Below are 576,716 nucleotides of genomic sequence, written 5' to 3' on the forward strand. Positions count from 1 at the left end.
TTTTTTTTGAAAAAAATTGACACCATAAGACACGAATGTGAGGTGAAAGACATAGTCAAATGGGGACGTAAACGTAGAAGAGCTTAGAACGAACACATGGACACACAATGCGTTCTTGTATTTTCCTGTTGCAGAACAACGCCCCTTCAAAAAAATCTGAATTAATGGTTTGTCAGGTTTTCAGTACTTTGAATTGAACTTTTCGCTTATAATCCATCAAAATACACAAAAACGCATTTTTAGGGTGCCACTACTATCATTTGCGTTATAAATAGTGATGAAGCTATCAAAAAACGTTTCTGTATGGTGTTCTTAAACTAATATTTAATACATATTCTTTGTTATATTCAGACATCATTTGCGATCCAAACACCAGCTCTTGTTATTTTCCTAATCTACTACAATTATTGGTCTACCAAAGTTGGTGTTTGAGGCTTCTTCGATTGTCGGTCACATCAATGGACTCCCTATCCATCCGCCAGCAAATAATTTCATGAATAAAAAATGATTTCTTCAACTCCAATTACTTATTTAATTAGCTAAGCTGTAAATTTTTCACCCGATCTATATAAGCTTTACAATATTAGGGAACGCCATCTAGCGGCAATAATAAAATTAGTTCAGATTACAGGTAGACCAGTATAGAAACTTGCAATTTAGGATAAATTTCCTTTTGAGCGAATCATCATGGAGGTTTAAAGAAAAATTATCGCCGTTTACACATTTCTTAAGATATCTCGGAACAGAAAAGAGATATCGATATGTGGTTTTCGCTATTCCAACGTTAATTTATTTTACGTTGAAAATACGCACTCAACGCTACTATTTAAATTCGCCAATTAGATATATGAAACAGCAAAGCATGACTGCTTTTTTCCAACTCGGGGCCTGTTACTTCTGGAACCTTCCTCGTATGTCCAGATATTGGTATATCTGATGATCAGCTGAAAGAAATCATATGACTGTTTAAAAACTTATATCCGATGTTAATATGGAAGTATCCTAATCTGAAATGCGACACACTGTATAATAATTAAAGACATATCTATCTCGATATTTTCATGTACATTTAAAATGATCGAGCACTGAACTGGAAGTTGTATACCGGTACCTGTCGGGTCCAGTGCAGTAACGATTACATACACACACACACACACACAAACCTGAATCAAGCTTGTAGCTACCACCTGTCTCCAACACTCGTCGCCATTGGTTTATACTACATTCGTTTTTTTCTTCGTCATCCTTTCTTTTTTCCACTTCTTTCCGTAGCTGCTTCGATTTTTAAATTTTACACTCGTAAAAGTGCTCTTGGCCATTCTAGATTCAGTTCACAAGGTTTATATACGCAGTGGCGCAGTACGTTGAAAGCAATTTGATCATTTTAAACAGAATATGTAAATTATGCTAAAAATTGGTACATCATATCCAGTATAATAATGACAATTTATTACTTTCTTCAGATAAACTAACGAAAAACCGAATGGCCACAATCGAATAAGGACTTAGAAAATATACCTGGGATCGTGCACATGCGCGGAAACATGAATTAAAAATTCGGTTAAAAAGATTAAAAATGCCACGAAAAAGGAAATAAAAATAGAAATATGATAGTAAACGCACTGGACCTAACTTGACCTAACTTGACCGAAATCGATAGCATCGACATATTTCCCAATCCCGAAAGAACAATAAAAACAATAGAAATAAATGAAAAGTAATTTTATTCCACAAAAATCAGTCACTCTCCTAATCCTCTTCCATTGGCGGTCAATTATTCTTTCCAGGATACAAAATTTTTATATTTACAATGATTACATCCAATGGATACACATTTTTTCACCGGACTCGCCGTCTCCAGAGAAATTCACAAAGATGCAGGTCAAAATTACTTCTAATTCCCATCCTCGATATTCTTCTTCTCATGTGCCTCCAGCTGGATTCAATATTTTGGTTGTAGGCCCCTGTTTCAGGCCCCTTAGATAATGATTTTGATTTTTGATACAATAACCAAAAAACCAAAGAGCTCAACGTGTACCACGTGTATCCTTATTTTAAGGATTGGTCCAATTTAATTTCAGATTAAATGTTTATTAAGCCTTGTTTGTATAGGCATGGATATTTCAAAATTGATTTGTAGGTTGTTCAAAAAAATTATGAATATGTTTCTAATAAGAGAATTTTTTACAAGGGGCTATTATAGATCGGTGGTATAGGTATCGAGGATCGAGAAACGAGAATCGATTTTTTAGGTATCGGTATCGAGAATCGAAAAATTTTGCTATTGACACATCTCTAGTTATAATGTTGTCAGCAGGAGTTCTGATGTTCCAACATTTTCCATTTGGTGCCATCTTTTGATATGAAGCAAGGTTCACGATATCTTATCAATTCAAATGTATCTATCTCCCGATTTGACTAACTCGATATTTTCTTATGGGGTTATTTGAAATCTAAAGTATATTCCAATTGACCAGAAAAAATTTCTGATTGAACAGTTGTAATAATAGAAGTAATTAACAAACCCCTGAGGTCAAAGGTACGAGAATTCTGAAATCGCCTCGGTTATTGTCAAAAAGTAAATGGTGGTCATTTTGAACATTTAATTTAATACATTCTGAATATTATATATTATATAATATTATTATCTTCATTTTACGTAGAGTTTTGTGATAGGTATATTATGAAAACTTTTACATCTGAATCTTGATGAACAAAGTGGTAAATCCCTTTCCAACAAGGTGCCACGTGACTTCCTTTCTTATTTAAAATTTTTGAAGGGGTGCTTATAATTCAGAGGGTGTACTGTTTCAGGTTTTTTTCACATGAATTTTCAAATTCTTTTCCCAAATGAGAAGTTTTTAAAACAGACAGAAGATCATTTTTTTAAAAGTTATACTAAAAGCAACTAAATTCGAATGAATACTTATTCATTACATTTTTCTGATAAAGTTTTATGTACTAGAAAAAAGCATCGTTCAATGCCCATCATCAAAACTAGTATATCTACTGATCTCTTTGAGGAAATATTTCATTTAATCAATCTTCGAAATATACCAGCGAAAAGGCAATTTGAAAATATCTTATGAAACGTAGTGGTAAAGTACTAAAGTAGTTTCTGCTGGTTTATGGGTCGTTGTAAATACCCACCGTCTTAAATACCTGTTATCTGGTTAAATTGCTCTTTTAAATCTTTATTAGTTTTCCAAAACACGTTTTCTGGTAACACGATATGTTGGTTTTAGAAAAGGTTTACACCCGGCCTTTAATTTTATTTCCCTTAATAGTATTGTGTAATTTGGAGTTAATACAATAAATTTTTAAAAACAAAAACATTGTTCATAACATTTCTAAAAAAAAATACTTTTAATTAAAAGAAACTTTTATTTTCTTTAGACACATTTTTCGAAAAATGTTTCAGCAAATTAGTTTAGAATCTCTTCCCAATTAATTTCACTAAAATACATTCGATGAAATTGAAGAAGATCGTGGAATGATTACCGCCATATTATCGGAAACAAAACTTGATTGAACTGCAGTTTTACAATGGTTATAAATCGACTAGCAAGAAAAAGAGAAAATATATTCTGTTATATCCAATTACAATAGAGTTTTTCGAGAAAAATTAACAAATACTTGTAACTTATTTAAAGAAAATGGTAGGAAGATTGTTTGGTTTGTCAACTTCCGAATTAGTTAGCAGCAAACAGCTAATGAATCAAGTAAAAAACTGGTAAGTACTGGCTGCGTGGTTTTGTAGATCGTTATCCTGACTTGAGTTCACGAAAACCAGAAAATACTTCAGCTGCTCGTGATGTTGGGTTTAATAGAGTGTCTGTAGAAGAATATTTCTAGGAAGAGCAAGTGGGAGCTTAACGCTGCAGGGATATACCTTCCTCCTATGTTTATATATCCTAGGAAACGCATGAATTTTAAACTGCTCGATAGAGCTTCACCGAATTCATGGACAGAATGTTCAGAATCACTGCAGATGGTTTCAGAAGTTTGTGAAATTCACCAATCCAGTTATGCTGATTTTAAACGGTCATGCTTCTCATACCAAAAATTTGCAGTTAATTGAAGAAACACGTGAACATAACGTAACAATAATATACTTCCCACCACACTCCACTCAAAAACTACACTCAGCTGAAGTTAGTTTTAGCAGTCTTTGAGTATCTTTTATTATCAAGCTTTAACAGCATGGTTGAGATCAAATTCTGGGAAAGTAGTTTCCCAATTTCAAGTGACTGAACTTTTCATTTTTGTAAAGGCCTCCAAAGTCTAATTTAACGCTGAGAAGGAGTAACCCGAAGCTGATGCAACTCCAGGGCCATCGATAGTAGTAATCTCACAACGAACTCTCTCATTCATAAAATAGGGGTTGCCTCGAAAATAAGTTTTATTGTCAAACTTCTGTTGTGAAATGAAAATTTTCATATTTATGTTATCGATCGAAATTTAGGTCAGAAAATTTACTAGGGTTTCAATATACAGTTCGCCAATTTTCACGACATTAACTTAAATGTGAAAAAGCAATTTCTCTGTATATATGTTTATCAAATAATAATATGAAGAAAAGGGAACTAAAAATAATTTGGCTCTCATCATTAAAATTTTTGCCTTCTAATGTGTAAATCAACAAATACGTACCGATAAAAATCAAATGGTATTTGAGTGAAATATTTTAAGATGTCATTTAAAACATCATCAAATTTTATACCACTAAGAAAATTCAACGAATGGAATAAATGGAAATACTCCATTAAACACAAAATATTATCATTATCAGTATTATCATATATAAGACTCATTTTTTATCATCAATATTCTATCTGGTACCATTGACGCAATATATTTTCAAAAATTGGATCGGTTGGTTTTCCAAAGTATCAATCAATAATTTTCCGACAATTAACAAGAAACTAGGTTTTCCTTGAATGTCTCCCAAGCTCCTTCTGATGTAACTTTTCTAGGGGAATTTTGAGAATGAGTTGCTGTTTGCCGATTCTGTACTGTGTCTACAAAAACAGTCGTCGTTAAATGAAAATATTGTTTACATCAATCGCATTTCAGACATACATTCAATAATAGTATAGTTAACGTATGTTGTTGCTTGAATTCGAAGGACCAATTTGTTCAAATGGCATTTTTGGCTTCCCAACTCTATTTTTTATCAATATCGTTCAAAACTCACCACTAGAGTAAGAACTTTTGGAACATTTGGGAGATTATCTTCTTTCGGTAGAAACGATTTGTCGTGAACCTAGAACCAATCTTTGGTTATTCTGGCATAGTGACAAGAGGCTAGATCCAGACGAAATATTATTTTGTCATTGGAATGATGTGCATTAATGAAATCAACCAATTTTGGAAGACAGAAGGATGTCTAATGTCTGTTTCGGATATGGCACACCAGACCAAAACTCACTACTAGTGTAAGCTAAGACATTTTCAATAGGACGGACCTGGAGAATATTTGGAGGATTATTTTCTTTCGGTAAAAATGGTTTGTCGTGAACCTTTAACCAATCTTTGGTTATTCTGGCATAATGACGAGAGGTTAGATCCAGTCGAAATATTATTTTGTCATTGGCACACCAGACCAAAATTCTATCTCCAAATTTCTCTTTAGATTCATCTTTCACATAATTGGGAACATTTTATATGTCATTCGTGTAAAATCCATAATTGCTTTCGATTTCTGTTACTTTTCATAATCCATCACCATAATTTTGTTCTCTCTAAAGTAACATCTTCTCAATGTAAAAACGTTTTACTTCCTTTCTGCCCTTCTAGTTGATGCTCTTAATTTGACTTCTGGTCATTTTACCAATCTAATTGACTTAGTATTAGTTAATCTTTAGACAGACCACTTTTTGGAAGATTTAAGCATGCTTTTCCTAGTTCACATCTGGTTTAAAGATCCTTCGGGCTATTGAGTACATTTCCAAGTTAGTGTGGGAGTGTGAAAAAACTCCAAAAGTTTCAACTAATAAAAATAAAGTAACCCTAACATGGATATTAGTCTTCAAGCTTAAATCACACAATGAGGAAGCATGACTCAATATTTTGGACCAGGGACCTCATAAGAAGTCAGGATAGATAAAAGATCAGATGGAGTTTTACTGAGAAACACTCCAGATTCAAGACAATCCAAACGGGTAATAACTTTCTCTCCAGAAACGAGTGCCGATGGTCAGTCTTCTGAAAGGTCGCTATCTCGTCAAGACATAAAAGAGGACTAGGACAGCGCGAGCAATGCTAATACCTTGTAAATTTGGACAAAAACCTCTTGAAAAATAGCTTCTTTTAGGAAAAGTCTGAGTATTTTGAAGAATTTCACGCAGGTGTAGAGCAACATTTTTTAATTATAATATTATGCAATGATGATTTAGAAAATAAGGCAATAGTCATTTTTAAAAGGCTATTTCAGAAGTTTTATATTTCTTACGACTTTTTGTCGCATTTCTATTTATTTTATTTATATATGTTGTATTTCACAGAAATGTTATGAGAAGAATATTGCCTCAAATTTCTATTAAATACAAAACAAAATATAGTATATGCTTTAGCGTCTACATATATATATATAAAGCGGGTTGCGGATAGATAAAAGAACACACTGGGAATCTAACAAAAGTTAAAGCGTTCCTTGTAAGAAAATCAATTCCCACTTCCACATGAAAGACTTCAAAAGTTTGTTAGAGATTTCCTTTTCTTCTACAACCTTCGCGCCGCTTCTAAGGCTGTTTTATATGAAATACGGCTACAAAAACAAATTAGGAGTCAACTGCTCAAATTTTATTATACTGAGTGTGGGGTCGTGTATTAGATAATATCCATACTCTACATCATTTATATTTTCACATTTAATAAATGAAAATATCATTGGAATGAACAAATTTCAGATTTAGAATTTTCTTTATCAAAATGGGTTACTTCTCAAGTCTTAAGGTAGACGAATTAAAACAAATATTTATGATTTGATTGTTTTTCAAAATATTATCCATTAAGATGCTTGTGATTTGAATTCGCACGTTTCTTCAGATGTATTTTTGATCTACGGGACTAAACAAAGATCATTGGGTGATAAACCACAACCATATGGTGGATAACCTAACAATTCGATGTTTTGACCGTTCAAAAACGTTTTTGTTTAAACTGTTGTGTGAGAGCTCGCATTGTCGTGGTTCGTTGATGTTTTTGAACACTTCTGGCAAACTAATGCTGGTTTACCACCCATATTTGAACGATCTAAATTGGTCTAATGGAAAGGTGGCGATAAGTCTAGTTATCACCAGAAATCAAGCGACTATTTGCTTCAAAGTGCCTGTCATAATCTCATAGACGTCTTCTGAATGATTGTCAAATTTAAGGTATCCAACAGATCCTCTTGTTAGCCAATTATTCATGTAATATTGAATGTATGCGAGTGGAATTAATGCCCAAGTACGCCTCAATCTCATGGTATGTCACATGACCATCTTGTCATATCAGTTCACGCACAGCATCGATGTTTTCTAACCCAACAGCAGATTTTGGACGACCTTCACGTAGTGTGACCACGATTGAAGCCGAAAAACCAGTGGCTTCATCACATTGATCTTGGTTCAATCCACGTGGAAAGGCAATCAACAATTCAAATAGCAATCGTATGACAACACGTTCAGAGTACGTCAAACTTCATGGAGATAATGTCAGATTTGACATATTCACAAGTGTTGCCTTATCTCAAGATATTAGTAAAATCCTCGAATTTGGGTAGACTGGGAACTTTTGGTTTCTTCGCTTATCCATTTATTAGTTTGTGAACTGCCATTCGACTTGTTACATTTTATATTTCTTTTTTCACGTAATACAATATATCTATTCCTAACATTCGAGTTTGTGAAGACATTAATTTATTATCGACCTTCCTCTTCATTCAAAAAATTCAATAAAATCTCAATTATGTTATTAATAAATAAGAACTTGACATCTTATTTGAAATTTGCATCACGTATATTGATTTCATATGAATCTTATCTACTATTTAAATAGATGGATTCCTAAAAGGGCGAACCACTAGACCATTCACCCCTATAACGACTTCACTAATTCTTGTAGAAAAAAAAAGTGTTCGTGTTTGAGTTTTGAGGTTTAACAAAGAAAAAGAACTATCCTACATAAACTAGACCGATCCTAATTGCCGTGAATGTATCACAATTATTTAACCCAACATCCCGTACCATTTATTTTCTTAGTAGACGCAATTTACAGGTTTCGGTTAGTCCTACTGCGTCAGGTGTAAACAACAGGTAGTCAATGCTATCCGCAGCATCACAATGGCCACTATTGTGAATGAAATATATATTCAAAAGTTGAATTTGTCTGTTTTGTGAGTTAGTGATGTCGAGGTCAAACATAACATTACGAATCATGATTGAACTATGATAGATCAGTAGATATTAATTCGATTATATCTACAAGTATCATAAAATCTTTGGTTTACTAAGAAAATATTGACAAGTCATGAAAAATTCTTGATCTTGTGAATTGAATAATATTGACAATTTTTATTCAATCGTAGTTATCCGATTCAAAACATTCTACGACCTTGTCCTGTACCTACTTTCCACTTTTTCCAGTCGCTAAAGTTCAGATCTCGTACACACTTCGATTTTTTTATTCTATGTATTCATGATCTTCTCTTCCTATTTTTCTGTAGGATCCATTTCATTATTTGATTTTTGGCACTCTTTCTTCTTCTCGTATCAAAGCAACTTCTAGATACTTCTATTCATTGCATCGTGGATTCTCAGCAGTGTTCATTATTTTTCTATTTCCTCTAAGTTATTAGTCCTCACTTCATTCGCTTAGTAGCTTTCTCAAAGACTCATTCAGGTCGCACCTCAAAGAAGTTTGAGATCAAACTGGTGTTCTCCATCTTTCTTAGACCCATATATCAACGATCTACTCGTCAAAACGGAGAAACATCGACGATATACACTGAAGTCGTCATTCAAATTAGCCGCCTCAATAAACTCGGCTAACACACAATGGAACCAATTTGATTGAGTTTATTGCAGCAAAGATCCAGGCTGTTGTTTTTACAAAGAAGGCCACTGTAGTTCAGGATTTAGTCTAGACATAAAATATAATAAAATATCACCGCGAATTCTCTTGCTGGGTTTGAGGTTTGAAGCAATATGTATTGGCATGGTCGAATTAGCTAAGTCAGCTTCACAAATATTTGGAGATTTCTTAAAGAGCAAAAAGCTATTTATTTCGCAACTGCTTCTAATCCTCTACAAGGTCTAGAGTCGTCCATATTTGAAATATGGCTCGCACATTTGGAGCTCGGATTCCAAGCATACCCTGAAGGTGCTGAAGTTTTATTTATGGGCGATGCAGAGTTGATCAGAAACTAGGAGAGCTTAAAACATAGAATGTAATTTAACAAAGTGGTTTTACTATCTTTTACATCTGCAATCTAAACTGGATTTAACCATCCCAATACCCTGACACGTAATTTCTGCTTGATGTCTTTGGAAAAACGTCTTAGGATCCACGGAGAAACCGTCTGTCTAGTCATAAAGTATCACAATCACTGTAAATTCGCTTGTTGGGTGTTGAAGTTGAAAGTATTATGTTCTGGGATAGTCACGTGGCCGATTTAGCCAAGGAAGCTTCACAGAAACTTGAATCCTTCTTCAAGATCAAAAAGTATATGCTCCACAACATATTCTAATCCTCCACAAGGTCCATATTCGTCCCTATTTGGAATATTGCTCGCACATTTGGAGCTCGGATTCGAAGCATACGTGAACGATTCGATTTATAGGCAAACCATAATTGACCAGAAACCAGGTCAGTTTAAAGCAGTGTTCACCAACCTTTTTTGTGTCCAGCTATAGACTTTCTAAAATCCTTATGCCCCTTTATGCATCATATACATATATTTCTCAAATTCAGTTGGCATCGGTCACCTGACTCGTGACAATTGAGACTTTTTGTTTGCTTATACTGCTTCCGAGTCACGAGGTGCCTGACAGCTTCTTCATTCAAGAATTTATTTTTTTTCTTCAATTGGGCACTGAAATCTAGCATTACAATGAAATGGACCTGAACTAAATGGTTAAACTCGTATCAAGTCCATTTTCGAATTGCCTTACGTTACAATCAAATTACCTCCCTATAGGGCGTGAGTCCCTCGTTGGGAAATATAGGTTTAGAGTATAGAAAAAAGGTCACCGACCAGACTAGAAATAATTGTTTTTGCCATGTTCATTCCATATTTCAATTTTGTATCATAGGTCACTTTTTTTAATAACTGATATTTATAGTTCTTACTTTTTATTTACAGGATGTCCCAGGATGGGTTAAAACTATCTGTATATGGTAAAATAGATGAAAATGTCTACGTTTGGGTTTTCGGATACGATCTTTTTAACTAAAATATTTTCTACCGGAAGTCGACTGTAACTCTGTTATTTTGAACACTCCATATATTAATACATTTTTGAAATCTACGTAAAATTTTAGTAAACTTTTGTCTCAAAGCTATGATCGAAAAATACATACTTTTTGGGTTATTATGTTTTTTATGAAAAGTTTGACCACTGCAGACCCTTATTTTTTTACGAGGAGACCCTTGAAGATATGAATATGGTTTCTGTTTGGTTACTCTCAACAAGGTCGAACGTATCTAAATCTATGTTGAAAAATGTTTTATTTTATACAGGGTATTTATAAAAAGTGTTCAAACTTTAACTTCATAAATATCAAATTTTTGTATTTTTTAAATAGAACCACCCGGTTTTTTCAATTTTAATGCATTCAACGGTAAAAAATGAAGAAAACTCATGTATATGTATTTTCTATACCTAAACCTTACCGTTATCCAGATATTAAATATTTTCTGTAAATTTTTAAAAAATAGTATAAAGATGCAGATGTGGTCTGCCATATACAGATAATAACTCGTCGTGGGTCACCCTGTATATTCGATGATACGTTGTACAACGGTTATTACTATGAAGCGAATATAGTTATTTTCCTAACAAGTGCGGAAAGTGATACTTTCCCGCACGCGACTGCAGTTGTCCCGAACGACTAGTAAGAATTGCGGGTCCAGTGGAAATATTTGGTTTCAACTGGAAGGTAGATGACGTCGATGAGGATGGCATCGGTTGCAGATCGCATAAAGATGACGATGACGGTGACGGCAACGTTTTAAGTCATTTGGACTACAAAAAATTTTATTTGATATTTTTTTCTTCTGATTCTCCGAGTCCTCCAAATAGCCCTCAGCGACAGTAGTAGACTTCCAGCCATCGAGGCGCTTTAGGTTGGTTATTTCTTCGCCGGAGTCTGCTAACGTTCCGGATCAGGTAGGCGTAAATATGCAGCAATCTCTGCTGGCATCTTACCAAAAGTGTTTACGCCAACGCAATGAATTAAGCATTTTCCATTCTTCAGATAAAACAAATGATCTTGACGAATGATTTTTGGAATTAGAAATTTTCACAACAATTGGGTTGCCTTTTTCTTGAATGTCGTCGACAGTGATATTTACAAGCTCGGATCTGCGCAGAGCACCAGCCAGTGCAAAAATGGTACTCACTTTAATCATCAGGTATACCTCATCGGGACCTAGCATAACCCTGGATATATCTTCTTTGGTAAAAACTTGCGCTTTCTGTGCTCGAAAACCAATATTTTTCTATATATATTTTCCTATATCCAAATTTTGTTTTATTTTTAGTGAACTTTTCACCATCGAACAGTGGGACCATAATGTATTAGATTTCAAAACCTTACTTAGGCCTGAAAAATACGCCAGAAATACCTCTTGCTTATAATTTTTGGCCCCTTTCTCCTTCCACCATGTAACAAAATAGTCGTATTGCTTCTCATACCTTAGTCTGGATTTTGCTGGTAACAGTTCGGAATTAGCTTCATTTGCAGCCTTCAAAATGGCTTCGGGAAGTTCTTCGTCAGATGAATTCATTAATATTATTGTATCGGATTCGGTTTAATGTGGTTTAATTTAGAAGAAGATTGTACTTATTCGGTCACTTCCAAGACGTTTTGAACAACTTTGACGTTTTAGTAATTTTTATATTTTATATTTTCAAAAAATTAAAAATGCTACAAAAGGCTTGAAAAGGTTTAAATTTTATTTTATGGACTTTTTCGTATATATTTATTTACCTGTAGTAACAATAGTTATAACCTCCGAAGTAAAAAACTATCTATTCAAAATTTGCATAATTTTACTTTCCCGCACTAGTGTTAAAATGCACGGTCGTAGAAAAAATTATGTTATGAGTTGTAGTGGAAGTTTACCTTTTCGAGCGGATTCTATGGTCGTATTACAAATTAAAACGAAAAGGAAACTGGAGTCTGATTAGGGAATAGTTTTATTTTAAATTCTTTCTAATAAAGAAATGTTTCCATTTCGACTGTCACTTAAGAACCTCCACCTTTCAATCATAGAACTATATACAATATGGATTCACTGCCATCAAAACTATAATATCATAGACAAACTTCAAAATTAATTGAGGTAAAGAATACCATCAACTTAGTTGCGTTCGAAAATGTAGAACGCAAAACAAAGCGAGCAGAAAACGATGATTCCATTCACGTGATCATCGATCTCGAAAATTCAATATTATAGAAAAATCTATGATCTGTTATAACTCAAGAGAGTAGTCGAGAAAATTACGTCGTGGGACACTCTGAATATATAATATAATTTCATTGTTTTGTACTTGTTCGTCGATTGCTTACTGTGTCTTTTCTTCGTCCCCATTTTCCGTATTCTCCCTTTAGTTTGTATTCGTTTGCGTATAATACCTAATCATCTATGATCTGAAGGGTTTTATGTATCCATTTCTATTTATCAATCAATGGAAAATTGAGCTGGTTAACAAAATAAAACTTATACTTCATCCATCCAAAATATTACTTTTTCCCAGTTTTAAATTGTCCAGTGTTGATATTTTTTGCGATTTACTGTGTTTTCTTCTTAATTTTCTTACCGGTTTCTGGTTTTTTTTGAGTACATCGACTAATTCTAAATTTTCTTCACGAAATGATTGCAGCAATCTTTAGGCAGTTATTTTTCTAGATCTTTCAAAATTGCGTTTAGCTTCTAGTGAGTTTAAATCTAGTACTTACATCGTTAATAATCGATGTTATTATACCCAGATATTTTACTAAAAAAAACTTGTCCTACATTGTGTAACTTTACGTTTTTCTAGAAGAGTTTCGGAGAGGAAAAATGAAAACTCGATGTTTACATATTTTTGCCATTGAAAACGTCAAATGATTCAGTTACATGGTTTATTAATATGATACAAACAGATTGAGTTTCATATATGGAACACCTCAATTATATCGAAAACAGCGTATACGATTTTTATGCATGTTTCTGTACAAAGGTCTTATGATACACCTGGTATTATGGTGGTATTCACATTGTTGTCAGATCTTTACAAAAAATTTTGTTTCCGAGATAATTGAGGCATTTCATATATAAAACTCACTATGTATACATATTTGATTTTTTCATTTATTAAATAATCAAAAATTTATCTTTGTCTAGATGAATTTGAACGCAACTGTTGCAAGTTTTGTTGAAACATCTTGTTCAAAACAAATTCTTTTCTTTCGTTAACATTCTATTAATGAATTATTCGATCAACTGACTACAATTTGTCATTATGTTACTTATTATTTCGAAAGTTATTTTGAGACCTACAATTTATGTTAAAATGTGTGCGTTTCGAATCTCGAGTTTCTTCCGTCGTAATTTTCTCACTGGAACATGTTTAGTAAACTTATTACAATTTTTTGTCCTTTAGTTCAGTGCCTTCAAAGTGGCTTAATAGTCACAAAAATAAAAACACATAATGAGGGTATAAGTATAATTATACTGTATTGCGTCTTGCGTGTTTATGTTAGCATCTGAAAACTGGTTTTTGTCACATTTATATATAAGAATGTCGCAGCCAGAGGTGGTACCCGCGGGTATGGTGAGTTAAAGATCGGCGTTAAATGATAACGATTAACCAAATTTTCGTAGGTATTAGTAGCTAAATGAACAGATTGATAAAACTCATCAATAAGCTAAACGGAGAATTATTATTCATATTTCCACATCCTCAATAATTTTTCAAAATGAATCTTATCCTAATCCAACTATCTGTACTTCCCTATATCTCTTTCTCTTCAATCCTATGTCCAATCCATCAACATTCTTATCCCACTTTATTATTTAGCTTTATATGTTCTAACAATCTTAATTTTACTTTCTATTAAATATTTATTTTTACCAAATTCTCTTCACTTTTGTTGAACATTATTACTGCGAGGGTTGTCTGAAAAGTTTCCGATATAAGAAGAAACCTTTTTTTTTTCGTCAAAATTGTGGTGGAGTGCGAAGAGCGCACGTGCATCGAGCGCACAATCATATTTAGAGAACAATTCGTGTATTTGGCGCACACTAACTGTGTCGAATCCGAAAGATCGTTCGACGAGCGTACGAGAAAATTTGATCTGACGAAGTTGAGACCTACAAACAAAACGAAAAACCATAAGCAGCATCTAAAATTTTCCAAAATGAGCGTATGTTCAATATTATATAGAATATTGAACAAAAATTGATAGAAAAAATATTGGTATTAGGATCAAAATAATTAAAAAATTGCGTGTTTTGAATTTTCTACAAAAAAAACCTTTTAGGTTAGGTTAGGTTCAGTTAGATTAGGTAAGGTTAACTTTAATAACGTATATTTTCATGATCCTTGTCCGTAGGTAAAACCCCTATTGGATGCCTCCGGAGCCAAGGATGGAAAGAGCCAGTACAGCCGGCACCTGTGAGGTGATGTTCACTAAGAACGGTTCCACATGCGTCAGTGGAGAAAAAGGTGGGTTTTTAGCTGGTAGGCGTCCCAGAGGTCTTTGGAAGATTTTCCCACTCACACAATAACAAACGTTAGGTTAGGTTAGGTTAGTTTGGGCCTAGGAGCCTGGGGGTGATACTAGCAAAGAAACTACTTTTCTCTGAACTGAACTGAAATGTGTCATCGGGGTTAAACTTCAAACTATTTCGTCAAGCAGATTCTTACGGGACATGGGTCATTCGGGACTTTCACCAAAATAATTGGAAAAACGAACTAACAGACGACCCGCTCCATGTCCTGAATGAATGTGCGAAATGGGATCAGGAAAGAAATCCCATAGAAGAGAAGATCAAGGGAAAACTACCGACTGAAAACGAAATCGTAGAATACATGGTAAGCTACAAAGAAAACTGGCAAAACATATCAGAATATATGACGGTGGTGATGAGGAAGAAAGAGAAAGAGGACAATTGGGTAAGTAATATAAGAGCATGAGAGATATGCTGAAGAAATGACAGATTCTGTTCTGCCAGCATACAAATACTCATGAGGATGCTTAAAAATGGATGGTGGCTTACACAGCTGGTTAATAGGAAGGCATAAGCTTTTGGCCGCTACCTAAGGGGCTAAAAAAAAGGTTAGGGTAGGAGACTATGATTATAATCTCATTGATGAGAAAGTATTAACTCTATGTTGTTAACTCTTTTATAATTTTTAAAAATCATTTCAAGGTAAATACAGGGATTGAAGATACTTGCAAATGTTCGCTCGGACCACCATGCGCTGGACTCACGTGCGTTCGATGCATTAACGTTCTTGTGAACACGTTTTCATGAATTGGCGATCAAAATCAAGACAATTTATTAACAAATCCATAATCCCAAACCTTTTATTCAGTCCAGAATAATAAATTTTCCTTGTATATGTTGAATTAGCAAGCATATTAATCTACCCTGTATTCATTTTCTATTGATATTCAAAAATTTGAACACATTGTTATTTATTTATTGAATTACAATACTGAATATTTATTTTATACTAATATTTTATACTAACTTCTGGGTGATAAATATTTTCAAATAATCTATAGGCGTTTCCAGTCTCAATTCCACGTCAATTATTTCATACTTGTCCGCAGTTAATTTCCAATTTGTCAGATTTAGTTGCAACCCGTGGTTAAAAAATCTAGGTGCGACGTTGATATGAATGAACGGTTGCAACAACCATACATAAACCTGTTCAACTACAATATTTAAAGGCTCTTTTTCGTACGAACTGCAGCACTCTTATTAATACTACCCCAAGGCAACATCATAATTTATGTTAGAATCATATCAATATTATATTTATTGAGTTTGTCGTTTGAAAATCTTGTAGAGTCGATCATATTTTTAATTTTTTCATCAATAACTTCCATTCGATATATGAAATTAATTGGATGTAAAAAAATTTATACGAATTTTTTATTTTATGAAGAACATGCAACAAATTCCCGTAGAGAGAAAAAAATGCAATGTCAACATTATTTTATTAAAAAAGATTGCAAAAAGGGTTACTGCAGGAGCTCAAATTTCTCTCTCTCTCTCTCTCAAAATTCTTCGGAGGTCTTCTGGCAAAAAAGCGGCCCGATAACTTTGGCCCGACATGTGACAAAAGGACAGATGCACAAAACCTCCCGCATGGATACCTACCCACACATACACACACATCCCAGACAGGTTTAATTCTTCTTTAATGAAGACGTGAGGATTCTGATCGTTCCAGTACATGCAGTTAATGCTGATTTACCGTACTGTTCAGTTTGAAGGTTGTTTCTTTTGATCACAAAATAGAATGCTGGAATTGCGAATCATCCTGACTGCATCCGAGATAGCACCATTAGCAAAAACTAACGCCAGCGCCACTGTTTCCATATTTTCGTTAGTTATTACAGATATCGGCCGTCCAGAGCGGAGCGCGTCGCGTCGTCAACAGACCCCTTTTTAAGAATTTCTGGTAGTAGCGAGTTCGGAAATTGTTGTTGAAATTAGGTAAACATAATTTACCATGATATTCGAAAATCCCGATTTCAACAACTAAACCAATCCAAACCTCATGTGGGTCAAGGAGGGGGGGACTGAAAGGTATATCAAGTATTGCCTAACTGAATTAATTATAATATATTGGCCGGATTTAACGTCCCGCTATCATGAATATAAAATAACTTTTAAACTTCTTAATCTGTACGCAGATACGACTTGATAAAAAAACAAACTTGAATCTTTTTAGACAGCGTTGCCAGACTTATAAGCGTTGCCGGACTTATGCGACTTTTTCGAGAATGTTGTCTTACTTATGCCAATATCTTTATTGTGTTTAACTGCATATTGCGTAAAGAAATACCAACATAGATCATCCATATATTTAACGGATTCTTCAAATATGAAAAGAAAGAGGAAAACAGATTGGTAATTAGAGCTCCCATAAGAAACCGTATCGCGAGAATTAGCAAAAAATGATAAAAAATACAGAACAAGACGAAAGTGTCCTAAATATACCCCAAAACGATTAGCACGAATACCAAGATACTGTCGTCGACTAAGGCGGATACATTTTGATAATGAAAAAGTTATGTTATGTTATGGACGACGAAATACATTCGAAAATCAAAGAAAACGATTTTTTCTACTAAAAACTTCCTCAATTTACCCCAGGTACGACAAATTGAATCTGTTTTATTATTGTTTCGGCTCTGATTTATCTTCCTTTTCCTACTCCTTCCTAGCTGAATTAAAAAATAATAACAAATTTTCAGAATTTTATGTCATCAAACAGAAATGCAGTCATTTAGAGCAGCGGAGCGGTAATGAATATTACTACTTGCTATTAATTACGACCTTGAAACTCAAGACTGTGTGATGTATCGATACTGTCATATAATACAAGAATAAAGATCATAATATATACCGGGTGGCCAGATAATAATTACCTTTGTTCATATTCATAAATAGTTGTAGCAAAGATTTTTGTGTAAATATTATAAACTCAATGTGATATTGATATCAAAAGTGATAATTTAGTCAAGCAACCATCATAACACTCTTTAATACCAAAAAGCTATATACTCCGCATTAGCTTGTAGTCTCTACAGATTCATCCATCTTTGGAGCTCGGCTCCGAAGCATATTCTGAAGATGCTCTACTAAATACAGAAGAGATCAGTTCGACGTATGAGCGATCCAGAGTTGACTTGGACAGCTTAGCACATAGAAGAAAAGTCTCCGATCTGAATCTGTTTTACCGATACTACCACGACAAATGCTCGTTCTAGAGCAGTTTTTGCAACACCTACTCGACAGGCAGACGTGGATTATGATCACCAAGTTTGTCTGCAGACGCTCAAATTTTAAAGGGGACTCATTTCTTTGGAGAACTGCCTGTGGAATCAGCTATCAAGGCAGGTCCTTCCCGAGCACTATAGCCTACAAAAATTCAAGAAAGGTTCACCTTTTATGCTTGCTTTTCACATAAAAAAGAGCGAACCCTAAGGGTTTTAATCCATTTAATAAGTTATATAATATCAAATTTATTTTTTATTACAGTTTACTGAGAGTTCTGTTCATCCTAACCTCATTTTACCATTCTATTTCATTGATATAAGTTGTTTTTGTGCTTTTTGAATTTTATTTTTTTGCTTTTTTCCTGGCTCTTTCTCTCTGTTTAGTGAAGACTGGTAACTGAATCCTCTTTTATTGCTTCTTCACATCTGTTGTCTTTCTACTTTTTAAGGCCAGATTAACCTCTGCCTCATAACTCATCTGATCATTTTTAATGGTGAAATTTTTTTCAATTTCTTATTTCTTAGACCTTTTGATATATTAGTGCATCTAAATGTTCTTGATTGTAGGTCCCTTCTGTTTTAAAATTAGTTTTTTTTGATAATTTTTGAAAGAAATATAATTTTTGACGTTTCGACTTTTCCTTAATTCTTTATCAAAATATTTAAAGAAAAGTCGAAGCGTCAAAATTTAACTTTTTTTAAAAAATTATCAAAAAAACTAATATTAAAACAGAAGAGACCTAAAATCAAGAACATTTAGATTTATTGAGGTTTCTACGCTCTCTTTTCATCTTTTTCTTACATGTAACTGTAGGTTCTGTTAGTATAAATAATAATAATTGTGATTATAATAATTCAAGGAACTTCTACTGATTAAGACCCTCAATTTACATTACAAACATTTATAGTAATTTAAGATAGAAAACTAGGTTTTCTTTAAAAAATGCTTTTTTGTCTTTTCCTGGTTATTTTTCTTTGTATAGTGTCGATTAAATATTGAATATTATTCTATTGCTATTTGCATCCCTTTCTGGGTCTTTCTTCATGTTCTAAGCCAGATTCCAATCTACTTTCAAACTCATTTGAACGTTAGGAATTGAATCCACTTCTGTTGGATTCCTTAATTTTTTTAGTCTTTATCTTTATTGAGGTTAGATAAGAATTCACTTTGGAACTAATCTGATCATTTCTGATGATTTTTTCTCATTATATGCCCCCCCCCCCCTATTTCAATCATCTCGGTTCCATGAATCTTTTCACCTTCTATGCCAGATTAGAATCTACTTAATCTATGTAAACTTTTTTAAAATTCGTTGGCCTCGGTAGTATATACATAATCAATGTACCTACCTATATTATTACAACTTGTTAACAGAATTCATCGGCTTTATGGTTTTCTACTGTTTCGTAACCATTTAAATTCTATCTATTCATACATTTGATCTATCGACAAGTTTCCAATTATGAATCAACTTCTCGAATTATCCGCTGCAGCAGACGCTTTCCCCATGATAAATTATAATTGAGCTAATTTCTTGATATAAACCAAACGAACTTATATTCCAAAGCCATTAGGGTTGAACTGTGATATTGATTGCTCGATATTCATAGAAATTTACATCTATTCGGGCATATTTTCTGCAATTTACATTCGTTTTGGTTTCGTACGTCGAAGAGAAATCAGTCAATTAAAAATCAAAACTGTTTTAATACTTGCGTTTGGATTACCAATTTATCGTCTTCGGAGACCTAAAATTAACTAGATCATTGACAGAAGTTTGTAGCTTTTTCTGAAATATTTGAATATTGAATTAACCAATTTTCAACTATCATCCTGAATATGTCTCCTTTCCATGCAAAGTTATGTAGAATACAATTATATTTTTGAAGATAATACCTTCCACGTTAGATCATATTTTCATATTCATGTTTTAACAACAAATTATCTTCTATTATAATCTTCTTCAAAGTGTTGTGAATTGGTACCAAATCTCCAATCAATTGGAAACACCGTATCCATGTGTCTGACACCTGCAGCTCGCAAGCTACATATAAAAAACAACTGTTTCATGGCTCCAAAAAGAAATAAAATCTTGAAGAAGATCATTATCCGCTAAAACAGTACAAGATGGAATGAAGGACATGTTTTCCAATGTAACATATTTGCAAGTGGAAGATATTCAAATTTCTTCATAAAAGACACAGAACAAGTTGATTTTTTTGTTACGTCTTCCTTGTCTGTGGAAAAACTAGGGGGGAAGATATATCGAATACCGTGCAAAAATGTCCTGAGGATCATGGGATCAATTTAAATAAAACCGTTTTGATTATAACTGATAGAGCCAGAAGTATGACAGGAAAAAATAAAAGGGCAACAACGATTTTTCATAGCAAAATAAACCACGAAGAAGCACTTTGTGCCCAAACACTTTCCGCCAAAATAGCCGATGTTAAAGGGGACTCATTTCTTTGGAGAACTGCCTGTGGAATCAGCTATTAAGGCAGGTCTTTCCCGAGCACTATAGCCTACAAAAATTCAAGAAGGGTTCACCTTTTATGCTTGCTTTTCACATAAAAAAGAGCGAACCCTAAGGGTTTTAATCCATTTAATAAGTTATATAATATCAAATTTATTTTTTATTACAGTTTACCGAGAGTTCTGTTCATCCTAACCTCATTTTACCATACTATTTCATTATTATAAGTTGTTTTCGTGCTTTTTGAATTTTATTTTTTAGCTTTTTTCCTGGCTCTTTCTCTCTGTTTAGTGAAGACTGGTAACTGAATCCTCTTTTATTGCTTCTTCACATCTGTTGTCTTTCTACTTTTTAAGGCCAGATTAACCTCTGCCTCATAACTCATCTGATCATTTTTAATGGTAAAATTTTTTTCAATTTCTTATTTCTTAGACCTTTTGATATATTAGTGCATCTAAATGTTCTTGATTGTAGGTCCATTCTGTTTTAAAATTAGTTTTTTTTGATAATTTTTGAAAGAAATATACCTAATATTAGATAGAGCCAGAAGTATGACAGGAAAAAATGAAAGGGCAACAACGATTTTTCATAGCAAAATAAACCACGAAGAAGCACTTTGTGCCCAAACACTTTCCGCCAAAATAGCTGAGTTTAATAGCATCTTATCAAAAGCACACCACCCCAGTTTGAAGATTTTTGAAACGATATGGAAACTCTGTATTCTGACCTGCTTCTTCATAATAAAGTGCGATGTCATTCCTAAGGTGAGATGTTGAGACGTTTTGCTGTCTGCTTGGATAAAATAAATACATTCCTAAATAAAAAAGGCATTAACCACCCGGAATCTAAAATTGCAAGAAAAAGGAAACCCAGCTCATGTTTTGCTGTAGGAATTGGTGAAAATCTACATTGAGTCATTTGAAATTGAAGCTGGATCTCTCGAAAAGCAATCAATCGATTTTTAGATCACCATATCAAAAAAACCTCTAACAGTCAAATTTTCAATCGATTGATTTATTAGAAGGGTAACCTCACAAAAAAATATGAGTACCTTTATCTTTTGAACTTATCAACACTCACAAGTACACTGTCTGACGTACGTTTCGATAATCAAGTTATCGTCTTCAGGGTTCAGATTTCCTGTGTACGATGACCGATTTGTATATTTTGAGATACCACGAGACTATAGGAGTTCCAGCTTTAACTTCTTAAAACGTGAATTGATGTAGTTGGTGATTATGTATCTTAAATCATATATACCAGAAAAAATCCAGTTTCAGGATATAATGATATCTTTTATAAAATTTTCTGTTGAAACAACGAAGCGATTCGGATTTCCTTTCTTCGTTGTTTTGTTTCGGATATTTAAAACGTTTTTTGCAATTTCAAATGTAATATATATACATGCATTCATCCTCGAGATGAGGCTGTGTAACGGAAAATAATGATTCTGGCCTAACATGAAACTGAATCCGGTTAGATGACAGTAACTAAAAATTGGGAAACATGATGATCATTATATTCAATTAACAGCATATTCAGTAAATTAATACATCTGAAATTTAGTTGTTCATATAATAATAATAATAATAATAATAATAATAATAATAATTAATAATAATAATAATAATAATAATAATAATAATAATAATAATAATAATAATAATAATAATAATAATAATAATAATAATAATAATAATAATAATAATAATAATATTGTTTAATCAAAAGCTGAATGGGAAATAATAGATGATGTGTACTGGGTGACTAGATAATAATGTATTATGGGATCTACTAATTGCATAAACATTTGGTTAAAAATTTTGTAGCCAAGAGGATACAACGAAAAAATTTTTTTAAACGAAAATTACCTTTTTTAATACACATCACATTTAAAACTCATGATTTTAATATCCGCTATAGGATTCTAACTTAGTTGTAATGAAGATTAGACAACTCGTGATGGAAGATTTAACAGCTCGGAATTTTGATTATGAAATAAATAACAGAAATTAAATTAGTTAAATAATGTGTTCCCCAGGAGTAATGTATGCCGGGAAGACAATAAATTGTCACATCATTGACGTAACCTGACTTGACCTAACCTAACAAGAAAGATTTAGAAATCCTAGGTTTTAATTTTTGGATTTTACAAAATAGATTAGTTACTAGATTCTAGGTAATGCTTTTAATGAATCCGTCACGATTGTAATATATACTAGGACTACCTTTTCGTTTACCTGAAATATCCCCTTCCCGAGATAGCGCATTCTTATCACAACGGATTAAAAATCGTCATGAGTCATAGTGCACCCAGGCACTGCTAGTGGTTGGTTGAGTAGATGGTTTATTAATTCATTGTTGGGATCATTGGATCGATTTTTGTATCTTATTAAATAGTTCTTTATCACATCTTTGATAATGGGAATGTTCTGATCGTTATGAATTATTTGCTTAGAAATGTACCAAGAGGCTTCACTTAACACACCGAGTGCTTTGGATTGGAATGTAAGTAGTATCTTCATATTTGAACGTTTCCTTAAGTTCATTCCATACAACCAAATTGGTATCAATAACGTTTCGAAGAAGAACAATTTATGTTAGAAACCCAGTTAAAAACTATTGTTAATATTTTCCAGATAAATCTGTTTTCTCTATTTCTAATATGTGTCTTCCATTTTGGTACAATCCTAAGTACTTGATGTGTGGTTTTATTGGAATATGAATATTATTGATGGAGGTAGCCGAGAAAGAAAATCTCACTATAAGAATTATTGCTGTGAAAAATATATTGAACATGTATGAAAATATTACTTCGAGATGTGGTGTGAATGTTTAGCAGTAGATGATGGAAATAATAATGAAAATGAAAAGTTTTGAGATATGGCTCACTGATTATACAGTGATTATATATATGAATATGTCAAATTTGGCATTGCCATCATATAATTATATATCATCATATATTATAGATACTTGAAGTATTAATTTTGGTAAAAAAATGACTTTCGATGTGGATTAAACCAACTCGCTTCGAATTTTTGTTATGAAGCACCGAGTTTTAATGGTTTTTCGAATTAAGTCATGGTCGATAGTAAAGATCGTCCAAAATAGGCTCTTGTGCTATAAAACATCAATGCTTTGTCTGAAATGATACTGCAAGATCTTCAGGTGATATAACGTTAGATCGAGACATATTTGGACATTAGTTCCACTCGTATGAATTCAATGAATTAACATTTGGTTGTCAAGAAGATCTTCTCGTGTTGGATAGCGCAATTATTTGACAATCGCTCAAAAAAATCTCTTGTCGATTGGTGCAAAGAAATGCCGAATAAATTCCATCAAAACAGCGATCGACTTTATGGGTTTTTCAAGTCCAGCCAAATCCAACAAAAGTTGTTGGCGCACGAAGCACTTGAAAGCAAATGGTCGATGGGTAATTCTGCTACAGTTTCATTAGATCCACGTAAAACGGTCAATTCTGAATGGTACAACAGCATTTGTTTGCCTAGTGTTCGAAAAAATCAAGGAAACCAATCGCAGATAACGAATCATTCTTTACCATGATAATGCACAAATCAATATAAAAAAGAACGTTTTTGAACAGTAAAAACATCGAAGTTATGGGTAATCTGCCGTACAGTTCTTGTTTGGCACTGGTTACTAACGTATCGAAGCAAATGAATTCTACAGAATTCCTCGACGTCCTTCAAGTGTAATTAATCTGATTTTTTATTAACAATGGATATTCCAACAGGATAACATACGGATTCATATTAGTAAAGAGTCATTGACCTGGTTCGAAACAAGAAATAGTCTTGACATTCTATGGAAAAAACAATATGCAAGAATGAATGAGTTCAAAAAAACGCAATACCAAATTACCAAATATCTGGAATATCTTGAACAGTTATTCTATTATATTATATATATATATATATATATATATATATATATATATATATATATATATATATATATTATCTCAGCACGTGGTATATTTTTATATTCAAACTTTCTTCAATATGTCTTTCCGCAATATGAATAATAATATAAACCACATTTCGAATCAACTCCTAAGATTAATCAGCATGCTGCATCAATCTCATGAAATGTTTCATTAATTTTTTGTTGGTTTAATTTCCAAGGTAAATAAAATAAAATCGAATCGTGGGAATAAATTTAGTATTCAAGAAGAGCTAAAAGAAACGTATTGGTACAAGAATGTTTGTAAAATAAAAATCTTTGACCGTGGAGGCATAATTTTTATATTTCCATTCACTGGTTCGATCAATTTCTTGATGAAATTCATAAAAACTTTTATTTGGTGAAATAAAGATAAACAAATTATTTTCTGAATATAAATGAAAGTTTTCTGTTCGTATATAATTTTTTTTCTTTAATTCAGTGTATCTGATGTGCTAGAAAGAGTGGGTTTGGTTTATATACTAGAAATAGTTAAAACCTTATCAATTCGGAAGTCCAAGTTGTTCTAGCACGATTAATATCCAGCACAAAATCTGGAAATATTTTAGATAATGGATATGACTCCCTACATAACGTTTTTTTTATTCTATCTCTAGAGGCGAATTGACAAGCTTCTTTTATAACTTTAAATATCTGTCCAGCGAGTTTTCTTCATATCTACCCTAATACATGCAATTTCATCATTGTGACATGGTGTATTGTCTTGATGAGACAGCATTTTCTCCTTCTTCAAATAGAACATCCAGGTCATCATCATAGGTTTTTCCCAACGAGGAACTTGAAAAATTTTGCTATCCATACTCCGGGGAATAAAACAATTGAAGAATATATCAAATTTCCTAACGCAATCAGTAGATCTGATACAACTTCGGCTACATACAACCAAGGAAAATTGAACCGATAGATTGAGGTTGCTAATGAGCTTAAAATTTTCTAGAACCGATCACTTCTCCAGAAGCCTCTGCTTCTCCCGAACTGCTGTGTCTAGTGCGTCAATACCTGCGCAAACGCATGTTTCGAGTGCACCATGCGAATGCGTTGGACCATTCGCATTAACATTTCCAGAGAAATTTAGATTCGCCTTTTCGCCGTTTGTTGAGACTATTGAAGAAAGTGTAGATAAAGAGGATGTTGGCATGTAACATTTTTTTCCCAAACATGGAACAGTTCGAGCATATATATATGAGTTATCTTTATTTATTCTCTACCTACTAATCTTGCAGCGAAACGTTTAGCTGCGGGAAATTTTATGTCAGAATTTGCTTATTCAAGATTCAGCCATTTTATTCTAGCGTATAGGGTTTATGGATGTCAAAATTCACCGTCATTATCATTGACAAACTCCTTATCGGGATGGCCAAGGAAACGAGATTTAGCTAGTACTTAATCTGAAGTCTCTTTAATAGCAGATTTTTTCCTTGCAACAAAGCAAAGCTGTGTTCTAAAATATGTTAAAGCCAATGGATCGAATGGTTCTCATAAATCACACGACAGCAGCTCAAAAACTCACACCAACACGCTTTATGGTGTTACAGAGAAAATAATTTTAAAATAAAAGTGAATCGGAATATGTGAAGTGAAGTAACATATATCAAGATGACAGCACTAAATGTGATAAGCAGGGCCGCCAACAACTTAGAACAGAAAAACGAAGTTTTTGCATGCAGCCACAACCAAAATAGTCGTAGAGTCGGGATTCTCCAATAGCAACTATGGTTAATAAATTGACTCACATCGTCTAGCACAATCGATACCTTTTTGGTGATTTTTACTTACTTCAAAATTCGTTTAAAATATGGGGAGAGGAAAAAAATTTTACTGCATTTGTTTTTGTTTCAAGTTCTTGGTACACACGATTTTTTATAAAGCTCTAGATAAATAAAGATATCCGATACTACGTATAACGAAAGTCAGTTTTACTTTCAAGTGCTTACTTCAAATGAATATTAGTGGAACTATCGGGATTAATCAATCTCGTTAGGGTTAGAATTACCCTTAGACTCTTGAATGGGAAGGGGATTCAAGTATCATATAATTTTGACCGGCGCTTTCCGATTATACATCGACTCATTATTTTTTGATGAGGAGTTTTCAGCTTTATTTAAAGAAGTAATTAGTACTAGAACTGTAGAATCCATTCTACATTTTCAATGTTTGCATTTGATGGTTATGTTCAGTCTTCGATTGCTTTGTAACTATAAAGAATACATTTGCAAGAAAAGTTGAATTATCAATTATTATGTTTATTATAATTTTCAAGATATACGTGATTCAATAAATAATTGCGAGGTTTTGTTGATGAAGATAATCTTGAAGGCATATAAGATTGAGCTAATTGAAAATCAACGTCGGTTCTATCAGATCTATGGTGTAAACATCATAAATAAGATAGTTCGTCGTTGTTACATGCCATTTTCTGAAGGTCCACATCCATGATGAAAAGCGCAATTGTCAACTGTCCCCAATTATAATAATCTTCTTGAGATCTTGCAGCAGCTTTTCTCCATTATGAGTAATTTGTATATTGACTTCATCCTACATAAAGAAGCAGTAAACAGTGACTATAAAGCACTGAGGAAATTGCGACGTGTCATTTAAAATAAGAGGTAAATTACTTTGAAGATGTTGCCCTCCATCACAATAATGCTCAATCACATACGACATTTTCTTCAAACGATTTTCATGTTTTATCACACCTAATTGAATTTTTTCCTGTACTGAGCGTTTCATTACAACGAAGACATTTGCTACACGCGAAAAAACGCATGCGAAAGTTAATTCAATTCTGTTGGAGGTTGGGTTATGTAAATCTCATTCAACGCCGTTTAATGTTTGTAATTTTATTATCAATTTTTACAAAAATCTATTTGTGACTAATAAACTAATGACTCTATTTGTATGCAAGTTTCGTAGGTATATAAAATCAAGGTAGTACACCGAGAAGGTTTATATGTAAAGTAATAGATTCATCTGACATTTCTCATTTCCTAGTCTGTCATCTGTAGGTAATCTATTGTTAATCTTATTATTTAGGAGATCGATGCGTGTTAATATCCGTTACCTAGAACATATTATTGTTTCTGATAACAGTGATGATAAGATAAATTAATATAATCGAGATATTTGTGGTAATAAAAATTTTTTTCAGTATTCAACCAGCAATTAAAATTTATTTCCGATGGATACAATGAAAAATGACATTTCGATGTATTCATATCAATATAACAATCCACAATTTCTTAAAAACATTATCATCTCTATACCTAATAAAAGTATACGAGGTGTGGCTATTAAATAACGAAACTGTTTATGAAAAAGGGTTTTATTATGAAAATTATTCTAAATTCGAATGCTTCCTCTCAATATACTCCCTTCCCCTCACCATACAACTTTCCATACGTTTTTTCCACTTATCGAAGAAATGCTGGAAGTCTTCTTTGGTGAGTATCTTTATGAGATCTGCCGTTTTTTGCTTTACCGCTTCCATCAACTCAAATCGGGTCCCTTTCAAAGCAGATCTTTTCATAACCGTTTCTTTATCGGCGTTTACAGCCTCTGTCATTCGGATGCTCATTCGACGATCTGCACGCACAATTTGGTTGCTTTTGGTTACTATTTCCGGAGTTGGAACAGTCACAAGGCGAACTGGGCGCTGGTCATCTTCAGTGCTTTCTCTGCTCTGACTAAAGCACTTTCACCACTCAAAAATACGTGTACAAGATAGAGAATTATCCTAATCTAACCAATTTTTTACCCCACCCGTCTAGGGCGCCTTCAGGCGCGCAGTCTCGTTATTTAATAGCCAGACCTCGTATAATTCAACGAGTAGAATTACCAACAAAATTAATTGAAATACACCTTCTCAAATAAAACAGGAGAGTCTCTAGCATTATTTATCATCGTAAAACTGGGCGAAAACGATAATTATTAATGAAAAAATCTTTGAACGTTATTCAATGTTTTGTAGAAAATTTTTCGGCAAACTGCACCATAACTTAAGTAGAATGAGTTTAATTCTTGTAAAAATATGAGTACATGAATTATCTGAAGACAGTCATGAAGAATAATACAAAAGAGTTGATGCAGATCCTCATTTTACCAGTAACATGAAGCCATGTTTATATGATTTGCCAAAATTCCATATATTTGAGTGGATGGGGTTGGCAATAAAGAACACAATTAAATGATTGGAACTTTTTTTGTAGGAAGCAATTTGACCAAAGTATTTTCATTTATTTCGAAATGTAATATTTCTTGTAATCAAAATTGCAGTTGGTGATAAATTTGATGATGTTTATTATTTAGTAGGTCAGTGGTCAAAAATACCGTCCAATAATCCAATAATTAGTAATTACGAGTCCGAAAAACAGGTTGGCGCAAGAACTGTATACTAATATTATCAAGTAACGTGAAAATATTGAAGATAGTGACTTTAATACACTCCATACCCATTCAAATGAATTTAGAACTTAAAAATAGTGGATATTGTTAAAAAATTATTAACAATTGCTATAGCTGAGAAAAACAGCGATAAGTTTTAAGTTCTTATAGCAAAATGCGTTTGGATTTTTGCAGTTTCTTCCTTCACAGCATCGATACTTTCATCTCCTTGAGGTTAGTTGACTGAAAAAACTGATAATTGCCTTTTTTGGGACAAGTTCGCCTTCTGCAATCCACTGTCTTAACTACTTTTTATATAATCAAAGCTATAGAAACGGAGTCCAAAAAAGTAAGAAGTTAAACCGAGTAAAATGATAGGGATACCAAAATATGTGAAAAATAAATACATAAGAGGAACCTGAAGGTGAGTTCTGTGAAGTCACAAGTCGTACCCATAAGAAAAGAACATAGCGATAGAAGGGAAAATAATACAAGTCGAAATGATTGCTTATTCAGAGATCACATCACATAGAGAAGAAACAGACGATGCAAGTGTGAATAAATTGCTTGGAAACTGTATCATGCACTTCCAAAGTCATTCGTAGACAAAAAAATAATCAGGTAAAACGATATGACGGCATATAAGACAGTATACCAATATTAACATATGGAAATAATATCTAGGAACTCAAAAATAAAATCAAAAGCAGGATTGAAGCAATAGACATGAAGTACTTGAAATGAGAGAAGGAATTTATATGTAAAGACAGAATAAGAAGCAAAGCAGTAAGGAAAGGATAGACGATGGTTTGGACAATAACCAGAATAATAAATGTGAAAAATCATTTTAGAATAGTTAAATAACAAAAGGAAAAGAGGTAAATAGAAGTAAATGACGATATATTGGAAAGTTTAGGTCAATAAAAATAACAATTGAATAGCAATAAAAATCAATAAACTTCATATGTCTTTTTGTCATTTAGGTTATTTTTTCAACCAAATGGATTAGAAATTTCATGAAATAGTTATTTTTATGCCAAGGACTCGTCGAACCATGTAGTATTTCAGACGCGACGTACACAACATTTTTTAGACGACGCATAAGAGCCAAAACTTTTTCAACTTCACTGAAGTAAAAGTTTTTGATTTTTTTGCAGTGAACCCTTTGTTTTGTTTCATCAGGACATTGATGAGTTTTGGATATTTGTTGATATGAACATCTTGTATTATCGCAAAAGTACTTTTAATCATCGAGAATGTAGACCATAAAGTAGAACTTTTCCAGATTTTAGATTTTTCTGAAATATAAGCGAGCACTACGTTTTCCGTTGGGTTTTTCGCCTTTTTCTGGTGACACCACGTCATAATGAGCTCGTACGGTTTTCCATACCTTGCACGAGATTTATCCGGCAACGAATTAAGAACGGGCGCCACGCTTTCTTCGCTGAGATCAAGTGGCTACTCCAGAGGATCCCAAAAGTGTTTTGCAGTAAGGAACAGTCACTTACACTATATGGAACACTCAAAACGCAACTTTCGGTATGTAAATGAATACAGAACGAACAACTTTCAGATAGGGTCGTCTAAAATAGTAACAAATTAGGAAAGTACTTTGTTTATATATCCTTCAGCGACATTAGTCCAGCATCAATATCAATTTAAGTTTGTGAAATTCCCATTATCAGCAAATAACGTAGCTGAAGTTCGACGCAGGTAATGATTTGTTAGATTTTTAAATAGCTTTGAATGTTCTGTATTTATGAGCCTTAAATTCACCAAACTGAATATAAACAGGCTGAATCGTACATTTATTTATATCATACTTTATAAATAATCTGTTATAAAATATATCAAATTTTCTTGCCCAATTACCACATATTTCCTGTCAATGTGTGTTTTCGTATTATTTTCATATCTTTTCGTTTATGATCAATTGTCACTTTTGTTATTTCTTCCCGTTTACACCCACCCTTTAATCTAATAATTGCTACTACTAAAGTGAAAACAAACTATGTTGAAACTTCTTTCTTACGACTGTGATTTTTTTTTCAGTCACCTTCAGCATTAGACGGATTTTTTTATTTGTTTTCTTCTGAAAACTTCTGATTTTTTACTTTATATTCAACGTTCTTATGGGAAGTTATGGATAGGATATATATATATCTTATCTTGAAATAAATACTCAGTGATTTTCATATATATATATATATATATATATATATATATATATATATATATATATATATATATATATATATATATATATATAGTTTAGTCGCAGACTGACTATTTAAAAATATATTTCATTTCAAGGTCCAACTCTAGATTATCCTAAGTAAAACACATGTTTTCTTGAACAAAGACCATGGTGCATTGGTTGTACTTTTGATATAAGGATAAACAGTTGTTTTTACAACTTAAGAACCTGAGGTCATAAAATCAAGCCTATACCGACCTTTCATTCCAACTACACTAATGTGTCTTAAATGTGTTTTCTAAAAACTTAAAAGCAATAAATTAAAATATAATAGTCCTTTTAAATAAACATTTCTAAGAACCAAAAATATATCAAATAAATGTTTAAAAACTAGAATTTATTTTTGCTCAGAGTCCAACAGTTCTTTTCAACAAATGGGATAATCTTCGAAAACATGATTATGGTATTTTTGAGTGTTGAGTAAACGTTCTAAAAAGTAGAAGGTTAACGATATCTGATTTTCGTGCCAAATAAGCGAAAATTATGCCATCCGTTTTTGTAATTCTTTAGATCGGTACATTTTGCGATTGGTGTTTCAAAAAATATGATTCCGTCTCTAATGTAGATAGAAAACTGAAAATATTTGGGCTTTGCTCAGTAACGCCATCCGTATTCAAGATAAAGAGCGTTGAAAATAAAGCAGTTGTTTGGTATGAGAAGTACGAGGTCCATCTATATGTGCCTTCGCTTCATCCTTCTTCGCCGAGCCCGCTTTGCAAGTAGATCGTTCAGAGTCGCATTGGCAACGTTTTTGATAACGCCTAGGATGGGTTCTGGACCCATTGATAAGTTCGCGCTCCCAGTCTGTCCGCTTCGTCGTTTCTAAGGAGATTCTTGCATTTTTACATTCGACTCATGCTGTTTAAAATCCATTGTGCCAAACGGTACCACGTATGATGCTATATCAGTTATTTAACTTTCACTCTTTTATATACAATTTTCATTAATGTGTAATTATTAAATTAATACCTACACGTGTATTTATGTTACAATTGTAAATTTCTAGAAAGCTCGTTACGTAACAGTATGATGTTTTTATCTAATTCAGAATTCATGTAGTCTATCCATATATCGTTTTTCGACCTTACCTTGGGATTGTTAACAGATAATATTTATTCAAAATTGTTGGATTACTTCTAGGAGGATTTGTCAATGTCACTAAAACTGTTTTATCTTTGTCATTAATCAGTTCGACCCACGATATACACAGTAACGGTTGATAAAATATTCTTTAGAACGATTTAGAAGCTCGCAGCTGATTACAAATGGGTCACGTTTAATTTCAAATATTAAAAGCAAATTAGTGTATTCGAAAATAGTGAAAAAAATTGTATGAACTTCTTCAATCGACGCTTACCATTACACTGTCATACACTGTTTACAGATCATTTTTGTCACTTTTGACTAATTTTAAATGAGGTATGAAAAAGTTGTATGAAGTGCCGTACATTAATTTTGTGTACTGATCTTTAACTAACCAGTAATAACAGTCGGTTATGATTTGTTTACAATCATTTACACTAAAAAATATAATTATAAACTTTTCAACTCGACATACAACCAAAATAACAAGACGTTTTGGAGATTTAGTAGGTTTTATTTATTTTCAATGCTGACTACATCTAATCATGATTAAGTAACGAAGAAACTAGAAAAATTAAACAAAAATAATTATCATTGGAAGAATAAATTTATAAAATACTCGTAAAAATATAAAAAATTATTCTTCTTCAAATGGTGTCAAAGAGAAGATGATATTTCCTTCAGTTTCTGTAAATGGCCCTATCAACTTTTTGCCTTATTTTTTTCCAATGCCATCCAATCGTCATCAAAATTCAGTTTTACATCCACACAAATCGTTAACAGTAGGATCTCGTTTTATATCTAGGAAGAATTGAAATCTGTTATTTTAATGTCGAGTTTTTGGAATATTTATGATTTGAATATTCTACTTGATAGGATCAAGGACTTGAGCGAGCTGATTTACAAGCAGTAATATACCCAGCAGGCGAATAAGTTTCTCTATTATGATTCTCAATTGTGGAATGCGTGCTGACGTATTCTATTTTTTAAGTAAAATGCATAAAGTCTCTTGTGGAAGACACAATTTCCAAAATTATAGATGAAAACGGGTTTTTTTCTTATTTCTATTCATACTTCCAACTTCTAGTTATTTAAATTATAGAATCTTCCGGAATGGAGTTTAAATAAATGATTAGTTTCTTATCTACTTCATTGAGAAATAGAAGAAGATCACAAAGGGCTTATAGCAATATTCATTGGTATTGAAGTTTACTTTTTGTTGTAAGAGATATAATTGAATATCACGTATGTCTTATTATATTTTTCGATCAATTCCAATCATTTTTTACTAGTTATAACTGGACTAAAACGTACATTGAAAAGATGCACTTCGTCTCGTCCGTTTCGCATCGATTATTTCAATTAATTTTGTGTATTTTATCCATTGATGCCTAACCAGATTTAAATAAGTTCCTTAGAAAATGCTTACTAATGTTTTCGGTAAAAAATATCACTATACACTGAGAAAATAGTTATTTTTTTGTCACATGAAATTATGGACTTCCTGTTTAGCAAAATATCCAATTTATATAAAAAATATAATTATTCAGTACTTCGAATGGTATTTTCTAGTGAATTCCCAAAATTTAGTCACAGTTTATAGTTCGCTTATGGGAGGTCAGAAAACTTTACTCCCTCGGGCCTTCTAGTAGGTGTGCCTCATATAAAACAACCAGTGACTTCCGTTTAAACCTTTTAAAGTCATTTGGGAGAACCTTAGACCTCTCTAGGCACCGATCGATGACTTGGCCTGCACTTTCTTTTTCCTACTTGCACCAGCGGCATTCGGGATTATCCGTGATGCCTATGGGCCAGTATAGAGTATAGTAATAGAAATAAAAACCCATTTCTCTGTATCTTGCCTCATGCCAAGTGTACTCAGTACTTATCAATCTCCGCGTTTTCTTATATGTGCAAAATTCCCACAGAATTTTGGCTTGGAAGTCATTCATCCTGAAACTATCTGGGTATCATTATTTAGCACTACGACTTTGAATCACTCATGCACTATTCTTTTCATATGTCCAGTTTATACACTCCCAGCACAGGGCCTCCAAGTGAGGTTTCAGTACTTTACCATTGAAATATTGAAATGTAGATCCTGTCAAGATTCTTTGGTATGTTTCCAATACTTTCACTAGCTTCAAAACCAAGTATATTTTCTTTATTATCTCCTATTCACAACCTATTTTTTGCTAGAGTATTCTTTTTTGTTTGAAACCAAGTCTGAAGTATCTACAAATATATTTGTTGAGTTTGCAATGTATCAGCATTGATCTACCAATCTTTTAACTTGTTTTTATTCCTGTTAGAGTTAGCGTGTCAAAATTTTTTATCTCAGTGTATAAATTTAGAGAGAATTTAATAAGAAAAATGTCTGTAGGTAAACAAAAGGTCTAAGCACAAGATTTTGGATACGAATCGGTAGGGGAGTAGAAAAACTAGACAAAGAACAACGAAATAAGTCATTGAAAAACATAATTTTAAACATAGCTTTTGATTTTTTACATATATTCATGTATCTGGCTGTTCCACTTCGTTGCGGTTTTAAAAAAATATTTAAAAGTCCATTGTTGAATGAAAGCTTTTTGGTTGCATATTTGTACCCTGTATTTTGTAGACTTCATTCATCTCATTGGTTGCTACAAAATGATTTTATTCTAAACACATGATTCTGTGATGATGATCGAATTAAAAATAGACCTGAGAAGGGTTGTTTAAAATTTCAACCAAGATCATTAAACATTCAACAGCTGTTGAAATGTTTTCTTAATAATGGGTAGAGCAAAAACGGTTTCAAACGAAAATTATTCTGTAATAAATTTTTGATACGTAGATATTTGTTAGTCGATGTAATAAAATATTTTTTTTTAATATTGAAGAAATAAAGACAATAATTAACAATGTGATTCAAATAATAAGTTGTAAGAAATATTTTGTGATAAAAGTCGAATCCCAAGCTAGTCTAAGTAAAAAGAAAATAAAAATATAAAGCAACCGTCATGATATACTGCTTTTATACCTAGAAATAATAATTAGAACAAAAAATTGTTCGGTTTTTATTTATGTAAAAAATGATAAAATTAAATCAATATAAATACATAAAAAATACACATAGAGATTATCTATAAGAACACACTATGTTCTAGTAAACCTTATCAAGATTTAATGTTCGGAGCACGTTCATTGTTCATCATATGAAACAATCCTTTTTACCCTGTTAGACCGGTTGATGAGGGATCGGATGCGTCTCAAAAATTCCCTTGTACCCAAATGTAAACCTAACCTTCACGAGTGATAACTAATTACCCGGTATCCTCTACTAGACCTTCGAGAGGGCTCTAACCAATTTCAATGGTAAACATCCACGAGTGGAGGAGACAGTAAATGGAAGGGCACTTCTATCTCTAAGGGTGAGAAAACTGGCCTTAAAGGTGGATGAACCTGGAAACTAGTTAACGAAGTAAGAATACAGAAAGCAACTGGGAACCACTATATAAGAGAAATGTAAGATATTCCAAGATTATCGAAATGACCTCATATCTCTTTGGGGAAATGGCATTAAATACTAAAAACAAATTGTCCTTGGGGTGGCTGAGATAGGGTGACCAGACGTAAGAAAATATGTGACTCAAGGAAAAGTTTTCTTATATTCAGGAAACTAGGACAAAAATTATCGGAAAAGAGTTGGAATAATAAGTTTCCATCTGTGAATAACTTTCTCCCACATGAAAATTGCATTTTATTGCTTAGAGTGGAAGCACGTCCGGTTAACCTCAATATCTTCCAAGTATACGCTACTACCTCGGACGCATCAGAAGACTTCTTCGAGGAACAGAGACAACTGATTCATGAAAACGTTAAAAAAGATAAAATCAATCTAATACTAAACCACTTCAACGCTAAAAGTGGAAAAGACATACCTGATGAACTAGTTTGTCGATTAAGGGAATGAAGTGAAATAACTAATACATGGTTTAAACTACCACCCAGTCGTCGGGGAGCCGGCAGACTTCTCGACGACTCTCCATATCCGTCAAATAAAACCCGATCTTTTACACCTAACCCACACACTCTTCGTCGATCGTCGATGCTACAGATTTTCTGCAGTTTCCCTGCAACCTAATGAACCGGTTCTCCAGCCTAATGGCCAACGATAGAGAATAACGCAGCCGGAGCTAAATTTAAAAAGAATAAAAAAAATAAACAAAATTTTTCAAAAAATCCATGAAAAAAACTGTGAAGAGCCTATTTGCAAGCTCTCTTTCGATATCATCAAGCTAAAACTCCTAATGTTCACTTTTCCTTCTACAGAAAAGTTAGTAAACACTGCTTCAAAATTAGTTTTTTTTCAATAATTTCCAAATGACAGATAAAAATTGACGTTTCGACTACTTTCAGTCTATCAATATCAATAAAATCTGAACAGAAATTCATTTTTTCCACGCTTTTACGTTTCAGAAATATGTATCAGTTGTAAATTAAATTATTTGTAGTTGTATCAGAATTTACAAAACAGAACCACGAATCTCACTTAAACTATTTAGGTCCTTTTTACCATTCACAGCTTGCTAAATCTTAAGAATGCGAACCATCTTCAAAACTTCACTTCTTCGTGCATTATACTCCGTTCCAAGAACTGTTGAATCTTCATAATTGATCCATGCCTTTCTGATACTTCGCGGTTCGTTAATGCAGCTTCACCTCCTCTATTTTATTGATGACCTCTAATACATTGAGATGTCTGCCATTTATTAGAATGATTTGTAAGTTTTAGAGAAAGCCCTCGAAGAAATGTTCCACGTTTTCACGCCTCGTCTCAACTCTTTTTCCAAACTAACCACAGCATCTGCTAATCCCCTTCCCTAACCATTTTTTCCGGATAATTATCCTTCCTCAATGCAGTTCTTATGCTTTAAATAGCCCAGCATCTAAATTCAAGATCTGATAGTTGAGCAGATCCATCAGCCAAACTCATTATCACCAATATGTCCTGATACATAGAATAAGACGAATTGAAGTTCATGTTATGGGTTTAATTATGAAGATTCAAGAATTCTTGGAACGGAGTATCGTGTACGAGGAAATGAAGTATTGGAGATGATTCGCATTCGTAAGAGCGAGAAAGCTGTGAATCTTGAAAAGGACCTAAATAGTTTGAGTTAGATTCGTGGCTTCTTGGCTTCGCTTTGTAAATTCTGATACAACTACATATTTATACAACAATATAAAAATATAGGAGATCAGAAGTTAGACACACTCATATAATCAAGAAATACCAACTTAAAAGTATTTCGGATAATGACGTGGTGTTAAAGTTCCACTTTACAAATTCAAACAAAAAAGGCAACAGCTGCATTTAACAAGCGGATCGCATAACGCCACAAATGTTTCCTAAATCTGAGAGACATCCGTCATGTGACGTCAGTGACTGTTGAACGCGACGTACGATAAAGGCCGTAATAAATTGGCGTCTGGCTTTTCCGCGACTGCACTTGCGTCGACGAATAAAATTTTTGTCATAATTAAAGCGACTGCAGTCACAACAAAATACGTAGAAAGTCTGGAGAACGAATTATAGTTATTATTTTCAAGATCGCCAAAGTTTATGGGAGTCTGTACAGTATACATGAATTTATCATTGATGGTATGAGCAGATTTGATGAAATTCCAGAAACGGGTCGACTAAAACATTATACACAATAATAAAAAAACTAATCGATATTTTCATCCTGAGGTGAATGGAAAATAAAATTACTAAATTCATTCGTTTTCTATTTTTTTCTCTTCAAAATTATAATTTATTATACAGGGGAATACCTCAATAAGCTTATTAGAGGTTAACGGTTTCTTTAAATAATATATAATAGAGTAACTCAGGGTGATACGTATTTTTTTTGAAATAGGATTTTATATAACAATTACAAAACGAAAATTATTAATTGATATTATTAATTAACTTAAGTTTCACAAACCTAGGTGACGATTTATCAATTAACATTTTGTAATCCATTTTTGTTAAAACTAAATAAGTAGCCATCTTATCCGACCCGTCTGCGTCAGATGGCCAGTAGTAGAAAATGGCCAAATCATTTCTTCGTTCTTTTTCCTTTCCCATTTGCTTTGATTTTCCTTTGTCGTCATTCTTTTTCTTTGCCGTTTTTCCAGGATTTTCAAACGAAGTACATGTATCCATTTAAGACAGTAAATACAACTTCGATTTTTTCAGTTTTATAGTAATTTTTGAGCAAACCTCACACATCATATTTGATGTCTTCTCCAGTTGAATATTCACTATCCAAATCTATTCCAGATCCTTTTTTTCTTCTCTATTATTTGTATTCTTTCTTTTTTCAGAATTTCTGCTACTTTTTTAGCACAATTTCTTGCAGTGTTGTCAATTTCTGGTACTGGACTTCATTCACAAAGCATTTTGGAAGGAGTTTCTTCCGTAACAGATTTTAGAGTTCCTAGTTGCAACTTCGATGATGGGCTCTGCAATTCTACTTTCATTAGTAACGTTGGGTTGTATTAGTCCTTTATTTTCTCTTCATAGTTATCTGATATGAAAGCATAATCAAGTATATACATGGATAAATTCCAGTAAATCTGAACCAAAGATTTTCCTCAAAATTCTGACTATCAAATAGTAATCGGGTGATCCTGGATGATTATTATATATGATTTTTAAGGACTGTCTAAGGGCTGGAGATAATAAGTAGCATGGTTGGTTCAAAAACTTCAACTGAACATTACTATGCCTGTCTATCAAAAATCAGTAGGGCTTTACCCGTTGGTTTTCGAATAATAAAATGCAAGATAGGCCGATTTTTGTGACATATAGAAGACGCAACTTGGAGTTAAGCCATTTTTTATCCTGCTTTTTCAGGTGAAAAAACTCCTCGGTATTGCAGCAGGCTATCAACGTCAGAAATTGTTAATAAACGATGGCATTTGCAGAATTGGTTGAACAGTCATCGTATTTACCAGATTTGGCCTCTACTGACTTATTCCTGTTACCTAACCACAAATATCTACTTGCAAGATAAATATTTTCTATTTAGGTGAGAAAGACGACAATTATTATTACAAACGTTAAAACTTTACGTTAAAATTTTGTTGAGAAATAAGAATGATATTGAAAAACAATGCTCTTTACTAGGTCTAAAAATTTTCAAACCACTTAATTGATACTTTAATTTACAGAAGCGTGCTAAACAAAGGGTTAGTCACTTAGGGAGAGAAATTGTCAAAAAATTGTTACAAATAACTTAATAAAGATAAAACAAATAAAATAAAATTTCAGAGAAGAAAATCGTAGCAAAAATTGATCGAGTATGCATGGAATTTTATTATAATAGAAGTTCTTTACTTGCCAGTAAATATGCCCTCAAATTATTGCCGAATGTAGAAAAAGATGTTAAAGATTTGATTTCAATTAGCAAGTTATTGTGCATTTTTTTGCATTATGAAATATTGAGCCCTTTACTAATTCTGAACGTGGAGTAGGTAAGTAAAGATAAATAATGAAGAAAGAGTCAGAATTTCTATAATCCTTTAAGGAAGTCCCTGGAATGGGCACTGCTGTTTAATCCGAGTAAATCTAACAGTACTTTCTGTAGTTTGAAGATTCGCTCAAATTGAGTTGCACCAGACGTATCCCAGTACTTAGTACCGACAATTAAATGACCACATTCGTTTCCATTATACGACTTGATGATTTTGTGTTCACATTCCTAGAACCGGTCCTGTTACTACTGAATAAATTAGTATCAAGTATGGAAACTTTCTTAGAACTACACCAGAACGAGTTTAAGCAATTTTATGGCTATATTAAAACGGTATTTAGAAATTAAACAATAACTTACATTTATTTATCGACTTTTAAAAGTTTGAAATTTCTTTAGATATAAATATTGAATTTATAAACTTAGGTAGACAGAGTATTTGGTGATAACAAACACAAATTTTAATGTTCCAATGGAAATCTAGTACTTGAGGGTCTGTCATGACAAAAGTTAAAGCTCGCAAATGAATGAACAATTTAATTGTTTTATCCACAGTCTTCACGTCTTCACTAAAGTCTTGACTACACTTTATTCATTTAATTTTAAATCATAGTGTTTCAGTTTTCCAAAATGTCCTGAACAACTTAAACAGATGCAAACTTTCCAGTAACTTGATCATGTCAAGATAATGTCCACTGAAGTGAGATATGTTTTGGAGGAGTCGCTTGGGTTACCAGTGTAACTTGTAACCCAGTAAACTAGTGTAAACCAGTGTAACTTGTAACCCAGTAAACTAGTGTAAACCAGTGTAACTTGGAGTAGTCCAGATATACAAGCTTTACATTCTACTATAGACAAAGATTTCATTACTATTAAGTTCTGCTTTGACTCAAATAATCCAATAACTGTATGTAGTATTCGCTGTTGATTATCTCTTCCTTTTGGAGATAGTCGATGAACAATATTCCATAAGGATTCCATAATACTGAAGCCGTAACCTTTCCAGCTGACTGTTGTGCCTTTGGGCGCTTCAAACGTGGTTTGCCGGCTACAGTTCACTCAGATGATGATCGTTTTAATTCCGGAACGAAGTGATGGATTCATGTTGCCTATTCCCTCACAGCGCGATCAAAGCCTTCTCTAACCATTCACCTATCGAAAAACAAAGTTTCTTTTAGTCCTTTCAATTGTTTCATGGAAAGCTTCAATGACTATTTTGGAGCTTGGATAATCTCTCCCGGAATCGACGGTCTTTCACTCTGTACATCATGGTGAATTCCGTGCGATTGTTAGCAACAGCACTGCATAATTCAGTCAATTGGCGATACATCTCCACGGGTGCCACTCATGGAACTGTTGTCGGATTTGCCTTAGCATCTTCACTAGAAGCTGTAGATCATTGGGAACTCTACTCGTTCCGAAAATCACTCGTAATTCATCATTTCGATTTTTTGTATTCTGTTTTTTGTATTCTTCAATTAGTATGATTATTTACTTTAATGAGTGCAAGCTGTATCGATATTGAGTTTTATTGTGATAATGATGAATCTGCTTCAATATATTCAATATATCGTTTTTCCAGAATGTAGCTACAGATATATATTTATCAAGTTCAAATAGTAAACACATCAAATATAACGATGATTTTCAGTGATATTTGTATAACTATAGTCTTTTATAAATATTAGTATACCTTCAGTGACAAACAAAACCATTTACAATAGAAAAAATGGAAAAAAATCTATGTTCCCTGCTGATATCAATATATGAATAATATATTCAAAGTAAACAAGTCATTACTTCAAGGATCGATAAAAGAAAACTTTGGAGGAAATTTGAAAGTGTGTTAAAATTAAAACGCCCATATACGTCAACAATGAGACATACTGTGACTTTATATTATTATTATTCAAAGAATTATGGAGGAAGTTTCAAAAAAAGGTGATCCCGTCTCCAGGATAAATAGAAAACTGAAAATATTTGGGGTTTGAACAAAAAGAATTTTTTTAAGTCTATTCAAGCCGATTGGAATGGAATCAAATCAATTCTTATATATTTGGGTGCATTGGCGTTTACTTTTGTCAGATATATTCGATTTACATTTATTGAAGCTAATTGAGGTCGATTTTCACTTTATGTTAATAAAAAATTTTGGAAGTGGAACGCCATTTTGCCGCAACAACTAACAGCATTGTATTGAAATTTGATATGAATATGTTTTGGAAACTAATACATCCAATGAATTTGTTTTTATGTCTGACTCTCATAGAGGGTTCTTATTGGACATAACATTTTCAATATTAGATTTATCAGGAAAAATTTCAAGTGAACTTGAACATCACTCAATTTTACATCAAAAAGATACTCTTGATGAAACTCGTACTGTGTACCATTTTCGGAATATTTTGATTCAAAAATTATGAAGTAAAAATCGATGTTGTCATTAAGTATGATAAAGTTAACAATTATCATTATTATTAATCAGTAAGCAATATGTGAATTGGGGATTTTTTGTCGCGTAAATGAGACCTCATCGATAAAACGGAGACATTCAAAAAAATTTCCTTTCTTGTAACGTTTTACAAAAATCCAATCTAATAAGTACAATATCTTGTTTTTTAAATTGAAATAAGTATGGACACTGAACTATTGGAGGCCTTAATGGCCTTAATTCCTTAAACAAGGAATGCGAGACTTAAAAAAATAATTTTGGTAGGCCAAAAACAATCAGCTTTTTTTATTTAACTTATCTTATGGTTTATTGTTCAACTAATACATTTATCAATATTTTATACTAGGTTATTACTTCATAATTTTCAAATCAAAATATCTTGAAAACGGTACGCAGTATCGAGTTTTATCAAGAGTCTCTTTCCAATGTAAAATGATTTTTCTTTAACGCAATTTTCTCACTTTTTGCTTATAACTTCTTTAATTTCTAATTTAGGGCAAAAATTTATTGAAACATTTTTGTATGCAAAATAATTTGTAACAAATTATGTTTTTACATATTTTTTGTAGGATTGATAGTTTCCGAGATATCGTGAAAAAGGTGTTTGCACCCTTTCTCCAAGATGGCGATCAGGAGACAAGGGTGACGCCATAAACATGAATATGAGCTTCAATTGATTCCCCACATATGTCCCAAAAAATAAAAAATGCTAAGCTAATGTATCATTTCAATGAACCAATACCAAAGAATTTACGGACAAAAAGTGACTACGGAAAAAAAATTATAAAAGGCAGTTCACCCTCACGTTTTATAAAATGGCAAGCAGATTATTGAGTGAGAATACATAATTTCTGAAGTGAAGATAATTGTGAATCAATTTACATCTTAAACGAGTGTTTAGTATTCAACAACTAAGAAATAATTAATAAACTCTTTAAAAAGACTGCTACATTTCCAGATCGGTGACATTTTCAATCATCAATTAAACCAGTTTAGAATTATAGAATCAACGGACGACTTTTAAAAAATGCATAAGAATGCTATTCCAAGGTCTTGGTTTCCAATCAACCATAATATTGCTACAGTTATCTGGTATACTGATTTGATATCAATTTTATTATATGAGTTGAGTGTCGTTTCCATTGAAGGTATGTGACACTTTTTTGATTGGAACTGAAAGTCGCTGCTGTTATTGAATTGTTCAGATACGGACTTTATTTTCAGACAAATTTTCATGCTTCACTATTATTTAATGCTACAGTATTCACAAAATATATTTTTGAGAATAGGCAATCAATGGTACAAGAACTTTTACTTTATATCAGCAAATTTTCGGGTAGACAGCGTAGGATATGTAGGAAATAATCGATATTGTGAGAAAGTATAATTTGGAATATTTAGAGAAGCCGATGCCTGAAACGTACTTTAGAGATAGAGATAGAGAGTGTTCCAGATGCAAAAAATATGCCTTTCAAGTTGCGAATGGTGAAAAATCATTAACAGGGACAACCTGTATCCTCTAAAGATAGCTAAAATTATTTTTTAATCGACTTTTTAACACTCGTTGTTCAGCTTGATGAAATTTATGATATGCAGATGTTTAGATCGTTATACATGATAAGGAAAATTTGAGATTGAAAATTTAAAAAATCGAAATATGGAAAATATCAAATAAAAACAATAAAAATATTCAAAGTGGGCGTCTTGTTCTTTCAGACATTTCAGGAGTCTACGGAGGGTATTTCTTTGAGTTTGGAGTAGCATTTCACGATTCTTCGTTATAAAAACAAAATGGAAGTTTATTCTATCGATGATTTCGGTGGTGCATATACCAAGCTTTCAAAATATCCCCAAAAAAATGAATCCATTGTGTTTAATTTAGGGAAACGTGGTGGCCATGCAAATTAACCTCCCCAACCAATCTACTTATTGGGAAAAATGTTATTAAGATGATTTTTCACATCACATATAGAGGAATATCACATAACGCGGGTGGGAAATCATTTTGAAAAAAATCTAAATATCGCTAACAATTCATGTTAATATATAAAAAATAGGGACCTGTTAAAATATGTCCTGTACACATATTAATAAAATCAATGTTGATTCTTTGTTTGAATTGTACCGTGAGAATTTCCTATAAATTTAAATTATGAGAATAATTAAAACCGTTTCTCGGTCTTGCTGGATAATCCTCTATTCCATGGCATGTATTTTCTGGATGTAAGAGCGGTAAGGAAGTTTCTCCTGAAAAATCCAATGAATAGATGTCACTGATACGTTTAATTGTAGTGACAACTCCATCTAATGCATTTTGCTCTAAATCTGATGTTTGTATAGTTCGTTTTTAACATTCGCCATCGTTTTCTGAAATATCATTCAATAAAAAATAATGGAGACAAGTTTACTCAATCTACGTAGATAAACATGTTTCTTGTAACCCCAACAATAGTTCTATAGTCGGGTATAATTATGCCCGAAAAGCGTTCAATACACAATTTTCTGGCTCCTGACGAGCTACCAGAAGTCAAATCATATATCAAATGCATGTCGGCATAATCATTGAAGGTTAAATCTATCATATTGAAATTTTATATGAAATGTTATAATTAGGTTTTGAAAAGATTCACAGCAAACTGCCATTAACAAATTGTCAATTGAATTTAACGTAGTAGCTTATTTGACAGTAGGCTACTAGATGCAAAATTCATATTAATCTCTTTTAAGCTTTTTAGTCAGTAATATGACCTACCATAATATGTAGTAGAAATATTTATTTATTTATTCATTAGTTCTACAAGAAATGTTTGATTATGTTTAATACTTTCTGTAAGTATTTTTTTATAGAAAAATCGACTAAAAAAATTTATTTTAGATTGTACAGGTTAGCCTATCGAAAATTCAGAATGTTCAAATGTATAATTTAGAAAATAAACTATAACTCAAAAACGAGGGGTCGTATGAAACTTTTTTTTCATCTCACATCAAATCTCGAAACATTCGTATAAAAGTTTGAGAAGAATATCGGGACAACCTGTATAAATATGATAAGGCATTTTCGTATCCATTTACGCATAGTTTCAAGAATAATTCACGTTTTGGGTGGATCATTAATTTCAAAGTGGCACTTATATTGTTAGACAATAGTATGGAATAAGATGTAATTCTAATTAATACCCCCACATGTGTTTAAAGTATTATCAGGTGTCTCAATGACTCTTATTATAGAGCTATTGTATCCATTGAAATAATAGTATATATAAGCAATATTCACGTTGTGAGAATTATTATAAGGGAGACTGAGAAACTGTCTGTTATACGACAGGATGATCCATTTTGTTTATACCCCAAAAACAAAATTTTGGATTGTGTGAGCTCTAATTATTTATATATGTCTTTCGTGATGATTTGTTTTGATTTTAGGACGCTCTTCATAGAAAATCAGTTCAAAATAAGATATAAACATTGATGTTTCGAATTACTTAGGGCTTCATCAAAATATTTTGTCGACTATGATCAGTAGATGATTAAAAAATTGCATTTTTTTGTAATTCAATTGCACGATTCTTATCGGGAATCAATTGTGGACTCTATTGAAGACCTTTATTGATGTCTGGTGTGTAGAGAGGCTCCATCGTTATGGCAAATTGTCCGGAAGAGTATTTTATAGAAAATTTGCTAGCAGAACTCAATCTTGACAAAACAACTTTTGCACTTTTTTTAGTGCTAATATACCGTTGGTCCTCAATGGTATCTAAAATCAACTCTTCATCTCGTACAATCGATTTATACTACAAAACTTTTTTCTATCTCTCAAGCTCTTCTTTAAACATTAGAAAATGTTTCACAATGAGAAGCCACACGATCAGAAAATTACCTCCGATTTTTCACATAGTTTTCTTCACATAAACCTGACACCAATATAACTGATCCAATTGTTCGCTAAAAAACACATCACCTGAATTGCTAATTATCAAATTCGATGTACTAGGTGTCGGAAATATATTGAGATACATTACTTTATCCATTGTGAACACGGTATCCATTTAATTGATCACTAAAATTAGCTCGGCGGGTATTCACTTTTAATTGTGTCAATGAAACCGGTTTCTTAGCGTAAACTTTAGATTTGACATAACCTCCATGGTTATTTGAGTGCGTAGAGGCCAGCTTATATCACCTCCTACACATAAGTGACGCTTCTTCACAAAGTATTGCAGTTCGGGCGCTAAGAAGTGGTCAACAGCTGTACATAATACTTCGAATTCACCCCCTTTCATGTACAAAAAAGTAAGGGTCTCACGCTGACATCGCAGCCCAAACGGTCACTTCACCTGAATGTAGAGGTTTCTTATGTTCGCGTTCTGTATTATTTGTATTCCAGTAGCGGCAATTTTGCCCATTAAGATGAAAATAAGATTCACCTGAAAACAAAATGTTGGTAAACATTGGAAAGCGTTAAATCATCTGGATTACGAAATCAGGCCTCTAACCAGTATCCTGATACTTAAATTCTTGCAATCAACTAAATTTTTTGAGGGTGAAGCTTTAAATATTTATATAAAATAGAAATACTGATGATCTAAGCACATTTAAAGCAACAGCACGCTTCCAAGTAAACAAATCAGGCTCGTAACATTGTCCACATTTTCAACTGTTCTAGGAAATCTTGCAAAAACGGATTTTATATCCAGTGTCTTATTTGTGTAGATATTGGGGTATCATATACAATGCGATCATTAATCTCACTCCATTTAAAAAGTCTAGAATGTGGAATAGCTTTGATAGCCAGAGATATTTTTTTCTCAACCGCTCCCAAGTGTAGTGCTCTGGAGTTTCTTGGTGTTTCACACTTCGAGAGAATGTGGATAGAGCTCTCGTTATCTACACAACAAAATCTGCAAGTTGTATTCTCCACTAAACCTCATGTCTATTGAGACGATAGGATTCCTGTTAGTATTCCTGTTAGTTTTCCAGAATAATCTCTATATGTCTCATCTCCAGTTCCAATATGTGGTTTTGCTTCTATCTATCTTTTTTCCAATGCTTTCTTACTGTATTGTAATTGGTACTACTTAAGGGTTCAGGTACAATGAGGGGCTTATCTGCCCCTGCTTTAGCGAGCTTATTAGCTACTACATTTCCCTTTACTCGTTTATTTGTAGTAGGCAATCCCAAACGAGTATGGATTTTGTGATATTGGAGCTTTGAGCTCTAATGGATGCTCAGCTATCGACAATTAGAATTTCTGTTAATTTCTTGTATGCTGATTAAATGCTACATACTTATACAGCTTATTAAAGTGAAGTTATTCTTTTCTCGAAGCTGAACTTCCTTGATGTACCATCAGAAGGCATGTCCCAGGTTTGGTCTTTACTTAGGGCCGGTTTTTCTTTGATGATTCCGTCTTTGAACATTCTAAGTGATGTTTTTTTCTCTGCCACGTTATCTAGTTCTATGTGAAGAGGTGGAAGATATTGAATCACTGGTAGTGCAGTGATTTCATGTCACAAATTGCACAGATGTAAACCAGTCTTTGTACCACAATTACCATGTACGTCTACAGTAGAATATTTGGGTATATCTAGTGTTGATTCGGTCTCTTCAAATTTCTCGACTCATTTACCAACTAGTCATGCTCCTGGCGCAATTTGATTAATTTACTACATATTAGAAATCTCACTAACACGGTCCTGGTTGAAAACTGGTCGTATTATCTGAGTGTCGTTTGAGTTTAGTACATTTATTTACTCAATCGCATCAACGACCAGTAGATGAATCCTGAAGAGATGGTATCGAAAATCAGGTGTAACTATTCGCAGTCAAAAGATCAAGTACCTACTGAGGTGTAAAGAATTTGTTTTAATCGATAATGAATCGACCTCTTTTTATCTATAAATAAAGTTTTCAACATAATTGTTTAAATTTTAGACACTAATTGTTATTAATTTTCAATAATATACGATCAAGTGATAAAATTGATATTAAATTTCGCCACCAGATAGCGTAATCCATTGCTAAAGATCCCAATACTCGGAATCCCAATTCACATACCGGACACTAACTCGCCAGCAACGCAAAGTCGAGAAATTGAATTTAGAAAATGCCAAAACAAGATGCTTATTAGCACTACAATTTATTAAAGTAATGTATAATTTTATAAAGTAAAGTAATTTTTCTTTGTGATTCCGTCACTTAAAGTGATGTTTTTATCGCAGTTATGCCCCAATATCAATGTATGCAGATGGTGACATTATTATTATGATTGGTCATAGAAAAAATAGCGTATACAACTTGCAGTTAACGGTTATTAAGACACTAGCGTCTCAATAGGTTAATGCATAATATACTATTAATAAATTGAACACTATTTATTCAAAACCATCTTTGTTAGCTTATTTTTAAAATGTATATTTTAATAACTAGTATAATACTGAAAATATAGAACGAAATTCAATTTTCGATACATAGTGATCATCGAAAACGGTCATTTTTGAAAACAAAACCTCCCTCAAACCAGATTATGAATTTAACAGATACGCTCTCTTGCAATTTCGACTCGAACTTAGGTAAATTTCAGTATGTTTTTGTATCATTCTTGCCAGAATATGTATTTACAAATTTAGTCCAGTGATCACACTCACAAAAATTATATCGATGATTTTCTGGATTTAGATAGTTCTCAGTGAAAGTTAACATCAAAATTTTGCCAACTAAGCGATATATTTTTGTTTAAATTTCGGAAAAAGTATCGAAATCAAAAATGTAGTTCAAAACATTATCTACAAAAAAGGTTGTTTGTGATTTTACCTAAAAGCTGTCATTTCTTTGTAAAGCGCGCTCTAACATCGGGGTCGCAAAATTTTTGGGCCAGTTTTCGTGCCACGTGGAGTCTGAAGAAAAAACTGCTGTATCTCCTCGAAAACTCAACATTTCGAGACGAAAGAGAGTGCATTTCACTCTGAATTTTAAGTTTTTCTTGAGTTATCCGCAAAAAATGCACTGTTGAAAAAATCCACTAAGCGAAATTCACATTTTGTAAGAGTAATTGAGATTAGGAAAGAATATTTTTTGTAGGAAATTTTTTGAACTACATTTTTGATTCCTGCACTTTTCTCCACATTCGGCATAGATTCCAAGTTATTTGCAAAATTCAAAATTTTGAGAATTTGAACAAAAATATATGGCTTAGCGTACAAAATTTTAATTTGATTGTATGAGCACCCCCTCAGAACAATGTAAATCCAGAAAATCAGCGACGGTTTCATGGGGTTTGGCTCTAATTGGGCTGTACTCACTGGACTAACTTGATTATCTCTACTGTTGGTAAGCAGAGTATATTTATTATTATAAAGACTTCGAGGCAAACACCAAATTACCAATAATATACTCTAAAATGAGATATAATTTATGTGTGTAGGTACTTCGCTAATCTCGTATAGCATAACATAACAATACGGCAACGTTGTTGATGTTTGTACGATAGAGTAGCTTAAAGATACCAGAATTACAGTCGAACGTCTTATAATCTATTAATAACGGGTGGTCGAATTTTCATTAATATAATTTAATAATAAACAGAAATAATCAGAATGGAAATACTCAAGAAATTATAGATTATAATATGATAAAAAAAATTCGAAAATCATATAGTCCGTTCAGGATTTCATGCTCTTTTAGAGCACAACGAAGCTAGAAAAAAAATTTTTTTCTAGAGCTGTCAAAACCTAGTTTTAATGCAATCTATTTTGATAATTACTTTTGACCGATTATCGTCATTAGGTGTCTTTAAATAGTGGAAATTACAGATCTAAAAATGTCCATCAAATAAGTCAGATCTAGTATCATACCCAGTTATAACATGGATGAAAAGAAATAATATCTTTTGCAAGCTTAAGTCCTTTCTGCAGTTGAGATATAAAGTCCATTTGATCTGGCTCAATATTACTGACCAAGGTGATAAATAATCATACTGACAGAGTACTTTCGCTGACAGAGAGCAGCTTGAAGAACGAACATGTCTCATATTAATTGCCAGTAACATTGTAATTGGAAATTTAGGGATTTTTTTGGTGGCGAAAAAATGCAATGCTGCATCACGTACCAAATGTATTTTTTGGTAGAGTGTAGAGCGGCCTCAAAATATAGTGAAAATGTAGAAGAAGAAGTTTTCAATCATTTATTCCCTGATATACATTTCCGTTATATTTTTTGTTCTATTTCGAAATGTAAAGCCTCGTATAAACTAATTGAGAAATTACATTGTATACGTTTGACCTACCTTTGACCTACCTTCGACCTTGCGAAATACCGAGAAATAACCCGGAAAGAACAACGAATCTGTAACACAAGAAACAAGTATCGTATTCAGCAGGAGTCTTTGTAATTTTATATCTGGAAATAAATGTTAATTCAAGCCACGTTTTCCTTTAGGGCTGCTGTTCCCGGTAAGGTAATTCCAGCATAAGTTTTTATTATATATTGAAAAAATATCCAGATATACTCGCAAAATATCACCGCGTTATTGATATAAATAATTATTAACGAGACAAGTGATTAATTTATAAAATCGAACATAATATTTAATAATAATGAAAGAAACAAATCATTTATCATCTAATCCAATAACCATCTAATACATAACTCAATTAATCTTGAGACTCACACACAGATGGCGTTGCCATTTTCAAATACATATGACGTTTATGAAATACCAACTTTCAAAAGACTATGAGTGAAATTTCGATACATTTCGATTAGTCAGAAAAAAGTGAAGCTACTATTGTTGTTATTTTCAAAACAATGGATTAAAAAAAAATTTCGTGTGCTAATTTATCATTGCTTTTTGACGAAGAAAAATACTGTACAAGCTGAGTAATGGCTGCAAAAATGTTATACGGGCTCTGTCCAATCGAAAAGAACCATTTGTTTTTGGTTTGTTAAATTTGAACGTAGTCTTACAAACACCGACGATGGTGATGGTTCTGGTCATCCAATTGAGGTGGTTAATCCAGAAAAAAAAATACACTAATTGGTCATATCTAATCGTAAATTGATATTACGTGAGATATCAGAAGGCAGTGTGTTTACAATGATGCAAGAACATTTGACCATACGGAAGCTTTTTTCAAAGACGCTGCCGCGTTTACACACAGTCCAAAGCGTTCAAAGGCACAACAGTCATCTGAGAAGGTTGTGGCTTCATTTTTTTGGAATGCGCATGGAATATTGTTCATTGACTATCTCCAAAAGAGAGGGATAATGAATAGAGTTGTTGGATCGTTTCAGAACAGAAAACAAGGAAAAAGTGAACCCAAAAAACCAATATTCCGCCAAGACAAAGCACCGATTCACAAGTCAATGGTTAAATTGTACAAATTACACCTCGAATTGCTTTCTCATCCACCATATAGTCCAAATCTGACTCCCAGTGACTACTGACTATAAGCTGATCTCAAAAAAATGCTCGCCGGTTCGAAATTCAGCTGAAATGAAGAAGCAATTGCTGAAATTGAGGCCTATTTTGAAGCAAAAGACAAATCCTTTTTGCATTAAGGCATCGAGAAGTTAGAGAAGCGTTGGAATGTTTATATTGCTCTTGAAGGGGATTATACTGATGGATAAAATCGATTTTCGGCGAGAAATGTATCAATACGAACTTTTCCGAAGTAAAACTTGATTCTTTTGAGACTCTAATAGATTCACGACATTGCTTTTAAATATCAAGTTTCCTGAAGATTATGTTAATGATGTTTCACAAAAAATTTCGCTTTATACCAATTTATATAGCCAGAAATATTCATTTGACCGTAGTTAGAAGATATCAAATTATTTTTTATTCGGAAAATCGATTAATTAACAAACTTTTGATTATAAATTTTGGACATATTGGTAAAATCATCATCTTATTCTAATCAAAAATAAATAATTTATTTACACTTGTTAGGGCACATTGTATAAAACAACTTCTTGTGTTATTGCTTTAGAAATTTCCTACTTAATATTAGAAAAACGAAAAAAAAAACCAAAAATCAAAATAAGAAGAGATCTATTTATGTTTCCTTTCAAATTATGTGATGATAAGATTCAGACTTGTCATAAAATATTACAGTCGCACAACTTAACTCAGCAACTACATAGTAACAATAATTGCCTTTTAATTGGTCCTTTCAAGAGAAATTATACATCATAAAACATTTTTCTGTTAATTAATGGGCACATATTCCTCAGCCTCACTCACCATTCTACCTACCAAAAACGTATTTAATTACGATACATTAAAAAAATTAATTATGCCTTCCTTCTATAATAATTCAGAATTCTCGTAACTGTTGATTCTTCAGCCTCAAATAATCAATATAAATATTAGACTATTGGTGCGCGCAGGTTTTTCCGTGCAGTTTTTTATATATAAGGTCAGTTTTGAAAGTAGTAGGACTCATTTTTTAAATAATTTATTCAAAAAAGTACAAACGATTATTAATTTTGCAAAGTAACAACCTTCCGCATTTACAGAGGCTTGGACCGAGATGATGCTCAACTCGGTCCGTTGGACGAGCCTTGATGCTCTCGGGAATAGAAATAAGTCTGGTGAGGCCAAGAAGATCATGATCGATCAGTTTTCTGTTTGCCTTTTGCTCCTTTGACAATACTTGTATCATCATTAACAAAGATTGAGAACTATTAAAGAAGTCAGCCCAGGCGATCAAATAAGAAGCTGAGCTGCAAAACAAGATCTAGAAATTCAGGATAAGTATGATTCACGAAATTGAAATGATGATATTGGAGAGACCACGCCGAAAAAATGATGGAAAATCGATGGGCTAAATAGGTAATGGATGAAAAACGAATTTCAAGAAGACCTCCAAACAGATGCTGAATAGTAGAAAAAGGAAAAAAGAAAAAGAAGACGTTGTTCACTCAAACTTGGCATATCAAATTAAACAAGAGCAAAATAGAAGAATCATTTGTGAATACAAATGAATCAGAAAACTATAACAGGATTGTCAGTCATGATAAGAAAACTTGTCCAACAAATTTTTGTTTCTCTTTGGATTTTCTGCAAGTCTAGTTCCAGTTATCTAGAGCCATGATACATGTAACTTTCTTAGTTTTTGGAGAATTACACAAAAAAAAGTTGTATAGTCTGCATTTCCTCATCTAACGTATTCTTAGTATTTTTTGACCACAATCTGTAACTTTTACAGGGACAACCTGTAAAATCCAAAAATATCAAAAATGGATATTTCAATAGATTTTTCAATAAAAAGGTACTCTCTGTTTAACTCAATACAATTTATGGTTTAGGAGATATGTAGATGTTTAGGTCGTTGTACATGCCAAGTTTACAATCCTCAACTTTTACAGGGATAATCTGTACAATCTAAAAATATCAAAAATGAATATTTTAACACATTCTTTAATAAAAAGGTATTCTCTGTTGAACTCGACAAAATTTATGGTTTAGGAGATACGTAGATGTTTAGATCGTTGTACGTGCCAAGTTAACAATCCGTAATTTTTACAGCGACAACCTGTACAATCTAAAAATATCAAAAATGGATATTTCAATAGATTTTTCAACAAAAAGCTACTCTCTGTTTAACTCGATAAAATTTATGGTTTAGGAGATATGTACATGCCAAGAAAACCATTCTCCATAAAGAGACATTCTGAAAAAAATAATCATAAATTGTGATCATTTTATCAAAATTACTCACAGGAGGTACTGGAACACAATCAAACATTTCTAATGTACTACATAAGGAAAAAATTGAATTGTAGAAAAAATGAATCCATTGTATTCAATTCAGGGGAAGCAGTGGCCATGCAAATGAACTTCCCCAACCAATCCATCTATGAGGAATAAATGTTATTAAGGTAATTTTTTACATCATTTAGACCGTGGAAAGGGACTCCTTGGTGAATGGACCACGTGTCTCTGCGAATGTTTGGAGGAATATCACATAACATAGGTGGGTAATCATTTTGGAGAAATTCTTAGTATCGCTGACCATTCAGGTTATAATCAAAACATAGATCTAGTAAATCATTACTCTCTATTTGCATACATTAACATAAAGTCGATAGTGATTCTTTGTTTAAATTGTACCGTGGGGATGTTGAACTGCCTATAAAAATAAATTATGAGAATCAATAAAACCAACTCGTGTGAAACCAGCTTTATATGTAAACCTAACTTTTCCAACAAATGTATTATCAACGAGTGTAGTTCAGTCTTTCTGGTTAATCTCACATAGTATGCAGTACGAAAAAATGTTTAATTTCCAATAAAAAATCACAATTTTTGATATTTTTTTTCAGAATGTCTCTTTATGGCAAACGGCTTCTACATATATCTCAAACATTTTATCGAGTTGAACACAGAGTATCTTTCTGTTAAACATTTTTTCTTATGTCTCAGATTTTTTAGACTTTCGAATTTTTTGCATCAAGTCCTAGTACATCCTGTATATTCAATGATGAAGAAACAAATATGTAATAGTGTGAATTTCAAATTTTTTGCAGGCAATCTATAACAACATCGTAATGTTACTAATTAAGACAATTAAGATAATTTGTAGATTTATCAATCCAGTAACAGAAACATTCAGTATGTTGTTGACATTTGATAAGGGGACGATTTATCGATATAATGAGGCTGATGTTAACTATAAACTACAATTACATTATCAAGAGTTTATTATATTGAATTAAAAATCTTTCTTTTTACTTATTCTCCATGCGTTTTTTTCGTTTTATCTTCTATTCTTTTCCCTTCTATCTCCTGTTGCTCAAGATGTTACCCTATTAGGACAAGTTCATAGTCAGCGAGAAGAGGCCAGTGAGTCATTCAGCTTTTTTCGATGTTTGCCAAGAAACTTTTAATTGTCATCGTAGACGGAAGAAAAAAAAGGCACATTCCAGAGAGATGACCGATTCATTGTCAATACTGAGAAATCAGACCTTCACTGGTGTTCAGCTCCTACAAGAGCTCAGAGAAACGTGAGGAGTCGCTGGATAGTCAGAAGAACACTTAAGGCAGCTAACCTTGAGTCAAAAAGACCAGCTACTGGCTTAAAATTAACCACAACCTACCGAATAGTCCATCTACGATTTGTCAGAGGAAAGGTTAATTGAAATGAAGTATAATGAGGCTCCGTTTCCTTCTCAGACAAAAACAGAATGTGTCTGCAAGGAATCGATAGAAAAAAAGGGTCTACAGAAGACTTCGTGGCTTTTGGTGTAGGTTCCTGGATGGTTTACTGGCATTTCGATGGAACCGTGAACCGTAGAAATTTTAGATGATCACGTCGTTTAGCATGTCAATATGTAGGATAATGCCTGTCCACATGCTGCAGATTCCGTACGGGGTTGTTTAGAGGATGTCGAAATTGCCACTCTGAATTATTCAGCGATTGAGGCATCTTTTGGTGTTGGATCCGCAACGGTAAATTCAAAGACCCTGCTCAATCCTTATGGAAATTCGAACACTCGAAGGGGTAGTTGTGGATGGTTGGAGCTTTAGTACCCATCAAAAATTTTAATCGGCTTGCTGTAAACTATCATTGTGAGATGTTTAAGAAAAATTGGTCTAAGCCCAATTTCCATGAGGATTGAGCGGTGTCCATTTTTTCCAAAAAATTTCCGATTTCAGTGTCTCAAGACGTAGAAGTTTCGGTTGAAAAAGTCCCTCTTATATCTTGTATATTATCCAATTTTCATAAGAAAAACTCATAGAAAACGAATGAAATTAGTCAATCGAAAAATTTAGATTTTTATCATTTTGAAAGTGTGTCTTAACCAATCAATTTGTACGGTTTTATGAATACTATTATGAAATCGTTGTTCAAACAAAGTAATATAAACGTCGCACTTTATACTTCGAAGTGAATGAGCTTATTTATGGCACATCTTTATCACCTGATACCTGAAGTCACCGTTAGACAAGGTTTGTGACCTCCAAGTATTCTCATCTACTGTTTACATACTAAAATTTCTTTATACATACCTTATAATATGTCGTGGCAGGCGTTACTCGATTATAAACAAATCACCGGCGATTAATTTTACGACACAGAAATCTTATTCAAACGTCAAACTAATTAACCATTTTTTGAATCTAGGGGGTTGTACTAAGTAATGTGATTCCTCTATAATTGTTATCGTTTCTGGTATCTCCTTTCTTTTATATTGACCATTCTTCCGCTTTTATCATATCTTTCGTTATTTCGTCTATTCCTGGTGCCTTCTCCAGTTTCAGTTTTTGTTTTATTGTATTTTTATCGATCTTTTCCATCTTTTGTTGTTTGGAATTCTACTACTCCTACTTGTTCTCTATTCTCTTTGTTTATCGTTTCGTTTCAATCGTTTTCTTCTGAAAGATCTCCTTTTGTGTCTTTTATATTTTTCTGTGAGTTTTTTATTATTATTACTTGTTTTTTTGATGTTTTTGATAGCTCCCAAAAAGAATTTTTGATTTTTCTTGCATGCTTTAGTCATTTTTTCTCGCAATATCCATCATGTCTTCTGTTTCTGCTTCTTAACTAATCATTTTAAGATTTCTCTAGTTATGAAGTTTGCATTTGTTGCTCCTCTGTTTGTTCTGAATTCTTATGTGAATCCTTTATGGTTTTTCTAGATTTTCTCTAAGTATACTTTCTATTATTCTCGTATAAATCTTGGTGGTTGAACTGAGTAATTTGATTCCTCTATAATTGTGACCGTTTCTGGTGTCTCCTTTCTTGTATATTGACCATTTTTTTACTTTTATCATATCTTCCCTTATTTCGTCTATTCCTGGTGCCTCCTCAGTTTCAGTTTTTGTTTTATTATATTTTTATCGATCTTATTCATCTTTTGTTGTTTGGAATTCTACTACTCCTACTTGTTCTCTATTCTCTTTGTTTATCGTTTATTTTCAATCCTTCGTTTTTTATCATATCTTTGTTTGTGTCTTCTATGTTTTTCTATAAGTTATTATTATTACTTGGCTTTTTGGAATTTTCAATACTTTCCAAGACAAATTTTGGATTTTCCTTGAACTTTCCTTGTACAACTCTTGATAATTTATTTGTAATGTTTTAATCCATATTTTTTAAACACAATTTCAATGACATCGACGATTTTCCCACGAGACTTTTCAATTATAAATCATCCTGTATAAGTTATAGTAAATAAACCATAGTTTTATGGGTTTTAAATCCTCAAAGAAACATGTCGAGCGGCCGTAAATTCTAGATTCTGAATCAGAACTAATAACAAAAATATAGAAAGTAGAAGGGTTAACTGCAACTAATTAATGTAATTAGTTCGAGTTTTGCCCTCTAAAATCTCGCTAGCACTGTATGGCGCTACTTGATCCTCCTGAAGACGTTTGTTTCTCGTTCCCTTGTAATTAGGAACAGTAAACTGGTCCTTTTCTATTGTAATAGCCGCGCAATCTCTCCATCTTTCTCTCTCTGGTCGTTTGGAAGGGAACCAGTCTTCAGTCGAGAGCGAGCTTTGGTATGGTGTAGATCGAGGGCTCTCAGTCCGAGATATACAACGGTTACGTTTACGTCGTTATACAACGCGAGTCAAAATTATTTCGCATATAAAAAATAAAAAAAAACTCAATTGAAGTGTCCTCACATAAAAAATCTTTTTTGGATAATCGTGTCATTATTTTGGATTATGTTGATTGTGATCTTGTGGTTTAAATTTCCAAGTGATTATTGTTATTTTTAGTGAGTGTTTCTATTTGAAGGATTATTATCTCTGTGTTATCTTTTTAAATTGGATTTTCATTTTGCATGAAATAGTAAGTAAAAGATGCAAAAAATTACAATAATTGATGACCACAATTATAGCACAATTTGTAGTTGAACATCTAGAGGAAACTGTCTTAAGAAAATTTATCATGAATATTCCCATTCTGTTTTTGGATGAATTTATCCAACTATCACATCCTGAATTTAGCTTAGCTAGCCATAAAGCAAAAACTGCTTTAAAAGAAAATAAATATCCTGAAAAAATAATAGGACATTGGACAGACTTCTCTGTATTTACGAAGTAGATTCAAATATCATCAATACGATAAAAGAATGAAACTGAATTAACAAAAGTTAAAACATTCAATTATTAGTATTCAAAAACAAGATGGAAGTTGTAAAATGATGAAAAGACAAACAATTTGAGTAAAATTTATAATTTAATTTTAAAAAATTTTATGCAACTACAAATAATTCACCTGGTGTTTTACAACTGAGAAAAATCAATTTTTTCAGTTAAAACATATTTTTATATTGATATTCATGTTCTAGGTGATCTATTGATCAATATTATAACTAAAATTGTATAGATATCAATATTTTTGCTTTTGATCCACGAGATAATTTCAAGGACTCAATATATACTATGTCCCTAGAAAAGCGAAGCTACTCATCTAAAAGATAATAAATCCTCAATAAATATTTTCATGTTTGAATAAATACCAATTTCAAAAATAATTTTAATTGTCAAAGAGTATGTGGATTATTCGGAAAACATATTTTTCTTTATAATAATAATAATCTGTCAAAATTAGTAGTTAACTGTATTTAAATACAAGGTTATCATTAAAAGAAAAACTTTATGTGATTCAGTGTTATTAACTCTAGTTGAGAACAGAACAAAAAAGGGCGAAACTTTTTTAGCAGTAAGACAGATTAAGATGCAACAAAGTGCATTCGATTCGGGAAAATATCAGAAAATTTATTATCGAAAATTTATAAATCATTAATCGGGGCTTTTCGAGGTCGCTGAATAAGAATATAATAACAGAAAAGATCTACGAGGTACCTGGTAACCAGGGTGGACGACATCTACATCATCCCTTAGATCCCCATGGAAATTCGTTATAAAATGGGCCAAATATATTCATTCTGTGGGTTTTTAATATTGCTGAACACAAATATCATCACAGAAAGGGCTACGAGATACCTAGTACTCAGGGTGATCAACATCTACGTGGTCCCTTAGATCTCCATGGAAATTCGTTATAAAATGAGCTAAATATATACACTCTGGGGGTTTTCAATATCGGTGAACACATATATCACCACAGAAAGGGCTACGAGGTACCAAGTACTGAGGGTGGTTAACATCTACGTCATCTCATATAGAATTATAGAAATTTATTATAAAATGGGCCAAATATTCACATCCTGTGGGCTTTGGAGGATTCTAATTATTAAGGATTAGTACATCTAGATCCTTATTTTAAATTTTCCTCAGTAACTGAACTGGAATTAACATATTCATTATATGAAAAAGCATGTTTCTGTAGAGACCAAACATAATCAAGCTATGGTCAATTAAAACCATTTCCACGAGTGAACCATAACCTCAAACATCATGACATCTACTAAACTCTTATTGTCTATTATTGAACAGTCTCTCTCATCTGGTTTTATTTGAGTCACTGGAAAAAAATCTGCAAATCGCTATGCCAAAGAAGCCTCCAACAATCTTAGTTTAGATTGATCAAGATCGCAAGTCTCAATTCAAAAACATCATTCAAGAATCTTGACGCGATATATGTAACATCGAACCATCTACGTCCCACCTAGTCCTCAGGACAATATGAAGACATTGATCACCACCAAACTTACAAACTAACCGTTATTGTCTTTGATGTCTTCAGAGAGGTCGTCTACCAAAGTTATCACGTTTCTGGGATTATCACACAAACTTCCTCGTTAACTGTACACGGAATTTAATTTGAAACCTAATTTCTAGGAGATACTCAACTGCAGAAATAAAGTCCTGGATTCTCTTGAAGTTACCAAGATGTTTCAGAAAATAAGATTCATCAGATGTGGTTCCAAAAAAGAAATATTATGGAAATATTGAGTGCAAAACCTGCAGAGCATTACATAGAAGAAAAAATGAAGAACTGATTACAAGAATACTAGAAGATTTGTATTGACGAAATCAACAAATAATAAATCGGAAGATATGGTATTAATTTTGTTGAGAAATTTATGAAAAAAAACATTTTGTTTTCAACTACCCCTTAAAGGTAGTTGAAGATAAGGATTATAGGCTAGGGCACTTAAGAAAAAAAAAACTTTTTGGTGACAAAATTAATAGTAAACAAAAAAACAATGCCATAGTGTTCTATGAATTAAATAAAAGGTATGCGCACAAAATTCAACATTTTTTGTTTATGTGTTATTTTTTTAAAAAATAAAAACACCAAAAAATTGTTAAAAATTTTGTTTTTTGCGTTTTGCACTGAATCTATGCAAGACTTTATTTGTTATTATGGGTAATACTGTAGAGAATTGAAAAATTTTCAAAATAAGCTTTTATAAATTTAATTTCCATAATTTGTTCCTTAGATAAATTAACCGAAAGGAGAAAATTTTTAATTTTTTAAATAGTTTAAAATTAGTTTAAATTTGAATATAAAGGTTTTTATTAACTGAAAACCGAGATCTCTATGTAGTTAATCAATTCTCTAAAGATGGGCCCTGTGGCTCCAATAGTTTTTGCAAAAAGGCAATTAAATTATGGAAGGTCCCTTTTTTCAAAGGGCCAGTCTTGCTCACCGGGTGGTCCTATCATCATTTGGAAAGTTGCGTTGAAAAGAAGAAGAGTTGAACTAAAAATCGCAATACCAATGTTATGTAATAAACTGTAAAATATGATAAGTTAAAATTGCTGGAAGGAGTGATGACTATGAGTAATACGGGATAATACTCTAGACAGTTAACTCAAATTTTAGAAACCTTAACTTAGCCTGGGTAGATAATCTAAGGATTGAGCCCATCAGATTGAGCCCATCAGATTGAGCCTATCATCACAAAAAAGAATAAGAAGAAGATTTTATAGTAGTTCAAAATTTAACTTATCTTATGTTTTTTGTACCATTGACAAACCCTATTAAGTTTTACATATTTTTACACTTGATATAAATTAACATTTTCCCGAAATATATCGTTATCATTCCGATTGTTCTATTAGAGTCATTTCAAAATAGGAACCACAAATATGACTGGAATATTTTGGCTAGAGAATAATACGAGTGTCCGTCGGCCGAACACGAACCTAAAGTAACTTTCTAAAAATAGTTAATCGCTACAAATAGACTCATATTTTTAAATTGCGCCTACCAGTGACAGAAATAAATGATCCGGAATAATGCATTCCCACGGCAAAGGTCGTAACATCAGCAGGAAATGTTCATATCCAAAAAAACTTGAAATTCTATCTATTAGTTGAAATGAATTAAGAAGATATGGTAGATTCTATTCATTAAAAATACGCGGTATTTTGACAAATATTCACCGGTTAATAATTGACTTACTCGGCATTAATTTCCCTAAATATTTTCGGTTCATCGTATAAAGATCCTCTGTAATCATATCCGTTAATTTTTATCCTGAATACAATTCACAATACAAGTTGTGTTACTACAAGAAAAACGCAAGCTAAGCGTCTGAACTTTGAAAATCTCTACGGACCTGATGAAATTAAATTAATATACAGGGTGTTTCGAGATTTGATAAAAAAATTCGGGAGTGCATGACGTGAAAATAATGCTGTGGCATAAAAAAATTTACTCATACGAGCTACAGCTCTTCAGAGCTGCGAAATCAGAACTTACTTTTAAATATATTTTCTAATATACATTTGAACATTATAAATTAGGTAAACCACCTAAATTTTGTTGAATTCCAATTAGAAATGTTTTAATATCTTCTGTAAGTATTTTCTATAAATAATTACAATTTATGTTAATTTTCTTCAAAATGTTTCTTTATAGCCAACGGTTATTTCGGCATGTACAACGATCTAAATATCCACAAATCTCCTAAACAATAAATGTTTTTTAATACTTTTTTATTAAAACTCATTCTTGCTATCTTTATATTGTACAGGTTGTCCCTGTTAACCATTGGGCGTGATCCGCCCTTGGCATCTAGTCACTCCCGAATTTTTTGCACAAAATGCCGTAATACGCTGTATATCGTTTCTTCGAATGAATCTTGTGAAAAATAATAATTCTCGATTCACTTTTTCATTTTTTAAAATTAGGAAAAACCAATTTTTTGTACGATAAAGCGCTTGTTGTGTGGCAAATACGACTAAAAGCTTTCCAGTTGTTCAGAATCTAAATTATCTAATCGTTTGCGAAGCTTGAGGTGGGTTCAGACGATACAAATTTTGTTCGAATCTGTACAGACTATGATTAAAAAATTTCACCCAAACACAAAATTCTATAGAATTTTATGGACGTCTGTATCGTGTGAACCCACCATAATAGTGTAAATATTGTCGTTATTGAGTTTTTAGGTTTCGAATTTAACAGAGTATTTTGGAAAATAAGGTGTATAAACCACATCCATGTTTTAATCTTCTGTTTGTGTATACAACTGGAGAGTGAAATTCTTTATTTTCATAATAGTTCTTTTAAATTTCGTTTACTGTCCTTATTATCAATCGACATCTGTTGTTTCCATGGTTTTCCATAGTAAAAAATGTCCATTGACATTGAAATTATAACTTGGCTAATTGCAGTAAATCGAATTCCAAAATTGTTAATATATAAGTGAATTCACGTGTCCGCTATTATGAATTTTCAAAACTGAAAAAAAACTATTGTTATAGAATTGAAATTTAAATTGTAAATTTATTATTGTAAATATATTTTCCATAATGGACATAATATTCTTTATGGGAAAAAGTGCATGATGGTTTTTCAACTTTCCCGGAGTATAGTTTTATCATTGGTACAAAACACTAACTTACAAAATACCGTGAATTATGTAGTTGATAATGTTCAATTATGACTTTTTTGACATATCTATTTTCAAAATATTTTGACCAGCTCCATTTTAAGGCGTATAAACAGGTTGTTTATAAATTCACGCGTTAATTCTGGAGGTGATATCTCGTATTAAATTGGGATATGTCTTTCCTTTAACAAAATTTCCTCAGCCCACCCTCTACGAAGATATCACCCTCAAAAGATGGTGACTATAATTGAATTTTTATATAATTTTTACTAAAATTTCAGTAGTTTTAGAAACTAATTTTTGTGCTCTCTCAAAGGACTAACTGAGGGTGATAAAATAAAATTATAATTTAAAATTTTTTTTCTAAATCCATTTTATATTCTTAAATTTTTTTATTCAAAAACCAATAGCTGCAGAAAAAAGAAAAAAAAAACATAATTTATAATTTTCTTCATAAATTGAGTGAAAAATAGTCACTAATTGTAGTCACCACCTTTTAAGGGTGATATCTCGTAAAGGAGTGGGTTGAGGAAATTTTGTTATAAGAAAGACCCACTTTAATTTTACGAGCAATCATCTGAATTTTGCCGCATAAATTTAAGAACATCCTGTATATTATTTCATGTCATTTGTTTGTCGAATTGTAACAGCTACGGTCGAAAAGGTCCTTTCAGCTCCTCACACTTTTCCACTTTATTACCTTTTATTATTATTCAGCACATCCAAATCTTTCTCTTTCACATGATTTCTTACTGGATTTTCCATTATAATGTCAAATATTTTTTTAGTGTTGGTGAATTTAATTTTATCTCTTTTTTTTCTTACATGTTTTCTTTAGAAGTATCTTCACAGTAGTGCTCAATACAATTCAGTACTTAACATGAATGAACAGCTTCTCCAAAACAATATTTTGTTGTTTTCGGTTCTCAATGCATTTGAAGCACCTACTCATTTAACAAATTTTTCATTTTGCGAAAAACTGGAAAAGAAAACATAGAAAAGGCACTTAAACGATGGTCATACAGAAGCCAAGCGCTCAACATGAATGAAATGTTATATATATATATATATATATATATATATATATATATATATATATTACTCAATTTCTAGTTGTGAGCTTTTCAGACAAGCCTCGTACTTTTTTTTATTAACAAAGTATCTTTCAAACGAATCCAAGTACACCAATTTTTACGCCCCCTTTGTGAAAATTGCGGCTTCTTGTAACTTTCTAATATTAATAGACGTAGAAACTTCTTGGAAACTGCCTCGGAAGTTTTCTATGAAAAAATGAGATGAAGAAATGTCTGTTTCTGGCAAGTTACCACTAACTCCTGGAGTTTTGTTTTCCAAACATGAAAACCGAGATGTGCGGGATGTTGAAGTTCCATCGAAGTTACTTAAACGTTTGTGGTTTGTAATCAAATGTATATTTATGTTAATGATGTTAGATTTACTAATATGGAGAATTAAATTGGAATTTCTCCAACCGTTGGCGATATTCAGATTGAACACACTGTTTAGACTACCACTACACCAACACTCACAATTTAAACTGTCTGACGCGCGTTTCGATAACCAAGCTAAACAGTTTATGCGCGTCAGACAGTTTAAATTGTGAGTGTTGGATGTAGTAGTAGTCTAAACAGTGTGTTTAGATAACCAAGTTATCGTCTTCAGAGACTGAAGGTAAACAGTATACCTCCAGTTTCTGAAGACGATAACTTGGTTATCAAAACACGCGTCAGACATTGTGACTGTTAATGTAGTGTTAGAGTAAACAGTTTTTTCAGTATGAATATCACCAACGGTTCCAGAAATTCCAACTCAATCATCTCCAATTTATAAGGGTTATAAAGAACCATTTTGTATTAAAAATATAAATGCTTAAAACTCTATAATTTACAAAGGTTTTAGACAAAGAATGTCTCAAGAATTATATCAGTTTAAAATGTTCACTTTGTTTATTAGATAATTATACAAAAAGTAAGCTGCAGCTCATCGTATTCTATGGCTTCAACCAACTTCAAATTTTTTCTTCGTGAAAATTTTATTGAATAAATAATGATCTGACGGCCAGAAGAAATGCAGGAAGTGTCCAGCATACTGGATCCCAAACCAATCAATTAGCATCGATTGGAGTACGCAGAGAAAGTAAAGAAGAAAAACGAGCAAAAAAACTACTAATACTTACCTTCGCCACTGAAAATGCTTTTTCAACACAGAACGTACCTTCCCACACTCCGGTTCATGAAAATGATGAAATACACATCGAATTAGCTGACCGTACCCACCGTACTCACCAAAACTAACCCCTAACGATTATTCCTGTTTCCTAACCTCAAAGTTTCACTTGCGGAAGAAAGATTTTCATGAGAGACTTACGTAAACGCCTATTTTTAGAAAAGGGACTGAAACTAATAATTCATAAGTTTAAAGATGTGTAGAACATCACTACACTAAGTCTGTACACTTGAAACTAGACAGAGAAAAATGTTTTTTCCCTTTTTTAGAACGGAAACTTTCCATTTAACCTTTCTGTATTAAAAAATTGTGACGTATACTATGTTTATGTGAAAAATTCAACAAAAATCCCTTTTTGGATTTGAAATTTTCATTACATTTTATTGTGAACATGATTATAATTAAATTTGCAGGATAGAAGGACTAGAGATCGATCTTTCTAGCTAATGCTGATGTAATCGAATGTAGTTAATATGTTTGAATATTTTGAGCTGTAATAGTTGATGGATATCGATTGACGTGGAATACAATGCAGAGTTACTTGCTAACGCAACGGTTGAACTACTGTTAATAAATTATTTATTACATCGTTAAATTTGTAACAATAGGGAAACTGAAAACCGTAAACAAGTTTGTTCTAATGATAATATACAGCGCGTCCATTATTAACTTTATAAACCGCAAGATATTTGGAAAATTTGGAAAAAAGAAATTAGGATTTCTAATCTTAATTTCAATATTCAAAAAAATTCAAATTATCTGTTCATGTTTTCTTTTTCTATTCTATTCAATTATTGAATTTTGTTTAAAGAGAACAATTAATTTCTCTCTTATATCTTGTTTGGAATTGAACGGAATTGGAACGAAAATTGGATTTGAATTAAGAAATTATTATTATGAATAGATTTTCAGGCATAAATATAAAAAGTTTACTACCTAATCTGTTTAACATAAATTCTAAAAAAAAAATGATAATAGTGAAAAAAGAAATCCTTCTATTATTTTTAGACTCAAACGATTTCACTGCGAGGATGGCCACAGAAGTACCTGGCCTGACCTAGAGATGGCAGTAGTTGCTTGAAAATACCACTGCCACAATCTTCTTCGTTATCAATTGTATAATATTGGGAGGCGGAGGTGAAGACTCCAGTAATGTTGCAGAAAGTCAACAAATCAGTACTAGATGATAGTTGAATGAAAATGCGTGATCTAGAAGACACAGAAGGGATCTCAAAAAGTGCGGTAAATCACGCTGTTTCGTAACCATGGATAAAACATAAGTCCAAGACAAAGACCATTCCATCTTCAGGTAAAGTCATGACGTTTCATGGGATACACGTGAAGTAATTTTTGATAACTATCTCGAATAAGAAAAAAATATCAAATGCGAGTATTATGGAACGTTTGAGCAAAGAAATCAATTAAAAATAGCCGTTTTTGCTAGGAAAAAAGTGTAATTTTATAAAAACAATGCACCAGCTCACAGAATCGTTATTATAATAGCCAAAATTGATGAATTAAAGTTTAAATTACTACCTCATACTACCTATTCACCAGATATAGCTCCTTTGGATCATTTTTTCTTCCCAGATTTAAATAAAAGGCTCGTTGGTGGAAGATTTTCCAACAATGAAGCAGTTAATGGCTATTTTAAGGAGCTTCAAGATTAATTCAGGCACACAACTCCGATAGTTATAACCTTAATTACACTTTTTCAAGGTATTTGTTTATATGATGGTTGTCTGAAAAGTTTCTAACCTCAATCCGATATCAACACGCATGCGCTTAGAGATTACTTTGAAACTTGAACCATTTTTAATGTTTGGTTTCTGTTTATATTCGTGGGTCGATGATCAAAGAAAAAAAAAATTCGATAACTCTCGTACATCAGCTGGGTTAGAGCTTATAAATTGATTCAAAATATTTTTGCAACGCATTTCGTGAAAAATTAGTGGTGGAAAACCAAAAAATAGTGGATAAATAATTATTTCCGCCCCACCGTTAATATTGAACTAATAATTTGAAATTTTTTTCCTAAAAATCATACTTGAGGAGCAATTTTATTTAAAAACAACCTCTAGATTCAAATCAATTTCCTAAAATTATGTTTCGACTAAATGCAAACTTGTAAGTGAAGTACTTTTTTATTATTTTCCAACCTTCACAAAACTTGTGGGAAATTATCTTGTCTCTGGAATTTTCACAAGAAAACTCATAAACTATGAAGTTATATAATACTATAAATTAACTTGAATACGGTATACAGCGTATATAGCAAAAGATAGTTGCTACAACTTCCCTTAGAAAGTTGGGAGTTGGTAGTTTTTGCAACTAACTCAGTGCATAATTTACATTTTTATAAAATGAGTATAATATATAAGTTATTTGAAAAAAAAAGTGATTTCGTCTCTAGGATAGATAGAAAACTGAAAAATATTTGGGGTTTGCTCGGTAAAAAAATTTCGAAACGCCATCCGTGTTCAAGATAAATGGCGTTGAAGAAAAAAAATTATATACATTTTTTGGAAGATGCTACATCCACTGAATTTGTTTTTATGTCTAACTATCATAAAGGGCGCTAATTACACTGATCATACCAAGTAGTATGATGATCATAGCAGTGTTGCCATATCTGAACAGTCGCAACCTGTGTACGAATACTGCTACTACCATAATTTCAGATATTTCTAGTCCATTTATTATAGACGTTTTTGGTGTTCCATTTTGCCCTAAAAAATTCGTCACCTTGGGAAATGATTGTTTGTTTTTTCTACCCAGTGTTGTCCGTTGATGATATATAACGTCCTTCTAGCTTTTATTTTTTTTTTGCTTAAAATTCCCTGTATAGTTTGACGTCCTACCGTGAAGAAACTACCTTAGAAACAATTTGTCCTTCTTTGCACAGGAGATGGTAACTAAAATATATTGAACCCTTTCCCTCTAGAAGAAATATTATGATACAATGTTCTTCAAAAATGAAGCATTTTAGAAAAAATCATAAAAATATTCCAGAATTCAGAATTTGCAGGATTTTGGAACAAATATTTGATTAGGTTAAATTATTCCATAATTATCATAATCTAGTTTAATTCTCCATCTCGAACGCTGATAATTATTTGGAGAAATTCGTAATTTATTAATAACGACTTTTAATGCCAAAAGTAGACGTCCATAAATTGTAACTGTACGACTAATCAAGCAGGTTTTGCAAATAACATCAATTATTTTTATATATTATATTCTCTTTCCCATGGTTATATTTTTATAATTAGGAGGTTTACGATGACAGATTAGTGTACCCAACAATTTTGAGCAATTAATAGTATGTATAAACTAACGAAATGAAATAATAACTAATTATGTTGAATCGAAAAAGATTTTTCGAATTATTTAGGAAGTAAATATTAAAATGGCTCTGTAGTAATGTACTGTTATGAATTAGCTCGCGAATTAGGTCCTTAAGCCGGCCTTGTTCAGCTACAATGGGAATTCGCGTGGAGCCTTTAATCTGTTTTTATAAAAGGGGGACGCGCCTTCGATGACGGGCGCGGAAACGATATCATCACATAGTTTTTTAGGTTTGAACATTAAAACTTTGTTATCTTGCAAACATTCAATGTCGATGGGGGGTGGTTTTGGGTTAGGATAGGTTAAGTTTTACGTATTAAGAAAGAATAAAGGCATTTTTTCACGAAATTTTGGCAATGTATACTGTAGAAATGATTTATTGAATAATTAAAAAAAGTGATAATTGAACATGCTTTTTTTATTATGTCTGAACCTTACTTTTCAATAATTAATTTATGTTTGTGAAAATATTTTTCGGGACGGAGGGTGGTGTTAAAAATTGTAAACCAATGTTCAAATTTTTAACACGCAACCCGCCTCCTTGCCCCGAACATATTTTCACGAGCATTAAATGTTTGGTTCGGAGCTCTGAGGAGTTAAACGATACAACTACCGTTTTTATTACAGCAGGCGGTTTATTTACAGTATTTCTCATAAATAATTTCGAGGAAAGTCTATTTATTTATTTCTTGTGTTTTTTTGTGCTAGAACTTATAAGTTAATTATTTAAAGTTGAGTGTATAAATAAATTAAGGACTAAGATATCGTGTTCATAAATTCATCCCACGAATAGAAAGAGTGTAAATAAATACCAAAAACGCTACATAAGGATTCACCAAAAAGAGAAAAAAATTATTATTTAGGTAGGAATGTCAACTAATTATTGTCAAAAATACATCATAATTTTTTGACAGAAGATTACTAATTAAGTGTCCTTGTGATATTTGAAGAGAATTTGAAAAAAGTTTTGGGGCTTCGATATCAAAACGAACGATGCGTGTCAGCGCTCAAGCGTGAACTTTATGATTTCTTTTTGTTGTTATAAAAAATACTTACGTGACAACACCTTTTTTCTCAATACGTGCCTCGTTAAGTGTTCTTTGCAATAATTAAAGAAGATTTGGAAAAATTTTGGGGCTTCGCAAACGTAAACTTCGATTTAGTGAGTGAGGAAAAATACTTTTTTTCACGAGTAAGACGATTTCGCAATTCTTAAGTGTGAAAAAAAGTTACTTTACACACGATTTTTATACAATTTTTTTTGTTCTTATTTGATAAAATGATTTTTTTTCACAATTTCACAATATTTATTTGATTAACTTACAAAAATAAGCTCTGCACAAACTGATTGATGGGAAAGAAACTCTAATATTGTTATTTAGGAGAGGAGGAGGAAATAACGTCGTTGGAAACTACTAGAAATACTAAAAATGAACATGAAAAATATAAGGAAGAGAAGTAGAGAGTTGGGTAATTAAAAAACAGTGGAGTAATTAATTTCTATTCAAATTCTTAACCTGGTTCGTTTTATAGCAAGAATTTTAGGTTCCAGTTGGATGAATCGGTGAATTATTGAGGAGATTAATTTACATTTTAGATATAGATGGAAAAGGGCTCAACCTCTTGTTAATAATTCTCGAGATTGCTCATACCTCACACTGAAAAACTTTTCTTCCATTTAATATTTAAATATTGTGAGCCATCTTTAGTGAATACATTAACTACAATCAAAGAAAGTTCACCACAAGCGGATTAACAAAACTCATACTGAATTTTTAAAAGTTTGAATATACACATTTCATATTAAATAGTCCAGCAAGTTGAAGTTGGGTCTTCTCGAAGGTCAGTTGATGTCACTTCTACATGAAATGAATAAAGAGAATAATTCGTAAATATCTTCAGCTGCCTGATTTGTTTTTTAGCAAGTCTACGGTTTTAAGTTAGATATCAAGAAACACTCAGTTCAAAAAGTTATAAACATATTAAAAAGTCTAAGATATAAGAAATAGAAGAAATCCTAGATTATTATTCATATTTTTTATTCACTAGTTATAATTTGACTCTTGAATTCCCAAATAAAACATCGTTTTAGAGTCACTTCATCTCATTGTCTACAGTAATGATTAACATTAATTTAATCATATTTAAGTAAATTGTTCTTTTACATGGTCACTGAACACGGATATAGCCGTTTGTAGAAATTTGTTTAAATTACAACAATTTGTTCCATAAATTGCTGCTCTGCTCTCATTTAACTTGTTTATTGTGATTTTATCTGAATATTCAAGTGAATTAATTCATCTATGCTTTTTAGGTTACGAGAATGGTAAGAAAATCCTTTTTAATTGTTAAAAAGTTATCACGCATATCCCAATAACTATATTTTTATTCTTCTTTTTCGTAATCAGTGTATAATCTGCTTATTGTACTGGTTACTGATTTCCCACGATAATTGTTGCCCTTTTCGACATACCCAGTATATTATCACGTAAAAACTCATATTTTGGCATCCTGAAACTATTCTCAAAACTCACTTATAATTGTATGGTCGCAAGTTTTAAAGTATGTCACAAAAATCGATTTTTCTATACATTTTTTGCAAATATCTCGTGTTCTATGAGTTTAAGCTATTTGTATTTATTATCAATATATTAGATCAATTTTCTACAACTTTGGTATTTACTATTTTTTCATATCTTCGACATAGAGGGCGTAGAGCGCGTGGTCAGAAAATTATCTCAGTTCAACTGGTAATCCCAATTTAGAACTCGTAATATTAAGATTATAATTTATTGATAATTGGCCAGAAAGTTTTTCGAATTTGAAAAAATAAATAGAAAAAAACTAAATATAGTCATTCAGGTGTGCACCATTGCGTTGCAAATATTCCTCGAATCTAGATCTCAAATTAGTAGAAACTTTGCTGCTATTTCTTCTCGGTCCTCAACTGATTAAGCGTGGCTGGGTTATTGGAGTAAACTCTACTTTTTAGGTATCCCTACGTAAACTTCTGGTTTACGACCGCCAAAAGGACATTAAAGTATGACATATCGCGCCATCACGTTGAAAACATGTTGTACGATTATAAGCTTCAAATTATTACAATTGCTGAAGGAAAAAATCCGTAAACATGGATATGTTTTGTTCAGAATTCACAGTGACAGATTGTTCCTGTTGATTTTGAAAGAATTAGGGTACGATAACCCAAACGGTTACTTTCGGTAAATGCAAAGGCTTTTGATGTTTTGCACGTGGGTTCTCTGCAGCCCAGTAACGGCAACTCTGTCTATTGATATCACCATTTAAGTGAAAATGAGCTTCGTCTAAAACAGAATATTCCAACAAGAGCTCGTCTTAAAATCAAATCATTTGGCTGTAATTTCTGCACAAGTTGAATTTTATACTGGTGTAATTTCATGTTCTTTCGACAAAATGCGAGGCAAAAATGTTCTGGATACCAAGTTGATCGATAGACCAGGATTACGTTGAAATTAAGATCTAACTGTGTCTTCTGTTATTGTCGATCTTGGTATCTTCCAGTATCCAGTATCTTCGAACTTTCTGATCCACGATCGAATAACAATTTCCTTGGGACACTGATTTATGTCTAAATTTCTGAGAACCGAGCTACTAATCCCCACCATCCGCGCAGCTCCCTCTCATAACGTTCAAACGCAAAAGAGTTTGTAAAATCGTACGCCTTTCTGGCCCACCCTGTATATAAATATCAATTTCTATTAATTTTTAGATTCAATTCGATCTTTCTCTCTAATAATTCTGATATTTATCATATCAATCACACTCATAATCTCTATCTCATTTGAAATCTCTTATATAACTTTAAAAATTATACTCGGGTGGTGACTAAAGATGTGGATGCAGGAAAGCTGGGTTACAGTGCTCTTCAGCTTGCGCCCAGTGTAATGGGCAATCTTGTCTCAATGCTGTACCATATCAAACTTATATTAATGATAATAAATCCTTTGATACAGAAATCACGAATGACTTGAAGACAAATGTCGTTGAAGATGATAATGAAGAGGAATTTGAAATTCTGCAGCAGAGGTTTGATAACGATGATTATAAAGAAGAAGAAAAAGACAAAGATTAAGAATAAGAAGAGAATTTAAATTGGAAATTATTCTCTAAATTTTCATTCATTTTGACAATAATAAATAAAGAAACAGACAATTACTGAAGAAACGAACTTTGCTGTTGCTTGAACAAAATGAAGGAAGATTGTCTCGGAGAATTCACAGAACTAGAAAATTGAAACACTCTATTCAGGATTGTAAATGATGATAAACAATAAGCTATACAAGGGAAAATTATGAAAGGGTAGTTAACTAAGTTTTCAAATTGTGGAAAATGATTGATATGTTTGATTTGAGATGTAGGAATTTTGAGATATGAAAACCGATATTACTTATGAAACACCCTCTAAATTGCAAATCCAGCTTTTTGATTTTTCTCTACAGTCCTCAGATTTGAAACCTATTTAAAATTTGCGGGGATTATTAAAGCGGTGAATTGGATGCTACACAATTGAAAACACAGAAAAGCTAAACGTTGACTGGGCTTAAAATAAAACGCAATTGCCCTTGCTGATTAAATCGAAGGTTCGACCCGCAATACATTGATTTTTCATTAATGCATTGTAATAAAAACCTTATTATTCATCTATATTTGATGTTCCCGGAAAAATTTAGAAGATATGATGTGATGGGAACTCAGTACTTTTGTCCAAAGACAGAGATATCTAAAAAGCATTTTTTTTATCTTAATTTTGTTGTTGCGTTGGTCAACTAATTAGTCCGGTCAATATAGACACTTGAAATAAAAAAAATTCCCGGAAAGCCTTATATTGATGGAGAGGTGGGATTTACCAATACAATTTAAAAATCCCCGTCGATCCTATGTGTGCTACAAAAGTTATACGAGGTCGAATTTTGAGGTTTTTTGAGTTTTCCTCAAACAATTTTAAGATAATTTAAGGGATCACTACCTGTCAAGTTCTTGATATTACCTTTTGATATTGCTATTGATTATTGTTTTGATTTCTTTATATATTGAAATAGGATTCATACTCTTAACAGTCTACTTCAACTGTAATAACTTCTTTGATTTCTTCCTCTTCCTCTTGATGGTTGTTCATAAATTGTTCAAATGTGGCTGAGTCATTGGTCTCTTCAATAAAATCACAGAAATCTTTCTCTATTGTACTCAATTGGACATTGGGATAAGACTGATCTTGGCAATTGGTAAACATTTGCAATGCAAAACAGTGTTGAGGAGTTTTTCTGGAGCAGTTGGGAGTAAAATGTTAATAAGTTCCAGAGTATTATTAATCAATTTCCAACCCTAGTGTTGTGTATTCGGTTGATTGTCTAGCAATGTTTGAACTTGTTAGGAACTTTGGTTTGAGATTGTTTTTGATAAAATTCAAAAAATTTCGACCTTTGACCTCGAATAACTTTTGCAGCACACATAGGATTGATGGGGATTTTTAAAACTTCATTTGTAATATTAAACGTCATCTCTCCATCAATATTTGACTTTCCAGTAATTATTGATACTTGACCACTATTTTTATGTATAAATTGACCGGACTAAATAAGATAGCCCAGTGGTTGTTGAATTAATGGTCAATTTTCTTTGTTTCAGAGGTACTCAGGAACATTCCCAGTTATACGTAAGTAAATAAAATGAAAAAAATGTAGAGAAACCTTTATTACCTATAGATATAGTTAGAAATTTTTTAACACAATTGCCATTCTGTTTGAAGGAGTAAAATCTGGGTTAGAAATGAGTTACTAGAAACGATTCTGACGCCTTGTTGTCTAAGTAAGAAAAATATCACTTATGCAGTAATGACGGTAATTCAATGATAATCAGATTTTTGAAACCTTGTTATTTGTTAAATCAGATTTTGGTAATCAAACTATATATTTATGGGCTTCTTACTCTACTAATTTGATTTTCAACCCTGTAAATTTTTCATTTCACAAAACTTTACTTTTTAGATCGATCAATTGATTTGTAGAGACCAGTTTCAATTTCAAATGGCTAAATTTAAGATTTCGTTACTATTTGTGTTGAGAGGATGCACTATTAATTTCAGAGTGGTTTTGTTGTTTTTGAATTACTAAAATCCATAACTCCATTTCTAATATTCAAATTCTTACTCCATTGTTGATTTTTATTGTATAGGACAGTTTTATTTATACTCTTTGGATACAATATAAGTTTTCAATGCATCGAATGGTCTTCTGATCTACGTCAGGTGCATCTTCTTCATGGAGCTTCTTCACGGTCAAGTGACCTAACACTCTGTGATTTAATCCTGTGGGGTCTTAACAAGGACCGTTTGCAAAAGGACCAAGCTTCTTTCCGATCTACTATTGGATAAAAATTTTAGTATTAAATATTAGAACTTCTTCATTGTAAGATTTTTAGGAATATTTTCAAGATATGAGTCTTCACATTTTTTGTTTTGGGATTGGCTTTGGTTTCTTAGTGTTGGAACAACTACTGTTTAGAGCATTGAGCTGTCTCATATAAGGTGTTGAACACTTTATGTATTGCTGTTATGTTATATCTAAAATTTTGTTTAGGAGCGAAATTTTTAACAATTTTCCGAGACCCTAGGCTGAGCAATCATTTACAGAGACAAATTCAATTATAAATAATAAAAAATAGATTTTTTTATCTATTAATAAGTTTTTATTTCGAATCAATATGTGGTGTTTCGATGAATTAAGTATGCCTCTACTATTATAATATTCGCATATGTCAGCTATCAATATAGGTTAGTTATCACTTTGTAGTTAAGTGTCGCTACCAAGAAAATTGTTTTTATAGCAACCTGTCAAAGTTAAAGTATCTGATTGGCTTAAAATGACAGTCATAAAATTCTCGCTCTAATTTTTGTGAACAATCTTATCAAAATATTTTTTTGTTGTTGAATATAATTGTGAATTGTAATAATTGGATCATTTCCAATTTCATAATCTAGAAAGTTAACCGAGTTACTAAATTTAGCCGTATCTCTAAACAGGATACTTAATTTTAAAATCCATAATTTAGTGTAGAAAAGTTTACGGTTCGTCGTATTTATAAAATCCTATCGCTTACCTGACATTTTTGTCGAAATTAAAGTCCAAACAAGAATATAAAGTGACGTTTTATCTACTCAACAACATTATTAAGAAATAACTGGTTCTTGAAACAAAGAAACACAATTAAAGTTTGCTATGGAAAACCTGACATTGTTATCGGTAGAAATTTTTACCTGTTGGTTTATAACCTCCATTGAAAAACTACGTTGCCGTTTTTTCTCTCTACCTGACCTAAAAACTGATAAAGTCGGTAACTGACCAAGCCTCATTTCGAAAATGATATCATGGTGAAAATCACGATTTTATCAGGACTTCAGCACGCGAGTGAAAGTAATAAAACGGCGATTCATAAGAAATTTTCATGGAAATCGCAAATCAGCTTTTGTTGAATAATAAACTGTGGTATCTGGTGAGTATTTTCCCTATAAAAAATATAAATTCATTGATTGTAAATTGTTTTAAATAGATTTAATCACGGTGATTTGTGGGCCACAGGAAATAATCCACTACTATTGAAGTATTTATTTTGATTTTTGAAAATAAAATTGATTGTCTTCTTCAAAATACGTTTTCTTAATGTCAGAAATATCAAGTTTCAAATAGGCGCGCTACAAATCGACACGATTTTCAATTCGTTGATAATATAAGGATGCGCCAACTCGATACGAGAATATTTCAGGTAAACGAAAAGGTAATCCGAGTACATAATATAACTTATTACGAATTCATTAAGAGTTTTACATGGATTTTAGTACCTAATCTACTTTGGAAAATCATAACTTCGAATTTCGAAATCCTTTAAACTTAAGTTAGTCATATTAAGAATAAAAATAATCCAAAAAATTGCCGTGAAGTTTTTTTACTCATTCTGTATTAATCTCTTAGCAAAAAACGATTAAACAACTTAAAAATGTTTATTTTGCTATTTGTACTTTCCAAATCAGCAAAATATTCAAATATTTCCCCTCTGTTAATTTAATATCATCCAATCAACATCAAGGACTATTTTAGATGTCTCATATGAACTCACAATCAGACGACTGAGAGTTGTTAAGGATCCACGAACTAGTAACGAAATTCAAAAGTTATCCCCTGAAGACGGTTTCACAGTCAATCTCTAGGTAGTCTCGTTGACTCATTAAAATCCTGAAAAGGGTCCTTTGGGAAGTCACAAGTGACTGAACGGCTCATATTTCCACAGAGCTTATATTAGCTCTACAATTCTCTGGTTTATTTCGTATAAGCAATTTTGAATTACACTTAAATATTTGTACTATGTATTAATATTAAAATTTCACAGTCGCCAATCAAAGCTTCTGATACTTCATTTAGTCAATAAATACTGGATGTTATATTATAAAATATATTTTCAATAATATTCAGTAATTTACCTCAATTACCTGGTTTTTTAAATACATAACAATATTAAACAAAGCGTGACTTAAATATCTACAGTATGAGTACAAATAAAAAATAAATATAAATCTGTCTTACGTGGGTGTATACAATGTGTCCCAGGTGTCATGTGTCCAATTATTTCAATCGAAAACGTCTCCATGGATTAAGTAAAAATTTTCAAAAAGTTTTGTTATTATCTGGTTTTAATCTGAGCGGTTTATTATATTAAAAAAAATTAGTTTGAATAGATGCCCCCTTATTATACATATTTATGAGAAATCTCGGAATATGTCAATCTCGAATTATAAATCGAATCGAATAAATTCAAACTACAGATAGAAACTGCAATTTTTCAAATTAGGATAATACGACTTTTAAGTTCAATGCTGCAAACAAAGAAATTATGAATATCAGGTCTTTGTCAACGTCTTGGCAATATCTTAATTTCAAATAAAGATATCCTGCCATCTTGATATATAAGGGATGTAGTGCAGGCATTCAAGCTCAAAATATTGTCAAACCTCCGAATTTTTTAATACAGCTCCGATTTTCCTGAAAATTTAGAATTAAGCTCATATTACCCTAGATATCAAGATCTACATGGTCGCAAGTTGTGCAAATTATTTTTAAGGAGTGGAAACCACCCCTTATCGAAAAATACCAACATTACAGTTTTTCCTACTTTTTTTCAATTCAAATGTTTTCCGCTTATGCAGCCTAAATATGTCAACATATGGTATAAGAGAAAATTCATATATTTTGAAATATCAACCCTCAAAAATCTCTAAAAACTACCCTTCTGATGAAAATAATATATAAAAAAAACCTTTTAATCATTTAAAACATTAAAATTTCATTTTTACTGTGAAAATTTCATAACATTTCAATAAAATTTGATTGGTTATTGATTTTTATTATTCAACCCATAAAACCACCCCTTTGCAGAGAATGAAATAAATATAAATCTAATGACTTTTAGATTTTGCATTCTTTTTGGTATTAAAGTTTCTTGTCTCTACTTGAAGTAATTTTTTAGTTGTCTATACACTGTCAACCCTTGAGAACCAACCCTTTGATAAAAAAATACAATAAAAACTAGTGTAAAAGACATTTAATCTTTCGATTACACATTTTTCATTAATGAAAATTCATTTTCTGCCGTAAAAAAATAATATTTCTATTAATAAAAATATTTAGAGTTAATGAAAAAAAAATGAAAACAAAGATAAATTTATGCTTCGTCATCGGAGATATCGTTGTATATATATATATATATATATATATATATATATATATACAGAAAAAATCCGTGCGCCAAAATTTTTCATATCCTATTAATTCACAAAAAAAATTACAAATTTTAATTTTTATGTAACTCCATTAATTTTGAAGCTATCACATCCTACGAAATACTACAAAAAACTGCCCTGAAGGTAATTTTTAGGGCTACAAGTCTATATATGCTAGAAGGGCTTAAGCCTCTCCATATTTTATTAATTAAGGGTCGAAGGCTGTGGATAGGCAATCCTCGCACTACAGTGACAAATTAATTTGGTTATAACTTCGTCAATTATCATGCCAAAAAAAAAAATAAAAAAGAAAATAATCTTCATAAAAAATGCTTCAATTTGATTGTTTGTGTTTTTTTGTATCTGTAGATACGTGAAACAAAAGCTATTCAAGTATCTATAACTTGCTTTATGTAGAACATTGAGATCTTAACTTAATTTCTTTGCTTTATTTTTGTTCATAACACTTTTTTCGATAAAATACATCATTACAGAGTTATACGTAAAAAACTATTGAAAAATGCGGTTTCAATGACGAAAAATCGTATTTTTCAATTGCGAATAACTCAAAAACTATTGATCTGACGAAATTTTTTTTTATAATTTTAATTTTGCTGATTTTTCGATTTCCGGGGCTATTTTTGGCGAAAACTTTTCCTCCATCAGCGCGTGGTTGCACACTTCGGCACCAAGTTGATCTCGCTTTTTGGATACACACCTAAAATCTGTCAAAATTTCAAATAAATCTGCAATAAAGAATTCGGAGGGGAAATCCTTGAATACCTGGCCTAATGATCGACTCACAGGTGTTATACGTTTTTCAAGGCATTTAAATTGAAAGGTACACTGCTGTTGGTTTAATCCACAAAGTCATATAAATTCATCGAAGGATTTTTTCCCTTTTTCTGACCAAGGTGAACCTTTTAACACATTGAGCTCCAGTGCGGTCCATAGGCCTGCAACTACACTTTCCCCACAACCCAGAGCGGTCCTTTGAACCACACGACGTATTTTAATTCGAACCTTCTCCGCGATCCATGAGACCATACTAAAACGTGTTTTATAGTTGGGTTGAACCATCCTGGATCCTTGAAACATTAATTTACACTTGGTCCTTTGTATTTTATAATTTTTTTCTGTACTCTACACAATCTCTTCTCACTTTGTAACTTGGACTTTATTTCTTCACAAGGCAATGGGTTTTTTGGTTTCGATGTGTCTTAATCAGCAATATTCGTAGTTTTTTTCATCAGTAACTTCTTTGCTATACTGATTTGAGAATCGGTAATTGCTATATGCTTTTATGTTATTATTTCATAAAAATATAAGCCTTTACTATTTCTGTACCAAATAACAGCTCAATAGCAATTTTTCTATATCACTTCAACACACAACAAACATCTTTTTTTATTCGAAATATATCTTTTTATTATTTTTCCCTCCACATCCCATATGGAGTGCAAAAACACAAAAACAGTTTTGAGTCCTGAGGCAAGATGCCAAATGTCATAATTAACATATTTACTTCAGTGTTGCCATATCTCAAAATTATATTATAAGATCATGTCATTGCGATGGTGATGTGGTTGTTCTTCATCTCATCTTAATGGAGTTTGATTATTTCCTGTATCAAGATATAAATTTGAAGCAATCTCAAATGATGATCGCCTTTCACATTGCCCTTAATGAAATTAATGAAAAAGATCCTATAATATGGTCGAAACATCAACCTTTTGAGTATATTCTGGACGTAAAACGCTGAGCACTTGTCTAATAAAGAGTCTGTGTCTCTGTACTGATTCCAACGATGAACATTATATAGAAATAGTGAGTGGTCATCCTCATCAAAAATCATCTGTTTCCAATATGTTCATGACTTCACCTACATCTAATATGAACGTAGGTAAATCGATCGCTATAATTTCAAAGATAAAATACTTAATATTTCTCCAATTCTGAAAATGAACCATTTTTATATCCAGCGTTAACTATCCAAGTCCAAAATGCGCATTCGTCTTTCATGATATCACCTCAATCCAATAGAAACTTATCGAATAATACATAGCCTTAAGATAATCGCTAGTGACTAGATCTAGTGAATGAGGTGGTTATCACTGAAATAAGAGACTGACTGTACTGATGTTGCAATGTCTTTGTATAAAGCATCTAATTCACTTGTCAGGCACAAACTAAGCGTTCAAAATGGCTGAAATTTTAGTATATTTACAAATATTCTTCTCAACTTATGTTATTAAGTATGAAGTCCTTCTATATCTTCAATAATTATGTTAATGGAACGTACTCTGTTAATCATATCAGTTTCTACGCGCTTAAGATGACACCCAGCATATTCCATGCCATGTAATGATAGTTGTATTTCGTTACTGTTATAATTTCTAAAACATAAGTAAATACTATATATAACAATTTTTTCTCAGCTTAAGCTCAGTAGCTAACAAATCGCCTTTGAAATGCCAGAAGCAAGCATTATCGCGAATGCCTAATATCACTAAAAGTTAGAAACTCGACCAGGTGGAATATTTTAGCGAGTCAAGAGATAAGCGAACGGCGGGCAGACGTGTATTTCCTTTAAACTTGAAAGTTTATATCGCTGCCCCGGGCGGTACAATTAACTTCCAAATGCCCCCGAGCTTGATCCTACGAACGAAACGCTTTTCGTGAAAATCGGAAAAGCAATCGCGCATTTTCCGTTGCTAGGCCAGTAATCATAAAGGGAAATTAACTGTGAGAAACCAAAAAAAAACTATGATACAGATTGTATGTTCCAAGGATAAATGAAATTTAATCGAACAGCTTGAAAGATGTCAGTTATTAATTAATAAAGCAAAATATGAATGCTTACGAGAATAATAACGATGATACGGAAAATCGTGGTAGTATTCAAGATAGGGAAAGGTCTGAGACAAGGAGACTTAATGGTATGGAAACCCAAGGTTTAATATCACGGAGCAAATACGATGAACCAGCACAAACCACATCGAAATCTGAAGAACAACAAAAAAAGTTGTTGGGTTTTCTGAGCTGCTTCCGAGGAACCAAAGGATCAATTCTGATGTTTACTGTCATCAATTAATGAAACTGGATGAAGCAATCAAATAAAAACAGGTTTAGTGCTTCACTATGATAATGCAAGGCATCACAAATCTTTGGTAACTCGTGGGAAACTATTGGAGCTTGGCTGGGAAGTGATGCCACATGCCCCATACAATCCTAATCTGGTACCATGTGATTACTATTTATTTCGAAGCTTGCAATATCTTTTGAATAGTCAAATGAGGAGAGACTATGAAAGTAAACCAGCAGAATTTTTCGAAATAGTACGCAGATAGAATATTCTAATGTAGTGAAGTACATGTTGGTAGCGAATAAATGATTCCTGGAGGGTACCAATATCAAAAAAACTTAGATATATGCTCCAAGGGTGAATGAAATTTGATCCGAAGAGATTGAAAGATGCGAGTAATTAATTAATAAAGCAAAATATGAATGATTACGAGATTAATATAATTATGATATGAAAAATCGTTGTAGTATTCAGGATAAGGAAAAGTCTGAGGCAAGAAGACATAGTGGTATTAAAATCCAATGTTTAATATCATGGAGCAAATACGATGAACTAGAACAAACCACATCGAAAGCTGAAAAACAACAAAAAACCTCATGCTGTCAGTTTGGTGCGATTACAAAGGTGTTGTGTTTTCTGAGCTGCTTCCAAGGAGCCGAAGGATCAATTCCGATGTTTACTGTGAACAATTAATGGAACTGGATGAAGCAATCAAAGAAAAACAACCAGAATTTTCAAATCACACATCTTTGGTAATTCGTGGACAATTATTGGAGTTTGGCTGGGAAGTGATACCACATCCCTCATAGAATCCTGATCTGATACCATCTGATTACCATTTATTTCGAAGTTTGCAGAATTTTTTGAATGATCAAACGAGGGGAGACTAAGAAAGTAAACCACCAGAAATTGTCGAAACAATACACATTTAGAAGGATATGCTAATGTAGTGAATGTAGTACATTTGCCAACAGATGATTCCTGGAGGATACCAATTCTAAAAAGTTATAGATTTCAAGTATTTGGGTGTGACAATAAGAGAGAATCCCAACAGCAAATAGAGTGTACTGAGGAGTAAAGATCTGAGTGTGAAATTAAAGCAGATAATATACAGAACAAGAATTGAATATGAAGCCAAAACCCCAAAACCATGAGCTAATCGCGGAAGGACGAAAAGTATATTCGAATATTGTAGAAAAAGATTTTGAAAAATATAATGGGATTTGTCAAGACCGATGAAGAATACCTAAAAAGATTAATGAATCACGAGATCAAGAATGAATTGAAAAATAATATAGAGATAGCAGCGATAAAGATCTAAAAGTTTACATGGTTTGAACATAAATATACGAAGAAGATATCCGAAAGTTCTGAGGTAACGGAGTGAAGAACGACTAAGCATATTGAAAACAATAAATAGTGCAGTAGAATATGTAAGGAACTGGAGATCAATAGTGGAAGAGAGAAAGTAGGAGAGCTGGATAGTGAGGAAAACGAAAAATAAGATGTAACAGGCTGGAAAGTAAACAAAGCGTAGTGATTCACTGCAAAAGATGTATTTGGAGAGTTCAAAAAGGTGGCTATTCTCTATGATGACAAGATTAACGATTTTTATTTGATTTCTTCTTTTCCTACTTCCATTACATCTGCAGGTATTTAATCACCTTTTGCATTGGCTTAACCACTATTTTTGACAATCCAAACATTTTTCACAAATTGCTTTACAGATAGTTTTTTAATATATTTAATTATATAATAATAATATATTTAATTTTAATATCTTTTAATATATTTTCTAGTGTTTTCTCAATTAATTCCCCAGTCGTGACATTATTATTCAGTATTTATGTCAAATCATTACATTGGTTTGATTGCGAAGATATTCCTAATGATAAATGGTGGAAGTTATATATTTTAAAATCAATAATTTTAATTTTGCGGGATTTCCGTAGTTCTCGTTCAAAAATGTGCACCTGTCGGAAATAAAGACTCACAAATTACTCTTTCGGAAACTAAATACACACATTTGCCATTTTGCTATTATTTCCATGCCAGCTATTTGTCAATATATTTCAAAGTAATCTCCCATGTACAACCCACCTATATATGACAGTGAAAATCACCGCAATAATATTTTATTCATTTTATAAATTCATAGTACAGCTGCAAATTTGAAAATGATATATTATAATAAAATTATATACATGCAACCTAAAAACCTAATTGTTTATAATGTGAATTATTAAAATTAGAAACAACTACTTCACAAACTAAAATAAGTTCTTATCGTGAAAGAAATGAAGAATCACGTCGTTGTTCGTCCAAAGGAGTTTTTCTCATTTTCTTGACACAGCTTACTAAAATAAAAACTGTTTATTACTAAGTGATCCTGACGAGATTTACACTAGGATCACATTAGGATGATCCGTTTGGAAATATATTGATCTATCTTTAGGCTAAATAATATTTTCTCAAGAAATTTGGATATAAGTCAATTCCTTCCAAATATTTGAATCATTTGAAACCATCTAATTGGTACCTGTATGAATTTCCATATAACAGTAGTCTCATTTTATTTTTAGAATATGCTCATTAGTTTAACTGTTGAATTGGATATCCAAGTGAGATAGTTCATCAATAATATAAAGAAAAGTTGTTATTAATCTAAACCAGATCTAAATATTTGCTCAAATAGAACTTGTTTAATAAAGATAATTAGTATATAAATACTGAATACCGGAATACCGGAAGCGTTCCGATCTAACGAACGTTCTTTTTCATTGATCTGTTGTTTGACATTTCTATTGTCAAATGTCGCTGCTAATAATTTATTTGACAGTAAAAAGGTTGTGTTCGAAATGTGTTCGCAAGTTATTTCTATGATATAATAGTAAATCAAGTTTTTTTTATATAAAAAATATGACTAAACCTACAGTTTTTAATCAATTATACACACTTATTCATGTGATGTAAATTTATCAGAAATATGGAAAGAAACATTGAAATAAAGGACCATATAATGTAAAACTGATCAGGACTACACTATTGTTACATCCTTATCAAGTCCTTATACATTACACCAATACTCACAATTACAATGTTTGACGCGCGTTTCGATCACCAAGTTATCGTCTTCAGAAACAGTTTTACCAATAAAACAGTTTCTGAAGATGATAACTCGGTTATCGAAACGCGCGTCAGACAGTGTAATTGTGAGTGTACATCAACGTTATACAGGAATTCCAGTTTATGTCCTTGTGAGGTTATCCTATATCTTACCAGTTTGCGAAATTATCTGATAAGGTTCTTATCAGGCCCTCACAAGAAATTTTAATATGGCTTTTGTTCGGATATCAAAATTGTTAATTCAAATGGGCTACAAACGTAGTCTAAAGTGTATTATATGATGGAAATTAATATGCTGGATTATGTAGAGCTAAACAAGAGAATTTGGTAAGAAAAAACTGACGTTTGAGAAAAAATATGAAGCATTGAACAAAAAAATATAGTCCTGAATTCACTAGATGAAGAAGGGAACTTCATTCCTAATATCAACCAAAAAGTTCTCCAGTTCACTATGGGAAAATTTAAAGCCGATATTTTTGTAAATTAGACAGTTCACAATTAATTTAGAGATTTCATAATTGAGCTAGATATAAATGCTTGGATAGCTTCAGTCTCTGTGATGCAAATTTTCTCGAGAATCAAAAATCAGAAAATTATTTTGAACTTGTAGAAAACCTTTTGCTGTATAAAAATATTGGGTGCAATATGATCAGCTCTATATAACTTCATATACAGCCGATACAGCCTCATTAGTTTCAAGCCACAATTTCTAAACTGTATCACCAATCTTTCAAACAAATCTCGACAGGCTCCGTTATAATAAACTCACAAAAAATTTCATAAAGGGAGGAAGTCAGATATTCTTGAATCATTTTGGATGGGAGACTTTCTTGGAGGAAATACCTCTTCATTAAAATAAAACAGCTTAGGATTAAACTATTTATCGAGAGTAATTTATAGGTATATAAGACAATACTTATTTAGACTTGGTTAAAGAGAAAATTGAAGTAACCAGAGGAAAATACAAGGAAATACTCTAATTAACAATATATGACATCGCTAGTCAAGACATTTTCTTCACCTCAACTGTTATATATCAGTATCTTTAATTTTGAACTAATTCAGAGCCTTAAATATTTTAACTGTTGTCTAACTTCACCAATTTTGGTTTTTAACCTATTTTCTTCTTCCTCCAGAGTCACCTGGAGAGGAGCGAAGAGCAGGAAGAACGTTTCGATAACCAAGTTATCGTCTTCAGAGACTGAAGGTAAACTGTTTACCTATACCGCCAACGATTTCAGAAATCCCAACTAAGCTTTAAAAATTATTAATCATCAACTTTTATGATTTATTGATTTATTCTGTTCGACAATAACTCTTGGTAACATCGTTTTTAATGATATATTATCAAAACTTATTTAATGCAGCAATATTAAAAATTTAACAGAATTCAAGTATTTTAGTTCAATTTTCAGTTCCATTCGATTTTACATCAAAAAACGATTTAAAAAAGTGTAAATACAATCAAGAAAAAAATTTCAACAATAAAATTCAATAATTTGAAATTCCAGTGGGAAAGTTGACGTAAACCAAAGTGGTTCGTTTCGACCAATCGCATAAAAACTTTTTGATAACTTCTCTGCGGTATTATCTTTCAATAAATACCTTTCCGGTTTAAAAGTTTCTAAAACAAACTCTAAACTTCGATTTGCTTATAGATTGAAAAAATGACTTAATGGCGTTACCCGAAAACTTTTTTCATAAATGAGGGTTTCCCGGAACTTTCTTCTTCATCTGTTCACTGAATATTCGTTCAATTGTGTAATCAATGCCTATTCAACCGTCACAGTTTGACCTCCTCACAACGAAAGATCAGAAACGAGATTTGCTAAACGAATAAGTTTAAAAAAAATAGTTGAGACTATTAAACTATCCTCTGTATACTTTGATTGTCAAAAAAACTGATTCTATACTATTTTTTCACAATATACTTAGTGAGGTCCAGGAGTTCTTAACCTAACATAAAGAAAAAAATCAAAGACAAATAACTGTGATTATATTATCCTTTTATTTCATTACAGTTTTCAGAACGAAAAATAGTCTGATAGGGCCAGATAAGGACTATATGGTGACTGTCAAATCAGATCATGGTAAAAGACAATAGTTTGATTACCCGTTACAAATAATCGAATTATACTTTTTGGTTGTTGGGCTGAAGCTCCAAAACTCTCTCTCAACATTTTAGTCGACGCTTCCTTTGGACTGCACTGAGAATTTTTACCATATTCAAATGTTCAATTTCCACTAATTTAGTATAGTGAACAAGTCGACTCCCGCACTTGGATCATATTCTGATAATTCCAGCCCCTGCGAATAATTTTGGATCAATTTCCAATTGACTCAAGTGTCTTCTGTCTTTTGGTTTTAAAGTTTGGTGAAGGCGTACATGGCGGAATTCGTTTGATGTTTGAGTGTAAACAATTTTTTATAGCAAGCGGTTCATTTACATTGTTTCTTTAGAATAATTTCCAGGAATCTCTATTTATTTATTGTAATGTAAGCTGTTAGTTAGTTTTAAGTAAAAAGTCGTAGTGAAAAGAATGAATTGATGAAAGTAATCGCAGAAATTATGTAAGTAAATTATTATAAGTTAAGTGTATTTTATAGTGTGTAAATAAATTGACAATGTAAGAGACGGTGTTTATAAATTAACCGCACGAATAAAAAAATATGGTATTCACAAAATAGGGTACAAGAAAATGGACAAACAAAGTTAAATTAACTAAAAACGCTGCTCTAATGTCGTAGTCATATTTGTTGATTTAAAGATGCTGTATAAATTTGAGAAAGATCGGTCCAATAGATTCTGAAATTTATTGGTGACCGTTTCGGGAAAACGCGTTCGAAAGTTCGCGTATATACTAAAAATTTTATCTCACCGTCAATCAGCTCTTGATTGATGGTTGAAAATAGTTTTTCAACGTCCACTTCTAGAAATTCCATTCTGACCAAGTTTCTTCTTGTTCAAAAGTGTCGGTGCCTACGAATTTTTTTTAAGGTCGATCGTAACGATCCGGGGCGCGTCTTCACTTTCTTTTCTCAAGATTTTAATAATAATTTTCAAAAAATCAGCTTCATGCGTCTCGCATGAAAAAATATAGTTAGCTTCGCATCTTCTAAACTGAACTAACCGACGTTTCACGGTCTTTTAGTCAATATTTTGAAGCTTCTGTCAACGGTCTTGGCCCCCCTATACTTAAGCGTAATTCCGGTTCAGGTAGCAATTAGATTTAGCAATATCATTATAATGGTGAGTCTGCTCGGATATCAAAAAATCCTTTGGCATATATTTTTTACACATGTCGTTGATGTGATCTATGATATTTTTTTCTTGTAGATATTTTATCCAACCAAATGATTGCTGGTTCAGTTTGCAAGCTTTTTTTTTTATTTTTGCCATAACCATGAAGTAATCAAAGTCCTCTGTAAATTCTGACATATCGTACGAATGTCTGTTTTTTTCTGTTCTATTTGTGAGCATGTTTTTTGATCTGGTAATACATACCAAATACTAATGACCAAATTTCATCATCATATATTACATTTGCAGTAAATGCAGTTCCTAAATTGATCAATTAGCTCTTATTTTCTATGAAAACCGTAATCAATTGAATGGTTTGTACCCTATTTACTTCTCAAATAACTCATAAAGATAATCGACAATTGTAGTATCTAAGAGGTATCAAGGAAGTCCTAAATACCTCGATGCAATGAGGATTCCACTAAGACAAATATATACAGTGCTTTTCAGATAAAAGTATCCACCTTTAATAACTTTTGTAATACTGGTATTTAGAAAAAATCCAAAAACACGTCAATTTATGTTGGAAGGGGCAAGCATTATGGCTTATTTAAACTTACTGGAAAAGCCACCCCCTCACCCCTAGCAGCATCCCCTTTATTTTTTTAAATTACTTTTCATATTTTTTATGTAAAATTTGGATGCTCCTCTTTGAGCTGATTTCAAAAATGTATAATACTTGTAGGTTAAAGTGGTTAGTTTATGAGATAAACAATTTTTCTTTTAAGAGCACAAATTTTACTTATTATTTACTTTCACCTTATTTGCCTGTACTAAAATGGGTTGTACAACAGTTCAAACTCTTTAATCTTTTTAACTGTGCTATTTATTCTACTTAAAAAATCCAAACAACAAAAAACTCTACTTTTTATTAAAGTTTGACATTGTCAACTAGAATTTGTAGTCACTATTGATAGTGTAATTTGATATATTATTTATTTTGTTTCTCTGAAATGGTTTACTCTTTGCAAGAAAGAATTGAAATTGTAGGTTTATACTACCAAAATAATAATTGTGCAAGAGCTGCTGCTAGAATATTTAACGAATTACATGACGGAAGACATGCAACTCATAAGTATGTAATTCAACTGATGGAGAAATTTACCACAACAGGGTCTGTTTGCAATAAAGTGCATAAGCGAGAGGGACTCGTAAATAACGAAGCAATCCAAGTGGCAATTTTAGGGCAAGTCAGCTTAGAGGCTCAACAACCCCAATCGTTGTCAACAATAAGTAGAGCGATCGGTGTTTCATCTTCTACAGTTTTCCGAGTTCTACATAAATTCAAGTACCACCCATACAAAGTTAAGTTAGTGCACGAGTTGAATGAAGATGATTTTGATCGTCGTCTAGAGTTTTGCGAATCAATGACGCAAATTATCAATAACAATCCACAATTGTTAAACAATATTTGCTTTTCTGATGAATGCTCTTGGTCATTAAATGGCTTAGTAAGTAGGCATAATTGTAGATATTGGGCTGAAAGTGATCCACATATTATGCGTGAATTCCATACACAACATCCCCAAAAGTTAAACGTTTGGTGTGGTATCCTAGGTGACCACATTGTCGGACCTTTCTTCATCAACGGAAATTTAAATGGTGAATCATATCTTGAGTTACTCAGGGAAGGGGTTGACCCACGTATTACAACAATAATAGAAAATGATGATAACCTTTCCGAAGATTTACTGGTATTTCAACAAGACGGAGCTCCCCCACACTATGCTATGCCTGTCCGACAATTTTTAAACGAAACATTCCCCGCTCGTTGGATAGGTAGAAGGGGGCAGATGATGGAGTGGCCACCTAGGTCACCGGATTTAACACCCCTAGACTTCTTTTTATGGGGGTATTTAAAAACAAAAGTTTATGCTACCCAACCAGAATCTCTGGATGATTTACGAGAGAGGATAGAAAATGAATGTCGACAATTAAATCCAGCCGTATTAAGCAATGTCAGAGAGGCATTTCAAAATAGATTATACCATTGTATGGAAGTTAATGGTACTCATTTTGAACACTTATTGTAACTTCATAATAAATAGCACAGTTAAGAAGATTAAAGAGTTTGAACTGTTGTACAACCCATTTTAGTACAGGCAAATAAGGTGAAAGTAAATAATAAGTAAAATTTGTGCTCTTAAAAGAAAAATTGTTTATCTCATAAACTAACCACTTTAACCTACAAGTATTATACATTTTTGAAATCAGCTCAAGGAGGAGTATCCAAATTTTACATAAAAAATATGAAAAGTAATTTAAAAAAATAAAGGGGATGCTGCTAGGGGTGAGGGGGTGGCTTTTCCAGTAAGTTTAAATAAGCCATAATGCTTGCCGCTTCCAACATAAATTGACGTGTTTTTGGATTTTTTCTAAATACCAGTATTACAAAAGTTATTAAAGGTGGATACTTTTATCTGAAAAGCACAGTATATTAAAATAATTAGGATAATGATGGATTAAATTTTAATTCAAAAAATAGTGTACAATATACAATTTATTGTGGTGACTCACTTTCAAATTTATTTTGATCCTCATTACAATTTGATTTCATTGGGAAGTTTAATGAGTATCAAACTTTTCCAAATAACTCAACTGGACTATCTAGTTTAATGTACGTATCCAATATCAAAGTGAAGTGAGTGGAGGGTCCCAGAACCAGAAGATAAGTGGGAAATGTAACTAATAAGTTACAACACCTACTCGCCATAACTCACACACCGAGTTACCTAATTTCCAGTAAGAGACCGGAAGTTGGGTATATTTCAACACCTGATAGGTCGGAGGCGGTAAAAGTGGAAATTCAGGCTGAACGAATATGCATGAACATCTGATTTATTAGTGTCAGAATTCGAAATGAAATACTAGAAAAATATATATATTGAATTTTCACAATTGAGAATACATAGTAACAATGTTAGAAAAGTTTTTTAATTATTAATGAAATCACGATTTTGTCTTCATGAAAAATGGAACAAATTCTACTATAGCCGTGAAGATATCCGCAAGTGGTTTCTGACTCTTTGATTTACTGTTACCAATGGCCCAAGGGTGAGAGATCCAAATGAAAAGGAATCATTTACTCCTCAAAAAAGTGTTTTGGTTCGCACAAATGCCCAAACGAGTTATTCTGTGTTCCAAGTAACTTTGGTCGAGGGTCTCCGCTTTTTCTGTCTCCTTTGTAATCAAAATTCGTAGCAATTAAGATCATCACTATTATTAAACTCGCCCCTTTGATTTACTGTTACCAAATGGCACAAGGATAAGAGATCCAAATGAAAAAGCATCGTTTACTCTTCATGAAAGTGTTTTGATCGCACAAATGCCCGTGCGAGTTCTTCTATGTTCCAGAGCGCTACGAGAAGGTCGCACGTACGGATACAAGGACTTCTGTATAATCGGTCACTGTTTTATTTAGAAAACACACCGGTAAACGCAGGGTCGCCTACTGCGATTCAAACTCTCGCTGACAAAGAAAGTCGTTAAATTTGAGTGTACCGTTGCAAAAATGCCCCTTTCGGGGCTCAGTTGCTTCACCTATCTGCCCTTTTTAGGGCTTTTTTTATAATGAAATAAACCCTTTCGGGGGCAAGTATTTCAAGAACCAACGTGAGTCCTAGGATCAGCCAGTTTCAGGTGAATATTATTTTCATTTAATTAAAAACTAACAGGCAATCAAAAGGGTCAGGAATTCTTTAACCGGGGAGGAAACTCCCTCCGGCAGTGAGTCCGCTGTCGGCTTTGATAGCCAACTCTTGTTAGGTACTAACAAAGGATTTCAATTTTCGAAATCCTTATTCCTTGATCTCACTTGATCTGACTCTTTCGATCTTTTAAATTTCACCAATTTCACTTTTGAAAATGCCCCGAGTAGCCCGTTCCCCTATACAAACCAGAAGTAAACCAGTATCCACCGTCGATGAATTCCCACCACTCCCAACCAACCCCAATTCTCCTTCGGAGAAGAAAACCTTCGCAGAAATGATGGCAGAACTCTCGCGGTTCTATCCACAACAAGTCACCCAAATTCGCAACACCATGGATTTAATCGAACGAAAATCTCTCGAGTATAGTAGAACCCCCTCACCAGCACCTTCTGCGGATTCCTATGCATCTAGGGTCTCGCAGAAATCGTCCAGCTCCAAATCCCAGCGGGTTGATTATACCCGACAAGGCGCGATCCCCAAAACCAATATTCCCCCTCTAAATTCTAAGCCAATATCTCAAAAGCCAAAAAAAAATACCCAAAATACCACAAAACCCCAAGCACCAACTCAAACCCAGAAGCCAAATAGAAATACCCAAAACACCACTAAACTCCAAGCACCAACTCAAACCCAGAGCCCCAGAACCCACCAACAACCCCAGACCCCCAGAACCCACCAACAACCTCAATCTCGCTCCTCCGCTCAAGGTCCTCCACTTCAAACACTCAATCTGAGAAACCTCCCATCCAAATATACCTCACAGAGAGAGCTCTACAATCTCCTCAACATGCAAGAGCTGTTGAGGGGACAAATGAGCTTTCTCAAAGCTAACCCCAATGGAACCGCCCTCCTCAAAATTCCTTCCACGTTTAATCACGAAACGTTGGCAAGGAAAATCCGTTACGCCATAGGCGACGAGAAAATCGTCGTAATCCCAATAAACTCTCCCCAACGGGTCCAAAAACCCCTAAACAGTAAAACCAAAAAAACTACCTTTTCTCTGGTCTGCAAGAATGTAGACCAATCTTACACCGAAGAAGAGTTCCTTGAGATCCTTTCTATCCTGAAATTCCCTGTCCTTAAAACTTGGAGGATCATAGCTAGATCCACAAATAAACCCACATCCATGTTCCGAATTATTACAGATTCCGAAACCGCCTACCATCACGCCCTAACCAAGGGTATAAACTTCCACGGGCTTTCGCACTTCTGCGAAGCCTCAAATTCAAACACCATACCCGCAGTCCCCAAATATTGCAACCGTTGCTCATCTACCGGCCACTCCGCAGACACCTGCAATGCCAAACCTATTTGCCCAACCTGTGGTGGTTCTGGTCACAAGCCAGAAAAATGCCCAAAAGCAAACTCCCCCACCTGTAAAAATTGCGGTGGACCTCACCCCGCCTTCCACCCCCGCTGTCCGAAAAGGATTGAAACTCCGAAAGCCCCCCAGGATACAGCCCCAGTCACCCTAGAAAAACCTCAAACCCCTTATGACCTGTCTACTGACACTAAAATCCTAATTGAAATCCTGGCAACAACAATAATGAATGCCATCCCTACTTCTCGGGCGCTAGTAGCCGAAACGCTACAACGCCTCATTCCCCCTTTTTACGGTTATAATTGTACCGTAACCAGCGGCGTGGGTAACCGCATTCATTTCGCTTTCACCCAAAAACCAAACACGTCCCACTGAAAAAGTGTAGGTTTAGCCCTACCAACACCATTTATGTCAATACTGACATAACCCCCATTTCAAGCCCCTTCTAATTGATTCGATCCATCGAATCAAGAATTCCGTAGCGAAAGAGACCCTCCTCATCCTTCCTCAATTTCCTCAATAGTAGCTTCCACATCAATCAGATAAATTCCTACCCCCAACACACACCCACATAGTCATCCATCGTCGGAGTTGCAGGTTTTCTGCGGTTTCCCTGCAACCTGGAGAACCGATTCTCCAGACAAATGTCCGACGATAGGGAATAATACAGCCGCAGCTGTACCCGCCCACCCCCAATTAGATTAAGAAAAAACAAAAAATAAACAAAAAAAATATATAAAAAAAAAACCAAAAAAAAAAAAAAATATAAAAAGAAAAAAAAATCTTGAACTAAAAAAATGTAACTACACCGCTAGAAGCAGCCTGCAAACACTTCCCAACTAAATATCCCCACACCCAGCCCTGCAGAGGAAAAAATTCCTATATCAGGGCCTAAACAAATCTTAACCAAATTACCAAAAAAAAAAAAAACCTTCCTTCCTAAATTTTCACAACGAATCTCTCTCTCTCTTTTTCTATGTTCCAATTAACTTTGATCGATCGTTGATTTTTTCTTGTAAACTGTGTAGGGTTTTCCATGGCTGGAATGCATTTGAAGGAAATAATAACTAGCAGGTAACTTTGCTTAAAATAGCACTAGGTCAGTTTATATTCAGAAATTCATTTTTTCAAAATGATATAAAAAAAATAACTGAATATTAGCAATAAACATAAAATTTTGGATGGAAATCTCTAGATAACTCATCCATCTTCTCTCAGATAGCCAAGCTATCTTGGAAGTCCTGAAAGTCTTGATACTCATTAAACTTCCCAATGAAATCAAATTGTAATGAGGATCAGAATAAATTTGAAAGTGAGTCACCACAATAAATTGTATATTGTACACTATTTTTTGAATTGAAATTTAATCCATCATTATCCTAATTATTTTAATATATATATTTGTCTTAGTGGAATCCTCATTGCATCGAGGTATTTAGGACTTCCTTGATATCTCTTAGATACTACAATTGTCGATTATCTTTATGAGTTATTTGAGAAGTAAATAGGGTACAAACCATTCAATTGATTACGGTTTTCATAGAAAATAAGAGCTAATTGATCAATTTAGGAACTGCATTTACTGCAAATGTAATATATGATGATGAAATTTGGTCATTAGTATTTGGTATGTATTACCAGATCAAAAAACATGCTCACAAATAGAACAGAAAAAAACAGACATTAGTACGATATGTCAGAATTTACAGAGGACTTTGATTACTTCATGGTTATGGCAAAAATAAAAAAAATAAAATAATTGGTACAAAACCTGAATGTTATAAATGTAATTTGGACACATTCAATATTGAAAATATACATGCATCTCTAAAGAATTTGATATCAGAAAATGAAGACTAAAGGGAAAAGCTTGCAAACTGAACCAGCAATCATTTGGATGGATAAAATATCTACAAGAAAAAAATATGGTTTAAGGGGGTCCTCTTGTTCCTCTGATCATAGATCACATCAACGACATGTGTAAAAAATATATGCCAAAGGATTTTTTGATATCCGAGAAGACTGACCATTATAATGATATTGCTAAATCTAATTGCTACCTGAACCTGAATTACGCTTAAGTATAGGAGGGCCAAGACCGTTGACAGAAGCTTCAAAATATTGACTAAGAGACCGTGAAACGTCGGTTAGTTCAGTTTAGAAGCTGCGAAGCTAACTATATTTTTTCATGCGAGACGCATGAAGTTGATTTTTTGAAAATTATTATTAAAATCTTGAGAAAAGGAAGTGAAGACGCCCCGGATCGTTAAAAAAAATTCGTAGGCAACCGACACTTTTGAACAAGAAGAAACTCGGTCAGAATGGAATTTCTAGAAGAAAATTTTTAGTATAAACGCAAACTTTCGAACGCGTTTTCCCGAAACGGTCACCAATAAATTTCAGAATCTACTGAACCGATCTTTCTCAAATTTATCGTAACATCGTCGAACTTAGTAACATCTTCGTCAACTGATGATTCATTTGATGAACTTATTACAGTTCCCACCAGTCAACAGAAATTTCTCACAAATACTCGGGTAATTTCTCTTATATCTCAGAAACAGTGGGTTTTAGGAAAAAAATATCCATACATTTTTTGTAGATAATTTTATAATCTACAATTTTTGTGAAAAGTATTTTTATGATAAAACTCACCGTTTCGCTGAAAATTGCGAAAGACCTTTTGATCTTCGACCTTGAATAAAATTTGCACCTTGATGGTAATTTATTTAACTTGAGAATGTCTAAATTGACCGGACTATAAAGTGCTACTAGATAAGTTTGTCGAATAGCTAACAGCCTTGAATAACATCATCGTTAATATTAGATTGCGAAATTTTGAAAATTTCTTAAATGTATGATCTGAATAAAATAGTTTCCAAAATTCGTTTCTCTTTCTTTTTATTTATTCGGTGGCACAACTTTTATAAAATTGCTAGAGATAACTAATAATTATGACAGTTTGTGACAGTTCTAGAGGAAAAAACAATTTTAGAAAATTAGAAAGATATCTCATTCAAAGCATAATATGGACGTTACTGCATTCAGGATCGCCAGAAAAAATTGCATTGTTTAAATCAACCATCAACCATTTTTTATTTTGTTCATACCGAATTCACAACAACCACTACACCAACACTCACAATTACACTGTTAGACGCGCGCTTCGATTACCAAGTTATCGTCTTCAGAGACTGGAGATGAAGTGTTTACCTCCAGTCTCTGAAGATGGTAACTTGGCGCGTGAAACACTGTAATTGTGAGTGTTGGTGTAGTGGTGGTGTTAAAGAGTTGAAAATTTGTAATAAAACCTCTGATTTCTTATCTTTAATAAATTTGATTATCGAAACGCGTGTCGGGCCGTGTAATCGTGAGTATTGGTGTAGTCATAGAGTAAACAATATATTCAGTGTGAAGATTGGAATGTGTATAGAGCGCCTTCATCATTTTTTGTGAAAACTGTCATTGAATTTTTAATACAAAGGCTTACCTGGGAATCCCCCGAGAAAATATTTACTTTGAAATTTAAACGAAAACTTGAGAAACTTTTTTTTATTATCAGAATGAGATTTTTTGTTATGAATCTCGGATATCACATACTAATACATATTAGTGAAAATATTTTTGTTCTATCTTCTCAACCCTAATTTCTTCAGTTGTTCTTCTAATGAAATTTGTTGTTTCGTGAGATTCGAAAGAAATTGAGAACGTGATGTATATTTATCAAATACATTTTTAAAATTGTGGCGTACGCGCGGTCGTAGTTATGACCAAAATTTGAAATTATTTTTAAAGCCGTTTCCTCATTTCAAACTTGTTCATTTAAATGAAAATTTCACACAAAGTATACACCTAATTCTTAGGTGTATATAAGTTTATTTCAATGGTTTAAATTGGTTATTATAGCAGCGTACGGCAGAAAAAAATTTCAAAGAAATATCCAGAGTTAACAAAAAGTTCAAATTTCTTGTAGTTATAAACCAGGAGTAGCTGCAGTAGATTATAAGTAAGATTAAATATGTCATGCTATATATTACGGAATACCTGAGTGTACAAATTGATATACGAGGTACGAAGCAAAAGTTACGTTACAATGATTTCGAAAAGTTTTGTAACTTTGATGATATCGTCTAATAAACATAGAAATAAAAAAATGATCTGTAAACTTTTAATAAAAAGCAGCTTTTGCTTTTGTGAAGAAAAACGTATTGTGAAGTTTACCTTTACAACCACTCATAAACCTAGAAGATATTTTGTACAGGACTCTATATTTTATTAGCTTATTTGCAGAATTTCCAGTGGTCATTCTCTGCCATGCTCAGTATCTTAAGATGGTATTTGACGGGGTGGTTACCTTTCAGAAGATCGACTACTAATTCGATATCGTTTAAGGTCATCACGGAAGTTCTTACCTGATGTGGTTATAAATCTGAAGTATGGAGTGTTTCTGATTGTTTAAGCCTTCCGGTCAGTTCGTTATGTATATGGCATGACATGAGGTAACATTAGGACTCTGGTCTAGGGTATGGAGTCGTTTAGAAAGACTCTCTGCCTCTTTATTTCCTAGTATACCCTGGTAACCACATTAAAGTCATTTTGTTTTTGTTGGCTAGTGCTTTTATAGTTTTTTTTCAAACTCCCGCACAAATTTGGACATTAAGTACGTACGCCATAATTTTAAAAATTTATTTGATAAATATACGTCACGTTCTCGTAAGCTCATTTTCTTTCGAATCTCACGAAACAACAAATTTCGTTAGAAGAACAACTGAAGAAATTAGGGTTGAGAAGATAGAACAAAAATATTTTCACTAATATGTATTAGTATGTGATATCCGAGATTCATAACAAAAAAATCTCATTCTGATAATAAAAAAAAGTTTCTCAAGTTTCCGTTCCAATTTCAAAGTAAATATTTTCTCGAAGGATTCCCAGGTAAGCCTTTGTATTAAAAATTCAATGACAGTTTTCACAAAAAATGATGAAGGCGCTCTATACACATTCCAATCTTCACTCTGAATATATTGTTTACACTATGACTACACCAATACTCACGATTACACTGCCCGACACGCGTTTCGATAATCAAATTTATTAAAGATAAGAAATCAGAGGTTTTATTACAAATTTTCACTGCGATTCAGTTTGGTAAACATCTACAGTTTTAAATCACAGAAGTTATTATTGAGACTATATATATACTTCGTTTCAAACATAGTTCTGATCTAAACTTGAGGAGTTTTCATTGATATACATTTTTCTAAATTATGGTGGGCCCGCTTTCGTGCTTTCTCCAATATCTCCGATTAGACCTGAAGCTGTTTTTAATTCCGTATTATTTTTTATAATTTATATTCACTCTTAAGAGCTAACTAAATTCTGTATCTCTAAAACTGATATGGAGTCTGGTAAAATCCATTATATTTTTTTATATCGTCATTTATGAAAAACAGTAATGTAAATGCGAAAACTAGTAGTAATTTCCAGCTGCATAATTGATAATATTGTACAGAAAATAATGATATATCGAAAGCATGTTAAATACACACTCCATTTTTATTTGCTAGCGATGAGGATCATCCACCCTTATGTGCAGAAATCATTCACCTGAATATTATTCGTTGCTTTAGAAAACAAAAAATGTCAAAATTATTAGTCTTTCATAAAATTTTCCCTGCGAATAAATAAGAAGACTTTGAAATCAATTTTATTCAAATCATACTTTAAAAAAAAACATATTTTTCTAGGAAATTAGAAGTCAATTGAATCAACTCTTTAACACCACCACTACACCAACACTCACAATTACACTGTTTCACGCGCCAAGTTATCATCTTCAGAGACTGGAGGTAAACACTTCATCTCCAGTCTCTGAAGACGATAACTTGGTAATCGAAGCGCGCGTCAAACAGTGTAATTGTGAGTGTTGGTGTAGTGGTTTTGTGAATTCGGTATGAACAAAATAAAAAATGGTTGATGGTTGATTTAAACAATGCAATTTTTTCTGGCGATCCTGAATGCAGTAACGTCCATATTATGCTTTGAATGAGATATCTTTCTAATTTTCTAAAATTGTTTTTTCCTCTAGAACTGTCACAAACTGTCATAATTATTAGTTATATCTAGCAATTTTATAAAAGTTGTGCCACCGTATAAATAAAAAAAAGAGAAACGAATTTTGGAAACTACTTTATTCAGATCACACATTTAAGAAATTTTCAAAATTTCGCAATCTAATATTAACGATGATGTCATTCAAGGCTGTTAGCTATTCGACAAACTTATCTAGTAGCACTTTATAGTCCGGTCAATTTAGACATTCTCAAGTTAAATAAATTACCACCAAGGTACAAATTTTATTCAAGGTCGAGGGTCAAAAGGTTTTTCGCAATTTTCAGCGAAACGGTGAGTTTTATCATAAAAATACTTTTCACAAAAATTGTAGATTATAAAATTATCTACAAAAAATGTATGAATATTTTTTTCCTAAAATCCACTGTTTCTGAGATATAAGAGAAATTTACCGAGTATTTGTGAGAAATTTTTGTTGATTGGTGGGAACTGTAATAAGTTAATCAAATGAATCATCAATTGACGAAGATGTTACTAAGTTCGACGATGTTGTTCTGCAACTTTGGTATTTCTCGTGCAATTATTATAGTCATTAAATACGACACTAATTTTGAAACTTTATAACTTTCAAACCTTTTTGAACCGTTGTATCTCATCTCAGAAACGGTGGCTCGTAAGAAAAAAAGTGTTGATACGTTTTTCGTAGACAATTGTATGATCTACAATTTTTGCCAGAAGTATTTTCATGACAAAACTCTCCGTTTTGATGATAATCGCGAAAAACTATTTTTTACTGATTATCAGCTTGATGGGAATTTATGTAGCTTCATTATTATTTTTCGTCTAATTTGACCGGATTATTATATGAAAAAAATATTTATTTGCTTCTAACGACAACAGTTCTATGTAATCCTGATGAATTGAATTGAAAAATCATGTATTTAAAAAAAATCATTGGAGAACATTGTTAACCAAGCTAGATATAGGAAAGACATTAATTTTTCAGTTAATCAACTTAAAAACCGTGATTTTGTTGTGCCGGACCTGCTTCTCGAACTTCAGGAACCATATACGTGGATTCGTATAATGCATGTTTGCGGAAATTAAAGTCATAAATATTGCATCACACGATGCAAACTTATTGACTTTATATATATTCGATCTATAAATATATATTTACACCCGTGTCTTTATCTTCATAATTTATGTTACTTTCCAAGACTTGCATAAAATTGGTGGCTTTTGGATATTATTGGAATTGTTTCTATTTGGTAAAACCAATTCGAATGAATGATTAAACTCCCAAAATGTTGTGTTTTATTGAGAATTGCAAAAAATTAGGTTTCTCTTAATGTGGAATAATTCTTGGAAATATCTAGTAATTGACAAAATATTATTTTTTATCTTACAATGTATAACAATTTATTGATGCATCTAAATGTTCTTGATTTTAGGGATGCAGGTAGTTTCGTTTTTAGATCACTTTCTCCTCAATTTCCAGTTGTTTTTAAGGGGTACACAACTCAATTTTTCTATCAAGAAAAAAGTCATTAAACGACTTTCAAATTTGTTTTAGTGAAAAATTTAAAATATTCTTAAGTATGTCAATTGAAATGGGACGTGGATCGTTTTTCTTTAACGAAAAATTCTTCTGAAAATTAGATCAGTTCTTTTATTAGACATTGAAAGCTGTTCAGGACAACCTACCCTTGAATAATTCTTTAAAAACAAGGCTAAGTTAATTGATTTTATCCCACTCACTTTTCTATAGCTCAAATAAGATTTTTTGTTTCGTTTCAAGTTAAATATTTTATTACGTTTATGCTGAACGTTGTTCTTCAGTTAAGAATCGACTAAAAACATGAATGCACACGGAAAGTCGTTTTCCACAAAGGAAAATGCAAGTAATCGAAAAGGCGGAACAATAAAAAGAGAATGGAAAATGAAATATCTTAATTTAAAAGCGACCGGCGACTTTACAATTTCGGGTCTCAAAAGAATTCAGGTATATAAAGAACTTTTATAGGAAACATCAGCAGTAGGTTGTGAATATAAATTGTTTCCATGAATATATTTTTTAGTTTTAGTCGGTTAAAGCTTAAATATTTAAAATATCATTTCAATAAATATATTGAAATACATGAACTAAATGATATTATTCTGTGATCTTCTCGATTGAAAACTACTTTCTTAAGTCATAACAGATCATAGATTTTTCTATAATATTGAATTTTCGAGATCGATGATCACGTGAATGGAATCATCGTTTTCGGCTCGCTTTGTTTTGCGTTCTACATTACCGAACGCAACTAAGTTGATGGTATTCTTTACCACAATTAATCTTGAAGTTTCTCAATGATATTATAGTTCTGATGACAGAATTTGAAATAAAACTGAACTCTAATCACCCTCCAGTCTCATTTTCGTTTTAATTTGTAATACGACCATAGAATCCACTGGAAAAGGTAAACCTCAACTACAACTCGTAACTTCGTTATAAAATAATTTATTCGGTCCATAGTAATAACCTTAATATACGGTAACATCTAATATACAAGGTGTCCCACGACACTTTGTATATTCGAGTTTTCGGATACTATCTTTTTAACTAATATATTTTCAAAGATGACCGACTTCCAGTTCTACCGGAAGAATAACTTTGTTATTTTGAATAGAACACCTTGTATATTAATACATTTTTGAAATCTACGTAAAAGTTTAGTATACTCTTGTCTAAAAACTTTTTCGGAAAAATGCATACTTTTTGAGTTATCGATTTTTTTGTAAAAAATTTGACAGTTGCAGACCAAAATATTTTTTTACGAAAATACCCTTAAAAACATGGAAATGATTTCTATTCGGTTCCTTTTAGCAAAGTCAGATGTATTCTGAAAAATTCTTCACTTTATACAGGGTGTGTATAAATAGTGTCCAAAGTTTAACTTCATGAATATCAAATTTCTTTTGCCATATACAGATAGTTTAACTCGTCGTGGGACACCCTGTATAGTGAGTATAAAAATAATCCATACAAAAACCAAACACTTTGTGCTTAATTCATTTATAACCTCAAAATCCTATAGCTTATTGCAATTTCCGATATGTTGTTGGTACAAAATCATTCGCTAAGAGCCAAAAATCTCTCATTACGTTTCATAATGTACCATTACCATATTTTTTTTGTTTCGCGAGACTTTTACACTTTCATATCATTTTTCATTCAAATTTACACATATTTTTTTAAACTTACCTCACATTAAAAATTTCACGATACAAATAAAACGATGCGCTACAACTCGTGACGATTTTTAATCCGTTTAGAATGCACCATCTCCAAAAGGGGATATTTCAGGTAAACGAAAACGTAGTTCGAGTACATAATTAAACTTACAATTGGTTAGGTCGATCATTAATTAGCTAAAATATTCACAAAAAGAGATGAGAGACGTCCCATCGCGATTTGAGTAGTAAACAACTTGTCCAGGTCCGCATTACAATATTCAATTTTAAGAATCAGGGATTAATTCAAAAGTACAGATAAACGACAATACTACACAAAAAATTAATCCCTTGGAATTTCTATATCAAATCGATTATTAATACGAATAATACCAAGGCAGCGAATTTCAAAACTGCTTGACTGTTACTGTTTCAAAAAATTTGTGTATGAACAAACTTTTGGTTCCAATAAAAACCACCCCTTCGCATATAAACGAATTAATGAAATAAATATGATATACGACTCGCTAATCATCTTCCATATAAAGTTTTATTATTTGGTGTAAAAAATATTCTTAAAATATGCCTGAATGAACAAATTTTATTATAATACACATTAGAAATATCGTATTACTAAAATATCATTTTTTCTAAGAAATTTCTGACCAAAGAAAACGAATTTATCCTCCGTTTCATATACGACTGAATAGAATTCCATTCAGGCTGTTTTGTCCTCTAAACCGTATACGTTATTTTTTATAGCATTTCCACAAAATCCCAACATAGCCTCACAATAATAACGTATTAGTTTTATTATGATAAATAACCCTGAATTTCTATATAATTTCCTTTATTATTGAATTAGGAAGCTGGTTTGATCTATCATATATCGTAATTATTATTATCATAACAAATTAGTAATGTAGAAATGTTCCTATGAATAAAAATAGACCCATAATACAACCGTTTCAATATATATTTTTAACATGGAGGTCCAATGAAATATGAAATTGATAATATGATGATGAAAATAGATTTTTTAGATCTGAAAGTTGTTCGATCTGTATTCATTTACATAACGAAAGTTGCGTTTTGAGTGTTCCATGTAGTAAAAGTGACAGTTCTGTACTGCAAAACACTTTCGGGACGCTCTAGAGTGACTCTAGCCACTTCAATGTTGACAGTTGACAGTTTCACCTCGATGATTTTGCATAACCCTAAATTTTTAATTTTCTGAAATTATTTGTTTTATCTGAAGTTTTCTATAAATGAATGAATAACAATGAATAATGATGAAAAAGAAAACATCAACCATGAAGAGTTACTCGAATTATATTGTCAATAAATAAAATTTTATGTTATTTATTTTCTTTCCTCGGTGTAATTGAAAAAGTTTTGGATTTTATGCATGGTCTAAAAAATGTCCTCGTCCAGCAAAGTTGTACTTTCAGTCCTTGGCATACAAATAACTATTTCATGATTGTTAAAGATACTACCTCCTCCCATCGTGCAAGATGTTGCAAAATTTAAGTTAATAATTCTACAGTGGTAGACGAGAAAACGTTGTTGAAGGCCTCCCGGACAACTGTCCTCGATTCTTCTCGATGCTGTTCCTGCCTTCTTATGTGCGATCGTCCTGCATCAGTACTGTACGGTAGATCCTCTCTTTTGGTTGCCTGCTGAGTTAGCAAGATTTCAGCATCTTTTGGGCAATGTAATACTCCTTGTTTCCAGCTTTCACTCTCTTCCGTATCTCCAGAGCAATCTCGTTTAAATATATTATTTTTGAGAATTTCCACATGGAGTAACGGCTCAAAAAATCACAAAATAGTTCGATATCATCATAATTTTATCAAGTACTAGTAGAATGAACTTGAAAATGGAATTATCTAAATACTATTAAATTCAACAACGTTCAATAACTTCTATAAATACCAACATCAACTACGTATTAATAGTGCAGTCATAGAAGCGTTTTTGCTCCGAATTTTTTTACTGTGAACCGATTTGCAAGAAATTTTGGAATTGGGCTTATCTTACCCTTAACTTCAAAAGTTGAAATTATCTGAACTCCGCACTCTGGGGGTGTTTGCAACCCCTTCTCGGTGTTCTATAAAGTTTAAAAAAAACCAATACTTTTCAAGTTATTGATAATTGAAAAATTGTAATTTTTTCACGTTTTTTACAAATATCTCCAAAAATATACATTTTAACGAAAATTTCATAATAAAAAAAATTGTAGCAAATTGAAAACTGATAAAATTTATTTCTTATAAAGCGAAATATCAAAGATACGTATAAAAGTATGATAGTGAAAACTATAGGTCTTTTTCTGACAAAAATTAGAATTTTTTTTCTTTTCTGTCAATGAAAAATTAATGGAGAAATGATTATTTAAAGAGCGCGTGGCAGCGGAATCACAATCTCTCTCGATCCCTTGACCCTTCATAGTTTTAAAATAGAAGGTTTCTCACTATATATTGTGAAGAAAAAAATTGTAGCTCTGTAGTACAATTTTTAATTCAGCATATTTTTTGGAAGTATTTTTTACATAAATATTTATTTAAAAAATTAAAATTGATCCACCTGCAACACAAGAACTACTAAAAATGATTTTTTGCAACTGCAAAAAAGGTTGCGAAGCCTCTTGCGGATGCCGAAGAGTTGGTCTGTTTTGCAATACTACTTGTGGAACGTGCAAAAAAGCCCTCCTATTCAACCAGAAGAAGATATCGATTATGACAGCGATTCAAACATTGAGTCATAAAGGTTAATGTTTTTTTATATATAAAATTGATTAAAAACTATGACTATGGTTTTTTCATGGTTTTTTATGCATTGTCATGTTCTTGTTGCAGAATTTTTTAAAATCTATTACTAATTCAATCTGCTACAATTTTAGACAACTTGTAAATTTATATTTTATTCACTAAATGGTGATTTCTTACTCTATAATTCAATTATTTTTAAATGTGTTATCATATATATTTACTGCTTTAACTTAGGGGTAGGTTTTTAAGGATCAAAATAGGGTTGAAAATTCGATAATCAAGATAGAGATCTTAAAATATTATTTACTCTATACTTCAATCTTTTTATGTCATACCAAAGTAATTTTTTTTATTTTTTTTCAATTCAAGGATTGTTTGCAAGGGTTGTGAGGTTTTCAAGGGGTTGTACATGATTTTATTATGAAGTAATTGTATTAGAAAACACTTCACAATTTCACCCCTCAATATTAAACACGTCTTCTAGCAATAAAATGTTAATTTTTTCATTAAGGGGTTATTTACACTCTTTAAAAATTATAGGTGGAGCTCGGATAATTTTCATTTTTGAAGTCAAAGATAAAATGTGCCTAATTCCAAAATGTCATGCAAATCGCTTCACAGTGAAAAAATTCGGAGGTAAGATCCTATTTTTCGCTAACAATGACTGCACTATAAGTGGTACTACGGAATTAACCGAAATATAAAACCTCGACGATTTTAATATCGATTCAAATACACCTTGAACTTAGTTACTGGAACCCTCTGGATCTTTTGTTATAATAAAGGTCGAAACGGAAATTTGTAATTACTCGTTCAATTTTACACTAAAATTTAGTTACTAGACACAAACTATAAAACAAGAAACTAATAGCAATAATAAATTAAAGAATGTATCTGATGTAATAAATATATGTAATATATATTATTAGATGCTTTAAGTTTCAATTTTTGCAACCGTTGTTGATATTCATACTGTTTACTCTATAACTGCACCTGCAATCTAAAATTATAGGTTGGGCGTTTCGATAACCAAGTTATCGTCTTCAGAGACTAAAGATCTCTAATGTAGCGCTGAATAATGTGTTCAGTATAAGATGCTTTGGTTGAAAAGTTTTCGCTTTCTAATACTGAAAACTATTTGATAACACAAAAAAACTAGATGTTTTCGTAAATCATTTAGAATAAACATTTATACCAAAAGAAGATTAGAGAAGATTAAACATTACAAGAAGAATTAATTGAGCCCACGAAACCTAAAGAACTTTCAATCTGGATGAAGGAAAATATTAACCCGTTAAGGGTTCCAGGCTTTGACCTGGTAACTGGAGAAATATTTAAACAGATTCCAAGAAAAGCTATAATCACATAATCTCTAAATTTAAGTTACTAGATTTTGGAAAAAAGCTAAAGTCATTATGTTTCTCAAACTAGGAAAATCTCCTCATGAAGTAAGACAAAATTGTTTGAGAAACTTTTACTAAAATGATTAGAACCCATAGAACATCCAAGGGGTTAAATCTCAATCACCAATTTCGTCTCAAAAATAAATATTCTACAATAGACCAAGTCTACCAAAAAAGTGATACAACTGTGAAAAAAATTGAGAGGAAAAATTGCTATAAAATATTTCTAGATGTAGCACAAGCATTTGACAAGGTATAGCACATGGATTTTAACCAAAACAATCGCGTTGAAAATTTTTTTGGCTTCTTTGCCATTATTAAGAGAGAGGTTTAGATTCAGTGATATGAAGTGATCCGATTCCACGGTCTCAATTATTTTTGTTAATAAATCGTCTTGAATTCAGGTTCGTTTCAATTGAAAATTGTTTTATAAACAGATGAAAAACTTGAGGTTTCGAACTATTATGGTCAATATCTAGAGATCAAATATTGTTTATACATGAAAATGGTGTAAAAATTTGAGCTTCCTTAAATCAAATCAAATATTTCGGATCTTGAAGTAGATATTTTCCAACAACAATAAAAAAATTCAAAGATGAATCTGAATTATTGAATTGTGCAACTTGTACAAAACATATTGTATTCGGTGGTCTTTTACTGTCTGTTAAATTATTTAGAATAGAAGTTGTACTATTGATTTACAGTGGGAAACCGCTTCGGATGATACAACTACGTGACAGGGAGGATAAATATTTGGAGAAATTTCATCCTGTTCCTGGTATTTGGAAAGGATAATTGGTCTAACACAGATGATTTATGATCCACTTTACCGAGTAATTATACAAGGTATTCACGAAATATGATTAAATCTTTTCTTCGATTCCTTGAAATCAAAACTAAACATTAAGGGATTTATTTTGAAAAGCTATATGCTGTGATGGCCTAAATTTGAGATCTCCAAATAAATGTTATGATACTTTTCGACCATATTTCCAATAAATAGGAGATTAGATCCGATAAAAATTGACGTAGATACCTATCGACGGACCCTTTTGGGTTATAAGTTGTACAGATTAATATACGAGGGTCGTCTGGAAAATTTCCGATCTCATTCTGCTTCAATCTTGAAATTACAAACTCGTTTTTAAGTACTATTCAGCAAAATTGGAAATTTTCCTTCTTAGAAAAGTCTAATTTGCAGACTCACTTCCATTTCTAGTTACTTTGGAAAGAACTCTATCCAAAATATAAAAGCTGTACCCGACCTCATTGACGCGTTTTAAGTAAAATGAGTTGAATTATTTACGTCGATTCGTACCCGAATACTCGTGTAACAAAAAACTGTCAGAACAGTGGATTGCGAAGGCCGAACCTGTTCCGACAATTGTGGAGATGGTTTTATCTACCAGAAAGATACAGCGACTGTTTTTTAGGATAGTCATGGGATTGTGCTCATCGACCATCTTAAAAAAGGTGAAACAATAACAGGAAAGTATTACGCATCATCGCTTCATAAAGTAAAGGACGATTTTGCACAGAATCTACCACATTTCTCAGGCTGAAATTCTGGTTGATCACCACTGTATTCAACAGATCTGGCCTTCAGCGACTTTTTCTTGTTTCATAACCTGGGGGAGATTTGCATTATATTTATATATATATATATATATATATATATATATATATATATATATATATATATATATATAGTTCTTGTTCAATTTTGAAACACCTAAATGCATATTCATTTACATAAGATCGAAGCTAATTTTTTTTCGTTTTAGTCAACAAAGATCTTTTGTTGCAAATAATATAGTCAAAATTATGTCAATGCAGGACTACTCAAGTCACATCACAAAATTCTCCAACGCAGGCTCTACCATATTGCAATAATTTCTTGAATGATTACATTCATTCAAAATACAGGGTTTTAGTTATAGATACAGTTCTTAAGGTAACTCCACAGAAAAAATCAAAAACTAATGAGTGGGGAGTTCTGTTAGGGCAAAAAACATTGCCCAAAACGTAAGATGATCTGTCCAGTATTCGCGATGTGTGTTTTTCCATCCTGCTGGAACCAAATATGTTCTTCGACGTGTCAGTTTTGATTTCAAAAACATTTCAAGAATACGCATGTATCGAATTAACAAATTCTTTGAGCAAAGTTTTCGCATAAAGCAAAACCAAACATAACCAAGATGATATCCGTGCAGTACCCAAGTCACATCGGAAAATCGTCCAACACAGGTTCTAGCCTATTGCAATAATTTCTGAATTCATTCAAAATACAGGGTTTTAGATATAGATACAGTTCTCAAGGTATTTCCACAGAAAAAATCAAAAACTAATGAGTAGCAAACTGTTAGGGCAAAGAACATTGCCCAAAACTTAAAATGATCTATCCAATATTGATCCTGCTTGAACCAAATACGTTCTTCAAGAATACGAATGTATCGAGCCGGATTAACAAATTCTTCAAGCAAAGTTTTCGCGTAAAGCAAAACCAACTAAGTTGTTGTTGAAGAGATGGAGCTTTTATTCTTTATGTAAATATATATATATATATATATATATATATATATATATATATATATATATATATATATATATATACTTACTATCTATATGCTATCGATTGCTAATATCTTGAACGCAGTCTCCACATATTGGTTCGTCCAGAATCTTCTACTTTTTGCTGTGTAGTTTTTAAAATAATAGCTCTTTAATACGGATGTGAGCAATGCTTTTAATCAATCAATAATTCGTTGTAGTACTGTTTGCCTTGATACAATCATATCCGTATTTCCTAATTCACCATCTTTATCTAGGTTATATACTGGTTGTTGCTAAAAACGCAATTCCTTCATACAAATTACTCTTTCTATACTTTTTCTGTTGCAACCTATTTATTACTTCTTGGATTATAATTAGCAAATACTCTCATTCTTTATTGCTGTTAGCCCTTCACTTAGATCGTCAAAATATTTAATAATCATCTTTCCTATCGACCTGAGGATTGTATTATGGTTTGGAACACCTCCATGTCTTTATAGACTCCTTACTTTCATAGAAAAACAAGGTCTTGCAAGTTCAACTGCTCTATAATACATAGGTAAATGAAATAGCTAACAGAATCACCTCTACCACGACCACGTAGTACTTCCACACTTTCAGTACTACTTAAGTCATATTTGTCCATTTACTATGGGTTACCCATAACATTTTCGATCAATTATATTTCAATAAGTTTATTTTTGAGATGGCATCTCATAACATTCAAAATTCAAATCTTAATATATGTTTGATTAAAGTTTTTATTGATTCCGTAGATATATATTTCTGATGCCCACGTAGCATTTCTGCAATTACACAAATCCCTCATCAATCTGCTGGTTCTTTATAAAGTAATTGAGTCGATAAATTACATACGCTACTATTGCTTCAAGATTTCTATAAGATCTATATATCTTATAATTACTTGGTTGATGAGTTTTGTCGTTCGATATGAAAAACAGGATTTTATTAGTAGAAATATACTGTTCCTGAACCTCAACGCATTTGTTCAAGTGATGATCTAATGTATTCCATTCCAGCCTCGAAAAAGACTGTCGACTTAAGTTATTTAAGTCTTGTAGAAACGACCAAAGTCAGAGGTAACAAAATCTGGCATATAGAGAATGTTTTTATAGTGTTGTTCCAAAAACTGTTTCATTAGTTCGGAGGCAAAATCCATTCTGCATTTAAATAAAACTGTTAATACGATTTAACTGTCTTTGGTATCAAATATGTTTTAATTGAGAATCATAATGGAAGAATCTGAGCTCATTTAAAGTTTTAAAAAAATCTGGGTACTAAAAACCAAAAGAAAATAAGAATATAAGCAATGGAGAGAAAAGATTACGGAGAGTGAAGGATACCCACTTAAATTTTAAAATGAAGTAATACAATAATTAATAAATCTATAGAAAACAACAAGCTGGAATGGTTTGAACACGTCGCTCGATTAACCAATCAGAAACAGTTGAAGCTATATGGGAATGATCAAATAATGAATAAAGAAAAAGATATACCCAATTAAACGTGAAATAAAGAACTAAAATCAATTAGAAGAATACCCCAAGCATTTCCAAAATATTTTAGTCATTACTTTCGCTTACAGTATTCCACTCGATGTGCTTTTGAACTGCGCTAAGAATTCGATGTCACTTTTGCACTTGAATAAACCTAACAAAATCATTCCATTTTCTCTAAACTCTCCATATGCTTTCACTATTCCACAAATTTCTATTCATAATTTATTTAAAACAGTATGAAATATTCCTTGATTTACCTTTAACGTGGAACGAAAATATTTCCTGTGTTCTAAACTATATTTAACTTTGTTAGGTTACCAACGTTTTTTTTTTTTGTAAATTAGCAGCTACAAAGTTTGATTCAATTATTTTCATTTTGTTCCATACAACATTTTCATTGTATGTCCTACAAATTACAGAAATTTTCTTGTTCAAAACTATTCCAAATTCAAGAACTCGGTCCATGCACTGCTCTAGTATTTAGTACGTAAATTCGCAGGGACGTAGGCTTAAATTTCATTTTTAAAGGATAATATTTTTAAAATATTGAGAAATTTTCACCACCCCTCTTATTTTAGCATATGGCAAGTAAATATAACAGCTTTCAGATGAAATATTTGGATATTATAGTTGTGAACTATATTTTCTGATAATATACAAATTTTATGAAAACAATATATTGTTAATCACATGTTCTTCAATAACCCTTCAAAATATCCAGTAGCGATAATTCGGGGGATTTTATAAGCCATCTAATAGATTCTCTCCTACTAATTCGTGAAGATTTTGTTATGAGCGAGACTGGTCTTGGTGTTCGGTCTCAATCTTGTATTAAAAGAAAGACAATTACCAAGATAAAGAAAGACAAATGTAGATAAAGTTCAATATCAATAACAAGATAAAGACAAAGACAAAGAAAGACCATGATAGAGACCATTACCAAGACTAATAGACCAAGTGCCTCTGACACCAGACCTTGGTTATTTTATAAAAGCTGAAAGTTAGTCAGCGAAGAGCAATTATGAGGTTTGGGTTACCGTGGTTATTGAAGGTAAATGAAACTAAAGGTTTGTAAAATACTGATATACATTCATCAAATAATAAAGTGTTGTCTTCTACTACTACAAGTTATCGTCTTTAGAAACTGAAAGTAAACTAACTTTGACTTACTTGTTTTGATTTGAAAACTCAAATTATTAAAAAACTTGAAGCATATGAGATGTGGCTCTATAGATGGATCCTGAAGATACCCTGAACTGACAAAATCGTCGCAAAAGAAAGCTGTTTTCAATTATTGCGCAATGACAAATACCTACTGCTACTGAACTGCAGACTAGAAGGAAAGAAAACTTAACCAATCTCCAATGAGACGACATGAGAAGAAGAAGAAGATGTTATGATTATGACTGACGGAGTGATTGGCTTGACAGCACATACCGGTTCATCCGGTATGTGCTCTTTAAACCGGCCATAACGGACCTCTTAGTCTGCCCAATATACTGCCCACAGAACAACAATTGATTTAATGTATTTTTGGATTTATAAAACAAATTAAAATCCACTCTGTTCAATATTCTCTTCCAATTTTTTTGTATAAACACGATTGAAAGGTATTTTTTTTGCTATGTTAGTCCAAGAACTTCAACCAAAAAAGTATATTTTGAAAAAACGTACAGTAAAAAATATTTTTATTCATTTCAGCCGCCATCTTAAAAAACTCGTTTTATTAAATATCTCATGAACCGCCCATCGTACGACAAACATTGTGGAGATCATTTTTATAGATAATAATTTTTGTCATCTCTTTTATTTGAAACTTTTTTTGTATAACGCATAGGCTGTTAATTATACTCTCCAAACTTTTTTCAATATGGTTTTTGCTAAATATTAAGTTAAGCTACATCGTAAGAATTGTTATTGTTATTCTTAATATTATTATTATTATTTTATATTGTATATTATAATATATTGTGATACTAGAAATGATTTCTTTTTTAGTAGAGTTTTTCGAAAAATCTCTAATTCGTTTCTATTGTTGCAAATTCTGTAAAATACTGTGTATATTCTCTTTATTTTCTATGTCTAAAGTTTCCAATGAAATTTAAAGAAAATTTTATGCTCTACAATTCAGCAACCACAATTTTTAATTCATAATACTCAGCAAAAACCCCCCATGAGGCCCACTTGGATTTACATTCAGAGGACACCTCTGAACATATTCAAAAAAATACCTGTTCCCATACGTTTTTTACAAAAAAACCCTGTTTTTGTCCTATGTTATTTCTAACTAGAGTATAACTCGGTCTGGATCTTGCATGCGTGCATCTACTCATCATCAAATGAAAAAGTCGTGAATAAATCAAATGTTAATTGATTAATTTGTAGTTTAACAGATTTGCATCATCCTAATTAAATAATAAAATAATATGTATTTGCTTAAATTGTGAAAATATTTATACAAACGACTATGCAACTGTAGTCAATTCGGGTGTTTGTTAGGTTCTACGTTAATGTAAAGAGCAATTAAATGAATCCTATACGTACACGTTCATGTTAAACATATATAAACTTATTGATTTTCCAATTAATATTCGTGTTTATAAAATATATCTGTTGTTTGAGCTTTCCGTAGACCTGGAACTCGCTTTCAACACGTCTACGGTTCCGTTCAGATATTTTTTTATATATTTCAGTAGGTTATCGCATTCTACTTGGACCTTTATCATTAAAGTCGATCAAAATGACGTCATTATAATATATAAGTAGCCAATTTTCAATCCGTCAACATACAAAGTGAATTTCCATTTCTTTGTTATGCAAAATATGTTGAACTCTGTCTAGGTGGAAAAATAATTATTTGAATATAAAGAAATTGATAAAAAAATGAGAATTATAAACATTTTATTTGAATATGTGAGCAACATAATTGGAGCAAGAGGAAAAAAATAATTTTAAAACCTCTGCTTTGGTGCCTTTCGCTCTAGTGTCAACGGTAAAGCTAATGAACTACCACTGTCCTTAAGACGACAATTTCTTCATATGCTGCTAAAGTATCTTCCAATCTTTCTTATCCTGTCCATTCGCTACTTACCACCACGTGTGTACCCTACTAATTCGCATCTCTGCTCCAAAATACCAACCTCTCTTTGACCTTTCCACTTTCTTCGCATTCTTCTCCCCTTTGGACCAAATATATTCCAATAGTAGATACCTCAATTTCCATTTACAATAAACATAAATTCTTTAGCGTCCTTGTAGAGAAAGCATTCTTGGAAATTCTGCATAACAAACCTAATTCTTTATACGGTTACCTCCAAAGCTGAATCCGATGTCTGATTACCCTCGAAGTGTATCCTTCAAACTTTCAAATGTATCTCTTTTCCATAAACATATCGCCATATGTACTGTACTGTATCATCCATACATTCAATTACAACCATATTCACTGACCATCCAATGGTCCAAAACATTTACGATATCTACCAAACTATCATTACTCTCCCTCATCTGGCTTCCATTGGAATTCCAGTGGAATTGCTGGAAATTAATCTGCATATCGCCATGCCAAAGAAGCTACAAATCCAAGTTCATCTTGCCAATATGGAGCATAACATCCACCTATCTACATAAATTTTACACAAGGAATTACACATGACAAAGGTTAGAAAATGATCTGCTTTGAAAGGGACTCGATTTAAGTCGATAGAAGCGGTGAAGAAAAAAAGACAGTGCTCTGAAAGCCGTTACCAAAGAAGACTTCCAGCATTGCTTTTATAATTTTTATAATAAAACCCTTTTTCGTAAACAGTCTCGTTATTTAATAGCCAGATCTCGTATTTTTGTAATATCTAATTCAGTTTTTTCTGAAAATTGCACCTCAAATTTACCACACCAAAAGTTCATCTACCAGATATCTGGTCGGATTTACTGCCGCCCGAAGGCGAAAAATCCCCAGAATCAGTGTATTAGTGTGAAATAAGGCACTTTCAAGATGATTATGATGTCATCGAATCTCTTTAAAATAAATAATTTTTTCTACGACCCGTATCTTTGAGGTAATTTTACATAGAGCATTGGTACTTATTCTATCATTAGCAAAGCAAAACTAGAATGGAAAGTAACGTTTCTTTGTGAAAATTACAGTGTGAAAACAAATTTCAACAATGTTTCATGAAATCTGCAACTTCCAAAAACATTAAGAGTATTCTAATAAAGTTGTTGATATCATTCCATTCCTGATATAATAGAACTAGCTTAGTATATATTTCTATCGTCATGATATTATTTTGTATTAAAAAAATCGTTCTAAATTATCGATACAACCTTTTTATAGTATTGACATTTTTCTTGTTTGTAAAATTATAGGTTATGGTAAATTTTCCACGCAACGACTGTCTTGTAGTTAGACGGAAATCAAAATGTTCATTTAACGAGTTGTAATAGCCCGTCAATTTATTGAGTGGCATTCGATTTTCCTGCTGTAAAAGATTTTCCGACAATGATAAGACTAAATGGAAAAATATCATAACCTTAATTTCAGTAGCAGGAAACGACATTTTACACTCAATTAATCGCTAGTAAATTTCTTCGCTGATAATGTCATAGCTATTTATTTCCGGAATGTTGAATGTTGCCGCTTTCATTTTTCTTATATGGACGGAAAATTTATTCGTTCCATTACACTATCTGGCAATTTATTTAATAATTTTTTTTGGTTGCATTCATAAATTAACTCACTAGTCGAATAACCATATAAAAGAAATTTCTTAATAAATATATAACGGATTGTTGGACACGTAGATTTGAAATTTTCAATACAAAGCTGTACATGTAAAAGCTAATATTGACTTTTTATTTTAATTTGCAACCCCCCAGCGTTGTATTAAGAAATAATGGGGTTAAAATCGACTCGGGCCTACTAAAGTAAATCAAAAATATTTGTCTTGAATTGTATATAAATTATAGGCACGAGCAATCTGCAGTTTCGATATTTGTAGGGCCGGACCCTCTGAATATTTTTTGTTTATTCTTAAGAAACCGCTAGACATTATTAATATACACCATCTTCAACTATTTTGGGAATAATAATTGTTTTTAGATTTATTATTAAAATTATTTTATCCACAAATTGCTTAAATTACATTGAAAATTTCCTAAATATGTAAAAAAACTGGAAAAAAAATCTATTCCAATGTAGATGTACGAAAAGTTAGCTACTGAAGTTTTGGTATCATGCTAATCTGATATAAAAATATCCAAGTTGATGAGTTTAGCTTTGTATACGAAGATAGTCCTAGAAGCACCAGGCCCAAGGAAGTCAACAGAAAAATTTTGGGAAAAATATATTTATTTTTCAATGTAATCAACTTTCAGCTTCGATCACAATTCCCAGCGATGTACAATGAGCTCAATACCCTTTTCATAATGAGAATCGTCAAACTTCTGAAAATATCCGACAACACCTTTTCATTGTTTGAGAATCTTTCACAATCGAACCGTTTCTTCAAGTTTAGGAACAGAAAATAATCCTAAGGGGCGAAATCCGGTGAATACGATGCATGAGGTAGCAATTCAAATTATAATTCATTAATTTTGGCCATTGTAATAATGGATATGTGAGCTGGTGCATGGTATTGATGAAACGACTTTCTTCTTAGCTAAATGCGACCGTATTTGCTTCATTTCTTAGCTCAAGCGTTGCAATAGTTCGCATAATACTCGCCGTTTGTAGTTTTTTCCTTTTTCAAGATAGACAATGAAAGTGATCCCACGCCCTTGCCTTCTTAGGAGCCGTTTCTGGTTTCTTTCTCATGTAAAAATTTTTAGTTAATATACGATGTACCGCGGTGATTCATCTGGATAAAATCACATTATATTCTTAGAAACATTTTGGTTTGCTCTATCAAAGATGGAACTTTACCTTGTAGCAGTTCTAAATATTCATCCGCATTCGAGTTGCTATCAATAAAAAAAGGGATTTACGATATGATTTATAACAAATGCTTCGTATATTCTTGTTTTATTCAGTGAGGATTCTTACCAGATCAATAACTGGAATTTTGATGATTAACATGACCATGAAGTATAAATTTGCTCTTATCAGAAAGCAAAACATCTTTTAATTGGATCACATAGCTATTATTTGCTTATAAAAATACGTTTTCCTAACAAAATCGATTCCTACGAGCTTCCGAGCTGGAACCATTTTATGTAGATGTATCTTAAGTTGAGCAGTGGGATCAGAATTTTGTGGGTTTCCTTGAAACTCAAGCATATCCAATGTCGTATCATCACTTAAAGTATTGGCACCTAATTCTTTTTTATCTGATTATTATTTTTTTCAACACAATGTACATGATAATCAAGTATTAACTCAATTTGAGAAGACATTACTCTGCTCAATAACAATAATAGAGCAAATCAGCTGGTACATGATATTCGGTACGTGAGTAATTCTGAATATGTTTTTGATTCGTTATAAGTGATTTATAACTCATGTGGTTGCTTTCTAGATACTATTAATTGTTCAAAGATAGTTGAGTGATTAATATTCAAATTAGTATTAGATTAATATACCCTTGTAAGCAAAAAATTGACACGCTGGTGGTCAAAATTTTCCAACGATAAATCTGCTTCCATTCTTTTTCTGCTCCCATCATCTCAAAGGCATAAGTCTTAGCTTTATAATGAATGGTCTATCTTGTTATTGATAAAGTAAAAATATCATTAAAAAGGAATCTTTAACAAGAAAAAACGTGAAAAAAATATTTTTTTTTAAACGAATCCTTCAATACTTTATGTTCCTTTCTCTGGTGCTAATAACTGCTTTTTATTGATAGAATAAGTTTCGTGTTCAAAGCTATCCAATTCTTCAGTAAGCTCCAATTTCTGACGCAGGATTTCTAGCCGGTACTTCTCGTTTCTTCTTCGCAGTACTGCGTAAATATTTCTACAGGTCTTCTGTAGATCCGTCCTCTTTTATCACTACCATGCAGGCACATTCTGCTTTTGACTGAGATGATGGCATATCATAGACGCGCTGGAGTTCATTTGGGGCCAGTAGTCGGCCTTTTCGGCTCAAGATTACCTGCCTTAAATCTTCTTCGGACCGTCCAAGCGATACCTCGCGTTTCTTTGATCTCTTGTTGGATTTGAACACCAGTGAAGTCCATCGTTTCTTTCACCCAGTACTGCGCAAATATTTCTCCAGGTCTTCTGTGGATCCGTCCTCTTCTATTACTACCATTCAGGCACATTTTGCTTTCGACTGAGAAGATTATGGCATATCGTAGACGCGCTGGAATTCATTTGGGGCTAGTAGTTGGCCTTTTCGGCTCAAGATTAGCTGCCTTAAGTTTTCTTCTGATCGTCCAAGCGATTCCTCGCGCTTCTCTGAGCTCTTGTTTGATTTGAACACCAGTGAAGTCCATCGTTTCTTTTACCTAGTACTACGTGAATCTTTCTTCAGGTCTTCTGTTGATCCGTCCTCTTCTATTACTACCATTCAGACATATTCTGCTTTCGACTGAGAAGATTATGGCATATCGTGGACGTAGTGGAGTTCATTTGGGGCCAGTAGTTGGCCTTTTCGGCTCAGGATTAGCTGCTTTAAAGTCTTTTTCTGACTGCCCAAGCGATTACTCGCGTTTCTCTGAGCTATTGCAGGATTTGAAAACCAGTGAACGTCTGATTTCTTAAATATGTGCTGATCATAGATCGGTCAACTCTTTCGGCCACTTCCCGCTGACTGTAACCTTGTCGCAAAAGGGTGTCCATTTGCAGTTACAATTCTTATTTGCTGATTATTGAGATGTGTATCGTTCGATAGCTGACTGATAGTTTTTTTATTACCTCTAATTAGCAGTATATTGAAAAAGAATAAAAAGGATAGTTTTCGATCATAACGAATTGTTGTACTGCGAGAGCAAAAAAATTTTATAACGTTTTGAAACTAATATCATTAGATTTCACTAGAAAAAATGAATTAAATTTCGTCTTTAGTTTTGTGCCAATGACTTACGATTGCAGTAATATCGCCTGAGTCGACTCACTAACAGTTTTACTTCAAGAAAAAAATATTTATATGAAATGTTTTTTTGTAATCATTCATATTGAGTGATTTAGCATATTTGCTTCCGGTTCGAATTTATTAAAACCTGTGTTAATAACAGTGAATACCTGGAAAGCGTATCTACAATGATAAGGCATCTTTCGTGGAATCGCTTTATAACACATTCTGTTGAAGATAATATAGATGGCAGGTTACACATTATACGTGAAAAATGATCTTCGTAAAAGATCATTTAAGTGTGTTATCGATCCGATTTGCCATTGAAACCGATCTCGACAGACAAGAATACATTTTATCCGTAATTTATGACCACACAAAATTTTTATTACTTCCGAAAGAAAAAAAAATCAATATTTCTTCACCGTTTATTTTAAAGTCGTCCTTACGAGGATGGTTCCACACGCCTCAACAAAGAAAACATAAATATTTTGGCAACAATGTATCTATTTTTCAACTTTTTCATGTTGTTCAATAAGTTCCATATCCTTTTTATGATAAGAATCGACAAGCTCCTCAAAATGGTCGATAAAAACTGTTCATTGTTAAAAAGTATTTGACCACCGAGCCATTTTTTCTAGCCAGGAAGCAGAAAATAATCCGAGAGGGCTAAATCTGACGAATAGGGTGCATGAGGTAGCAATTCAAACTTGAATTCATTAATTTTGGCTATTGAAATAACTGATGTGTCAGCTGGTGCATAGTCTCGATGAATCAACACTTTCGTCTTATTCAAATGCGGTTGCTTTTTCTTGATTTTTTCGCCGTTGATAGTTTTTCCTTTTTCAAGATTGCCAATGAAAATTATCCCTCGCCTATCACAAAAAACCGACGCCTGCATAAGGAACGGTCTTTACCTTCTTTAAAGCCGTTTCTACCTTTTCAGTTTATTGTTTTGAATATTTTTTTATTTTCGGGTGTGAAGTGATGAACCGATATCTCTTCCATAGTTATGAAATATCTTCATGACGCTGTTTTTGTTCCATTGTGAGCAAGCGCGGTACCCATCTTGTGCACAGCTTTCCCATGTCTAAATCTTTAGTTAATATGCGATGTACCGCATTTTTTGAAATATCTACTATGTCTGTTAACCCGCGTACTTTCAGTACTACTTTGTGAGCTTCCTTCTGGAGTCATCATCTCATTTGATCGACTCTGCTACACAACATTATAAATACTGTTTTCATTGTGATACAAAATAAAACGAGGTACCCAGCTAGCTCTCATTTTATTGTATAAAATTGGTTTTCACGAATATCAAAATATTCAAAAATATAATTTGATAAATAGGTAAGAGTTCTTAGAAAGTCACAGCAGCTTACGAAGAGCTAAACATACTCACATATGGGTTGAAAAAACTGTACTGAATTGCAAAAAGAAACCACTTTACTCGGCATCTACACACACCGTATTAAGAAATATACTAGACTGGTTGGTATTCCCTTTATTTTTGTATCCGAGTCTTTAAAAATACTCTAACCACTACTCCTATATTAATTTACTCAAACTTTGAAAAGTTTTTTCTTGCAAAACAACCGATATTTAACACACTGTTCGCACTAGCACTACACCAACACTCACAATTACACAGTGTGCTCAGTATAGTCCGTAGACATAATCTAGGATCCTTTTTACCCTAATAGACCGGTGGGTAAATGTGATCGGTGTTTGTTTATGTTTTTTTTTAACCATATACATAAATTATTTATCTTCCTTATGAGATAAGTTTTCACGAACAGCGTAATGTATAGATTACAGAAAGTTGCGGTTTTCATACTTTTTGTCTTGCCAAAACTAAAATTTCCACCCTGCATGCAGCCCAGATATGAATGCAGCGAAATTCTAGTTGTTTGCCAAAAATAACGCCAATCAAAGGGAAATCGGGCAATAATTTTAAGAAATTGTGTGTGTGGGAATATGGATGGCCTCAAACTAACGCTATTGGCGAAAATTTTTTTATATTGTACTTAATGGATTACGGATGATTTAAAAAACTATTCTTGATTTCTCAATAGAGTTGATTATATAAAGTAGCTTCTAGAAGAGTGCTACCAGGTCTGGTTATTAAATAACGCGATTGGTTACGAAAGATTTTATTTTACACTCGAATGCTCCCCTTCAATTTACTCCCATCTCCTAAACACACACCTTTTCATACGTTTTTTCCATCGATCGAAGCAGTGTTAAAAGTCTTCTTTGGCGAGGGTCCTTAGGAGCTCTACCGTTTTTTACAGACTTTTATCATGTGTAATTCCTCGTGTGAAATTTTTCTAATCTTTTCTTTATCAGCGTTTACAGCCTCGGTAATCATCCGGATGCTTATTCGACGATCTGCACGCACAATTTGATTGATTCTGGTCACTGTTTCTGGAGTTGAAATAGTCACAAGGCGGTCTGGAAGCTGGTCATCTTCAGTGCTCTCTTGGCCCTCACTAAAGCGCTTACACCACTCAATAACACGTGCATGTTATAGAGAATTGTCCCCATAGACCTCTTGCAAGATATCTAAATACCCAATGCACTAATCGTTTCTCATCCCACTCGACTAGGGCGCTCTCTAGGCGCGCACAGGAAAACAACCATGATTTAATTTCAGTCTTGTTGTATATGTCTTAAAACAAAATTTGTTATGGAAATAGAGATTTTCTGATGTTTTGATAAGGTTATAATTCTGATTCTCTTAGATTTTTCTTGTTTTTGCTTCTTTTGCCTCATGATGTACTTTCTCATCACCTAAAATGCCGCTGTGAGCGTTAATTCGTTTTTTACTAGGGTGGTTATATTAGGTTCAATACAACAATTATAACGAAATTCTCGTAATTCAATTACTACGCCACTACATGAAGATAATTTGTATGTAGTTAAAAATTTGTATCGATGAAACACTTAAATAAAATAGAAAAGAAAAAAATTATGTTTTTCTCTCTAAACGTAGTTTTCACACACGATTTTGGGGATTCATGATAGTTCTAACAAGCCAATGTAAATTCTTCTCGTATATTCGTAACAAGCCCCTCGTTTCATTTTAATGTTATGTGAGAAATTCACTACACACATTCCAGTGAAATAAGCTGATAATAACGCTAGTAATCTCCTAATTGTACGTACAAATGCTTTTGTTGTATGTAAAAATGTTTTACTGCTAACTACATGCACTGTTTAATTTTTTGATACTAATTTCTACAAGAATATTCTTTCAAAAGTTTAAGAAATTTCTACAGAGCCCCGTATTCGGAACTAAATCGATCTATTTGAAATTATTTATTGAAATTTACTATCACAGAATAAAGATTATTTTGTTAAATTGAAGATTAACCATCGAATAATTATCAAGGGCTTCTTTAAGGGGTTGTTGCAAATTAACTAAATATGTGATTTTTACTTAAAGACTTCCAGGAAACGAAAACTGAACGACCCAGAGTAACAACCGCGATTGAAAATCGCTAACTGAGTTTTACAGCTTTTTGAAGTACCTGCATAATCCTCGGAAAAGACTTTTTAATGCTAGAGCTGTTTCCGTAATGCTAATTTGAGATATTTAATGAGAGGCAACAAAGATTAACATGGGCTTTAGAACACCAACAAATACAGGAACGCGACTTTCACAGACTTCATACATTATAGATGACCTAAACCTTCAATTATATTGAATGGAAAGATTAAGTTAATAAGTATAGAGGTATCAAGTGGTGGTCAATATAATTCCAAAACTTTATATTGCTATATGCCGCCATTTAATTTTTATTGATAATTATGCAAGACTACATCAAGCTGCAGTGTTTTAGAAGGAATAGAAAATAGAAAATCAGGTCGCCTGATCTCAGTCCCATAAAATATGGTTGGAATCAGCTAGAAAATTTCATTGACGATCACAAATCGCGACCCAAAACCATATAGAAGGTCAGAAATCTTCTTTAACAACTTGGCGGTCACATAGTTGTTTTCTGTTGTTGAATTGTCTTAAATTAAGGTTTGTTCTGAATAAAAATTAGTCTTTAACAACATATGACTTAATGCTGATAACTTGTATATTTATATTAATCAATAGATGCCCTTGTAGCCTTGGGAATTTTTGATGTAGTTCCATATTATTTCTTTAGAAAATGCCGTGAAATCTCTATCCTAAAATGGATATTATCTACATCATATCCGTATGAGCGGGCGAATCAACTAGCAAAAATAAATTTTTCTCAGATAAATAAAAATAATTAAAAACGTTAACCATGATATTTTTTATGTGAAATACTAGGAAATTTAAGCACATAACAACACATTCCTCAAGACCTCGAGTTTTTATAACCTTTTCCTGGTTTTTTGGTACTTGATTTTGAACCTATAATCTACAGCCTTGGTACTCATAATATAAGTTTTATAGCCAAAATCGTATGGATATACTGCGGATAAATTCTTCACAGACATGCTTTTCATAATAAGGAAATATTGATTCATCTATTAATATTTATTTTTCTAACGGTGCGTATTCTGAAAAACTTCTATTTAATGCATCAATCGTGGGTCGTATCTTCACCATTTTGTCCTTTTGAAGTGTTCAAATGTATGAAAAAAATCTGCATATCTCTTTAAATCAAGCTCTCCCTCTCTAACTTCTTCGTGGTTTACCTTTTTCCTTATGATATCCACCTCAGGACTTGTTTAGGTATTGTGTTATCTAATATTCTTTCAAGCAGATTAGTTGTTTGGCTTATATCATCGATTATTGTGTGTCTGACTATCCCTTATTCTGTCCCTTCTGGATTTGACAAAGCTCTTCCGCAGTCGATTTCAGTCCTCATCAGCAGTTCTCCATAAAATTCCGTTCATTATAGAATTATCTTCTCTTCACTTGCTGTGTTTGGTGTTTGGTTTTGTATACTTTCCATTCTCCAGAACTTAATGTTTCTTGCAGTGCTTTATTTGTGTCCCGTACTCCACGTCGATGTTTAAATACAAATATGATCAGTTTTTAGTTTGAGACCTCATTTCTTGTACTGTTCTATGAGGCAGCTTATATAGTCATGATCCTGTGATTGTTTGCAAAGCAAAACGTAGTCTCGTCACTGAAGAACTGCCTGTTCCAAGTAAGTCTTAAATAGCGTTAGCGAGGAGCCTTTCCTGGCAGTTAACCCATAAGATAAATTCCATTATTGCTTCAATTGCTGTTATATTATTTCCATATGGTTTTATTAACTACTGTGGCCACTCAAATCCAAGCTGTTCTTGGCGTCGCCAACAAGTTACCTCCATAATTTTCTATCCTCAGACATGTCTATTTCTCCACCAAGTCTCCTTACATCTTCAACATATAAATATGAATATATAGAGAAACTTATGACACCAAAAACTACGAGAAGACTTATATATAAACGTATTTACGTTGGTAATTCGCAGGATCTACAAGCACGTCTGAGTGTGTGTCAGAATTCTGCAAATGAATTAAAATTAAGAAATGAAAACAAAATCAAGTAGATTTTCAGTCGTTGTACAAATGGCTTATTTAAATCGAACTCAAACGAATAGATTTTGAAGTTTCAACATTAATATTATTAAATATGACAAAATGGATGTTTTTATGAAGTAGAATTATTTAAAATCCCACAAACGTTTGCTGTTATTACGAAATGTTTCTTGGTGTACTGTCGCAGAATTTAATTAGTAGTATCTTCCATAAATTTCTGAAATTAAACCGATTTGGTTTATTATGTACGTAAATTCAACTCCTCGCAGCTTCATCTAGGGCAATTGTTCTATTATTTGTTAAATATCTATGAACGTAATTCGAGTTTCCCTAAAGTCTTGTAAAGTGGCAAAGCTAAAGATTTTCACTTGCGTACGAAATATAATTCGTGTATTCAAGCGAGAAAATGACTTCGGGATAAAACGGGGTAATTATTTATTCACTATAGAGATACATAGGGAGAGGATATGAAATATGTTGCGCAAATTAGGTTACTTTTCGTAAAATCGATTGTCGTTTGTAGGCAAGAAGGTCTTTACACACGCTCGCTTCGCTACGTGTTTTATAGCTTACGTAAAGTATTGCTCCTCTCGGGGAATTAAGGTGGAAGAGTTTCTCTCAATTGCATACTTATACTTGATTTGAAAGGTATTAAACGTATTTCTGCAATAATCTTTGCTCGTTTGAAAGGCAAATGGAAAACTTCATTACACAATTTTGGATTGATTTTGAGGCATAAAATATTACGTAATATACTTTGCTTAATAAACATTTTCCTAACGCAATCCGCATTCAAAATAAAGGGCGATGGATTATCCATTTGATTTTGATCTTGACTAAGGGCTGTTCCAAAACAATTATCATCATGCAATTTTGGACTGACTTTGAAGCAAAAAATATTAATGTACTAAGTCGTAATTGAATACAAACTTGTTTTATATTGAGGAGACAGATATTTTTCAAAATCTGTGGTTTCAATTTTTAATTGGAGATGGAATAATTCAAATTAAAAGAGGGTGTTTTGAAAAATGATAATCCCGTGTCTTGTATATCTTGAGGTTTGCTCAGTAAAAATTTTCCTAACGCAATCAGTATTCAAAATAAAGGGCGATGAAGAAATCATTAACATTAATAGCAAAAAATACTCTTGATAAAACTGGAAAATATTTGGGATTTGTTCAGTCAAAATTTTCCTAGCGCAATCCGCATTCAATATAAATGGTAATGAAGAGAAAAATTGATTTTACACCTAAAATGTACTCTTGATAAAATTCGATACTGTGTACTGTTTTCAGAATATTGTGTTTTCTTGTACTGTTCTAAAAAATGATCATTACATAATTTTGGATTGACTTTGAAGCAAAAAATATTAATGTACTAAGTCGTAATTGTATAGAAACTTGTTTTATATTGAGGAGACAGATTCAACGATTTTCCTAAATCTGTGCATTCAATTTTTAATTGAAGATGAAATCATTCACATCAACACAGGGTGTTTGAAAAAACATGTGATAGTTAAACAGACATTTTTCTACCAGTTGTCACCAATATAATAAATTTTCTGATATTTGTTTTAAAATTCAATTGTTTCGAAAAGGTTTATAAACAAAAATTAACAAAGAACTAAAAACATCTTGCTGTTGCTATGAATTGTCACATATGAGGCAGTGATTTGAAGTACTAGAGCTAGTCTAAATACTATGAGGAACAAGTACAAAGACTAGCTTGCTTATAAGCAACTTTTGCCATGAAATCATGCCCAACAGCTGCACTAGCAGTGATTCTAAATCTTCCACCTCTTCAGATAGAACTAGATAGCGTGACAGAGAAAAAAACATTACTTAGAATGTTCAGAAATGGAATCATCAAAGAAAACAGAGGAGTTCCTCTATTTACATTTTTTTCGCAAACGTTCAGTTCAATTTGTAAAAAATATTCGTGAAAGAAATCCATGAAAAACTTTTTCTGTTTTAACAATTAACAATATTTCCTTCTACAAAGGTTCTGCTAAAGATTTTTTCAAAATAATTCACTTTCTGTATATTCCTTCTGTATCCATTTTTGAGGAACTACGTTTACTGTAATTCCATGGAAAATCTTACCATTTTAAAATTTCTAATCACAAGCCTCACAAGTCAAATGGATAAACTAATAGAGAACATTATTCACCAGGTAATCAAAGAAACGATTCTCAAAGATATTAATAGTAAAAAAGCACCAGGATATGATTCCATAATAAGAAAAATTCCTCAGAAGCTGAAGAGTAGTAAACAGAGGATTAAACTTTTACCTACGTGAAGTATACGAGATTCTATGAAAGCATTCGGCAGACAGAGTCATCCTACCTTATTCATATCTCCAACAGAAGTTCTGGTAGTATCTGATAAATATTAATACCAACAACTGATAAAAAAAGATAAGTTTTGGTGAAATTTTGGGTGGATCTCACAAAAATAAAACATACACAAAGATTATAGAGACTATTCATTGATACGTCATTAAGCTTTGACTCTTGTATATAAAATATTTGTCTCCTACAAGCTGCTATTTATAATCCGCCGTTTTTCTTAGCGCACTTGCAATATGTATAATCTAGTTTACGTTTAGAAGTTGAATAGTACAGATAAAACCATAGTTTTTCCATGAATACAACGAAAACGATCAGCTAACAAAGACAAAAACACCCTTTCGAAATTGCTTTCACCTCATTTTCTTTACATTATTCACAAACGTCTAGGCTCGTGTAAATCTTACTTATGTAAAGCTCGATAACAACAAGAGCCATTTACCAGAACTGAATTATATATTTTTGAGAGAAAAATAATGGAGGGAAGCTTAAGCTTCACATAATTTATTACTTACATGGAAGGGATTAATAAGAAATTTACTAAAAGAAGTAATGATGTAATGAATGAAGAATATCTGCGAAAGTATATTGTATGAAGTTCAAAAAAAATACGAAACGATAATAAAAAAATATAAATATAACCAAATTCTTATAAAATTGATTGTAAAATTGATTGAACACTTGTAATTAATTTGTTAATTGAAATAAATTATGTTTCAAACTAAATAAATTAAAAGAATATGAATAATAAAATGATAACAAACGATAGGGAATAGAAAAGAAAATAAAAAGACAGCGAGGAAAGCGGTAGGAATAGAAGAAAATAGATCGTAGTATGGAAAATTATTTCCATAAAAAAATTTAAATAAGAAGCTGGAAACTGACGATGTGACACTCTGTAGATATCTTTTCAAATGTTTTTGCCTTTCTACGGGGTGGAAAATATTAGAAGAAGTTTCTGAAAAAGATGGAAATGGAAAAACAGTACTCTTCATTGCCTTTCTGGCCTAAATCGCTCAATGGTAGCATTCAATGTGTGTTTTCTAAAACTAAATCACCTATTTATCAATTATGATACTGATAGATCCAGAAACGTTAATATGGTATAAGAAACTGCATATATAAGAAAAGTTTCTTACTTTTCTAACTATGATACGGTTAGATCTAGAAAATACTGTCACAATATGGTGTATAAAAAAGATTCCGTGAGATAAAGTGTCGGAAGAAGATGTAAACTGAGCAGCACTCTCTAGATATATTTTTTGGTGTAAATCATTCTAAAAAGCTCCTCTGGGAATTATGACATCGTTATATCATGAAATTACTGCTTTTTTTATAGACTAGGAACATTCTCCTACCAGAAAAAGTATCGGAATGAGTTGGAGAACAGAAAAACACTTTGAGGTTTCTTTTTGTAGCCTAAAACGTTTCTTCGTAACTTTGTAAGACAAAGATACCAACGCATATATTCAAAACATGACATTTAAGGTGTTTCTTATTGATTCTATAAGAAAAATTATGTCTAAGTGAAAACTGAAAGAAGAGCATTCTAGAGATGTCTTTATAACCTAGATCGTTCCGAAAAACTCTTTTGAAACCATGGTATCGCTATATCCCTATATCTATGGCATAGAATAATTCTTTAAGTTTTAGATGGAAACAGAAAGATCAGCACTTTTATAACCTATATCACACCAAAACCTTTCTTCGGAACTTTGTTACCTCTAGACCCAATAGATTCCATTTTATCAGCTAAATCATTAGGAACAATATTGAAGGTAATAAAAAAACAAAGATATTTGTGTTTTAAGGACCTCTGTAAATTTAATAATAACTGAATTATTGTTCATTGAAGAATGGCTATATTTGAGGAACCCCGAAATTGAATACTTTAACCTCAAATAACTTGAAATTGATAAAAATATTGGGAAAAACTCTTTTTCAAGGCATATAAAAAACCGAGCACAGTCAAAAGTTTTTTGTATAAGAGTTGACTGATTTATAACAAAGTTTATTCTTCAATCTTTTTTGAAAAAAATGTAATAAATTAATCTTAATCCACTTGCAATTAACATTATTTATGTATTATTGATATGATCCCCGTCATTTGATTTGTTTTCATGCTTATTTTAGAAAAAATAATTAAATTGAACACTGCATTTCCGAAGAATTTTCCTCAAAAAACCCAAAAACTTTTCATGTTATGAGAAAATGTTAATTTTAGGGTTCTTCTTGTCAAAAATTTTGAGCTCTTTTGAATCTATGTATTATAAAAAATTGACGTTCAAAGTTTGCATTCGCCTACCAAATGTGACTTATGCAACCTCTTTGAGTTGCACCCTTCACGAAATCGGGGGTTAGAAGAAGTTTTAATTTACAAGACGTTGAATTACGTGATATCCCCTACAAAATTCTTTTTTAAAAAAGTTTCTAGCCTGAAAATTGAGTGAGTTATAGTCGAAAAGCCAATTGCTTTTTTTTTCAAAAATTTCGGAGCACGAATTTTGAAAAAGAGAAACTTGGATTGTACAATACAAGATATTAGTGATGATGAGATATAATTATTCAAAAAGGTTTTTCACATTATTCTGTCAAGAGAAAATTTTATCAATTCTAAAGAAATTTTTTTATTATTCTTGTTAAAAAACTTTAACTGCAGTTTTTAAATTGTTAGTCATTGAGGGTGGTTTTCATAAGGGTTGAAATCTTTAAAAAACAGCACTTCTTGCTTGACATGATGCATTATTTCTTGATCAAAAGCATGCGCAAATTAGTTTCTAATCTACTAATATTACGTTTTATTTTCATTAAGAATTTTTCACCAGTGATGTACTTGCCAATTTTTTCTTGTTTACATTAATTAGTTTCGATATTTTCAATTTTAAACTTTCCACTTTGGGAGTTTTTAATTTATTATCTTTTATTAACATATATTTCGACAGTATAAATATAAATTTCAAGCTGAAAATAATGTGTAGAACTTGAGTTACAGCGTTCTGAACACTTTCGCCTCGAAAAATGAGCTCGTACTTCTTCCACGACTCTGGCTGATTGGCTGATCTAAAACAAAAAAAGGCGTTCTAATCTGTAAGCCTAAATGCACGAAATGGACTATTATCAAATATACAAAAAATTAGACTTTTGGTAGACATTTGAAATAAAAGCTGCGAATTTTGCGTTTTTGTTTGCCTTTTGTTATAAAAAAATCGAAATTTTCGATTGATAATAGTTCATTTTATGCGTTTATATCTGTTGAGTGTGTCCTATAAATTTCAAGCTATTCGGTCAAACCGTTTTTGAGATACGATGGAGGAGAGTTTGAAAAACATAGTTTTGAGAAAAACGCGTTTAAAGTTTCAACTATGAAAATCTCAACTTACCCTTACCCAATCGGCGATGCCTGGTCCATAGAGTATTCCTTCCTCTTCCTCTTGAAACTATTTTAAAGTAGATAGCAGATAAAGTTTAAGGTTATGAAATTGTTTACTTCTACTTTTGGAATTTTGATTAGTGGCAACCATGATGCACTGGTAAGAGGATTGCATAATGTCAAACGTCATACAATATTCGTCGTTGTAATAGTTTGATCTTTCAAGGAATTGCATGCAATTTCCTGCACGTTGTCTTGTACCATGTCAAGCGGCTTTTAAAAATACTAACGAAATATTCTCAATGCAATATAAACACACTTTTGAATAATTTTTAATCATAAAAGAATCGTTTAGGTTATTTTTAACTTTTCATATGATTAGGAGAAGATTTGAAGGGGTTGCATGAATCTGATTTATCGTAAACGTATTTGAGAATGTCAACAGATTTACGATTAACATATTTGAACTACATTTCACCCAAAACATGCATCAAATCTGAAATTTTTAATGTCTTCTTCTTCTTCTTCTTCTTGTAGTAGGACGAGGTCCTGTCAGGTCTGTCATCTGCCCTCTTGTGACGCCGATGTCCAGCTATCGTACCAGCGTTTTGGGGGCCTACCGATTGGGCGTCTTGTGTCTGGTTTCTGTGTTTTGGCCCATTTGGCAATCCGTTCTGGAGCCATTCGTTCTACATGGTCTCTCCATTGTCGGCGTCTTGCTCTTACCCATCTAACGACATCTTGTACTCCCAGTTCTCTTAAGGTATCTGTGTTGTGTATTCTATCGTGGAGTGTGGTACCCTTTATTGTTCGTGATATCTTCATCTCTGCTGTTCTCATTTTTCTCTTTGTTTGTGTTGTGTCTGCCCTTGTTTCTGCGGCATAGGTTAGTATGGGTCTGATACAGGTCTTGTAGATTCGCGTCTTACTTTCTATGCTCATATATTTATTTCTCCATATAATGTCCCGTAAATATCCCGATATTCTAGTTGCTTTCTTGATCTGCTTATCTACCTCGTCCGTTATGTTTCTGCTGCTCGTTGTTTCTACGCCCAAGTAGTTGAAATTCATTACTTGCTCTATAATGCGCTCATTTACTACCAACTTGCATCTTATTGGATCTTTGGATATTACCATGCTTTGTGTTTTCTCGCATGAGATTTGCATGTTAAGTCTCTGTACCGTCAGGTTAAATTTATGAAGGAGGCGTTGTAGATCGTCTTCATTTTCAGCTATAAGTATAGCGTCATCTGCGTAGCAAAGGATTCTCAGGCGACGGTTATTCATTTCGAATCCTGCATTAACTTCGTTTACGCTCTCAATTATTTGGTCCACTATTACGTTGAAAAGGCATGGGCTGAGGCTATCTCCCTGTCTTATGCCGGATGAGACTTTGAGTTCTCTTGTTAGCCCACAGTCTGTTTTTATTCTTGTTTTGGTGTTGATGTTAAGTTGCCTTACTAGATTTGTATAATGCTTTTTTACTCTATCGAATGCTTGCTTTAGATCTACGAAACATGTGTACATGGGTTTATTGTATTCTATGGATTTCTTTATCAACTGGCGTAATATAAATATTGCGTCGATAGTGGATCTGTTTGGGCGGAAGCCTTGTTGTTCTTCTGAGATGCCTACCTTAGCAGTTATCTTATTTGCAAGTATCTTGGTAACTAACTTTAACACTACTAAGTAGCGTTATGCCTCTGTAATTCTTCGGATCTGATTTTAAACCTTTCTTGTATATAGGTATAGTTATACTAGTTCTCCATTCTTCGGGTATTACTCCAGTTCTTTCTATTTTATTGTACAGTTTTATTAATTCTTTTTCGATTTCTGGGCCCCCGTTCTTCAGTAGTTCATTTGGGTGTACCTGGTCTGTACCTGGTGATTTTCTATTCTTTAGTTTCTTTATGGTTGTTTGTACTTCTTCTAATGTGATGGTTTCTTCCTGTTCGTTTGGGGATGGCGGGTTTGCGACTTCTTCTTCGTCCCTGCTTCCGTTTTTATCATATAGGATCTCAAAATGTGCTGCCCATGTTTCCTGATTTATAACATTTATCACTACCTCCTCGTTGATTGGTTTCTTCCTTTTTCGTATCATGTTCCATATTTTTTTCTGGCCTCCGTACAAATCATGTTCCATTTCCACTGAGAAATTTTCCCAATATGTTTTTTTCAGTTCTTTTATTGTGTTGGTTGTTCTATTTCTCACTCTTTTATAGACTTCGTATTCTTCCTGTGTTCTATTGCTAATGTATTTTATGTACGCTTTCTTTTTTTCATTTGCCAGTTCCTTAATTTCTAGAGTGAACCAGGGTTTATTGTGTGTTCTATTTGTGTCTATTCTTCTTTCTCCTAGGGATTCCTTTGCGCTGTTCTTTATGTTATTCTTTAGTTTCTCCCAGGCGGCTTCTACGTTGTCGGTTTCTTTTATAGGGTTTATTTTTTTTGTATTTGCAATAAAGTGTGGTTTTTATGAAAATCGACATTATAATAAGTGTCTTAAAAAAATTTTAAATATTACTACCTTCACAAGATGGTCCGATTGATCATAAACTTATTTGAGACTATCAACAGATCTTCTAATTATTCATTTAATCTGTATCTTAATAAAAACACATACTAAAATCGAAGATATTCAAATTGTTTACGATACGGGGTAGTTTTCATCTCTATAAAAAAATACCATTAGGCACAGGGTAGATTTAAAATTTTTATAAAAGTCGACGTTGATTAACCAATCTCCACACTTTTAACGCTGGCTCCTGGCCTATTATTATTGAATTCGTAAATATATAGTCCTAGAAATTGATGTACAACATTTGTACATTGTTTTATATAATTTTTAGCTTACCAACGTTTATCGTGAAAAAATTTATTACTGTCATAAATTGATGAAGAATATTAAAAAGTTGATAGGATTCGTGAGAGAAGGAGCGTTTTAAGATTATTAGTATTTTTTTGTGATACTGGATAGTGATTGTATTTATGTGATATTATATACATCATCTTTCCAATTTTTCACTTTTTCAACCCTTTAAAGGCTATTTTTCAATGGAATAAACATATTGAACGGTGTTTAATATTTCAATTTTACAAATAATAAAATATTTATATCCTGATAGCTAATAATATGTTTAAACATTTGTTCAAGTACTCGAATGGTAAGTGCAAAGACCGAAATTAAGTATAATGAAATTAATTTTTGTTTATTTCATTCATTCAAATTCGCAACTGACTTTGTAAATATGAACATCAAAATAAATAAATTATATCTTGGATTTTACATTAAAACAGAGACTTGGAGTTTTAGTAATTAGTTTATACATCATGCGGGAACTTTGTTTCCTATGATGAAGAATACGGGCATATTATCTTCTCTCGAAAGGTCGAGAGTTGTAGTCTAATTATCAGTAACTTGTTTGAGATAAATACCATTTTTCACATATCTGCCAACTTTATCAAGGCAGTAATCACAAACTTCCATTGGCGTACTTCACAAACTTTTAACATACAGATTGTCTCATGTTATATCGATGAAAATAACAAGTATATAGTACATTTCGCAATAATGTTTACATTGTATATGGAAGGAAGGCAGGTTCCGTAATTGATTTTACGTACAGTATAGTGTTCAGAACCATATTTCGATGTAAATTTCATCTTCCTAGTAAGTTGCCACTCCATTAACTGTTTATAATAATTGTCAACTGTTTTTTTTTTATTTTTTATGTAAAAAAAAGCACTGGTGCAATTCGAGTGATGTCTACAGTCTATAGATACCAGTGGTTATTAAATTTAAACTTCTGTAAACTGTAGAATTCGAGAAAAACAAACCTTTGTAGCTGATTCACCAGGTTAACACTTCTTCAAAGAAATGAGTCCCGATACATTGAAATTCTGCGCGTCTGCAGGCGAACCCAACGACCTTTCTTCTTCCTAAGCTGTACAAGTCAACTTTGGATCGCCTGTAAGTCGAATTGCCCTCTTCTATATTGAGTCGAGCATCTTCAGCGAATGGTTGCGAGTCGAGCTTCTGTGGGCGTCTGCAGGCGAACTCTACGACCTTTCTTCTTCGCTCTAAGCTGTACAAGTCAACTTTGGATCGCCTGTAAGTCGAATAACCCTCTTCTGTATTGAGTCGAGCATCTTCTATGTATGGTTGCGAGCCGAGCTTCAAATATGCGAGCAATATTCTAAATATAGACGAATCTGGGCCTTAATGAGGATTAGAAACTATTGCAGAGTATACAGATTTTTGGTCTTGAAGAGGACTTTCAGTTTTCAAAATTCAACACTCAACAAGCGAACTTTCGTTGATAGTAATATTTTGGTCTAGACAAGACCAAATCCTGGGCTGCAGTATGATAATAACAGCCTGGGTCTCTGCTACTGCATTGAACTCAAGCAAATTGCTCCTATAGCTCACCGCTATCTTCGACCAAGCTATTGATCCCTGGGGAACAGTGGCGTGGACCTCAAACCTCTCTGTAGTGTGTTCATTGATAGCGACCTGGATGGATCGGTCATATAGAAAGTTACTAAGTACAACAAATCGAAAGATCTCAAATTATTTAGAAGGTTGTTGTACCAAACTCTGTTAAAAGCCTTTTTGATTTGTGAGATAACAAAGTACCAATTTTTTTATGATATTCGAGGGAGTCAATTGCAGTTTCGTATCATTATCACTGTCGCTAGTATAGTGATTCTTTCGATATTCAATTTTGACACCAATCATACCAGTTAAAATTGTAGAGTGCGTTATATAGTGTCACGTTTGCTTCAATCGTTTGAAGTTGAATATTTAATATTTTCATTCCTCGATCACAACACCGACCTGGTGGTGACGGAGTAAGATAATTAATCGCATGTGAAAGGAACCACCCCCGCTAGCTTTGTTTCAAGACCTGTATATATGGCCGTGATTCTGAGTTGCGTTCGTTTATCTTGAGTGTAAATTGCGTTCGTTTTACTAGAGCGTAATTCACGTCAAGCTTCGAATTACTTTCGTTTCATTTAGAGTTGCATACATTCGAATTGAACGTAATCCGCGCCAGTTTCGAGTTGTGCTTGTTTCACGTAACCAGTGTTAATTTTGAGTTACGTTCGTTTGATGTGAGTGTCATTCGCGTTAGCTCCAAGTTACGTTCGTTAGAGTGGAACGCAGTTTGCACTAGATGAAATTTGCGTTCGTTTCACTATAGTTCCGAGTTACGTTTGTTTGATTTGAGCCTAATTCGGTCTAATTCTGAGCTGCGTTCGTTTGAATCGAAATAATTCGCATTAAATTATAGTTACGTCCGTTTGATTTGAGCCTAATTCGCTTTAATTCCGAGTTGCGTTCGTTTGACTCGAAATAATTCGCACTAAATTAAAGTTGCGTTCGTTTGAGCCTAATTTTCTCTAGTTCTGAGTAGCATTCGTTTGATTTGAACCTAATTCTCTCCAGTTTCGAGTTACGTTTGTTTGATTTGAGCCTAATTCGCTTTAATTCCTAGTTGCAGTCATTCATATTAGTCCTTAGTTGTGCTCGTTTGACTTGAATGTAATTCGCGTTTATTTCAAGTTACGTTCGTTTGACTTGGGTGTGATTTGCTTTGGCTCCGAGTTGCTTTTGACTTAAAAAGTATCCGCATCGGCCAATTGCATTACATCCTAAGAGCGACAACTTTGCAACTACGCAACTTTTGGAAAATTTACGAAATTTTGATTCTAATACAGTGTGTATCGTTATTAAAATCACTATCTGCTGTATCAAAATGAATTATTCTGATTAATTGACAATTAATAATGATTGGATTGTACAAACATAATGCAAAATAGTTCAATTTTATTCAATAAAAACTTTTGTTTCAGATCGTTGGATATCAGATGCAGAAGGTACGTTTGGATATTTTCAAAATGCTCTATTAAATTACAAGTTTATTGTAGAGGGTGTCCCAATTCTATTTATCAGTCTAGATTGTGTTCTCCAGTTCTATTAGAAAAAATGAACCAACGGGGCATTAAGTATGAATTAAAATCATCTGTTTATATAATACCATGCACAATATTTGCACATAAACTGCATGCAAACACACTTATATACAGTATTGGCTGAAATATGAACGAGATCCACGATAACGTAAACGTTTCAATGAGTGAAACGTTGTTTTAATCATACGTTCAGAGATTTCAATTGGAATAATTTCAAAGATTAGACTTAGAATGTCCATGAAACACGCACTCTTGTGAATTCACGTAGATTATTATTTCATTTGAATACGTTTACAAATACAAATGGAACAAAATTTATTTCGCTGCTGATATTTGATCACATCAACATACTTATTTCATCTGATAATAGCTTTAAATACAAGAGATGATACATTTGCTTTTCATTTTTCACTAGAGTCCCCATTGATGTAAAAAATTTCCTCTATTTGAAGTTTGAAGCCTTGTATTCTCAATACTGTCAGACATTATGATTTTTCTCAGCATAAATCTAGCTTCAAAAAACAGGTGTCTAAAATTTCAGCTCATTCCTTCAATTATCATGACATGAGTGAGTTTTTAGATATGCAAAAGTTTTTCTATAATGATTCAACAAGTTTGAAGCCTTGTATTCTCAATGCTGTGAGACATGCTAACATTATGATTTTTCTCATCATAAATCTAACCTTAAAAAATACGTATTCAAAATTTTATCTCATTCCTCTAATTATCATGGCGTCAGTAAATTTTTAAAAATGCTACATTATGATTTTTCTCAGCATAAATCCAACCTTATGAAATATGTTTCCAAAATTTTAACCCATTCCCTTAATTTTCATGGAGTGTGTGAATTTTAAATATGCATAAATTTTTCTTTAATAATAGAACAAGTTGGAAGCCATGTATTCTCAATACTGTCAGACCTGCTAATATTTTGATTTTTCTCAACATACATCTAACCTTAAAAAACACGTGTCTAAAATTTTAGTTCATTACTCCAATTATCATGGCGTGAGTGAATTTTTAAATATGCATAAGTTTTTTTTAACGATTGAACAATTTGAGCCTTGTATTCTCAATACTGTGACTATGATTTTTCTTAGCATAAATCCAACCTTATAAAATAAGTTTTCAAAATTTTAGCCCATTCTCTCAATTTTCATGGTGTGTGTGAATTTTTTTTTAATAATGGAACAAGTTGGAAGCCTTGTATTCTCAATACTGTGAAACCTGCTAACATTCTGATTTTTCTCAACATACATCTAACCTTATGAAACACGTTTCCAAAATTTTAGCTCATTCCTTTCATTATCATTGCGTGAGTGAATTTTTAAATATGCATAAGTTTTTCTTTAATAATTGAACAAGTTGGAAGCCTTGTTTTCTCAATACTGTGAGACCTGCTAACATTCTCATTTTTCTTAATATATATAACCTTAAAAAACACGTGTCTAAAATTTTAGCTCATTCCTCTTTGAAAGTATAGATTTTCTTGAGAATAAATTGAATCGTTCAGAACCGCAGGTACAAGTTTCGTATTAGATATAAACGTTTAAGGGACGTTTTAACAATAATTTTAATCAACTTTTTAGATTAAATTCTCGACGCAAAGTACATTATCCCCTTCATGAATCTCTCACTAGCTACAAAAGAGAATAAATAAGACTTTCAACGTCAATTTGTATGGAGTAAACAAAATGACGTTCGTGAAAGCAAATATTGTATTTGGTTGAGAGTATGCAAACATTGAAATGGATGAATAAAATAAATTTTTTCGTATTTGCAATTGAATCGCTGCTTTTTTATCAGTAAATAATACAAAAAAATTTATGATCGATTTTACGCCGTAGACCTCTTTGTATAATAAGTTCATTTATCAATATTTCCCGAGCTTCATGAACTTCCTATTGAATTAATTTCTCGTGAAAAATAACTAAATAAAATTATGTAAAACGACTTTTAAAGCAACTCAACGAAATCTTTGAGGAAAATTTATTAAAATATAATATAAACATTTGAATTTTATTCGTTTTATGTAAAGATAGACTTTCTAATTTTATTTTAATGTTGCATCGTTAGAGAAATATTTTTCTGTTGGTTTTTCTTCCATAATTTACGTAGTGGGGATACCGCAAATTTATTCCATTGTTTTGGTGCCAAGAAGTGGTAATTTTGAGTATACGTGTACTTCAGACGCGAGTGGTTAGTAATTTAATACTCAAATATATACGATATGGAATAAATTAAGATTTAGCTTTGTATTTACTACGTGAAATAAACCTGAAATTGGTCGAATTTTATTCTTAAATAAAAATATTATCCCCTTCCAGCACCCTCTCGAAAATTTTAAATTAAAAAGACACCTTGTTGGAAAGGGATTTTAATCCTCTATTCATCAATCTAAGTTTTATAAATTTGGTGCAATCATAACTGAGAAAATTAGATGTAAAATTTTGATAATATCAAAACTTTACGTAGGTAGAATGAAGAAAATGTGATGATAATGTATTTTTCTAATGTACTTTTTAAATTAAATGTTCAAAATTGCCACCATTCACTTCTTGACAGTAACCGATGCGATTTTGGAATTCTCGTACAACATTTTTTATAACTTCAGGGATTATTTTGTTATTTTAACTTTTTTGGAGGTACCCACGACCAAGAAGGCTTTACCTTTGTGAAATCTGACACAAATTCCAATATTGTAAAAAAAAAAGCAGAACAGAGAAATGTTGCCGAAAGCTCAAAAATTTCGTTATCACTCTTTTTACCAAAAAAATTTTATCTGAGGGGAAGATCGAGGGACGCAAAGAAAAGTGTTGCATTTGAAACACTTAAACGCATTGAAATACTTTGCTTTGAGCTCTAAAGAGACGATGAATGTCAATTTCTCATTAACAGTTCTCGTAGAGGGACTAATCTTTTTTTGATATCAATCGGGTGATGATTAACGGTCAAAAATGATTGTTAAAGAAAGTTGCCTGAAATTTGACTTTTCACTTTTCTAACATACCATTCTTCAAACATTTTTAATATTCATTTGTTTACGTATTGTGGTACTCCAACCACACCCAAAGGTACACCACAAGAAACAAATTTAACTACGCTTCAACATCTGGGAATCTAGTTTAAGCAACCACCCCGGGTTTCAATAGAAAAATCCCAGTCTTATTTTTATTATATTTATAAATCTTTTAATTCATAACTGCTTTTATTAGTGGTTTTTTAATAAATTTATTTGTTGCTTAAAGTTTTTTTTTATTGTTCCTAGCAATAGATATTAATTTAGATAATGGTATCCGGGGATAAATCAAGTTTGTTTGATTTTGAATGTCAATTTAATTAATGATGAGAGATGATGAGTCCACGTAGAATGACGGTTTGTTAGATTTTATACGGGGAATAAACATTATTTTTCATTTCTTAATTTGGTATGAGTGCCACGCCTATTTATCAAATATTGATTGTTCCTTGCATAAATATCTCCTGTAATTGATAATGGAACAATTTAAGACAGCTTTATACCCAATTTGTACCATTTAACGAACGGTTATATATAAGTGCAGACATCTTTAGGTTGAGGTCATAATCTCTCGTATATCAAATATCTGCCGTTGACACTTTTGGGACTATAAACAATATTTTTTAATAGCCTCAACCTTAATAAACCATTATCAAAATTTGAATCTCATCGTTCCATTAATATCGAAAACAAACAGAAATATATAAATATTTTTCTGACTATACTGGACAGTTGAATAGCCCTTTGGATTCTTCGAATAAGCTCTAAACATACAAGTGCCGTCAATGTGAGCACCAAGATTAATTGTCATTTATCTCCGGGAAACAATCACCCTATATCGTGGGAGTTACTGCTATAAATAATTTAGATCCTACCCCGATCAAAACAATTCGTTGCTCCCAATTCGGCGAAAAATAGAGAAGCCCTTTGATTTCAGTCTCGTAAATCACTCCTAGTCCATACAGGATTTTGTACCATCGCGTAGCGATGAATTGGTCAATACAGAGTGGACAATTTGTTTTATAAAAATATAATTATATAAAGATATTATAAATATAAAACTTAATAAATCTATAAACGAAGTTGCTGATGATAAATATCTGGTAGTAGGATATCATGGAACTCCACCCAACTTTGATAGAAGATCGAATCGATGGTAACCATGTTTACCAGAATCACAAAAATGAGAATAAAAAAACTCTAGAAGAAATTTAGTTTTGATTTCCACCCAACATATTGACATCATTATTATCATCATACCGTTCAATCTCTTGGATTTTGTCTAGCGCTTGGGGCGCCTACACATCTCTTTATTGGGGTGGATTACTCCCCTTGTACTAGTTTTTTGTTGATCCCAGCTTTCTCCATTATTTTCTGTTTTTGGATTTGACTTTCCAATGTACTATTCCTTGGATTCTGGTATCTTCTTCAATTTGGTTTCTTCGCGTGGTCGAAGAGGTATACCCCATTGTGCTTTCCCTTACCATTTCTGTATTTCTGATATTTATACTGAGACAAACATCGGAAAAAACAAAACGAGAACATACGAATTTTCACCCTTGTTCCATCGATCTTGGAAAAGCTGATAACTTAAGTTGGTTATTTGTTTAATTAGCTTTAAGCAAAGCTGATACTAATAGTAGCAAATACATCAACAAATTTGACGAATAAACAGTAAAAAAATTCAGGGATCTGCCTTAGTACTTCTATAATGAAAAGGAGATTGAAAGAAACTGGAATTTTAGGAAAAGAGGCCGTGAAGAAAACTTTTTCACGACAAAATGAAATTAAGAGCATGCAATAGCATAAAGAAAACAAAAATTCGACACATGAAGACTGAGAGAGTTTTCTTTGTAATGTAAGCAAATTTTTATTACAAAATTACACAAAAGTATTAAAAAACATAACTAACCCTTATTCAATGATTTATTTCTAATGTTTGATAAGACTGGCCTATAAATATCATTGAGTAAGATATTTTTTTGGTTTATCAACTCCAATATCAAATACATATTTGCCGAGAGCACTGAAATTGAAAAATTCAAAGTGAAAATACGAATATTTCATATCGAAATTCGTAAATTCAGGGACAACTCCTGAAAATCAAACTGGAAATGATTAATAGAGTGACAGGAGGGTAAAAGTGGGTATATAGAAGGGTTAGTACAACCTCGGGCAATGCTTAAATGAAGTGTTTTGTTAATAAACTGGATTTGTTAAATGAGAAACAGAATTTTTCAATAAGTGTGCAGAACGAACATAAACAAAGTGAAATACTGATATACTAAGTGTTTCCAAAAATATGACTCCGTCTAAAGAATAGAAATCACAAGAAGAACGCAAAGAAGAAGATTAAAAACTTGACTTATATTCACTAAGTGCTCAAAACGTCCACAAATCACTTTAGGTTGAGGCTATGAGTGAAGTGAAATTTGCCCTTGAATCTTCTAAAAATACCAAATCATTCAGAATTATTAGATAATTAAACAAGATTCAAGCAAAAAGTTTAGTAGAGGTGTGTGATAAGGATTTATGTAAACAGTCCAAACATGGAAAATCGTTGTTCAAACAAAGGACAATTACCAGAACCCATCATAAAGAGAGCTTGATCTGAGCGGAAGGTCTTGTGTGTTCACTGGAATTATGAAAGTTTAATGGACTTAAAATCGTGACATGTGGTCGAGCTATCAATACCAAGTTATATAGTAGACAGCTGATGCGAATGTATGAGGTTTCAATGGAGAAATATCCAGGTGTAGTTAACTGAATTGGGTTCACTTATAATAAGAACGATGCTGAGCTAAATACTGTGAATGTTACGTACAATACAATCGATAAATATGATGGTATTGAACCAGCATTTGGTCTAGATATTGCACCATCAGATTAATATTTATTCAGATCCATGGCGGAATTTTTGAGTGAGGAAAAAGTTGAATACAAAAGAGGTGTTGGAAATGCAGAGGACAATTAAAAATGTTGTGAATTTCTTTTTATCTGATTTTGTATAATTGAAAATTTTGGTGTATATTTGAAAAAAGATGACTGATTCGAAACGTTAGATCACAGAGAAAGTGTAGACATACAAAAAAAGAAGAGAACAAAAATTCTAAAACCAACTCACGATTAATAGTCGCAAATCTTCTATTTCTGTTCATGTTAATATACTAAATAGAGACATTCACAAGATCTCTTAGCAAGTATCTAGAATACTCCATTTCTAGGTGAATATATGGAACGTATACTCTATTAAATGACCTCCCAGATTGCCAGATCTCTATCATTTTGACTTTTCCATTAGGATTTCGGACCAAAAATCGATATCACTTCGTTACGACAAATTGCAAAAACTACGAAATGTAGGGAGAATTCTGCATGAAGAATGATGTGAACGTGTGAGGTTCTTCTAGATGTCGTCCTTGAGGAATCCTATTTTCATTTGTGTGGATAAATGAATTTAAAACATGCACTACTCGGTTGACTCTAATCCTCTATAATTGCATGGAAGGTATTTGAATTAATTCTCATTGCATAATGCAATTTCCTCAACAGCAATTATTGAGTTGCTTCCTAAAGAAAATGAAATCGCTGTGTAGGTGAAATTGAGAAGGTATTTGAGCTTCCAACAGGAATTTTTTTCTACTCAGCTAAATGAGTTAGATATGAGCAACATTTGGTTCCTGCAAGTAGGTGCAACGCTGCAAGATCTGATCCAAGATCTCCCCATAAGAATCAGGAGCGATTCGCAATTGCCAGCTCGATTTGTCTTATTGTAAATTTTCTAGTTTTTTGTAGTCACGTGTTTATTGGAACCACCAGGAATCCTTCAAGATTCGAGGCAGAACATCCAGGAATAAATTGCTATTTTTGAAATAGTCATCACAAACTATAGAAATTGAATAGAGAATGAAAGAAAAAAAGAAAATGAGTTACCTCTAGAATTATTATTCCTACTTTTTCTAAATAGGAATTTGGAAAGATATATACAAAATCAGAATAAATTATGTTTCGTACACAAACATCCATTACCAAAAAAATTTTTAGGATTTTTATTCTATAATGCTCATTATAACTTTTAGCATTTTCTATATCCCAATGATAGGGCTTAAATTTGAATTACCACACATAAATTAAAAAATTGTAAGTAATAAAAGTATAAAGTACTATAAAGTATAAAGTACATAAAGTAATGAAAGTTGTAGAAGCTATTTTATGAATATACAAAGTAATGTAAATTTTGAAAAAAAAATAGAGTAACCAAAAATATTTCTAAATAACGTCGGACGAAAATTGTTTCTCTTGATCTATGTTCTTGGTAGATTAAGAGATTATAATAAAGAAAATATCTTCTTCCAGAGAGAATTATAGTCGTTAATGGCTGCGCTTTGCTTGGAAGAGAATTCGAAATTAATCCAAGTCAGGTGTTTATACTGATAAGACTGTTTTATGTAAATTTCAAAATAAATATGAAAATTTCAAATCACGCTAATCTATTTTGCCAAGAGACGATCTTTCAAATTTTATAATATATTTCATAACTCATGGAAAATAAAATTTTGATTCACAAGAATGAATTTCAAATTAACTCAATTTGTATGGATAATGAAACGAAAAATCTACTGGGTGTACATGCAAGACTAAATCATTGTTAATCGTCGATTCGTCCTTGGTGCATGTGTCTTAAAACCCTAGGACTGCAGTAATTAGAATAATAATCTTATCATTGGGTCTTTTGGTATAAACGAGATCGATTTGTCCACCTAAAATTCCTCACCATACATTTAGAGACAGAAGACCCTGATGTTGGATCTCTTGCATCCAACGGAGAGTCGTTTTCTCAGCCTTATCTGTCCACAAACTTCGTGAAAGTACTTCGGGATCTTGGTTTATCATCGCTGAAACCTAACCTAATCTAACCGTGTGGTGCAATTGGCAATAAGTGCATTAAATGGCACTTGGTTTATTAAAATTCGAATAGATATACAAACTGTATGTAGAATCATCGCTTATTTTATTTATTGTCGACCACCTCATAAAAAAAAATCATGGAAGAGTTTTCGTTAACAGCAACCCCTGCTTGTGATTGGATTTCATTTTGTAAAGAAGTATGTAGATTATGTTAGGTTCGGTTTCAATGATTAATTTGAATATTACAATCACTGAAAAATCATTACAATTACTTGATTCATTAACGCATATATATATATATATATATATATATATATATATATATATATATATATATAATTGTTGACTGTAATTTTGTTTATGACAAATTTTAACGAAATCAAAGGGATGTAACCTAATCTGGATAATTATAAAATTTTTTGTACAGATGCACTTTAAACAGGTTCTGGAACTTGATGCGAAAAATTCGGGAGTGAATAGATGACGTGAAAATAATGCTTTGATATTATATGATATGAGATATGAGAAAAATTTTCTTATACGACCACACGTTTCTGGATTACAGGCCTTCAAAATTGGAACTTTTATTTAAGTATATTTTCTAAATTATACATTCGAACATTATGAATTTTTAATGAATGATTACGTATGTCCATGTAGATTGTTTCACGTAATAAATAATTCTATATTACTATTTGAACGCCAGGGGCGGCTCATGCCCAATGGTTAACAATGCCAAACTTTTACAGGGACAACCTGTACGATCTAAATATAGCAAAACTGAATTTTTCGATTGATTTTTCAATAAAGAGGTTCTCTTTATTCAACTCTATAAATTTTATGGTTTAGGAGATATTTATGTCGTTGTATATGCCAAGAAAACCGTTCGGTGAAGTAAATTATTATAAATTGTAATTATTGATTGACAATACTTATGTATTGGAACACAAACATTTCTTGAATTATCATATTGTATTTGAAGTATCAATATGATTTTTTTGTAGCTTTAGCCATGACTACTAGTAGGCTGATAGGTCTATAGGAAGTAATTTCATTGGGAGGTTTATTTGGTTTAATTAAAATGATATTAGCAAATTTCCACTGTGCTAGAAAGTATCCTACTCTCATTATTTCATCGATGATTTGTGTCAACATTGCTATTTACTTATTCAGCTGTGATTAGTTCATAACCTGGAGTCTTTTTGGCACTCAGGTTATTTTTTATTAAATGCTCTATCTCATTGGAAGTTGTGAATATTGGCAATTAAGTGAAGTGATGTCAAGTATTACCTCCTCATCGTTTTCGCTTGGATTAGATGTAAATACTGCCTCTAGGTGTTTCGCAAATGTTTCAGCCTTTTCTTTTCCAATTCTCAACCACTATCCGTCACTATTTTTTTAGGGTGGAATTTGTTGCTGGCCCTCTTCAATTTTTTGTAGCTTTCCTCATTGAAATTGATTTTTATCTTGTTTTATCAATTATTTTATATCCCGACATTTTCTGCTGTAATTTGTTTTATAAGTAGAATATCTAGTAACGCTGTAAGATCTGATCCAAGATCTCCATATCTCTTAATCAGGAGCGATTCGCAATTGGCAGCTCAATGTGACTCGATTTGTCTCCTCGTAAATTTTCTCAATTGGAATTTTTGGAATCTCGTGTTTATTGGAACCGCCAGGAATCCTTCAAGATTTAAGGCACAACATCCAGGAATGAATTGCTATTTTTGAAATAGTCATCATAAACGATAAAAATTGTTTATTCGATGAATAGAGATTGGGAGAAAAAAAAAGAAAAAGAGTTACCTCTAGAATTTTAGATACTACTTTTTCTGAATAGGTATTTGGAAAGATATAAAAATCAATTCAAATTTTACGTGATTGGGTCATAATCTGGAGCCTTTTTGGCATTTAGGTTATTTTTTATTAAATGCTCTATCTCATTAGAAGTTGTGAATATTGGCAATCAAGTGAGGTGATTTCAAGTATTACCACATCATCGTTTTCGCTTGCATTAGATGTAAATACTGCCTCTAGGTGTTTCGCAAATGTTTCAGCCTTTTCTTTTCCAATTCTCAACTACTGTTTACTTTATCTTGTTTAGTTTTTTTAATTTTCTTTTCTAATTCTGTTGTAATTTATTTTGTTAGTGGAATATCTGGTAACTATTTTTTTCTTAACTTACGTTTCTCTACGATTAACATTCTTTGTATTCGTGAACAATCTCTATGTGATGATTTTTTTTGTTATCTCGTATTTTAGTTGATATAAACGCTGCTTCTTGTATTGATTAAATTAAATTGTAAATGTGTCTATAAACAAAATGCGTACAAGTTATTAATCTAATTAAAGTGAGTAAATGTTTGTTTTATTTAATTAATAATTAATCAATTCCACAGTACCAATTAGTATTAGTAATGTTCTCTGACGTGGAAAAGTTTAAACTGAATAGAACGAATTTATTTAATAAATTGAATCGAACAGTTGATTTTCCATAATTTATCGGTTTGTCAGGTTTTAACAATATTAATAATGTTTTGTTCGATATAAAAAATTAATAAATATATAGAGTAAAATACGAGGGAGTTTTTTCATTGAGAAAGTTATATCACTATTATATTTTACAACATAAATTGTTTTTAATCCTTTAAATATTTCAACCACAAGTTCCCAATTTATTCAAACCTTTCGCAAATCGTAAGTTATGGAAAATCGGGTTTATTTTTACTATCATCTCTTCATTTTTCTAAAATCTCGTCGTCCTTATTTTTTTGCAACAATAGCACACGAATGGCTGGCACATTTTGATCATGGAAAATAACTATTTTCTTCAAATATTATTAACTAGGGTAAATAAAATTTCCATTGATTGCATCTAAATGTTCTTCTGTATTAAAATTAGTTCTATAATATCATAACATGATATTGACACTGACAATTTTCATATTTATATTAATCAATAGATCTTCTATATCATGAACATCAAAATGAGAATAAAATCAAAATGGAAAAATTAAATTTTTTTTTACATTTCAATATGAAGCAGTCCTAATCAATTGAATCATTTGTAATTATATTAGTATTTACAAAATAGAACTATAAATTATTTAGGTCTTTTTTATCATTTATAGTTTTTTCGTTCTCTTATATTTGAAGTATTTCTGGAAATTCTCATTTCCTTGAATTAGATTTCGTTCCAATAATTTTTGAATCATTATAATTGAATTATTTTAAAACATAACAGACCTAAAATCAAGAACATTTAGATGTATTAATACATTAAAAGATGTAGGAAAGAGAAATTGGAGAAATTTTTCATCTATCGAGTATTTACGAAAAGAGTTGCTGTGGATCATTCACAGAACCGAAAAACATGTAATAAAATGACAAAACTACTCAAGATTTTATACTTAGGACAATTTATATAAAGAGAACAGCAAAAGGTAGCTGATTATTCAGAATATAATTATGTCAGCTTAGAAAAATTGCGTCAAGTTTTGTCAGCATGTGGTTTTAAACACAAAAAACTGATTAAACGTATGGTAATAACTGGTTAGTTCGATGGCAATTATTTTCGTCAGATAAAAGACAATCGAAGTTCTATGCATTTTGAAACGTACCTCTATAATAGTTAAAAATAATAAATTCATAACTCGAAAAATATTACTGAGATGACTTGGTGATTTTTGTTAAACCTGGAGATGAAAATAATAACAGAAAAAGTTTACCCTATGTCCAGGGTGGCTGGTTCATATGTCGGACATTTTATAATAAATAATATATGGAAAATAAGTTACATAATTTATATAAGAATTGCAGAATTCCCTATAAAGATAATTCTATTGGATAAATATTTTAAATTTTGTCAGACATCCGATTTATGACAGTATTTACAAACTTTAAACAACATTCGTAAGTAAAAAAATGGAAAGTTTCATATTTTACCTTGGAAAATATAAATTAAATTGTTGAAATTGAAAAGAAGAGAAAATTAATTGATTGTAAATCAGATCTAGATATAGAGTTGTGATTAACAGAATTATGCAAAATGATATTCAAGTTTTTGTTGTGAAAAATAAGATTGGACATATTCAATACCCCATTTTTATTAATGGTAATTCAGGTATACGATTTCTTATAATTATTAATAATTTAATGGATTACAATAATTCAAGAAGATTAATTTCAGTATGGTTATGTTATGATCCGACATTGTGAGTCAATGAATCGTAATTTTCAACACAATTAATGCTCAAACAGATTCTAAATTATTTATGTTCATACATATCGATTTAGGTTGGAGTTGTTATATCATCAGTTATAATTGGGGACATTGACATGAGATCGATATATTTGAAATACCATCCTGTTTTACAGTCAGTTAGATTATCATCTCTTCTAATAAATAACTATGTAGCAGATTGAAAAATGATTGGAAGTTGTAAAGGAATCAGTTGATATGTGATATTTTGTATTTTCAATTTTCACATAAAATATAAACATAATATTTACAAATAAATTTCAAAATAGTCATCGAAAACAGATACAAATCGAAAATTTTACATTACAAGTAAAAATTTACCTCAGGAAATTAGTCTAATCTAAAAGTTCATATTGGTATTAATACGATATACTATTACTGAAATTATGTGGATTAGAATGGTTCCCTAGGCCGGCCCTGTCAAGTTACTATATAATTTTAAAAATTTGGCGCTTTTCGGCCGGAACTTGTTTGATGTTTTAGTAGCAGGCGGTTAATTCACAGTATTTATGCTAAATAATTTCCAAGCAACACGATTTATTTATTTCTTTGTGTTCCAGAACCTTCTAGAATTTTATTTAGGTATATAAATTATTTGTTTAAACGCAGTTAGTTTAGTTTTAAATAAATAATCGTAGTGAAAAGATCGAATCAGTAAAAGTTATCGCAGAAATTGTTTAAGGGATATTATTAATTAAGTAAATAAATTGAAAATGAAGGAGACAGTGTTTATAAATTCACCCACAAATAGAAAGAGTATAAGTAAATACGGGAAACCTCACAATATTTTATGGTTTCGATTTTCATCGTTTGCATATTATCAAATTTTGCCTTTTGGTTCTTGGTTAACAAGATCAAATTTGTCTTCTCTTTTCTAACGATAGTCCATCTTCTCAAAATCCACATGGTGCTGTTTAACGTATCTTGAATTTCTTCTTTGTTCCTTCCAGTAATAATAACTAAGTCAACGCCGTAGCTAATGAGGTAGCAAACTTCGACTATCTCTAATCTAAGATTACATGAATTGTTACATGTTATATTTCCAAAACTCTTCGAACTGAAAACATTCTTAATTGTTGAGAGTAGACTAATCTACTTCGAGTGTTGATTATTTTTCCTGAAATATTAATCTTATTATTAACACTGCATCTAACAGTTGGTTTTCACTTTCGAAAACATAACTGCGCATCAGATAAGTCGCCATTAACTGTTTAAAGCTTCTGTATTTTACTTGTTCGTGTCTTTCTGGGTTCTAGTTTCAATGAGAAAACTATCTGTATCACCAATCAAAGAATTTCTAAGGGAATACCATCTGGTTTTACACTTCTGTTTCCAGAATAAAGTATTTCGTCAACAAGGACATCAATTTACCGGAATTGTCTTTACTTGCGTACAGAAAAAATTGTTTCAAATATCGTCTCTACGTCTACGGTGAATTTTGATGATTGCTAAGTTTGTGTTGTACAATTTTGTCTCCCATTCTTTTTGATAGCTTCTTCACTTAGAAGTTAGTTAGATTGATACATATCACGCTAATAAAAACTCTCTCGATTATATTGATTTTAGGACATTTTTGTACAAAGAATTTTCCGTATTATTCATAGGACGACGTAGTGAATTATCTAGTTCTTTATATTGAAATATATTGGTATTGGCATGCATGAAACTACTTATATAATTTAAGGAAAAGTGCCCTATGGGGACTATAAAGATTATAAATTGAAGGGAATCGTCACGCGAGTTTTTTTTGAAGCTACTTCTTCGAAATATATTTTCGCTGGGGAAACAGTTTCATTTGATCTATCGCAATTGCTACTGAAAAATGGGGAAGTCATTATGATAATGTAATGTCCAACTAAAACATTTATACTATTTATTTTATTATTTATTTATACTATTTATATACTATTTATACTATTTATATCTATTTATGTCGTATTCTCGATACAGGATAAGGAGTTGAAATAAATAATTATAACAACTATAAACTTTTATCATGAGCTAGCTAACGGGCTAACATGCGTGGACGAGGTACCAAACTTCATTGCTCTGATCAATTGTTGCTGCTGCTGTTTTTTGTCACTGAACAGCTCAATCGCTTCTTTGACTGATTTAATTCGGATACGTGACTCTGTAGGTCAATCTTTAAGTTTAACTTAACTTAAGTTCATTAAGATGTGGGATTGAATTGCAATCAGTAAGTTTGTTGTATTTACAAGGAAATTACTATTATTATATTAAAATTTTAGTGATTCCTAGTGATTAAAGGGTAGAAATTTTTCGTAACATACTTTTTGGAATACTGGTATGATATCTATCCAGGTCTTTTCAGGACTATGTTTTAGCTTCGAAATCTCCAATTATTTCAATTGGTGTATGACTTTTATGAGGATGGTTCGAGAATTACCTAACTCAACAAAGGAAACTCAAAAATTTGTGTAATCTTCTTTTAGGTTTTTTCCCAAAGATTTTCAATAATTTCGATACCCTTTTTAAAATAAAAGCTCCTCGAAATAACCACTGCCAATATCACGTCTTCATTGTTGGAAAATCTTTGACTTTGAGATATTTCTTCAAGTCTGGGAACATAAAATAATCCGAGGAAGCTGAATCAGGCGAATAGGGTGCATGAGGTAGAAATTCAAGCTTTAATTCTTGACATAACAACTCTTTCTTTTTAGCCAATTTTAGCTTGATTTCTTCGCTCAAACGGTGTCTTTCCTTTTTCAAAATATTTGCCTTCCTTAAAGTCCATTGTTTTTATCGTTCTTTTGTGAAAGCGGAAAGACTTAAATAAAACATCTTCATAACGCTGTTTTTGTTCCAATGTAAACGAACGCGGTACTTATTTCCGCACAGCTTTCTCATGTTCAAATTTTCAGTTAATATTCGTTGTACCACACTTACTATGTATACTAGATCGGCAACTTTCACTTTACGATCATTCAGTACCGCTTTTTGCATGTTCTGCAACATTTCTGGAGTCTTAACCTAATTTGGTCGACCACTACGATACTGATCTTCACAGATCGTACGGCCTCCTTTAAACTCTGCTAACCGATATTTTACTAACTAATGATTTCCAAAACTATTGTATGATGTATTGATGACAAATTTTTTTGTGTTAAAAAACTCACTGAAAACGTAGACAAGATGAAAATAAGCTAATTTTTCCGTAAAATGTAGTATATATAATGATTTTGTCACTTGATTTGGAACCATTATTATTCGAAGTACTTTCCATCAAACAAAGTATTGGGTATTTTAAAAAAAAGTAAGGATACGTAGAAAACTTCATACAAATATGTTTTGGAAGCTGATACATCTAATGAATTTGTTTGGAGGACGCTACTTGCACTTGTTATTTTAAAAATAAAAGGTTACAAAAATCTAATTATTGTCGACTTATCATCATCAATATGAGCTTTTTTCTATGACAAACTCTTAAGAAATCAAGATATACTGATCAGTGGATTTCTTTCTCGTTTTTGTCTTTTATTATATTGCAGCGTTCATCACTCTACCATCTTGAAACCACAACAATCCCATTTTTTTTATATCAGAGCAGAACGTAAACCACAAATAACGCAACGAATTTCTCTCTTTCTTATTTTCCAAAATAGATTTTTATAAATTAGAATGTTGACCGTAGTTTTAGCAAAATTATTTATAATATAATATATTAGTCTTGCATAACCTTACCAGAGACTAAATCTAAACAAGGTGTCTTTCCACTGTCAATTTATACCCTAATTATCCTTTTGATATGTTGTATCTAATCTTATTATTATAATTCCATGTTCAATGAATGTAGTTATCTGATACATTTTCCATTTTTTTAGCCTGTAGATTTATATTAAGTGAAAAAATTTTTTATACCCAAGGAGAAGAGACAGCTGAAGCTAAAGATGATGAAAATTTGGATTATGATAATAATAGTTTGGTACTCCAAATTTTACGAAAATAAAAGAAGTATATCAATACGGTTATACTGAATTTGAACAAAAGCATTTAATACCTACGGACATTTTGTTTTAATTCGGAATATCATCATTCGTTTTTGTTTTTTCGAAAAACCTCATCAACAATACAATACTATTATCACTCACGTTTCAATAGAAACATTTGCTAGCCTCGCCATTTATACTTTTTAATCAAAACGAGATGGTATCACATACAGTGCGACCATAAAGTGACATATATATTCATTTTCAATTACTATTTTTCGGTCTAAATTATTGGTGAATTCGAAAAAATAAAGATACAAAGATAAATTAGTCGTGGAAGTATTTTTAAACTTTATTTCCGACTCAAACGAACGACCAGAACCTTCACCCTCATCAGTGTCTGTACGACCACGTTTAAATTCAGCAAACCAATAACAATTAGTTCTTTTCGATGGAACACAGTCCGTTCAACACTTCTGAAGCTACTTTTTTAAATCCAATGTTTCAAAATTAGCTGACTGACTGATCAAAGTTTGTACTTCACAAACGTCATATCGATTTGATGGTAGCGCCATCTGTGTGTCTGTCACACGATTTATTGCGTCATATTATACTAATATTACACTAAGCTTTCGTAAATCGTCTCTGAGGTTGATCACTTGGTTACCGAAACGCACGGCAGCTTGTGTAATTATGAATATAGTGGTAGATCAGAATCATTTAAAATGTGGTGCTACAAGAGATTGTTTAGAATTCTGTGAAATACGAACAGAACTTACTAGTCGATGACACCAGACTATCATCACTATACATGAAGAAAGAGAAAATATTATTTTGGAGACGTAGCCGGAGGATAAGACGATGGGTGAACTGCAGGGAAGATGAAGAAGAGGCCGATGGTTTGAACGAACCAAAACTGTCACACACTAATCCTTTCACGTATCGTTCTACAATGTAGAAGATCTCGAAATATGGAAGGAGGTTATATGAAAAAGGAATAAAGACAAACGAACAAAGTAAAATGAATTAAATGTGGTGAAAAAGTGGAGAATTTGGCAACATCTACATATCACTTCCATCTTGATAATCTGAATTATTCTTTATGTTTTTTTATCTGACAATTTGTTTTTTTTTTTCGACATCAGTCTACGTTAGTCTCCGCGTCTTTTCCGGTGATACATGAAGTGTTGATAGAAAAATTTCAAGCGACAGAAAGATTTGAAATATTAGACATCTTAGGGGAGATCTATTTCGGGGTTGTTTAGATGAAAATAAGTTCGTCGAGGTTTCCCTCTAAGAAGAGAGGAAGTCCGGATACCATTACTGCACGTCTATTTAGCTTCCGCACCGTAGCGAAAGACTAATGGTTGTAAAAACCGGTCTGTCGTTGGACTATTTGAAAACGTTGATTTATTTATTTCAATCTATTATCTAGTTACTAGTCAGCTTTTGAAGTTAACTCGAAAAAAAGTATCAGTACATTTCTATTTATTCGTTTTACGATGTTTTAAAAAAATATTCCTTTTCCGGAGTTCAAGAAACTCATACAGTAAACAGTCTCTGACAGTCAGACAGTATAATTTATAGTATTGGTGTAGTGGTGGTGTGAACAGAGTGTTCAGTCTGAGTTACTAAGGCAACTGCGGGAAGAAATTATCAAAAAAAGAGCAGAAAAATCTAGGGTGCTTGTTTACAAAGTAGAAGGCACTTTTCAGTAAATATGCCCTCAAATTATTGCGGAGTGCGGAAAGAAATTATTTGATTTCAATTGGCAAGTGATTGTGCATTTTTTTCATTGTAAATTATTGAGCCCTTAACTAATTCTGAATGGATCGTGCTCCGAGTTCCTAAGTGGATAGCCGTGCAACGACCTTTCTGAAATTGGACAAGCGTACTTATGAATTAGGCAAACGGATTCAAAAATAAATAAGGAAGAAAGAGTCAGCATTTTTAATTTTTTAAAGAAGTCTTTACAGTGAGTCCTGCTGTTTAGTCCAAGTAAATATCTAACAGCTCTCTTTGGTAGTTTGAAGATTCGCTCAAATTGAGTCGCACTACTCGTACCTCAGGAGGAAAAGCCATATAAATTTTGTGTTTTACTACCCGAAATTAACTAAAATTTCTATGGTAACACCACTGGCGCTTCTTCTGCTTGTGTTTTTATTTCTGATGTCGTAAATAAAATGGCAACTATGAATCAGAGAGGACTGATAAAGTGCCAACGTTAAGGGGGTGAAACCTCAAAAATTGTAAATAACGTATACGCGCAAAGTGCATTTGACGTTAATGTATACACGTTTTTCATACCCTTGATTTACATTTGTTACTTTCCCTTAACGTAAAACGATATTTTCATTTTCCAGTTCTACTTCTTTATCATTTCAATCTTAGTTTCAATTTGAAAATATATAGTTGATGTAGTGGATGTATTATAAAAATTGAAATATCATTTCGGTGCTGAACCAACTCATCTAAATAAAAAAAATATTTTTGGAATCAAAGAAAATAGATTAAATAATGAAAATAATATTCAAAAATTATTAGAAAGTGAAGGCTTCTATATGATGAACCTTCGTTTACTTTTCTCTAACTATATCTGCAAAATATATGATCTCAACTTTGTCATCTTCAGCATCTATTTGATTACTACTTTCTAAATGAAAATGTAGATGCCAAAAATATGTTTCATTCTAGTAACGCAAATCTTAGCAAGTTTCGTTAAACACATACTCGATTTTCCAAGAAAGTTTTTCTGGAGATGCTGCTAAAAATGTAATAGATAATCTAGATGAATTTGCCATACCATTCCAACATGATGGTGCTCTACCACAATAATTTGGTGCAGTAGGATGGTATTTAGATGAAGAAATTCAATAGAATCACCGAAAATAACACCTTTGGACTTTGTTTTTGCAAATCGAAGCTTCACGATACTAAATATGTCAATAATAACATATTTAAAACATAACGAGCTCAAAAATATAAATGAAGTTTACTTTGAGTGGTATCGAATATCAAACTGCGAATTCCATTCAGAATAAACAATTTTTTTAATATAACCAGCTGTAGTTTCCAATAGGAATAGAAACTGCTGAATCAAAAAAACTCTTTGACTCGTTTTATATGGTGAATCAATCCCCATTGTATTCATTTTTTACATGTTTTAGATACTTCTTTCTTTTTCCATTTTATTTCTATCCTAACTATTACTCCAGCATCCACAGACTCTTCCCCATTGACTTTTTGGTCTTCCTCTCGGCCGATCTGCATCATTATTTTTCATTCGTCTTATGTGTCTTATTAGCTGCTATTTTATAAATTTGTTGATAATATCTTCATTTAACATATCTCTAGTTTCAGCGCTCATAAGAATTCTATATTGTTTGTCATCTAACTTCGTATCATTTCTATTTAATAACATGAAAATATGTGTCGCTGATTATGAGGCCACCCATTCTGAGACATAAATCATTACCTGTCGATGTCATTGAAAAAGATAACATAAATGAATACCAAGATTTCTCAGGAATCGCTACACCAACTACTTTGATTTTTATCGGCTAAAACAGCTCTTGGAACTGACGTTACCTGCCATGGACAAAATCACCAAGAGGTAATTTTCAGAACAGGAGCTCTGAATACACTGCCAGCAGAACAGGAGTAGATAAGAAATCTTGATTGGATCGTGGATTGCTTCATAAAACTTCTTGGTAGTTCCCTCAAGGAGAGGTAGTTTGTGGTAAGTGAAAAGTCCAAGAACAGCAAGCAAGTGCAGTGGAAGAAACAGTATTATCATCTTTGGTATATAATATTTTCGCAAAGTATGTAATTGCAGTGAAGTCCAGTAGATAAACAATTTTAAGCGCCGTGGTAAGACAGTAAATCAAGGTCTCAATTTTAACGATTACGTTAAAAAACAGTGGACAAAGTGAGGCAAACAAAAAATAAGTAACGGCAAAGAACTATGTAAACCCGTGAAAAAAAAAATCCTAGGACTCGGGTTAATTCACAATAAGTAACTTCTCAATACAGTAACTCCGGATTTCATGAGCGCATGAACGGATGCCAAGTTATGGACCTGAAGAGCAGGTGAAGAACCAATCGGATTAGATCTTTTTAGAAGATTAGGAAGGGTTTATCTGCGCCAACCGTACAACTGCATGATAGAAAATATAGCTAAAGAAGTTAACCCTTCACGAGACCTTCCGGAATCTGCCTCAGAACTAGAGGGAACGGGATGACACTTTATGGTAATTTTAATGACGGGGGGTGGTGGAATGTCTTGCTTAGCCTCCATCCATGGATTATTAGCGGAGGTGGATGCCTTCTAAGACGGAATTTCTCACACGCGTGGTAGTAATATTATATTTAAACATTTGCAAACTTATGATTAAGATTTGACATATTATTTAGTTTTTTAATCAAACTTTCTCTAAATTCTTATCATTGGAAACCGTATTGATATAGAAGTAAGTGCGGGGGAACGACATATGCAGAAATGCAATAATCTGTGAAGGTATAAACGGAAAATTAAAATTGGAAAACGATGACTGGCAATCGCAATGCAATCAAGCCGAAATGGAATCAATGCAGTTTTTACAGTTCATTTATTGGATCGATATCAAATTCTGATGTTTACACTCGATGAGATAGGCAGAATGCAAAATTTAATTTTCGATTGGTTCTCTAAAGTATTTCTCAGATAACCGATAACAGTCAGCAAACACATTAGTGATGAATTTTCTGCAAATGTGAATTGAACACGATAACTACAAACGTAGAAAGTTACTTAAAGCAATGGTCTATTATAAAACTTGTAATTTTTGAAATGAGTAGTTTTTTTCTTTCATTTATCAAGAGCATACGAGGCTTGCTACTTAAGTTTTGAGCATACTCGAAGCATTTTTTCCATTCCAATTGAGCTACCTTCGAAACATGTAATTGGACCGAATCAAAGGTTGACCTCGCAAATTATTTTTGATCTGCAGTAATAATTAGGTGCCAAACAAGGACTGTGTGGCGGATGACCCATCAATTTGATGTTTAGACTGTTCTATTTGAACTGATTTGTGAGAGCTCGTGGTGGAGAATGATCCGTATACTGCGATTGTTTTTCCTGATTTTTTGATTAACAAATGCTGGTGTACCATTCCAAATTGACCGTTCTACGTTGTACTAATGAAGCGGTGGCGAAATGTCCAGTTATTCCGAAAACACAATCCACCAATTGCTTTGTCGATGTCTTTTGAAGCTTCGCGTCTAGTGCTACCAGTATCCTGATCCTATTCCCTTCCTATAATGGAGTTTTAAATGTTGAGTCCTATTGGTTATTCTAACCCAATTCCTCAGCATTAACTTCTCTAGTTTTTATTCCATAATCTTGGTCAATGTTAGTTCCCAAATGACAAAACAGGAAATACTCAATGGTTGAAGTTTCTCTATAAGATTCTATTCTAAGACATTTCGACTTTCTCAATCAGTTATTCCACCTCAGTTCCACTTTAATCGGAGGTTAATTCCACGCATTAACTTTTCCGTTTTGATACATTTTATTTTTGATCAATGTCAGCCTTTTTGAGGTACATGTGAATACAGAAAGTTGAATGTATTTCTATAGTGTAGTTTCTGTAAATTGTTACTCGGGTTCTATATGCTTCAACTCATAATAAAAATTTGACTCCGTGGAAACACGGAAGATTATTAACACCTGTAATTATTTTAATATTTTATTATATTTATATTCTATTTTTTATCATTATTATTATTATTATTATTTCTATATTTTATTTATATTTGTATTCGTAATTTTGCTTCTTAAAAATGCAAAATTCGAAGTTTCAATACATAATCGGCGCAGTCAGTAGGATACGTATGGGCTTTGGAAGCGACCAGTTTCGCATTGTGTCTGAATGTCAAACTATATAATGTCAATGTCAGATTTGACATATTCACATCAGTGTTGCTATATTTCAAAACTTGAGTATAATAATGAATAAATAGTTCAAATTTTCATAGTATATTAGGAATAGAAAGCAATTAGATGAATCAATAGGGAGTTTAGAAACATTTAAATAGCATATTATAGATGAAAAATCCATGAAATGATAACAAAATGTAACAATATGCAAGTGTGAAGTCTGCTCTCCGAAACGAAAAATGTTTTAAATCACTAAAATGGATTATTGGAGGTGTAAAGCAAGATTTTTTAGATGTAATGTGCGCTACAAGCTCCTGTTTTACTGGCTTTAGTAGGTTATATCTTGAGATCTATTTTGGACTTTCTACCGAGGATTCTAAAATGAGTAATATACCTAAAATGCAGCCAATTTATTAAGCGTGCTGCAGCTCACTTTATTTCGATTTTTAGTCAGTAAGATTAATTTTTTTGTTCATGAACAAAGAGAGCAAAAATGTTCTCAATATGAAAAGTGTCCGTCGAAAATATTTAAATGAAAATTGCGCCTGATTAGCATCAGGGTGAATTTATTTTAGGTTATATTCACTACAGTATTTTGTACAACTTGCTACATTCATACCTTATCCATTATCTACACCAGCGCCATTCTGGAAAATTTTTGAACTGTTATATAACGTAAATAGCTGGACACTTTATCTATTTTTCTCCCATAAAGGTATTTCTCCTTGTCTTTACCCTCCATAGTTTTGGAAAGTAAACTGCTCTTGAACATTATTCGAGGTTGTTTTATTTCAAAACATCTTGAGTTCATTTTAATTTACACAGTTTTTGAACCAGCGATCTCTTCGTTTTTTCTAATATTTTAAACATTATATCTTGACTTTTAACACTGTTAACGACTTAGGAAACGTTTTAAATACAAAAAATGTTTCCAATTTTTATAAATCAGCTTTTTAATACCATTTATTTCATCGAATCCGATATATACACCATTCAATTTAGATTGTCTCATACGTCATCATTTCAAAATTTGGAATTGGAATAACTTCAACCAGACATAGCTCTGGTATGCTGATTTATTTTGATGAATGTAAAAGTAACGAAAATGGAGAGATGAAAAATGTTATAGCTGATTGCTTATAAGGATACTCTTTAATATTCCATCACTCGAGGAAATTAAGCGCTTGAAATGCTTATTAATATTTAAACGAGGTCTGTAAGAATCTCCCTAAGTCTTGTTCCATTAAAAGCCTTCTTCAAACCGATACAAAATTGTAGAATGGAATGGTTTGAAAATTTAAAGAAATCGCGTGTATGCTTTTCGTTAATTCCTTATCAACTAACTTTGTTCAACTTAATTAAATATTTTTGTGTGCAAAAGGACGTCAAATATTATATGAGTTTTCCTTTTCATTTATTCGGCCCTCTGGAGAACAGGGGAGTAAGAAAAATCGAATTATGTGGATGAAAAGGGAGAGTGGGATAATGCTGTTAAGCGAGGCTTTTGTTAATTTGACTTTATGAACATAGATAATAAGGTTTTAATCCTATATTGAACAAAATAATAAAAAAGATTCTTAATAGAATTATATTGTTATAAATTGATCTTTTCAACTAACAACAACAAAAGTAGATTTGTATTTTTGATAATATCTTATAAACATTACTGGCATTATTGTTTTCATTTAACACATTTCCCAACAAAAATATGTCGAGTGTTTTGATACACAAGTTACACTCTTCAGACACTATAAAACTACGAGGGCGATTCAAATATTATACGAGACAGACGCTGTAGATGGCGCGTCTTTATGTTTTAAAGTTTTTGGCGTATTTCCATTCATTTTTTTGTTGTAGGAAGGCTTTAAAAACACGCACATTCTTCGGCGTTCACGGAAACAATTCGGTAGGGAGTTTCTGAGTAGGTTTGCTATACTTAAATAAGCCGAAGCGTTCGATACCGTCGAGAATGAGCCGCGTGATAGTCCGAAAACCAGAATCACATCAGATAACATTCAATGTGTTTTAGAGGACCAACGAATTAAAAAATTTCGGTCAAACTCAGCATTAATAATGATAGCTTACCCACCCTCGAACGAACGATGGGAAGAAAGGAAAATAATTAGTATTGGAAGCATAAAACTGTGCACATTTTTGTCAATTATTAAAAAAAATTAACTATTTAGCGAAAATATATCTTCTATTAGAATTTTTCTTGTTTACAAACTTTTGTATTGTTATTTACGTTAAAAAGTGAGGTTACGATCAACTTTTGAATTATTTCGATCTATACAGAGTGTTGTACAACTAAAAGTTTCAATTTTTCATATTATTCCCTTCGAATATTATACCGAATTTGGATTGCCTAAATTTTTGAGCTTTTGATAATGAATCTGGTTCTGGAAAGTTACTTCGATGATCTTTTGTTTATTTCTGCAGCAGATAAAATTGCAATTGCAAATATGTTTACGATTATTCGCATTAATCATAGATTTCTGTCACATCACAGACTCAAAAGAGGAGCTTATTCAGCGTGTTTTTCCATATATATCACACAGTTCAATAACAATAATTGGAGGAGAAAAATAAAGATGTCGAAAATCTTAATACAACCATTCAAAATTTTCTAGTAGTTGGAAGTTTGTTTATCAACTAGGCGTTTCCCTTTATCGCGTATGGACAATTATACGTCATCTTTGTTTATTTAATGTTTATTTAAGCCCCACAAAACAACTCAAAAAGTATAGTTAATCACAAAGCTTTAAATTGATCAACAGACTGTATTATAACTGTGTGTATCTGTCAATATCAAATTGAAACCTTGTAAATAGGCAGTATTTCGAGAAAACTCTGTTTTGTGAGTGTGTTATTAATCGAAAAAAAAAAATGATAAAACTTCATTCAAACCGAGAATTTTTTATTAATTTGTTTCATTAAAATAAAACGGAATCATTTTGTTTGTTTTAAATTTATCTTATACAAAAATGTAGTTCTCTTATTTATCGATTGAGGCAGTACTAGTTCTGGCGGGTCAACTAGATTGGAATAAAAAAAAATTCGTCGAGAACACTTACATTTTCTAGTAACGAATGGGTTAAACCGGATCTGATTATTTCCACGAATCGTGAGACAACAAAGAGTGAATAGAAAGAGAAAAGAAAAATCTACTTTGGGTAAGTTTGCTAAATTTTCGACCTCTCAAACACGCAATGTGCCTGCGTCAAAACGACAAAGAAATTCATTCAATCCACTATTTGTATATTAAATGGAAAATATCGATCTCCCACATTTATAATTTAACATAAAAGTCCAGTAGATTACTAATAGTTGTACTTTAAACATTGTTTATTCAGTAACACATGAACTGGATATTTTCTGAGACAAAGTTTATTTCTTTTCATTACACGTGAATTTTCAACAGACAAGATTAATAAATATAATTGATACTTATCTTTATTAATTCATATTTTCGAACTCCGTTTTCGAATTCAATGAAATGAAACATGTTTCGATGTCAATGTGAAACAGTATTATTATTTAATTTGTTTTTATATGTATTATCTCGCTATTCAACATTATGTGAAAAATTCCCATCGCAACTTGAAGACATCATCACATGAATATACGTCATTTTGGACGCTTAGTTTGTGTTCTACAATCGTATAAGTAAATCGTCGTGAAGAATTTTCTGAAAATAAAAAGAATGGGATCCACCACTACAAAACTCCTGAAACGAGAAAGCAGTCAATACCATGAAATACAAAGGGCGAATTTGCTACGAAAAAATGAAAACGTTTTCGTCGACCGTTTTTTTTGGGATAGGCGTGGGATTGTGTTAATCGACTACTTACAAAAGTGTAAATCAGGCATTTGAAAAAAAAATGGATAGGGTTTTCCAACTTGATAACGCACCTTATCACACTTCCATGATCGCCATAGATAAAATTGATCACCCACCGTATTCACCAGATCCGGTCCCCAGAGATTTCCATCAGACAAGGACGTTATGCGTAATTGCCTATTCAATATTTTTCGACAGCATTGCCAGATTTATTAGCGTTGCCTGACTTATAGAATGTTTAAATAAATGCGAATTGAATCTGGAGATCTAAAACAATCTATTTAGACAACAGAGCTGCCATAACGTATGTGGTGCAAAACATTGGTGGGTGATGGCTGCAATGTTAAGTTCTTTTGAGTGTTCGGTGATTAGTACCATCTATGGTGCCAAAACTCATTATTGATGTAGCGAAATGTGTAGATACCACGTCTCCTCGAAAGGCAGTCTTTACGTAAAAACACTTTCACGTTTTGTTTTTCTTTTGTAACAACTGAGTACTAAATAATGTAAAAAAAACTAGCTTCCTATTGAAAAAAAAATTATCACGTCATAATTTTGAAGTTTTATTTTATGTTCTAATGTCAAAACTCAACTGCTTGATTTATTCTTACATTTTCTTCAAAGTGGAACATTCTACGTTCCATGAATATTCATAACAAATTAATATGAAGCTATGACCAAAAGATTTATTCCGATCGTTTCCTCGGCATCCATGACATCAGAAACCACATCAAAACTTTTCCATTTTATCACTTTTTCTGCTAATAGAACAAAAAGTCGCGTAGTACCAAATCTGGCGAGTGAAGCAGACGACAATGGCTAACCCTCTAATCAAAATCGACTTGTTACATGGTGCTTTTTCATAATAAAGAATAAAGGCAAAGATTTCAATTTAGTTTTTCAAGGGTTCTTTCTTTCAAAATTATTTCGTTTCCTTTCAGTCTTCTGTTTGTGGTATCAACTCATGTAGTTTCTTCTCTCTGTTCTGTGTTGATTCCGTCCATCCAGGTCTTTGTCTATTTCTCCCTCTTACTGTTCAGGCTTTCAGTATTCTTATGTTATAATTTAGTTTTATCTTCAATTTTCCGGAGGAAACTTATTTCTAAGTTTCAGTCCAAGTATGTTTCGATCACACCTCGTACATATTCTTATCTTCAAACAAACGATATTTTCAAATATATCCAATGTCATTCTACGTGTGCGAATACTACAATTCAATAAACTCAGTCTATCTACATCCATTTTCTTATTAGTTTTTGATTCAATAAAGTTGTACAAACATTTTTGAAATAATTCAGGTCTCGAATCCGTTATGTTGACACAACCACATACAGCACTTAATGTAACTAGTTTTCTATTCCAAGCTAAAGCGTATTTATTTATTTATTTACAATTAAACTAACTTGAATAGTACGATGATTAGGACTAATCTCATATGAAATGTTAATAATATAATAATTACTTTCAGCAATTCGAAAATGGAATAAAGGCATGTCAAACACAGTCTTCCTAAAGGTGCGTTTTCACTCCGAACGAACCAAACGCGCAGTGAAGTTCGAACAATCATTTTCGTGCGAGGTCTGAACAACCTGCAACAAAACATTTACGCGATCCCGGTGTTCACTGCGTTCCCACTATTAATCAGTTTATATTTGTTTGGATCTTTGTCGACATAACCGTTGGTACTTTGTTAATTTCAGAAGCATTAGCAGGTAATGAAAGAGATGAGAAAAGAAAAGAACGAAAAATGTGGGCATACTAGATTAGATTCATATGGAAAAATTGTTTGGCTTTCTGAACGTTTGAGCGTTCTCAATATTTTCTAAGCATTAGTTGTAACGTAGATGATTATCGTTCGTTTCAGAAGCATTTTCCATAACTTAGACGCATTATGAAGCATTTTATTTAATTTTTAAAGTATTTTTGATACCATTAGGGGATTTACGACGTCTGTAAGTATTTTAGGTAGTTCAACAAACATTTCCAATTATCTAGATAAATTTAAAACAGTTTTTCAAGTATTTTCTGTATTCTGGGAGTATTTCAGATTGTTCTACAAGCAATTTGAGTCACACATTTTAAATGGGTGCAAAAACATTTTTCGTGTATTAGGAGCATTCCCAAAAAGTTTAAGAGCATTTTCTATAGTTTCAGAAGCATTTTCCGTATCCTAGGAGCATTTCCAAAAAGTTTGTGCCCATTATCGAAAGTTCTACAACCATTTTTCGTTTTCTGGAAGCATTTTTATACTTCAGCAACCATTTTCAATTCACCCATTCTAAATATAGATAAACGAGCATTTTTTCGTATCCCAGGAGCATTTTCAAAGAGTTGTTGTGAGTGTTTTCGATAGTTCTACAAGCATATTTCGAATTTTGGGAGCATTTTTGATACTTCAACAACTTCCTTTGCCCATTTTGAAATGGTACACAAATATTTTTTGTATCTTAGGACCATTTCCAAAAAGTTCGTGAGCATTTTCGATAGTTTTAGAACTATTTTTCGTATCCTAAGAGCATTTCCAAAAAGTTTGTAAGCATTTTCGATAGTTCTACAAGCGTTTTTCGTTTTCTGGATGCATTTTTGATTCTTCAACGACCATTTTTCAATTACCTTTAGCCATTTAAATAAGTACATAAGCATTTTTCAGTATTCCAGGAGTATTTCCAAAAAGTTTGTGAGCATTTTCGATAGTTCTTCAAACATATTTCGTATTCTGGGAGCATTTTTGATACTCCAACAACCATTTTCAATTACCTTTACCCATTCAAATAGATACATAAGCATTTTTTCGTATCCCAAGAGCATTTTCAAAAAGTTTGTGAGCTTTCTGGTACTTGAATGCAGATGTTGAATGGTTCGATCAAATGATAGATCTTCCTTAGATTTGTACATTGTATATAACTTAAAAAATATTTAACAAAATTGGCTAAATTCTGAATATTCAAACAAACATTTTTATATGTCGATATTTATAAATTACAACGATTCGATTAAAGTCCGTAGAATATGATACAAGGTTACTTTCTCCTAAGTATTTGAACAAAGTACTAAAGGAATTGAATAATTGAAAATATTTCAAGTTAAGTTTAACTAATTATTGTCGGTTGAGAATAATTGACAATGCTAGGGAGTACGAATGTTGGAAGTAATTCGAACAAGAATGACCGAGGTTTTAGATAATCCTGTCCGAATAAATTGGTTCAAGAAAGTAATCAAACAAAAGCAGTTAACGTACACTAAATTCTTTTACCTTTGTTACCGAAGGTGACAATTCGGTTACATTTTATATCAAGTTCTGAGAACGTGATTAAAAATAGATTCAATGTAAGCAATAAACGAGATAGACAGTGGAAAATATAATAATATGAAGAAACACGAAGCTTCCACCAATATATAGAGTGATTCAAATCGAATATTTTGATATATGGTTTGTCAGATTAATGAAAATAACTGCGGTATGTAATCAAAATCCAATGAAAGGGTCCTCACGTATTATAAAATATGATAAGTATTCTTAGTTTACTAATTTCATTTAAATAAACTGCTATGCTATAATATTCTGTATAACATACACTATACCTTCAATAATAAATAACTTACTTATCAATATATATTTCGATATTTAATATACATAAATAATAAATTAGAAGAGTGGATATAAAAATAACCGTATCACATTTGTATATTTCTCTTTCGGTGTATATTTTCTGATACTCCCGAATGCCGTAATTGATTTTACCAATGTGGATGGTTATTGAAGCAGGATTTCCACTGAAATTGGTTTTTGATGTTTATGTTCCTTTTAACGACTGCCAACGGTTATTTCTAGAAATAATCACATCGGAAAATATATAAAAACCGTTCTCGAGAATATTTCCATTAATAATATTATCAAGAATTTATTTTAATATAAATATTCGAAAAAAATGATGATATTCGACTATTATTAGGATGCTATTGAAATTTGTTCCTAGAGCAAATTATGATGAAAGTAACCCTGAACTCGAAGAAATCCGAGATTTTTGCTTCAACATTAAGTTGCGTCAAATCCAATACAAAATTGGGTGATGATCAATTTTTTTTGTCTGCTTGTTTCACAAGTAGAATATCTGCGCTGAATTGGAGACCTCTAAATCAGCGTAAAATAACATCTTTGAGTTGTTGTATATTACTAGATTCGTGACGAATATCCAAGAAAAGGAATGGTATTCTGAAAATATTAAGAAAATGATAGAATTGTAGAAATAGCATCTATAATTATGAGACCAGAAAAACTGGAACTATAAAAATAGCTGCATGGAAGTCAATACATTTAAGAAGATTTGTTTAGTATCATAGCATTCAGTAGTGTGAATGATAATTTACCGAAAGGAAGAAGAAATCGAGACCGCGGGAAGTTTTTCGCTCAAATAAACTGTAAAATTCTGTAATTTGAAGCTTGGTCCCATTCCAAAAATTTGTAGCTCATTTTTTCCACGTTAGATGAAGATGAGTGACAAATATATCTTCATTATTTAGATGAATCTGAATCAGAGAGCAGATTTTTATAGCATATTCGTTCTTGTAGTATGAACTGCTTGTCTCAATATCATCTTGAATGGATATCTGAAGTTTTATAATCTTTTTGTTTCAAAATCGTGTTCATATCTCGTCTGGATTCGGTTCTGAAGACTAATGAATGTTATCCTCTCCATCAAACCTGTTGGTTTGCAGAATTTCCTCATGGTTGTGCATCAGTTAATGATGAATATCGAGAAGGTCGGTCAAAATCAGTTGTCATTCGATCGATTTTGTACGCAACATTAAAGAAGTTCGTGACAGGCGTTTAAGACTGGAATACCATCGATTTTGCATGAACATTTGGGTGTGAACAAGGTATGTGGATTCTTCATACCACCTCCGACAGATTTATCGCTCAATCAACATAAGCTGTTGAAGACTTTCAAAACCATGATATAACATTAACTTATTAGTTATGCAGATGATCTGGTGGTTGTGGTCACTGGAGCATCAAAAGAATTACTGGTAACCCTGGTAGATATTGCCGTACATAGGATATCGAAATGAATCTAGAACTTCCGGAAGAAGAGATTGTTAACCGTGGAGCCCTCAAGCATAGAAGAACACAGAATTAGCATAAACCAAGGAACTTACATGAAAATGCTATTTTGAACACCTGCAGAAAAGCTGAGGCATCTGCGATGGCCTTTAGCCGCTAAAACTCCTGAGAAGCTTGATCTATGGTGAAGATAGTGGAAATAAAGTAAAGAAGAAGAGATAAGTGTGGAAAGCAACCGAAAACGATCAGATCAAATAACAATGGAACCTGGACAAGAAGTGGATACTGCATAGAAACATAGATCAACCATTCCAAAAATGTGGAGCTTACTATTACCATAAAATATTGTGCATTAAATGATAACTAGTGAGCTTTGTAAAACTCTATATGATATAGTGAAAAGATAATATATCAAAAAACAAGAGATCTAGGAGGAAGTTTAATTAGTAAATCCCACATACCCTCACAAACTCAGTATCTATCTTTCGAAAATGTCTTATTTCTAACAACATCCAATAAACTTTTTTCACAAATCTCTTATTGAAAGTCGATATTTTTGCAATAGTTTGACCAAAATCAAAATTTGTGGGTCCGAAGCAGACTGAGTAGAAATAGAATCTACTTGAAATCCATGGGCGTAGTCAGGATTTATAACAGGGGGGGGGGCAAACCATGACCATGGTGCATGGTCGTTCAAAATGTAAAATTTTAAGATAAAATAAAGGTAAATGAAAACAAAACTTCAAGATTTTAATTATACTTATACAGAGCAGAAAAATATGTATATTTTGGATTTAATTTGGATTTTCTTTCAGGGGAGGAGGCCATATTAATAATCACAATAGTAAAAGATGGAATAACCAATAACTCCATGGAAAATTCTAGTTTTTCGTGTTGACATTATTTCAAATTTGAAGCGCAACAGCAAACTATTTGATACAAATGTTGCGGATATTTCACGTCCATTAATTAGCATGGCGCTGTCCATTAGCATATTTGGTAGTATCTAACGATCTTCATTATAGGACGATTTTATCGATACCTTTCATTTTGGAACTGCAACTTTGATTATCTTCCACCTGTTTCATTCAAATAATCTACCTTAGAATTGAAAATGGCGAGACCTGTACTAATAGTCAGATTCGTTATTCGAAGAGATATGTGGGAAATCATCAACTTTCAATATACAGAGTGTACCAATCTCAGGAAAAACTTGTAAATTTAGTAGGTACCAGAATTTCATTGATTAATTATATTTATGCATTGAATTGTTGTCACTGTTACGTAAATTTTTCAATTTAAAAAGAAGAAAATTCTCCAATTATCTACTGGTTATTATACGAGGGATGATGAAAATGTGGGGTATTTCAAAAATTATCAATAAAATAACAGAAACCAGCGCTTCGAAATTTCGGTTTGAAATATACATTAGGGGAATCAAGTTTATATAGGGTGTCATACGACAAGTTGAAACTATCTGATCTTTTTAACTAAAATACTACCAGAAGTCTACTATAACTTTGTTATTTTAAATAGAACACCCTGTATATTGGTACATTTTTGAAATTTTATTATACTTTTGTCTGAAAACTTTTTACGAAAAATGCATACTTTTTGAGTTATTAACTTTTTTGTAAAAAATTTGACCGTTGCACAATCTTATAAATTATTTTTTCACGACTATACACTTAAAGATATGAAAATGGTTTCTGTTCGGTTGCTTCTAGCATGGTCAGACGTATTTGAATTTATATTAAAAAAATTTCATTCTATACAGAGTGTGTTTATACACTTTTAACACTTGCTTAACTCTTTTTATCAAGTGTTGAAAGTTTAACTTCATAAATGTCAAATTTCTTCATTTTTTTAAATAGAACCACCCGGTTCGTCACTATGCCAGAATAATCAAAGATTGGTTATAGGCTCACTACGAACCATTTGTACTGACAGAAGATAAAATGATTTTCAGGTCCGTTATATCAAAAAATTTTCGGGGATATTGAGTTGAAAAGTGTTTGATAATTGTTTTTGAGGTCGAAAATAAGCAACAGCTTTGACGTAGAATATTTAAAAAAATTCACGAAATTACACACAATAGAAGAAAATGGTGTTTCTTGTTAAGTATATATTAAGATAAAAGTACTGTATGAATGGATTATTAAAATTATTTCTGATAATTTCTGTCACATACGTTATGTGTAAAATTCGGTACCAAAAAGTTTGCACAAAATGTAAAAAGCTCACTCCGTGCAGACGCTACGCGGGCCGAAGAAAGCTGGCATGCGCTGTATGCGACTACGAAGCTCTCGCACTATATACTCAGCCATTTTTGACATTCAGGTGTCAGTCGGCGTTATGCTACAGCCACATGTCGCCATTATTGATGTTTCCGTGTGAATTACGAAATGTGAGTCGTTTTCTACAGGCTGAAGGCCATAGTGCTGCAGAAATCCATCGGAGAATGAATCGTGTGTATGTGGAAAGCTTCATAGTGAGGGTGTTGTGCGTGAATGATGTCAAAAGTTTAAAGATGGCCATAATGATGCAGGGGGCCAAGGACGCAAATCTGTCGTTTCAGATTACCTGGTTCAACGAGTTGTCAAAATGGTTAAAGAAAACCGGAATTTTCAGAAGTTTTAAGATCTGTTTTGTACTCTACTCGAACTCATTAGCGGCAGCTTTCTTTCAAGAATGTATTGAAAAGCTTATCCACAGATATGTCAAATATCTCAATCTCGTCGATGATTATGTCGAAAAATAACATCAAGTTTACCAATCTTTTGGTAATCAAATTATTGTTTCATATGAAGTTGTCTTTTATTTAAAGCCTATCGGAGGTTGGAAAAAAAACGGCCCTCGTATAACAATAAACATTGAATTAGATTACAGCAACTAACTACATCTGTCACTATGATAATCATATAATTTGTCTTTGTTGCAGACTAGCAAGTTACTCCATGAGAAGCTGTGCAATACGATGATACAAAATTAGAAACCTGATCAGGTGAGTGCGAATCACCATAATCAATTCAAATACCTGCATTTCTATGTAATTAGAATTTTGTCTGGATTAACATACAAAATGACATATAAAAGTTGAACGTAATTGGAAATTCCTCCATTGTTTATACAGCAAATTACAAATTGAATAATATTAACGGTCACCAACTTCAATCGTAAGATTATTTGGCACACATAACCTCAATTTTAATACATATTGTTATAAAATTCCAATAATCGAAGTGAAAGGAATTAAATTTCTTGAAGAACTTTTATAGATAACCAAGTTTCATTTCTAAATTTTCCTTCTTCACAACCTCTCTTAGTCTTGCTGAATATTCTAATAACATCATATTATCAATTTAATTTAGAATATTCCATTACAAGCTTCCATTTCATGGATCTAATTATCTTTAACTGTTTACCCAATATTCCTTCAGATGTATTCGTATTCTAAAGGATATATTCGCAAAAAGGATATCTCTCTATTAGCACCATTTGAAAAGTCTGGAATTATTTTCATATTTTTTTTGTTGAAATGACAAACCTTCTTAAAAGCAATTTTTTCTTAGTCTTTTCTTGAAATGGAACGTTTGGGAGCAATTCAGGAAGTTTTTAGTTTTAAGGTAAATTTCACCAAAAAAAAATATTAGGGAGGAAGGACAATATGGCGCCGCCGAAGGAGCTATTTTTAGTATGTATTTATGCACGAGATAAAAAATAATGAGGGTCCTTTGTTGGTGAAAAATTGCGAGGAGATTGCGAATTATTTTTGAGGAAATTTTTTTATAACAGAAAAAGGTCATGACATAACACAGAGGAGGTCAAAAATATAAGTAACCTGATAATAAAGTAATATTCCTGTCACAATTTTCACTAAACCGGACGAGTACAAAATTTCAAAATAATATACAGGGTAAGTATAAAGTTATAAAGAACCAAATTAAAAACCTGAATTTACTTTGTTGCCATAGAAATGATGGAAAATATTTTTTTTTTTCGGTTCGTTGGAAATCTCTTTTCATAAATTACATTTTTATGGCTCTTTTCGAAAAAAAAAACATAGCTATGGACTAAAATATGAATGTTTACAGAGAATTAACGTCATATCTGAAAAATGTATCAAAAATCTATTAATACGACTAAATTTAAATCATTTATTGATCATGAATCAAGAAAATGTTTTTATTTATGAAAATTTAACGATGAATTCGAATATTATTGGATACAAAAAGAAAATTTTGCAAAAGACTTCAGGAATAATTTTACCGATTTACAATTGAATAACATCATCAACGTAGGACAGACGAAGCAGTGTTTTTCAAAAAGAATAAGATAACACGAGAAGATAACGTGGAGATGCAACTTGAACCAAATATTGATGTTCGAGGATCTAAACAACGAAGATGACAAATCTAGAATGGAATTAACTATTCAAGTTGGAGCTGAAGACAATTGCGTCACCTCATCTACATAATTCAAATCCCCATTATACTGTGAGCATCTACAATTTACATCATGAAAAATAAGTTCCAGGATCGGTACAACATCAATTTGAGATACTCTTTGATACATCAGGACTCAATAGATCTACGAAATCATATACATATTGGAAGAAGATTCAGGGTGTTGAGATCTTTCATATAAAGAAACTGCAACAAGAACAGTAGTGGAGCTACCAAAAGTTGAGTAGACGTATAACCTATTGAAAAATTAGCATGATCTCAAGTCGGAGCAGATTTAGCAATTAGATCCGGTAAACCTCACTTATTTAAAACAGATAGGAGGTTAACAATCGAATGGGATTGAAAGGTAGTGGTAAGTTTTTCGAATTTTTCATATTTTGGAGGATGCCTTTTGGTAAAAATGATTTTTTATATTAAAATTTTGGCTATTTTCGTAAATATAATAGATTTACCAGGCATATTTGGATTATCAGTAAACTCTAATAGTTTTCATACAATACTTTTGCGGGGGTTACCACAGAGAAGGAATTTATCTATATAGACGATCTAATTGTAATTGTTTGCTCTGAAAATTGTCATCCATTGGTTTGATTGTTCTTTTGATTCGGGTGCGAAGTGATGGATCCACGGTTTAAACAGCGCAAAAAGCAAAAATTTGGCTCTATTTCTGTAAAACAACAGAAACTCGATGGAAACATCTTCACGACGCTATTTTTGTTCTATTGTGAGCAAACACAGCACCCATCTTGTGCACAACTTGCTCTTGTCTAAATTTCCAGTTAATATGCGATGTACTGCACCTTTTGACTTGCCCACTATCTTTTTGCGTTTAATTTTCAAAATAATCTAGATTTTTCTCTTTATGTAACTCGAGTAACTTGATTAATTTAACATTACACATGCATATAGTGCCGAAAAAAAAATCTATGAAAAACACGTTATTTGTTTAATTTGAGACTGAATGAAAAGAATATTTCACATTTCCCGTTCTTGCTATTTATTTATTCATTTCAAACAGAGAGTTCTTAATTGTTATGGTGCCATATGAACCTCATTGCGGATTCGGTTTTGTGTTACCAATCGTTGTTTTATTCGGCTTGGACGTGACTTAAATATGAATACAAAAGAACAGTTAGGTTCATTCAATCCAGTGGTAGATCTGGAAAGGATACTAAATGTACTTCCATTTCACTGGAATACTTTTTTAATCAAAAATTATGACTCAATACGAATTTATTTGGAGAAAGTCTTAATGTTCATATTGTTTAAGTGAAAATTCCAATTTTGTGTCTAATTTTATCGAATAATCACCTTATAAGTTGAAGTTCCGTTAAAAAGAATGCAATTTTAGCAACATTGCAGTATTTGTCTTGTTGCAATCCAAAAGTGAATTATAAGTTCATGTAATTGACGAATCGTCAAAAAATATAAAAGAATGTAATATTCTGACAATAAATATCATGTTATTAATAAGTAATAGCAAAATAAGATTCAATTTCAACAAAAGTTTTCAAGTCATTTTATATGTAAATAAATTTTATACTATTTCCCATAATTCTAGTGCTCTTGGTAGTTTTTCTTATATCTTACTTTCAAATGATCCTAAATAAATGAAAATAATAATAATAATAAAAAAGATTTCATCGTAATCGAAGTTGACCAATTAGTTTTAAAAGTATTAATCTATCTGAATGAAACAATCCCTTGTGAAATAGCAAAAAGTCTATGGTATAACATAATTTTTAATGTAGTAGCCATATTTGGCTAATTTTTTACCCGGTTCCACTTCCTTTCTGTCAAATCATTTATTTAGATATTAATTGGTCGATTTATCACATATGAACTTCTTTTCTTTGATGCTTTTTTTGCTCTCTATATTTTTTCTAAATAGTCGTTCTTCCTTCATCCGTTGTAAGTATCCCCACCAATGTAGTTTAATGTAGGTTACATGTTTTCTAATATCTATGTTTCTAATTTTATCACCCCCTTCACTGTTCTTGAATATTTCATCACTGTCGTCTGTATTTTATTTTTTGTTGTTTTATCAATACCCGAGATTCACATCCAAATTTATATCTGTATCCTGTTTTCGTCTATTATTATTCCTAGGTATTTATAGTGTTTAACCTGTTTGAGTGTTTCTCATACTTGTCTTGTTTTCTTCTTCTCCTGCTACTATTATGTCTTGTTCTTGTTTATTTCCAAGCCCATGCCTATCACTGCTTTAATGTTCTTATTTATTTATACTATTTCTATCGGTGGGGTAAATTCATAAACACTTACTCTTTTACTTATTTAATTTATTTAAACACTTCACACTACACTTAACTCGAATATATAGCAGAAACGAAATTCTTGAAAGTGAGCAAATAAAAAATATAGAAATTAGTCCAAAACATATTCTCTCGAAGTGTGAAACACTAAGAAAGTCCAAAGCACTACACCTAAGAGTGAGCTTGAAATAAAAGACGGATATCTCTGGCAATCAAAACCTTCCCCATTCCAGACTTTTTAAATGGAGTGGGATTAATTGTTTAGCTGTAAACACAAGGTCACAATAGAACCTCTAGGTCGCAGTGAATATGAGACATATACATACATACATAGTTCAAAGCAAACCATGTAAACAAATCATTATAACCAGGAAGGGCTGGATTCACGGTCTATATCGGGGGCGAGTTCGTAACACTACTTTGTTCCATACTTCAACGTTTTCTTGTAAATTCTTTTTCTGTTTTTGCTATTAGTGTAACATCGTCAGCAAATGCTACCTCAGTTATATTAACTCTTTGTAGTTGTGAACAGTGGACCCTATTGATCTCGACCATGAATATTATGAATTGGAATGGACTCAAACTTCCCCCTTGATCTCTTAATTGTCATTTCTTATGACTGCAATCTCATTGTTTTCGTAAATATTTTGTATCATCTTTTTTACATCAACTTCTTCGACCAGTATCTTTCATATGTACTCTACCAAAGGTGTTTTCTAAGCCTATGAAAATCACGTATAATTTTTTCTTTCTTGTATTGCTTCTTCTGTCATCTGTTTTATATTAAATACATGATCTTGGGTGATTCTTTTCATTCCAAATCCACTATGAGATTTTTCGAGTGTGTTTCGTACTAATATGATACTATCTCCAATCTTTTTTTTCATAATTTTGATGTTTGTTGTTCCTTTTTCATAATTACAATTTTGTGATTGAGGTTATGTGCGGCAGCGAAAATTTTATTGACAGTGACAAACGGTTAGCCTACCAAAGTTGAAAATATGGTTGTGGGGACAAAAAATCCGTACAAACTATTTGTTTTAATTTAATTCTCCTCTAATTTTTCATGTGTAGTCACTTTGTAGCCTTCAGAATATACGTTTTGTTTAAAATTTTGCCAAAAACATTCAATTGGCAAAAGCAAAAACTCCCACAACGTTCGTTGCATAATGAGCAGTTGCCATATGTAATCGAAAAACAAAATTGCTTTCAAGCCGCTCTTTTCATTGATTGCACACTCTTTTTTTCGTATATTTTTGCGGTTACAGAGTTTTCAGAAGGAGAAATGCATGCTGAAGAACGATCACGAGTAGTTTTCAACAACCGTACCAACAATTTCGAGTTGAATTTTTTGTGTTTTTGGAAATGCACATCTGAATTTACTTTTTTCACAATGATTGGTCTTATCTTTCGGCTTTTAACTTTCGCTAAAAATAAAATATGATTTGTAGTCGATAAGGATTCCCAAACCTTTAACGAGAGAAACATCGTTGTCATTGATTTAAGTTTTGATTTTTGTTCAATTTGTTGCTTCTCGGAATATTTGGATGCGGTTTTTCTTGATTTTTGAACTACATTCTGTTCTTTTAGAATACTGCCTAAATATTTCTTATCGATTTAAAATTTGCTGCCCAGTTTTCGCGAACAAACTCCCAATTTTTCGTATGTTGCCTTAACCAAAGCTTCTTTTTCCGTTTTTGGTATTTTTCTGATCTTCTGTCTGATCCTGGCTTATTTTGAATCAAAATAACTGTCTTAACTCGCTGAAGTTTTTTATTTCTATACCCCTATAAAGAGTAATTCGTGGTTTTGAAAAATTACTTAAAATCTTATACTGTTTTCGAAATAGTTTCTCAAAAAATTTAAACAATCTTTATTAGTTTGTGGGGATGTTCACAACAAGAAATTTTTTTATTATATGAAACTATTTTCTCCCTACAGACTAAAATGTATCGTTTTCCGCATATTTTTCAATTGAAACGTTACTGGATGCCGTTAAGGGTATGGGATTATAAGAGAAATAATATATAAGGAATACCCTCGAGATAGAAACTAATCTTGCTACCAATGACATTTCCAATTTAATGGAAAACGATAGATCATTCGGGTTGTCACTTCTTTAGATTGCGAGTAAAAGTTTAGTAAAATTTTCTATAGTGCAAGAGAAATAAGTAAGAACTTTTTAATAACATTACGTTCTCAAATATTTGGTGAAAACGGTAACCGAATAATAAATTTGACAGCTTTTTCTATATAAGACAGACGATTTATAGAATCTGTTTTTATGTACAAAAGAAGTTGAATTGAAGTTTTTTTATATTTTGTGGAAAAGCTTCATCTCCCATCGAATGACATACAAGATGATGGTCGCAGAAGTACCCTGCCCAACAAAGAAAACACAAAAGTTTTGGAAAAAATATATTCATTTTTCAACGTAATCTCCTTGATGGGAACACGTTTCAACCATGGTTTTGAAACGGCGTTAAACTTTGGCTTCACTTCTGTCAAACATTGTAAACGCGGCACCCATCTTGCGCACAGCTTTCTCATGTCCAAATTTTCACTTTTTGAAATACCCACGCACTTTCAGTCGAGGAGACTTTCTTCAGCAGTTCTGGAGTCTTCAAACTTAAAACATATGTTGTTTAAATTGGGCACTTAACTACCGCCATCTTTAAGCTAGGCCAGGTACTTTTGGTACCATCTTCTATTTCCCATACTCTTTTCTTCACTTTCGCTTAGTTGGTTATTTGTAATTGCATCCACAATCAAGCGACTCAATTTTGAGGTATTCCAAACTGAAAACACTCACAAATGGACGTAATTGGTAAATGTTTGATTGAAAAAAGCTCTTTAATTTCCACGTAAAAATGAATCTAAATACTTCTTTGACATGACCTTAAGTCTTTTACGTTTTCAGCTTTTTACCACGCTTATACAAAAAACCGTCAATAACTTCATTGAACAGAGATCTCAGAGAGGACACCACTTCATTTTGTTCAATATACATAACAAGCCGATAACTCCATGGAGACTGCGTTGGAATAATTATTAAACAAATTTGAGAATGATCTGACGTTAAAAATGTTTATACGTATTGAATTTGACCGTAAATTGTTATTTAGTTTGTAATTATATACCCAGAACAAAAACTCAAACGGGCGAGTTTCGAACACATGGGTCTTACAGTTTCCTCCGCTATGTCAAAAGGTTCAAACCAAGGTGGTTGATTAGCTTGATGACATCGGTTACTGATAGTGATGTACGACGGGTCAATCCAAAGACGAAACAGTTCATGACGACCCACTATTATAACTATGAACTTTGGTAATCACTTTGTGTTAGATTTAGACTGTAGGAAGGATGATTTAGTTAACCAATCGAGATCTTGGATTTGATTTGCTCCTTGTGGACGGTCATTAACATAAAGCGAAAAGAGGGTTACTCAGCATGCTACGTCTTTATTTAAAAGCATGACGATGCTTTTCAATATCTTAAAATAATTCGTTAAATTTATTATCTCCACGAGGAGAAAAAAATACCAACAACACCCATTTCGGACCTAAGAATGTTTCAGAACTATAAACTTTTGAATATTTGCTTCCCTATTTTTAACCTCAAAATTTCTTGATATTTAAGGAAAGTTTTTAAAATACCTCTTTCAACCATATTTTCTTGTCTCTCTTTCCATTTCTTAAGAGGTGAAAGCAATGTCACAAATTTTGCTTCTTCAGCTTTATCCTTCAAAACATTATCATCGAGTTAGCTTCAACTCATTTCTAAATTATCTTCTTTGAAAGTGCCTGACAGTTTTTGTTAAATCGATACACTCACTTCTTGATTTTTGTTATCTGAAGGTAAACTATTCTACCTCAGTCTCTAAAGACGATATCTTGGTCATCGAAACGCGCCTCAGACAGTGTAATTTTGAGTGTTGGTATAGTGGTGGTCTCAACATTGTATTCAGCATGAACAGTTCATAGCAAATGAAATATTTTACAAACGTAGTATGTGCATCTTTGTCATAAAAGACGCTTTTGACACTACTTCACATGCAGTTGTCAAAAGGGCACCTGATTCCAGAGAAGTAGATCCAGCTTCGGATGGATGTCTCAACTACTAGCCATCCGAACTTTAAAGAGAATTCAATTATAGGAGAAGATGGTGTCGATTGGTGGGACTAAATGCTCTAAACAAGACAAGATCTACCGAATTACCTTCACTAGACAATAAAAGTAGATAACAAATAATAAACTCCCTTAGAATAAAAACGAAAAGGAAATAACCAGTCAAGCCCTGAAAGCCTTAATGTTGCGTGGAAACTTCGATGGGAATAATTGGGGTTGAAACCCTATGATGAATGTGGGGCCAATCATTACTTATGGAGCAGTGATTTGGTTGTTCCGAAGGTACAAAGACTGGGAGAATATGCCCAATGGCTGCAAAAGAAATGATTCCAAATCTCACGTATATTCTCCTAGGAAAAATTAACTTGAGATCAAAACAATATATCAAAAATGAACAGAAATGCTAAAATAAATGAAGAGAACTGAAATAGGACAGTAGGGGTCTAGAAACAAAGACTAAGAAAACTGGGAGCAGAAATTTATGGAATTGAAGATGGAGATAATCATTTTATCCGATAGCCAAGCAGCTATGACCTCCAAGGATCTAAGGTGATCTGGGAATACCTTATTAAGCATAAATTCAATCTCCGATAGCTTCCGGGATACACTGAAGTGATATGAATCTTAGCAGGAGTCTTCTCAAGGCATTACCGCCTCAATGAGCACCTGAAGACACTAGGTTCAGCAGATATAGAAATAAATAAATATGTTGATTGTTTTGATTGTGTTTTCTGCAATAAATCAATAATTAAGGTTTTAACTCCCCCAATCTTTTATTTGTGACATCATTATTACAAATGTAATAATGAATATTGCTTAGTATCTGAGTGAATTGTTTTTTGTGGTCCACTCTGTATATACTTAACAGTAAATTCAATTATATTATTGATATACATGAATGCCTCTGAATATTCTGAATCTTGATCTAAAATTTCCATTATTTGTCGCATTGTATTTCAAAATTATGAATTCGAGGTTGTTTTCTAATGATTCAATTAGAAAAATCGTCGGAAATCCTTCAATTGTTTCCTAGATGCTGTTCCACTTGACCTGACAACGTTCACCTGCAGTATTTCTGTCAAAAAATTTAATTAAAACCTAAGTGGCGTTCATGAAATTTTCCGTCGCTTTGATGTTTCCTTGAAACACGGTGTCGAGGAAAATAGGAAGCAAATCCTGAATAAAAGCTCTTTTGCATATATTTTGCGCCGCGCGCTCTAATTTTTCACTCCAGCAAATAATTTGAGAATTGCTGAAATAAAACAGGCATATTGGTGTTTCTGCGTTTGACGTAAATATATGTAAGTAAAATTGTGATGAGATGATCTAATTTTATTCATAAAAAAAAGTGTAGTGGATGTTTGGTATATTAAAACACACCAAGGACAATAACAAGCGCTTGTCAATAGAATTCCACGACCAAAAATGGAGATGGCGCGGTTTGCGGTCTAAAGAAAATTTTTAGGTTAATTCTCAAATTAAAAAAAAGGTTTTAGACAGTTTATGACCGTTTAAGACAGTTAAAGACACTTTAAGACAGTTTTTGTAAAGCTAGCGCTGCTGCTTTCACAAATTAAACTTCAAACCCTTTCAGTAGTAAAGATTCATAGATATATAGTTGTAAATTATATTTTAGAACAGATAATATCACCTTAATTCATATAATGTAGAATAATCCCACAAGTCCGGATGGCTATAGCTTCCAGAGAGCCTCCTATAGTGTTTCACATTTCAAGAGAATGTTGATTGAAGTTTTAGTCCTCAGTGCACTAAATCTAGCGTCTTATGTGTCTATTGAGGCAATATTGTCCCGATAGAACTCCTGTTATCTATGACATTGGAGCTTAAAGTTCTAATGGTTTCTTGGCTATCTTTATAGGATGGTGATCTTCTGTTTGTGATAAATCCTCACTAGATTAAGCTGGACACATTTTTCAGTTGCTTTAATTTTGGCTTCGGATGTTGCTTCTGGACCTTTACGCTCCTATTCAAGTTCCGACTTGCTTGTCCCAGGTTTGGTCTCTGTAAGGTGACATCTCTAACGAAGAGGAAGAATAAGGTTGAGGAGTGGTAGACAATTTACCAAAAATCCGATTTTCGCGGTTTTGATGGGAATAGTCAAAGTTAACAAAGAAGTTAGAAACGTGAAGAGACACTTCGTCGTTCTGCAAGGAACCAACGGAATCAGCCAAACACCTCATCTATGTTAGGATGTCCATAGACAAAGGCTACGAATGGAAGTCATTCGAGCTTTTTACATCCAGGAAATTTAATCTGCATTGTCCTCAGTCAAATCACTTTGCTACCTGACTGGGGTACACTATTTTTGGAGTTCGTTTCTACGACATGCCCCTGCGATGCCAAATATTGCAGCGACCTACAACAAGTAATTTCAAAATGTCTTACAAAAGCTAAATAGTAATTACTGACTTAGTTTTTTCATCAAATACTGAGAATTCGGAGCTTATTTTAGAAAATACAAGATCTTATAGTGATTAGAATGGATTTGTGTGGAATATGGCAAGAAACGAAAGGCCTTAGTCCCAATTTTAATGTATCAGTTTTATCGATAGGGTCTCATTTACGTGACGAAAAATTTCCAACACAAATATTTTTCAGTTTCTTATCTATCCTAGAAGACTGGATGACGTTTTTTGAAACAATCTGTATAACTAACCACCTAAATGTCTTCAATTCTCGTAATTTCGTTTTTTAATACCTTCAGTATGAAATAAAGAATTATCCCGAATAGCGGAATAAGCGTGAAAATTGCAAAAAAATCTCAAGCGATACATACAAAGAGAAAAAAGCGACGCTTATGTCAATGCAGTAGGGAACGTGCGGCTGGCAATGAAAAAAGCTGGGGTATCCGGAAAACAAGGGCAGCTTTTAGGTTTTCTAGAGCTCTTAAATCAGCACTTGGAGAGGAGGCGTTAGTTGGAAAAAGAGAGATATAGAACAAAAGAAAAACAACAAGGATATACATGGTTATGACGGCTAAAGTATTATCCTTTTTCTTTTTGTTTCTTGTTAAGATGATATGAGATATATTTATACATAACCACACTTATATCACCTATTATTCCATAATATACGAGGAATATACATTATCTTCTTTATTTATTATTAAAAATTCAAAATTTCTATACAAGATAGAGCAACTTGAAAGTAAAGTGAAAAATAATGAAGGGTTAATTATAAAAAACTTTATTGTGGCATCAAGAAGGTGAAACTTGTGGTTAATTTCAATCTTAGTCTGTATTGTAGTTTAATTCCGAAGTTCTAGATAACTCCAAAGTATTTATTGTAGAATGCGATCAACTTCAAGACGAATTGTATACCTCAAAGCTTCCAGAATCATTGGTTGATATTTAAGAACTACGCTCTTGAGGTAGTTGCATTTAATGTTGAATCTGACGAATTTGTGATTTATGTAATCCTACTATATGGAAAAATAAATACCTCGATAAATGTCTTTGAAATAATCAATGATTTCCACCAATATCTGCTATGGCATGGTTCTACTGAAATAAAATTATTCCGTTGCCATCAAAAACTAATGGAGCATACAAACTGTTCAAAGAACTATCTCTTTCTCATTATGTACAGTCCACTAGAAGGGAATGAGCTCCTCGAAGTAATAGCCAAACTGTTCAATATATGTTTGAAAGAATAATGTAACAATGCAACTACTATTATTATCCATAAAAATGCGGCATCACAAAACTACAGAATTGTACACAGAATAGGCAAACTAACAAGCAGGTTTGCGAGCTGGATTTGGAACAAATCACCATCTCCAGGTGAAAAAATAATTGATAGAAGAAAGTTTACAATACAACAAATACTATTAGTATAAGTCGACTGCGAGAAACTGTTTGACTTCTTAAACACATACAGAAACAGATCTCTTAGACTATATGTTCAAAAAAACCGATTTAGATAGTAAAGGTATAAACGTGAATGAAGAAAAGCTAAACAATGTGCCGTTTCAAAATGATATCTTCCTACTGGATCCAAAGATGCCCAATACCGAGCAAAATAGTCTAGTTTAAAAGAGGATTATGTCCAGCAATGGACGAAATAAGCCACTAAATGATAATGATTCCAAGTTCCAGGAAGTATAAACTAGATTAGTCCAGACCTGAATGAACCAATTCGAAATTCTGCTGGTAAATGTTGATTCAATTGATTCAGTTCAAAAATGTTTTCCATTTTTGTTTAGAAAACAGAGTTGTTAACGCTTTCTAAAATTAAATAAATCTACTTTATAATCATGAATGATTCTTGAAACCTCACAATTCCAAGCAGTACAAACTAGATTAGTCCAGTCCAGAATAAACCAATTCGAAATTCTGCTGGTAAATTTTGATCCTACTGATTATTCACCATGCATTCAAGGAAGAGATAGTAATCACTGGGGGCCAAGTGTGGGCAGTTAGAGGGATGGAAGGCAGTAATCAATTTAAATCTGTACGTCTCTCCACCATACAACTAACAACACAGTTAGTGATGAATGTCCACCGGAGGCATGAGAATCGAATACAAGCTCCATTTTTCACCAAGAGAAGATTGAATGGTCAAGACAGCTCGTCAAAACGTGAAATAGAAGAAAGGGAGATAAGCTGGACACGAGACTAGCTAAATCTCGTCTAACAATGTTCCTAGCGTCAGAAGCTCCTTGGGAATCTTATTTTATTGCCGCCCCACGTACACAAGTTGTTCCGTTTTTGTTGTAGTTACATTTAGACGATCCTTTAAAGAACATATAAAATTAGCTCACCATAAAGGTGTCGAGTATATTGAAGAGCCTAGTACATTATTAGTGTCCAGATGTTCACTAAACTGGATGAACCATATTCAATTATTCTTTTCTTATATCAACAATTCATCATTTCACGTTTAGTATTCTGGAAAACTCTTTCTACGCAAAAAAAATTCTAATAAAACTAAAAAGTTTCTTTCGTTTTCCTTCCTCCTGGTGCTATATAGCCGGAAACATCCCGGTTGTGTATCATCTGCATTCTCGACCCGCGCTTGTATTGTTAAATATTTTATTAAGTTGTGGCAATTTCCGGAGAAACAACAACACAAATAAATTATTTACATAGCAAAAACAATTCGGAGGTAAAACATGACCGTAGGCATAAAAACCTGCAGGTCTTGAAGTAGGAATAGAATTTTAATACAGCGGACACTACGATCGATAAAATTGTTTGAATTATTAGTATCTCGCAATAACGTAAAATTTCTTTATTCGCCATAATTGACTAACAAAGTTAATAACTAAAAAACTAAATGGACCAGCTCGTGATCCTCAACAACACTCAACATCTTGCATTAGATCCTGAACAATTTGAATATCATCTTCTTCTTCTTCTTCTTCTTTTTCATCGTCAATGGTTGCATCAATGTTTGCCTAGCTGCAGTTGAGATGATGCAGACTAGATTTCGTACCAAGTGATAGTCCTGGTGGTCGGGATGGATTCGGTTTTTATTCCTTAGCAATATTTGCGAACCTATCTGGTATTCTATCCACGTGGTTCCTCCATTCTCTTCGCCGATTTCTCGCCCATCTCAGTACATCCTGGATGTCACATATCTTCCTTATTTATATATTTATATCGGGTTGACGCTGTCTCCTTGTCTGATAAAGCTATTATATTTATCAGTTTATTTTCCATTCCATTACGTTGGGTTGAATTTTCCTTCTCTTCAGTAGAGTTGTTACATCCCTCAATCGTACCCCATCAAATGCTTGGGTGAGATCTATGAAGCACATTTAGGTTGTATTATTGAATCTAGCATCTATAGCAGACCTGTTCTTAATGAGTACCTGCTGTTCTTCGGACATACCAAATGACTAAAAGTTTTTGAATTGCACTCATCAAGCTAATAATTCGATCATTTCGTAGATCGCTCTTTTCACCTTTTTTGAGAATTTGAATCAAAATACTTCTTTTTCATTCTGTTGGTATGCTTTTGGTGTCAAGTATTTTATAGAAAATAGTCCGTGATTCTTCGTGTAGCGTGGTACCTCCATACTTAACCATCTCGTTTGATATTTCGTCAATACCTTGAGATTTGAACATCTAACATATTTTTCTAGAAATTCCACGACGTAGTTGTTTCTCGAATTACCATCCTCCACTATACAGATAAAAGTGTCCAAAAGTGGAATCATCTTGCTTTGGTACAAATGGTGTGTTATTTTGATGTAGCCAATAAATTACCCTTTCAGAATGATGGAAGGGCTAAAACACTGTATCGTCTCCCTCGAGATATTGACTAATTAAGTGAGGCAGATTCTACGGCTTCCTCCACTACGTCTGGAAATCTCTCTTATCGAAATCGAAAACCTCGCCAGAACTTTAGCAGGGAACTTTGCTTTTTCTCTTGTATATTGTTCTTTGTTTTCCGAATTAAGATTGGAATGGATTTGGAGTTTTTCATCACAAAATGTATCTGCTTTATCTGACTACAGCATCTTGGGTAGGTTAGGGGGATATTTAGAACATTTTTTCGTTATTTTTTACGATTTCTTTTTCCTAGGATACGGTTTATAGATTGTCTAACGAAATTATGAATTTTCTTGTTTTCAACTAATAAGGCATTTTAATGCAACTGACACGAAAAAATGTTAAGAAAATGAACAATTATTTGTTCACAAAACCATATAGTAGTCGTCGACGACATGGACTTTGAAGCCAGTTCTGTACTGTTATAATTTTTTTTTTTTTATTTTTTTATTTCAAGCTAATCGCTTCCACCCAAGGTGATTAGCGGGGTGTATAACAATATACAATATTAGATTTTGTTTAGTAGATTAATGTCCTTTAGGAATCCCAACAATTTATCAACTGGGCAGTTTACACCTAAGAGTATATTTAAGTCTGTGGGTAGTCTATATTTTAGCCGGTACGTGTCGAACTTAGTGCAATTGATCAGGACATGTTTCACTGTTAAGTGTTCTTGACATGAATCACAAATGGGAGCATTGTCATTATTGAAAAGATAAGTGTGCGTAAATTTGCAGTGCCCTATTCTAAGTCTAGTAATAGTCACTTGTGCTCTGCGTGATATTTTTGAATGCTTCCACAGTGTCACTGTTGATTTAAATTCGCGAAGTTTGTCTTGCGATCGCTGCCAGTCTTGTTGCCAGTGGTTGTGAACTTTTTCCCGAATGAGTGTTCTCACGTCACTCACCACGCACTTTGTTACGTTTACGATTGCGTTACGCGCACATAGGTCCGCTTTTTCGTTGCCTCTGATGCCAATGTGAGCAGGAATCCAAATGAAATCGACAGATTTCTTGTCGTTCTGGATGTTGTGAAGCAGTGATTTGATTGATTGTAATATTGGATGCTTGGGATAGAGATGTTTCAAGGATTGAATGCTACTTAAGGAATCAGTTAAAATTAGGGTTTTGGGATTTGGGAAGGAGGTAGTTACTTTAAGGGCATGAAAGATAGCATAGAGTTCTGCCGTAAATATGCTTGTGTGAGGGGAGAATTTTATGCTGTAAGATTCAGTTGCGGTCACTACTGCAGCACCCACTCCTGCCTCCGATTTCGAAGCATCCGTGTAGACTATGTTGAAGTCAATGTAGTTATGCAGTATCCTGTTGAGTTCTGCAAAGATTTCATGGCGATTTGTATCCCTATCAAACCCGGTCAAGTTAGTATGGCAGCGAGGGGTAGAGATTGTCCACGGAGCTGGATGTTCGACAGTGGATGGAAACAATGTTGGGAGCTCTAGGTTAAATTTCTGAGAAGAAGATCTCTAACTCTGGCATAGAATGGCTTTGATAGATGCGGTTTTTTATCAAAAAGATCTCTATAAATGTTGTTGAATGTCTTATTGTAAACTGGTTTTCCAGCATTAGTGGATATAGCAGCCGCGTAATTCAAGCTCAATATAGAGCGTCTGTAGTTTAATGATGGTTCACCAAGAAGACTTCGAATGCTGGTATTAGGGGATGTTGTAAACGAGCCTGAAGCTGTTTTTAATGCTGTATTATGGATAACATCGAGTTTGCGAAGTACAGTTTTTCTGGCAGATGCGTAAGCTATGGAGCCTTAGTCTATTTTAGACCTAATCAGCGTTTTATATATAAGTAGTAGCGTTGTTTGGTCAGATCCCCAATTTATATTTCCTAGACTTTTCATTATATTAAGCGGCTTCATACATGTTTGGACTAACTTCTCTATGTGATCTTTCCAGGTAAGCTTATGGTCAAAGATCATTCCTAGAAATTTAGCTGATGATTTAAAGTTGATATTTTGGTTATAAAGTTTCAATTTTGGGATAGTATATGAACGATTTCTGCTGAATACCACACCTGTTGTTTTGGTAACAAAAAAACTGAAGCCGGATTGACGTGACCATAGTTCCAAATTTGTGATGAATTGTTGAATAAGTAGAGATATTGTATTTATATTTTTTCCTTTTATGTAAACTACTAGGTCATCTGCGAAGACTCTTGCTTTCAATGGTTTTTTCAGATTATTGAGTATGTTGTTGATGGCAATCAGAAATAAAGTAGGGCTGTTAACTGAGCCTTGTGGGGTTCCATTTGCTTGGCGGTAAGCATCAGATAGTACGTCGTCAACCCGAACCTTGAATGTTCTGTTGACAAGGAAGTTGTTGATGAAAGCTAGGCAATTTCCTGTGATATTCCATCTTCGTAGTTGCATCAGAATGTTTGGAGTCCAACAGGTATCAAAAGCTTTTGAGATATCGAAGAAAATGGCTACGCATACCTGTTTGGTGGCAAAAGCCTCGTTGATCTCACTTTCCACATCCACAATATTGTCAAGAGTTGAGCAATTTGGTCTAAAACCAGTTTGTTCGTTGATTAGGAGGTTAGAAGTTTCGAGATGCCACATGAGTCTTTGGTTGACAATTTTCTCTAGCAGTTTTCCCATTGAGCATGTTAGTGATATAGGTCTGTACGAGTTGGCTTCTTGTTTGGGCTTTTTAGATTTCAAAAATGGTAGAATAATAGCTTCAGACCATAAGGAAGGGAATACTTTATCTTCCCATGTCTTGTTGAAAAGCTTCAGTAGATGCCGTTTTGCTGAAGGTGGTAGATATTTGAGGAATATGACTGGAATATTGTCTGGACCTGGGCTCGAGTTTTTCATTTTTTCTAAGGAGCTGTCAAGTTCTTCTATAGTAATAGGAAGGTTTAAAGGGTTATCCAGTGTATCTTCAAAACTGATGGGAGTTTGTTCGATTTGAGCCTTGTTATTGAGAAAGTCGCGTGTGAAATTTGAGGTTGACGATTGTTCTTGGTAGGATTGGCCCAAAATATTGGCTATATCTATTGTGGATGAGTAGTACCGGTCATTGTGTTTAATGCTACGGATAGTGCTTTTTGAACTATGTCCATTCATTTTTCTTATTTTAGTCCAGACTGGATTTATTGGAGTGGAGGAGTTTATTCCAGAAACATATTCCTGCCAAGATTTTTTCTTGGATTGTTTGATCACAAGTTGTGCCTTTGCTTTGTATTTTTTCAACTCTACGCGATTTTGGAGAGTTTTGTGTTTCCTGTACTTGTTCAACTCTGCTTTTGCTTCCCTGATAGCTTTTTCGCAATCTTGATTCCACCAGGGGACTGGAGTATGGCCTTTTATATCTTTTGTTTGGCCAATGTGCTGGCTGGCACTATCCAAGATGATTTTATTGAAGTTCAATACACATTTCTGGACATCGTTGGTATTATCGCAGCTATCCTTGGTTAGCTCAATCTGGTTACTGAAGGATGTCCAATCTGCAGAATTTATTCTCCATTTAGGTGAGTATTTTGGTGAACATTTTCCTGGAGAGGTGCGATTTTCGATAATAATTGGAAAGTGATCGCTTCCATAGGTGTAAGAGAGCCTCCCATGATAGATTGGCAGAAAGTGCTGGGTCGCAGAGACTTAAATCGATAGCAGAAGTTTCTCCGGTGGATATGTTGAACCTAGTATGGCTTCCATCATTCAGAAAATTCAGTGGAATGTTGGCAATGAGTTTCTCTAGTATGTGACCTCTTGAGTTTGTCGATTTACTGCCCCAGGTTATGTTATGTGCATTAAAATCTCCAATAATGATTCTTGGACTTGGTATCTGATTTAGTAAGTTTTCTAAGTCTTTGTATTCTATTGTGGAGTCGGGAGCAATGTATATATTACAGATGTAAGAGGTTTTATGGCTGGTGAGTTTTACTACAAGGGCTTCGATATCTGAGTTTACATGGAAGTGATCTGCTTGTAAAGATTTGCTTATTAAAGTTACCACTCCTCCACTAGCACGTTTGGTATTATTACGAGTTTTGGAGAAGAATTGAAATTGACTGTTTGAATAGCTGCTATCTGGTTTAAGATTGGATTCTTGAAGGCATATGATGTCCGGGGAGTATTCTTTAATAATAACTTGTAGCATACCAAGTCGATGGTAAAAACCATCTATGTTCCATTGAAGAATTGAGTTGAATTTTGGACTAATTTGAGAGGGTTATGTGTGACAAATCAGTTGTTAGTAGATGAATCAGATTCAGAGTCAATTAAGTCTTGGCCAAGATGAGTAAATATCTTTTTTTTTAAGTTTGGTGATTCTCGTTTTTGTTGTCTTGTCATTTATGTAGGGATATACTTCGGATAACATAGTAGTAAGCGCAAGGAGGTCAGAAGTGAAATCTAGAGCTATATTTACAGGTTGGAGTGAGCCGGTTACATTATCTAGTAGAACAATTAATTGGTCGTAGTCCAGAATGAAAGGTGGCGAATGATTTTCGATGAACTCTTTGCAGGATATTGTTGATTGTTTCTTGCTCGATTTATTCTTTTTTAGTATTGGTTTTGGCTTAGGGAATAATTTTTTGGGCGTTATGTTATTATCGCTATCGGGTGTGGGGGTGTCTTCCATAGGCCTTTTGTTTGTGATTTTGGGAATATCTGTTGCATCCGTTTCTGCTTCCATATTCGTTGAAGTTGCGGGCGTCTCTTGATTAAGTGAAGAGTCTTCTGTTGTTGGATAAGAAGTCAATTTTTGTGTATTGATGTTATTTGTTGACGAAGATGGTGGAAGAGTTTGGATTTGGGTTGTAAGAAGAGTTTGGGAAGTCGAAAGCGGTTGAATATTTGATGTTGAACTATATGTATTAGGTTCTGATTGGCTGGAGTTATTGATACATTGTGAGGCTATATGACCATCAGCTTTGCATTTGTAGCATGTTAGTCCATCTTTTTGGAGGAATACTCGGTAGCTGGTTTGTTCGAATCCAATCAGTATGGAGTCTGGAAGCTGTTGTGTATAGGGGCTTACGTAAATCTGTCTTCTGAAGCTTAGGATGTGACTATACTCAGGTAATGTTGCACCGATTTTTAGAAACGTCATGGGAGAAACTGGATTTAGACCTAATTTTAATATTTCATCTGTTAGCAGTTGATGAGGGATGGTTGGACTTACATTGGAAAGTATGATTCTATCAGCCGGAGTTATGAGTCGACGAGCTACTAGTTTTTCGCCGTTGACGGTTATGGTTATAATTGTTCATGAAGTTGTCAACAACTGATTTGTTTGCCAAGTACATACAGACACGATTGTTCGAAAGCCTTGATGAAAAAATAATATTTTTTGGTTGAATGATTGATCCTAATGGGATAAGGTAGTCCTGTAATTTGGCATTGTTGATAGCGAAAAAACGATTGCTTGTTGTTTGCTTGGAAAAACAGCTTGGTTAACTGCTGATGAATAGCTTTTGATGACTGTTGTAGGAGTGTCTGATTGTGTATTATTGATTGAAGACATCATTGATATTTGATTTTATTTGGCCGGAATTTGGAATACGTCCCTGGCCGCTATTTGTAAATAGTAGCATGCGAAATTGGTTTGCTGCTTTTATAGGTGAAGTACTAATCGAATTGACTGTGTTTATGATGTGTAATTCACTAAGTTTAGATAACTTGGAGAACAATATAAATAAGGTGAACTTACAGTTTCTGAAACTACTTCTCACTGGACAAAACTGTGTTAATGGTCCGCCACTGGTCAAAACCAGATTCTTTTACTATTCACAACACCGTAAAAACTGGTATATATTTAATTGCCCATCTAGACGACCCGTAAACAATCGATGTTCACTCGTTGACAGCCCAAATAGGAATCACTGTTATAATTGAAATATAACATTTCGCCAATACGCCGTTTTCGTTTAATATTTCTTTCTACAGCAAAGAGTTTATAGTATTATTTCTAGAACTATTTTGTAGAAACACCTTTTTATTCATTTGTTTGTTTATTTTCTAGAATTTTTGAGAAATTCTTTTAGGGTGTGTTTACTAGTTCATTTTTTGACTCCTTCTTAGTTGCATTCTTCTCTAAGCTTTGAGTCTAAATATTATTTTGAGTATTCTACAGCAGGTTGAAAATGTGAGTTTTTCATTTGAAAACTAATAGAAATAGGTTTAGCGGCATTACTCATGTGAAGTAAGAAATATTTTAGGCTAGGCCCTGATATAGGAACAACTCTCCTCTATAAGTCTGGAATTGTGGTGGATTTAGGAGGGCTAGATGGTTGTGAACATAAACTTTTCAGAAATTGTAAGTAAGCACGGCAGTTAGGACATTTGGATAGTTAATAACTTTATACCAGCATCGGATATCCGTAATTTCCAAATTAACATTTTCCGAAAGGGAGTTCAACGAAAATTATTGATTTTATTCAATTATAAGTCATTTTACTGAATGTTTAATTGGGTGGCATGATATATATCAATACATTTGAAGTTTTATTTCAAAGTTTAGCTCAAATAAGTACCTTGAGAATATACTTATGTAAATGTATTATTTTGAATACATTCTATAGAAACATCATCCCCGTTAATACATCGAAACGTATATTTCCAAATGACAAAGAAGATAAAAATCTTTTCGATATCCTATTTTGAAATGATCTCATATGAATCGACAAGTTTAAACTATATATGTGTTGTACGCATAACTGAAAGGTATTGTAGAAAATTTCCTTGTTCGAAAAATCCTCTTACCAAACAATATTTTTCCTTATATATAAAGCTTCTATATTCCTTTGTAGAAAATAAGGACCCGTTTTTTGTAAAACCAACAATGAATGCATATACATATAGATATATCCCTATTCTACTATCTGCTAACAAAGCACTCAGAAACCATGTATACAAGTACACATATATACGTAGATTGAGACATTTTTCTTTTATTTTTTCTTATTCCTATTTTCCATATTTACCTCTACGGACGTAAGTGGTAAGATTGCTTGTTCCGATATAAAAACGGTTCGAGATTTTTAGACCCGGATCAGCAACGCGTGGAAAATATATTCCCAGGGGCTCTACAATTATACCAACAAAAAATAGCAGTCGATATAAAACAGTATAAATGCCAATTATTATCGAAGCTGATAAAGACTAAAATAAGTCGAAACGTCAATTTTTATCTGTCTAACAGAAATTATCAAAAAAAAAAATTATATTATATTAATATATCCAATGGCTCGCAGTCGACTACGCTAGATTTCTACATGGTCAATGATTCGCAGTTGAAAGTGATGATGGCGCCAGTTAGCTTTCGATGGGAAATGTTTAACTACATTAACCAAATAGCGAAGCGCTTTGATGTTGTCTTCAGTTCGGTTCTCGAGCCCGAACGAGGGTTGTTATACCACTCTGATGAGACGTGATAACGTCGAAACTAGTCAGTAGTTACAAACTTCTCCTTGCAACTGCAAGCCATAATTTAGCTGGAAAGAATTCTTTCTAATTTATTTATATATTTATGTTTCGAAATCGTCTTGATTTTAGGTCTATCCTGTTATAAAATCAGTTTTTTGTAAATTTTTGAAAGACAAATGAAACTTTTATCCACTTATTCATTTCATTTATTTATTTATTTATTATATATATTTTAGAGGTATACATTTTGATCTTCGAAAATTATAAAAAAAAACTCATTTTGAAACAGGGCAGACCTAAAATCAAAAACATTTAAAAGCATATATAGCAAAATAAACGATTCCTACCATTCACCTAGAATAATTTCGAAATTTACTATTTCGAAAATATATTCTGTCGTTTTTCAAGGGAGAAAACAGCTACTTTCCTGGCTAATGCCCCGATGAATTTTGAAGTACATTTCCTTTGAAGAGCGTGATGTCAATCGATCTTTTTATCAATATTAACATCTGCAATGGCTCGCAGTCGACTACTCTAGATTTCTACCTGACCAGTGGTTCGCAGTTGGAAGGGAATGGAGAGACCACGTGGACAGAATTCCAGATGACAGATTGGCGAAGATTTCAAAGGAAGAAAAACCGAATACATCTCGTCGACCCATAATATGGTATGAAAGCTGTTCTTCATCGTCCCAGCTGCATCTAGGCAACCATTGATGCAAACACTGGACTAAGGCCTAACGTATGATGAAGAAGGAGAAGAATTCTACAGAAAATATTACTCTGTAGAATACCATACGATTAGGAAACTTTCTCCGATATTCTTCCAAACATCTTTTACAGTTTTCTTCACAAAAAACTAACAAAAAAATATTTTCCTACGACCACTTATATCACATGTACTAAAAAATAACAAAACATCCATGTTTTGAAAATGCTTCTTTTTCTTATGTTATATATGGTATCGATAGAGGGAATACGCGAATACAATATGAATCTGGCTGGATGCCGAAAGGTAAAAGGCCAAATTTAAAAAGAACGAAGAAGTATACAATATGATTTTTTGAGGTTATATTAATGCTTACAATAATAATTTTGTTGTGATTTGTGTTCAAATACATATTAGTGTTTGCAAGATAATTTAAACGTTAAAATTAAGTATTAATTACTGGGTAATGCATGCAGTAGTTGAATAAAAATTACTATTACAAAATAAAAACTTTTTGTAGGATTTTTTAACTTGATTTTCTCATACAAAAAAGACGTTTGAGGAGTTTTTCATGTGGTCGTAGGAAAAATAGTGTACAAAACTCGTTGGAAACTTTATTTCGCACAAACTCGTTATGTAATATACTAATCCACTTTAGAATTCTGCAGTCGCAGAAAATTATTACAATTCAATTACCAGAAAAACTCAATTCCAAATTGTCAAATTTGATTTATAACTTCATAGGGAATTCTTCTTAGCCGACTTTTCTTTGAAAATGACAAAGTTTTTTGAAAAATTACTTCAATAAAAAAGTTATAACTAAATTACTGGTAAGAGAATGAAATTTTTTTAATCAACTGATAGATAAAAAACTCCTACGAACTTTGAAGTTAGGTTACCCCTAATTAACCCCCTCGTAACGTTTCGATCGCACTGTACTTACCATCATTGAATGCTCTTAACAGTCTCATATTATGGTTTTTTAAGTTGAAGTTGCAAATAAACTATTTATTGTTCTAAATTTTATGCTTTACTTCGAAGCCCTATAACTCGTCAAGAATGCAGCTTGGTATAATTGTCCATAAATCGTCATATTTTGTGATAAGCTTCTGCTCTGTGTCGGTTATTATGCAGACACTCTGTATAGTAATGAATCTAAATATGTAGCAGCATTTGTACTCTGTTTAGTATCACAATTAACATGAATAATGTCTAACTTTCAAATTTGCTGAATAAGTTCATGAATTTATAAATAGCTCGACAATTTCTGAGTTAGTGTATTGAATAAAGTTACTGTATCCTTCGGAGTATATTCGTAAGAGAGGGTTCCTTAGCAAATTCCTCGTTTGCAAAAGAGGTTTATTAAGTTTCGAGTAGAACTGAAAATATTTACGTAGACTGCCGTTCAGATCCATGAATTGAAAATGTAACCTGGGGATTTTCGTTAATTTATTCAGGTGACTTATTCAAGAGATCAATTATGTAAAATAGACGTTAAAATTTTTCGTTTTTTATTATCAGACACTATTAGTAGCCAGAGACATTCATAATTATCATATACGTACTTAATGGTCAATCCTTCTTTCCTGCGATCCAGATTATGCAACATAATACGACATGTTGACACAAAAATGGAGTGGTTACATTAAACCATAATTATTTTAAAGAGTGAATTCCACGAAGTTCTTAAATGTTGCAGAGCTGAAATTATATCTTGTTGACTTGATGGAATCGCACTCAAAAACAAAAGATAATATTAGTCTTTTTATAAAAAGCAAGGCTCTAAGCCGATTGAAACAGTACACTTTCTCACTGTAATTTCACTATACGTCTTGAAACATATTCCTTGTTGTAGTATCAAATATTTTTAGCAGAACTATGTTGTATTTTCTATTTGAACAAATAAAGACACTTTTTTCGAAAATTCAGTGTTTTGCATCAGATGTCTGGTTCCAATCTAACATTTTTTATGAACGATTGACGTACCAACAATACATGAAGTTCACATTTGTGGACGATGGTGTTTGGATATTGATGGACTAATTCACTCAATTTACGAAAAGCTTAAGCAAAACTGCTAGTTTCCAATTAGTACTTTTGCTTTTGAATTGTGACAAATCCCAAAATTACTTTCTCGTGGAATCGTTGATGGAAAATTGATTTTTCTAAAACTTTTCTCACATCGGGTACCTACAATTCAACACCAAAAACAACAGTGGACAGTTTTTGATAAGCGGACACTCCAGAAACGGGAATCAATGGAATGGACATACTTCGTTTTTTGTCAAGGTAGAGAAGTCATTTTGGTGATTGATTTGTCACCAAACCATCAATGCACATGTTAACTGCATCGCGGAATAAAAACTGTACTCCGTACAGCTTGGACGTTGCTCCTAGCGACCATGATCTCTTCTTACAGCTAAAATTCTTTCTTGGTGTTCAACACTTTAATGATGATGAGCTAAAATAACAAGAAGGCATGCAAAAACCTCCATAATTTCAAATCAATAAATATTAAAAAGCATATGATGAACATTTAATTAAATATAATGGAAACTGAGAACTTTTTGATAACTTTTTACAAGTAATTTGGGTCATTTTCAATATTACTTTGAAAAATATTGAATCTATATTTTGATTCTTATTTTTCATAATTCACTTTTATAATTATATTTGTTTTAATTGATTCAAATATAAATTGGTACAATATCCTAATTATAATATTTCTCCTGCAAGTGAAACTTTGAGGTTAAGAAACAGGTGGTTGGTTTATCGATTCATGCAGTTCGTAAATTTTAACCATTACGATTACTAGAGTGTCCGAAGATGCGTTGGCCTCATGAAAACACATTTCCTTTTCCTTAAACTGCAACCGCTTTCTTGCAATTTCTCCCTTATCCCTATCAGGCAGTGATTCGTTTATCATTCGGTTTTTTCTTTTTAAATTTTATTATTTTATATTTTCAAAATAGTCGATGAACACATTTCCATGGCTATTTTCTGAGCAAACTCATCTAAAATTAGAAATCAACGTAGAAAATACAAATTATTTTGCTTGAATAATGTCAATAAGGATTGGGAAATGTTCATTCGAATGGATATTGGATCCAAAATGCGACAACGCAGCTCCCAACACGAGAATTCTTCAGACAGTTAATTCAATGGCCGTTTAGAGCCATTTGGTGAACCGTCACAGAAAGCTCTTCGTTAGTCTAGGGTTAATCAGGTTTTAAGATATGGCAACTCTGAAGTAAATGATTGCTTGTGTTTTTGGAATAACTGGACATGTCGCCACGTTCTATTAGAGAAGCGTAGAGCAGTCAATTCTGATCCGTATTTATTTGGCATAAGCTTTTGACATAATTAGGTTCCAGCAAAAACGTTTTTGAACAGTCCCAACAACGTTGCGTTCAAATCACATGTTATGGAGGTACCTCAGTTGGACTGGAAAAAATTCTTGGTTCAAGAGCATGAATTCATCTTGATGGAGGTGATTTACATTTATCTATGTAAAAATATAAATAGCAACACTCGTACGACCACGTTTGAGCTCTCCAAAATCTTACTGTCGTAAATTATAATGCAAAGTCTCGGTACACATTGTCTAATTTCTCTTTCATTTGCTTTCAAAAATAAATATTTAATACTGTCATTTTCAGAGAAATTTCACTTATACGATTTTCGAACAGAAACTAGGCATTTCCAACTTGACTGATATATTGATAATGATAAGGTATTAATAGATTGAGGTCGGAGCCTTTCGTTATTATTCCATTGAATTCTTCACATTATTCCGTTTCTTTTCATCTCCAAATCATAAAATGACACCATATCCAACATATTTGCAACTATCATTATATTCCATTGACTGTTTTTTTTCTTTGAAGTTACCTGCGTATGAAGTAGTTTGAAGTAGAGCTCGGGAGATTCTTATAATTGGATTTCATGATTACTTCTATTTGAATATTATACGTTTGATTCTAAAGGCAGATGAAATCGAATCAATTATATTATCTCGAAGAAGGAACTGTGGGAAATAGCCACGTGTTCGTATTATGAAAAGTAACAAGAAAATTCACAAGATTAGTTCCGGATTATCGAATATAAAAGGAAATTCCGTTCGCTTTCTTTCGTTATCTTATTGATTTGTTCTTACTTATTTTTTGAAATAAAAATATTAATTCCTACAAGAAAGTTTCTTCAAATCATTCACGTAATCTCACCAAAGAGTCTAGAAGAAAAACACACATTTCCACACAATAAGTAAGCTGAAAAGTTAATAAGCTAGCATAGAAAAAATATTTTTTTTTCTATGGACTTTAATTTTGTTGTTCAACATAGTTTTTGATAGAATTGTATGGACAGAAAAAGTCGCTGGAAACTATGATTTATCGGGGGTAAATTTCAAGCATAACAAGTAATTTTGTCATAGTTCTACGAGTTTTATAACCAATCTAGTCCCTCAAACTAACCGACGCTACAAATCTCGTGGTCATATTTTTAAACATTTCATAATGGAAGATCATCGATTTCAATTCTATTTTCATAATCTTGATAGAAATTTCTTGTTTCATTGTTGTGTTTCCATCTTCTTTTAGAATAGATTACTATAAAAATTTCATCATCTGCGAAATAACAACCTCATTTTTTTGATTCGAATAAAATCAAAATTTTGATCATTTTTTTTATTTCTAAATCGTTTAACTTTTCCCGAACCTCCCCATTTCAATTTTAATATATGTCAAAATATAAATGCTCGTTTTTTGTATGTAAAATCTTATATAGAAGCGGCATTGGAAGCAATATCTACCCAAATCTATGTAACAAAGAGATAACCAAACATTTTTTCTCTCAATAAAATTTCACTTGTACTTTAAATCTGTTGTCAGTCCGTATTTCCTATTCTGAACCAGAGACGGATGATATATGATGATCCGTAGTTGCTTTTCTATTGTTATCTTTCATATTTTCACAAATTCTCAATTTTCGGTTGCCACTACTGTGTAGTATCATTTCTGTAGTACACTTTTTACTTTGTATTAGAAAATAATTCTGTTTCCATTCCGTCTCCATTTCATGTATAACAATTTAACAATTACAATTCTACTTTACGTTTCAAAAGTACAGAGCTCTCTTCCCTTTAAGAATCCCATTAACGCCGAGAATAAAAAATTTTTGTTTTTCTTTTTTTTTCCAAAGAAGTTTCATAATTTTGGGACTAAAAAAATATCAACATTAATATTGTCTCTCTAGAAGTAATTGTACAAAAGACCGTACCCATATGGGACCGCTAGGCGCTTTCCATGAATTTTTATGTTAAATTCAAAATCCTTTAAAAAAAGTTCAACACTTATTTATTCATTTATTTTCATGAAAATTTCTGAAACACTCTGCCTCCAGGAACATGGTTGTGTAAGCCATCATATCTCACGTTGCTACCAACTCTTGAGTCGCTTGCAGCTACCGTGGCTACTTTTCCTATGGATTTTGGTGGTTTCTTATATTTTGTAAGATATGTCCGTAAAAATCAAATTTTATTATGATATTTTCTAAAATACTAAGAAAGATCTACCTGCACTATACTTCTTCTAAACTCGAGTTGGCTGAAGTTTCTCCCCGTTTTTCTGTACAGCGTCCATACGTTCTGTATTGTAACATCCACCATATAAGTAAAGATGGGCCAGTACTACTTCTTTCCACGGACGCCGATGCGGTAACTGAAATTATTATGAAGTCGATTCTAAGTGTTTAGACAGTTTATAAGTATCGTACCAAGATACGTTGTTATCCATAAAATCAGTTCCACCCATATTTTTGTTGTATTGTAGAACAAGCTCTGGTCTAACCATAGATATGTTTTTTCGATCTTTCCTAGAAAATCTTTCGACAGGTTTTATTGGTGCCACACAGAAATTAGTGCTGACCAATGTCACAACGCTGTTGTTCATCCACCTTACGTATAAAATCCCACATGTTCTTTCCAAAGCCGAGCTAATAGCGCCTCTAGTTCTTTTTGAAAATGTGTTCTTGTCTTCAACTGGAAAATCTCGCGGACTTCTATTGTCCCTAATTGATCCCGTTCCACTATAGCCGTCGTTCTTCAAAATATTCAAAAGATTGGTACCAGAAAAAAGATTGTCGAAAAAAAAACTATAACAACGAAATTTTTTCTCGCCTAATTCGTCAATCATTTGAACAAGTGGTGCTACAGCTTTGCCAAAGAGTTCTTCGTATTTTTTTATGGCTCTTGGATTCTTTCCTTGATAAATTTCGAAATTTATCAGGTAACCACTAGGTGTGTTGAGGCTCCACACTTTATAACCAAATCGCACCCATGTTTTCCACTTATAAATTGTTTGCCCCCGTGCCGGCCGTAGTACTTTATATTGACTCGTCGTAACAAAGATTTTGTTCTGGTATAAAATGGTGAACAAACTTTAGTTTTTGAGCGTCTGTGAATAAACTTAACTTGTCGGATATGTCTATAGTGTTATTATCTGCGAAATGTATAAAACGGCAAATCAGCAAAAATCTGTCCCTTCGCATAGCTTCGCAAACAAGCTCGTTCCTCATATCTTTGGCTGTTTCCCAATAGCTTCTTTTGGAAGGTGAAGGATTATATCCACTGAGTATAAGAATTCCAATGAAAAATTTAAACTCTTCAATAGAGATATTTGGATCAGGACTGTTTTTGAAAAGAGAGTAATTTTTTGTTTGAAATGCTATTGCATTTAGCAACTCATTTGAGAAAAAGAGCTCAAACATTTCAACGCAAGTTAAAGAAGTGTATGCACTGTAGTCACCTGGTAAAAATTCTTCTGAAGAAGGTGTCAAATCTCCAATAGTAAATTCAAAATTTGTTGGGCGCGGGGTCAGAGCAATATTATCAGGAAAATCGGGACTTGAGATAGTACTGTGTTGCTACTGCTGTAGGAAAATTCTCATCAGTACCTCCACTTCTCGTATTATCCGCAAGAACAATTTCTGCCCCAGTATTTAGTTGTCTCCTACTAAGATTGTCAACAAGACCACCTTCATCTTCATATCCCGAATCTTCATCAGATAATAATACATTGGATTCGGGAGGTTCTATGTAAACTACCGAAACTACTTCGCTATCAGACTCATCATAATCGTAATTCCACTAAAAGGAGAAGAAAATATATTTTGAACCATTTTGTCTTGCGAAACGCCTAGTTGTCCCATATGGGACCACTCATGTTTACAACTAATTAAAAAAAAAATACATGAATCGGATATCCATTTTTACATTAAACAGAAAATTATTCGAGTTTAACACAACCGTATAGAACTACCACTAATTCCAAGTAAAATGCATTCCGGTATACAAAGGGATACGAGTGCCAGCTATAGACAGCTCACAATCCCCTCCCCACAAAATTGTTCTGAAGGCGATATAAGGTGATGAAAAGCTAAGTGGTTGCTGGGACCGTATGGTGCCGCTAGGCGCTAATGGGTTAAATACTTTGTTTTTGTTGTAAAATATCCCAGAAATTGTGGTAAAGTAAAAATCAGTTAAGCAAGAAAAATAACTTGGAAAATGTTTGTATACAGAATCTTAATTTAGTACTAAGCACAACATATAAAATAACAATTTGATTTAATAATATTCATAAAATAATATTAATAACTTATTCCATCTAAATATTGTCAGTAAGTAAGTATGTCAGTCTTGAAGAGCATCGTCACTACGACGAATTAAAATTATCTGTATATGGTAAAATCCGGTTCTACAGGAAGTCGACTATAACTTTGTTATTTTCAATGTACCCTGTATATCAATACATTTTTGAAATCTACGTAAAATTTTAGTATAATTTTCTCTTAAAATTTTTACACTTAAAGATATGAAAATGGTTTCTTTTCGGTTGCCTTTAGCAAGGTCCGACGTATTTGACTATATGATGAAAAATTTTCCATTTTACACAGGGTGTGTCATTTATCACAAAGCCTACTAGAAGTATACATTTAGTATACACCTAATTCCTCCGATTTAGTCCCTAGCGACTATTTTATAATTCTAAACTTAAACAATTCAGTCGCCGAGTGAAAATTTTACTTGTATGAGAAAACAATCGCCACCTTGGAGACCTACTTTATATATCTTGAGAAGAAGAAGAAAAGTTTGTCCAATGAATCGTAGTAAAAGGAAACTATATTGGAAAATAAACCTCATCTTTTCCAAAATATTCTTTTTTTTTTGGTTCAAGCTATCGGACTTCTCGGTTAATCCTTGTATACGATCCATTTTTCACTACCACTCTGAATGAATGAATAAATTTTGGTCTTCCATCATACTCGATCAGTTAGATATGTCTTTTGGGCAAAATAAATCAACTTTTTGTCAATAAAAATTCCTTGGAGTAATCCTTATATTCAGGAATTTTCGTAAATCTCTCCGTGTTTTCATTAACGAAGCCTCTCCGTTTGAAGCATAAAAAACGAATTATCTTATAAGTTTATTTCCAAGTTATATATTTTTTGAGTAAGATGTTTGCAAAATTAGACGCAATAATTAATTTTCAATCTTATTAGATCTATCGATGAAATCTTACTTGAAAAATAAATCATGGGGTTTCTTATATTTTTCATATTTCAGTTTCTAAATATCATTAACTTCTACAAGAAAAATTTTTATATTTCTTGTACAAATATTTACACATGTTTGATATTCTCCCAAAGTTTATTAGATCTACATTATTCATCACCGAATCAAAAGAAACATGCAAAATTTCGAGATTTTTTAATGAAGAACATTTCTTGAAAATTGTAGATTGTTATTTCTTCATAACTTGCGAACTGTATTTTTTCATAAAATGGTTTTAACGACAGTTTCACCTGAAACTCAAAAACTGACTATGAAATGCGTGGAATAAAATTTTATATTACAGAGATACCTAAATTTTTAAACACATTCATTCAAAATTCGAAATCGTTTTTTACGTTGTTTTAATAAATTTGTGTTATTTGAGGCAAAAAAATATTTTGGACAGAAACAACACTTTCCATTGCTTTGAAATGCTGAAGGAAATGCATAACCTGAATAGAAATTCCAGAAGTACAAATAAAAACCAATATAAAGTTCTCTATTACCATTAAATCATATTATTATTAATGTGTATAAATGTGTCCCCACAGGATTCATTATTGCATCATCAATGCCACAAGTTTTAGTTTTTTGCTTAGGCCAAGCGAAAAAGCGTCAAAAAGGCGCCTGTTTATGAGAAATACATGACAAGAGGTGTTGTTCTGCAGTCTTTCTAAACATATCCCATGCCTTTGATACAGTGTGGTTTGGTAGACTGGGATTCAAACTTGAAACTCTAATTCTTCATCTCTAATATCATCTTCTCTCGTTATCCAATACCTATTCTCTGACGTGCAACAAGGGAGTGTCTTAGTACCAAGTCTTTACCTGATGTACAAAGCAGATTCAAGATCCATCCTCAGCCGCAACATGCATGCACGTCTAAAACAATGAAGCAAAATCTATGGACGGAATATTCCTCCTAAGATGACAAACATTTCCATCGATAAAGAATAAAAATAATAAACCAACAGCCAGAGAATGAAAAATACTTAGGCATTTATTTGGATAGCCGCCTAACCTGGAGGAAACAATTATCAATGAAATGTAAGCATCTAGGCATCAAATTACATCAAATGTACTGTCTCATTGGCCGAAAATCAAAACTATCCATAGATATCAAAATTAAGTTACCTAAAACCCATATGGAAGTACGGCATGCAACTATGGGGTACCGCCAACTATAAAACCGTCATCCTTCAAAGGTTCTAAATCAAACCAAACCAAAGTGATACCTGCAGTAGTCCACACGCCCTACGATGTCCCTAATGAAGTAATTTATCAAGACATCCCTTTGGAGGAAGCCATAAATCGTTCTAGTGCCATCCTATCTACACGATTAACACGTTTAAACACATATACAATTAAAAAAAAAACTCAAAAATCTCAGAATAAGAATTAGGTTAGGTTAGATTAGGTATATAATAATTAGATTAAATTTTAAAGGATTATATTAAACGCTTATTGCCTATTAGACAGATTGCAGATACTCTGAGAGTTTAAAAAAATATATAATCTGAAATCTTTAAAACAGTAAATAAAAACACGATTTGTATATCAAGTACCAGGTGCCCACAAAGTCTATTATTGAGATCACGAAACTTTTCTTTCAGTAGATCAAGTCCAAAATTCAATTACTGCGCTAGTATGCAGGTCACTTAAAAACTTTTTCACATCAAACAGCATCCAAACTAAAAAGACAAAGTAGTCGAACTGCCTTGAATGGACTGAATTAAAGGTGGAGCTATTCTCTTTTGGAATTTTAAATAGTATTGATTGGTACCTATACAGATACGTAAGGAACAGATTCTTGTTTTGTTTTTGAGAACAAGATCTACATTCGGATGTATAATGCATACGTCAAATACATGAAAGAAAGAGCTCTAAATACGAGGTGTGATACTAAATATTGTGTATAAAATTTTATAGAGGCCGTCGTCTATCCCTGGGGAATAGTGGAATGAATTGAAATTATTAGATCCTGGGGAAGTTTTTTTACGCTTTACAAAGTGAATTTATAAGTAAAAATTTTGCAAATAATAAATGAATCAATAAATTTGTAGAACTAATACTAGATCCAAAATGTGGATCTAGTATTAACCAAAAAACTCTTTTCAAGTTGGATATTAAGAGAATTTCGCTAGGACATATTACATACACTAGACACATAAAAATTTTCGAACCAAGTCGTTTTAGAATTGTAGCTAGATATCATACACGATGTTTAATTTCGATTGTTTCAAGTTAGGATAAAGCCGGTACCACACGATGCGTCCAATGTTTCCAACGTTAAATGCTGGTATGATTGGATGCCATTCGACGAATGTTTTGCTTCCAACTTTGGCATTGGAACGTTAGTCATGGAAAGTAGGTTTGTTTGACTCACGTCAACCCAACTTGAAAACGAACACTTTTTGTTCAACTACATTTCATGTCGTTTTTCTATATAAAAAAGCTGCTACTTCATTTTACAAGAATTTATATCTATTGCATGCCGTTCATCACGTTTTTTGCCACGTTTTCATGTCTTTAGGTGATATTGTGGTAAAGTTTCAGCCGTCGTTCAATGTTCAGCCAACGTTGGAAGGTGAAAGTTTGCGCAAAAGCATTAAACGCATCATGTAGTTGCAACACTGCATTCAGTCTTCCTTCTAATGTTCAGTCGTCAATTGGATCCCGAGTGTTGGCGCAAACATTGAATGCATCGTGTAGTACCGGCTTGAGTGTATTGTCAGGGTAGTACTTTGAAAGAGGTTAACTCAAATTTTGCGCTAACTTTCTAATTACTCAACGTATCCTTTCATCGCAGCTTTTATATACTTTTTTCAAATATTTACTGCTGCTGCTGTAGACGTTTTGTATTTTGGTATATCAAAGTAATCCCCGCTGAATATTTCACTGGAACCCCCCAAAAAATGGCCTTTCAAGGAAACGATACAGTATATGGACTAAATTGAGTTGATAAACAGATTTGGAGGGATAGAATCTTGTAAGTTATCATAGTAGTTTAGACTAGGAGTCTGCATCCTTTTGGTAGATGTAGACCATAGAATGAAAGAAACTATAGACCATACGAGATAACTATGTTCCTAGAAGACATCTATTGTATGTAGTAAATTCAATAAAATTTTTGATTTGGAAAAAAAGTAATGGAGACTATATATAGAGGCGGGAAAGTGGGAAAGTTTTTACTTGTATTAAAAAATAATGGTCCTATCTCATGGTTTACTTTGATATCCAAAGGTCTTTTTAGTTTTTTTATGCTACAATTTATTTATCATGAATCGAACGGAATAAGTAGAAAAAGGAATATGATCACCAAAAAAATTGCGGCAAACCTACCTGCTTTTACCCTAGCGCTGTTTCCGGCTCTGTACGTAGTGTTTGCTGTAACTACGTACTCATTCCCGGATTCAAACAAAAGCCGGCCAACGGCTCACCAAGGAAGCTGCTCGATAGTGGGCACATCTATACGCATGTAACAAAGTTTCGGCATTTATATTATGTTTGTTCTCCAAATTGGGATGCGGTATTTGTCTAAGTGAAAGAGACGATAAAACAACTATGAAACGTTTATTACCGTTAAACAAGGGGTTGGCAGATTTTCATACAGTCGCGGTTGTTTTTGGAGTGAAATGTTCGTTGTTATTATAATGGATACTGTTATGGTTATATCTTAGAATATACTTGGATATCAGATAATAAAATATAATCATTATATGAATGCCAAATTGAATAAATTTGTTTAATATATTGCATATATTTAGGAAAAATTCCGAAATTTTTTGAATTTGAATTATAATTTGAAATTTTTTAACGTAAAAAAGCAGAGGTGCGCCTAAATCGTATTTTACATTGTGCCAGCTAGTGATAGAGGTTGTCATGAATATAAGACAACTCGAGACAAAAGATTATGCAGTTCGAGATTTTAATCATGGAATGAATGAAAAACAAAAATAAATTATATATTCACAGTGTATTTCAGTTGAAATTATTTTACATTCTAAATATATAAGAAAGTACTTTTGACAGTATTTGAAAGTGCCCATGTAAAATGTTGATGAGTTTTTAAAACAACTCAAATTCATTACAAATTCAAAATGTAATAATGTTATTGTCAACTTGTGAATTTACGTTAGGTAACCTAACTTAATCTATTTTTTGCTCTGAGGTGGGGTAGAAACTAATGCCTCTCTCACAGCGGGTTGTGTGTAATGTTGTGAGTTTGTGTGGGACTCTCACCTCACTAAGCCACCCTCCTCTTTCATATATCCTTGGGAATTGTGGACTCCAGGAGGACAACAAGTTGTCATATCATCAGCGAACCTAACCTAATCAAGCCTAACCTAACTTAACCATAACATAACCTAGCCTAACGTAACCTAACCTAACCTAACTTATTCTAATATTCTTATCAGAATTGTTACAGAAAATGGGAATCACAGTTCTGGACTGACCTGCTCGATTTCCCTATATGGATCCTACAAAGCGTTTGTGATTTTATATTGACTTGAATCAACTTCTAGCTATTCTTTTGAAGAATGGAATACTAACCTGGTGCAGAACGTTCAAAATTTAATTTCGTCGATGCCTGACAGGATAAGAGTCCTTTATTATAGTAAAATGACAAATACCTGCTATTTGAATGATATAGCATATCAGAAACCCCAATAAAAATTAAGAATAAAGTTTTTATTTTAACTTTTTATTCCATTTGTTTGTTATTAAATAATGAATATTATTCATTTATAGCATATTTTATATAAATAACTTAACCAATTGGTACCTTAATTTGAAAAAAATAATATATTTAACAAAATTATAAAACTTATAAAACCAAATGAGAGTATCCTGTTTTTTTTTTAATTGTAGAGTGTAGTATAATTCAATATAAATATAATCAATTATCTTGTGGGAAAATTTCAAACAGAAGACACCCGTCAAAAAGTCAATCGTGGATCTGAGAACGGCGCTTGGATAAACAAAACAATAGATACGAAATCGATACCACAAAGTTATGATACGAATGAGAAAACAAAAACAGGCCTAATAAATCATTTAAGTGGATCAGATGGATAGGTTTCAGCAAAACAGTTAAGACACCCTCTCAAACGTCTAACCTAATTACTTCTCCGAAGACATGATTCGGATTAAAGAGTGCAGATTTCGGTATAAGCGTTCAGAGTTGGACGAAGTGAAATCTCCTCTTGTGTCTTAATTGAAATTTCTAGTAGCTTTTGCCTGAAAAGTTCGAAATAATTTAAGCACCTATCATTAGCGATGAACTTTCATACGATTCGCAATTCCAAGTTTCGAGGTATGAGTTGGAAATACCATATAACGAATTGGGTCTGTCGAAATAAATATTAAAGCGTAATATACAGGGTGAGTGACTTGATTCTCAAATTCATAGAATGTATCGGTTTCCAAAACATATTCGTTATCAGATTGCCAGTAGTTTTGGCAAAATCGTACAAAATTTTTGTTCTTCAACGCATTATATCTTGTATACGGATGGCGTTATGAAAATTTTTTGTTAACTTCAATTACTTTCCAGTTTTCTATCTACGAGGGTGCATTACTTTCAAATAGCATCTGCCAAGTGTTTTTTTCAATGCACCAAATAAATAATAGTAGCTTGGTGACAAATCGGGACTATAAGGAAGTTACTGCGGTGTTTCTCAACCCAATTCGCTTTACTTTTACAGGAGATAAGCGCAAACTTCCCAGCTTGTAATTTTCTGATCAAAATTTAGAAGTTTTGATACCTATCTAACTGGAATTCTGCAGTAACCTAACCGTTTATGAATTATTTTCTGAACAGACGCTGGTAAATCTTTGTTTCTCGTGGTTATAAGTACATTAAAAAGCGAGGTTACGTGGTCCTGGCTGATATCTATGCTTCGTAACATACCAGTCTGACACTAAATTTTTCGCGCGTTTACTCAAATGTTTATATTTGAACCACCCTCGTATACCTTTTAGAAACACGAGGCGTTAGCTGTTTATTTTTTAGGTAAACAATATGGTATATCTATGAAGAGAATCAAAGTGGGCTCTAATAATACAGGATTTAATTATCTTTACAACTTCAATTCTATTACTGCAACTAAGTTTTTTTAGTACATTTCGCCTGTGATTGTACTAAAAGTCGAGGGGTGTTATGTCCGGAGAGCTTGGTGACCATGCAATTGGGCCATCCCGTCTAATCCATCGGAAGAAACGATTTTGTTGTGCATAAGCCCACACCACACATTAACCTTTGGTCTGTCTCGTTGAAGCTCGCCTACTGCATGTGGGGTTTCAGAGCCCCAAATTCGTACGTTATGGCGTTTTATTGTTCCAGACACATGGAACGTAGCCTTATCACTAAAACACACCTTTTTCAAGAAATCTTCATCATGATCAATACGTTGTAACATGTCTACGGCAAATTCCACACGTTTTGATCGATCCGGTGCTCATAAAGCTTGTGCTGAATTTCCGTTGATTCTGTTTATCTGATTTCGTTTCCAATGAACCATGACACGCATTGAGCTTTCTGTTGTGTCCACTTTTAACTATTCAGCCTTTTGAAAAATAACTTTTTAGTTGCAATAATACATGCAAAAGACAGAATATAAATATCTTGTTTATGTTCGAAGTTATGAATTTTCGAAGTTGCAAAGATAATTTTCGAACACCCTGTATATTCATTAAGAAAACGCTTGAAGAGGTCTGCAAGATACTGGTTGAAGAACTCGGGCAGTAGGAATTAATTTAATAATTTATGATATTTTTTTATATTATTCAACAATCAAATCAACACTAAATCATTTAGTTGTCCGATAATAATTATTCAATGTGTACTACATATTTAGTTTTAATTCACGTGTCATTTATTTTCACGCACCTTCGGATATATTTGAGGTTTTGTAGGCATTAAATATATACGTTTCAATGTTAATTCAATAATTAATATTTTTCTCTAAAAAACACCTCGACATTTTTTTATGCATTCTCTATAATATACTCAAAAATTTCTTTCATTTTCCAGATTTTTTCGAAATCTCGAATTAAGTTTTTAAACACTCGGTATCAAACTAACCCTAATTCTCACCTAGTCGTAAAACCTGTTCCAAAGAAAATATAAAAAAAAGTTTTGTTTTTACCTGTTTGGTGAATAGACCAAAGTGACAAATCGACTTTTAAATGCCTTTGGGTAAAAACACGAACGAAACAAAAATGCGGGAAATAATAGATAAATCATTCCTCTTTGATAACAGCCAAGTAAGTTTTCTCGTAGTGACAGGCCCTTGGCTTTCGAACACATTGATATAATTTTTTTTGGCTTTTAGAACAGTATTTTTCTCTGAAATCTAATACCTATCGATTTTATGAACGCCCTTATCCCACGACGAGGGTTTCATCATTCTTTTTATTGAAATTATATCCGATATGAGGTGATGGAATTTTTTTTTGTATTAAAATAAGAAATAGAGCGCAGATTGTCCTACTTTTGAACGTCTAAAGATACAAAATGTTTGTATGCTCTCTCACTACATTAGATATACTTTTTTCCAAGTTAGTTGTAAATATCCTTAATTGCGACATGCTAAATCCGTACGAAAAAGTCGTCACTAGACCTAATTTTTAACGCAAAAGTTGGTACAGTCATTTTAAATCTCTATTATAGATAACATATAACGTGCAATCCAAAATTAAAAATACCTTGTATACTTAGATAATTTGAATTTGTTTACATTGCCTCAAGAATATGTAGAGATGTATTTTCCAGAAAAGATCCTACCTTCCCTTCAAGTTATATCGAAAAAATAGGCATTCAACGACATCTACGTCCTAATCTGAAGAGTGAAATTAATCATCTAAAAAGTCTAGAACTAATAAAGTTAGAAAGCAGCGACAAACTAAGTGTACATCATGATGGACAAAAATATCCAAGTGGTAATCAATGATCGCTATTGACGAGTCAAAAATTTTCCGCAGGCTCGAAATGTATCTCTCTGGTACACAAATGGTTTGAGCTAGCTAGCGCAAAGAGCTGCATTTGTAGACTCTTCATACTACTAGGAATATCACTCGACACTCTTCAGATAGAGTTGCTAGCAATGAACTGTTTTCAGGAGCTTTTGGATAGAAATAACACCAACGTATACTGGATAATGAGGACCTACTGTGGCATTATGAGATGTCATATCAATATTAAACTGAACGGATGGATAAAGAATCAGATAGAAAGATACTCCAGGTCTATGACAATCCAAAAGATTCATTACCAAATCAGCTGAGTTTGAAAAATGATTTAATTCCATTTTTTTATCTATATGAATGTTTCAAGTATCTGTAAACAACTCAAATAGCACTCGTGGACACTATTGAAAATGTAGAAATTTATGATGGGAACATCAGATTTGAAATATTTAATTCACATCGAGTCTTAATTCACATAATCGATTGTTTATTATAGATTAGTTCACGCGTTCACTATTAAAAATGTCAAAATTTATGAATGTCAGATTTGAAATATTCAATTCAGTGTTGTCATATCTCAAAACTTAAATAGCAGCTATCGTATTCAACTAAAAATCGAATCTTAATTCACATAATCGATTGTTTATTATAGATTTGTTCATCACAAACTCTCAAGAGTTCATAAACTTTGCAACTGACGCGCACTAATATTTTGTTGATATTCCCTGTCGTACGTTAATGTGTTTAACTAACTCTGTCTACCCCTTAACGTACATCCGTTTCCGGCGACTAGACGCCGACGACAAGATGTTACCGGCGGTCTCCCTCGACATCTATTTTTGTAAAACGAAAACGAACTTGAATAATTCTCCAAACCATTCGGGATTATCGAGATTAGAACGGAATGTGAATTTGAAGGCGAAAAAATGTCTTTCGTATCGAATAATCGTTAGCGTCTCCTAGGAGAGACAAAAATAAACAAATCACCTCGATGTACAAGAGAACAAACTTATTTGGTGACGACAGCAACAGTTTCTTTTTTTAATCCATCTCAATAAAATTGATCACATCATTTATGGAATAGATCTTTTCTTAGATTTTTTCCAGTGATTGACTTTATTCTCTTTTGGTCTTTTTTATTCTGAATAATTGCCGAAAACTATTTATTTTCGGCTTAGCCTCAAAAGATCATATTTTCGAATTATAGGCAAAGCTATTCCAAGCATCCACTTTTTTGTTTGCTGTGGGGTTTAGCATGAAAAAACACGTCCAAATATTGAGCGCATAAGCCGTTAGATGCTTCCAGAGAAACCGACAAGCCACGGATAGTGTTTGTGCAAGCACAAATTATCAGATCAGCTTAGAGCAAATAATAAAGTGATAAATACTTATTGGTTCGTTGGTATTCGACGTAATTAGAGTGAAGAAACTGTAAACATTAATTCAATAATTACTATCGATAATACTAAAAGTTGTATTCGGTTTCTTTTTCTATAATAAGTACACATTCAAAACTTTGCTTTATCACCTTTCCTATTTATTATCTAAAACCGAAAGGACAATTTATCTTCTAGAAATGTCATATTTAGTGAAAAGAACGACCAAAATGGAGATGAATTAAACTGTAAACTGACTCAGATGTATAATTCATTATAATCCAACGATCCAGATAAACACTTTAGAATATTGGATGGTTTAGCTTTTGATGGTGTTCAATCATTAATATTTCCTCTATTCCTACTCGAAAGAGTAGGATTCTGCTGTTTCAGTAGCATTTTTTGGAAATTCGTTTCTGTATACCTCAAACGGTCGTCAAATGCAATCAACTTCAGTTAATTGAAATTAAATAAAAAAATCACAAACGAAAGTTATGAAAAATAAAATGAAATGAATATTTTTTTGTTTATATACTTTAAATTAGTGAAATTTACTATTATTGTCGTTCAAATATGTAAACGCTTCTGTATATCAGTCCCTCAATAAAGAATAAATAAACTCAAATACCTTTCAAGTGCGTAATATCAATTTTCAGTAAATAGTAATTTTTTGACATTTAAATAATGCAAGATTTTAATTGATTCAATGGCCAAAAATTAGATGATAGTCTGGGAGCTAATTCAGTTGAACGAAATTTCTTTATTGACATGTCAGTTCTAGGTTAAAAAATTATTTGACCTTGTAGTAAAAAATACTTGATACATGCGAGGGTTTTGGAATCCGGGAGAATTCCATTCTGTCTCTAAATATAGAAGCGATCGCAAAAATCTTGGCGTCGTTTCCAGAGACTTAGCTCGCACAACATAGTTTAATCTTTCGTTGTACATCACTCAATAAGTCTTCTGACTCCTCCAAGAGCAATACAATCATTCCAACGCTTCTCTAACTTTTAAATCTCGTTTGCTTTTAAATAGGCTTCAGTTTCAGCAATTGCTTCTTTATTTGAGCTAAATTTGATACCAGCGACCATTTCTTTAAGATCAATGAATAGCTAGTAGTCACTGGGATCAGATATAGACTTTATGGTGGATGAGGAAGCAATTCGAATTGTAATTCGTTCAATTTAACAATCGTTGTCATTGAGTTGTGAATCGGTGTATTATCTTGATAAAACAGTGATTTTTTCATCGACATGAGGTCGATTTTCCTTGATTTTTGCATTTAAACGATCCAACAAATCTATGTTTTATTCACTACTGATCAATGGTCTCCAACAATATTCCAAGCTCATTCCAAAATACTGAAGCCATAACCTTCCCAGATGACTGTCCCTTTAGAAACTTACGTGGTTCACGGGCTGCACTCCACTTAGATGATGATCATTTCTATTGCAGAATGAAGTGATGTATCCATGATACATCCATTGTTACATATCGACACAAAAAATATTATTTATTACGTGTTACATTGCCAAATACATCAAAGCGTTGTTGTTTTTGATCGACTGTGAGTGAAAAAATTTTTTCATGGTTAAATGTTCATGCATAATTGTGAAAACTCTGATATCTTTACGGCATCAGATATCTCACGCAATTTCAATTCATGATTAGATATAACCAATTTGTAGACTTTTTTGGTAATTTATGAAGTAACCACTTCAATTGTACGTTCACCATTATCATAGTTTACAAGTCGAGTTCTGGCTAACAAAATTTTGTATCCGGTATATTTTGAGATATTTTAATTGCTGGAACTAGTAACTCATTTCTGGTATAAATAAAAGTTTCCCAATTTCATACTACACAACCATGCAACTATAGTCTTCCACAAATCTCGCTTTTCACGAGATTTTCCATTCCCTTATTTCTTTTCTTGGAACTGCTTCCTTTATCACATTTTCTTCTAGAATATTCTCTGTTTTTCGTCTTTTTTGGTTCACTTCACCATACTTCTAATAACTCCGATCTCTCCAAATGTCCTAGCAGTCCTTTTTATGAGATTATTATCATTATCTAATTCAGCCCATTGTTCAATCGTGTCATCCATCTTTGGTCCATGTTTTCTCATTCTTTTTCAAGACTTAGTTAACACATTCGAGTCATTGGTTGGGAAAATTTCGATTCTTCTGTCTTATCCGACATTTAATCATTAATTTTTCGTCTTGGAAAAGAAATAATTTAACTTCGAAATAAATAAAAGTTTCACATTTTCATAGTACAGACCAAAGGAACTATAGTCTGCTTTTGTAATATTATCTAGTCCCTTAATTTGTACCACTTCCTTGATTATTTTCCCTTCTATATCGTTCTCTTATTTTTTAACCCTTATGATTCACTGTACCATACTTTTGATGTCTGTGGTGTTTCTAAATGTCATAGCTGTCATTCTGATCGAATTACCTCAATTATTGTTGTATCCTTATTCATCTCATTGTTTAGTCAACTCATCCATCCCTTATGATTCACTGTGCCATACTTTTGACACCTGTAGTTTTTCTAAATGTCATAGCTGTCACTTTGATCTCAATTATTGTTGTATCCTTATTCAGGTCATAGTTTAGTCAACTCATCCATCCCTTATGGTTCACTGTACCATACTTTTGATATCTGTGGTTTTTCTAAATGTCATAGCTGTCATTTTCATCGGATTACCTCAATTATTGTTGTATCCTTATTCATCTCATTGTTTAGTCAACTCATCCATCTCTTATGGTTCACTGTACCATACTTTTGATATCTGTGGTTTTTTTAAATGTCATAGCTGTCATTTTCATCGGATTACCTCAATTATTGTTGTATGCTTATTCAGATCATTGTTTAGTCAACCCATCCATCCTTTATCTGTTTTTGCGCTTCACTTTTGAGACTCATTTTGATTTTATAACCTTGTGTGAATCCTTCTTTAATCAAGACAATCAAGAAAATATATTCACGACATTTGTTATTTATCAGAGCTCCAGGATACATATAATAGTCCATGTCCTCAATCTCTTTTATATTTATCAATTTATCCTCTAATGGAATCTTTCGATATTCATAACGCAAAGCATTGGATATCTAGTAAAACCCACTCCTTCCAAAGGTTTCACAACAACAACAAAATCATGATTTGGATACGTATCATTTAATAAATGAGATACTTGATTATAATTTTGGAATATAATGGAAAGATTCATTGTAATTAACAATTAAATTAAAACAAAGTATTAAGAAAAAACATGCCTGAAATAAGACAATAGATATACAACCAGCATAACATATAGAATATTAGATTGTATATGCAACCAAAATAACAGTAACGTGTATTGTTAATTGTATACTTAGCAGTATAAATAAAAATATATTATATATGTATTAGTTGAAACTATAAACGGTTATCAGGAAAATAATTCCATTAGTTCCAAATTGCACTACATAGCTACAGAAGTTGATGAAAAGATGTAGTAAAAAAATAAGAAACAGAAGAAAAGCGTCCAATTAACTTATTTAATTACGTAACGCACGAAATGCCGTTATATCAGATATTGTGGACGGCATTGATGACAGGTCAAAGGGATTCAGGATAAAAATACCTCTTTGTTCCATTGCCGATGACGAATAGCCGATCTTTGTGCCGTACACTCTCGCTAATTACTCCAGGTATCCCTAACGGATATCGCGGCAATCTGTGAAAGTTGCCTGCTGTGATACTTGTTGCTTCGTCACGTCCTGTGTTACTATATAAAGATGGGAATTTTCACCTGTTTTTAGATAACAGTTGATCGAATGAAATTTTCATGATTTACCGGAAGAAAAACTATTTTCCTCGCTATATTCCGCGACGGATATTGAATAACATTCGAAGGTTCGAAAATTGTCGTATATCAAACTATTTATTGTACATCTTAATTGTGTGTTAAGTAGAAGTTTTAACTCAGATTAATTTGGTCAGAAATTTGATTTTCGAGGTTGAATTTAGGGAAAAATTTTGACAAAAGTAGTTTTTAATATCAATTTTTCAACTTTTTAAGTTGAATTATTGGCTTTCTAAGTTCAATTTAGTCATAAATTCTATTTTCTAGTATTTATTTGTTGCACAATTAGCTTTTTCCATTTCAATTTTGTTAACAAATGAATTTTTTTCTAATATGATTATGTTAAAAAATTGGCTATCAAACATTAGTTAAAAATTGACTTTTCTATTTTTTTTATAGTCCAGAATTGGCTTTTCGAGTTCAATTTAGTCAAAAATTCTAATTTTCTACTTTGATTCTGATGAAAAAATGAATATTAGAATGTTAATTTCGTCGAAAATTGAACTAATTTATATTGATCTGCCAAAAATCGACTTTTCTGATTTTTCTATTTAGTCAAAAATTGGCTGTTTGAGTTCTATTCAGTAAAAATTTTCAATTTTCTACTATGATTTTGTTGAAAAAAAAGAGATATTTGAATGTTAAATTGGTCGAAAATTGAACTATAATATATTGGTCTGCCAAAAATGGTTTTTTAAAATATTTCTGTAGTCCAAAATTGGCTTTTTGAGTTCTATTAGTAAAAGATGTATATTGGGTTGTTCGAAAATTGAACTATATTATAATGATCCGCTAAAAATTGACTTTTCTAGTATGAATTAGTAAAAACATAAGTTTTTACAAGTTTGATTTTTAATTTGATCAAAAATAGGTTTTTTTACTATAAATGTGTTGAATACTTGCCTTATTTTAATGGTAATTTTGTCAAAAAATGCATTTTATGATATGAATTTGTTAAAAATTCATTGTTTCATGTTCAATTTGTTAAAAAAACCCAGATTTCTAAGCTAAATTTTGTTCAATAAAATGACAAATTTGCTTATTCATATTTATAATACATTATATAATCAAATAATAATTAATTCAGGTTATAATTGCTTTTTATAGTTTTATTTTCTCATAAAGTCGCTTGAGTTCATTTCGTCAAACAATTAGCTCTACTGAGCTCAATTTAGATATAAATTGAATTATTGATTGAAAATTAGTTCATAAAAAGTTGCTATTTAACTTCAATTCAATCAGCAATGGGTTCTTCTATCCAACAAACAACCATTTCTAGTTTTTCACTCTAGCAATAAAATAACTTTCTATACCTACTTGGAGATTATAAACTAATTTTTAATAAAAAAATTAAAACGTATTATTCAAACTCTAATTCCTCTTCAAGATAAGATAGAGGTGATAAAAAATGACCTAGGGAACACATAAAAAATCATAGAGCTTCAATCCATCATTAAAGTTTGTCACTGAAATTATTTTCACTTCATTCATTATTCCGCAATTAAGGCTCAAGAATATTTTCACCTTCTTTATACAACGCGAGATATAAATATTCTAGTTCCATTTGATGAAACGTTGGAAGTATGAAAATACAAAAAAAACAGATATTTCTTTAACGCAGGAGCCACAGCTGCGTAATTTATTCGTTTTCTAAATAATTTCCTATTTACTTTCATGAATTCTTTTATCTACTTCACCCGAAGTAAATGGCTTCTATGCAGGTAAACAAATTCGTTCCGATTAGATCTTCCTAGTTTTCTTTGCATCGCTTCACCGAGAATCCTGAACATCTAGAATTTTCCTCACTCCTTTCATCTCAATTTAATTCGAAATGATTATTTCGTGAACAAATTCGAAGGTTTTCGGGTAATTTAATGAAACTTATTTCCTGGTTTTACATATAAATAAAGAAATGTACATTTTCTTAATAGAGTTTGTATCTTTTAAACGTATTGAGATAAATAACCTAGAAATTTAAGAATCCATTCTACAAAAATTTATCAATAAAAAATAGTAAATTAAGCAATTATTGATTTCCTAGACCTACAGTGTAAAACAAATAACGTTTCAGATGACCTCATGATGTGTGAATCTACAAGGAGGAATTTAATGTACATCCTCAAGGTATGGTAAAAAGAAGTGCAGCCTAGAAATCTGAAGGTTAATGTTGGAGACTCAGCAGTAGCCGAAGAAAATGGATAGTTGAACATAGTATAAAACAACTAGAAATGGAAAAATCCATTCTACAAAATTATATCAATAAAAAATAGTAAATTAAACAATTATTGATTTCCTAGACCTACAGTGTAAAACAAATAACCGTTTGGGATCGAAACACAATGAGTACTGAGTCTTTTGTTGTTTATAATAATAATAATAATAAATAGATTGGAAACCCAGTAGAATTGTCCAAATGCTCCGTTGCAGATGACCTCATGATGTATGAATCTACGAGGAGACATTTAATGTACATCCTCAAGGTATGGTAAAAAGAAGTGCAGCTTAGAAATCTGAAGGTTAATGCTGGAGACTCAGCAGTAGCCCAAGGAAATGAACAGTTAAACATACCACTAGAAGGGGAATCGACTACATATTTAGGGAAAAAAGGAATAGAAAATGAAGGGAATAACTTCTATTGCCTTGAAACTGTATTATACACTTTGAAGGTTATGTATAGCCCAAAAAGAAATTAGAAGGAAAATGGCGACTAATTTAGACACATGAAATGAAAGCTGGGTACCTATTGAAAAACTGATCAAATAGAGATGAAGTACGTAAAAGAAAGTAAAGGTAAATACCAGCGAAGACAAAATTAGAAACAAAGCAGAAAGGAAGGAATTAGACCTAAGGAAGCGTGGAACCAAGAGATGGTATCAACATTTTAAATAAGATGAAAAACATGACAGCAATAAATAATTATGGTAATAATTGAAAAGAATGGGGCGTGTGTATTCATGAAAACAAAAAGTAGAAAGAACTCAGCTCATACCTGTGAATAGACATAGATTTATGATCCTCATTGATGTAAATACTTTTTGTTGCAGATACTTATAGAAATAGTCATTATAAAATTATCTCGACAGTGTCAAATTTGACATATCCACATGAGCGTTGCCATATCTCAAATGTCGTATAAATAAAAAGCTAGTATTGATATACCTCGGAAAAAATGGAATCGAACTTAAAGAGAAACGCCTATGGAAATGAATATACGTCACCGAGAACTGTCTTAGGTCTCATTCCAATTTCCAGTAAGCCGCCGCGCACGTCATCAGAGAGTGAACAGTAGGAATCTTTAATTATTTGGAGAAATTCCTTCCGAGCCGGTCACATCTGACTCTGATTAATTAATCACTTTGAAACAATTGAATTCCTGCAGTCTATTTACAAATACTGTCTGCGTTCCTGCGGACGCTAAATCGACTGAGGGATACGTAGCAGTTTGTTCCCTATTAGAAACCATCCGATGAAATATAAACCGTCTCGGAATATCGCAAGATATGGAGCTGAAATCGGCTAAGAGGAATGTGAAAATTTTAACGAATTGAAACAAATAAAAAGTTCATTGAATGTTTTAAATATGTTAATAATATCATGTAGTTTTAGTTATAAATCAATGTTGTTGTTGAGTTTATTTCATATAATTTTTTATGATAATATTTTCAAACAACGCCCGCTATATGCCCGCCTAGGAAATATTTTTGTTTGTATGTGTTTAAAAAGGATATTTTTTGATAATGACACCTGGTAAAAAGAAAATAGTTGTAATAGTCCAATAATTTTAACTAAAAAACTGCACTTCAAAAAAAACTGTTTGTTCAGTGTTCCGTGCTCTTTCAAAAAATCACCAAACTAAAAAAATCACCGGTTATAATAGGTATGGATACTTCTTCATCCAACGCCTATTCCTTCTTCAATATTTTTCCTTATCTTGGGTATAAGTTGTCACTGCACTTGTTTTTTGATCGACCTCTACTTCCTACCAATTAGAGATTTATATTTTGCTATTTTCACCAATATATTGTCCGTTATTCAACTTCAGCGTGGTGATACAGACACCGATGATGGCGCATAATCTGGTCGTCCAATTGAGTTGTATCCTCCAAAAAAGTCCACAAATTGGTAACATCTAATCGTAAATTTAATTGCGTGAAATAGCTGAGTTTACAATTATGCATGAACATTTGATTATGAGAAAACTTCACTTTCTGTCGATTAAAAACAACGTGTTGATGGTTTGGTCATCACTTCACCCCGGAATCAGAACGATCATCATCTGAGTGGACTGCAACCGGTGAACCACGTCCGAAAGTCCAAAGGCACAACAGTCAGCTGCTGAGGTTATGGCTTCAGTATTTTGGGATGAGCAAGAAATATTGTTCATTATACTATACAGAAGAAAAAACCACTGTTTCACCAAGATAATGCACCGATTCACAAGTCGATGGCAACGATGGTTAAATTGAACAAATTTTACTCAGAATTGCTTCCTAATCCAGATCTGACTACTAGCTATTCGCCGATCTCTAAAAAATGCTGGCGGGTATGAAATTTAGCTCAAATGAAGAAGCAATTTCTGAAAATGAAGCCTATTTCGAAGCAAAAGACAAATCCTTCTACAAACACGGCATTGAGAAGTTAGAGAAGCGTTGGAATGATTGTATTGCCCTTGAAGAAGATTACATTGATGAATAAAATCATTTTTTGGCAAAAATATGTTTTTTCTTAGTCACGCAACTTAAGACTTATCAAGAAACAGACCGCAGGACCAAGTAGATTAAATTGAAGGTATAAACGTAAAAACGATTTATTGTTATACGAAATAGTTGCTCTGGAAAACGATTTTGCAATCCATATATGATGACGATGAATTTGATAAACGGAATCATTATTTTGATAAAAAAAAACCTTTTAATAATCATTGCTGTGGTGTGAGTTTATTCATAACGGAATATTAAACCACATTAAACAAGAAGCAGCTTCTTCTTCTGAGATTTGTCCAATACGGAGCCAGGATTTCTTCTTTCTGAGGTTGCCTTTCTTTCCTTCTACTCTACTTTGTCCTGTGTCCTATGTAAGATGTTTTTCTTATCTTAATAATTGTCAACAGCTATCTTTTGCGACCAATGCGTTTTGGTACTTCGTTGTGGGTGATTCATTGTATCTTCAGGATCCATCTATTGAGCGACATCTCAAGTTTTTTTACCATTTGAGCTTTCAAGGTGCAAGTTTCCACTCCGTACAGCAGTACTGACCACGAATTCCATGAATCCTATTCTGACGGGGAGATGAAGCAACTACCAGCTGTTAAATAAATTGTAAGATCGAATAGTACCAAAATGTAAAAGCTCGCTGTCTCTGTGCTTTGATATTTATAGAGTTGAACATAGTCGTCGCTTAAGTAGCAATAGAATTTTAGATACTTAATTAATCGCTTTTCAATCTTTATTTTTAAGAATAGAGAGGAATTGGTAGAAATACTTGAAAGAGTAATTACTTTCTATTACGAATAAATGTGAACGTTTATTAGAAAATGTGACAGAACACGCAAAAAAAACTTTTGAACTCTTTTTGTTTAGCCTCATCATTTCACTTTGATCTTTTAATTCTTTCACTGCATGAAAGAAAAGCGTAGCTATTAACTCTTGAGGAAAATTCCTTATTGTACTCCGCGAAATAAAAAGAGTCTGGTACACAGATGAACATTCTTTAATTTTCGACGTGACTTTCATGTTTCTTTTAAAGCTTGAAAAGATGGGAAATTCAAATAAAACAAGGTTGAAAAATAATTGTTTAAGTATTACCATTCTGTTGGAAAACGATTCAAAACTATTTACAAAATATTTTTGAATTTTGAATGTTTTCCAAGGAAAAATATTAACAAAAAAAATATCTCGACATTTACCAGTTTCAAAATAACTGTTTTTTCAACCCGATTTTGACAGTTCCATATTTCAAAATTGGAAATTGAAAATGTCTAGAGGTGGACACTTCTACTTGAATATTTGCCATTTCAAAAATAACAGTTCTCAAATTCCCCGAGACTACTTGAGTTATAACATTTATTTTTAGTTGCATGAGAAACATATAGAGATGATTCTGTACACCGGATTTTGACATTTCCATATTTCAAAATTAGCTCACAGGATCTCTCAAGTAACATATCCATATTAATTACTGTTTTTGTATTATTAGTTGTTCGATAAGTGGGCTCTTTCTCATCTTGAGACAAATTGCTATTCAACTTCATTCAAAATATTTCCTATATATAGTACCACGCATATACAGCTCTATTATTATTTTTAGAGCTAATTTGACTGAACTAATACCACTCGTCGAAACTCTAAATGTCCATTGGTACAACAATTTTCAAAATTCGTGGACTATTTTTTGAATTCATCCATTGCAAACGATTCAAAATTCGAATTCGATTCGAATCAAAATTCTGTCTCTTCTAATTATTAGTTTAATTACAATTTGTAGACGTGGCAACGTTAAAATTTACTCTTTCGAGATTTATAGCTCTCAATATTGCACTCTAATAGGTATTCACGGTTTAAAGGTTTCGGGTCTCTACCATCAAACATTAAGAATAGCAGCTCTTGCTATGCCATTTGTTATGCTCCGAACATTTCCTAATAAATTACTACCATTGTTAATTTGAGTCCGATAATGGATCAGATTTTTTTTTTAAAAGAATACGAAGACAAGATTTTCAGTACAAGTTTCGTACAAATTAGTTATTAAATATAAATTACTTTCGATTATTTTTCTGATTACAAGTTTTTGTTATTGCAGGGATTAACCAAGACAATCAAAAATGACGTCAACACACAAATTTCTACTCCTCCTTCTGCGGATATCTACTTATCACTTATTAGGTTTGGCGGAACAAATCGTTGAACAAAAATTCGCCATGGAACCTCAAGACCAAACTGCTGTAGTCGGATCTAAAGTAACGTTGCCATGTAGAGTTATAGGAAAAAGTGGAATTTTACAATGGACAAAAGACGATTTCGGTTTGGGAATGCATAGAAATCTTAGTGGTTTTGATAGATATTCAATGGTTGGAAGTGACGAAGAGGGTAAGTGCTATCATAAAATATCTACTTTATATATTTATATAGAAAAATTTTTCTCAATTATGTTTCTATTTACTTCTTTTACCTAGCTTAGTGATAGTATTCTATCCTTTTGGACCAATATTTAATAATCATTTTTCTCGTAAACATGTCAAACATTTCGTCGTCAGATACATCATTCAAGAAGTGAACCAAGCCCATTAAAATAGGAGATCTGGACAGAATTATAAACTACTAAAAGACGATGGCCAACATCTCACAGAAGAACAGCTAAGTACAGTAGGATAAATCTATTGGTTACAATAATGAAATTATCATAAACAAAACTGACCACTAAAAGACGAGCACCATGGTTTCAGAGCAGGAAGATCCTGCATAGATACGTAGATGTAACGAATCATCATTCCTATGCTTCATTGACCTCACAAACGCGTTTTAACATGGATGTTTTGTTTACCTATTGTACAATAGAAACATATCCATCAATATAATCCAGACCATTAGTTGCCAAACTTTGTTTCATGGCACCTTCACCTTCAAAATTTTGCTGGATCTGTTGGATCCAATTGTTGACGCTCGACGCTGGCCTAAAGCGTTAATTGAGATCAACTGAACAAATTAATCATTAATTTAGACAAAACTTCGGATAAAACAAATAATTTAAGAAAATTAAAAATCTAAGGTTATGCAAAATCATCGAAGTGAAACTGTCAATTGTCAACATTAAAGTTGTCTACTCCAGAGCGTCCCGAAAGTGTTTTGCAGTACGGAACTGTCACTTTCACTACACGGATCTCTCAAAACTCAAAACTCAAAACGCAACTTTCGGTATGTAAATGAATACAGAACGAACAACTTTTAGATGGTACCGTCTAAAAAATTATTTTGATCGATGAATATATATTATATCTAATTTCTAAAATATTATCAAGTATTTGCCTCGTAGTTTATGGCATTTTCAAAACACTAGTAAACAACTGTTGATATGGGTTTGTGTTTTTTACTATAATACCCAATTTAAAAACCTAAAAAATATTTAGTTTTGACGCTGCATTAATGTAAGAAGATGCTTCCTTCAAAATTGTACCATTTAACCCCATATGACGTTCTAAGTCAGCGTCGAGCGTCAAGATGATGAAATTGCACTTTATTGTTGACGCCATTATAAGTACGAGAACTGAAGATGATCTTCAAAAATACCTTTAATATCGCAAGAAAATAGTATAATGGACAGAAAAAACCATTAGAACCAGAACCAGTTATGGAAAAGTACAAGATGATGTAAGAGAACGAGTAGCTAGAGTAAATAAGGTCGCGGAATGTCTTCAGAATCTATTATGAATATACAAAACAACAATCACACCTATAAATGAGACAAAGGCCAAAAGCGTCGAAAACCAAACCGCGCAAATGGACTACAGAGACGCAAATTCTCAAGCGAATCTCAGAAAAAAAACTTCTAGATCGAGAAAGAAGCGAAAATGTATATCATAGCATAAGAAACAATAAAACCGGCAGATAAATGGAATTAAAGACGACAGACTGGTAAAAATAGCAAGGGATAAATCTCCAATTGGAGCACGGAGTAGAGGTCGACCAAGAAAGAGGTGGAGCCACAACCTATAGCCAGGATGAGGAGAGGTATCGAAGAAGGAACACGCAATAGACATTAATGAACACTGTGTCTTACTTTTATAATTTATTTACACACTACACACTTCACTTATAATAATTTACTTTTAAATATCACTTAAACAATTTCTTCAATTACTTTCACTGATTCGTTCTTTTTGCTACTACTAATTATTTAGAACTAACATAAATCTATTTATATACCAAAAATAGAATTCTAGAACAAAAAGAAACGCAAGTAATAAATAAATAAACTTTCCTAGAAATTATTTACAACAAATACTGTAATAAACCGCCTTCTATAATAAAAAATATCATTAAAGTCGAGTCTGCTATTTATAAAAAATAGATTAAAGGCGCCGCACGAATTCGCCGAATTTTAAAATTCTATTATAACGACAGGGCCGAACCAAGTACCCATTTCGTGAGCTTGTTCATAACAATATTTAGGAAGAAAGAAAAGGAAGAAGCTAATACGCTACTATAGTATTTATACCATTGAATATTAAATTAGTATAAACTATTTGTAAAGTAACGTAAATTCGAGTTTTCATTTAACTGATATTACATTGAACTTAGACCTTATGCGGCACGTGAGAATCATCGCATTTCGGGACCGTTTTTATAGTAGTCAATAAAACCGGTCCAGCCATCATATCCACAATAATAATAATATGACGCGGCGGTGATAAAAACAGAATGGCGTACAAGAAGTGAAAGGAGTTAGTATTAGTGTATTTTCAGCAATTTGTACGAAATTTCAGACCCTTATGCTTAAAACGGATAGACATTAAGCTTTAATATGTCAGTGAGAAATGAATAATTCGCAGGACCGAAATGAAGGAATTTTTACGTTTCTTAAAATCATGATAAAATCATCTTATCTCTTCGATTAAATTATCATTCACAAACAATATTTTTGGAATTTATTTCCGAAAACACGAACACACCGATTGGTTTCGAATTTTGGTTTAATATTTCGAAAATGTATTCTGCCGGAGAGGCAGGAGAGGTTTGTAATCACCGAATAGTTTCGACGTTATTACTCCTAATCAGAGTGGTATAACAAACTCTCGTTCGGGCTTGAGAGCCGAACTGAAGACAACGTGAAAGAGCATCGCTATTTGGTTCATGTAATTGTGCATTTCCCAGCGAACGTCTTGTTGCAGTTACAAAAAATTATGCTCCGGCGCCAGTGGGAGTTAAGTTTGAACGTGTTCTAATGTATCGTTTACCAACTTCCAACCCCAGTCTGTAGGGTCTAGCTGATAATCAAACTACAATTGAACTTGATAATAAACTCGAGAAAGATGTTGATGAGCATCAACTAAGATTGGAGGAAGACAAAACAATTGAACATGCATGTCCCTAAGTGCTACGTACATAGAAAGAAGACAGCGAATGGCGCTCTTCTAACTTCTTGTCGAATCAATTATTTTTTTTTAAAACTTCAGCACATTGAACAAAAACATGTTTATCAAACATTTTGCAAACTGTTATTTTACTCCTTCTGTAAAATTTTGACACTTTGTAAAAATAGATAAACTTTTTGATGAATGGATTTCCGGTTTGATATTTAGCTTTTCCTGGTCTACAGCTTCACCAACAATTGGGAATTTATATAACTTACCCCTTATTTTTTGGTGTAATTTAATCGGACTACGAATATTCAAATTAATAAATTCTCGTATTCTTAGGTTCTTTATTCAATTTTCGAAATAAACATTTCTTAATAAAATAAAAACATAAAACAATAACTCGATTTTCTATTGGCGTATATCATTAATACCACATCCTAGTATCGCGACGAGAATTGTACTGACAGTATCCCGTGGGACACATACCGAGTTAATGTGTCATAGGTTATAGAAGTGGGTGAAGTTATGCCCTAGCTGGTATTCTGGTTTACGGGTAATAAGCCCCTTGGCGACAGACAGGACGTGGAAGGATAATGTCTCGACGCGACGCTCAACCAATCTAATATATTAAATTCACTGATTTTGTCTGGTTTCAAATAATTCTCTTGTTCGGCTTTGAATACTGTGTGTTAGGGTGAACGCTCGACACTATACGGGCATCTATATACATACAGGGTGTTTATAAATACACGACGTATAAAATTATTGCAAGTCTTCCTTCAAAGTAATTTTCTCAGCTTACAAAGATATCACCACCTAAAAATTGGGTGTAGGAAAAAAAATTATGCAGTTTTATAGAAAAATCTTATATCTTAAATTGTAACGATCTTGAATACGGATTTTTTTACTGAGAAAACCGCAAATATTTTTCAGTTTTCTATCTATCTTAGACACGGAATCACCTTTTTTTGAAACACCCAGTATAGTGGATCAAAACTGCTACTAAATAGTACAGTTAGTGTAGAACATTTTTTATTGGAGTGTAGGATTGGAAACCTTTTCAAAATAAAGTTTTTTGTGCCGACCGCACATCAAAATTCAAGTTAAATATTTGGAAATATCATTATATTGATTGTGTCTTAATCAGAAAGAAAAATCATGTTGGTTTTCATTTATCTAATCCTCCTCAGATTCGATTAATGCATTATGACGTTTGACATGCAAGCTACATGTTGTGCAAAATACAGGGTGGCACTAGCTCGGAAGAATTCAATCTAAAACTACTGCAACTAAACGCATAACCTGCTTGAAGCTACTGCAACACAAATGGGCGTTGATATATTGGCATTATCTGAATAATAAAGATGTGGCAATAAAAATCCGCAATAGTAACATGGTAACAAATGGTCATGGCCAAGGGCAAGGTTTTATCTGGGTCGAGTTGACAAAATTCGAGTGTATAGTTGCTATATATCGCCAAATGTAAGTACCGAGGTATATGAAAACTTCCTTCTAGGAATATGGGATATGAGAACAGCTCAAAACATGATTCTGACGGGGGATTTTAACCAGAGTGGGGGTCCACTAGGGAAGACCTTCGGGAACGCCTATTGACAGAGTGGATAGCTGTGCATAACTTAACTCTCCATAATGATGGTATGCATCCTACATTTATAAGAGGAAACTCGCAGTCTTTCTTAGATATTACATGCACCTCAGAAAGACTCAGTAAATATGTCAAGGTAGCGGCCTTTAAAAAGTCCCTGATTCAAAATATTGAAAAATATAGAACCAAGGATACAAATGCCTGTGTTGCAACATGCGACGAAGCAATTCTGAAAAGAAGAGAAACTGGGGTGTCCTGCAGGAGAGAGGTATATTGTTGGTCAAATGAAATAGCTCAACAGAGAACAGAAGAAGAAGAAATGGCATACCAGCGGCGGTTGAAGAAGCTACCAATGCTTGTAAATTGGAAAAAGTTAAACAGGGCCATTCAGAAAGCAAAAGAGCTCCACTGGAAAAAGTTATGTGAAGAGATAGACAATGATATCTGGGGTTTGGGCTATAAGATAGTAAGAAAAAAGCTCCCAGTATACACAAAAATAGATCCTGAAAAGAAGAAGGAAGTGGTAAATGCTTTATTCCCGCAGCACCAAGAGGTTACTTGGAAGAAGTACGTTGCTGGAACTTTTGACCTGTTCACCACAGAAGAACTTAAAGAGGCAGCAAATAAATTGAAACCAGGTAAAGCGGCAGGTCCAGATGACATCCCTTCAGAGGTAGTCAAACTAGTGGTAAAACTAGCACCCGAATACTTACTGAAAATGTTCAACACGCATCTTAGAGTGGGCCTCTTTTCTACTTGCTGGAAAATAGCTAGGCTGGTACTACTACGGAAACCTAATAAGAACGGGCCTCGCCCATCATCCTTTAGACCCTTATGCTTACTGGACACCTTAGGGAAACTCCTAGAACACTTACTATCAGAAAGGATACGCAAAGAGCTTGAACACAAGCAAAATCTTTCCAACAGGCAATTTGGTTTTCGAAAGGGTATGTTTACAGTAAATGCCATAGAAAGTGTTTGCAACTTTGCGAGAGAAGAGCTGCTGAAGACCTTTAGAAATAGACAATTGTGTGCACTTGTTACAGTGGATATTCAAAATGCGTTTAACACAGCAAACTGGCAGCAGATAATAGGTGAACTGGAGAGGAGGGACATATCTCCTTACATCCTAAGAATGGTGAGCAGTTATCTTTCTAGCAGGTCTCTCTGTATAGAGGAGGATGAGATGGTACCCATTACAGCTGGAGTGCCACAAGGTAGTGTTATGGGCCCATTGCTGTGAAACATTATCTATGATAAGGTTTTAAACTTAGGACTAATGGAAGGAGTATCGACAGTGGCCTATGCAGATGATCTCGCAGTCATGATCAAAGCCAAAACAGAACAAGTTCTAATGGAAAGGTGTAATGATGCTCTGGAAGAAATAGAAGCTTGGATGAGGTCAGTTGGACTTAAGATAGCTCCCGAGAAAACAGAAGCTGTGATGATAGTTGGGAAGAAACGTCATGGCCCAATAGAACTTAAGATCGGAGGTCTCCCCATTCACCCAAAGAACCATGTGAAATACCTAGGTGTAATCATAAACAGAAGGTTCAAGTTCACTGAACACCTCAGATATGTGAGTAATAAGGCGAACGTTACAGTTTCTGCTCTCAGTCGTCTAATGCCTAATATGGGAGGCCCATGTGAAGCAAAAAGGAGGATTCTGGGGTGCGTGGCGGAATCTATACTATTATACGCAGCTCCAATCTGGGGAAGTGTTCTAGAGATTAACAAATATAACACCTTAGCCAGCCGAGTACAAAGAAGAGTAGCGCTGAGAATATGCAGGGGCTATCGCACTATCTCAACCGAGGCTGCAAGAGTACTTGCACGAATAATACCTATAGATCTTCTAGTTGAAGAGATATCGAGAGCGATAGGAATGACAGCAGGTGAGAAAAAAGCTCTTCGAAAAGAAACGGTACAGAAATGGCAAAATAGATGGAACGCCAGAGACAAGGACGTGTGGCTTCACAAACTGCTACCAGATATTACGCCGTGGTATGAGAGATCCTGTGGTGAAATTGGATACTATTTGACCCAAACAATGACAGCCCATAGCTCCTTCCAAAGTTATGTTAGGAGAATAGGTAAAGCTGAAAATGACCTCTGCCTATACTGTAGCTCGGAGATAGATAATGCAGAGCACACAATTTTCAGATGTCCTGCGTAGGCGGATATTAGAAACTTGTCTGAATTAACAGTAAGAGCTGAGTTACGACCAGAAAATATAGTGCAGATCATGATGGAAGCAGAATTTAAATGGAAAGCTGTTGAGAGTATGGTGGAAAAAATTCTAAAAAGAAAGGAACAGGACAGTAGACAAAGAGGTCCAAACACACAGCAACATTAGAAGATAATAGATAGACCCGAACTCCTCATCCCTGCATGCAGCAGGGGAAGGGAGACGTAGGGAGCAAAACAGAAAAGAAGGAATCACAAGAAAGGCAGCTCATCACTATGAAGAAATATTTGTTAATGGTGCCATAATGACTAATGAGCGGAGCTCAGATAAAAGCGACTAACAGAGGACATACAATCCGTACAAGCCCCACCGCGACGCAGGAACCCACAGTGGAGGTGAAAGTTTCCCAGCAAAACTATTTGCTGTGGAAGTGCGATAAGTCGTTAAAAAAAATGCAAGCTACAACAATGAATGAATGTCAAATGCCGTCTTCAACGTGTTTTAATTCGAATTTTGGTGTAGGAAACCATTAAAAATACGGAAATTCTTCGGCGTTTACGAAATTATTTCGTTATTAAGAGTCTGAGTAGGTCTGCTATATTTACATGGGCCTAAACTCAGTTTAGGAGGACCGAAGAGTTGATTTCTGCGCACATCTTAAATACTGCATAATTTTCTAAGAACCCGGTTATTGCTTGAAACGGAAAAGCATTTCAGGACAATTCTTCTCCAGGATAATGCGCGAACTCTACCGCTCGTCTCATGTTCGATACAATATCAGAACTGTGAAGGTGATTTTAGATCATCCCCTTACAATACGGATTTATCACTTTGTGACTACCACTGGATGAAGCCTTCGGAGGACACAATTCTCTGCTTAAATCTAAAACAACATTCGCGGCAGAGGATTAGTTAGATTAAGCAATTCCACAAATTTGTCTAAAACATTCTAAAATTTTCAAGCTTTCAAATTGCGAAAGCTTCGAGTTCAAAAGTATATTAAAAAAATCATTTTCACTAAAAAGATTTGTAGTTTTTTTGTATCTTAAACTCTCAATGTTGCTGTCCTGGCGAGACCCAATTAAGTCGAAACCATGATTGACAGATGATGCTTTTCCCTTAGCGAGATATCTCTATCGATAAAAATCTTATCGAAATCACGTTCTCCCAAGAAGGTGTAACTCGATATTTGTCGCAGCACATGGCCATATATGAGGAAAAGAAACATAGACAACTAAATACAGGGTATGTTCGGAGAATAGCTTTTTGATAGTAATGTCACAATTTGTAAATATTTTGGGACTATGACATCATCAATTTCTTAAAAAACTTCAACGAGAATGTCCTACAGCTACAAAGACCAAATGAGCGAGGTTATTGTCGTGGTGGAAATTCCAAGAATTCTTGACTTCCGGCCAGACGGTGTTAACCATATGTTCGTAATGGTTCGTCCAGGTCATCCACATCGTGCGCCTCCTCGAAGACCTCCAGAAGCATTACAAAAGTTTCTACTGGAGCTTTTACTGAGTTTTCCTCATAAGTCATTCGCTTACAGCTGTTTGATCGTTTTTTTATCATGACTTCTTTCGCGTTCCGAATGAGAAATCGTCCTGTAGCTATAGAAACTAGGAGCTGCGGCCCGGTACGCTGTTGCCAAGTTTCGCCAAACCTCACGCTACATCGTATAGTCGCTTTGGAAAAAAATGTGACGCATTATTTTCCAGACATACCTTGTATCAGTTAATCTCTTTATTTCTAGGTTAGTTGAAGGGAATTAATGAACTTCCACGCTGTAAAGACTCACTCGCATATCGATATCAATATTAATAGAAACTCTAGTAATGGATTCCGTGATCAATCGCAATTAACACTACGAAAACTTTGAATAGAGTTAAATAAGTTTTAATTAACGGTATTCGGTGTGTAATAATAACGATTCGTTGATAATTACGAATAATTTCAATAACAATAGAAAATGTTATAAAGGGAAAGTATTTCATCTTGTTAATAGTCAAAATAAGTAAGGTTGAAAAACCGATGCATTTTAGTTTACAATACGACATGTAAACAATCCAAATTTCTAGTTATAGGATCTGCTATTTTAATTATGATTGATTGTGGTAATAAAACATAAACTCAAAACGAGGTTTGCAAAATTTTTTATAATAAAAACCCTGGTCAACGCGTTTCGCAATTTACAGTTACTAAAATTGAAAAAATGTTCGTGAAACTAGACATGTAAATAATATTGAAAAACCAGGTAGAAACGATCAATTTACTGATGACAAAAAAGTTAGTTATATATCTAGAGATTGAGGAAAATCCATGCAAGACAACTCGACAATGATAAGAGTAAATCATTTAATTTGAGAGTTTTGTATATAAACAACCTTACAAACTTCAGGTGGTTCAGGAGTTAAACGAGGATGATCCTTATAGAAAAAAATAATTATGTGAATTAATGATGTACAGAATTAACGCAGATTTGCAGCTCATAAAAAAATAGTTTTTTCTCATGAAGAGACGTTTCATTTAAACATAACGGTTAACAAACAGGACTGTAGATATTGGAGTAGATTAAATCTTCAATGGATGTGCGAAAATGAACTTTGGGACTGGTATCATTAAGAATAAAATGATTATTTTTTCAAGGGCACAGTTAATGGTTTATCTAGATCTAGAGGTTCATCTAGATCTTTGGATTGACTTCTTAGTGCCTTCATTACAAAGACTTTTTCCTGATGTTAATCATCCAAATAAGATAGATTGATCCATTTACTACCAACAAATCGGAGCTCCATCGTATTTTGAACATACAGTTAGAAGAGGGTTTTTCCAGTGGGTGGATTGGACAATATTGCTGATTTAAAAGTTAGAAAACTAAAGAAATTAACAAAATAACTTATTATTTTCTTCATTGCACGTTTTGTGTTTTGACAATTATCACATTATCACATGACATTATTTTTTAGACGACTCATAAGATCCAAAACTTTTTCAATTACACTGAGGAAATAAAATAAATAATAGAGAATTATAAACTTTTTATTTATTGAACAATATAATGTACTTAATGATATTTGCAATGTCAATATTAATTTATTAATTATTTTTCATCATCATCCATTGTTATTCATTAATTTAGACAAAACTTCGGATAAAACAAATAATTTCAGAAAATTTAAAATTTGTGGTTATGCAAAATCATCGAAGTGAAACTGTCAACTGTCAACATGGAAGTGGCTAGAGTAACATTTAAGAAAGTTAAAGTTGTCTTCTCCAGAGCGTCCCGAAAGTGTTTTGCAGTACTGAACTGTCAACTGCCACTTTCACTACGTGGAACACTCAAAAAGCAACTTTCGGTATGTAAATGAATACAGAACGAACAACTTCCAGATGGCGTCGTGTAAAAAATTAATTTTCTTAATTTTGATTGTACCAAATTTAAAAATATTTTATATTGCCGAACAAAATGATAAAATCCCTTACCAACAAGGTGCCACACGACCCCTTTTCTTATTAAAAATTTTCGAGGAGGTGCTTGTAATTCAGAGGGGGTGCTGGAGGATAATTTTACATTTCGCATTCTACTGGTATTAAATCCATAACATTTTCAGTTAACCTCAATCTGCAAAAGACACGTGCATGAACTTGACTATAAGTTTGGAAAAATAAATAAATTGATTTCAGGCAAAAAATTACTATTGAGACCGAGGTTTGTTTTAAAAACATTATTCGGACTTTGCCCCGGGAAAATCAATGTTTCAACACCGACGATAATGCACGGAGTAGAGCAGAAAAATAAATCTATAAAAGAATTTTGGATAACCGTAAAAAGAAGCTGAATTGCGATAGTTGTGACCTTAAAAATATGAAAAGATTGTGATGGACATATCGTGAATGAATATTTGGGCATCTGAAATCTCTATTGAAAGTGGGTACCGGTCGAGCTCACAATAGACCAATAACAACAACGAATTAATGATTTCGATCAATGTCTGAAGCTGTTCAATGATAATGAATGCAAATTTTCACGTCTATAGATAAAGAAGAGAAGATAGAGAAGAAGAAGAAAATTTCTGATCGGAGGCAATAGACAGTCAACCAACTGAACTGCAAGAGAAAGAGAGAAATACTTCATTTTGTAGATTATAGTTTATAAAAACTAAAAAGACAAATATAAAATTAATCAAATAAAATAAAATTTCATGTACAGAAGAAAACCACAACGAAGTGATGCACCAGTACTTTGGGATGCACATGGTAAAATATTAACCATCTCCAAAAAGAGAAAACCATAAACAGCGGAATAACGGCCCGATTTGAAAAAGAAAAAAATGCTGTTTTATGCACCGTAACACAAATCAATAAACATAGGATATCAAGATATCCTATGTTTATATGTTATTTGTCATTTATGTATATATATATATATATATATATATATATATATATATATATATATATATATATATATGATGAATTGATATATACTGAAGATTATTCTGAAAAAATGAAGCGTAATATCCAAAGTAACTATCTGCCATAAAACGTGCTGCTCACAATGCAGATTCACCAGTACTTTAGATTCACGTATAGTTCCATATCCGGTAAGCCACATTTGATTGTTCAAAAAAACTTGATGTACTACAATTTTTTTTCTGGTCATTTTCAAATTTAGAGAAATTCATTCTACTGTCACTTTTACTGTGCATCAAAAGCCGTGTTTCTTGCAGTGTGTTTTTTTCCTGGCGTTTGCGAGTTTACTCGTCTGGAGTATACTTCACGCCTGGTATTTGTCTAGAAGATAACATATTCCTTTCGCTTCTAACTTTCTATAGCCGGCAAGAGTTTTTCGTACGACCGAGAGGTAAACTCACCACTTGACACAATACGGTAACAATTTCTGGAATTCTATACGTTTTAACAGTTCTGCTAGTAATGGTTTTCATTTTGAAACCAGTTATAGAAAATTCAAAATCTCGCTGGTACACAATAGAAGAAAGCTGATCGATTGACCAGTCGAATTTGCCATAGTCGTTTCAGGTGGATCCAAGTTCCATTACATTCAAGTTTTGTAAAATTTAGCATTCTAAATATGTGACACTTTTATCTGAAAAAAAAACGGTTCATATTCTTGGTTGCTATCATTGTTTCTAGGTAGAATTTTTTCCAACCATTAGATTAGATATTTCTTTGATATCCGTCTTCATAGAAAGAATCGTCAAACTCCTCAAAATAGCCATCAACTGCCGAAATCACCACTTTATTATTGGAATATCTTTTGTCTTCATGAAACAACACTTTCTTTGTAATCTTTTGCGGCCGTTTTTGTTCAATTTTTTCGCTCAAACGTTGCAATAAGTTCGCATAATACTCGCCGTTAATAGTTTTTTCTTTATCAAGATAGTCAATGAAAAATATCCCACTTCACAAAAAACCGACGCCATAACCTTGCAGATGGAACGGTCTTTGTCTTCTTTGGACCCGGTTCTCCCTCTTCAGTTCATTATTTTGATGGTTCGTTTGTCTCGGCTGTCAAGTGATGCACTCATGGTTATGGAATTGTTTCATTGTGAGCACCCATCTTGCTCACAGCTTTCTCATATCCAAATTTTTAATTAATATGTGATGTACGGCACTTTTCTAAATACCTACTATGTCTGCTAGCTCGTGCACTTTCAGTCTACAATCATCCAGTACCGCTTTTTGTATTTTCATCAACATTTCTGGAGTCGTCACCTCATTTAGTCAACCACTGAGATGCTGGTCATACAATTTCGTGTAAGCTCTGCTACCCATTATCGAGTTTTTTGTCGCCGCGACCAGCGACAAAAAGACACGTGCATAAAAGAGGCCTATGGGTATAGTAGCATTGTAGGCGCAGCAAATTTTTCGCTACGTATAGCAACAGCGAATTATTATGATAAATTATTTTGTCTACCAGTGCAATCGAATTCCCTATAGAAAACTCGTGAGGAGTTTAAACAATTCTCTTGACTCCACCTCTGTTTAACGGTAATCCAATACATTATATAATTATTTTTGTATACGCCCCATAACTATAATTAGTAATAACACTGATAACAGTAACGATACAATGTTATGATAAAAGCACTCTGTTATACTATTTACAGTCGTGTTGCATTAAAATATTTCCCAGGTGACACAAATCAATGTGATTTATCGATCCGTGGTGGCAATATATGAATTTACGTTTTTTTTTCTCTACCAATGTCCTCGTGGATGATATATACATGTTAATATTATCATGAATAATTTATATTTCAACGCAAATAACAGAAATTACAATAAACAAACAAAATTTGAGAACCATAATGGTTATTCTAACCTAATTCACTGTGAACAATCAATTTTCATATCCTGCGGTACTTCTAACAGATTTTCTAATTATTTCACAACACCCGCTATACACTCAGCTATGCAAGTCTTCTTTTGACGGAACCGAAGCGAGCGCGCACCATCCACACTCTCGAACTTGCCTTTTCTCGTATAGGAGACGACATTAGTGCTAGCCATCCACACTTTCCATTTATTCCTTGTTTACGTTGTCACTTTCTTTAAAACGCTCTCGAAAACCCGATATGGACACGGGGCGACTGAAAGCGAGCGCACCATCCACACTCTCGAACTTGCGTTTTCTAGTGTAGCTCATGAAAAGTATTAATAAAGATTTGTTGTCAGCTTGGAGATGTATTTCTCCAGCATAAGAAAATTTAAGACCTACTCAATAAGCTGTACATGTAGAAATAGGCTGGCTTCACTTTCCGACTCCTACAGGCTTTCGATACGGCAAGTGGGAAAGACATCAGTGTTAGTCATCCACACTTTCGATTTATTCTCTGTTCACGTCGTCACTTTCTTTAAAACGCGCCCGGAAAACCGATATGAACGCAAGGCGAGTGAAAGCGATCCACACTCTCGAACTTGCGTATTTTTGACTTTTTGTAAATCATCATTAGTTTGTATGTCTTCCCAAGTTACCGTTGACCATATATTTTCCTGAAGATATTTTCTCATATTGTCAGTTTAACCTCTTCTTTTTCTGTAATCGTGTCTTTGTTTTAAATGTAAATGCTGGCATCACCTTTCAAAATACAAGTATAGTACAGTAGAAAATATTCTAAAATATGTAAAAATGACTTGAATAAATCACGATGTTATTCACCTTTCGACAAACTTAGTCAAATATTAGTTTTTTCTGTTGCAACTTTAAAAAGGACGTGCTAAAGCCGTTTAACCCAAAGTTAATATTTATACTTAACACACCTATACAAATTGATAGATCTAGCATTAATTCCTTAAGAAATAAGGACGCTGGGGCAAAAGTTATTTTCTTAGAAATTTTCGGATTGCAGGTGTCAATGGCTGTGTTTATTTTAGAAATCATAGTGCTCTAATTAGTATAGCACGAGTTGAAGTTTGCACAAAAAATTATTATTATGTGTCAAACGATTGCGATGCTTCGAACTCGTTTTCGAAGTAAACTTCTTGTACTGTTTACTTTACGTTTTTTTTTCGGTTTGAAATTATTTCGTTTACAAAAAATGATTCAAATTAACACTGGTAAAAAAATTCATAACATAGTAGAATGAATTTATTTATTTAAATACGGGAATGACCAGAAGAAAATTATAATATGTAAGCTTTGTTAACTAACGTATAAAAAATAAAAAAAATATCTATTTGTAACAGAATTTATTGTTTTCTTTCATGGGTTTTTTATAACCAATAGAAAACACCCATCCTTGTTGATTCCTGTTGCTGGCAGACCAATCTGTAGAGAATTTTGTGCTGTACATTTTTTTTTCGAGCACTTTTTTTCGAATTCCTCGTAGTTTTGCAGTTATTCGTGATTCAAAATATTTTTGAGAGCTTAAACAAATTTTATGATGGAAATTTTGAGGTGATGAAAAAATTGAAACCTTTTTACAGTATTTGAAATAATAAGAAACTATCTCTAACAAATTTTATTGTTTTCTTTAATGAGTCTTTTATAACCAACAGAAACCACCCATCCTTGTTGAATCCTGTTGCCTTTGGTATCGAATTTCCATGGTTCTAGTATATGAACCCATTTTACGGTGAAAAATTTGAGGCTAGGAAAAAATGCTTGCAGACCAATCTGTAGAGAATTTTGTGCTGTACATTTTTTGTTCGAGCACTTTTTTTCGAATTCCTCGTAGTTTTGCAGTTATTCGTGAGTTAAAATATTTTTGAGAGTTTAAACAAATTTTATAATGGAAATTTTGAGGTGATGAAAAAATTGAAACCTTTTTACAGTATTTGAAATAATAAGAAACTATCTCTAACAAATTTTATTGTTTTCTTTCATGAGTCTTTTATAACCAACAGAAACCACCCATCCTTGTTGAATCCTGTTGCCTTTGGTACCGAATTTCCATGGTTCTAGTATATGAACCCATTTTACGGTGAAAAATTTGAGGCTAGGAAAAAATGCTTGCAGACCAATCTGTAGAGAATTTTGTGCTGTACATTTTTTGTTCGAGCACTTTTTTTCGAATTCCTCGTAGTTTTGCAGTTATTCGTGAGTTAAAATATTTTTGAGAGTTTAAACAAATTTTATAATGGAAATTTTGAGGTGATGAAAAAATTGAAACCTTTTTACAGTATTTGAAATGATAAGAAACTATCTCTAACAAATTTTATTGTTTTCTTTCATGATTCTTTTATAACCAACAGAAACCACCCATCCTTGTTGAATCATGTTGCCTTTGGTACCGAATTTCCATGGTTCTAGTATATGAACCCATTTTACGGTGAAAAATTTGAGGCTAGGAAAAAATGCTTGCAGACCAATCTGTAGAGAATTTTGTGCTGTACATTTTTTGTTCGAGCACTTTTTTTCGAATTCCTCGTAGTTTTGCAGTTATTCGTGAATTAAAATATTTTTGAGAGTTTAAACAAATTTTATAATGGAAATTTTGAGGTGATGAAAAAATTGAAACCTTTTTACAGTATTTGAAATAATAAGAAACTATCTCTAACAAATTTTATTGTTTTCTTTCATGAGTCTTTTATAACCAACAGAAACCACCCATCCTTGTTGAATCCTGTTGCCTTTGGTACCGAATTTCCATGGTTCTAGTATATGAACCCATTTTACGGTGAAAAATTTGAGGCTATGAAAAAATGCTTGCAGACCAATCTGTAGAGAATTTTGTGCTGTACATTTTTTGTTCGAGCACTTTTTTTTCGAATTCCTCGTAGTTTTGCAGTTATTCGTGAGTTAAAATATTTTTGAGAGTTTAAACAAATTTTATAATGGAAATTTTGAGGTGATGAAAAAATTGAAACCTTTTTACAGTATTTGAAATAATAAGAAACTATCTCTAACAAATTTTATTGTTTTCTTTCATGATTCTTTTATAACCAACAGAAACCACCCATCCTTGTTGAATCCTGTTGCCTTTGGTACCGAATTTCCATGGTTCTAGTATATGAACCCATTTTACGGTGAAAAATTTGAGGCTAGGAAAAATGCTTGTAGAGAATCTGTAGAGAATTTTGTGCTATACATTTTTTGTTCCAGCACTATTTTTCGAATTCCTCGTAGTTTTGCAGTTATTCGTGAATCAAAATATTTTTGAGAGTTTAAACAAATTTTATTTATTAACTATACTATACTATACTTTTTACAGTATTTAAAATAATAAGAAACTATCTTTTATAACCAACAGAAACCACCCATCCTTGTTGAATCCTGTTGTCTTTGGTATCGAATTTACATGATTCTAGTATCTTGGTGAAACCTTCCACACATATGGTCGCTGAGAGTTCCCAAAATCTCGGGAAAAAATGATGAATGGCAGCTTAAAACATGAAATTTTAATAAGATTCCATATCCAATGGATTCATAGAAATCTAAAAGTTCATTACATTGATAAATGAAACACTGGAAAGGGTAGTGGAACAAGAAATAGGGGAAGGTTTTAGACAAGGAAAATCAACAGTAGATGTGATACATACTATGAAACAAGTGATAGAAAGAAGCCATTTGTATTCAAATGCTATTTATCGACTTCAAACAAGCATTCGACAGTCTAGAAATGACGATAATTATGAAGGACATGGAAAAACTACAAGTACCCTAAAATGAATACGATTGGTGAAAATTTTAGAGCAACGATAATAGAAACAGAAACAGAAGAAATAAATAAATAGACTTTCCTAGAAATTATATGCAAATAAACATCAAACGAGTTCCGCTATTTAAAAAAAAAAGTGAAAGACGCCACTAAAAAGCGCCGCGCGAATTCGCCGAATGTATGAAATTCCTTAGTAGCTGGACAGGCCCGGTCTAGGGAATTTGTTCGAAACAGTAGTTTCTGTAATTGGTTCCCAATAATGATCATCTTGAATCATCAATTCAGCTAGCACTGGAATTGTAGAGCAAGAAATAGATGTAAATCTACGAATTACTCATTCAAATTTCTTTTTTTATTCTGAAGTAGTTTTATCATTAAAAGTTAAATATCAGAAAAATTGGGAACCTACTTATTCATCATTTCGTTGAGGATGGGCAGCTCAATGTTCAACATAGGACAGAAGCAAATGGTTGAGAGTTTAAAAGTTAAACCACAAGTGACTAGTTTTGAAAAACTAATAACGTTTATTCTGAGAGAAAGCATATTTTCAAATAAGGGGTAATGAATCTTTTCCTTGGAACGGATCCTATAAAATTATTTAAGGCAGCTTGACGTGTGCAAGAAATTGCATGCAAGTGAAAATATTTCATAGAGCGTAATGAACTAAAAAAGGGGTCAGTGAATAACTAGCTGCGAGATTGTGCATGAAACAATCAGCTGAAGTTGATCTGCGCATGGTATTGATCAAGAAATTTTGCGTGTTGCATTGCTTTGCAAGTTGTATTGCATCATGTCAAGCGGCCTTTAGTAAATTATATTGAAAACGAAATTTATAGTGATAAGAAACCTAAAAATTGAATTAGAGATTTAATAGAAACTCTGAATTTTGAAAACTGTACTAATAATAATATTCACTCGCAACATTTCACTCAAAGGAGAATTTAAAAGAGGGGAAAAGCTTCATTATCCCAATTTCTCAAAGCTACGAGAAAAACGTCAATAAAAAACCTTCTTTCCTTCATTACTGTCTCCATTTTATATACTTCAACATTTTTTTATATATTTTAGAAATGATGGCGTACCTCTTCACCAACTCACAACTCATTTTGTTTTCACGACGACATTTTCTGATTACCGGTTATTATACTTCAGCTAATATAAAGTAAAACAACGTTGCCACATCGTTATATTCTTAACAAATTTATCATATTTAATATTGCAATAATTTGTTTTCGCCATTTGCGTTCATTTTTTGTTTTAAATTTTCTCGTTTGCCGATAGTCCCGTCTATATAGACAAAATTCTCTTAGAAATAATTATTTTGAAAATCTCCAACGATCCTATGTGTGCGAAACACAACGAAAAGATATTAGTGGCAAATGTCAAAATACGAGGTTTTTTGAATTTTTCTCGAAAACGGTAAGTTTCATCAAAAAAAAAAACTAAACCAAAGTTATAGATCTTAAAATTCTCTACAAAAATGATCTTCATATTTTTTTTCTAAGAGTTACCATTCCTGAGACATCGCGATTTTAAGAGTCACGTTATAAATGTTATGCAGACATTTCCACACCACTTGTGAGGATAATTTGAAGGAATAATACCTGTTCTAGATATTACCTTGTTATTGATATTGCTGTTGATTCTTTGGTTAACTATTGTTTTGATTTCTTTAGATTCATACTCTTGAAAGTATACATCAACAGTAATATTTTCTTTGATTTCTTCGTCTTCGATTCTATTCAGCTGGATATTTGGACAAGATTGACCTTGACAATTGGTACACGCTGGAGCAACCCGATTTTTTACGGCCACATTTGATACTTTTTTGCAATAGCAAAAAATAGTGTCGAGGAGTTTGTTCTAAATCAAATTTAAAGATAGGAACATCTTGTGTATCCATCCAATATACATGACTGAAATACTGTTTCCAAACAAAAATAAATTACCTCTTTAGAAACTATCCAACAAAGGCACTTCTTTTAAGTTACGTTCAATTTGTCTTAAATGTATATTCAGTTCGAGTATAAAAGAAATTGCATATTCTCCAACAACAACAATTTCCTGGTAAATTAGATTTTCCATACCAAAAATCTCGGTAATTGCCAGATCATAAACTATGAATTTTAAATTCAACGATGGAAAGGAGAATAATGGAAGCTATCCATCCCAGTTCGTTGAATATGAAAATGTACATCATTCCTTATATTCTGAACTAGAGTATATTTACATATTAACGAAATAAATGATAACGAAATTGATAAATAAAGTTCTTCAATGAATTTAAAATTGATTCAGTACTTTGTTTTTATATAGAAACGATTTTATTCTTATTCCGTTGATGAAATTTCCTAATCAAAACTCAATTATTATTATTTGAATTGCTCTGCTTTTTTACTTGAGTATGTTTTATATTAATTCAGAATTTTCATTTACTCCCACAAATATTTTAATGTGCAATGACCCGGTTTCAGTTAATTTAAATTTTGAGGTTAGGAGAAATGCTTGCAGACCAATTTATAGAGAATTTTGTGCTGTACATTTTTTGTGCAAACACATTTTTCGATTTCCTCATAGTTCTCGAGTTATTCGCGATTCAAAATATTTTTGAGTGTATAAACCCATTTAGAGGTGAAAATTTTGAGGTTAGAAAAAATGCTTTCAGATCAATCTGTAGACAATTTTGTGCTGTACATTTTTCGTTCTGGCACTTTTTTTTCCTCATTGCTTTCTAGTTATTATCGTTTCAAATTTATTTTTGGAGTTTCAAGTCTAAATTTCTAAAATCCGTGCCCGTAATTTTGTTAATAATTGCTAGACGTATTCAGTATCCCTCATAATATAGAAAATCAAAACCGCCCAATTCAATTTAAGGTCTTAGCTCAAAATGCCTAATTTGGCTGTACTACTTAAAATCATCCAACGAATATCTACAACTACAATTCTTAACAGGGTTTTACAGCTTAAGCACTCACGACATTAAAATAAACAATAGTTAAATAATGGAATAAGCAATACAAGCTGTTAATCGCATTCTTAATGAGACTACGGCGTTAATAAATTATATACTCCAGTAGAAATCCAATGAAATCAATTAATTTGAATGAAGACAACCAATCAGTACATCACACTGAGAACAGATCCCATGGGATGTTTGCACTCTATCACGTTGCCTTGGATACAGCATATCGATTTATTTTGATTTTAACTTTTCAAATATTCAATATTTCAAAATGTCACGATTTGATTATAAAACAAACGATAATAGTAATGAAATTATAGATTCGAACAAACCAAAAAATACCGTTTATAGTAAAAAATTTGTTTGGAAAGCATTTCTGGACTTCTGCAGTGATAAATTGGATGGAAATTGAACGGCCGAAGAATTGGCGTTGATTTTAAAGGATTGGGTTGTGAACATAATACAGAATTTAGAGAAGCAATGGTCAAAACCACGTGGAACCTAACAAGTAAGCTGTTACAAGAAAAATATTAGAGAGAAATGAAAATTTCTATTTCAACAAGCGTGAGCTACCGACAAAACAGATTCCTGCAAAAGGAAACAAAGTTCTACAGTATTAAGTTTCGTAGAAATAACGAAAATGATAAATTTAAGAAAAATACCCCTGAAGAGCTGCAACTGAAATTCTATCACATAGCTGTGGTAGAATTAGCTCGGCGAGGGGTGAAACTGCTGCTTGCTTGACTGACTTTTTCTGAATCGAATCAAACAACGATAGATCTGTAACAAATCGAGTTGAATATAACTTTGTATTCAGAAAGTCAGAAAGCTGAGGTGGTTCAAGAATGTGTACTAAAAGCAAATTTTCGATTGGAAACAATGATAGCAACGTTTGTCCTGTTAAAAAGGGGACCAAAAAATCACTAATCACTGTAATAGATCGACCGCGGTTAGTCCATTGGTCAATGGTCGTACCAGTTCAATAAAACCCTACTTAGGTATTGACAAGAACATCATAATCAAATGATAAACAACATGCGTAATTGATATACATCTTCATCAGTTCAACATTTTGTTTCTGACACTTGTTGCCATCGACGACGCTCTGTTTCCCAGCAACAAGCTTTATAAATCTCTTATAAAATTGTTTCGAACAATTATCAATGTCTTTGGGTAAAATTTATTAACATTCTTTAGATATTTTTAATTTTTTTCTCTCATTTCAGGTGATTACTCACTTGAGATATCACCAGTGATGTTAGATGACGATGCGAAATACGAATGTCAAGTATCCACTGGAGCCCAAGGTCAAATGGGAATCAGATCTCATTTTGCTAAGTTGACGGTATTAGTTCCACCAGATCCTCCGAAAATAATTCAAGGTGATTATCTTGTTACCACGGAAGATAGAGAAATTGAATTGGAATGTATCAGTCACGGCGGCAAGCCTGCGGCTGAAATTACGTGGATTGATGGCTTAGGTAAATGCTTTGTTATTAATGATAATAAATTGGACATATATATTTATTATGACAGATTATAGTTACGTTCCTCCTGATTAACGAATACTTGTTTTATTCCCAACATCATTGAAGTTTCTGGAGCAACCGAATAAGTCACTTGGTTTTTTTTATATAACTAGTAGCGTGTCCTGCTATTCAAGAAGTTTATCACTGGATACTGTAGATGATAGGATGATATATCGGCAGGTGATGCTACATCTGGTATTGGTACGTTGATTAGATCACAATTCTTCAACGATAAAACATCCAGTAATTCAAAGTACTGGTTATAAGTTGAAGAAACATTATAACTGCGCTTTCTTATACGAATGTTGTCTTCTCTTTAACTCATCACCCATTAAAACTTTATAAAGATATTTATTGGTGCGTTGGTTAATCCCACTACACTATATCCCACCCAAGTTCGTTAACGTTTTGTAAAGTATTTTAATCATTATAGTGTTTAGAAGGCACTAAAAAACGTTTCATAAAAATTAGAATTGAAGAACAAGAGCTAATTACCGCCTGGGAAAAATTGATATATCATCAGCAACATGGATATTTGGTGTCACCACTTTTATCAGAAGGTTATTACGAGATCCAAGAATTTCCTACCTCAACTCATAACAATAAAACAAGCAGCTGAGACCACGTAAAGCTAATTCATTTATCAGCTATATGGCCTACCATAGGGAATTATATAGATATACCCTTTTCTTTGTATAATCAATTAAACCCAACGTTGTTGGGTTCTTTAAGCGCAATTTTGTTTTTAATAATCCTCCACTTTCAAAATTGAATTCACCCGCGATTGCTAAGAAGATACCAACAGCACAAGTTGGCGAAACGTTATTTGTTACACTAAATTAGAAATATTTTATCTTTTTCCAGGAAACGTTATGTCTGATGGCATAGAAAATATAGTAGAAAAGCTCTCAGACGGCAAAAGATTTACTGCGAAATCAATATTGAAATTAACACCAAGAAAAGTTCATCATAATACCACTTTTACTTGTCAAGCACAGAACACCGCCGAAAGGACGCATAGATCGGCGAAATTGAAATTAGAGGTTAGTACAATAAATTTGTGTAATTTATACCATTTTTCTGTTAAAACCTTGTAGTAATAAGAATGGATATTCACTTAATAATATTTGATAATGATCCCAAACCAAGAGTTTTGACCATTACTGCAAATTAGCTATGAATAGGTAATTGTTCAGCGAATTGTTTTGGTTTTTCAGCCACTCTATATCTAAAAGATATTTTATGTGTCCAAAATATCCATTCTGTGGACTTTTGCTAAAATGGACACGACTTTCAAAAAGTAGATACTCTGCTTTCTACTTGTCCTCTAACATGCCTATTGTCTCAAATTAATACTAACCTTCCACTAGTTTAAAGCCGTTTTTGCTCATCACATGAAGTTCCTTAAACTTTTTAGCTAGTTATCAATCTTTCGATTGTCTTAAGACTAGATTATTTTTTCAGTAAGACTGCATCAGATCCTTCAGCGTTCAATTCGTTGTTGATCTAACATCTTTCTAGACCACAATAGGGTTCTAATCTAAAATTTCGAGTCGCTGGCCCTTTTTCAATTTAATCGATTTGTTTGTCACTACTTTTTGGCTTTATCAATCCTCACGTATTGGTCCTAGACTTATTAGAGGTGTGCTAAATATGTTGTTAAAGGTTGTAGTGACGCAAGTCAACATAACCTACAAATTCGAAACTGTAACATTAATTGAATACTTCTGGTTAATTTGTTTTTATTGTTTATATCTATACAGTTTAAAATTGTTTATTATCAATGGATCACATTGTATATGATGAAAATTATTTGTTTTGTCATATCACAAATCCTATCTGAATTGTTATGATTTCTTCGTTCATACAATCAATTCCACGGATGAGAATAGAAAAATGGGAATTTATGAAAACGAATTAATCAGAATAAATACATAAACTGACACCCATTATCTACGCATTTATAGATTGCCGAATTCAACCGTGAAATTGTTTCGAAAACTGCAATTGTCGGATTTACATACATCAACTGACGAAATTTATTATCAAAAAGTTTGTTCAATGGAATGCAATTCGTTTGAATTATTACGCTTTTTCCAAAACTTGTGAAATAAAAATCGTTGAATAAATGGATCAAATATTGAAAGAATTATTCATTATCAGATATTTGAGATTGAAAATTCGATATTATGGTTTTGGTTTACCTTCAGTCTCCGAAGACGATAAATTGGTTTTTTCGAAACGCGTGTCAGACAGTGTAGAGTGCTGGTGTAGTGGTAGTATGAACAGTGTGTTCAGTATGCTTCTACAATGTGATTCATAAACAAGTGAATGAAGTTTTAGATACTTAAATAGATATTCCTCTGTTAGGAGGTGTTTTGATTTAAAATACAAACATTGTATGTGCTCGTTTCATTGAAGCTATTGGATACAAGCATATTAAAATGTGTGCTAAAGAGGAATTATTCACTTCCTAGATTCTGCGCAACTGGTGGAATTGTTATTTAATAGAATTTTTTGATTCCACGATACTTTTTACATGGTTTGTACGAAAAGTCTCCGAAGTAACAAAGAAAAAAGTCATTTTTAACACAGCTTTATTAATTTCACCTAAATTCTTGTATTTTTGTAACTGATTTTTCAATGGTTTTCTAACTTTAGTAGTTTCGTGCCATCCTCTCGGGAGGTCGACCAAGAGGTGTTCTTGAAGTTGGTTTTTCATCGTTTGTCCATTTACCTCATGGATCTTTTATCGTTCAGTCGATTTGCTCTCTCAAATATCGTAGTCTCTATCTCGTTTATCATACTAAATTCTAAATTTTCGGATCTGCTCTTGTAGTTTCGCTTCTATTTCATCTCTTGAGCTCACTCCTCAATGTTTTCATCTATCCTGCCCTCCTCTACCCTGTTATGTCCACACGAGTTTCCCCTGCATAGGTTTTACGATTTTTTTTCCATATATGAGGTCTAGCAAATAGCCAGAGATTCTTGAGGCCTTATTTGTAAGTTTTTGGCACGTGATCTTGGCTGGGGTTGTCGCAGCAGCTAGTTTACATCTCGTAGGCTCTTGAGATATTACCATTGATTCTGGTTTTTCTTCAGATATCGACATATTAAGGATCTGCGCTGTTGTTTGTATTGCAAACGCTGTATTCTTTTGTCAGTTAATTATAACCCTTGGGTTTGGTAATGTTTTGAAGAAAAGGCGACTGGAGACATGGTAAAAATTGAAGGGATTCAAGGAAAATTTAGTATAGAGCAGGACAAAGTGCACTTAAATGCAAGATTAAATCCATAAAAAGTCGGGCAGCTAAATCTATGTGATACGATTTTTAGTACTGCCTTTTCTTTACTTTGGTTGTTTGTTTTCAAGTCAATTCAAGTAACAATAAAGAGATTCCAAGCAAATATACATAATAAATTACGAACGAAATGGACCTGCAACAACCTGAAGTAATCATCATCTTCATTAAGTTAACAAAGCCCTAGCACCTTAGTGAAATTCAATTAATAAAAGAATAATCTGAGTTCTAAATGATTGATTTCTATTTATAGGTTAAATATGCTCCAAAAGTTTCGGTGTCTGTTCTTTCGGGATTGGGTTCCAACGGACGTATACCAGAAGGATCGGAAGTTAGATTGGGTTGTAAAGCTGATGCTAATCCATCCGACGTTACTTATAGATGGTTCTTAAACGACGAACCAGTTCTGGGTGATTTCAATACAGAAATGATTCTTCATAATGTCACTAGAAAACACCACGACGCTATAGTGAAATGCGAAGTTCATAACGCAGTCGGAAAAAGCTCGGAAAGTCAAACCCTAGATATTAGCTGTAAGTTATTTAAAAACTCATGCGATTATTCCTTTTTTTAAATGTTTTATTTGTAGATGGTCCCCAGTTTCGTACTAGGCCGAAGTCGGTGCAAGCTGATTTGGGCTCAAGTGTTACTTTATCTTGTGACGTTGACGGTAATCCTGTTCCTGATATTTCTTGGTTTCACGAAGATCAGCATAAAATTGTTAGTACCAGTCCAAATTTGACGTTGCGGATAGATCAAACCACCGCGGGAAGATACTATTGCAAAGGGAAAGTACCGGGATTTTTAGAAATTGGCGCTGAAGCAACCGTTTATCTAAAAGGTGAGTTTTTATTAGAAATTCAATGGAGGATTGTAGCAAAAGAGAGTCCAATAACTCTTCTTTAATGTCTTCTTGCGAACACAGCCCTTGCTCCTTGCCTCCGCATCCGTCAGTTCAGAATCAAGGAGATCTAACGAATTCTTGCAATAATTCAAAGGGTTTGTTGAAAGTGCTTTCAATTGTGTCATGAGAAACTTCAGGAATGCCTTCAACAGTGATGTTCCGATCTTTGAGCAGTTCACTTCTACTCTTCTGGACAATCTAGACGGAAACCGGTGGTCTTCCACCATTCACGAACATGCTCTCAATCAGTTCGCCAAGGATCTCCATGTTTTGTAGCTTCCTTACGTGAATAAATCGGAATGCTGATTAAACCTCGTACTAGTTAGGAGCGGCGATCAACACTTCCGTTTCCGATGGATTCCAACCGAATACTAAGTGATGTAGCAAATCACCCCAATTATTTTTCAGTTTTCTTCCTATCCTAAAAACAGGAACACATCCTTTAGTTATTGTTCCGTAACGTGATTATTAGACAAAACTCTTATTTCTTATATTGTTTGTCCTACATTCAAATAAATCAAAGTAATATAACTGTCCTCGTATGACTCCTAAAAATCTGGAAAATAATGAACATTCAATTTTCGTTGTTCCATCATGCAATAAACCAGATCCTGACTCTTGATCCAAAAAATTACCTTGAATTTTAGAGGTACCATTTGAATCCCATGGTAAATAAGAAAATCAAATTCACATGTTTTGTTCTGATTTGACGTATACCCATTTCTGGTATAATTTCCTTAGGATCAGGCGAAAAACGATTAACTTTTCTTGGAAATCCTGGACTTGGATTTAAGTTTTTTACGTCTGCAATATCTGCAAGAACCATCACCTTTGTTGTGTTATTTTCAAGCTAATATACACATTCCAAGGTCAAAGCTCCAACGAAAAAAAGGTCGTATCAAAACTGAAAACAATTTTTTAAAGTATAAGGGAGAAATGAAAAACATCCATCATAACAGTGCCTAATAGGATATATAATAGTTATTCATAAAGACCTGTCCACACTCAGAGGAGTCTCCCAAAGGAGAAAGGAAAGTCGATTTTTCGAAATGCTCACACTTATGGAAGTTTATCGACGAGGAAAGGAAATTGCCTACCTATACCTTGCCCCTTGAGGTCGAATCCTCTTCCAATTTAAGGAAAAAACGTCTATTATTGCTTTTTTTATTATAAACCGTGTTTTCACCTTTTCCTTTTATTTTTATAAGTCTTTTAGTTCATTATAATAAGCAGCAGTTGCCACAACACACAATTGATAATCTAGCTTTACCTTATATACAAATATTCAAACCATTTCATGGCTATTACCACGGCTAATACCACGACAAATATTGAATTAGATCTCTCAAGAAATTGAGGTATATCGATATCAACATCCCTAATTGTTCGCAATTGAAAAGAGAGGGTTGTAAGCACTGACTAGTTTCGACGTTATTACGTCTCATCAGAGTGGTTTAACAACCTCTCGTTTGGATCCTCCCTTCCATTTGCGAACCACTGCGATAATATATTATACATTTTGATGGTATACGAAGTGTATTTAATATATCAGAACGATTTCGAATATTCACTTCTAAAAGTTATTTCAAAATTAAGTATTTCGAAAATCATTACTCAGTGGCTAAAATCGTCTTCTTTCAATTACGAGCCACCAGGGACCATTTATATTGACAAAAAGGTAAACATCAAGCTCTTCGGAAAATATGTAATACAATATCCGTCGAGGTATAAGCCAGGGAAGTAGTTGTTTTACCTATTTACTCCGAATTATATAAATTCGATATAATATAAGAGTATATATTACATATTTTTTTTGATATATTGGACGCTCATCGTTTATCCTAATATTTTATTATTCACCATTATATGATTACCAAAAAGTACTCGGTCCAGCTAATCGCAAAATGTAATTTAGCTGTTATATTCTAATGGGTAATAGTCTAGACTGTAAGTTAATTTAGCTATGACTTTTATTTCAGGTCCTCCATCTATAATAAGCCACAAAACCCAATTCGGAATCGAGGGAGATAACGTTAGAGTGGAATGCACGGCTTTTTCAATTCCGGCACCAGAGAGAGTTGTATGGACGTTCAATGGACGTGAAGTGGATATCAACGATCAAGACTATTCGATACTAGAAGATCCTCTACCGGAGGGTATCAAATCGACGCTTATCATTCGAGAATCACAGGAGAAACATTTTGGGATGTACAATTGCAGTGTTTCTAACCCGTACGGAAGCGACGTTGTCGAAATTAGTCTAATGCCCCAAAGTAAGTCAGAAATTTTCATATTTAAAAATTATATCAATCAAATAAACTTCTCGACAAAATTGACGCACTTTTAAAGAAAATGTTTTAGTCTAAAACGACTGTCAAAACAAGATTATGTTACTACTAACTTAAATAACAACTGTCAATGGCAAACAAGGTCCAAGAAAAGTACGATATTTACTCACGTTTTGAGCTCACCAACTTCATTGAATTGAAATTAGTGGCTGAAGATTATGTGGAATTTTCGTTTTTCGTGGAAAAACTGTATAATGTATTTTTCACTACTATAAGTATCGGCTAAAATAAAGTTCTGTAACGTTTCTCGGGTAAAGGGTTCATGGTTAAAGCTAATCCCACACTCAATACTTTATTACGCCTTTCATTGCACTAATTACAATACTACAAACAATATAATAACCAAAACTGTACTAAGATATAATTTTTTTGTCGGCCGGCTTGTATTAGTCGTAACAAATTTTCAATAATTCGAGAACATTGTAGAAAGTTTCTAGAAATGTGTGTTTCTAGAAAAGTGTCTAGAAATAGTGCGTGCAATATTCGGTACTTAAAAATACCTTTTATAATCTTTACTACATTAAATTACAAACAAAGCCGTTAGATGACGCTAAACTATAATTTCCTCTACATTATGTTATGACCGGCGTTGTTAACTGGCATGCAGCTGCGTACTCGTCACATTATAGTTTCCATTTCGAAAACTATGATCGGATTAAACCGATCACGATCTGAATGTTCGAAAACTAACTCGGATCACGTTCATTGTTGAGTAAATGCAATATGCGAATGGGTTATTCAATTTATCTATGTTTTTTTTGTACTTCAAATGTTATTTATCACCCTTAGATAGCTGTTTATTATTAATTCTCATAAGCAGCATCATTGACTGTTATCTACGGGTTATAGTTTCCCATTAGATGGCGTGTGGCTGTCTACCCGTACCCCAATACTTTTACAATACAACATATTTTATGAATCTTGTTGTATTTCAATTAATTTATAAATCGATTTTTTTGTTGCGTTTCAGAGAGTTTTCCAATGTTGATTATCATCATTGGAGTTGCTGGAGCCATCATCGTCATAATAATAATCATAATGATTATATTCCTTTGTCAAAGGCAGAACAATAAGAAACAATCCCCAGAAAGTAAGTCGGTTTTTGTAAACTACGTTTCGGTTATAATACAACATCTGACGATAAAATATACCTGAAATATCAACGTGAATAAAATATTAAGATAAATAGCGAGCTTCCAGCTGATATACATGTCCTGGTAGCTTTGCAAGAAGTCTTTATTTAGGATATAGATCTAAATCCTCAGTTATAAGAAATATCATTGGACCTAGGGTCGTTTTGTATGTAGGCGTCTCATAAAACTGCCCAAAATCTCCATGTTTACGTCCTTCTATTAATCAGAAAATCCCATCGTTGTTACTCAGGATTTTTCTGCTTCTTGTCCAACAAGGTGATAAACGAAAATTCCATTCCATGTTTTGCTATTATGTTTAAGGGTGACCATTATCCTCAGTGTCTCACCCATCGTTCAAGGCACTTCTCCCTCTGGACTATTAACATTCCTGGTATGCAGAATCTCTGAACTCACCTTATTTTGATGGTAAATTTAAGAACCAACACATTAAACAACTGCTGCTTCGTTAGTGCAGGTTCTTTCCTTCCTCTGGACTGTTCCTGCTAAGAGTAATCTGTCTAACCTAACCAACGCACTTATCAAGCATTTAGTAGAACAAGTTCACACAACGTTATCACATGACACCTTCTATTTCTTCTTCTTTTTAGTCATAATTGAGAACAAAGATAAATAATGTTTCTATATAATCTCTATATTTGCGTATGCGTTGAGAGATTCTCAATAGAATTCCAACAATTTTGAACGCTTAGCTTCTGTTTGACATCGATTTTTCTTAATATCTTGCAATTGTCTTCATTTCATTCAACTTTCCTTTTTTAAACCTTTATCTCTTCCATATTTGGACTGAATTGCCTGCCTCTTCATTTTTCATTAAAGATCGTAACCTACATCATTTTCTTTTCGGTTTTTCTTAGACCATTTTCTTTACGATTCTTTCTAAATTGGCTCTGAAACTGACCAAATTCACGAAATAAATTTAATTGAAACAAATTTGAATGTTACAAGATCTTATTTATCGTCATATGTTGTATTCAGAGAGTTTGCCTTCGGCGTGCACGTTTCGGTAACCAAATTATCATCTTCAAAGGTTAAAATTGAAGTTTACCTTTGAAGACATAAGACCTGATCAAGTTGTGTTCAAGATATTGATTCTACCGATGTTTCAGGAGACGTGAATACGATGGAGAAACAATGTAAGGAATCAGATAGAAGTTCAAATATTTCTGATCTGAAATTAGACTTGAGGACGGGATCTTCTAACAGTAATGTTCATTGCGATATGGATTATATACCGGGCGCGGAATCGGAAACTGGTAGTGAATCGGTTATAACTAGAATTGGTGTACCTTTAGCCGGACCTGTTAACGTTCCCGGACAGGATATGTACAGATATTCAGCCGATTATACAGAACCGAGTTTTCCACCAAAGGTAAAAAAAAATTATATCAAATATTATATATAGAATAGTCTAATACTTTCTAATTTATTCACTTACTGTTGATCTTAAAAATCAATATTCACTATATATTCTTTTATATTCTTATATATATACAACACCCAACAAAAACTAAATGATGTACACTGTTTAATATTTGAAATACAAGTTGACTAAAGAGAAAGTTCACATTTTAGAAATTTGAAGAAAAGTAAAAAGTTTGTTAAAAAAATATTACTTTCATATTATTACCCCCACAGGAAAAGTCCATGGGTGTTAAATCGGGACTGCGGGGAGGCCAATTTATGTCACATTTCCTAGAAGTCAATTTGCCACGACAACTTCCACAAGCTAGTGTTGGACATTTGTATAGTTGCTACGTCCTGCTGGAATCATGTTCTTTGGCTATAATCATTAAAGTTTTACCGTTCAGGCACGAAGATGTCATCTAATATCTGCACAAACGATCTAAATTTACTGTAATTTTACTTATTGACGTGTTAATTAAGATGAAAATGCGCTTAATCCGAATACAAGATGTTGGTAAACGCTAGAAAGCACTCAATAATTTGGTTCACGAGGCCTCTGTCCAGGTTTCAATTCTGGCATCAACTAAATTTTATGGACGTTTACGTTTCCGAAAAGACAAATCAGCCTCATCACGAATAGAATGAGTAACACTGTCCACCATTCTAGAAGACTTCGGACACCTGGATTTGGGTTTATCCAGTGTTGATCTCCTCTCTTCTGAACGATGTCAATCGCTCAAATTGGCGAAAACTTGATTTTGACACAGTCATAGCCAGTCAAACATAGTCAGTTGAAACAGCAAGCAATTTCTGACGATTCCGATCACTTTAATTGAAGAAAACTCGATTTTGAAACAGTTAAAACTAGTCAGACATAGTCAATTATAGTACCAAGCGGTTAATAACGATGCCAATCGCTACATTTGGAGAAAACTTGATTTTAATACAGTCCGAATCAGTCAGAAAGAGTTAGTCATAACAGAAAGCAATTTCTGACTATTCCAATCAATCCAATTGGAGGAAACTCGATTTTGGCACAGTTAAAACTTGTCAGATATAGTCAACTGGAGTAGCAAGCAATTTTGACGATGCCAATCGCTCCAATTGTAAAAAATTTTATTCTGTTTAAATCAGAGCTACTCTTACATAGCCAATTAGAGTACCAAGCAATTTCTGACGATTCCAATCACCCCAATTGAAGAAAACTCCATTTTGACACAGTTAAAACTAGTCGATTCCAATCGCTGCATTTGGAGAGAACTTGATTTCAATACAGTCAGAATGAGTCAGACATAGTCAATCTTAACATCAAGCAATTTCTGATGATGCCATCGCTCCAATTGAAGAAGACTTGATAAAACTTGATTTTGACACAGTTGAAACAGTAAGACGTCATGTAGCAATTCCACTAAAGATCTTTGCTTTTTGCCCGTTACGTTGCATGATATTTCGTAATAACATCATTACTTTTTCAGGATGGTCAAAATAACAACGGTTATGTACCGTACGTGGATTATTCAAGAGATTATAATCCGCCTATAATGCAACCTCCTATTACGTCTTCTGTCGATCCAACCAGAGAGACTCTTCAATCAACTCGTCTTCAATTAAACTCCCTCCAAAATCACCAGCTTCCCGTTTTAGGATCTGGTTTACCATTGAACGATTTATCTGATCTTCATTTATCGCATCAGGGAATACCTAATGGAGGTTTACCTTCCATAGATCCACGATTCAGTGCGACGTACGGTAAGAATTTAATATTTAAATAATTTCCTCGGCTGTTGAATTGATATATTTATATAATTTTATATTATAAAAATTCGTTTTAGGTAATCCCTATTTGAGAAATCCGAGCGTCGGTCTTCCGACGCCGAATACGGCGAATCCTTCGGCGACGCCGGCGCCTCCGCCATATTCCAGAGATAATTCCAGACTAATTAGTTCTAGTGCCATGATAACTGCTAGTGCCAACGTGGTAAATACCGTAGTGGCCAACGGGGCGAACGGGTCGTTGCCGCAAGTAACTCGATTACCGAACTCTCCTACGAGTCAATATATAGTTCCAAATTCGAATATGGCCACGCTCAAAAGAGGAACAATGGCCACTCACGTGTAGTGTAGTACTTTTCTCCGGAAATGTGTTGTAGGCGAAGAAATTTATCAAAAAAAACATTGAATGGGGAAAGTAAACACTGAAATCGTTTCATATTTCGACGTTTCTTTCATATTTTGTAAAAACCAATCAAATATACCATCAATATATACTGAAATATACAGTGAGATCGATTCACAATCGATATCTTCGTAGTAGAAACTTCTTGTTATGTTTCGTATGTACTTGACATTTCATATTTTTTTGCTCAATAAACGTTTATTTTCGGCATCTACTTGTATAAATGGAAACTAGTAACTTAACCCCAGCTCTAACGATCAAAAGTTTATCTAAATGGTGTTATTATCAGGGATATGTATACATACATAACCTCAAATACGTCAACCCTTCGAAACTTTCGAATTTACTAATTACTATTTCAGCAAAAGTTGCATTTCTATGAGGAAAACAGAAACTTAACCTCACTTTTAATGATCAAAAGTATGTTCTCAATCAGGGATATCGGTTTATATAACCTCAAATATGTTTGCAACTCTTCTAAACATTTCGAAATTATTCAAATATTGTATTTTATCGAATATATTCGACGTTTCCTTTTTTTGGAAATATTTTCATTCACAAGCGTTCATCTTCAACAGCAGCATGTCTGTAACGAAACTGAACCTCATTATTAACGATCAACGGTATGTTGCATTTCTGTAAAGAAAACAGAAAAATAACCTCCCTTTTTACAATCAACGGTATGTTTTAAGTGAGCGACATAATTTCCTAAGCCCTTCGAAACTTTCTAAATTTTGTACTTTCTCAAATATACTCGACGTTTTGTGATTTCTTTTAGAATTATTCGTTCTAAATCGTTCATTTTCAACAACAGCTGTATCTCTATAACTTAACCTCACTTTTAACGATCAACAGAATGTTCTTAGTAGCGTCATAATCAGGGATAACTGTTTAAATAACCTCAAATATGTTCACAACTTTTCGAGATTATTCCAATATTGTATTTTCTCGAATATATTCGACGTTTCGTTTTTTCTTTGGTTTTTTTCATTCAAGAAGCGTTCATCTTCAACAGCAGCATGACTGTAACGAAACTTAACCTCACTTTTAAACGTCGTCATAATCATGGATGTGTCTAAATATAACTTCAAATATCTTCAAAACTTTCTAAAGTTAGTGATATTTTCGGTTTATCTTTCACAAATCGTTCGTTGTAATCTGTTCACGATCGCACTGTATATGAAATATAATTTCCGATTAATGTTAAAGCTTAACGATCAGTGATTACTTTTGCGTTCATATTTTTAATTAAAAAAAAATAGAGTTTTCGGGGTGATGTTAAAATATAAGTGAATTTATAAAAAGACTGAATATTAATAAATTTCTCTTTAGAAAATAATAAATTAAAAAGAAAAACTGTTCATATTTGGATTAATACCCAAACGGAACGCAACTTTACTAGACAATTAAATTAATTGAAACAAATGGTCGATTAAAACTTAATCAGAAAAGTAAAACAAAATTGCTTTGTGAAATTTGATGGAGTTTACACGCTGTTTTTCTTATTTTTCAATCTACATAAAAAATGTGACAACACTGTTGAAACTTTCAATAGCTTTTGATGAATAATTATCGTTCCCTGTGGTAATTCTAAGAATAAAACAATTTTTTGTTGTGTGTCATCTGCTAGTGATTTTTTTGCTCTGTTTTATAAGTCTATGAATAAAACAGATTTTTTTATTTTATGTCATCTGTCATTGGAGATTTTTCGTTCTGTTAGTTATAATCATTGATAACTAATTATTGTGATTGATGCTAGACAAAGTGTTGACTCCATCAAATGATAGGAATGCATATTTTTCATTATTTAGGGAGTAATTTTTAATTTAAATTGCTTGAAATATTATGCATTCTTAGACAAAACAATTACCAATCATGTACATATCAAAATTAGTCTTTTTAGACTGGTTTTATATCGAAGGTCAATTCTTTATTCAAGATTTCAAAGATTTCATCAATCTAGTAGTGTCTTGGAACTAGATATATTTTTGTGAAACTTCCAAAACCATTTGGTCTCAAACTAACTTTTCAACTTTATGATTATTTAATGAAATTCAAGTAGGTAATGGGAAATTTTTGAAAAAAATTAGCACAATCCATTCTATTTGATACTTGCTCAGAAATATAAAACTGATCATTCTCCGTCCAACTTTCTGAAAATATAGGCTATGTTAATATCTGATTTCCTATCAGAGAAATTGAAGATTTAAAATATGCGAGTGAAAGAAGAAGAAATGTAATCAGAGACAAATTCTTCTTCTCGTCTTTGTGTTTTTCGTTATTTTTGCTTGTGAAAAAGAAGAAATCCACAAATCTGTCAGGCAAAAGCATTTACAAGGTCAAATTGAATGTCATTATATGTGTTTGGTATAGAGCGCGCCCGTATTCTTTAGATTTTGGAGCATTTGTGTTTATGCACGCTCGACACGCAAGTGATTTATTCGATTAGGACTTTCTAAGATGTGGAAAACTATAAGTAATTTTCCAAATTTACAATAATGATCATAGAAAAGGTGATAAATCTGCGAAAGTGGAAAAAACACGTTTTCATGCAGTTGATGGACAAGTACAAAATACAAACTTGGGGAAAATAAAAAATGTTTTCGTTTGATTGTGTTACAGGCCATAATTGAAGCTTATACACTTTCTGAGAAATTAACAGCTTTCTTAAACAATCTATTCAGTGAAATACTGTTTCAATGTCGAATTGAATGGATTGTGTTTAATAATAAAATGTTCACCATTTTTGAAAAGAATGTTAGACAAAAAAGTTGCAAGTATTCTTAAAAAAATTCACATTTTCAATAATTTTTTCAGTCCTCTCTTCAATAACCATATTACCAACGAATTTTGAACGTTTTACTTTTATAAATTATACAGGATGTTTTTAAATTTATTAAAAAATATCAGAAGAATTATTTCTTATTGACACTTATTTATGAAAATATAGTACGTAGGAAAGGAATTCAAAGCCTAATTCATAGGTAATTACCATGGAAACCATATATGTAATATTCCTATATGAACAGTTGGTATGGGTATAAAAAACTTTATTGTTACAAAAAACACAATTTACAATTTTTTAAGCGAATGAACTTAATTAATTTCACGATTGAATTAACAAAATTCATTGAATGAATTAGATTCATTATTTTGATGTTTATAATATTCATATTTATACTAAAAAAATGCTGACCGTTGTTTATGTAATTTGATCTTTATGCGTTTTACTTTTTAGAACGTTCTGGATTTTTTTCACATAACTAGAGTTGTAATTTCGTCCCTATATAACTTCAGCGAAATATTGAAAAAAAATATCAAATATACGCAAATCACAAAATTTTTACTCACAAAAATCCGTAAAAAAAATATTTACCACCAACTTGAATTATTGGCGATAAAACTTTCAGTAGATTGGGGTTAATGGTTATACTATATCTAAAAGCTTGAATTTAGAAACACCCTGTATACTGATATGTTCATCTTTTAGTTATTAATATTCGTTTTTTTTCAAATTGTTATCCTAACAATATAATCCGAAGTGTTTTTCTGTTATAAATTTGAAATATATATATATATATTTATAAATACCAAAGATATTTTTTGTATAGTAAATTCTAATAAATGTATATTTTTGAAAAGTCGATTCAACGATAAATCACATCATAGGAGAAGACGTTGGCCTACATTGTAACATTTATTTTAATTATTTTAAGTGCAATTTCGTATTTTTTGTACTTAAAAATCATATTTAATAACAATGTCTTATCACAGAGAATTTTAACAGATTAAAATTTTTCTTTATTGATAGAATATCACGCGTTATCCATTTTAAACCGAGTCCATTAAATTTTTTCTTCATTTTCATGCAAATAGTTCAGAAAACGTGATGGTCATTAAAACAACACGAAAGGCTAATAGAATGTACTCGTGCTCATGAGTGTTTATATAACAGACAGTAAGCTGGATACAAGAAAACTTAAATTTGACAGATTATAGGGAATCATTTTCCCATTGGAAAATTCCATGACAAGAACTGGTGATTAACTTCCTGATCTAATCGACAATCAAGTTTTTTTATTGAATGTTAAGTCAGTGCTCAATAAAGAAAAGATCATATAAACCCCGTTTCATTCATCTATGTTCAAAAATTCGTCTAGATCTATTTAGTTCCTTTTAAAATATTTTATAGCCACCCGCCAACGCCGTGTCAAATTTCGTTTTGTATATATTTCTTTACACATTTGATACAGTAAAATAAATATATAACTTGTTATAAATAATTCCAAATCGTTGATTCGTGTTCAAATTTCATTATATACATGCACCTTTAAGGTTATGTTTACTAGCGAACCAGCGTCATATTCGTGTTCATTCTATACATCGCTCAACTAACTAATTTTGGGAAAAAATTTAATTTGTTATTAACATTTTAGTTTTTTCATATAACCTAAAAATACTGAAGCAATCTCAACGCACTCATTTACACATAAACTCAAATAATTTTTCACATTATTTGAAGTCATTTAAGAAGCCTGCGTGTTTTAGTAAAAAACTTTCATGTTTATTAGAGAAACTATGATATTAAAATAGTTTTTTTATTTGCATATTAGCAAATGCTATTTCAAGATCTAAATATTTAAAAAATATAATTTGGTTTATTTGTTAAGCTAGAATGAAATTGTAAAATAGCAGAAATTAAATATACAGATAGTATTTTCGTCAGGTAACGAGTAATTTAGTCGAGTAGTTAATATTCTATAATCGTTTTTGTTCACACGAAATTGAATAAAACCATAATGCCTTCAAATACTCACTAACAAACTTAAACTCAAAAACATTTTGGTATTTGTTTTCTAAACTGATGCACTCCACTGAGCATAATGTGTTCAAACTTTAGTGGCAGTTTAGTTATTAGCTTGGAGGGGGGCTGTAGTCAAAAATACTGGATATTAGCTCTGTACTCATGAAAGATTCGATAGATACTTTAAGAAGATACTACCGAAATATTTGCCGTTTTGAAAATAACGTCATCATTTTTTTGCGTTTCATTTCTATAAATATTAACAATAATTTGTTTGTGCTCGTCCTTCTTATGCGGCTCGCCCCGCTTTTGCGGCTTTTTATTTGTAGTATTTCATGCTACAACTGATTTGGACCAATAATGATGCTGCGTTTCGCCCGGGTTGTTCACGTGCTGATCACACCCTGATCATCGTTTTAGTTAACTATTTTTTTTTTCGATAAATAGACTTTAGCCGTTTCTGAACTAGGCTTTAGTGACGTGACATCGTACAGACACCATAACACTTGACGTTATAGTTTGCACACTTAATCCTATTTCATACGCAATTTCCACTTGATAATACATAACCTCAAACAGAAATACACACAAACAGAGTAGCTAGGAATAAAATAAAAACTAGTTTATATTTTAATTTATAATTAAAAACAAAGAGAAATTAATATTATCACATTTTGTTTTTTTCTATAACGAATTTATGCACATACGTAGAATTGTCAAGTCTTCTTGAATGACGTTGATGTTTGTAAAAAGTTTTTGAGGTTATGTGTTAAGAAATGTATAAAATAGGAGTGTTTCGTTTTGCAAAAAATTATGCCATGTATTCTAAGAGACGTTGATAAGACTTATTCGATAAATTTGTAATATTCTCTGTTTTAAACATTGTCCCATATTCGTTTTTTGCTCAGTAATTGTAGATTATCATTTATGTATAATTGTATATCTATAATTTGTGTTAAATGTATATTTTTTGTAAGATATTACGATAATTTCATAACAAGAATAGTTTTTTATTTACTAACTTTTTGTTATAACGAATCGACCGAATGAAACTTATCAGATTTTCTTATTTTATTCGTTCGATTTATTTCCAAGTGAATTAAATATAGTATTGTTTAGCTCAAAACTATGTAAATATATATATCTGCGGAAAAGTTTTCTATTCTAATAGAAAATCATGTTACTATTATGTAAAAAGTTTTTTAAATCTTGACAAATAGCAATATTTATAAAATTTGTGATTGTAAAATAAACATGCCTATTACAATTTTCTCGTATTTTTTCTTTTGAATATCTTCCCTATCTATCCTTCAGAATAGCTTGAATTACACGAGTCCAAGCCTTTTGTATAAACAAAAGAAACAGCAACATTTATATTGGCATAAATCATGAAGCCGGTCCCGTTCTAAAATATTATCGAAGCTAAAGTTTGGCGGGTGCGTCGGTTATCTCTTCATTGATTGATCTGTTTACTTTTGGCAATCGTTTTTTATCGACTCTTTCTGGAGATTTCAAGAATTCGACGCTTGCAGAAAGCGGCTTCAATATATGAAGCAAGAGTCTAGTAGCCGTGATTCAGTTAACAATTTGATAACATCCATTGTGTACATAAATTGAATAGGTATTAGTGAATAGTTGAACGTCTCAGTGTATAAATAAATTACGTAAGTAACATACATATATTTTTCACAAAGTTGTGGTAAATTTTCATTAATTGGTATATAAAAAGTTTCGTACGAAAGTTTCCACTTGTCCATGTGCTTCTTTGAGAGGTCCAAACATGTGAAAATCACACGACAATAAGTCTGGATTGTAAAGCAGATGATCAAGTGTTTTCCAAATAACTTCTGTCAGATTCTGCATTGCATTACTGTGAAACCTAGTGTTGTCGTGGAAATCTCGTGAAAATTCAACAGTTTCTTTTTAAACTGGAGAGAAGCAGTAGTAGCTTGCCTTGATGGTCTGACGTTTATGTAAGAAACCTCCTGGTTGAACACTTCTAGTTCCAAAACCTGTAGCTAACATTTCCCCTGCACAAAAACGATTTTTGACTTTCAATGAATTTTCTTCGCGTTTCTTTCTCCACAAATAGATTCGGGGATATAATAATAAACCCTTATCTCGACAAAGTTGAGAGTTTCGTACAAAAAAAACTCTCAATTGAACAATCGATTGTGGTTGTTGATCTTGAAGTCATTTTAAACTGTTAAGGCAACGTTGCACTAAGTTCTACTTCAATATTTTTTAGCCCACTTTAACAATACACTTATCCAATCAAATATTGTAAAATAACTGAAACAGTTATACAAAATCCAACAAGAAACCATTAGTAGAGACTATTTGGTTACACCTTCGATTGTTTCTGGTATCATTTTTCTAGATTGACCATCGACCAATTAACAAATATTTTCTGTTCCCTTACTTTCCACAAGGACTTGAACTATCCCACGGCTCTCGAACTCACTGTCTGAGGCTCGTCTGAAAAGCTTCCGTCCTCAACTTGAAGATGTCAGAACTTATCATTATAAGTTTTAGATTAGTTGAGCTAGGACTGTTTGGGGACTACGCGATTTGTCTCTTCTTGCTTTAAAAAACTTAAATGTAAATACAGCAGTTTTTATCTATGAATAGCCTCACACTCACAAAGGTTCCTTGCAGTAATCAAAAGAGCTGTCGGGAGTTTCTTGGTACAATTTTCAGTTGGTAGTTCACCGGACAGTATCCAGTAACTCCCTTAATTTCACCCTTACTGAAAGAGCGTTTTGAGACCAGTTCTTCTCATTTCCTCATGTTTTCACATTTACTATGGCCATGACTTGATGGCTTTTCGGAAAATCTATAAAATATGTTGTCCTACGAAAGGGATTGTCCTACCTATTTTCGCCATGTGATCAGATGGTTCATTTCAGTGTAGCCTGGTACCCAGAGTAACTTTAATGTTATTTGGATCCAATTTCAGGAAAGTCCAGTGCTTGTAGAGCTGCGTCGTATGTTTCCGCCTGGATAATGGAAGGTTTTAATTTCATTGGACATATATTCCTTTCCCTACTTGACCATTTTCCATCTTCAAACTTACTAATTAACCCCGTGGGTGGTGGTGCGGTGGGATATGATTGTGTCAAGTCTGTTATCGCAAAGCAGACCAGGACGTCCTTTGCAACTTATCTTGGGTTCTATTTCCAATTTTGGTTTTCTTATTAATCACTATATGAAAACTAAATATCATTTCATAATTTTGTTTTTAAGGCACATGTTGTTCAAACTATTCTGCATGTGAAGGTGTTCTGAGTAAAATGAGTTTAATTTTTGGACCAATTATTAATTGAAGATAAAACCTAGATTCACCCATATATTCCTAAACCCAAAAAACCGTTGAGGGAGTGGATTCCAAAGACGGTGTCATCGGCAGAAAAAGTATTTATGGGGGGAGGTGGATGGTCATGGGATTGTGTTAATCGACAAATATATAAAACAATAATATGAGAGTCACTCTTTCTGTATACCTCGTCAGGTTCAGATCGTTACGTTAAATCCTAACAATAAATTCTTCGCTTTTTGTTATAATTAAAATGTGATACCACAAATTGTTGAATTTTATCATAAAATTTGATAAATGACTTTAAAATTATTTACGTATCCGGAAATCAATAGGCCAATTACTGAGAGTGAGACAGACTGTTTGTTTTTTCTCGAGCTGAGATTTATTTATATATTTGATCCGTTTCTCTTATTTTTTTCTCTCACGAGATCAGGCCATCATTATGCCTTCTATCCCCAACACTGTACTATTTGACTACATTAAATCAATAAGTAGCATCGTCTCTCCTGAAAATGTTATTTTCGCATCTAGAATATCACACAGACGCATATGCATTTATTTATCATCGACGACTCAAGTCGACGAACTTCTAAAAACCAACCAAAGCATCCTAGTTAATTCCAATTTAATCCCTATGCGTCGGCTTATATCTCCAACCAAAAGAATACTCATTTCCAATGTTTGTCCACCCATTCCCCATTCCGTCATCGAGAAAGCATTGCAAGACCTAGGGATATCACTCACCTCTTCTATATCATACGTCAAATGTGGCTCACTCTCATTTTCCCTCTCTAATTCCCTTATCAAAAACTAGCGAAAAACGTCCCCGTTCGAATGACAGCAGCCTCGACTCACCACAGTCTATATCTTTACTGATACTCATCTAGATCCAATGCGTCTCCCGAATTTTCAACATCCAGCTCCAGAAACCCTGCGAAAAAGAAGACCAAAAAATCTAAACTGACTAAAAAAGATTGTCACTTCATAAGCCCTGAATCACGCTCCGTTATACATAAACAATTCGACGATTCTCCTGAATCATTTTCCCTTATAGGCACCCAATTTATTGCGTTTCTTGAAAACAAGTATGGCATCAAAGAACCCCTCTCCGTAGCCAACAAATTTATTTCCGACACAACCCTTCTTCTGAAGGATTTGTCCCTAATTTATCCTAATATAAAAGAGAGATCTTTAAAAAACCATATTAGACATCTAATCAATTGAATTAACTTTAACTCCACCCCGAGCAAAAAACTCCTCACGAAATGTCTATTACTGATGATGGGAATACCACTGGCTCCTCGACATTATCTCAGTAAATACTCTCTCCCTTCTTCCTAAACAAGTAGGTACATTCTTCCTGATACAGTGGAACTGCGATGGATTTTATCCTCGACTAGAAAGAATTCAGAAAATCATTTCCTCCCACAAACCTGACTTCCTTTGTGTCTAAAAAACTAACTTCAAAATTGATCATAAACGCAATTTGAGAAACATTGAAGGATATCATTACATCCGTACCAACTGCATAAGAGCCAGTGGCGATACTTCAATATTTGTATCCAGCGACATATACTCATCTCACCTCCCATTATTAACAAACCTTGAAGTAGTAGCTGTCACTACTTGGTGCCCCAATAAACTTAGGTACCATTTGCAGTATATACATTTCACCGGACCACCCTCTTGATGAAAAAGAGTTAACAGATCTAATTTGTCAGCTTCCCAACCATACATTCTTGTTGGAGATGCACATCACACTATGTGGGGCGCCACCCAAACTCGCACTAGAGGCAACACAATAGAAAAAGTCATAAATTCAACTGGTACCTGTCTGTTAAATACTAGATCCAAAACTCACTTTAACATCTCCTCAGGTTCCTTTTCTGCTATTGACCGCAGCTTCTGTGACCCTAAAACTGCACTTTCTCTTTATTGGCAAGTTTCCGATGACCTACATGATAGCAACCACTTTCCTATATCCCATCCCTATAATAAAGAAACTGTTGCCTAAAGCTGCTGGCAAATAAAAAATGCAAACTGGCATGAGCTTACCTCTCTCTCCGAAGCATACTCATCATCTTTGATCATTTCTACGAATATAAATGATAAGCTAGATATGTTCACTAAGAGCATACTTGCGGCTGTCGAGGCTAAAATTGGTAAAACGGTCAACGGTCATTCCTCGGCACGTAGGGCTGTTCCATGGTGGAGTCCGGATTGTTCGAATGCCATACGTGAATCAAAACATGCTCTTAATAGGTTTAGATGTCACAAAACACAAAAAAACCTTATTGTACCAGGTGCTCCAATAAGAATGGCTCTCGGCCATATCTCGGGAACCGTTTATAGTACAGCTTCGGGAAAAAAAATTTATAATAAAAGTGACCTCGAGAAAAAATTATTTACAGAGTTGTAAGTCCACCGGCGTAATTAAATACTAAAAATTATAAAATGATTAATTTACAAATTTTGCCTTATTAAGATACATTTAAACTATGATTATCGTATTTTTCAAGAAGTTTAGCGTATATTTGATTTACAAGTTTTAGTCTATCACTTCAAATAAGAGGTGGGGGAAGCGGGAACTTTATTATGAAAAAACGCCTGTAAGTCCAGCTCTACATAATCTATCCATGCAAACTTAGTCTTTTTGAAGAGAGCTCCTTTCTACCAATGCAAGAATTATAATTTTCAAACAACCTAATGAGTAACGTATACTCTAGAAGGCGCTATTTATTTATTTTTATAAATCTAGCTATCCTTGAAAAATGTTAATGGAAATATGCAGTTTTAATTAAAGAATATAAAAGTAGACCAAATTAGCAACAGAATATCAAAAACCACATGTCGATATCTTTTTCGTATTATGAGATATCTTAAGAAATGTGTAAATTTTAAGCATTTTCCTCTAAACATGAATTACTCCGGGTTGACTGAACGGATTTTAACATTTTTTGAATCTTCAAAATTGTCTTTCCTTGTTCTATTAATAATAATTCCAATTATTATGTCAATATTACTTATACTGTCACCGGGAAACTGCGTTATGGAAGTTAACATGGAAATATATAAAAACAAGTAGTGGGCCATGAAAAAAACAATACAAATTGTTTGTGCAATTTGACCCACTACTCGAGATAATATGATCGAAAGAATACGAAACGCCATTCAGAGTATTTCGAGAGCAGTAATTGAAACTGCTGTTCAATCTAATCTTCAAAGAATAAACGCTTGTATCGAAAATGATGGTCGACAATATGAACATTTAGGTCGTCACTAGTGAAGTACCTTAAGTTATATTTTCATTTTAACTAATCACATCATACATCATATTCATGTAAAAGGCATTTGCCTAAAGAGGCTGTGCATGATTAAAACCCTTAGCCACCATCAATGGGGCTCCAACGAAACTATACTGCTAAGAGTTTACAGAGCTCTCATACGCTTAAAGCTTGACTATGGTTGTTTTATCTACATGTCCGCTTCCAAGTCTAAAACTGACTTATTGAACTCTGTACACAACACCGCTCTTCGCCTTTGCCTTGGTGCCTTTCTCTCAAGCCCCGCTGCTAGGCGTCAATGTTGAAGCTAATGAGCCACCACTATCCTTAAGACGACAATCTCTTCTCCTGTCATATGCAGCTAAAGTATCTTCCAATCCTTCTAATCCTATCCATTCTCTACTTACCACCATTTCCGTACCTATCAACTCACGAACAACTTTAAATTCAATTCCTCAATTACTTCAAAATACCAACCTCTCGTTGACCTTTTCACTTTCTTTACCCTCTTCTCCCCCTTGGATAAAAAATACTACCATATTCTGCATAAAAAATCCTTCGACCTAATTCTCTATACGAATGCCTCCAAAGCTGAATCCGGTGTGGGTTGCGCAGTCACTACAAACCACGAACTCATAAGTTCTTTCCGCTTACCCTCGACGTGTAGTGTTTACACTGGTGAACTATACAGTATCCTCCAAGCTTTCAAATATATTTCTCCTCCCCATAAACATATCGCCATATGTACTGACTCTATTTCATTCATACAGTCAATCACAACCATATTTACCGACCATCCAATAGTCCAAAACATTCATGACATCTACCATCTACTCATTGCTCTTGATATGACAGTCCCTCTCATCTGGCTTCCATCGCACACTGGAATTGCTGGAAACGAATGTAGCGATCGCCTTGCCAAAGAAGCCACAAAGAATCATCCTGAAATCCCAGTTCAGCTGGGCAATGATCTGAAGATTAACTTCAAACACCTCATTAAAAAATCTTGGCGCGATACATGGAGCAAGAGTACTACAGCACTACATCGCATCCATCCATCTACATCTCACATTTCCCTAAACTTTTTGAATAGGAGAGAAGCCGTGACAATAAGAAGACTTCGCATCAACCATACGAAACTTACTCACGGCTATTTCATGTCGTCAGAGAGTCATCCTGTTAAGCTCATCCTAACCGACTGCAGACAATATTCTACCACATATCAGCAGTTTGATATGAAAACCAACCTCAAGGAGACACTTAACTTCCCGACGGAAATAAGGAAAATCCTGCAGTTTCTCAAAGCCACCAAGCTGTATAAGAAAATATAATTTAGTTTATGCATTGTAATAGATTTTGTAACAGTCCTCTATTTAACTTATGATTGTTTATGTGTGCCAATAACCAGCGCTGTCGAGGCACGTTAAACTGAAATAAAAAACAATATATGAGACTCACTTTTAACGAAAAATTGATGTAGAATTTGAAATTGATCCCATATATATGCACCGCATTGTTAGTATCAAGTATTAATTCAATCAAGTTATTTAATTTTTCCAAATACTTCCCATACCCACTGTAGAAAATATCGATGTATTACTAAGTTTAATTTTCCACGTCATAGCTATCCTTTTCTCCATCTAAATATTTAATCAAATCTATAACCGTATCATTCACCGCGGCTTTGCTCTAGGCTCTTTCAATTTCCGAACCATAAATATGTTCAACGACGTCAGATCCTTTTACAAAAATAAGAATATTTTATTGACCGGTGGGACCGGATTTCTAGGTAAACTGATCATAGAGAAGCTGTTGAGAACGTGCGATGTAGAAGGTGTATATTTAATTGTAAAATCCAAAAAAGGCTTAACACCCGAAGAAAGAATAAAAAATCTTATTGACGAACCTGTAAGTACATAATATTTAATGGAACTCTTAATTTTTATTGTTGTTATACATTGTATATTTTTAAATTCCGTAAAAGATAAATTATCCAGCGGAGCTTCACCGTTTTCTTTTCTGTATATTGACATCATTTTCTCAAAATAAGAAGTGTACCTATGAAAAATACAAAACTCAATATAAGAAATAATGTTTTATTCTCAGCATTTTTTTCTTTCTATTTTTGGAAATAACCAATAGTCACATGGTAATAAATTTAGCTTGTAAGTTGATTATGGATAGATAAGAAAACTGTTAGAACTTAAAACCTAATGGTTTATGAAACGACGCGTTATAATTCGCCTATGTCGCCTATATAAGCTTAATTTATTCCATACCATAATTTTTTCTAGTCGTTTAATAGCGCCAAATTCAAATAAGCAAACGCCAATTTTGATTAAAAAGACGGCAACCATTATTTGGAAGGTTAAATAATCCCTTCACTAAGTGTATATATATACTTAAAAAATGAATAAAGATTTTTCATTTGTTAGGATGGAATTTGTTCAGACAAACTGTATATTTACCTCAAGAATAATATTTATCATTGAAATTGTAGGTAATGGCTAAAGTGAGAGAGAAAGATCCAGAAAAATTGAAAAAAATTCATGTTATTGATGGTAATTTAACAAAAAAAGATCTAGGACTTAGTGTTGAAAACAAAGAAATTATTTTAAATAAGGTAAGTTTCAGTCTGAAGCACAAAACGTATGGGTAAATTCGGCACGATTTATATTCTTGTAAAGAATACAATTGTTACTACCTAACCTAACCTCCCCTATCCTAACCTAACCTTACCTAACCTAACCTATCCTTACCTAACCTACCTAACCTACCTAACCTAACATAACATAACATAACATAACATAACATAACATAACCTAATTTAGCCTTACCTAACGTAACCAATTTTCGATAATTCGATTAACGTCGGTAGGCGTACGTTAGGTTAGTCTAAGTTAGGTTAGGTTATCTACGAAAGATTTTTCTTTAGTGTTTCATAAAGTAGTGAAATAGAAGAGGAAGAACCAATTAATGAGCTAATGGCACAGAGTTGGTTTTAAGTGAAGATTTGAGGAGATTTGACGTTGAAAGATCGTTATCAGATCGCTATCAGATCTTATACAAGCATGGTATATTAAGGTTACAAGGGAAGCAGTAGCAAACAAAACTAGTCCCAATACTTGCTGATTATAAGACAAGTTATTATATCGAAGCCCAAAGAATGGTTTCAGCATGGTCTCAAAGAACTTGCTGAACGTTGCTTTTAAAAACTGAGCGTTAAAGATCTACCAAATTCAATAAGTTCTTCGATCGTATATTGACTTTTAATTGAGAAATAAACGCCATGTTTCGAATTTTTTAGTGTTTACCTCACTTACCTCTATCCCTATGTAATATGACTCACTTTTCCTTCTACATCCGTGATCGGATGTAAATGGTTTCTTTTACACGCGTTATACTCTCCAATTCCAACAGATTTACGAAATCTACCATTTAAAGACGCATCCAGCCTCGCGCGTCGCCTTTAATCTGCCCGGGAATGACTTAGTTACTAAACATAGTTCGGAGTTGTTCTTACTCAATTGATTCATAGTAAAACGTTCTTCTTGTAGGTGAATATAGTTTTCCATTGCGGAGCTTCGTTAAATATGGATTTGAAGCTTCAAGAATCCGTTATCACGAATGTTAGAGGCACCATGGAGATCGTGAATATAGTGAATCAAAGTAAACATATTCATTCGTTTATATTAGTATCAACAGCTTATTCTAATTGTTATGAACACGTGATAGAAGAAAAGTTTTATGAACCGCCCATTAATCCTGAATTACTTATTAGAATGTGCGAGGAAATCGATCCGGATATGCTGTCTAATATAAGTTTGGGGTGAATATATAACTAATAATACCTTCTTCAATTTGAAAATTAAGTTTATACTATTATTGAATACCGTGCACTTTCCTACTGGGTCCTGATGTACCAAGAGTCGTTCACTGCTTAGCACTAGTTGATATTTTGATAAACTTTCGATGGCATATGACATGTATAAGTACAAACAGCATGATAGGGATGAAGATTGCCTTGACGAGTTGGAACGTGGTCTATTCTCCGATGATTCCTGCTAGTCCTCCTCGTCTTCTTCGCCAGTTAGTTAAATGATATTTCAATATCATTCCAAAGTTCAACTCAACTTACATACTTACATATATTAATTATTTCCGACCGAGAAAAGTTCTCGGGAATATCCTACAATGATCTGGCATGTTTCATAGTATTTAATAATGTTCCTGAAGGATCTTGCTTTGTACACATATACCAATAGATACCTACACCATTACAAAGGTTTCGAATGAATCCAGAATATTCCAAGATATTTGAGCGTGTTTTGGAACGTTGCACAATGGTTCACTATCAGCTTCGCGATTATCCGAAAGTACGCCTTTGAAAACTTCTTTGGAGCGTCCATTGCGTGCATCGTTATTTGTGCTCATTCTAAACTAAGCAAAATACTTCTCAACGGTTACTTTTTCTGAGCTGTTAAGTCCGAATAATGGATCTCAAATCAAGCTTTGACTTCAATACTATTTTTCGTCAAAAACCGATGCTTCATTAACACAGGAAATTCTTTCTTATTCAAACCAACAAACGGTGCTTCCCTCCTAAAGTGTTAGAACTGATAGCTGGTACGACAGTTGTCAAATTTTAACACGTGTGTTTTAAACGTTGGTACTAACTGTAGTTCATATAGATTTAATACTAGTAGCGGCATCTATATTTCAATCCACGTAATATATTGACACAATTTGATTTCATTTTATTCTTTAGATTAATTGGAAAATGGCAGAATTCTTATGTATTTACCAAATCAGTTGCTGAGAATATTGTATTTCTTCATGGTAGAAAGATACCTGCAGGGGTGTTTAGACCGGCCATTGGTAAGTTTTAAAAATATTGGGAACATTCTACCCTTATATTTGGTATTATTGATTGGAGTGTAAAGATATGATGAAAAATTTTAATTCTATACTAGCTACATAACGACAATAACCTTAGAAAGCTATAAATGGCATTGGCAAAAAAACTGAGCACGAAACAACATTCTTTATGCTTGTACACAACAGTGCTAATTAGGGGTAACTGACCCTTATAAAAGATTGTCTAGCTGATCATCCACTATATGTTAGCCATCAAACCTTAACTTATACATATCTGCGTTAACAATGATCAAGAATTCTATCTGATAATGGACACAACAAGTAATAAAGCCCCTCAAGCGGTCATCCAAGGCCAAACTTAGCAAGAAGTGGCCAGTATGCTGAACATAAGTAAGTCTGTTGTTTCCAAAGTTTGCCGTAGTTACCAAGAGACTCATAATTTTTATCGTCGACGCGATTCCAAGAAAGATTACATGTTAGCACATCGCTGTGCAATCGGGTTCTCATTGGTGTTCAAGTCCAACAAGAGCTCAGAAAAATGCGAGGAGTGGCCGTAAGTGGTTGGACAATCAGAATAAACTTAAGGCAGCTAACTTTAAGCCAAAGAGGCCAGCTGCTGGCACCAAATTAAACCCAGCCTACCAAGCAGCCTGTCTACGATTTGCCAGAGACCACGTTTATTAAACTCACGAGTAATGGAGCCCCGTGCTCTTCTCAGACGAACACCTACATAGTAGCGATAGAAGAGGACGATTCTATAGAAGACCTGGAGAAATATTCGCATAAAAACGAGGATGTTCCTGGATGATTAGGGCAGGCATTTCAATTGAAGCAAACATCTAGTTGGTTAGAAGAAATTTTAGTTGATCACTTCGTTTTCTACACCAGTTTCGTTGGTGAAAACTTCCTCCTTATTGAGGACAATGTCCGTCCACATACTGCAGTATATATAAGATGTCTAAATTGCCGCTATGACTTGGTGAGCGCTTAGACCGGAGTTAAATTCTATTGACCGTTTATGGGATGAACTTAAGAGGAAAGTTACGACCAGAAATCCTGCACCAGCCACGAAATTGGGTCAATTTCAAATAAATTATTATTATGACGAATTTGAGCTTGGAAACATCTAAAATCAGAAAAACAATGCTACATATTTTTACTAAAGACTTTTTTGTTCAAAAAATAGCTACCTGAGTTCATACGCTTTCCAATAAATATTTTTAACAATTTTTTTTGTAAGATGATGATTGGTATTCCAGAAAAACAAACTGATTTAGATTTTGCAAATTCTATTGTCCCAAATGAAGATCTGCATCAATAGTTTGTCCAGATTTCAAAACTTCAAAATGCGTTTACTCCACCAACACTCATAAAAGCATCTTTTTTGGAACATAAACCCTGCAGTACTTCAGTGATCAAGCGATCAAATGTATGGTAATGTTGAAGCCATAAGTTGCATATAAGGGATCTGTTAGCAGATTATAGGGAAGTCAAACATCTCTTAACATTTTCCTAATCTGCTGCAAATGTTGTTTGATGGTAGATCGATAGATAGATCAAATTTTCTTAATTGTATGACATTCGCTTATATTGTAGGTCTTCCTGATTAATATAAATCAGAGGGTTGAGTTAACTTTTACTACTCTACGTACAGTAAAGGGTAGTGAACAAGTCACAATAACTTACGATATTAAAACTACTGATCTATAAATATAGTAATTAATTTTTACAGTGACCTCTACCGTCGCCGAACCTTTACCAGGATGGTCGGATAACTTGTATGGTCCGCTTGGTATATTACTTGCTTCCCACTGTGGTATTTTGAGGGTAATCAAAGCTAATGGTAACTTGAGAAACCATACTGTTCCAGGTGATATGTGTATCAATGCGATACTGTGTTTTGCATGGGACTTGTTCAATAAGTGGTGAGATCAAAATTTTTGATAATTATTGTATTAGAATCCTTAATCAAAATGATCGCGTAACTCATTTTCTCATTTCTCGATTTCTATTAATTTCACAAATTGAAACGTTGTTGTCCAAAATACATAGACAGTGACCTCAACATCAAAAATATGACAGCACCTACAGTAAAGTATTGAGAAGTGACGTTAAATACCGTAAATACCAAGTCAAGAAGATGTCAGAGAAGACCGCATCAGTAGTTTCTGCGACTTATATCAAATAAGACCTATTAAGAGGAAGCTTATAAAGCGTACAGCTCTGGAGCGAATCACGTATAGTCCAAAGATTGAGTCTGTACACCGATTGGGCACCCTTAGTATTTGCATCGTAACTACCCATAATCTCCAGCATGATCTCAATAGATCTTCTGGTAGTAAAAAGGATTCAACACTGCAGAAACGAAAAGGAAGCAAGAATTGCTATAAAAAGAGGATAGAAAGATAAGGAGTTTTCTGAAGGTGGCAGAATAGTTGGAGCAGCGGAATTAGGAAAGAATGAACCTATAGACTAATCAGGAGCGAGATGGATGGGACAGAAAAGAAACTTTAGAGATGACCAATGTACGTCATACTAGGAGAAGGAAGATTCGGCTGAACAAATCTTCTTCTGGTGTGCAATGTGGTCGCAACTTCGGAGAAATCTTGCTCAGGGAGGAATCATCGAAAGCACATTGTGCTACTCGGATTCAAAAAGAAAATGACGAACCGAGAATGGAAACAATAAATTAGATAACATCCAAGAAAATGTGATTAAATAATAAACAAGCCTATAAAAGTCTAGTATAAAAAGGTCCATTGAAAGAAAGAATCTTATAACAAGAGGAGCTATTTCGAATTAATACTAAATCAGGAGTAAATGTTTAATTTAACTCTAAATATTTCTTCTTCTTGTTAGGGGCTGATTTGTCCCTTTATTTATTCACAATAAAAGTTAATAAACGTTTAAAAACCGAACGTCCGTTTTACTCTAACAATATAAATGAGGTTAGGTTTTTAATTGGTATTGTAGTATCTAGATGTCGAAAGCGGTTCTGAGTTACATTTCTCAGTTCGAGAATGAGCGTTTGCACCCTCATTGTCACAGAAAAATGTTTGCGCACCGTATTCTTTATTCGTTCAAATACTTATGAAGCTTCAGAGTGATTATTGACAATTTTCAGGGAAACCTCTAAAGAAAACTATACACCTTCAGTATTGAATTTTTCTGCTAAAGATACTAAGCTATACATAACCAGTAAAGAGTTCGTGGACTGCAAAAATATAGATTATTTGCCATTCAAAAAGACGATGTGGTACCAAATATTATTTTTAGTTAAAAGTAAATATAACTACTTTTTATTGAAATTCCTAGTACACTCCATACCTGCCTATCTTATCGATATGGTATTAAAGATTTCATCCAGGAAGACAAGGTAGGTTAATTAATATGAAGGCATTTCCTACTTGGGTGACAGAACCTTTTAATTAACCTCTTAATGTTAATATACACGTTAAAGCATTTAACATATTTGTATGATGAGAATATATACAGAAATTCATATTGTACATAGAAATAACTCAGAATGACAGTCACATTGAAATGTAACAACATTTGTTAATAGTTAAAACAAACAATTATTGAGACAAAAAACAACAATTCAGTTTACAAACATGTGGCTTTTGTCGCGCTATTTCTGTCGGCCACGTGGGAAAGGTGTTAAGTGCATTATAAATTTTGTTAGTGTTATAATGAAATAAAAAAATCATTGTTGTATATATAGGGCATGACTAATGTCCTTGTCCTTAACTTTTGATTAAAGTTACTGATGGAATCCAATTTTTCTTAAAGTTAATGTTAAGAATCCAATTTTTCACTAAATTCATTCCCTAAAAGCCAATTTTCAAACAAATTAATATAAAATAAAAGCTTCACTTCACTTAATATAATTCTTGAAGAAATGTTCGAACAATTCTATATCAATAATACAGTTTCTGGCAAAATTTAATTAAAAGAATTTTGGACAATTTCATATTAGAAATCCAATATTTCCATCTAATTTCAACTAATTTCAACAATTTTTACTAATTCTAACTTATAAAAACAAATGTTTCAATAATTTCATATTAATAATCGAATGTATGTTTAAATACAACTCAAAAACCCAATTTTCTAACACTTTCATATTAGAAATCCCATTTTTGATTGAATTTAACTTATAAAAACCATTTTTTAACAATTTCATATTAAAAATTCAACTTTTGTTTGAATTTAACTTATAAAATCCAATTTTTGACTACTTTGACTACTACTAAAAGTCAATTTTGTGATACAAGAAATCCAATTTAATCTAAATTCAATATATAAAAACCAATTTCTCAACATGCCAGAAATCAAATATATTTTTGAATTCAACTGATAAAATACAATTTTCCAACAATTTCATATTAGATATTATTAGAAAAATTTTTCCAACAATTTAATATTAGAATCAATGTTTGAGTAAATTCAGCTGATAAAAGCCAATTTGTCAACAAATTAATATTGAAAATCAAATTTTTGGTCTAATTTAACTAATAAAAATCGTTCCATCATTAATACTAAGCATGTAATTCAGAAAAAAGACATAAATATTTTAATACAATCTGTTTTTTCTTTGAGCAATAGAATGAAAAGTATATACGCCAAAATTGAAAAAACTTCAGATATTTTAAGTTATTTTCTCCTACACGAATGGGATATTCACAACGAAAACATGAAACTTCTATGGCAAAAACTGAATTCGGATGATAAAGAGACCTTCAATTTCGACGTAAATTCCATCGAAGTGAATGTATATCTTAAAAATGTCCTCATAGGATTAAAAAAATATATTTTGAAGGAAGACATGACGAAATCAAAATTACATAAACAGAGATATGAAAGGTGAGAAATTTTTCCTTTGGTCTATACACTCCGGTAGGGTGAATCATTCCCGGAAAAATATTAATCTACATATAGAAAAAAATAATTCTCACATAGTTTGAGCTCTTAATATCAATTTTGAGTACTTATAATTTAAATATGAAGTTTTACCATTTAATATGCATTTTTAATACTTACTTTTCTTAATAACACAAATCAGTTTGAAGGACATTCTGGGGAATTTTATGCCCTTCGAAATTGCATTAGAGTTTTTTGGTGCACCAGTGCGAGTTACACGGTTAAAGAACAATAAACAGATTAGCTTGGTACTTGCAAGTTTCAACTTGTTACACTCATTAAAACATAAATATATGGGTGATTCCGTTCTAACTGTGATTTTTTGTATTCAAAATTTCAAGATTTTAAAATTTAACTTTTCTAACTTTTTTATGCATATTATTCATCTATTTTACTGTAAAAATAAAACTCTAAGAGGAATTTACTACAACTTCAAAGTATCACGAGCAAGACACAAATGTCGGATTTTGAGTTCCACGGTACTGACTCATTTATCCACGGTACTGACATGGTAACTTAAGATATTAAACAACAAGTGCATCAATTTTCCTCAGTTTGATCATAAACATTAGAATTTATAAGGTAATTAGTTTAAATCATTTGTTACGACAAAAAAAATTAATAATTTATCGGTAAATTCTAGGAATGGACATGACACGGTACTGACATTCAAGTGATGTAGTATAAGTTTTCTTTAAGTGGCAAGTTATATTGTATAAAAATAATGTTTAAATATCTTAAGAATTATTCAATTAACACAAAATTTTTATTAATTGATTATTAATTAATGACTAGTACAAAAAAACAATACAGGACATTGAATATCACAGTTATAATGGAATCACCCATATACTCGTTTAGAGTAAGACACGTTTCAACCCTCACTTGAAAATATGATAGAGAAATTTATTGAAGTGTTATATTTTGAAATTCCATGAATGGATTATGGAGTGGGCAAAAACTTCTCACTGGTAGTGTACGCTTCGTCAATGTAGATATTGGGTCGACCCTCCTCATAATATTGTTTAAAGATTATACTGAATTCTCATATTTTATGCTGCTCCATCAATATAATAGATTTTTTTTTTATTTTACACCATAGAAAAATATGATTTCACACGAAATGTCTTTGCCATCTCTAAGCCCCCATACAGATCTATATCTGATTATTCGTACTTTTAGTCAGGTATTTTTTTTTCTCCCGCTATATGAAGGGACTATAATAACTTGAGAAAATTTTATATTCATTTTCAGGTTAACAGTCGTCCATAAAACCATAAAATACTCCTTCTATGGTCTAGTTAGTATACTTATGTACCGGAGTTTGACGAGATTTGTTTTAAAGAAGAATCGTGTATGAAACTTGGTAGTAAAATGTACCAAAATACGTTGTTAGTTACATAACAAATCAAAATTTAAATATAAAACTGGAATCTTCAAAATAATACCTTTAATATTGATAGGTTATGTTATCAATTAATATAAAATCCGTCCATAAAATATTTTTTATTTATCGATTCGTATTTTATATTTAGAACCTGTTGGTTGTACGAAATCACCCTCCCTTGTATGTAGGAGGGGGTCTTTATAAATCAGTGTGGTAGCCAAGACAAGAATATGTAACGAGTTTTATTTCCTATCGTTAGAATTTAGGACAGGTATTCAAGCATTTCCTCTCCGAAGTCTTTAATGCAACACCGATTTATTTGAAATTTTGACAGATGATAGGTTTGTATCCAAAAAGCGAGATCTACATGTTTCACCTAAAATAACCTCAGAAATCGAAAGAACAACAAATTCAAAATAAAAAATGTCATATAAATTTTTTTTCGCCAGATCAATAGTTTTTGAGTTATTAGCAATTGAAAAGTATGAAACAGCATTTTTCAATAGTTTTTTACGTATAACTCTGTAATGATGCATTTTATCGAAAAAGGAATGATGAACAAAAATTAAGCTTATAAAAAAAAGAAATTTTAAGATCTTAATGTTCTACCTAAAAAATCGTAGAATACTTTTTGAAGAGTTTATAAAGACCTTTCAAATGACCAATGATAAAAGTCGTGTCGACTGAAATTACCGTGAGATACGATGTAAAATAATTAAAGCCAAAAAAAAATTGCACTAAAACATTGCCATTTCATTTAAAATCAAAACTTATTCCTTGTACCAAACACTTTATTTGGATGTTATTTACGACATCTGAAAGTTTGGCTGATTAGAAATGCATAATTTTGAAAAAACGGCATTAAATAATAGTTTTTTTTGATTTTTCAATAATTTTTTTTGCTCATTTTTTCACCATAACTATAAGAGATACAAAATTAAATAAACAATCAAATTTAAGAATTTTTTATGACGATTAGTTTTCTTTCTTTATTTTTTTTGTAGCATAAAAATTGACGGAGTTATAACCAAATTAATCTGTCACTATAGTGCAAGGATTGCTTATCCACAGCCCTTTGATCTTTTATTAATAAAATGTGAAGGGTCTCAAGCCCTTCTAGCCTACATGGGATTGTAGCCCTGAAAATTGCATGGTAGACATTGTGCAGTTTTTATAAATATTTGTTTTTATTTGTCTATATAAAAATAGTGTGAATAGTTCCGGGACATCCTGTATATTTAGGCAAAGAGAATTTGATTATTATTCATTTATTATTAATGCGATATTGATTCCAATAATGTAATATTTCATAGGTAAATAATTCAAACGACATAATTTGATTTTCTACAAAATTTATTTCCACAAATATTCCGACTGATTTCTTTCATTGATTTTATCTGAATTTCGACACATTCTACAAAACAAGAACCGATCAACGTCCCTCCAAAAGATAATGATATGTAAAAAAAGCTCTTAACTGAGCTGTATTAAATCTAAGAGTTAGTTTTATCTCATTATTTGAATATTTAAACTTGACTGTTTCTAGTTTAGTGTGAACCCCATAAAACATCATATTTATAGTACGTTCAAACTTCATAATTATTTTTAACGACATAAGAAAACGATTCTCATTGAACAGTTGTCTGCTTGATGATCACGAGGTTATCGTTGCCGGTAATTTTAGCGTGTGCTGTTACAATACAGTTTTTATTTATCAAATAAATTTATAAATAAAACATTTTTCTATATATAATAATAAAGGTGTGACCCTTGAGCCTCATAAAAAAACAAAGAAATGGAACGTCATTTGAAATTTTATAAAGCCATAGAGATATTACAGATAGTGGCAATAAGCGTATACGAGAAAGATAGTGAGAGGTTTACACAAACATTCACAATCAAGTGACTCTTCATTTCTCGTCAGATTTTATTAGGAAAGAAACGAAATTTCATACAAAATTTTTACCTGAACATCTGAGGCAATTCATAGAGACGTACCTTGGTAGAACAGGGAATTGAACCGCTTGAGAATTTTTGGTGACATACAATTTAACAACGGTACTGGTCCAATTATAGATCAGCCCTAGTAAACTGTACCAAGGAGCTCGGAAAATCTCAGAGAAGAACTTGTAAACAATTCTGCAAGGGAATATATGAGTTAGGAACCACTCAACGTTTCCAAAACCTATCCAAAAGGAATTTGACTAAATCAAAAGCTCAACGGAAAATATTGCAGCGATTAGCAAGAAAGATGGTTCTAAAGACTCAATTACTAGGATCAAAAAGCATAAAAGATACTAGAAATACACTAAAGAAATATTTTTAATAAACAGAATCAAGTGGGAGGTTGAGAGTTTCAAACCCTACAAATCACTTGGCGAAAAAGGGGTTTTCCAGTCAGCCAGCCTGATTCTAGGTCACATATACAAAATATGAAACGAGGAGGAATGTTCGTACCAAAAACCCAACGCTCTACTGTATAAGAGGCTTCTTCTTATTCATTTTTAAGATCTCAAGATTTGTTAGTTTTTCAGGTTTTTCTGTATCAGTTCCTGGGAGATGGACTGTCAGCTGTCCATCCATCTCTTAGGTGGTCGTCCGAGTTTTCTTTTCCCTATTGATTTTCCGTCAAGTACGATGCGTGACAGTCTACTCTCTTCCATTCTTCTCACGTGGGGGGCGTACCAGTATCTTTTTCTTTGTCTCCCCCATCTTACGATGTCTTGCACCCCACACTGTTACTGATTCGATCTACTCTTGTTTTTTCCACTATAGTCCTGAGGCAATGACTCGATAGTTTGTACCAAACCTGTAGCTTCATGAGATGTCACATCAATGACTATTGCTGGATATAAGCTTCTCTAAACCTAAGCCATTCTGCCAAGTGTTAAGCGTCGTAGAGCCAGTTGGAAGATATCCTTTGCAAATCGTCCGTCTATCGCGTCGGCGGTCGTCCTTTGTTTCTGTATACTTCATTCCTGGGACACTATTTTAGTATTCTCTTCGTCCATCTATTAGCAGACAATCCTGCGACATGGCGAGCCCAGTTGAGTGACTCTTTCAATTGCATTCGAAAACTACTAGCATGGGCCTCTTCATGGCTTCAAGTCAATATTGAGATCAAGCATTAGTCAAACAACTTTCGTTTGAGATATATTGGTATACATGTCTGACTTGGATACATGTCTCAGCTTACCAAATACAGCCTAAGTCAGACCTAACCTTCTGTTAAGTCTACAGGTGTGATTATCTTTTCTCATTCATATCTCATGTTCCAGATATTTGGTTACGACTGGGGACTAAATTTGTCTTAAATTAGTTTTTGTCACTGTTTATATTTGAGCCTCCTTTTTAGAATATTACTAGAGAAACACGTCAGACCTAAGATAATACAAAAAATTCATAACCTCATTATCTACGAAGTCTGAGGAACTTCTCGTGATGCCCAGTTAAACTGGTTGTTGATCTTTTGAGAGGTGACTACTTAAAAACCACCTTAAGACTAAAGGTACGCCAGACAACGTCAACTACAGATTCTGAGCCATAGAGATAGCAGAGCATCTACTTTGCTAATGTCCTGCCCATTGGATCAAAATGCATAGGTACCTCAAGGGAGTAGTGCTCAACAGCTACAAATAAAAGCTTTCAACCTATTTTGGAAACAGTACAAAGAGGTACAAAGTCTTTCTAAAAGTGCATCCTCACATCAACTTGAGTTACACATCATTTGAAAGGTAATTCATGCTTTTGAAAAACAACAACAATGACCTTTTTGGTATGAGTTTGGTATAAAAATTCGTCGACCTACCAATAACATTTGGCATTTATTTTCAAACTAGTAGAAACTTCTGGTTTGTCTTTTATCGCTAATAGCTTTAACTTTTGGAGCTAGATATTCGCAGAGATCGGTCCTGAAAACTCAAGTAATTACAAATAGTTAGATTTAAAAGTTTAACATTAATATTAACCTATGTTTTCAACAGTGATATAAAAATGATAGTTTCAAATCAATTCATAAGCAAATTCATAGTAAATTCCTCTGAAACAAACATGAAAAAAATATATCTATAACCAGATTTTACTGTGGATGTACACAGCACTCGTGAGACCAATCGTCACGTATGGGCCGTTGTTTGAGGTACCAGAACTAGTCTGAACACCACGAAAAATAATCTTTTACAAATATTGACTTGCAAATATTTAACCGAGGCTAAGACATAGAACCCAGCAGCTTCACTATAAGTGATTCTCAATCTCCAACCTTTACACATAATATTGGAAAGCGTGACGAAAAAAACCATCTTCATAGCATGACCAGATCTAGAACATGATTCAAGACGGAAAATACGAAAACAGTATAAAAGGAATGAACAGAAATGCCATCAAATGATTAACGAAGGGCTCCAAAATAACGGGGTCAACTTATCTAGAACCAAACACTCTGAAAGTTTGGTCAATACCGCATGCATTTTTCAAACAGAATTGATGTGTCCAGTTCTATCTAGACAGCCCAACAGCCATTCGAGCTTTAAGCTCTATTATAGTAAAATCCAAACTGATTTGGAATGCCAGAACAGGTTAAACGAGTTAGGCAAAGAAAATAAAGATACCATGCACTGGATTGGCAAACGAACAGACGACAAAATAACAGAGAAAACATGGAAAAATAAGGTGAATAGGAGTAGAACCAGTTACTAGGGATTGAGACTGGCGAAGACACTTCTGGAAAGCTATAACCAGAAAAGATCTGCATGTATCAACCTAGATAATAGCCTACGAATACTGATAGGAGTCTTGTCGGGACATTGTTAAATCAATGGACACCTAACGACGCTGTTTCTGTTGCTTAGAGGATGAAATTTCCATCCACATTCAAAACTCCAGAACACTACATCTGAGAGCATACGAAATAGAACAGATCCTAACATACATACTTGATATAATAGAAATTTGTATTAAATTTTTAAATTAGATTTTTTTGGTTTTAATTTGAATCTATCATTCATGTTACTTAATATTAAATAAGCTCTTTTTTTATATTTATATATTTAATTATAAAATTATGCAGTTTATTTTTCGAGAACACATTTATTTGAACAAATTTCATACCTATAGCGTTTACATAGAAAAAGCATTGAAAAACGTTAGCAGCAGTGCTAAAAATACATAATACAATTATTGGACAAGACTATGAATGTTCATTTAATAATTTGTAGAAAATTTTTTAAAATCCCATAAACATGGCATCTATATTACAAGAAATAGAAAAGAACGAACATTTTTTTGATTCTTATACATAGATCATTAAAAAAACGTAAATTTGAAGTAGAATATAAAAGTTATTGGACATCTTATTATATTTGATATAAGAATTGGCAAACAACTAAATAAAGAATCAAGGGAAAGGTTATTGATAACCATATTTGTTCTGTATGATCGGGAACGTGTTAAACGTTCGCTGGTAGGCCGTTTTTAGATTTCAGTCAATTGTCAGGTGTACTTTTCACCTAGAGGCTATATTGGTTGCTTTTTGTTTAGTTTATTCAAACGAAATTATTTTATTGAACTTATCGAGTGTTATATTACCTAGTGGTACTTTGTCCAGTTCTTTTCAAAGAATGCTTCAATGCTTCATGAAGCTCAAATTTTTCTTCTAAGAGTTCTAAAACAGTTGTACAATGGTTTCATCCGCTGAATACGAACAATATCTTCCATAACTTTCCATTACCTTCTTCTATGTTATCTTCTGAGTCTTCCCTGAAGCATTTATGACACGAATGGCAGATCGGTTGTCTTCATCTTTTGCTTTTTTGCCACAGACAAAGCCTTCGAAGTAATGGTAGACCAACTTTTTGAAGCTAGTCTGAATCCAGGTCACACACCCAACACAGAAAGTGTTCACACCAGAAACTGGTAGGAAATCAGAAAATCAGCCCAAGTCTTACCGCATGACCTTTTTTTTTCTTTAAAACTCTATAATGCTGTAGAACAATCAGAAGCTCTGGGAAGTGCATTCACATTCTGCCGGCAGCCAAGCGGCCTAGAAGGACCTGAAGGCTATTTAGCATTTTTTTATGAACTTTGTACACATATTTCACTCAAAACAGATCTGTTTTCTTCAATTTTTACTTCTTGGTGAGCGGTGTTACCTAAATATTCTTGTTTTTCTCTTCGCGTTACATTTTTTTTTCTCTTTTATCCTCAAGTTAATATTGCTACATTAGAAATGGTGAATGTGAACTACTAGCCTTTTGAACCTGGGATATGAAAGAATTTTTAGACTGTTTGTTCGTAGTATTGAATGGTTGATGCAACATAGTTTGAGCAAACATCCTCATCTGCAATTATAATTTTTGATTCAGTACTTTCTCGTCCAATTATTGTCTGAAATCAAAAACGCGAGAAATCATTCACTGGACAACATGTCCAAAAACCTAAAAATTACAAATTTGTAAGTTCAGTTATTGTACACTAATTTATTCAGCTCCACAATCAGAAAACAAACCTAACCAAATGAAAATATGATATTTCAAAATTCGATATCCATCAAAAACAACAAGATACGGAATTCAAGAAAATATTGTAAAAATCTTGCTTTAGAAACGAAATCAAAACTACAGCAGCACTTTACAGAATATTTTGTAAGTAGCTGGAATGAACTGGAGCGAAAGCACTTGACAGATCGCAAAAACGCAGTAATAACATCTAGTATCGAACACATGATTGTCCTAAATTCTCTAATAAATTTCGCCGGTTTGGAAAGCGATTTTCTAGATCAGCAGTGAGCTACCCAAAGGGTCACTGCTCCACGCATTGGTGAACATTCCCAAGGCACAATTGAAAAAATGTTGGGCTACTGAAAGATGTGTGACGCACGCCTTAACTGTGTAAGTTTCTTCAGCATTGTGAAAAAGTAGATAACAAGGAGAAGTTGTTGGACGCTATCGTCATAGGAGAAGAAACGTGGGTGTTTTATTACATCCTCGAAATAAAACAACAATCTCGTCAGTTGCGTCACTCTGTTTTACTGCCACAAAAAAAATAAAACAAAGGGGGTACTCCTTACCGATTTCATACAACGTGAGATGTCAATAATCTCAGATAGATATTGTGAATCAATGACCAAACTCAGGAAAGCAATCCAGAATCGCTGGAAATGAGTGTCCTTCGCTCTTCACCACAATGTTAGACCCCACGCATCTCATCAAACCCAGGAGCTTTTGAAGAACAATAAGTAGATTTTAATGCCGGGAGATTTCTTCGACTTGAAAATGCAAATGTCGTCTTCAAAATTTGTGAAAAAAATAGAGAATACCTCGAACAATGGACAACAGTGTAAGCTTTCTATCGATGTATAAATTAATAACAATAAAAAATGTTTTCTATTTGAAAACAATATGGGAACCTTACATAAGGTACAACCCTCGTATTAGTAAGTTTTGAGTGACATTCTATTCTCAAGCTTACTATATTCTGACGTCAGTACACCGCCATATTGGTAATGATCCTTTTAATGAGAAGTTTAAACCGAAAATTCGAAAACTTAATTTTAAATGTGATGATTAAAAAAATTATCATAATAATTATCTTTATCGAAATTTGTTAAACACCCGATTTTACAGAAAATATATCAATCAATTTGAATAAATTAAATCGATGCTGAATTCATTCGATTTTTTTCCATTACAGAATGTACTACTTGACACTGCAACTGAGCATAACCTAAATATTTACGAACGAATATTTATGATTAGTTTTATCTCTCAACGTACGTTTTTAATTGCTTTTTCGTAATAATAATAATAATTAAAATATAAACTAATGTTTACTTACTTAAGAGGTCACTTATAATCTTTGGACATAAATGTTTTTTTTTAAACTGGCGAGATAAAGATATATTTCTAACGGCATAACAAATAACTATTGATATAACGTATTCTGGGATCAAAACCGAAAATTTCCTTTCGATATAATATTTAAAACCGGTAAAATAAAAATTATCATCGAAGGATGTAAAAGGGAATTTGCTGCGTTACAAAGGGATTTGGTACAGGAACAATGGGTGACGTCTACGTTTTTCGTCCCAGTTCTTCTGAAACATTCTCGATCATCGTGAGAATCCTTGATATAACCGCAACCTCGTATCACTCTAGTTCGTCCTTCGACTGAAAAATTATAAAATAAGGTAAATTATATGATAAATTACCAAATAATTTCCCTAAACTAAAATCTAATATTCCAAAAACTAGCAAATTCGTCGTTTTCCTTCTCGAAATAGGCGTTTATATATCCGAGAACCTTCTCGTCTGATGAAAAATTCTCTGCTGCAAGTGAAACTTTGAGGTTAGAAAACAGGAAAAAATTTCTGAGGCCTGATCTGGTGAATACTAGGGGTAATCGATCAATTCAAAGTGCAATTTTAACCCTAACGAAAGTGAAAAATCTTCATAGCGATTCACTAATAGGTTTGTCAAACAGAAACTGAGAGTCCAAATTAATTGAAATTTTAGTGGCATTCTCTATATGCTTCTGAAAATGTCTCTCCCAATGTATATACATCTTAATGTTCTTGATAAAAAAAAAACTAATTTTGAAACAGAAAAGACCTAAAATCACGAACATTTAGATGAATTAATATATCAAAAGGTCTCAGAAATAAGAAATTGATAAGTACTGAAATCTTCAGATTAAAAATGTTTATATAGGACAGACAACACAATATTTAGAAAATAGAATGAAAAGTCATCAATAACATAAAAGAAATGAAACTACTTTAACAAAACGAAAACGCACGAAAGTTCTTGATAAAAAACGACTCATACAATCACTATTTGTGGACTTATTGAGTGTATTCTTAAAGCTTCTCATGGATCAATTGAAAGAACTTCAACAGAGACGCTGGGAGTAGTGATTTTTCACGATAACGCTCGAACTCTCGTGGCTCATCGAACAGAGGAGGTTTTGAAGAAATTTGGGTGGACTGTTATGCCCCATCTCCCGTATAACCTGAACTTATGTAGCCCTCAGCGATTATCACTAAGGTAAAGGAACCATTAGGTGTCAAACACGACGATGAAGTCTCCGAACAGAGGTCACACGGATTCTTGGTATACATCTTCGAATTGGAAATACAAAAGCTGGAGCATCGTCTTTAATAGAAACAAACTATATTGAAAATACAGTGTAAAAGCTTTTCAACAATATATAAATTGATTACGGGGGTAGAGAGAAAGAAAACAAAGTGCGACAACGACAAATGTCCATCGAAATGCATTAAATGAGGATGGCGCAACATTCGCATCTGAATAAATTTGAAAAAAAGCGCCAAATATTATTAATGAAAAAGTACGAAATAAGATCATTCTAATTGCAATCATATCATACTCTTCTCCTACACCAGCGCCATTCTGGAAGGTTTTTGAACTGTTATTGAACGGATATTCTTTCAACTTTTCTTCCATTACTTTTTTTCCTTCATCTTTCTAGTTAGCATGGAATTAATAACAATAAACAATGTTTTCTATTAGTAGAAATTATAAAAATCTTAGCTTTAGAACAACCCTCTTAAATATATTTATAATAAAATAATAATCGACAAGTAAAGACGATTTAGTTGAAATTCTGAAAGGACGAGCGTCGATCACTTACCTCTCTGAACAATTTTACGACATAAAGTTGGCTTCAATTTGATATCGGGATCAAAAGGATCTATTAAATGTTCTGGAGTGTTCCTGTCGGTGCAATTGATTACTCCAATTGTATAAGGATTAAAAGGATCGCCACATCGTGGATCATATTCGGAATTACAGTCGTAACATTGCAGGCTATTACCAATTCCTACTTCGAATTTATTATATATGAGGTTATTTTGTATTGGATACGGATATTCTTCTTGAGCTTTGACTAAAAGAAATTCCATCAACCTACTCATTTTTAGGTACCACAACTTCTACAGAAAACAATTCATTTTCACATCAAGATCAATATTAGACATCAAATATTTTTATAACGAAATTGCTACTTGAGTGTTGAGACAGATAAATAAAAACAAATATTCATAATTGGACATTTTCAAAATATTCTCCATTAAGATCAATACATGCATGCCTTTGAACCAATTGTCGAAGCATTTTTTCCATTCCGATTGAGGACGTGATTTGAACGCTCCAACCGTTTCTTCGGGTATAAAAAAACGTGTACCTGTACGGCGGATGACCCATCAATTCCTTGACTTTTCAAAAACGTTATCGTTTGAATTGATGTGTGACAGCTCGAACACTTCTGGTAAGCAAATGCTGGTGTACTATTCAGAATTGACCATTCTACGTGACGGGCGACCATTTGATTCAAAGTGATTCCAGTACGAACAATTTTTGTTTGATTTGCTTCATCTTGATCGATTGTTGGTTAGTTTTGGTTTCATATGCATAGATTCATGTAGGTAACGATTTGATTGTGGGTTAGTTTTATAGACGATTTTATAGACGTCGTTTGAAGCATCGCGATTAAATTTTTTCCAGCATTTATTTGCATCAATCGATACGAGCTTTTATTAAGCGATTGTCAAATTATACAGTATTAGACGCAAACAAATATCTTGTATAAGCAAAATACATGCAATATTGAATGTATGCGAGTAGAACGAATGCCCAAGTATTTCTCAATCTCAAGGTATCATCCTGTAGTGAAGTGCGACCACGATTGAATTCGAAAAACCAGTGAAACATCCAAGTCGAAAGTTATAGAAAATCATCGCATTCCGATACTGTTCCAAGTATCTGTAAACAACTCAAATGGCACACGTTTGATAATACGTTTTGTGTACGTACGCCATTAAAAATGTCAAACTTTATGATGTCAATGTCAGATTTGACATATCCCAGAACTTAAGTAGCAATCCTCGTATATGGATGAATGATTATTTATTTTACTCAGAAAGTTGAGCTAAAAGGCAAATTTTTTAATGGTTTCGCCCATACAGGGTCGTGCAAAATGAATTTGTATCTTAATTATTACTTTCAAGAAATATTAACATAAATAAAATAATTTTTTTATTTTTTGAATACTATTAATGGTATTTGCAGAATTTGATTTCACTTTTTTAAGATACGACGGCTTCAGGTAATATTTTGAATGCATCACTCTGTAATTTAGTGATACGTTTTATGATTTTGTGTAACATAACTCTGTATATTTTGCAGTATTTGCTGATGATGCAAAAGTTTATAACATATATTTTAGTCTACATATAATATGAATAATATTTGTTAAAAATTGCGATATTTCTTTAAAAGGAAAGTGACAGACCCCTTAAAAGCAAATTAAAAAAGGTTTTCCAATTATCCAGCATTTCCCAATGTTAATTTAATAGTTCCTCTTTAATATTAAAAACAAAATAGTGTTTTGTCGAAACAAGTGAATTTTTTTTAAATTTATATATTATATAGTATTTTTTTATTTATATCAATTTTTAAAATAACCCAGTTGAGAAACAAAATCCACGTACCTAATTGATGTTAATAGGTTTCTATGAAATAATCTACTTTTATCGATCAAATACCAAAGACACTGTAACAAATTAAATTACAATTCTACAATCGATTTCACCCACTTTTACCTAACATTACATAATCACGACTATAATCGGTCAATTTCTCATTAATATTACGGTCAAAATAATTTTAAAAAAGAAAAAAAATTTAAATCTACGATAAATGACTTACCTACAAGTATGAAAAATCCCACCGAATAAATACTCTTACACATATCACCAATAAACATTCTTGTACGATTTTCCTCAACTTCATATACAGTTAAAATCGGAAATGTCTTCTATTTATCAAATAACTTTTCCAAACGACTCCAATATCGTGATTCCAGGTTTCACTCATTTACCAGACATTCGTTCTAAAGAAGGTTAGTGGGCAATGTTGCCACATTACATTTGAGGTTGTTTCCATCTTATCTTTATACATTCAAATTAAATATAAAGTTTGAATTGAGCTATCTAAGAAGATTTATAATAATGTTATCAGGCATGTCTCCATTATTCTTTTAATTTCAATAATTATTAGAAGCAGACTAACCAAAACTTCGATAAATAAATACTTGGTCAACTTAGTATCTAGTTACTTTAAGATGGCTCTAGCAAACATTGAAGCACTATTATGCTCAGGAGCTTCTCAGGGCTCGGTACTAAGCCTAACTTTGTAGAGCATCCTCTACGACGAGATTCTAAGGCTGGAACTGACAAGATATTCTACATCCATTGCATTCACCGACGATCTAGAGCGTCAAACAGCGAACATGAACTTGTAGTAAACGTTAACGAGAACTTGAAGCGGATCTATACATAGATGAAGAAAATTGATTCAGCCTGACTCTCTAGAAAACTAAGGCAACGCTGGTAATAGGAATCCAAAACACTACCAATATTAACTTTCCACTGCAAACCATAGTTCCCATTAATACTATTAAATACCTAGTCCTAAAGGACAATCAACTAAGCTTCGGAGAAAACAAATTGAGTCTATACGTGTGCAAACCAAACAGTTACATTAAAGCGATCATTTGCAGCTCTATTTGCAAAATAATTTTGTACTAGGTACCAGTGTGGAGAAAGCCTGTCCCCACTAAAAGATCCAAGACGAGTCGATGCCAAAAAACATACTTTATGCGAGTAATGTAAGCCTTAAGAACAAGCACGAGAGAGGTACTGCAGTTTGTTTTTTAGCTGTTTTTCAGGGATATCTATGCCGAATGATTTTGGGAGTCACAACTATATATCAAGGACATCAAACTTGTGGATAATGCCGGGTTGCAAGGAACCACAACATTGCATCCAGACGTGCACATGGATCGCTAGAGCATCGGCCACAGTATTTATTGATGTATTAGATGAAATGTAACTAGAGAATTAAAATAGAAAATGAAGACATTTTTAATAATAATAATAATAGGCACTGCAGGTAATAACAGGCATGACACCAATAGACCTGATGGTTACGGAAAAAAGCTACATACCTGAGGACACCGAAAACGAGCAAACATAAGAAAAGCAGAGATATAACAAAAGAAATTGGAAAGTAGTGTGAACGATGATAATGAACATTATGTCCAAAAAGAAAAGAAACAAACGTCTAGTAAAAGAAAACCCGTAAACGTAAATGGTGGAAGGGGGAAGTAGGAAAATAATCGATCCACAAAATAAATTAGCATTTTCAATGTTGTTTCAAATAAACATTGAGGCCGGAGTTGAACTGTATGTTTACTGTCTCGTTTTCTTCTTTTTTTTTTGTATAATTCCCACTGATTTCATATCGTTTAGCTTCTTTTCATCGACAATATTGGAATCCATTTTGTTACTATTGTAACTATATTTGTGGATCAAGTTCTAATCATGTTTTCAGTTCTGTTTTGTTGTTCTAATTCTTGTTTATAAAAATCTTTAGTTGGCAAGCAGAATTTCGTTATTGGCAACATCGCATCCGCTATCGCATGATGTCACGCTTAGCCCTACGCTGGTGCTATGACGTCGTCAATGGATCGATCCAAGTGCCAAGCCGTGCTGTAGTTAGGGTTGATATAAAAAAGGAGTTCTTGGTGTAAAAGATGATGTAATCAGTAGGTCAGTTAAAAATTCTATATCGAATGGTTTAACAAACTTTTTTCCTATTTTAAAACTATTTTTATCGCGAATTTCTTTTTCGCACATTATTAACAACAATTATTTTTTCATGTGAAAGATAAATTTGTTCGTATTCTAAACAAAATGGATGCGTTATATGTTTGTTGATTTCTCGTAACATTTTAGTGTTATTTTTTTGTATATCCGATAATACATCAAGAGTTTGATAAAAATCTTAGTATCATCGATTGAGGAACTCAGAAAAAGATGAGATCATCGGCCAACGGTTTTTTCTTGAGATAAATCATTCGAGGCATGCACTAAATAAAATTAAAAACTGCGCCAATTTTTTTAACCTCAATTTTATTTATTTTTTGCTTGCATCGATCTTGAGCTAAAAATTATTACAATCAAACACCCAGTACATATTTATTATCTAATTTTACTTTTCCTGGTATAAAATAAAACATTAAATTGGGAAAACCTGTATGTTTATGAGATAAAAAAATGAGAAATTGTTGAAATGAATTGAATAGAAAAATTAGTTTAATTGATACGTATATTAGTTGCACGTGTATAACTAAGGATGATAAATAATCTAATAATGTAATGTTATCTTGATTGTTGTGAATAACTTTTATAATAAGTGTAATATTCTTTTTATCGTCCTCTAGTAGCTATCTTCAAAAGTTCTGTTTTCATAGTATATGAATTTCTATAGTTACCTATCACTGTGATGTTTTAGTGTTATTTATAATCCAAGAGATGGCGCACTTAATTGATAAAGTGGTTGCATATTTATAGTAAATTAGTTCATTTTAACTTCACTCTGTTGGCAATAGTTTTCTTCAATTGACACTTATAACTTTATGTTATTGTATGTTCTCATTTATTCTAGTTTAAAAACACTACCTTCGTTATTTATAAAATTAAGTATGTCGGAAAAACCAAAAATGGATTTGGGAGTTTTAGAAGAAGATGATGAATTCGAGGAATTTCCCGTAGAAGGTACTTTTTTTTAAACAAATTGTGGTTATGTCGAAGTGATTTGCAAAATCTGTTTTAGATTGGTCTGGAAAAGAAAAAGATGATAAAGATATTAGTGTATGGGAAGATAATTGGGAAGACGATAACGTTGAAGATGATTTTAACAAACAATTGAGGTAAGGTTCTTTATTAATAATAGACAACTCTAATTTACAAAATATTTTTATTTCAGAGCTCAACTCGAAAAACAAAAAAGTAAACCACCATCTAAATAAATAAAAGTGAAAAGTATATTAATATGAAATTGTATTTTTAATTTTGTGATTAAAACATTTGAAAATTTTTTGTGTTTATTATTTTACCACATTGCCATCTAATAATATAACTTGTATCTATTTCGAAGATATAGACAAGGTATATTTTTTTATCACGGGCCGCCACTACATAAAAGCCTTTCTTTCTTGTTTAATTCTTTTTCTATATCTAGTTAAAGTCAAAACTTTAGATCATAGCAAGAACCACTTCAGCTCTTTTAAAAACGATTGAGTCCAAGTGAGCAGCTGAAGCAAGAGGACTCAAAATCAATGAACAGAAAACCATGTCCATGAGAACTCTGACCTCCCAAACCACATTCCAAGTCAGAGTACATCGCTACCTGTTTGCCATCAATTCAAATATCTTGGGGCCTTGATAACTGAAGATAATGATGTGACAATGGATATCAAGGCAAGAGTTGCTGCGGGGAACTGATGCTTCTGAGTAGTACAGAGAACGCTCAAGTTTAAAGGACTCTCATGAAGATAATAATCTGTTCCATAGTCATATATTGATACGTGACATGGACTGTGACGACGACAAGTGAGCAGATTTTGAACTGCTGCTGCTTTTGAACGTAAGATCCTGCGATACTTCGCTGAGACCAATGTTTGGCGAGCCAGGTTTGATGGCGTTCATCCAGAGGGCGCGTCTGATTGATACCCCCGCAGATCCATCTATGGAATCCCTGGAGGACGACGACTGAGAGGAAGACTGCGTCTTCGCTGGTTGGAGGTCGTTAAGGCAGACCTGATCCGGCTAGGGGTTCGACGTTGGAGGCACCATGCCCAGTACAGTCGATTGTTGAGAAGGCTCTGGTTCTCAAAGGACCGTAACGCCGGTTAAAGAAGTCAAAAGTTTCCAAATATACTAATTATGTTGTTTTCATAGAAGTACATAAGTTTTTTCTTATAATTACTTTCAATATTTTTTTTATTTAGCGCACAGAAAAAAAGAATAGGAGATCGGGAAACATTTTCCATAAGCTTTGTCTTTGTAAAAACAGATAAAAACAGGGTGTTTTCATAGAAAAATTACTGTGAGCCTTCTGTGTTTTGATAAAATTTTTGCGAGTAGAAAAAATTTTGTATGTAATTTGTGTAAATGTCTTTTTTTTATTAAAGTAAAACATTCGATTAATCTGAATGAATGACATCAAATCAAGGTTATATGTCTTTTAAAGTAATAGACTAATGTACAGAATTTGTTCAAGAATTTAATTATTGTATATAAAGTGTCACATAATTGGGTAAATTCTGCAAAATTTCGCTTTTTTAATGAGATTTGAGTATCCCCAGTCCACAAGTGAACAAATATTTTTGAAGATTCAAAATAATGAAAGGAAAAGCAATCAGTAAATTTATTAATGAAAAATTTTGAGACACATAAAAAATAGCATTAATAACATGGTTCCGTTTCGAGAAAGGCCGTGGCTGCCTCTATTTATAAAAATAGAGACAGCCACGGCGACAAGTTTTTCCAATATCCAAAATTCCACCGAAACGATCCACACTTCGTAATACCACATTTTTCTATTTTTATTATTCTGTAGTATCCATTGCTACGGTCGGGACCGGATCCCTGGGAGCTTCGTCCCCCGCATCTTCTCTAAGCGGATCAGCAGGAAGATCATCTGCTGCAGCACCACCTCCTCCGCCACCCCTACGTTCTTCACCTTCAATTAGAGATAGATACGGAGACGTTTCTTCTTCCTCAAGAATTTTAAAGTTTTGACCTTTACCAACGTATCCTATTGATACGTTTTTGGTATTTAGATCCACCTAAATTAACATAATTGAAAAAAAAATTATGGATTATATATTTAGTGGTACTTACTTCTGGAGGTAAAGTGTCCCTTAAAGCTCTTAAACCATGTTTAATCAATTCTTCCAATGAACAAGACGTTAACTCATCTAAATGTTTTTCCAAATAAGTTCTAGCACTTTGGGATCTCGCTCCAATAGACATGGCCTTACAATCATAAAAATTAGCAGAAGGACAAGTCTGATAAATGTGAGCACCAGATTCATCATAACTAGCTACTAATAAACCGACCCCAAAAGGTCTACGATCATACCGTTGAGTACAATGTTGCATTTTGTTACCTATTCAATATAAACACTATAAAATATATTTAAATATTAATGCTAACAAAACTAACCTAATATACTAATAAGACGATTCAGCGGCATATAAGTATCTAACGAATACTTGTAATTGAGACACTCATTTCTCATATATCTACTTAGGATTCTAGCGTCAGCTGTAAGTCCTGAAATGGTTATTCCAATATGATCATCGATGTTGATAATTTTCTTTTGGTAAGCCGATAGTTCCGACGAAGCTCTTTTTAATGCAATAAGTACAGCATGAGTTTTACTTTTCAAGCCAACTGTAGCGGAACCTAGGTTAACTGCTTCCATTGCATATTCTACTTGATGTAGTCTCCCTTGAGGACTCCAAACGGTCACATCACTATCGTATTGGTTACGAAACATTTCTATTGTTTAATGTTTCGATATTGTTTAATTAACTAAACTTACGAAAACAAAATTTACTCCCCGATAGCTATAACGACGAAAAATTGTTTGTAATGCCGTGACTTTTCTCAAAATTCAATTGTCAACTCTCAACTGTCATTAACATAGATCTCAATGGAGCTCATAGACTACGTAATACTAGACTAAACATTCGATGAAATTTTTGTTTCAATACTATAGTAATTATTACAATGAAAGTAACGGTATATATTTTTGTCAATGTTAGAATTGTTCTTCATAATTTCTTATATTGTACTCGTTTGTATAAATATTTCAGCCTTGCCAATAACATAGAGTTAGCATCAACTACAAATATAATCTATTCAATTTAAAAAGATTGTGTATCCAGACAAACATTTATTAATTTAGACATTTATGAATTCTTTTTAATTCGAAAAAGAAAATCACAATAGTGAACCACATCTGATTATAAAGAATATACTTATTGTTAGATAAATTAACCTATCAATTATATTTTTTCGTATGAAATACAGTATTCTGTATATTTATAAAGGTTTTTAAAAGTATGATTTATATGTAAACAAGATTATTAGTTAACAATCATAGACATTTACTATGTCTATATTAACAACTAAGTAATTACATTGTCCTGACATCTAGTATCCACGAATTAAAACTACTAACTTTTGAGAGAAATTTTTTATTTGTGATAAATATAGTGGTTGATAGATGGCAGAACTAATACAATATATCTAATAAAATTAAATGTTATTTTACGACATATATAATTAAAAAAAATATTAGATTTAATATTAAATATTATGAAAAATTTTTACTTATTTTAGTCTACTCAATTTAAAGGAATATTTTACCAAGAGCACTATATAATTCCTAACCAATTTCTAGCGAAATTTAAGAAATGTAGCTATTATACAGGTCCAAGTTAAAAGAAGAAATTTTTGAAAAAAAAGCAACGTTATTACGAGCTATTTATATACATTTACTTGAGGAGACTCAATTTGCGACGGATTGAGGATGTTCATAGCATCAGCTACAGGTGATCAATACTTCTAGTCCTGTCGTGGCCCCAGCGCAATTAAATAAAAAATAAAGTAATCATGTTTTTTGGGTGCTAATTTTAGGGTCGAGAATGGCGAAGGGATAGCACAATAATAAAAAATCAATCACTGAGTATTTAAATCTTACCATCTTTACATATATACCAACAAAACAATATAGACAAAATATATACCTACAAAATTAAACTTAGTAGGGCGTGCGTAATCTCTAGGAGCAGCGTAGGCTGTTGGATTTTCCAGAAATACGTCACCAGGTATAGCGGGGAGGAGTGAAGACAAATGAAGACAAATTGGAAATCCCTGAGTCAGGTTTGAGGGATTATTATTGTCTTTGAGTTCCACGTTAGTTTGGAAACGCCGCCCTCCAAGCCACTGCTTCAGTTCAAAGAAAGGATGAAAATCACTCGGTGCTACGTCGGGACTGTATGATGGGTGTTCGAAAATGTCCCCTTGAAATTGTTGAAGGAGTCTTTGGGTTGATCGTTCCTGTATGCTGCAGAAGTCTCTTCATTTTTTTCTTTGTTCTCGTCATTATGAGCAGATATATGAATCCTATTTGGAAGGTACAATTAACTTAATTTAGACATGACAAAAAAATCTGTTATGATGTAAATAAAAAATTGAGTATTTGAAGTTTTGTTGTGTTATTTTCTTTTTTTTTTGAAATTGAATCAACATTTAAAATATTTGAAAAGTTTCTACGAGTTCTTCTTGGAATTATTTGTTCTCCAAATCTACTGAACCCAAATAAACAGCATGAAAAATCGTCCATTGTCTCGGTTCAACTTTCAAAAATTTTCCTTTTACACAAAGAAATCTTTTCAAGAAATTCCCCTCTTAAGACCGCTTTCGTTTACCCTTAACCCCCAGTATGGAGTAAAGAATCGACGCGTACACTTCGACGTCTCTAGGGCGGGGCGTCTCAACGCACTGGCAGCGTCGACCACGCCCATCGTAAAAAAATGGCGGGGTAATGAGGAACGGGAAAACTCCGCTAGAGGGCTTTCAAAATCATGTGTAATTCCAAAAGTGCATGGCGGACCAGACTTTAGATTGTTTAACTTGATAAAATAAAAAAGAACGCGTATTCAAGTGATTTTGGTAAAAAAAATTCAGTACTACAACTGTATTTTCGTGGCTGGAGTGTAATTTTAAGTTTTTGCCGAAATAATGGGTAAAGTTTGATGTTTATTATAATAAATAAAAATATTGTTGTTTGATGCTAAAACTTCTAAAATGATTGCAGCCTTTTGGGGGTACAGAATGCAAACTGATTTTTTTAATATATTTTGAGAGTTGCTTGACGTATTATTACCCAGATATTTACAATTTGATCTATATTAGTATCTAAATATTTCTTTAATCATCTATATCCAAAATCATTACATTTTAGGTATGTACAAAAACACAAATAGAAAAAAAAAGATTTAACTAAACCCCCTTTGGCAGAAATAATCGCAACTACATAACTTGGCTTGGGCATAACATTTATAATATTTATATTAGCTAAACAATTTTTGAAAATATACCCTAAATTTTTAATTGAATTTAGGTACGGTGATTTCCGAGGTCAATCAAGGACTTTTAATTCATTTTACCGGATGAAAGTTTGTAACAACTCCAAATGAGAAGGATTCAAATGATTTTACAAGATTCTATCAAATGTTCATATGAATATATATAATATAATATAATATAATATAATATATTATATTATAATATAATATAATATAATATAATATAATATAATATAATATCATGCCTTAATAGGAACTAAAGTTCCATTGTATTATATATATTCCCCAACTTATTGTAATGATTTTCGTCTTCATTTAGAGGTTCTTAATTTATTTATATAAACTACACTTGACTAACTTATAGTAAATCACTTAATTAACTTAAATAATTTATTCAAATTTCTCGCTTACTTTGCTAATTCGTTCTATTCACTACGACTATTTATTATAAACTGAACTACACTGCGCTACGTAAAGTCCTTATGTATTCAAAAAGTAATTCTCCAAATATCTAGAAAATAAAGAAACAAAACAAATAAATAAATAGACCTTCCTAGAAATTATTCAAAAGAAGCAATTTGAATAAACTGTTTGCTGTAAAAACTTCAAACGAATTCCGGGTATTTCAAAAAACGCAACGCCTTCGCTGAATTTTAGAATTCTACCAAATCCAAGCAGGACCGGCTCCGGGGCGGAGATGATTTCGTAACATTATATTGATAAATACCGACATCTTCAGGTTAAGGTCGGAAACTTTCCAGGAAATCTTTTGAGTAAATATAGCGTCACATGTTTCGCGAGGATACATTTCACTCTTAACTGTAAATTCGTCATTTCAGCTAGCACGGAGTCCTCATGTCCTCTTCTGAAGACTTTGATTGTAATATACGTAACTGCGACGTATAAGCAGTATTTCCAGGCATCCGTAGCATAGTAACTTCACTTTTTTCAAGTCACACCACAAATAAATCCGAATTATTGATGTTCTAAATAGTGACCAAACAACCAGATTAGTTTAGACATTTTTCTTTTAACATGATAATTGGCGCAATTCAGTAGTACTAGTACAAACATGTTTTTTTCGCTATTTTTTGTAGGAATGTTAAATTTTGACAAAACTGTAGAAAATTTACTTCATTTGACATTGAAATTTTAGTAGAATCGATTATTCTTGTCAAGTAAATCTAGCAGTTGAAATGTTTTCTCCATCCAAATCCAACTGCAGCGACCTGATGCTTTTCTTCCTTGGTTAGCTCTAACATTTGAGGATGTAACTTGCCTTTTAAATGATATTTTTGAACGTTTTGCATTTTCATTTAGACCGTATTTTATTGTCCTATATTTTTTATGGCTTCTTTCATGTCCATATCTGACGATATCCTGTATAAAATGAAAAATTTTTCAACATAGATTCAAATACGTCTGACCTTGCTAAATATAACCGAACAGAAATCATTTTCATCTTTAAGGGTATTCTCGCAAAAAAATAATGTATAAGGGTCTGCAAGGGTCAAATTTTTTACAAAAAAATTAATAACTCAAAAAGTATGCATTTTTCAGAAAAAGTTTTTAGACAAAAGTATACTAAAATTTCACGTAGATTTCAAAAATGTATTAATATACAGGTTGTCCTATTTAAAATAACAAAGTTACGGTCGACATCCGGTAGAAAATTTTCATGAACTATACAGATAGTTTTAACTCGTCGTGGGACACCCTGTGTACTAGGTTAATTGAAAATTAGTATTAATTATGTAATTTATGAAAAATTTTTAATACTTGGTAGGAACCATGTAACTTGCGCCCTCTTTAAGAATCCGATATAAAAACAAATGTATATTCATATGAAATTTCATTTAAGCGTTGCCAGTGGTGCCAAATCGTAAAAAATTAATTTTTTTTTTTCTTAAAGTCAAATTGTTTTTTTTATTCCAGTTGTTAATTGTGTAGATATTTATTATTTGGACAGAAATTATCAAAAGGTTTTTCTGTAATAACCATAATGAAAATAAAAATTATAATACGGAATAATCCATTAGGTATATACATTGTTTAATCTGTACACACATTATTACGAACATAAAAAATAACTATAACAAAATGTCATCAACTAAGTGCTCGTAACTATCTAATTAGATAATATAATCAAATTATACAAGGTGTCGCGTAAATTAGTTGAGTTCCGAAAACGTACATTAATGGTTGTTGAAAGGTATAATAATTATTTAATTGCCAAAATTCTTAAATTATGGAAAAAACTTTGAATGATTCTAGTTATCTAAAAATGTGAAATATACAAAAATAACCAGTTTCCATATGTTGTTGTTCGGTGAATGAAGTCGAAGCGTTTTTCTGTTTATGTAACAATTAACCAGTCAACGCTGGGTCGAATATTTGACACTGAAAGTTTGTAAACACGTCGGAGGTGTTGACATCTGGACACGGTATAATCATTTGTTTTTACGAAGAAGTTAATGACGTTTGTTTTTTAATAAAGGTACTGATGATCATGTAGTCGATGTTTTACGTTTGTTGATGTTTTTAATATCACTTTGAAATAATTATACAAAATTAATTAGAAAATTAAAAAAGAAATTATTTGTGGGAAAATGGATTTGCATGTTGATAATAATAAACATAACCTGAGATTTCTATAAGGTCCTACAGGGTGGTAATTTTAGCCACTTTGTATCCTTATAAATCCTGTAGACGTATCTGTTGTTTATAAAATGCAGTTATTTTCTTTGATCCCTTAAATACAAACCTACCTAACTTTTTATTCGAATCTTTCTCGTATTCAGCCCCCTCTGACGTTGTTAATCACAATGACAAACTGTTTTCAGCTACTCTAAACAATTGTTCGATGCTATTTATGCCCGTCCATTCCCGGATGCTCCTCAACCAGGAGATTGTTTCCTACCTACACTCCTTCGGCCCTCTATTTTGCCCATGAGGTGTAGAGCATACTGTTTACATCACCACTACACCAAAATTACACTGTCTGATGAGCGATAACCAAGTTATCGTCTTCAGAGATTGAAGTTTACTCACATGAGTTGTAGAGCCCGTTAACGATTTCCTCTGAAGACATGACCGCGATATGACTTCGGAAATTTATCTGTCGTCAAAATTTCTGTATTGTCTTGTTTAAGATTAATTCATTTTTTAGCATTTGTCTATATAACCACATTTCAAATGCTTCTATAAGGTTGATTGGGGCGGCTTCCAATATACTTATAAGTTTTATGATCCCATGTGAGTTATCCGTTACTTGTATCAACCATCTTGAGTACTGCGACATCTAACCTAACCTAACCAACGTCATCTGTATTATGGGTCATCGTAGATCTTTTTTTTATATCTGATTGGAGATTCGAACCCCGGACCTTAAAGTTGCATACCATACCATATTTCTACGTTATCGATTCATTATATAATGGTATACAAGCGAAAAAGCGTATTATACCGTAGGAAGAAAGACATCAGACGTTTGACTTTGACGTTGACGCTATTGACAGTTGATATTCAATATGTCACAATTCACGACGTAACTTCCGTCCCAATTGAGTATTAGTTACGTGGATCGATTAATAAAAATGATATCGGTCCATATGTGTCACCAACGACTGCAAAACTAAATGGAATAGGAGAAAGGACTCCGGTAAAAGAAATCACGTCCATTAATGCGAACCGACGTCTAAATATAAGAATTCTGCTTCTTTACACGAAACATTTCCATTCTGGATTCTCATCCAGGAATATCTCAAACAAAAGATTATGTATTTCCAAAGGAAAGGACTCTAGAACAAACAGACTACACGTATAATTGAGCCTCAACCAGACATATTTAAAGCTACTGTTTCTTCTTTTCCACTCACAAGTCCAGAAGTTCTTTCCGCGTTTCCACAGTCTGATCACAATTTAGAACGAAATTCAAGATGAAAAGAAAAAACTACAGTTCCGACGTCCACACCCTATAAATAGGAGTTGAAATATCTCTTGCGGCGTTGCTCACAAAGGAACATAAACAGCTTCAAGAAGATATTTCCATCGAGTGTTTGGCAATGTTTCACAGAAATAAAGCCGTTTCATAACCATGGATGAAACGTAGGTTCATCATTTCATACCAGAAATAAAAGAACCATCAAAACAATGGACTAAAAAGAAAAAAACGGCTTCAAAGAAGGCAAAGACCTTTCCATGTGCAGGCAAGGTCATGGCGTCGATTTTTTTGGAATACGCGTGGGATAATTTTCATCGACTATGTTGAAAAAGGAAAAACTATCAACGACGAGTATTATGCTAAGATATTGCGACGTTTGAGCGAAGGAATCAAACAAAAAAAGCCGCATTTGGCTAAATTTTATCAAGACCATGCACCATCATTGCAAAAATTAATCAATTGTTTAAATTGCTCCCTCATGCACCCTATTCGCCATATTTAGTACCCTCGGATTATTTTCGGTTCTCTAATACCTATCCAACAATGAAGAGGTGATTTCGGTAGTTTATTGCTATTTTGAGGAACTCGACGATTCTTATTTATAAAAAGGGTATCAAACTTATTGAACAACGCTGGTAAAAGGAGATTGAGTTGAAAAATAAATATATTTTTGTACAACATTTTTTGTATTTTCATCCCTAAACATCCAATTTATTTCCTTCTAAAATTCATTAAATGAAATCCATTTTTCTGTATGCCAAACATCGAATTTTTCGACTGTTGGACACAACAAAAAATGTTTACCAGCTATCAATCCGTAAAGTATGTGGAAAAAATTCTCCCCTTGGTTCGGTTTCGGACTTCAAAGGCCCAACTTCCAAATATTGAATACCGTTCAGTACCTCCGCAAAATCGAAAGTGAAATTTCAAGCAAACAACTAAGCAGAACTAATCGTTTTTTGCGCTCACGAATGTGTAAACATATTTGGAATATTTTATCAATTAGAGTCTATGCGAGTTAGTGAAAGGGGAAGAAAGTCTTAATGGTAGTGAACAGGGACGTATACATTTTGTATTCCACATACGTTCTGTTCTGTAGCCTCTTTAAATACATAGATAAATATTTAAATAGAATTTGAGCCATATTTATAAAATACTAGAAGAGACATTGATTAATAACTTCGTGCTACATTACTGGTTGATGCAAGTCACATGCAACGTTTTCTAGTACACATATTGTCGTAAATCTGGCAACGTTGTCGAAAATTACTAGAACGAAACATGTTTTCACTTCAAACAGTTGTGTCTGTGTCATGGTTATATGTGCTCGTCGAGTAGACGCCTTTTCAGAATGGATAATAACTATGTTTACCAAATTTCCGAACTCGCCGCTACCAAATCGTTCAACAGTGTGTAAAACGTATCAGAAATTCTTAAAAACGGGCTCTGTTGCTGACGCGCTGCTTCCTGAACGATCGTTAATTGAGCAGCCGAACCAATCTACAGTGCGGCTATCGGGAAAACTTCCAATACCTTATCTTCTTTACGACGAATACTGAAACGCATGCATCATCGTCGATTAACGTCTATGTACTTTACGAGGATGATCCGTAGTTCCAGCACTCCATTTGGTGGTCGGATAAAGCAAAATTCAAACTGAACGTTACGGTGAATCAAAGTAACTGCGTGACAAAACTTGAATGACCAGAAACCTCACGTCTTCATTGAAGAGGAATTAAACCTGTCTGGGGTGTGTGTGTGGGCAGGTATCCATCCGGATGGTCCCATTTTTCCTTACTTTTAGTCACGTGACGAACCAAAGTTTTATCTGGAAATGTTCTGAGATTTACGTTGGCAAATGATCCAAATGTTCATTTTGGAGAATGGTTAAGCAGACGAGGATGCGTTGAGTGGCCCTCACGGTCGTGGAACATGACACCCTGTGATTTTTTCCTGTGGGGGATTCTCAAGGATCGCGTATCGTTCCCGATCTCAGAACAGTCTTACATGCTTCGCCAGAACTGACACAAATTGTTGAGGCTGTCGTATGATTATAGATCTTAACAAAATAATCAAAGAAATTTCTTTGAGACTAGAAGAAGCAAATCAATGCACAAGACGTTGATTCGAAAGAGCTGTCTAAATGTCTAAATTAAATATATTTGGTTTTGCTAATAAAATTTGGTGTGATAATCTAATAGCAGCTTCATTCTCCACTTTTAAAATTCGAATAGACGGTATTACTGAGTTGGAACTGAAGGCTTAGATATTTTCCCTGGAAATAAAAAATCTCAAATTTATATGCTGTAATTAAAAAAATTTGGGGTGCAATATGTGAAAATTATGGAGTGGTTTCTTTGGACCAACCAGCCAGAACCATCTTGGTATTTGGTTCGTATATCTTTCCAACAATGTTTTCTGATTTATTTTACTGATTTATAGTAATCAGATTATTATAGTTAATTGTTTATTCATAGATACTATTAATTGTTTAATATCAGTTGATTAATAAATATAATATACGAAAAAATATTATTTTCATTGGTTTTTGATGAGATAATTCTACGGCTGTATATTTATCAAATTAAAAAAATAATTTGGTCTTAACTGGAAAAGTTGTTTATATATCTTAATCCTGTAACTTATCCTTTGTCCACTTCCTTGTTTCGCACTAGCGAATAATCGCATATCAACGGGATTACGGGGTTGAACTGAAGCATGATTAATCGATTCATATAATATGAGAGACGGAGGCCCTACGTTGTTATTGCGGGCCGTAAATAATGCCAATTGGGTCTACAGGTGATATTCGGGGGCACTGGCACATTGTCGGCTGGGTTTTCGAAATGGAGCTGGGACGAGTTTTTATGAAATTTTTAGCTTTATTTTTGACACATTTTGTGTTAAATGTGATTTATTAATCATGCAGTGAAAAAACTTAGTTATAGGCATTCAAAGTTACGAAATCAGAAGTATATTTTTCAAATTATACATTCGAACATTATAAATTTTTAATTAATGAAGGCCAGGAGCGGATCATGCCCAATGGATACAAATTCGTCATTCTCAATAGATTTTACAATCGATTTCTTAACAAAAAAGATCTGAGAAAAATTTTCTTATATCACAGCATTATTTTACCCCATCTACTTACATCCTGTAATGACTAAGGAAAAATTAATTTTTCTTATCAGAAGAAAGTTATTTTGATATTTTGATATGAAGTCGAAACGTCAAAGTTTATCTATCTTTTAAAAATTATTAAGAAAATTAATTTTGAAACAGAAGAGACCTAAAATCAAGAAAATTTTGAAACATAAACATATCAAAAGGTCTAAGGAATAAGAAATTAATGAAATCCTGTATATATATTGAAATTTATGTAGTTTGAACAAGATTTTCCGGAATTTCATCTGTTAAATCTCATTCATTATCTAATTGGTAACGAGAAGAAAGATTCTAAGTTCATCATTACAAAAATTTAGATTTAAATATAATCCGGTTCAATCTAGATTTATGCCTTTTTCAAATAACTGAAATCTATTTTCTATTAAGCGCCACCAGTTTAGTTTTATGCGTGGTATTTGATATAAATTGCTTGAAAACTTATCTAGTCGGTGCCGCCAAAACGATGATTTTTATCGTATTTCTGCATATTTCATTTTGAAAAAAATTTATAGGTCAATTTGCGAATTTTTGAGAAACGTATATTACGATTACTTAAAAATTTAGAACCACAAGTTGTTTGCAAAGTATTAGACCAAAAGAAATAGAGAAAACTAATTTTGAAATGTTAATGAACTGAAGAACACGATAAAATCCCCATGGTGATTGTTACTTTAGTATTAAATCAGTTATTAGATTAAATTCTCACAGTTTTCATGCACCTATTCCCTTCAAAGTATTAGAAGAAAATATTGAAAGCTCCTCAAATTCGGCCTCCCTACATGCTTATGGATAGTGATTTTGAATCATCAATTTCAGTACAAAACCAGCCACATATATTTTTAGAAGCCGACTTGAATTGATTAGTAAGAGATTGAGGACGTCCAACAGCATAAAACTTTGCTTGACTCAAAAATTACCTTCAATTTGTATATAAATTGAGGCTGAATTTGTGGAATATTTTGCACAAAATGGATCAATCGTCTAGTGCCAAGCAATTGCTAGTAACTCGTCTTGGTGATTTCGAATACACACCTTCTGACTGGAGATTTTTCTTCAAAAAAAGAGTCCCAAAGGTTTTTTTTCTACATAATTTGCTCGTTATTAACCCCCACGAAGTCGCTGGGACACAAAATGGATGGACGAACATTAACTACATGTCTTCTTTCAGCCGATAAATAATGAAAAAAAAATTTTTTTCAACAGAAAAAAGTTATTATAAAAACCTAAATATAAATAAATATTTATAACAGTTTTTTCATGGATATTTTTGTATTTTTTTATGTAATATATTAAGAAAATAAATGAACAAATCGTGGTTTTTCCATATTTTGGGATTTATCTATTTTGACGCAACCTCTAATGGCTAGAAAGCAGTGAAAATTTTTAAATAACAATGAAATTATTTTAAAGCAATCATTCCATAAATCAAATCATCAGAACACTTGCAGCCCAGTCACCCTTTTAAATAATCGAAGTAGGGTGACTTACTAAGGACTAATAGGTATGACGTTGCATGAAATTCTGATTAAAAGAGTTAAATAAGCAACAAAAGGATTTGTTTAGCAGGATTAGCACCCCCTAGAACTGTTAAATGTATTCTAACAACGCAGTCGACAGCATTTGCACTAAATTTTGTCTTAACTAGAAGATTGATGGACTTGAACAGCAGGTGTCTTGTAAAATATTAAATTTCAATTTAAACAGTATTATTTTGGGTTATTGTACAGTCGTATGTAGTTCAAATGTTATGTATCGCTTTCTATCAAAAGGCGTAGGAGCTTCACGGTGCTTCAAAAATGTTGGTCTTAATTTTCATGCTATTTATACATATGAGGATGGTTCCAGAAGTACCTGACCCAACAAAGAAAACACCACCACCACCAAAATTTTGGAAAAATCACCGAGCCATATTTTCAAGTCTGGGAACAGAAAATATTCCGAAAGGGCTAAATCTGGCGAATAGAGTGCACGAAGTAGCAATTTAAACTTTGATTCATTAATTTTGGCCATTGCAGCATACTCGTCGTTGTTTGTTTTTCCTTTTTCAGCCAACGCCATGACCTTACCTGCAGATGGAACGATCTTTGTCTTCTTTGGAGCCGGTTCTCCCTTTTCAGTCCATTGTTTTGATGGTTCTTTGGTTTCGGGTGTAAAGTCAAGAACCTAATTTTGACGTTTCAACCTTATTTCGTACTTTATCAAAATATTTTAGGAAAGATCTAAAATTTTATACACTAAATCATACAGAAAGATGTAAGAATTTAGAAATTTCTATGCATATTCAGCTCATCTTTATATTCCTATATCAAAACACTGTCAAATCTCATGGAAAAAATAAATAATTTCGTTTTCTTTGCAGCTGCAGGTGTTGGCCTCACTAGCGGCGGTATTTGTGGCGTGTGCTGTCGCCCGATCACCGATCGATTTCTTCTGAGAATAATGGACGTCTCTTACCACGAAACTTGTGTACAGTGCTGTGCGTGTGGAGACCATCTTATTCATACATGTTTTGTTAAAGACTCAAAATTATATTGTAGATTAGACTACGACAGGTAAGTTTCGATTTTATTTCGAATGGTATTATGAGTCAATCAATGAAACATAACATCAAGTTCAAGGCGGTTGTTTACTAGCAAGTCCGCTTCGTCGATATAAGAAATGTGCCCAGCCTTGATCATTAAATCGTTTTCAATCAATGTACGTTCCAAAAGTGACGAGATGTCTTATTAAATTTATGTGTGTTTTTTTCGGCCAATTCAAAGGTTATGGAACGTATAAAGGATCGCGTTGGTGCAAATCCAAATTGGTAACTCTTTTATATGAGTCACTAGATTAAACTCATTCTGAACTCCTAATGTAGAAGAGAGTATCAAGCTTTTAATGTATTATGCAGAAGTAACCTCAGATCACTGTTTTAGTGTCCAATTACCGCTCCTGGTGATCTACTTTCTTTCGAATTTCGTTGGCATGACTAAATATCTGTTAAATGACTGTATGATACGGAAGACTGAATATTTAATTAGTTCTTTACCACTCTCTAGATGCTAATGCGTCAACTCTATGAGAGTTGAGAGACAGCTCAAAATGATGTCAAGTTTAGGCAATATGCATAAAAAATACGAAGAGAAAGATCTAATGTTAAAGGTCACTAAAAATAACTTCATAACAAGATAAACAACGAAATGTAGAAACTTTCTTGGTAATGAAGAAGCTGAAAAGCATCAAGCTCTTAAATGAATCATTGTGAAAACTTTTCAAATGATTGTGTTTCGTTTAAATTGTATGATTTATGAAAAATTTTCTTTAATAACGAACCAGATATTTTCCAATAGAGTGCGCATCTTTTGGACAACGATTTATTATACCGTGCATCGAGTTACATACTTAAATTTGAAGTTTCCAAGTAGTTTGCAGACACCCATTTCCACCAAAAACTAATTTAGAAGTTTCCACTTCATCGATCAAAAGTATTTCGAAGTGGAAAAGTCAAACAAGAAGTCGACCTTTGACAAAAACACGTTTTCGGAAACTTCACGCAACTCCTTTCGAGTTATAAGACGAAGTTTTCAACAAATATTTGGTCTTTAACAGAATCGGAACGAACATTTTGTATTTATATCGAACTAGCTTTTATCAGCGGCTTCGCTCGTATTGAAGCCTTTAGAAATGAATCAATATTTTATCGCTTGGATGGGTTAATCAATTTTCTAAAATTATCACATACAATGAAGTTTCAAAAACTTAGTAACTGTTATAAACACAAGAAGCACCATAAAAGCATTGACTCCAAAAGAAATATACAATGAAATAAAATTATTAAACCCGAAAAAAGCACCGGGCTCTGACCTATTACTATGCAATGCAATTCTGAGACTCGGATATTGGCCAAAATCACATAAAGTTGCACAAATCATAATGATTGGCAGTGGTATTGTGCTAATTATAATAGGAACGTTCAATAAAAACTAGTTAACAAATTATAAAATACACATAGTAGATACTCAAAAAATATTGCATATATATTTTTAACAATACAAGAAAACACCATGTTCTTTTTTCACTCATGTTGAAATTACTAATAAAATAAATACTATTATTTAATAGGAAAAAAAACGGACATTTTTTTATTAATAATGAAAATGGAATATACTTACACTTTAAGTTTACTAGATTGAAGATTATAGAAAAATGCAACTACTACATAAGTACATATATGTAGCGCGCCCGAAATCTTGTTGCAAGAGGTTCTTAGAAATATGCGAAATTGACACTAACACTTTTTAATCGACACTTTGACTTAGGTAGCGTGCCTAGAATGTTTTGCTAACAGTAGTACTTATTAATTAATCTTATTATTACATTGTATGTAATAAATGTTTTAATGCATACAATAGTTTTGTGTGGCACTTATTCACTAACTAAAACTTCCCCTTTCTATAAATGTGCTGTCGCAAAGATGGTTTGACACTGATTAGAAAAATGGTTTTAAATAATCAAATTCTTACACTAAGGGTGGGAAATGTAAAAACTACAAATATGAGAATTTCCCAGCAATGTACATTTCAGATGAAAATCGGTACGTTTGTTGGCATTTTTCTTAGCATCACTGTAATAAACTAATAAAGTTTAAAACATCTACCAATACTGGAAACCAACATCTGGAAATTCTAGTTCACAACAAATGTATAATAAAAATTCTTAGCATTAGCCGCTGGCCCATTTGGGGATGAGTAACGTACGGTCCGTGGACCGCTTGCATTAAAATTTATGTATGAAATCTTTACTTTTTTAAAATTTAATATTTTTTTCTTCTGTCTATTATAAATTTCCATTGAACCGGTTCAAAAACCGGTTCACGTATTTGTTTCAGTTCTGTTCGAGTTTCCGTTCAGCAGAAAAAAATCTTTCCGGACTCGATTCGGAAAAACAAGCCGATTCGCTCCGGTTTTTGTTCCGGTTCGGGTTCGGTTCAAACCCTTGTTTGTAATACATATAAAAATTCGTCAAAAATTAGGAAGTACCAGAACGACGTTCCGGAGCGTTTCTGCACTACAACACCACTGTTTATTGGTAAACTAGGCAAAAACCCAATTAACGTGTCATCTTACCGTCCAATAAGCCTTCTACCTACAATGTCCAAACTCCCTGAAAAATTACTCCTACATAGAATAAGACTTACCTCCGCAATATTAGATCCCTACCATCAATTTGGATTCCGACAAAAACATTCGACAGTGCAACAAATTGAAAAAACTATTTCCTCGAAGTACTAACCACTTCTGAAATCTTACTTAACCAATAGAGCTTTCCAAACAAAAGTTAATGAGGAAAATTTTACTATAGCACTGGGGTGCCACAGGGTAGTGTACTAGGCCCGCTACTTTCCATACTGTATACATCAGATATACCAGAGACACAGTATACAACAACAGGAAGTTTTTTTGATACAGTCTGATCAAAAACCACAAACAGCAGCAAAAATGTTCAGGCTCATCTTGTACAATTGAAGAAGTGGCTACAAAAATGAAAGATTAAAGTTAATGAGTCCAAATCAATAAATTTAAGCCAGTTAAGTTAGACAATACGGAAATACCACAAACAGTTAGTGCCAAATACTTAGGAATCCATCTACAAGACTTTATGAACATTGGAATAGAGCTGTGAGGTTGCGCTTCCAAATCAGAGATCCCAATCTAAAATATTCCGTCAACTAGTGGACCTGGAAGTGCCTAACAAAAAGTTATCCAGGAAATGATCATCAAACACCACAAATCTATAGAAACCCACTACAAGAAGAGTTGTTAACGCAACGAAACGCGAAGAGACTGTAAAAAAGTTGGCCAATAGGCCTAATATGATGTATAAGAGGTCGCATCACTGAATGTAAGCCTCACCAAGACATTATAGATGTTAGATTATTCTGATCTGTGATCTGCATTATGAATTCTTCTGCACTTGTTCTGGCGTTTCTATCGCTCTTCTAGTTGTCGTTCTGAACGAACTAGTACCTGGAGAGGAGTTTCAGTTGCTCTGTTTGCTGTTTTCTTCTCAGCTCTGCGTGAAACGAAGTTTTAGATTTCCTGCAACTTTTAGTGCTCGACCCCGCGACTAATCTTTGGATAGACCAGATTTCCGTTTCCGAGGCATTTTTAAAAAAGAACAGAGTAAGAATTAAAACCAAAGAGTAAGATCTAAAATAATGAATAGCACCTAACCACAAAAATGATACCTAACCTCAAAAATTCAAGAATATGTGTACTACAAAGTTTTTAAAAAATGGCGATAAATAATAATGAAAAAATTGTGTAGTTATATTTTTTGGAGATATTTGGGCCATAAAAGTGTGCCTGATGATATTAATGGTGTCACATTAAACGCTGTTTTGGTGACGGTGCATATTTTAATATATAATATATATTGCGGTGGCGTCGCTTATGCCGCAGCACGTGTGACGTTTCGAAGCTATTTGTGCGTCGCGCCAGGGTCGTATGTCTAACTGCTTGTTTTTCAGAGGCGTCCAATGGTATTTTTATGTAAATATATATCGTTGACTAATATGACACAAATTTATCCGACATACATTTCCATAATATGTGTATCTTTGTTTTACATTCAATGTAGAATTTCTACAACATACTACTAATGATTAGATTTTCTATGGATGGAATTAAAGTTAATATACACAACGAAAAAATTGAAAGTACCGAATCTCAAGTTTCTAGTTAATTTTTTCTTGATGGATTTAGGCATTTTTGGTATGTGGTCATTATATATAGAACATTTTTTGTCCAACGCTGTGGTAAAATTGTATTAAAATCGCTGTTACGAAGCGCAGAGAACAGCTGGGAACCATAACCTCGCTTTTTATTGTACTTATAGCTATTGGTGGAAAGAATTTACCAGTGTTTGTTGGGCAATCCATTATTATTTGTTTTTTGACAAAGATAATCTAAATTCCGCGGAAATTTATCGAAAATTCTAGTGTATGTTCCAAAAACGTGGTTCAACAACCCTCGTAATAGAATACAAAGTATAATGGATGACGACCGCGCCATGTCACATTCAAAAATACATAATACAATACAATAATCGTTTATCCTTTTACTGATCGATGCTTGTCTTCTTTTGGAACTTCCAAATGACCTTTCTTTTATAATTTCCTTAATGTCCTATGCAATTAGCTTAATCCTCTCCGATAAACTTCTTAGAATGTGTCAGAAAAAAACCAATATACCTCTACATTCCACTATCTTCCACACTGCTCCATGACATGTTTTTAAATCGTCCTGATTTTAGGTCTCTTCTGTTATATAAAATTAGTTTTTTTCATTAATTTTTGAAAGATACATGAAAACATCTAATTTTATAACAGAAGAGACCTAAAATCAAGACGATTTAAAGACAAAAACATATATAAATTGTCTAATAAATAAGAAAATGAAGAAATTTGTTATTAGTTAAAAAACTTTGAATATTGTTTTAAATCGACCCTAAGTATAGCGTGCATAAAGGCGGATTCACACCAACGGGCACAGTTAGATCAGGTCACGGTCAGAGACATTCAAGTCAAGATCGCTGCCTGGGATCTCAATGAGATTGTTCTCACTGGCGGGCACGGTATGAGCACAGTCAAATAAAAAACCGGCGGGCACAGTCAAATCAAAACCGGCGGGCCCGCTCTCCTTGAGATCCCGAGGCAGCGATCTTGACTTGACCGTTACCTGATCTGACTGTGGCCGTTGGTGTGAATCCGCCTTAAATGTATGCACTAACCATAACAGTCTGTTTTTAGAATAACTGTTGCTTTCTAGATTTTGTATGATCTTTGAAGTGTTATAATTTATGATTATCACTTTCAACCCTTAAGTAAATATACAAAACAATTATTATTTGATGTAAAAAATCCAACTTAGTGCTTAAACCAAATGAAAAATTCCTGTGAAATTTCATTTTAATGTGTGAAAATGCTTTTAATATGCTAACATCTTCGTTAATCTCTCTAGTTTTGATCTGACGTTTGTTTAGTACCATGTGGTGAAATGTGGTTTTCAAACAACCATCTTACATGCTGCAATTAACGTTTGTTGTTATGATATATTTATACTTTATCTAATTCCTTTAATCAAATGTGACATTCGTTGAAAATAGGAAACGTCACATTCCTCAAAACCTTCGCATATCAGTTTGTAAAAGCTTTACCTCTAAGCTCCAAAGAATAATTGATTAATTACTATAAAAACTGATAATTATTTCATTATTTAAACTGACAATTAACTCAATTATTTTAAATGAATACTATTTTAACATTGAAAACAGCATTAATCAATACACAGTTATTAAAAGTAAGTCCATTTCCTCGATGAATATTCTCTTGAATTTCTTGTCTAATGTTAATTTCATTCGATGCTGTGATACTTGGCTTGGACCTTATTTTGCAATGAACTCTCAACATAGTCTTCGACTTCCATTCTCCTTGTTACTGCTGCTGCCAGGAGAAACGCTGAGTATTAGGTAGATTCAGGTTCTGAGCAATCATAAAAAATATGACGAGCATGACAGCAGGAGGTCTAATATTTCTATACTTTTTGAGGAGGTCAAAAATATTTTCAACAGTGACCACAAATTCGCGTAGGTATTTTGCTTTCTGGAATTGCGATTATAAGAAAGGTCCTTTCATCAAATACGTTATCTTCTCGTACAAACATCAGTTCTGTCTTCCTACAATCTCTATTTTTATTACGACCTAAGGAATAGATTTATTTAATAATTAATTATAATCATGTCATCTTCTGCTCCTTTCATAAATCTTTCTACATTCTCCTTCGACAAAATCTCCAATTTTTTTGGGTAGTATCCTGCTGATCGTCTCTTCATATTTTTCAACTGGCAACATTTTTAATTTTTCCAACCCACTGCAGCAATTGCACACTCTCTTACTTTAAATGGAATGTCCGATTCGCTATCTGATACATTTCAAGTAATTACTTCTGACTTGTTTTGATTTATTTTGAAAAATCGTTGTTTTCTTTCATAGTAACTATAGTTCAAGACCTGCTTCAGCCACAATTTGATTCCACATTAATATTTTTCATTGTAATTGAAGGTTCTATTAAATTTATTTTATAGACGACCCCATCTGAAAATTATTCGTTCTGTATTCATTTACATACCGAAAGTTGCGTTTTAAGTGTTCCATGTAGTGAAAGTGGCAGTTCCGTACTGCAAAACACTTTCGGGACACTCTGGAGTAGTTAATTATGTTTGTTAATTGTGACTTTAGCAGCTTCAATGTTGAGAGTTGACAGTTTCACTTCGATGATTTTGCATAACCTTAAAGCTTATATAGATGACTCAATAGCAAACAAGATTGAATTAATAACAAAATACTTTCTTCCGCCACAAATACGAATCAATCAATAAATTTTATCGAAGAACGACACGTATCTACAGAGATTCCATCAACATCTATTAGAGGTATACATATTTCATTTGCATCCCATCCAATAAATATTAATAATTGTCCTACAATCAACATTATTTGTTGCAAATAATTAAGATTGATATTGCAAATATCATTACATACATTATATTGTTCAATAAATAAAATATTTATAATTCTCTATTATTTATTTTCTTTCCTCAATGTAATTGAGAAAGTTTTGGATCTTATGCGCCGTCTAAAAAATGTTGTGTACTCAGCGGCTGAAATACGACTCGTCTGTTGCTCGGCTCGCTTCGCTCGTCTCGCAATTTTCACACTCGTCCAACAAAGTAGCACTTTCAGTCATTGGCATACAAATAACTATTTCAAACACGTAGCAAAAGTGATTTCTCAAAAATGATCACACTATGCAAACAAATAATCTATAAATCTCGCTGAGTTCAAATATTCATTATTATGACAGTAATCCCTCATGTTTTGGCAGCAAACAGCGAGTTTAATATAGAAAGCGAAGTAAACTATGAACCTCCAGGAGATCTCACGGTCGGCTTGTCCTAGCAAACATCGACATCGGTCTCGCATCAAATCGCCTGAAACGGAGCAATGTTTACATAAGAACGACATTCTCCCGTTGTATATAAAGTCCTGCCAAAGGGCGAGAGACGACACGTGACTGGCCTTTTCCGAGCTCTCTTTGAAAGCCCGTACACCAGACGATATAACTTTTAATATTACGAGGGTCTTACTAAAGTGAATTTACTAACATGTATTAGTACAAAAATTAGAAGCTTTGGTACTTGAGTTTTAAGATAAAAACAAAGATTTATAATTTCATATGCTTCTTGAGGTCTAGAAAAACGTTGAATTCGCATTTTTGATCTGCGGGAATAAGAAAAAATCATTGGGTGTCGAATATACAGGAGATGAGCCATCAATTTGATGTTTTTACTGTTCAAAAATTCATCTCACGGTATGTCACATAACGGTTTTTCAATATCAGTTTACTTCATCAAAAGTCGAAGCGATGACCGAACTGAAAATGTTCGTGGTTAAATTCCATTTTTTGACCAAGATGAAAGTTTCAAGTATCTGTAAACAAATCAAGTACCAGTCGTATGACAATACGTTCTGAGTACGTTCACCATCAAACATGTCAAACTCTATGACGGCAACGTCAGTTTTGACATATTGATATCACTATTGCCAAATCTCAAAATCGTGTATCGATTTAGTGAAAACCATAGATACTGACGTGTCTATTGTACCCAGCATCCGTGACACTTTTTCGTCGAATTTATCAGTGAATTTGTGAAATCGTAGGTAATGTAATTAATTTGATCGAATTTACATCACTCTTTCAACTTGTCCGTATTTTCCAAAATCTTTCTACCAAGAAATTACTTACTGAACACATTGTTTAAACTACTACCACAGCAAAAGTCACGATTACACTCTCTGACGCGCGCTTCGATAACCAAGTTATCGTCTTCAGAGACTGGAGGTAAATTACTTGATTTGGAAAAAGATGACGGTGATGAATCGGGGATATATATCGGATGATCGAGTACTTTTTAGTGAAACTTGAGATTCAAAAACATGATAAAAGTGCAATTGCAGGAATAAATACTTTGATAACAAACTTTATAGTTATATACCGAATGTATTTTTGTATCGAACACGTCGTTATTATTTGACAAAGTTGTTAAAATTGTCATAATCAGTTCCAACAAGTATTTTAGAGTAATTTTCTGGAAAAGTATGTTATTTTCTCTATAGTTCCTTGTTTGCCCTGATTGTTTCTACTGAGCATACTCTTCACTTTACCACTACACCAAAACTTATATTTATACTGTCTGTAGTACTTTCCTTCGTTAATAAAATATTTTCTTAATGTGAATATATAATTTTAAGAAGTCATGGAAATATCCACATTAAAATTGAGACAAATTATCAACTTATGTACAGAATTAGTTAAGGGCTCAATACTTTACAATGCAAAAAATGCACAACCATTTGCCTATTGGAATCAAATCATCTTTTCCCACATTTTGCAATAATTTGAGGGCATACTTACTAGAAAGTGCCTTCTAGTCTGTAAATGACTTATTCTGGTTGTAATATTTAATTCCGGGCATGCTGCATACAGGTTTAATTTTGCTATGGACTTACTAATTATAACCTTATACTATTGACTATAATTTTGTTAATCATTGTGTTTTCCTTCTGTATATTGAAATTTTATTGTATCTGTATTTTTATTTAGTTATTTTTATGTTTGTTTTTCAGTTTTTACAAGCTTTTGTCTACAAATTGTAACAATTTTTTGACAATGAAGCTTCTATCTCTCTATTTCTTAAACATTCAAGAAGCACGTATAAACAAGTGTGGACAAGTTCTAAACACCGAGCTCATAATGGGAATCCTGTAAATATTACTATTGATAATTTATAAGGAGATGCATCGAAATATCCAGTATTTTCTGTAAATATAGTTTCCCTTCTCGAGATGATTATCACAAAATTCTAAATAATGAAGTTTCTAGTTGAACCTCGTATACGGTTGCCAAAGGGCTATCCAACACGTGGACCAGCCCTTCTCGCACTGTTTGAAAATCTCTAGACAAACTTTGATCGGTCGCCGAGAGTTAATACTGACGTTGGCTGTTGCTGGTCCATTATTAGCTTCAAATTCAATGGGTTATTTATGGAAAGGCTAATTGACAGTTGTGAGAATAGGAAAATCAAGATTTTTATTTGTTTGCTTGGGGCTGTTTGATAAGAATTCAATAGTAGAATGTTATTTTTTCCTTTATAAAAATACGACTCATATTTGATTGACAAGAACCCAAATAATTCAAAGCGATGAAATATACTTTTTTTCTAATATACAGGGTGCTCCGGGATTTTTCTCTTACGACCCCTCGTTTATGAGTGATAGTCAGATGCGACATCAGAACTTTTATTTGAGTAAATTTTCAAAATTACACATTCGAACACTATGAATTGTTAATGGATGATTACGTATATCTATTTAGTTTGTAATTGTAAATAATTCTACTCTATTCTACTCTACAATAAGAAGTCCAGGGGCGGCTCAAGTCCAATGGAAACAATGCGAAACTTTTACAGGGACAATTTAAAGATTAAAGCAAAAATAAATTTTTCAATCGATTTTTTGATACAAAGATTTTCTTTGCTTAACTTAATAAAATTTATAGTTTAAGAGATATATAGATCGTTGTATATATCAATTGAACTATTCGCCATAAAGAGACATTCTGGAGAAAATTATCATAAATTGTTGCCAAATCTCTCATCCGTCCAAGAAGTTGATTATTTATATTCATTTTACAATACGAACGTGATGACTGTATTTTTATTGTTGCCAGATCTCTAATTTTTTCGGCAGCTTGATGATTTCGAAATGATTTTCATGGTTTGATAATAAGTGCGAACTTTTTTGTTTCTCAAAATTTTAAATACTGTAACATGAAGGTTGTATTTACCGTGTTACGTTCCGTAAAACTCGAATGTTGTATTTACACTGTTGCCAAATGCCCGCTTTTTTCCGACAACAAATTTTTACAGTTTTAAAATTCATTTTACATGTTGAGTCTATGTACAGTGCTGCAAGATTTTCTATTTTCTCAGTCAAATCTTCGTTTCTTAACGTTTTATACTAAATACTATATAGGTGAAATATTTCCTGCTTTTATAGTTACATTATTGTCTTATTTACTATTATTTCCGACGATATTTCGAATTTTTCTCTTATAAATTTCCATTTGTTAAAATTTTGAGATATGTTGTTGTCATATTTCGTATTTTTTCGCTAATATATATTTTTAATTCGTTTTTTGACATTGAAAATAGAAAAGAGAGTATATTAACAAAAAAAATATTCAAAAAGTCTGAATTGCTTTTTCTTTCATGGGAAGAATTCGAAAGAAAAAATATAGTACAATTAAATGAACCACCACAGCACACTCGATGGCTGGAAACATATTGTACAAAAGGGGAACATAAGGGCAACGGCAATGGCAATATGTTGCCGTTATACGGATTATTTCCTAACATTCGGGTCTGTTGTGCCGTAATCTGGAATCATACTCACACATATGCTCGATGACAAAGTCGACTCATATATACACTATTAATTTTTCAACATACTTATAAAGAACAATTTAAAAATGATTTTCTAGCATCTTTAACATATTTTTTAATAGTTTAAGTTAATTTGTTAGCATGGAGGCAATTCTTACTTATATAAATCATTGGCATAAAACGCAGTCTACAAGAAAAGCCTTTTATTTGATGAAATCTACAAAGAATGGAACTCAAACAAAAATTCTGTATTCTTTTAAGAAAATAGTTTTCAAAAATTAAACAATAATGAACATATAGCGGAATCTGAAGGAGTAACTATAGCCCAGGTTCAGGTAATTGCGAATCCTAACCCATAACGAGATTCAGACCACAATTTTCGAACGTCGCGTCCAATTTTCGCTGAACATTTCGAATTTTAAACAAGAATTATCAATGAGCTACACACTTAGTCGGATTTGACTACGACTTGATCAACTCAATCAGTTTCCGAACAATCAGATAGGATTATCTCCATGATAGTTTTCGTAAATCCCTTGAATTTACTTAAATGCTCTACACATTTGAAAATAAAGCAAAGAAAAGTGTTGATGCACCTAATATTTTCCCGAAATCAATTGCGGTGAGCCTAACCAAGTATTTTGTAAGTCAAAAATTCCACCGATGTCTGGAGAAGTGACCACAAAAGATAAAGCGGACTTGTTGAGTCGATGTTTGCTTCAAATTCAACTCTTGATTCGCGGGAAAAACTACCACCCAGCCTGTCTGAAGTTGGTAAATCTATGCCAGATTGAAAAATTGCTTGGGTTCAACCTATACCAATAACTATCATCTCATTGCTTTAGTCCCATTGCTAAGGTCATAATATTGAAATATCTTGTCTTCTAACATAATCAGCGACCTTCGGAAACATAGATCAACCGGGTTTGTAGTCCTCACTTATTGATTGGCTTAATGGCTTTCTCACAGACTGATCCATCCAGGTTGCTATCGATGAACACACCTTGGAAAGGTTTGAGGTCAACGCTGATGTTCCCTAGGGATGCATCTGTTCATCTACTTTCTTTATCATGTAAATCAACGATCTAGTCGACAAAACTTCAAACCCGATCTATAGACTCACCGACAATAGCATAGTGGGGTTTTCGTTCAAATCAACCGCCCCAGAAACTCGACTAACACCCAAATCCGTAAGCAACAACAGATCACCACAATCAATATCAATCATGGAAACATTTTGGACTGGGGTGGAAGCGATTGGATTGAAATTAATGCAGCAAAGACCCAGGCTTCTGTTTTTACAAAGAAGAGTGGCCACCATCACCGCAAATTCGCTTGTTGGGGATGGAAGCAATAGTCACGTAATCAATTTAACGATGGCAGCTTCACAAGAACTTAAAGCTCTGCTGAAATTGAACAAACCCTGAAGATGCTCGATTCAAAACAAAAGATAAGATAAGTTCGACCTATAGGCGATCCAGAGTTGACCAGAAACTTGGACATCTTAGAGCATAGAAGATATGATGCTGTTTTACTGATACTACTATTGCAAGACCTACTCGATAGGAAGAATGGGCTCATGAACACCGATTTCGTCTGCAGACGCCCAGAACTTCAATTTTTCGGGAATCTTTTTTTTGGAGAAATGTGGAATCAGTTACCAAGGTACGTCTTTTCCTAATACTACAACCTACAGATGTTCAATATCAATATCACCACAGGCATCTCCATACGGCAGGTACCACTCCAATTACTGGAGTGTAAAAGAGTTGACCCTCTTGTAAGTAGGTCACAAAAACATTGAAAAGAAAAAGCATTCGTCAAACCTTAGCTTCGACAACATATTTAAACAGGACCGGCTTCACGTCTATATCAGTGGACGAATGCTTTCAAGATGCTGGACGATCCTTTAAATCTTTAAATTTTCTTAAGATTAGTATCGATTTGAAACTTTTAAGGTTTATTTTTCAATCCTTATCTATAGGGAGCAATAAACTAATCTAAGATACACCAACAAACTTGTTAGCTTAATGTTAATTAACAATGGCGCGACATTAAGCATCCACTAATTATTATCGTTATCGTTAAAACAATAAACGAAAAACCATCAGCAACAAGATTTTTCAAAATGAACAAATGTTCAATATTATATAAAATATTGAACAAAAATTGATAAAGATAAAATTTTTTCCAGGAATTAGTCCATTTTTGGTATTAGGTTCAAAATTATTAAGTTAGGTTAGATTAAATCAGGTTAAGTTAGGTTAGGCGCTCGATTCACGCATTTGAAGTACAGCTCTTTCTAAATTAAAAATTTTTTACTGTCGACGATACAACTAAAAATTTGTTCAATTTTTAGGGTCCCATTCAGGACATAAAATTTTCTGCGTTATTGAATCTTGCACAGATCAATTAGATTCAGTAATTACACCACCAATATTGGTGATATATATACCCTAAAAATGAATGAAGATACAAATTCACCCCAATGATCATCCTTTAGGGATACACCCCAATACGCCCTTCGCCCTTCTATCGGGCATATATCATAGTTAAAAAGCGTTAAAGGCGGAGATATACTGTCAAACCATAGACGTACGTTTTGGAAAATATTTAAATAATATGTTAACAAATCTATTGTCTTGTGACCTTCAATAAATAACCACCAAATTATTCTAAGACTAATTGATCTAAAGTTTCATCATAACTAAATGTTTTTAAAATAAATAATAATTTTCACTTTCTAATACAGTGGTTTTAGTACCAAAAACTCTTAAAAAACATAATATTGGATATAGAGAATCCCAAACCAAAATTGAAACTACGTAACTGAAAATTTTATTATATAGCTAGTCCTGCAGAAAATTGACGTGACTTAGATCCGGTGAACTTGCAGGTCAATTTAAATATTTCTAAAACATTTCTAGCCACTGTACAAGTATGGAAAGGTGTCTTGTCATGCATAAATATATGTCTATCTTCAGATGTAACTTTAATAACTGGTTTAATGGGTTTCTTTCAACCATAATACCGTAGAAACGTTTTTTTTTCATCTAATTTGAGATGAGATCTGACAGACTCATTTCTAGCTCTATCATCATATAATCGATAGTTTCTTGTGAAAAATAGAACATTTTAGATTTTGGAAACTAGTTATCTCCAAGAGAAAATAGTTCTCGAAACACAATTTTTTTTATTTATTATTACAGAGCTGGCTAAAGAAGCAACGATTTTTAAGTAGAAACATTTCTTAATTCGTTTTGCTAAAATTACAATTTTTGGGAAACGAAGGTATGAACTTCGATCCAATAGAATGATCCATTATGTAAACAAAGTTCTTAAAAATAGTCAACAATTCCTTGAACGTGTTCTTTAACTTATTGCTCCATATTCACCCTTGACGATTCACCCCAGTTTTATCTGATCATCTGCACCTGTAGCCAATGTACAGACTACAGAGGGTGGAAAAAATGAGATGATCGCTGGATCCGACCACGTGGCGCACTTATCATAGACGTAGAAACTGTATTTTGTAGAAGGGTACAGAATACTTGAGAATAAACTATTAGATGCATAAAGATGGATCGGTCAATTGAAAGACTAGTAATCAAGATTTAAAAACAAATATTAGACGTCCTAAAATCATTTGGCGTAAAGGGTCATTTTATAATATAAGTATTAGCTTTGGTTTGTACAGAAAGCGAATCATTTCGGGAATAAATTTGATAATGTTCAAATCGTCCAAAGTCCAGAAAAAAGTCGGGAGACATGGGAGATAATTTGTATAAAAACTATGCGTTTAAAAATGACCAATGATGTGTTCGTGAAATTGCCTCTTCCTGCTGGAACCTAGACCATTTCATTCTTCATCTCTTTAACTCCTCTTCTAAGCACAGAACGTATCGAACCGAATAAATAGTAACTATGGCCTCGTTATTTTCGAAAAACGTCCAATAATGCCAGGAAAGAGTCAAGAACATACAATACTTTTATTTTTTCTCGGTGTATAGGAAGCTGGTAGTTAAAATGTGAATAACTTGGAGTCCAGTTGTATAGGTTTTGTTTATTGATTTTCATTTTCTTTTTTTCCCTAAAATAATTAACACTGAGCAAAATTTTCACGTAGAGTAAAATCAATTGCCTCGACATGGAATTTTGGTTCAAATTCGTTTCTTTCACGATTGATTCGTAGCTCACTAGTTTGACTCTCCTAGACTTCTGTCTACTGCTTTCCAACATTTTCTGATGTCTTCACACTGCGTCTGTGGACAGGGTGCTTCTTGTCCATTAAGTTTGTAGTCCATCTGAAGTTTCTCAACTATCTGGAGATTGTGTTTCAGTTCGGAACAGCTTCCATGTCGACCAACATTAAATTATCGCTAATAGATACACAATCGATGTTGCAGTTTCTACGACTTCCTAGTGCTGACTAAACGAAATGGAGAGAGTGAGGGAGAGAGAGAGAGAAATCTAAATATAAAGTATACAAAAGAAAACTATGATAAACAACAATATTACGTTTGAAAATCATTTGAAGAAGTTAGCACTGCTATTTAGTTTGAGTAAGTATCTAACAGATCTCGTATCTATTATAAAGATTCACTCAAATTGAGTAACACCACTCGTACCTCAGGAGGGAAGGGCATTTAGGAGATGGTACTCAACAAGAGCATAATAAACTGTTTGAAGAAGTCTCGGCAGTTAGCACTGCTATTTAGTTTGAGTAAATATCTAACAGCTCTCTTTTGTGGTTTGAATATTCGCTCAAATTAAGTCGCACCACACTCCCCAGAAGGGAAGGGCATTTGGTGAAGGGAAGAGATTTGCATTGGTCAAGGGAAGAGGTTAATACTAAAACGAGATTTTTTGGTTGTCTCATATCAAGAATTTGAAGAGATTAAGTCTGGCAGAAACTGTTGAGATAAAATTCTGTTGTTTGGTGAGGATAAAACTCTAATTTACTAAGCTTTAGAGTAGATTACTAGCTTAAACCAAAAGGTGTGAAAATATGAAACCTCGTTGAAACCAGCTTAAATACCGGAGTTTATGAGAACACTGAAGCTGGATGACGAGCTATTTATATAGGGACCATCATCAACTAGATCTTAACTCCGTTTTATCGATCTATTTGAAACGAGATTCATTCAAATTTATACAAATACAAGATCGTATGTGAAAAACAATTAGAATATTTTGTATATGTTTACCTAGTTTTTTTTGTTTCAGATTATTTGTAAAAACGTGTCTGGGTTGTTCGGAGAGAGTTTCACCAGATGAATTAGTGATGAGAGCTAGCGATAACATTTTTCATTTACGATGTTTTGTATGCGTCGTTTGCGGAATTAGATTACAAAAAGGTGATTTATATGTCATCAAACAAGGACAATTATTTTGCAGGACAGATTACGAAAAAGAAGTAGAAATGATGCAGGGATTCGGATATGGTAAGAAAATATTTTTTTCTAAATATTACTCTGTTTAATAATTGTTTTATTAACTACACTTTTATTATTTGTTTCAATGTAATAAAATCATTGATATTTTCACAGGTGAATTTATTTGCGATGATTTTCTACAAACTAGTAGATCGCATGATGGACGTAGGGGACCTAAACGACCAAGAACTATTTTAACCACCCAACAACGTAGAGCTTTTAAAGCTTCTTTTGAAGTTAGCCCCAAGCCTTGTCGAAAAGTTAGGGAAAATCTAGCTAAAGATACTGGTTTGAGCGTTCGAATCGTTCAGGTTGTTCAAGATTTTCCACTTTGGGTCTATAACTTAATTCGTGCGATTTGATTACATCGTTCCAATATTCCGAACCTGCATTGGAAAGTTACTGTTTTTGTATACATCTTTTCAGTATATATCATTCATTTGAAGCGTTAACGACAATAATTTATTTTCACTCAAATACGTCGAAATTTGTTCATGAAAAAGTGTTTTTGCGGGAAGTTTTTCTTCATTACGTTAATATGAAGAAAAATACTGACGAAAGTCATCGTATTTTGGTGAAAGTTTATGGTGAACATGCTTTAGCTGAGCGAACGTGCCAAAAGTGGTTTGCACGATTTAAAAGTGGTGATTTTGGCTTGGAAGACCATGGACGTCCTGGACAGCCAAAACAGTTTGAGGATAACCAACTGGAAGCATTACTCTATGAAGATTGTTGCCAAACACAAGAAAAACTAGCAAAATCATTGGGTGTCACTCAAGCAGCCATTTCAAAACGTTTAAAAGCAGCTGTATATATTCAAAAGCAAGGAAAAAGGTGTTCCACATGAACTGAAGCCGAGAGACGTCAAAAGGCGGAATTGTTACTGGTGATGAAAAATGCATCCATTACTACAACCCCAAGCGCAAAAAATCATATGTGAAATCCGGTCAACCAGCCAATTCAACGGTAAAGCCGATATCCATGGCGCGAAGGTAATGCTGAGATGCTAAATCCGGGTGACACGAGGCAATAATTTTCCTCTCGGCCCCACGTTGCTATTCTGGTTAAGAAATATTTGGAAAACAGTGGATGGGAAGTTTTACCTCACCCGCCTTATAGCCAAGACATTGCTCCTTCTGACTACCATTTATTCTGGTCGATGCCCTCACTGGAAAACGGTTCACATCAGAGCAAAATATCAAAAATTGGCTTGATTCATTCTTGGCTGTCAAGCCAGCTCTGTTCTTTTGGGATGGGATCCACAAATTGCCAGAAAGATAGAAAAGATCTTAGTTTTAGATAGGCAATACTTTGCATAATACTTTTGTACATGTTTTTCTTAAATAAACGTTCAAATTAAAAAAAAAAACCGCATGAAATAAGTTATAGACCACAATAATGCAAATGCAAAAACTGTGATAATTGTAGGTATGGTTTCAAAATCAACGTGCTAAAATGAAGAAAATGCAAAAGAAGGTCAGACAAGAGAATAAAGGAACCAAAGACGTGGAAAAGGATGAAAAGAAATTGAGCGTCAAAGAGGAAGAACAAAGTATGAATGTAGTTAAATTTTAAAGAGAAAAAGCGCTTGAATTAAAGTTTTATTTTATTTTAAATTAGGGGGATTTAATTAGGTATCAGCTTATAAAAACTGCAATTAATAGATCTATTTACCTGATATCTGACTCATCTTTAAACTCAGTATCGAAATATTCCAGGAAATCGGTTGTAAACGTGAATAATATAATTAAAAGTATAATACTAATAATAAAAAATCAAACTTGAGAAAGTCAATTATTATGGATGTTAATTCGGAAACTTTTCTCTTATTTAACATTTTATCGATAATTTGGATTGATTTTTTAAATGTTTTTCAGGTCCTCAATCTACACCATATTTCCAAGACAGCTGTAGTGATAACGAAGCAACAATCGATGATAATTTACTTCAAAATACCTCCAATAATAATTTTCTTCATGTTAAAGAAGAACTGGATAACGACAGTCCATACTTTAAATTCAATAGCAATTTGCCTGTACACGTATTTACTGGTAAGTTTTTCAATTATTAAGACGAAAGTAAGAAAACAAAAGTGGCACCCATTTCTTCTAAGAGTGTACTTCTTGTTTTTATATTTAAAAAATCTTTGCTAGCTCAACCTAAACTAACCTCAACTCAATAAAACCTAAAGTAACAGTTATAAATTTGAAATTCTCTTTGAATGGCATTAGAAAAGAAATAAAACGGAACTTGGCCTTCAAAGTAATCACTAATGCACTCAAACATACTTTTGACAACATATATAAAACTTCTAAGAACTGTCAAAATTTGTTACTTTCGGAATCGATTGCAAAACGTCCTTAAATAACCAACACGTCCACAAAACGTACTCTTTTTAAGATCTCCTTCATTCGGAGAATAAAATAAGTCCGATCGAGCTCCTGATGGACTTTCCTTCGACTTTTGACAGCTATACTTATAGAATGTAGCTTCAAATCGGGATCGAACTCCTAGCATCAGGTCTCCTCCCCTGCGATCTAACCAAACGATTTGCTTTCTAATTGTCTGACGATATGGGCAACCTTTCGGGAACAGACCTTCCTCTTACCCAACTTTTTACGGAAGATGGTACGAATAAAAAGTATTCCTCCGCCATGAATTATAGTCAGTCGCCGATTTATTGGCGGCATGTTTCGTACTCGTTTAATCGTGACTGGTGTTTTGTTTGTCGGGACGTAAGCACATTTTGTGGTGACGTTCACCAACATTTTATGTGTCTTCGCAAATATCACAGTGCTCCATTGCATGGTGACAGACACTACTCAAACCGATTACTTTCGATTGATAGCGGCGGGTTTTCCAATGACAGCCATGAGACTTTTTGGTAGGTAGCAGTCTCTGGATCGTCACATCCAAACACGTGTTGCGGTTAGGATACAACTTTTTAGACATACCTCGTACTACATATTTATGGTTGTGATTAAGTTCAACGAGAATCTCTATCTGTTGATATTTATATGGTAGTTAGAGTTAGAGAAAGATAAATTTTATTTTAGGTTTAGAAATCAGCAAGCGCCGTAATGAAAATTATTCGAGTTCCGATGAACAATCGATTTTTATGCAGCCTCCAGTAGAGCATCAAAACATTCCGCAGAACTCGAACTGTAGCTTGAATCCCATAGATAGACTTTATTCCATGCAGAGCTCTTACTTTTGCGCAGATGATCAAATGGAGCCCTAAACAGATTATAAATAGAAACCAACTGTTAAAAACAAAAAAAGTGATTCATCTGTAAATTGATGAAATGTATGAATATGTAACCACATATTTAGCACTATATTGGAATTATTACGAATTTTTAAATATACATATTTCAAATTACCTTTTTTTTTCTTAACCCTACAATAATTTTACTTCATTCTTATTTGTGAATTGATAAACACCAGATGATATATGAAACATCATCTTCTTATGAAGCATCATCTTCTAATGCAGCATCATGTTCTAATGAAGCATCATCTTCTAATGAAGCATCATCTTCTAATGAAGCATCATCTTCTAATGAAGCATTATCTTCTAATGAAGCACCATCTTCTTATGAAGCATCATCTTCTAATGAAGGATCATGTTCTAATGAAGCTCATTTTTATTTAAATAGGTTCGTAAACCGAAAAAATTGTCGTCCAAAATGATACATCAAAAACCACTGCATAATTCAAAAGTAACGCAATCTCAAGCAAAGGAATTATTGGTCCATTTTTCTTGGAAAATTCGCGAGGACGAAACAACACCGTTAACACCGACCGTTATGTTGCGATGTTAGAGGGATATTTGACTCCAAAAATTGCGAGATCAAGAATAGCGAATACGAGAACTTGGTTCCAACAGAGACCTGTCACTCAAGAAATGACTCTATGAGACATGAGATGGATGTTTCCTGCAAGACTAATTTCTAAAAGTAGTGATATCCCTTGGCTCCTCTTCGAGCCTCTTGATTGTTTTTTGTGGGGAAACCTCAAAAATAAAGTCTACATAAACAATTCGAGGAATATTAGTCAGCTAAAGGAAAATATCCGTCAGAAAATGGCAGCAATCACCCCAGATTTTTCGATAAGAGTTTTCACAAATCTGCCTCCACATTTAGAGGAGAGCCGTCATCGAGAGGAAGGTCATTTAGATGATTTTCTTTTCAAAAAATAAACTTTAATTTATTAGTTTAATGGTATTCGATTGTGCTAGCTTTGTGCTACTTGTGCTACTAGAGAAAAATTGGAAAAATTAATTGAAACACCTTAAAATAAAAACAACAACACACAGAAATTTTGAATCGCAAAAGTGAAGGAAGTTCTAGTGTCCTAGAATGCTAGCACATTTCACCATAACATTTACTTTTGCGATAAAAAATAGCACAACTCAGTACAATTTTTATTTTTTTGAATTGAGAAAAATTCTCGGCTAATTTTACCCCGATTCCTTATATGTAGTTTAGAGCTACTTGAAGTATTTATCAAGAACTACACACAAGGTGTCAGATGTGCAATGCAAATATTGAAATAATCCCGATGATTCTTTTGAAAGTTACTCATCCTTCTAAACATACATCAATATATTGAGTCTCAAGAGCGACACTTGGCTCTAATATGAAGTTAATTAAAATTGGGGTGCATTCAGACTTCTCAGAGGAATATTTAAATTTTATACCATGTGGTATCTTCGTGTGGATTGTTCAACAACATCAGGATTATACAGAGGGTGTCTCAAAAGTAATGTCGGTTTGTGAAAATTCAAACATGTCTTATCTTGTTAAAACTAGCCTCTAATTCTATGATAAGTGTTCGTTGTAAAGCACAGGCTTGCCAAGAAGCCAACGTAAATGTTTTGCTGATAAATATTTGTAAGAAGACTGCTCAATTTGCAGCACTTTTCATAGACTTTGGATCAATTAATCCACAAAGTTAATCCACAAACAAGCATCTAGTTTAAGAGAGGAGACGTCCAGGTGATGCTGCACAAGGTATAGAATGTTGGAAACTGATTGCAACCTATACAGAGAGAATTTTTAGACAAAAGAATGTACACCCATTCAATATCGCAATAGTCCCTGGTTGGACAGAGATGACAGAAGATAGAGATTTAGTGGGTAAGCTACGGGAGTCCCATATCTCTATCAGCTCTCCTGGTGAAATCCGTTACTTGGATTCCGTATCTTCTTCAAAAAAATATCTTGTTGGAAGAACTAAGAAGACGAAAAGCATGTTTATAAACACCTGAAACGCTTCGAAACTTTCACATAATTCAGTGACTCTAATTGTTTATAGAAAACATTTAGAGCGTCTCCTTCATTATTTCAATATAAATTCAATTAGTTTGATGTATCATAACTTCTAATTTGGTTAATTTTTTTGCAATCATTTTAGTTTTGCCGAATATGTTTACTTTTGATGTTATGATAGCTTTTTAAGAGATGTTATTATCGGAAAAACTCGTTGATTATCATCATATCTAAATAGAAACATTTGTATGGTTTTCTTATGATGTACCACACAATCGAAATGAAGAAGAGTGGGTTGGGGGTTGACAAATGACAGATGTCTGTTGTACAATTCTCTTCCACTTGACATGTTTCAGCATGTTGTTAAGAGCTAATGAATACTGTCAAATATCGGTGTTGACCTATTTGTTGGCCATTCTGTATAACAAACACCTGAATACCTAATATACTCCTTAGTGTTATCAATTCAATTTTAGAAAACTAATAAGTTGTTATCTATAATTTATCATCCGAAGTCGCGATAGTTATTTTAATATATCTATTATTTACTCGTTGACAATGAGCAAAGATATTGACAGATACACGCACCTGTGGATTGTGTCGTATTCCTAATAAAGCTAAAACAAATTTACTTATTCCTCCGCGTATCAGATAATTTTGTTAAATACTGTCAAATACCCTTTAATTAAAATGACGGATTATCCCTGTCAACAAAGGAAACTATTCGTTGTGGCACAATAAAAATTAATTAAATCAGGTGCTCGATGTCGAGTAAACACATCAGAATATTTATAGAATGTCGTAACATAATTCCTAGTCGAACTCGTACAGTTCAGGATTTCATCCAAATACCAAACGAAACATTCAGGAAAAATCGAATTAACTTTAATCAAAACTACACTAAATGGGAGGAATTTGATGATTTAGTTTCTCTTCTTGATAACTCTGCGTCTCCAAATCGATAATGGTTGATTCGAGGCTCAGAATGATAAGTTTATACTCTTTATTTTTCTATTTTATCTTCTCTGCATCCGTGTAGGGAGGGTGCTGTTCCATACCTTCTCCACACTATATCCTGTGAGTCTGTATGCCCCAGCTGAAGCCTCCATCAGGCATTATTTCGCAGGGGAGGAATAGATAACTTACTATCTCTTCTTGATAACTCTGCGTCTCCAAATCGATACTGGTTTATTCGAGGCTCAGAATTATGAGTTGATTCAAGTTATTTTCCAAAATAACGGTCTTTTTCGCCGTCGAATTGCATGGGATCCACGGTCTCGAGCGACCGATATGCTTTATAAGCAATGGGGGAAAGCCAACCCACGCGCATTCTGTGTTGTTTGTCGCCTTTGTCGCTTAGTATCTGTTATGACTTGATGGAGCTCACGTCGTTTACGTTTCTTACCAGCGTTTGCAGTTAAGGGTTTGTACTGACTCTCTATAATGACGAGATTTGGATTCTGTTTTGTGTTCAGAATGGGAAGTTACGAGGAAGAGTAGAAGATGTTTTATCAGCTAGTGAAGACGATTTTCCGCCCTATATGAGTGAATATGAACCATCGGATAGTGAATTATTTAGTTCAGAAGAGGATCCCAAAAGCCCAAGGAAGAAAATTGGACTTTTCGTTTCACCAGAAGTTGCAGTTCAAACAGTGAGTGTTCCAAGTACTTCAACAAAGCGTGTAGTTTTTCCAGACGTATCCAGCTCCGCCTCTAACTCTTAATCACTCCCACCTCCAGCTGATACTGACAATGTAGATGTTATAGAAGAAGTTATACGAAAAAATCTCAACTACACTGAAGAACTGAAGAAAGGGAGTCACCCTCAGGGACCGAATAAGGAGTGATGACAAAAGAGAAGAATTGGGCGTACAGGATGTGGTGAGATGGGTCAGGGTACGAAAAAGATTCTGGAGGGATCACGTAGAAAGAATGATAGAAGACAGAAGGGCAAAGTGGGCTAAAACTCAGAGACCGAACACACGCAGACCTATAGGCAGACCATCTGTACGAGAGCTAGAGCTCAGCTTCTCAGGATTGAACAGGACCTGGTCCTATTGAAAGAGTAAGAAAAAGAAGAAGACAATGTAAAAAATTCAGGCTTATTAGGAGTTTTATGAGAATTCGCCTTTTGGTTTTTACAAAATGATGTGTACTAACGAACTATTTGATTTCTTTGTGGAAAAAACTAATTTATACGCCGAACGAAAGAAGCCAGAAGGAAAGCAGTCGCGAAGCAATGGAAAAATTTCTTGGGTCTATTATGCTAATGGGTTTGGCTCAAATGCCTTCCATAAACACTTATTGGTCGACTAATAAGATTTATACTAATTTCTTAACAACTAAAGTGCCAAGTAATCGCTTTCAGCTGTTATTGAAGACATGGCATTTTACAAATAACCAAAATGTTCCAGAAGGTGATAGATTGTAATAATTAACTTCACTCGTAACAAAGCTTATAGAATGCTTTCTAGGCAAATTTATATGTATAGATGAAACCTTAACCAACAAGTGCCATAAATTTGGAATAAAACTTTTGAAGCTATTTTTGGAAAATGGCTACCTTTATGATCTTTCCATATTCCATTTCCATGCGGACAAGAAATCCAATTCAAGAACAATTTGTGCCTTCTAGCGTCGTCTTGAAATTAACCGTTAACTTACTAAATCTGATAACTGCTCTACATCAGAAGGCATTTCACCAAAAAAACCTACAACAGAAACAGAAGCAATAGAATGAACAACTCAAAAATTGTTAGCAAAAAAAATCTAAAACACATTGCTGGTTATCCTAATGAAAAGATCAGGAGAAACAACAAAAGCAAAAAGTTGTATTGAGTACAATAAACGTAAGTCGTATATTGATTTGTTCGACCAAATGAAATCCTATAATTCAACATTGCGCCGTGGAGTTAAGCGAATATTAGCTATAGAGTTGGTTGTTGGATCGGCATTAGATAATGCCTACGTCGCACATAAGCAAGTTATTCAAAACAAAATGTCCATTACCAAATCCGGGAAGAAGTTATAAAAGTCTTATCAATTGTGAAGAAATCCCCCAGGATGAAGAAGAACTATTGTCTGGCCACATTCTGGAAGACTGCGAGAAGAAAAGATCAGGAGAAACAACAAAATTTCAGTAGAATCTGGTCGTCAAGTCGCAAAAAATAGAACACCAAAGACTAAATTTCGCTGTAATATATGCCAAAAAACTTGTGTTTCAAATGTTTTTTCGATTTTCACGTTGCATATCTTTTGGATATCAACAAAGCTTATATTTGAAATGTTTGATGATTTTGATGTTGCATTAATTCTAAATATATATACTTTCAAAAATCTATTATTTTTCCATTTAAAAATATGTGACAACATATAATTCCAAAACCAAGTATACTATATAACGGCGCGGCCAGAAAAATTTTTTGATATGTCAGATAACATCGATCCCCCATGACCGTATTTTGAATTTAACTTTGTTAGCAAAATGGAGGATCCCCAATGGCAGTGTACGTGTTAATAGATAAGGTTGCCATTGCTTTCCATTTGTCTTCAAAGCTAATCATTGCCTCAACCAAGGTCTCTGGATAATGTCTTGATCCAGCGTGGTATATTCCAAATCCTGGTCATTCGGAAAAGAATCGTCTTCGTTTGCTCCGCTGCAAGTTGGGACCTCCAGCGACTCTTTGTATTTGTTTTTGTACAGGTATACGCGAGATCACTCATTCCCAGACAGCATCTGCGTCAGGTTCTAGTTAACACTATTAATTAATTGTAGGTATTCTCTTTGATCTATTCTCTATCATCACTTTTGTTAATAATCAACATGATTGTTTCAATTTTGTAATACCGATTTCATGTATTCATTTGGAAGACTATAATCAAATTGTCAAATAATAAATTCATATCGTTTATTTAATAATTCATTCATAATATCCGAAAGTAGGCGGTGGGACTACCTTTAGGTCGACTGTCGACCATAGTCGAGCCGCGTGGCCGGACCATTACAGCGCCATTATTCACAAGGCGACCGCCGTTTAGACCGTAATTCTGATAGTTATGAGGAAGGAGTCTTAACTTTATTACCAGTGTGGGAGTGTGGTCGCGATTTGGTTGGGCCTACCATTTAACGGCGGTCGACAAAACAATGGGTGTCAAGTCGCGAGGGAAAGAAGGATTGATGAATTACGAGGTATATAAACAAAGTAAATTCCATCTGGTTATACGAAAAATAAAACAGAAAAAATTAATTCTTTATAGAAGGTTGCCGCTTGTTTTTGAATTTATACCAAGTTACAGATTCTGTATATCAGTTTGGGTCCTTAAGAATGATTATTTAACATATTCACTGTTGGTTTCTATAACATATACACAAGAAGAAGAATCCGACTGTATTCACTGATCTGAATGATTCGATAATCATAATAATTCTGTTCGACCGCAATCAAATATTCTGCGTATTCTCTTTGTGTTGTATGGGTTTCATTTGAAGCAATTAAATTAAAAAATCACTATGATTAATACATTTCAATATATTTTTGTTGATAAACTGTATTCGCATATTAAATTCAAAATTCATTTAATGGAAACTACAGTGGATTTGTTGTGACAGAAATCAATTCAAAAAATCTTTTTTAACGTTAAACCTTTGTATTAATAATACAATGAAGATAATTGAGTAATTTCAATCTTAATTAATAGACAAGTGAGTTACTAATTGAATCAGCTGCATTTAATCAGATAAATAAATGATGTTTGTCCAATTAATTTATATCTCTAGTAATTTGCACTTTCCATGGATGTGATTCCGTATGGAAAAGAAGCTTTCTGGTAGAAAATGAAATGATGATTATACGAGCATGGTCCGAAAATTACTTGGCATGACCTAGAGATGGCGGTAGTTGCTTGGAAAATACTTTATATTCTGTCGTCGTGGGATATTCTCAAATACTCTAGAGGTTTCCGCTGATTTCTAGATGACAAAACTCCATGCTTGATTATTTTTGAGACTGATTGTCGTCAAAAATAATTATTGCTGCTTGACATGTCACCAATTCGAGCGGTTAGCATTTGGAGAAGCTGCTTTTTGCTCTGGCTCAGACAAAATCAACCAGAGCAGCAAGAAATTTTTGAAGATACCTACCATAATATAAATTGCCGAATGTCAATTATTAATAATTATTTTCGACGATGGTCTAACAGCTCGAGAAATATTTGAGCAAAGAACAACGGCCGCAAAAACATTACACCGCTTAACATCGTGGAAGATAACGTGCAAGAAGTTGCATGCAATTTCATGCAGAGTCAAAATAATTGCATAGATGAATATTGCACGTCGTTTGACATGGCTGCAGCTAACAAAAATTACATTAATAAAATTGAAAAATTCCTAGCCTCAATTTTTATTCAATATTTTTGTCAAACTAAGTGAGTAGCGAGGTGAAAAAGTGGTCTGTGGATCACTGTCAATAATATCTCCTGTTGTCTTGTTTTCGGATGGACAAGTTGGTTTTTGAGCCAAAAGAAATTAGATTTCTCCCTATAATTCCTGCTTGCACATAATAAAAATGACACCATCCAAAAATGGTTCATCTGCGCATGATTTTGACGAAGAAATATGGCGTTTTGCACTACATTGCAAGTTGTCAAACGACCTCCATTTTAGCGACATGTAGGTCATACATTTATTTGTATTAGGTGGGTTTAAAAGTCCGAAAACTAACACATAGATGGCGCTTTTTACTATTAAAGCCGAGGTTTGGTGTCATAAATTTTATTAGAAGTTTGCCTAAGATATTAACGAAAATGTTGTGGTTTGTAAAGATTAAACGAGTCGAAATGCACGCAGTGGACGCCCCGAACTTGATGGTTTTTAGCAGTGTTTGAAGCTGTTCAATAGTAATAAACACGAATTGTAGCATAAGTATGATAATGGATAAAATATGACCGTATCATTTCAGATTTAGAAAGTTGGCTGGCAAGGTTTTGCCAGCAGTATTATGGGATACGTATCAACTATCTTGAAAAGGGAAAAACCATAATGAACGATCATTAAATAGCGTTATTGGAGCGCTCGGAAAACGAAATCGTGGAAACGCCCCATTTTAAGAAGAAAAAAGTGCTGTTACATCAATGCAATGCATCGTAAATAAAGGTTTCACATCTGACCCCAGTGACTTTTACATGTTCTCAAACCTCAAGAAGATGTTCGCTATGCAGACAATTTGCTTTGAAGAAGAAACTGAAGCATGATTTGGAGCTAAAGATAAATCGTTCCATAAAAATGGTAAGGAAAAATTGTATCACCATTATAATAGTTGAATCGCCTTCTAACTCAACTATTTTAAATAATAAAATGAATTTCTATACAAAAAACAATTTTTATATGCTTGTCGAGAACGCTTTAAGTCAACCTGTTGTAATATCTGATATTTTTGTTAATAAAGTGCTTGCACGAAATATTTTATTTATTTTCATTCCCTATTGTGAATCATTCCTTAGGAATCTCTGATATTTTAATAAGAGTATTGTTAGATCCCGTCCCTTGTCTGATGTCAATACAAAAGGACCTCCCCGTACCAAACAAAAGATGATCCGCTATAGATCAGATTGACATTCGTCATATGTCGCACATCCCTTCTGTAGTCGGTATTTTTATTCGCGGGGATGGTGTTAATATCATGGCAAACCCTTTTGTATCACTACTGTACAAAAGAAAAGAATAATTATTGGAAAATTTTCATTGTATAATAAATTTAAAATATTGATTTTAGTGTTTATTTGAATATAATGTACATTCCCAAATATTCCGATTCAGGACATACAAAAATGTTTTAACATACACTCTATATATATTTTCAATTTTCCATAATATACGGAATAAAACCAATTGTCTTTATATTTAATAGTGCCAAAATTGCAGTTGATTGAAATTTTAATCTCCTATCTTATTATTGTCCTTAATTTCCTGATAAGGTTTTTCAAAAATCTTCAAATCTTGGTGAAAATTCTACACCATTTCATAACTCATAACTTTATAACTTATTTAGCCACAACATTTCCATATTAACTTTTTAATTTCCCAAAAATTCTTTGACGGCCTTTTTGATGACGTTCTAACAGTTTTTCAATTGACACTTTCAAACTGAGAATATTTTATAATTTTACGTATCGGTAAGTAAATATTTCCTCTTTTAGTTTTTGTTTAATGTATTCAATAAATTTTTCATACAACTCAGTTCAATGTATAAAAGGGGTAGAACGAATTTACCAATGATCAATATTCGATATTAATTTTTTCCGGAACATACAAAGTTTCAAATAGGCAATACATAATGATGATCTCTGGGACTGCTTTTGCACAGATATAGGAAACAAAAGTATGTGGTAAATCCACCTTGTAAACCCAATAACAAACCAATTACTTAATAACTACTATTAACTGTCGTCAGATTTAGACCCCTCGGATTATTTTCCGCTTGGTGGTCAAATATTTTCCAACAATGGGTAACTTTCATGACTGATATCCACAAATTTCAAGATATTGAATAATAATTCCTCATTATTGTTTATATCTCTAACGAAACTTAATTTTACTTGATTGATCAAATGTACAGTACTCTCTTCATCATTTCAGTACCACAATTCTACTGCTTCCACAAAACATATGTGGAAAATCCAAAATAATGGAAGAAGTGAACTTTTCTACGTTAAAAATAGTTCGACAAATTTATAAACATTTGTTTTAAGGTGTATAAAAAAAGTCATAAGATGTAGACTGGTGTTGTTTGAAAAAACTCTTATTGAACATTCTTAGGGGAACAAAAAAAAGTCGATTTCCAATGTCTACTTTGTTTATTAAATAATACAAAAAGAGAGCCTCATATTTGAAGTATAGTCCATCGTATTCTCTGGTTCAACAAGTTCTTTAAGACCTTGGTTGAACCATTATTGGGCCTAGATGCATAAAATTGTTGCAGTGCATTTTTAACATATATTTTGGATTAATATTTTTTCCAACGCAAGAATTTCTAACAGTGCAAGCTCCTGACTAAATGTGGATGTGATAAGAGTTCATTATTATCAAGTTCTTCGAAGTTATTCAAGGTAACTTTTGCAAAATATTCTCTCAAAATATTATCTCGGTATTAATAGTTCAACTATCTGGAGACACACTACAAAGACTCTCTTTGCTACGGGTTATGATAGTTGCTCTTGTCTAACTGATTTTCCATGTAACAATTGGTTTTTGGCTTTTATAGACCTTACCCAATTATTTTAAATGGCGATGTATGGTATCTTTAGAAAGTCCAATAGCAATTGCTGGGAATGGGTTTCTACTGCTTATCTTATAACTTCAATATCCCAGGAAGATGAGCGACCTTAGAGCGTCAAACCAAATCTCTACTATCAAAACGATTAAACCAGCGCTACTTTATCATAAAAACATACTGTGTCATCTATAAACAAAGTCAATTATTTGTACTAATCATTTACGTTACTTTTTTAACAAAATACTATATAAAAATGTTGAAAATATTTGAAAATTTATTACATTCTAGTTCCAGTACATCATTATTCGTGTCAGTTGCGATGACGAAACTAAATTCAAATCATAAATCTCTTTTAGCGGAGTGTCTGAAAAAACGAGCGAACAATCAGTACATAACTTTCGAAACTATTAAATGTGAGCTTTAAAATTTATTCTGTGGGGTGCAAATGACCGTATAAATTATTTACCCTTTGATGTCGCATATTTTCTACTTGATGTCACACTAACAAAATTTCCGAATGGATAAATATCCCTATATTGTTGTTAACGTGACGGTGGATATATTCGATGTGGTTTTAATATCACGAAAAAATATTGCGGTTGAAAGAGAATTTTGGGGCGTATGAAATTGAAATATGATTGTACTGTATTAATCATAATAATCAAAAATGTTGAATGTGAATCCCAGGATGTGCACCGCCATACTACAACTTAACCATCGTATACACTTTCAAGAACACAAAGTAAAACATTGTGGCCACCAAGCCATATACACTTACATTTAAGAATAATTAATACAGATGCACAGTCCCCCGAACTTTTTCCTCAATAAAACAATCATCTTTCCACTTTTCACTGACCGATAGCTGACCCAGTGAATTCCAAGCTTCAATCAACAATGTTGAATGAAATGATGGCTCAAGGCGAATGCCAGAAGGGTGTGTATCGCCCGCGAGCGAAGACCTAATGTGACGCCATCTTAAGACTTTTCATATTGCTACTAAAACTTAACAATGGCATACACTTTCAAGAATACAAAGTAAAACATCGTAGCCACCACACCCTGTGCCCTCGCATTTAAGAATACTTAGTACAGATGCACGTTCCTCAATAAAACAATGATCTTTCCACCCTTGACTGACCGATAGCTGATCCAGGGAATTCCAAGTTTCCTTTTTTTTAATTGCCTTCTTTCTTACAGTACGCAATTAACTTAATCCTCTACTATATAAATGGTAAACGTTTTAGGAAAAACCAACACACTTTAACGAACCCAAGTGAGACGTTTCGAATCATTCGGTTTCGAGCGATCAGATCTCAAGCGCCCAGATCACAAAAGAAGCTACGCAATTCGGCACGCGCGAATTTAGTTTTTCGTTTTGTATATAATTTTGAACCAACTTACCTGGCTTTCTAGGCAATAATTTCGGTGAAATCAGTTTTCTTAGAGACTTTTAATTCGATAGAGATGATGACTGAATTTGTAAACCTTTTTTGTGGCATATTATTTCTTGAGAAATTTTTGATAATTTTTAATTAACTGAAACATTGATCATTTGTGAATATAATATCCCATAATTCATGTGGTTTTCGCCATGATAACGATCTTTGTATGAAGTTATTTCATTGTAAAATTGTAAAACGTCTAAATCTTATACGGGACTCTCTTAAGCTAGTACGTCTAGCTCAATATCTATGTCAGAATAGCACTCAGATAAGGTGAAATTTTATTTTCTGAGGAAATTGAATGATCAAAAATTGCGAAATAAAAAACAGTCTTAAACTACTGGAAGAAAAGATTAAATGCGCCAGGAGAGCCTAGAAAGAATATACAGAATCAAAGATTGGTAAGAGTAAACTCAATTTTATAAAAGATAAAGCATAGATATATTAAAAATCTTAGCTCATAAAAAATGGGGAACAGATATGAATACCTTAATTAATATCTACAAAAGCACTATTAGATCCAAAAGAAAATACGGCTCTATGGCTATCCACGAAGCAAAGAAAAGCTAAATAAAACCGTGGAAATAATTAGTAGGTGCGTTCTCAACAATATCCAAAGACTATACAACCTTCTCTCAGAAATGGCAGTTAAAAATAGAACTAAACATTTAACGTTTTTATATTCAAATTTCAGTTCTTCCTAACCATGCATATAACAAAAAATGTGACAAATCCCTAGAAGCACCTATCATTTCCCGCCTCTGAATTCTCTCACATAACTTCAAAAATACTGAGATTTCCAAATATAATTAAAAGCAAACACACCCCACTCTAAAATAAATAAGTTCAAAATGATTTAGTACAAATAAAGTTTATTCACATGAAACATGAATCAACCAGAGACATACACGATATGAATTTTTCGCTTTTTCTGATCTTCTGGTTCAAATCCACAAACAAAAAAGGAGCGCTGACTGATAATAGTACACGTCGGTAGTTCAAATGGTTTTGTTCAAGGTGGTTCATTAACTTTTAGATATACTCGAACCATGAGAGCATGAATGTCTTCAAAGAATGGTTCAAGCAAATGATAGATATTATTCCTTATAACTGTATGTAAACCGAGACATCGTGTAGTTGCTTTAATGAGACTATTGTTTAATAAAATAGATGATACTAACAACTTAGTTGCTATAGAGTCAAAAGAAAAGAACCTAACCTAACCTAAAATGTTGTTGAATTTGATACCTCAGAAAGGCTTGAAAAAACAACGATTTGGGTGCAAGAAATAGAGAAATTAATATAGCTTAGGGGAAGACATGAACCCCTCTACATCTCTCGTAAATTCTAGAATAATCTAGCGTCTATAAATAGGACTTATTTATATATATATATATATATATATATATATATATATATATATATATATATATATATATATATATATATATATATATATATATATATATATATATATCGATAGATACGTCCCATTTAAAACTAATTTGTCATTTTTATCCATGCTAGGTGTAGGAATCAAAATTATTTACCATCACTAATACCATAACAAACCCTCTGTTTACATATTTATATGGAACAATGGCGATTAAGAGTATCATGTTTGTTATAAACGATTTCTAGGTACCAAAAGAGACATCAGGTGTTTCGTATAAACCACTACCACACTTGCCAGAGAGTTTCTTAACACCTGCACACAAAGGCACTCCTCGTTTTATTTGTTTTATCTTATCTTTTCCTTGTTATTGAATTGGTTTATTGCAACAAGTGTTTTCAAAGGACCAAAAAGCCGTTAGTGTAAATATATTTGGTGTTTTGATTATTCCAATCGTTAATATTATTATTGGAAAAGTTTTGAAACGCTCGATAATTTAGAAACGCTTAGAAACGATTTTGCAACAATAGCGCATTTCTGTAACATATTCCAGGCCTTATTGATGCGGTTTGAGCAAAATAAAACTGATTTTTAGGGTCGATTCATAAGTTTAGATGAAATCTTGATCCATCACTACACTCTTGAAACGAAAAAAAAAAGAGTCAAGACAGTGAATTGCAAAGGACGAACCAGCAAGAACTTTTGACTTAGAAATAGAAAATATTCTCTAACAAAATTTTATGAGAGGAAAATTTGATAATTTGACTTTGAAGACCCTTTTTGCATCCACATGATTCAATAATTGTTAGATAATCTCAAAAAAAGACGATTCTTTAAGCAAATTGAACTATTTATATGAATTTTGTTATTCTCATAGGCCAGTTTCTATTTATCATTTAAGAGATTTGCCGGTTTAAAAGTTCTATAGGATGCTTGTTGGGTGAATAATATAATATTTGAGAGCTTTTCTTGATCAGGTTCATGATGGCGTTTGTAGAATAAATATTATTTATCATGGAACGTTTATCAACAAAAACAATTTACTGTGAAACCTCTGTAAGATAATTCCAAAAGAGATGATCCCCTAAGCAAATTCAACTATTTATATTAATCTTTCTAAAAAGAAAATTAAAATTTCAAAGCAGTTTCTACTGTTTCCATATACGTTTAATGTTGCTAATAAACTAAGAGATGGTGCTGAAACTGGAACTGACCGATGATCTATGTCAGTGTCAATCGGATTAAAAAAAGTGTATCTTATAAATAGTCAATTTGGATTTATAAGGATTTTGTAGTTACATTCAAATCTTAATTTAAGCGATCGAATTTAAAATTTAATAACAATAATCTGGAATGATGAAAAGTTCGGCTTATGACATTATGACATTTTACTCGACGCTATGAAATTAATTTTAGCCCACGATTGTTTTCCATAGATCAAGTTAAATACTGGACTGGAAATCAGATTTACTTCGTTAAGATGTATTGAAACTAGAACAATTTCCTTGTACCTCCAATATACAAGATCCTACACATGTAAATCCCAACAATTCAGAGGATTGAACTTTCCGGCGGTATTACTAGAAGCTCAAAGGGTCCAGAGGGCCTTAAAGGCCCCAAACAATAGCCTAATGACGGTGTTACACGGTATGAGGTCATGTCGGCATTAGGTAATGTTCGACTATCGACTGGGGGAGGGATGTTATTACTGTCAAACATTATTAAAGCTCAAATGCTGAACAGAATTTACAGCTTAGACGAAATTACCTGACAATGAATGTGTTTATGGGATTAAATTATGGGATATATATATATATAGATAGATAGCAGTGCATTAACGTCTTGCAATATAAGGAGAGAAGATATTTTTATGAGCAGATGGTAGATAATTATGTTTATTTTTACGAACATATTAAACATTATTAAGGTTATACGAATTCTTCTAAGAGATGAATATTAAAAGTCAAGAAATAACCAAGTTGTATTTTCATCCTACGCGAATCTGTTAAATTATTTTTTATAGAAAAAACCTCTTTATAATAAGAATAGTCAAGCTCTTCATTGGTCGGAAAATCATTGAAATAATCCGAGGGGGCTAAATCTGTCAAATAGGGTGTATTAGGTAGCAATTCAAACTATAATTCGTTAATTTTGGCCATTGGAATAATGGATATGTTAGATGATGCATTGCCTTGATGGAACAACACTTTCTTCTCAGTTTTTGCTTGATTTTAAGTTCGCACAATACGTACCGTTCATAGTTTTTCCTTTTTCAAAAAAACGTCGCTATGACCTTGCCTGCAGATGGAACAGTCTTTGTCTTCTTTGGAGCCGGTTCTCCCTCTACAGTTCATTGTTTTAATGGTTCTTTTGTATCATACCAAACATTGCCAAACACTTCTTCTTGAAATCTTCTTGGCAGCCAAATGTTCTTGCAATATTGAATGTATGACGATCTTGCAATATTAGTTTACGCGGAGCGTGGGGCACAACATGTTTTCTAGAACGCGACAGCCGATTTTGTTACAATTATCTGTAAACTACTCAAATAGTACCCATGTGACAAAATTTTCTGATTATATTCACCATTAAAAACGTTATGACAATGACAGATTTGACATATTCATATCAGTGTTGTTAAATTTTTAAACTTAAGCTGCAACCCTCGTATTAACACTAAATAATTGAATATGCAATTCTATAAGGGTGTAATCTTGTTCTTTTCTTTTTTATTTTTTCATAAAACAATAAGCAAATTTTATAAATTCATTTCTCTTTAGTATATTGTTAAATGTTATTAACTAATTCTAGGTTTTAATTTTTGGATTTTCCAACTTTACAAAGTGGATTAGATTTCAGATAATACTCTTAATGAATTCGTCACGAGTTATATTATGTACTCGGACTACCTTTTCGTTTACCTGAAATTGCGATAGACTCTTTCAATTTAACAATTACACAAACTTTCATTTGCAATCAACGTAACATACGTATATGTCATGGAAAAAGCAATTATTAGCATCGCCAAGCCTATTATGCTTAAAAATAAACAACGATTCGATCGAATATTGTAAATGAGCGAAAAGTACAATAAAATTTGGTCATAACTTGTGGTAGAGGGATTTCATTGGAGCCTATACTGTAGTTCGAAAAACAATAGAAAAGCGTTAGGACAAATTTAGCGGTTTGGGAAAATCCCTATATTTTTGCAACATATTGAACCAATCGAGGACCTCATTCAATAAAAGCGCTGCTCTCAGCTCAACCGTTGGCAATATTACTATTATAGACCAAGCAAAAAGTGCAAGGTATTAGAAATTTTATATACAACTTTTATTATATCTTATATCAATATTTATGGAGAAAAAAATTATGGAAATTCAAAAATTTTATCGGTAGTTTAAACATTTCAGTAAGACCGCTATATTGTCCGTCATAGGTATAAAATAGAAATATGATACAAAGTAAATACGACAGTTATTCTAAACAGCACACACTACCTTACCGGCAATGATAACCATAGTGATCAAACTATTGGAGCTTGGCTGGGTGATGTTACATCCCCCATACAGCTCTGATCTAGCACCATCTGATTACCATTTACTTCGAAATTTGTACAATTCTTTGAATGGTCAAACTTTCGAGAATGACGATGACCTTCAATCGCACCTGGTTCAGTTTGTTGCTGTCAGTTTGGTGGGATTGCGAAGGTGTTGTATTTTTTGAGCTGCTTCCAAGGATCTAAGCGATCAATTCTGATTCTTACTGTCTTCAATTAATGAAACTGGATGAAACATTAAAAAAAATGGGTTTAGTGTTTCACCATGATAATGCAAGGCATCACACATCTTTGGCAACTCGTGAGAAACTATTGGAGCTCGGCTGGGCAACTCCTCCTCTATACAACCCCAATTTGGCATCATCTGATTACCATTTATTTCGAAATTTGCAGAATTATTTGAATGGTCAAACTTTCACAAATAACGAGGAATTTCAATCGCACCTGGTTCAGTTTATTGAAATGAAGTTAGCAAAAGGTCATTCATTGAGCAAAATGGAAAGTATATAATTGTTTTATTTTATAGTACAAAACCGTCGCCCGCCAAGAAAATTATTAAGCATAAATTTGAGTGCTAATAATTCAAAAATTGTATAACTTCGAGTACTGCCAATACTATAAGCATTAATTATTTTTGCACTATCACCAAAATACAAAGTCGAAAACTGAATGTAAAATATCTTTCTACAAGATGTGATCTGTAGAAATAATTGATCAAGACTGATATTTATATCTTACCATAAGTTAACCATACTTCAGGTTTCTCTATACGGTTCAAGTACTTTTTATTTCTACGCTTATAACCCATTTTTTCTAGCAAAAAATTTAAATCACAGATACACTTATTTAAAATCGAAATTTCAATTGATGTTATCAGAAACATTGTACTCTAATAACTTCTGTTGCTAAGTTAATCAATGTTCAATTGTTTTTCTATTCCAATAGTGAAAATTCTTCTTTATATTTGAAGACACACAGTGAGCAAAAATTAAATGAATGGAAAGGAGATAAACTTTTTAAATTTAATTTAAATTTTATTGTATTGATCTGAGTTAAATATTTTAGATATTAAATATTAAGATTCACTATTTTTAACTGTTAATAGGACATCCTGTATAAACGAAAATATACCGTTGTCAAAACTGCCACTGGTCGCATGATTCACATGCAAATGGCGACACACGTTGTGCCGATCATAATTCTGTTGGTGCTTAGTCTGTCGAGATAATCCTGCTGAAACGCCCGAGCCATATAGATGAGCTAGCAGGAGTGAGGTTATGTATTCCTACAGCGAAGCGCCAAGCTTTATGGGTCATGGTTTGCGAGGGTTGGATAGCGGTAGATCGTGATAAATAATGGAATAAGGGTTTAAAATTTAGAAAGGAAGTTGCCTAATATCATAAAAACTTTTGGTTTTAATTACTAATAATGAAAAAAGTAAATGTTAAACTGTAAATAAATGCAGCTCGATTCTTCTTTGCATTTTCTAGCACAAAACTGATCTATTTAATGAAATAAACAGTGTGAGTTCTATATTTTTTGTGCCACTTGTGTATTCTTGTTCAGTGGACAATGGCAGATGGAAGAAGACATTTCTCGAATCCATCTAGTATACATCGTATACGATCAAATAGTACAATTTGAAAATTAAATTGCGTAAATCAGTGTCAATTATAATACGTTAAAAACAATGTTAAGAATTTTAGAAATACAATGTATTAAGAGAAGAAATAAGTTACAGTAGTTGTAAGAAGCTGTTCCTTCTGCAAAAAAGGGGGCCGTTGGAAAACGGAGGGTTTGACAAATTCCTTCCCCTGCAATCCAGCGGACAAAAGCTCCGAAATACTCGGAATTGCTTTAGAAGAATGCCCGCCCGTTCGCCCGCTGGATCAGCCGATATTGGATTTCCCCTAACATAGCAGGATTCAAGGATCCTTCTCATCATTTTCGTCCTTTATCTTTGTTTTAATAGGCCAGTCTTGCACATTATTCTCATATAAGTATATAATTATGGTATTAAAATTGAAATTCTACGCTATTAAATATCTGTTAATACAAGTATTTCAGCGAGCCGCTTCAACGTTTCAACTCAAGAAACAAATTCAAGTATACACCTCTTTCAAAAGCATCCCATCTCTATCCATGCCGAGGAAACCCAATTCAACATTAAAAATTTCTTCACCACGTCTTTCTCGTTAAATCTCATACTTCATATAAAATTGTGGTGTTAACTGGTAATCTGCTCAGTAGGATCAATTCTTATTGCTTTCGAATTGCAATCAAATTTCACGTCTCAACACATGGAACAACTTACAAGTATCCTTGGGACTCCAGACCTCTTTAAAAAGTACCTCATTGCAATCCAAGCTGAGAAAATCCCATACAATATGAATAATTCTTAATCTCCTACATTATTTGTTTTCTTCTTCAGCCTGTTACATCTTCTTTTCGCTCTCCCACTATACTATTCCACTACTTTCTATACTCCACGACATGTTTCGAGTTCGACACTTCCATCGCTGCAATATCCTGCATTACTTGTTGTTCCCAGCGGTCTTTGGGACGACTTCTTGGCTGGTTTCCATTCCCGTATCTCATCATCGTATATGTCCAAACAATTCAAGTCTTTTGATATTTATTACTGTCTTTTATCACATTCTTTCAGTTCGTTCTTGATCTGATGGTTCAATAACCTTCTTAGCTATCCTCCATCCATCTTTATCTCCAATAGGAGAAGATCATGTTTGTCCTCCGCAGATAAGCACATAATTTCGGCTCCATATGTAATGACTAGTATAATTACTGTTCTGTATTTTCTCAATTCCTTATTTCACAGTTTGGAATGACTGAATCTCTGTAGAATTAAGTTCTGTTAAACTCCTCCAAATGATAATGGTAGATGATTTGCGGGTAGCGACTGCCTTTGTAAATAAAAGAGCTCGGAATGACCAAGAGTAGCTCAAAAGAATCAGTTCGGAAGCTACGTCTTTAACTTTCACAGTTGTTAGAGGTTCTAGAGCCTACAGACTACGAATCATGGGCTGGAATGTCCCCTTTCTTTTTTAATAAAGCAACTGTAACTGTTTTTCTTGATCTCTCCCAACCAAAATCCAAACGAAATAAAAATATATACATATAAATTTATTTGCATTGGTACTTCAATGAGCTGTCTAGTCCTACTTAGTACCCTGGTTGTAATAACTTGTTTTGAACTAGCATAATTTATTTATCATCATCATCATCATGCCGTTCAATCTCTTGGATTACGGCTAGCGCTTTTTACTATTTCTAGGATTCTGGTATCTTCTTCAATTTGGTTTTTCCAGGTAGTTCTGGTCTGCGTCTACTTCTTAGCCTTAGATGTATCCATTGTATTATCCTCCTCGCCATTTCTGTAGGTTTCCTTCTCATGATGTGTCCAGCCCATTTTAGTCTTTGCGCTTTCTCCTTCCAGTTCTACACCAAAGGCTTTTGAGAAGTATTGACTGGCTTAGTAACGATCCATCTAGGTAGCTATTGATGGTCAGATTCGAAAAGATTTGAGATCAACGCTGTTGTTGTTGCATCTTGTCATCGACTTTCGATCTACTAAACAAACCCGATCTATAGCATCATCTACGACATCCAAATTTGTAAACAACAGCACAGTGGGGTAGAAATCATCTGATCTAGCTTAAAACACACCTAGGGCACTGTTTTTACAAAGAAGGCTGGCCACTGCAGCTCAGGATTTGGTCCAGTCTGGACATAAAACATCACCATCACCGCAAATTCGCTGGCTTAGTCACCTGGCCGAATTAACTAAGGCAGCTTTACAAAACTTTAAGACGAAAAAACTTCTAGTCTTCTACTAGGTCTAGATTAGTCCATCTTTGGAATATTGCAGGTAAATTTGGAGCTCGGCTCTTAAGGATACCTTGAGAATGCTAGACTTTATTCAGAAGAGAGCTTATAGGGGATCCAGAGTCGACCACAAACTTGGACAGTCTAGAGCAAAGCAGAAAAATCGCTGACCTGACTCTTTTTTACTACGACAGATGCTCTTCCGTGCTGTCCAAGATAATTCCCTTAGAGCAGATTTACTCGACCCTTTTGTACTTGCTTTTTATATAAAAAAAAAATTACAACCGTATAGTCCCAATGAACTAATACAAACTATTCTGTCATAAATTATAAAATTTGGTTTAAATATTTATGTCAAATGTTTTCTCAACGAAACGCTTCAATAAATCGCGTAAATCACCAATTACATATCTGGCACGTTATTTCAATTATTCCAAGAAATTCGAGTGAAGTTTATTGGAGAAATTCCAGCTCTTAGTTGTCGGGTGTAGGATAAGACTTTATTATCCCTTAGGTACAGGTGAAAGTGGTGAAATTCGGGACGAGAGCAACGTATTTACTACCCCCGTCTTGGATGGGGTTGAAAGAGTGGGAGAAAAGGTGGTTAAAGTTATCGCAACAACGCCTGACAATTATGTCTCTTGCTTATTACTGTTCGACGTATTCATTGAAGTCGGAAGTTTAGTTGGGAGTTAGAAATTATATGTGTTGGGAAGTCTAACTTTATTATGGAGTTATATAAGTAATTTTTAGAAATTACACAATTTTTTGATCTGTAAGTGAAGGAACTGAAATTCGAATTGGAGAATTGTGAGCTGGATAAGAGTAAGAAGAATAAATTAATAGAAATACTGGTACTGGTAAGTGACTGGTTTAATTCAGAAACTTATCTATTTAAAGACGAGTCTTTTGCCTTGATCTCGTCAATTTCGAATTTGAAAAATGATTTTTCTGCTAATATCGACGAGAAGATTTCAACCACGAAGGGTGGTTATTCTATGCTGAGAACTTACTTTGCAGCCGACGTCGAAAATAGAATTCCATCCTTTAAATCTGATATGGAGAACAAAATAACAACGATGAAAGAGAAAATGACAATCAGATGGTCGAGAAAATCAAAGAGTTGGAAAAGAAGATGATAGATTTAAGAACAAAAGATATTCCCCATCATCAGCACTTGGTGAAGACGGGGCCTTGTTATTTCTATATACCGGAAAGTGCGGAAAGGAATTGGTCCAGTTGCCGATCTAAACATCCAGTCTCGGCTATCCATGAGTTCTAGCAGTAACTTCCATCTAAGAAGGGGGTGAGGTTAAGAAAAAGTTCGCGTAAATGGGTCCGTAGGCCAATCCTGTACAGCTACTAAAGAATATTGAAATTTGGTCTGAAGGCGCATATGGCGGGATTCATTTGATGTTTGAGTGTAAACAATTTTTTTTAGCAAGTGGTTTATTTACATTTTTTCTTTTGAATAATTTTTGGAAGGTTTATTTCTTTATTTGTTTTGACTCTTTTTGTTCAAAATCTAGAGAATTCTTTTGGGATAGGTATATAAGTACATAATGTAGCACAATTAGTTTAGTTTTTAATAAATAGTCGTAGTGAAAAGAGCGAATTATTAAAAGTAATCGCAAGAATCATTCAATGATATTTATAAGTAAATTATTATAAGTTAAGTGCATTATATAGTGTATAAATAAATCAACAACGTAAAGGACAGTGTTTTTTAATTCACCTCACTATTAGAAAGAGTGTAAATGAATACGAAAAACTTTTAAGCTTTTCACAAGTAATAGTAGAGTATCAGAATTTTGAGATTTTCGCTAACAAGACAAAAAAATGTAAAGCTTATTATATGACGTTCAAAGATAGTCAAGTGTCGATGATTGAATTTTACCGACAAAGATGAAATTAGTTATGTACTTTTGGTGGAACAGTATTTATCATACGACCACAAAATATGAGTTGACACTTAATTTTTTCACGGTATAATAGAAGGAAATGCACCAATCAGTATTTTTTACGATTTGGGTGTGGAAATTCAAAAAGACTGTACATTGTTTATATATATTTCCATCAAATTATATTGAACTGGTTTTCGTAATATTTAACCTAAAAATTTGTAATGTAGATGAGGATTTTTTCGTTATCATTCACATTAAAAAAACACCCAGTATCCCATCAAAAAACCAAACTTTTTTCTCATGTTTCTCTAAATTAGATCCAATATTTTTTTCATCTTAAAATTTACGATATTCTTGACTTCTCGTGTCTCTTCTTGAACATCCCTTTTCTCCTCAACTCCATACTCTTAGACCCTTTGACATGCTTACTCTGACTTTTAATAAAACTCTTGTCTGTTTGGATCTGATAGATGACTACACCCCAGTCAGATATTAAACTGGCTTGGAGTTAAAATGGCGAAAAAGGGTGTAGAGCGGGGATATAGATCGACTTTTAGTAAAGAAAAGAATCTTCAAACGGGATGAAACTTGTGGGGGTGGGTTGAGCTAAAGCTTTTTCTAATTATTATGTATACTACAATAATTATATAGATATAATACAGGGCTGATTTTTCATTATCGTAATTTAACATACAACGTAATTTCTGTGCTCTCCTCCACATCCTGAAATTTGCTAATTAACCTAAACAATAAAGGTTATTAGTAAATTAAATGGTTAAGTTAATTATAATTAACAAATGAGAAAATGAACCTGATGAAGAAAAACTACGAGCGTGGGAACAAAAAATCCATACAAACTGTTTTAATTTAATTAATATACACTATAAAAGGATTGTCCCAAAATTACCTGACATGATCTAGAGATGGCAGTACTCTCGTTTTACCAAAAGTACAAATTCAAAATTTAGATTCAAAACTTTCTTCCGGTTTTTTTTCGAAATGAAGTTGTATCAATCAAACGCTTCGTTTTTTCGTATACGTACAAACTGTTTTAATTCAATTATTATCACTTTATGAAACATTGGTTACTACCTTATACGAGGAATTTCTCAAAATTACATGCACTGACCTAAAGATGGCGGTAATAGCTTGAAAAATACCGCTGCAGTAGAAAGTATACACATAGATCAACCACATTCTTTAAGTAGACAACTCGAGTTTCTGTTTTTGTTTTAGCGCCATCTCTCGTTTCACCAGAAGTACAAATTCAAATTTTAGATTCAAAGCTTTCTCCCGGTTATTTTTCGAAACGAATACGCTTCGTTTTTTCTCTTTATCCTATTTGTACCAAGTTCGTTCAAATTACTGCTGGTGTCTATGCGTTTGTTTTCTTTAACAAATTTCAAGTTGTATCAATGACAGTACTCACAAAAACTAGACAGTCCTCGAAATTTTCGTATCTATACCGATGTAAACTGTATCCAACTTTAATATTAGAACTTAGAATGCGCGAGTTCCCCCTAACCAAATTCTCCAGTTTCACTTTCTCGGATTTTTCTCAATATTTTTTGTTCGATAGCTTCACCGGAAATTCATATGGATGTCTTTTCATCCACCTGGCTAATTTCAGGAAATGGCAAACTATTTTTTCTGTAAAAATAAATATTTATTGGGCTTTACATTTTATTTTTGTCAATTGTATATAAACCGAATTTGAAACTTGAATGATATTATCGAGACGTTTGTTCTTTTCTAATAAAATGCAAAATTAAGATCATTTGGATATTATAGAGAGTGGCTAATAAATGATATCTATTTGGGGGTGTCCCCGACATGGTCGATTCTCGAAGCAGTTCAGTTCTCTTTCGTCCCCCTATAACTTCGTTGTAGATTAAACTAAAAGTCTAAGGCACTTTTGAACCATTACAAGAATCATAACTAGTCAAAGTCTTAATTTGGTCATTGATTGAGCGATCCTCAAAACTCTAAGGCACTTCTAGTAGACATAGAAGCTTCAAATTTTGAATACAATTAGTGTTTAGTGTATAAATCACGGAAAAACTAAAATTTTTGTCCAGTCTAGTTTTCTAGATACACCAACTACATAAATAACTTTGTAATAACCAAGTTTGTTTCACGCGAAAACAAATAACCGATCATCATGAAATTTTTTACACATATTTTTGGAGGTATTAGGAATAATAAATGAAACTTTTTATGAAAAAATTACTTTTTACGAGATGTAAAACATCAAAATCTAGCTTCCTCAACGCCATCTAGCATTCCAGTAATGGAGTTCCAATCCTTAAACAGTAATACCTTTCCACTGTATTACCAACGGTCACGTCAATATCCAATCTAATTGACTATAGTTTCATCTGTTTGGTTTCATTTTTATTTATTGTTGTTATTTTTTTCTGTCACTATGAATGCAGCAAAGAGCTATTTGAATTTTTGAGGTTAGGTATCATTTCTGTGGTTATATGCTATTCGTTATTTTAAATCTTACTCTTTGGTTAAAATTCTAGCTCTGTTCTTCTTCTTTCGCGCAGAGCTGAGAAGAAAACAGCAAACAGGGCGACAAAGTGTTTTGAGAGCAGCTGAAAGTCCTCTTCAGGTACGAGTTCGTTCAGAAACACAACTCGGAGTATTGATCGGTATTTAATGGTACAATTTGATCCTTTAATTTAATATTATAATCATCCTTTGATTGTTATTGGGTCAATGAATAAAAAATGTTGCGATGCTTTCAAATGGAAAGACGAAACAATTAGAATTTGCTGTTCAAGTGGTAAATATTCACTTCCATTATTTGGTAAACCAGAAGAGCCTTTAAAAACTTTATTGTTAAGTTTTACAGATGAGTCAAAGTAATTTTTAAGCAAAATGAGAAGTTAAAACTCTTGCTTTCAATCATATTGATTCATTTCTGTTGTAATGATCTTTGATACTGGTAAAAGCTAGTATAATATATAAATTATTAAATGTTAATGGACCTACCGGTAAAGAGCAAAAAGTTATAAATAAAGCTTATGTTCATCGCATATCGCATAGTTTTCCATATATATAGCATATGCTATAAGTATAAACAAAAGTCAGGGCCAAAGTCTGAATAATGTGCTGATGGATATCGGTTCTGTAGTATTCACATCCGGTCAAACTTACGTGGCATTTTTGATGGTTACAATCTAATTAATGTCGACTTTGGAAGTATCAAAGTGCAAGAATCCTCAATTCGTAAATACAATAGACTAAGACGCGTTTACCGTCAAAAATTGTATCATCAAAGCCTTCGGGAAAACCCTATAAAGACAGGGAATAGGCTTTGAGAAAAACTGTAGCTGAAGCTCAAGAGGGAGTACCGGAGAAGAAAAAGAGGAAGACTACTTATAAAAATAAGAAAAGCTCATAAGACAGAGGTAGTGGAAAGGGAAAAAAGAAGGTCTACTGCAAAAACAAAAAAAAAAAACTTGTAAAAAAAAACGTTTTTTTTTTATAGTAAAAGATTTATGTAATACCAAATCGGAGCTACGCTGTTTCTAGAGTTTCAGCGCGCGCGTTTTATTTTAGTTTTACGTTTTGTACATATTCTTTTATAAATGTATATAGTAAGTTTAAGTAGTTATCAAACTTTGTTTATTGTGCTACATCTTCACCATCCTCGACACTAGAAATAGCGGTCATACAATCAAGAATTTTGCATCTTTTACAAGAGTCGTCTCACCTTCCAAGGATACAGTATACAGGGTGTCCCACTGCGAGTTAAAACTATCTGTAAATGGCAAAACACTTATAGTAAAATAATGAAAATGTCTACGTTTAGGTTTTTGGATACGATCATTTTAACTAAAATATTTTCGAAGAGTCTAGCGGAAGTCGACTGTAACTTTGTTATTTTGAATAGAACACCCTGTATATTAATACATTTAAAATCTTTAAAATTTCAGTATACTTTTGTTTAAAAACTTTTTTTAAAAAATGCATACTTTTTGAGTTATTAATTTCTGTAAAAAATTTGGACCGTTGCAGACCCTTATAAATTATTTTTTTAGGAGGATACCCTTATAGATATGAAAATGGTTTCTATTCGTTTGCTTTTAGCAAGGTCAGACGTATTTGATTCTATGTTCAAAAATTTTTTATTTTATACAGGGTGTGTATAAAAAGTAATCAAAATTTAACTTCATAAATATCAAATTTCTTCATTTTTTTGAATAGTTTTTTTCTATTTTAATGCAACGGTAAGGTTTGGGTATAGGAAAATATACATGAATTTCTTACCCCTGAATGTATTAAAATAGGAAAAACCGGGTTCTATTTAAAAAAAATAAAGAAATTTGATATTTATGAACTTGAATTTTGAACACTTTTCATACGTACCCTGTATAAATTGAAAATTTTTTTAACATAGATTAAAGCAACCGAATAGAAACCATTTTCATATCTTTAAAGGTATTCTCATAAAAAAAATAATTTATAAGGGTCTACAATGCTCAAATTTTTTACAAAAAATGAATAACTTAAAAAATTATGCATTTTTCGAAAAAAATTTTTAGACAAAAGTAATTTCATGTAGATTCTAAATGTATTAATATAGAGAGTGTCGCGTTTAAAATAACAAAGCTACAAATATTACAAATATTTTAGTTAAAAAGATCATATCCGAAAACCCAAACATTTTACTATGAGAATTTTGTCATATACAGATAGTTTTAGCTTGTAGTGGGATACCCTGTCTATAAAAAAATAGTTATCTAATAATCTAATCATTTTCCAATTCTTTTTACCATTGAAGACAATCGATAAATTCTAATTAATTAATTTCCAATCAATATCAACGACTTTGACAGGATTAAGTTTTCATAAATTAAATATTCCCTCAACAGATTAATATACCAACAAAACATATCCAAGAATATAAACTACAAAGTTGCAATAACGCGGAGAATAAAAAGTAGTTTAAAATCCTTTTCCCCGACCACGCAAACTTGAAACAAACATATTTCACGGAAGTAATCCCCGGCTTAGATCCGTACATCCTGTTGACGGACGGATTATGCCTGAAACGTTGAAGCTGAAACGCCAAAACGACTAAAAGCGGAGCGTGGCCGTGTCAGCGTTCTAGACGAAATGAGTAGCTCCCGCTGGGGGGGTTGACAGACCCCCCGCCGGCACTGGCTTAATACTAGCTACTTGCTGGTTTACGTTTAATACTTCCAGGGCTGTATTCACTCGCATAATTTAGGTTTTTCTTTTGATTTACATGAAATTAATATCATTCGGTGTGGAAATGAATTTAGAAACATCATATTTTATTTCGGAAGTAACCAAAACCAACTAAAATGCGAAGTTTTAGCTCTCGTCCTCTAGCTAATAACCACAAATTTACATTCGGATAATAACAAGTATTAAATAGCAACCCGTTGGCGACGCTGTCGTGTTGTAAAGACGAAAGTGAACAAGTGTTTGTGGCGAACGCCTGGAACACGTAGAGATAGACACCTGCTTCGAATTCCAGGCGTTTCTAGACCATAGTTCTCACTGTCCGGTGGAATTCTGCGCGGCCCTCGACTACCGCAGACGGTCTGGAATATTTCGAATGAATGTAAGCCAGAAAAAAAATGGAATTTGATCCTGAAAAGGAGCTATTCTAGTATTAGATAAAACCGGTTTTAAAAAGGATCGAGAGACACAAATATCCAAGCCAAGAGATTTGATGTTTCATTTAATTATACCATTAAGATAGAAAGAATAGAAGAATAGAAATGGTAATCCCAGTTTCCGGACCTAACAAAAGACATATATCTAACTTTTTAAACACTCGTGGAAAGAAAGAGCAGAACCTAGGAATTTTTGAGCAGTAAGACAGACCAAGATGCAATAAAGTGCATTCAGAGAGCGTCAGGAAACTTTGGTAACAAAAATTAGAGATTTAATTTAATATTCGTCGAGGTATTAGCCAGGAAAGTAGTTGTTCTCCCCTTTGAAAAACGGCAGATTATTTGATTATTTTTTCAAAATATTGAATTTCGAAATTATATCTGAGGTGAAGAGTAGGAATCTTCTATTCTAGAGCCATCATCCAGAGAAGATGGTTATACGTTTATTGGTCTCAATCTGTGTACTCCACGCAACGAATCACCCCAATAATATTAGAATCGAGCAGGAACTACAGGAATAATATCAAATTATGTTGAGGATGAATTAATTATTGTTTAATGGAGAACAATTTGAATATTGATTGTGTATTATGTTTTATAGAGAGAATATTAACAACCTAGAGTAATTCTCAATTAACCATCCTGTACATAAATACTATAAATACTTTAAATAAAGTGAAAAACATTTTCCTCTTCCTTTTTTTACGAGTTCCGTACCACAGCACTCAATAAAAGATCGCCAAATAGTTTTCAGGAAATTGCTTCCAAGCTTTTGAAATATCAATCATTTATTTCACCGATAAGGCCCTTAAAACGCCACGCGTTCCCTTTGGGAGTTCTCGTGTTCCCCGGAAGCCCTACCGTTCACTGTTGTTTATATATCTGATGATGACTTTTTCACTTCTCAGGTACTAGATGGATTTGTTTGCTAAATTGGGGAGCAGTGTGTGTGAATTTTTCTTATCTGCTACATTACATCTCCCCCTTTTTGTGTCAAATTAGATACAGTAGATTGCGCTAGGGGAATATTTTTTAATAAGCAATGAAATTGTTGATATAATGATTAATTAAATATCTGTAGAATTGACTCGTATCTTCAATTTTTGTTTTTAATACTGTGATCTTAGAATTATTAAAATATAAAAATGAAGGTTATTAGATGAAATTTCCACCGTTTTTTTTCCAAATTCCTTAATTTTAATCGATGTATGAGGAATTCTATACAGTTCGATACTTGCTTGAGAATCACAATAGTCCAGGAACCAACGCTAAAAAATTTTGAAACTATGGAATTTGTTTAATTAAAGTGGTTTATGAAAATTTGGATTTAATCTCTACTTACCCCTTTATTAACGATCTACCTTGTGCTGAAAACTACACCTTATTGTAAAAAATTTAAAAATCTTCGATTTTAGCATGTATTTGAGTAAAATACAGTTTAAACGAATTATTCTTATATCTATTAATATTCTAAAATAAGTTTATGATTAATCGGACTCATACAACAAATCTAAAGAATGTCCTCTGAGGGTAGTAATATTGAAATCTTTTTTTAAAGATACTTAGTATAATCTCGATTTTTATAAAAATTTGAATTCAAGCTCTACTTACCCGCTTCTACGATATCTACGCTTTTTATATTTATGTAAACTACCCCTTATTGCAAAAAACTCAGATTTTATGCATATTTCGGGTAAAATGAAGTTTAAATGTATTATTCGTAAATCTGTTGACATATTCAAAACATTTATGATCAATAAAATTTATGTAACCCTTCCAAAACATCCCCTAATATGAAACTTAAAATAATAATCTCAACGATTCTTTTATAATTAAAAATTATTCAAAAGTGTATTTATATCGAATTGAGAATATTTCGTCAGTATTTTGTTAGTTTGTTTTTCGACTATAACTCGCTCAATTTTCAAGATAGAAACTTTTTTTAGAAAGCATTTTGTAGCGAATTTCAACTACTTCAACGTCATTATTTGAAAATTTTTCAGCTCTCGGTCCCGAGAAGGGGACAGCTGAAAGAAGTTGCGTAAGCCACATTTGGTACGAGATTGCAAAATTTTAACTAATGTACCTCCTTCAATTTTTATTATACATAGATTCAAAAAAGCTCAAAATTTTTGACAAGAAAAATTTTTTCTCATAACATGAATAGTTTTTTGTTTATTAAGAAAAATTTATTTCATTTTTCAAGATTCCGGAAATGCAGTGTTCAATTTAATCAATTATTTTTTCTAAAATAAGCATTCAAAACCGGTCAAATCAATGGATCATATCAATAATACATAAATAAAGTCAATTAATTTTAATTAGGGTCTGTATAATTATCACATTTTTTTTTAAAGAAAAAAGAAGAAACCTTATTTTTGTTATAAATCGGTCAACTCTTATGCAAAAGACTTTTGACAGTGCCTATTTTGGAGTTTTTCTTATGGTTTGAAAAAGATCTCCTGAGTTATTTCTAAAAATTTAATCAATTTTAAGTTATTTGAGATTAAGATTTTTAATTTCGAAGTTTCCCAAAAATAGTCATCTTTCAACGAGCCACAATTCGGTTATTATTGACCTTACAGAGGTCCTTAAAAAACGAATCTCTTTGATTGTTAATTAGCTACACTTTTGTTCTTCATAATTTTACTAAGTTATTCATAGAAAACGATAAAAAAATATGCGTTTTTTCAATGAAAAATGAGCAGTTCCCATCTTTTATAACTCTAAAAGTACCAATTTCAGAAAGAAACTTGGTAGAGTAAAAGTTATCAATCTATTGACCTACGAAATTATTGTGATGAAATAAATTTTCATCTCCAGGACAAAAGCAACCTCCGGCACAGGATAGATTTTGAAATACTTTTGAAAAATCGACCTTAATTATCAAAAATTCCACGGGAAATCGGTTGGTACCTGGCCTATAACAATCTACTGTACATGTTTCATTGTTATTTGAAAACTCATCGGGTCGTAGTCATTTGATTGGTTATATTTGTTTATTCCTTCAATTGGCTGTCTAAAAGCAAACTGCTCTTTGGAATATTTGGAAAACAATTCATTATTATAACAAACAAACAAACAAACAATAAGAAAAGTTAAGCATTGACTTGGTTACAAACTAAAGAAACTAAATCATTTCAGTATTTTTTTGTATTTGTGAATATATAACAAATTATTTTATCTCACTGTATTTCATTGTAATACAGTTAAATATGTATGAAACTATTGATTTTCAAATTAAAACACTACTTTGCTGTGTATATATTAGGTACCACAATTTAGTATCTCATTCAATTCATCAATCGTCATTTCTGACAACGTTTAAAGATCAGCCGGAACCAAAAATAAATCGGTGCACGTGATCGGTCTCCTTTTAAACAGTTATTAAGATATGTTGACACGTGAGAGGGGCTCTCTGTGAAAATCTCCGAAATACATTTATTGAAATACATCGTTCACCCCAACAGTTAAACTGATATTTTACTATACACTGCCCCACATGTTACAAAACTATGAAATGAAACGCTTTTGTTGTTTACGGTTTTTCTGTACAACCTGTGTTAGTTTTGTTAATTAGTTAATTTGTATTGTTCGTATTTTTTTCACGTTTAGACCATAAATATTGCTAGTCGACGCTACTATCCCTTAAATCAACTTTGCATTCCTTCCAAAAAACCATATACTTCAAAATTTCAATCACCAATTCTCTTTTTATTTAATTTTCATACTGAACACGCTGAAGACGATTACGTGGTTATCGAAACGCGTATTATATAGTGTAATTGTGGGTGTTGATGTAAACAGTGTGTTCAGTAGCTTTCTTATATTCCAAACTTTACATAGTGTGTTCATCAAATTACTTAACTTGCTTAAATCTCGATTTCTTCTAGGTTTACAAAAAAAAGTGTTTTGAATTAAATAATGACATCTATTTATAAGTTTTTTGGAAAAATACAGCTCGTAATTTAATAAATTACCAATATAATCAAGAACAAATGACAATTCTACAATTATTAGTTCCAAATTTATATTAATTTTGAATTCAAAGTGTTTAAAAATTGTTTCTGTTAAAATAGTAGTAGATTTAATGTCTTATTATTATAATATTAGTTTTAGAGTAGTTTTAGCACTTTGTATACTTCTATTCGACTTCTACAGGTGGCCTGAATTATTGAAAAACTTTTAATTAACAATTTTGGTGTTAAAACCAATAGATATCGAAATATTAGCAATATTTACGTTAATTTATGAGAACACTGTATAAAATAATACACAAATAATGTAGATTACGCGATAAAGTTGTGTTTAAACAATTAATCTCACCATCAGATTTCTGGAACAGTCTTTAGTATATCATCATCGTCTTTTCGTGATTTTTAAATCGAATGATTCTCAATTTTTACGGATGCTTGTTAAAATTGAACTAACACAGACTAAAGACGTTAGGACCATACTTATTCCGACCCTGTTAGGGTCTAATACATCTCATATATTAAGAGAAGGAAAGTCACTTTCTTAGATTGTGAAAAATTCTATGCTCACGTCGATTTTCAAAAGTCAGAAAAGTAAATTTCTATTTTGTGAAAAGCAGTATAAATCGATATACCCCTCACCAATATCCACGTATCCTGAGGGTATTGACAAGACTGTCGGTCACGTGACGCTGGCGAGAAAACATTCAAACGGGTATTTACGACACGTGCACCACCCATGTACAAATTGCCTCGCTGACGGTGGGCTTGGGACCATTTAAACCCTTAGGTCACATTTTGGAAGTTGTAACTATAGAGATCTGTACATGATATAGTCCCACTGGGATTATTGGCTCTTATAAATCGCTCAGAGTGACTATTTATTTATTTGACATAAATTGAAAATAAGCCGCAAAGTATGAATATATTTTAGTTTTGAAGGCTAACAGAAAGAAATTGAGATGATGAATAATATTTGTATCATCCGTATCAACTTCTGATGGATTAACGTCAAAATCGGGTTCTTATGAAGTGTCCAAGCTGTCAAATATAACCCAAATACTATTAAGGGATTGTAATATCCTAAAGAGTTATTATTATCGAAAGGAAAATCCCTTTCCATTCCATAAACTGAATATTTCTTTAGGAACTGGTGGTGTAAAAGCTTTATAGTGATTTGAACTTAAGTTTCACTGAAAACCAGGAGATTCACGTGAAATATTTTGTATCGACAATGGCATGTGCCCTCGCATTTGAATATACACAATACAGAGTGTCCCACGACGATTTAAAACTATCTGTATATGTCAAAATACTTATAGTAAAAACATGAAAATTCCTACGTTAGGGTTTTCAGATACCATCTTTTTGTTATTTTGAATAGAACACCCTGTATATTAATACATTTTTGAAATCTACGTGAAATTTTAGTAAACTTTTGTCTGAAAACTTTTGTCGAACAATACATACTTTTTGATTCATTAATTTTTTTGTAAAAAATTTGACCCTTGCAGACCCTTATGAATTATTTTTTAACAAGGATACCTTTAAAGATATGAAAATGGTTTATGTTCGGTCAAACGTATTTGAATCTATGTTAAAAATTTTTTCATTTTATACAGGGGGTGTATAAAAAGTGTTCCAAGTTTAACTTCATAAATATCAAATTTATTTATTTTTTTAAATAGAACCACCCGGTTTTTTTTCTATTTTAATGCATTCAGGGGTAAAAAATAAGGCAAATTCATTTATACTCTTTATTAATAACATTTAATATCTGGATAACGATAAGGCTTAGATATAGGAAAGTATACATGAATTTGATATTTATGAACTTAAACTTTGAACACTTTTTATACACAAAATTTTTCAACGTAGATTCAAATTCGTCTGACCTTGCTAAAATCAACCGAATAGGAACCATTTTCATATCTTTAAGGGTATCCTTCTAAAAAAATAATTTTTAAGTGTCTGCAACGATCCAATTTTTTTACAAAAAAATGAATAGCTCAAAAAGTATGCATTTTTTGAAAAAAGTTTTTAAACAAAAATATACTAAAATTTAACGTAAATTTCAAAAGTGTATTAATATATAGGGTGTTTTATTTAAAATAACAAAGTTACAGTCGACTTCCGGTAGAATCGGAAACCCAAACGTAGAAATTCTCATGATTTTACTATAAGTATTTTGCCATATACAGATAGTTTTAACACGTCGTGGGATACCCTGTATAGGTATGGACCCCTAACTGGCCGATACCTGACCAAGCTACCTTATTTTGGGAATTTCAAGTCACCTTTTCTTCATACTGTTTCATGATACCTCCTTGGATTACAGGAACCCAGACAAGACGTTGTATCAAACTGTTCCTCGAGACAGCAAAGCGAACATACAGAGTTTTGTTTTTTTTCTTTTTGTATATATTCAAATAAATACGAACAATAGATAACTTAAAATATTTGAACTGGAACCAGGTTCGTAGTAACAAGTAGTAATTATGCCCAAGAGCTTTCCATAAAAAATTTCGATACAGAAAAAAATTTCTCATACAAGCTCTCGTTTCTGAATTATAAGCCTTTCAAGCTAAAGCGATTCTACACTAATATCTGAAGGCCGTAACTTCAGCATGTATTGGAATTTTTCGTAAATATATTGAGTAACTTTAGTAATAAATTGATTTTACAAACCGTATATCAATTTAATGAATTATTCAATAATATAATTGAACCATTAAAAACATCCAATAAACACGGTGACATAATAATTTATTTCAAACGAGCCCTCAGTACACATGGTTTATTTTGTGTTTACTCTTCAAACCCATCAAAATTTAGTGAACCATTATGGAGCATCCTAATATTCCTACCTATGTGGTCTTTTTCAATAAAACTTTTCAGCGGTTAAATAGCCATATCCGCATTTTTTTTTCGTTCCAAGTGCCACTCGAAACTTGCTCCCGGTGAGTTCAACTGTTAGATTCTATAGAATATGTCGTGGATGTCTTTGATGTACAGCTAGTCCTTGGGGATGTATTTTTCGTGATTTTTCTTGCATGAAATGATAATATATACGGTTGTGAAGATGTGGCATATGCACTATCGATTCTAACTAGTGAGAAAAAAGAGTTTAATTCATACAAGGTGACTCAAGAATATTAACAAGTTCCGTAACGATCGATTTCTGATCATTGTGGGCAAAAAAGATTACTGAAAAAGTCATATTTGTATGGAAAATATGCTAACTTCGTGAGATAATGCCATGGATGTAGATTAAATAAGATAAAAATTAAACAATCTGAGTTTCTCCACCAAGTTAAGTCCCCAAAAGCCATATGGCATTGTACGAGGGCTGCTACTTAAGTTTTGAGCTTGACATTTCTAATACTTTGTCATACGAGTGCTATTTGAGTTGTTTACAGATATTTGAAATATTGATATTGGTCAAAAATTAGTATTAAATCGTGAATATTTTCGAGGTTTTTCAATGATTTTTTTCACTGGTTTCCCGAATTCAATCGTGATCGCACTTCGCTAGAGGATGAATTTCCTGAAGGTCGTCCAAAATTGATTGTTGAGCCCCATAAAACATCCACGCTGTGCCTAAACTGTTATTACAAGATCGTCAAATAACATATCGTGAGATTAAGGCATACTTGGGCATTATTTTCACTAAATCTTAATTAAAAAAATACTTCGAAATTTGGTTCAAATGTATGCAAAACTTAAATAGCAGCCCTTTAAGAAAATAAACAGTAATTATCCTCTGATTTCTTCTCGCCACGAAGTTACCATCCGAGGAAATTCATCTCCAACTGACAGGAGTTTATAGGCTTTTGCTGAAGATCGCACTGAAGTTTACGGTGGAGAACGGAGAGGAAGACTGGATTCGGATGCGTTCGGAAGATCAACAGTAAACTACTCCATGATCAGAAGATCACTGCCCCTTCTCTTGTTGAATGCATTCCTGAAGTTTCCCATGGCACAATTGAAATAAATTTAGTTGAAACGTTGGGTTATCGTGAGGTAAGTTCGCGTCGGGTTATTGTACTTTATCGTCACAGGAAATTGATGCTCCATATTCCCATTGATAAATAGATTTCACGTTAAAAATAATGAGATTCTCTTTTCACGTATGACCTACCCACTTCCCAACAGATTCTAAAAGCAATATACGCTGACGAAACACAAAACAAACTTCTATTATAAGAAAAATTCAGAAGGCCAATTTCAACAGACGCAGCCCTAGTTTATTACAAAATTTCTACTCTGCAGGTGGTAGAAAACAAGTGCCTTTGCATGGTAATAAGAAAATTCGTGCGATCCAAAACTTCCAAAAACCTCGTGATTACATGATCTAGCCAGCACACCAACTGTCAAAGACTTGTTACCTAACGTAACCTAACCTAATCTAACCTAACTTAACCTTACCTAACGTAACCTAACCTAACGTAACCTAACCTAACGTAATTTAACCTAACGTAACCTAACCTAACGTAACCTAACCTAACCTAACCTAACTTAACCTAACCTATCCTAACCTAACCAAAATCTTAACGAACTCAGCCGAAAGATTTTGGGAGATACAAAATTATTGTAGACTTATTAAATTTGTGGATAATGCCTTAAAAGCAAGGAGCCACAAGTTCATCTACAGGATCATCAGAAAGCGGCCAAAAATACTAGTTTTAGATTATTCGTTATTATTATGAATAAAGCAGTCAATAAAGGCATTGTTAATAATAATAACAACATTAAACCATGTATTCTATTTGTAAAAAATATGATGAGAACCCTACAATTCTTTTAAATCTACCTCAGAATATAGTTGAAAAATTTTGGTTATTTTCACGTGATTTTCTTTTTGATTATACGAAGATAAAGATTTATGTATATCAAATATAGACGATACGAAAAATTTATTATCAATCTTAGAAAATAAATTAGCCTAAGTCAACCAAATTTTCAATATCAACCAAATTAAAAATTTAATGGAAATTCAAATTATCTGATTTGGTTACGCTTGAGAAACTGAAGAGTTCTCAAAGTTGTTTTGATTTCCATGAGACTTTATTAAACGTCGAGTCGCGAAATTAACTGATACTTTATAATTTTGAAAATCGGTGCTATCAATTCGTAATTTATTGTGCTACGATATGATATGGCTTTTTCCATTTGTTGTATACGTTTAAGTAAGACAGGAAGAATCAATTATTAACCAGTTTTTTTATATTTTTATTGGATAATGCAATCTTGAAAAAAGAACATTTGTCGCAATACAGTACAGGAAAAATAGGCGATTTTGAGCTAAAATCTTAAATTAAATTGGGCGGGCTCGATTTTTTGGATTATGGAAGGTTTTGGGATACTGAATAAGTCTAGCAACAAAATTACGGGCATGGATTTACGAAATTTTGGAACTTGAAATTAAAACAAATTTTTAAACGCGAATATCTCGAAAGCTACGAGAAATTCGAAAAAAACTGCCGTAAAAAAATGTAGAGTATAAAATTCTCTACAAAAAAGTATTCTAGGTATTTGTTCCTAACCTCAAAATTTCCATTATAAAATGGGTTTGAGCACTCAAAAATATTTTGAATCGCGAATAACATGAAACTACAGAAATTCGAAAAAAAGTGCTGAAACAGAAGACAGCACAAAATTCTCTACATATTGGTCTGTAAGCATTTTTCTTAACCTCAAAATTTTCATCGTAAAATGAGCTCATGTAGTCAAAAACATTTTGAATTGTGGATAACTCAAAAACTATGAGGATTTCGCCATCTCTAGGCCAGTGCGAGGTACGATCTTCGTATATACCAAGATGCTGTCGTCAACAAGGCAGATATATTTTGAAAATGAGCTTTCTGAACATTCTATACCATGGACTATACTTCAAATACCAAGAAATTCTTTTCGTATGATTACGAAGTGAACTTATTCATGAGAAACTCTAATATAAAAGTGACCATTTGAAACAAACGAAAAATCCTACAAACTTTCCAATGATCGAACCAATTATATTAATAGTTTAAGCCTTGTTGAACCGACATTGACACCCCTATATATTGTTCTTTATAGTCACCCAGGATAAGTTACGGCGACGCTGTCGTGTCTACATTGTGTGATACAATTGTGATGTGCACACAGCTGCTGCATTTTAGTCACGGCTCAAAGTTGCGTTAGAAATATAACGCGCGTCAAATCTCTAATTTGTCCTGGAACAAAGGGTAATCACCTGTTTGTGCAAGCAACAATTCAGGGTTGAATTTGATGGGGTCCAAGTTTTATGCCCAATACTTAAACGTCGTATACACAAATCAAGTTTTCCAGAATTTAGTTGCGTTCATTCAATTTTTACGAGTAGTCGAACAAAAGGTGCTTATTCTTAATTTGATGAAGCGTATTATTGATTGGAAAAAATTATTTATAATGAGTGAACCAAAAATAAAGTAGAAATAACAAGTAAAGTGTTTAACCCGTATGACTTTTGTCGTTTTATTTGTGATAGAAACTAGATAATGAAGTGAAGAATGATCATGAGATGTAGTAATAACACTAGCCGACAAGATTTTCGTTACATGGGCTAACCCTAACACGTACCACTTTTCAATAGCTTAATTATCTATGTTTACATTAGTAGATTGGTAATTTTATAAAGTAGCGGTTAATATCGGTAAATTTTATAGCCGAAAAAATATAAAAACTATATTATTCAGAATAATAAACATAAAAATAACATTAAAAATTAGTATTCATAGTAAGTGGTTCTCTATTCATAGTGCAAAAAGTGATTATAAAAACGAAAATATCGAACGAAACGCTCCGCAGTTGTAAAACTTCTCCTCACAAATTTGTGGAGAATTTATGGGGAAATCGCAAGCCAGACCATTTTCCGAAAATGTGAAAAAATCCTATTTCAACTATTTTGGTACTTTAATTGGAGACCAATACAAGCAGTGGGCCTCCCACGCGTGCTGTGTTAGTTGTAGCGTGTCATTGGTGCAGTGGATCAAGGGGAAGAAAAAAAACATGCCTTTTGGAATTCCAATGGTATGGCGAGAACCTACTAACCATGACGACTGCTATTTTCGTCTAACAAAGACTGAAGGTTATTCTAAGAAAGAAAAGCTCAAGATCGAGTATCCAAATTTGCTATACAACTTGTTACCCATAACGAAGATTTACCGCGCCTTTAGATCCTCAAAATATTGTTTTAGAAGATACTGGAGACAACGTATCATCAAGAAGCTCCGAAGAACAATGCACAGACCCTATTTTTACTCTAAGTACCAAGTACCGACAAGCCACATTTGATTGTTAGCTTTTCCCAAAATAAGTTAGATGATCTTGTAAGAGATTCAAGTCTTTCTAAACAAGCTTCAAATTTGTTAGCAACAAGACTGATAGAAAAAATTGCATTGATTTTGAAAATGCTTTTCCCAAAATGATCTTGTAAGAGATTTAAGTCTAAAAAAGCTTCAAATTTGTTAACAATGAGACCGAAAGAAAAAATTGCTTTCCTTCAGATACTAAAACGGTTTTTCTCGTGAAAGAGATAAAATTTTTCCCAAAATAAAAAAGAATATCACCATTACTTCAGATATCAAAGACTAAAAATGGTGAATATACTTCCCGGTCAACAAACGGTTGCATTAAGTTTTCTCGTTAATACAGAAGAGCTAAATAAGATCATGTGGTAAGGAGAAACTATCCCTTGAGAAAAAATAAGGTGCCTAGGAGAAAATGAAGTTCAAAACCATTAATATTCTTCCTCTATTATACATAAATCCAGACATCATGAAACATTTTATTAAATTCATAGATAAAAACTACTGTTCCCAACATATCCTCAGAGCACTATGGAAAAGATTTAATCCGATATTTCTCATCGATATCAAGTTTAGAAATTCTATGACTAGGCTAGAACTACAGACTTGGGCAGTTTTCATCCCTATGATGAAGAAATAAAAAATGTCAAAATTATATTGAACTTGTTGAAGACATTCTGCTGCAATAAAGAAAGGATAAAACTCCACAACCTAATAGCAGGGAAAACGTATGCATCAGGAGCTAGGCTTCACAGAATAGCTTTACTATGGTTGCTGAAAGAGAGAGATTCGTTGGTCAAAATATGGTAGGATAACGAGGATTTTTGTAAGGAATGTGTTTTGTTTGAGTAGGGTCTGATATAGGAATAGCTCCTTTGCAGGGCAAGGTTTGTGGTGGTTGCGTTGGGTTGTGTTTGCCTAACTATTTTTAACGGGAGATTTCGGCCGAATGAAAACGAAGTTAAAAAAAAGAAATTTGTAGAGGATTCAATATAATTTCTTTTCGTTAACTGATATTTTTATTGAAAAATTGATGATTTTCGACTTGGATATCTAAAAAACTGTATAAATTGCTATGTGTTTAGAAAACTGCTGATTCAACATAAGTACCCCAAACGTGTATAGTGTCAAAATTATTAAAACTACACCATAACTTTCCTATCATAAAAAGTATTGAGCTGCACTAATATTTTTATATACTATATAGCAGTTTTGTTGCACGTGTTCCCCCAGTTTTCGAAAATTTGATATCCTTGCGTATTATACGCATGGTTTTATGCTTGATTTTGTCCGAAAAATATCTAATATTGCGTGAATGATCCCATGGGGTACCAGTATCTATGGTAGTCGGTATATAATACACAAAGTTGTAAATTAAACATCGCATCATTGTTTAAGCTCATAGTGTGAAAACTTCGTAGAATTTAATTGGTTTTGTCCTCATTTTTGAAAATTATGTTACAGTTCAGTTTTTAAATTTAAAAATGCGGTTTTTAAATATGAGTTTGAACGTATATTGTGATGAATGAATTTAAAGAACACTTCATACTTTTTAATTTTAATTTCTATAAATACTGTCTTCAAAAGTTATACACAAATTAGAAAACATGAACATGACAATCCTTTAAAAAGAAAACTTTTCGTTAAAGACGACATAAAAGTAAATATTTTGTAAGATTACATTCTATGTCTTAAGCTCTTCTTGTTTCTGGTCAACTCTGCATCGCACATAAATCAAATTTCTCTCCTCTTCTCTATTGAGTATGCTTTGGAGCCAAGCTCCAAATGTGCGAGCAATATTCCAAAGATGGACAAATATAGACTTTGTAGAGGATTAGAATATGTTGTGGAATATATAATTTTTGATATTGAAGAAGGTTCCAAATTTCTGTGAAGCTTCCTTGGCTAAATCGACTACGTGACTTTCCCAAAACATAATGGTTTCAACTTCAACATCCAATAAGCGAATTTGCGGTGATGGTGATACTTCATGACCATACAGACGGATTCTCTGTGGATCTTAAGACGTTTTCTCAAAGACATCAAGCAAAAATTACGTGTCAGGGTATTGAGATGGTTAAATCCAGTTTAGATGGCAGATCTAAAAGAAAGTAAAACCACAGAAATTAAAATATTTCATTCTGTAACTGGAGATCGATATCAGATTTTTTTGTAATTAATTTCGAAGAAATTATAAATATATTTTGTTCCACAATCAGTTTATACGCGTGATAATCATTTGAAATCAGATTTTTTTTGTGCCTTCAAGAATATATAGGGTGTTTCATTAAAAATAGGGAGTGCTAGATATGAATATGAATGAAAATCACTTGAATTAATATAAAATTGTTCATTACGTAAGTACAATATTTCGTTTTTTAAATCTTTGTTTTTTTTTCGAGATTCATTGATATGATTCCTTTTGTATCACCGACAAAAGGTAAACATCCGAATTAAATTTTATTTAACTAGATCGAGTTCCATATAAGTTAATAAAACGAGATATCAGTATTAATATCACAGTATCAGTATTATAAGTGAAGCAGAAACAACAAGAGACACACTCCCCAGATTAGTCCAACTTTATTATTCAAAAGATATATGATCGATGCACTCGCCGGAGTCACGTGCTGCATGTCCCACCCGCTGCTCCTGGCAACACGTGGCCCCACTTGTCGCATTACCTGTCTGTTTTGTGTGACTTTCTACGTGGAACAGATTCCCACCGTGAACCCCACGTTAGTTATATTTTTTATATAAAAAACAATTGGAGTTTTCAAGCACAAACTTTTTTTATTTCAAAATCATGTTTCAAGATTTGTCTGAGATAATTTTTGATGTTAGTTATATTGTATTTAGGTCCTAAAAGCTCAGATTATGTGTTTTAAATTCAATCTGCAATTGCAGTTGTCCCATTTGGGTTTATTTTTAGTACTGACCAAGGTTTCATGGAGTTTTTTACTTAACGAAGCTTATACGTGGACGTTATCTATTTATTTTCTGTTTTGACCACATCTACAAATTCGTTTATTTATATTCCATGAATGAATATGAAAATGAATACTAATGACTAGAACTGGAAGAAGTAGAAAAATTTTATTTTTGATCGAACTAAAAATCGAAAATAAATATATTTTGAAAAATCAAAAATCGCACTTTCAAAGCACATCAAAGTCGACTGTAACTTTGTTATTTTAATGAGAACACCCTGTATATCAATAAATTTTTGAAATCTACGTAAAATTTTAATATATTTTTGTCTGAACACTTTTTTCCAAAAATGCTTACTTTTTGAGTTATTAATTTCTGTAAAAAAATTGGACCGTTACAGACCCATATAAATTATTTTTTTAGGAGGATACCCTTATAGATATGAAAATGGTTTCTATTCGTTTGCTTTTAGCAAGGTCAGACGTATTTGATTCTATGTTGAAAAATTTTTTATTTTATACAGGGTGTGTATAAAAAGTAATCAAAATTTAACTTCATAAATATCAAATTACTTCATTTTTTTGAATAGTTTTTTTCTATTTTAATGCAACGGTAAGGTTTGGGTATAGGAAAATATACATGAATTTGCTTATTTCTTACCCCTGAATGCATTAAAATTCTATTTAAAAAAAAAGAAAATTGAAATTTATGAAGTTAAATTTTGAACACTTTTTATACACACCCTGTATTAAATGAAAAATTTTTCAACATAGATTCAAAAACATCTGACTCTGCTAAACGCAGCCGAATAGAAAACATTTTCAAATCTTCAAGGGTACCCTCGTAAAAAAATAATTTATAAGGGTCAAATTTTTTACAAAAAAATTAATAACTCAAAAAGTATGTATTTTTCGAAAATAGTTCTTAGACAAAATTATACTAAAATTTTACGTATACATATAATTTTATTTCGTCGTGGGACACCATGTATAATTTCGCTTTCATAGTATATAAAACCGAAAAAAAAAGTCTTAAGAAAAATATAAAAATCACGCTTTTAAAGCACATCAAACGATTTTCAGCTTTTTAGTAGATCAACGATCAGCAAAATATGAATTATTCAATCTTGGAGTTGGTTACATTGCACCCTATATACAACAGCCCTAGCGAGAGACGCGAAGAACCAGGCGGGAGAAATGTAACTCCAATTTTACTTTTAATTAAGTTCTATCATTAATCAAGGATACGAAATGGCGCGGCGGCCTCGGGATCGGGAGTTATGTTCAGTCATTGCGAAACGGGAACGAAAGGGGGGCTGAGCTGTAAGATGTGGCTGAGACCGCCCATCTGTTCTCTGAAAAATGTTTCGGGCTCCCTTGTTAATTGTCATGATTTTTCAACTCGAAATTCGGATGACGATCGCTACGAATTTCTAGTCGTTAACTTTTTCAGCGAACAATTCATTTTATAAAAAAATCACTTTCGGTATATTCCTTTACAAAATCTAGAAATTCGGTTATTTCGTAGTTCGTGTCGAAAAGGCAACTTAGTTAGAAGTTCGGAAAACGTTGCAGAGTGGATGGCCTAGTATTTATGGACAAAATCATTTCATTAGCTTCGCAAGCTGGATTTGATTTCGAAAAATATATAGAAAATTAGTTCAACAGTTGTAGAATTTTGTAAAAAAAGCATAAGAATCAGGCAATTTAGTTACAAGTTCTGAAACCGTTGCAAAGTGAATGGCCTAGTACTTGAAGACAAAATCATTTCATTAGCTTCGCAAGCTGGATTTGATTTCGAAAAATATATAGAAAATTAGTTCAACAGATGTAGATTTTTGTAAAATATTTTATCTCTCCCTGTACATTTTTTCGTGTAAAACCAAAAGATTTCTCTTGCTTGAGCTTCGGATTCGTCATACCCCAATATTTGAATGGTCATTAAGGTAAAAATGAACTTCATCCAAAAACAAACGACTAGGAATTACTATGACGACCAAGGGTTTTACTTCTTGTACTAATTGAATTTTTTACTTGGTGAACTCTAATTTTCGTTTTCTTCATGTTGAAACGGTTCCTTCAAATGTTTTTACTAATAGAGGGAATGCTTATCGAGTCATTCACCTTTCTCTAGAAATACATCTAATGAATATTTTTTAATCACCACTTAATTCTGAATCTTGTGAAAACAATTTATCCGCATAGATGAAAACAATACAGTCGTTTGAGCGGAATCAAATAGAGTCAACAAGTGTTTCCAGCCAGTGGAAAATATACATAATACCTTTCCATAATTGCGGTTATGAATAAGATTAGTTTCCACTTTGTTAAGCTTAACTTTCAGAATATTTTGCTTTGTTTCACTTATAGGACCCTTCCTTCAACAACATTGTCTCTAATTTTACGCCTTTCTGCCTTTAATTGACGCTTACTTTATTTCCATTGTGAAGATTTAATCGCTTTAATCATTTGTCATTTAAAACAACTTTGTAGTCGGTTTGTGGAAATATAAAAACCAAATAATAAGCTCGTGAGAGGTTATTGAACAACGTAAGTTAATATCGTGTCAACGGGAAATTTTTATACAGAAAATTTTATCATATAGAGAATTTAATCGAAAACTAGGATTATTTGAGTGCCTCTATAAATATAGTACAACTTTTGTTCCTTTACAACCAAATACTTTATAGTATAAAGCTCCTTTTTCATCACAGTTTTCTCCCAAAACAAGTCACCTACCAAAGGTATTGAAAAAGTTAATAAACTAAAGTTTTTTTGAACTTTTATCGTTGAGGTTTTTTCTGATATTGCTATTTTTACCAAAATATGTTACAAAATGTTCAAATTATCTATTTTTTTCAATTAAACGTGTTAGCTCGTTCCACAACTTTCAAAAGTTTGGTTTTTCAAGCAGAGCATCTGTTTCAAAATTTAATTTTTTAGGAATTAATTATCCTATGTAATGTATGCATCTACTATATAGGGTGGCTCAAATGCCCAAATAAACATCAACTTTACAACAACAGAACAACTTTTTGATGATGAACATGAAGTCCTAACAACATACAGGGTGAAATTTTTTAACACTATTTAAGATAGAGTAAAGAATTCTGAATACTGTTTGCAGTCAACTTTTATCGCTATTCCTAAAGAACCAGAAGCGAAGTACTGTGAGCAATACCGCCTACTAAGCTTGATAAATCACATAACGAAAGTTTTTAACAAAATTTTACAAAATCGAATGTACTAAAAATGTGAAACGCGGTTTGGTTTTCGTAGCACACTAGGTACAAGTGAAGTCATCTTTAACCCACAGGTTTTCATCCAGATATGCACAGATATGAACAATGACGTATACTAGTGCTTTATCGATTTCTCCAAGGCTTTCGATAATGTCAAACATGAAAAACTTATCGAGGTTTATAGAAGCACTGACATTGATGCAAAAGAGTGGGCAAATCCACGGTGTATCTATAAAAAGACATAAAAGCAAAAGAATTACATAAGTCTTACTTGAAAACAAACTACTTATCTAGAAATCTGTTTTCAAGCCTATATAGAATTGAACTGTGGGGTTGTGCTTCCAAATCAGAGATCCCAATCTAAAATACTCCGTCGTCCAGTAGATACTCCATGGTATGTAACGAATAACACCAATCACGTGGACCTGGGAGTGTCCAAGAGAAAATAATCAAACACCACAAAACAATAGACACTCCACTACTAGAGGAATCGTTAACACCAAGAAACGCAAAATAAATGAAAAAATTAGATGTAAGCCTCATCAAGACATTACAGATGTTAAATTATGTAACAAACTAACCCAAAGAATGTATAAAATATTCTGATTTTTAAAAAAACTTGTTATAAAAAAATTTTGTGTTATAGCTTTTTCTTTATTCATTACTAAACTTCTATTTATTATTTCACCAATATTGTCAACTCGACAGTATCTGCCTCCGTTGAAAGTCGAAACGGAAAGAATATGTTTCCAATAAATTCTTTCAACAGGCCATTTAGCATTCTGGAAAAATCAATGACTGTCTAACCAGAGACGTATAATCAAACGCAGTCTATTTTAACTAGGGACATAAACGTAGCAACGTTTTCAGTTTCTTAATAAATTTATTTCACCAAAATTTATATTTTTTGCCACTTGAACTTAATTGTATTATTAAATCATTATTATACCTCATTAACTTGCTACAACTGAATATTAAATTATAAAACGTAAATAGACGAGTAAAATGTACCTGCTTGTAAAGGAGTTTGGCTTAAACACGCTACCAGACGTGACCTGAGTCCTTTTTGGATCCCATTCGTTTTTTATCTGGAAAACGGAATTTAAAAGCAAAAAACCATAAAGGAAAATGAATTCTTTGCAAATAAAACAAAAACATTTAGAAATTAGAATTAGAGCCACCATTTGATTGAATTATTAAGGGCTGTAAAGAGGATGATACCACATACTCATCTTCTTCTTTGATAACATGTTCAACACAGTGCTTTTCCCTTTAGAAAATGGCCCATTCAAAAAGCAATTTTTACTATTTTCAACCCAACCGAAATTTACTAGATGTTGACTGTCAAACAATGCTTCATCTAGATAAATTATGTGTCTATTTGAACTTCGGTTGTCTTTTATCTGACGCAAATAATCTTGTCGCCATCGAATGATCCGGTTATTGCCATCCGTTTAATCAGTTTTTCGTATTTAAAACCACTCGCTGACAAAAGTTGATGCTTCTAAACTGGTATTCTGGATAATGCTACATTTATTTAAAGAAATTTATGAATAAAAGTAATTCTACCACGCCACTGCTTATCGCAGACTTTTTGGCCGGAATATGAGAGATGATGAGTCCACGTGGACTGACGGTTTGTTAGATGTTTAACGAATTTAGGTATGAGTGCCGTGCGTATTTATGAAATATTGATTGTTGTCCGCACATATAACTATCTTTTGCAATTGATATTGGAAGAACTATACGACTTGGTGCTTTGTTAGAAATGGTCCCAATTTCAACGTGCTATTTATCTCACTCGGAACGCCCCCCATTGCCAATACTGTCGATTTATCATTTATGTATTAATGAAACCAGTATTCCCGAGATTAATACTAAATTTGATACAACTTCAATCGATCTAATTTTATTAATAATAACAAAATACTAAAAAAGATAACACTACAGACACATGCTCGTGATGCACTAACTAAGACGTGCAGTTGGTGTCTGTGTATATAAACGAGAAGGTTTTTTTGGATATTTTTATACGAAGAATTGAATGTAGTACTCTAATGATATTCTAAAGTATAATAAAAAAAATAGAACTGGTATAATTGTCTTCTGGATAATGCTACATTTATTTCAATAAATTTATGAATTAAATTAATCCCACCACGCCACTGCTTATCGCAGACTTTTGGGCTAGAATATGAGAGATAATGAGTCCACGTGGACTGACGGTTTGTTAGATGTTTACCGCATTTTATACGGGGCGTAAACATTGATTTATATACGATTCTTCTTACTTTTTTAATTTGTGTCCGAATGCAACTAGACCTTTATTAGAGCCCTTACTCAAAGGTCGGAAAAGTAGTGGTGTCTACTTTCAAATGTCTGTCAGGGATCGACTCTCGCTTGACAAACAAGCGATTGAGAAGCAGAAAATCACGCGACTTGATCCACAAAGGGATGGGCACTAGGGGAGTTGCAATATGTGTAGTCTGTGCGGAATGCAACGATTATGCACGGCTGTAGGTAATAAAAGGAGGGTTTTGTGTCCAGCCCCCCAAATACAGGGATCCCTTCAAGAAAGAACAAAGAAAGAAAGCTTATAAAGCATGCGCGTTGTAAAGATATTTTCTTCATAAATTAGGGGTTGAACGGAAAAAAAATATTAAGTGTAAGCCTTTTCCTTTAAAGCCAACCAAACAAATAAAGATATAGAAACAATAAAGATATTTTTTCAAGCCTCAAAGAAAAAGAAAAAATAAATAAACAAACAATTTTTTAATGCTTGTCATGTTTCCACTATTCGTAATCTTTAACTATGTTTCTAAGGTCCTTTAAAATGAAAATAGTAACTTACAGAAAGCTAGTATTATACTAGGTTTATTTTGGAAATTAAAATTCATGTCAAAGTTTGCGAATATCTATCAAATATCTATCAAAATAGTGAGGGATAAAAAATTATTTTAAAAATTAGAGACGGAAAATAACGAAACGCTTTTTTGATGATTCATTAAAAAATGAAACCTGATCAATGTATTTGAAGTATTACAACTAGAAAAACTCCTTCCTTATTAAAGTGAAATAAGAAAACAGAAACCGGAAAACTCATAATTGTTTAGACAAAATAAAATCTGCATGTTCCAATATTCTATAAACTTCGTCTGAAACACTGGAGATATACTATAAAGAAACGATATAAAAAAATCAACATGAAAACTTTTAGATATCGCGAATTTAATTTAACCCCCGGCTAGGGACGATCGTACACTCGCAGGTGGCACGTGATACCACGTGCCAACAACAAAAAGATGATCTCTTCGAAAACAAGAACCAGAGAGAACTAGAACAAAAAAGAACGCAGCACGCCATCTAACTATAACGCCCCAAACATGACAAAGGCTTGGATGCAGCACCGTATCCAACAAAATCAAGATAAACGCCAATTTGAAGAAAAATATACTGACTATATCTATGGGGGCTGTTTAAAAGTTTCTTACCCCAACTTGAACTATTTGACAATCATATAAGAAAATCGTTGATGAGATTTTTCTATTGGAAATGGTAAAAATTTAGTATCTAGGGCCAAAAACTGCGATAATTAGCAATATAATCGTGAAAGTTTACCAAATGGTACTGGACGACTATAGAATTAAAGTTGGACAGATAGAAAAGGCTATTGGCATATTAAAAGGAAGTAATTTCCTTATACTCCTAAAATGGAATGGAAACAGTCAAGACAGTGTATTGCAAAAGGGAATGTGCTGACAAAGAATATAAAGGTCATAATCGATAACCCAAAGCTGCAGATAGCCAAGCAGCTGCTTTATTACCTCGCACATGTTAAATTTTTTCCTAATTGGCATACCAGAGATACGCAAATTTGGAGATGAAGACAGTAGAATAACGCCTGTTCTCACACGTCGGAGATTGAGATGGCAAAATTCGTGAATGCCACTTCGAATTGGTTGAACGACCATCACATTCAGCAGATCTGATCAACAGCCAATTTTTCCTTTTGCTAACATTAACATTTTAGTTGCACGAAAGAGACGAGGTCGAAAGTTGTTTACATTAACATCAAACAACAACGAAATCAATAAAATTATAGTCAATATGCTTATAGGTGATACAAAATAGGTCGAGGGGATTTTTTTAGAAACATTATTTAGTATGATAACGATGAGATAATAGATCGGAATTATAAACTTCGAATGTTGGTGCTAGAGTGTTGTAGATTATTTTTGAAGGCATTCAATATCACTTGAATATAGGAAATGAATAAGACAAATAAGGAGAACTAAAAAGATAAATATTTGTCAATCAATCATAGAAATTTCCTCGAATGAAGTTTTTCTTAAATTTAATAAATATAATGGTTGATAAAAATTTCAATTTTCATCGAAGGAATTCATATTTGAATGAATTTGAGAACAAAGACGCCAGACGTCGATTTATAATTAGTCAGAAATTGCCATGACAATTGATTCATTTCAAATAGCTCTTTAATCTTTGATCTGTAAAGTTTCAAATTGCAATAGCGGACCTTTATAATCAAATGTTTTTCGGTATATTCGACTGTAGTTTTTGTTTTCATCTCTGGTATCATTGTACCTTTGAATTTAAATTACTTTTATATGAGATTTGGATTTTGCATTTAAAAGGACTCTTTTCGGAAGATTGGGAATCTCGGTTTGGGTTTATTGGACATGTTTAAATTTAAATTGATATTAAAAACCACACTACAATGAATGCGGTAATTAGAAAAGTTTGGCAAAAACAAAATTATTGTTTCTAAATTTGTTTTTTTATTACTATTTAAAATTTTAATTACAAACTAGACTATGAAAAATAACAATATTTGTGGTTAAATTATTGATTCCGCACTTACTATAATGTCGTCTATTGGTTAGATTATGGAAGAAAATTTTAAAAAGTAGAAGAAGCGCTCGGAGTTGGTCAACAGAACGAACGTCCATCACGTCATTATGAAAATTTAATGACTCGCTAAAAATTGCCTGAAATTGATTTAATGCACCCACTATATCGCTCACAATTAGTCGAAAATTATGTCAAGTTTCTTGCTACTAGACCACAGAAGATCTACATCAAAATAATTATGAAACAACATGAAAAATTGCCAAAACGTCAAAGATAATAATCGCACGTAATCTACTTAGATAATATCGATTTTTTTGAAGAAATTTTTTGAATTTAATAGATATTTTTTTAATAAACCAATCTGCAGTTTGAATTTTCCCTTTTCAGTGGTTGGTACGTCACGTGAATTTTATAGAGATAATATTATTGAAAATTCAAACATTTTGTAGGTAGTTTAAATATTTCAGTAAGGCCACCATATCACGTACGTTGTCGGTATAAAATAGACATTGAACGTATGATACGAAGTACATACGACAATTATTTTCTCGCTTATCCTAAAATATTATCAAACTATGATCAATCTGAAAATGGTATATAAATCGTATTTTGTGTTGGGATGTAAAAATAACACGGCTAAAGTTTTTTCTGATGTCAAGAAATTCGAACAAATTATAAAAAATATATTTCTGTTTTCTCTTGAATTTTATAGAGAAAAAAATTATTGAGAATTCAAACATTTTGTAGGTAGTTTAAACATTTCAGTTCAGGCCGCCATATCGCGTGACGTCTTCCTTTTGTTAAAAATATAACCACATTCGTTGTATTATATAAAACAATAACAACTTTTGCGTGCAGTCTTTTATCAATTATTCCAAGTAAGAAATATACACCCCATACGTAAATTTCAATATTTAGTAACCCATTTCTCAGCGTGTTCAAACAACAACAGAAGATTTTCATAAAACAAAAGTAAGAAATTAGTCCTGAACTTCTTCCTTTAAATTTTTATCCTTACTGACTTACAGGACATCTCCTACTAGTTAATATAACGAGTGGGGATTCAGTCGATAACCACGCCTCGCGCATGCTCATCGCTTAAAGGTGGAGCGTTATAATAGTAACTACAACCCTTAAAGGGTGGGGCGATCTGACGGTTTCATCAGTGTCATAGACAGTATCAAACTTGTCGCAGTCGAAAAACCTCATGGCACTTTGTGTATTTTGTGCGTAACTGAAAACGTGTGACGAGCGGTACGAAATTTTTTTTGTGACAGTTTTGAACATCAACAACATGTTGGAGTTTTATCCTAATTTGAATTTAAATCCGGCCATGTTGCCCGAAAGAAACGGCTTAAGCGGTGCGGATTGTAACGGACGTTCAGGTGGGTACAAAAATTCATGAAATCTACAAGTTTTTTTAAAAAAAAACTTAATATGGAACAAATATGAGAGAATTAATCAAAAACGAAATAAACTTGGTTTTGAATTTATGAAAAAAACTGCATAATTCAAATAATTAAAACCTACTAAGAACATTGTTTGTCTGTGTAAATTTTATATTTAGCGACATAGGTAGCGTCATTTGGTTATGACAATAGACTTCGAAGTCATAAAAAAGCAAGTGCTTCTTTTAACGAACACATTAAGCAGAATTGATGCGGAATTTGATGGAACCTCAAAATCTGAAAGACCAGGAATCAGCGACGATACATGCAAAGTTAGATATTAGATATTAGCATTAATTCTACTTTTCCACGAGCTCTTAGCTCTAGACAGACGATTTAAATTTGGATCAAAATCCAAGTTTTCTCGATATTATATAGTATCTATTTACTGACGAGAAAACGTTTTGTTCAAGTCGTATTGGGTCGAGAAAATCCCCCCAGGTACTACACACTTAGCGTCCCTAAAAAATTAATGTTTGGGTAAAAATCGTCACGGGAAGATTCATTTGCCATTATTTCTTTTGTGGGGATTTAACAGCTGAGCAATATTTGGAGCAGTGCTTATGATTTTAATGTTAGAAAGTTTCTTGATAACCAGATTGAATGAAGTACTATTGGAAGAGGTGGAATAATGGAGTGGTCACTTAGATCACCTGATCTTACCCCTTCGATGATTACGTTACGTTAACCAACCCAAATAAGTAAATAGTTTTCATTTTGAAATTTAAACGTTGGCAACTAAGTAATTTCGCTTTTTACTGGTACTTGCTTTATTTTTTGAATAACTTATGTTAGTGCTGTACTTTGCCGTTTGTCACGTGATACTGATCACATTGACGTAATTTATAATGTTATTAAAACTATTAGTTGTGGGTTAATTCTAAATGGTGTTCAGAAACGAACATTTTTCTTTGACCAACGTTCTGATCGGTCTACTGACGTTAATGATGACCAAATCGAAGTCATAATTGAAGAGGATCGTCGAACTCTTTGAAAGGTTGCGGAGAGGCTTCATGTATCGCACACTTAAAATCTCTTGGGTGAGATAACAAGCTTGAGGTACCTCAAGAATTAAAAGAAATTAATTTTATACAAAGAATTAACATTTACGATACGCACCTTAAACGAAATGAAACCTTTCTTGAAAAGAATCATCACTGGTGATGAAAAATGGGTCCTGACAAGTAACGTAGTTCGAAAACGATCATGAAGCGAATACGATGTACCAGAACAAACCACGTCGAAAGCTGAAAAACAACAAAAAAAGCTCATGCTGTCAGTTTGATGCGATACCAAAGGTGTTGTGTTTTTTTGAGCTGCTTCTAAGGAACCAAACGATCAATTATGATATTAACACTCATCAATTAATGAAACTGGATGAAACAATCGAAGAAAAACGGGCAGTATTGTTAAATCGGGAAGGTTTAGTATTTCACCATGATAATGTTAGACCTCACACATCTTTAGCAACTCGTAGGACAGTATTAGAGCTTGGCTGGGGAGTAATGCCACATCCCCCATACAATCCCGATTTGGCACCAGCTGATTACCATTTATTTCGAAGTTTAAGGAATTCTTTAAATGGTGATACTTTCACAAATGACGATGAGCTTCAATTACACCTGGTTCAGTTTTTTGCTGATAAGGACCAGAAATTTTACGAGCGCGGAATCGTGAAGCTGAATGAAAGATGATTAAAGGTTAGTGAGCAAAATGGAAAATATATAATTAATTAAAAACTGTCCTTTCTTCGTCGACAACCCAATAATTTACGGTATATCGGTAGATCGGAGTTTTGAACATAAAAGTTGTCTCATAAATAATTTCCAATGCTTATTAAACAATTATACAAAAAGAAAGTCCAATAATCGGCGAGTGCTGAAGATAAAACTTGTTTAAAATAAGAAAAATAAAAATTTACTCTTTAGATATTTCTTAGCTTTGGTATAAAAATTTTCGACAATTTTTGTTTTTGTATTTGATATAAACTTCTTAATCTGTGATTCAATAACTGTAGATAGAAGTCCTTACTAAATCTAGTCTGTCATTCAATTATTCAAATGATAATGTTGCATAATGATTTTTTTTGTTTTAATTCATATAACTGTCAGTATAAATTCCATCTCGTAGCTGCTTGACATTGAAAGGAATCGAAAAACTCCATTTAATCCGTCAATTAAGCAAGTAGAAGCGTTCTGTTTGTACACCAACCACCACCAACTCAGAAAGCTCTAAAGCTTCACTTAAATCTATCTGTAACTCTAAAAGCTTGTTCCGCTCGAAGATTAGGGAACCGGAAATATCGCGACGACAGAACTCTCTGGAAACATTGAAAACGTTTTCTGGCTTCGTATAATTTTGATGATTAGTGGTGCATTGAAGATTACATTTAGGCAACCACCGTTATCGTATGCTTGATTTGGCGCTCTTCGAACTTATACAACGTCTCGATTTTCTCATCGACTAGCTTTTAAATGTTCAAGAGCTTTACCGTTTTTTTTTGTTAGTTGTCGATTGTTTTCAACACGCTCCTAATAGTTTAACTTGTATGTTTGTAACTAACTATTTGGTGTAGATTTTGCCCAACTTGGAGCTATCAGATTGTGTCTATATTAGATATAACTTCTTTATGAATGACATATTGATTGAATATGATGTACAAAGTTCGTAAATGAGTATCTAAAGTTTGAAAATGATACATCCCCAACTCGCCACTCTCCATTATACACTTTGCGAGTTAAAAATGCCCAAAAATCCTCAATTTAGCGGGTCTGGGGTAAATTTGTGGATTTTGAAGTCCGTTTAAAACATTGTATTGTCTCCAAAATGATGTTTACATATAAAATCAACCAATTTAGTGAGGCAGTTGTTAATATACCTTTCAGAATCTACCGTTTCATACCATACTCGACCCATATTATGTCTGGATTTCCCTCTTGTCGAAATCATACACCAGACCAGAGCTTTATCTGCGAATTTTGATTTTTTTATATGTTACATTGTTAGTACATTTTTCTATATTGAACGAATAAAAACCATTCTTGATTCCTTCTTCAAATTCGGCTATACCACAGTAAATATTTCTGCGTGAAATAATTTGGTTTTCAAAAATGCGAGCTCAGGCTTAGAGATTTGTCCAACCAAATTATAAATGACATAGACTCATCTGACTAATATCAAGAATATAAACTCCTAAAGTTTGTGCCAAAACTATTGTGGTATATTAATCTGATCCAAGCTGTTCCAACTATAATTTATCAAAAAGATGTATTTCTTTCAGTTGCTGTTTTTTTCGTCACATAAGGGACGTTCAAATAACAATTTTTAGACCCTAATTTCGCGGAACTGTCCTCTCTATTTGCTCTCATATCAACTCAAAGAGATTCACAGTCGTACTAGAGCAGTCTAGGCCCCAATATGCTTTAAAATTATCCAAGTATAATTATGTTATTATTGAAATCATTGTCCAATAAAATATATTCTCCTCGGATAGTTTACAAAAGATCTGTATAACCTAAAGGCTTAAGAAACTCTAATTTTTGAACGTTCCAACTTTACAAAGTTTACCTTTACCTTTTCGTTTATCTGAAATATTTCCGTACCGATTCTTATCTCAACGGGCTAAAAATCGTCACGATCTGTAACGCACCCCTTATTGGTAATAGTTATTTCAACCTTGCATGGTAGATTCGTTGAAAATATCTTTTGTTATAGCATTTGAAGCAAATTTTAATTATTTGTTTGATTATCGATTATCTAAACTATTTTTAATGATTAATTTAGACTGGACCGATGGATCTAATATTTATTTGAGCCAAATACGTAATTTGAAATGTCAAAGAACAAATTTTGAATCTCAACGATTCGTTCTTTAAACTCATTTTACGTATCTAAACGTCTAGAATTTGGCCATTTCATTATTTTAATACTTTTTTATTTTGTTGCAGATAATGGATTGATAAAATGTGAAAAAGCTTGGTGTGATAATAATAATCTACACAACCCCCTAGGTAAGTACTTCAAAAATAGCAACAGTACCCACATACATTATTTGTGTCACAAATATTTTAGGCCAGGAAGTTGCAAAGAAGTTTGTGATATAAATGACAAAGCTAAGATAATTTTTTGGCCACGTTTTGTATATTTATTTTTTTCCTCTCCTTATATTACAATAACGCTTTTCGACGCTGATTTGAAAGATGTAACAACCACTAAAAAGGTATATCGATTGCCCTTAACGATTGATTAATTATAAGACCCAAGTTCTTAAAACAAAATTTTTCCGTCAATAAAAAGTTCGAAAAAACGATTTGTCCTCAAAAACTGTACTTCAACATATTTTTCGGAGAATATCCTACTTCATACAAGTTCATACAAAAACAAACACAACTTGGAAAAAAAATTTATGTAATATCATAATTTTTTTATTTGTTTAATTAGAATTTTCTTTCTTCGGGCTTTATACAAAGATAAATACGGATCGACAATTTTCAACTTCTGTAATGAGCAAAAATATCTCTTATGTGAAAAACTTAAACTTATACAGAGGGTGTCTCATATGTTTCTACATATAGTAAAATTGCTTCGCTATCTTTCAATCATTTTCTTTTTGTTTATTGACGTCTTCTTCTGTATTTTCAAATGAAAACAAAAATGTGAAGCAGCCGTTGCAGCAAGGAAAATATGTAAAATTGAAGTGGTTGGTTTGATCGATTTAATAATGGAGATTTGATCGTTCATCTACGTGGGATTTTGAGATTACAAGGAAAGCATTGGAAACCCAAGCTAGTACCACCACCAGTTGATTATCGCTATATCACTATTTAAAATCATTAAATAAGATCGATTAGTACCACACGAAGAACTCCTAATTGAATCTAGCATATAGTCCGGATTTTGCACCGCCAGATTAATAATTAATCAGATCCAAGGTGAAATTCTCGCGTGGGAAAGAATTTGAATCAAAAGGAGATGTTGTAAATCCAGTGCGACAATTTTTTGCATCTAAACCTAAAGAATGGTTTTACCAACGTCTCAAAAAACTTTGGAACAAAATCAGAATATGGTGAGCTATACTTGAAATATTGAGGCTTTCGTTTTGTACGATTATTTAATACAAAATTAACATTTCAAACCGAAATTATTTAGGGAACACTCTCTATGGGTAGAATAAAAAAACTTAGATTTAGCTGTCTATGGTAGTTAGACTCAAAATTCGTGCTTACCTGAGGAGTCTTTCTAACCCTTTTTTTATACACTAATACTCAAAATCATACAATTGATCAACCAAATCATCGTCTTCAGAGAGTGAAGGTAAACCTCCTATTTGTTTTTTGTCATCTTCGTGTTGTTTTTCAAATCCTGATAAGCACAACTACAAAATATTTATTGGCAAACAGAAAATCATCATTTCTTTCAAATATACATGAGAATTCCACCAATTCACTTGATATTTTAAAGGTATATTCTAGTAGTGAAAAACAAAATTTCCTGTCGACTTTTTTATGAAAATGTATAAATAATTATTTTTTTTTACAGATAGCAGTTTAATAAAATGTGAAAAAACGTATGAAATGTGCGAAGGGTGCGGTCACAAAATTCACGATAGATACCTAATGAGAGTAGCTGATTGCAGTTGGCACGAACACTGTTTGTGTTGTTCGATATGTGGAATACTTTTGTCACATTCGTGTTATACTAGGAATACGAAACTATATTGCAAGTCTGATTATGATAGGTAAGTAATTGTCCGTCCAATGTATCATTAGTACTTACAAATTCCGCGTGAACGTCACTATTACAATGAATTACTTGCGACTGTATACAGCACGAACTGTACCCTAACCTCACTTCTTCGAGAGATCTTACAAGAATTAAAGCTATAGTGCCTTAACCCACACTGATTTTTATAATATAAAACAGATGTGTCGAGCTCAATTGTGCAGAAGGCCATATATCAAATTTTGAATTCGTAGATGGGCTAGATTGAAAATAAAAGTTATAAAAGATGATAGGGAATTATGTTGTGCTCGAGGATCCAGATACCTAATTTCTCTTGTTTTTGACAAGCTCATATCATATTTGTTATAGTCATTTTAAGAATTGATTGGAGATGTTGTTGTTTACGATTTTTGCAAATGAAATGGTGCCTATGAAGCTTCAAAATTGAATGGATTGTTGAAAATTGATTGAATTCCACTTCATTCATTTTGCGAAAGTCTTCAAAAACGATTGTTGAATTCCGTAATTAAATTTCGCAGAAATTGAAAATATTCATCGATTTATTTTTGGTTCACTCTGGCAAATGATTTTAAATGAGGGAAATGTTCCAAAGTTTGATTTTTTACCAGATTTTCCCACATCCTCAACTTTGTTTCAAAGGCTTGAATATATGAATACATTTGAGTGACAATCAGATTTTTACTCTACAACTTTATGTTGAGATCAGTCAAGTGTTTATTCATATCTACCAAAAAGGCACAATCAACCCACCAATCATCGTCATAATCAATCTGTTCGCCTTTTTCTAACATGAAAGCTTGAATTGCGTCACGTAATGCAAAAAATCTTTTTCAAACTACTCCTCGACTAAACCTACGAAATAAGGGACATCAGATTACTTTTCATTCAAATCTTGTAAAAATTGTCTGAACTGTCGGCGATTCAGTCCTCTGCTCTTTATAAAATTTACAATTTTAATTATAGGTTGCATGACATGGTCCATTTTTAAATATTTGGCTGCCGATGATTCCTGATGAATTATAAAGTGAAATCCCTCAAAATTTCCTGATGTTTTCTGTTCTAATTTAGTTACAATGCCTTAGACTTGAGAGTACGAGTATTTAAAACATCCTTAGAGGAATCGAATCGAAGTCTTAAAGCTCTAAAAAAAATGATTTTTCTTTCTGTGATACATTGCGATCGCGGGCCTTATTAATACGGCCCAAGGGACGAAAGCGGCCGTATCCTTGATACGACTGATATAGAGTCTCAAGACGCAGATAGGCAATAATTTTGACGATGAGATGCAAGAAGGAAAAATCCTTTTCATTGTGAAAAGTAAAAACCTCCTATGAAATTAAAGATTTTCAAGAGGTGGTTATAAGAAGAGAACGAAGAGAAAATGACAACTAAGCCAAAGATTGACGTAAACTAAAAGAATGACTAATTATCTTTATTTGAGGTCAGTTTGGTCTACAAGTTGTTTCATTTTGCTCAATATTATTTTGTTTTTCCCTTCATTAAAAGGAGATTTAGTTAAGTTTAAGCACAACTTTTTTCAGCGAGTTTTAGTTCAAACATATGAGCTTGATATTTTCTTATTTTGTTATTTTCTTACATCAAACTAAAATAATCATATTTCGTTTTATTTCTTTAATATTTAAAATTTTGGTAAAGACTTAAAGAAAAGTCGAAACGTCAAATTTTATCTAGTAGCACCATTTAATAAAAAAAACTTTTAAAAACTTTCTGGAGAGAAAGACAAAGTTCAAACTGTATGTGCAGCGAATTTGGTACGCCAAAATACCGAATTAAATGATTTTTGTATTGACTTCCCTGTAAAATTAGGATTAAGAGCTTATGGCACTATTGAAATAGGGGTGCGATAGTTCGAATCTGTTACGAAAAAAAAATTTCGAAATATAAGGGTTGACAGAAAAGTTTCCGATCAGAGACACAAGACATTCTTTTCCATATCATTTTCATTCTCCAACATATTCTCGTTTCACTCTTAGAGTAGAGATGCTCTAATCCAATCGTGTCAAAAATAAGAAGAATCATGTTTTATAGAGCTTCATTCGATTCTTCTACGGATGTTTTAAATGCTCATAATCTCAAGTCTACCGCGTTGTCACTAAATTAGAACAGATAACATCAGGGAATTTTGTGGGAATTCACTGTATAATTCATCAGGAATCATTGGTATCCAAACATTGAAAAGTTAAAATATCGAGCCCATTTCTTTGAACTAAAACTCGGTGACAAAAGTTTTGTTTAAACTTTTAAACTAAATCTTCATTTATTGTAGGAGAAAACAAAAAAACAAAATAATATTGAGCAAAAAGGAACGACTTGTAGACCACACTAGCCTCAAATAAAGATAATTAATCTTTCTTTTTGTTTGCTTCAATCTTTGGCTTAGTTGTCATTTTCTCTTCGTTCTCTTCTCATAACCACCTCTTGGAAATCTTTACTCTCATAAGATGTTTTCACTTTTCACAACGAAAAAGATTTTTCTTTCTCATATCTCATCGTCAAAATTATTGCCTATCTGCGTCTGAAGATTCTTTATAAGTATCAGTCATGTCAAAGTTACGGCCTGCGAGCCGCTTTTGGTCCCTAGGCCGTATTAATAAGGCCCGCGATCGCAATGTGTCACAGAAAGAAAAATCATATTTTTTAGAGCTTTAAGACTTCGATTCGATTCTCCTACGGATGTTTTGAATACGGCGTTGTAACTAAATTAGAACAGAAAACATCAGGGAATTTTGTGGGATTTCACTTTATAGTTCATCAGGAATCATTAGCAACTAAATATTTCAAAATGGACCATGTCATGCAACCTATAATTAAAATTGTAAATTTTATAAAGAGCAGAGGACTGAATCGCCGACAGTTCAGACAATTTTTACAAGATTTGAATGAAAAGTAATCTGATGTCCCTTATTTCGTAGGTTTAGTCGAGGAGTAGTTTGAAAAAGATTTTTTGCATTACGTGACCCTATTCATGTTAGAAAAAGACAAACCAAAAGCAAACCAAAAAAATTCGATGAATATTTTCAACTTCTTCAAAATTTGATTACTTAATTTAACAATCGTTTGTTGAATCGTTTTTTGAATGAAATGGAGTTTAATCAATTTTCAACAATCCATTCAATTTTGAAGCTTCACAGGCACCAGTTCATTTACAAATGGAGTTGATAGTCTTCAATAGGACAGTATTTTGAAAGAAAAATCTAATGAGATTAACGCTCTTACATTTTATACACAATATTTCAAGAGTTTGGATAATAACCCGGAATTAAAAAAGCATACAGCACAGCATGTTTGGTAGCATCTATTTATGTGAGCAGATGTCATGAAAATAAACGAGAACAAACATTGTAAACAGCAACGTCCTCAATCTTAAAATGACTAAAAAGAGAAGTCAGGTATCTGGATACTCGAGCACAACACAATTAACTACCATCTTTTATAACTTTTATTTTCAATCTGGCCCGTCTACGAATTCAAAATTTAATATATGGGCCTCTGCAAAATTGAGTTTGACATCTCTGCTTTAACGTTTTTAATCCTCCAAAATATTAGTTGCCGTATTTTTACTCAAAATAGATCTACGTATACTCCTAATGAAAACCCCTTTTTTGCAAGAAATCTCCAAGGTTAGGAAAGAGGAAAGAGTCACTAGGGACTCGATCTAGTGAATAGTCGAATTTTTTCTCTAAGTAGATGTTCACGATATCACCAACCGTTGGTCAAAATTTCAAATCCCATTAAGATCCTTAGCAAGCGTGACACTAAATTACAAAAGTGATCCCATAAATACCCGGCCTGATTTAAAGATAATAATTCAGTTTTCTATTTATTTCCAATCTTTCACACCTACGAATTCAAAATTTAATATATGGCCCTCTGCAAATTGAGTTTGACACCACTGCTCTAACCTTTTTAATCATTTTTATTAAGTGGTCCCATGAGTACGATTTAGAGATATTGATACTTGCTTAAATATCTCTGATCTAACTAGACTTATACTTATACAAGAGCTGAAGTGGTAAGTCTGCTCTTTCGTTTCTAAAAGTAAAGTATTAGAAAGCAAAATTTAAACGAGCCCATATCTGCTGTCAACACAAGCAATGTATTGTTTGACCATATATGACGACCTCTCCAACCATGACGAAGAAAATCCACAGCTCGGTATTGAATGTACACTTCTGTTCACTGGAAAACCATACATAATGTCACTGTCATTGTCAGTGATAAATTATTCTATAATTGGTTTGTGTTCAGTGTACTTAATTCCTCCTCATTTGATTGAAACTCAGAAAGCTGTCATTATTAGCAAATTGGAAGTTGGTGGTCTATCTGAAGACTGACATCTCATCTTAATGCGAATACGAAGAAACGATGGGGAAAAGACGGGATCTTGTGTGGAAAGATTGAGTCTGGAAGGAAAATTTCAAACGACGTACCAAATGTTACATTGATTAATTTTTCAAAAGAATATCCCTTTGAATCGGCTGCTAGTTCTGCATGTGCAAAAAACTTTCCAGGATCCTGTCCTACGTTATGTGGACGAATCAAAGCTTAGGATTTGCTGTGCCAGTGCTAGGAAAGCATTGCTTTCAAATGAGTACAAGCAATCCAGAGTTGTGTTTGTACTCAATCATGTGTAAATATATGTCAAATATAAAAAAAAATTATCTCCACGTGTATGTTTTCTTCTTAGTACTGGTACTATTAATTAATTGTAGTGACCTAATTAACGGTACTTTCTGTATAGGTATATTCGCTATTGCAATTTTTTATTTTAATAAAATATTATACCGGAAAGTCTATACAATATATACAACGCATATACACCGAAAGGCAACATCCGCATCCCTCGATTTAGCACAAAGATCCCTTAAAGGCCGTATAAGGGCTTTATTGGATCCGCTCCGACGCGTTTCGAAACTCATATCGCGAGCTATAGGGGTAAAGAGGAAAAAGTACGGCGTTAGCTTATATTTGGAAGCTCCGTCGTAGTCGATTCTAATAAAGAATGAAAAGCTTTTCGTCGTTTTTCTTTTCAAAAAAGGCGCCGTTTCTTTTTTCTCCTACTCTCTGATGCTTTTATGAAAATTGCAAATGATTTTTCTTTCGGTTTTTATATTTCCATTCGTGCGTTATTTTGTTGGAGGAAATTAAAAACTTCTTTTTTTCGCTATTTTATGTAGGAAATAAAATTTTATGAGAGGAAAAACAATATTTTGACGGGACAAGTCTTACATATTTATACAACAATTACTTTTATTACAGAAATCGTGTATAAAGTCAATTTAGTTAATTCAATCATATCAAACAAAAACTAAATATTTAATTTTAATATAGGCAAATTGCATCATTCTCATCATATTGCATCATTAGACACAAAGCGCCCAATTTCGACAATGTACTATGTACTCTGATGTGATCCATTAGCATATCAATCGATGACAATCTCTAGCAGAGGAATAAATTTGTAATTGCCAAAACGTCACTGATAATATCGAAACCTATACTGCGATTTTTTAGCTCCAGAGCTTGACGGAGCTATCAGTCACACGTCAAATGACTCCATTGTAGTAGTTCCCATGCAGACTGATATTCCATGACCTCCTCGCAGTTCAGATTTGACGCCTCTTGACTAGATGACAAAATACATAAAGACGTGACCGATTGTTCTATAAAAGTACTTTACGATATGAACTTCATAATGGCTTGGGAGTTTTTAAGCATTAATTTAGCGATTTAACAGAATTGAAGCTTTTGTCCACGGTCTTAAACTTGCCTTCGGACTTCACCTCACACACAGACTTTTACGAATAGAAAAATTATCACTTCCATGTAATGAGTATTTGAAAATTCCGCAAGGAAACAAGCAAATACGTTGATTTCCTAGCTTCCCTATGAAGCCACGTGTCCATCATACTCCAATTGTCTCTTTATCGTATTACCTCCTCGCCATGGTCTTTCCCAAGACTCGCTTTCTAATTTATGATCCTCATAAATACACGAAGATGGTCTTAGAAGTACCTGGCTTGGCCTAGAGTACCAGAGTTTGAAGAGGTCGTACGACCTGCAAACACCACCATCACTGGTTGATCAAATGAGGTGACGAATCCAGAAATGTTGAAGAAAATCCACAAAGCGGTACTGGATGATCGTCAAGTGAAAGTGCGTGAGCTGGAACAAAAACAGCATCGTGATGATGTTTAATCGAGAGTTTGGCAATTTTTCACAGAAATAAAGCCTTTTCATAACCATGGATGAAACTAGGTCCATTATTTCAGACCCGAAACAAAAGAAGAATCAAAACAAAGGACTGAAAAAGGATTAACGACTCCAAAAAAAAAGGCAAAGACATTTGGCCAAGAAGAAAGTGTTGTTCCATCAAGACCATGCACCAGCTCACACATCCGCTATTGCATTGGCTAAATTATTGAATTAAAGTTTGAATTGCTACTTCATCTACTAGATTTAGCCTCCTCGGATTATTTTCTATTCCCAAACATGAAAAAAAGATATTCCAACAAAAAAAAAAGAATATGGAACTTATTGAACATCGTTGGAAAAAGTGTTTTTGAGCTAAAAGAAGAAAAGGTTTTCTGTGTATCTGACTGTAGATATTTTTTGTAGGATATTTGGGGTGAAGTGCTCAAGATGTGGTGATCGATTATTGCCACACGAAATGGTAATGCGAGCCCAACAACACGTCTTTCACTTACCTTGCTTCGCTTGCGTCGCTTGTGGTCAACCTCTTCAGAAAGGAGAACAATTTGTTATCAGAGCTGGACAACTATTCTGTCGAGGAGACTTCGAAAAGGAATTGTATTTATTACAACAAGCTAGTTCTGGAGATGATGATTTGTTAGATGAAAATAGGTGAGTAAATTCCTTCTCATATTTCAAAATATGAAATTATTAAACAGATGTAATAACATATTTGTTTTTCAGTAGACCAAGAGATGGTAGGAGAGGTCCAAAACGACCCCGAACAATATTAACGTCGGCCCAACGTCGTCAATTCAAAGCGTCCTTCGAAGTAAGTCCTAAACCTTGTCGAAAAGTACGCGAAGCTTTAGCAAAAGAAACTGGTCTCAGTGTTCGAGTTGTTCAGGTATGGTTCCAGAATCAGAGAGCCAAAATGAAGAAGATTCAAAGGAAGGCCAAACAGGACGACGGGAAATCTTCAAGTGATAAAGAAAAAGGTGATAAGGATGATAAAGTTATTAAGCAAGAATCTCCGAATAGTGAACATGGACATTATATGAATTTGGGCAATTTGGTTGACGGCCATTTTCAGAGCTCTAGTCAACCGCTTAATCCTAATGTTCCCTTCTCACCCGATGGTAAATAATTTAATTTTTTACTCTGAAATGAATATTTTAAGCCATTTATGGAAATACTATTTACCATCAGCCCAACTTTGAGTTATAGCGTTTAAATAATTCCCAATGAAATTTTAAAATAACATCCAATATTAAACTTAATTTCATGTCACAGTTGCTACATTTATACCCAATAACATCCAACCACTATTATTGATATATTCTGGGGGATACGAAGCTGAGAAAAGCATATACAGGGTGATTTTTAGGAGGTTTATTCAGATTTTCTAGAGCAGCTTGACATTGGCAGTAAAATCCGTATTTTTATAATAAGTTTGTATATACTTACCCAATTTTATTGACATACTCATAGAGCCTATCACCATTTTTAATAAGCAACTCATTTTATACACAGAGATTCATAAAGTGTCACGATCCGTCGTATCTACGAAACCTCACAGCCTTTAACTTTAGGACAAACTTGGCCAGAAAACAAAATAAATTTATTACTTTTTTATTTGGTTTGTCCACACTTTTAAAAGGCAATAAGAAAAATATTATCATGATACGAATTTTGTTTGTCTTCATGATTATTTTGATGTAATCAATCAGTAAACAGTCAAATTCAAAACCGCCTTCAACTCTTTTATAAATCAAGGTTCGCCTTTGGATATTTAGATAAATCCTCCAAATTTTTGTCCGTATATTTTTGTTATATCATACATATACATAAATTATTTTTTCAAACCAAATGGTACGTGATCTAGTTCTATATAACATAATTTATGTAGCTACTTCATAAATTTGGTGATTTAAGCTTGTATCGGAGTACAAATAAGTCCTACAAGACCTGATAAATGATGGCTTCAAAGTCCAGCACGTTTGGGTCACTCGGACAACGACGAAACCGATTCGCTCAAAACTTGGATCAGTAAATCCATGAATAGGACTTAAATCTAATCTTGGGGTATCAAAAAGTGTAGATATTACATTTCTCAGTAGTTAAAAATGGGTCAAAATTTTCATCGTGAGGCAAGCTAATGTGCCTATCCCAGAAATTACTTAAACAGACACAAAATTCGACTGGTGAATAGTCTTCTGACCGGATACAGACTATATGCAACACAAACGAAGAGGAAGAAATTGAACACCACGTTATCGGTGAGAGTCCAGCACCACGTGCGAGGTTCAAATATTTGGGCAAGCCTTGCAGTATGCAACAGTTTTTGACCACCTAACCTAACTATGAGGTATCAAGACATTTCTTGTTTTTATTTGAGGTAGCTACTCGGTAAGTTTGGACCAACATCACGCTCAGGCAGATTTTACTTGTTCTATAACTCAAATTGTACCGGTTTGTGAAATAAAAGAAGTGACTGAAGTAGTTTTTACTTTAATGGAAATGTGAGCTCTCAATCTATTTCGTTAAAAATATAAACGGTGGCTCATTGGTTAAATATATTTGAAGATATTGCAAAATTTAGCAGAGCAGTTGATTACGATATTGTAGCACAGTATTTAGAAGAGGAATATCATGGTACCACCTTGTCTAATACTTTTGAATATTACAGTAGAAATGAAATCAAATAAAAGAGTTACAAAATGATATAGATGTTCTAATTTTGCCTTTCAATTTTAAAATATCAAGTTAGATAAATAATTAAAACTATTGTTCATTTTCAGATAACTATCCAGCCCATTCGGGAGAGAGCTTCTGTAGTTCGGATATCTCGCTTGATGATAGTACAAACTTCGATCAACTAGACGAAGCAACATCTGATACGATATCTTTACAAAACTTGGAATTACAAACGCATTCCCATCATAATGAAGGAGGATCCACATCTACGTCAACTTCCATAGCAAATCCCATAGATAAACTCTACCTCATGCAGAATTCTTATTTTAGCACGGAACAGTAAATTTAAAACAATGAATTGTATCTCTATGGGAGGGTTCCGGTAAGCGCCCACAACGCTCACGTGGAGTCTCTTGTGAATAGTTAACGGAACGCACTTTAAATTATTTTATCTCAAAACGGAACTTCAACCTATTCAGAAGATAGTAAAGAAAAATAGAAGGTGGTACCTACACCCAGTGTCGTATTTTAAAATTTGAAGCCCTGGACTGATTAGTTTTGCCGCCCCCATAAAAAAATCGTTTAATAATGAAACAAGACCATACAAAAATTAACACCAATTATCAAATATCTACATTTTTAGGGATGTACAAATGTCCATAGAAAATTGCTATTTTTGTATATGGAAATGCTTCCTTTGATTTTCTTTCTTTAATAAATAGGTTAAGTTGCCTTAAATTCATGATTAATTGGGTATAATTCTTGGAGTTCTTAGGCGTTATCCTTCACTTCCGATTCAGTTATTGTATCCAATTTGCCTTCTACATCATAAGAACTGTCTAGTTGCTTCCTTTTAATTATTCTTCCGTGAATGCTTCTGAATTCTTCTGAGCATTTTCTTTCCCCAGCTTCTTCGAAAACATCAGAGGATCCCTTTTTGTTTCTATAAAAGTGATGAATGACTCGTAGAGTCTGGAGCTCTATATCTGCGTCAATCCCTTGTAAGTTTAGAGATTATATTAAATTGTTTTAACACATATCCTCAAAATTCAGATGATATCACCGTTTTTATACAATTTAATTGAGCCAAAAGCTTCATTTTTAACCAAAGCCTTCTGTGGGATAACTTTTTATATCTTCTAGAACCGATATTAACTTGTCCTAGGCTGACCATAGCCTGCCACCCCGGGCCATGACCCCCATGGTAAATATGTCACTGGGTACATCGATGTTCTTTCTCTATCTACCAGCAGTTCGGGCCCAGTTGAACAAGATCCTCTATCTCGCTTTCTTTATATTTACTATTTTCTCTAAGATTTATACACGTTGATAAATTAATGTCACAAACCGATTTTGATCGATGGTTTGATTATTTGAAGTGATTCAAATCGAAATCTTTAATCTGATTAAGTCGCATTCAACTGCGAAAACAAAAATCCCAAGACCGTTTATTTAAATTTCACAAAAATCCCAATCGAAAATCTAAGCACTTGAGAATAGAAAAAATTCGATTAAAATTGTTCTCCTCAATTACTATATGAATAATATTCTTTCTTTGGTTATTAACAATCCTTTTCTTATCTTGTTTACTGCGTTCTGAAACAGATCCACAGATGACACTCCAAACCACTGGCGTAGGTTATGCAACCATGAATGTCGTCTTCTCTTTCGTCCCTTCTTTACCTTCGGCAATCAACTGCAAAACACGAGATTTGTCATGTCTTAGTATGTATAATACTAAAAATACTTCATTTTCCTTTTTTTTTTTGTTTTTACTGCAAAGACGACTTCCATAGAACAAGAAATAGGTAGCACTTTCCTTTTGAGATAAATAAAATTAATCGAACTGAAGAAAACGTACAGTAGTTTTTAAAAAAATAAACAGTCAAACGAATCTTAAAAGTTTCGCTTGAATGAAACAAAAAATTAAGTTGAGTACAAAATTCAGTGTTGTTTGTTACTTTTCTTTATAAATCTAGTCTACACAAAATGCAAAGCACAACTTTTTATTTACCGATAATATTTAAAAAAAAAATTTTCATTGTAATATACATAATTTGTTATTTTTTATAAAATTTGATTTTAATGGAATACGAAAGATAAAAATTTGTCAATTGTCTTCAATTAAATCTGTATAGATATTAAAATAAAGTATCCCGTTTTTGAAAAATGTATATTAATTTATATTCATTTCAAAAATAATTTTTCGTTCAAAATATGGGGTGTAGATGTGATGAGAAACATCTCGGTTTATCTAAAAGTGTCCGTTGAAAGGGGGCAAATTAAGGTGGCGCTTTAGCAGGAAATGAAAAGATTTTAAAAACATCGCCAGAAGTTTTTAGGGTGAGATACTAAATTAAATACTTATTTAAAACATAATTTGTTGTATACAGTTACACACTTTTTTAGATTGATTCTCCTTACCTCTACACTCCATAGTTCAAATTTATCTTTCCCACGCCATTACACATTCTTCGTTTTATTCTTCTTTTGGTACTTTTTTGTATTTGCCCGTCTTCGCTAATTCACTTTTCTGAAATTTCTAGAACTGGTACCAATACACCAACATTTACCGTATGACGTTTCGATAACCATGTTATCGTCTTCAGAGTAATGTGGTAATGTAAATAATTATCGCATTTTTCACATTACGTTATACAATGTGTCTACGTTTCATTAATAATCCTGAATTTATTTCTCGTATTTCCTGTCAGGTATTAACTTTGATTTTTTATTATCTATTTTGTTTATATACATTTAATTTTAACCAAATTTCTTTCTTTCCGTACTTGTACAGAAATTTTATTATACATTATATAGAATATAATTGAAAAGTGTATTATACATGGATTTACTTAGAATTATTGTAAATGTACATATGAAAAAAAATCCAATAAATGTAATAGATAATAATTGTGTATTATTTATTACTTTTATTTAAAATGAGTCGAATTATTACTTGTGATGAAATGTTTATGCCAAATATAGGGATTTAATATTGTCTAGATTTTATTATGTATATTTTAAATAAAAGATTATAACAAGTAAAAAAATAGTTTTATTATTAGTATGCTCATTCCATAACGCCCCTTCGTCCTCCAAAAAGGACACGCGTAGCACTTCTACCCACCAATTTCCCTACCAGACCTTGCTTGCGCTCGTCTACGAAAATAAATACACAAAGAAGTGATTACAGAACGCAGTTATCACTTTAAAACCCTGAAGAGCTTCTAAAAAGATAACAGATGAATCTGATATTCCTCATCCCGAAGTCTTTATAAACAGTTTTCCTTGAAGCAAGGAGACCAAAACGAAGTCGTAATTGTTTCAAACTAGAGAATCATAAAGCAGAGCAACAAGATTTAGAATCTTGTACAAAAAACTACTCTAACAATCTATATATACATGCTTATTCCACATACACAGAACTAGAGTTAAGAATAATTCTTTTATCTGCATTAACTGCAGGTTATTTTAGAATTAGTTCTTTCCCAGTGCCACTAAGAAACAGCATCGTTAACTGGAAACCATCATTGGTGGATAGTTTATAACCACCGAGAAGAAGAAGACACTATCATTATATTGGTTTGACATAAACTGAATATCCAGTATTCTTCCGAACTGCTATATTGAAATACGTATGTCTTCCTTCTGTCTCATAAATATCGGAGATTTAAATTGAATTTAAAGAGTAAAACGATAATCTAAAAACTAATCTAAACATTTTGTGCACAGTTTTTGAATAGTACGTTTAATTTATCTATGGTCTAGGTTTACTATAATATATGGTATAGAATCTAAGAAAAGAAGAATGTGGTTATGGTTTTAAATTATGGCGGTATATTTTCAATATCTATTTATTGATAAAATATGACTGTTGTTTGTGATAAAAAGCATTTTTTTGTAACTTAAAGTGTATAAATATTAGTTTTATAATTAAGCGAATTCGTGTTAATAAATCTTAAGGAAAATGAGCAGTAGCGATTTAACAGATTGTTGCATTTCTTTGGATAGTGATAAAGTGAATGAGAGGAAAAAGGCTCTTACAAAATTAAGTTCTATTTTAGAAAACCCTGATATATCTACCGAACTTAATGGCGAAAAAAATATTTCCTGGAGAAGACTCATAAAATCATTGCAGAAATGTCTTAAAAAAGTACTGAAGGTAAATGAAATAATTTGTTTTGCATCTCATTATAATTTTTTAGGATGCGGAAAAATGTTTCGAAGACGCGAAGAAAAAAAATATTTCGTCTGGAATACCAACAGTTTCCCTTTGCGCAGATATATTTGTTCAAGTTATTGATATGGCAATTAAAGAGGGTAAAACTTGAAATGAATATTACATATTTTTTTAATATTTTTCACTTTTAATTTAAAATATGATCATTTTAGATGACCAAATAGACGTTTCTGAATTAATTCGATATATAATCGGTTGCTTAAACGATATGAAAATGAAAAAGTGTTACGAAAAACAATTCCTAATAATTGTACAAAAATATATTTTATTAAATCCCCGTTGCAGAGGGCAGCTCGATGTGAATGATTGGACAGGTAGGCTTGCTATATATATTTCTGTTGGATTGTAGTAGATTTTTGGGGAGTCGTTTTGGCTTTTCAACAACTCTCCACCTATACTTAAAAGATATTTTGTACGACTGTACATCTCATTGTTGTGCTTCAAAAATGCATAGACTCCCCCCAAAGGAGGCTATTTTCTGGGGCTTTTGTTTCTGATTTCTCGAGGTTTGAATCATTCTAGGATAAAACCCTTCTAATTTTGAACCATTCACAAAATATTGGTTCAAGCTGCATATTTCTGTAGATATAGAAAAAAAGGTTACTTCAGGATTTATTTTCAGAAATACTAGGAAATAAATTAAGATAACAGAAACTTTATTTTATTGTACATATCACTGACTGCTCACAATAATTTTATTTAAAGCGATTTATTCAAAAATAGCAGTTGTGCATTATTTTTATTATGACATCTAGATCTGGACTAACTGCTCTTGTAATTTTTTTAATCACAATAAGCCAATATTATTTTTATTAAATGCATTAGAAGTACATAGGATTTTTGCGATATATTGATTTTTGGCCAAATGGTGCACTTCTAAAATGGAAAGTTAGAACTGGCCAGAAAAAAAATGTTAGATAATTGTTAATAACAAATGAACTATGCGATGTAAAGAAAAAGTCCTTTGTAATTTTAAAGATAGTGTGCTTCAAAAGATATATTCAAAATTTCAAGTCAATCAGTTGAAAATTGTCTGAGTTCAGCCAACCTAAAAAATTCTGTATTAATATGAACAAGTTTAAAGAAGTATTAAAAAGTTACGGATAATTTCGCAATGTCCTTAATCAGTGATGCTGAAAAACCGAGTAGTTAAAAATTTGTTCATGCCATAATCTTCTAGGACATAATTTTTGAGATCTTAGGGATTTTTCGAAAATTCTAGGGTGGCCTAAGACCTCAATGTTTATTGATTTACAAACAGCTCTCCTTTCTTATAGCTTTTAATAATTTGAAATGCAACATACAAAATTTGATTATTTTCAAAGCATTATCATTACAATAACAGCTACTTATTATTTTTTTTTCAAACAAATACTAAATTTGAGGCTACAAGTACAACGGTAAAATAATCTATTCGCTAATCCCACTAATTTCCTTTCATTGTAGAAATTTACATTATGTTGAAATCATTGCTTGAGCAGTATAATGAGCATGTGGTGGTCACTAATTGTTTTATGACTTTAATTAAATACGGTCCTCTATGTGGTCTCCCTCCTATGCTGTTACGAAGAGAATTTGGTTTTTTGACAACGATATGTCATAAAGTTAATAATGGATCGCCGATATCCCTGCAAGAAAATATTTTGGAAATTGCCCTGGAATTTTGCAAACATGTAAGTCTTACACATAATAAGAACTCCTCTTTGTTCATTTATCATCTCATATAATTTCTTAACAATTTCCTTTTTTAACCTACCAGTATTAGGGTCGATTGGGGTAATTGAGGATAATGTTTCTTATTTTGGATCCTTTACAGATTTTATATATTTACGAGTATATTTAAATTAGCAGTTTCGTTCCATTTTCGCCAGAGTTTTTTTTGTAAATTGAAGAGCGTTTTGGGTGAAAAAAGTAGATTCGACATGGCGGCCTGCTTACATTTACCTCTATTTCATTGGGGTAATTGTAAACAGACTTCTTTTTAACCATTGACCTTATCAAAAAAATTTCTGAGGTAAATCAAAACTAATTAAAATATAATCACTATTTAGGAAGATTTTGTTTGATATAAATCGTGTTCACATTTTCCCTAAAATAGGTGCAGTTTGTAATATACACTGCCGAGCATAAAATTTGTTATTTGAGAAATTTTTATGTTCTGAATTGTTTTTTGATTGTAACATAGTTTACTGACTATTTGCTTGAATAAAAAACAAGTTTGTGTTGCTAAAAATTGTTTTTTGCAAGTAATAGAAATGAAAAATTTTATTTTTCTATGATTTTTGTTGAAAAAAAAAGAATGTTCATGCTTGCTTGCACGTGACGAGGCATGTTTTGGATCATATTTTGGATCACATTCTGTGGATTACTGTCCCATTCCCGCACCAGTACGGTTTTGGGGGCCGGCACATGTCCATGTAATCGTCTGCCCATCTCATCCCAAATGTGTTTAATGGGATTTAAGTCTGGACTGCGAGCAGACCACCCAAATTGCGTGATTTGATACTCGTAATTATCCGAAGCAGTGTGGGGTTTTGCATAATTTTAGACAAAGTCAGAGTCTTCTCTAATAATAACCACAAATGGTATAACGTAGTCTTCTACAACCTTTATCAGGTACCTGGGCGCAGTCAACGTCCCATTTTCGAGAAAGACTTCAAAAGATATGCCTCCTTACACCATAACTGATCTTCCACCAAATAGAAGTCATTCGGCATATCTCTCGTACTCAGTCGATATACTGATGGACAATGATGTTGTTGGCTATGGGATACGGATAGAAGATACTAATGTTGATATTCTTCATTTGACAAGGTAAAAGGTTTTTAGTCAAAGAAATTGATTGCATTTGCAAAATTGGAGGCATTTGAATAGTATCAGATGTTAAAGTTTTTGAAGCATCAAGAGCAAATTAATATTTGGACAGGTTTTCTGAGAGTTTTTCTTTATTATCTGGGAATATGCCAGTATTTTTGAAACAGATATAATATTGTTAGGAACCATGGATTCTTGTGAAGTGATGCCGAACAATTCTGTAAATTTTTTGCTTACTCAGGCAACCACATCCTTGCCTAATCTGTTCTTTCCCAAACTTTACCAATTGTTGCTCACCCCAATTGATTTTATATCAAATGAAATAGAAATGGGTTGAATCGATTATTTTTATTTTGTTCAGACTGCCAAAGATAATAGAGTCTCGTGTTGTAAATTTGGAGAAGATATATTTTCAACGTTTATCAACATCTATGAATTAAATGGAAAACAAGAAAAAACAAAGGTTAGTTTAATTTGTTTTATTACAAATAATATTTCTATATATTAACGCGATATTTTTTTAGGAGTTGATGGTGCAGTTTTTATTATTGCAAGTAATAATCCATCATCCAAATGGAGTTTCCGAAGATAATAGTTCATCTTACGCGCATAATTGGAATCAATGGAAAAAGATATTGAAAACAATCTATAGTACTTTAATTAGTACGGAAATTCATTTATATTTCAAATGTTATCAAAAAAATACGTCGTTTTTCAAAATTAATGGAGAAAATATAACTTTGTGTTCTAATTTTACAAGACTTTTCGTTGAAATTAGTAAACAGGTGAATACAATTGAAAAACATCATTAAAATTATACAAGAAATTGAAATTATGTAAGGATTGATTTGTTAAAGGCCAATATTGCCTTCTTTAAAACTGGTTAGAACCTTTCTCTTCATATTTGAGTCATCTCAATTGTTTGAGCTTGGTTTCACAGTTTATAGTAATGGTCAAGGACCATTGAGCCCTTATGATAGGTCTGTCATACTCCATTTGAAATTACTACTAAAATACTTTGAAAAGCCAATCAGGCACTTTGACTTGAACCTTTTGATTTCACTAGACAAACTGTGAGACTTATATGAACCCTGCTGTACACTCGCCGATAACATAGTTTCTTCCTACTCCTTTCACCTGCAACACTCCAGGTCTTCCTTGATACCTATAGTGTGGAAATGACGTCTTAGATAACCGTGAAGTGTAGTAATTGAGGCACAAGTTTCATCAATAAGTGCCTCAGTTGTGTATCTATCTATCTCTACAGGACTTGTCTTGTCAGCAAATTGTTAAATAAAAATAAGAATATGTTCTGGGTTCATCGGTGGACTTGCCGGTCTCAATATAGCGAATGAGTCCACGTCGTTGTTCCTCCAGTCACCAGGTAACCAAAATTTAGTAGCCATAACTCACCTGTTCTTGTAGGACGATCTTACATTCTAGCAGAAGCATAAAGCACATCGTTTCAGCTTTTGTGACTTGTATGGCTGCTGTAATGTTCGAGCAGATTGAGATTACTTTGTATCTACAGTATCGATTGAGTATCCTATATCCAAAATCCATCACAGCTTAAAAGACTGTAGTATGTTACCCAAGGGATAAAAATTCGTTTATTTTGTAGTGTCCTTTTGCCCCGACAAACCCGTTTATCCTCAAGCCATCTGTGGCTTTTTTTATTGTGAGCAATTTTCTTCCCAGGACCGACAGAGTGAAGTGAGAATACAATGAAATAATAAACTTTTTTAATATATTTAAATTCTACTAATAGATTTGAATCAATTAAAATTTAAATTATCTACTAAAATATTTTTTCTTCATATTTTAGTTATTCACTTATCCAGATTTAGATGTTTCTATGGCGGTAGATTGTAGTTTTCCTTCACAAAAGAGACAAAAAACCGATTACAAACTCCATCATTTCATCAATAATATTAATGAAACAAAAAGTTGGTTATGGTACGTATTTTTGCATTTCTAATTAAAAACATCAAGTAACAATAATGAAAGTACATATATCATTTTTTTTATAAAAAGTATGGTGAAACAGATCGGAAAGTAAATTTCTTATCTACATAGTTCAGAGTGGTAAGGCCCTGCTCTTTCTGTACCCTACCGAACGAACCTGTAAAATTCCATTTCCTAGTAATTTTATCCGTGACTTTCTATCGGTACTATGAGCTAGTTATTTGTTTTCTGTCCCCTCAACCCTCTTCTTTTTTCCGGGCTTGGGACCGGCAACAGTGCCACTAGGCTACTCAGTTCACTCCAGAAACACTGGAGGCAGAGTTAAAACCTATGCTATGCCGATGATGCCATGATATGTGCCGAAAATGAAGATTCAAATTAGAGGGTCAAATAATACAACAAGGACATTTGAACTGACATGATGTAGATGTAGAATGCAAAAACGGCCCGATATGTCGAAGAAAAAACCACTTTTTTATCAAGACAATGAACCAATTCACAAGTCGATGGTTAAATTGAATGAACTACACTACAAATTGCTTCCTCATCTATCTTATAGTCAAGATGTGGCTCCCAGTGACTACTGGTTATTCGCTGATCTCAAAAAATAGCTCGCCGGTAAGACCTTCATGTCAAATGAAGAAATTACTGAAACTGAAGCCTATTGTGAGTCAAAAGACAAATTCAAAGAAGTTAGAGAAGCGTTGGAATTATTGTATTGCAAAAAATATGTTTTCTTAGTCATGCGACTTATTGAGTGATGTGTTAATTTACATTAGAGGTAAAATATTTGGTAATACATCACAATAACGCTCCAAGGAGTACTAATTTCTATTATTATTTTTAGGATTCATCTAGTATGTTCAATAATAAAAACTTATCCTAATATAATAGACATCACTGATTATGTATCTCTTTTAAAAATCCTCTCTTCCATACAAATAGAAAATAACGAACATAACGTTATTGAAAATTTATATCGTTGCTTATCGACCATGCTCCACACGCTGGATCGTTTGGACGTAAATTTCCACAAAGAAAAAATCAATCAACTTTGGAAACTCATCGGAAACAGCACAACGAGGTAAACCTACTGTTCGTTTGTATATTTTTTTGAATTTATTCTATATCGAGTCGTAAGCCTATTTAAAATCAATAAAAAGAATATAAAGCCCCACATATTGTTACAATTGTTGTTTTGTATAAGCTTAAGTTCTCTAATACCTCCTTGATATTCTCCAATTATGTTGTCTCCATAATAATACTGATGTGGTGCAGTTGCTATTTGTCCTTACTAGAAATTTTTGATCACATCTTAGAATGGTACAGAATCTAAGAATAACTATTATGATCAATCATCATTAGTTAGCCCCAAGATAATTTTACATGGGGTGCCATTACCGTATTTGTAAATCATACTTCGTAACAATTTTTTTTAATAATTATTTGTTTTTATATTATCTTTTGGTGATATGTATGTTGTTTTCTTATAATTTGTACTTCCTGCTTGTCCCTGTTCCACATTCTCTCTTACTCCAAACAAAACTGACGAAATATTTCGTTTTTCAGGGCATTCGGTTTGAATCAACACAAAAATGCAACGGAAAAACTAATGGGTGAATTAATTTCCAGAGGAATAATTGATTTCAAAGACGTTCTTCCGACTTATCAATCGGAAGCTATAAATCTTTCATTACAAAGTATTAAAAATTTTAACGCCGGTTTACGTTTTATGATTTTAACTAACGATGTACAAAAAAAGAAACGTATAATGCAGTGTATTTTGAAATCGAAAAATTTACGAGAATACAAATATTTGTGTAGCAAAGAAACCGCTACATTCTTAGTGAAATTGACTTTTAAACAGTGGCAAACCGAACAAAATAATACAGAAACTAATATAGAATATAACGAATACGACGATATAACGAATATTTATTTAAAATCGTTATTAGACGAAAGTGTATTTCCAATCAATAAAAACGTAACGCCTGAAGATAGTATTAAAAATACTCGAGACGTCGATTTCGAATCTGCCGCCATTCTTATTGAAACTATAGAACAATTTATAACAAACGGTTTCGATACTGAAGAAATCATCTTCAGTAAAATAATCCTTTTATTAAATATTGCCAATTGTACTGTATTATATCGAGTACTGCTACAAGAACGATGTAACAATTCTTGGTTCATAAATTTAGTGAATGAATTATTTAACAAAAAAATCATCAAAGATTTCACAATAAGTGAATATAAAAATGAGAAGGATATCAGGAGATTGATCGAATATATAAATATTTTAAACGAATTGTTTTCCTTGTCTATTTCCGATGGGATAATGATTGAACTTAAGGAATTATTTCCCTTCGATATACTCAAAATTCTGTTTAAAATATTGAATAAATTACAAAAAGGTAAGTATTCATTTATTAGTTTCCTATATGAGTGATGTTCTTTCTAGTAGAACGTTACTAGTTCAAATCAATTTTTAAAAGTTAATTTTAATTATTTAAATCACTTAAACACTTACACTAAACTATTCACTAACACTTAAAACACTAATTTATTTAAATATACTTTTCACTATCTCGATGTATTCGCGATGCCATCAAATTGTTTACTGATCATTTGGCAGTTAGAGACTTCCATTACTTTCAAGAATCTTCAATTTATTAAAAATCTTCAATTTATCTTAAACAAACAAAAATTACTGTATAGAAATTGTTTCTAGAAAAACAACTACGCCAAAATGTAAACAAATCACACCAAAAAAAATAGCCGTCACAAAGAGCCATACAGAAGAAGATCTAACTACTTTTCTCTCAACAAATGATATACATGTACTCAAAAAATTAATAGAATGGAAAATCCTGAAAGGATAAGTATTATATTTAACGTACATAGATGTCAGGTTGTCTACACTATATATAGAAAATGTGTAAATCCTGAGAAAAAATCGAACTACTAGCAAAAATAGTGATACTTAATGAACTCGGCCCCTAATATAGAACGTGAAGCCGGTTCTGTCCTAAAATGTTGTCGAAGTGAAATTTTGGCGGATGCGTCGAGTATTTTTTTCGATGACTGTTTTTTATTTAGACAATTTCTAAGAAAATCTCTCCGTTTGTTTGCGGCAATCTTGAGATTACAAGAATCCGAAGCTTCCAGAATGTGGTTTTAATATATAAAGCAAAGGGTCTAGCAGCCGTAAGTCAAGAATTTGATGGCATAGTGAATACATAAAGATGGTGACAAGTGAATACAAAAGTGTTAAATGTGTTTATGAATTAAATATAAATGAATAAAAAAAATCGTAGAGATTGTCTTTGTAGATCGACAAGTTGTGTTTCTGATTGATTTGTGTATAGTGGTGGAGTATCAAAAATTTTCCTAAAATTCAGTCCTATAGTCTTGATCTTACTCCTAATGATCTCCACTTGTTACCAAGAAGAGTTTCGATCACCCGTCACTCGTATAATTGAAATGAGACTTGATTGATTATAGTAATTCATTAAATATTTTTGTAGAGGATAAAATGGTTTCCGTTTTGCAATCGCAACTTAAAATAAGCATCACACAAGCTCTATCGAGTTTTAGTTGTATATGTGGAAGTAGTTTGAATGGAAATCAACGTCACATTTTAGAAATTTTGGCCAATCCAAATTATAACTTTCAAATGGATGACGATTTTAAGTTGGTCAGTATTTTTTTTTTCATCATTTATTTGAAAATGTCTCATTCTATGGAACATACTTAGGTTGAGGTTTACTTATTCATAGATAAACTTATTGTCGGCACTCCTTATGTTTTATCATTATTCAATAACTACCGTCCGAGGATAAACCAAATCTTGAGTCTCCTAGCATCATCAGCGACCATCTATCAAAAAGCTATACACTCCGCAACAGCGTCTAATCCTCTACAAGGCCCAGATTCGTCCATCTTTGGAATATTGCTCGGAGCTTGATTCCAAAGCATACCCTGAAGATGCTCGACTCAATACAGAAGGTAGCAGTTCGACTTATGAGCGATCCAGAGTTGACTAGAAACTTGGACAGCTTAGAGCATAGAAGAAATATCTCTGACCTGACACCGTTTTACTGATACTACCACGGCAAATGCTCTTCCGAGCTGTGTAACATCATCCCACCTAGAGCAGTACTTGTAAGATCTACTCGATAGGCAGATGAAGCTCATGAACACCTGCAGTCGTCCACAATTTTTTATTAGGATCCCTTTTTTTTGGAAAAGTGCATACCTGTGGAATCAGCTACTAAGACACATCTTTCCCGAACACTACAACCTACAGGCCCTAAAAATTCTAGAGACTCATACTACTTTGTCTTCTCTATTGTATCGTAAGCTTGCTTATAATCTATGAACACTAGATTTTGGTCTTGATTCTCTTCTCCAGCGAAACAACTTAGACCGTTTGATTGTGGCTAATGATGGACACAAGTTACCATAAACAGCCTCCATCCTCTTTTTGCTTTGTGTTGGTTTTAATATTTCATTAGTCGAAAATTTTAACAGACAATTTGAAACATTTTTCAAAGCTGCTTGACTGAGTGGTCGTTGAGCATTACTATAATAAAATGGATCGAAGCAGCAAGTTGAAACTTTGTGTCGAGACTTGTCGTTCGCTGAACTATACAAACAGAATATATTATAAAATAATATCAGATTATAATTCTTGTTATTTTGAAACTTATTTAGAATTTTTGTAAAAACTAAATAGTTTAATATATTGCACATTAAAGAATTTGTTCCATAATTTTACAGCGCTATGTATATTCAATAAAACATAATCGAGACAATAATTTATCTAATTTTGTACAGTATACTTTATTTTGAAAAAAAAATGTTTTTGCTTGTTTAGCTCTCTAAAAGTATTTTAAAATTTACAGTTTGCAACTTTTATCGCATCACTGAAATTATCTAAACCAGGGTATTTACCAACTACTATTATCACCAATATATTAACATGCATTCATAAAATGTGCGTTGCTAGATATGAAGATAAAGCCGAAGATATATTGAAAATTCTTCATGGTAAGTTTCCATATTGTACTGGGTGGCTACAAGAAAACGTAAGTCCTGCCCTGTAACTTATCACAAAATTTTGGTTAGGAATTTCTTGGCATCATAAAAAACTTTAGTCGTGGTATGAATACGATGACGTTACTGAAATGTTTAAACTACATACAAAATGTTTGAATTTTCAATAATTTTTTTCTTTATAAATATTGATCGAATTGAAAAAAAATTATAATAAAAGTTGTTTATAAACTATCAAAAACTATTTTTTTAAATCATGCAAGTACCCTATAGAATTAATGGAGCTTTACACCCCCGACTTACTATTCAGTGATATTTTTTTCAATAATTTATCACGAATTATATAGGGAACGAATTTTTCGAACGACCAAGTTTTACAGTTTTTGATTTTAGAAATATTACCGCACGTGGCTGCTTCTGGTAACGACCAAAATCGATGTACAATTATGGGATTGCTCAAACCTTTATATGATAATGTGAAAAATAACGGTCCAGCTGTTACATTAAGACTTTTGAATTGTTTGCAAACTCTTTGCGAGGTGATTTCCAAATTTATTTTTTAATTGAAATTATTCTATTTTCCTGTGCGTTTTTGAAAAAAATGTAAAATCATTATTTCCACAGTTCATTATTTTCGTCATTTGACTGGATCATAAATACAAAACAACACCAATAATGTTGATGTTTTTTTTGCGTTGTAGTTAGATCCGGCAAACGATTACTCACAATGGTCAGAAATTGAAATAATTAAATTTATACCGGATTTTTTGCGGAGCGATTATCAGGAAGTTCGATTTAAAACCATCGACGTACTCGTTTCTTTTTATAAAATAAACGCCGAAACTAATATACTCAAAAATATTCATTTACAGGAAGAGGTATTTTTAAAAATGTACGAAATGGTAAGAAAACATTTTAATTTTTTTTTAATTTGGATTTATTTATTTCTATTTTATTATTATAGAGTATTGCTGTTTTTGATGTCGACGGTATAAATACAGACGAAAGAAGGGCGGATGAAATTGTTTCGCGTACGGCGAGTGTTTTACTCACTTTTGGCGATATAGCCACTCATTGTCATAATTGGATCGAAGAAAGTATCTATGCTTTGATGAAAATTGCCCATATAAAAAATATTGGTAAGAACTCTATAAGATCCTTTTTACTGTTTACTATTATAATTTTTTCATATAAAAAAAATTAACTTTTGAGTTGAACTAGTGTAGAAATGAAGATAACTAGAAATACTGATGAATTTTTGGCAATAGTTTCATTTAGTAGATATTATCATGTTTAAAAAATTGAATTATAAAAATTTAAAAAACATATAAATAAAAATAATTCAAATTTCCAACTAAAATGATAAAAGCTCTCCAAAAAAATAAGAACTAAAATATATTACATAATTTAAATAATAATAATAATCTGAATTAATACATTAATTTTTATTACTCATCCAAAACAAAATTTTTTTTTACCTCGGAATAACCTTCTAATACTTTAACCTAACCAACCCATTAACGTCGACCAGTTAAATAATCCACCTACCTACCTATTTACGCTGTTGTAAGTACCATTATTCATCTGGAATACGTAAACATGCTCTGCGCGCTCTTTCTATAATCATGTGGCCTTGTGTCTTGTGAAAATCGTTTTATTGAGTCTACAACTTGTAATACACTCTGGGTTAGGTGTGGATAAAAATAATAAAAAATTTTAGGTCAGAAAAAGTAAGCCTAATAGTTTAGGTATAATATACACGATCGTGTTCTGCGCGTTCTTTCCATGGCCCTTGTTATAGTATCTGTGATATAAAACGGTGTGACGTGTTGATAATATTGAGGATTCGAAATTATAAGTCTAATAGTTGAGAGATTAAATACACGATCGTATTCTGCGCGCTCTTTTCATGACTTACGATGATCCGTGGTTCAAAACGGTATAGCGGAAAAGTTTTCCATTAAAAAATTTTTTTATTCTACCTATTCTATTTTTTTTTTGTAGATTCTTTGGATAAAATATTGAATATAATAAATAAAAGACAATTTGGAGGTGATGCAATAAATATTTTGGAAAAGTACGTGATTTATTTAATTGAAAAATGGGTAACCGATGGTTACAAATTCGAAAATTTCCACTATAATTTATTGAACTGTTCCACAAAGTTCGAATTTTACAAGAAATATTTCGAACAATGCGCACCTTTTTTAATTTTAACCGAATCCGATGATATTATGAAAGTGGTTGAAGAACTTTTTGGAGTAAATTGTAAAATAATCGAGGTAAATTGAAATATGTAAATATTAGTTCTGAATTTCTATGAAAAATTTGAAATCTGTGTACTGCAAAAGTCTTTTTCTTTACAGACAGGTAAAAATTTAATGTTTCGACGTGTTGTGGTCTAAATCATCTTGCTTTTAGGTCTCTTCTGATTTAAAATTATTTTTTTTTCTTTACTGACAGATAAAAGGTTGACGTTTCGACCTGTAGTGGTCTTTTGTACCCAACTTCAATAATAAAAAAAATAATAATTTTTGAATCAGAAGAGAACTAAAATAAAAACGATTTAAAAACATACCAAAAGGTGTAAGAAATTAGAGAAATTTTTTAAGTTCTGTATAAGAGGAATAAATTATTTTCTAGTACTATCTTCCTATCTCCTTTCCTCAATTTTCTTCAAGCTATTCTAAAATAAATAAATTAGAATTGTTGCTAGTGAAACAATAAAGGCTGTATGTCATGATTGTGAGACTTCACAAGAGAATCACAAAAGGGCGGTGTTTTACTAGGAAAACCTTCGATAAAGTCTGAGTATGCACCTCTGAAGCTATGAGAACACGTCTAACTATAGTACTGACGATTATCACATCTCCACCTAGTCAGGAGATAGATTAGGATATCTAGATACAACTATTGAGGTCATATCATTATCCAGTCGTTAATGACATTATAATGAAGAAGCAACAAAAGGTTTTTTAGAACTATTTCGTATCCAATGGTACACAGATGACACTAAATGATCTTGATCGGATGAGGAAGAGAAAAAAGACCCACCTACGTGTGTTTTAGCTTATCTCATGTCATGTGTCTATCCATCTCTGCAGATCTTTCCTTTGAAGCAGACTGGTAAGCAACACTTGGATACATCAAGAATGTATTCTGTGGTTGCAGTTGTTTTTTAAATGTCATTGTTTTACTTTTTTAAAAATGTGTAAATTGAGATGGTACCCACGGTAGCCCCAATGCCTGCCCAGGACTCCGCAATAGGTAGGACGGGTCCTGATGTTAGGAACCCAGTGTTAAGTTGGAATTTCTGGAACCGTTGGTGATTCATACTGAACACACTGTTTACACCAATACTCACAATTACTTTGCCTGACTCGTGTTTAGATAACCAAGTAATCATCTTGACTATAAATAGTCTGGAATACAGTTTCAAAAACTTTTGCTGTCATTTTTTCCGTTCGAACTTGAATTAATTCGAGCAGTACTAATTCGAAACAACATGATAACATTAATTTTTGATAATTTAATTGTTTTTTTATAGAAAACGGCTGCGAAAATATTCTCTCGTTTAATATGTACCGATATGGATAATATGACTGAAGAAATTCTGAACAAGAATAAATATTTGGTTAAAATTTCGAAAATGTTCGAACCAAAACGATTAGAAGAAGTATTGAGAAATAATGTCGACCATATCGTGATGGGAATTTTGGATTTTTTAACTGATGAAAAAGGCGTTAAGTCGTATTTTGGTGAAACCGTTATATACTATACGAAACACTTGAGCGAAACGGACATTAATAAATGTTTTTCATTTGTCGAGGTGAGTTTTTTACTCGATATATAAAAACTTGTGATTAAAAAATTGTTTTTGTTATTTTACAGATTATTATTTGCAACAATCGACCATTAGGATTATTCTTATCGGATCAGTGTCTAACACAATTAGAACATCTCTTATTAGAATTAAAGATGAATGTTTATAAAAGTAGCGTAACTAAAGAAAAATTGAAATATTTTCACAGATACGCCTTTTTCGTTGAAATAATTACGGATTGTCTCACGTCGAAAAGTTGTTGTAGATATTTTTTCGTGCGTGACGTACTTCACACCATTTTCAATATTATTGAAAATAACGAAAGATGCACGAGTATGTTGTTAGCTTCGTGTCGATTCCTGAATAGTTTTTTAAAAAAAATCTTACCTAAACTATCGAAAACTTTTATAGATTTTTTTCACGACGTTGTCAGTTGTTTGAAAATGATTTACGTTACTAGAAAAGCGATAAAAAATCATTGTAAAGATATATTAAATTTTCTAATAGTAGAAAATAAAAATTATTTCGAAAAAGAAATAAAAACGTTGGATAAATTTCCGGATCAATTAGATTTCCATGATATAATAATCATTCAACAAAATTATAGAACTTCGAGCGAAGAATCGTTCTTGGAAGAACAAATCGATCAGTTTTTGAATCACAAAGATATTTTGACTAAAGAAGATAGTTTGGTATATTTGAGGAAAGCTTTGGAGAAAAATAAAAATGAATTGCAGGAATTGTATGATAAACTTCGAAATATAAGAGGATTCTCCGAAGATTGCGAAAAAAGCTTGTTGCACAGACTTATATGCACTTTATGTCAACTTAGTTATTCGACGAATCAAAACGTTAGTAACAAAAATTATTAATAGTCACGAAAAAATTTTCGAAAAAAGATAATCAACTCGATATGTTTATTGATATCAACTAGCAATACTTTTATAATAATTCGCGTAAGGAATCTTTTGATTAAAATATTTTCAGTTATCTACAACTTAGATATAGGAAAAGTGAGTCTCTACCATATTTTTTAAATCTACATTGGAATTCAATATAACTCTAATTTCACATGTCCAAACGTAAGTTGGAATTTCTGAAACCGTTGGTGATATTCATACTGAACACACTGTTTACACTAAACCAACATTCACTAAACAAACACTGTCACTCAGTAAATTTCAGTCTCTGAAGACGATAACTTGGTTGTCAAAACACGCTTCAGACAGTTTAAATTGTGACTGTTGGTGTAGTGGTAGTGTGAACAGAATGTTCAGTATATATCTAAACAAGCTACGGAATATCAGGGTTAGATACCTGCAAGTAGTATACTAAGGGTGAGTTGATTCCAACCAGAACGACTTTTGCCAGACAAAATCGAATATTCTGGATAAAACGTTCAAGATGTATAAAATCAATTTAACGCAAATGGTATAATAAACAACTTCAACAACAATAAAATATTTTAGTAATTTCCATTCGAAATTACCAACGGTCATTGTCCGTCGAAAAGCTGATCAAACACTTTGGATTGGCTGATCCCGATTTGGCGAGAGAGTCCGCTCCGTTTTTGTTCGAGTGGCCAAGCATCCAAACGAGCCGGACCTTGAAACCCTATTCCCTGAAATTCGTAACGAGAGTCTCTAGGAGGCTTTGTTCAGTGTACTCAACTTTGTGAATGATTAATTTCTATAAAGGTTTTAAAAGCAATAACTCGATTTCTTCAAAGGAGCAAGTTATAGATACAAATTCATTTTTACTGTCTCCAGAAGGCTATTTTTGGGGTTATTTTGCGCCCCATTTCACAAGGTTTTAGTACTACTCTTTCAAGGGCAGGACATTCGTAGAGTAAACGCTCTGCAGTTGTTGTCCTCTACCATGCCCATTGTTTCAAGACAATATTTGATTGGACAGTGACCTGTGGGAAGACCGACCACCAGTTTCATGTCGTTTCTGGTTATCACGAGACTTGATGATGTATTCATAATACTTTTAGGTTAGTTTAGAAGCCATCAGATGTTTGGGAGAACTTGGTCCAGCAAATTTACAAACACTCGTGCTACAATCGGAAAAAGAATTGATTCAAATTAAACAAACTCCTTCTGTGATTTTATGTGGTGCTGTCATTTCATATTTGATTAAATATATCGTAGACTGTGATATAAATGTTGTTGAAGAAGCGAGCAAAATGTTGCACGTTATATTAAATAATAAAGAAGCAAAAAAACTTGTTGGTAAGTAAAGAGATGTAGTATAATCTTCATTAAACTCACGAGAAAAAAATTTAAGAATTGTCACTAATTCCCTTCAAAGAAAATCCCGAAAAGTCTTTTTACCTCTTAAAGGTTAAACTCCACTCCGGTGGTAATACCCTCTTGCGGTTGCGATTGTTTGGTCGTTGTATCGTTGCTTGGGGTCAACCTTTTCTAACCTTCTTCGACAATAAAATCTCTAATCTGAATGATCCTCTGCCTTCTATATAGATGTCACTTATGTATAATCATATACCAAAGTACTGGCCTCGTTGATTTCTTTCGTCTTAGCGCATTTAACATAATGACCATGAATGAACCATTTGCCCGGAATAGAATATAGAAGAGAACTAAACAACCTGGTAATTTCTTGTAGTTAGGGAATTTTTGGTGGTCGTTAGAACATGACTATTTTGTTTCAAAGTTGTGTGAAACTAATTTATTACAATATTAACTTTATACAGTTGACTAACAGTTTACAGGAAACGTCATAATCTAATAACAGATAAAATAATTGTGACATTCTTGTTCTACTGTAAGCAACGAGTTAGCGTAGGCAACCAAACTATCACTTTTTCAAATTGCAACATTCCCGTAGAAAAAATATAGAGGTGCTAAGTCGGGCGATTGTAGAGGTCCTCTTATACCAATCTATTTACCAGCAAATGTATCATTTAGCTACTAACTGGAAGAAAGTAATGAGGTAGAGCTCCATTTTGTTGGAAGTTAAAAATATTGCAAAATCAGTTTGATTTTCTTAACTCTGGAAATCAGAACGTTTTGTTTGGTTTACGGAACAGAACATTCTAATTCAATAGAGATCTAGAGTGGTATCAAAGTAGGTTTATCTTGTCTCATATGTTGGGGTCGCTTGTGAGCCTGCCACCTAGGTCCAGTAGGTTTTCTTTAGTTACAGCTTACCAAAAAGTATCTTCACATGTCTCAATTCCTGAAGATTATTATTATGTCTATTAACCTGTAGGCAATTCTACAAAAGGTTTTATCCGTCCATGTTTTAGCAAGTCTGTTTGATATTTCATTTTTTTGAGGTAGGTTTTTGGTTAATCTCTGTTGGTTCATTTTCTGAATATTTTCAGTGAGTTTTTCCACCACGCTATCCACTAATATATGGAGTTGTGGAAGATTAAAATTTACTTCTGGTACAGCCGTTGAGCAAGTTCCCAGGGCTACGGTTATACATATTCAGGCAATTTTTTGAAACTTCAAGAGGTGGATTCTTTTTGTGTTTAGATTAGTTCTAGTGTACCAGTGCCCCCGCGTGATTTTGCATATTTTCAAATCGACAACATTTATAGCTAATATATTAAATGAAAATAGTAATCAATATTAAAAAATATTTTTTAGATTTGAATAGTGATTTCGGTTACGGACCTATCAACAAAAATTATATAATTCCGTATTATCCCTCAACTTTATCGTCGCCTTTCCAAAATGCTTCTGTGAATGAAGAATATTTTTTGGAAAAACTTGGAAATAGTGAAATATGGTGTCCACGTGTCCACGGTTGTCACAATAAATGGATTACTATGTTGGTCTCGAATTTATTAGGAACTTTTACAGATAGAACTTATTTAAATAAATTGGTCGATATTTGTAACGTTAAGGTAAGAAAATATAAATCTCGAAACCCTTCAAATTATGAAAATAAGTTGATTCAAAAATAAATTACGGTGGTTTGCTATTGAATTTATTTATTTATATATTTTACCAGAGTAACAGTACATTACATTACAAAGTAATACAAAATCACAAAGTAATCCGACAGAGGAAAACGAGTTGGCCATGTTTGTTCCCCTTACAACTAACTTAAAACTAATACAACCTGTTTTGTATAATGTAACAGTATATAAAAATTTTCAATACAATAATACTTATTTTAATCAACGTCGGTATAATTTCTGTTTAGTTTTATCGACTTAGATCATCTGTTAATATCTTTAACAGGATCAAGTCTTATCTTAATATATATATTTTAGAAATATAATACCCATAAGTTAAAACTAAAACCCAGTTCTTTAACTTTACCCATTTAATCTATCTTTTACAATCAATAATCTATACCTTTGAGATCGTTCTTCTTGCTTTATTAGCTATTACATATATACATTTTCAATAATCCAATCTTTTAATTTTTTGTGAGAAGCTTTCATACTTATATCTAGTTCTTTAAGTTCATTTGGCAACATATTAAATATATTTATTGCTTTAATTTTGTTATTTTTATTACTTACAGTTTTGTATGTTTTTGGAAGCTGTATTAATTTACGTCTTGTAGTACTGCTCGAGTTTCTTCTTCTTCTTCTTCTTATTTTAAGACTGTGTCTTGTGTTTTCAAAGAGGCAGCCTAAGTTGTGACTGCGAGGACCAGCTCTCATACCAGCGCTTTGGTGGTCTTCCAGGCGGTCTACTTGTATTGGGTCTCTCTTCCTTTGCGATTTTCGCCAGTCGATCGTTGTTCATTCTATTGACATGATCTCTCCATGCTCTTCTTCTAGTTCTGGCCCATCTCACTATATCCGGAACGTCACACATTCTTCTAATTTCATTGCTCCTTATTCTGTCTCTTAGTGTTTTCCCTGTGATTGAGCGTAATGTCTTCATTTCGGTCGTTCTAAGAATCCGCTTAGTAGTTGCAGTCTCCGCCCTCGTTTCTATGGCGTATGTCATTACTGGTCTGACACAAGTTTTATATATCCGTGTTTTGCTTTCGATTCTTAAAAATTTATTCCTCCATATCACGGTTCGAAGGAATCCTGATATCCTAGATGCTGCTGTTGTTTGCTTTTTGACTTCTTGTTTCAAGTTCCTATTGCTCGTGATGTTAACCCCTAAATATTTAAAAGACATAACCTGCTCTACACTTTTATTATAGATTGATAGTTTGCATCTTCTTGGTTCTCTCGCTATTGTCAAGGATTGTGTCTTTTGTTTCGATATGATCATATTGAATTTTTTGAATTTTGAAGAGTATTAGGCTGAGACTATCTCCTTGTCTGATCCCTGTTGATACTGGCATTTTACTGGAGAGTTCGTTGTTTACTCTTACATATGTGCTATTTCCGTTGTTCATGTCCCGAATGATGTCTATTGTCCTTTGGTTTACGCCTCGTTTTTTTAGTATGTCAAATGCTTTTGTTAAGTCTATGAAGCACATAAACGCGGTTTTATTGTACTCTATGGCCTTTTCGGCAATCTGTCTTAAGATGAATATAGCGTCTATGGTTGATCTATTTTGTCTAAATCCCTGTTGTTCTTCGCTCATGCCGCTACTTGAGATTTCTTCTGCAATAATTTTTGTTAGTAATTTTGAAGTCGTGCTTAGGAGGCTGATCCCTCTATAATTATTTGGATCTTTCTTTTCCCCTTTTTTAAAGACGGGGATCGTTTTGCTTACTTTCCATTCCTCTGGTACTTTTCTCTGGTCGTATATCTTGTTGAACATGACATGCATTTGGTCTATTAATTCATTGCCACCATATTTAAGAAGCTCGTTATTAATGATATCCAGCCCTGGTGATTTCCTATTTTTCATCTTGCGCATTGTTGTTTCAATTTTGTCTTTTGATATTAATTGTTGTTGGATGTCTTCTCCTTCCCCAGATATATTTTCTTGTTTCTGTTCTTTGGATTGGCTTGTTATTATGTCACCGTAGAGTTCATGGAAATACCTTTCCCATTCTTTTAACGTTATTGTTTTCGTGTGGATGTATTCATTGATTGGTCTTTTGATGTTCCTTATCATATTCCAGATCTTTTTTTGTCCCCCATATAAGTGGTTTTCCATGTCTGATGAGTATTTCTCCCAGAATTGTCTCTTAATCGTTTGTATTTCCATATTTGTCCTATTCCTCACGACTTTGTAATCAGCATATGTAATTGTTTGACTTCTATATTGAAGATATGCTTTCCTTTTTTCTTCCGCAAGTGATTTGATTTCGTGTGTGAACCATGGTTTCGTGTTGGGCTTTCCGTTTAGGTTCACCTTTCGTTTGCCTAATGCCTCTTCTGCAGCTGTCCTTATATTAGTACTTAATCTTTTCCATGCTAGTTCTACGGTATCATCTTTCAAGATATTGTTTTCATTTATTGCCTTCCTTAGTCTTTGCTAGTAGAGGTATTTTGTGGTATCATCGCTAAGGCTTTCTATGTTCAGCTTTTCTGTCACTTTCGGTTTGTTCTGGGTTTTCCTTTGTACGCAGTTTCGCATTATGGCTAGCACCATATGGTGGTTAGTCCCTGTGTTTACTGAGGTTAATGTTCTGACATCTAATATTTTTGAGGGATGAATATTTCTGTTTGTAATAATGTAGTCTATAATCGATTTATGTCCTCTTGTGTTCCCGAACGTATACTTGTGCTGTTGTTTATGGGGATAAAACGTGTTGTTAATGCGTAGTTCATTATGTGCACAGAATTGTATGAGTTGTTCTCCATTGCTGTTGAGTGTTTCTTCGTTAAACCGATTCTTAATTCCACTAATAACCTCGTTACCAATCCTTCCATTAAAATCCCCCAGTATCATAATTTCGTCTTGCTTCGGTATCTTATCCATGGTGATCATGCAGTTCATCATAGAATGAGTCTGTTTCTTCTTGACTTTTACTCGTATCAGGAGCATACACTCTTAAAATATTTGGTTTTAGTTGTTTCTGTAAATTTAAACGTGGTTTGTAGCAGTCTGTCGCTTATATACTTTATGTCTATTATGTTTTTGTCGTATTTCTCGTGCACTAATAGGCCTACTCCCGATGCTGCTCTTTCATCTTTTGGTTTCCCATTATATATCAATGTATACTCCGCGATTCTAAAGTTGCCAGCTCCTTTCTTTTTCGTCTCAGACAAGGCACATATGTCTATTTTATGTTTCTTAAGCTCTATTATGGTTTCTTGGTCTTTGTTAGCAATTGATGTAACATTCCTGGTGGCTATTCGCAATTGTTGTCGCTTCCAAAATCGTTTTTTCCTTAACTTTGCCGGGTCGTTATAAGTTTTATCAGTCCTATCCGAGGCTACTTTCTTCGTTCTCTGAGCAAATGGCTGTTTTACATGAGGTAGGTAGCTAGCCTTGCCTTACAACCCTCCTCTTTTATCCGGGCTTGGGACCGGCAGCATGGTCGTTGAGCTACTCAATCCGCCCAACGGCCATACTGGCAGAGTTACTGCTCGAGTTTAAGTATATATTTTTTAATACGTTATAATGATACTTGAGACTTTCTAGTGTAAACATTTGTGTAAGATTTATTGGTTTGTTTTGTGGAAGAGAATTTTTACTTATTATTTTAAGTATCCTATTTTGAAGATTTTGCAGTAGTTGCAAAATACTTTTATATGCACCACCCCATGCAATATTGCTATAACTTATTATACTATGAAAAAATGCGTAGTAAATCATCAATAGTGTATCTGTTGTCATAATTTTGATAATTTATGGAAAACAAAAAGTAGATATCTTGTTCTTTTAATAGTATGCTCAATATGCTCATTCCATCTGAGATTAAAATCAAAAATGTCTAAATATTTACATTTATCGACTCTTTGTATCTTTTCATTATTTATAGTTATATTTAATTCTTTTGGAACACTAATACAATAGTTTCCAAAGGCAACGTATACCGTTTTTTTTATGTTTAATGTTAATTTATTCAATGCAAGCCATATTGCTACTTCTTCAAGATATATATTCATTGATGATTCCACATTTTCCCAATTCTTACCTATAGAAAAGATTGCGGTATCATCCGCATAAGATACTATATTATCAGGCATACTTATCAATAAATCGTTTACATATAGTATGAATAGCAAAGGACCCAAAATTGTACCTTGTGGTACTCCTGTGTCTATGTTTTCGAAATCGCTATTATCTTGACCTATTCTGACCTTTTGCTTTCTACCATTAAGATAGCTTTTTATTAAATTATTGGCTTTTCCTCTTATACCGTATGCGTACAATTTGTCCAGCAGTATCTCATGATTGACAGTGTCAAAAGCTTTTGCTAGATCAATGAAAGTTATTGCTATCGGAGTACTTTTGTCTAAATTCTCATATATTTTATTTGTAATATAATTAGTGCGTCTTTCGTCCCTTTATTTTTGATGAAACCGAATTGTTTGGAACTCAGTATTTTATTTTTTGTTATGAAATCCGATATTCTGTTATAAATAATTTTTTCAAAAATTTTGGCAATATTGGATATTAAAGATATCGGTCTATAGTTTTCGATTGTTTGTTTACTACCAGATTTAAAAATAGGAATCACTTCAGCAAGTTTTAGTGCATCTGGCCAAATTGATTTATCAATGCAATTATTAAATATACTTGCTAGCGTATCACTTATTAGACTAGATATTATCTTGATAGATTTGGCACTTATTTTATCAATACCACCATTTTTGTTTTTCAAATTCTCAATTATTTTCAAAACTTCCGCTTTGTTTGTTGGTTTTATAAAGATTGAATTTGCATTCATTTGCGGTAAGGTTATTGTTTTGTTATTTGGAGTTTTTATACTTTTATTCATTTCTTTTCCCATACTGCAGTAGTGAGAATTCATTATGTCTGCAATTTTCTTTTTGTCCCTGACTATTTCATTGCTAGAAGTTTTAATTTCACTTATACTACTTTTATCATGAGATCTATTCTTCCCTATCTTAGAGTTAATTATTGTCCATAATTTCCTAGAGTTTTCAATATTTTGTTCAATATTTTTTCTTTCGTGATTGATTTTAGCGTCTTTTATAATTCTATTCAATATTTTGACGTAATTTTTGTATTTGCTTTTTAAATATTCATTGAGAGGATCTAATTTTAGCTGTTTGTATAATGCTTCCTTTTTTCCACATGATTTTACAATTGCTTTCGTAATCCAAGTTTTTCGAGGTAAATTTTTACTTTTTTTACATTTATTGGTCATTACAATTTCAGATTTTTTAAGACAGCTTTGTATTTCTTGTGTTACTAAGTTTATCGCTTCATTTGGATCATATTTCTTGTACTGTGACCAATCAATTGTACTTGCTATGTTTGCTAGTTTCTTGTAATTGTATACTTGTTTCTCATTTTTCTCCTTATCTACTTTTGTCAGAGATCTCCTGACGCCAACAAAAAGTGGAAAGTGGTCTGGCATTGGTATATTTAATTTAAAAGTTTTGGCATTAATCTTTTCATTTGTTTTAATAAAAATATTGTCAATGCACGTTCCACCTTCGCTATTCACATCAAAAGGTCTCGTTACGCTTGTGAAGCCCGGGAGGAAACCATGATCTACAAAATTATTTAAAAATTCTTCGCTTATATTATCACATTTCAATATATTAATGTTAAAATCACCAATTATAAAATGATTTTTAATATTCTTTTTAATTCTTAAATAATTTTTCAGATTTAATATAAATTCTGTACAGCTAAGATCGTGAGATCTGTACAAAGATGATATTTCTAATATGCTGTTGCTACTTAGGTTAATTATTGTGTTCAGAATTTTTAATCTTCCTACTTCTATAATTTCAGTCGTTTGACTTATATTCTTTTTAACGTAAATAACAACACCATCCGACCTGTTTATAGCACTGTTATTATAATATAAGTTATAACCATTTAGTTTATAATATTGACAATGTTCTAATTTCCATGATTCGGCACACACTATAATATACGGTTTGGTTCTGAGGCTCTCAATTAGAATTTGTAATTTTTCAAAATTTGCATTTAAACTTCTAATATTAACATACATACAAATGTTGTCTTTGGTATCTAAATTATTGTTAAGAGCCTCTAAGTCATCGCATGCTACAGCCTGCTGTACAATTTCATTTTGTATTTCATCTACAATATCATTAATCATGTCGGTTATGAATTGCTGGTCTATTATTTAAGTTATTCAGTGCACGTGGAGACAGATTGGCTTTGTTTACATACATCATCTTGTTGTAGTAGTTTCCTACTTTACCTACGGCAGTCATCACATCAGGTCTCACTCTGTAGTCGGTATTGTCAATATACTTTTCTATTCTTCTTTTGAATATTTTACATTTCTCGTGATCCGTTGCTTCATGGTCTGTTTGATAGTTTATATTATATCTGTTGTTGCTATACTCACAGTTCATGCACTTAACCTCTTCACTTCTGCACTCTTTGGTTATATGGTTTTCAGCACATCTCAGACACGTGGCTTTGTTTTTGCACTTTTGTCCTTTATGAGTTAGTATATCACAGTTATAGCATGGTTTTACGTCTATATAATCATATGCTCTGCACTTTTGATTTCCAATGTATAATTTGTTTCCGTTGTCTCTAATGCTCTTATATACTTCGGCAGGTGCCTCTATTAAAACTGTTTGTGTTCCTTTTTTGTCATTAGTATACATATGTAATACTGTACATCCATTCTTTACATTGAAATAATTTCTTTGATTTCATTTTATCAAAATCTTGAATTCCCACTATTTTTAACTTCGGTTTGTTGACCTCTTCAATTTTGATATCACATATATCAGCTAGTTTAGAGGTTACAATTTCCACAGCTTTTTCCACACTATGATTATCTCGTACACTTACTATTATTTCATTTTTTTTTTCTGTCTTTTCATAGACTTTATTTGTTTGTATCATTTTTTGACTTATTAGGCATCTTGCTACTTTTTGTTTTAATTCTTTTAATGTTCCTTCCTCATTTGTTTTCTTTATCGTTATTTTGTGTGCTATTTTTGGTTTTAATATGTTTCCTGCAGTAACTTCCGCAAAAGTATTAGCATTGAGATTTCTATTTTCACTTTTTTTCTCTTTATTAAGTAATTCCTTTAATAGATTATTCCTGTTTTCTAATTCTTGGTTCAATTTTTTTAGTAGATCTACTTCCATTTTCAAAGTTTCTATTTCTGCCTTTTCAAAAACTGATTTATCGTGAACTATGCCGTCTAGATCCATATCTTCATAATTGTCTTGTCCTAATTTACTATTTAAAGTTAGTTTTTGTCCCAGCTGTGTTAACTGCTGTTGCTGTTCATTAATTTCTCTCTCACTTTCTTTAATTATATCTTCTTGTTCATTTATTTTCTTTTCTAGACTTTTTACCTTTTTTGTATATAGTTGTTCTCTTTTCAATGTTTCGGCTTGTGCATTACATTTTATTCCAGCTATTAGAATTCTCGCTTCTTGTGTTAACACGTGGTCACCAATTGAAGTTAGGTTTACCTCTTTATGTTCTTTGCAAACTACTAAACAATCACTTATTTGAGTTCCATATTTTCTTCTCACAAAATCATTATAATGATATACTGATTCACAAATAACACAAACTACTGATTCAAACTTAGTGTCTTCACGGCATTTATATAATTTTATCCCTGGGCGATCGGGAGGCTTTTTCCCTGACGCGGCCATCTTGATATGGATGGAGAAAAACATTTTGGTTTCGATGTATTTTGATCTCGTCAGGACAGGGTTCGTTTTCAATCGAGTCTTTCTCCATCCATTTTTTAACAGAATTAAACATAAAAAAGCATAGTGTAAAAAACAGATTTTTGATGATATTACAATCCAATTTCTTATTAAATTGTACTTAGAAAATCTAGTTTTCACCAATATGTACGGAGAAAAGCCATTTTTGACCAAACTAACCTTAGAAAAACTAGTTTACGATGAAAAGCCATTTGGAAATCCATTTATTGAATAAATTAGACATAAAAAAAGCAATTTTCATTAAATTCGGCTCAGAACATCCGTTTTTTGCTCAGATTCGCTTCTAAGAAAAATCATTTTTTGTGAATTTACACAAATTTTTGGGTAAACTACCCTTGGGAAGGCCGTTCTTTTACCAAATTGCACTAATAAAAGCTTTTCGTCTAATTGACCTGAGAAAAACCGGTTTGCTCCAAATCCAACTAAGAAAATTAGTCTTAGTGAATTAGTCTTAATGAAAAGTAATTTTTTGGCCAAATTAGAAGCAGTTTTCTACAAATTGAATATAAGAAAAGTTATTTTTCGAGCAAATTAAACATACAAAGCAATTTTCACCAAATTCGGCTTAGAAAAGCCGTTTTTGCTCAGATTCGATTCCAAGAAAAACCATTTTTTGTGAATTTACACAAATTTTTGGAAAAACTATCCTTGGCAAGGCCATGTTCTTTTACCAAATTGCACTAATAAAAGCTTTTTTTCTAATTGACCTTAGAAAAACCGGTTTTCTCGAACTAAGAAAATTCTTTTTCATAAAATTATTCTCTAGGAAAATTCATTTTACGACCAAATTAAACATACAAAGCAATTTTCTCCAAATTCGGCATAGAAAATCCGTTTTTTGTCCACATTCGATTATAAGAAAAACAATTTTTTGTGAATTTACACAAATTTTTGGCCAAACTACCCTTGGGAAGGCCTTAAATTCATTTTAAAAAAAGTCGTTTTTAACTTAATCCAACTAAGAGAAGCCTTTTTAACTTTTCTCCTTCCTATCGTACGCCAATACGATTCCACCTCGAATATTATTGATAGTTCCTGCAAAGCTCAAGAATATTCGATAATCTTATAAAGAAATTCCAAATTACCGACGAGAAAGAAAAATAAACAATTAACCAATTGAACCTAACCTATTTAGCTTCTTCACAAACTATTGTACTCACCCCGTATCTATTCATGTCTTTGTTTACATGATATCTTCCTACTTATTTTCCAGTCCATTTTTTTTTCTATATGGTGAATGAATTTTTTTTATATGTTTATATGATAATCTTTTTGCTTTTATGTACTCATTTCTTCACCCGAAACTGATTGGGGGTAAAGAATTTTTTTTTTAATTTTTAGGTTGATTTTTGTGAATCTCTTTTACCTCTCGTGATCGATCTACTGATTTATCTCGATAATTCAACAATTACTTATTTGATATGTGAAAAAATCGATTATTTTTTCTCTGAACATTGGAAAATTACCGTTAACAAAACCACCAATGAAGAATCTATAGCCGTAAATAAAAAATCCGTCAAATGTATGTTGAACATTATTAATTATCTAAGATTAATGAACCATGGCAGCTCTCAAACAAGCAGGTGAATTTTTTTCTATGTTACAGGCGTTTTAGTTGATATTATTTTCTAATGCATCTAAATGTTCTTGATTTTAGGTCTATTCTGTTTTAAAATTATTATTTTTTTTAATAACTTTTGAAAGAAAGGTAAAAATTGACGTTTCGACTTTTCTTTAAGTTTTTATAAAAATATTTTGATAAAGAAAACATCAAATTTCATACAGGGAAGATCTAAAATCAAGAACGTTTAGAACCATAGATATATTAAAAGGTCTAAGGAATAAGAAATTGAAGGAATTTATTATTTTTTATTTATGACAGAGCTTGTGTGGAATGGAAATTTGATTATTTGAAAATATCTAAAGCTGCCGAATTTTGTGCCAATCATTTTTCTGCGTTGTATTATTCGGAAATTTGGTGTCAGAATAAAATAGATGAAATACAAAACGAAAATCCAACTTACCTCGAACAACGCTCCACTATGATCGATTTTATATATGAACACGAACATCCTGAATATTCCGAAACTTTACACAACATCTTGAGGAACGTAAGTAAACAAAGATATACGAAAAAAATTTATTTCTTGAAATTTAATAATAGAGTGAACTAGGGACCAAATAAATCGATTTTATTTCGTTTTTATATTGTTATTGTTATCTAGAGAGACACCCACAAGTATAAACCATTACATTTTTGAAAAAATTAATTTTCCACCTAATTAGATATCACTACTATTTTTTGACCAGTTTCTTCGAAAAAGCAATTTTTCCAACAAATTTGGACTCTATTTTCACAAATAAGCTCAGAGGATCCGTTTTTTTCGGATTGAATAAAAAAACTATTTTTTTATCGAATGAACCTTAGAAAAATGAATTTACGATAGAAAAAAACATATTGTTTGGCCAAATTAGACATAAAAAAGCAAATTTTACTAGATTTGGCTTGGAAAAACAGATTTTTGATCAGACCAGAATCTAAGAGACTATTTTATTAAATTAAACTTAGAAACACCAGTTTCTACCAAAAATGTATTGAGAAAAGCCGTTTTTGATCAAATTAGCGTTAAAAATCTAAATTAAGATACAAATACACTCGGGACAAACATTTTTTGGTCAAACTACATTAGAGAAACTAAATTATGACAAAATTCACTTGGAAAAACAGTTTTTAAGCAATTTAGCCTTAGGAAAACTAATTTATCACAAATCCTACTAGGAAAGGCTGTTTTTTCAACAAAATTAGCCTTACACAAACTAAATTAACACATACTCTCGGAAAAGCTGTTTTTTGACCAATGTAGCCTTGGAAAAACTAAATTGTGACAGAAATACACTTGGAAAAGGAATTTCTTAACCCTATAAGTCTAAAAAAAGCTAGATTGAGACAAAAATGCACTTGGAAAAGTATTTTCAACCCAATTAGCCTTAGAAAAACTCATTTATACGAAAATACACCTGGAAAAGCCGTTTTTTAACCAAATGAGCCTTAGAAAAACTAATTTGTGACAAAAATACACTTGGAAAAGGCGTTTCTTGAGCAAATTAGAAATAAAATTACACTAAATTTTGTACAAAAATATATTTGCAAAAGCTTTTTTTAATGAAATGAGGGGCCATTTTTATAAAATTTAAATCAGATAAGCCGTTTTTTACGAAATGAAATAATGAAAAGCCATAGATCATTCTTAAAAAGACCAAATCAAACTAACACAAGCCTTGTTTGTCAAATTAAACTAAAAAATCCGTTATTTTTCACGAAATCGAATTAAGAATTAATTTTTTATCAAATTAGAATTGGAAAAGCCATTTTACCAATAAATTACATTAAGAAAGTTATTTTTAATTACACTACGAAAATCATTCTTGCAAAATTGGACTCGGAAATGTCTTTTCTGACCATATCGATATTTTGATCAACTCAAAATAAGATATGCTGGTTTGGATTTCATTTCGAATAATTCTCTTCACGAAACTCATTTTTCTTACACCTCTACAGTTGTTAGTTGAGGGTTTCGTTATTTCATTCCTTCCATTTTCTTCTGTCTTTTGCTTTTGTGCTAAATTCCTTCGAACTCATCCTTTTTTTACCATTATTTCATTTCTTTGATCCATGAATTTCACTTTTAACGGTACTTACTGCTTCCATTTGTCTTGTTAATCTGCCCACACTAATTCAGCTGTTTCTTGGTTATTTCTTTTATCATCGGTTTGTTTTCCACCGTTTACTTTCGTTATTCTACCTCATTAAGTTTGTCCCTTTGTTTTTCTTGCTTCCTTCATTTTCTTTCTTCCTATTCGTTAGTTTTTGATCGGAATATGTGGGTAATAAATCAAAACGCTTCTAGTAGAATTCTCCAAAATTCGCATATCATAGTGATTTCAAAAACTATGTTAGACCACAACAAATTCTTCACAAGTAATTTTCCATCACATTTCATTACCAAGTCCAACATTTCTGGACTAGAGACTTGACGATTCAATATTTAATTATACAATATATTTTATCAATTAGAATAGAATAACTGAATAATTTTTAACGCCGACTAAAAGTACTTGAAATTATATTAACATAGATAGTGAAAAGATTAAAAATATTACTACAAACGGAGTTATTTATATATACAAGCCTATTTGATCACTTTTCAAATCTACCGTTGTGTATTGTTTATATTCTTCAGGTGTTTCGAAAACAGTTTGGGCCGATTGCGATAATACTCCATATTTTTTATCTTCCGTTACTAAAACTCTGATATTTCCAATAACAACATCATCGGCTTCTTTAAACGTATCCGAAATATCGAAAACGTAGATTCGTTGTTTGATAATATTTTCGACTTGTTTTGCCAAATTCAATTGAATTTGTAACGAATTCCTGACGAAGGCGTCTGCTAAATCGTCCTCTTCCATAAGTACTTTGGAGTTACCACTCACAATGATAGAACAAAATATCAACAAAAAAATTTTCATTTTCGATGATGTATCGATAATTTTAGAACTTCACTTCACTGATCGGTCTAATTTACTAATAATTGAAATGTTGTCATCAGATTATATAAATACTCGTTAAACGGGTACTTCCCCTAAACTCGTTGCGTCGTAGGAATTTTTAGGTCATCTAGCATGTGTTTATTTATCGAGATATTTCAATTTTTAAAGTGCAAGAATATACAGGGTATACTGGGAAATAATTTAACCATAAATATATAAAAAGTTAAGTGAATTAAAAAAACTAAATGTTTTGTTTTATATTTGAAATTAATATCCGAAAAGTGTACAGTAATAAATAGGAACGTCAACTATTTTTGATCTTATATAAACGGAAAAATAATTTTATCAAAAAATATATTTAAGTAAAAATATTCTCAAAACTATCACGTGGTTACGATGTTCGTCACAAATTTCTTTTCCTGTCAAATTAAACTGATTTTGAGAGTTTTCTGACCAATATATTTTCGTAAAAACCATAAAAAATGAGTCCAATACAAAAATCGATAAAGACATCTGTGTGCTTATAATCAGGCTGGTGGAGGTGAGTTAACGCACCCGAAACTCCGCACTCCGCACCCAATTTAAAAATGTTAACAATCTATAATCAATAATTTGAGATGGTGCTTGTACCACAGTGACTTGATAGAAACAGTGTTGCCACGTGTTGTCTTCTTTTTCATTGGTCGAGCACCCGATAGTATTATTATAATTCCATGTAAAACTTTTTGTTTATTATTTTTTTTTAATAGATTTAAAAAAAAAATTTTGAGACTGCGAAAAATGATAGCCTCCCATTGCGCTCAGATAATCTCGGATTTGGTAAATATGAAACAAAAAATTCAAAAAGCTTTTTAAAGAGGAAGGCAGCTTATATCGTAATTTACCACTTTTGAATAAAAAATTGAAAAAAAAACAAAACAGTTAAAAAATTTGTAAAATTAACATTTTTTTTTCACATTTTGCTCATGGAAATTTTTTTAGAATTTTCTGGTAAATTACGGTAAAATACAACAAATCAAATAAAACTCACATAGAATTTAAAAAGTTTGGGAGATTGGTTACAAAGCATAACTCGGCGCAGATTAAACAATAGTATTTAAAAAAAAGGTAGCTCCAAACTTATAGAGCACCGAAAACTTCTATAACTTTATTTTAGGAGATGTTTTTTGGAAGCAAAAAGATTCGTAAAATGTAAAAAAATCATTTTTTAAACATTATAACCGGTACTTCCACACTTTTTATCCACTGTAAATTGTACTACCTGTCCTTATTTTGATTCAAATCGAGTCCTTTTCAAAGCTTTCAAGGAAATCTGAGCAGACCAGTTGACGCAAGAGCTTTTGGTCAGGAGTCAGATTTTTTGGCACCAACTTTGCACAGACTTTGTAAAATTTTTCGAACCGTTTCTTTATCAGCGTTTACTGCTTCGGCAATCATCCGGATGCTAATTCGATTATCTGCACGCTCAATTTGGTTAATTTTGGTCACTGTTTCCGAAGTTGCAACAGTTGCAAGGCGACCTGGGAGCTGGTCATTTTCAATGCTCTCTCGGCCCTCACTAAACCGCTTACACCACTCAAAACCACGCGCTCGGGATAACGTCGAAATAACTGTAATCGGTAATAAACTCCCTCCGCACGCGCTTTTTTAACACAAAAAACATATGATGCAATAAGCACTTTTTATCGCGCCACCCAGTAGTTGTACCTCGAATCTTTTTTTTGGCAGTGAAAATAGAATATAATCAAGAAAAAAAAACTTAAAATATTTTGGATCTATCACAAAGCTATAAATGAAGAAAACAGTATTTATAGAGAATATATTTCAACATTGAATTAACAAAATGTCGATTTAATTACATTAGATTAAATGTACAAACCAAATTCGTCGCAATTTAGGGGAACATCTGTATAATGTTTATACTCATCGATGGTTTCGAACGAAAATTGCGCTGTTCGAGATAAAACACCGTACTTCTTATTTTTCGATAACAAAACTCTGATATTTTCAATAACGATGATATCTGCATCTGAAAAAATTCCAGAAATATCGAACACGTAGACTCGTTCTTTTATCGCAGCTCCCACGCGCATTGCTAATTCCAATTGAATTTCCAATGATTTTCTTATGAATGTATCACCAATATTTTTGTTCGGCACTAGGATACTTGAAGAAGCCATTTCTGAACAAGAAAACGCTTATTGAACAATACGTTTATAAAATGGAACCGTGTAAAATCGTTTATATATACTTCAGCTCATTTTTAATTCAGGGAATCCCAGATGAGGCATATTAAATGATTACTTGGATTTTATATCAAAAATTTTTATCAATTAGAGGTCAATATGGGATTTTATGAATGTGAATTAAATATTATCAATATCAATTAATTTCCATACATGAACGATAATTTTTGCATCAGTAAAATGACTTTCGAATTTTTTATATTGTTTTAAATCTCCATATATTCGAAAGATTTTAAATTTTGATAACGAATTACCTGATTAGTAGATAAATATATATCAAACTACTAAAAAATCTTCTTCGGGTGCCCTCTTCTTCTAACCCCAGCAAAGTCTGTCTCTGATTCTTCATATCAGCGTCTGAGGGTCTAAATAAACTGATCCACTCGCGAATAATCTTCAGCCATGAAGCCTGTCGTCTGCCAGGACCACGTTCTTCCGTGTGTGTGATCCACATTTCGAAACTTTCCAAATCCCTTAGTGAGTTCACCTCAAAGGTCCAAGCCTCCGTTCCGTATAATAAGTTGCTATATACACCATCCGGTACCGGATTATAAGATCGGTATGTAAAAAATTGTCTCATTTTTTGAAAGATATTTTTTGCTTGCTCGATACGTGATCTTATTTCTATATCTGGGTCTACATATTTTGTTATCTAACCAATCCAGATATTTAAATTTCTTGACATTTTCGATGATGGCACCATTTACGTTGATATACATAGGAAGATGGTTGGATGTTTTGTTAGATCTTAACTTGGACAAATGTTCACTCATTTACTTATTGAAGATCTTACTCCAGATCCATTTGTTGCTTAGGCGTTCTGGTCTGGTTCTGGTAATTGATATTATTTGTTTCCCAAATATTTTCCTTGAATAACTACTGGGTTCTGACTTATTGGAATCGATCTCCAGTCTAAACATGATCACTCTGTTATCAGAGGGACGGCTCATTCGATACCTTCCAGTCTTTCGTCCGTTCTTTTAGCATCGTGGCTCTTAATGTTATATCTACAACTCCTCTTACCTTCGTTACAAATGTTAATGCCTTCCCTATATATATTCTAATACTTTTCAACTCTACTGTTGATATCCTTGCTTACATAAACAGTGTTGTTGGACATTTGGATCGCATCCTATTGTATTGGCAGTTCCTTTAGCCTTTGCAGATCCGGTAGCGATACATAGTATATAACAGGAGACTACGACGATTTATTGATGTCTATTCTCGAATTCGACATACGCTCGAAATGGTACGAGGTCTCTTATCAGGAATTCGAAGAGACAAAAAAGATTTACGTCGTTTCTTATCATGATACATGATTTTGGTTTACTATCGCTCCTTGTTGCTATTTGGTTCATTTAGTTGAAGACTGTTTTGTTGCACAGTTCTGATGAGATGCAGTAACATCGAAACTGGTCAGCCGTTACGCCCCTCTTGCAATTGCTAGTCGAAATCAAAAAGTCTTCGGAGGAGATGCAATTCAGTGTTCGTTTTATCGAGAAAAGATTTTCTTTTTTGAGGAACGACTGATCCTACATCGGAATATCAAAAGTCGAAATAGTTTCAAAGGTGAAGAATAGAAATTCTTTTTGATGATAAGAACGAAATGTCAAATGTCTATTGAAAATATCAATTTAAATGTTCTATTCATTAAGTTTGAAAAAGTCTATGATGTTTAGTATGAATTTATTATTGCTTATTCTGTAATTAAACTTTTTCTAACATTGACCATAAATTGCCTAGGCGTACAAAGCAATCGGGGATTTCGATGCTCTACCTGGTTGTGGCATATCCTTTCTACTCCAACCAAAATATCGAGTAGAATATTATAAAGAACAAGGAAAATTTGATCAAGTCATACATTTTTACGCAAATCAAACATCTTCTTCGAAGGACTTAGTCAACAGCTTCAAAAGTTGTGGCTTGTATCAAATTCCAATTTATTGTTCTAAACTAGAAGAAGCTGAATACGAATGTTTTTGGAGGTTATCTCAATGGGATTTCGAGGACAAGAGACTGCCTTTTGACAATACAGTAGTCAATTTCGATTTCGAAAAGTACAGGTTAGGTTTTTTTTTTAATTTGACATTTATAATTTTATTTATATATTTTTTAATAGTTTCATTTCAGTTTTGTAACTAACAAAAGTGATATAGTTATATCATTCTTCTATTTTCCGTGTTTTTATTTTATTTATACAGGCTGTGGCGCGAAAAGTTTTGATTAAAAATGATATCCGGATACAGTGATATAACAAATCTGAAATAATGGAGCTGTATTATTTTATTTTTTGTTTGTTGTTCTTTAGATTTGACTCTATATATAGAAGGGTTGAAGCGTTAAGTTTTTCTTGATTTCAATTTCAAAACTTGTATTTTCTCTGTAAACAATAATTTTCTATAATTTTGTAACTCGAAAAGTTTTTTGTACACAAATTTCACCGAAAATTTCATTTAAATTTCGAAAATAAAGTAAAAAATATTTGATTCTATTTCCATATATTCCATTACTTTTAATAAATATTTTTTCGCCCCACTTCCTGTATTCTATATCACCTGATAGGTAAAACGACTTTTGCAAACACAAAATTTATTTAGAAAAACATTTAAAAAGGTTTAAGAAGTGGAAAATTGAACAAATTTTCATTTGTTAGAGTCTAGCATAATTTCAGATTTGAAAAATAAGCTCTGTTAGAACTGGAATCGAGAATATTTCCATCTCTTGTATCTTGATTATAGGTTTTACGCTTTGAAAGCTCTACATGACAACAATCAATGCGCGTTTGAGGACGCTTCGAAATCACAATTCCTGTCTATACAAAACCACGTGAGGAACGTTAGTTTGGAAAGCAGCCACAACTTATACCCGATATTGACAAACCTGCAATCGCTTAAGGAAATAGAAGATTTCTACGAAAGCTCGAAAAGTAAAAATCTAATTACGATTCTTGATAAATGGAAATCGCAAGACAAACTTATTAAATCGAATGATTTTCAATACGTTGAACCGATTATTACTCAGAGATTAGTCATGCTAAACGATTATCTGTTTAAGAATGTAGATGATGATGACGTTAAAAATTATGTTATTGATTTGAGTTTGGACTTTGCAAGTGAGTAAAATTCTTCTTCTCGTGCCGTCTTCTCATTGAAGGTTGGCGACTACGTTTTTAAATGCGTCTCTGTCCCTTGAAACATGAAACTATCCATTACAGGATTTCCTCTTCTCTCAGTGAAATTAGTACATCAAAAATAACTAAAAACTATCTATTCAACCACTAATCATTAAAAAGTAGATTTTTCACTTATTTTCAATAATTTATACCTTAGAGACCCCTTCCCAACGGTATTCGTTTCAGTAGACTTCCTATTTTGAAGCAAAAAAATTGATTTTGATGTAAAGTCATATTGGCCATCCAACTGTTTTATGTACCGTTTTCGAAGTTGAGGCACGACCAGTAGCTAATGTTTTTTATTGAAGTGTACTTCCACCCAATTTTTATTTGGTGAAGTAAAGCTTCAACCATCTACAACCAACCGTAATGTTCAGATAGCTCCAACTTTTTTCTTCTAACTCAGATTTCTCTCAAACTGTTAGATCCCCCTAAAAAATTTGAATTGGGGAATCGAGCTTATATTCAAGTTACAATTTTTCTTACATATCTATAGAATTATTTTTATATTTACAAATATTTTGGGGTTGAAAGCGCTGCTTTAATTGGTTGTGGCTCCTACCCTTCAGTGAACACTATATAGGACATTAGCTAAAGATAGTCAAAGATATTGTTGATATTGTTCTTGTCTCTCGTTTCCACCGTTTCATAATTTCCTGATCTTGAAATATAAATTAAATATGATTTATAAAAATTCAGATAAAATATTATCATCGTTTCCAGATTGGGCCAAGGGAGAGAAACGTTTCAAAGAAAGTTCGATAATTTTGGAGAATTTAAAAAAAATTCGGTCGCTTGATAACGAAATTATGACAAAAATCGATTTGATAGATGCCCAATTATCGTGGTCACTTAATAATACGCTTGTAGCAAGGCAGATATTAAACAGATTATGCAAAAGTACAGATATAACTAAGTAAGTTTTGTAATGTTCTTCTTATTTATTTAAACAGTTTTTTAACGGTCGGATGAATTTGTACACTAAATTAATTACTAATACGCTACACACTTATCTTATTTATTTCAATATATCGTTTGATTTACTTTTTGTACTACCCCAATGTATTTACTATGACATCAAACTTATTCACGGCTTTGTAAATATCTATATTTTGTGAAATGAAGCAAAAGATAATTATTTTAAAATTATTAAATTTTTCACCTTAGGTTGAAATCGGCCGCGCTTAAATTGACGGGACAATACATGAGTGAAAGCAATTCGGAAAATCGAACGAAAATAATAACTAATTATTTTCTGGCTTCCGTAAAATTAATGGGTTCCGTTAAAAGAGACGAAGAGGATATTAAAAATGTGATGGATACATACGATAAACTTGCACTTTTTGCCGATAAAGAATATCTCCAGGTTTGTACACACTGTTTTTTGTTACTACTACACCAAAATTACACTTGTACTTTCGATTGCAAATCAAAATAAATCGATTAACAAGCTTAGAGTAATTGGAGAGTAATTATTTTTTCATTTTCCTCCGAAACAAGTAGAAATTCTTTTTTATATACATACATACGATTTATTTATTATTTTCTAGATAAAATCTTATATGAAATCCGATTTGTTTCAAAAGAAAATCGCCAATATGGAACAAGCGAAAAAGGCCGCTTTAAATTTGCAGAAACAAAGAAAAAAAACTTACGAAGAAAATAAAGCAGCGGCGATACACTACAAAAATAGTGATATAGATGAACAGGAAATAAACAGTACAAAAGAGGAATGCAATCAACTTTTGAAATTAGCTCTTAAGTACGTATATGGAACTTTTCAACTTTATAGATCTTTTTGGAAATATTTAGAACCTTTTATATCTATTTAATTAATTTACTATATTTATATAGAATTAGAAACTTTTTAATAATAATTCAGAACGTTCTAGAATCACTGGAACTATTTTTAACAAATTAATTTTAACAATTTAGACCTATATCATTTCTTAAGAATGTGAAATTTTTAAACTCTGTAGATGAATTTCTATACTATTTTTGGAATTGTTATATCAGTATACAAGATTTTTAGATTGATACTATTTTAAATCGATTGAACCAATTTTAAAAATTTGACTCTAATTTGGATCGTTTTAGATAATTCTCGAAATTTCTAGCAAAATCTGGAATACTCCAGATTAATCGGGAATAATTTTATACATTAAAATATATCTGATAACTTTCTATACAATACTAGACGTTTGTAGAATAATCCAGAATGTTCTAGAATCTTTGGAATCATTTTTAACTGATTAAAAGCATATGCCAACTAAATTAAAAGCTCTCTAGATGTTTCTCGTAAGTTTAGCAACAATCTGGAATAGTCTAAAAGTTCTAGAATATTTTCTAAATTGCTCCATCAATCTATACAATTACAATACAATCTAGATGTTTCTCATAAGTTTTAGAACGATCTAGAACAGTCTAGAAGTTCTAGAATATTTTCTAAATTTCTGAACATAATTCTAGTCTAAGCTAAAGTATTCTAGAACAATCTAGATTATTCCAGACAAATATGAATGGTTTTATACATTGAGATGTAATCGAAAAATTTTGAACAAGTTTCAGAACAATCTAGAAGGTCTAGATTATTTTAAATATTTTTTTATTTATTTATTTTATATATTATATATTTATTTATTTTATATATTATCGATATTTATTAGTAAAATGATAGGTTTCTAAAAGTCCCTTTTTTCCAAGATTTGTCACTAAAGTCCCTTTTTCATTATTTATCAATTCCTTTTTTTATGTTTAAGTTTACAATTTTTTTTTCTATTTTGATAGGTACTATCTTCTGTGTTTGGTATATAGCGACGACAAAGATATTAGAATTTTCAGAATAATGTCGCTGTTTTTAGAAAATAGAAAAAATAACGAAATATGGGAAACAATTCAAGAACATCTACCGAAATTACCAAGTTATAAATACATAATAATGTTACCTCAATTAATACCTCATATAGCGTCTGATGATTTCGATATATTCAATAAAAACGTTAACGAAATAATTGAAAAGTGCGCAATAGAACACCCCCATCACACTTTACCTATTTTACTGTCTTTGGCTAACGCTCACAAAGATAAGGAATACGATAAATCGTCAACGAAAACTTCTACTAACGATAATAGAATATCTACAGCGAAACGATTATTATCAAATCTACAAACTAAAAATAAAGGGTAAGTCTAATACTTTCAACACTAGTTTACTAAACAGGGTTTTCCAAAAGTAACAATAACTAATTTAAGTTCAATGTCTAGATCAAATCTGTTCTTCTACTAGTAACTGAAACACTTTATTCACTTCACGTGCTGAATTTTATACGATGGCGTCTCATAGCGTAGTTTGGACACTCGGACAGAATGTTTTACTGTCAGCTTCGTTTGGCAATGTTGCCCGTTTGGCGGAGAAGATCCTGACATTAGATAACTATGTGTGAGGCGAGTGTGGTCAATACGTAATCAGCCATATTTCGTCTGGATAAATCAAACTTTGTGGATTTATGTTGATTGAATGTCACATTGATCCGAAGGAACTTGTATCCAATGCCTTCACCAGGTGTTTAGATTTAGATTTTCCATATATGCTTTTAAATCTCTAGAAATTTGGAGGTTAGTCATGGAGGTGAAACTTAACTCTCCTCATAGGAGCTAATCTTACTTAGAGATCCTTTTAGAAAGTTCAGAATGTGGGTTAGCTACCAGAGATCTTCGTCTTCTATTTCATAAGCTCCCAGGTATTCATTGAGGGGAAAGTGCCCCGGTAAGACTCCTTTTAGTATTAGTCTTAGGCTAATACATTCAGCAGATTTTCCGTGATTGTAGTTAATGTCTTAACTCTTGTAGATTGTCCCAATATTAGTTACCCCAACCACCTTCTTTTCCAGGTTTTTTCTTCTATTATTCTCCAGGTCAAGCCAGAAAAGCGTTCAGGTCCTATGAAGGGTTTGTTATAATGTTTGTAACTATTTTTCAGTTAGCCCTAACATTCAAAAGACACATTTAACAGTTGTTGTACTGATGATTACACTAGTTACTTTTAGTAGTTTGAAAAAATAATTTCAAAGTTATTTTTTCCTCATATAACTTACGGTAAACCCTGTATTTGTTTATAACTCAACAAGTTTCAATAATTTTTGACTAGTTTACTTCTAAATTGTAGTTCAACTAGCACTACCTGGTGAAAGTTTTAATTTGAGTTGTACATTCTGACATTCTCTATTATTGCAGGTTATGCGCTCAAATTACCAATTTGAATAAAGTTAGTGTTGCTTTAATCAGTTTAGCTTATATGGAAACTCAAGATCAGAATCATCGGAAGAAGCAATTCGATATTTCTTCCAATCAGAAAATAATGGGAATAAAAAATTTTAATGACGTTCTGGTACCTACTTGTGAATTAGCGGTTAGTCATACAAAGAACTATTCGAACATTATCGGTTAGTACCATCTATAATTTTTTGACAATAATTGTCAAGGAAAAATTCCTCGCTCTGTATAATTGAGAATGTATAAAGGAGCAATAGCAGGTCGGAGCCGTTGTTTTTTTAATGAATGTGAAAATTTATTAAAACTAATTGATTTTTAAAAAACATTCGATTAATCTAATACAGGGTGATTCAAAATATAACTAAAACTTACAAACCATAACTAATTTGCTGCTCTGTATAATTGAAAATGTAAACAGGAGCAAAAATCGGTTGTAGTTATAATTTTTTGTAGTAAATGTCAAAATTTATCAATTATTTATTAACACTTTCATTATGTTTATAATTTGTTAAATTTAATGTGTGAACGTAAGTCAAAATACAAATTAAACTTTTCTATTATTTTTATATATAATTTGGATTTAAAACAATGATATTTTTCTGTTAATAATGGTTTACGTCTGTGTTGTAAAGTTGTATGGGGTGTGTTTATAAAGTTACAAACAATGTTGATGAATTGCTACCCTGTATATTTGAAAATGTTTTCTGAAGCAATAATCGGCTGTAATCATAGTTTTTAAATCGATGTGAAAATTTATTAAAACTGATTGATGTTTTAAAAAAATTCGATAATTCTAGTACAGGGTGATTCAAAATATAAATAAAACTTTTTCAGTATTTTATAACACCTTAATATAAAAGAATCTAAAATAATAAGAATTTATAGAATGGTCTTTTTTTTTTAATAACTGTTTTACATTCTTGTTAAAACATCGTAAATTTATACAGGGTATTCAAAAAGTTACAAGCAATAATTGTCGACGAAAATTTTTACAAATTTACCGAGATGAAACTTCTTCAGTCCTTAATATTTTAGTCATAAACAAGAACAAAAAATAATAGGTACTCAAGAAATGATCTTTTTTCCTATTAATTGTTATAAATGTGTTTATTCAAGCCCTTATCATTAAGTTTCTATTTTGATAGCATATAATTTTGAAAAGATTTGATTTTTCATTAAATTCCAAATATTCATAAGAAAATTTTATCAGGTCGTAGACCAAAAGATCGCCACAATTTCCAAGCAAGCAACTTTAATTTCATCTAATATGTGCTAAAATCTGATTTCCTCGAAATTTTTAAAGGTATCTCCTCGTTCAAATCAACCTACGAAATAGTTGGAGGTGTTAATAAACCCAAGAAAATTCTGTGCAGAGGAACTAACGGTATATGTTATTCACAATTAGTCAAAGGACAAGACGATCTCCGACAAGATGCTGTTATGCAACAGGTTTTCAGTATAATGAATAATCTTTTGTCGAACAAAAAAACGACAAGACATCTTTTAATACGAACCTATAAAATAGTACCGTTATCGATGAGATGTGGTATACTAAAATGGGCCGATAATAGTATGCCGATTGGAGAGTATCTAATAGGAGGAGATTCGGTTGGGGCGCATCAAAAGTATAGACCTTCTGATAAAACCCCTGCCGCTTGTAGGGAAATATTTAAGGTTAGTTTAGTTTTGATTCATCTAAATATCTCTGTCGTTAATTTCGCACAAACCTAACAAAATTTTTATATTCAACTGTTGTTTTATCGTTGATTTTTGAGTAGTTATGTTATGGTCGGTCCTCAATGTCTCTATATGTCTACACCACAAGAAAATAAATTAAATTCTCTATTACAACATAACTTATAACTATTGAAAAATCCACACCATTCCCTAGTACAATTTCTAGTTTGTATTCAGCTACACTCCTACGAATATTCATATATGCTTCAATTCAAACTATGACAGTTTTCGAAATGGAAAAACCACTTGCGATGCTGTTAGTAATATTTTTATTTCAATTTTCCTAATTTGTAATCAAAAGGAGAAATTAATTGCTTATAGAACGGTTGCGATATTTCCAAGACTCATCAGTATGTTGTATAAATTTATTTCATGATCTGAACCAAGACAATCTTATTATTATTAATTACTATACTATGACCACGACTTCTATACTTACAACTAAATTTATAGTGTGCACTTTAATAAATATACGAGGTGTGGTTATTAAGTAAAGAGACTAGCGCTGCTATAGAAAGCCCTCTCTACCGTGTCAGTAGATAAATCAGTTTAGTTTCCGTTTCCGCAACTGAAAATTATAATTTATCGATAAAAGTATATGGCAATTAATATATGTCACGTCCACGTGTTTTTGAATGGTTTAAGCGTTGTCAAAATGACAGAGATGTTGAAGATTCGAGTAAACAGAAAATGTGTGCGACAAATTTTATATGAAAATTTTAACATTGGGCAAGTATCTTAACAAAGAGCTCGTAAAGATATTTGAGTTGACACCTTGAATACGATCCAATTTTGCACCGTGTGACTTCTACCTCTTTCGTAAAATCAAATCTGCATTAAAAGAAACGAGATTTGAGTCTGTTGAAGTTGAAGAAAAAGACTTCCGATGTGATGTAGGGGTAGTTATTGAAGGTGATAATACATATAATTATCAAAATAAAAAGTCTTATATTACCAGTCTCGTTATTTAATAGCCACATCTCGTATTGCTGATGAAAGTTTAATTAACTTTTCAGAAATGTGCCGTAAAACCAGCAGAATATAAATTGAAAGTGTATAAAGACATTTGTCAAAATTTCAAACCTGTATTCCATCACTTTTTCGAAAGTTTTTTCCCGCAACCTGCCGTTTGGTATGAAAGGAGAAGGGCTTTTATACATAGCGTAGCAACTACGAGTATGTGCGGTTATATTTTAGGAATCGGTGACAGACATACAAGTAATATTCTGATCGACAAAACTACGGCGGAAGTTATACACATCGATTTCGGTAAGTCAAAAATTCTGTTTACTTCGTAGGGTAAGTGTTGTTCACAAAAAAAAATTAATTTGAACAATGTTGGCAGACTTTAAATGTGGATATAACGGAATAACACACGAGACTACTTTAATATAAAAAAAATAACTTTTGGTTTTTTTCGATTATGTACAAATTTTTAATCCAAAAAAGTGACAAATCTGGTCTTAAAGGTAATCATTTGTAAAATTTTGAAATTTGGCAATTTTGATAACATCCGTTTACTTTTTAACGGTTGATGTGCAAGCAGGTGATTTTTAAAAGTGGACAAACTTTCTGTTGGGTATCAAAAACTAGTATAAATTTAACGTTTTGGTTAAATGGTTGAAGAACTTATCCATTTACCGGAAATATATTTACATTTAAGTTAGCGACTTTCTTTCTAGTTACATCAACTACTCTTTGTGAATTCAAATTATTAAATTTGTACCCCAAGTTTCCTACTGTTGCTAAAATCTGGTTCTGAATTAGAGCATCGACCTCAAAAACCCTAAATGAATATCAATCAAATAATTTCTTAATGACCTAAAAACTGGGAAACACCATTGCTCTTATGAATTCTGGTGAAAATTTACATTCCTAAAAAAAGCATCTTTTTACTTCCACCAACAGAAGGAAATTTTTTCTGGCTGCGCACCTGTTTGCAACTTTTCGTAGCTTTCCTTTCCTAGTAGACCAGACGTATTAACTGTTAAAGCAAAAACGTAACAAGCGGAAAATAAATTTTTCACACCTATACTTAATTCAATTTTAAACATAATCAACCAGATTTTTTTGTGAGTGAAGAAAAATTTCGAAAGTTTGTTTTTATGTTTATGATAACAATATAATGATGAAATAACATTTCAAATAGTGTAGATATTAATTTATTATTAAATATAATATTCACATCAGTACATCAAACTGATACGACCCTACGACAAACAAAACAAGGCATGGCATAATAAATTTATCACCTATGTAAAAATCGTATCCCTAGCTCTCAATAAATTGATTAAATAGCTTAAGGTGAAATATAAAATCGTTGAATATCGAGTTTACAAATATACGTTCAACAGGAATCGCTTTCGAACAAGGAAGGGTCCTACCTACGCCCGAAACCGTCCCGTTTAGACTGACAAGAGACATGGTAGACGCAATGGGTGCATCAGGAGTAGAAGGTATTTTCAGAAGGTAATTTTTGGTATAATGGAATCAATAAATTTATATTTCTTCTTTCATTGCCTTATCCATAGCGAACTTCGGTTATTAACAATTCTTTTCTTATCTTGTTTACTGCGTTCTTAAACAGATCAACAGATGACACTTCAAACCACTGGCGTAGGTTATGCAACCATGAATGTCGTCTTCTCTTTCGTCCCTTCTTTGTCTTGAGCAATCAACTGCAAAAGACAATATAGGATATTTTTTATTAAAAATGGATATGTGTCTTGTTTTAAAAAGTTCAGTATTTTCCAAAAACGGTTTACATACATTTTTATGTACTTTCATAAGATAGTAACATGGTTTTATATCGTTCCTTACATAGATAAGGTTATGTTAGTAACTAGATTGGTCGTGGTTCGCTCGGAAGCATTGATTTGGATACTCAGTGAAATCACTGACCTCCCTCTCATATTTTCCCCTTTATTACTTATTTTCAAGCACTTTTTCTATACCTAATTCCGCTGTTTTTTCGAGACATCGGCAGGGCACCGACAGAGTATATACTCGATCGAGTCTTCTTCTTTCCTACACTCTGTGCAATAGTTATCTTCTAGACTGAGTGTTTGGTGAATCTCTTTATCTTTTTTCCTCTCCTCTCGGACAAATCGCTTTAGATACGTTGCAACCATTTCTATTTGATCATATATCCTTATAAATCGTTCCGATACCAGTGTCAATAGAATATTTTAACCATTCTCCTAGTACCTAGTAGAGGCTTACTTTAGTGGGATCTCATGATAGCTCGAATTATTGTCATATTAGTATTATTTATTTAATTGATGTTTAATTTTAGATCGAGCGAAAAAACAATGGAAATCCTACGTGAAAACGCTCAAACAATTATAACGATTTTGGAAGTGTTGCTGTATGATCCATTGTATGCATGGACAGTTACTGCGGCCGAAGCTAACAAACGACAAACCGAAAGCGACAACTCAGTCACTCCTCACATCACGGATACTTCCGAGGGTGAGCTAATACATAAATTGTAATTAAATTTTTGATATTTTTACTATTTTTCAGAATCGACCAATGTTTCTGCCGAAAGAGCTTTACTGAGACTTCGCGAAAAGCTTCAAGGTACAGAATTAGGCCATCCGACAAGTATTGAACATCAAGTTGGTAATTTGATACAACAAGCCGTCGATCCGACTAATTTATGTAAATTGTATGTTGGTTGGCAACCTTATGTCTAAGAAATACATTAATTAGTTGTTGTATCGTTTGTTTTTGGTGGAATTAAATTCACCAATTTTCACCACTTAGTTTTAAAACGTTAGAAAAAGTATTACAATAATTTTTTCCACTGAAAATCAAATTTTGTGAATAACAAAGTTGATGTAATTTTTTATAAAATTGTTTAGATGTATAAAATTCGAAATAAAATTATTTTTTACATTTCTATTTATTCTAATATATCACTTTTTATCCTTCACACTTTTTCCTTTTTTTTGTTACAATCTTTTTTCGTTCACTTTTTTCCTACAAAAATATATTAAAGTTCATAATACATAATATTTTTCCCTAGACATGATATCATGCAATTTCGTTGATTCGTGTCTCTTTATTGTTTTCGATTTCTTCTTCTTTTTTACTTGTTTCTAGATTGTTCCAATCTTGTAAATCAGCACTACCCCATATACAAAAAATTATACTCGTCACGACGAACACACCGCCGGTTATCCAAAATACTGTACGCCATTCAATTAAAGTGTGCTGTAATAAGATAATACCAACAACTTTAATATTGATATAACGTAAAGGTTTCTACAAAATTGCTTACGTCTTCAGTTAAAGCTCCAGCTAAATAAGGAACGACTCCTCCGGCAAAAGATCCACAACCGTTAACTATAGCCATTAGAATACCAGCGTGGTTTGGGGCGATATCTAAAGCATTAACTTTGAAACCACAGATAAACGGTCCGGTGAAGAATAACGCAATCGTGAACATTCCTACAGTAATTGCTTTGTTACATCCTGAATACGAAGCCGCCATTATGAAAACTGTCGGTCCAACCGAGGCTAAAAAGTAATTATATATAACTATTTATGAACATAAAAATTATGAAATAATAGGAATCAAATTATTTTCTAATAACTTCTTAAACGAGAACTATATGATTCGGAAGTTATCGAAAATTCTAGAATATTCTAAAATGTTCTAGATTTGTTCTAAAAGATTTGCGAGATTACTTGAAATACACAAGTAAGACGAGAAGCTGAAAAATTAATTTGGAAAAGTTGAAGAATACTATTCCCATATAATTTCCATATAATAAATCTTGAATTTTGAAACAAAGGACGACAGAAAGCTCAAAATTGAATTACGGAAAGTTGTGAAACTTGATTTCCATATAATTCTCTGATGCTAATCAAATAATATACAGTATGATCCATTGATCTTCATGTATACTAAATATACAATAAAAATCTATCCACAAAATCTTGAATTATGAAGACATAATAGGACAGGAAATTGAAAAATTATTTGGGAAAAGTTATAAATTCCATTTTTCAATTTTTCAATATACAGGGCGACCTATTAATTTTCAAGTACGCTAATTGTATAATTAAAATTTATCCATCAAATATCAATTTGTGAAAAAATTATAAAATTTTATTTCCATTCTCAATGTGTTTAGATAATATATGGGGTGACCCATTAATTTTCTTGAATTAGAAAACGAAAAAAAAATGTACCGACCAAATATTTATAAATAAATTCTTTAGGTTTTCATAAGAATACCTGTGAAAATATTGCGAAAAGTGTTGAAAATTTCGGTAACTGATCCAAAAACGAAATCTGTTGAAGTCTATTTATCGAAGAAAAATAGTAAACCAAAACAACATAGTTGGAACCAAAACGTGGAATATAGACATTGTCATTTATTTTCAAGCTGAGTCCCTTATAAATGTTGTAAACAGTAGAACCTCAATGCCATCTGGTGGAGAATAAGAAAATATGTATTGAGGTAAAAAATGAATGCGTGAATATGTTTTGATTTACTATTTTTCTTCGCTAAATAGAGTATAGTAGCAATATCGTGGTTATAGTTGAAATGAAAATAATATAAGATACTCACAAAGGGTAGTGAAGAATTTTCGGGCGAATGTTACAGATATATATCGTTTGGTAATCATCCAGTCGCACAACTTTCCCGAACACATTGAACATACCCACATAACGATATACGGAATGGAATTCCATATACCATCGTCTAAAATATTGAATTTTAAAACTTCGCTCATGTAAGTCGGTAAATCGGTTAATATCGTATAAAATCCCCAATCGTGACCAGATTGCGCGGCGATCAAAGCCCATACTGGAGCGGATGTGAAAAACGCTTTCCACGGTATCGGTGGTCTAACTTTTGATACTCCCTCTACAAAAAACTTAATATAAAAATAATTTTACCACAAAAAAAATTGAGCCATCTATTAATAAGTTACCAGTTTTGTAAACAAGTTTCAATTAAAATATTTTCGTTTGCGAGTGATATAATCGGCTCAACGTATTTCCAACTTTATATGTCAATGTCAATGTTGATCCGATTACAACGAGTAGTCACTGCTGGTAAAATCTGTAGAATATTGTGAGTGCTGAAATCGAATATTAATTTATGGAATAATTCTAAAGATTTGAAATTTTTCTGTAATAAAGAGATGTTTTCGCTGTATACAGGGCCGCTTTTATGATTTTCTTCTTCAGTCCAATTTTATACAGTAATAGCCACTGTTAATTGTTTCTTAATTGACGGAAAATACGTCATATCACGGGCGTAGCCAGGATTTAGTTTTCATCCCGACTGAGGAACATGGCGAATAATCGAGAAACAACGCAGTTTTCATACAATACAAAATAGTTCGGCCACTCGATTAGAGATTGCGTTACTGTGCGCAACGTCCACTAGTTCGTCGTCTGCAACAGCGTCTGCCTCTCGTCAAATAATAGCGCTAGGCGCTACTATGTATATGCTTTTTAGGGAGGGAGTCCCCAAAACTCTCTCCGTCAAACTAGAAAGATAATAACTTTTCCAGTTGATTTTTGTGTTTTTATGTCTTCATATTGTTTTCACCAGGTTCAGTCTACTAAGATGACTGCCATTTTGATTTAGGTGCGTAGTGGTTAGTTTTAATTTGTTCAATTCACCAAGAACGGCGCTCTAAAGTAGGAATTCGTTGTTTTCTGGTGTAACCGTTTCTTCTATTAAGAATCATCAGTGCTTGTAACCTTATATTTTGAGGGTTGTCGTTCACAAAAAGGTAATACAAAAATATATAAATTTTTTCTTGATGAATCTTTTTAATTTTAGATCTCTTCTGATTGAAAACTAGTTTTTGGAAAAGGCAAAAAATATTGTCGTTTCAATCTATCTAACATATAAAAAAGTCCAATAAGTAAAAAGTTGAAGTAATTTTTAAACTTACCTATCTCCAATTTAAGAAATTCTTTTTCTTTTTTGCTTATAAACGGATGTTGTTCCGGTGAGGAATAACAAAGAATTTGCCAAAATATGTACCACAATATACCGGAACCTCCGAAAAAATAAAATACCGATGACCACGTCTGTGTTGTAGTAATTAGGGCTCCACTTATAGCGCTACATAATACAGTTCCTGTAATATTTTTAACGTACTTGAACGTTGATAATATTATAAAGTGTATTTCCAAAATTATTTATGGTTTACACTCAATATGCTCAAATTATTCTCTATCAACCACTAACTAATGCCTTAACCTGATAATATTCATAATAAAAGTTAGTCTTAGATTTAAAAGCTTCCACGTGTAGCCTTAGAGAGGAAACCAACAGGAAAGATATCACACAAAATATGAAAAGACCGTTGAGACTCAGCTGAAATGTCAAAATAGAAGATGAGGAACTCAGACTTACAAAAGATTATTTTCTTCACAAATTAGAGTTTTGGAATGCTTTTGATAAAACGAAACATTGTTAATACTTTTCAAGAAATAATAAAACGTTAAAATGACACAGACCTCCAGGTCTAGATAAAGACCAAAAAGAACCTCGAGCTTTATCAAAAAGATATCTAAAACTGTCTGACGAAAACCAAGTTATCATCATCAAATACTGAAGAAGATAACTGGGTTATCAAAACGCCCATAGTGTAATTTTAAACTGCAGGTGCAGTGATTGAGTAAACATTTTTTTTTTTAGTATGAATACCACCAACGGTTCCAGAAATTTCAAATAAAAAATGTACCAAATAATAATATATAATTGTATCCATTGTATTTTGTTCAATATACACTCAATGACAGAAATCCATCATTATTTTAGTAACATTTAGTTTTTATATCAGGTTATTCGTGATATTTCAATGATTAAAATTTTATTCCATTCAGTTGAGAATAATTCAAGTTTTCAATAATGTAATGAGACTTTAAATTGTCTAATTCATACTACACGTCGAAGAACCTACCCTTAAGTGGGTTTAAAACCAAGTCCAAACCAGGAGCTGAATTTGATTCTGGTCTAAGATTTATTGGCTTATATGTGGCTTTCATTTCACAAAATTGTTTTATTATGAAATGTTCTAAGATAAAGAATCAGGTGTCAGGTACTCAGTATCAAATTGTGAACTTCGATGTCTCCCTCATCTACTTCTAACTTTCGTTCGTCCATCATGAATGTCTAAACAGAATCGGGATTCATCACTAAAGTTAATAGTAACACAAAGTGAGATCGGTATTAAATAAGTCCAAATTTTCTTGCCTGTTTTACAAACAATCAAATGGTTATTACCTTTGACGATTCTGGCCCTTCTTACTAATCCTTTGCCTCTGGCTCTTCGTGTTTGACTTTTTGGCACAATTATGATGTGTGAATGTTTTTGAATACATAACAAGACATGTGGAAACGTCAGGAATGAATGAAACCATATGGTGTATGTCATTGGGGTTTTTATTACGCTTAGAGCACATCTTAACGTACACACTTACTGATTATCGATATTGATCACATACCGAAACCTTGTCAAGGTGGATTCCGTGGACTCAATATCCGCTACATCATGACTGACAACAGTATCCACATGTGCAACTGACAGAGATCAAATTATAGTTGAAAAGTTTTGAAATAAACTGATTTTTATTGGGTGATTACGTTTTAATCAAAGTTTTTGTTTTCAATACGAACAAATGGATGATATCTTAATACAAAATAATGATTATTCATATGAGAAAACATACCAATTTGACTTCCTGAATAAACCATTGTTCCAATTGTTGATCGTTCTGACGCCGGTACCCATTTGGCAAGCAAAGCGTTAAGAGCAGGATTACTGGTACCCTATAATAGATGACAATAATATTTTTAATAACAAAACAATAAAATCTCACTCAAAGATACATCTGGCATCTCTATTTTCCAAAAATTCTACAAAGAATGAAAGTTTTTCTAAATATCACGTTAAAAATATTATTTAGTAAAATTGTTTTAATACTAGGAATAAGTAAAAAAATAGTAAAACAGGGAAAGTTAAAAAACTGATTTAGTCAACCGTATATGATCTAAATAAAGATTTCTGGTTTTTCGAAATATTATAGTGCGCGAAAAATTATTTTGCACATCTAATACTACCTGAATCACTCACTTGACCTAATCCAACGATGATCCTAGTTAGAACGATTATAGCCCAGTTACCATTACTTGCTATGACAATCCAAGGAGTCAAAACGGTCAATACCGATGCAATCAACATTCCAACACCGAGAATGTGCTTCCCTCCATATTTTTCTGCCCATATTCCACCGGGTAAATGTGTGACTATGTAACCCCAGAAAAAAGAACTAAGGATTAATCCTTTGGTACTTTCGTCCCAATCATAAATCGGGTTTTTAATCTGCAAAATGAAAAATTCAAATGTTTTTTATTTTGTACAAGTTCGATACGTTAACAATTTTTTAGATTAATATATACAGTTTGTCGCGTTTAGTTTAGTACCCGTGTGGTGTATACTATTTTTCTTTATAGTCGGTTGAAAGTAAGTTTAAGTGCCTTGGAATAGGTACAAAATATGCGTACTCTCAACCAATGATAAAGAAAAAAGAAAATGAGCATTTTGTAATCTTTTTCTAGTAAGTTATAGTAAACTATATGAAATTTTGAATTTCAGTTGATTATTTTAAATATTTAGTTGGAATTTCTGGAACCATTGGCGATATTTATACTGAGTACTCTGTTTACACCAACACTGACAATTACACTGTCTGACGCGCGTTTCGATAACCAAGTTATCGTCTTCAGAGACTGAAAGTAAACTAAAATTCCTTGACTATTAAACTATCTAGTGGGGTGTAAGGAATTGGCCCTTTGTCCCTATTTAAGCTACTCTTACATCTAGCAATTTCAATGCTTTCAAATGAATCCAACAATTTATTATTGGATACATTTTTTAACAATTTTACATTGTTAATATTTATGTCACGATTGTGACTGGCAGCGCGATCGGCAATACCTGATTTACCAGTCCGTCCATATTTCAAATAAGTTATGTGCTTTTCAAACCGGACAATAACGAATCTCTTCGTCTGCCCAATATACTTTCGGTCACAATCACCACAGCTAGTTTCATATACATCACTCTTTTCCAAATTTGGTAATAAATTAATTGTTTTATAATTTTGACTGCTATTATACGAGGGTTGCTACTTTTTAAGGTATACAAATAATAACAAATATTTATAATTGGATATAACCAATTGTTGAAACGTTTTTTACATTCCGATTAAGATATGTTCAAACACGCGATTTGAACGCATCAACCGCTTCTGGATGTGTAGAAAAACGTGAGCTCGCAATTTATTTTTGATCTACGGGAATAAGAAGAAATAATTGGGCGCCAAACAAGAACTGTACCTATCAATCCAATGTTTTGACTGATCAAAAACGTTTTTGTTTGAACCGATGTGTGAGGACTCGTATTGTCTTCGGATTCGTCTTCGGCGACTGGTTTTCCTGAATTTTTCGAATACTTCTAGCAAATAAATGCTGTTGTATCGTTCAGAATTGACCGTTCTAAGTTGCTCTAATTGGCGATAAGTCCAGTAATTCGAACCGATCATTTGCTTCAGAGTTCAGAGATCAACTTTTTTTGGATTCGGATCGTCTTGAAAGACCCGTACAGTCGATGCTTGTTTAGTTCAAGGTTCATATGCATAGATCCATGATTCGTCGACTATCAAGATCTTTTGAAGTATCGCAATTGAATTTTTTCAGCATTCCTTTGCACTAATCGACACAAGCTTTTTTGAGCAATTGTCAAATTATGCGGTATCTAACGCGAAGAAATATCTTTGAGATCCAAATGCTACAATATCAGTTTACACACAGCATCTATTTTTTCTGGCACAACAGCCAATTTTGGACGACTTTCACGAAATTTATCCTATAGTGAAATGCGACTACGATTGGATTCAGGAAACCAGCGAAACACGATGTCGAAGTCGAAGCGATTTGATCGGTGATTTAATAGACGTCAAAATTAATAGAAAGTTAACGTTTGAAAATTTTCGATACTTCGATACAGTGTTGCCACATCTCAAAAGTAGCAACTCTAGTACTACTGCTACTATTACTACTTACAGTTGTTTTTAATACCAAGTTACTTGTAAGATTTGTTTCGCTGTTTTCAGGACAAGTTCCTGGGTCAGTGTATTTAGTAGATTCTTGAGTACTCATCTGCGTTATGGCAACGTTTAGAACAACCCTGAGTGCATAACTATTGGTTGTACATAGGAATCCCATCATACCCAGTACATAACGCTGGGAAATTCTATCAGCTAAAAAAATTCAACATATTTTCAAATCTATTTGAAATTACTTATGTTTTGTACGTTTTATGAAATTTGTACAAATCGTATTTCTATATAGGGGTTTGTGTTTTGTATGTTTTTCTTTTCATTAGCCATTTACCACGATTAATATTCTTCTAAAAATTATATATCTCATTTCGTTTTCCTGGATGCCTTTAATATTTTTTAATTACTTTGTAAACTTATTTTTTCTTTTAAATTTTCTATCTAGTTGCTCTATTATTAATCCCGAATAAATCTCAACCTGAAAGGCTTCAAAAATATATTTGCATTATTTTTTTTTCTCTTTAAAACTGTCGAGTAATAGTAAACAACAATTTACGAAACGCTAAATCATTTCTGGTATTAATAAGTGATCATCTTAGATTTTAATCAAAGGAAGATTATTTTATATAATACGTTCACTTATCTTCTATATCAAACATAAATTTAGACATATTTTGAGCTCTTTAAAATATATTATAGAAGAATAACGATACTGATAATAATTTTAGACACATGTACATAAATGTCATTGAATCGTAATTTTAGTGTTACTACATATAGATAATAATTTATTCAACTAGATTGTGATTTGATTTTATCGTCTAAAAAATATTCATACAGGATCTAGTAAAAAACTAGCCTAAGTCAGTACAATATGGATGTAAAAAAGTACGAAGTTACTTTTAGTTTATATTTTATTGTTTTTAAAACATTGTGGTCCTTTCCGTTAAAGAATAACGTATAAAGTGAAAGTAAATTTTATTAAATTTGTGGAGATTTTATTCTCTATATTTTTTTTCAGCTGCCAGGTTGGGAGTTTCCACAACAATCACCAAACTAAAAACTCAACTTCAACTCTAACATCTGGGAAACCAGTTGAGGGCTGCAATCGTCCAACTCTTTCCATAGATAAGTCCCAACCTTTTTTTTAATAAATTTATTTGTTGCTGAAACTTCTTTCACTGTTCTTATCAATTAATATTAATTTGGATAATCGTGTCCGGGAATAGTTTTGGATTGCTTAATTTTCATTTTTAATTTAATTCATAAGGTGTTTCCAGCTTTTTTTATCAATTTTTAAGGTCGTTCGTTACAAAGCTGGTAGCTTCCAATTTAATATCTGAGTACCAGTTTTTATATTATGCTTTAACTGATGCCGAATACTGTAAAAACATATTTATTCATAGTTGATAAAATGACCGATTAGAGAAATTTGAATTTTTAGATTAGAAATTGTATGGAAAAGCTCCTTCGTCATATTTCGTAAAAACAGACAGATTCGAGATAAATATTTTCAAATTTTCAATATCAAATCTGCTTGCCACTATAGTTTTCATTTCGACGAATTCAGAAGGCTAAGAAACAAAGACTCATAATACAAAAATTTATTTAACATTTTCTACTTAAAATTTCTTGTATCTTTCGAGAAACAAGAATTATTCAAAGCGTTAGCTTTATTTTCTCACATAAAAAACATTATATGAAATTATCGTTACCTATATTCTTCATTATATTCACTTCATTAACTACAACATCAATTTTATACAGACAAATCACCAAACACGTGTTTTACATTAGTACTTTAGAATCATATTGAAAACTGCCAATATTTTGATAGATTTTGTTGTACTCACAATATCAATATTTTTTTAAGATAAAAATGGATGGATAAGTGTTTATTGTAAGCAAATTACAGACGTGAAATTTGATTTTGAATGATTATTTTGATTTAATTGAATGTTGCAATATAATGAACGTATCAATATATTTTCCGCGCTAAAAAACAATAAATGTGGATGATATTGAAAAAGTAAAACAACAGATAATATCTAATAAATAATTTTTTTTTCATTTAGCATAGTTGCTAATAAATTATCAATTCGTCTGGGTATACTACCATTCCTCTGAAATACGAGTTGCAGTTCGAAGCATGCGCGGCGGTTTCTCTGACTCCAGCAGAAGAAATATGAGTGTCAGATCGATGCGGCTGACGTATTCTTTGTAATATAATGTTTCTTTATGATGTTGCTCTTTAATTTAAATTGCCTCAGCTGTGGAAATCATCGTCGGTTACTCTGATGAACTGGTTCACAAACTTGAAATCAAGCTTAAGCAGAACCGTAAGTTTACAATTAGTGCTCTTGACATGGAATTTTCTCAAAATCTCTAATTGATGAAATTTCTTTCTGAAAAACTGAAATTTCGAAGACTAACGTTGGGCACCCCATTTATTTTTACTGAACAACACAAAACTCAACGAATGAGCAGAGTACTTCAGTTTTAGACCCTCTACAATGTATAGGGTTCTCCACGACGAGCTCAATCGATATTTTATGGGAAAGAACTGCGACCAGTGTTCTGAAAATTTGCTCGTATGGGTTTCGGCTAAAATAATTTCAGTTTTTTATAAAATTTTTGGAATCTACGCGAAATTTCAATATCTTTATATAAGGCATCGTATGCCTAAAGTCCACCATTTTTTAATTATTTCACATTTTCGAAATTTTTGAACACATGCAGTCCTCCACTAAAAAATTATATTTCTAAGTTTAAGCGAGTCAGGTGTTACATCTTTGGGATTTGGACAAATACACTTACAGCTTTCAAAATATGTTTCTACAAAAACCGTTAATTTGAGATATATGAATTTACTAACAAAGTTCCCTTAATTTGAAGCGTAGAATCAAATGGTAAAGAGAAAAATATGGGTTACCATTTGAAACAATTAAGTTTTCGAAGTTTTTAGATGGCGAAATTCGACACCATTTTCTGACCACCCTAAATAAATTTTTCTCAAGGTTTTCACAGATTTTGAAAGCTGTAAGTGTTATTTGTCCAAATCCTAAAAATATTAAACCTGACTCGCTTATGCTTAGAAATATAATTTTTTTAGTGGAGGGCTCTGCATATGTCGAAAAATTTCGAAAATGTGAAATAATTAAAAAATGATCGACATTAGGCATACGATGCCTTATATAAAGTTATATTGAAATTTCGCGTAGATTCCAAAAATTTAATAGAAACCATAGCATTTCGTTTAAAATAACAAAGTTTGGGTATAACCGGAAGTTTCAGAAAACTGAAATCATTTTATCTGTAACGAGCATTTCGGAAAACTCATGCAAACAAAGTTTCAGAACACTAGTACCAGTACTTTTTCCTATACACATCGATTTAGCTCGTCGTAAAGGTCCCTATATGTGGTGAAGATTTTTGTTCGCAGATAGTCACGGGGGGAGGAAACTTGGGTTTCTTACGACACCCCAAAAAACAGCAATCAACGAAAGTTAAGTGTGAACAAATTTCGACACCTCGAAAATTGATGTGCTCTTTTGTTGATTTCTTACCAAAAAGACAAACAATCGGTACTGTAAACTGCGAGATACTCAAGAAACTGTGTTGTTAGATTCCGGTATTCGCTCCGAGTGTGACTGCAGCGCCTCAGTGAATATGAACTACGGGAGGCTGTGTGTTTGAAGGTGATATTATTTTCATCCTTCGATTCAATAAACGCTTGTATCTGAAATTATTATTATTATTATTATGTTATAAATATTGATCTAGTTTTACCATATCATTTTTACCTGTTCACGGCCGAAGATTCATTTATTTTTGGAGACCTGTAAATTGGAGGAAATATTGTTGGAATGTAGCTAGGACTAAACTTCTTATCTGATTTTTTTATCTCGAATAAAATGATCACTACAAATATAATCAATCATATGACTTGGGAACCCACGGTGATCCATTAACGCTAAATATTATATTTTTTATTAATTTTATCACAGTAATAATTAAACTGTTTGAAAAATAAAAATTTTTTCACTGTAATTCATTTTTTTTAATCATTACATTTTTATAATATTGAAATTTATTCATCTATAAATTTTAGTTTTACTTTTTTATAACAGAATTCCAGAAAAATGATTTACTTATACTAAACTTAACAATTTTACAAAGATTTACAATACTCCGAATGATAATTTTTGATAACGATAAGGTTATGTAACTACTTACTTAAACCTTTTAACTGCAGCTATCCACCGATTCCGTTGATTTATTTTCAATGTAGCGGTTGGAAATTTATAAAATTTGCACTTACTTTTTCTGCTATTATTTTTACAATTCACTACACAATAACTCTGGTGACCCATTTTTATTTAATTTATTATAATTAAAACAAACAAAAAATTTTAACGTGGATTTGTTTATAATTTCGGTTATAATAGCCTCCCGTAATGCTAAAAGTGACCACTGCGAACGCTTCAGTCGATTTAATCTCCCCTACCATGCCTTCCCTCACAGCGAATAAGTTTCGACTTCACACTGCGAATGTAGGGAAAAATGACCACAAGAATTTGGTTGAGACATATTTGAACATACTCAGTACAGCCCGAAAATCGCTCCTAGCAAGTGATATTTCGGTCGTGGTTAACATTTCAACGATGATAAAGCGCTGAAAGAATTTGTAACCTCATGGTTGAAAACACAACCTTCTTTGAAAAGGGCATAGAAAAACTTGTATCACGCTATGACAAGTGCCTACAAAATTTCGGAAGCTAAGAAGAGAGTAAGTTTAACAGATTTTTGAACAATAAATATTTTTCTTGTATTTGTTCAAAATAGTCTCCTTGGACTCATATAAATAGTTTTTATTCTGTAATTTTCACGGATAAATTTCTATAATACAATGTAATTATGAATAATGTTCATTGTTTTAGCCATTATATTATCGTAACAGAAAAGTAACTATTCAAAAAGGGACTGCTTTAAAGAATAATCCTATAGACAGTACTGAATAGCACGTTTTTAAAAAATTTAGTTGTAAACGTAAATAAATAGAAAAACTTTTTCAAATACTGAATGATATTTTCTGTTAGTAATTTCAATCGACTAAATTGGGAAAAATAGATTTAATAATAACATTCAATGCTGCTAAATCCTGTATGTAGTATTCTGGTTTGAGATCTTCAGAGTACTGCCAATTTTTGATATCTTCTATTGTGGCACTACCGCTTAGGACAAGTAATTTTTGGAATCCTCCCATAGCCGCCGTACCCATATCGGCAAATATTCTAAAAAATATAATTCCGTCACATTTTTTTTGAATTTTTAGAAATAATTTTTCTAGATCTCCTTACAAACATACCTAGATGAATTATGCTTCGGCAGCACTTATTACCTTTCATATAATGTACTAAATTATAAGTGCATGCGAAAATAAATTATCTATCACATTGATCAGAATAATTAGTTTATAATTAGTAAATATTTTAAAATAACCGACATGAGATTGATAAAGAATCTTGACAATCATGGCACAAAGTGCATGTAAGTTAAATTGATAAATTACCGATTAAAATTGACAGATAGTATAATTTTATTACCAATAAAAATAAAAATTATCGTCAGTTGAATTCATTTGATCAAAGTCATATTAACTGCGAGAGCAGTATACTTATACCGTTAACTTAACGTTCCTTAACATGATATTTCTTTTCAAAATAAATTTACTTTAAATATAGGAAAAAACACGCTTGTAGTATTAATCGAACTATAAAGTGAAAAATAATTATTTGCATACAAATGAATGTTACTTTTATAAAAGCGTGTGGGCTTTTCATGAAGTTTTTAAGCTAACTTTGCGTTCCATGACCAACAGATCTGAGCCTGATCTCAGCTGTTGGGTTCACCTACTTTCGGGAGAATTCTTATTAGTTTTAACATCTGCTCCTCTGCCTTGTGTGCTAATTAATCACTTTGTTTTCGGAAGCTTAGTGGATTGTCCACTAGTATTCCTACGTTTTCAATATTTCAATAATAATCGATTCAATAGAACTCGGTATTTTTGGTTAGCGAGCAATCAAATACTTACGAATCTCCTATAAATAAAATTCTATTGGGATCTGTTATATTGAATTTTTTGATTGTGTAATTTGTACAAGTTTTAGAAGGTTTAGCGATTTCAACGTAGTCTCTACCAATCAAATCTTTCAAAGATTCCATGACAAAAAGCATTCCTAAAACAGTTAAGCGTTTCACATTAGAAATTTAGGTCTTTTGGTAAATATTCCGTGCTCAATGAATTGTTCAAAAAATGTATTAATATCTTTTTGTTAAGTAATTATTTGTAAGCAGCTTACCTATGAGTGGTCCTTTTGGTCCCATTGGCGCTATTTTATCCTTAAGAGTTACAATAAGCTCGCAGTTTGGATTTTGTAAATACCAAAATGCTTTTTGTAATTTCACATACGAAAAATTTATATCTACATCTATAACGACTGCTCCGACTTGCCTTGTGTCAGTATCGTTATGCGAAAGAATGGCCTCGATTGTCTCTTCGATAGGGAATGGCTGAAATTATTTAAAATTATTCTTTTTGACTGTTTTTCTTATACCCAAAAAAAATTTATGAATGTGACAACCTACTTTACTTGAATTTAGCAGATATACTTTTGAAAAGCCTAAAATATTGATTACAACCCATGTAGGAGCCACCAGACTTTAACAATGGGGCTAAGCTTGGGCCAACGCTGGGACACCCGGCATTGGCAAACCAATAATGGCCCAAGACTGGTTGGAGTCTGGCAATCTCATATTCACCCAAGCCTAATTGAACTCTGAGCAACCCGACTAACTACGTTGAGTTTTGTTCTAATATCTTCTATTCATATTTTTTATGAATAAAATTATTTTATGCATAAAAGACTATAAAAAATAGTATCATTTCTTTATATGTGTAATTATTTATCTAATATTTTATTAACAATATATTAAAAATCCATTTTTACAAGCAACCAGCTTGGCCCAGGACTGCAGATCAGTCTTGGGTTTATCTAGGCAACCAGATCTGGTCCAGGCTTACAAACCAAGCAATGAACATTATTACTATCCGAGAGTCTCATCAAGTTTGTCCAAAAACGGCTTCCAAGCTAGGGCTAGAGTTGTACATACTTGGTCCAAGTCTGGGCCTATACTAGTCCCATCGTAAAATTCTATATGGGAATCATCAAAACCAATTTCCAAAATACAATATGCTCAAAATAATTCTTGCTAAGTAACTACTTTCGATTGTATTATTTCCCTTTGATAACACAAATTTGCAAAAAGGGTCATAGTTAATCATAGTAAATTATTCATAAGAATTGCCTATGACTTCATGTTCAAAGTCAAAAACATTCCGTAATTTTTCTTATTTTTTATCAATTTTTCAATATCCACTACTATTCTTTTCCATTTCTCTTTATATCTATTTGATATCAACTAAATCCCATTTCCGCGTTAATGTTGTCCATCCACCAACGTTTGCTATCCTGTCTGTCCATTAGATCCACGTAGAACGGTCGATTTAAATGGTACACAAGCATTTGTTTGCCAGAAGTGTTAGAAAACATCAACGAACCACAACAATGTGAGCTCTCGCACATCAGTTCAAATAAAAATGCTTTTAAACAGTCAATACATCAAATTGATTGATCATCCACCGTACAGTCCTTGTTTGGCACGCAATGATTTTTTATTATTTCCGTAGATCGACAATTGGTTTAAACGCATCATATTGGAAAATATTTTGAAAAACAATGAAGCCATTTTCAATTATAAATATTCGTTTTCATTTTTCTGTCTTAACACTCAAGTAGATATCCTTGTAGCACCAAAATTGTGCTTTGGTTTCTAATTAACAGTAATTATATTGAGCAAATTAAATATTCTACGTACTGGATCTGGTACTAATTTAAAACCAGCTTTCGTGAGTCCATCTTTTATAGATTGTAAACCTATCACGAATATTTCCTTATCGTTCATATTTTTAGTTTCCAGGTAACTGATTAGTGTTTGCTTTGGAGTTACCAAATTTTCTATGGTTGCCGGAAAGTTTTTGTCATTTAACCTTTTTAGAAGTTTTTCTTCGTGCAAACTGCTAGTATTCGTGACGTAATGGGCTTTTTTCCCCAATTTTATTAAATTATTAACACATTCTGATGCACCAGGAAAAGCGTTGTAGACATACCATAAAACTCCTAGAAAATATATTTAATTTCGTTTCATTAATTGAATAAAACTTACAAAAACCTCAGAAAATGAATAAATACCAGAAGTGTCCAAGAACCACTTCTACTAATTAAAAATTAGACAAAACATAGAGAGAAACGGTCCAATTTACAATAAAAAAAAATCATGTTTCATTATCTAAATACTTACCATCTAGATCTAATAAAACTTGATCAAAAGAATTTAGAAATTTCTCTTTTTCGGCTCTTGAGACTCCGGCGAGATTTTTTAACGTGGCCATATCGACGAATTTTATCTTAGTACATTCATTTTTCAGAACTTTTTACATTTATACAAATGTTGCAATAAATGATAATTATCATTGTATAAATATTTAAAGAATGTAAATTATATTTAATATTTGCAGAGGTGTTGGCCACTGATAATATTAACACGTTAGAAAACAATTAAAAGCTATTTCAAAAACTTAATTTTTATATTCGATTATGTGAATTTCATTAATTCAACTTTTTTGGTGAACGTTTTGTGACTAAACTTCTATTATCAAAACCAAATCTTTTCTTATGACACCATTGATAGATGAAAATAATTATCTGGCACTTAGTTCAGTAGAATTTTCATTTCAAGATACAGAAAAATTTTCAATATATCGCTAAAGACAAAAATAGATCTAAACGTCAATTTAGCAACAAAAACTTATAAAAGAGTGTAGTTAAGAAATTAGAAATTGAAAACATTTGTAACTTCAGCTTCCGCTTTCAAGAGAAAGTTTGGGTAGTCATTCATTAATTAATAAGAAGTGACCTAATTTCGTGGTATCAATTTGCCTACACCTCACAACGAATTACTTCTTTTTGGTTGATTCCAAATCCTCAATTTCAGCGAAACAGGTCCTGGATAGTGTTAAATAAAAATATGTTTCACTTGGGTGAATACACAAAGGAATAAAAAGTGAAAGAACATGAAAATTGACCAAATAAAAAATATCTTTATCGATTTAATTGAGATTTTTCCAATTCTGGTTTTATTGTAAGACATATGCTTGTTTAAAAAATCATTCGAGGTGAAATGATTGAAATATTGAGCTCAAATTTTGGACAATTGTTCTCAAAAGATCTCTAAATGAGAAAAAAATTAGTATCTTGCTTACATCAATGGTTTTGAAAATACGAGGTTGCAAAGTTGTTCAAGTTTTAACAAAAAACATGTATTCATTGAAAAAATCACTAGAGGTGAAATAATTGTAAGGTTGAGGTCAAATTTTGTAGAGATGTTTTCAAAACATCTCTAAATGAGAAAAAAAATTAGGATCTTTCTTACATCAATAGTTTTGAAAATATGAGGTTCCAAAGTTGTTCAAGTCTTAACGAAAAATATGTATTCATTGAAAAAATTACTCGAGGTGAAATAATTGAAGTATTGAGCTCAAATTTTGACAGATGTTCTCAAGCGATCTTCAAATGAGAGAAAAAAATTAGAATTTTGCTTACATCAAAGGTTTTGAAAATATGAGGTTCCAAAGTTGGTCAAGTTTTAATGATAAACATATATTCATTCCAAAAATCACTAGAGGTGAAATAATTGAAAGATTGAGCTCAAATTTTGAAGAGATGTTTTCAAAAGATCTTCAAATAAGAATAAAAATTAGAATCTTGCTTACATCAATGGTTTTGAAAATACGAGGTTTCAAATTTGTTCAAGTTTTAATAAGAATAAGAATAAAAATTAAAATCTTGCTTACATCAAAGGTTTTGCAATTACGAGGTTCTGAGATACAATTTATTGGACCGTAGCTAAATAGGAATGGAGATACTAAACTACCAAAGACGAGAAAATATTTTATTCGTCAAATAACACTTTATGTGTATTTTTTACAATTCTTTGAAAACTGCTTTAATTATTTTGTTAAGCACTTCCAGATTTTCAACATAATACTCTGGTTTATAGTCTTCTGGATATTTCCAATTGTTTACGTCTTTTAGCTGAGCGGTTCCACTCAGTACTAATAATTTTTGAAAACCCGCCATAGCCGCAGTACTCATGTCGCTTTCAATCCTAAAATATCGATACTGAACGTGAGTAACTGCCTATAACCATAATAAGAAACCTTGTAAATTTAACAGCTAAAGAGGATCTCTAGATTCTAATAAAACACCCACGTTTCATCTCCTGGCACGACAGAATCCAACAACTTTTCCTTGTTGCCTACACCTTTACATTGCTGAAGAAACTTGCGAGCACAAACTTGTGTCGATCAATCATCATTCGTGATCTTCCACGAGAAGCTTCAGGGAAGCGTTCAACAAGTTCACGGACAGTGACCCTCCGATCTTTGATCGACTCACTGTTTATCTATTGGATAATCGCAAATGACCATAAATCAGAAGTCCATCTCGGTGAAGGGCATCTACAGCTAGCTTCACACACGACCTTGAGTCAGAAAGTGGTTACTGCAACTAGCTTTACTTGTAAAATAATATAAAAAGGGGATAAACGAAATATAATATACAAAATTACGTCAGGTGTAGTCACATGACGGTTTAATGTGGAGAGAGGATGTCGTTTGTTAATTATACCACAGATGTGGTGCAACAAACCCCTAACAGTAACGTCATAAAGGCAATAACAACCTAAAAGTCGTCTGTAAATCTATTTGTCTTGTTCGACTTCAATTCAAGGTCGTCTCTTCCGTTCTTCATCGTGACCTTCAGTGGGACTATCAGCAAAAGCCCCATGCCCTCTTCACCAAAAACCACAGTCACCCACCTTTGACGGCTGCCAAGCAGACACTGACATACGCAGGCGGGTAGGCTTGATAGGGGTTAGCCACTGCACACGTCACTGTTGTCGGATTCAGCTTAGCACCCTCCCTCGAAGCTTTAGTTTTGGTACAAACCTCATATGAAAGGCAGTATTAACTAATCGAACCTTGATGTGATAATTTGATTGAACATTATTGCGTTACTTACGAATCTCCAATAAATAATACCTTCTTGGGATCTGTTACTTTATACTTTTCTTTGATATAATTTACGCACGCCGTTGAAGGTTTGGCAACTGAAGTGTATTCTTTACCAGTTAAATCTTTCAAACATTCGATGTTATGGTAGCTTCCTAGAAAGTAATTTGATATATAATATTTCAAATTAATTCATATAATCTAAAAATTAAGACTCTTGATCAATGACTGCGAAGCCAGTGCTTTAACCAACATATTGGAGCAGAAAGTAACAACGTTTCAAATGAAGGTACTGTGGAAAATAACTTGAGTGGAATGACCAGAGATAATAAGGAAATTAGACGTGAATGAAACATATTGAGTGCGGCGTAGAAAATCGAACAGCAGTTGTGATGGTTTGGAAACCCAAAGATAATGAAGAAGGTCAATAATGGGAAACAAAAAGAAGAAGATGAAACTTGCAAACAACCAGTAAAAAGAGAGCTGAGAGTTAAAGAAGAAGCAAGCGAAGAATAGGAAGGAAAGAAACAATGAATATAACCAAATGGATAAAAAATATAGCGTCTTCATTTATGGTCAAGGAAGTTGCTGATAACTAAGTAAACATAATCACTTTGCGTTCAATGTTCAATTTCAGATTTTGAGTAAGACAAGTTTCTCTAAAACATTATTTTGCATAATGTCAATGGTCGTTTCTATCTGAAAATTGTTACCTAGAACTGGTCCTTTTGGTCCCATAGGCGATAATTTATCTTTGAGAGTAACAATCCATATACAATTTGGATTAAGCAAATACCAGTATGCTTTCTGTAATTTAATGTACGTTAGATTTGTATCTACATCTAGAATGACAGCTTTAACATTCCGTTTATCAACATCATTTTCTGCAAGCAACGCTTCAACAGTTACATCGATTGTACTTGGCTAAAAAATCAAAACCATGATAGATAAATAATAACATTAGTCGAAACTGATTATATTTTGCAACTGGGATTAACAATAACAAAGAAATGGATTGTGTAAGGCTTTCACGCCCATAGTCCTTTATGTGTGCTGTTTTTGGACATCTTCAGAAGCTGTGTAATTCAATGGCAGTTGAACCTCTGTAAACAGCATTTTAGGAAGTGTTTTTGATAGAAAGAAGCGATAATGTAAAATGGAGAAGAAATTAAATAGAGAGAGAGAGAGAGGACTATCAAAGAAATGAGAAACCAAAGAAGAAACATATTTTATTCAGATTAAACATGGATCAATAAGGGACATACAGCAAATAAATTTTGGCAAAATGAAACTTTTACAAGTCGAAAACAAACTTTTGTCATTAATAAAAATAGGCATATTGAATGAAAATGAAATTTTGCGAACCTACCGGGTCAGGCAATACGTTGAAACCAGCCTTTTTCAGCCCCTCCTTTATAGGTGGTAAACCTATTACAAAAATTTCCTCATTTACATATTTCAAACTTTTCAGATAGCCAACAGCTATTTGTATCGGAGTTACTATATCATCGATGGTTCCAGGGAAATTATGATTGTTCAATATTTTTAATAAATAATTCTCATACAACATGCTATTATTCGTAACATAGTGAATTTGTTTTCCTAATTTTTTCAAATTTTTGACACTTTCAAGAGCGCCGGTTATTGGGTCAAATACTATCCACACTACTCCTAAAAAGAAAATGAAAATTAAAACGTGTCTAAAAGTACCTGTCGTATGCCTCAAAATAGATTTGAGTTTCAGCAATTGCTTCTACATTTGAGCTGAATTTCTTACCGTTGAGCATTTTTTTGACATCAGCAAATAGCCAGTAGTCACTGGGAACTGGACTATAAGGTGGATGCGGTAGCAATTCGAAGTGAAATTTGTTCAATTTAACCATCATTTCCATAGATTTGTGAATCGGTGCATTGTCTTGGTGAAACATTGATTTTTTTCTTTAACATACGAGACAGTTTTTCCTTGATTTTTGCATTTTAACGATCAAACAACTCTATGTACTATTCGATATTAATTGTCTCTCTCATTTGGAGATACTCTATGGCCAATATTTACGTTTGGACGTAGGTCATCGGCTGCAGTCCACTCAGATGATGATCGTTTTGATTCCGGAGTCAAGTTATAGATCCATATTTCATCCATTGTCACATATTGACGCAAGATATCCGATTTATTACGTGTAAACATGGCCAAACACTACTCTGAATCATCAACACGTTGTTTTTAATCGACTATGAGTAAACGTGGCACCCACTTTGAAAAAAGCTTTCTCATGGTCAAATGTTCACGCATAAATGTAAATACACTGCCTTCTAATATTTTTGCTGCCTCAGCTATCTTACGCAAATTCAATTTACGATTAAATATAACCAATTAGTGGACTTTCTTGATGTTTTCTGGAGTAACCACCTCAATTGGACGACCAGAACTTTCGTCTATGTCTATGCCACCACGTTTAAATTTAGCAAACTAATTAACAAATGGTTCTTTTCGAGTGAGTCCGGATAATACTTTTGAAGCCATCACTGAGCTTTTCCAATAATTTTTTTTATCAAGAAGCAATAATGAACACACGAAATATTTTTGAATCCATTGTTTTGAAAATAAAAAAAAAGCTTCACTTAAATGTCTGTCACTTTTTTCTGACTAATCGAAATGTCAAGAAATTTTGCGCATAGTCTTTTTGAAAGTTTGTAATTCATAAACGTCATATGGATTTGACAATGTCAGCGCCATCTGTGTGTCAGTCACACGATTTATTGAGTGATGGTAGTTGGGGAACAAATCACTATAACTTTATCTTGCCTCTTTAACTATGATTGAATAAAGTCATATATGTTTATTATATATTTAGAATTTAAAATAAAAATTATAATTTTATACTATATAACAACAATTTACTTGGGGACGGCAGTGTAGTTATGTAATGATTTTACTTAAAAACATTTTGAAATATGTTAAGAGAAGCTGAGATTTTTTCATTTAAAATTTATTTGATATTCGTTTTTGATAACACTGCTGATGTTGTAAATGGATCATGGATGTCTAGATCTTTAATACTATATAAGTAATTGTTAAACAAAGTAATGCAAGTGAAGTACATTACTCAATGAATTATTAATCTTGGGTATTAATAAATTGTTGAACATATATTTATACATAAATATGGAGCATTAGACATACATTCAAATGATAAAAATAATGTGTTTCTTTGTACACAATTCAGAGAACTATTAGAAACTGCATATAAAACAGAATTGGGTAATTCCAGAGCTTAAATAAAATAAATATATTTCAACTACATTTTATAAGTACATGGTGTTTAAAATGTTGCATTCGTCGATTTTAAGATAAAAAATTCGTAGATATATTCATTTGCTATTGATATCGGTAGCAGTTTTCGAGAGAGTTGAAAAAACTCGAATTATACTGAATAAACATACAAACTTAAATAAAATAAATTCATTTTCAACGATTGAAAATTTATTTGAAGTGAAAAATTCTACTAAATTTTCAATTTAGTAGTTTCACTCGTTAAATTTTATACTTTAAAATTTTCTTACCATCAAGGTCCAATAAAACCTGATCGAATGACTTTAGGAACTTCTCTTGTTCTTCTTTGGGAACGTCAAGGAGATTTTTCAGACTCATAATGGATACGGTACCTCTTTCACTAGTCTTTGAAAGTACTGTATTGAAATAATGATAATGCTTTATCATCAATCACACGTTACATTTAATTGTTATGAACGTATGCATTTATATAAGTTTATATAAATAAGGTTATCAACCGCAATATTAACCTTCTATTCTACAAAATACAGCAAACAAACTCTCAACTTTCATTAACAGATATTTTTAAAAGAAAATTTGCGTTCTCACTTTTGATTCCATATCTTCGGAATATGTGTGGATTCAACTATTGAAATTCAACATAATTTGATTGGAGGCTTTCATGCTATATAGTTTTTATTTTAGTTAATTACAGATTTCTTAGTATTTACTAAATAGTCAGTACAAAAATAAAAGAACTGAAATAATCACAATATGACAATTCCCTTTGGCAGACATTAAAAATTTACATGAAACCCAAATTTTTTTTCTATTTTCATATTCGCGATGAACTTAATCTACGATTAGCTACAAGTGACAAAAAAACTATCTTAATAATTTTTTATTGAATTTTTAAACTTTTTTGATCGTTCGTACTCAGCATCAATTAAACAGGTTATGAAATGTGTTTCATAAACATAAGCGCTCGAGCTCGCGTTCAATTTTGCACCGAGCTCGCGCTGGCCAATGTTTATGTTTGACGCTCTCGTTCCAGCGCCTATTCAATGGAAATAGGTGCCCAAGTCATATGTCGTTTCATTTTTCATTCTACCAAAGCATAGAGGCACAAAATACCGTCAAAAATCCGTCATCAAAAAACATATTTAAGAAAAGTGCAAAAATTAATAGGGTACGAAGATGCTCCCAGAATTACCTGGTTTGACCTAGAGATGGCGATAGAGGCTTGACAAAAATCGCTGTATTAGAAAGTACACAATGTTTACAGCATATGTTCCAAGTTTGAAGACTCCACGTTGTTTAGTATTTGCTTGGCAACCATCAATAGTGAGTTTTATTTGAAAGGCCTTATCACAACCAATATAAAATTACTAGATTCTACTTTAGGTGAGACTGATCCTTCGTTATTAACAGTAAAATATTTGGTAGCAGAGTTTAAACGTAGCCGTATGACCTGCGAAAACCATCATCGTAGTGGTCGACCAAATGAGATGATAACCGGCTACAAAGAAGGTAAAGACCGTTCCATCAGCTGGCAAGGTCATGGCGTCTATCAACGGTGGCTATTATGCGAACTTATTGCAACTATTGAGCGAAGGAATCAACCAAAAACGGCCACAAGATTGTCCAACAATAAAGAGGTGATATAGTCAGTTAGTTGCTATTTTGAGGAGCTTGACGATTATTATTTTAAAACGGTTATCACACTTATTGAACTAAAAGGAGATAAGGTTGAAAAATAAATATATTTTTTATGTTTTCTTTATTGAACCAGGTACTTCTGGTACCATCCTCTTAGAAAAAACATTAACAAATCTAAAAATACTGCTACCTCAAACAAATGAAATTGACACGAGATTTTTCTTCTATTTTCCAAATTAAAGGTCTAAATACGAATAATATTTGTTGATTACGAGGAATGAGATTTCCGATCGGTCCAAATAGGGCCAGCTAATTTTCCAGGAACGTCAAAGAAAAGTGAATTACTTTATATTTAGTTCCCAACACAAACTCAACCTCAAATATAAGAGTGATCTTAAGGATTTGGATTTAATTTGCGAAAAATACGTCTAAAAGTATAAATTTCAAAATAACCACAATGCTAATATCACTTAGTTTGATATCAAGTTTCATAAACATTTTGAAAAAGTTAAGTGTTTAATTGAACTCTAGGAAAATACATAGTTAAATATAATTAATCTGTTGGTCTGAAAAATGTTAAGGCCTTACCTCAACTTGATATATTTATATCAAGAGTTCTGTATTCAGAACGAACTTCTGTATTGAGGTGTCTTACTTTTTTGCGTGCAGTTAATAATATTTTGTTATCTTATCGTAATTACAGAATTGGTTATACAATTTTAAACCCAAAGGAAATATGTAAACAACGTATTTTTAAAAATAAACTTGTTTTTAGTGATAAAATTTGGATGTTTATCATAACTGTTTGTAAATATATTCAGTTCATACCAGGGATGTTCAATCGAAAATATAACTTTACTGGTAGGATTAAAAATAATAATTTTTCATTTTAATAGATTTTATCATGCCACCTCCATCTTTGATTTTTGAAATATCCGAAATCTTTTGAAGAAAATTCCAGCATTTCTTAAGAAGTACTCGCATAAGAGGTATTGTTAGTTTTAAATGATTTATAGTTTTAAAAAATCAGCAATAATCTCACTAAAAAGTAAAAAAACGTTATAAGAATAAGAAAATTACCAAGTACACTTCCATTAACTAAAAGCGTATTTTCCAGTGTTGCAAACTGTATTTTATTTTTGCTTTCTAGCTCAATTTGCTATTTCAAACCTACAGATGTAACATCTCAATTTTGTAAGTCGGAGACTGCTCTATATAATTCAAAAAGCAATTTATGATATCTGGTGCATGGACTAAATATAATCAGATATTTTGGTCGAATTATTGCATCGCCTTCAGTCTTTGACAAGTGCAAAGTTTAAATTGAATTTGATCGCTCAAAATAGTTCAAAATTTAGGCTAAAACTCATACAAACATACAGGTTAAACAAATAAACCTAATCCAACCATTGAACAGTTAATTTATTACTCAGCTATAAAATTATACGATCTTTTTTAGTTTTAATTACAATTAGTAGTTATTGATAAAATATCTGTTACACATAATTATTGACAAATCAGTATGTCAGTAGTCGTACTAGACTTCGATTGGTAATCAATAAATAACATAAGAAGTTTGATGGATGTCAGTTCTGTTACATTATACTTTACTATTCGTCTTTAATCATTTTAAATATGAACGTTATTGGTAGTGCGGTTTTTATTTTATGGTTTATGTGTGGTAACAAGGTAAGCTAACGTTGTAATAGAAAATCGAATCGAAATACAGAAAAATAATTATAATACGATTCGTATTTGTATTATGCGAAAAAGATAAATGGTCTCAAACATTTTCTTAATAGTCACAAAGTTCACTCATACTCTGAGTATTTTATTTGAAATAGAAAATTTGATATTCTATTGTCATCATGACAAATTTTGGAGAAACTAATTATACTAATGTACAAAAGAAGATTTCACCTATTTTATTTCAAATGAACTTTCGTTGATGAATCCTCTAGAAGTTGTAGATTCTCTTTTCATTACTACCGGATCAAAATGGTATCCCTTTTCGCATCGTTACCATTTAATATTCTAAGGATAACACCCACTACTCCCATGTCTTCAACGAATTTTTTCAGTGGTTTATTTTCTTTAATGGTGATTAGGTTATTTAAAATGTAATAATATCTGATAGTTCCACTCATATATTTTTTTCAGCTAGAAGCTAGTAAAAATAATCTAACAGGCGTATTCGTGTTTCCTAAAGATGTAAAAACCAAATCTATAGTCAGAATAATGGGGGGAGAAAACGTTTCACCTCCTCACTCGTATCCATATCAAGCAGCTCTACTAGCAATCACTTCAAGAAAAGAAACTTTTTGCGGTGGCACACTCATTGACAGAAATTGGATTTTAACAGCTGCCCACTGCGTAAACGAGTAAGAAAAAATTATTACACAACAGTGAAATTATAAATGTTATTTTTGTTAATAAATCCACTTAAAGTCACATGAGATAGAGCAAGAGAATACAATACAATGAAAGACACAATATTTTATCTCTTTACCAGAAGCTCACTTGATCGATTTTTACAGGATCTGTCATGGTTTTACTGGTATTTATTCAGAACATTATGTTTTTTGTGGTGGCCAGTTAACTATTTAGTAGAAAATAAGTGCAGAAAAAGTAACATAATACGATGGCAGTAGCCTTACGTAATATTAAAATACCTGCACAACCCACATTTTAAAACTATATTTCCAGCTTTTTTATTCCTAAGTCGAATTGTTTTTTAGCTTAGAGAAAGAAATGATAAATCTGCTGTGTTTGATGAGTTACGTGGAGACATGATGAAGCAGTACTTTCCTCCTCCAGTCATCCTCTCCAGCCAATCTAAATTGCTCGTTGGATTTTGGTAAATGTTTCACAGTATCTGACAACAACTTCTCCTTGTTTCCTAATCTCTCAAATTATTGAAGGAATAGTTAACGCGTGCTCCTCGTGTCCGTCAGTCAGAATCCGGGGGACCCAACGAATATTAACCTGGTGGAAATTTAAAGTTTTTGTTAAAGTTCTTTCAATTATGCCATGATAAGCTTCCTTGCGACCTTTACCAAAATGGACAAGCAGTCTTCACCATAAACCTCAGTCAGTTAGTACCTCCAGGGGTTGTTACTTCCTTGAGTGAAGCACTCAACACTTCCACCTCAACTCTGACGTCTGCCAAACGAATACCAAGCACCTTCCCTCGAGATCGTAGCTCATTGGGAGCCTTACTCTTGGTGCAATCTTCGTACTAGTGTAAAGAATAACTTTATATTTAATAAATTTTCTTCAACATTTTGCACCGAAATGAGTGTTGCGTTCTGAATATTCCACTTGATGCAATCTTCTAAATCACGACTATTGTCAGGTCTGTTAATGTAACTTACTAAAAAGTAATGTATAAAATAAAGGTGAAATCGACTGATATAGCAACTGTCGAAACTATATATGAGATCAATCAATGAAATTTTATATTCCAGTGGATAGAAGTGACGTCTAGTTTAGATAGCTTCCACGTAACCAACAATGTTTTCCACAAATTGAAAGAAGATCTAGTCCCAAACATGATTGGCGTAGGATGCTTAACACATAGATTTGCCATTTCCAAAATTTGACTACTAGGATAAGACTAAGATAAGACTTTATATGTCTTATCTAAGACCACAGTATCCGCGCATGTAATTAGAAACGCCGTGCAACCACGTATGTGATTTACTGCCAGTAAACGTAAAATCTATCATCAAATTTATAATTTTTTGTCACTTACACAGTACAAGTTTTTAAAGAATTCTGTGAAACAGTTGCTGATTCTATAGATGTCCATAATCGAAAATGAAAGCTGGTATAATATTGTATTCTTTTCCAATATTTTGGTTTCTGCATATTATTATATCATGAAGATCGTTATTATATTGTGTTATTTAATAATTTCTTCTTCTATTACAGCAATTTTTTGTATGCACATATTTTATTGGGAAGTCACGATATAACCAATACCCAAGAAAAGGGTCGCCAAGTTTATTATAGCGACAAAGTTTATGTGCACGACGATTTAGATCTTGTCACTTTTCAAAACGACATTGCTTTGGTTAAACTTTCGCAAAGCGCTAGATTGAATAATTATGTAAATATGGTTAAAATCAGTTCGGATTCAGATACTTATGTTGGAAAAACCGCAACTATCCTTGGATGGGGAGCAACAGAATTTACAAGCATTTCTAATATTTTAAAAAAAGTAGAAGTAACTGTATTATCGAACGATGACTGTAAATTCACGAATAACTTATATAATTCAGTAAGTATTTTAATTTTCTCTCCAAATCTTCTTTTTCTTCTACTGCCTAGCACCTACAGCGCGTTGGCAATTATCTTATGGTCTGACATTTATTTATAGCAGCATGATACAGCTCACCAGTATTATTTATGCCAGTTTTATATTGCGTAGCCATAACATTTGTTACATTCGGTCTACGCTTCTCTTTCCTTCAATCTTTCCTTGTATGATCAATTTGGGTATTGTATATCTTTCTCCTCTAAGAACGTGACCCAAGTATCCAACCTTTCGCACCTTGATCAATTTGAACAGCTTTATGTCTCTCAGTCCCCGCTCTTCGTAGTACATCCTTGTTCCTCTCTGTCCATAGTATACGCAACATTCTTTGAAGGTTCCACATTTCAAAGGCTTTTAGCTTTAATACAGTCATCAGTTTATTGTTTTTTTTTTCTCTGTACCTTCAATACGGAAGTTGTCTCAATAAATTTATTTGACAGGGATCATTCACCTCAAAAAACTGATTTTTATTTTCAAAATGATTCCAATATTATAAAAAATTCATTGATAATAAAATTTAACGATCAATGAATAATTTTCGATCATAACACCAACATTATTTCCACAAAGAATAGAACGATCTACTAAACCAAATCTGTCAAGACTATCTTTTTTTCTCTAATAAAGACAAAGCGAGGAAAGACTTTAGTGTTCTGGAAAATGTTGAACGTTTGGCTTCTGCGTAAATCAGCATCCGATACGAGGTGTTATGCATTCCAAAATAAATTAAAAAATTGGAGTTGTGACCTAGGTATTCTATTATTTCCTGGTCATCTTCATATTCATTAGGTGTAGAGCTTCAGAAACATATTCTGCAAATAAGTCCAATCTTTGGGTTTGCTTGTAGCGGTTTATACCTAATTGTCGAATCGGCTTAACCTAACTGTAATTAAAGTACGTTTAAGGATTTAATATAAAAAGTACTTTTTTTTAGGTAATTCAAAATACTCATTTGTGCACCTCTGGGGTGGGTACTAAAGGAATTTGTGATGGAGACAGTGGAGGACCTCTTATAATTGATGATATTCAAATCGGAGTAGCTTCCTTTGGAGCCAGTGATTGCGCTGGAACTCCATCTGTATTCACTAGAGTATCTAAATTCAATGATTGGATTACTTACACAATATTAAACAAGAGTAACAAAGTGTTTATCAACATTATTCCATTTTATATTTCAACATCATTTTCGATCAGTATTAATATCTAAAATACATTTATTAATTAAGTAATTTGATTTTTATTGGTATGCTCATTTATAATTTATAACTTTATATAGCTTAAACTAGCGATCACAGGAATTTGTCAAACGTGGAAATCCCTAGGCCGAAACGAGGCTCTCGTCAAAATTTCCATGGGGGGACCGTAACCGTTCACTGGTCTTTTTGACACCCTCGCTTTCAACTAAATATCTTGGATTGGTTTATAATTCAAAAAATTGTACGCAAATACGATTGAAATGTCATTTTTCCTTCCTCAACATTATTGAACAAGTTTTTATAAGGATTCCAAAAATGATGTTCTAAATTAAGTAAATATTTTAGTGAAGGTCTACTTCAGAACAATATATAATTAATTAATTAATCTATTGACCTTAAAACTGTTCAAGTTGTACCTCAAATTTATATATTTAGCTCAAGAGTTCATTCCAAAATTTATATATTTAGCTCAAGAGTTTATTCCAAAATTTATGTGGTCAGATATTCCTTTTTCATATGCAGTTGATGAAATTTTGTTTGTTTAATTCTTATCGCACTTAAATGCAGACTAATTTAGTTGTATTATTGTAAATGCATGGATAATACGTAGACAACAAAAACAAACTTGTTTTTAGTGGGTAACTTTAGATTTGTATCAAAACGATTTTGTAAATACATTCACTTTATACCAGGGGCGTTCAATCGAACACACCGTTATATTGGTATAATTAAGAATAATAAATTTCCACGAGTGCCACCACAATCTTTGAATGATTCCAGATCATTGCGATCTTTTGCAAAATATCACCATATTGTTCAAAAATATTGTAAATGAATTATAATTCATTACAACCCATTAAATAGTTTAGTCGTTAAGGAAAGAATGTGAAATTCCCTCAGATTTGGTTGGAAAGTTCATTGATGGGAATATTTAGTATGTCAAGTTAATAGATTTTAGTTCATCTTCAGTCTCTGAAGACGTTAATTTGGTTATCGAAACACGCGTTAGACAGTGTAGAGTGCTGGTGTAGTGGTAGTGTCTCTAGTCCTTTCAAATTCAATTTGCTATGTTAAGCTTATTTTTGATATTTACAGATATGTTGATAATTGCATCTCGATTTTGTAAATCAGAGACTGCACTGCAATTTATGAATCCCAAATAAGGAAAATCAGATATTTTGATTGAATTTTACGAAGCTTAAATTAACTAATCGCTTTAAGTTTAAATTAAAATTTGGACCAAAAAAGCAGTTATAAACATAGAGTTGAAACTAATAAATTCGTGGTAAAAATCTAAACTAAGAATTGGAAAGTTAATTTATTACTCACAAAATTATACCTTCTTTTATAGTTTTTGTTTAATTAGTAGTAATTAACAAAATATTTGTTCACATTTGAGCAAATAATTTTTTGATCAGAATTTTTCTATATGACAAATAATGATGACATTGGTCGATAACTGGGATTATTGACATATCATATCATACTTAGAAAGACAGATAAAAATTTATTATACTAGACTTCGATTGGTAGTCAATAAATAACATAATGTATTGAATGGATGTCTGCTCAGTTACATTTTACTTTACTATTGAATGAATTCGTTTTTTAACCATTTTAAATATGAACGTTATTGGTAGTGTGGTTTTTATTTTATGGTTTACGTGTGGTAACAAGGTAAGCTAACGTTGTAATAGAAAATCGAATCAAAAATATACAACGAAAATAGAAAAATATAGAGATATGTTCATAATAGGGTTCAAATTTGTATTATGCGGAAAGATAATTTGTGTCTGTGACATTTTCTTAATAGTCAAAAAATACAATACTTTGAGTATAGTATTTAAAATGTAAGAGTTGATATTATCTACTGTCACAATGACAAATGATGGAAAAATGGAGATTTGACCTATTTTATTTTAAACGAAATCGCGTTGAATCCTCTAGGAGTTGTAAGTATCTTTAATTGTCTTTTCATTGATACCTTGAAGGCCAAGTTTAAATTATGTCAAGTCGGGTTACAATTGCAAAGAAAATAAGACATCCATCAAAATGGTATTGTTATCATTTAATATTCCAAGAATTATACCCAACCTTTTTATAAGATTTTTTTTGAAAAGCTATAAATATTCAATCAAAAACAACGCTTAAAAAGTACATGAATTTGTTCGATTTTCTATCTTCTCTGTATGACTTTCAGATTGATCTAGTTTAATAGAATTGTTTAAAGATTACCAATAATTACCAAATTACATTTGGATTTTAATCTCTATATTTTCCCTCTATTTAAATATATTTAATATAAATTACAAAAATATTTTATCGCCTTCTTCCTCTAACGTAAATTTGATTTTTAAATCATAATTTCGAATGCGTATGCAATGCCCATTTGGCATGTCGGCCATGATAGCCAAATATACCGCTCTAGAAGCTAAATTCAAATTTTGATAGGAAAATACTCATTGATTTATTAGGTTTATAAGGCTAAGATCGTTTTAAAATGTTTATGTAATGAGAATAATCTTTTAACATCACATTCTCTTTATGATGTCAGTGGTTTTGTACAATATTTCTATAGTTTTTCTTATGTCCCGCTTTCAAAATTATGGTCACCTTATCTCTTAATAGTGTTATTTCCTTTTTCAAACATAATAATATATATATATATATATATATATATATATATATATATATATATATATATAAATTTTATTTCAAATGAACTTTCGTTGATGAATCCTCTAGAAGTTGTAGATTCTCTTTTCATTACTACCGGATCAAAATGGTATCCCTTTTCGCATCGTTACCATTTAATATTCTAAGGATAACACCCACTACTCCCATGTCTTCAACGAATTTTTTCAGTGGTTTATTTTCTTTAATGGTGATTAGGTTATTTAAAATGTAATAATATCGGATAGTTCCACTCATATATTTTTTTCAGCTAGAAGCTAGTAAAAATAATCTAACAGGCGTATTCGTGTTTCCTAAAGATGTAAAAACAAAATCTGTATCCAGAATAATGGGCGGAGAAAATGTTTCACCTCCTCATTCGTATCCATATCAAGCAGCTATATATACAACTACTTCAAAACAGCAATCTTTTTGCGGAGGCACCCTCATTGAGAAAAATTGGATTTTAACAGCTGCCCACTGCGTAAACGAGTAAGAAAAAATTATTACACAGCAATGAAATTATAAATCCCATTCTCCCTTCGCCAGTCGTTCCCTCCAAGGATTCAAGATTGCCCGCTGAAGTTTGATTAATCTGAGTTTATTGTCCAACAACTTCTCCTGGTTGTCTACCATCTCAAATTATTAGACTAACTGTTAAGGCGTTGCTCCTTATGTCAGTCAGTTTTGCAATAACTCAACGTTTCTGTTAAAGTTCTTTCAATTGTGCTATGATGAGGTTGAGAAATGCATTCGACAAATTCATAATAAGTGACCCTCCGATTTTTGAGCAGCTCACTGTTAATCTTTAGGACAATCACATCCGAAACCGACAATTTTCCATTCCGTTCTTGACATCGATCTTCCGTGCAGCCCTCAACAAAATCCCTGTACAATTTGCGGCCATGCACTCTTCAAAGAAAACTTCAGTCAGTTGCCGATATACCTCCACTCCATACGTGAAGAAAATTGGCAGGAACGGCGGTCAACATTTATACACCTCTAACCGTTGCCATGCTAAGTTTGAGCGGCGTAGCAAATCGCAGACGGGCGGGCTCGAGAGTGAGCGATCCGGAGAAACCCAGACGGATGTCAACCCAATTTTCGATGTAAATTTTTGACAGCAAAGATATTTTTATCATTATTATGTAAATTCAATTTTGAAGCCTCAATATTAATCAAAAACTGTTTTTTTTATAACTATAACCCACTTAACATGTCTGAATTAAGAACTCGAAGTTTTCACGCGTCTTGTCCCGACTACCAAATTTTACAGATGGCAACCATTATCGAAAAGGAAAATATAATAAAAATTGTATTCTTTCCCAAAATTTTGATTTCTGTACGTTATTATGTCATTACGATCGTTAATATATTCTGTTATTTAATAATTTCTTCTTCTGTTACAGCAATTTTTTGTATGCAACTATTTTTTTGGGAAGTCACGATATATCCAATACCCAAGAAGAAGGACGCCAAGTTTATTATAGCGACAAAGTTTATGTGAACGACGGTTTTGATCCGGCCACTTTACAAAACGATATCGCTTTGATTAAACTTTCGCAGAGCGCTACATTGGATAATTATGTGAATTTGGTTAATATCAGTTCGGATTCAGATACTTATGATGGAATATCCGCAATTATCCTTGGATGGGGGACAACAGAAACCACAAGCGTTTCTAATATTTTAAAAAAAGTAGAAGTAATTGTTTTATCGAACGATGAATGTAAATCCACCAATGATGCATACAATCTAGTAAGTATTTAATTTTTTGAGTTTTAAAATAGCTAGAACTACCCTTCCGAAAGCAAGATTATTATATTAACACTGGTTTGTCCTTACCATATTGAAGATAGCTATAGCGGCAATGGATTACTACCATGACTTTTCGACAAAAAATAGAACATTTACTCACCCTTAAAGAGAGGCAACCAATCATACACAATGTTTAGAACTGGTTGTTGAAAAAGAATAGTTTCCGGCATCGCTCGGAAGACTGCGTCAAAATCGTTAAATCATAGAATAATTAAATGACAATAAAATAAATTCTTAATTTTATCTATGCTAAGCGTATAACTGGTTGTGGATACGACAGGCGCGAAAATAAATTGCATTTTCTGGGAAACTGTACCTTCAATTAAATAACTGATATGATTTTCAGAATCTCCATGAGAAAATATATACTATTTGGTTTTAAACACTTTCACAGCACGCTACATTGTTATGAAAATGGAAAAAAATCTGATGTTAGTCAAATATCATATAATATAAAAAGTACTCCTTTTTAGGTAATTCAAAATACTCATTTGTGCACCTCTGGGATGGGTATTAAAGGAAGTTGCACTGGAGACAGTGGAGGACCGCTTATAATTGATGATATTCAAATCGGAGTAGTTTCCTTTGGACCTATTGATTGCGCTACAGGATATCCATCTGTATTCACTAGAGTATCTGAATTCAATGATTGGATTACTTATACAATATTAAACAAGAGTAACAAAGTGTTTATCAACATTATTCCATTTTATATTTCAACGTTATTTTCGATAAGTGTAAATTTTTTAAAATACATGTGGTAATTAAGCTATTTTTATTAGTATACTGAAATTATTGGTCACGGGAAACCCAAGGCTGAAACGAGGCCCTGGTCAAATTTTTTTTCTAAAATACCCTTAAAATTAAATTTAATTTTCGAATTACAATGATACTGAATAGACAACATCGATTAATAAGACTTAATTTCAAATATCCTCTCAATCTTAATGAACGCTTTAGCACTTAAAAACACTTTACACGATAAAAAAAATAAAATGACATGCTCAAAGCTCGTTGATTTCTCCTTCGAAGCTTCCTCAGACGTCCCCATACGCTACTGACGTTCAGTGCAAGCAGACCTGTACAGGTGACAATTTTCGTTCATTCAAATGTCTGCAAAAGTGTTCAGATATTTTAGTGTTTTGTCGCTAACGAAAATGCCTTTGACAAACGAACACTAAAAATTAGAAAATATAGAAATATACATGGAAATTGTTGTATATCTTTGAGCATGTTTATTAAGTTATAACTAATATTAATTAATTAGATTGTTTCAATTTCAATTTAGAAAGTTATTAGTATAGTTTAGGAAACATTACAAACTACAAACGTCACTTATAAACCTATATTTATAGCATAAATAAATGTACGAAATATATTTTAAATTTGAACCTACCAACTTTTTATCCAAAAATGGATTTAAATATTATATAACCCAAAAAGCTTATTCCAATATATTTCAATACTCTTAATGGCATTTCAATAGGTTCATTCTCAATCGAAGGCAGTGGAATTGGCTTCTCTCCTTTGGAATTCAAATAACGTATCACATTGTGCACATCATTTCTGCTGTTCAAAATTTCATTGTAATTTTGAATTTCCCACTGTTTAATTTCCTTTAAATACATTTCAACATCTTTTGAAATGCTAATTCCTTGATGAAATTTTAAAGATGAAATTTCTTTATTTATATAAGTCTTAAGGTCTTGTCTCCAGAAAAATGTGTAAAGAAAAGCTAAAAATTTATCAAACAATAATACACAATGGAATATTAAAATACATCTCAACATTTAGTACATGTGAAGTAAATTACTTTTTTTATTTCACAAATAAATTGTAACCTTACTACTCCGGCTGGAGACTCTTCCTTAGAAAGTGATATTCGACCTCAATTAAAGTATATAAATAACTGATACTCAGATTGGGTGAACAATTAATATTAAATACTGAATGAATCCAATAAATCTCAATGATTGAATTAACTAAACTTCATTGAATGAACAACATTCATTATTGAAGGTGTTTACAACAATCCTATTTATATGAAAATGAACGCTGACAAATGTTTATGAAATATAATCTTTTTGCGTTCTAATTTTTGAATAAAAAAAAGTGGAAAAGATGGAAACACCTTATGAATTAAATCATTAAAAAGAAACAAACTATCTCCAGACACGATTCTTGTGAGTTAATTTGATTAGAGTGGCAAACATTTTATGTGACATTAATAATGTGATTTTATTGAAACATATATCGAATAAAGAAAATATATTTGTTTAGAGTTTTCTATAACACATATCCAACAATCCAACTCTCAACTCAATAATCTCATAACATGATAAAAATTATAAATCTTGCAATATTATTTTTTAAACTATGAAATATATGGTTTTCGAATAATGATATAATCTATAATTGATTCATTTCTTATTAGAATGAATATAATAATTTAATATGTTTACCTAAAAACGAGCCAATTATACTTAATACTAAACCTAAATATTTAGCATATTCTAATTGTGCCCTTTGTTTTTCCTGCGAATCTCTAACAGAATTTGTAAATGCTGTAAACAAATCTCTTTCAGCTTGATCATATTCTTGGAAAGTAGCATTAACCGAATATTCCAAGTTTAATATCTGAAATTTAGAATAATCTATTTTTTAAACATACCCCATACACATTCAGTTTAAGCTGTCAGTTAGAAATGAGAGTATGAAGGGTCAAGCTCAGCTAATCTTATAACAACTATTGAAAAATCACTAATCGACATGAGCTATTAAAAGAAGAAATGTGACAGAAAATAAAAAATTTTCTAGTCCATTCTTACACAATGATGGAATTTCAAATTCATTTCCACTATTGACATGGAAATTTTTTGTTGTTTCCCTTACAATTCCTTTCCTTTAGGATTAAAGGATGGAAGGAATGAAAATTATGGCAAATTTAATATTATTTATCAAGTACCTTGTAATGAATTTGAGGTTGTTTACATAAGACAGATATCTCAGTATTTATAAAATAGATTAAAAGGTCATAAATGCGATAAAAACATAAAACTGCATCAACAAACCGGAAAATCTAAAAAAAAAACTACATGCAATTATAAAAATTCTTGAAAATGAATCAATACAAGAAAAGAACTTTTTGAATTTATCTAAATAATTAGATAATTAGATTCTTCAATGGTTAATGTTTGTGGTTAAAATATATTTTTATTTGTAAGAGATCTATTGATTAATAAAATTATCAATGACAGCTCATATGTTCATAAAGACCAAAATATGTCTAAACATCAATGTTCTACCTGTTTTAATATCTAATTTTCAATCAGAAGGGACCTAAAATAAAGACAATTTTACAACGAAAATAAGACCTTAAAAAAAGTTTTAACTGTATAATGGATAAGTGAAGTTAAACTAAAAAGTAGCGATAGTGATGAATGAAAGAAATTCATGCAAACTATCAATTCTTAGAAAGGTTTACAGATTGTTTGACAACAAATTTTTCAGCAAAATATAGTGGGTTAGTTAATATTTTCCACAAGACATGACTTTTTCCATTCTTTGCAACATTTAACATCATATTTCAACAAATTTACACTAAACCCACTAGGTAGTAAATGTCTTAATCACTTTTGTATTCTTAACTCACCTCTCTTTCATCCTTTATTAGTTGACAATATACATCGAACTTTTCTTTTCTATCAATGTGTTGAATCTGACTTTGCACATCTTGTGCTTGTCGTCTTATTTCAGATAATTGTCTGTTTATTTCTCTTCTTTTTGTTTGAGTGGTTAATAGTTGCTCCTAAATTAAATTTCAATTAATGAATATCGTGCATATTTAAAATTGTTTCTTATTAACCTGCAAAGCTGTAACTCTATCTTGATAAATCTTAACTTCGTCTAAACCTATAATTTTCATATACCATTTATTCAAATGTTCTAGTTTGTCAGAAACTATTTTTCTTTGTTCTTTTTTCAACTTTTCCAAATATTGAGGAGCTTCGGCAATTGCCTGATTAATAACTTTTTTTAATGTCTCCAAATTTTTATTATTCACCGCTCTCATAATTGTTTTCCTCATCATCTCGTTAGTTTGAACTTACACATGTAATTATCGAAATTTTCTGGTCTTATCAATCAATTTCTAATTATCATATTTTGCGTAACACGATTACGTATCAAGTTTTTAATTATTATACTAAAATGAATAGAAATATTATACATACTATTAACCTTATATATAAATCTAATAATAAAAGTTATTGGTTGGAATCTAAGGGTTCAATCAGACGTTGAAGAATGGACGTGCGTCATGACTATTGCCGAACGGAAAGAGCCAAAATTCATGTAGTAGTCTTCAATGAAAAAGAAACTTCCACAACATCTACACAAGCCTTGTTTAAATCCTATCTAGAAAAATTACCCACAAAAAGGTGACAGTACTAGACTTCCTCATAAATTTAGGGAAAACTGTAAAAACGTTATTAGAAGACATACAAATTCGCTGTTTTTAACATGATTAGAGCGCTAAAGCTATTGAGCGAAAATTGGGTAGAAAGTTGTTGTCTATAACTGCCTTTCACAGAACATATCCAAATCTTACTTCACAGAGACATGAATCTATTTTATCTCTAGAACCTGTCACTCTGGGTGCGTTCCACTAAGCACTTACGACAATCACATTCATGACCACGATCTTTCACGCTCCACTTAGTCCAGAGCGTGATAATCGTATCTCCAAGTTGAATGGCTTGTTAAGCGTTTTGAGAGTCGAGATAAATATTAACGAATGGCAAAATATAAAAAAGCGAAAGCTTCAAATACTCTAAATCTCAAAGCAGTACTATCCGCAAACATATTACACGTTCACTAAACGCATATAACTCGTAAAGTGAACGTTTAAAAGAAGCAAATTTGTGCAAAAATGACTTACGTTGGAGGATATTAAAACAGGCCTTACTCAAAAACAGTGCATAGAATTGCTTCGTGTAACTTTTGGTCATGAAGCACTATCAGAGAAAAAACATCGATGCTGTGAGCAAAATGGTTAAAGAAGATCGGCATGTGACTTACAGGTCTCTTGGGATATCGGAGAGTATAATACAATCGATTTTACATGAACCTGAACAAAGATCGTCAAATCATTCTTCACGACAATGCTAGCGTCAAACAACTAAATTTTTGAAGGAGAAAAACATCGAATGAATGCCTCATCTCCTGTATACATCCGATTTATCGCCTAATGATTTTTTCTTGTTCGACATTGTCAAAAAAAGATCTTCATCACCTCAAGAAGCTGTTGGAAACTTTCAAAACCATTTTTCTACGATAACAGCTTCAGAGTGAAAAAATGTTTTCAAAATTAGTTTGAATGTATACAACTATATATAGATTTTCGTCGTCTATTTCGTACGCTCCCATGTGCGGTGCTTTGGAGTTCTCTAGTATCTCACACTTTCAGAGAATATGGATTGAGGTTATGTCCTCTGCAAAGTAGTATTTTCTGCTAAATCTTATGTCTCCATGTGTCTATTATTAGTACGTTGATCTTTCAACAGATCTTCTCTAATTAGTTTTTCAGGATTTTCGTTGCCTGTCTCAGCTCCTGTAAATTCTCCCAGTGACCCCTATTTACCTCATTTTCCAGTACTTTCTCTATTGTTTTGTGGCTGATACTTCAAAAGTGTTTAGGTTCTTTGAAGGGTTTGTCCGCCCCTACCTTAATAGTCTTTCGGTTATTTCATTTCCCTCCACTCCACCGAAGAGTAACCAGCTTGGATTTTATAACATTGGAGCTTAAAGCTCTAATGGCTTCTTGGCTATCGGACAAGATGATGATCTCCTGTTTGCGTTAATTTCTTCCAAGGTTGAACTGGACATAAAGATTCAGCATCTACGGAAGTAGAAGTATACCTAGTTTTGAAAATTGTTTTCAAATAAAAGCAACATTTAGTTTGATTTAATAAATCCTGATACAGAAAATTAAGTAATTCTTCAAAATTTTCTTATTACCTAGGAAAGTAAGCAAGGAATTTCACTGGATATTTTTTACAATTCAAGAAACAATTGTTGGATCTCTCCATAAATGTTTCTTTCTTTTGACGACGCCGTCTTTTATAAATCTACATCCTCTCTTCCTCATTAAAAAAATTTTAATTAAAAATAGTTCTTCGTCAGACGTGGCCGTGGATGACAACATCTAGTAGAATCCGCCCTAATCAGATCCGCCTACTGAATGCTTACCTTAATTCAAAATTTGTTTTGGTTGCAAAAATTTTGGTGTGTACACTATAATAATGAAGAATCTCCTCCTTTTTAACGACTGGTCAAGAGGTAATGTGGAAAAAATAAGCAGCTAGCATACTTATGTATAATTATTATTCAAGAGATTGTTCTACATTTTTCGGCAAACCACAAAAGTCTCACAAGACAATTTAAAAATCTTTGGAAAACCCCAGAAAACACTACTAATATACGACATAAAATATAAATTTTGTTGCAGGTTTTCCTATTCATTATAAAAAAATGTGATGCGAATACTTATGAAAAAAAAAAGAAATAATGGCGTACACAATAGACTACAACTTCATAAATAAAATTAAACGAAAAAAAAAAAAAGAAAATATGAAGGAGTGTAGTAAACTCGAACGTAATGAAATGTTTTTGGCTTCTTTAAATTTCGGAAAACGTTAATTATATATATCACACATTTATTCTATAAATCGAAATATTGTCTATGTTAATTTTTCAAGAAGCAACTATTACAACCTGTTTCATTCTACTAAATTTATGAATATTATATTATTCTCTAAAACAAAGTCACTATAGTCATTTTTGTTGATAACTCTTAATAATTATTCGTCTTATAAACTTAAAATAGTATAATATACAATTGAAATTCATGTAATACCTTAAAAACCACAGTTCAGTACCTATTGGAACCAATTATTTGGTGTTGGTGCCCCATCATTAACAATATATTATAATTTTTTCGCCTACCTCTATCATATCCTGGCCTCGTTGTAGGAAGCAAAGTCGAAGTTTTCCTTTCCATAGAGGAAAAGTTCTTTTCCTCCCCATGAGAGAAAAATTTCTTTCCCACCCTATGGAGGAAAAGTAACGTCATGGCATGGCTCTAATTATACTGACATTTATAGAAAATATATCATACGTATCAGACGCATAATGCCATAAATTATACCTGGCGTAGTTTCAGAAGAACCTCGGCAAGTTTCCTTGCAAATTCCGGAGGAGACATTCTTGCTTTAAAGAAACATGAATTGTTGGAGGTCTACGAATATTTCTGAAGGATATGTGCAGAAATCTTTTGCAAAAAAAGCCAAATTATAGGAGTCACTGAAGTTAATGAAATTGAAATACCAACTGAATAATAATATTAATGAAAATATAACGAAAACTCTCTCGGGGGTTTTCACCTTGGCGTGGTGAGAGGGCTCAGTAACTTTCAATATCCAGGGAGCGATGCCGGCGGTAGCATAGCTACTGGTAGGGCCACCCTTGCCGGTAAGGTCTCGAAGAGATGAAAGTGAAGCTAAGAAAACCCACAACGGTGAGGCGTCTGACCCAGAGCGGGCGGCTTCAAACAGCGTCTGTATCTCCATGTTAGGAGCGGCTGAAATACACACTCGCCAACACGCAATGGCAAGCGTGGCGTTTTATTTGCCAAAAAACCCTCAAAGTTATGTCGAGTTTTAAAACAATTACGGAACGACCCCAGGCAAGTAGGATAGATCGTCCAAAATCTTGTGCTGAAGAAACTTCAGTCAGTCCCATGGATTCTGGGACAAAAAACCGACAAGCAAATCAAGTAGAAACACTAAGATCTTTAAAATCATAACCTACAATGTAAGAACATTATCGTCAAGTAGTAAACTTCTAGAAATGGAAGAGAAGATTAAGGACATAAGCTGGGATATAATCGGTTTATGTGAAACAAGAAGAAAAGAAAGAACAACTTCTTAAATTGAAGTCCGGACATCTCTTTTATCAAAATGAAAATCCCAACAGCCCTGACGGTGGTATAGGATTCTTAATAAACAAACGACTTGAAAAATCAATAGTCACTCTAAAGACTGTATCAGACAGAGTGGCATATATAACACTTTCCATAAGTAAAAGGTATGAAATTAAAATTATTCAAGTATACGCTCCTACGACAGCCCACACAGATGAGGAAGTTAACATCTTCTATGGTGACATAGAAATAGCACTTAAAGAGAATCGATGCTACTATACTTTTATTATGGGGGACTTTAACGCCAAAATTGGAAAACAAACAGATATGTCGGAGGTGGCAATTGGAAGCTTTGGAATAGATGGTCGAAATGAGAGAGGACAGACATTGATAGATTTCCTGCACAATCAAAAGTTATATGTAATGAACAGCTTCTTTCAAAAGAAATTGCATAGACGATGGACTTGGGTAAACCCAAATGGAAGAACAAAAAATGAAATAGATTTTTTTATCACGACGCGGAAAAGATTTGTCACAGATGTTACAGTTCTAAATAAATTCGGTATAGGGAGTGATCATAGAGCTGTAAGAGCAACTGTAAGAATAAACGCCAGAAATGAACGACAAAAAATGATAAGAAAGAAACAACAAATAAAGTGGGAGACCCCAGAAGATATTGATGCATATAATACTTTCTTAACTGAATCCCTGAACACGAACCAGTCACTAGACATAAACATATTAAATGAAGAAATCACTGGAACAATATTAAAAGCACAACAAAAATACTGTAAAAGAGATGGAGATAAAGAAAAAAAAATAAGCAAAAATACAAAAGATCTAATTAGACAAAGAAGACTTCTAGTAGAACAACAAAAGGAAGATACAAGCGAAATAAGAACACTAAATAAGAATATTTCAAAAGAAATACGGAAAGATTTAAGGAAATATAACACAGAAAAAACCAGACAAGGAATCGAAGAAAATAAAAGTATGAAGGTGCTTAGAAAGAGACTAGCTGATGGGAAAAAGGAAATCGTCAAACTCAAGGATAACAACAAAAAAGAAACAAACAATAGGAGAGAATTAGTAAAAATTGTAGAAGAAGTCTACAAGGAACTATATAGGAGCAGAAGAGAAGAATTAAATATCACAGAAAATAAAATGAAAGTCGTAAACCAAGAACTTGTACCCGAAATAACAATTAAAGAGTCAAAAAATGCCCTAACGGAAATGAAAAACAAGAAAGCGGCAGGAGAAGACCAAATTGTGATAGAAGCTGTCAAAGTTGGGGGTGAGAAACTTTTAAAAGAAATAATCTCCCTCTTCAATCTATGTCTACAAAACGGGGAAATCCCGGAAAAGTGGAGAAATGCGACGATAATTCTCATCCACAAAAAAGGGGATATAACGAACCTTGAAAACTATAGACCTATAAGCTTGCTTTCTCACCTTTATAAATGGTTCACTAAGATCGTAACGAAACGCTTGGAACGAAAGTTACACTTTTATCAGCCCAGAGAACAGGCGGGGTTCAGAATAGGGTATGGAACAAACGACCATTTGCAAACGATTAAGATACTGATAGAAAAATCCATAGAATATAATATGCCCCTCGTAATGATATTTGTCGATTTTAGAAAGGCGTTTGACACAGCTGAACTTCCAGCAATTTTATCAGCCCTGCAACAATGTAGGATAGACTACAGATACGCAAAGCTCATTAAACACATATATGAAAACGCAACTATAAATGTAAATGTAAATGTAAATCTCCACGAACCAACAAATAAGATACATGTAGGACGCGGGATTAGACAAGGAGACACTATCTCTCCTAAGCTCTTCACATGTGTGTTGGAATACTCTTTCAAAAAATTAAACTGGGAAGGGAAAGGTATAAATATCGACGGTGAGTATCTAAACCACCTGCGTTTCGCAGACGATATCGTCATAATCACCGACAATATGCAAGACGCTCGGCAGATGGCCACGGATTTGAAAAGAACCACAATGAATGTTGGCCTAGAAATAAATCTAGACAAAACCAAATTTATGACAAATCTGGTAACAAATGATAACATAATTATCGATGGAGGTGAGATAGCGCAAGTATATGACTATAAATATCTAGGCCATGAAGTGAGGATAGGAAGAGATAACCAAACGTGTGAGATAAAGCGTCGAATACAGTTAGGATGGATAGCTTTTGGCAAGTTGAGTAGTACCTTGAAATCAGACTTACCAATAAGCCTAAAGAGAAAAGTATATGAGCAGTGTGTTATACCTGTGATGTCCTATGGGGCAGAGACGCTTACCCTCACGAGACAAACTGCAGGAAAGATGAGAGTGGCGCAACGGGCAATGGAAAGGGCAATGTTGGGAATTACGAGAAGGGATAGAATTACAAATGAGAACATAAGAAGAAGAACAAACGTTAAGGACATTATTGAAATTATAGCCCAAAAGAAATGGAAATGGGCAGGCCATGTAGCCCGAATGACGGATAATAGATGGACGAAAAGAATATTGGAGTGGAGGCCAAGAATGGATAAGAGAAGTAGAGGCAGGCCGCCAACAAGATGGAGTGACGATGTAAAGAAAATTGTAGGAAATTGGATACATACAGCTCAAGATAGAGATAGATGGTTTAAACTAGAGGAGGCCTATATCCAGCAGTGGATGGAAGATGGCTGATAGATGATGATGAACGAAAACAGCCTTGGTTCCAGCTCCCACTTCTAGTGGTATTCAAATACAACTATTGACAATTGCATGTTTAACATTAGTATAATTACTCCACCACAAATTAAAATATGTGGGATGCAAGAATGAAAATAACGCGTCTGAAGTTTTACTTTACCTACTTCTTAATTTTAGTAGTTTTTTAATAAATTTTGTTTGTTAATTTCATGAATATTTAAAAATGACTTTTTATTTGAGAAAGGCGGAAAAATCATCTGTACAACACAGAAGAAAAGTGCCTTTTTCTCCCTCGAATCAATACTTTATCATCAGTAGCACTTTCCTCCTTTGTTATACAAATAACAATTCCTTCAATCGCGTCCAGATTTATTGTGGCTGCTACATACTCATTTCTGACCTCATCTATTTGTTTAACAACTCCATTAAGATAATTGCTTGCCACGAAACCTAACCTTAACAGCTTTTGTTGTTTGTAGAAGAATTTACTTTTACAGCAACGCAATTTTGCATCATTCATTGAACAGTACTATTTAGACTATTTGAGATTTCCTGATAAATTCCGGGTTTCCCATAAAATGATTATACCGCTATTAGGTTGGGATAAACAAGAACCCAGGCAATACGCCATGTGTAAATGACATCTTTATCGGTGCCTTACGATAGATGAAGATTCAAATTAATGTTTAGGCTTCTTGTTATTCTATAAATTTAACTAACGCTTTTTGTTGATTCTCTTAAAAATTTTTGGTTCCGGTGGGTACTATGGTTCTTACATTTTTTTATTCTTGTCAAGGTACAGTTTGGAACAAATTTAATACATACGTCAAACGCTTCTTAGGATTTTTATATTTGTGATTCAGTATGCTTTTTATTGTTCTATACATTCAATACGGTTGAAACTCTGAACATATACTCAGACAACTTGACTACCGAAAATAAATAATTATTTGAATCTCAATCTCAACTTAATATGTTCAAAGTTTTAACAACGTTTACAGATAAAACTGACTTATAATGGTCGTCTTCAGTATACCTAGATCAAATTTGATAAATTGCTACCCCTTTGGGAAATATTAGTGGAGGTTTGTCGATAACGAATGAAGGGGGGTCATCGCTATCGTTGTTCATTGTTGGAGATTCGGAAGAACAAGCAGTAAGAGGATCGACGGTTACTTACATCAATAAACTAGTAAGGATACGATTCCATCGTTAGCTCTAAAGTATTATTAGGTAGAAATTAAAATATTTTGATATTTGATTTATGACAATCCAAGTTATCAATACTCTTCAACTTAATTCAAGAAACTAAACTAAGAGAAATTGGTATAAAAACTCTAGGTTTAATATAAAGAAATAAAGAAAGACAATGAGGAAATCGATATTACTGTACATATTAGAAAAAGTAGAACAAATCGAATATTTGGGAGTCTTTAACATAAATAAAGGAGACGAAGGAAGATAGAAAAACAATAGGAAAAGGCAGTAAAGCAGCAAGAATGGTACCAAAAGTATTAAAAACAGAAGTTCAGGTAATAAAAAAGTAGCAAATAATAAAAAGATCAGTCAGTTATCTGAGCTAGTCAATTGTAAGTGTAAACGCTCTACATTTTTTATGTATTTCCCTTCGTATCAGGCTCACAATTCACTAACATTAGCGTTTCAGTAACTAGGAGAGCTTGAAAGAAACAAAGGTTAAAGTTATTGATGCCTAATAATGGATAATGGTTGACCAATCATAACCACAGTATCCTACATTAATGTATAAAGATAAAAAACTGAAAAAAAAAATATTTTTTTAATCAATTTATAGCAGCCATTAAAACTCATGCCTTGAGACAAGTTAAAATCCTTTGAGGAAATTGAAAAATAAGGTAAATTATTGATATATGAATAAATGTGAGTCAGATGAACATGTGCAAAATAACTGCAAATTCTGGATTTTATGAGAGGATAACGAAATATAAAAATAAACCGTATTCAAGTTGCTTCGGATTCGCAAGTTTTTTGCAACTGTTGGTTCACATTCCCCTACTCACCAAATTTAGCATCATGTGACTTCTGGCTCTTGTTAACATATACCATATACTGTCATCTGGTATGGTGCACGATAATGCACAACCCCATGGAAACTTTATATAAAGTCTGTACGCATAAGAAGAAGTCAAAATAGTCAAAGTCATACTGGTTAAAAGTGGAAATCGTTAAATGATGTAAAAGTAGTAGAATTTGAAATTTTTCACTTTTACTGCATATATTTGTTTTTAAAATTTTCAAAGACCAATAATTCCCTTCTCAAATGTATACTGTTAAAAATAAAACACTAGCCTAGATAAAACAGAAAGAAATAAATCATAAGGAAAACAGGTTTCTCAGAAGTATTTTAAGCCTCTATTAATATGATATTCCATATCATTTGATAAAAATGCAGGCGAAGCTAAATTGGAGATTTGGGTGACGAAGGTATGGAAGAGGGTTGTAAATGAATCATTAAGGAACTTTATATAAAACTTGTTCATGAGTGACCAACATATAATCAAAAATTTAGAACTTAATAAATTTGTTCACTGAAATGTAAATAAAAAAGTCCAAGAATTGAAGTTTGTTTCATCTTCTAGTCAACTTTTGAATAATAGTATTTCAAATTAACAATGTAAAATTATTATAAACAATTACACTCTCCTACAGTTACTGAAACATAATATTACTTTTACCTAGTTTGCTTTATACAAATTTGTATTATCTTAAACTAAAAAGATTGCCTTAAACTATCTAAAATTAAGTCGCTGCAAATTTACCCTATATATAGATATATGCAATAAATAAAAAGAGTTTGACAAAAATAATTACATCGATATTTTGTAATTCAACAGTAGTCGTTGTTTAAAAAAAAAAGAAATCAAATATACAAAGCGTTATATAATAATTAGATGATTGATACACATTCCAAAATTTTAAATATTAACTATAAAAGCGAACCACACCGTTTTTGAATTTACCTTAAAAGCCGTTGTTCATCTCCAATGCAGAAGATTGCATAACTGAAATTCAAAAAAATCATTCAATGAATATTGGAAATGATTACTTTCAATAAAATTAAATTAATCAACGTCCTGTAAAACTTTTCTCACATATTATTTATAAATTATTGATAATGTCAACAAATAATTTTAACTGAAGACATGTTCGAATAATGTACCCAGTAATTACTAATTACACTTATCAATCCCAAAATGTATAGGATTTTCAAAAGGAAAGACCCACTATCATTTATAACTTACTCTCGAAATGTGTTTATTTCCAATAACTGAGCTCCTGGCATGGAAAAAGAAAGTTCTTGGATTGATATTTTGAAAGTCAAAAAAACGAAACAACAGAAATTTGGAGACGACACCACAATGTCATACTGTATGGTAGAGAAAACATAAATAGGTATAATGAAAATCATTGGAAGCAGCACATCTATGATCGGATTCCACCAGTGGAGACTTCCTAAGAGTTGTATATGCAGAAGAATAAAAGATGTATACCTGTCAATATTTTATAGGTCATAATAGATTAAGACCTTGTAAGTGTTATTAATGAACGGATAACGTCAAAGAATCACTGTGGTCAATACTTTTAAATAACATACAATTTTTATACAACTACAGTATTTGGATGGACGGATGGATGGACTCTTCCACAAAGCATAGAACGGTTTACCTTAAAGACTCACGCAAAAAAGGGCAGTCTACTTAACCAAATCTGTCACAAATGATTTAATATTACCTCTTATATGGTAAAATTTGAACAAACAACATAATAATAAATAATATGGTTTCTTTCATGTAAATTCCAGCCATTTACTGTTCCAAAACTTTAATGTACATTCAGAAACAATACAAAATGGGCCTGGTTACTAAAATATAAGTACAACATGAGAAACGGATACAAAAAATTAAAACGGGGCTATGTTGTATTTCAAAAAACATAATAAATACAATCCCACTGGAAGCTCTTAAGCACAATTTTGTGAAGGGTACAGAAAAATTGAAAAACAAAAAGGGAAACAAGCTACTGAGATAAAAGAGTAGGGTGTCTTATTTATTTATAAAGTTGTGAACATATGATTTGAAATTGTACCTAAGATGTGAGAATATTTTGAGATCGTATACTTTCTTTATAAAACAACAGAAATAAAATAAGTTTATACACCCGGTACAAAATGAAACACTGAACCAATTGAGTTTAGAAAAATCATAAAATGATTAAAATGAATATCCAATAATACAGCAAAACTACCTAGCAGCAAAATACTATTCTCAATTTCCAAGTGGAAAATATGAACATTGTTTACATCAATGTCACCAAAATGAAACTTCTCTTAGAAGTCTTGCTTTAATTTGAGACGTCACAAAACTAGTTTGTGCGGGGTAAATGGAAGTAGTCCTATTCCTGCTGGAAAAGTCCTTGACCAGAATCAACGCTTTTGGTTTGTTTTCTGTTCAAATGGAATTAGCAACAGTCGCACAATTAATGTAGTAGAGATTCCAATGTTATAGGATACATAATTGGTAAAGAACAACCAACCAACTAACACCAGACCTTACACATTTGGACTGTTTGGTAAGGAACAACCAATGAACGAATGGTTATCACACCTCGCATCTGTGGATTATTGTCAAACAACTAATGTTATAAAGGTTCACAATTCAATAAAAATCAATCAATCAATTTTATTAACAAAATTTGATTTGAATAAATTACATTAGGTTGAAGATATTAGAAAAGATGGTGAGGATGTAAATTATCTACGTGACCAGATGGTAGGTCCTTATCCTCTAAAAATTATAAAGATTTTATTATATAAATAATAAAGTTGCTTCAATAGACATTGAAGCAGATGCGACACTTCTTCAGGGCAGCTGCTATCAAATAATTACCAGACGTCAGAAAGAAATCATAATATGCAGTAAATTGATTATAGTTATGTAAAAGAGAAACGTAGGGGACACATCAAATGTATAATGTTTTTGAAGTTGTTTTTACTCATGAAACATATTGTAATTTAAATCAACAATAACGTCGGTAAAGTGTATATAATCATTATAAATTTAAATATAATAAGGACCTATCAGCAGATCGTTTTTGAGCCATTTTATTCACAAGGGATATTCTGAAGTAGAAATACAAACACTTGTTCACTTTAAAGAAATTATAATATTGTTCAAATTCTATTAATACCTTGGTACAAGTGTTTTTCTTTTTTTTATAATTTATAATCTGAGTTAGGTCTAATAATTAAATTAGATACGAAGAAAATCTAAAACCTCTTTGGTGATACAAACCTTCCCTGGTACATTCACAATGAAAATATTTATGGGTTTGTTTAAAGACTACAGAAAACCAAACCTTATGAGTATGTGTGGGTCCGTCACGGGAAACGGACGTTTTCGAGTTGGTATTACGCATCCGGTAAGAGTTGAAGAGGGGGGCCGAGACCAGCACGTCACTCGTCTGACCTTGCGATTTATGCTTGTTCATTGATCTGTTGCCATCATGCCTGTGTGGAACGTAGAGCATCGCGTTTTCGTTTATGACAGTTTTGTGCGGAGAGGCGAATCAGTTACGGAAGTTCAATGCCTCTTTCGTCGAAGGTTTAACGTTTCTCGGCATGGAGACATACCGAGCCGAAACACCATTTTGCGATGGGTTAATGCCCTTCGTAGTGGAGGTAGTTTAATGAAAAGGCAGCCACCGAGACCACGTCGCACAGTTCGAACTCTAGAGAACATTGAATGTGTAAGACAGGCTATTTTAACTAGTCCAAGATGTTCAGTTTGTCAGCATGCTGCAGCACTACGAATATCCGATAGTTCAGTGCGGCGAATTCTACACCGAGCTTTAGGTTTTCACCCTTACAAAATGTCAGTTGTGCACCAGTTGTACAGTTTAGATTCGTTGAACTGCATTGACTCCCTCGTTCTCGAGACCTTTCGATGTGTGATTTTTTTCTTGTGGGGATTTCTAAAGTCTTGTGAGTATGAAAACAAGCCTCGTACGTTGGGCGAACTGCGACAAGCTATAGAGCAGAACGTCGCTCAGATCGATCGTCAACTATTGGAGAGAGTGTAAGCAAACTTCAGAGAGCGTCTCCACATTTGTAAGCGTGATAATGGACACCAACTTAATAATATTATTTTTCGTACATAAGTTAGTCAAATTGCATGTTCTAAGAAACGTATTTCTACCAATAAACTATTTTTAAACTTTAAAATAGTGCAGTGTTGTCCATTTGAAAAACATCCGTTTCCCGTGGAGGACCCTTTATAAATCTCAAGGATAATGTTCCCTATGGAAAATCGTGATAATTATAGGACGTCACAGGATGATAATTACATGTCAACAATAAATTACGAACGAGAAAAAAATTGTATCAAGTGTATAAACAATAAATAAAAATTGTTATTGAAAATATTGGATTTTCATTCACCGGAAACATCAAATCTTTGGAACGTATATGATAGAAAAATTATTATTCTTAACGTTTTACGATTTTTTTCAATATATTTTACAGATTTTTTAATACCAATACCATTGCACTTCATCAATAACGTTGGTTTTATATCATAATACCTCCAATTAATTAAAATATTTCTCTCAATGTTAATATCTAAAAATGTCACCGATATTCAAATTATCAAAATAAGTTGTTTGATTTAAAATTACTGAAACCAAAACTTAAATAATAAATGATCCATCGACCCCGATATTGGAGCTCCTAGGACATCAGTAGTTTTTTTTTTAGTAACAATAAATATACAACATTTTAGCAGATTTTTTATTTGATTCATATGTTATTGGAATTAAAGTAATATACAAACAACGGGTTCCATCTTCAACCATAACATTTACAAATCTAGAAGAAAATGAGAAATCTAAATGGTAACGGACCAGTATGATCACAAATAAAAAAACCTTTCAAGAGGATTCAAAATCAGAGCGTATGAAACAATTGTGAGACAAGTATTAGTAACAAAAGTAACAAAAAAAAAATGAGAATAAACTGAACATATGGGGAATAAAAATCTCAAGTAAAATAAATGACGGTGTCAAAATTCCAGAAGGTACCTGGAGAAGATGCACAAACAGAAAACTAATGATGATATATATAAAGCCTAAAACAACACAAATAGTTCAAGCACAATTAACAAGATGGTTGTGAGAGAATTTTGAGAATGGTGTTGTAGGGAGGTGAAGGAAAGAAAAGAAAAAATGGCTGCAAAAAGTCAAGAGGCATATGGATGAGGGAGGAAAGATGGAATGGAGAGATGTAGCAAAGACACTGAAGGAAGTGGATAATAATAGTGAAGGAGATTGAAGCCAGGAGTCTTTAGAGCTGAACTATATATAATTGATTGTAAAAATTACATGAAGACAGATTATCAAAGTGAGTTAGGTAATGTGTAAGAAAAAATTTTGTAAATATGGATGTTATAGTATATGAAATATCATCATATAATTTTGACATTACCATACAACCGGTATTTAAAGAAAAGTCATTATGACAATTGGTATCAATAGTTGCTGGATTGTCTATTCGCGAAAAGAAATTTAGAAAATTTCATTGATTTAGTTTTGTATGTGAATAAACTGATTATTCAATGAGAATGAGATAATAAGGGATCACTAGTACCTTAAACCGTTTAACTCTTTCGCTACTGCAGGGACATATGTTTCCCACTAAACTTCAAAAAATTCTACTGCCAGAAATACATGTATTAGACAATTTCTGACGTTCAATGGTATTCGTATCGAAAAAATTATTTATACATACAACTACCATCTTCAGAGTAATAGATAATAATAATTCGCTTTCACAAAAATATATTTTTAGCTGTACGATCAGACATCAAACTACGCGTGAAAAATAAGATAATGAAAAAAAATTATATACAATGTCAAAATTAAATTAACACTGATGAGTATTACACTCTAGTAATAAAGAAAATTTTCTATTGGTCGGAATTGTATGAGATAGTATCTAGCCAACGCTTCTAACACAAAAATTAAAAAAAAATTTAACAAACAGCATGCTCTTTAAAGCTGATTAAAATACTGACGGAAGCATACAATTAAGTACTGTTGCCGACTGTAACAGGCGAAACATTGAAATTACGATCCAAATAAAAAAACTCAATTATTTTTGCCTAGGTCAACTAACAGACTCCTTGTACGCCCTTAACTTAAAAATATAAATTAAAAACTACGTAAACTACTGGCGATATACTGCGGGCATTGCAACACCGACGGAAGGTTTCACATAATCTCCTATCATCAAATTGGCGCTGATCGGATAATTCGCCATGACTAGCGGTTGTTGTTGATGCGTCGGTGATGTGAAAAGAGACGGAGAGATGGCGCCACCGATGAGTTGAGCGGTATGCGTTGATGTCGGACTAGCTGCCACCCGTCCTCTGCCGGTCGAAGGAATACTGCCTGGATGAATGTTGGGTTGGGTCCCATCTGTTTTTAAGTGAAAATGATGATACATACTACAGACATGAATGACTTTAGGTTTATAGTAGGGAAGGTAGAGTCAAATTTTATCGTTATATTTAATCAAAGTAATTTTTTATTACGCATTGTTTGATGGTATAACTAAGAATCAGATGTCAGGTGCAATAATCATTTTTTAATCTGTTTCATAACTTATTGATGAAGCTGGAGAAATTGTAAGCTCGGGAAAAAGAAATTTAAAATTAATTATTTAAACATGTGATACTAAATGGCGCACCCCACAGAATTTTCTATTAGACTTGGAGCTTTAACTTACCTAGAATTCAAATATTTTGTAGCACATAGAAATAAAAAGTACATGAACTAAAATATTGAGTATATCATTCTCAAAAAAGTAGCTTTGAGAAAAAAAATTACCCCAAAACTAAGCTATAGAAGCAAAAGAGATCAAAATACTCTACGAGAAATGAACAGTTATACCGTCAAATGGTATAACAATGGCTCCAAAACAGCAAACAGAAATGGAATTGAAATATACAGACCTAAAGACAAACCATTTGGTATCCCATTTGGTATAAGGGTGATTCCGTTCTAACTGTGATTTTTTGTATTCAAAATTTCAAGATTTTAAAATTTAACTTTTCTAACTTTTTTATGCATATTATTCATCTATTTTACTGTAAAAATAAAACTCTAAGAGGAATTTACTACAACTTCAAAGTATCACGAGCAAGACACAAATGTCGGATTTTGAGTTCCACGGTACTGACTCATTTATCCACGGTACTGACATGGTAACTTAAGATATTAAACAACAAGTGCATCAATTTTCCTCAGTTTGATCATAAACATTAGAATTTATAAGGTAATTAGTTTAAATCATTTGTTACGACAAAAAAAATTAATAATTTATCGGTAAATTCTAGGAATGGACATGACACGGTACTGACATTCAAGTGATGTAGTATAAGTTTTCTTTAGGTGGCAAGTTATATTGTATAAAAATAATGTTTAAATATCTTAAGAATTATTCAATTAACACAAAATTTTTATTAATTGATTATTAATTAATGACTAGTACAAAAAAACAATACAGGACATTGAATATCACAGTTAGAACGGAATCACCCATAAGTATTTTTAAGCAGAAATGTATGCAATTCAAAAATGTATCCAGTTCAACATAGAAATGGGAGTTCATTATCTTGTCCAATAACAAAGCAACAAAATAATTTTGGTAATAAGAATAAAGTTACCCTTAAATGGTTACAAACAAGAAAGCTGGTGAAACGTGTTAAAAAGGATGGACCCATTTACTTAAAATGATGGCTCTTGTAATAAAAAGTGGACCAGTCTATTTGTATGTACAATGAAAATCAAGTAAAAACTATCTTATATAAAAGAAAAGAATTATGTTGATATTTACCATCAAAAATTTGATGTTACCTCCCGTACTATTAAAAATGTGCCATGAAAACTTCCAATTTTACTGAAATTAGTAATGCAAGTAGATTTTATTTGTTTTGCTGCACCTACTCCAACAAAATAGAAATATTATTATTCATTGAATAATAATAGAGTTGATTTTTCTACAGGACAAGTTTTGGTGACTTTTCTATATGATTTTTCTAATATTTGTCACCATTTTTGCTTGAAAGGACATTTAAAATTCACTCTTTCCATATTAAATTCTCTGGAAAGTATGCAAATTCATTGCTTTCAACACTACTTGGTTCAAACTAGAAATATTATGTCCTACTCTCCTGGCATCAAATACTTTCCATTTATTTTTAGTACGAAAAAAAGGTCTAAAAGTCGAATTTTACCTATTTGCTCTAATAAACTTTTGCTGATAGGTCTTTCAAAAATAATAATGAAAAAAAATGTAGTACTTGATAACTAAAATACGTTTTTAAGGGAATAAAAAATCATCAAAATAATTTTGATATAAATTACAGACGACGTCACCCACTAATGTCCCTTAATAACTCATAACATTCAAAAGAAATTTATCCAACTTCTACCATTTGGCTTCGAATATTGTAATGAAAAAGAAGGAATAAAAAATAATTTTAATTTTTGCTATTAAACACTATTAAACTTAATAAGTATTATTCCAACTATCTTCAAATATCAATTACTTTTAATGGGTGGTAGAGAACATTCCCCCCTTCTTGGTATGTATTTACAATAGAACAAGTTTAGAAAATTTATTATCCAATCTACAGTGGTATGATTGCTTTTCTTCTATCAAGCACTTAGCAGAATCATCTGGAAGATAAGTCGATTTTGGACAAATTTGTTACAAATACTTAACAAAGTTAGAAGTAAATTTGATTAAAATTATTATTAAAAATGACCCCCCCTAAAAAATACGAACGAACGTTTTTGTTAATTCATAAACAACAAACTTAGATAAAACCATTTTAAAATTATCCATTTATTACATAACATAGTAGTATAATTATTTTCTATATTGAAAAAGCTTTATTCAAGTTAAAAATGTAGGTCGTCTCAAAATTAAGCTCTAGTAAAAATACCTGAAATTTTTTTATTAGAAGCTTTAGATAAACAATAAAATTATGTGTTAATTTGGCTGGGAAGCATATGGATTCAAATTGAAAACAAAAAAGTATATTTATATAATGTTTCAAATAAAAAACAATGACCATGTTATATGATTCATTTATTCAAAAATTTCACAAAACCTCTATATTATCAGTACAATATTCTTTGTGAAATAAATAAGATATCCACAAACTAAGTGCCAAAGGACATAAAAAGAGCAGAAGAATAAGCCAGAAAAGAAATTAATTATGTAAGAGAATTACATCCAGGAGAGAAAGAAAAAAGAATTTATGTAATGAAGGAAAATTTTGGTTAAATATGTTTTGATATGAAATAAGACAGTTATAGACATTTAAAATTTGGCTTACCTGCTCCCATATGTTGAGAATCAACTAAGGCAATGAGATTATTAGCCGCCATTAAATTGTTATTCAATAATGTTTGTGTTGTGTCCATGGAAACTTCTCCTAGTCCATTCACTGACATCCCATTCACCATATTTACAGCATTTCTCACACCCTGTGCATCCAATTGACTCCAGTAACTTTCACTTGGAGAAACATTTGAAACACCTAAAACATTTAAATTGATTGAATATGCATCTTTCTTTCCTTGTATTCCCATTGATCGTAGAATATTATTTAGGGACCCCATTATTTTACAACTGATTGCTATCCGATTTTCTAGCTATTTCGCCTAATCATCCACTTTGATCAAACAGCTTCAACCAACCTCCTAAATTAAAACCTATCTGTGTGAATTTCAATTAAATATCGTAATAAATTATAAAAATTTAACTATTCATATTTAACACTCCTCTCTATGAATATACAACTATGCTGTAATTTTATTAGCATTGACATTAAATGGACCTGATGGTTGTAGGTCAAGGTTACAACATTCAATGAGAATTTATTGAATCAAAGAGAAATCATGTCACAAATAATTTAAATAAAATTTAAAAAATTTTAGGTCTTTTTGCCATATTAACCTTGAAATGAAATACATTCCTAAGAATAAAAAAGAAATCCCAAATATAAACATTATTTTTTAATTCAATCATAGCCAGATTACCTTGAGGTGCATTCTTATGCAGTAACAATTTTTTCAAAATATTTTGTAGATAGATGATTACAATGAAAAACATTTGATCTCAAAAGCAGTTATCACCAATTGAGACAAAATCAAATATTTTCAACAAAAGAAAATTAATATATTAATACTACCGGGGCTAGACATTTTTGATAATAATTTTCTTTTACCTGGAGGTGGTTGAACGGGCGCTCCGGTATACCTGAAATATGGATTCTTCAAATCCAAAGTATTCTGAGATGTCTGCATGGTACCTTCAACGGTTAATTCAATAGTAACATCATAGCTCTGTCTTTTGTTTGCCACAAGTACTACTCTACCAGTTAGTACTTGACCTTGTTTGAGAAGTAGAGGCTGTTCTAATAAACACCTAACCTGATACCAATGTGTTAAGGGTTCCGTAGGAGCAGTACTCAACCATATAGTCTGTTGTGTACCACCAAAAGCCACATCAAACCAAAACGCAAGTCCGTGGCAAGTACCTGATTCTAAAATGTGAAATTCTAATGGTATATCAATTGTGTGAAGGTCAGTCTCATCTGTTTCTAAGAAATCTACTACATGTCGAATAGATTTACTCATACAGATCCTGTAACAATAAAATAGCTTAGAATTAATCACATTTTAGAGTGTTATTTTTGTAGTAGCTAATAAATAACAAAACTATATTTGTTACAACTTACCTAATATCAAATGTATCAACAATAGGCTGTCTAAAATACTCCTTGACTGCACAGTTTTGTAAAGCTGATAAGTTGACACCATGAAAACATGTTTGAAACCAAAAATTGGCTTTGCTGTATTGTTCCATATAAAGAGCATCATCTGTAAATGGGACAATGTGCAAATCTCCCCTGAAAGGGTACATTTTACCTCCAGGAACCAACCATTTTTTGGCATTTAAATAAGATTCTAACATGCGCTCATTGTAAAGCATATATCCCATAGGTTCAGATATTATAACATCTACTTTTTCGTTTAATTCAATTTCTTCAATTTTTCCAGGAATAACTTTAATGCAGCCAGTCAAATTATTAGCTTCAACTAATTTTTGTGCATAATGGGCCATAGTAGAAGCCTCCACGGCATATACTCGCTTAGCACCGGCCTGTGCAGCAAAAAAAGATAAAATACCTGAACCAGCACCTACATCTAAAACTACTTTATCTTTGAAATCGTCCAAGTTGCATAATATTGCTCTTTGATACGTGTAAGTCCTTACAAAATCCTGAAGCATATTTTGCTGTTGTGATAGATATCCGTAAAATTGAAAGTACTGCGCTGCTGAAGAGTCTTCGGTTCTAACAGAAAATATAGAGGCATCTTTACCTGACTTGACTTTTTTTATTGCTATAGTAAAGTACCTAGCCTCTTCTCTGTTAATAAACTTAATTAAAATACTTTCATTGTCAATAGAAAATAAGTAAGAAGTTGTCCCCAGTTTACAACAATCTGTTTCAGAGTCTACTGGAAACTCCAACAACTGTGAGGATTCGTCAAGTTCATAAAATTTTATACTAATGCCCTGAGGATCATATTCTGCTCTCAATTTTACCTTTCTATTGTATTTTGGTATTGTTTGGTTGCTATCGTTTATGGAAAATACTTCAACAATCCACACTTTAAGCGCCATTTCAAATTTCAAAGAGGTTAGCCGATCACAGTAATGTTAAAGAGTGCTTAAGTATATATATTATTGAAAAACCTTTAAATACTAAATCACCGCTGAACTCACTTAGTAAACAAAAACTTTTATAAAATTACATTAATTCAAAAAAAAGTGTTTATCTGGAAAGTACACATCGTTGAGCACAAGCACAAAAACATTTTTTTTATTCTGTAGCACTACTGCCAATAATGACATTAAATAATTGAAATACGGCATTTCAGTACTGCCATCCTAAACCGGGCAGTTTGTTATGATGATAATTTCTGTGATCTACAATACGTTCGCTTTTAGGATCAAGGAAAAATAGTTTCCACTCTTTATTTTATAAAAAAACGATTTAGGATATTTTCTTATACAATTTACTTCCGCTACATAAAACCTTTCTTCAAAATAAACCATAGATACATTAGTTTATCAATTTAATCAAAATATGATAAGTGGTCTATTGTTATTGATAAAAATCTTCTAAAAATATAGTCGAAATATTAAAACAGTACCAAAATGCAGTTTTTATTGGAATAGTGTTATAAATATTCATTTAAATATTTCGCGCCATAGTTCAAATCTGGATTATATACATCCCTCAATCGTTCGCGAATCCCTTGCTACGCCATTCCCCCTATAATTCAATATTAGGGTGAATAGTAAAAGGGTGAAGGGAAAGGGTAGTGAATTATTTCAAGTGAATTGAATGACGTTCTCCAAAATAAACCGCATAGGATCATAAACGTATATATGATGGTAATGTAGCTCTTTATATTGAAATAATTATAAAAATATATAATATGATGATATTTAATTAGGATTATACCGATATTTTATTTTTTCTTATTTATAAATAGTATTTATGAATAACGGACGGTATACAATGAAAACCTTTTTCAGAATTTATTCTTTATGATAAACAGACAAATAAAAGTAAAAAACTTTTTTCAAATGAGATACTTTCAAAATTATTTATGTCCTAGCTAACCATTTGATATCTATAAGTAACTAAAATTTATTGTTTTTATACTGTTTGCAATTGATCCAGATTTGTGATATAATTTTTATACTTCTAAGACTGCTGTAATTTAAACTAGTTTACACATTTCGACTTTTTATATACCTTAGGAGAAATGTGTTAATTTATATGGCATTTAAGAACTTATCATAAACTTTTTCAAGCAATTTAATCATTTTTTTTCGGAAAATTTCCGAAAAAGGAAGGTCTTGTTTGAGATTGCATTTAATTTTTTTGTCATTTTTGGGAAAAAGTTTCAGTATTTTGAGTGGCACAAACTACCTAATTGTTTGTGGTTACCATCGAAATGATGATAAAATGTGAAAGTTGTAATTTCGTTTTATTCTATTAGTCTGAAATTATTCAAAATTGTTCTCGAAATTTTTTAGAAAACATAATTATACTCATATTTCAGTTTTTTATCTGAAAACTTGAGAAGTTACACACAATATTTGGTTTCACGTTTTCAAGCTTCCTCATAGTAATTATAGATATCACATTACATATTATTATCTTTTTAGTATAATTTTTTTTAATACCTTCATCACTTTTGTTATACTTTTTGGATAATAACATTAGAAATTTTCGGTAATAGTTATTTTGATCTCTATAAAATAATTGTATTTTAGGTATATACGTAATTATTTTGAAAGTGGAGATATTTTTGCATGAAAACATTTAATTTGAATACTTTTGATTATATCCATTTTCAGTCACATTATGAACTTTCCATCATTTGGAGGCCATTTTGCTACAGCTCTACCGACTATTCATCAATTTGCAGCAAAATTGACTCAAGGAAATGTTTCGACATCTTTGTGTCCCCCATCAGAAACTAATCAAAGATACACCGCCAATGGAATACCAACCTTCACCCAACACCATCATGCCAATCCACAACAGTTACTAGGCACTGTGAATGCCAGTAAATTTCAAAATAATTATCTCAACCAGACAATATATTCACAATCATCATCTATCAATGGACAAGAAAAAAGACAGATTTTCGAGCCACAAGAGCTGGCACAAGAATTGTGTGCCGTTATGTTACAACAAAGTCAGCACCAAGAAAAACAAAAAGATAAGGTACTTGTTAAAGTATGAAAAAAAATAAGCTAATAACAGTAATTATTGTTTTTCTCATTACAGATTAAACAATTAGAGACAAGATCTCAACCAACTCAAAATCAACAAAGAATTGCTACACAACAATCTCAAATCATCCAAGATGATAATCAAAATCAGAATAATTCTTCAACCCTCTCTTCGGCATGGCAATCATTATCATCTCCCACTACTACTACAGTTGCCAACTATTTATCACATCTTCCAACTTCTTTGAGTATTCATCATTTTCTAAAATACTCTACAGAAAATTTTAAAAAAGATAACAATCAACAGTTGAATATTCAAAATAATGGTGAAGCTAATATTTTACAAAATAACAATGTGAATCTCAATTTGAATACACCAAATTTTACATCATCGAATAATTTAAATACAGGACAAATTCAAAATACTGTACAATCTAAAAAGAAGAAGAAAAAACCCGAAAAAGAACGTAAACCTAGACCAAAACCAGGTACTTAAAATTTTATAAATCTTTAATTTATGCACAAACTTACAAAATAATATTTGAGGGATAAATAATGAAACCATTATAAATGCAATAATATCCTTTCTAATTCTGAAACAATAAATACCTTACCTACAAAGGAGTGATAACATTTAAATAATAACAAATCAAATTATGGCTAAAAAATGATAAATAGTTAATGTTCATTATCGCACGAAGCATTCGAGTCCGTCCGGCCCTGTTCTTTTCGTACTTTTTTCGACTTTTTCGGAATCTATGATCGTGTTAACCCGATCATGATCTGATTATTCTGAAACTAACCAGATCACGTTCAATAAATTTAAAATTTTCTATGTATATTAGGATGACTTTACATACGAAGGTTGTACCAAAAGAATAGTTTCCTCGAGGAACGTTTATAGACCGGGTCCGTGAACTTGTTAAAAGCAATCCCGAAGCTTTGCTTACAAGTCAGGTGGTTGGCAATAAGGACAAGTTTTTGGACTTTGTTCATCTTTTAAAGAGATTTCTCAACGGATTGGTAGAAACTTCTTCAACTTAGAAAAACAAAAGCTGACTTCAAAAGTGTGTCGAAAAAATTGAGAATAAAAACATTATAAGCTTTTCAATGACGTATGCATTTAATAATAAACAATGTTTTGTAAATAATATGGGAATTGTAATACAAAGTGAGTTTGTGGTTGTTAAATAAAAATTTTTAGGTGAAATACGTCTCACGACTGCCCTGGACGGTTCAACATTATACTGTTGTCCAGAGTGTCACATGGCGTATCCAGAAAAGGAGCTTCTAGAACAACATTTAGTAGGTCACACATTAGAACGCCGATTCGTTTGTGACATTTGTGGCGCAGGTTTAAAAAGAAAAGATCATTTAACTAGACACAAACAATCGCACAATCCCGAGAGACCGTACGTTTGTACAGTTTGTCTGAAAGCATTCAAAAGAAAGGAACAGTTAACGTTACATTTCGTTATACATTCTGGAGAAAAGAGACACATGTGCCCAGAATGTGGTAAGGGATTTTACAGAAAGGATCATTTAAGGAAACATACCAGATCGCATATTGCTAGAAGGGTGAAAGCGGAACTCTCACAACAAAGTAAGTACCAATATAATAAATATTATCACATATTATAATCGATCGCAATATTCATTTACTTGGAGCTATTGTAATATGTAAAATCGATACCTTGGATAAATTTCGCGCAGACTAGACTTTGCTTTAAATCTTTTTCAAATACTATAGGTACAGGAATAAAAATTTTTAACTACATTGTATATCCATATTGATCCACTAATTCGACATGTAAATTGGTCGCCGGGATTTAAGGATTCGTTTTATCTTTATAGGTTAATTGAGTGCACTTTGGCTAGATTATTATTTAAAAGCAACATTTTTATAATAGTACCTAAATAGTTAAGTTATATTATTGATATAGCCCTATTCAAGTAGGTGTCATTTAAAAACAAATATGGCTGATGAGTGACACCATAGGTTTGTTCTTGGTAGCTGCACTGGCAGAACTAGTTCAGAAGTGTACACTAAAGCTTTCTTTGTAGCAGAACCAGTGCTAGTGTCGCTGTTCTTAGTACCATTGCAAGAAAACTAGTTCACCCAGTTCACTGTCCTGCTTGCGCTGGATCTATAATCAGTTCAGCCAGTGCTGTGCAATAAGTGTAATCAATATAGTACAAAAAAAGTTAGGTTTGGGATGTATATTTGAAATATCAACATCACCAGGATCTTCATGTTTTAAAAAAATGTTATCACATAATGTCAAGGCAACAGAACGCACGATTAGACAGAAAAAGTAACAAAACTACGTGGTCACAAATAGAGTTAAACACGTTGCTTGTCGTCCAGTGGTCATATTAATGTTGCGCAGGTCATGATTTTGTATTTTTACAATTTGTCGTTCTTGCCCCATTCAATATTACAGCGAATTTCAATTTCTAGGTACATCTCAGGCACTACATCTCCAAGTGCCAGCTCCAACTGCTTCCAATAATTTAACGATTTCCCCTTGTATTCTTCCGTAAAAAAGCATTATTGCAAAAACGTACGAAAATTCTAGTACTAAATGTGATGAAGAAAAGATATAATTACAAATAATTGGCGTGGTAATATTTGGCTGTGATAATTTTATTTATTATAAAAATAGTATAATGTAGATTTGATCTACTTTATATTACAAATTGTTAGAATGTAGTTTATTACTGGAATCGAAATCAAAACGAAAATTCAAAATTTGTTCTATTTTTTGTTTATGTACATATATTGAGTGTAAATACAAAGAATAATATCGGAAACTCCGTTAATGTACTTCAAGAAATTGCGTTATTGGTCATTTCAAACCAAAAGGTTTAGTTTCATCCAGCAATACTTTCAACATATCTACATAACCTAAAAAGTCTTAAATTCAAAAACTTTGAATGACTACCAACATCTGATGTCGATGAAACTTAGCATGTGAGGGGTGGAGGTAATGCTAGAGAAATTCAGAAACGCCTCCTGGAATCAACTCCATTATTTTGGGCTGGTTTAGTAACCAGGAAAAGGGGATTCTGAGCGCCGAGATCGAGTGTTTCTAGAATGAAAGTGTAGATGAGGGAATCCAAGAAATTGAGTGATTGAAAATCGCATTTACTTAACTTCAATATAGGAATCTGACACGCATACTGTTTTCGACAATCATAGCTCTCACAAAGAAACAATAAATCGGTTTACAATTGTTTATTCAGTTCTGGTTTTTCTCGGAAAATGTTTCTAGATGAGGGAGCTTGGATTCTAATTGATTGAAACGAGTTTTGGAGAGCTAATCTTCAAACCTCCCTATTTCAGTTAAACAGTTTTTGTTGAGTAAGCGACCTTCGGAGTTACAAAGTTGAGCATCCCCAAGAGAATCAGTTAGATAAAAAAATATCGAATAATTGATTCGAATTTAATTAGTGGTTACCGAAAATATCAATTAATCAGCAGATTGCACTAACCAAAAAAAATGGGGATTTATTTATTTCTGTTTAAATAGTTTGTATTTATCTTCTCCATCGCCCGGACGTGAACTAAGAATATTTTATTGAATGCAAATAAATAATATACTAAATCATTTATGCAAATTAACCATTCAGGAGTTACTTCTCCCGCCCTTGTCCCCTTCATTTTTTTTTAATTTTACAGAATGAATTCCCAAGTAAAACAAAAATTTTGTATAAAAATATTTTTTAGTATCTTTTTGATAACATATATCGAATTGTGTCTTTGTTTTTATACACATTAAATGTGCATCTGTGCATTGGTTTAAAGATAACTTTAATTATATTAAAAGTTTTATTAATATTTATACATACACAGAAAGAACTTTGTTTTATCACCTTGTATATTGTTTCAAATCATTAAAAATGCTGGATGTTTTCGCCCTTTTTCTTCAATAAAAACAATGCATTTTTTCATAAATTCCATTATGTTTCTGGAACAACTAAAGATCTGACAATAATGTTATTGAAACCAGGATAATAATGCAGTCTGTTCAAAATGATATACGAGTTATTTGTTGTTCACTACACAGGGATATAGGGCAGATGTGTTTAGGGGAGTCCAGAATATGACGATTGGGGCCAATTTACCTCTATAGCAAGTTGCATCCCCGAGGAGTTATAAGGTCTCAAGGTAGAGCTTAACATTTTGAGTAAAATCAATTTTTTGCAACTCTTCAAACGAACCATTCTAGAGGGGCCCTGTGCGAGATGGAATTAGGGGGGCAAAATTTTGCAAATTTAAGTGTTGAATTATAATTATGCATTTTAAGCCTCTCTAGAATACTTTTTGTCAGTGTTATATCTATATTCCTACATTGGAGCTGTAGCTAACTTAATCTTTAAAATATCACAAAAGTTTTTTCATATATCAATTGATTCAGAAAATTATATTTTCATACCATGGATAATTTATTTTTTTCAAAAAATTTGTCATTCTCAAAGAAAATTCGAATAAGCAAAAACATGTTTTCAACAATGTTATTTAAAAAAAGTCAAGAGTTCACTATGAATTTGTTCATCAAATCTGACAATTCGAAAATAAACATGTCTTTGATTTTTTTGACTCTTTCTTCAAAATGATAGTTTTATGAAAAAAAAAAATTGACAGATACAAAATTTTTGTGAAATTTTCGACATTTTAGGCTCTACAACTTGATATAGAGGGGAGATTGCCCCCGATCGTCAAAATTTGGCTTTCCCTATATGTGTCCGTTCTTAAGCGGAATACCCTGTATATTACAATTTATAACATTGATTTTAATTGAATTTAACTTTAAACCAATCTTATTAGATGTTATATATATATGCCATATGAGTACTAGAATTATAAAAAATAGAGTTTAAGAATGTAGAATTTTAAGACACCCTAGTCATTTTTGAGGCTACCTCATATTACTCAATAATGTGATAAAAAAAACTAACTCTGCGTGTGCGTTTTTATTTTAAAACATGTATGGTATGGTACAAAAAAATTTGCTTTATATAACAGTACAAACCGGTTATGTTAATTGTGAGTCTATTTATTTTTATTGTTGTCTTATTTGTTATCTGACTGTATGTAGAGAAAACTGACACATTATTATACAGGGTGGGCAGGGAAATTCATTTCTTGAAAAGAACATCATCCAGGTGTGCACCATCGCGCCGCAAACGTTCCTCGAATCTAGATCACAAATTTTAGTCTTCAATTGATTAAGCGTGGCTGGATTATTGAATTAGACTCTACTTTTCAGGTATCCCCACATATAAAAATCCAGTGGTGTTAGGTCCGGACTTCTAGGCGGCCATGCAATGTCACCTCTGCGAGATATCATGTGGTTTACGACCGCCAAAGAGGCATTAGAAATATAACATGTCGCACCATCTTGTTGAAACCATGTCGTACGATTATAAGCTTCAAATTGTTGCAACATGGCTATGTATCGTTCAGGATGTACAGTGACAGATTGGCCCTGTTGATTTTGAAAGAAATAGGGTTCGATAATTCCGTGTTGCTGATATGGACGCCCAAACGGTTACTTTCAGCAAATGCTAAGGCTTTTGAGGTTTTGCACGTCGGTTCTCTGCAGCCCAGTAACGGCAATTCTGTCTATTGACATGTCCATTTAAGTGAAAATGGGTTTCGTCAGAGAACAGAATATTCTAACAAAAGCTCGTTTTAAAATTAAATAATTTGGCTGTAATTCCCTAAGTTGAATTTTATACTGGTGCAATTTCATGTTCTTTCGACAGAATGCGACGCAAAGATGTTTTGGATACCACAAGTTGATCGATAGACCAAGATTACTGAAGCTCTAACTGTGTCTTCTGTTCTTATTGATCTTGGGCGTCCCGTAGGCTTCTGATTCAGAGTCGAACCAGTAGCTTCGAACTTTCTGACCCAGGTTCGAATTACACTTTCCTTCAGACACTGATTTATGTTATGTAATCCAAACTCACGTCGAAACAAACGCCAAATAATAGATTGCAGAATGCACGTTGTACTCCGGTGAAGTGATCCCTACCAAACGCGCAGCTCCCTCTCATAACGTTCAAACGCAAGAGAGTTTGTTAAATCGTAAGCCTTTCTGGCCCACCCTGTATCAATAATTTCTATTTGATTCCTATTTAACTTGTAGCGTGATGTGTATTTTTGTAATTACTGACTTATGATACTCAAAGTATGCCAAATTGAAAAAAATCATCATATTTCAATATGATTTTCAATTTTCTTACAAATTAGTATAAAACAACTATATTAAGCTTTTTATAATTATTTTTCAACATTATTTATAGATAATAAAAGCTTAGCCATTAGGTTATTTTTATTTGTATTTTCTTCGGATAAATAACACTTCTTAGGATTCTTCCATTTCCAAGCCAAAATATAATTGCATAAATTTCGCCTCTTGTTATACCCATCCATTCAACTGAATCCTCTATAATTATTTTATAACCCCAAATTTCATTCATTTTGATACTTTAGGACACTTCTAGAACTCAAAATCTCATCTATAAACTAATTTGGTGTCAGAAATATATGAGCTTCGATAAATAAAAGCATGAACACAGTTATTTTCATAAGTTTAGTTTTGAAAAACCATTTTATGGTAGTAGAAGTAGAAAAAAAACGTGTTTACTAAATGACCAACTCATTGAACATTTAAATTTTATAATTTATATTAAAAAAATTACATAATTTCGTTTTTTTTTTCGTTGGTACATTTCGATTAATGTTCTTAATTCTTTTTACAATTTAAAGGATTCACGAATATTAACACATCACACCCCTTTACCGTTCTCAATTATGTCGCGCAAGCCTTTTTTCATAAGCTTCCCATAATAGTTTTCTGTATAGTTCGGATGCAGTAACGGGATCAGAAGCTTTTGTAATACCTCTTCCAACTACGGCTATATCCGCACCTTTTTCTAATACCACAGTATCAGGAGAGTTGTACTTTTGACCCAAATCATCTACTCTATTATCTATTTGAACTCCAGGACAAAGCTGAATGAATCCAGGGTTGTGCAAAAATAGGGGATTTTGGCAAACTATACCTGAAACATATTAATCTATAAATCGTCTTAATTTTGGAAGAAAATAAGTTTCAACATATTCCGACCTACTACAGTCTTTATTAAAATATTTTTTATCAAAATATAACCTAAAATCAATCAAAACGATTTATCAACAAAAATATATGAAAAAATCTAAGAAATAAAAATCATTAACTCAAAAATTGATGAAATAATTAAGAGTAATCCAAGGAACCAAGAAAACCAACAAAATATGGAGAAGAACCAAAATAAATGACATCAGAATAGCAAAGTTCAGGTAGGTGGTAAACTTAAATACCTACAGAAAATTGATCATAAAGAACAAAATGTTCAAGACCTCGATAATAAAAAAGAATCTTAGTAGTTGAATGAACTACCCCTACACCTAACAATTACACTAACTAACTGAAGTAACAAGTCCAGTGGGTATTATAGATTATATAAGGCACAAAGGGTAATACCTATGTTTCGTTTGATTTTCTATAACACTGGATGTATGGGAATATAAAGGAGAATAATTTAGTCCAATAACAAAGAAAAGTATAAAAATACCTGCAACTAATTCGGAATATTCTTCTGCGATCTTCAATGTTGTTGCAATATAATTTTCGTTAATTAAATTTCCATCTGCACTTGCTTCAGCTAACAAAAAAACCCCTCTATCAACAAGTCCTTTACTTCCCTTTATGGCATCTAGGGCCCCTCTACCCATCAGTGAATGAACAGTAACCAGAGGAGCCCAACATGAAATTTGGTAAATCCCTAAAATAAATTTCAATATACAGGGTTTTTAAAGACTACTGACTGTCAATAAATAGATACATAGTTAATTTAAATCTGATATTTTTATTTTTTTGAATCTCACGTTTTTTAAAACTTGGATAATATAAATTTTATTTACCTTTACTATATTGGTATTCAACAGTTTTTCCAATATCGGCAAATTTTCTGTCTTCAAACAAAATAAAATTGTGTCTTTGAGAAATTTCTTGTAAGGGACCAATTAAATTCTGATGGAAATCTTGTAGTATATCTATGTGGGTTTTGAGAGCACAAATGTTTGGCCCCACCTGTTCCGCTAGGTTGAGTAACTCAGTGGTTGACAACACATCGGCAGCTACACACAATGTAGTTCGTTTTTGTTGCATTATTTGGAATAATTTTTGTGCTATTTTATTTTTAGCTTTCAAAGCACGAGATTCGAATGTCAAATGTAAACGGTCTATGAATAAAATGAAATTTTATAAAATACTTATATTAATACATCAAACTCACTTTCTGTAATTTTGTCTGTTTCGGTTTTATCTACTTTGGTTGTCGCCAAATATTTTTCAACTTTTAATACCATATTATCGTCTATGCATCCAGCTTCTTTTAAAATATCCATAAGTTGAGTCATCTTTAATAAAGCATACATATTTATACCGTTATTTTTCAAAATTTCTTCTCCGCCTTGTTCCCTATTCAATAAAACCACTGCATCTGTACAAATTAAACCTGAACCTTTTAAATCTTTAACAGTTTCTAAAATTGAGCTTCCAGAAGTTACTACGTCTTCAATAATAAGGCACTTTTGTCCGGGTTGAAAAATGCCCTCAATCAGTTTTTTTGTACCGTAATCCTTTGCTTCTTTACGACGCATCACCATAGGAATATCAGTTTTTATCGAAACTGCAGTTGAAATTGGTAACGCAGTATACGGGACACCACATAGTAAATCGACATCTTTTATATATCGTATTTTTTCAATTAATAGTTCAGATAATGTTATCTGAAAATAATATTTTCAATAGCTGAATTGCACTCTCAAAATCAGTTAGTCAGAAATTTCTTAAATCAAATAATACAAAGGTTATTTGAAAAAAGTGTAATATTCCATTTGGATAAAATCATACTAATAGTCAAACATTCTTTAAATTTTGTAGAATTTGAAAAATGTTTATAAGAAATATTAAATATAAATATTGTTTATAAAACATGGGAAAAATGCGAAAAGAATAAATCTTCCTCTGGAGCTACTTTAAAGATCTAATGTAGCAGAAATCTTAAATGACCCTGTATATTTTAAATAATTTCTAAATACAAGGCTCAAAGTTGTCCACTATATTTGTAAAAAAACTTAATAATTTTGTATATAAACAGATATAACAAATATGATATGACTTACCATTAATTTTGGGTAGCTCACTATCAACCTCAAATCACAATATACTGGTGTCATTAGACCTATCTTAGTCTTATATTCTCCAAATTTTATCGCATTGATAGAATATAATTCTTTGGAAAATTCCTTGAGTTTTTGTTCGTAATTATTCATTTTAAAATAAATAATTGTCTATATTTTAACAAATAATTCTGTATTACTGGATATAACTAAACATTCTCCATTTATCAATTATTTTTACTTGAAAGCTTGTCCTTGCAATGGAAAAGCTACATGTATTTACAGAATCTACAAAAGGAATGTTTGGAATAAAAAGAAATTTCAAATAATTGGAAATTGGTGTATCTTCGTTTTACGCTAAATCAAACATTGTTATTTGTTTGAAAGGTAAGTATTTAGGGCAAATGAATAAAGCTTTTATCAAAATATTCCTTCTGTTATGTTATAGTAACTGTTAATGAGTAGTATATAATGATTCCACGAGGTCCATTTGAGCAAAATATTGGAAAAAACATTCACACCAGGCTATGTAATGAAATATTCGACATTTAAATGTGCTCTATTTAGATTTTGCTATTAGCTTAAACATTTTTTTAGAATACTGTAGTGAGATTAAAGAATTTATTCTGTGACAATACAGAAACTGATCAGAAAAATCAGAAACAATTCAAGTACATAAAAAATATATTGTAGCCTCATAAAGACACATCTTCAACTTATTTAATTTGATAATATACACTTTCTAATATTCAGAGATCAATTAGCAAAACAAAAATTGAATAAAATTTAAGAAAAAAATTAGATAAATTATTCAGTAATGACATATTAGTTTATAGAATTAACTATATATAGTGAGAAAGAAATTTTGTTACACTCTGAATAACCAATAATAAAAATATTAGGATACCAAACTTATAAAAACATTATGACAATTTCATGTTTCAGGTCTAATCTCACCAGCTTTCATTTATTGAACTATGATATACTAATTAAAATTGAAATAATATTTACCTATTTGGATAACTATAAAAACTTTGATACAAAGAAATTGCAGTTTACCTTATCTAAAAAAATTACTTAGTAACACGTGTAATAACCCTTCCATACATGACTTAAATAATACCATAGATAACCTTTATATGGAAATAAACGAATAATACAAAAACCTTCGATCGTAACGCTACGTTTTATATAACGGAGTTTTTTGGAACTATATTGTTTATTTCGTGGAAACTTTATCAACAAAATTTTTATCAAAGTCAATGAGAATAAAAAACTATTTATTCTTAGTAAAATATTTTTTAATGTAATAACATACATCATTGCTGATTTAATTTCATATTGAAGTGAATTTAGTATCACTCATAAATACCTGTATAAATGACAAATTATGATTATTTTAGAATTATATTCAAACCATAGCAATTACTTGGGATTTCATATATTTTAAAAAATTTCCATTAATATATCCTGTGATTTTTTAATATTGACATTGTCTATATAATATATTACCTATAAAAACAGAGCTTTAAAAATTATAACTTGTTTTTAAACTAGGAGGAGTAAATTGAATTTAAGTTGGCAATTCTGATGACTTCTGATTGGCTAGAATCAGTTCATACGATACTTTTTACACATCTGTGACAAAATACTTGTCAATACCTAACCTAAAAATATTTTGTACTTGTTTTCCGTAAACTTTGTTCATTCGTCATTTCTGGTTATTGTGCATTGCTTTATTTCAACTTAAAAAAAAATAGTTCTTATCAGAGCTCATTGTATAACTTTTTGATTAAATATGGATGCTACTTCAAGTACCAGCGGTCTTTTTTCTCCACCAAAAAGACGGAAATTGATAAGTTGGGGTCATTTATCACTAAACGATAAACAGAGTATGATACATTTGTATAAACAAATTTTAACTGATCTACCAAAAATCAAGTTTGCTGCTGTCGTGTCTAAAATTGTTACAACGATGGGTAAGTTGTAGAAAAATTACATTTTTGTATGAAATTAACTTAAAACATTTTTACTTTTTAGGGATTGCGAAATCGACTGTATATCGTACGATAAAAGAATATCGAAGTACGGGAACATTTGTTAGTCCAAAATTCTGGAGGTCGTCCAGGCCTTGTTAAAACATTAGATGAAACTAGTAAAAATATCATTCGACGAATTGTACCCACATTGAACAAAATTTTAAATGAAATTAAGAAAAATACAGATTTACAAAATGTCTCTCGTTCATCATTATACAAACTTATGAAAGAAATCAATTTCAAGTAAGTAATTTTGTCATGTTTTATATAAAGGACATCATTATTTTATCATTACCCACTTATGATTTTTTTAACCAACCTAAATAATCTATTTAGTCAAAAAATAATTATTTGTCATACAGGTACTATTATCTGCAATAAAAAAGTGTATCATATGCATAAATTAATGTAGATAAAATTAAAAATAAGTTTCAAATAAAGACAAGCCTGTTTATCAAATAAAGAAATAAAAGTAGGTAGTGTGTGGGTGTCCCTTATTATTTTCTTTTATTTATTTAGTGTGTAATAAATATTCATGTAATATGTATGAATTTTTAGATATTTGAAAAGAAGCCGTAAGAGTGTTTTAATAAAACGTGATGATATTGTAAGGTGGAGACGACAATACTTAACATCTATCGAACGTTACAGGTCAGAAGATAGACCAATTTATTATTTAGATGAAACCTGGCTAAATGAAGGTCACACAAAAGCAAAAGTTTGGATAGATACAAATATCAAAAATAAAACCCAAGCTTTTAACGAAGGATTATCTACAGGTCTTAAAAGCCCATCAGGAAAAGGTAAAAGTCTTATAATTCTTCATGCTGGATGTGAACAAGGATTTGTTAAAGACGCATTACTCGTTTTCGAAAGTAAAAAAACGAGATTAACATGATGATAGGAATGGGACAGTGTTTGAACAATGGTTTTCTGAATTTGTAAAAAAATTGCCAGATGGTGCTGAAATTATAATGGACAATGCATCTTACCATAACTGCCGAATAGAAAAGGTTCCCACATGTTCATTGAAAAAAGATATGTAGGATTGGTTACGATTAAAAAATATAGAATTTGATATGCGTATGGTTCGATCCGAACTTATTTATATAATAAATCAATACATATAAAGAAAAATTCAACACATATGTTACTGATGAAATGGCACAACAAAATAATAAAGTTTTGATAAGGCTACCGCCATATCACTGTGAATTAAACCCTATAGAATTAGTTTGGGCTCAGGTGAAAAATGAGGTGGCAGTCAAAAACGTTACGTTTAAATTAAAAGATGTAAAAGAGTTGTTAATGGAAGCATTGGATAATGTTAACAATATTAATTGGCAAAATTGTATTGCACATGTATTAAAAGAAGAAGAAAAAATATACAAATTGGATGGGATTATGGATGATCTTTTAGAACCTATAATTATTTCCCTGTCTAACGATTCTGCAACGAGTGATTCTGCAACAGATACTGACGGTGATAATGTTTAGATTTGCATTTATTAACGGATTATTTTTTACACAATAACCAAATAATATAAAAATTGCCTTAACTGTAAGATTTTAAACAGCAAAATATAATATAATAGTAATAAAAATCTAATAACTTTACTCACATTTAATAATTATGTAATCCAAGCTGCTTATTTAAGTTTAAATAAAACTGGTCATTTATTGTTTTACATAGTAAGTAGTACTAGTTTTTATTTTGGTATTATAATTTGAAGCATGTCTTTTCAAAACTTAAGTACAATTTTGCCCTAAATTTAGTTTTGTGGTTTTTGAGGAAGTGTCATGCACATGACATTTTGTAAATCGGTATTTTTCTTAATTTCATTTAAAATTTTGTTCAATGTGGGGATCTCGTTTTTAAAAAAGAAACTATGTACAATTCGTCGAATGATATTTTTACTAGTTTCATCTAATGTTTTAACAAGGCCTGGACGACCTCCAGAATTTTGGACTAACAAATGTTCCCGTACTTCGATATTCTTTTATCGTACGATATACAGTCGATTTCGCAATCCCTAAAAAGTAAAAATGTTTTAAGTTAATTTCATACAAAAATGTAATTTTTCTACAACTTACCCATCGTTGTAACAATTTTAGATACGACAGCAGTAAACTTGATTTTTGGTTGATCAGTTAAAATTTGTTTATACAAATTTATCATACTCTATTTTTCGTTTAGTGATAAATGACCCTAACTTATCAATTTCCGTCTTTTTGGTGGAGAAAATAGACCGCTGGTACTTGAAGTAGCATCCATATTTAATCAAAAAGTTATACAATGAGCTCTGATAAGAACTGTTTTTTTTTTAAGTTGAAATAAAGCAATGCACAATAACCACAAATGACGAATGAACAAAGTTTACGGAAAACAAGTACAAAATATTTTTAGTTTAGGTATTGACAAGTATTTTGTCACGGATTTGTAAAAAGTATATATATATTTATGAAATAAATTCAGTTTACCATTGTCTATATGTCTCTACTTGCTTCTAATTGTATGAATATAATTAATATTTAATATTCAATCAAAATAGAATTGAGAAAAATAGAGACCGCACTCTTATTTTTAACATAAGCTCTATGGACAAAATTTATCTATGACTATGACAGAAAAATATTTTTGTAGGTTATATGTTTATTTTTACCAAATATTGTAAAGTGATTTAGTTTTACCTATAATAATTCTTTTTAATCCATAAGCAATCCGATGTGTGTTTATCTTGTTTAAAATTAATTCAATTAATAATGTCGGGATTTAGTGGAGCTTTGCAATTAACAGATTTAGATGATTTTATAACACCTTCTCAGGTATTATCAAATTAATTGAAATATTTCTACATTATACTGATAAAACATAATTTTAGGAATGCATTAAACCAGTTAAAATTGACAAAAATGGGAAGAGTAATACAGGATCAAAGGTAAAAATACAAGGAGATGGATATTTTCAAATTGATGAAGTATTTCACTGCTATAACATAAAATTACACTTTTGTAAAAAATTTTTCTTTTAGGATGGAAGTTTCCAAAAGTTACAAAAAGTAGAAATAAGTTTATCCGACTGTTTAGCATGTTCTGGTTGTATAACATCTGCTGAAAGTGTTTTAGTTTCACAGCAAAGTCAAGAAGAATTGTTAAAAGTATTTGAAGAAAATAAACGCTTAAAAGAGGTACTGTAATTAGATAAAAAAATCGTTGTAATAATTCGATTTATATTTTCAGAGTGATAAATATGAAGATTCTAAAGTTATTATTGTTAGTTTATCTATTCAGCCAATATTGTCTTTGGCAATCCATTTTAATTTATCTCCAAATAATTGTGCCGCAAAACTTTGTCAGTATTTTAAACAACTAGGTGCAGATATGGTAGTAGATATGACATTAGCTGATGATTTTGCAATTATTGAGGCTCAAAAAGAATTTATAAGTAGATACAGAACATCTGAGGATAATAGTGTGAATAATATCTTGCCAATGTTAGCATCAAGCTGTCCAGGTGATTGAATGAATTAAAGATAGTAATTAGATATTAATTAGACATTGTTTATTGTCAGGATGGGTTTGTTATGCTGAAAAAACTCATGGTAATTACATATTACCATATATTTCTACAACAAAATCACCACAACAGATTATGGGTTCTTTAATCAAAGATTGGGTCTGTCAACAGTTGGGAAATCCTAATATATATCATGTGGCTGTAATGCCCTGTTATGACAAAAAATTGGAAGCCTCTCGGGAAGATTTCTTTTCTGAAACTACACAAAGTAGAGATGTGGATTGTGTTATTACTGCCAGTAAGTCTATTGAGATTTTTAGGCTCTTAAGTTATTAATGTTTCAATGTTTGAGCTGAGCTGATAGTTGTCTACTTAACGGTTTTTTCAGTTAATCATGAAAAAGGTAATTTTTCTTAGAAGTAAGAATAAAAATCGTCTTTGAATACTGAAACTTGTTTTAGGAACATAAAAATGATGTTATATTCCAAAATATCCTTTGGTTGGGTACAAAAAAAATTCCAAAAGGCTACATTTCCACTTTTTGGCATTTTTCAATAATATCTGATAAAACATGCATTACTTCTTATATGTTCAAGAGTTTTTGCAATATCTTCCCCGGTATATTTGAAAAAAAAAAATTGCAGCCTTTTTTGGGGGTATATAAGATCGGGTGTAATGTGGCCAATTACATAACAAATAAGTGAACTGCTGGATAAGTAATTTTTAGTTTACAGCTTCTCAAAAAATTTTGTGTATCTCAACAGAAACCTTAAAAAATTATTTGGATGGATACATTTCATAATATGGTTCAAGATTCACAATTCTTTAATTTTTTAGTTGAATTAGAACAAATGTTATCCAAAGAAAATTTTAAACTTGAGGATTTAGAAGACGGTAAATTTTCTCAACCTTGGTTACCTGGCGAAAAAGATATTATTCCATCATTGATAAAACATATAGGATCTGGATCAGGAGGATATGCTGATCACATTTTTAAATATGCTGCTAAAGAATTATTTGGAAAAGACTGTGATAATTTAGAATATAAATGTTTGAGGTATGTTGTTGAATACTTCTTTTAAAAAAATAGATTTGCAGACAAGTTGTTCGATAGTTTAATTTGATATGTTAGATCATAACCTTCTTAGTGTAAAGCTGCAATATCTAGGTTTTTGCTGCCTCAATAGACACCTGAAGATGATAAGTTTAGCAGAGAGTGCAACATGCTGTTATGTTGAGGACGAAAATTCTATTCACATTCTCTTAAAGTGTGGAAGACTATATAACTCCAGAGCACTACACCTGGGAACTTATGAAATAGAAAACGAAGATCTCTAGCAACTAGAGCAATCCCAGATTCTGAACTTTCTAAGAAGAGTGTGATTAATAGATCAGCTTTAAATACTGTGTATCACCAGTGCCAAGCAAAGGGGATATAATAGATCCTTTGATTATTAAAGTGGTTATAACTGTTTTTTCTAGAGATACAAATCCAATTTGGGTAGTTTGAATTATGAACTAAAATTAAACTTATTTATTTCAATATCAAAAATTGTTTGCAGGAATCAAGATTTCAAAGAAGTCCTTTTAGAATTGAACGGTAAAGTTGTTTTGAGGTTTGCCATTGCTAACGGATTCAGGAATATACAGAATTTAGTACAGAAGTTAAAAAGAGGCAAATCTCAATATCATTATGTTGAAGTTATGGCTTGTCCGTCAGGTACTTTTTTAATGAATTATTATTTGAAAACTAGTATTTGATTTGATGATTTGCGGTGTAATTTTTATCTAAAAAATTTGATATATTTCAAGTTCAATTTATTTATTTTAGGTTGTTTGAATGGAGGGGCACAGGTCAGGCCTAAAGATGGTGTAACAATCAAAGATCTTTTGTCGGAAATCGATTGTTTATATAATTCGCTGCCGATTCATTTTCCCGAAAATAACCAAATTATAAAAAAATTGTATGATACTTGGTTGGGAGGTGAAGATAGCGATAAATGTTTTGGTATTCTACACACCAATTACCATGCAGTAGAGAAATCTATAAACGCATTGAATATCAAGTGGTAAAATATAATTTAAATCCAAATACTGTAATTAATTAATTCAGGTGAGATTGATAATCAGGCTGTTCTAAGAAGTGATCCAATTTCAAGATGCCCATCTGCCTACTCTTTGGAATTTTATTGAGAAAATGGAAAAAATAAAATAAGCTTACCATCGAGAACAATGTGGACACTATCACTGTCGCCACTAGCTTGGCAGTTTCAGTCATACATTATTTTCAAAATTTTAATTATAATGCTCTTATAAACTACTAAATTAATAGAAGAATTTGTAGGAGTAATGATATACACATATTTATTCAGTATAACCATAATAACTGACCAGACAAACGTTGTCTTCTCTTGATGAATTGGTTGGTGTGGTGGTATTGGAAATACAAGGCTTCCAACTTGTTTGAATATGAAAAATATATGAAAAACATACGCGTAACATAATCAATGTTTAAAAAATCACTCAAACCAAAATAATGATACATTACAATCTGTATTCTTGTTGATAAAGAATGGATATATCTTGGAAAAAATCATGACGATGGTTGAACTCACAGTATACGAAATTGCAGTGTTCAAACTTCTTAAAATATTGATGAAAAACATATTCTTGCTCAAATAATCATTTAGATGAAGTTAATGGGAATATTGAAATGAAGTAAAGAGTTGTATCTATTAGATGCATGTTAAAAAAATTTCTTCAACTTTTTACTTCTTAGACCTTTTTATAAGTTTTTCGTGATGAATCTTTTCAATTTTGGGTCTCTTTTGATGAGAAATCGGTTTAAAATAACAAGTACAAATTGACGTTTCCACCTGTTTCGATCTTTTTCAAAATATGATATTGACATGTACAATTTGCGTTATTATATTAATCAATAGATCACCTACAACATTAATATAAAAATGGAAATTTGTTTTAACTAGAATTTCATTTTTCCTTAGTTGTTACATTTCAATAATATGAAACAGCCATCAATTTAATAGATCATGATTTTTCAATGCAACCACGTAGCTCAAGATAATATAAATTAATAAAGTTTAGAAATAATTAACTTTTAATTTTAATTGATTGCTCTATATTGAATTATCCATAGATAATTGTAGAATCCTTAGGTGCATCAGAGTAGGGCCAAGATAAAATTTTCCAATTGCCTATAAAAATATAAACTTAACAGTATTCATAAATTTTTATTATTGGATTCTAAGATTAGTTCATTTAAATATTTCAAAACATTGTCAAAAAGTTTTTGGCAATCATCTTGAGAAGGAATGATATTTTCGCAAGCTTTGAACGCAAAATTTATTTTATAATCGTATGTTATTATACTGTATCCCATACCTAAAAATTTAAATAAATTTTATATGAATTAAAATGTTAATGTTTCGATCAAGTCAAGAGGCTAGTCAAATCTTTAAATGATAACACAATTGAAGAGTTGTTTTAATAAATCTTTTCATTAAAAAGTCTGTTCTAAGTAAATCCTCATATTGCTCGTTCAATTATAGATCAAACATTGTGAACATTTCAAAAGGAAATATTAGAGTTAGAATGTACTACGTACATTCTAACTCTAATATATAGTAAGTTCGCTGAAACCATATAAATCTAAAATGTTGAAAGGGGTAAAAAAATCAACCCCCATACATGTTACTGCTAAATTTATTATTATTGAAATTATTTTTCTTGCCAATTTCTTTTCTGCTAATTACAAAGAAATACATTTCATCTATTCCTTCTCCATCGAATAATGTAATTTTTTTACTTCCAGGTAGATTGCTGAAATCCAAACTGGTGTATTTCGTTTTAAATAATAGTTCTCTAATGGGTAAGGGGAATAGTCCCAATATATTTTTAAAAAATAAACTTTGAATCTAAAAGTAACAAATATTAAAGTAAAAACGACATTCCATCATATTCATTTTTTCCTCTCCGTTATTTATTTACAGTGTACAGAAAAAAGTTTAATACAACAATTGCGTTATTGTTAAAAAAGTTCTACCACACACACGATACAAGGAGGAAGCTTTGATCTGCAATTATTATACTCGATGAATAGCAGGTTTACGGCCACTTATGAATAGTTAAAAATTGGTTGAGTAGCAGTGACTGCCTAAATGTGCGAAATACACTTACCAAGGAGTTATGTACACTATTTTTCTTACGACCACGTAAAAAATTTTTCAAAAAAAACTTATGGGAAAGTGGTTACCTTCGTACGCTTTTTAGATTTTATTTTTTTAAATTATGATAAATTATCGAATTTATCTAGTTTATATACCCAAGTGTAAAAAATATAAAGTAATTTGTTACAAAAAATCCGAAACAGTTATTTCAAAAGGTAAAAGAGTTATAATGATTTTTCTATGATAAGATATTTGTACGAACGTATCCCGTATGTGGGGTACGTTCGTACAGTAGGTGGGGTACTTTCATACGCCATGGGGTAGATTCATACAGGGTAATTAAAAAGCCTATTAAATTTGTAATTTTTTTATTAATTATAAAAATATTTATTTATCAAAGAACTAACTTAATAATACTTGTCTTGGCCCATAGGCGATAAATTTTCTTTAGAAACATAACATTAAATTAAATCGTTCCTCCTTAGTTTACTTATTGATAATTCTAAGTTTTACAATCAGTCTAAATTATATCTTTGCAATATTTTTTAATGAGATTGTTATACTATATTTATACAGTTATATAGTCTTTGACAATCTAAACTTAAAGTAGCTAATCATACATTTGCTTGTTATTTTGGAAGTTATGGCACATTATAATTATTTAAATTAACTGCAAAAGTAAGAAGTCTAGCCATTCTAGCGCTCGTGGTTGTGGATCAGGAAGGATCATGGCGACATCGGTGATGTACAGAGTGTGTATGTCGTCAATATCAGTGAAAAAGAATGACCATGATGAGCCCGATTTCTTCCGAAGATAAGATACTTTCAGCCCTGTACCCGAATAATGACTGAGAACTTTTTCAACGTAGTATACAACAGAAGTCTTTCTCTCAAACTTTACCAACACAAAATAATTATCTTTGATTTCATCTGTGGTCACATTTAAATTATTATCGATACTATGATCATCAATTTCTTCGTCCGTTTCGAAATCGATTGGAGATGTTAAACTCTCCCTCAAGCTAAATTGCGATCCTTCAGATTCTTCTGAATCTTCATCACTTTCTATTTGCTTAGCTTTCTTTTTCTTATGTATTAAATTAAGTTCGCTGAAACTACGTTTCACTGCTTTGGCTCTGGCTTTCCTTTTCTGTTCTATTTTTTTCAATTCTTTCTGACATGTCTCTCTTCTAGTGCCGGTTTTTTCAGGTGTATCTGTATATATACGGGATTTACCCGGTTTTCTTCCTTTATTGGTTGTTCTATTTCTAACAACTGTAGGATAAGGTCTAATGACTTCTGGTGTTACGGGAAGATAAGCACTCGGTTCAGATTGTGTCTTAGTTGCAGAGGTGGAGGGTTCGTCAGTTCCGGTAAAAATATCTTGAGGATTTTGAAGCAAAGAAGGCGACTTCTCACGAATATCTGGCTCATTCATATCAGTAGATGGCACATTGGTGGAGTGTTGTGATTCTAGAGCGACAGTACTTGTTTCTGGATTAGGTAACACATTTGCCGAATTATTTGAATTATTCACGTCAATGGGAGCGAAATCTTCATCACTGAACGCCATTTCATTGAACGGCCATATACCTGGCTTCTCAAATGCACTTGTAATATTTTTAACTGTAAATGAATCAAAATATGCAAGTTTTATCAGTTTATGTATGTTATAAATATTGACTGTCTTGCCAGGATTCGAAATATGCCAATTGTTAAATGCAACTTTTAACTTTGCCTTGAATGGGCCGAACACTGCAACATCTAAAGGTTGCAATCGTTGAATGGTGTGCGGGAGAAAAGACACAAAAATTATGCCATTATCTCGAGCACCTCTATTAGCAGCTCCGAGGCTTCCTTCAGGCGCACCTTCTAGAAAATGGTCCCTATAGTGTACAAGTGGAAACACAAATAGCGGAGGAATAGTATTGCCGCTTGCAGAAATAATTGCACCAAATGTTAATAGTTTGCCTTTTTCCGCTGACACGATTTGTCCCACTTGTTTTTGAGATTTAGGAGCCAAAATTTTAGGAGTTTCTAAAACTGTAGATACGCCCGACTCGTCAAAGTTAAATATTCTGTTGGCAGCAAAATTATGTCGTTGTAACACTTCAGCTAAATTATTATAAAACTCTTGGACTGCACGCTTATTGAAAGCGAACGATCTAGCTGCACTTGTCTTCTCCGGTTTTCGCAGACTGAGGTTGGTGTTTCTCTCTCTATATTTACGTATCCATTCTACGCCGGCCATTTGGTTTTCATCCCATTTCGTGGGATATTTTAAATTTGACGCTTTCGTGTATTCGTAGGCAAGTTTGCGAATTTGTACTGTTGTTAGTCCATAATGCATTTTGCAGCAATTAATAATGTAGTCATTTAAGCGTGTCTCTTCTTCCAAGAAGACTTGTAGACTCGTGAACTTAGAATGAAATGTTCTTGAAGGCCATCGGTGCTAGAGCTATCTTTAAATTTCTGGACTCTGCTTTCCAACGTCGATACCTAACAAGAACTAAACAATTATTAATGATTTTGTTATGTGTTATTTTTTTCTTAGACGTTATAAAAGTTAAATGTTGTTATTATAACAATTATTATCTGGCAGACAAATCACAATACCTCAAAAAATCTTATTGTCTACTTCTTCGTTCTTCTTAATTTTGGCCTTTTGCCCTTCAGCACCCAGCCAGATTCATATTGTAGAAATATGAATGAAACCATTTTCAAAACATAATTTCTTATGTAAAAATAAGTGTACTATTTATCATTTTCATAAGTGGTCTTAGGAAAATATATTTTTATTATTTTATACTAACCATGAAAATAGTAGTTGATTTAGGTGATCTGGTATATTTTTTCGTAGCGTTTAACCTTTTTAACATAGATCCACCACCAATATCCATAGGAATTTCAAATGAAAAAAATTCGAATTGATTTTTTAATTCCGGCAGACCGTTGTTATTTAAATCGTCAATGTCTTGGGTAACGGCCATAATTGCTGCTGCTCCTTTGGGACTTTCAAGATTTTTCTATATATTTATATATAAAAAAAAACGACGTCATTAGTATACATTATTAATGAGAAGAAACAAATGAAAATGATTACTATGAAAGCAACTAGGAAGAACTATGTACTTACAGATTTGATTGGAAAATTATTCTACAAAGTAACAGAGTAATGTTAAAAAATACTCTTAGAGGAAAAAATTGTGAAAATATAAAAGCTTCATTATTTCACGTGCAGAAATTAATCAATAGACATGTGGATTGGTCAAATGTACCATAAAGTATAACAAAAGAAATTTCTATCAATAACCTCAATACAAACAAATAAAAAAGTTGGTAAACATCTATTAGCTATATAACTAGGTAATAAAGGTGTACAATTAAAGTATAACATCTGGCATGTATATTTGTTATTGTGAATACTTAACTTATAATATATATTATAAAGACACGTGTAAACTTACTATACTTGTAGTCAGTATGAAACTCTAGAAATATCGTCAAAATTATTGAAAAAAACCACTCACCTCTCTAAAATAATCATAACAGCTAGCTGAAATGGCAGTAAGTAAAATTTCAGTGAAACTGCAGTCTCCAATTTTCTTTTTTAAATTTTTTATTTTCTGTACCGATATCGTATCATCAACTTTTTTAACAAAATATTGTTTGCCAAAGCCGGCTCTAGCAATGAATGCTGTTTTATTAAAGTTCCTTTTTATTCCTTCACAAACCATAAAACCTGGGAGTAGTAAAAAGGAATAAACACCTTGTAACAATCTCATCCAAAAATTGCTGCGTTTATATCTTTTATTGAACTCTCTAATAACGTTATCTATAACATATTTATCATCACCAAATAATTGAACGAATAGATTCATTATTGATAAACCGTTACCCAAAATATGATGAATTTTAATTAGTACTGGTATATGTTGTATCCGAAAATTGTTCTTCTCTTTCCATTTGTTGCTACATTTCAGTATAATCGTCTCAAAAAGTAATTTATTATTTTTAGGTAGTGGCTTCATGCTATAATCATATGTTAAATGGCCGAAAGTTTTGTAACAATCTTTTTCTACATCCACTATATGTACAAAATCAGCTGCTTTAATATCTTCTTTTAAAACATATGGAAAACCCATAAATTTGTGTAGAGAACCAAGGATTTTTTTGAAATGTTCTGCATTTTTCATTATTGTTTCATCCAAAGCTTCAATCATTTTTGCTTCTAAATCTTCTTCGTTAATGCTTGTTTTCATAGTAGTTAAAATATAAGAGAAATTTTCTTGAAAATTGCCTACCGTGAAAAAAGAATCTATGTTTTCAATATTGGTAAAGTTCGTACCATACTTTACTTTTAATATTGTAATTATTATATTCTTGTAAATTATCGAAAATATCAGGAATATAAGAAAAAATGGAAGTAGAGGTAGTGATATTATAAAATACCGCAGACATTTTCTGATTCTAATGTTTACACCTGAAACAAATAAAAGAATATCTTTGAAAATTTTATTGTGCAATTTATTAAGTCACCATTTTTTTTAATCGACTATTTATGTTTACCACTGTATAAAGAATATTCTTTATACAATGTGTTTACTATACTAGTAATTCTAAAAAACTAATTACACTGGCCGACAAAATAGTTCGGCACCCGAGTCATAGGTGACGATAATAACTCCAACAAGATGTCGCCATTTTTTCTCCAATATTTGAATGTATTCAGTACAGGATCTTTTATCATAGGTAGCGCCATTTTCTCTCCAAAATTAATTATGACAAGTTCAGCTTCTGAGCGATAGGCAGATGTTTTTACTGCCATCTGCCATATTTCGTCCAAAATTAATTTATCGCAAGCCGCTATTTTTCGTCCTTATCAAACTTTTTAATTAATCCAATATATTTATTTATATAAAAATAAGACTTATTGCATCTTAATGTTTTATGTTATATTTATAATTTTGTAATGTATAATAACACTGCCCGATAAGATTTAACAGTTGAGTGATGCCAAATTAAAGGAAGTTATTTTTATTGTTTTTTTGTCGATCAGTGTTGAAAATAACATCATAATATGTGCTGTTAATAAATAATAAGGAAGTGAAGCTTAAGTACTAAACAACAAAATGAAAAACAAAATAATTAGAATGCAGAAATAGCGGAAAAATAATGATTTTGAAATGCCACTAACAATCTCAATTGGATGATAGATCATAATGAAATTAAATTTCAGTTTTTCAACTTACCTTCGAATATAGTTGTTCACAAAAACCGCAGTTAAAGTTTATGGGATATTACTTACCGGAAAATGGTATCAACCTGATTTAGGGTTGTACAAAATTAATCTAAAAAATTATTCGATTAAAACAAAATCTATTATAAAATACTTATAAGTAAATACCAATATTTGATTATATAATTCAAAATCGTTTTGTTTTTAAATATATTCGAAATTTAGGCGATTATTATAATGCTGCAGGATGATATTGAACACGACTTAAATATTTCGAACAACTAATCCCATTAGTTTGATGTTATACAAAATGAACGAGTTTTGAAGAGTTTTGTGAACTATAAAAAATCAAGTTATACTTCACTACAGAACGCTAACCTTAGGTAATACTAAAGCACTAGATCCTTTCGTCCTCACTGAACAAACAATTATAGAGGATATCAATAGTAGGGGAGCCCAAGCGGGGATTTTTGAAGTGACTCGAGCGTGTCAGAAAATTATATAGGGAGAATCCTTGCATCCTTTAATGTACCTCTACCAAGTATGAACCCTCCATATGGTGGGGTGTGTTGAGGGGAACCCGTCTGATTAGTAAAAAAAAATCGATTTTTAGAAAAACTCGAGCGCGTCAGTCATTTACAGTATGTACGCGCATTATATTTCTGGTAACTATTAGATATTAATCTGACGATTAATTCAAGGGGGCTGGCCGTAACGAGCAGTTGGAAAAAAAAAAAAAAAGTTATTCGAGCGTGTCAGACATTCAAAGTGTATGTCAACTAAAGCTTAAAAAGTGTCCTATTAAAATATCTGACGATTTGGACATGACACAAACTCATAATATATTTTTATATATGTAAAAAAAAAAGGTGATCTTGAGATACTCCAGCGCGTCAGATTTTTATGCAGGAGGGTCAAGTTGTTGTCATAGTTCTCCTGAATAATAATCTGACAATTATATAGAGGGATATCGCTAGTCTGACCATTTTGAAGGAAATTTAGAAATAATATCTCCGCATTTACGTACAGAAATTGGATAATTTATTAATAAAAAATTAAATATAGATCATTACAATTTATAATAAATTACAGATCATTAAAATTTAAAATACATATTTTAGTCTTCATCTCCACTAGACTCATCTTTGAAGTTTGTTTCCACTTCAACTTCCTGGACGTCCTCGTCATCTCGTGATTCTGTAACTAAGAATGGTTATGATACATTATAATGTTATATTTATGTTATGATAGTATAATATGGAAAAAAAAACGTACCTGAATCTAAAGTATCTCCTAAAATGTCAGGTGTTATGACGATGTCTTCGTACGCTTCAGGAAGTTGGTTTCCTAGGAACCAAGTTGGCTCCAATTTTCCATCCACATTTCTCCATCCGTATTCTAGTGGTGACATTTCCGTAGGAATACGATTGTGAGCGTTCCTCCACAAACAAGCAATATATTTCGTTCGCAATAAATGTTGTTGCAGCTCCGATCGACATGGTGGCAAATTACAAGCATCGTAATTACGCACATTCAGTGAAAAGGGTTGAGACGTATCATTTACTTTGTACGTTTTATTAAATATTTCAATCCCAGCAATATTAACGTCAGCTAGTTTTTTAAACCCGTACAAATGGCAGATGAACGATTCCACGGTGGAAGATAATGCCTCAATATTATATGCTTCAGAGCCCAAGTTTGCAAATACTTCTTGTATATTTACAGATCCCATTAAAATCTGTAGAGGCCTTTTTTTACCTCGCCTGTACAAAGCTGGGTTGTAATCACATCCCGTTAGAGCATGCAGAGCTGGCAGTGCTTTTGATACAAGTGGGCCCAATTTCGTAAAAAGAGCAGAAATGTCGATATATCGGCGTGCATTCCCTACTCCGAGATCAATCCAGACTTTTACAGACGATTTCATATGTTCCATGTTGGCTAACATAATAACCACGATATCTGTATCAGAGGTTCTGATGGTGACAGTAGACTCTTCTTCCATTTGACAAGCAAAAAATACAGCTTTTGTATCCGCTTCTTCATGATCGGGACATGACAGTTCATGATCAATAATTCGCGATAATTCGTTATCGATAACAGAGTACACGTAACATAAATCATGAATTAGAAATATTTTCTTATTACCAATAATTGATTTCATCTCCTGTTTAGCCCAATGTTCGATAAGAAATTTCACTAATGCTTCTTTAAACTTTATATTTTTTAAATCTTTGGAGAAGTCAGAGGTTCTGCTTTGTTGAGGACCGGCAATATGAAAATCTTTGTCATCTATATTGCGTCGAAGAGCATGTTCACAATCTTTTATCGAAGGTGTGAAGTAACGATCAAATATAATGGCTATACTATCTGCTGGAGTTTTTACAAGAGTTTGCAAAATTTTCTTTGATAAATCACCGAAATTGCGCGGCATTTGTTTAAAAGTATTTAAGAAGAAGAAGCCATCTACGATTCCACAGTCTACCTGGGGTGGTGGTTGTTCCATTTCTTCAATTCTCATTTCTAGTTCTTGAACCAGTACTGATTTTGCAGTTTTATTAAAAGAACCATCTATATGGCATAGTGATAACGGGACTGGTGTTATTGGAAAACACAATACTGTTCCAAGATCTAAGTTTGCAACCAGAGATAGACCTAATAATCTACCGAATAAATCCCGCTGAAGTGTGACCTCATGAACTTTTTCTCCAATCTTCATAACCTTTTTCTTCTTTACACTTGCAAAAGTAAGTATTGGATTTTTCTTCAGAGATTTGTGAAATCTATCCGGATTCATATTACATTCCGTTATAAACTGATCGCGGAGAGACATCCCAGATGAAACAGTGCTTAGCAAGCAATTAGCAACTTCTTGGCTAGTAGCCTGTCCTGTAGAAATATTATATAGATTATCTTTGTCTATGGAGGAAGTGAAGGGATTGGTGATCTGCTCAATGCTATGCATGAAAGCTTTAATTTGCTTTTGATGCTCCTTGAGTCTATCTGGATGTAAGTCTGCGGCGACGTCTTCACTATTGTTACTCATCCCTGCACGATTTAAAACGTGTGAAATAATTCGAGTTCGAGCTCCATGATTTCGTGCCCAACGTTGTCTGGCAGAAATAGAGCTCGTCAGGTTCACGATTCCCGTGAGCCGACGTGCTGCTTCACCATTAATTGTTTGCTCTAAGGTTAGGTCAACTGGGATCCGCGAAAAGGGTTTTTGGGTTCTCCTAATACCAAACGAGCCTTTAGCAATTTCCTCTCGAAGACCTGGATGTGTATTGCTAATGTGTTGAAGTTGATTTAAATAAAACACTAGCCACCGGCTGTAATTTTGTTGATTGAAGTAGAAAAACAAACAGACGATTTTTCCAAGAACATAAATGTATGCATCTAAATCTCCAACTCTTATACTTCTGATAAATAAATGGTAAAGATTTATAAAATCAATGTACATAGCATAAAATTGTGCCGTTTTACCGTGCTTGCCTCGTAAAGTTTCTGCTGTATATTGATCATATAATTGGAGTAGATTTTGTGTATCTGGATGCTGTATTTGAGGCGAGCTATCTTGAAGCTGCGAGAAATCAGTGAGATATTCAATTACACAATCTTCGATAGTCAAATTCGTGTTTTCCAAAAAAGACTGAAAGTGAAATTGCTGCAATGATAACGTCATAATAGAATGTAATCTTTTACATCTATTATAATTTTTCCCAGTAATAAAACCTGAAACTGATCCTTCAGCAATTAGATCTGATTCCGTCATTATATTAGTGAGTCCGCATTCTTCAATAAAAGTGCCAACTGCTTTGAAAAAAGCCATTTCGATGTGAAAAGCCCCCATGTGAATAAAAATGTTATCAAATTTTGGAGATTCTTGAGATTGTATGCAATAACTCGTGCGAGCTATAGCTAAATCATATGTAACCTGAATGTATGGAGCGTTACATTCCTTTGCAACTTCTTGGCACAATTCTAAAGTTTTCAAAACTGTTGAATGATTAGTGGGAGACTCGTTTATGGGAGTCAAATACGAAATTTTTTGGACAGGTGAATTATCAATGTAAATTTTACTATTATACCCAACCCACATTGGAGTACCATATACATTGAGCTTATGCGACAACATCCACATAATATCTAATTGTTTAGCTGTAATTAAATTTGCAGGATCTTTGTTGAGCGCGGAAATGTCAAGCTCATTCCAAGTTGCTATTTTTAATATTTTTGTAAATGGGCGCATCTCAAAAGTTATTTCTTCAAAGGCTCGGCGTTTCCGGTTTCTCGGTGTTAGAAGCGTAGATTCTGATGTATTGCTGCATACAGTTTGATTAGAAGCTAGATTTTCAACTTCATTGGCAGCTGAAGATATTGAAGGCATTGTATCTGCATTTGGAGCAACGTTTTGAAAAATTATCCCCACTGTATCGTGAAGAGTATCTTTTCCATTTAGTGTTTCGACGAAGCGATCAAAGTTATCGAAGGCAACTGCCGTATTTAAGTCCGGACGACGTAAGATATCTTCAGGGCACACGAAGGTACTGTTAGCCGTAGAAAAAGTTAATTCGGTCTCTAATTCTTCCAAAGTAGTATACGAACAACAGTGCCCATATTTAGATAACAAGTTGATTATTTTTTTGCTATTACACAAGCTTTTGACTGCTAAGCCTAAACTTATATGTTTGGAAGTTTTGATTTTATGGTTTGAAGCAGCGTAGATCATATCATGTCCAATAGAAAAAATTGCTAGATCGTTATTTGTTTTCCTTATTTTACGTTTTTCCCTCGATAGATGCGAAACATCGCCAATAACAAATGTTTCCAAGAAGCAGGTTAAAAGTTCTGGCACATAATCTAATTCACCTTTAATTAAATCTTCAGCAGTACAATCATCAGGCAATTTTGTTGTCGTACAATTTTTAATTTCCTCTCGGAGTTGTGCTGCAACCGAACGAATTGTCTCCTTCATTGCCATGCTTCTAAATAAATCACTATATGCCACAATATCAGCTGAAATCGGAGCAAGAAACTTCTTTTTTTCAGCATAAATAATTTTGATCGTTTTCGAAAAAGTACCCATGATCTTACTTTCTAAGTGGCGATCGGAAAATGAACTGCTGCTAATAGAATCCGATAACAACTTGTATTGTTCAACTAATAGTTTGTGGTATTCTTTTTTTACGTGATCAAAAAAAAGGCATTCATTTTTTTCAACAACCAATTCTTCTATCATTTCACACAGCAATTCATAAGCTGTATTCGAAGCCTTGCGTTTCTTTATAAAATCACTTTCTTCTTTTTTATTAATGTCTCGCAAATAAAGATCTTTACAGCATTTATGATAAGGAATTGCAGAAGTATCCGCAAAAGAACTGATTTTCTCCAACATCTCAATGTCATTGTGTTCTGTAGCTGCACTTTTTAATAATTCAATTGTCCGTAATTTATTTACTGCTAATGGCACATCGCGGCCATGACGGCGTTTTCGCGATTTTTTGCAAATGAAACACTCCCTTAGCAGCAAATCTGATTGGATGACCTGTTCATCTGCATCTGATGGATCATCACAATCATCCGAGTGAGGCTCAAGGTTGGTTGATGGACCCGCTCTGAAAATGTTTGACCCATAATTAGCACTATCATTTTATTGTTATTCAATAATTAGAAATCTTAAATTTCGAAGACTTTTAAAATGAATATAAATGAAGATGTCAAATATTTAATATTATGGTGACATTATGCATAAATGAAATAAATTTTTGAATGAAAGTCGTCAAAATTTTAATTTTCAAAAAAAATTACTGTGAGAATTTTCATATTACAAGCAACAAAAAAACCAGAATGACAAAATACATTTTTTTTCATGAACGAACAGTTGTAATTATTAATTATAAATATGAATTTTGAAATTACGAAGAAAAAATAAAAAATTCTCGAAAATTATAACATACATTTTGGTCACAAATTTTAATTTCTGGTAACTTTTATTTAATGAATTTTTGTATCGGACCATTATTTCCCACGTTAAATTATACATTAATAACATTGCAACCGATTAGTTCTATTTTTTTTCATTTTAACACTGTGAAATACGATAGATAATAAATAATATAATACATTGACACTCACTCGTCTATTGTATCAACAACAGGTATTATGCTGGGAGTATACACATCGAGACTCTCTCCAGCATGTTCTGGTGCATCAACACGTGCTTGTTCACTTTCTGGAGTAATTTGATTTTGGCTTCGAAAATCTGATGGTATTTTGATTGCTGTGAAAAGTTTATAGCACTGGGCATGATAGCCATCGTTCAATGATGTTTCTTCCGAAAGTTCAACAGTAGCATAAGTGTTGCTCGATCTTCTGACAACAGGCTTCGCTTTGCGATACTCCAAAATAGTTATACACTTTTTTAAAGTTTCTGGAGTAAACTTTTTAATTTTTTCACAAGTTTCTTTTGCACAAAAAACACATTTCACACTTACGTTACTCATTATTGTAATGAATGTAAAACTAATCGCATTAAATTCACAAAACAATTACAAAACACCACAAACAAACGAAAACGTCGAGCGTCTACCAAAAACGAGCACGCTATTGTGATCAGCTGAGATGCCATCATGGCGGCAAACGTTAGTTTAGGGACGGTGCGAGAGAGTGAGAGATAGAGAAAGAGCGAGAAAAAAAGTGAGACGCGGAGTGGGGAATACACAGCTCTCAGCCGCTGTACGCTTCACCTTTGCTCCACGATTCTACTAACATCGCCCCATGAAAACTGTCAGATTATTAGTTCTTTGTAATTCTAATAGTGTTTCCTTCAAAATAAAAAAAAATTGAAATGCGCTCGAATATTTCAAGGTGACGTTTTTTTTTTACAACTTCGAAACTCGCTTGTTTCTTAATGTCACGCTCAAATTGTCAGATTATTGAGATATACAATCTTCTCAATGTAATTAATCAACTTTTTCTTAATCTGACACGCTCGAGTTTTTCTATGGATCGATTTTTTTTTACAAATCAGTCGGGTTCCCCTCAACACACCCCACCATATGGAGGGTTCATACTTGGTAGAGGTACATTAAAGGATGCAAGGATTCTCCCTATATAATTTTCTGACACGCTCGAGTCACTTCAAAAATCCCCGCTTGGGCTCCCCTACTACAAGGTAAAAGGCGTGAACAACTTACCAATTTTCATTAATCACTAGCAGAACGGTTATTAAATGAAAAAAAAGTAATTTCCAAGCGCCACGAGAGTCACGAAGACCCCATAATTTTTGACGAAAATCAGACCATATTTATTAAAAACTATGAAGCAAAATAAAATAGAACTTCGACATGTGATATCTAAAGTGAAACGTGACTTAAGAACAAAAATACTTTTAGATAAAAAAAGATTCGTAAATCTATTGTTAAAAAATAATTTTTTTACAGAATTATGAACACAATAACGACAAATACCAAACCCAATAACCTCAAACTTCACGAATTATATGCAACTTGACTATTCAAATAAATCAACTTATCACTCAACCACCGAATATTGAGGATTTCCATACTAAAACTTCTAAATATTATTTTAGGATATAATCAAAATATGTATCAATATTGGTTTTTCCTATACCAACTATTCATTGAAAACAATTTCAGAAAAACGAAATTTTACTTCTTGTTTGAAAATCAAAAATCTATTGAACTTTAATTAGAACTCAAGACATCATTAAATTTTAGTATTTGAATTCCAAGTAATTTTTCGAGAATTTCCATCGATTTCAAATGTAATGTGATTCCACAGAAGTACAACTCAACAGAAGAAATTCTTGTGGTAACCAAAATCGATTACAAAAAAGTCATTTCATGATAGAAAACCTGGAAGAAAGTCTCTTAATATTTGCTGTTTATAATAAAATTGTTTATGATGAAATTACGGGGATTAAGTGATAAGTACTGATATTATAGATTATTTCTTATTACTATATAATTTTTTATTATTCTGTTACGAAATGGGAAAAAGGGCTTGGTGGAAAGCTATTTCAATATCGCTGAAAGTGCGTAGAGTTAAAAGAAGATAAGGTTTAAAAATTTAATATTTTTTACAGAAAAGTAACTTTTTTATTGATTAAAAATTGTCCTCGTATTGTCATTATTGACACTGATGTATAACATATATTTAATGTAGGAAAAACATCTCAAATAGTTTAAAGTTTATTGATAATTCATACATTTTGATCTGAAAAGTCTGTGAAAATATCATTTAAAGTTTTGAAAATATTATCCAAAATTTGTCGGCAATCGTCCTGGGAAGGAATGATACTTTCATATACTTGTAATCCGAGATGAATTTTTTCGTCGTACGTCATTATACTGATTCCCATACCTTAAAAACAATATAATGTCGAATTTATGGAAAGTTCTTTTTTTTATTTCTTATCATATATCGCTTAATATGCAAGGAGATTTAATAACGGCATTTGATATTGCTAATAAATACATTGAATCTGCTAACAAACATTCATAATAATTATCGATTTGATGTAAAATAAAAATGTGTTAATCTCTGTACAGTATCTACTTACCGATGTCTGTTTCTCTGTTGAGGACAAAGAAATATATCTCTTCCACATCTATACCATCTAAAAAATTAATTTTCGGAATCCCGGGAAGGTTACTTATCGCTAGGATAGCGGAATTTGTTTGAAAAAATAATTTTTTAAAGTAATTTGGAAGAAGACCCATTGTATAACAAAGTAGCGTTTTCATGATCTGAAAATTGAGATAAATAGCCACATTTTACAATATTTTAAGATTAAACTTGAATCTGGATCATATAACTCCTTCAATACATATGTCAATAGACTTGTTTTTAAATATATTGTCTCAAATGTTCATTGATTAGAGCCAAACATATACATGGTGACATCACTAGTTTTGATGTAGTAGAAGTAGTTGTTTCTTAAATTTAGGCCTTGTAATACCTCAAATGAGAAGTCTTTACATAAAAAAAGCGTGGGAATATAAACTTGTTTATCTCAATTCTTGAAATTTTTTACAAACTTTATTTTTATATCTTCGTTTTTATTCTTTTTCATCTCGTAAACTGAATGTAATTTAAGAAATATGAAATGTATAATTAGACTTACCATGAAATTTTTTACTATATCAGATATTTTTGTACATTCTTTAATAGCATCAATTCTTCTCAATAATGAATCACTCTTAATATCAATCGGAATTTCATGAATTACATATCCAAATTGATTCATCAAAATTGGCAGGCCATTTTCATTCATTGGTTTTAAATAACGAACACCAGCGTTTATTGTTTCTATTGATATTGGAATTTTACCAGCCTTCAAAAAGATGACAGAAATTCAAGATACTTTGTATTAATTCAATCTTCATTTAGTGCCTTTCAAAAGTATTGTATTTATTGCTAAATATAGAATAACAAAACTGGTGTTTTGATAGATATCTATGTAATTGTTTTTTACAGTTTTTTAATATTTAAAAATGATAGCTTGCTATAAAACGCGCATGCAAAACATTTTATTCATAATCACGTTTATTTAGAAACAGAATAGTCGAATTGTCAGAAAAAAATGAGGCCGACATCGGTTTCTTGAATCATTGTAATTTTGGATTATCTAAATAATATCGGGATGTGTTCGATTGATTACTATCTATTTGTATGTAAGTTAAAAGTGGTCAAATGAAAATTTTGGTCATTCTCAATAAACGAAATGAGAGTGGAGCAAACAAAACAATAAACAAGGAGGTACTCCACTAAAAATTTCAAAATAAATAAATTCATCCGTATCATAACTGAAAAATTATTTTTTGTTGGAATCGACAGAAAGAGCATAATAAATTATAGAAAATTTTAACAATAAAATGTTATATTTGATAAGAAAACTAACTGACGTAGTCGATAGGGACTTCACTGATTTTATGTCGACTAAGTTGAAAAGAAAACAATTTAAATAGATAATGTGAATAAAGTTGCTTCATATTATTGGTACTAACAAAATTTGTTTAGAAAAAAATAACAATGTTTTGATCATTTGCGCGATTATTGATGTGATTATTAATGAATGAATAAATTTGTTTTGGATGTTTTATAGCCAATGTGAATAATTTACTTTGAAAAAAGAAACTACAAACATCGGAACCTCATTTTCAAAATACTCAAATAACTCACCTTTTTACTATATTCGTATATACTAGCCGAAATGGCTGTAATTAATATTTGAGTGAAACTGCAGTTCCCGATTTTATTTTTCAAAGTTTTTATTTTCCGTATCATCATATTATCATCTCCAACTTTATAAATAAAATGCTGTTTACCAGAACCCAAATTATTCATAAATCCTCTATAATTTCCGTAAGTGTGAATTTCATGGTAAATTATATAACCAGGAAGAAGGAGGAAAAAATAAATATTCTGGAGTATTTCTAACCAATATTGAGGACGTTTACGATTCGTGTTGAATTTATCCACAACTTCATTTATGACTACTTTATTGTCTCCAAAGAGTTGTACGTTTAAATTTAAAGTAGATAAACCGTCTGCTAAAAGATGGTGCATTCTCATTAATACCGGTATTTTTTCGACTTTAAAATTGTTTCTCGTCTTCCATTCTTTACTAGATTTTATTATGATGATTTCAAAAAGTCGTTTATTTTGTTTAGGTAACGGTTTCATAGAATATTCATAAGCCAAATGATTGATCGATTCATAACGATCTTTTTCAACGTCCAAAATAGTTACAAAGTCGGTAGCTCGTACGTCGTCTTCTTTTATCAAGAAAGTGTAGCCCATAAAGTTATATAGAGAACTATGGATTTTTTTAAAGTGCTGCTCGTATTTTATCATTTTCATATTTATGGCTTGAACCATTCTCTCTCTCAAAGCTTCTTCGCTCATTTCAGTATTCATAGTAAACAGAACGTTAGATAAGTTTTCTCGAAATTTGCCCAATCCGAAAAAAGAATCGTTGCTTGTGATAATAGTCAAATTTTTACCATGCTTCAATTTCAATATTGCAATTATAATACTTTTGTAAACTAGCAAACATGCTAGAAATGTTAGATAAACTGGGAGAAGAGGTAATGATAACGATAAGTACCATAAAGACATATTCAGCTTTGAATATTTGTACCTAAAATAAAATGGGTAAACAGATAATATGCATATTTAATTCAACGATATAAGTATATTCGGTATATTTAAGGATGGTAGAAATTACATGAGGAAATTGAAAAAAAAATGATAACCAATCAATATACATCATTTACAACAACCTAGCCTAATCTAACCTTTATTCCTCATATTCCTCATTCATAATCTAACCAATGAAACTTAACAACGATTTCGATAACAACCATAATCAATAACCTTAATATTCCTATCAAGCGTCAATTTGAATACTGCTTTTTGAAATCGACGAGTTCAATGTTTTTTAAAGGAAACGTCGAAATTTAAAACGCTGAAATTCTTGTAAGTATATTTATATATAATTGGTTTCACATATACCACATAGTGGTGCATGGTTAATTAATGTAAGTAATTTTTATATTGTGCTTGATCATAAATTCAGTCCCAAACAAAGAATACATAAGTATTCGATAGCTCAAAAATATATTGAAGTTAGTACACTTTGCCACATTCCCACTACGAAAACGCCTATATATACTATATTTGCTGATGAATTAATATCAAACTCAAAAACAACTAACATTCAGAATACAAAAACAGTAATGGCCGTCACGATATTGGCGTTTATTTATTAATATGAAAATTATTTTTTATAGAAAACTGAACATTATAGACAATTTATTGAATAATTGGTAACCACCTTGAAGAATATTTTGTTACACGAATCATTAAAACACAATAAATTATTGTGCTCTGCAGGGTTGATCGTTTAGAAAATCACAACCTATTTCTGTAGGATATTTTTTGAAGATAAATTACACACGAGAAGAAAAATTTATCATAGCAATTGATAAGGCTGTAATAAACAAAATGTTGTATCAACCGTCAATTGCTAAGTGAATTTTTCGATATGTTCATTGTTTGCGGTTTCCAATGTCGATTTGGGCTTTTTAGCGGTATACGACCAAAAAAGCCAAGACCACAAAAAATTGATTATAAATATATATAAATGTATAAAAAAGAGAAGCCGCTTTACCCATGAACATTTGCTACAAGTTCTACTATAATGTTCTCCGAGTGAATCAAAATAGTTTTGAATTCTTCTTTAATTGGTAGGTACTTGGTAAAATCTGGTTCATATATTTGTAAAGAACCAACTATTTTTTGTAAAGCAACAATTTTTTTATTTTTATTCATATAATTCGCGATATTTTAGGAGTTCACGGGGTTCAACGAGGTATATATTATCGTGGCCGTCAAGAAACTGGCCGAACTATTATCAATCGCTTCATTAGACGATCAATTACGGGCCTCTAAAACTAATTTTCCAGTAACTAAAACATGGCACCGAAGAATTAACGACATTTAAAATGACAACGCTCAATATTAAGCCTATGTGACATCTGCCAATAGGCAGAATATGACGACACTCTCAGTTATACAATAATCTCTCATTCTTACGACCCAAAAAACTACTTGAAATGATCCACTTAAATGTATTTTAAATGATGAAATCAAAATTTTTAACATTTTTGGACTCATTTTTCACACATGGTCAAGATTGTTTCATAAAATCAATATCGATAATCGAGGGTCTATCTGTTTTTATCTCATTTTGGGGTACTTTCAACAATAACTCACGATAATTGATCCGAATTCCATTACCAACTATCACAAGAATTACAAGAATGAATTAATCAGATTATTCAAAATGTGTTAGAATTAACATGTGTAATGTAACAAAACGCTAACCTTAGTTAATACTAAAGCACTAGATCCTTTCGTCCTCACTGAACAAACAATTATAGAGGATATCAAGGAAAAAGGCGTGAACAACTTACCAATCTTCATTAATCACTAGCAGAACAGTCATTAAATGAAAAAAAAAGTAATTTCCAAGCGCAACGAAAGTCACGAAGACCCCATAATTTTTGGACGAAAATCAGACCATATTTATTAAAAACTATGAAGCAAAATAAAATAGAACTTCGACATGTGATATCTAAAGTGAAACGTGACTTAAGAACAAAAATACTTTTAGATAAAAAAAGATTCGTAAATCTATTGTTAAAAAATAAATTTTTTACAGATGATTTTTTACATATGAATAAAGATTGGTTTTTCCCATACCAACTATTCATTGAAAACAATTTCAGAAAAACGAAATTTTACCCTGTTAGAATGTTTAAACGCGGTTTAATAAGAGGATTAGAAACTTCTTGTTTGAAAATCAAAATTCTTGTTGCGATTCAACATACTGTAAATACCATAATCGTTAAGACTTTCACAATTTTATGAATTTTCAGACAATGACAAATGTCGAATGTCCTTTGTACCTTTAAACCCCTAATAAATAACTCTCTCTCCGCAAGAGACCAATCGTTAAATTTCTCTAGTGTCACTAATAACTTTCTCTCAAATAAACACAAAAGCAATTACTATTGAAAACTTTTGAAAACCTTCATTTTACTTTTACAAACTATTCCAAGTTCATCCAAGGTTAACCCTTATACAAACAAAAGAGAAATTTCAAAAAATCTGTTTGAAAAATATAGATTCTTTTTATTGCTTCACGGCAATTAACACAAAATATTACTACGATATTGGGATACTTTTAACCCCCATTTTAGCCCATATAAATAAAATTTAACATTCATGCACGAGACAGTAAGAGAGCAGAAGGTAACACACTACAGAACAGTGAGAAAAAAGAATCCACAGTAAACAGAAACTAAACATACAGTGCGCGTTAAAACTAACGAACTATATCTAAATCAACTTAACGATTCTCTCTCACTTATCAACTCATAAAAAATCTTAACCTTACAAACGGGCAAAATTACGATTTACCTGAATAATCAAAATATCTCTCGCGTTACGACGCAACATAAAACGTGCAATTTTCTGTTACTTCGTTCAAGAATAACCGGAAAAATATACATATAAACTTCGCTATCTTTTGTAACCAACTATATATCACTGTGGACATTCTTGTTGATTTATCTTGTTGCTTATTTTGTACATCGATTTACGTGTAATATTGTCGTATTTAAGTGTTTTTATTAAACGTTACTTAAAATTACGACTGGTCCTTCATTCCGCAACCTTGTCGAAGAAAACAACACATCTACTTGGGTGCTGTAGTGAACGACAAACACGACAGTCCACTTCATCCAACTAGTTCATTACAATCCCCCAAGAATTCTATTGAATTTTATTTAGAACTCTAAACATTAAATTTTAGTATTTGAATTCCATTAGTAATTTTTCGCGAATTTCCATCGATTTCAAATGTAATGTGATTCCACAGAAGTACAACTCAACAGAAGAAATTCTTGTGGTAACCAAAATCGATTACAAAGAATTTCATGATAGAAAACCTGGAAGAAAGTCTCTTAATATTTGCTGTTAATGATAAATTTGTTTATGATGAAATTACGGGGGTTAAGTGATAAGTACTGATATTATATATTATTTCCTATTACTATATAATTTTTTATTATTCTGTTACCAAATGTGAAAAAGGGCTTGGTGGAAAGCTACTTCAATATCGCTGAAAGTGCGTAGAGTTAAAAGAAGATAAGGTTTAAAAATTTAATATTTTTTACAGAAAAGTAACTTTTTTATTGATTAAAAATTGTCCTCGTATTGTCATTATTGACACTGATGTATAACATATATTTAATGTAGGAAAAACATCTCAAATAGTTTAAAGTTTAATGATAACTCATACATTTTGATCTGAAAAGTCTGTGATAAGATCATTTAAAGTTTTGAAAATATTATCCAAAATTTGTCGGCAATCGTCCTGGGAAGGAATGATACTTTCATATACTTGTAATCCGAGATGAATTTTTTCGTCGTACGTCATTATACTGATTCCCATACCTTAAAAACAATATAATGTCGAATTTATGGAAAGTTCTTTTTTTTTATTTCTTATCGTATATCGCTTAATATGCAAGATTTAATAACGGCATTTGGTATACATTGAATCTGCTAACAAACATTCATTATTATTGATTTGATGTAAAATAAAAATGTGTTAATCTCTGTATAGTATCTACTTAGAGTACGAATCAACTAAGAAAATGCCACAGGCGTCATCAATTAGTAATCGTCTGCCTCACTTTAAAATATTCCCTCTCCGTCGCTTCAGACTGATATACCAGTGGCGTAGGTTCTTATTTAAATAAAAATTAATGCAGTTCGCAATAAAACATTTATTAGATTAAAAAATACAAAAAAAATATATTTTAAGGATTTAAACATATATTACAGTAGGATATTACTTAGTTAATTATATATATATATATATATATATATATATATATATATATATATATATATATATATATATATATATTGAAATGATCAGAAATCTAAAAGCAAGTAGGTACATAATGAAAATTTATAATTTATTAAGATTAGTTTTACTAAAGATAATAATTAAACGAAAGGCAGAAAATCGATATAAAAAATAAAAGAAATTGAATTGATATTTGCAAGTTAATTAATTATAGTTATTTTATATATAAGGAATTATTTATTAAAAATGATATATTCTAAAAGGATTGCATATGTACAAATCATAATTTATATCATAGAATAATGTTATTAATTATAAATTAATATAAAATTTAGTGGAAGATTGATTTTTTTAAAAAAAAATATATGAAACTGTTGCCAAAATGACCCATAATAGTGAAAATTCATAAACTATTAATGAAATAAAAGTTTATTTAGAAACATAAATATAAGAACTGACAAGTGTTTGAAAAGTGAAGGACATTGTGAGGAGGCAAGAGAAAAAATCTAGTCAGTCATATTATATGGTTGCTATTGAAAAAAAAAGAGCATCAGGGGATTTTGAAAAGAGTATCAGCAGAAAAGAGAAGGGGGAGTGCAAAGTTATAAAAAATAGAAGTTAAAATTGAATCAAAATACAAAATAATTGCAAATTATTAAAGATGAATGGAAGATAAATATCTGGACTGAAGAAAATCCAATGAGTTGAAGATTTGTTACTAATCCAATGAGTTGAAGATTTGTTACTGACAATTCATAGAAGTAAATGCAAGTTTTAGATCTGATATTGCAAGATATTATCATCTCAGGTCAGTTCCTTCACATATTATTGGCCAATAATAATAATAGTAATAATATAAAATAATTTATAAAAAAAAAGGAATATTACCTATACTTACGTTGATAATGGATAAAATTCCTTATTTGTGAGGTTAAGATTCCTTAGAATCGTAGAAATAATATGAATTGTGTAGTATAATTAAATTTTGTTCAATGTATCATATGTAATCCTTTCACAGAAATAGAACTTCTTGATTATATCATATAAAATTGACATAATTTTCTACTATTTTCCTTATATTGTACATCTAAATAATAGAATATTCATCTGAGTCGATTTATGACTGTGTAGAATTATCAAATTAGAGGAACGGCTAACTTCAGGTTAGACTCATAGGCGTACTCAACTACATTTTATTAAACTTTATTTGAATTAAAAATAATACAATTAACTTTTAACATAAAACTTTTATTGATTTGTTAAAAGGAAAAACATCCATAAGTTATTTATTTATGCCAGAGCTCAAAGAGAGAATGAGTTTCATGCCCGGCAAATAACGTGCTAGCGACAACAATATAAAAAATATAATAATAATAAAAACAATAATAGAGGTAGAAATAAATATAATTACAATATATATATACAGTATCTTATTGGAATAGCAACTGTTTATTGCATAGAGGTTTGGTGTGCATGGTATGTTTATAATAAACGCAGTTTTTGCACATGTTGAGTGTAACTTTTTATCTATGTCGTTAATTAAAAAAAAACATTATTCGCTATCCGAAACTAGAGACGAACATCCTAGTTCATCCTCTAATGAACTATCAGTATCCTCGCTGTTTTTGTCCTCACTTTCTTCCTATGAACCCGTATTTACTGTAAATATTAAGTGATCTAGAGTGTGGTCTAAAATGTCTAATTTCATCATAATTTAGCATTGCACGTTTGCTCTTTTAAATTGAATAGTAACAACAGTAAACCTTAAACTAAGTAGGTACATGATTTTATAATACTAATAAAAACAATTTCTTACACTTTAACGTAGGAAGTCTCTTCTCCAGTACATAAAAATCGTAGATAATTTCTCTTATAGATTTTATCTGATCTGGCGAGGTACGATCCAGCTTTCTTTTTTTAGTGTTGCGTATTTTTTTCGGCGATTGAAAAGATGTGCTTGGCCCTCCCCACTCAACTTTTTGAGCTTCTTTTGATATCTTCTGAAAAGTAGACTTTGACACCCTAGTAGCAGCTAGTACTCTTTCCCTGAAATATCAAAATATGTTAATATTCTAATTTAAAATATGACACTCAATAAGTAGGTGCCTGTATAAAAATGTGTAAACTCCGCATTTCTTCAACCTACTTCTCGAATTAAATCTTGCTACATACCTGTAATTTTTCAAAGGAATAGTAATTCCTTCATCTGCCTCTTTTTTCATGAAATTAATAATATTGCTTATGATTTCTCGTCCTTGGCTGCGTATAATAAGACCTTGCTTCCAACTTTTTTGGACATTATTTAAAACGATTTTGCCCCTAATGTTCAAAAACAGTGCTATCTGTAGAATAAACTATGGCACAAACTAAAAATAACACCGAACACAATAAATCACACTATCTAAATACTGAACAACGAACAATACTAAATGCTGAATGTCCGATGTTCGGTCGGTTATGCTTCTGCGCATCCATAAGCGCAAATTATTTATAATATTACCGTACTTTCCTTCCTAAGTAAATGCTTGGCAACATCGAAGAGGGACTCGCAATGGTAAGAGATCCATGGTTACGCGACGATTCCCTTCGAATTCTGATTTAGAACATGCGGCAGTCATGCAGCGTTGCCAGTCTATTTAGCACAACTTGCATTTCTATATTAAAAATACCGAACAATCGTAAAAAACGCCACTGTCACATAAATGGGATGGGCCTAAGAGAGAAGGAAATTATTGCGGCCGTTGTCAGGTATGACGCGTCTGGCCTTTTCTTAGTTGATTCGTACTTTACCGATGTCTGTTTCTCTGTTGAGGACAAAGAAATATACCTCTTCCACATCTATACCATCTTAAAAATTAATTTTCGGAATCCCGGGAAGGTTACTTATCGCTAGGATAGAGGAATTTGTTTGAAAAAATAACTTTTTAAAGTAATTTGGAAGGAGACCCATTGTATAACAAAGCAGCATTTTTATGATCTGAAAATTGAGTTAAAAGCTAATATTGTAACATTATAAATTTAAACTTGATATGGATGATATACCTTTGATACATAAATCGTTTTTCGAAAGTTTATTGGTTGAATTTAAAGTTCATTGTCACGAGCCAAGCAAATCTCTGTAATAAGAATAGATGGGTATGGAACGCGAGAGGTTCACCCAACACTTTTATCAGTAGTATGTAATTTCAAACTCACAGAACCATTATAAAATATATTTCTTTACTGTTACTTAAATTTCAAAATTTTCTCGATCAATATCCAGAAGTATCAACCAGAAGACTAAGAACTTTCACTTTCTTAGTTATGTTGTATCAATTCTCAAAATTTATCAGTTCGTCTAGAATGATCAGTCATTGGGTCGTTTTAAACAAGCAATATATTATAAAAAACAATTCGGAAATATAAAGTTGTTGTTTATCGTAATATATAAACGTTTTCACAATCATTATTATTCTACCTTCTCGTATTCTGATTGTGAAACAAATTAAAGTGTAAACTGCATGTCATAATCTATTAATAATTATAGACAATGAGAATCAAATATGAATTGAATAATTAGACTTACCATAAAATTTGTTACTATATCAGATGTTTCCATACATTCTTTAATAGCGTCAATTCTCTTAAATAATGATTCACTCTTAATATCAATCGGAATTTCATGAGTTACATATCCAAATTGATTCATCAAAATTGGCAGGCCATTTTCATTCATTGGTTTTAAATCACGAACGCCAGCGTTTATCGTTTCTATTGATTTTGGAATTTTACGAGTCTACAAAAAGATGTCGGGAATTCAAGACATTTTGTATTAATTCAATCTTTATTTGGGACTTTTCGTTAGTCTGTACTGCCAATAAGAATAAGAAAACTAATATGTTTTGTATAATGTTTTAATCACGTTTTTTTTTATTAACAGAATCTCCTAAATGTCATAAGAAATGCTCGATACTTTCTCGTTCATTTATCATTTTCAAAAAGTAGGTTGAAGATTAGAGAATACCTATTTATATCTTGATAAATAATCGAAAAATATCAGAAAACAACTTTGGATTGATTGCACGAAAAAAAAGTTTTAGGTTTTATAAAAGTTATTAGCCGAATTCAATTAATAGAACGATATTCTACAATATTATATTGAAATAAATATTTGTATCATAAAAATAATTCACAACATGACTGTTAAAAAAATTGCTGAATACTATAGTATTAATCAAATTTGTTTTGAAAATTCAATTCTAAGTATAATTACGTTGTTTTCATCTATGCATAAAAAAGTAACAATGTCATCAGCGTGAATATTGATGTGAATGTTAGCAAAAACTAATAACACTGTATAAAAATGAATTTTCACACTTTTTTTAATTACAAACTTCCGACGTTATATGTACTTTTTCACTTTTCAGTGCACTTTTAAACTTTTATAAAATGTGGTTTGTAAATTTTTTTTCATAATATATTACTTTTTATTAGTATATATTATATATAATATTTCTCTTCCCATATTTTAATAACTATTTGCAAAAAGATAGACCCTTTTGCGTAGGGGGAGCTTACTATTTAGAATACAATCGAGAACTATATTAATTTGATCATGTCTTGTCTGTCATTTGACTGAAAACGATACACAATTGATACTTGACAATTGGCTCTCAACACACACTAAGTCATGCCAAGTCTTTCCATCTGACAATCAGCTAACGCTTCGTTGTTGCACGGTTTCTTTCTTGTTAGCTTTGTGCAAACCAGTTCTTGTGTTCTTAATCCATCTAGTGATCTTATTCGGCTTAGTGCAACGTATTCAAATTTTTTTACTAGTCAACTCCAAATATCAATTATAATTACTTATGTCGAAAGTAATTGTTGAAAATGCTACAACCGATATTTGTGTTTTAAATGTTCATAAGTATTGATAACGTCATATATTACAATCTATATAGAAAGTAAATTTATTACTATTGTTGAAATAATTAGCAAATTTTTAATATATCTATTAATTAATTACCACCAATTGGTCATTTAATTCGTAGATTTTACAATTGTTTCATGTATTTTAGTCGGCAGTAAGTAAGCATGCAAAATTGAGTGGTTAATATCAAGTTAGTTGAATAAAGTGTGGTAACAGCCAAACAAATTAACAACTAAGCAGAGTGACGATTTTCTAGGTTTTAGAGCGAATTTTTGGAGTTATGAATAATTAAAATGTAGTTGCATTACAATCCCAATAAATATTGTCATCATAAAATATTTGAAAAAAGAAACTACAAACATCGGAACCTCATTTTCAAAATACTCAAATAACTCACATTTTTACTATATTCGTATATACTAGCCGAAATGGCTGTAATTAATATTTGAGTGAAACTGCAGTTCCCGATTTTATTTTTCAAATTTTTTATTTTCCTTATCATCATATTATCATCTCCAACTTTATAAATAAAATGCTGTTTACCAGAGCCCAAATTATTCATAAATCCTCTATAATTTCCGTAAGTGTGAATTTCATGGTAAATTATATAACCAGGAAGAAGGAGGAAAAAATAAATATTCTGGAGTATTTCTAACCAATATTGAGGACGTTTACGATTCGTGTTGAATTTATCCACAACTTCATTTATGACTACTTTATTATCTCCAAAGAGCTGTACGCTTAAATTTAAAGTAGATAAACCGTCTGCTAAAAGATGGTGCATTCTCATTAATACCGGTATTTTTTCGACTTTAAAATTGTTTCTCGTCTTCCATTCTTTACTAGATTTTATTATGATGATTTCAAAAAGTCGTTTATTTTGTTTAGGTAACGGTTTCATAGAATATTCATAAGCCAAATGATTGATCGATTCATAACGATCTTTTTCAACGTCCAAAATAGTTACAAAGTCGGTAGCTCGTACGTCGTCTTCTTTTATCAAGAAAGTGTAGCCCATAAAGTTATATAGAGAACTATGGATTTTTTTAAAGTGCTGCTCGTATTTTATCATTTTCATATTTATGGCTTGAACCATTCTCTCTCTCAAAGCTTCTTCGCTCATTTCAGTATTCATAGTAAACAGAACGTTAGATAAGTTTTCTCGAAATTTGCCCAATCCGAAAAAAGAATCGTTGCTTGTGATAATAGTCAAATTTTTACCATGCTTCAATTTCAATATTGCAATTATAATACTTTTGTAAACTAGCAAACATGCTAGAAATGTTAGATAAACTGGGAGAAGAGGTAATGATAACGATAAGTACCATAAAGACATATTCAGCTTTGAATATTTGTACCTAAAATAAAATGGGTAAACAGATAATATGCATATTAAATTTAACGATATAAGTATATTCGGGATAATGAAGGATGGCAGATTTTCGATATTTGCTAGAAGATTCGTACACGTTAATCATTAATTAATATAAATCAAAGTAAATTTCAGTTTGTGAAAACAATAATGGCTAACTGGTATATGTATTTTTTTATTGTTATGAAAGTTCTTTGATATGAATAATTGAAGAATATCCATTAAAATCGAATTATTTGTGAAAATCCGATCCGATTCAATACAAAATACCTAGAAATACATGAGTTTTGAAGTATAATTTCTTTACGCAAGCTTTACATGGGGAATAAGGCTGTTGGGTGTATTAGTACATTTCATAAATTTGATTATATCATATCAATGAAAGATTAAAGAGAAAACAATGTAATAAAAATCAATAGATAATCCAGAATTTTTAAATATTTAAATTTTTAAAAATTGATAAATATGGCCAATACCAAATGAAAGATAATTATTTAATTTAAAGATAATGTTTCAGAGAATACCTAAAGAAAAATTTAATAAATGTTTTGACGAAAATTCATGTAAAGATATATAAAATGAGAATTTTCATACGAACACATTGATATAAGTTTGTAAAAGTTCAATTTAAGAAAAACCAATTGAATGAAAGTGTTAAGTCCAGTGACCTACCAAAATCTTGGAAAAACACAACAGAATATAAAGAAACTAGAAAAAACCAAACAAGGGTGAAAAAGTGTAAAAAATCTTGCAGTTTTAAAGCGAAATTTCAATTTCATTTATGAAAAACGTTATGTTAAGTGAATGAGTTGACTTTTAATTTTTATTAAAAAATCTAGATATCCGATACCATGCAAAATTCCGGCTTCTTTTAAAGGTGAATTAATAGAAAAACAACACGACTAAATACTTTGGCTTTCACAATTTTATATTCGTTTCAGTTGGCGAAAAATGGAAGTTGAAAACAAGGTAACATTTTCGTATATGGTATGATAAACTGATAAAATATGATATATACTAAATATATATTAAAAAATTAAAAGAAAATGAATTACATACCAAATTGAATAAAACACAGTAACCTATTTGGCGCAAAAGATATGGTATAAGAAATAATCCAATCTAGTGCATAGACATACTTACAAATGTACGATTTATATAATTATTATAGTCAACCACCTTGAAGAATATAAAGTTGCATGAATCCTTTAAACTCAATAATATACTGCTCTGCAAGGTCGGTTGACTAGAAAAATAAGAAAACAATATCACTTTGTTTCTGTAGGACATTTTTTGAAATTAAGATCGTTGATACAAATAGTTCGTTTGCAACCGTTTCGATCCCGGAAGTTGTTTCAGACAACGATGTTCTGTGGTCACGATGACTTGGATTTGAATACTTCACAAGTTAACATGGATTTCAGCAGAGACTCTATTTCTTCTGGTTTCTAGTGAATGTCTATTCGAAAAAATCTCTAAAATCGGAACTCTTCCCATTTCTTTTGCTCGGTTTAAAGTTGGACAATTTCATAAATGTTGTGAAATGTCCCTTAGAATACTTATAATTATTTAGTAATTTGTTAGAATTGAATAGTATATCTCTTTATTTATTCAAAGACTTCCGAAGCCAATTCTGTTGGTCTTGAAAGAAAAAAAAACTACAATTTATTATAATTGTATATCACTGATTATATAGTATTACCTTAGCAATAATTTTTAAGCAATTGAACTAATAAAGGACAAATAATTTTTAATTTGTTTTGTACGAATGAACAGTTAACAAATTACTAGCATAAACAGATAAGTTTACTATCAATAGAAATTTATAAATCACAAAAACTACTAATTGAAAAGTAAATAATTGATTTGTAAGTTGTTGACACTATACAGAATGGGCCAAAGAAAAGAATTCACACCAGTATTTGCGACAATTCATTATTAGATTATTAGGAAATGATTGTTGGATAAATAACAAAAGCAAATATAATATTACGAAAAAAAAATGCAACAGTATATTTTCACGTTTCTAAAACGAAACAACGTTGGTAATATATAGACTTGTTGAATTGTTCCAATAATGGTTTTCTTTATCAATTTTTCCAAAAGCTAAACTTCAATAGTTGTGCCAAAAAGAGAAATGATTAAATTTAATTCAATAAATTTTTTTATAGAGATTGCTTGAAATTCGTTTATTATTGAACAGAGCGACTTCAAGAGATAAAATGTGGTGATAAATATCTCACACAAACTTCGAATCTTAGAAATACTTGAATGATAAAATTTTTTCCAATGCAGTACTGAAATTTTTGAAAGCTAGAATTTTATAATTTTCTATTAATGTTTGGGAAAAGGCGCTTGGTATCCAGAATTTTGAACATCTCTACACCATTACACATAGATGAATGAATAAATGCTTAGGGGTTGTCTCTCTCCACTTTTTCAAGGTTTATTCTTCCCCGCATTGTTGTGAATGGTTACATTTTTTCGACCTTTTTTTTTATAGGCCGAGACTAAAATATTATCTTGAATTCTCTTTTTGTATTGGTCGAGAAATTTGCTGTTTGGACTATGGGAAATTGTTGTGGATGGCTACATTTTTCGACCCTTCTTCGATAGGCCGTGATCAAGTAATCTTTACATTTTTCTCGATTTTTTGTCTCTTTTAGTCTTAATATTATTTTATTTCTGGAATTGTGATATATCAAAATTATTTTTATCTAATTTTCTTTGATCTCTACTTATTCTATCAAATTTAAATTCCAAGTGTAATTTTGTAGAACTTTTTTTTAAATGTATAATTATTCCGATTTTCAATTGCTACTCCTATATGTTCGAAAAATTGTAATTCTTATTTTCCTGCGTAGATCTTATCATTGTAATTTTGAATCCATACATATTTTGTTCGTTATAATGTCTACATAAAAATTTTCTTCATATAGGAAGTTATGGATAGTGATTTTCATATATTTATATTAATTCACTATGAATCTTTTAGAGCATAGTACTTGGTTGTACTTTTGGTATAAGGATAAACAGTCGTTTTTACAACTCAAGTACTTGAGGTCATAAAATCAAGCCTATACCGGCCTTTCATTCAAACTGCACCAATGTGTCTTAAATGTGTTTTCTAAAACCTTAAAAGCAATAAATTAAAATATAATAGTCCTTTTAAATAAATATTTCTAAGAATTAAAAATATATAAAATAAATGTGTAAAAACTAGAATTCATTTTGGCTCAGAGTCCAACACTTCACTATACACGTTCTACAAAAAATTTATTCGAATTTACAATTTTCTTCTATTAAACCCAAATGTAATTGTTTCTGCTAACGAGACAAATATTTTCTTCCGTATATCCGGATATAATTTTGTTAGGATATCTCTTTCATACAAGCACCATCCATATATTAGAAGAAAAACTACATAAATACTACTGGTTTGGCTAAAAATTTATCTATCTGAATAATTATTATACATTACAAAATTATAAATATAATATAAAACATTAAGATGCAATGAGTCTCATTTTTATATAAATAAGGATAATTAATTCATTAAAAAGTTCGATCAGGACGAAAAATGACGACTTGCATTAAGTGCTGCTAACGTCCTCTATCTTATAGTTGCTACACTATGAATGAATTAACTTTGGATCAAACAGGCGGATCGCAGTAAAAACAGCCACCTAACGCTTAGAAGCTGAACTTATCATATTTAATTTTGTAGCTAACATGGTGAATTCCTAGAAATGTGGGCGCCACCTATAACCCAGGAGTCAAACTGAACACATTCAAATATTGGAGTAAAAATGTGACATCTTATTGGAATTCCTTGCGTCACCTATGACTCAGGAGCCAGACTGAATACATTTCGAGTTTAGAGAAAAAATGTCGGCGTCTTATAAATGTCGAAGTGGTTTAACAAAGAATAATTACCAGAACCAATTGCAAAGAGATGTTAATTCCAGCGAATCGAGTGTGTTGTGGAATTATAAGTGTTAGTGTCCTTCGAAATCATTCCAGATGTACGAGTCATCAATGCCGAGGTGTATAGGAGGATATATTGAAAAATTCTCAGCCTACTATAGCACCAAACAAAATTTCAATGTCAAAATATTTTATTATCGACATATTCTCCTTTTTAATTGGATACATTTATTACAGCGAACGTGCAACGTCTCTAGACCTCTAAAAAATGTTTATTCTTGCTCTGTAAACCAGACCTCCGCAGCTTTCATTACCTCCTCGTTGGAAGAAAATTTATTGAACTTTTTTTCAGTTGAGGAAACAGATGATAGTCGGACGGAATCAAATCTGGTGAATAAGGAGGGTGTTCTAGTAATTCAAACCCTAGATCACGAATTTTTTCCATGGCAACATGAGATTTGCGTGAAGGGGCGTTGTCCTGCAAAAACCAAACACCTTTGACTAGCTTTCCGCGTCTTTTCTCTTTATTTTTTTCCCATAGAGTGGTCAGTAATGTCCAATAGTAAACTCCAGTTATTTTTCTACCCTTACCAAAAAAATCAATCATGATTACTCCATGGCAATCCCAAAAAACTGAAGCAAGGACTTTTATTATTTAAAACATTGTTTGAAATATTATTTAAGAAATCTCTTACTTTATATTGTTATTATTTATTCTATCTTTGCGACCACTATTGTATTCGATATGGAAATTATCTAACAAAAAATGTGCATCAAATTTTATAATCGAAAGCACCTGGCGAATTCCAAATTTGTGAACTGGTGATTGATTTTTTTTCATACATTGATAATATAGGTATACAGGGAGTATAAGTTTAGAGATATGACTTATTTACAACTAGGATAACTGAGTCATACAATATTAGCATAAATTAGAATATGTTTCACTTCTAGAAGTTTTCTCGAAACAAAAAATTTTGTATAACTTTAGCGTTGAACTTCTAATTATTGTTCATCTGTGTTCAAAGAGTGGTGCATTTCTGCAAAACAACTATTCGAATATTTCTATTAATGGAATTTTGGTTTCATCTTTATTTAATCGAATTATCTATTTCTTTCAAGTATTTTCAAAAACATAAAACAAGTTGCCCAAGTATCAAGACATTGCAATTTCAAATTTCATTTTTCTTAATAATAGTTTGCAAAAGAGCCCCTAGGCATGAAAATTTTACATTTAGAAAATTCTCATACAAACACGAAACTTGAAATAAATAGACACCCTAATTGTTTATGGTTTAAGTAGGTATTAGGACTCTTTCAGCATGTGCAAATAACATAATAATATAAAGTCATAAATATTGTGGGTTCGGACGACATCACAATTTATAGAGAGTTTGCCAACGAAACAAAGTTCACTCTGATACTTATTTGGCAGGATTCTGAGGACATGCTGAAATTTTCTGATATTTTCACCGTTTTTCCAAATAATATTCTATTTTAATTTGTCATGTTAAACACAAAGTTTGTTGAAACTAACTTTCAAAAACAATATGATAATTAAAAGTCATATGTATATTGAAAATTAACTATCTAAATTACAAAGTATGATACGTAAAACATTTTCAATTACACTTAAGTTAATGAATTGGACATTTCATACATTTGAAGGCACAAACTGGGGATCTTTTGCGTCGTTTAATAAAGCATATTCTTCCATTCAAATCCAATTTACTGAAAATCGTTGATTATATTATCTGTTTCAAAGTGGGAGTGTTCGTTTTAGTAGAAATAGAAATCATTTTCTTAACCATTATAATTTTCTATTAGCTCGGAATCAATTCTTTGTACACGCATTTACAGAAAATAATATGGAAATAATCACAATTCGTTCTGTAAGATAAATACACAAAGTATGTTTGACGGAAATATGACTTTTCAATGAAACAGTTACTGTTAAAAATTATCTCTTCATTTAATACACTTTTTTCATCACCCATTTCACATTTTACACATTAAAAATTTTTTTCTTATTAATCGAATAACGAAAACATTTTTCTTCACATTTGTATAAAAATTGATAGATACTCATAATACATGATTAGCTATAGGGTTGTTACTAAACTAATAATAGAATTTTATTTGGAATTTTCAACAGTTGTGTGTTATTTTCATTTCATTTAATCAAAATCGCAGTATTTATTCTCTAAAGTGCTTTAATGTGCAAATTCTAACAAGTATATAAAGAATTTCGAATTCAGATCGAAAGTAATTGGAAAAAGAATATAAAGGCAAACCCTGTTCGATAACTACAAAAAATTATTTTTGAAGAAACTGTATCAAAGAAAACTTTCCATATTAGGGTTTCAAATATTCTATTGTTTATTTTAGATATCTTTTATGGACCATTATTACACCCTTTTTTTTATTCCAAGTATCCTTTATTGATTTTTCTAGATTGGTTATCGAGAATTTACAGGAGGTATATTTGAAAAACAACACGTGCAGTGCAGTTGTGGAGCCCTTTTATATCTAAGAAAATAAGTAGTTTGACACAAAAGGATATTTTCTCAAATTTCGCAAAACAATACTGTATATATTTATTTGGCAAATACTTATTTTGTGCTATTTGCTATGATCTTTTTTTGTCTACTTATCTTGTAGAATCTTTGCGACACGATGTAAAAAGGCATTTTTTTGATTCGGCAATTTTGTTCAAGATTAATTTTTTTTTAATTCAAGAAAAACCTTCTATTTAGGTAATTTGTGAGTTGATTCCACAACGATAGATCAGATTCCAATATAGGTACATGTCGGCTGGTATATCCTGTAAATGCCTTTGATCAATTTTACCAAATTTTCGCTTAAAAAAAAAATAATGCAAAAGTTATTTATTTTATGAGAATAATCCAGTTCCATCGTTATTTTGTCTTGGCTTAAATATTATTTGAATTACTGCGAAGCAAATAAAGATTGTCAATTTCGTGTATTTTTTATTATTAATATTATTTCGATTGTACACAAAAAATTATTTAAGAAATAAAATATAGTCGTGCCCTGTCTAATATCGACAAAAATATTTAATTTAAAATATTTAAATTATATTTATGTATTAAATACTTAGAGTATTTAAAATTTAATTTCATATCTAATTACCTTATAAAGTATTAATAGTTTGAATCGGTACTCGACAGCGGAAAAATAGAGGGTGAATTTTTATACAGACTCTAATAGAACCATTTAAAACAAATTCATTGTGATTTCCTTCAAACATTTGACATAGACAGAAATGTAAATAGAATAATTCGGTAATGTTTCATGTTTTATTTAGAAAATTCCAGCCTTCCAATGAAAACTGGTGGGTAATTTTTATAAAATATATGTATTTCCGCATTGTGAAGTCTGTACTTTTTGAAAATTAGATTTGTTATAGAAATTATTTGAAAATATAGAATATAGCCTAACCTAACTTGACGTAACCCAAAATAACCCAACATAACCTAACATAACCTAACATAACACAACATAACCCAACATAACCCAACATAACACAACATGAACCAACATAACCCAACATAACTCAATATAACCCTACATAACGTAACATAACCCAACATAACCCAACATAACCTAACATAACCTAACATAACCTAACATAACCCAACATAACCCAACATAACCCAAACCGAACATATGTTAGGTTATGGGTTATGTTCGGTTATGTTGGGTTATGTTAGGTTAGGTTAGAATTGCCTCCGGATCATCGCAGGCAATACGGTCCTTTCGCAGTACCAAGGACGGCAGGCTACTGATCACTATGGAAAGGGATAAGGAGGCACTCAAAAATATCAGGGCAGCTATAAGCACAACCGAAGAAGGAATAAGAACAGTCCAGCTGGGGACGGAAAAAAGTACAGCTATATATACGGGGAATGGCAGCAGATGTAACTGTAGGGGAGATCGTCGAGGCTCTTGAAAAGGTCATCGGTCAATGGCAAGAGACATACAAGATTACCAAGCTAAGACCTATGAGAGGTAGTACACAGGCTACCACTGTGTTGCTGCCCTCAAGGATTGCGGACATGCTCTCTTCTCATGGGCACGTTAGAGTGGGGATGGTCAGATGCCAAGTAGAGAAGAGGATAAACGTCAGAAAATGCTCTAGATGCTGGGCTTGCGATCATATGACCTCACAATGTAGTGGTCCAGATAGAAAACTGGACTGCTACCGGTCTGGCATGCCATGCCACGATTTAAATAAATGCACTGGAGAGGAAATGTGTATTATTTGCAACGAACCACGTAGGATTGGAAGTATGGCGTGGCCCAAGTTTAAAGAAGCTTTAAAGAAAGCGATAGCCGAAGAGAAGCTCGGGAATTCACTCAGCGAAATAGTTGGGCGCACTGAGTCACTAACAACAAATGACGTATTCCTGGCGCTCAGCCGGTAAAGGAAAGAGCCTAAGAAGTGCCAGCCATCAGCTACCTAACATTCGATCCAAATAAATGTAGGCAGAGAGCGAGCTGCCCAGATCTCCTGTTCGCAATGGTCTCAGAAGAACGCGCGGAACTCATGGTGGTATGTGAGCCTAATAATAAAATCACAAGCTGGGGAAGCTGGTTAACCGACGAAAACGTAGACGTGGCGGTACACTTCAACCATAACAAATAAGGGGTCAACAGCTGCATGAAAGGCAATGGCTATATTACAATCTCCTTAGAGAAATAATCGCATGCTACATCCCCCAAGGGTTAATTTGACCAGGTGCACAGAAGTGGTGGATGAGATTTTCGCCCGCCTTGCCCGGATCAAGCAAAGGATGATTATTTTGGGAGACATAAATGCAAAATCACCGCTATGGGGATCACAAAAACGAGATAATAGATGAGATGTGTGGAGCGACTTGATAGCGCAGTACGACCTAGTTTGCCTAAATGACGGCAGCCCAACATTCGTGAGGGGAAATAGCTGCTCCCATATCGATGAAACACTGATAACTAAAGATCTGTACAAGGAAGTGTCGAAATGGGAAATACCCAACACAAGTCTTTTTACTCATCATAAGCCAATAATATTAAGATTAGGTGAGGCAAAAGCCACGCGAAATATTAAAGTAAGCCACACTGTTACCAACGAAGCTATCTGCAAAGCTCTCGAGTACCTCAAGGATAATCCCAGGATTGAAGATATTACAGAAGTCCTAAGGAAAACCATCAAGAAATCGAGTGAAAAACGCGGAATGTAACCCTACTGGTGGACGTCCCAGATAGAATCGGCTAGGAAGGAAGCCATATGCGCGAAGAGAGCGCTATCCAGAGCGAACAGGACTGGCAGGGATGCAGAACAATCCAAAATGCTGTACAAACTCAAATGACACCAATTGAAAAAGGCTATATTCGCATCTAAAAAGGAAATGTGGATCGACCTACTCAATAAGATAGACGAGGATATATGGGGAGACGGGTATAGGATTGCGATGAAAGATCTACGTGCAGTCTCACCATTCAAACTCTCCAAGGCAAAGCAGTGGGAAGCAGCAGAGGCTCTATTCCCTCAGAAATGGCCGGGAAATTTCACACCCATCCCTACTACCAATATACCACAGCTGACCGAAAAGGAACTTAATGAAGCTGCTGACAGGATCACAATAGGGAAAGCCCTCGGACCGCACCAAATTACCCCAGAGATACTCAAAACGACAGTACGACAGAAACCTACGATTTTCCTTAACGCTCTAAACCGACTACTGGTAAGCCAAACATTTCCAAAAACATTGAAAGTTGCATTCCTGATTCTTATATAGAAGAAGGGAAAACCAGCAGACCTAGCCACCTCATATAGACCAATCTGCCTACTGGATTGCGTGGCTAAGTTATACGAAAGCATAATCAAGAACAGAATGGAGAAATAACTAGAGGATGGTGACTGTATCTCGGAAAACCAATATGAGTTCCGCAAAGGGCGTTCGACAATTATGGCCGCAAAGCCCTAACAAAATACAAGATTGCAAGAAACACTGGGCTGTAGGTATTGCACTTGACATAAAAAACGCGTTCAACGAAAAATCTGTCTACCTATCTCATAAACCTAATAGAAGCCTATCTAACAGACCGAGAAGTAATTTTAGTGTTCCCAGGAAAAAAAATGAGACTAACAGCAGGTGTCCCACAAGGATCAGTATTGGACCCAACTCTGTGGAATATCCTATATGATGACTTTTTGCGGATTAAAACTTGGAAGGGAATAACCAAGGGTTAGCCTTTGAAAATTTGGAAAAATGGCATACTTCGAAAGTATCGAAAAATAAACGCGGTATCATGTATTTTCTCATGGAGATTCCGAAAATCACAACAGTTTTCGAGTTTGAGCAACGGTTTTCGTTAAAATCCAATTTTCACGACTTTTCTCCACTTTTCCACTCTTAATGATTTTTTTCTGGAGAAACTGATAACTTTTCTGGGATCCTCTACAAATTACCCCACCGTGCAAAATTTGAGCGAAATCGGAGACAAAAGATTTTTTTGTCATTTTTATAACAAAGGGGTTAACCTTTGAAAATTTGAAAAAATGGCATATATCGAAAGTATCGAAGAAAAAACACGTGGTTACATGTTTTTTCTCAGGGAAATTCCGATAATCACATCAGTTTTTGAGTTTGAGCAAGATATTCAAGAGTAAAAAAAATAACATTGATATAGGTGAACTAGTTGAATGGCTTAAAGTTGATGATCCCCTTCCAAAAATGAAACAATTGATATCCTTAGCTTCTGGAATCGTTGAAAATGACCATGAAATCGGATTACAATCTAGGGTGAACATAACTGACTACCAGCTCAAATATTCCTATAACCATTGTGAAAAATATATTAATGAAAAAATGGGACAAAATTAAAAAATATACAGAAATACCTCAAAATGAATTTATAAAAGCTATAGAACTCACACTTACAACAACATATTTCAAATATGAAAATGAAATATACAAACAAATTGATGGTTGTGCTAAGGGAGCTTCTATTTCAAGTGTTATAGCACAATTGGTAATGGAAGATCTTGAGGAAACGGTTCTAAGCAAACTTGATATAAATATTCCATTCTTTTTTCGATATGTAGATGATTGCATTACTGCTATACCAAAAAATCAAATTGAAAACATAAATAAAAAATTCAATTCTTATCATGAAAACTTCAATTCACAATCGAGGTTGAGCAAAATAATAGAATCAATTTTCTTGATGTCACATTATATAAAATTAACAATAACATAAGAACAGAATGAATGGTATACGAAACCAACTTGGACCTCAAGATATTTAAACTTCAATTCGTGTCATCCTATGTCACAAAAAAGATCAGTGATAATAAGTTTGGTTGACAGATCTATCCAACTACCAGATCCTGACTTTAGATGCTTGGCTATTCAGAACGCAAATACTGCATTGAAAAAAAATTATCCGAATATCCGAAAAAGGATAAACAGATACTATAATCCATTTGAAAACAAAACTGAAACGAAACATCAAAACATTTTTCCTTACCATATATACAAGGACTTTCTTAAAAATCACCGAATTATTTCAATAAATATGATATTAGTATAAGTCATAGAGGACATAATACATTATCCAAATATTTCACTAAATTAAAATCTAAAACACCAAAAAACGAAAGAAGTAATATTATATACTTATTAAGTGCCTTGTACTAATTGTGACGCTGTCTACATCTCAATATTTAGAAAATAGACTAAAAGGTCATCAATACAATAAAAAAAAATAGAATTGCATTAAAGAACCATGAAATATCAAAAAAACATAAAATCAATTATAAAGATTCAAAAATTCTTGAAACGGAATCTAATACACGAAATAGAGATTTTTTAGAAATGGTTCACATTCGTAAGAACGAAAAAGCTATAAATCATAAAAAAGATCTAAATAATTTGAGTAAAATTTATATTTTGTGAATTCTGATAAATTTAATATATTTGAGATGTGGAAACCAAGGAACAATTAATTTTTCTCATTGGAACAAAGTTCTAAGTTGATTTTATTCTTATTTTGATATTCATGATGAAGTTGATCTATAGATCAATATAAATAAGCAAATTGTCAGTGTCAATATCATATTAAGATAAAAACTTAAAGAAAGGTCGAAACGTCAAATTTTATCTTTCTTTTAAAAACAGAAGAGACCTGAAATCAAAAACATTTAGATACATTAATATATCAAAAGGAAATAAGAAATTGAAGAAATTTAATATATATGCCGCCGTTCTTCAAAGTAGAAACAGCTACTTTTCTTGTTAATGCCTCGACGTATACTGAATTACAACTCCCCTGAAAGCGTGGTGTAATCTTGTAATCTTGTAATCCTGAATGGTGCTAGAGATAGAGAAAATCTGGTACATGAATATGAACATGAACATTATCCAAAATTTCATTTGGAGCATAATTTTCACTTTTTATTCTAAATGGTGTTAGATATAGAGAAAATCTGATACGAAGAATATTCCACATTATCTAAAATTTCATTTGGAAAATATTTTTCAGTTGTAATTCTAGGTGTTAGAGATAGAAGATATCGAATATAAAGAATAGTCAACATTATCTAAAATTTGATTTAGAAAATGTTTTTCACCTGTAATCCTAAATGGTGTTAGAGATAAACAAAATCTGATACAAAGAATATTTCATATCATCTAAAATTTCATGTGCAAAATATTTCTCACTTGTATTCCTAAAATTTCATTTAGAAAATATTTTTCACTAAATGGTGATAGAGATAGAGAAAATCTGGTACATGGATACTCCACATCCAAAATTTCATTCGGAGCATATTTTTTACTTGGAATCCTAGAGGTTGTTAGGAATAGAGGAAATATGATACAAGGAATATTCATTATTTTCTTAAATATCATATGGAAAATATTTTTCAGTTGTAATCCTTAAAGTTGTTAGTGATTGGGAAAATCTGATACAAAGGATATTCAACATTATCTGAAATTTCATGTGGAAAATATTTTTCATTTGTAATCCTTAATGGTGATAAGGATAAAGAAAATTTGATAGATACAAAGAATATTCCATATTATCTAGGTGTTAGAGATAGAGAAAATTTCATGTGGAATATATTTTTCACTTGTATTCCTAAAAGGTGTGAGGGATAGAGAAAATCTGGTACAAAGAATATTTCACATCATATATATAAAATTTCATTTGGAACATATTTTTCACTTGTAGTTATAAGAGGTTTAAGGGATAGAATAAATCTGATACAAAGAATTCATACATGATTTCTCTATTAACAAATCTTCGATTCAGCGAATTCGTACTGAAACTAGAAAATCAAGGGCAGAAGCAATAAAATCTGACTTCCAAAACAATGTACCCGACGTAGTAACAGTCCATTGGGATGGAAAACAATTACCCGCTTTTGATGTACGGAGTTCAAAAGAAGAACGCTTGCCAGTTATTTCTTTATTTGAAAGCAGCTTCTTGCAATGCCGAAACTAGACAGTTCTTCTTGAAAACATCAAGTTAAGGCTGTCTCAACAGCTGTCTTTGACTGGAACCTTCATGATAAAGTACAAATTATGTGCTGCGACACAACAGTTTCCAATACGGGCCGTTTCAATGGAGCTTGTGCTATTTTGGAGCAAACTTTAGGAAGAGAATTGTTGCTTTTCGCCTGTCGTCATCATGTTTATGAATTGGTCCTAAATCTATCTTTGAAACCAAGATTAAGCGAATTTATTTATCGTTATGTTATATGTTAAACCTTGGATCGAATGTACAGTGGTGACCAAAGCACCTAACCAAGATTCGCGCTTCTTGAAGACGTTAAAAGAATACGAAAAAGTTGACGCAACAATTTCTCAAGAGTCTATAAGCAAGTTTAGCCATCACTTGTGGTATTTATGTGAAGAGATAGTCATTCTATCACTATTTGATGATGAAGTTAATAATCAAACTAAGAATAAAATGATTGCTAACTTCAACAGGGAAAAAAAATTATTTTAGCAAACGCTACGACCTGTCGAAGGAAGAACTAACTCAAAAGTTGTTGGTAAGTAAAATTGACTTCTGTTATATTTTCAAACCTGTTGTTGATTTTTATTTGTTATTTAACTTATTTTTCTTTTTCTTTTCAGATAAAACACTGGATCATTTCGTATCGGAAAAGAGCAAACAACTTTTATCACGACTGCAGATCGACGACAGTTTTCTAAAGGAAGATGTATCTTCGTGGAATAAGAAAGCTGCTTTTCTGGAAGCTGAAAGAAGAATAAGTTATTTAAGAGTTGTAAATGATACTGTTGAAAGACCTGTTAAATTAATGCAAGATTTTAACGGACACAAGAAGAACAAAAACTGTTCTTGCTGCGATGTGTCCAGGAACATAGAAAATTGTATCCGGACTGTGAAAAAACTACTCTAAAAAGAAGTTACCCTGAATAATTGTTATTACTTTACGTTTTTAATTAAAGATTTATGTTCATCTTATTTATTTTTTACTTTTATTTACTTTATTCTTTGCATCTATAGTCATTTTATAGTAGACCGTAATTTCAGGAAAAAACACGTTTTTTCCTAAACTTTGAAACTGTCGGCACTGGTTGCAATTATGCTAGTTTGATAAAATTTTAATATATATATATATATATATATATATATATATATATATATAAATATGTGTATATATATATATATATTTATATATATATATATATATATATATATATATATATATATATATATATATATATAAATGCATCTAAATGTTTTAGAATTAGTTTTTTCAATAATTTTTCAAGGATAAAATTTGACGTTACGACTTTTCTTTAAGTCTTATTGAAATATGATATTGACGCTGACAATTTGCACATTTATATTAATCAATAGGTCACTTACATCATGAATATCAAAATATGAATAAAATCGAAATAGAAAAATTAATTTTAATCAATTAAATTATTTGTAGTTTTATTAGAATTTACAACTTTATCATTTCTAGTTTTTTGTTTTTATAAATGTGAACCATTTCTAAAAATTCACTTTTTCGTATATTAGATTCCGTTCCAAGAATTTTTGAATCTTTATAATTGAATTTATGTTTTTTTGATATTTCATGGTTTATTAACGTTTTATTTTATTTTGTCGTATTGATGACCTTTTAGTCTATTTTCTAAATATTTAGAGGTCTGGCCTATGTAGACAACCTCACAATTAGTACTTAATATATAATATTACTTCTTTTGTTTTTTGATGTTTCAGATTTCAATTTAGTGCAATATTTGGATAACATATTATGTTCTTATACTCATACTAATATCATATTTATTGAAATAATTCGATATTTGTTGGGAAAGTCTTTGTACATATGGCAAGAAAAAATGTTTTATGTTTTGATGTTTCGTTTCTGTTCTGTTTTTCAATTGATTGTAGTGTCTGTTTATCCTTTTCTTGAATTTGTTGTTTATCTGTATAATTATTTTCTTTCAATGTAGTTTTTGCTTTTTGAATAGCCAAGCATCTAAATTCAGGATCTGGTAGTTGGATAGATCTGTCAACCAAACTTATTATCACTGATCTTTTTTATGACATAGGATGACATGAATTGAAATTTAAATAAGTTGAGGACCAAGTTGGTTTCATATAACACTCTGTTCTTATGTTATTGTTAATTTTATATAATGTGACATCAAAAAAATTGATTTTATTATCTTCTTTGATTTCGATTGTGATTTGAAGTTGTTTTTATGGTGAAGTAGATTTTATAAGGAGGAAACATGATAATAAGTGGATTTGGTGCAATTTCTGCTAGTGATGGGTTAACGTTCATTTTAAAACACTACTGATCCTGTTTAAGATATATATGTCCGCATATTGGAAATTTATAATTCACAAGAATAGTTTTCTTTTTTCTTATATTCCATACTTTGATATGTCATGTTGATTTTTTGAATAAATTTATGTTTTGTGTATACATCATGAGTGTTGCCAATGACTTTGAACTCGAACATTTTTTTAACAAGGTCCAAACCTTTAGTATTCGATTTTAGGTAATTTATCTCATACATCATAAAATTTTGTAAAATATTCAACAACTTTTATAGATCAATATTTAGGAAAAATATAAAATCTTGACAGTATAAATTGATAACCTAATAGATTGAAGCTAGAGGATAATAAAAATAATCTACTCAAATCATAACCAAAAGAGACAAAAAGTGGAATAACTAGATAACTATCCAACTTTTTTCCAATTGTTTCTATTTCCATGCTATCGCTGCGTGTTAATTTATCATTATAATATTCTAAACTTTCATGCTAGTTGAACACAGCAATAATTTGAATAATTCATTCCAATTGCATGAAAAGATATATTTATTGATATTATTAATCTAGAATGTTCCCAAAGTTCTTAAACTACTACACTTTTCAATCTATTCCAATATATTAAACACACACACACATACACACACATACACACACACACACACACACACACACACACACACATATATATATATATATATATATATACACACATATATATATATATACACACATATATATATATATATATATATATATATATATATATATATATATAACTTAACTTTTAATTTACTGGAACCGTGTTTTTAAAAACTAACTTTATTTCTAACATAAATTCTATCAACAACTTCAATAACAAGACTGATATTTTTTATTACAAACGTGAATTAAATAATCTTTTAGTAAACTAAACTAAGCAATTTTACAATAAAATAAGTTCTTAATCAGCACAATATACTGTCCACCTAAGGGCAATGGCGTAGGTGACACCTCCCCCTTTAGAAGGAAGCTTCTCCTGGAAGCTGGATCCCATCTTCTATTGCCTGCGGGTGATTCTTCCTTGTCCTTCCTGAATGTTTCCTCTTATACAAAATCCACAAGAAGGCCAATATCAATGCTATATAAAGAAGAATAGTCCAAATACTGGGAATGTGAAAATTAGTGTTATCCGTGAATATTGGCGTTACCAGTTGATTTGGAATATCCTTTAATTTTAATCTTTTTAAATCAATCTTCATTGGAGAAACGTGTAATTGATTTAATTTCCGGAATAATTTCAATGTGATTCTTAATTATTTCAATTTTTGTATATTGACAATATGTAGAATTTCCTGCTAGCAATATGTTTTCTTCGCATCCATAATTATTATTGTCTTGCAAATGGTTAGGACATTGAAAAATATTGCCGCGAGTACAAATGTCATTTAGAGGTTTAATGAAATTATTTGATTTAAGTAAAAATTTTGAATTAGGTATTAATGTTACGTATTCTGATTCAATTTCTGTAGGTATAGGTAACATATAAAAAAGATTAAATAAAATATTATAGTTAATGGGTATCGATAAAAAATATTGTATTTGATTATTTTCTACTTTACAAACTACGTCTATGACGGCTTCAAATTCTAAAATATTTTTATGTTTTAATTCAAAGGGTAATTCCGCTTGGTAGTAATAATGCACTTTTTGCAACTCTACAAATAAATCGTGAGATTTTATAATACTTGGATGTAACGTTCTAAGTTTACAGAAGGTCAAGGAATTTTCAACCGTTTCTAAAATGTCTTGAATTACATTGAATGTGAAAAGAAGTTCATTGAATAACTCTTTTAAATATTTAATATTTGCAGCATTTGCTTGAAAATCTAGAATATCTCTTATCTCAAATATTTTCGTTTTTAATAATTTTTCATTATACTGAATGTCCTGAATTGTCTTATTAAAATTATCAATTATTTGACGACTAACAGAATATTGCATTCTTATTTGATTTTGCAAGTTTTCTTGGTTTTGTTTTAAATGTTCCATAATTGAATTAATTCTTTCTCCATCTTCAGAGTCCAAGTTTCCTGTAATTGTTTTTACTATTGATCCAAGACCGTTAATTAACCCTCTCTTTGGTCTATCTAAGGTAGAATGAATATTAATGTTATCAAATTTTTCTTCTATACTATTCCTAGTGTAATCTATTATATTTACAATATTTTCTGTTTCAGAATGAAAAAATGTATTATTAGACATATTAAATTTAACATGATTATATTGTATATTTAACTTATTATATTCTACGAGTAGTGGACTTAAATTATAAAAATGAACAAAGGTATGACTGGATTTCTGCAGCTTGGCATATCCAAGATTTATGGGAAGTATTCCCAAGTTATAGGTAACATCTTTTATATTGACTGTTGTGTCTCCGGCGGTGACGAACCTAAAATAAATTTATAGGGAGTCTTTTTAGGACGTTTTATGTTTGAAAGATGAATATTTTCTGAAGTATTTTTGTGTCTAGTAGCGATTTTAGCTGTTTTTAGTCGGGTATTTTTGCTTTTGATTTCTTCACTTTTATATTTATTTTTGGTTTTACCTTGTGCCTGTTTATTACGTACATACACTTTAGTGGGTATTGTATCTGGTAATTCTTCACGGCTTTTATTTGCTTTAGAGATTACTTTTGATTTGTTTTCCTGTAATTTTTTATTTAAATTCGAGTATAAAATTTTCATTTTATCTTTATGATTTTGTATATAATTATTAACTACTTGTTGATCAATTTCTATATCGAAAGGTGTGTTACTGGTTATGTGTCCGGTAATTATTTCGTTTGGTTTCAATTTTGTTGCAGAATGAACGCAATTATTATAGGCTAATAATGCGTAAAGTATTTTATTTTCAATAGTCTCATTTTTAAAATCTTTTTGATTATTCAATAGTCTGACGTGTTCAATAATCGTAGAGTGGAATCTTTCAGCAATTCCATTCGATTCTGGATATTGAGAACTTATGAAATGAATTTTAATTTTATGCGTTTCTAATAGTTCTTTTACAACGGAATTTCTTAACTCAGTTCCATTGTCCGAAATTATTTGTTCTGGTATACAGTGGTGTGTAAAATATTTAATTAGACTATGAACTACCTCTATTTCTTGCCTAAATTTTAATTCATACATTTGACCATATTTGGAAAATGAATCTATTATCGTAAGAAATTTACTATTTTCTAACGTTATCGTGTCTAAATGCAAAATTTGGAAAGGTTTAATAGCTGTGGAGGTAACATTTAAAAATGGTTTTATTGGTTTTCTATCATATTTGCTTAACTGGCAAACTTCACATTCGTTTATATAAGTTTGTATAGATGCTCTTTGATTTGGCCAGTAATACAGAGCTTTTAATTGATTTTCGGTTTCATCTAGTCCTCTATGATTAGTCTTACTTTCGTGGTAATTTTGAATTACTTCTTTAATTTCATTTAAAGGAACATCTATTAATTTTTTATTACATTTAACAAAGTCAATTTGAGAATCTTAAAAGTAATTTTGTAGAACGACACTGAAATTTTCATAAATTGGGTCTTCGAAATAAATAAAATATTTAGTTTTTGGTACTATGTATTCTTTCACGAAATTAATAACATCTTGCTCAAAATTGTTTTTAGATAATTGCACAACAATTCTTTGTTTATTTTCGTACAGTTTCATAATAGTAGGTACGGCTGGTTCGAAATTTACTTCTGAAAATATTAATTGATATTTACCAACATTTATCGCTGAATCTGAAATTGGTATACCAATTACAGGATTTTCCTCATTTGTATGAACAGTTATATCTTCGTCGTTATTCTCATTATTATTACTTTCGTTATCTGTTTCAACTATTAGCGATACATTATCATCGGGAGTTGATGAGAGTTTTTTATTAAATTTGTCCATATAAACTAATAATTTTTTAGAACATTGAGGTTCTTGTAATTCAGTTTCATTGATATTTATTTGAATTCGGGATAAACAATCGCTATTGGTATTTAAAGCACCCTTTTTGTATACAATATCATAATCATATTCCTCAAGTTTCAAGCGCCATCTAACAAGTTTTGAACTTGGATCTTTAAGTGAGAATAACCACTGGAGTGGTTTATGATCGGTAACTATTGTAAATTTTCTGCCAAAAAGATAGGGGCGGAAGTATTTGGTTGCCCAAACTATGGCAAGAAGTTCTTTCTCGATTACAGAATAGTTGCATTCTGAATCATTTAGGGTTCTGCTGGCGTAAGCCACAGGTAAATCAGAGACTATTTTGCCTTGGCTTAGAACAGCACCTAAAGCATAATTGCTGGCGTCTGTCTGACTGTCTGACTCTTGAATTAATTTTAATACAGATTGTTTCTCTTCGGAATTCATGTGTTCAGTTCTAACTTTCGAAACATCAAATTTAACATTTTCACAATAAATTTCATTAAAATTTGGGTTGAGGGTTTGTTCGTATTCATCGAATGTCTCAACACTAATAGAGGGGCTTAAATCTACTCGAAAGTTGGATTCTGAAGGATTTAAAATTGTACATAAAGCTATATTATTTTCAACTTTTGTTAAACATTCAGGGATTTCTAATTTCCCAATTCGTGTATATGGTATAATTACATTACCATTTTTTACATTTTCAATATTTAATTTAATTACTTGTTTACAACGTGGAGGCACTACTATACAATTCGTGGATCCAGTTTTAATGTCAAAGTAATTCAATTTAATTTGACTATAAGGAGTCATAAGCAAATTATTATTTAAATCGATAATTGCATTAAGTAATTTTAAATTATCCAATCCTAACAAACAATCAAAATGATCGTGAAATTTGAAAACGCAATATTCTAAATTGAGCGGTTTCCTTTAATTAAACATTTTAGGGATTGGAATGAGTGTGCAGAAATTTTGTTGACTGCTACCAAAGGCAGATTTTACATGGAAGGGTTTTTTGACAGAAGATTTTTTGAAATATTTCTCAGCAACTGCTGGTGTCACAAAGGATCTTGTGCTACCAGTATCAATTAAAACTTAAAGATTTTGTTCTGGAAAAATTATATAGGGTAACACGCTTTCTGAATTATTTAAGTTTAATAACACGATCATGTTTGGTTTGGTTTCGAGGCTGGTGTCTCTAAAAAATTATCGGATTCATCATTAGTGCAATCAGAATCGTCTATATTATGGAGTTCTTCCGAGATAAAATTTCTAGGTTGATTCGGATTGTGTTGGAACCTATTTTGATAATTTTGAGGGGGTCTAGATGTATTTCTTGTAGACATACTCATTGGAGTTGGATTTGGAAATCTTTGGTTCTGATTGGGCTTAAAGACGTTTTGACTATTATTAGAAAAGTTTGTATTATTCCTATTAGAAGGGATATAGGAGGTTGATGGACGATTTTGCGGGTTTGATGCGGAATTTCGATTAGTATATTGATAATTCTGCATAGAATTTTGCCTAGGTGGTGGCTGCCTATGTGGCACATTATTTTGGAAAGTGATTTTATTTTTATGTGAATTATTTTGCGTATTCAAGGATGAAAAAACATTTTTCGGATGATTATTGTGGGTCATATAAACTTGAAAATCATTTGTAAGAACATTTAAAGCAATATTCAAATTTTCTGGATTTTTCGTACGCATTAATGTGCCTAAAGGTTCTTTTAAACCGCGTAGCAATACTCTGAGAGCCAAATTTTTAAAGTAATTACCCAAAATTAAATGTTCACTAACATTAGAATGTGTCGTGAGATAAGAAATTTGAAGATTTAATAAATGTTGAATTCTATTATAAAATTCGAAAGGCGTTTCATTACCTTGTTTCATTTCTGAAAGTTCTATATTTAAAGTGTAAATATCTCTTTTGTCAGCGTAAGTATTAAGAAGTGCATCTTTTAGATTTTCCCAAGTTCTTATCGTACAAGAAGAAATGTTTATGGCTGCTTCACCTTTTATTTTTGCTAAGATGCTGGACATCAAATATTCGTTTTGAAAATCCCCTACATCCACAGTATTATAAAACTTACTTACTAATTTCTCTGAAATTTCTATAAACCTAGGAAGTAATGCATTGTTTCCATCAAATCGTGTATCATATCAATATACTCTTTTTTTAAAATAGGTAATTGTGGAGTAGCCATTTTATTAAAATTATTCGTGGAAAAAAGTTTTGGTGATGCTAAGTTAAATTTTATTTTAGTATTAACAGAGTTTGAGCCTGAATTTGAGTTAATTGAATCAGAATTTGAGTCAGAATCGTCAGATGTGTCAAGTAAATAATTAATATTTTCTCTATATGACATTAAAAACACTTACAGCAATAGAATGAAGATCCTTTCCATTGGCTCGGACTGCACAGGAACAACCAATATCCTCTTGATTCTTCCGGTTTCTAGCACAACACAGATCTTCTAGTTGAGTTACTCAGTTCGCCCAACTAAGAGTTCCAATAATTTAACTTTATTTGTTCGAATAGTCAACAAATCGTAAAAACGAACCGAATGTTATATGCTTTAACTTTCGATTGACTATCCTACTGACTGCGCCACTTAACTTTCAATATACTGGAACCGTGTTTTTTAAACCTAACTTTATTTCTTACATAAATTCTATCAACAACTTCAATTACAAGACTGATATTTTTTATTACAAACGTGAATTAAATAATCTTTTGGTAAACACAAACTAAGCAATTTTACAATAAAATAAGTTCTTAATCAGCACAATATACTGTCCACCTAAGGGCAATGGCGTAGGTGACATATATATATATATATATATATATATATATATATATATATATATATATATATATATATATATATAATAAAACTAAGTCGATAAAATGTGCGTGCCGATAAAACTTAAAAAGGAGTCCCGACACGATAAAGGGACTTACGTGGTGTGATAGCCCTTTATCCCTCCTCGAACAAGAAAGTTCCCGTTTTAATCTAAAGGGCATGTTTTTAAAGATATAAGGGACTTTCCGACCCTTCAACTTGGAAATTAAGTCCAGTGGCGCCATCTGTTATCGAATGACGAGATCTTCAATGAAACACTCATTCGCTTAGAAGATAAATGTTTAGCAATAAATAATCAGGCCTTAGTAGAACTTGGAATGCCAGCACCACAAAGAAATGCTTTTAGTGTGCTAAACTACGAAATTATGAAGGAAAAAAGTTACAACATCAATGAACTACTTGAATACATTGCTCACAACAAACCACTTCTCAATGACAATCAAAAAAAAGTTTACGACGTTATAATGAGCCGGATAAATAACAATATTGGTGGAATTATTTACTTGGACGCACCAGGAGGCACTGGTAAAACGTTTCTCATAAATCTAATACTGGCGGAAATACGTGCTAAAAAACTCATCGCACTGGCACTAGCATCATCTGCCATTGCAGCCACACTTATGGAAGGAGGACGAACTGCCCATTCTGCCTTACAACTACCATTGAATATAGCCGAACAACAATTCCCGGTATGTAAAATTTCAGGAAAATCTGGACGTGGTCAAATTTTAAAACAAGCTAAAATTATCATCTGGGATGAATGCACCATGGCCCATAAAAAATTTATAGAAGCCATGGACAGAACATTACAAGAATTGCGAAAAAACTCTGAAATAATGGGAGGAGCTCTACTCATACTCTCAGGAGATTTTCGACAAACACTTCCAGTTATTCCCAAGTCAACATCAGCAGACGAGATCAATGCATGCTTGAAAAAATCACATCTCTGGCCACAAGTACAAATACTGCAATTAACAAAAAACATGAGAGTTGAATTATCAAGAGATGGAACAACAGCACAATTTGCTAAAATACTTATACAAATCGGCAAAGGTACATATCCTACTGACCAAACGACCGGCCTCATTGAACTTAATAGTGATTTCTGTAATATAGCCACTACTGAAGACGAACTAATCGACAAAATTTATCCAAATATTATTCAGAACTAAACTAATGCAGAGTGGTTATTTCAAAGAGCAATTTTGGCCACTAAAAATAATATTGTTGACGATATCAATTTTAATATTCTAAAGAAAATACCTGGTGAAGAGAAAATATATAAATCGATCGACACGATGGTATCCATTGAAGAAAGTGTCAACTTCCCCACTGAATTTCTAAATTCTTTACAAGTACCAGGAATGCCATTACACTGCCTTCGTCTGAAAATTGGAACTCCAATCATACTACTCAGAAATCTCAACTCCCCAAAATTATGTAATGGAACTAGAATGATCGTAAAACAGCTATCGAATAATATCATTGAAGCTGAACTTATTTCTGGAAAGACCAAAGGACAGACAGTATTTATACCTAGAATACCTCTGATCTCTTCGGAATTGCCATTTCAATTTAAAAGACTGCAGTTTCCAATAAAATTAGCCTTTAGTTTTACAATTAACAAAGCGCAAGGACAAACTTTAAAATATTGTGGCATTAACCTCAAAGAATCCTGCTTCTCTCACGGTCAGCTATATGTAGCTTGCTCAAGAGTAGGAAATCCAAAAAATTTATGTATATATACTCCGGACAATAAAATGAAAAATATTGTTTATAAACAAGTATTGTAAATAATGAGAAAACGTTTTCAATAAACTTTTTTTTTACTTTTTACGTCATAGTTTATTTTTTTATTTCGACTCTACCACGTCATCTCATATCAACTCCCGGGCGAAGCCGGGTTTTTTAGCTAGTATATATGTTACAGCGTTTATATCTAACTATCTTATTACAAGCTTTGAAATTCCAATATTCAACAAATTCGGGCAATCGTAAATTGATTCACAGTAAAACACATATAAGAATACTGCGATTGTTTTAAAAATCTCATGGTGATGAGCTCAGCATTATAGCCGATTCAATTCAACACTCCTCATAAAAAAATCTAGATATATGTAAAATTAATTGCTGATAATCCGTAGGACCTCATGTATAAGACAATTCCTTTGAAAGACATTTTATTGTTGAAGCAACTATACAGGTTTGGATCTATTGCAGGTATATTTCTTTCAGACTACATAACCGGCGAAATATCGTGGCAGATGGTGATAATAATAGTGATACTCCTAATAGGAATGTCAGAATTGTACGAGTTTCTAATTGGAGGATTTTCACTATCTGGAATATCTATCATTGAGACGTTTCAAAAATTAATGCAGTATATTGTTTCCGTGCTCGTGTTTCAAAGCTTGATGCTAACTAAGAATAAGTGGAGAAAATTCTTTCAAACACTTGAAAAGATTGACAGAGATATTGGAGTTGTATATATTAACAGAAAGATGATATTAGTGCGAGTATTATTGTGCGTTATACCCCTTTGACTAGTTGCTAGTTATAAAGTTTATTTAAAAAATGATTCATCAGTTAGTTCAAGCTTTGAATTAATTCAATCGATGATTGTAACATCGCAATTAACATCTATAACAGGTTTTGCTTTCGAAACTTGTCTATTTTTGAATAAAAGACAGAAGATAATTTGTATAAAATTGAGAACCTCTTTCCAAAACAAGAATAAAATAGCAGTGGAGATCAAACGGGATGTTTTATCTCTCCAAAACGCAACTAAAAATATTTTCTTAGTAGCCAACACCGTTAACTTGGCTCTTGGTTGGCTGCTTTGCTCACTTGTCTTTTTGAATTTCATTATTTTTTCCAGGGCTCTCAATTTTACGTTAGACATTTTAATGAATTATAATTTGAAATATACTCATGCCGTAGAGAAGAATGTGTTCAAATATTTTTTTTTGTGGTTATGTTCCGTAAGCATAATTGATTTGGTATTTTGTCTCGAATAAATAGTGATGTATCTAGAACAAGTAACGTCTCCTCTCATCGCAGTGAATGACGCCCCTATTGTTTGTTCCATTATCCCCATCTTCTAAATCACCTACACTCACTCCGGTGATAACTGTCTATCATAAGTTGTCTCTAGTGAAAAAAATAATCGCTTGTATTAATTCATCACCATTTTAAATTATTCGGGTTCTAAACAACTCAAAACTTTTATATATAAAAAAATTGAGGCGAATATATTACTTGTCATAGCATTTCTACAATTAAAAAATTTTAATTATATGGCTCAAATAAAATCTTAAGTTTTTTTCATAAATTTCATAATACCAATTTATTCTAATTTTTTTATTTCATTTTCTAGTCATTTTTACCAAAATGGTCTCTGCAGGTAGATAATATTTAAAATTCAAGATCAGTTTAATTAGCACTTTCTTAGAGTCAATTAAAATATCGTCCTAAATTTTAAATTAAAATGAACTTGTGTTTCAAGGTAGAAAATAAAGTTATTTAGTATATAATAAATTGATATAATATATAATTAAATCAAGAAGAGAAGACAAATAGTTTTTACTTGGATGAAATCTGGATGAATAGAGAATATTTCGTAAAAAAAGTTTAGCAAGATACATTGGTTACAAATGTTCATCAAGCACTCATAGATGGTTTGCATATTGGTTACTAATAATCATATCCTGTGATATGATGGATTTGTTGATATTCGTTCAAAGTGATTCCAGTCAAATGATGGACCAGTTCTGTAAAAGTATTACTCTAAGAAGATCTATCTCGATTGTGTAAACAACAAATACCCCAAATTAAAATGTTTAGTGAGATATCGGTAGTACATAGAGTGGGAGTATTGCAGTGACAACCTTATTACTGTGAATTTAACCTTCATCGTACTTATCAGTGCTCAAATGAAGGGATGTGTCTTGAGAAATAATACAACATTCAACCCTTCAAGATGTTCGTCGACTAATATGTGACCACATATCAAATATTTCACTGTACAAAGCACAATAAGCTATGTCCTTATAAACTGTAGAGAAGTTTTTTGGAACAGTTTACCTCCAGTCTCTAACGTCTATAACTTGGTTATCGCAACACGCGTCAGACAGTGTAATTGTAAGTGTTGATGTAGTGGAAGTGTTAACAGTGTGTTCAGTCCTTAAAAATTTGAGAAACCTTTCTGATTTTCTTCTACTGTGTCACTTAATTTCTCCGAAAATTTCTCTTTCTCTTTCGATCTCTCTTTATCTCAAATTTCGTTTAAACTCAGTATAATCATCTTACAAAAGAATCAAAAAGTAGAATATATAAAACAACAATTAGACCTATAATAAAATACACAGCAGAGACTCTATACAACTAAGACAAAAGAAAGAAGTGGAAACGTAAGAAATTGTGCAAGGTAGAAAATGTAATTGACTGAGTACTAAAATGAAAACAAGAATGAAATAGTCACATTAGCAGAATGAGTAGCGAAAGACTAGTGCGTATCGCAAGGGGTAAATCGCCGCCAGAAGAAGTATTGCTCGATCGAGAAAGAGATGGTGTGACAATCTGGATCCAGGAGGCTAAAGCTGAAGAAGAAACAGGTTTTAAACATATCATACAAGTAGGAAGATTATACAAAAACGATATAGAAACGCAATCAAACTAGCGAAAATCTATTCTGGGATAGACATTTATTCTGATCATAAACCCCTTTTGATGCAAAATGGAAATCAAACTAAGGTGCCTTGAAAGGAGAGACCTAACAATACCAAAATAAACATCAGAAAGCTTCATAATCCTAATATGAAACAACAAGTACAGTTATCATAAGGCACAAGTATAAGAGACATAAGCAGATCTACAGAAATGAAATAAGAAAGTAGGAAAAAATTGAACATGCACAAGACAATATGAAGAAGAAGAAATTTATGCCTGATGAAAATCTTGACATGATAAAAGAAAAGGAGGAATTACAAAAACAAAAATCAAATAAAGTACCACGAAATTCATCATAACATAAGAAAAGAAATAAGAAGTTACTACTATCATAACATGCATAAGAAAGTTAGAACATTAACAACTGAAATGAAACCAAATGGACACATACATTGTTGGACGCCGATACTCGTAGAAACCTAATATCGGAAAGTTCAGAGCTTATAAAGATGTGAAAGACTTATACATAACAATTTTTTAATGATGAACTTATAAGGAAATATATATACAACGATGACGTCCCTGGGGATTGAATTCTAAAGTGTAAGGTTGAGGCAGCCATATGGTCCTTAAAGCACGTCAAAAAATCGGGTCCTGACAACATACAGGGTGAAAAACAGTAAATCAGTTTCTTGATATTTTGACCACCCTATATAACACCATCTATGATAGGGAAATATTCTTGAAGACTGGCTAAAGCCAACCTTTATCGCTATACCTAAAAAACCAAATGCGAAGCAATGCAAAATTATACAAAATCGAATATACGTAAAATGTGAAACAAACATCTCTGGATGTAGCGCACTAGTTACAAGGAAAGCCATCTTTAGCCTACAGGTACTTATCCAGAAATGCAAAGCAAAGATATGAACCAAGACGTACACTTCTGCTTTATCGATTCCTCTAAAGCTATCAATAATGTCAAATACTAAAAACTTATCCAGGTTCCTAGAAACACTGGTATTAACAGAAAAAACATCCGTATTATGCTAATATGTACTGCAAAAATAAAAGAAGGTAATTCGCTCAGCGCAGAAATTGCTGTCAAGACAAGTCGGCGACAGGGTTTCATTTTATTGCCTCTTCTATTTAACATGTACTCCATGAAAATTATTCAAAAGCACTGGCAAAATTATCAGCATTAAAATCAACAGAAAAGCAATTAACAACATTAAATACGCCGACGACACAGTAATTATAGCAAATAACAGTGAAGAGTTACAAAATATTATGCAAAAAGTATATGCAGCAAGTGAAGAATATGGATTCTCCTTGAAAATGTCAAAAACAAAACATATGATGATTAGCATAAGTCAAAATCTTCCAGTCCGTCTCACTAACGATGAACGGTCAAGACATGGATCGGGTAGAAACGCACACATATGTTGAAACCACTGTAAATGCAAAATGGTAACAGGCATCAGAAATACGATCACAAAAAGAGTTTGAGTTGCGTTTACCAATATGAAGAAACTATATATCAGCAAACTATTCACAACTAAAACTAAAATTAAGACTAATCAGGAGCTACAAATTTTCGTATTCGTATTCGTATCGGCGTATTTTGAAAATATCCTGCACGGAGCAGATCACTAACATGGAAGTTATGCAGAGACTAAGGAAAGAGAAGAAAATCATCTTTATAGTAAAAAAACGGAAACTGGAGTATTTGAGCCACATACTAAGACACGACAAATACCGTCTTTTGCAGTCGACTGTCCAAGGTAAAGTGGATAGTGAGAGAGGAATAGGGGAAATAAGGCGTTCATGCTTGCACAATCTACGCCTGTGCTATGGAGTGTCATCAGTTGATTTGTTTA

General features: G+C 32.3%; 20 protein-coding genes and 1 pseudogene across 30 annotated transcripts; 11 read left to right on the plus strand and 10 right to left on the minus strand.

The window, feature by feature from the left end:
- Positions 1-57,857: 57,857 nt before the first annotated feature.
- LOC130895199 (irregular chiasm C-roughest protein-like) lies at positions 57,858-259,708 on the plus strand. 3 transcript variants are annotated; one of them, XM_057802385.1, is made up of 15 exons: positions 57,858-58,165; positions 74,385-74,412; positions 85,873-85,943; positions 135,703-135,726; positions 169,719-169,781; positions 220,659-220,945; positions 242,045-242,299; positions 243,212-243,390; positions 245,903-246,182; positions 246,239-246,490; positions 248,533-248,826; positions 249,872-249,991; positions 251,162-251,424; positions 252,935-253,208; positions 253,292-259,708. In XM_057802385.1, the coding sequence occupies exons 6-15, from the start codon at positions 220,681-220,683 to the stop codon at positions 253,576-253,578; spliced, it is 2,469 nt and encodes an 822-aa protein (XP_057658368.1). In that variant the 5' UTR covers positions 57,858-58,165; positions 74,385-74,412; positions 85,873-85,943; positions 135,703-135,726; positions 169,719-169,781; positions 220,659-220,680; the 3' UTR covers positions 253,579-259,708. The 3 variants fall into 3 exon arrangements, with proteins under 3 accessions (XP_057658368.1, XP_057658367.1, XP_057658369.1); XM_057802384.1 differs by lacking the exon at positions 85,873-85,943; XM_057802386.1 differs by lacking the exons at positions 74,385-74,412; positions 85,873-85,943 and having other exon boundaries at positions 135,701-135,726.
- A 7,053-nt stretch (positions 259,709-266,761) lies between these two features.
- LOC130895762 (fatty acyl-CoA reductase wat-like) lies at positions 266,762-276,333 on the plus strand. Its single transcript, XM_057803305.1, has 8 exons — positions 266,762-266,950; positions 267,543-267,665; positions 268,600-268,871; positions 269,811-269,920; positions 271,653-271,845; positions 273,045-273,296; positions 274,529-274,786; positions 276,098-276,333. The coding sequence occupies exons 1-8, from the start codon at positions 266,762-266,764 to the stop codon at positions 276,201-276,203; spliced, it is 1,503 nt and encodes a 500-aa protein (XP_057659288.1). The 3' UTR covers positions 276,204-276,333.
- Positions 276,334-277,565: 1,232 nt separating this feature from the next.
- Positions 277,566-288,200, minus strand: LOC130895237 (uncharacterized). Its single transcript, XM_057802442.1, has 3 exons — positions 287,954-288,200; positions 285,879-286,133; positions 277,566-284,395 (listed from the first exon to the last, which is right to left on the minus strand). Exons 1-3 carry the CDS (start codon positions 288,009-288,011, stop codon positions 284,175-284,177), a joined length of 534 nt encoding a protein of 177 aa, XP_057658425.1. The 5' UTR covers positions 288,012-288,200; the 3' UTR covers positions 277,566-284,174.
- Positions 288,201-290,676: 2,476 nt separating this feature from the next.
- On the plus strand, positions 290,677-291,187 carry LOC130895325 (26S proteasome complex subunit SEM1). Its single transcript, XM_057802552.1, has 3 exons — positions 290,677-290,865; positions 290,924-291,020; positions 291,077-291,187. The coding sequence occupies exons 1-3, from the start codon at positions 290,727-290,729 to the stop codon at positions 291,117-291,119; spliced, it is 279 nt and encodes a 92-aa protein (XP_057658535.1). The 5' UTR covers positions 290,677-290,726; the 3' UTR covers positions 291,120-291,187.
- Positions 291,188-292,500: 1,313 nt separating this feature from the next.
- On the minus strand, positions 292,501-293,786 carry LOC130895324 (proteasome subunit alpha type-1). The gene is made up of 3 exons (XM_057802551.1): positions 293,321-293,786; positions 292,996-293,264; positions 292,501-292,940 (listed from the first exon to the last, which is right to left on the minus strand). The coding sequence occupies exons 1-3, from the start codon at positions 293,655-293,657 to the stop codon at positions 292,701-292,703; spliced, it is 846 nt and encodes a 281-aa protein (XP_057658534.1). The 5' UTR covers positions 293,658-293,786; the 3' UTR covers positions 292,501-292,700.
- A 1,965-nt stretch (positions 293,787-295,751) lies between these two features.
- Positions 295,752-325,729, plus strand: LOC130895167 (LIM/homeobox protein LMX-1.2). The gene is made up of 7 exons (XM_057802340.1): positions 295,752-295,913; positions 305,727-305,919; positions 322,139-322,356; positions 322,462-322,658; positions 323,776-323,899; positions 324,225-324,398; positions 325,404-325,729. The coding sequence occupies exons 1-7, from the start codon at positions 295,910-295,912 to the stop codon at positions 325,586-325,588; spliced, it is 1,095 nt and encodes a 364-aa protein (XP_057658323.1). The 5' UTR covers positions 295,752-295,909; the 3' UTR covers positions 325,589-325,729.
- Positions 325,730-377,216: 51,487 nt separating this feature from the next.
- LOC130895056 (LIM homeobox transcription factor 1-beta) lies at positions 377,217-395,193 on the plus strand. 2 transcript variants are annotated; one of them, XM_057802168.1, is made up of 6 exons: positions 377,217-377,425; positions 381,436-381,498; positions 383,027-383,225; positions 389,870-390,115; positions 390,188-390,582; positions 392,245-395,193. In XM_057802168.1, the coding sequence occupies exons 1-6, from the start codon at positions 377,335-377,337 to the stop codon at positions 392,481-392,483; spliced, it is 1,233 nt and encodes a 410-aa protein (XP_057658151.1). In that variant the 5' UTR covers positions 377,217-377,334; the 3' UTR covers positions 392,484-395,193. The 2 variants fall into 2 exon arrangements, with proteins under 2 accessions (XP_057658151.1, XP_057658152.1); XM_057802169.1 differs by having other exon boundaries at positions 390,191-390,582.
- A 771-nt stretch (positions 395,194-395,964) lies between these two features.
- Positions 395,965-441,660, plus strand: LOC130896038 (serine-protein kinase ATM). The gene is made up of 33 exons (XM_057803793.1): positions 395,965-396,296; positions 396,349-396,463; positions 396,536-396,697; positions 397,830-398,056; positions 399,559-399,660; positions 399,722-399,982; positions 401,023-401,153; positions 402,010-402,246; positions 402,732-403,576; positions 404,690-404,859; positions 406,070-406,214; positions 406,614-406,759; positions 406,922-407,122; positions 407,185-407,359; positions 408,225-408,502; positions 409,768-410,049; positions 410,112-410,894; positions 412,040-412,277; positions 413,661-413,920; positions 423,118-423,359; positions 423,659-423,887; positions 430,317-430,636; positions 431,312-431,685; positions 432,469-432,661; positions 432,913-433,111; positions 433,296-433,507; positions 434,533-434,928; positions 435,979-436,187; positions 437,321-437,691; positions 438,771-439,023; positions 440,109-440,223; positions 441,050-441,225; positions 441,280-441,660. The coding sequence occupies exons 1-33, from the start codon at positions 396,111-396,113 to the stop codon at positions 441,450-441,452; spliced, it is 8,406 nt and encodes a 2,801-aa protein (XP_057659776.1). The 5' UTR covers positions 395,965-396,110; the 3' UTR covers positions 441,453-441,660.
- A 34-nt stretch (positions 441,661-441,694) lies between these two features.
- LOC130896040 (putative inorganic phosphate cotransporter) lies at positions 441,695-451,287 on the minus strand. Its single transcript, XM_057803795.1, has 8 exons — positions 450,577-451,287; positions 448,866-449,062; positions 446,875-447,123; positions 446,471-446,570; positions 444,685-444,873; positions 443,340-443,639; positions 442,040-442,278; positions 441,695-441,972 (listed from the first exon to the last, which is right to left on the minus strand). The coding sequence occupies exons 1-8, from the start codon at positions 450,587-450,589 to the stop codon at positions 441,793-441,795; spliced, it is 1,467 nt and encodes a 488-aa protein (XP_057659778.1). The 5' UTR covers positions 450,590-451,287; the 3' UTR covers positions 441,695-441,792.
- A 2,641-nt stretch (positions 451,288-453,928) lies between these two features.
- LOC130895763 (uncharacterized) lies at positions 453,929-463,804 on the minus strand. The gene is made up of 11 exons (XM_057803306.1): positions 463,617-463,804; positions 461,422-461,723; positions 460,766-460,976; positions 460,063-460,207; positions 458,969-459,148; positions 458,855-458,910; positions 457,283-457,411; positions 456,800-457,101; positions 455,224-455,434; positions 454,956-455,100; positions 453,929-454,155 (listed from the first exon to the last, which is right to left on the minus strand). Exons 1-11 carry the CDS (start codon positions 463,771-463,773, stop codon positions 453,966-453,968), a joined length of 2,028 nt encoding a protein of 675 aa, XP_057659289.1. The 5' UTR covers positions 463,774-463,804; the 3' UTR covers positions 453,929-453,965.
- A 2,578-nt stretch (positions 463,805-466,382) lies between these two features.
- Positions 466,383-477,267, plus strand: LOC130896039 (kallikrein-5). The gene is made up of 6 exons (XM_057803794.1): positions 466,383-466,674; positions 467,146-467,366; positions 468,919-469,267; positions 473,444-473,664; positions 474,582-474,930; positions 475,464-477,267. Exons 1-6 carry the CDS (start codon positions 466,621-466,623, stop codon positions 475,752-475,754), a joined length of 1,485 nt encoding a protein of 494 aa, XP_057659777.1. The 5' UTR covers positions 466,383-466,620; the 3' UTR covers positions 475,755-477,267.
- Positions 473,377-479,602, minus strand: LOC130896041 (uncharacterized). Of its 2 annotated transcripts, none has more exons than XM_057803797.1 (5): positions 478,856-479,602; positions 478,643-478,798; positions 477,453-477,627; positions 476,387-476,725; positions 473,377-476,167 (listed from the first exon to the last, which is right to left on the minus strand). In XM_057803797.1, the coding sequence occupies exons 1-4, from the start codon at positions 479,078-479,080 to the stop codon at positions 476,394-476,396; spliced, it is 888 nt and encodes a 295-aa protein (XP_057659780.1). In that variant the 5' UTR covers positions 479,081-479,602; the 3' UTR covers positions 473,377-476,167; positions 476,387-476,393. The 2 variants fall into 2 exon arrangements, with proteins under 2 accessions (XP_057659780.1, XP_057659779.1); XM_057803796.1 differs by lacking the exon at positions 473,377-476,167 and having other exon boundaries at positions 476,312-476,725; positions 478,856-479,194; positions 479,420-479,566.
- Positions 479,603-481,356: 1,754 nt separating this feature from the next.
- Positions 481,357-499,972, minus strand: LOC130895063 (histone-arginine methyltransferase CARMER). 2 transcript variants are annotated; one of them, XM_057802177.1, is made up of 4 exons: positions 498,520-499,701; positions 498,007-498,425; positions 497,113-497,316; positions 481,357-488,715 (listed from the first exon to the last, which is right to left on the minus strand). In XM_057802177.1, the coding sequence occupies exons 1-4, from the start codon at positions 499,467-499,469 to the stop codon at positions 488,675-488,677; spliced, it is 1,614 nt and encodes a 537-aa protein (XP_057658160.1). In that variant the 5' UTR covers positions 499,470-499,701; the 3' UTR covers positions 481,357-488,674. The 2 variants fall into 2 exon arrangements, with proteins under 2 accessions (XP_057658160.1, XP_057658159.1); XM_057802176.1 differs by having other exon boundaries at positions 486,518-494,182; positions 498,520-499,972.
- Positions 499,748-507,939, plus strand: LOC130895068 (zinc finger protein 41-like). Its single transcript, XM_057802185.1, has 5 exons — positions 499,748-500,246; positions 501,222-501,594; positions 501,658-502,090; positions 502,807-503,205; positions 504,064-507,939. Exons 2-5 carry the CDS (start codon positions 501,229-501,231, stop codon positions 504,144-504,146), a joined length of 1,281 nt encoding a protein of 426 aa, XP_057658168.1. The 5' UTR covers positions 499,748-500,246; positions 501,222-501,228; the 3' UTR covers positions 504,147-507,939.
- Positions 507,940-508,320: 381 nt separating this feature from the next.
- On the minus strand, positions 508,321-512,125 carry LOC130895067 (uridine 5'-monophosphate synthase). Of its 2 annotated transcripts, none has more exons than XM_057802183.1 (6): positions 511,855-512,125; positions 510,847-511,131; positions 509,955-510,450; positions 509,581-509,901; positions 509,232-509,441; positions 508,321-508,679 (listed from the first exon to the last, which is right to left on the minus strand). In XM_057802183.1, exons 2-6 carry the CDS (start codon positions 510,994-510,996, stop codon positions 508,423-508,425), a joined length of 1,434 nt encoding a protein of 477 aa, XP_057658166.1. In that variant the 5' UTR covers positions 510,997-511,131; positions 511,855-512,125; the 3' UTR covers positions 508,321-508,422. The 2 variants fall into 2 exon arrangements, with proteins under 2 accessions (XP_057658166.1, XP_057658167.1); XM_057802184.1 differs by having other exon boundaries at positions 511,903-512,039.
- A 516-nt stretch (positions 512,126-512,641) lies between these two features.
- LOC130895764 (uncharacterized) lies at positions 512,642-514,284 on the plus strand (annotated as a pseudogene).
- An 892-nt stretch (positions 514,285-515,176) lies between these two features.
- LOC130895065 (probable cytosolic Fe-S cluster assembly factor AGAP009023) lies at positions 515,177-520,367 on the plus strand. Of its 3 annotated transcripts, none has more exons than XM_057802181.1 (10): positions 515,177-515,294; positions 515,601-515,708; positions 515,765-515,860; positions 515,915-516,070; positions 516,123-516,396; positions 516,455-516,697; positions 517,237-517,456; positions 517,962-518,119; positions 518,231-518,468; positions 520,232-520,367. In XM_057802181.1, exons 2-10 carry the CDS (start codon positions 515,646-515,648, stop codon positions 520,233-520,235), a joined length of 1,452 nt encoding a protein of 483 aa, XP_057658164.1. In that variant the 5' UTR covers positions 515,177-515,294; positions 515,601-515,645; the 3' UTR covers positions 520,236-520,367. The 3 variants fall into 3 exon arrangements, with proteins under 3 accessions (XP_057658164.1, XP_057658163.1, XP_057658165.1); XM_057802180.1 differs by having other exon boundaries at positions 515,293-515,329; positions 515,527-515,708; XM_057802182.1 differs by lacking the exon at positions 515,177-515,294 and having other exon boundaries at positions 515,527-515,708; positions 518,231-518,512.
- Positions 520,368-523,975: 3,608 nt separating this feature from the next.
- Positions 523,976-526,051, minus strand: LOC130895072 (uncharacterized). Its single transcript, XM_057802192.1, has 2 exons — positions 525,895-526,051; positions 523,976-525,069 (listed from the first exon to the last, which is right to left on the minus strand). Exon 2 carries the CDS (start codon positions 524,846-524,848, stop codon positions 524,096-524,098), a length of 753 nt encoding a protein of 250 aa, XP_057658175.1. The 5' UTR covers positions 524,849-525,069; positions 525,895-526,051; the 3' UTR covers positions 523,976-524,095.
- Positions 526,052-533,941: 7,890 nt separating this feature from the next.
- On the minus strand, positions 533,942-538,957 carry LOC130895064 (uncharacterized). Of its 2 annotated transcripts, none has more exons than XM_057802178.1 (5): positions 538,827-538,957; positions 536,029-536,989; positions 534,971-535,180; positions 534,407-534,593; positions 533,942-534,207 (listed from the first exon to the last, which is right to left on the minus strand). In XM_057802178.1, exons 1-5 carry the CDS (start codon positions 538,856-538,858, stop codon positions 534,047-534,049), a joined length of 1,551 nt encoding a protein of 516 aa, XP_057658161.1. In that variant the 5' UTR covers positions 538,859-538,957; the 3' UTR covers positions 533,942-534,046. The 2 variants fall into 2 exon arrangements, with proteins under 2 accessions (XP_057658161.1, XP_057658162.1); XM_057802179.1 differs by having other exon boundaries at positions 538,738-538,834.
- Positions 538,958-540,632: 1,675 nt separating this feature from the next.
- On the minus strand, positions 540,633-549,378 carry LOC130895070 (uncharacterized). Of its 2 annotated transcripts, XM_057802189.1 has the most exons (4): positions 549,278-549,378; positions 548,719-549,216; positions 544,860-545,069; positions 540,633-540,873 (listed from the first exon to the last, which is right to left on the minus strand). In XM_057802189.1, exons 2-4 carry the CDS (start codon positions 548,863-548,865, stop codon positions 540,856-540,858), a joined length of 375 nt encoding a protein of 124 aa, XP_057658172.1. In that variant the 5' UTR covers positions 548,866-549,216; positions 549,278-549,378; the 3' UTR covers positions 540,633-540,855. The 2 variants fall into 2 exon arrangements, with proteins under 2 accessions (XP_057658172.1, XP_057658171.1); XM_057802188.1 differs by lacking the exons at positions 540,633-540,873; positions 544,860-545,069 and having other exon boundaries at positions 546,371-549,216.
- Positions 549,379-570,485: 21,107 nt separating this feature from the next.
- LOC130895765 (uncharacterized) lies at positions 570,486-571,340 on the plus strand. Its single transcript, XM_057803308.1, has one exon. The coding sequence runs from the start codon at positions 570,486-570,488 to the stop codon at positions 571,338-571,340; it is 855 nt and encodes a 284-aa protein (XP_057659291.1).
- The last annotated feature ends 5,376 nt before the right edge of the window (positions 571,341-576,716 follow it).

The sequence above is a fragment of the Diorhabda carinulata genome, chromosome 6, assembly GCF_026250575.1.
Source record: "Diorhabda carinulata isolate Delta chromosome 6, icDioCari1.1, whole genome shotgun sequence".
In the NCBI taxonomy this organism is placed as follows: Eukaryota; Metazoa; Arthropoda; class Insecta; order Coleoptera; family Chrysomelidae; genus Diorhabda; species Diorhabda carinulata.

What these genes read in the sequence shown, in the direction of transcription:
- LOC130895067 (XM_057802183.1), bottom strand. Translation starts at nt 510,996, where the DNA reads ATGAATAATTACGAACAAAAACTCAAGGAATTTTCCAAAGAATTATAT. An exon ending in AACAGACAAAATTACAGAAA is followed by an intron (nt 509,902 to 509,954) that starts GTGAGTTTGATG and finishes TTTTATTCATAG; the next exon opens with ACCGTTTACATTTGACATTC. An exon ending in TGAATACCAATATAGTAAAG is followed by an intron (nt 509,442 to 509,580) that starts GTAAATAAAATT and finishes AATTTATTTTAG; the next exon opens with GGATTTACCAAATTTCATGT.
- LOC130895762 (XM_057803305.1), top strand. Translation starts at nt 266,762, where the DNA reads ATGTTCAACGACGTCAGATCCTTTTACAAAAATAAGAATATTTTATTG. An exon ending in ATTTCATCCAGGAAGACAAG is followed by an intron (nt 273,297 to 274,528) that starts GTAGGTTAATTA and finishes TTTGAGCAATAG; the next exon opens with AATGAAAAGTATATACGCCA. An exon ending in CATAAACAGAGATATGAAAG is followed by an intron (nt 274,787 to 276,097) that starts GTGAGAAATTTT and finishes ATTCATTTTCAG; the next exon opens with GTTAACAGTCGTCCATAAAA.
- LOC130895065 (XM_057802181.1), top strand. Translation starts at nt 515,646, where the DNA reads ATGTCGGGATTTAGTGGAGCTTTGCAATTAACAGATTTAGATGATTTT. An exon ending in AAAATAAACGCTTAAAAGAG is followed by an intron (nt 516,071 to 516,122) that starts GTACTGTAATTA and finishes TTATATTTTCAG; the next exon opens with AGTGATAAATATGAAGATTC. An exon ending in GGATTGTGTTATTACTGCCA is followed by an intron (nt 516,698 to 517,236) that starts GTAAGTCTATTG and finishes TTAATTTTTTAG; the next exon opens with TTGAATTAGAACAAATGTTA.
- LOC130895237 (XM_057802442.1), bottom strand. Translation starts at nt 288,011, where the DNA reads ATGTTTATTGGTGATATGTGTAAGAGTATTTATTCGGTGGGATTTTTC. An exon ending in GGGATTTTTCATACTTGTAG is followed by an intron (nt 286,134 to 287,953) that starts GTAAGTCATTTA and finishes AATTTCTTTTAG; the next exon opens with TCAAAGCTCAAGAAGAATAT. An exon ending in TCGTAAAATTGTTCAGAGAG is followed by an intron (nt 284,396 to 285,878) that starts GTAAGTGATCGA and finishes ATAATTTTTCAG; the next exon opens with TCGAAGGACGAACTAGAGTG.
- LOC130895064 (XM_057802178.1), bottom strand. Translation starts at nt 538,858, where the DNA reads ATGACTGTTCTGCTAGTGATTAATGAAGATTG. An exon ending in CTAGTGATTAATGAAGATTG is followed by an intron (nt 536,990 to 538,826) that starts GTAAGTTGTTCA and finishes ATTTTATTTTAG; the next exon opens with GTACAAATATTCAAAGCTGA. An exon ending in CAACAGAGAAACAGACATCG is followed by an intron (nt 534,208 to 534,406) that starts GTAAGTAGATAC and finishes ATTGTTTTTAAG; the next exon opens with GTATGGGAATCAGTATAATG.
- LOC130895324 (XM_057802551.1), bottom strand. Translation starts at nt 293,657, where the DNA reads ATGTTTCGTAACCAATACGATAGTGATGTGACCGTTTGGAGTCCTCAA. An exon ending in TCGTCTTATTAGTATATTAG is followed by an intron (nt 293,265 to 293,320) that starts GTTAGTTTTGTT and finishes TATATTGAATAG; the next exon opens with GTAACAAAATGCAACATTGT. An exon ending in GGGACACTTTACCTCCAGAA is followed by an intron (nt 292,941 to 292,995) that starts GTAAGTACCACT and finishes ATGTTAATTTAG; the next exon opens with GTGGATCTAAATACCAAAAA.
- LOC130895167 (XM_057802340.1), top strand. An exon ending in TGAGCGTTCGAATCGTTCAG is followed by an intron (nt 322,659 to 323,775) that starts GTTGTTCAAGAT and finishes TGATAATTGTAG; the next exon opens with GTATGGTTTCAAAATCAACG. An exon ending in GCCTGTACACGTATTTACTG is followed by an intron (nt 324,399 to 325,403) that starts GTAAGTTTTTCA and finishes ATTTTATTTTAG; the next exon opens with GTTTAGAAATCAGCAAGCGC.
- LOC130896040 (XM_057803795.1), bottom strand. An exon ending in AAAATTCTTCACTACCCTTT is followed by an intron (nt 442,279 to 443,339) that starts GTGAGTATCTTA and finishes ATTACTTTTTAG; the next exon opens with CCTCGGTTGGACCGACAGTT. An exon ending in CTGGAGCTTTAACTGAAGAC is followed by an intron (nt 441,973 to 442,039) that starts GTAAGCAATTTT and finishes ATCTTATTACAG; the next exon opens with CACACTTTAATTGAATGGCG.
- LOC130896039 (XM_057803794.1), top strand. Translation starts at nt 466,621, where the DNA reads ATGAACGTTATTGGTAGTGCGGTTTTTATTTTATGGTTTATGTGTGGT. An exon ending in GGTTTATGTGTGGTAACAAG is followed by an intron (nt 466,675 to 467,145) that starts GTAAGCTAACGT and finishes TATTTTTTTCAG; the next exon opens with CTAGAAGCTAGTAAAAATAA. An exon ending in CCAATGATGCATACAATCTA is followed by an intron (nt 474,931 to 475,463) that starts GTAAGTATTTAA and finishes ACTCCTTTTTAG; the next exon opens with GTAATTCAAAATACTCATTT.
- LOC130895068 (XM_057802185.1), top strand. Translation starts at nt 501,229, where the DNA reads ATGAACTTTCCATCATTTGGAGGCCATTTTGCTACAGCTCTACCGACT. An exon ending in TAAACCTAGACCAAAACCAG is followed by an intron (nt 502,091 to 502,806) that starts GTACTTAAAATT and finishes AAAAATTTTTAG; the next exon opens with GTGAAATACGTCTCACGACT. An exon ending in AGCGGAACTCTCACAACAAA is followed by an intron (nt 503,206 to 504,063) that starts GTAAGTACCAAT and finishes TTCAATTTCTAG; the next exon opens with GTACATCTCAGGCACTACAT.
- LOC130895063 (XM_057802176.1), bottom strand. Translation starts at nt 499,469, where the DNA reads ATGGCGCTTAAAGTGTGGATTGTTGAAGTATTTTCCATAAACGATAGC. An exon ending in GTTGATACATTTGATATTAG is followed by an intron (nt 498,426 to 498,519) that starts GTAAGTTGTAAC and finishes TTATTGTTACAG; the next exon opens with GATCTGTATGAGTAAATCTA. An exon ending in GCCCGTTCAACCACCTCCAG is followed by an intron (nt 497,317 to 498,006) that starts GTAAAAGAAAAT and finishes TAAATGTTTTAG; the next exon opens with GTGTTTCAAATGTTTCTCCA.
- LOC130895072 (XM_057802192.1), bottom strand. Translation starts at nt 524,848, where the DNA reads ATGAAAACAAGCATTAACGAAGAAGATTTAGAAGCAAAAATGATTGAA.
- LOC130896038 (XM_057803793.1), top strand. Translation starts at nt 396,111, where the DNA reads ATGAGCAGTAGCGATTTAACAGATTGTTGCATTTCTTTGGATAGTGAT. An exon ending in CCGATAAAGAATATCTCCAG is followed by an intron (nt 433,112 to 433,295) that starts GTTTGTACACAC and finishes ATTATTTTCTAG; the next exon opens with ATAAAATCTTATATGAAATC. An exon ending in GTAGAAGGTATTTTCAGAAG is followed by an intron (nt 440,224 to 441,049) that starts GTAATTTTTGGT and finishes GTTTAATTTTAG; the next exon opens with ATCGAGCGAAAAAACAATGG.
- LOC130896041 (XM_057803797.1), bottom strand. Translation starts at nt 479,080, where the DNA reads ATGATGAGGAAAACAATTATGAGAGCGGTGAATAATAAAAATTTGGAG. An exon ending in TAATAAAGGATGAAAGAGAG is followed by an intron (nt 477,628 to 478,642) that starts GTGAGTTAAGAA and finishes TCTAAATTTCAG; the next exon opens with ATATTAAACTTGGAATATTC. An exon ending in TATAATTGGCTCGTTTTTAG is followed by an intron (nt 476,726 to 477,452) that starts GTAAACATATTA and finishes ATAAATTTTTAG; the next exon opens with CTTTTCTTTACACATTTTTC.
- LOC130895763 (XM_057803306.1), bottom strand. Translation starts at nt 463,773, where the DNA reads ATGATAAAGCATTATCATTATTTCAATACAGTACTTTCAAAGACTAGT. An exon ending in ACCAAAAGGACCAGTTCTAG is followed by an intron (nt 460,208 to 460,765) that starts GTAACAATTTTC and finishes ATTACTTTCTAG; the next exon opens with GAAGCTACCATAACATCGAA. An exon ending in TTAAATTAGTACCAGATCCA is followed by an intron (nt 455,435 to 456,799) that starts GTACGTAGAATA and finishes AAATAATTTCAG; the next exon opens with CCATTCCCTATCGAAGAGAC.
- LOC130895765 (XM_057803308.1), top strand. Translation starts at nt 570,486, where the DNA reads ATGCCAGCACCACAAAGAAATGCTTTTAGTGTGCTAAACTACGAAATT.
- LOC130895056 (XM_057802168.1), top strand. Translation starts at nt 377,335, where the DNA reads ATGTTGGAGTTTTATCCTAATTTGAATTTAAATCCGGCCATGTTGCCC. An exon ending in GGATTGTAACGGACGTTCAG is followed by an intron (nt 377,426 to 381,435) that starts GTGGGTACAAAA and finishes ATTTTGTTGCAG; the next exon opens with ATAATGGATTGATAAAATGT. An exon ending in TGCAAGTCTGATTATGATAG is followed by an intron (nt 383,226 to 389,869) that starts GTAAGTAATTGT and finishes TATTTTTTGTAG; the next exon opens with GATATTTGGGGTGAAGTGCT.
- LOC130895325 (XM_057802552.1), top strand. Translation starts at nt 290,727, where the DNA reads ATGTTATTGTATGTTCTCATTTATTCTAGTTTAAAAACACTACCTTCG. An exon ending in CGAGGAATTTCCCGTAGAAG is followed by an intron (nt 290,866 to 290,923) that starts GTACTTTTTTTT and finishes AATCTGTTTTAG; the next exon opens with ATTGGTCTGGAAAAGAAAAA. An exon ending in GATTTTAACAAACAATTGAG is followed by an intron (nt 291,021 to 291,076) that starts GTAAGGTTCTTT and finishes TTTTTATTTCAG; the next exon opens with AGCTCAACTCGAAAAACAAA.
- LOC130895070 (XM_057802188.1), bottom strand. Translation starts at nt 547,539, where the DNA reads ATGTCTTTATGGTACTTATCGTTATCATTACCTCTTCTCCCAGTTTAT.
- LOC130895199 (XM_057802385.1), top strand. Translation starts at nt 220,681, where the DNA reads ATGACGTCAACACACAAATTTCTACTCCTCCTTCTGCGGATATCTACT. An exon ending in CGGCGAAATTGAAATTAGAG is followed by an intron (nt 243,391 to 245,902) that starts GTTAGTACAATA and finishes TTCTATTTATAG; the next exon opens with GTTAAATATGCTCCAAAAGT. An exon ending in TCAAACCCTAGATATTAGCT is followed by an intron (nt 246,183 to 246,238) that starts GTAAGTTATTTA and finishes TTTTATTTGTAG; the next exon opens with ATGGTCCCCAGTTTCGTACT.